Here is a 576716-nt window from a genome sequence, read left to right on the forward strand (position 1 = left end):
GTAGCCAAAGGGTATTGGATTTTATCTTAGGGTGATGAAATATTCTAAAGTTGATTATTGTACTGATTACAAAATTCTTTCTGTATACTGAAAACCATAGAAATGTACAGTTTAAGTGTGTATTATGTCGTATGTGAATTATATTTCAATAAAATTGTTATCCCCAAAAGGTCAGCTTTTGGGCAGTGCACATGAGCTCGATTATGCTTCTATCCATCCTGAGGGATATAGTAGCTGAGATATTCGTATTAAGAAGATCTGACCTACAAAAATTACTGGTGGAATTGAAACTTCTTTTTATTTGGAAACTTTTCTCATATTGTGGGTTTGATGACAAGAAAGCTCTTATACTAATGTTGATATAATTTTCGATTATAAAAGAGGCTTCCAGTAATTGTGGAGGAATGAAGTGTTCATATGTAACTTCTTACAGATAACAATTATAAAAATTGATTTTAAAAACTTGTTAAAGACACTGGAAAGTGCAGAGAATCAGAAGAAAAAACAGCACATCTGCAAGGAGTGAATTGTGAGTTTGTGACTTTCTGATCTGAAGACATTTCCTGATCCCCATGGCTATAGCTGGAGGAAATAGCAGTGGAAAAACACAGCCCTATTGGCTCAAAGTACCTTTCAGGGCTGGAAAATCAGCTGGAAATTTAAAGAGGGAAATTCTGGCAGCAAGAGAAGTATAGAAAGAATGAGACCCAAATTTCAAATATAAATTATGCCCAGATTCTTTTTAACAGCTGAACTATGCATGTGCAAGAGAGAATTCATGAGACCCAACCCAAAATAGGTAAAGACCAGAGAGAAATACATACTTGGAATATGGAACTACATAGAGCAATATCTGTGTATTTGCTCTCCTTTTTTGGGTAGGTTTTTGGTTTAACTATTTTTTTTTTTTACAATGACTTATTTATTTGAGAGAGAGCAAGAGCGCAAGTGGGAGAGGCAAAGGGAGAGGATCTTAAGCAGACTCTGCCGAGCACAGAGCCAGATGTGGGGCTTGATCTCAGGACCCTGAGATTATGACCTGAGCCAAAACCAAGAGTTGGATGCTTAACCAGCTGTGCCCTCCAGGTGCCCCTGTTTGGTTTAACTTTTAGAAGATTATTTTTATTTAAAAAATCAACTCTATTGAGGTTTCTTTTACATTGTATTTTTTTTTTACTTTTTTATTTGGAAACAATTATAAATCCACAGGAGGTTTCAAGAAGTAGTATAGAGGGATCCCTGGGTGGCGCAGCGGTTTGGCGCCTGCCTTTGGCCCGGGGAGCGATCCTGGAGACCCGGGATCGAATCCCACGTTGGGCTCCCAGCAGGGAGCCTGCTTCTCCCTCTGCCTGTGTCTCTGCCTCTCTGTCTCTCTCTGTGTGACTATCATGAATACATAAATAAAATCTTTAAAAAAAAAAGAAGTAGTATAGAGAGGTCTGTGTACCCTTCTTCCAATTTCCCCCAAGGGTTACATCTTACATAACAATGGTACAGCATCAATACCATGGAATTGACATTGATAGAATGTGTGTCTGTAGTTCTGTGCCATTTTGTCGTATGTGTAGGTTAGGGTAACTACTAGCACAATCAAAATGCAGAACTATCCTGCTCACAAAGATCTCCCTTGTGCGACCCTTTATTTAGTCACATTCACCCCTCCCCTCCCCACCATCCCTAACCTCTGATAACCACTAATCTGTTTTCCATCACTGCAATTTTGTTACATGGAGAATGTTATATAAATGGAGTCCTATTGTATGTGAATTTTTTGACCCTATGAGACTGGCATAATTCCCCTGAGATCCACGTGTTTTCAGTATTTTATGCTTTTAAATTTATGATAAAAAATAAATTTATGATTAATATTTCATGGAAATATAAATATGATTCACCTATTAAGGAATATTTTGGTGGTTTGCAGTTTTTGTCTATTACAAATCTGCTATGAAGGTTTGTGTACAGGTTTTTGTGTAGACATAAATTTTTACTTTTCTGGAATAAATGCCCAGGATTATAATTGTTGGGTTGTATGGTAGTTGAATGTTTAGTTATATAAGAAACGGCCAAACTATGACCATTGATTTCACATTCCCACCAGTAATGTATGAGAGATCCTGTTGTTCCATATACTTGCCAGCATTTGCTATTGTCACTGTTTTTTATTTTAGCTGTTCTAATAGGTATGTATTTATATCTCATTGAAGTCTTAATTTGCGTTTCTTTAATGGCTAGTGATTTTGAAAATAATTTTAAAAAATAACTTATTGAAGTGAAATTCACACATTGATTATTTTAAAGGTGACAATTCTGTGACATTTAATACATACATGTCATTGTGAAATCACCACCTCTATCTCATTCCAAAATATTTCCATCATTCTGAAGTAAATATTCTTACCCATTAAGTGGTTTCTCCTCAGTCCCCCCCTCTCAGTCCCCCTGGCAAACGCCGATCTGCATTCTGTCTCTATGTATTTACCTATTCCAGATATTTCATATAAATGGATTCATATAATATGTAACCTTACTGTCTGGTTTCTTTCATTTAGCATAATGTTGCACTTAAAATCATCCATGTTGTGGCAGAGATCAGTACTTCGTTCCATGGTTGTGGCCAAAGAATAGTCCGCTGTCTATATATACCACAATTTGTTTATCCATTGATGGATTTGTTTATCCATTTGAGCTGTTTCAACCTTTTTGCTATTGTGAATAGTGCTGCTTTGAACATGCAAGCACATATACTTATATGAGTACCTGTTTTCAATTCTTTTGGGTATATATCTATATATCTAGAAGTGCCTTTTTTTTAACTGAATGCATTCCCATCTATGCTTAGAGCAGCAGAGACTGAAGCCTATGGATTTGCATTGCCAGTAGACAGAACATAAGGCTAGCAGGACAGCTGATGATTAGGTGTAAAGCCTTCGAGGCAAGGAAGCCATGGAAAGGCTGAGCCTCATCTCTGTCCAAATTCTTGGCTGATTGTCAGATTACATGGGCCCATGGGAGACAACACAAGGAACCAGGCTAAAAATCAAAGCAGGGAGCTATAAGAACAAAACAAATACATCATTTCCTGCATACCACAAAGGACACAAAATTTTTCAGTTCGAATTCAGGTAAGTTAACTGTCTAGTAGAATAAAAACCCAGTAATTATAAGAATACATCAGAATCCAGAATCACTACAACATATTTTCTATAAGTCTAATTTTCAACCAAAAATACTTGACATTGACAGAAACAGAAAAATGAGACTCAGGCCTAGGGGAAAAGGCAGTCAATAGAAACTAACTCTGAGTGGGTCCAAATATCAGACTTAGCAGACAGACTTATCTATTATGAATCTATTTGAACATTCAAAGAATTAAAGGAAAATGTGTTATCAATGAATGAGAACATGACAATAAAGATACTGAAGCTACCACAAAAACAGATATTCTAGAGCTGAAAAACACAGTAACAAATAAATTTACTAGAGGAGCTCAACAACACATTGGAGATGGCAGAAGAATTAGTGGACTTAATTTCATATATATATTTCATATATATTTCAATATATATATTTCATATATATTTCATATATATATATATATATATATATATATATATCATACATATATAAATTTGAAGACCGGAGAGAAAAGACTGAAGAAAAATGAAGAGACAATAGTCCAATGTATGTGTAATTGATATCCCAGAAAGAGAAGAGAAAAAAGGACAGGAAAAATGTTTGAGAAAATACTAGCTGAAAAGTTTAAAGGATCTCAAACACACCTAATTCTTTCTAACATCTTTGTTTTGAGTGCTTTGCAATAGGTTACAGGGTGGAGGAGCAAGCCTTTGGTGCTACCTAGTGGCCACTTGGAAATGACAACAATAATTTGGCTATTAAAAACACCTTTATAATTTGAATTCCTTGAATCTCTGAATTTTGTGGCTTGTCTCAGAGAAGGGCAACATCAACAAGAGGTTCCAGTTAACACTGATGCCCCAAAAAGGAAATGGCCACAGTCTTGTCTGTGTTATTAATCAGGAAAAAAATACTTTGTAATAACTAAAAAATAATAATTTCAGCTACTTTATAACTGGAAACCTATACTCTATTTAATTACAATGATTTATAGTTTTAAAGTATGCAAAGTCAGCACAAAAACAACAGACCCTTTTGAACAATTGTATTTGAGTAGGGTAAGAAAAACAAACTTTTGCCATCTGGGTAGAACATGCAGAAAGTAAATAACCTTTTACACCCTCATGGTTGAGAATAAACCATATACTCAGAGACCACTTTTCTTTTTGAGTACCAGTCCTCTACTATACATAGCTTCTATTTTTTTAAATAAATTTATTTTTTATTGGTGTTCAATTTGTCAACATACAGAATAACACCCAGTGCTCATCCCGTCAAGTGCCCACCTCAGTGCCCGCCACCCAGTCACCCCCACCCCCGCCCACCTCCCCTTCCACCACCCATAGTTCGTTAAAATCAAATAGTTTTAATAGACTTCAATATGTAATCTAAATGTATGTAGTAAACAATGATACATGACCACACTAAAGCTTTAAACTTTAGCTTAGAAGTTAATCTTACAAGCATATTGTAAGACTTTTTATTGTCTGAATTTCCCCTTGTAATCTAAATGTTATGAAGAACAAATAAATTTATATATTATTGAGTCAATTAAAAATGAACTTTTTAATTATTTTTTAAGATTTTTTATTTATTTATGAGCGACAGAGAGAGAGAGACACAGGCAGAGGGAGAAGCAGGCTCCATGCAGGGACCCTGACATGGGACTCGATCCCCGGACTCCAGGATCACTCCCTGGGCTGAAGGCGGCGCTAAACTGCTGAGCCACCCGGGCTGCCCTAAAAATGAACTTTTATGGTGACCAAATATTTTCACTTTTTCTGGTTCTCTTTATTTTAGTTTCTTTAAAAATTGTTGCACTTATATAATGCAATATTACACTTGCATTATGTTCTTCAATGTAATAAAATCAGGGAGAAGACATTTACCTTTTTAAAAACCAAGTTTACCAAATCACTGATTTGTGGGAGGATTCACTTTGATAGAGAATATTAGATGAACTTGGAAATGTATGTTAATTTTAATATTCATTTAAAAATATTAAAAATGCTTCATGGAACTTTTCAGTAGTGTTTTTTAATGATTACTAGATCCTAGCTTGATATGTATTTTCAGTTCTTTCTCGCCTCTCTCTCTTTCAACATCCAACTATTTGTCTCAACTTGTCAATTTCTGAATTGGCAGTTTCTGTGTGTGAAGAGGTTTTCCTAAAGGGTCAGTACATTTAAAGCATCAGAAGTCTAATTTTTTTCTTCTATGAGAATTCCTAAGTTATTCTAGGTTTATATAAGCACTTGTTAGTTTCAGTAAGCTAAACAGAGCAGAATGTCTTTTAATTTTAAGACTTTATAATCAAATTTATTACGTCTCTGGAGGTAGGAGGAAGTGTTTAAATTATTTCTCTAGAAAATACTTCACATTCATCTAGTGGAAGAATCCTATCACACTCTTGGACAAGTTAGAATTTGCCCAAGTTGGAGTTTATGGTTGATGTTTTTTCCCCTCTATTTTGTTGTATGCTGTTTTCTGTAGGACTTATCCATTTAATGTGTGAGTTGAGCTAGAGGTTCAATGTCAGCACACAGTTTTTTTTATTACATCTTGACTTGGTTTATTCACGTATGTCTATACGATTTGCTCACTTTTTACAAGGGAGAGAAAAGGAAAATGAATGCACTCAAGAATTATTCAGACTTCTCAGATAATTAGAGGTCATAAAGTGTCTAGACAAGCCCAAAGCAGATGGACACACCCCATTTCTTGTTTTCTCATTCCATGTGTAATATAATATTTAAATACTTATACAAACCCATTCATATTATTGTTATACAAGCCAGAAGTGAAAACTCTGCTTTCTAAGCTATGGAAAGCCTGTTTCAAGTCTATTCTTTGACTTTGATGATAAATCTGTCTTTTTGGATTAGATATTTATATAGTGTGCACAAATGACAGATGCCTGTATCAATCTCTGAAAATGCTCCTCCCAAAAGCCAGACACAAAGGGTTACAATTACAAGTAGATTATAGTACATGGCTAATTTCTTCTGTGAGGAGGGAGTAAAGGTTTTTCTCATTTAAACATACACATAATTGTCTTTAGTCAGGGAACAAAAGGAAATACAGAGACAAATACATATGTGAAATTCACTATAGGGAAAAAGAAAATGCCCATCCTTCTAAGTTTTTAATGAGATAGTCACCATTCTTCACCCATATGACACACTGCTGTAGACCATTAGTTTCTATTTGATCTTGGGATTTATCAACCCCAACCCATGGAATTACTTGAGTAGAAGAAACACGGACAAAACCCCTATAAGTCCGTAACTTGAACTTTTTAAAACCTTTACAGACTTTCAGATACAGTTTTACCATAGCCAGGATGATATATCCAGACTGTTAGTTTCAAACGGAAAAACAGTATCCATGGGACTCCTGGGTGGCTCAGTGGTTGAGCGTTCCTTCAGCTCAGGGCGTGATCCTGGGATTCCAGGATGGGGTCTGCATCGGGCTCCCCATAGAGATCCTGCTTCTCCCTCGGCCTCTCGGCCTCTCTCTCTCTCCCTGTGTCTCTCATGAATAAATAAATAAAATTTTTAAAAAAAATCTAAAAAGACAGGTGTCTGATCATATCCGGCAGGTTTCACCCTGAAAATATGGTTGCCTCCATGACCTCCGGTTGAAAAACTAGAGAAGGTTTTTCAAACTCTTTAAAAAAAAATAGGTCTCATTAGCTCCTAAATGGCAGACAATCATGATTTAACAAATCCAAATCTTCTCTCCAGATGAGAGAGGGGAGAATTGGATGCTGTAAGACTGTGGGGGAGTTTATTTTCCTTTATTGTTCTGAGATCAGTGGGTCCCTCTGGAGGCTGGGTCATCATTTTTTCCTGTCACTGCTCTTGTCCTAGCATGTGGGGTTGGATTATGATACTGTTCCTTAAGTGAGATGAGTGCACATTGTCTAGAAATAAGATGAGGCTCTTAGCTTCATGCAGCATTTCTTGGTTAGGCATTTAATTGTTTATACTGTTGTTGGTGTGTTTTTAAATTTTTATTTCTAGGCATTTATTAAGAAACCTCCTACTTCACAGAGAATGTGGTTTGAAGAACCTCTGATTCCAATGCCATGTTTTCTCACAGTATTTCTTCTTCATATCCAAGAAGATCAGTTATTTGACCTACAATTACCATAATCCTAGGCCAACTGATAGACCATGCCCCAGTGGAGGGTGTAAATGGAGGGATTCTTGGTACCCTTTATTCAAAATCATCTTTGAAAGCTGTAAAGGGGGATGTTGTAGCTGTTTGGGAGCATTATGGGTAAAAGGGGGGAATTTCCTGTTTGATTTTGACCCTTTTAAATACTGGCATTTATTTATATGGTAACTACAGCTAGAGGAAGTAGGCTGGAGTAAGTTACCTCAGTGTTTAAAAAAGGTTCTGTTCATTTTGCCTTGGCTTCTGCCTGCTATGGTATTAATAATGACAGGATTCTCTTACAGAAATCTAGGAAGTTGGTCAACAGCTTGCTCTGACAATCCACTTTCAATTGCTCTTGAGAAACAATCAAGTGCAGGCTTCAGCCTAAAATGTGAATAGACTGTATGCTAACATGGCTGCTGTGAATCATGTTGATAAATTTGCTGGTAGCTGGCCTGTTTCCTGGTAGCATCTGCATCAAGACTTAAAAGTTCTGTCTTGACATAATCAAGATGGAAAATGTGGTACTTGCCTAGAAAAAAAGAACATGCATTTTGCAATCATTGCATATTACTTCAGGTCATTGCAGACTTTTCAGTCTCGTCCAAACTGAGGACAGTATCTTGCACTATGCTTCCACATTCAACATGGTGAGCAACAAAGCCTGGCAGAAGAAGTTTATGCTGTTTAAAATACAAGAACTGTCCCAGGATACCCATCACTTAGCATTGGATAGTCTTCATTTTTGCACATAATATTGCAGACCCAGAGAGGGGGTCTGACAAGATGCTTTGTAATATTGCAATTGTCCTTATTTTCAGGCAGATGTATGGAAAGAATGAAGTCAATTTTACTTTTTAATTTTTTTTAGAAGATTTTATTTATTTGAGAGAGAGAACAGCACAAGTAGGGGGGCACCTAGAAGGAGAGGCAGAGGGAGAAGCAAACTCCCTGCTAATCAGGGAGCCCAATGCAGGGCTTGATCCCAGGACTCCAGGATCATGACCTAAGTCGAAGGCAGATGCTTAACTGACTGAGCCACCTAGGCACCCCAGAATGAAGTCAATTTTAGATTGATACCTATTATATAATTTAAACAAAACCTGAAAAGGTCCAAGATTATGAAGTGCATGTTGGAGCAAGTTTACCAAGATCAGCATCTTTCAAGATAGCAAAGACCACACAGGTGATATTGTGGGAAGATAGTTCACCTTTCCACAAACATTGAGTACTGAGTAGTAACTGCATGCCAGGGCAGTTTATACTTGTTTTCATTCTCAAAAGCCTCTTGGGAGAGAATGGATTTCTGCCCCTGGAAACCAGCATCCTAGGACTCAAAGTCAATATAGTAGGACAACCACAGGAAGTTGTCAATGCATTTTTTTCCAGAAGATTTTCTGAGGTGGGGAGTACTGGGAACCTACTTTGGAGCATCAAGGGTTATATATATATATATATATTTAACAACTGAACCCATTTTATTCAATGCATTCAATGAATGTACGTTTGCAGCATGTGGTATCAAAAGAACATAAGCTTTAGGAACAAACAGACCTGGGCTTTAAGCAATTTTTGTTGCTTAACTTGCTGTGTTATCTTAGGAAAGTTATTTTACCTTTCTGAGCTTCAGTTTTCTTACCTATAAAATGAGAAGCATAATACTACCTGTCTCATAGGTAGGATGATTCTGCATCTCAGTTTGCCTGGGATAGTCCTGGTTTTGTCTTTTATCCAGTCATAATTATTAATAGTGCCCTCTTTCTCTTCAAAGTGGCCTGATTTGTGGGTGCCTAGGTGGCTCAGTTGGTTGGGTGTCTGCCTTTGGCTCAGGGCATGATCCCAGGGTCCTGGGATTGAGCCCTGCATTGCTCAGCGGGGAGTCTGCTTCTTCTCCCTCTCTGCCCCTCCCCTCCCTTGTGCTTTCTCTCTCTCTCTCTCTAATAAATCTTAAACCTCAAAGTGTCCTGACAGCAAATTATATGACCATTATCATCAGATTCAGCAATCAATATAAAGAGCCTAGCACAATGCCTGAACTGTAGTAAGTAGTTAATGATGCTACTTTTTAATTATCTTGCTGTTAGGGAAAATAGCAAAAATATCAGAAAAATAGTTTTATAAGAAGTCTTTTTAAGTTTAGGAAAGATTAATACTTGAGAAGTTTGCTTGAAGAGAATTAGGAAATCTTGCCTTACAAACAAAACATGAGCTCCTTAGGCAATTAAAATTCAGATCATAAGTTAAATATAAAAAGTAGCCTATTGACAAAGGATAGGAATTGTCAAGTTTCAATCAAAGAAACTAGATAGGAGATGTGAGCTTCAACCTGAAATGGTTAAGACAAAGGCTACAGGCAATCAGCAGCAAAGGAAGAACCATGCTTTGATTTTGGTTTTGGGTGGCAGGACATCCCCAAAATTGCTTCATTGAAGGAAAGCCTAAGGATACTTAAACTTTATGTTAAAAATTATTTGACATTCCACTTCCTGAGGAGTCACCAGATTCACAAAGTGAAAAAATAATCCACTCTTTTAGAGTCTAAAAACATCTGGAAACCCTCCATGCCTCGTTTATTAAAATTCATGTTTGTTAAAATTCACGTCCTGCCTCTCTTTTTATAAACATAAACATTTATTATCCTTTTTAAAATCTAATTTTAAATCCAATATAAGTCCATATGGTGGCTCAAAAAACAAGCGATAGGAAAAGCATTTTCAGGATGGTGGATTAACGACTTTTGGAAATTTGCACCATCATAAAAACAAGAGCACTGGCAAAAATTGTCAAAATCAACTTTTTTGGAACTCCAGAAATTAACCAAAGCTTGCAATGGTCTGAGGAGTATTTATTAAAAAAAATCTGAACCCCACTAAGAACAGTGAATTTTGTGCCATTTTAACTTGCCCCAATCCCATTCCCTTCTCCCCATTTCTGTGATACTCTTGAAAGCCTACAGTTATTAAACCTATGGTAGCTGTAAAAGCCAGGAAGCCTAGAAGCCACTGGAGGAGTTAGGAGTTTCCTGCGAAGTTCTATCTCCAGAGAATTACCACTATTTGACCTGTTGGGAAGCTCCGTGACAAGATCATTTCCCTGGGCTTTAATTTATTTGATCTGACTCAGGTGGCAGTGTATAAAGAGCTGTATCCCCAGGTTACTTCTTAAAACAGTGACAATTATCTAAAATCACAGCTGTCTGAGGTGGTACCTTTTAGCAAGAGGGCTGTAAATAAGGGGCTAATAGGAAGCTGCCCAAAAAACTTAAATAGAAAAGCAGGAATGAGACATCCATAGAGAAGTTTGAAAAGCTCTGACATATTCCTGGGAATCTTGGAGGCCACATGCATGTTTGGGGCTTCATGTATTCAAGGCTAAAGCTGAGTTGTAAACTGCCTGCCGGAATGTTGAAGGCATGCTCCCTGCCCTGCAGCATCTTGGAAAAGCCTCATGGCTTCATGAGGCTTCATGGCATTTGAGGAAATCTCTGTTCAGTAATTAGTTGACCGCTAATCTAACCAAGCAGGGGACCATATTTGCCAAGGAATACAAATATTTTTTTAAGATTTCATTTATTTATTCATGAGAGAGAGAGGGAGAGAAGGAGAGACGGAGGGAGAGAGAGAGAGAGAGAGAGAGAGAGAGGCAGAGACCTAGGCAGAGGGAGAAGCAGGTTCCATGCAGGGAGCCCGATGCAGGACTCGATCCCAGGACTCCAGGATCACACTCAACCACTGAGCCACCCCGGCGCCCCACCAAGGAATACAAACTTTGAGGAATTAGTCCAGTAAAGTCACCAAACGAACAGAAGCAGCAACAACAAAAACAGCAAACCCTGGAGAAAAGGAAAAAACTGATTGTTAGAGTTGACACATTGTATTATTTAACATGTCCAGTTTTCAACAAAAAGTTATGGGACAAGCAAAGAAAAATATGGCTCATACTGAAGGGAAAAAAGGAACCAATACAAACTGCCCTCGAAGAAGCCCAGTCTCTAAACTTCATAGATAAAGACTTTAAATTAGCTATTAAAAATATGTTCAAAGAATTAAAGGAAACTATATCTAAAGAAATAAAGGAAAATATGAGAACAAAATCTCCCCAAATACAGAATATCGATAAAAAGAATTTATAAAAAGGAGCTAAGTAGAAATTCTGTAGTTGAAAAGTACAATAATTGAGTGAAAAACTCTTAAGTGGGGTACAACTGAAGACTTTAAGTGGCAGAATAAAGAAGCAGCAAACTTGAAGGTAGGTCAATTGAGATTATCCAGTCTGGGGAGCAGAAAGAAAAAGGTGAAGAAAAATGAACATAACCTCAGAGACCAGTGGGACCCCATCAAGCATACCAGCATATGCATAATGTTGATGGACATCAACCATATAAAAATGTAACTCATATTAGTACAAAGGGGGGTGGACAAGGACTATATATAAGAATAAAGTTTTGTACGCTATTGAAATTAAAAACTCGATTTTTATAAATCCAAACTGATCTTTAAAAATTAAGTTGTTAAGGGACACCTGGGTGGTTCAGTTGGCTGGGTGTCCAACTCTTGATTTCAGCTTAGGTCATGGTCTCAGGGTTGTGAGATTGAACCCTCTGTCAGGCTTGGTGCTCAGCATGGAGTCTGCTTGTCCCTCGCCCTCTGGACCTCCCCTGGCTCATTCTCTCTCTCTCTCTCTCTCTCTCTTCCAAATAAATAAAATCTTAAAAAAAATTAAGTCGTCAATCATAATCTCTAGAACAACTAAGAAACTGACTAAAAATATGTAGTATAAGAAGTGATAAGGAGGGACACCTGGATGGCCCAGCAGTTGAGCGTCTGTCTTCGGCTCAGGGCATGATCCCCATCCCGAGATCGAGTCCCACATTGGGCTCCCTGCATGGAGCCTGCTTCTCCCTCTGCCTATGTCTCTGCCTCTCTCTGTGTCTCTCATGAATAAATAAATAAATAAAATCTTTTAAAAAAGAAATGATAAGGGAATACAATGGTACAGTAGAAAACATCTATTTAACACACAAGAGGTAGGAATGGAGGAAGATAAAGAGGACATAAGTCATATAGAAAACAAAATGGGGGATCCCTGGGTGGCGCAGCGGTTTAGTGCCTGCCTTTGGCCCAGGGCGCGATCCTGGGGACCGGGATCGATTCCCACGTCGGGCTCCCGGTGCATGGAGCCTGCTTCTCCCTCTGCCTGTGTCTCTGCCGCTCTCTCTCTCTCTCTCTCTCTCTCTATCATAAATTTAAAAAAAAGAAAGAAAGAAAGAAAACAAAATGATTGGGCAGCTCCGGTGGCTCAGCGGTTTAGCGCTGCCTTCAGCCCAGGGTGTGATCCTGGAGACCCGGGATTGAGTCCCACGTCAGGCTCCCTGCACGGAGCCTGGCCTGCTTCTCCCTCTGCCTGTGTCTCTGCCTCTCTGTGTGTGTCTCTCATGAATAAATAAAATCTTTTTAAAAAAACCCAAAATGATGGACATAAATGATACTTTATTAATTAGCAATTACATTAAATATAAGTGGATAAAACACTCCAATTATAAGGCAGAAATTGGCAAAATGGATTAAGAATACATCCAACTAGATACTGTTTACAAGAAACATACTTTAGATTCAACAACACAAATAGCTTGAAAGTAAAAGGATGAAAGAAGACAATGACCCAACATCAGTCCCTTTGGAATAGTGTTATTTTGATCATTGAAATGAAATTTAATGGAAAAATCTCAAATAAAAAGGTAGACAGAGTGATAGAGTGAACCTCTATGTCTTTGATGACTTCTTTGCTTTCTGGTATGGCTTACTTTGTACATTATCTGCCCCATGCCTGGAAGCAACCATTTCTCCAAGAAGTCCTGGTTACTTTTATTTGTTGGTTGGTAAATTTGCAAATTACCATTCACTGTCTAGCAAGCTTTCATATATTATTTGGTGAAAATATCCTAGAAGGAACACTTACAAGTCTGGGTACTGCTCGTTCTTAAAATTTCCTTGTGCTCTCCACAAGGAGTCTCTCTGTGATATTTAGGAGAGGGGAAATATTGAGGTTATAGGTTAACAAACACCCAAAGGCTGATTTATTCATCAAAATATATCCCTGTCTAATTAGTATTCTTTCTCTTGGGTAGGCAGAAAATCTGGGTGATTCTATGAGATTTGAGTCTGTTTTCTGGAATGTCTATCATGAATCAGTTCATATGCAAAATTAGTTTTGACTTTCAAAACTTTGTCTATTTCAAGAAGAACCACATTTGAGTGAGGAAAAAAAAAAACCTCTCAGCTGGTTTTGCTCCAGAGCCTAGGTTCAGAACTGTATATGTCTCCTAGTCACATCCATGATTATTATCCCAGGCACCATCTTTAGGTCGACAACTTCCAGGCTTTTTGTCTTTCACACGGTCTCTTGCCTAACATTGGAATCTACTAGATATCTCCATTTGGGTGTTCTACCGGTATCTAAAGTGAAAGGTGTCTAAAGTTGAACTCATTAGTTTCCCTTATCATACTTGTTCTTTTTATTCCCGTGTTTCAGTGAATGAGACCTCATAGATGCCAGGCACTGTTTTAAATCATGGTGATTCAGCAATTCATGGGACAGACAAGGTCCCTGCTCTTTCGGAGGGAGACAGTTAATAAATAGAAACGTGTATAAATAAAGAAACTATTAGCTAAAGGGATTATGTGGGGAACTAAAGTAAGGTAGTGTGATACATGGTTACCAGATTTGAATAATCAGTCATTTCTAAGGGGGTGACATTGAAACTGATACCTGAAGGATAGTAAGTAGCCAATAAAGGACAATTGTTGTGAAAGAGTCCTTTCAGATACAAGTGCAAAGTGCAAAGCCCCTGAGTTAGAAAAGAATTTGGTCTCTTCCAGATGCCAGAATATGTCTTGTGGAAGAAGTATAGTGAGCAAGGGAGAGTGGTCAGTGGGGTTGGAGAGACAGATAGGGACCTGATCATGCAGACTCTTGTAGGCTCTGGTAAGGATTTAGTATTTTATTCTAAATGCAGTGGTAAATCATCAGAGCATATTAGGCAGGGGAGTGATACAACTGGTTTATCATTAAAAAAATAAAAACAAACCACTGACTTCTGTGTGAACCAGAGGTGAATTAATTTACTTATAATGGGTCCCTTCTAAGGGCCTATGGGGAGCTGTAATGGGTGTCCATGGCCATATATTTGTATAATATTTGCAGAAGTAAGATATTTTAACAATTGGTTATAACTGCCATCTCTTTCCATTGAGCCTTACCTTCCATCATATTTCCTTTGTTATTGTTGGTTGGCCTTGGACCGGCTATGGGAATTTCTGGGATCTGGCTACTGGGCAGTTGATGGAAATGCATTGTATGTAGTTAGGTTATTAATAATGTAGGAATGTTTTCCAGGAACAGTCCTACTTCCCAATCTGCCCAAAGTGTGAGACCATAGGTTGTGCTGTAGTAACAAATGTGTTTCTGGTGGCTGGCATAGAGACTTTGTGCTTACTGGAGTAGAAACAAGATTCGAAATGTACAGAACCAGAAGCTAGTCTATAGAAAGTTCTTCATATTACCAGATTTGTAATATTTTATGTGGAGGGTTTGTTTCTTATCAATACCTAATCAAGACAAATTTTAGACTGACAGGAATACATAAGTAATGCAGCATAAATTATTGTAAGTATACCATAAACTTTTTTCTTTCTTTTTGATGGAAATCTAGTTAAAGAGAACTTATCAGAATTTCTATGTTTATAAGCCCAAACCTATAGCACTACTATAAGTAAGGAGTATGTGTATGAAGTCTCATGTTTTATACATCCCAACAGATTGGATGTGTTTTCTTATATATGTTCCATGCTTTCCAGAGAAAGTCTGGCAGTTTTGCATGGAACAGCATGTAAAATTACCACTAATACAACAAAATGGCTTGAAGAAATGAATGGTCCAGTGGCAAAATGCCTACACATAGTATCCAGTATGTCAGTGAATGGAGCATAAGAATAATGTGATAAATAATGGACAATATGTATCCAATATGTATCCCATTTTTATTCAGAAATGTTGACTGGCCCAAATTCAAATATTATAAGAAGGAAAGTATTGTAGTGGAAGCCAAAGACAAAAAATGGAAGAAGACTGACAGAAGCTTCAACATGTTAGAAGCTCTTATATTACGATAGAAACTAAACACTCTAAAAATAAAAATTGTAGAATTAAGGAAAAAAACACCAAATCAAGGAAATACTGATAATGAAGATGATAACAGAAGAAAAGAAAGAAGATTGTAAGCATCAAAGGAACTGAAAAGTGGAAGATGAAGGTAATAAAATAAAACACAATTTGTAGGGTCAACAGAGCACATGATGAAGGTTAGGCTTCGTTGACTTCAGTAAGAACTGTGAACTTTCCTTGTGCTTTTTATCAAAGAGAATAATTCCATTCAACATTGTTTAATGAATATTTTCCCCATGTCATTATCCCAATTATATTTACACAGAATCATGCATAATATAAAATGGATCTTATAAATACTTAAATTGTTATGAGAGGCTCATTAGCCTATTCCAAGACTGAGGATTATTATTTTGCTTATAAACTCTTTTCAACAAAAGACTAGATAAATATATTAATTCACAAAGACTTCTCAGAGCACCAGCAGGCTATGGTTTACTTGGAATACCTGAAAAGCCAAATGAAAATGCACTAAACCAATGTCTTGAAAAACAGATAAGTGAAGACATTCAGTAGAGTTGCCACAATTAAATTTTTAAGTGAAAGAGATATTCTCTTCAGAGGTTACAAAGAAAAGTGGCATTCTTCAAATTTCAGGGGGGCGGGGCAAGATGGCGGAAGAGTAGGGTCCCCAAGTCACCCGGCCCCACCAACTCACCTAGATAACTTTCAGATCATCCGGAACCTACGAATTAGGCCTGAGATTTAAAGAGAGAACAGCTGGAACGCTACAGAGAGAAGGGTTTGCGCTTCTAACAAGGTAGGAAGACGGAAAAAATAAACAAATAAAAAAGCATCCAGTGGAGGAGGGGCCCCGCGAGGAGCCGGGCTAAGGTCGAGCAGCTAGAGCCTCCAGGACAGCAAAGCCCAGCCCCGGAGAGGCAGGAACTTTAAAAATCCGCGCTGGGGGGATCCCTGGGTGGCTCAGTGGTTTGGTGCCTGCCTTTGGTCCAGAGCCTGATCCTGGAGACCCGGGATCGAATCCCACATCAGGCTCCCGGTGCATGGAGCCTGCTTCTCCCTCTGTCTGTATCTCTGCTTCTCTCTCTCTGTGTCTCTCATGAATAAATAAATGAAATCTTTTTTTTTTTTTTTTATTTAAAGAACGAAGGGACACCTGGGTGGCTTAGCGGTTGAGTGTCTGCCTTTGGCCCAGGTCGTGATCCTGGGGTCCCGGGATCGAATCCCATGTCGGGCTCCCTGCATGGAGCCTGCTTCTCCCTCTGCCTGTGTCTCTGCCTCTCTCTCTGTGTTTCTCATGAATGAATAGGTGAAGTCTTCAGAAAAAAAAAAAAAGAAATGTTTAAAAAAAAATCAACACCCGATTCTTCCCGGACAGAAAGTGCTCAGCAGGGAACTCGGGCAGGATCCCAGGAGGGGCAGTGATGCCCTCAGGCTGCCGGGGTCACTAAAGGAGGAGGGGTGCCTGGGGGAGAGCGCCCCACACGCCGCGGGCTAGCGTGGTAAAGGGCCGGAGCGTGCCCCTCAGGGCCCCGGGAGCAGCTCAGGCAGCGGGGGACACAGCCCAGGATTCGGAGCTCCCGCCGGGACAGGGAGAGGCCGGGAGGGCCCAGAACAGCAAGGACGCTCCTCCACCGGGGCCCCCAAGCTGTGCAGGTCAACGCCCCCCGGGCCCAGAGCATCCTGGCCTCTGCAGACTGAGAGCGGCGGGAGTTACTGCGAGAGCTGAGTCCAGAGCTGGGGAGCTGGCCGCCGCCACTGCTGTTCCTCCTCCTGGTGTCGCCTTGTACCTGGGACTGAGCAGGGGCCTCACAGGATAAACAGCTCCCACCGAGCCTGGCTCCCGGCAGGGGGTGGGGCATCTCCCCCAGGTACACACACCTGAGAATCAGCACAGCAGTCCCTCCCCCAGAGACCAGCTGAAAGGACAGGGGAAGGGCAAGTTCTTGACCAAGCAGCACAAGAAAGTTCTAGGGAAACTCGAGTGATTTATAGTATATAGAATCAGAGGATATGCCCCTTGTTTTTCTGTTTTGTTTTGTTTTTGGTCTTTTTTTTGTTCTTTGCTTTGTTGTTTTGTTTTATCCCTTTTTTTTCTCTTTTTTTTTTTCATTCCTTTTTCCAGTACAACTTGTTTTTAGCCACTCTGCACTGAGCAAAATGACTAGAAAGAAGAACTCACCACAAAAGAAAGAATCAGAAACAGTACTCTCTCCCACAGAGTTACAGAATTTGGGTTACAATTTGATGTCAGAAAGCCAATTCAAAAGCACAATTATTAAGCCACTGGTAGCTCTGGAAAAAAGCATAAAGGATTCAAGAGACTTCATGACTGCAGAATTTAGACCGAATCAGGCCAAAATTAAAAATCAATTAAATGAGATGCAATCCAAACTGGAGGTCCTAACAACAAGGGTTAATGAGGTAGAAGAAAGAGTGAGTGACATAGAAGACAAGCTGATGGCAAGGAAGGAAGCTGAGGAAAAAAGAGAAAAACAAAAGACCATGAGGAAAGGTTAAGGGAAATAAATGACAGCCTCAGAAGGAAAAATCTACATTCATTGGGGTTCCAGAGGGCGCTGAGAGGGACCAGAAAGCATATTTGAATAAATCATAGCTGAGAACTTCCCTAACTTGGGGAGGGAGACAGGCATTCAGATCCAGGAGATAGAGAGATGCCCCCCTAAAATCAATAAAAACCGTTCAACACCCCAACATTTAATAGTGAAACTTGCAATTTCCAACGATTCTTGAAAAAGAGAAGATCCTTAAAGCAGAAAGAGACAAGAGACAATAGATCCCTAACCGTTATGGGGAGAAGTATTAGGTTAACGGCAGACCTCTCCACAGAGACCTGGCAGGCCAGAAAGGGCTGGAAGGATATATTCAGGGTCCTAAATGAGAAGAACATGCAGCCAAGAATACTCTATCCAGCAAGGCTCTCGTTCAGAATTGAAGGAGGGGTAAAGAGCTTCCAAGATAGGCAGACACTGAAAGAATATGTGACCACCAAACCAGCTCTGCAAGAAATATCAAGGGGGATTCTGTAAAAGAAAGAGGAAGTCCTGGGATCCCTGGGTGGCACAGCGGTTTGGCGCCTGCCTTTGGCCCAGGGCGCGATCCTGGAGACCCAGGATCGAATCCCACATCAGGCTCCCGGTGCACGGAGCCTGCTTCTCCCTCTGCCTATGTCTCTGCCTCTCTCTCTCTCTCTCTGTGACTATCATAAAAAAATAAAAAAGAAAAAGAAAGAGGAAGTCCAAAGAAAAAATCCACAAAAACAGGGACTGAATAGGTATTATGATGACACTAAATTCATATCTTTCAGTAGTAACTCTGAACGTGAATGGGCTTAATGATCCCATCAAAAGGTACAGGGTTTCAGACTGGATAAAAAAGCAAGACCCATCTATTTGCTGTCTACAAGAGTCTCATTTTAGACCTAAGGACACCTACAGCCTGAAAATGGAAGGTTGGAGAACCATTTACCATTCCAATGGTCCTCAAAAGAAAGCAGGGGTAGCCATCGTCATATCAGATAAATTAAAGTTTATCCCAAAGACTGTAGTAAGAGATGAAGAGGGACGCTCTATCCTACTGAAAGGATCTATCCAACAAGAGGACCTAACAATCATGAATATTTATGCCCCTAATGTGGGAGCTGCCAAGTATATCAATCAATTAATAACCAAAGTTAAGACATACTTAGTTAATAATACACTTAAACTGGGAGACTTCAACACGGTGCTTGTTATAAATGACAGATTTTCTAAGCACAACATCTCCCGAGAAACAAGAGCTTTAAATGATACACTGGACCAGATGGATTTCACATATATTTATGGAACTTTACATCCAAACGCAACTGAATACACATTCTTCTCAAGTGCACATGGAACTTTCTCCAGGATAGACCACATACTGGGTCACAAATCAGGTCTGAACTGATACCAAAAGATTGGGATTGTCCCCTGTATATTCTCAGACCATAATGCTTTGAAACTTGAACTAAGTCACAAGGAGAAATTTGGAAGAAACTCAAACACGTGGAGGTTAAAGAGCATCCTGATAAAAGATGAAGGGGTCAACCAGGAAATTAGAGAAGAATTAAAGAGATTCGTGGAAACTAATGAGAATGAAGAAACAACTGTTCAAAATCTTTGGGATACAGCAAAAGCAGTCCTGAGACGTAAAGACACTGCAATACAAGCATCCCTCAAAAAATTGGAAAAAACTCAAATACACAAGCTAACCTTGCACCAAAGGAACTGGAGAAAGAACAGCAAATAAAACGTACACCAAACAGAAGAAGAGAGTTAATAAAGGTTTGAGCAGAACTCAATGACATAGAGACCAGAAGAACTGTAGAACAGATCAACAAAACCAGGAGTTGGTTCTTTGAAAGAATTAATAAGATAGATAAACCATTAGCCAGCCTATTAAAAAGAAGAGAGAAAAGACTCAAATTAGTAAAATCACGAATGAAAAAGGAGACATCACAACCAATACCAAAGAAATACAAACGATTTTAAAAACATATCGTGAGCAGCTATATGCCAATAAATTAGGCAATCCAGAAGAAATGGACGCATTTCTGGAAACCACAAACTACCAAAACTGCAACAGGAAGAAATAGAAAACCTGAACAGGCCGATAACCAGGGAGGAAATTGAAGCAGTCATCCCAAACCTCCCAAGACACAAAAGTCCAGGGCCAGGTGGCTTCCCAGAGGAATTCTATCAAACGTTTAAAGAAGAAACCATACCTATTCTACTAAAGCTGTTTGGAAAGATAGAAAGAGATGGAGTACTTCCAAACTCATTCTATGAGGCCAGCATCACCTTAATTCCAAAACCAGACAAAGACCCCATCAAAAAGGAGAATTATAGACCAATATCCCTGATGAACACAGATGGAAAACTTCTCAACAAGATACTAGCCAATAGGATCCAACAGTACCTTAAGAAGATTATTCATCATGACCAAGTGGATTTATCCACAGGATGCAAGGCTGGTTCAACACTCATAAAGCAATCAATGTGATAGATCATATCAACAAGAGAAAGAACAAGAACCATATGATCCTCTCAATAGGTGCAGAGAAAGCATTTGACAAAATACAGCATCCATTCCTGATCAAAATTCTTCAAAGTGTAGGGACAGAGGGAACATTCCTCAGCATCTTAAAAGCCATCTACGAAAAGCCCACAGCAAATATCATTCTCTTTTTTTTTTTTTATTGGTGTTCAATTTACTAACATACAGAATAACACCCAGTGCCCGTCACCCATTCACTCCCACCCCCCGCCCTCCTCCCCTTCTACCACCCCTAGTTCATTTCCCAGAGTTAGCAGTCTTTACGTTCTGTCTCCCTTTCTGATATTTCCCACACATTTCTTCTCCCTTCCCTTATTTTCCCTTTCACTATTATTTATATTCCCCAAATGAATGAGAACATATAATGTTTGTCCTTCTCCGACTGACTTACTTCACTCAGCATAATACCCTCCAGGCAAATATCATTCTCAATGGGGAAGCACTGGGAGCCTTTCCCCTAAGATCAGGAACGAGACAGGGATGTCCCCTCTCACCACTGCTATTCAACATAGTACTAGAAGTCCTAGCCTCAGCAATCAGGCAACAAAAAGAAATAAAAGGCATTCAAATTGGCAAAGAAGAAGTCAAACTCTCCCTCTTCGCAGATGACATGATACTCTACATAGACAACCCAAAAGATTCCACCCCAAGATTGTTAGGACTCATACAGCAATTCGGCAGTGTGGCAGGATACAAAATCAGTGTCCAGAAATCAGTGGCATTTCTATACACTAACAATGAGACTGAAGAAAGAGAAACGAAGGAGTCAATCCAATTTACAATGGCATCCAAAAGCAAAAGATACCTAGGAATAAACCTAAGCAAAGAGGTAAAGGATCTATACCCTAAAAACTACAGAACACTTCGGAAACAAACTGAGGAAGACACAAAGAGATGGAAAAATATTCCAAGCTCATGGATTGGAAGAGTTAATATTGTGAAAATGTCAATGCTACCCAGGGAAATTTACACATTGAATGCAATCCCTATCAAAATACCATGGACTTTCTTCAGAGAGTTGGAACAAGTCATCTTAAGATTTGTTTGGAATCAGAAAAGACCCCGAATAGCCAGGGGAATATTGAAAAAGAAAACCAGAGCTGGGGGCATCACAATGCCAGATTTCAGGTTATACTACAAAGCTGTGATCCTCAAGACAGTGTGGTACTGGCACAAAAACAGACACATAGATCAATGGAACAGAATAGAGAAGCCAGAAATGGGCCCTCAACTCTATGGTCAACTAACATTCAACAAAGCAGGAAAGACTCTCCACTGGAAAAAGGACAGTCTCTTCAATAAATGGTGCTGGGAAATTGGACAGCCACGTGCAGAAGAATGAAATTGGACCATTCTCTTACAGCATACACAAAGATAAACTCCAAATGGATGCAAGTTCTAAATGTGAGACAAGAATCCATCAAAATCCTAGAGGAGAACACAGGCAACACCCTTTTTGAACTTGGCCACAGTAACTTCTTGCAAGATATATCTATGAAGGCAAGGGAAACAAAAGCAGAAATGAACTATTGGGACTTCACCAAGATAAGAAGCTTCTGCACAGCAAAAGAAACAGTCAACAAAACTAAAAGACAACGTACAGAATGGGAGAAGATATTTGCAAATGACCTATCAGATAAAGGGCTAGTATCCAAGATTTATAAAGAACTTATTAAATTCCACAGCAAAGAAACAAACAATCCAATCCTGAAATGGGCAGAGGACATGAACAGAAATCTCACAGAGGAAGACATAGACATGGCCAACAAGCACATGAGAAAATGCTCTGCATCACTGGCCATCAGGGAAATACAAATCAAAACCACAATGCGATACCCCCTCACACCACTGAGAATGGTGAAAATTAACAAGACAGGAAACAACCAATGTTGGAGAGGATGTGGAGAAAGGGGAACCCTCTTGCACTGTTGGTGGGAATGTGAACTGGTGCAGCCACTCTGGAAAACTGTGTGGAGGTTCCTCAAAGAGTTAACAATAGACCTGCCCTACGACCCAGCAATTGCACTGTTGAGGATTTATCCCAAAGATGCAGATGCAGTGAAATGCCGGGACACCTGCACCCCGATGTTTCTAGCAGCAATGTCCACAATGGGCAAACTATGGAAGGAACCTCGGTGTCCATCGAAAGATGAATGGATAAAGAAGATGTGGTTTATGTATACAATGGAATATTACTCAGCCATTAGAAACGACAAATACCCACCATTTGCTTCGATGTGGATGGAACTGGAGGGTATTATGCTGAATGAAATAAGTCAATCAGAGAAGGACAAACGTTATAGGGTCTCATTCATTTGGGGAACAGAAAAAATAGTGAAAGGGAGTAAAGGGGAAAGGAGAGAAAAATGAGTGGGAGATATCAGAGAGGGTGACGGAATATGAGAGACTCCTAACTCTGGGACACGAACAAGGGGTAGTGGAAGGGGAGATGGGCGGGGGGTTGGGGTGACTGGTGATGGGCACTGAGGGGGCACTTGATGGGATGAGCACTGGGTGATATATACTATATGTTGGTAAATTGAACTCCAATTAAAAAATATCCAAATTTCAGGGGTCTCTAAACAAATCAATAAATTGGATCAATTATTGCATAAGTACATGAAAGAATATTAAAATTGACTGGGGTGCGTGAGTGGCTCAGTGGGTTATGTGTCTGATGCTTGGTTTAAGCTCAGGTGGCGATCTGGTCATGAGTTTCAGCCCTGTTGGCTCCACCTTCAGCCCGGAGTCAGCTTCGTATTCTCTCTTCCTCTCCCTGTATCCCTCCCCAGCATTCTCTCTCTCTCTAAAGTAAGCAAATAAATCTTAAAAAAATTAAAACGTGACTTATTTATTCAAACTCGTTCACAAGATTTACTGGAATCAGTGAGAAAATGAAGTGGAAATTTAAGTTAGTAAACCAGACGCCAAATACTACCCCATCATTGTAGATTCTACATTGGATGTGACAAACAGCAATCATTTGGTCATTACTGAGCACGTTTGTGGATATTCCTTGATAATACACCAAAATTTGAGAAGAGTAAGTTTCTTAGAAGTTTGTTTCAATGTGGAATCTGAAATAGTGTCAATGAACTTTTTGTGTTTTTGTACGTGTAAAGTCCTTTACTATTTCCTCATTTTGAATAGATTTTTTTAGCCACGCATTATTTCATAACATAATGCATTGATCATTTGAAAAATATTGCTTCACTGAAGTTATGCAGATCTTTCAAATATTGACATATTTCATGATACAATATAAAAACATCACATTTGTTACTATAGCCATTGATCTTATCAGGAAAGTATGTTTTGGAAAGCTGTCAAGCTCATGGTGGCAGATGCAAGTTTTCTAAGCCTCTAATTTTTACTTGAAAACTTGAATTTTATAATTGGCAAAAAATGCTGTCAGTTGTTTTCCTTGAAGTGACAGCCTCAGTTTGTTAATTTTAGAGAAAATGGCTGCCAAGAACCCAAGGCTGAATAACTGAAGTTTCTCTGTCAGTTATTCTTCCAAGTAAAAATTGTGTTTTGTGAGAAAAAAGTTGCTTTAAAATTGCACAAGTGTTTGTCTTTGAGGCAATTATTATACTTCAGTATGCAGCAGAAAGCGCTTTATACATACTTCCCATTTTGTCATACAAAATATTAAGAAAGTGTGTATTCAATGGTTAATATTTATAATATTAAACTTTTTCACTACTCCCTTGAAGACATTCTTAAGTGCAACTGACTTTTCTTAAGTGCAACTGACTTTTTCTTTTTTAATAACACTGCATATGGTGGTGATGAAAACTATGACCACTAGTTCCATTTGGTTCTAGTCCCCAGTTTCTTAGGGCTGCTGTAACAAATTCCTACAAATTTGTGGTTTCAAAACAACACACATTCTCTTGCAATTCTAGGGGTTAGAGGTCTGAAATCGGTTTCACCCAGGCTGAAATGAAGGTGTTGGTAGGGCTGTACTCCCTCCGGTGGCTCTAGGGGAGAATTCATAGGCTTGCTATTGTTTTTCAGCATCATGAACCACATTGCTTCCTTCATTCCTTGGCTCATAAACCCTTCCTCCATTTTCAAAACCGGCAGCATAGCATTTTGTTTTGTCGTTATGTTGTCTTCTGTTCAAATCTCTCTGTCTTTGTTGTGACTGTTGGAGGAGGTCATGGAGAAGACATGATCACTGGTTGGCCCTCAAGCCAGCCTGGGGCAATTGGAGGCTCCTCATCCCCTCTGCTGTCATTGAAATGTACGCTCTGCGCACTGTTCCCCCAGTGGGAGCTGTTTTCAAGGACACAGTCTTGAGAGAGCACAGGGTTGTTGAGACCATCAGGACTGAATAGATGACATAGCCCTACGAAGGCCTCTATATAAACTTTCAAGATTCTGGTGGGCGGATCTACTCATCTTGCAGCCAGGACAAACCTTGTGTGTAAATTCCTTGCTTATTAAACCTACCACTTACCAATCTGGAATGGCTGCCCTCTTTCTTTAGCCTCGACTTGCCCTCTTTGTATGAAGGCCAGTTTGCAAACCAATAGTGACATCCTAAAGAAACACGATGGACTGCCACCCTCAAAATTGGTCTGGATATCGACTGATGGTGCCACCCATACACAAAGAATATGAAAAGTTTGATTATTTACATGACTGAGGGTATTCTGGGGAGAGGAGGGCAAACCTCACAAGCAGGTCTGAAAATGACTTGAGAAAGCAAGGAAAGGAGACTAGTTATGGTCGTTCACCATACAACACTATTACAATATCATTGACTATATTCCCTATTCTGTGCCTTTTACTCCCTTGACTTATTCATTCCATAACTGGAAGCCTGTATCTCTCATTTCCCTTCACCCATTTTGCCCATCCTCCCATCCCCTTACCTCTGGCAATTATCAGTTATTCTCTGTATTTCTAAGTCTGATTTTCCTTTTTGTTTATTCATTTGGTTTTTAAATTCCAGATATGACTGAAAACATATGATATTTGTTTTTCTCAGTCTGACTTATTTCACTTAGCATAATACCCTCTAGGTCCATCCATATTGTCACAAATGGTTAAAGCCCATCCTTTTTTATGGCTATATAATATTCCATTGTTCATATGGAAATTTTAAATTCAAATATAATGAAATACCAACGTTTCTCTCCACAGTTTATGCTTTTAGTATTGAATTTAAGAAGTTCTTTCCTATGTCTCTTAGAGTCATGTTGTGTTTGTTTCTAAAAAGTTTTACAACACCTCCCTTTACATTTTTAAACCCCTGGAATTTATGTGTGTGATGTGTGGTGTAGTTTTCTAATTTTTAACCTGTAAAGACATTTATCCCAGCACAACTTTTTGAATAATCTGGTTTTTTTCACCACCGAATTGTAACTCCATCTCTTTTATATGCCAAGTTTCTATATATACAAGAGACAGCTTCTTGACTTTCTAATTTGTTCTGGTTGTCTGCTTGTATGTTGCCATACCAATCCCCCATTTAAAATATATTCTTCCTTTTAAGTCTTAAAATCTGGTAGTGTAAGATTCCTTCTTATTCAAGATCATTTAGTCTATTCTTGACTCTTTATTCTTAATTCCAGTTGGAATTTTGATTGGAATTGCAATGAATTAGCAAGTCAAATTGAGGGAATTGACATATAAATATAATTTCCATCCATGAATATGACATATTCATTTATCCAGGTTTTCTTTTACGTCCCTTGATAGAGTTTTTTGTCTTCATAAAGATCTTACATAACTTTTATTATATCTCCTCCTAGCTACCATAGAGTTTTAAAATTTATAGTGAATTAATTTTTTTTAACATTTTTAAAAATTTTTATTTATTTATGATAGTCACAGAGAGAGAGAGGCAGAGACATAGGCAGAGGGAGAAGCAAGCTCCATGCACCGAGACCCAATGTGGGATTCGATATCGGCCAAAGGCAGGCGCTAAACCGCTGCGCCACCCAGGGATCCCTGAATTAATTTTTAAAAATGTAAGAATTAATTTTGCATTTTAGAATTGGTTGTTATTATTGAATAAGAACATGATATTTGTATCCAATCTTACTAAACTCTTTTAGTTTTAGTAGTTTTTAGCTCTTTGTGGAATTTTTAATGGGTTATTTGGCCTGAAAACAATAATTATATTGCCTCTTCCTTTCCAATTCTAACAGATATTAGTTATTTCCCTGTCTTATTGCTTTGTTCATGACCTCCAATACAGTAATAAATAACAGTGGTGATAGAATATCCTTGTTAAAATTATCCTTGCCTTCATCCTAATTTTGATGAGAATGGTTCTAAAATTTCACAATGATCTTTGATGTAGGTATTTGGGAGAGACCCATTTGTGTTTAAGTTCCCTTCTATTCCTGTTCCAAATGGTACCTCATGCTCTAAAGTCTCTTCAGTTCCAGTTGCCATTAAAACATATCCATCATATATTGTATTTGTAGGGCCTTTGAAAGTCACTGGTTTGCACAGTTATAATAATAGACAATACTTTAAAGTGTGAGTTAGTGTCAGTATAGCTAGTGATTGAGAGAGGTTTTTGACTTATCTGGATTTGAATCCAACTCTGTTATTTACTAGCTGGGCAAGTCATTTAACCAATTAACATGTTTAAGCCTCAGATTCCTCATCTGCATATAAGCTATAATAATATGCACTTTAGATTCATTTATTGAACAAATGTTGATTGAGTCAGTCATGTTTTAAGCACTGGGGGCATACCAGTGAATAAAGAACTAAAAGTCTATGCTCTCATGGAATTCATACAGTTGTAGTCCATGCTCTCATGAAATTCATACAGTTGTAGTAAAGATTAAGAGAGATAATGGTCTTCAGTGTTTGGCACAGTACCTGGCACATAATAAATACTCAATAATTGTTACTACTTGCTGTTAACATGATTCTTACTATTCTCCTGGAGGATCTTGTGGCATAAAGCAACTAGATTTGTTTATCCACTGAACAAATATTTATTTATTTTGTCCTTATGTCATGCTAGGCAATTTGCTAAGAACTAGGGGTAAAGAATTTTCGGGAACCATCTCCTCTTGGCCCAAGTTCTAAGAAATCAAAATGTTAAAAGTGCTGCTTCAGAATAAAACTGAGGATTTTCTTCTTCATCTGACACTTGAAGCAGATTTTGCTTTTAATTTAAAAAACTGTTACTGAAATTCTAAAATATTTTTTTTATTTCTAGCTATATTTAAAATTCTCAAGTATAGAGAAAATAATGTAATGAACACTCATGTGCCTATTGTTTGTTTAGCTTCAACAATTATCACTGCATATTCACTTTTGTTTCATATGTATCTCCACTACCCTCCCCCATTATTTTGGGTTTGTTGTTTTTTAAGATTATTTATGTATTTATTTATTTGAGAGAGAGAGAGCACGAGCGAGCGAGCTCTCAAGTAGGGAGAGGGGCAGGGAGGAGGGAGCAGGAAAGGGAGAGAATCTCAAGCAGACTCTGCACTGAGTGCAGAGCCTGACATGGGGCTCAATCCCAGGGCCCTGAGATCATGGCCTGAGCAGAAACCAAGAGTCAGATGCTTAACCAACTGAGCCACCTAGGGAGTACCTGTTTTTTGTTTTTTAGATTTTATTTTTAAGTAATCTCTATACCTAACATGGGTCTTGAACTCATGATTCCAAGATCAAGTGTTGCATGCTCCACCAACTGAGCCAGTTAGGCACTCCTCCTCCATTATTTTGAAGTGACTCCCAGACATCATATTATTTCATCTGTAACTAGTTCAGTGCATAGAAGCAGTTGTCTTAATCAGCTCTGCACAGCCTTACTATGACACTCATTATAATTTCTCAGCCTATATTCCCAGGTAGAAGGGATTGTCTCCAGATCAGGAAAATTGAGATAGGCTTAGGAAAATCAGCTTTAGAGTCTCTTTTTCCAGTGTAGTAGCTAAGATAGAGGAAGGAAAGCTCAGAGCTTTTGATAATCTCCTGGAAAACAGAATTCCAGCAAACATGAACAAATATGAAGCATTTTAATTTCCAAGACAAGGGGTCAAAAAGACCTTGCCAGTGAAATGGACGTAGAATTTTGTGTGTTTTTTTCCAAAAAGAATTTTAATTTAGAGAAAGAAATTGTGTTTCATCTTTCAGTGGTTGGCAGTGTCTTTAAGCTACCTCAACTTCATTTATGTGGTTTGAAGCAAGGAACTGAAGTTCACTGTCTCATTTTTGCCTTTCTTCCCTTCTTTTAGTCTCTCTGAGAGCTAGAGTAAGTGACTAATCCAGTTAATGAAGGGATCCTTAAACTTCTTCTGTAAAGGGCCAGATAATAAATATTTTAGGTTTTGTGGGCTGTAAGGTCTCTATTGTAACTAGTAAACTTAACATGCAAAAGCACCCATAGACTCTGTAAGTTCCAATAAAAGTCTATTAATAAATACTGAAATCTGAATTTCATATAATTTTCATGGGTCACAAATTAGTCTTCTTTTTCTGATTTCTATTCGACCATTAAAAAAATGCACAAACCACTCAGCACACAGGTCATACAAAAACAAGTGATGAGCTAGATTTGTGCTGGGCTACAATTTGATGACCTTTGGATTCGTGTTTCAGAAGAGATGGGAGAAATATCACATTTATTTAACAATTCACAAACATTTTCACACATATTATTTCATTTGATTTTTAAACAATTCTATGAAATACATATTTTCATCTTCTCATTTTATAGATGAGAAAACCGAGGCTCAAAGATCAGTCTAAAGCAGTGGCTCTCCACCCTGACTGCATGTTGGAATTATCTAGGGGGCTTTTAAAGAATATCAGGCTCCACCCCTAGAAATTCTGATTTAATTGGTCTAGGACCATGACTCTCAAGTGGGGGCAATCATGCTCCCCCTCTGCCAAAAGACATTTGCCAATGTCTAGAGATAATTTTGTTTGTAATGACTGAGGGAGAGGTGAGCTGGTATGTAGTGGGTAGAGTCCAGTGATCAGAAAATGAGTGCGAAAAATTAGGGTGACAAAACATGAGAGACTCCTAACTCTGGGAAACAAACAAGTGATAGTGGAAGGGGAGGTGGGGGGGATAGGGTGACTGGGTGACGGGCACTGAGAGGGGCACTTGATGGGATGAGCACTGGGTGTTATACTATATGTTGGTAAATTGAATTTAAATTTTTAAAAATGTAATAAAAATAAAATAAAAAAAGAAACATCCTACAATGCACAGAACAGCCCTTCACTGCAAAGAATTATCTGATAAAAATGTCAATAGTGCCAAAGTTGAGAAACCCTGGTCTTGGGCAAGGCCCAGTCATTGATCTATTTGAAAGACTTGTTATCCATTCTCTATCTGTGGTATGAAGGCTCCATGATAACTTGGATAATTCATATTAACAGATGATTGTGCATTTTCAAGAAAATATGATTCTAGCTCTGCACTGACAACTTTTTTTTGCTTGAGCTGCTAATAAGATGCTAAATGGGTGAGTTTGAAGCCCACTTCTTTGTTTTATCTTGTCCACTCTGTGGAGTAGTATTAAGGAAAGGAAAGGCTTAAATAAGCCTTTCTTTGGTAACAGGGATTTTTGCAGGAAACAAAGCTTATGTATTTACTTGAAGAGCTTTTGCTCTGAAACACATGGGAATCTGATTGGCTTAGGGAAGACTGTAGTCTTCCAGATGGATGCAGCTAAATGGTTCTTTCAAAGGGGAATGCACATGTGTGAGGGCCTGAGAGGTATGAGTCTAGAGAAGGAAAATGTAGAATATCTAACTTTTTCCAGTTCATGCTAATGAGGTGAAATGGAGCTTAGGGAATATTAGTGTAAGTTGTTTAGGGCATACAGAAAGGCTCTCAAGAGAGATAGTAGAAAGATTTATAATGCAAGGATTCAAAACAATGCAAAGGGAGAAAGAAAACATTGCACGGGTCAGTGTTTCTCACAATGTCATTATTTAATCATTTACAAAACTACTATCTGGGTGATTTTTTAAAAAAAATACAGAGTTTTCAGGCCCTACCAAGATCTTTTGAATCAAGACCAGTGGGGGAGCCCTGGAATCTGCAGGCTCTCCAAGTGTTTTTGATGTATATAAGTTTGAGACACTCTGGTATGAGCAGAACTTTAGTTCTAAATGGAGGATGGTTAAGATGACAATGCAGTTTGAAATAAAGATGTCCCTTGCCTTAGGAAAGAATGTCTTCCTGAGAAGTTATGTGTTAATAGACATTTTCTACATTTACATGTATTGTAATTGCACTAGTGGGACTCATTATTACTCAAAGGAGGCCAAAGGTTTAGACTTTCATAGTGAATGATCACATTCAATTGATATTTTAAAACATTTAGAGGATCCTGAATCACTATATTGTACAACTGAAACTAATATAACACTGTATGTTAACTGGGATTAAAAACTTTAAAAAAATGGGGGGAAGCTAATCTGTTATTATCAATATTAGCTAGCCATCTAAAACAAAATATAAGCATCTAAAAATACTCACTTTATACCTATTTCTGTGATCCTTTAGCATTTTTGCCTTTCTCAAGAACATTTCATGTCAATTTTAAGCTTAGAAAATAGAGCGAATTAGGTTTAATTAAATTTGACAACCATGATAACATGCTTGTTATGATTATATAAATGAGATTTTTGTGGCTTCCATATCTGTTGCATCTCGTGTTCAAACAAAGATCTCACATTGGAGCAGAAATATGCTGATTAGATGAATGACATTAAGTACAAAATTGTATTGTGCTGGGTGCATTTAAATTTTACACAAAGAACAGACTCAGAGTCTGATTATCCCAGTCTCTGATTGCTTTGTCATTCACAGTTTTGATAAATGGTTTAATCATTTAATGAATTGATAATTTGCTATTGAGTCAACAAAATATCAAATTGCAAACCTTACTTATGAAAATCTGAAGTCTAGTTGGATTTTCATCCGTTGCATTATTTAATAGTGTATATATAATTGTTCTAATTTTTTCTACTGTCCTTAATCACTTCCACTTGATTTGATAAGGCCCTCACAGGCTCTCTGTAAGATTTTCATTTTGACAGGATGATGATAATACATGGCACATTGAGAATTACAGCAACTCGAATAGAGGAGAATAATGGCTTTATAGTGTGGAAATGTAGAGTCCCTATTTAGAAAATCAAATCGGTGGATAAATGAAATACATTCCCAGCTTGTTTCCAAATTATCTGTTCAATGAGGCCCATGTCAATCCACAGTGTTTTCTGTGTAAAGGAGTCCAGAAGAGTATAGAATTTCAGAACTAATGACTGTTAGAGTTGGAAAGAACTTAGGATTTCTCAAACTCAAATAACTAAAAGGTCCAGGCAATTAACATAAATGAGCAATGTGCAACAAACTGCAATATAAAGGAGGGCCCTCCTCTCCTTGTTGATTGTGGAAATGTGGGCTCAGTGTATCTAAATATTCTGATTTTTCAAAGGCTGCCCAAAACTGGTTTTCCCTTTTCATTCTCTTGCTGTGTCGTTACCAGGACGTCAGACCCCTCCTCTCAGTCACAGCTGATTGGACCAGGAATAGATGCCTGTCTTTGAGGGATACTGCTCACCCATAGGCTGGCAGCCAACTTTTGTGGCCCAGGGTTAAGATGAACAGGGGCAGATTTTTACCTCAGAAAGTTTGATTCATGACACAAAGGAAATTTACCATTTGGTAGCAGAATAGAAAGAAGCAGACAGGGAGACTGGAGCCAAGTCATGTTAATTGCAGAATTCTTGACACAGGGTCACACACTTCCGCAGCTGAAGTCCTTAGACCTACTTAGAATCTAAACCTACCCACCTTCTATGTCCCCATGCTAGGTAATGTATTTTATTTTAACAGTGATCTAAGCCTAAGGGAAATGGACATACTGTATTGGGAAATGTGTAGGTTGCAGCACTGGGTTAACTGGGGATAAGAGCCACTCCAAGAATTAAATGAGAACATGTGAAAGGGTCTGCGTTAGTACCCAACACACAGTGGGTACTTAGTCTACCTTCCTGGCTCCCTTCTTCTCCCTTCCCCCATCACCTATGTATGGATATGTTGCTGGCCTCAGTCAAGGGCAGGATACCAGTAGCTGTGACTCAGGCCAATGATGGATAAAGAGTTTTTTCCTTTTAGCCAGATGTTACCTGAAAGGCCCTGTCTATAACTCATATTTTTCCAGACTCAGGTCTTGAGGGGAATTGGTAAAAGATCCTGACCCTGGCTGCCTATATCTGTCAGAAGCCACTCTAGCTATTTTTAGTAGAAAGGGATTTAATAAGGAAATTAGATTAAAGAAACATCCTTGAAGAGATTGGAAGAGTGGGCTCTAGATTAGGCCTGAAGGAATGGCTCCCAGAAACTTATAGAACAGATCCGCCAGTTAGCTACTACCTCTGATACCACCACTGGAAGACTCAGTTCTAGAACATAGCACCATGGCTATGACCCACAGAACAGAAGCTGGAATTAGGAAATGCTCTGTCACTAATGGGAACAGCCTCTTGACACCAAGATGGACACTAGATGCTGGTACACTGCTGTAGAACATTCTCATGATTATGAGGGTAAAGGAACCCAAAAAGGCAGGGAAGGTGGCCTTGGCTTCACTTCTGTTTTCTAAATCTCACATAAGTGCACATAACTGGTAGAAGCTATCGCACTACTCAAAACTAGCTAGAAAAGAGTTTGTAAAAAAAAAAAAAAAGAAAAGAGTTTGTGAAATATGTAATATAATCACTATCAAAATACCAACAGCATTTTTCACAGAGTTAGAACAATCCTAAAATTTGTATGGAACCCAAAAGAACCTGAATAGCCAAAGCAATCTTGAAAAAGAAAAACAATACCGGAGGCATCACAATTTTGGACTTCAAGTTACATTACAAAGCTGTAGTAATCGAAATAGTATGGTGCTGGCACAAAAATAAACACATGAACACATGAATCAATGAAACAGAATAGAAAGCCCAGAAACAAACCCACGATTATATGGTTAATTAATCTTTGACAAAGGAGGCAAGGATATGCAATGGGAAAAAGACCGTCTTTTCAACACACAATGTTGGGAAAACTGGACAACAATGTGCAGAAGAATGAAACTGAACCACTTTCTTACACCACACACAAAAATAAAATGGATTAAGGATGTAAATGTAAGATCTGGAACCATAAAAACCCTAGAAGACAGTGTGGGAAGTAATTTCTCTGACATTGGTCATAACAACATCTTTTTAGATATATCTCCTGAAGCAAGGGAAACAGAAGCAAAAACAAACTATGGGGACTACATGAAAATTAAAAGCCTCGCACAACAAAGGAAACAACTAAAAAAAACTATAAGACAACCTATTGAGTGGGAGAAGATATTTGCAAATGACATACATAGTAAAGTGTTAGTATCCAAAATATATAAAGAACTTATACAACTCTATACCAAAGAAACAAATAATCCAATTAAAAAATGGGCAGAAGCCATGAACAGACATTTCTCCAAAGACAGCATACAGGTGGCTGACACATGAAAAGATGCTCAACCTCACTCGTCATCAGGGAAATGCTCATCAAAACCATGATGAGATGTCACCTCACACCTGTCAGAATGGCTAAAATCAAAAACTCAAGAAACCAGTGTTGGCAAGGATGTGGAAAAAAGGAAACCTTATGCAGTACTGGTGGGAATGCAAACTTGTGCAGCCACTGTGGAAGACAGTATGGAGGTTCCTCAAAAAATTAAAAATAGAACTACAGTATGATCCAATAATTGCATTACTGGGTATTTACCCAAAGAATATGAAAACACTAATTCAAAGGGATATATGAACCTCTGTTTATTACAGCATTATTTATAATAGCCAAACTATAGAAGCAGCCCGTGTCCATCAATAGATGAATGGATAAAGAAGATGTGGTATATATACTATATTATTATTCAGCTATAAAAAAGAACGGCATCTTATCATTTGCAACAACCTGGATAAATCTAGAGAATATAATGCTAAGCAAAATAACCCTGTTAGGGATCCCTGGGTGGCGCAGCGGTTTGGCGCCTGCCTTTGGCCCGGGGCGCGATCCTGGAGACCCGGGATCGAGTCCCACGTTGGGCTCCCGGTGCATGGAGCCTGCTTCTCTCTCTGCCTGTGTCTCTGCCTCTCTCTCCCTCTGACTATCATAAATAAAAAAATAAACAAAATAACCCTGTTAGAGAAGGACAAATATCATATGATTTCACTCATATGTGGAATTTAAGAAATAAATGAACAAAGGAAAACAAAAGAGACAAACTAAAAGCAGACTCTTAACTATAGAAAACAAACAGATGATTATCAGAGGGGAGATGGTTGGGAGATGGGTGAACTGGGTGAAGAGGATTAAGGGTGCACTCATCTTTGTGTGTGTGTAAACCTAACTTATGTTTTTACAGGGTTATATTAGTTTCAAGGTGTACAATATAGTGATTCAACAATTCCATGTACCACCTGGTGAAGAGTATACTTACCTTGATGAGCATTGAGTAATATATGGAGCTGTTAATCAAGAGCTATATTGTATACCTGAACATATAACTGTATGTTAACTACAGTGGAATTAAAATTTTTTTTTTTTTGGAATTAAAATTTTAAAAGAGAAAAAATAGTAGGAAAATACACATTTATAGTGGGGGAAAAAAGAGTATGAAATGCAGTTTTCAGTTTTCCATGCTTTGCAGCACAGAAGGCACACTAGAAGCAAGTGGGAATAAAGGATGCATGAGCCAATGCACAGTGTCTACAACACTGTCCTACCATATTAGTCAGTGAAGGCTCTCATGATCCCCTCGTACTGGGCCTGTCACCTGGTACATTCTAAATTCTAATCTACAGTAAATCCTGATTATATTGATAGTTCTGATAAAACACATTCATCGTTTTGTGCCTTTTACCTGTCTCCAGCTCACTTAGGTTCTGTATTTTCTGCACCATTTGGGGTGAGTGGGGGAGGGATATAGGAATGACTCATGATCCTTGAGGACTTTCTCAGTTCAGTGTAAGGACTCCTGGGTACAGTAAGTTTAACAGATCTTTACTTTGGTGCTCTTTGAGACAGTGGAGGCCAACTGAAAAATACATCTCTGTTAACTTTGCAATGCTATGACCCTGCATTTTATGTGATTGAAGTTTTGGACTCCACTTATAGCTTTTTAGAAACTGTTCTATACTTGCTTCTTGGTTTTATTTTCTTCGTAGAAGTCTTTAGTATAGTTTGGGGTTTGAATGCTTTCGGTGCATATAAATGTGGGGAGAAGCAGGACCTGGGTTTAAGATCTTTATCTTTGGCAGGACCGCAGTGCAAGCACACATCCTTAAGGATATAGTGCCCATCTAAAGGGCCATGTATCAGTCAAGGTCCCAGCTAGGAATAGTTGGCGCAATGTGAGTAATTTGACAAGAATTTAAAGATATAGGTAGACTTAAGGAATCAGCAAAGGAGAGTACAGGACTTGAGGGCTAGTAACGGTGGAGGAATGATTACATCTGCTGCCTAAAGGGGTGAGTAGAGGAGGCTGTGAGTGGTCCCCAGACCATCAGGAAGGTAGCTATGTGGAAAGATCCTCTTGAGAGCAGCTTGTTGCCTTCATTAGGTCCCAAAGGGAGAGAGCTGGGAGAAGAATACTCTCTTACCATCCTCCAAACTCCTACTCGTGCTCCCACTGGCCAAACCCAAGCAGAAGCCAGAAGGCAAGGGAGCCCATTGACTAAGTCCATACAGGTCAATTTTCTGGGGCACAGAGCATGGTAGAGAAAGTTGGAGGTGGAGTTGATGGACAAATGGAAGACATCCAGCACAGGTAGAAAGAAAGCCACTGCCTGAGTGAGCCTCATAGAAGTAACACAGCCCTGAAGGTCTTCATTCTTTTCCCTGGCTCCAGGTTTGTACCTTTGCATCTTTGGAAAGGCTCACATTTCTCACTCCTGTGCCTGCTGATGTGAATTTGTAAGCATGTGAGTGTATACACTGGCTGTGTCAGATAGCATGGTTCCCCTCTTTTGTGAAATGTCTAACTGCTACAAGTGAGGGAAGAGGTGCACCAGTGGAACAGAATAAGAAGCCTAGAAACAGACACCATCATAAATCAATGGTTAATGACCACTTAATAAGGCAGCAAAAAAAAGTTAAGGAGAAATTGTTATTTCTTCTTTTTTTCTTTTAATTTTTTTATTGGAGTTCAATTTGCCAACATATAGCATAACACCCAGTGCTCATCCTGTCAAGTGCCCCCTCAGTGCCCGTCACCCAGTCATCCCAACCCCCACCCTGTTATTTCTTCTAGTTAACGATTGTAGCATCATTATTCAATAAAGCTATAATCTGACCTTACACTTCAAAATAAATTCCATATGGATTAAATAGTTAAATGTAAATAACAAAACCAGAGATCTAGAGGAAAAAATATAAATATAATTTATGAGAAGGGAAGGCCTTTTAAAACATGGCATCAAAGTCAGAAACCATAAAGGAAAGGATAGATTTGAATGTATAAAAATCAAACTTCTCTATGCCAAAGAAATAGACAATAACATGCTGAGAAAACTTGTGACATATGATAAAGGGTTAACCTGTAAAGTGTTTATAAATCAATATAGAAGATAAACATTCCAACAGGAAAAAAAATAGGTAAAAGACAAGGACAGTCAATTTACAAAGGAACAAATCGGTGTCCATCGAAAGATGAATGGATAAAGAAGATGTGGTTTATGTATACAATGGAATATTCCTCAGCCATTAGAAATGACAAATACCCACTATTTACTTCAATGTGGATATACCTGGAAGGTATTATGCTGAGTGAAGTAAGTCAATCGGAGAAGGACAAACATTATATGGTCTCACTCATTTGGGGAATATAAATAATAGTGAAAGGGAATAGAAGGGAAGGGAGAAGAAATGGGTAGGAAGTATCAGAAAGGGAAACAGAACATAAAGACTCCTAACTCTGGGAAACGAACTAGGGGGTGATGGCAGAGGAGGAGGGTGGGGGATGGGGGTGAGTGGGTGATGGGCACTGAGGGGGGCACTTGACGGGATGAGCACTGGGTGTTATTCTGTATGTTGGCAAATTGAACACCAATAAAAATAAATTTATTATTAAAAAAAATAAAAAACAACCAATGTAAAAATGAAAGCAATTCAAATTCACTGATAATAAAAAATGAAAATGAAACAAAAATGCCATGCCATTTTGCCTATCAGTAGCAAAGAATAAAAGTAATGATAATACCTAGTGTTGACTGGGGTGTGAGGAAATAAGCACTTTCAAATATAGCTGTTGGGAAAATAAATTAGTATTAGTATAGTCTTTCTGGAGGGTAATTTGCAGTATGTTTCAAAAGTATTAAATGTGCATGTTCTTTAACTGAGTTGTCACAATCACAGGAATTGGTCCTAAGGAAATAATCAGATATGTTATTTGTAAAGAAACTCCTACAACATAATATTACAATGTTGAAAATTTAGAAACCATCTGAATGTTTTAACAATATAGAATTGGTTAACGAATTATGGTACATCCATAAGTGAATCATAGTATTTCCATATGTTGGAATACTATTCGGCCATTAAAAATAATGTTATATAAGAATGACATGGAAAATGTCCATGATATGCCACTAAATGGAAAAACCAGGCACTGTATCTATGTGTATTGAGTGGCAACATTTTATACTCATAGAAAGACAGGAGGGAAATAAAATATTAATGAGGGTTATTTATGGGTGGTAAGGTTATGGATGATTTTTAATGTTTGTGCTTTTCAGATCTTTATTCTCATTTTTTATGCATTTAAGAAGCATTCTCTAGGGAAAAGAACAGAAATTACTATTCCAGTGTAAACTCTTTTGATTTGTTCTTTTGTCTATGAAGGCAACTGACTGAGGAAAATCATTTGTGTTAAGAGTGGTCTTGGGCCAAGTCCAGCCTGTTAGGCCTATGCTAAATTTCTACAAGCAATAGCAAGGGTGGATCAGACTGTGGGTAGTTTAAATGGGAAAATTGCTGGGAAACTCACCTTACCCTATCCTGCAGCACAAAGACAAGTGCTTTCTCTGACACTTGCTTTTCAACCTCCAGTAGCCACTGAATGTCACTGTGGTTCCAAGGAAATGCAGTAAAGTTAAGACTTTTTGGTCCTAGTAATGACTATGGAGTTTGGGGTAGGAAAAATAAATAGGCAAAGCAGCCCCAGAATTCTCTAGAAGCCCGCACAATGCCTACAGCCTCTTATTTCTACTAACAATACATTGGGGCTGGTAAATGAGCAATGAGAACGAAGTGTTTGACTCAACACTTCCCAGCCTCTAAGATTTTCTAGGTCCCGTGTAAAAAGAACCAAAAGCCCCAGATTGTGATCCTGGTTCTACCAAACCCTGTCCAGATTCCTTCAATTCCTTCAATGGATAGGTGGAGACATTGAGCTCAGAGATGGAGAACAGCCCCAGGAGGCAGAAAGGGGTTCCCTAAAAGACAGGCTAAACACCTGCTTTAGCCTGCAAGAAGCAAAAGGACCAACTAGTGATGCCTTTCCTGGAGGCAGAGTACATGTAGCATTCATCTCCATACACTGGTGTGCAGTACAGAGTCTGCATATAGTAGGTGCTCAGAAAAGTTGGAATGGCATCCCTGAGCCTGGGTTAGGTGCTCCTCCCAAGTGGTGCCATGGTACTTGTGCTTCCTTCTCTCATAACACACGGCACCAAGTTACAATGATCCATTTACCTGTTGGCTGGTTGCTTGAGGCTAGGGACTGTGTCTTTTGATACGATCCTCTGCACTTAGTGCAAAAGAAAAAATAAGTTTTTATAATCTTTCCCTGCTCTCCCCTATGCACCATCCACCCAAGATGGTGGATCATGGTAATTAGAAAATCCTCCCTCTCCTGCCAAATGGGCTTACAAGTTTGGAGAAGCTGGAGTTGGATTAGGGGTAGGAATAAGAGGTCCAGGGGTAGAGAAGGTTAGTGAGGCTAGGCAGCTATAAGTGGAAAAAATATCCCATTGCTGGGATGATTGGAGAGAGAGATTGAGACTGGGAGACACGTCAAAAGGGGGCCGGTGAAGCTGTGTATGATATAAATGTTTCTTCTATAACTCTGGGAAATCTTCAGTATAATCTTCAGTGCTTTGTCAGTAGATTTTTGGGTGTGTGTGTAAAGAAGTGTCAACATTGGTGGGCAAAAACAGATGACTGTCCCCCAGGAAAAACTAATCTATGCATTATAGTAGACCAACATACATGTCTTTCAGTTCCATGCTCTTTCCAGGAGAACTGATTTATCTTATTTACATAGGCCTGCTATAATTGGCTGTCCTGATCTGAGAGCCTCAGAGACCAAATGCAACTCTGTGTAAAGTCAATCCCAGGTGTACAGGGAGCTACTACCTCTGTGGTACTGATTTCTTTCCCTATTTTTTATTTTTGTTTTTTTACTGAGGTATAATTGAAGTAACATTATATTAGTTTCAGATATACAATGTAGTAATTTGATATTTGTGTGTAGTGCAAAATGATCACCACCATAAGTCCAAGTCCAAGTGATCACCACCATAAGTCCAGCTAATAATAATCATCATACATGGTCACAAAAATTTTTTTTCTATTAACCATAGTCACCATGCTGTACATTACATCCTTATGACTTACTTTATTTTAAATTTGTTATTATAATTTTCTAAAAATTAAAGTACAGTTGGCTTGTATTAGTTTCAGGTGTATAACATAGTGATTCTACATTTATATGCATTACGCAATGCTCACCATGTTAAGTGTAGTTACCATCTGTCATCGTACAAAGTTATTAAATTATTATTGACTATATTCCCTATGCTGTACTTTCCATCCCCATGACATATTTATTTTGTAACTGGAAGCTTGTACTTATTAATCCCCTTCACCTATTTTACCCCTTCTTCCCTCTGGCAACCACTGGTTTCTTCTCTGTATTTTTGAGTCTGTTTCTGTTTTGTTTCTTTGTTTCATTTTTTAAATTCCACATATAAGTGAGACCTTCCAATATTTATTTTTTTCTGTCTGGCTTCTTTCACTGACTGTAATACCCTCTAGGTCCATCCATGTTGTCACAAATGGCATGATTTCATTCTTTTGAATGGCTAATATTCCATTGTGTGTGTGTATATATACCACATCTTTTTAATCCACTCATCTATTGATGGACACTTAGGTTGCTTCCTTGGCTATTGTACATAATGATACAAAACCAGACAAAAGACACCACAAAAAATTACAGGCCAATATCCTGTTGAATGTAGATGCAAAAATCTCCAACAAAATACTACCAAATCAAATTAGACTTATTCATTGCTGGAAATTTGTACCCTTTGATACCTTTCCATCCATTTTACCCACTCCCCCATCCCCAACCTCAGGCAGCCACCAATCTGTTCTCTGTATCTATGACTTGGCATTTTGTTTGTGTTGTTGTTGTTTTATAATCCACATATAAGTGAGATCATACAGTATTTATTTTTTTCTGTCTGACTTAGCATGAAGGCCCTAAGGTCCTTCCATGTTGTCACAAATGGTAGGATGTCATTCTTTTTTATGATTAAATAATATTCAATTGCATATATATATATACACATATATATGTGTGTGTGTGTGTAAAATGTGGTGTGTAACACCACATTTTTGTTATCAATTCATCCATTGATGAACACTTGGGCTGGTTTTCATGTTTTGGTTATTGTGAATAATACTGCAAGAAACATAGGGGTGCATGTATCTTTTTGAATTAGTGTTTTGTTTTCTTTGGATAAATACCCAGCAGTGAGATTGCTGGATCATATGGTAGTTCTATTTTTAACTTTTTGAGGACCCTCCATACTGTTTTCCATGGTGACTGCACCAGTTTGTATTCTCATCAACAGTGCAGTAGGCTTCCCTTTACATCCTTGCCAACACTTTTTATTTCTTATCATTTTTTAAAAAAGATTTTATCTGAGAGAGAGAGAGAGACAGAGAGAGAGAGAGACAGAGAGAGAGGACAAGCAGAGGAAGCAGCAGAGGGAGAGGGAGAAGCAGGCTTTCCGCTGAGCAGTGAGCCTAGTGTAGGGCTTGATTCCTGGGATCATGACCTGAGCTGAAGGCAGACACTTAACTGACTGAGCCACCCAGGTGCCACTTTCTTATTGTTTTGATAATAACTATTCTAACAGGTGTGAGGTGATGTCTTATTGTGGTTTTGACTTGCATTTCCTTGATGACTAGTAATGCTGAGCATCTTTTCATTTACCTGTGCTATTCATATATCTTCTTTGGAAAACTGTCTATTCAGGTCCTTTGCCCATTTTTAAATTGGATTATCCACTTTTTGCTATATTGAGTTGTATGAGTTTTTTATATATTTTAAATATTAATCTCTTATCAGATATGTGATTTGCATATAGCCAATTACCTTACTCATTAGTCATTGCTTTTTGGGCAAAGAAAAGGGGGAAATAGAGGTTTACCCTGAACTGTGAGTCCCATTGTCCCCTTCCTTGGATATTCCCTTGTCTATTCTCCAGATCATCCTGTTTTCTATCTGAACCTCTCTCCCATTCCCTTGGAGATCTGTTCTCTGTTAAGTTTCTAGGCCACATCTTTTTCTGAGGCCAAGGACCCTGTAGATATCCTTGACTCCTCTCTTTCTCTTTTATCCTTCATCCAATTCATCAGCAAATCCTTTGGCTCTACTTTGAAATACACCCAGAATCTGGCCTCTTCTCACCACTTCTACTGCTACCACCCTGGTCCAAGCCATCATCTTCTATCTTACTGGGACTATTGCAATAGTCTCATAAATATTCTCCTTGCTCTTACCCTTGCCTTGGATAGTCTGTTCTTAACATTGCCAGATAACCTTTTCAAAACTGAAGTCCAATCATTAAGCTCTGTGATCACATGTCTTAACAGCTTTCATTTCTTCTGGTAAAAGCCAAAGTCCTTGTGGGAATCCATGACCTCACTGACTTCATCTCCTATTACTCTCACCTATGACGGCTAACTGCAGTCTAGCTACAGTGCCTTCTTGCTGCTTTGCAAGCATACCAGGCATGCTCCCACTTTAGGGTCTTTGCTTACTTTTATTCCCACTGCATGCAATGATCCTCCCCTAGATATCTACAGAAATCATTCATCACCTAAATGTTTCTGCTTAAATGCTGACCACAATAGCTTTTGTGCAAATTGTTTCTTCAGGAATGTGACCTAAGGAAGCAGAAGTGAGGGGCAAGGAAATTGAAATAGGGATGAAGGGAGGGCCAATATAAAGATCGGTTATGGAGTTGGCCACAACTATGGGCGAGTGTTTTCTCAGTCCTGCTGGATGTCTGTGAGGATATTTGCCATGTGTTTCAGCACCATTTTCTGGGGGTTAGAAAGGGAAAGGCATTTATCCATCAGTTCTCTATCCCCCATGCAGGACCAACTACATAATTTGTAGGATCCAGTGCAAAGTGAAAATGCAGGGCCTCTTGTTCTGGGAAGATCAGAGAAAGAATTCTTGCCAATGTTACTAATTCTTTGTTCCTCCATGGCTCTTCTTTTCCCTTTTCCAAAGGAGCTAGGGAATGATGCAAGCACTTCTTAGCACAATCTGTACCTTCCTGGGGTCGTGGCATCAATACATGGGGAATGAACAACAGAGTTTCTCATTCTTATTCTTTTTCATGTTTGTGAATTTGCCTGAACTGTTACCTTTCTTCCTCTAGTATGTGGCTGTGGTTGGTCGATGGGTGCTGACGTGAACAGTGACATGCCTATCACAGACCTTTGCTGGGGACAGCTCTTCCTCCCAGTGCTTGTTTTGAGTATGCAAACAGTAAAATAGCTGCAGTCTTGACTTTCCATCTGTGGCAAAGACTGCCAGTTAATTACCAAAATATGTTCTTCCCTTCTCCCTAGGAACATGGTGCGTGGTTATGCCTTCTCCTTTGCAGTAGGTTTAGCTATTTGACTACATTCTCCCCAGTGAAATGTGAATGAATGTGGTATGTGCAGCTTCCAGGCCTTAAGAAAGCGAATATGCCTCCTCTGTACTACAACCTACGACAACCTCACTTGAACCAAACAGATGACATCCATGAATGAAGGGATGAGGAGCAGCCCCACCAAAGGAAACTAGATCCTTAAATGATCACAGGCCAGACAGAACTGCCTTACTTACTATGACTTACGTACTTACATCACAAGTAGTGTAAGAGATATATATCAACTGCTTTTTTAAATAAAGATTTTTATTTACTTATTCATGAGAGACACACACAGAGAGAGGCAGAGACACAGGCAGAGGGAGAAGCAGGCTCCATTCAGGGAGCCTGACGTGGGACTCGATCCCGGGTCTCCAGGATCACACCCTGGGCCGAAGGCAGCACTAAACCGCTGAGCCACCCGGGCTGCCCTATCAACTTCTTTTTAAAAAAGAAAAACCTGTATTGTTAGTACTATTAAAGCAGCTCACCATTTTGCCCTAAAACACTGTAAATGGGCTCTATATGAACAGAGCCCCAAATTCAAGTTAGTACCTCTTTGCTGCAGTTAAATCATGTGCAGGTGATAGCAAAAGCCTTATTACACCTGTAAATGGAGACTGAGTTTTTCCCCTGGTGGGAATGTTTGCACAGACATAGCAATACAGTCACTTGTCCTTCCAGGATGGAGGGTGACCTGGCCAAAATCAGAGGTCACACTCAAGGTGGAAACAAAGGTGCAATCTGTCTATGGAAAGTTCAACTGGCTCATGCAGGGACTGAGTCCACTAAAATCTGAGCTTCATTAACAATACGAACAGCTCAATTGAGTTAATGATCCCAGCAGAAAAAAGCCTAAGCACATGAGAAGTTGCGTTCTTGAAAAATAATAGTGAAAGAAAGCCTTTACAATTCTAATAAAGACTCCTAGACATGGAAGAGAAAAGTCACATTTTTTTGTCATTCTGACTTGATTCCACGGTTACTAAAGATTGTATTCTGTGGGAAATTTCACTTGAATGATTTATTAGAGCTTCAGATTTTCTAGAGCAAAGAAAAGTAGGGTTGTCAAAGAGTTGCCAAACCTCAAAGACACTGGATACAAGGTATTCTGAATCTTTATGGTTCAGATAAGCTATCCTTTCTTTAGGTGGCTAGAAATGGAATCTTTTGTCTTCCTAGAAAGCCATGGAAGGCCTTTGTTGATTTCATGAAAGCAGAATTGTGGGTTTAAGAAACATTAGCTTTGTCACCTCCTTGAAGACACTAAGAAATGCGCACCCTTTAAACATGAAAGAAGTAGAGTGTGAATTATTTTTGCTGCAAGTTTAAAGGGTGGTCTTAGAAACATAATTCTTTGGCAAATAAGATTTACTCTTTATAATTGGGGTGATATGAGGTGAACCTGCACCAAGAATTAAGCCCATGTAAGAATTAAATATTTATTTGCCTTCTAAAAAAGATTGAAACAAGAAATCATAAAAATTGCTTTGAAAAAAGTCTTTAAAAATAACTTTTCATCTCTTTCGGGTTGGGGGGAATCTATCACCTGGTTAGCACTGGGTGATATTAGTAGTTGATTTATGTTTTTCAAATAGGGAGAATGTATTTGGAATTGGTTGGGGAATGTTTGTGGTATTTTTCTTGAGAGTAAATGCTATTCTCTCAGGTATGAGTAATCAGTATTTGCATGCCATGAACTTTTTGTTATTTCACATCTTTGGAGCCTGGAGAAGCAATGTTGTCCGTTCGGAGCTAAGTGATGACTCAGTTAGCTTCGCTTCATAACCAATCATCCCCAAATTTAGTGGCTTAAGGCCATAATTAGTTTATTTGCTCACACTTCTGTTGGTCACTTATGCAGGTGAAGAGGAGGGAAGGACAAAGCCACATGCAGAATGGCTTCACCCTTCCCTCCTACTTTGTCATTTCATGGAAGGGTCTTCTGCTGGCAAAAGCTAAGCAGAGCCTCACTTGTAAAGAGAGTCTTGGAAATGTAGGTTTTCTGGCTTTCAGTAGTAAAGGGAAGATTATAGAAGGTCAGGTGTGAACCTTAAGTACCCACAGACAATATCTGATGTAACTACTTGCTTCAAAGGAGGTTGAAAGGATTAATGAGACAGTATATACAAGTTGTATAATATGGTGCCTTGGCACATAGCAAAGTGGTAATGCTGTGTGTAGTTGTGGGTATAAATACACATACATAATAGTCATTGTAAATGCATCTACCTTGCTTATGCTAAATAGTTTTTCACAAACTAAAATGTTTTTCTCTTTTTTTCCCCTCCCTATGGTTTCTTAGACTATATTAAGGGCTCCATATAAAATATTTTCTTATTTATTTCAAAATATTTAGCTGTTAGAAGTAGATTTTAAAACTTTTCTTCCAGGGACGCCTGGGTGGCTCAGCAGTTGAGCATCTGCCTTTGGCTCAGGGCGTGATCCCAGAGTCCTGGGATCGAGTCCCATATCGGGCTCCTTGCATGGGGCTCGCTTCTCCTCCCTCTGCCTGTGTCTCTGCCTCTCTTTCTGTGTCTCTCATGAATAAATAAATAAAATCTTTAAAAAAATTAAAAAAAACTTTTCTTCTAAAAAGTATTCTAAAAATAAAAAATAAAAAAATAAATAAAAAGTATTCTAGAAATATAAATGTAGCATGTTAGCAGCTTCTAACATATTTCACTTTGCTTCAGGGGCTCTAGTTGTGGGTTAACACTTGTCTATAAGTTAGTTGTGGAACTCCACCAATTAGGAGTATCCCCGTGACTAATTTTCCTTTCATTTCTCTGGTTTCTTTGCATTTGGTTGCTTAAATTTTGGAGCTTTAAAGTGTGATGAATTTTGCATTAACACAGACCTTGGAGATGACAGTAGAATTGAAATTTCTTCATGAAAATAACTGCAAATCTGAGCTTTTCATCCTGCCAATCTTGGCTAATTTCTCAGTTTTCTTTGCAGCCATCATCAAATGATCTCCCATTTCCCAGAACTCAGACAATTTTTCTCCTAAGGCCAGATTTTGAGGTCCATCCACTAAGGCAGTTTCTGGCTGGTAGACACTTCTTTGAACTTGGTATTCCTCTGGGCAGGCTCAACAGTGGAATAGTTTCACCGAGCGGCAGGAAATGGTTGGGAAAAGTGAATGAAATGAAAAAAATGGATAAAAAAAATGGGTGTGAGAAACCAGGAAGCATTCCACCTCATCTTCGTCTAGAGAGTTGTCAAGTTGATACGAGTTATGACAGCACGGTCTGTGTTAGATGATCCACTCCTCTGCTCTTGTGCTCTGTCAAATATATACCTAACATTGGCTGGTCAGCTCCCCTTGGCCTTCCTCTACTGCGTGATTGTTCCATTTATACCTGTCCATATACTTGATAACTTTATACCTACCTGCCAATGTATCAGGCAGGTATCTAAAATAATTAAGTGGTTCCTATTGTTTTTATAATAAAATTCGCACCTCTTACCATGGTAGCCAAGGCCTTTCCTGTTTTGATGTTGGCTACTTTCCCATCTGATCTAAACTCCTGCTACTCCCCACCTCATAGGTTATACTCCAGCTACACTGAATTTCATCACCCACACCCAGCCACGGTTCACCACCAATAATCAACAACTACTGACTGCTCACTAACCCTGCCCATGCCCAGTAAGTCCTGCTTACTACGTCTGTACATTAGGACTCTCCACCTCCAGCCATACGCAACAGCCCTGGCTACCACCACGATCTCTGCCCACCAGATATATCTACCAGCAGTTGCCCAATTACTCCTCCTACTTCCCAACCCTTCAGCTTAGTCCTGTTAATTCTCCTTAATATCTCATTAAATGTCCCATGCATCGGTTCTCTTCTCCCTAATTCTACCTTGTTCTGGATCAAACCATCATCATCTCTTCCCTGGAATACTGCATCAGCCTCCTGACTAGGCTCCCTGTGACCAGGTTAGCCTCTCTCCAATCCTTCCAAAGTATGCAGCTAAAAGGATCTTTCTGATATCTAAATATGACCATATCCTCCCCCTTATGAAAGACAGTGATGGTCATTAGTGCTGTCTACTACATATACTTCGCTCTCCACTCTTCTAGGCACATGGTAGGATCACACTTCTTTAGCACCCCTTGAAGTTAGGTATGATCGTATGACCTGCTTTAGCCAATGAAATACGAGCAGAGGCACTGAATGACGTCTTGGGGCAGCAATCTTTAAGAGCCAGTGTACAATTTGCCCTATTTTCTCTTTGTCTGGCGGTGGCTGTTCTGTTAGTCTGCATCCACAAGAAAGAGGCCTCCAGACTACTCACAATAGATATGAGTAAGAAACAAACCTTGTTGTTTGAAATAACTGTTTGGGGTTTTGGTTTTTACTCTGGCATAATCTGGCATACTTTGAATAATACAAAGACTAAAGTAAAGCTCAAACTCCTCAGCAAAATATTGATATCCTTTATAGTCTGACTTCCACCTTCCAGTCTCATTTTATACTGTTTCTCTTCTCACATCCTACGTTCTAGACAAATTACTATTCCTGGTATGCACTCTTGTGCTTTCCTGCTTTGGTTGTTTGCTGTTTGCCCTGTGCTTCTAACTCAGCATGTCCAAAAACCATCTCTCCCCCTTTAACCTTGATAGCGTCTTATCTGGGTCATTTTTCTATTTGTATCAGAGTTTCTTATACATGAATTTTATCTACTCTGTTTTCCTGGAATCTCCTGCATGCCAGGGTTTGTGTCTAAATCATCTTTGTATGCATCTACCTATTTAGATCAATGCCCTTGATCATTTTAGTGCTTAAATATTGGTTAAATGGGTGTACTCTGTTCCTGTTAAACAGTATAATTGTAATAATCATCTTAATTTTTTATTTTTATTTTTAAAAAATATTTTATTTATTTATTCATGAAAGACACACACACAGAGAGGCAGAGACATAGGCAGAGGGAGAAGCAGGCTTCCTGCAGGGAGCCTGATACGGGACTCCATTCCAGGACCTAAGGATCACAACCTGAGCCAAAGGCAGACACTTAACCACTGAGCCACCCAGGCACCCCAATCATCTTAATTTTCACAGTAGGGTTTTTTAAATGTAAAAAATAGCTTTATCGAGGTATAATTGATATACAAAAAGCTGCACATATTTAATGTATACAATTGATAGGTTTGGATATATGCATATACTGTTGATACTATCACTATAATCAAGGTAATGAAACAATCCATCACCTCTAAAAGTTTCCTTGCAAAACCTCCCCTTTTTTGTCATGGTAAGAACACTTAATATGAGATCTCCCCTCTTCATACAATTTTAGGCGCACAATACCATGTTGTTAACTTTAGGAACTATGTTGTACAGCAGATTTCCAGAACTCTTTCACCTTACATAACTGAGACTTGATACCCATTGAACAACCATGCCCCATTTCTCTCTCCTCCCAGCTGTTGGTAACCACCATTCTATTCTCTGCTTTTATGAGTTTGACTATTTTATATACCTCATATAAATGGAGTCATATGGTATATGTGCTCCTGAGACTGATTTATTTCACTTAGCAGCATATCCTCAAGGTTCATCCATGTTGCCACAAATGATTGGAATATGGGCCGAATAATATTCCATTATATGTATACACCACATTTTCTTTCTCCATTCATCTGTCAATGGACATTCAGGTTGATTCCATATCTTGGCTATTGTGAATAATGGTAGAGTTTGTTTCATGTCACTGGGTGGGGCATAGGGTAGCCCTGAGGAAGTGTAGGGAACTGATTAGGGGGATGGGGTGGAAAAGGAAAAGGGGAAGGGAATGGTGAAGTGCATGCATAGTTACCTGGCATTTTCCTAAACTCTAACACTGTGAAGAATTTCTAGGAAGAGGACACTACTCTTGACTCCATGAACTTATTGTCTGGTTTGGTGACAAAACATTATATGCATGAAGCTATATAAAACAGATGGAGATTATAGTATAGACTTCAGTTACAAAAATCTGGTCCCAGACAGTGGATTTTCAAGTATTTCTGCAATATGCTATTGTATGTCTAAGGCTATTACAAAAACTTTCAAGCAAGGTTAGCCACAGTATACCTCAATTAAACAAATTGCCATTCATTTAAATTCGGGGAGAAGGGCAATTCACAAAATTGGGATTGTTGCAAATCCAAACCATGACCAATGGCAAGCTGTTGTGGATGTGAAAATATTGGCTGAGTTGGAACTTGCTCCCACTCAGATTTCTGTGATTGATTCTATTCTGTGTGACTGGATAGCATTTTTAATCTCCAAAGCTCTTTGAAGCAATTTGACATGATTTGAATGATGTGTGTGTGTGTGTGTGTGTGTGTGTGTGTGTGTGGTGTAGTGGTGATAAATGTTTCACCTTTATCCCAGGGAGGATAGGGCCCTGATTTATAACATTTGCCTCTTTCTTTTGTGTCAATACTCCCACCATGGCCAGTTGTAAAACCGCCAATTGAACATTGACTCTGGAGTTGGGAAGAGAAGAATATGGTTAGCTCTCAAAAGCCCCTGCAAGCAAGCTCCAATACACCACTCGGTGAGAGGGTGGGTGGAAGGAGAAAGGCAGACTGAGTGGTGAGGATAGGCAGAGATATAAACAAGCAAAGGAACTGCTTTAAAGATCCTAAAGGAAGAAGCAAGGCCAGAGGTTTGGATAATTTTGAACTCAGACCCTGGAACAATACAGGTTTGAACTGGGCTGGTCCACTTCTATGCGGATGTTTTCCAATAAATACAACACAGGACTGTAAATGTATTTTCTTTTCCTTATGAGTTTCTTTCTTTTTTTAAAAAAGATTTTATTTATTCATGAGGGACACACAGAGAGAGACAGATACACAGGCAGAGGGAGAAGCAGGCTCCATGCAGGGACCCTAATGGGGACTCGATCCCTGAACTCCAGGATCAGGCCCTGAGCCAAAAGCAGAGCTTAACTGCTGAGCCATCCAGGCATCCCTCCTTATGAGTTTCTTAATAACGTTTTCTTTTCTCTAGCTTACTTTATTGTAAGAGTACAGTATGACATACATAAAGCACGAAATACGTGTTACTTCGACTGTTTCTGTTACTGGTAGGCTATTAATAGTTAACTTTTGGAGGAGTCAAAAATTATATGCAGGTGTTTGACTGTGCAGGGGTTGGCGCCCCTAACCCCTGCATTGTTCAAGGGTCCAATGTACTTTATTGGCTTCCGGAGAAAGCAAAATCTTGTTAAGCTGTACTGCTAAGGCGCCTGAGCTGCCTTGACAGTGGTGACAAATAATGTCAGTCTTCACTTTGGGAGATTTCTAAGTAACCATTTTGCATTTTTTAAAAAAGATTTTATTTATTTGAGAGAGTGAGCGAGTGAGAGAGAGAGCACGAGCAGAGTCGGGGTAGCAGCAGGGGGAGTGGGAGAAGCAGACTCCCCCTTGAGCAGGGAGCCTGATGTGGGGCTGGATCCCAGGACGCCAAGATCCTGGCCTGAGCTGAAGGCAGAGGCTTCACTGACTGAGCCACCCAGGCATCCCGCCTTTTTTTTAAGACCAATTTTTCATTTTTAAGAAGTTACTCACTTTGAAACTCATATATGGGGATACAAATCAGAATAGTGGTTGCGTTCTGGGTATAGATGTGGAGGGAGCACAGGGGAGCATTCTGGGGTGCTGAAAACTTTTTGTATCTTGATCTGGGTAGTGATTATGCATGTTCATTTAGATCTCAATAATAAATAAATAATCATAAAAATTTGCTCACTTTGAACATCCTGTCCCCTTCCTGCCAAATGTTTCTTTTAGGTGTATGTTAGATAAAAAAATAGTGGGAGGCAGGGAAGAAATACAAATTATCTTATTAGGCAATGCACATCCCAATAACTACTATATATGATGTGTTTTGCACAGTGTACATTTCATACCGTGCATTATTCATTACAGACACGGTGGTATTAGCTAGGAAATTGGGATCAGGTAAATAACACCAGGAAGTAATGACTGTTGACATTACATGTAGTAATCTGTTTTCCTGGAACAAACTGCAAATGTATTCTGTTTGGAATTAATACAGTATTTTAAATTTTATCCATAAAAATGACTTATGAGATTGAATCCATTAGTTTAATGGAATATCACAATCATTATTCCAAACTTATTTATATTGCAATCAGTAGAATGGGATGTCTCTTCCGAATAAGAAAATGAATGTGAATGCCAAAGATTTTCTCTTATTTAATTTTAATAATTGTAAATCATCATATGTGATATTTATTTTTCATATTTATGCCTGTAAGTAAATCCCACCAGAGAAAATAGAATAGAGGGAAGCCACATTAAAATCTGCAAACTGCTTCTCTCAGATGGTTTTAGAGCTTTCTGTTTCCACAGTGAAATGATCAGCATTTTGGCATGGTCCCTACTGAGGGTCAGGTATAGGCCAGGAGAAATGGACAAGGGAAGGCCCATGGCATGGCACTCATTACGTGAAACATCTCAGAGGAGCCTTGCATTTCATCAGTATATTTGTCAAGGCTAGAGCTTCTAATCAAGACCTTGGAAGATCCTGGAATGGCAATTCATTTTGGAAAGCATGTCAAAAAATTTTGGGTGGAATGTTGTTGGCTCCACTGCTTCTAGAAATTAGCTAATAAGCAGGCTTGAAATTTTACTATTAGATACTCATTCCTTTGGTTTGTAGTATTATTGATGGCCCAATTAAAATATCTTGCCACTTACAAGTTGGGGTTAGCAAGTTTCTTAATCTGTCTGTGCCTCAGTTTCCTTATTTGTAAAATGGAGAAAATAAGAGTACTTGCATCACAGGCTTGTGATGATTCAGTAGTAAATATGACTCTCACATCAAGGCATGGCTGATTTATCATATTGTCAAGTCTTTCCCCTAAAGGTGTAATTTCAGGGACGACACTCAGAACAAATTAAATTGGAGGCTTCTATATGGTGCTGTGTCCCTTATGGGAAAAAGAGAGGGTTCAGGAATCAAGGAGTGGAAACAGTGATGGCAGCACTAGCCATCACTCCCGGTGACCTGCTGGAGGATTTTGTGTTTCCTGTCTCTGCAACTCTCTGCTTTACAGTGTAAAAACAAGTCTTCCCCGGGGGACACAAGGATCCCATTGACCTGTAAAATACAACTGGCACTTGGACCCTTTGCGTTCCTTGTGTTCAATGACCAGTAGCCGAGAACAGGATTTGCCATCTTATCGGGTATAGTTGACTCTAGTCGGCAGGGGATAAGAATAACATTCCACAATGAGACTAGAGAGAAATACGTGTAGAATGGGGATGACCTCCCACCCTGACAGTCCTCTAGTCTGCTGTAACTGAATAAGCAGCATGTGCACGAACCCCACTCTGAGAAGGGTGTGGTTTACTGGAGACTCTGATCTTTCAGGAATGAGGGTTTGGCTCAAACTATCACATGAACTACCAAAACCTGCCAAGGTGATGGCTGAGGGGAATTTAGAATGGATAGTGGAAGAGAAAGGCAATGAGTACAGTTAAGCCCAAGACCCAGTGAAGTGTGTTTGGGAGGTTGGCTTTATCCCACCCGTGCCCCTCTTGTAAGGCCCACAAGAGCCCTGGCTGGGCTTCTCCCTGAAAATGCATAGAGAAGTAGATCAGCATAGACCTACCAGGTATGTCACTCAGATCCTTCTTCAAGAAAGGATTTTCTCCCTACCTACAAGAAGAGTATTTGGCTGCCACCAGCTGTTAGCACCTTGAGGGTTGGCTTCAGCTTTTGAGCCAATATCCTACTCTTCTTGAAGAAGCCTCTGGCCAATGACTGAGCAAGGCAGTGATACAAGATTCAATCCAGCTGTTTCTATCCAACATGAAACTCCTCCAATGGGAATCTTTGCTCCAGAAATCCCCCATTGGGCTGCCAGACTCTTTCTCATGTCTGCACCAAGTCTGATAGCACCTTCTACCCCAGACCTGCTTCCTTCTTTTTCCTTCACAGGTGTCACTCCCCAATAAATCTCAACCTCTGCTTCTTGAACAACCCCTCTTTCCTGCATTCTAGTTTTCTGCGAGGCCAGGTACTTCTGGATGTCGTGGTATGTGACATGACCAATGGGTCCCATGGTCATGGGCTCACTCCCGTACCTTCTTTGTTGTGAAGAGGGTCACCCTTGGTGGATTCTATGCTTGTGGATCATGCATTTGCTAAGTACCTGGATAGTGTTTATGGCTGAGGTTCTGCAGGTAGGGAAAACAAACCCATACCCCAAATAGATAACTATTCCTGTGGAAATGAACTGCTGGTTCTTTCAGGATAGATGTGGCTGACTACAGTAAACTTACTACCAGGTGACTGATTTGTCTCCTTGGAAAATGGCACCATGCCAGGCCTTCAGCTTTGGTTACTGTTACTGGTAATTTAAACATTTAGAAGCGTAATATCCAAATAGATCACCCTGAGTGAGAGTGCATCTATATTTTTGGGCCTGTGCATTGCCCAGTGCCTGCCACTATGCTATACCTTTTGGGAGCACATTTTGCCTATGTTTGGGTAGATGATGAAGAAGGGTGGTAGGCATCATTTAGTTTACTTGATATATAGTAGCTCTTCCATGGTAGATCCCTTTTGATGGACAGTAACATTTGATACAAAAATCTTCACCATTCGTGCCCACTCCCTTATATTAATCCATGCACCTCCATTCCAGAATATGTGTGTGTGTTTTTAAATCTGATTTTCCTATCTTTCTCCTTCCAGGGTCCTGACCCAGCCATTCGCCACTGCCTGTCAGGATTTATTGTAATCTTGGGGCATGTCTCCTCCCACACAAAGTAGATGATCAGGTGCACATCCTGTGGTTCTATCCATTGGGTATTTTTTCCTCTACACCATCTTTCAGGGTTACCCCTGAGTGAGGCTGTAATGTAGTCACTTTCTATTTTGGATTTGCCTTGTATATCAAGATAACCCATCTGTAAAGCAAATTCTGAATTTTTCTTCTTCTTTCAGTTGGTCATATAGGACTCCTTCAATATGGTCATGAGTGTGAGACGAAGGACAGGTGCTGGTGTAGCTGTGGTGGGTGACATGAGAGTTTGGGAAACCTTCTCATGCAGCTTGCTGGTGTCTACTGGTTCAGCTTGTGCTAGGTCCTGGATGTGCCATTTCCATATTGTCATGAATTTCTGCTAGGCCTACTTGATGTTAAGACTTGGTAGGTCTGACAAGACCTAGAACATCATGGGCATTTCTAGATGCATGGTCACTGTTTCATGGTCAAGCATTCTATTTCTCTCATGGCCTATAGCTTGCCAGGATCTATTTTCCAAAAGGTGTGTATGTTCTCTGGCATTGCCTTTCCCTAAAACTCTAGAAGCCTGCATTGTGTTTCTCCCATAGCTCTCCCATAAATTCAACATTGTATTTTTTTCAATACCAAAACCTCCAACAACACAGGGTCTGCCAGGTGATATGGCCCAAGTAGCATGGTTGTTTGCACCATGGCTTGGATCTACTATGGGGTCTTTTCTTGCTGTAGACTCTGCTAAAAACTGGTAATCTTTTGGGTGCCTGGGTGGCTCAGTGGTTGAGCATCTGTCTTTGGCTCAGGTTGTGATCCCAGGGTCCTGGGATTGAGTCCCACATCAAGCTCCCCACAGGGAACCTGCTTCTCCCTCTGCCTATGTCTCTGCCTCTCTCTCTGTGTGTGTCTCTCATAGATAAATAAATAAAATCTTTAAAAAACTCCCTGGTAACCTTTTATTTCACCCATTATATAGACCAGAGTATGAACATGTATTCCCATATATGAAATATATTGCATCCAGAACCCAAACAGACCTATTAGGCATTGTGTTTACTTCTTTGTAGTAGGGTTTACAATATTCAGCAATTTGACTCTTGGGAGAGAAGATCCCTGCATGCCTCTGTTGTTAGACCTCCTGAGAGCTGTACTGAATGATTAGGTCCTTGAATCTTTAAAGTGTTTTTTTCTCACCTTCTGGTGCATGTATCTTACCAGGGCCATTATCATGCTGGTTATCTCCTGCTTATTCTTTGAGCAACATGATGATGTTGATTGATGTAAGAGGTCAATGTGATCATGACCAGACAGAAGTCCAAATGGCCCATATCACTCTGGACTCCATTATGACAGAGGGTATAAAAATTAACATAGCCCTTGGACAGAATTGCACATGTACTTGTTGTCTTTTTCATATGAATGCTCCCTGTTTCCTGTCCTCTTTCCTGATTGAGATAGGAAAGAAGGCATTTACGAAACCAATAGCTGCATGTTATGTACCTGAAGCCATGGGACTACTTCTTGGTTGAGTTTGTGGTAGTATACAGTCATTCTCTAGGATCCATCTCATTAATTTAGGGACTGGATTTTCTAAAAAGATTTTATTTATTTGAGGGAGAGAGAGATCATGAGCAGGGGAGAGGAGCAGAGAGAGAGGGAGAAGCAGACTCCCTGCTGAGCGGGGAGCCCAGGTGGGGCTAGATCCTAGGACGCCAGGATCATGACCTGAACTGAAGGCAGCCACTTAATCAACTGAGCCACCCAAGAACCCTGGGACTAGATTTTTTAATTAAGCAGGATATTGTAGGAACCCTCCAGTTCCATCCACATTGAAGCAAATGGTGGGTATTACGTTGAAACAAATGGTGGGTATTATGCTGAGTGAAATAAGTCAATTGGAGAAGGACAAACATTATATGGTCTCATTCATTTGGGGAATATAAAAAATAGTGAAAGGGAATAGAGGGGAAAGGAGAGAAAATGAGTGGGAAATATCAGTGAGGGTGACAGAGCATGAGAGACTCCTAACTCTGGGAAACGAACAAGGGGTGGTGGAAAGGAAGGTGGGCAGGGGGTTGGGTGACTAGGTGACAGGCACTGAGGGGGGCATTTGATGGGATGAGCACTGGGTGTTATGCTCTGTGTTGGCAAATCTAACTCCAATAAAAAAATATATACAAAAAAAGAGAGAAAAGGATATTGTAGGAATCGCCACCCTTGCATTGTCTAAATCTTTACAAGTGACAGTGATTTCCACCATGCCCCTCAGAATATGATACTACTTTTGATGTACTATTTAGTCATTGGGGGGAGGGAGGCAACTTCAGAAACTTCCATTTGGCTTTCTTCATATAGCCAAGGACTCCATGTAGGGATGACTCCAACTGCCAAATATGTCAATCCCAACTACATATTCAGGTATCATGAAAATGACCAGCAGGTGAGTCAGCAGACCCAGTGGGTCCACTGCAAGTGGGGTTTTGGCCAGGATTCCACTTATTACCTGACCCCCATATGACTCCACTCTAACAAGGGGACATGATGATGTTTCATGTCTCCAAGTGTCAGGATCAACTCAGACCCTCGGTCTAATAGTCCTTTTAATGTCTGGATATTTCTCTTTCCACAGCATACAGTAAATGTATAGTATATACAGTAAATTTACCCACATAAATGTCTGTGGGTCCCTTTGGTAAGCACTGGGAAAGGAATGGCGTTGCAGGATTCTTCCCCTGGGGCCATCTCTTTTGTCAGTGGGTTATGGACCTGAAAAGTAGCTTATATCTGGAAACTTGACTAGGAATCATGATATTTTTTAAATTGGGAAGACTAGCTTCAAATGTTGGATCATTTATTCTTACTCTTTTAATTTTATCATATATATTAAGCAATAAGCTGTTGCCCTATCGACTTGAATCTAGGGATGCTGTGCTTTATTAATCATCTCTTTAACTCCCTACGGATCAGGCCCGCTTGGTTGCCATTCGAATCTTGTCTGCTGTTCCAATAATTATAAATCCCTGGCTGCTGGTGGCTAAGCATTATCACCTGGACTTCACTGCTGGTGGATAGAGAGGATTGCTTATCGTTTCCATTTTTTCTTTCAAAAAATTCAGGGACAACTTCCACTATCATCTGCCCTGGCCTATAGGGAGAGCCACCATTGAACTTCTTGGTGATGCTGCTGTCCTGCTCACCAACATTCCTCATGGCCTTGGTGAATACTGTGTTCCCTTCACTCTTACATGGAATATAGTCCTCCAGTGGGTCCTCTAGATTCATATGATATATATATTCCAGTATGTCCACTTCCCTCAGCCTTTTAATCCCCTCCTGTACCATGTGCCACAATAATTCAGGAATTTCAATACCACTCAGTGTGGGTCATTGTTTTTTCTAGGCTTGTAGAGGAACCACCTATAAAGAGCAGGTTTATACCAACCTCTGGGAGCCCTGCTTGGATGTTAAGTCCTGTATCCCAAGAAAGTGCCTCCAAATTGACAAACTCTCCCTTATCTAGTCTTAACATAAAACACCTCTTGATCAAGCACCTCCAGAATCTATACCCATGGGTACTCCCTTGACTCCTGCCAGCACATGCTAGCTAGATCTTCTAGTCCTTCAGGGTAGAGTCCCTTTCCTCCCCTGTCAGGTTTAGCTTGTTTTGTGGAGGGCTGTGCTGCTTACAGTCCTGTTGTTTTGTGCAGGAAAGACCTCTGTATTATCTCCTCATACAGAGGAAGTAGTGATTCTTATTTGGGAGGAGTGGGCTCAGAAGTTTCAGAGAAGATTGGGGAGTTAAAATCTTTAGGAGCATCAATTTAGTGTCCCCATCCCTTGTGTCAGGGTGCTGAGTTTTCCCAATTAAGGACCCTGGCTTTAACATAACATACCACCTCAGTTGAGCATTCAACTATCCTTGCAATTCAGCTACTCTAATGATTAAATCCTGGGTTTGATCTTTACCTTTTTATGCTCACTATTGCATGAAATGAGTGTAACTGTAAGCTAAAGAGAGTGTTGGGTTCTCACATTTAGTTTTCTTTTTAAAGATTTATTTATTTATTTATTTATTTATTTATTTATTTATTTATTTGAGAGAGAGAAGGGGGGAGGGGCGGAGGGAGAGAATCCTTAAGCAGACTCCCCATTGAGTGTGGTGCCTATTACAGGCTCTATCCTAGGACTCCAAGATCATGACCTGAGCCGAAATCAAGAGTCGGACACTCAACTGACTGAGCCACCTAGGTGCCCCTCACATTTAGTTTTTAATTATTATTTGCACTCAGCTTTTTCTTATCTGTTTTTAGGGCATCAATGTAACTGAATAACAAACATCAGGTTCCATTTCTTTATATTTATAATTCTCCCATACATTTCAAATGCTTGAGTCATCTCACCAGCTAGTGCCTTTCCTCCACTGGCCCATTCTTCCAAAACACCACAGTGACAGCTTTAATGATTGGACTGCCACCTTGTGCCAGGGGTTGTCTATGCACAACTTCCCACTGGGAATAGGGTCCTCATTACTACCCTAGTGATGAAGGATCCAGTCCCCAAACCCCATCTATGGCCTGCTTTCTTGAGATCACTTCTGGCACCAAATGTTATGGGTCAGACTCTCAGAGAAGGAGGTGTTGAGGAGTTAGGAATGCCAAAATTTAATGTGAAGGAATAGGGACAAAGAAGCAAAATTGAGCAGGGGGTTGGTCATCAGACTGTGATGTGGATCTGATAAAGTCTCTAAGGGGCTTTCTGGAGCCAAGATTTCTCATTAGAGAAGTCCTATGTTGGGTGGACATGACTAGGTTTTCATACAATTGCTTTGCTTAGTCATTAGCTGGGGTCACCCCAAGAGGGTGTGACTTTATCACCACTAGCTCAGTCACTGGCTACATGCTGCCCCAATAAGAGTGTGATCTCAGTTCAAAAGCTGAGATGTTAACAACTGGAGGCTGTCAGGTACCCATACCACTTGCATCTAGGCATCAAGTCATTTCTTAAAGGGGAATATGACAGGTGCATAACTATGTCTGCCACATGGACTAAGCCTAATACCACTGTATATGAGCTAAATTTATCTGCTCTGACTAAAATTTATGTGGCCCATCCACTATCCATCCAGTGGATGAGTCTCACAAAGGAGATTAGATTTGCACATCTGAGTGTCCCATGAGTGAATACATGACGTTGATAGAATGTAGCAGCTTGGGGCATTGGCCAGGGAAGCCACCCCATATGGGTTGGTGATGGTGCCTAGTGCTGGAGATACTCTGCATCCAAAGGAAGTTGAGGGCTTGGCTGCCTGGGTAGTTGGTGATGAGGTGGGGCTTCTTTGGGGGAGAAGAGAAGATGGTGGGCTCCATCCTGTGGGATAGAATTCCGAGAAAGGGTCTCTAGCCCCATCCTAGGGGGAGAGGACAGTCAGGGAAGGTTTCTGAGAGGAAATGAAGCCAATTTAGTCTTAAAGAGAAACTGAGTTAGGCATAAAAATGAGGAGAAGGGAATTCCAGGTAGGTGGAGAAGCACGTGCAAAGCCACGGAAGCATGGAAAGACATGGCAGAGCCAGGAATTTATATAGTTGAATATGAGGAAGTTTTAGTGGAGTAGAGAATGGAGGTGAAGGGGGTGGTAAACAACAGAGCTGAAGAAATGGGCAGGAGGCAGGTTGTGAAAGGCCTTTTAAGGTAAACTAAGGGATTTATTATTTTTTTAAAAAAGATTTTATTTATTAATTTGTGAGAGAGAAGGAGAGAGAGAGAGGGAAAGGGAGAAAGAGAGCAGGGGAGGGGCAAGAGAGAGGGAGAGAGAATCTCGAGCAGACTCTGCATACACCATGGAGCCTGACTAGGGATTGATTTTATGGCCCTAATGGATTTACTCTTATACCAAAGGGCAATGAAAAGTGATGAGATCCATAGAATCATTCTGGCTGCAGTGTGGAGGGGTGAATTGAGGGAACTAAAGCCAGAAACAAGAGGAATAGTTGAGGCTTTTGCATTAGGCCATATGGAAAGTGTTACAAGCTCAAACTAAGATAGGGATTCACAGAGATGGATTTCAGAGTCAGGACTTGACTGAGGGTAAAATGAAGGAGGCAGCACACAAGGTTGATAACCAGGTTTCAGTTTCTGGATTGGGTTTTTTGGTTTTATGGTAGTGATTAACACCTGTCTTACTGTCCTTTCTGCATGGCCCAACCCTCTATGGTGGTGGCAAGAGTAAGGAAGGAGAGCTAAAGAGTGGGCTGCTTAGATAACTCAGGACACTTAAATACACATGCTTAGCTTTATATAAAATGGATGCACCCCTCACCCCTGTTCTTTCCTTGTTCTTTCTTTGATTCCATCAAGGTTCCACCTCATATCTCCCAGAGAGTTATCAGAACCATCTTTTTGCATTATGCTTCCAAATTAATTTGTGTAGCTTGTTTGGAATCTGCACATTCCTTCACTGATGACAACTCTAGTTGGTTTTCTTCCATGTGAGTGCAAATCATATTATGATTCTGAGATCCAAAAGATGAAAAGAATCATACACATACTTTCCAATGCATCTTATAGCTGTACAAGTTGATGTTAAACTGACTTGTTTTTTTATTGTCATTGTACTGTGAATTCTGCTTTTGAGTGCAAGCCCATTTTTCTCGGATTGTCACATATATCAATTTTAAAGTTTATTAGGTTTATTCTTATATTTTACTTTACTCTCTATCAATCGTTTTATTTTATTTTATTTTTTTTGTATTTTTTTTATTGGAGTTGGATTTTCCAACATATAGTATAACACCCAGTGCTCATGGTAAACTAAGGGATTTAGTTTAATCCCGTCAAGTGCCCCCCTCAGTGCCCATCATACAGTCACCCCATCCCCCGGCCCACCTTCCCTTCCACTACCCCTTGTTCATTTCCCAGAGTTAGGTGTCTCTATGTTCTGTCACCCTCACTGATATTTCCCACTCATTTTCTCTCCTTTCCCCTTTATTCCCTTTCGCTATTTTTTATATTTCCTGAATGAATGAGACCATATAATGTTTGTCTTTCTCTAATTGACTTACTTCACTCAGCATAATACCCTCCAGTTCCATCCATGTTGAAGCAAATGGTGGGTATTCGTCATTTCTAATGGCTGTCAATAGGTCCATTGTCTGTCAATAGTTTTAAATCAGGATGGAGACTCTTAGAGGGAACTCTGGGTTAGCAGTGGGGTGAGGGTAAGAGCAATAGTTTCTGTGTTGGACATGCTGAGTTTGATGTACTTATGGGACAGTACAAGAGAGGAGGTACCATAGACATTGAGATATACTGGTTTGGTGCTCAGGAGAAAGTTTTGAGATGGAAATGAGGACTTGAGAGACAGGATGATATAGGTGGAAACAGAAGCTATGGGATGGTACTCATAATATAGGTATCAATGGAAACTATGGGTGAGAGTGTACAAAGTGAGAAGAGAGGAAGAAATATGGTGTAACTAAGGAGAATATTGACATTAAGAGATAGAAGAGCAGGGGCATCTGGGTGGCTCAGTGGTTGAGCCTTTGGCTCAGGTTGTGATCCCAGGGTCCTGAGATGGAGTCCCGCTTTGGGTTCCGTGCCAGGGAGCCTGCTTCCTCCTCTGCTTATGTCTCTGCCTCTTTCTCTGTGTCTCTCATGAATAAATAAATAAAATCTTAAAAAAAGAGATAGAAGAGGAGACCAGCAAGCAGGAAAGAAATGAGCAGCAGCAATGTAGGAGGAAGACCAGGAGAGAATGCTGTTATAGAAGTCAAAGGAATAGAGATTTTCAAGGTGGGACAAGTTAATAGCATCAAATTCTGGAAAGAGGCCAATTAAGATAATGACTATCAAGTAGGGTAAAGTAGGGGTTAGTAAGCTTTTTATGTAAAGAGCAAGTTAGTAAATACTTAAGACTCTGTGGGCAGTACTGTTGCAACTACTCAATTCTGCCATTGTAGGGTAAAAACAGCCACAGATAATATGTAAATGAATGGTCATGACTGTGTTCCAATAAAACTTTATTAACAAAACCAGGTGGTGGGCCACATTTAGCCTGTGGGTCAAAGTTTGCCATCCCTTGCTATAATGTAGGATTACAGTTTACTGATGACCTTGTCAAGAGCATTTCTTGTAGAGTGATGGGGTGGAAGCCATAGTACAGTTATCAAGGAAGAGGAGATGGGGAGTAACAAGCTTTTCCAAAGCTCTGTTGTAAGTGGGGGAAAACATAGGATTTAAAGGCCATTACCAGGTTGAGAGTGGGTCTCTAGTCTTTCAGAAAAATTTGCACACTCATGGGGAAGATGGCAATGTTGTTTGGAAATATTTGTGAAATTGTTTCCCCCATTGGCTTACATTCAAGCTTATTGTGAGCTATTGCTAGAGCTTTGACTTGTTAAGGCTTAATGAATATTTATTAGGAAAAATTTAAATCAACCATTTTGCTACAGGATTGAAACTCAGTGAAACCACTAAAAGGCCAATTTTGCCAAATCTGCTAACATGAGGAGAAGATTATTCCTTAGGCTGACATTGCAGGTTCTTTTTAATTTTAATTTTTTTTGTATTTTTTGACAGCAAGAGACAGAGAGAGAGAGAGAGAGAGAGAGAGAGATGGGGGCAGAGGGAGAGGGAGAAAATCTTAAGCAGACTCTATGCTGAGTGTGGAGCTCGATGCAGGGCTCAATCTCAAAATCCTGAGATCATGACCTGAGCCAAAATCAAGTTGCTTGCTTAACCAACTGAGCCACCTAGGAAGCTCAGTTCTTTTATACTTTTATAGTGAGGGCATTATGGGGCAATAAATAAACAAATATCTCCTGCTCCAAGGGTGGCAGAAAAATAGTCATTCTGAGGTTCTCCCCAGCTAGGGGCCTACAAGGGCCAGGTGTCACTTAGTTGAAAAGGCCCACGGCTTTGGAGGCACAAAAATTCCACCTGATTGTATTAGAAATCAGTCAGGTTCCACCCAATTACAGTAGGAAGCATACATTCAAAGGAAGAGGCAGAAGGAAAGTCTTCATGTTGGGCTCCTTCTAGTTATTTCCCTGAGCAAAGCACTGAGCATGAATGGACATAGATTTATCATCTACCTTGCCACCAAGCCTGCAGGTCCCCTGAGGGCAGGAGCCAAGTTTGCTACATTACAAGGACAATGACTGTCAAAGAGCTTGGGCATCTCGCCCACTCAAATGAGTTTGTGAACGCTCAGTTTTGAGGATGCTAAGGAAATGGCAGTAGGTTTGAGAGAATGGCAGACCCTCCCTAATACCTCCTTCCATACTCTCCTGACAACAGTGACAAAAAGCCTCCCGGGGAACCTTTTGAGAAAGCCCAAAAGTGTGTCCTGTATCTTCACTGAATATGAATGTGTTGTCTATGACTTTAGTCTTAGATGTACGTGAAGTCTCCTAGCACCTCATTCTTTGGCTTTCAGTTCTAGAGGCAAATTTCATTAATTCTCAGTGCCATTCTTAACTCTTCCAAGACCTTGCCTTGCTTTCAGTCCAGAGATGATAGGGGTCAAAATGGTAAGTCTCTCCAGTGGCCCATGTCCTGTTGGGATGCCAAGTTCTGTGTGTGTCCACAATTGAATGCAGATATATTGCTACCGAGTGTCATATCTGGAAAATGATCTGGTAATAAACTGGTACCTCAAAGCCCAGTCCAACAGGGTGAGGATAAGAGGGGAGTGGTAGGGGACAGAGTAGCTGAATAGCTGGCTCTGGCTCTAACTGATGGTAGGTTTTGGTGGTATAACTGGCTTATGGCCCTTCTAAGACAGCTTGTTACTCACTCTTCTGCTTCACATAGTCTGCATTCTGAGGAATAATGGGAATAATGGTACTTATTCTTGCTTCTCAATGTGTTCTCCTCTAGGTTCATCTCCCCAAGTCACAGCCAACCCTCTCTCCTCACCCAATTTGCAGCACGGTTCTTGCCTGAGCCTACCTAGGTTTCCTTGAGTATATTTGCCCTTCCCATTTGAAGATTTTACTATACAGTATGATGGGGTGTGATTATTGACAGGCAAGGAAACTAATGTGGGGACCAAGAGTCATTTTACTTTTGTGCATGGAGGGGTGTGTGCATGTGTGTGTGTGTGTGTGTTTGTGACATTTGAAGCTCAAGACCTCTTTGCAGACCTGGTTGGCAAGTCTGACCCAATGTGTAAGCAAGATATATAGCTACCTGCAGTCTGATTTGAGAAAGACTACACATATTCCTTTTGCTTCTCCCTCCCATCAAGGAGAAAAAAAACAACCCAAACTCCACCTGAACCTAAATTGAACTCTATCATCGTCTGCCACAATGCCTGAGAGTGGCTTTTCCTTCGGGGTAAGGAATTGGAAGTTCTCGTTATTTTGGAAGATCCAGGGGCATCATTTGGTGCTTGAACCGATTTTATCAGTCACCTAGGGAAGCACCACTCTAATCTGGTCACGGAATCTCCTCCCTAGAGAATCAGTTCTCTACTGGTGGGACTGCTGTAGGTGTCCTAACTGAAGACAAGGAAAGCAGCTGAAGAGTAATAAAGCGTGATGGTTGGCCAGCCCATCTGACAGCATTTCCGAGGACAGTGAAGATGGGAGTAATCTGCAGAGGCATGTGGGCCAAATTAACCTCAGTGTGTTTCCATCAGCCTGCACTTCAGAATCTTCTGAGAGTTTTCCTTTCCCACTCTGAGTTTTCTTTGTTTCCAAGGCCTTGTGCTCCCTGTTCGAAACTCTGTGACCCCAGATAGCTTCCTTCCTTTCTCTCTCTAGCATCTCAACTGCCCTTTTCTTCTTTCCTGGCTCAGCTGCAAACAATCCCTTCCTTCCCTCCTGTCATTATCCTCTGTTTTCTATGGTGATCAGGATATAAAATTGGCCTATATTTAAACACTTGCTTTATGTATTGGATAAAACTGTATTCCATGTTCACAATCTACAAATCAGACTAGATCAGTGGCCTTTCGTTTCTCCCTCAGAAACATAAAATCAGTACAGTCCTGATTTCATTATTTCTCTCTGCACACTAGATCAGTGACCCCAGGTGGAACGAAAGTTTTTCTAATAGAACATGAAGTTACTATTAGGAATTTAGACAGCAGAACAAAACTTAGCTACTTAACTAAGAGTACTAAGACACATACTTTGTGATGATGTGGGGCAGGCAGTTGGAAGTGTTATTGAAGAACATCGATCCTTAGTTTGGACACTTTGCTGGGAGGTCAGATCTGGAAATAGGAGTATGGGAAACCAAGGTTAGGGTCAAAGCCCCTGGGGAGAGGGTCTCAAAGGGTGGAGGAGACAAAGAATGGAAATGGAAGGCTCTGGAGTTAAACTTTCCCTATCAACTGAAGTCCTGCTTCTTGCTGTTTATGGACATCGTCTCACTGTTGGAGATCCTGGCAAACCTAACCTAAGGCCTCGATGGCACACTTCTATTTAGGACAAGGGCTCTGAGCTTGTGTGTGGTTGCAGCTGAGTGTCGGTCGGGCATGGTGTAATCCTTTATGAGAATCACCAGCAAGGTGACTGTGACGTCATTGGCAAAGCTTCTGATGGGAAGTAAATTAGTGAACAATAACTTCTTGGCACCTGCACCCAAGTAAATTTTAAAGAGTCAAAGCACAGAAATGGAATTCTTTCTTTACAATTTTATTTACAAAATGTATTAAAACTTTGTACAATACCTCATGGCAATGAGGCTCCGTAATTTATGCCCACACATGCAATTTACGCTTTTACAGCCATTAGTTTGCTTGGCAATTTTTCTGTTCACTGAAGTACAGCTTTAACAACAAAAAGAAAAGAATTGGAAAAAAAATCCTCAAGTGACTACTGCCAAACTCCCATAGCTTGAAGTTAGTAGCAGAAATTTGAAGCAATCAATGTTTTTTTTTAAACATGCAGGTTTTTAAAAAATAACAAACCAATTTACCCGCCTCTTCATTCCCAGTGAAGTTTTCTCTGAAAAACTGATTTGAGTCAATAAACATATATTTCTCTTTATACAGTGCCTATGAAAACATTTGTGTGTAGGTCGGTTGATTTGTTTTATAGAACTTCACATTTGCACGGCGTTAGCTTCCTGCTCTGGACATCATAGCATTCAGAAGTTGAAAATCACAGTTTCATGAAAACAAAACAAAACAAAAACACAACAGCTTTCTTTTTGTTTGTTCAATACCATTTAAAATTTGACAGGTGAGTTATTCGCTTATGACACAATTTTTGGAATGAAAGTTTATATTACACTTTTCTGGAAACGTTTCATTGGAACGAGACTTCTTCCTTCCTTTGCTGAAGACAAGAGCAAATGGGCAGCAAGTCGGCTAAGCATCTAAAGGTCACACTTGGGAAATGAATTCGAGCTCCTAGTTTTTACAGTCTGGAAACTTCCCAATGCACGTCACTGATGAGAGCAAACTACTGAACTACAGAAAGCATACGTCATTATATAGGAGGTAATTAGTGAGCGGAGACTATTTCCTCTGACTGTTCTGATAATGCCAACGGCAGGTACGCAATTAGTGACTTGATAGCCTGTGGAGCAGTGGAGCGATCTTCCGAGAAAGCCAGGAGAGAGGCTGCCCCAAGCAAGGACCTAGGAGTGATGCTGAGGCCCTTGGTTTAGCGGTAGGTTTGGGAATGCATTTTAGTCTTTGCAAACTAGAAAAGGACACATGCAGTCTGACGCAGAGCCATGGGCAGTAACAGGCGACAGCTGGGAAGACAGACCTAGCAAGAGTAAAGTCACACTGAGAACTGGGGTCTGAACCCACTGGCCTGCCTTGCGACGCGGTCCTGTCTCCGAGGTGTACACTTGAAAGGCATACTTAGCGGAGAAAGCAGAGCTAAACACAGTGTTGTTTCTGAGAAAGATCTTCTAAACACATTGGGGAGTGTAGGCAGCATTTCCCTCACCTCAATGCTAAATACTCAACTATATTGACTGAAAATGCACACTGAAGCAAGAAAAACAGATCTGTGAGCTGCAATTCTAGGCTTCTTGGAAAGCCCCGGGATCCGTTTTGGGAAAGCACCGAGAGGTATGCCAGATAGTGTGCCGTCCCTTGCTACACACAAAAGTCAATTTCGAAAGCTCTGTTCATCCCCTCACCGAGTGGGAAGTTATCAAAGCATTTTCACAAAACCATTTCCAGAACACAGAGAAGTCACGGTTTAGTCCCTTTTCCAAAGTGTTTGAATTTTCTTAAGTGTCGCATTTACATTCTAAAGATATACACATTTCAGCAACGTGGAAAGGAAATAGGGTGCACAGAACATCACTACCAACAGGAACTACCAAAAACATCTGGTCAGCAGATCCTAGAAGAAATGCCAGTCTGTCTTCCCAAACACAGGGAGTCAGAGATTTTTTTTTAAATCAGGAGGAATTAATTATTTTAGCTGAGATGGGCCTATTTGCTGAACTGGAATTTTAAATTTGTGTGTGCATGTGTGTGTGTGCGTGTGCGTGCGTGTGTGTGTGTGTGTGTATTAAAGAACATGGTGTTCATATACTGAGCAGTGGTATCAAAGAATGGCTTTTGTTCAATTGACTTTTTTTAATAAGATTTTTTTTCGCATACTGGAATCTTGCATGTCCATTTTTTTGTTGGTTTTATTTTAATTTTTTCAAGCAAAGCAAAAAATTTCAATGATGGTTTGCATTGTCGCGAGTCTCAGAGTGTTCCATAAGGCACTGAAGGAAAAAAAAATCAGTTTTTCCTATTGAAAGGTCATTGCACCATCAGCAATATTCGTGTCATGCCCGACACCAAGGAAAGTGAAATCTGGCTCAGGATCCTTGAAGCAGCCACGTTTTCGGTGATTCCTCTCATCATATGCCGCCAGTGGGACGGGATCTGCAAAGGCAAGGGGGAAACTTCCATTTGAAAGGGCTTTCTCTCAGGAATTGCAAAGTTTCTTATGGTTCCGTCTATGTGGGACGAGAACCGTGAATGTTTTCTCAAATTGGCATCTCTGGGGCTGCACTCGGTTTGACTGGCTTTAGGCAACAAGTCTGTTTCACTTCTCTCACCTGATGCAAATGCTTTGCAATGAGGTTAAATTAGGTTCCTTCACTACTGTGCATTGTACTAAGACGTCACAGATGTCGCGTGAAGTCTAACTCAAGGCATTGATCACTTAGGATGCGAGTATACTAGGAAGTCTTAGTAGCATTCATATAGAGATGTTCAGGGCAAGTAACCTGTGGAGTGTAATTCTGATTGCAGAGCCTGTGACAAGGGACTGTTTACCTAAGACAGAGGATAAGCGATGTTCTGTGTGGCTTGTTCATTGAAATCCATTTGACTGCGAGAAGAAAATTTGCTGTTCATTACTGGAAAGGTGACAGCTTGTCCCTCTTAATACCTACGCCCTTAGTTATTCCAATCTGAAAATAGCATATGGACTTTAAAGCACATTCCAGAAAGAGGCCAGAACGGTGATACCCATGAAGGGGCTTGGCAGGGGTCCTTGCCCCAGATGTTATAGGCCTGTTGGGATGCTGAGGCTGCCCTCCTGTAGGAGGTATTAACTAGTGCAGGGGATTCATTTGCCCCTGACTCTGAAGACTGCGGGGCATTTTTCTGCCTCCTTTTCAGGTGCACACCCCTCTTCTCCATCCTTTCCTTCTATACCAAGGGAATCCTTGTTTTTCTCCTGAGCCAACAATTTCCCCAGGAAGAATGTTTATGCATGGGCTGCAGAAAGGAAAATCGATCATTTTGAAAATGGTGGCATGAGCAAAGTTAACACTTTCTGGGAGGACTAAACGGAACCATCTTAGAGGAAAAATAGAAATCTTTTCCCTTAACTTCAAGTATCTTGAGGTTTTGAAAATGAGAAGCATTTCAAAAATATAGTTGAAGAAACCAAAGAAGCTAGAACTAGCTCTAGTAGATGTCTAGTAAGACACCTCCCACCTAGAATCAGGGCTATGAAGTTGCTAATTGTTCTGTTCCCCTTCAGGTAGGTGTGTTAGTGATGACAGGTGCATAAGAAGTAGTTCTTGATGGCAGTGAGGAAATTGGGGAGAATCTCTTAAAACAGCAGAGCCAACCCGAGGGTGCAGTGAATTTGGAACATCTGGCAGTCAGTCACTGCCAAGGCATGCTTGTGGGGGGTGGGGGGGCACACTTTCAGTAGTTGGTCAGTAACCCAGAGAGGCAGCAGACATCCGGGAGCTGTCTGCTCCCTGGTGGGTGCTGAATCTGAGGCTGAGGCATGTGTTCCCACAACAAGTTCATTAATCCTGACTATTCTCACCCATACAACATGAGCGATGACTCCCTCTTCTTTCAAGGATGCTTTTCATTATCCAGGTCTTACCTGGATCATATTTTTGCAAGTAATTGCCCTGGGGTCATTTTTCCTGAAGAAATTACTGGTACTCCAAACTCCTAAGGCTGACTCGATGATTAGCAATAAAAGTAAAAATCTCAGGGTGCTGCTTGATCTCTGTGCCTCCACATAGACCATGATAGATGTAGGCCAATTCACATAACTGGAAGCCTAATAACTAGGTAACAAATTAGAAGTCATTAGGAGATCTTCCAGAACTTCATGGGAATTAAAAGATGAATGGATAAAGGGGTCACCCTTCACTTAATCAACATTCCCCTACCATTATGTGACTGAGCTGGCTGAGGACAGCAATGAGGTTTATGTTTCCTGCTCAGCTTGCTTTGTGCCTCTTGAACTGATACATGGAAGGATTTTTCTGGTATCCTCAGAGGCTTTTCCTTCTTGTCTGGAGACTTCACATAGACTCAGAGGATCAACCAAGATGACTAAAGGAAGGTCAGAGAGCCAGAAGCTGTGGAAATTTCATTTCTGGGCCCCCACTTGAGGACTGCAACATTCTGCCCAAAGGTTTGCTGACCCCAGCTTTTCTTTCTTTCCCTTCCTCTCTTTCTGTTTCTTTTTTTGTCTTTCCTTTCCCCTCTGCCCTTCCCTCTGTCCTTCATTCCCTCCCCCCTTCTTTCCTTTCCTTCCTTAAGTTACATGCCCTGAGATAATTTTCTCTAGAATCTTACAACTCCTTGGACCAGCAGCATCAACATGGCCTGGGAGATTGTGAGAAATGTAGACTCTCAGGTAGCATCCCAGACCTACTCAATCCTAATCCACGTTTTTATAAATTCCCCAGGTGATTCACAACACACTCTGAGGTTTAAGAAGCACTGCTCTGGGGCTTTAACAAGAGATTGAGGCTATAGTAGCTGAGAAGTAGAGACATAGCTTCTCAGATGGAATGGCTGATAATAAGGAGGTTCTGGAGACTGTATGACTTGACAGATTCTTTGTGGGGAAAGCAGGAGATATTGACTATACAACCTCATGTGGAATGTGTAAGAAATGAGTAACCAATGTGTAACCAATGAATGTGTAACCAATGTTTTTTGGTAAACAAGTGGGACATAGACTTAGGATCTGCTTTCCATTTAACAGGATCCTGTTGGGATTTCAAGGTTTCTGGAGACCACCAGGCCACTGGCAGCTAGAGGCAGGATGGTTTGGCAAGGAGAATACAGATATGAGAGGAAGGAAGGCTGGGTTCTAGTCCCAGAATGGCCACTACCTAGTTGTGTTGCCTTGAGCAAGTCACTGGGTGTGACTGGGTCTGTTACCTGAAAGGGAAAACACTTTGTGACCCACTACCTCAAATGAGGCAATAGATGTGAATGCACTTGGAAAACTGTTAGGCAAATTTCAGATGTATTCTTTTTTTGGATGCCAGTATCTCAGAATTTGGGATAATTAAGGTAAGCTGAAATCACCCATGAACTACCCTATGAAAAAACAAATAATGTGCCCCAAATTGTAATGGGCCTATACAACCTACTCAAGAGTAAAATATTGTAAGCACACTAGAACATTAAATGCTTGCATGCAAACAATGCTAATTACAGATGAATCCACATATTGTACATTCAGCAATGCAATGGGAAAACTCAGTTAGTGGGTTAGTTCAGTGTACTGAGTATGTTGTGGCAAAGGGTTGTAGTTGGCCGCAGGAAAGAACAACCAGCAACTTCATCAAATGAGACCATGCTTTCCATGGTGAAGACACACGATTTATTTGGATGAAATATTAATTAAAAGTGGGCTGAATTTAGTTCCACAATGTGAAATACAAGGAGATCAAAACGCAAATACTGCATTTGTAGAAAGTTGAGTGCATTCAAGAAACTCATATTGATGTAGTCTCATGAGGTAAGATATCTCCCACTTAGAATAAGGGCTATGAAGTTGCTAATTGTTCTGTTCCCCTTCAGATGGGTGTGTTAGTGATGACAGATGCACTTGAAGGTGACAGGACTATATTCTTTTAAACACTTCCAGAATGGACAGGCTATCTCACTTCAAGCTTGCCTTTGAACACGTCTGAGTTATTGGTTGGGGTAGGGGTGGGGGTTTGGCTGTAGCTGCTAGACTCAAGGTAGCATCAGTCAGGTTCATCTAAGTATGGATTTGGGACAGCCAACAGCAGGGAGCCTAGACTGTTCTTTGGGAGACACTTACCTGAATATCAGTTCCAAGAAAGGGACAACAAAGAAACTCAAAAATGAAAGAAATGGTCTCAGATTTACACTTAAGAGAACCACCATGCCCTTACAGAAGCACTGCATTTCTCAAAGTGGCAGTGGCCCACTTCCATTCCTCATTTTACCATCAGATCCAGAGCAGCTGTTTTCTGTAGAACTGCACTGTCCAATACAGTAGCCACATGTGACCATCGAACACTCTGTAGGGGGCTAGTACCAGTTGAAATGTAGTATGGGTACAAAATACACGCCAGATTTCTAAGACTTAGCATGAAGGGAATAATGTAAAATATCCCATTCACTTTTTTTAATAAATTTTATTTTTTATTGGTGTTCAATTTGCCAGCATATAGAATAACACCCAGTGCTCATCCCGTCAAATGCTCATTCACTTTTGATATTGAGAACATGTTGAAATGATATCTTGGATATATTGAGTTAAATAAAATGTAGCCTTAAACTAATTTCACTTGTGTTACTTTTCAAAGTGTAGCTCCTAGAGCACTTCAGATTACACATGTGGTTCACGTAGGTGGCTCACAAACATTCCCATTGAACAGTGCTGCTCTAGAGAATTTCTTCTCCTTTTGGGTCACACATCATAGTACAATTACGATGGTGCTATTAGAAAAGCAGCACTGCCCGACAAGAAAGCACAACCATTGTTTTCAAAGAATCAAATGGTTGCAAAGAATAGACAATACTCGAAACAATAAACCAAAGTGAGAGAGAGACAGAGGGAGAGAGAGAGACAGGAGAAATTAACACATAGTAAGGTGATGCTGATTAGTTTACTAGACCTTGACCGTACCCCTAGATCTTAACACTTTCTGTTCCATACACGTTGTAGCCTTCTCTGTATGTAGCGTAATTTTGAGTGTTGGTGGCAGGAGCAGGCTTAAAGTTTTGGGTGTTCTTTGTGAGTTTCATGCGTTTGGACTCTGCCCGTGATTTGTAACAGAATTCTATCAAAGCCACCATCATGGCCAGCCCCAGACCTCCGACAAGTATATAGAAAACGCCTGCCACATTGCTCAGGCTCAGAGCGCTGGTCTTGTCCTAAGAGAAATGAACAACGCGATTAGTTCTTGGGGAAAACACAAGCAATAGGACATCATAATGCATGACAACAATATAGGATAGTTCTAAGTTGTAAAAGAACTAAACATTGATGTCAGTAAGTGTTATGACTCGACTCTGGCAACTGACTGATGTTTCACAAATGGCCCGCAAGATGGTAGATTGTGCTTCTGTTGACAGTTGTGGTCCTCACCTAGACGTTCAGTTACTTTGACTCCTTAATTCCTTTGGTACCTCAAAATGGTGTCAGCAACTAAATATAACAGCGCTTGGCCACAGGAGCAAAAGTGTAAACACAAGCACAATTTATTCTTCTGCCAGCCTCAAAGTGCCATTTGCCAGAGTTGAGCTGTGACATAATCTCTAGAAATGTAACACTCTTTTCATTTGGGAACTTGAAGCACTCTTTCCCCTCTCTGGCCCGCAACACCCCTTTCTCCCTTGTTGTCCCTGTGACAAACTTGTCAACAACTTGTCTTGAAGATACCAGGTGAGAATATTAGAGGTTCCTGATATTCCTATCTGGAGAGTTCCTTCACGAGGGTTTGTTTAAAAGGGATTAACTCTCCCCTTTCCCCCGGTGGCTGAGAAATTGCTCCCTTTGGGGACTGGTTGCTAAGTTTGCATCCTCAGGGCAGCAAGTCTTTGTGCTTCTGCAACAAGGGCATAGCACAAAGAATTGGTTCCCTCCCATCTTCCTGAGAGTTGAAGGAAAACTGTCAGGAGGACCTATTGGGTCCTGAATTGGCTCCATATAAATCAGAAAGCTTTTCCAGAAGGCTGATGATTTAAAAAAAATCCAGCTCATTTTCAGCTTTACTCAGGGAATGTGGCAAATAATTAAAAAAAAAATACTATACTTATCTGTTCTCTATTTAAAATAGGGGCGGGGGGGAATCGAGGAAGCCGGTCAGTGACTTTCAGGTCAAACTGCAAATCTGACTAAGTTATCTGCCTGTATGAAAAAGCAAAAACTGAACTGCTGAACAATGGAAAGAAAAAAGTTGGTGCCTTGAGCCCTACCTTGAGGTAGGACACACCAAGGGCCCGGAGCCTTTCTTTGAAAAAAAATAAAATAAAATAGCATTTTGTAGTCTTTTTAGAGGGAATGTAACCATTTTGCTGCTGAATGCCATTGAATGGAATACCCAAATTGTTAAGTCAGTGAATTGAATATCTTACTGAAATGGTAATACAGTGAGCAGGTAATGGCCATGGCTGACACTCAACACTCTGTGGCCCAGCTAGTCCTGGTATCATTTAAAGAATTAAATGGAGAGAGGATACGGCCATGTCTTGATTCTATTGTTATAGGAGACAGCGCTATACTTGTTTACCTTAATAAAAAGGCCAATTAGAATTGAATTGCATGGTTGGGGAGGAGGGTATGTGTGAGCCTCATGTTTACAAAACCTTGTAAATAGTCACTCTTCTAGGGCCAGTGACAGGAAACTAGAGAAGTGGGAATTTCTGTCCCCTATGAAACAATGGATCATTTCCTTATTAAGGAGGCTGGTGAGGCTACCTGCAAGGATGCTCCACGATCCACTAGGAAATGGACCGGTTCCGGCAACCCTCCCTCTGCCGTGAGGTTATTATATGTATGTGGTACTTCATGAAGGAAAAGTGTCCTTGGATATAACCCACGTTAAGTTGTGGCAACAAGAACAGTTTCAAGTTCCAGGTATTTAAGTTTCACAGAATTCCCTGTCATGGGATGTGGAAAACCAGTAGCAAAATGGTTCACTGCACAGGGGAAATGAGTGACATTTCATGAAATGAATTAACTGATACCACAATATTAGTTCAAAAAAAGGCAAGGCAAAAATTGAAACTAAAAAGAACTTTCTTAGGGGAGCAAAGGGGGGCAGGAAGGAGGCGGGGAAGAGTGTTTCATGCTTATCAATGTGATGTTATCCTGACAATGTATACCCTTAAGGAGCATGCGACTAAATTTCAAAAGTATTATGTACCGAGATTCAAGTGACACCTTTGGAAGAGAGAAGTGTGACAGACTTAATGATATTCGAGATCTAAATAGATGCTGAACTCAATAGGACAGCAGCTGGGAGGAGGCTAATCATTCCGCTTACAGAGACCAGTCTTTGTTATTTATTTCTTTGACTGTTTTCACATGAGATTGATATAATGTACGAATAACCAAAGGTATTTACAACTACAAAGTCTCTGACATTGTAAGAGGTTAAGAGAAAGTACTGTCACAACTGGATGTTTTTTTTTTTTTTTTTGGTTGTGGTTGTTGTTAGGTTTTCTCTTTGAACTTTCGAAATGTGAAATACAGTAAAACCCCCTTATAACACAGCTCAGTTTTTCACAGCTTTGGAAGTGCGGTGGGCCAGATTGGGTTCCAATCTCAACACTAGCTCCGTCCTGAAGGTCAAGGTCAATGGTTGGTGCTTGGCGGCAGGTCTCCGCGGTGGGCCACCTGCCTTGTGACTTTAGCGCTGCTGTTATAAAGGGGTCCCACTGTGTTGGGGGGGGTGTGTTGGGAAGGAAAGCCGTTTTGGGGTAGAAAATAAACAGTGGTTCAAAATGTGATTGCTAATCAGTACAAAAAGACCTTCAGCGACTGACCTTACTCCCGGAGTCCTTGGCTCCACACTCCCCCTTATCGTACCACCATTTGTTTTTCAGCTTGTCTAAGATGCCTTGTTCACTGAGTTTCAATACTGCAAGGTTTACAGGCGTTCTTCACGTGGGAAATAACATAAATAACATTATATTATGTTATTTTATGTTATTCAAGCTTCAAACTACTTTAAAACTATAGAAAGCGATAAAGCAGGGGGCCCTGGCCACAGAGTAATTTTAGAACACTGCAGGCAACCTGAGCATTACCTTATAAAAAGTTAACACTACAGCAACGCTATATTTACCAGGGCCTGCCCATATCGCTTTGAGTAATCGGCACACACTGTTAAATAATGAGGATAGAAAAACAGGCACTCCTTGGATAGGCTGTGTGTGGTGAGGAGGGGGTCTCCCCTCAAGTGACAATCGTCGGCGGCAGCTCGAGGTAGCTTTATGACGGACATGTGTTAGGTTTGATCTAACCGGGTGTCTTGTTGTACTTCCAGACAGAAAGCAAGCTCTATGGAGGAGCAGGGGAGGGGACGGGGCCAGAAGAGAAAGTCGACTCTATGGGCATGACATGCCTTCTGATTAGTTGTCCTTTATTACACAAACCTTTAGCCCAGATGAAGATGATCTCAGAAAGAACTCTACTACAAACATGTCTTCACTCCGCAAGCTCTGAATTCTTTACACACGTACTGGTCTTAGAATTGATAGAACGTGGACCTCTGAGTTTTGGATGAGAGGACTTTCCACAAGAAGAAAACTGGCCTGTGGCTTGTTCCTCTTGCTAACTGGCTGTCTCTCTGATATGGCCCTATGTCTTTGGCCAACTCAGATGACCAGAGGGTGAACCAGATTGTTTAAAAATGGATTATTAATATGGCACCATCTAAAATGGCACACTGATTCTGCCACTGTGCATAGTACTGTAGAGGAACAGTTTACTGTTCCAGGAAGATAAGACTTCCTCAACTGAGAGTATCCTACAGCCCCAGGAGGCCAGGCCAGTGCTCCCTAGCCCTCCACCTTTTAAAGCATCAGGCCTGCAGTCCAAGCCCCTGGGCAAACGCAGGAAACCCTACTGGTCTGAGGTTAATATTTCCTCCCTTAGAAATTTCTTCAGCTGTAGAATGGGAATAATGGCCTTTACCCTGTCTTCTTGTTAGAGCTAATGGATTTTAAATAAAATATCTTCCATAACTTCGGATAAAAATGTATTATATTTAGAGGGTGGCATAATTCTATTATAAGATAACAAACTACTGTGTGTTCATATTCACACGAACGATGTTGCGAATACTAGTGCATGTTATTCTGAACGCCACCAATTCACAAGGAGGAAAGCAGACACGTTTCTGTTACTATGAACATGCCATAGAATTTCTTAGCTTATTCGGGGTAAGTTGGACCCACCAACATATTCAGTCATTGGGAAGACTTCCTCTAGTCACAGAGATGTGCCCTCTATCAGACCAAGTTCCCAAAGCCTTGTTCCTTTCTCTCCCCCTTTGCTGTTGAGAGCAGAGGGACCATCTCATCCTGAGATATACTGAGAAATGTATAATCATTTAAAAACAATATGCAATTTTAGGGTACTTGAGATTTGAAAAACTATAAACCTGGAGTGTCAGGGAGGTGACATTTTCTCAGTTGGTTCTGGGCATGGCAGCCAGAATATCTGCATTTTGTATCTCACCAGGAAATTGAGATCTTTTTATGTTTTTTTTTCTTTCTTCTTTTTCTTTTTATGTTTTAAACAAGTTCTTTCAATGCTCAGAACCTTAGCCTTCTCAAATGCCAATCAGTTTGGCTTGGGATACAAAGCAACAAAAGATACTTAAAACTTTGAGCCTCTTTAAGATATCATTGGCAGTGAAAGTTAAGTCTTAGGTTTTTAGTTTCATTCATTTATTTATTTTTAAAGATTTTATTTTTAAGTAATCTCTACACCCAACGTGGGGCTTGAATTTACAACTTTGAGATCAAGAGTCACACACTCTATCCACCTAGCCAGCCAGATGCCCCAAGTCTAAGACTTTTAAAGGACAGACAGGCCATCTATGACCCTGAGATCAGTGTTTGAACTTCTTTCTCCCTTACTTCTCACTGTTTGGCCCCCTTCTGTCTCTCCTTTTCACTTATTAGTTTTTGTTTTATCACCACCTCTCCCTCAGTGCTATGCCTTAAGCCAGACACTGGTGCCCAGGCTTCAAAGGCAGGGGAGATGCTTCCCAATGGCACCTGGGTGCCCAATTCCATCAGGATCCCAGGAAAAAGCACAAAGAATTTTCTTTCTCCTTTCTATGCTTTCCTTTTTCTTATTTTAAAGGGTGCAGTGTCCTCACGTGGCTCTCTAAGCCTTTACCGGTCCCCATCCTCATTCAAGGTCCTATATTCTTCATATGACTATTCAATTTCCTTAGTACAGTGGCTCTTACTAGATCTCAGGAATAGAGCAGTCTGATCAAAGGCACTCACACTATGGTCCAAATAGAGATCTCTTCCTAGAGAACCTGGGTTTTAAAGAAGCTTGTCAACCATTAAGTGAGCTATGTTGTTCATAGTGTTACATGTGGGTTTATTTATTTATTTTTTTCATTATGGAAATAAGTTTTATTGAGGTGGATGGGATAGTACAAAACCAAAACATTGTTTTAGCTTCATCTATACACAGGGCAACCTCTGATCTACATGTGGGTTTAGAGCAATAGTTCTTAAAGTGTGGTCCAAGAACCCCGGAGGACCCCTGAAACCTTTTCATCAGAAGATCTGCATAGTCAACACTATTTTTAATAATACTAAGACCTTCCTTGTCTTTCTCACTCTTATTGCCTCATGAAGTACAGTGGAGTTACCTGGAGGCTTCGTGACATGTGATCTTGCCACAAATTGAATGAAAAAGCAGAAATGAAAATCCTTTTCTCTTATATGGAGCCAGATATTAAAGAGATTTGCAAAATCATAGGACCATATACTCCTTACTAATTTTGTTTTGGAAAAATTTAGTTAGTTTTCATAAAAAGTATGTTATTTATGTTAACATATATTGGGTTTATTATTATTATTATTATTTTGGGTTTATTATTTTTAAGATAAATTAAGGAATACATCTTTTTAGAATTCCATTTTAATTTCTGATACAGTAAATATTAGTAGATATGCCACACATAAACAAAATCTTTTGGGAGTTCCCTTTAATTTTTAAGTGTGTAAAAGGGTCCTGGGATAAAGAGAAGTTTGAGAAGCACTGGCTTTGGAGAAGGAATGCTTTTTCTGTGCTGCGGCCTATTCTAGGTTGCTACCATCCACCCTTGCTAAAACCTCAGTAGTTTAGACTCAGTAGGTCGGCAGTTTGGAATCCTACTTCTGACAAATGGCCTGTCACTGCCGGAGGACATCCAGTGGCCTCTGCAGAATGGCTGCTAACTGCTCTCCGCTTCTATGGCCTCCGCGGTTACTGTGGAGGTTACCTTACTGTCATGGTTCTCAATCAGGGGTCCTTTTGTCCTCCAGGGGCTATTTGGCAATGTCTAGAGTCACTTCCCATGGTCACAACTGGGCGGGGGGTGGGAGGGACACTACCTTGAAGAAGTTTAGTCTTTGATTGGAAAAAAATCACAGGGCTTATGAAATCTGGCAGGGAACCAATGTGCGTTTGGGAACTTCTAAATAAAAATAAAGGAGAAAAACAAACATTTCAAGCAGCAGCACAGCCAAGGAGCATAAAAGCTGTAATCAGGAATCACAGATAATGCCACTTAACAAGGTTTAGGATAGCTGCCAAGAAAAGAAAATACAAGGCCCAAATCTCCTAGAACTGTTTGTTGCTGTGGAGTGGAAGAAATTCTTGAGATGGCAGAGAAATGCTGCCAGGATTTTCTTTTTTACTGCACCTTCCTGGATGTATTGCCCAGCTCATTCCAATTCAACCAAATGTATTGACACTCCCCTGATGCACCCGCACACCCACACACATGCACACACAATCTGGGATTTTAAAGGAAGAGGAATCACATGGGCATTCTGTCATTTTAAATGTCACTGTCTCCGTGAAGCAGTTTTTGCTCCCTGCCTCAGTATTTTCTCCCTCCTTCCTATTTACACATGTGTCTCTTACTCCCACTAGACTGTGTGTTTTCAAGTGCAGGGACCGTGGCTTACGTATTTGTATCCCTGCTTAGACCCATTCTCTCAACAAATGCTTGCTGCATAGCTAACTCTCTTTTAGCATTGCTTTTCAGCCTAATATTTCCCCAAGTTATCACACTTCTTACTATTGTTTGAATTTAATGATCACCCTAAGAAGGTAGATTTATGGCCTCTACATTGTAAGTCAAGAAATTGAGGCACAGATAGGTTAAGCAATCTGCTCAAGCCTGCACAGCAAGTTATGGGGCAGGCCAGAGGGCAAATGAATATATATTTAACTCTGTACTGTGCATTCTCTAGTGGAACACACGAAAGGGTGCAGTCCTCTTTATTTCTGTTCTTCGTGCTTGGATGTTCATAATGAAGTTTGTCTTTAGGGACTACCACACTCCAAGTAACTATCAACCTAGCAAGGGCATATCTTGCAGCTGGGGCCTTTCACTGTGTGGCAGCAATATGTCTCCAGGGGAGGCTTCAGAGCAATTACTGCAGGCCCTTAACTGGTACCTAAGAGAATTATAAGTCAGAAATATTTATTGTACTCACCTCAATAGAGAACAAAAAGAATTAAACAAAGTAGGTCAGATTCCTATCATGGAAATTAGGCATTCTCACCTCTGACAGGCTTGCTATGAACCTTTTGCTGGGTACAGCCCTCCCAAGAAAAAGGCAAGGGTCCAGAGGCTTAGGGAGAGAACAGGAGAGTTTCGTGATGTAATTTCAGGAGGTCTGGGGATGTCCCCCTGTCCAAAAATATTTTCCTCACGGGTACCTGAAATTCCGTCCTGAGAATTGCACACCTGAGAATTGCCCACCTTTAAGTTTGAGCAATATTCCTTGTTAAAATACAAAGCTCCTTTGGGAAATGGGAAATGGACCAGAGCAACTATTTACAGACTCCAGTTGGAGTCTTTGTTATATTTTGTTTAAAAAGTGTTCAAGGAAGAAGAGTGTAAAACTCCCCTAAGAGTATTCATAGAAATGTGTATGGATTGTTGATCAGATGAAGAGGGTAGGAGCAAAGGTGAATCACGTCATTTAAAAGTATGTGAAGGCAGTGCGGACTGGTGGCAGGATAATGAATACTGAGCGTGGGGAACAGTCTTGGAGTGGCATCTATTTTTCTTTTTAAATAGAGGTAGTAATGTAATGCATAATGCTTTGAAAATGAGTTCTACTTTTGAATAAAAGAAACCATATCTAGCTGATACAAGTTTTTGCTTATCTCTGCCATCCACACCTGGCAGTACCTCAGCTACAAAGGACTGTGCTCACTAATCCAAGGCATCCAGCTCTCGGTGGCGGTTGTCCAGATTCCCAGCTCATTCCTGGGATGTGCCAGCCAGTTCAGTGTTATCTTAGTGATGGCCAGTGCTACATATGGAGACAGTTTTAGGATAAGAAGGCTATTTTCTTTACTGTGAAAGTAGAAACTGTTTATTAAAAAAACCCCAAAGTAACCAAAACTTTTGATATCTTTCAAAGGAAGTGTCCAATTTATTTTTCAATTTTGAGTTCAGGAAATACCCCCAAAATAGGTAGTTTGGAGCCACAAAGAGGAAAAATGTGGGGAGAGAGATGTGAGGGTGCTGAGTTCCCCAGAGTGGGAAAGAAGAAAAAAAATGGCCTGGTGAATTAATGACCAAGTTGATTCCTCCAAATAGTGATCCTGGAAGGGTTGATATAAAAATCTGTACTGTGGCTATGTCTCTGAGCCTGAAAAATACAGGAACCCCGGGGCAGTACTATTTATCTGCCCAAAAGACTGTGGGATAGATTCTGCTCTGAATGGCTTCACTTCTCCTTTCTGAGGGGGGACACCTAAAGAGTAAATGTCTGTTTAATTAATGATGCCAGAAGATCTTCAATGTTGCCCTGAGGAGGGATAGATATATGTGTAAATACATCGGTTACAGAGAAAGACAAATACATCGGTTTACAGAGAAGTAAAAGAAATATACGAGGAAGGGTAGTGTATTTGCATAGGTGATGAACTCAGCCTAACATCTGGATCTGGGTGATGACAATGGAAGCTTATCACAACCTAAGCTGGAAGCCATCCCCTCACCCCATGCCTCATCTCAACCTCACTCCAACTTACTGACACTTGCTTCTTGGTACCTGGTGATTTTTTTGAATGACTTTTTAGAATTATCTTCAGCCCAGTGGAGGGAGGATAGCCATCCTCTCTTTCACTGGCTTTTCTACTGAAGATATTTCAGGTTTTGGGGACAAGTCACCTTTCTGAATTGCTCACATGCTTCCCTAGCCATTTCTGAAAAACTCCTAACATCACTCAGGAAATCACAGACATATGCAGACATGTGCGACTAGAGACATCTCTGCCCAGGTACGTCTTGATTTATTCACTTGAAGCCAATTGAATTGATGACCAAGCAAGAGAAGATTCTTTGCTAGATAAAAAGATTTACTCTAAGGTCCTTTATATTCTTTCCTGATGGTTTCTTTGGGATATGTGACCTCTCCATACAGTAGCTGTTGGGGATCATGGCAGTTCAAAATATGCCCTAAACTACACTAGAATCTGGAGCCCTTAAAAAAAATCTCTATCCAATTCTTTTCATAGGGATTTCTGGATGCAGGATTCTAGGAGAATGAGGGTTTAAGTTATTTCAATCTTTCTACCCTTGGATCAGCCTGAGCTTTCTCCACAACCTGGGAGCATGTACATATGACTGCAGGTATTACTGCACCCTGGCCCCCAAGCAACCCTCAGTCCCCAGGGGCAGCTACAATGATTTGCAGAGTTATGCAGAGCTTAGCTGCTAGAAGCTCCCTCTGAGTGAGAATTTATATCTATGTAGTTCACAAATGCAGCTCAAACCTATTTAACTCCTTGCTAATGAGATCATAATTTAATGCAAGTGCAAAGAGCAAATTCAATAATGCATGCACATAACATGAGGAGTTGAAAGCCGTGAGTCATTTTACTAAGGGCCTAACAATGCTAGTGACTGAAACCTATTGATGAGCATCTATGCTAGAGAAGCAGCTCCAGAAGTCACTTGTGGATATGTGAGTAAAGCTAGTGCTCTTCCAGATGATCATCTCTCAAATTCAAAGTGGTAGACCCCTTGATTCCACAAGTTGTGAATTTCACTGATGGATTTCTGCCAAACCGGGCCTTTGTCCAACCTCTCCCTTTAGAACAGGAATTCAAAACCATTATTGGTTGTGTACTATCTCACACTACCCAATTTGTCTGGAAGGACTTCTTACTCAATTTGTCCCTGATAGAGAGAAGGGCCTCAGGGAAGATGCTAAGCATCTGGAGAAGCCAATTTTGGCTAAAACGTGGCCACAGATACTTCCCCAAGTCATAATTGATATGATGCACTTGAAAACTCTGTTTTAAGATCCATTAAAAACTCAAACTATTAAATTTGGTTGGGCTTTTTTTTTTTAACGTATAAATATGTTTTCTTTAGTTCATCCCAATGGCACCAAGAAAGAAAAGCGTAGATGGAGAAGACAGACAGAAACTGGTCTCACATTACATCAGAAACTCACATGACATGTGTTTCTGAAGACATCGAGTTCATGCCCCTGACTCTAGGCAAAATGTTGATTGAGAGTTAAACCTGATGGGTGCCAACATCCTTTCTCCTGAATAGCCCTCTCTTGAGCATGACCCATAGAAAAATAATCAGTCTTAGCTTACACTCCATTAGATTGCAGCAAATGGGGTCTATGTATCAGATCTGAAAGCAGCTGACTACTGGTTGCCATGCCAGGGCACATACCACTCTCTCCTAGCATGCATTCTAGCATCCACTTATCTGCCCTTTCCAGCGGTGATGCTAGATAGGACACACCAGCAGAGTCGGTCTCTCCCTCTCATTCTCTCTCTCTCTCTCTCTCTCAAATGTAAAGTATGCTATTGCCTTAGTTTTGTATTTTGAGAAGTATTTGCTTCAAGGCCAGATGAAATTAGGCTTTAAGGTGAATTTAGTGCTTGGAGCACACTTTTGCCACCTGTGACCAATGGGGATTTGCCTCACGTGCCAAGGGCCAAATGCTGTACCGCTCTCTAGAAAGTCAAAAGAGAATGGATTTTAATTGTTCTCCAAATATTTGCCCCCACCCTACTCCACCAACTTCAACTCCCACCCTCATTACATATTTTCCAATCATTTCAAATCTTTCATGTCTCTTTTCCATGGCTGTCGTGCCTTTCAGAGAGTGTGGTTCTATAACCTTCTCTCCAAATGAACAGAAACCAAATGATTTGGTCTTAGTGGGGCAGAAAGGGTATAGACACACACCATTTCACTCTGCCTCTGTAGCGATGTCTCTCCTCTTGGCAATTATTGTGTAACAGCATTCTTACCTTCAGCCTTTCCACTCCTGCTGCTCTTTCTGCTCTGGTGTTGAATATTTAGTCATTATTTGTCAATTAGAAACACATTCAAGTTATCAGGATAACACCAAAGGTAAATAATCATGTCTTAATCATAGAAATCATGGTTAAGGCCACAGTCAATTTAAAAAAATCACTAGAATGGATTAATTAAAACAACTTTTTTCTGGATTACAATTGTTTTCCGGTGGTAGAATTTATTCTTTAACACCATCTGGCAAAATCAACGGTTTTGGCAGTCACTGGACTGGTTCAGTTCTTAAGGCAAAAAGGTCCCTTGCTTGCAGCAGCCACTTGAGAGAAAGTGAGGGTTTGCTCTTGGGAAGAAGACCTGAGTAAAGTTCAAGGAGCAAATTTAGTCACTACCAGGAAAGAAAACTGTCAGGTTCTTCATACTTCCGGGAGGCAGCACCAGCACAGAGACATGCAAACCAACGAAGAGCATAATATACTCACCCTACTCCTTGATCCCAAACCAGTCTCGGTGATTCACGGGAACTTCTTCTAAGACCCAGGAAGTGCCATCGATCTGTAATGATTCTTGCCTACACACATAACAGTGTCAATAAAGAGTCATTGGGATCCATCTTAACCCTGGGCATCCAAAATGTCTACCTTAGGGATGGCTCCTGCCAATAAAAGGTCCATCTTGTTGCTGGTAAAAGGCAGATGCAGATTTCACATCCGTTACCCAAGGCCCAAGAATGTCAAAGAATTCTGGGTGTGGAAGAGAAGTGGTTAAGAGACGGTGGCATAGGAGAGGAGGTTTGTAGACATACACGGAAGAAGAAATACACATAAAACCGAGGATCTCGTTTATACATATGGGGAACATAGTATTACCTCATTCATCTAAGGACCACCACATAGGAAGCAGAGGGCATTTGGAAGTAGGCTGTTCTAAAGTATAACTTTTCACTGTCTTTGAATATAAGACTTGGTAAGCAAATGCATGAGATAAAAAAATGATTGCTAGTGATAGGAAGGAAGGAGTGTTTGAATTTCTTAAGAGAACAAACTCTTTTTAGGTCCTTTGAAAGCACCCACATAAAAAGAAACAACTAATTTTAATTGCAAGCCACTTTTTGAATTTGTGAAAACAAGTTCCCTAAATGCTCTCCTAGCATCACATTGGTTATTCTAGTTGCTATATATTTTTAAAGATGACAAAGCTGCATTTCTCTATCAAGATTCTATAAATCATAATGATTATACAAGTGTTTATTTACTTTATTAAAGTTTAACTGCATGTCCCATTGTCATCCCTCGCTTCCTGATGTGCTTTGCAAGTTAAGGTATCTGTCATACAACTCTCATTCTAGTCAAGGGGTTCAGAATGGTTCCGTTTAAACATTCTGTTCCAATGTTCTCCTAAAGCACACAAAGAGTGCTGATTTTCAGCTTGGAAAATACAGACATTGGAAGCCTACATCCCTGGATAGAACTAAAGCCAAGACAATTTTAGGGCGAGGTGGGGTAGGGTTTATAAAGCCTTGTCCCCCAAGTCGCAGAGAGCTTGTTTCATAGACCAGACCCCTTCTAGGAAGGTAAGGCTACACAGGAAAGCTAAACAGGTGCCCTTTCCCCAAGATTAACAGAGTGAAGCAGGGCAAGTGGGGGTGGATCAGAAGAATTCGAAAGTTTGAGGTGACAGGCAGCTGTGGAGGGAGGCTGATGTGCTTATGTGGTAATTCAGCAGCTGAATCCCCATTCTGCTGTGATTTACAGTGACAGACTTTCACTGGCTGTGTCACAAACCCCTGGTGATAGGGGTTTATCGCTGGAACAACCTACTGACTCTTAATTACCGCATTTAGGCACACATTGTAATAACACACTAACACAAAAGGGTGATTTGCAGGTTAAAAATTCCCAAACCACAGCTCTAATTTTCATGATCCTTGCCTGTACATTTATAGTCCATCAAGGAAGGATCAGGTCTGATTTGTTTGGGTCCTATTAGTTGAGGTTCAGGAAATTGCTAAAAGCAAGCAGTTTTTTAGTTCTAGCCTGTAGGTCTGGTTCAGAGGCCACCTCAGTGACTGACCTTGTCTTAATTCCTTGTATTCAGAAAATGAAATAAAATAAACAAAGTGAAATTAAATATCTATTGTGCTGGTTTAAACATGCACATTTAAAGCAGCCTGAAAAATTGCTGGTTCCTTCTGTAGAAGGGTAACTTTTTGAGAGTAGGCTGAAAATGCAGGATGTCTCATGTCAGGGGGAAAAAGTCAACAGTTTATCATAATTACCCATTTATCATTATTTTAAGGTTGCGGAAGAGAGAGAGATAAGTATTGTAGATTTTTCTTTCTCTCCTGGTTTCAGAGATAATAGGTGTGGGAGTGTTTTTGAAAAAATAAAAGCACTCATAAATGTCAGGCTTTGTGATTATTGTCATTTTTAGTAATCAGTACTGAGGGCTGAAATGGCTTAAATATGCCATTTGCCTTGTAACCGAGGTAGTTGAGAATGAACCTGATTTTCATGGAAATATATCACGTGCAATCAGATTCACATTGCCTGTTGGATGGGTATATGTGATCAATCGCTGTCTGCAATATTATCACAAGAGGTGACCCTGAAACTCAGCAGAGATTTGTGACAACATTAGCTGTGTGACCTTCTCAAAGTCACCACCATCTCTGGGTCTCACTCTCTGTGAAATGATGGTATATTCAACAGTCAATTGTCATGTTAACTGGGGATGGGTTACAATAAAGAAGTGTAATTTTCAAGCCATTTTACCAATACAGTCAAACCTCCCTGATTTGGACTAACATAGGGACTGTCTGAATGAGAAAGACCCGAATTACAAAACAGGTTTAAAGAATGACAGTTTTATTACTTTAAGTCTGTTTTGTAATTCAAACTCACTATAATACATTGCCATAGTGGAGGTCCTTGCGAGAGCTACTTTAGCGGATAGCTTTGTAATGAATATGAATGTATCTCACAAATGCTTGCAACATTTGAGAAAAATTTGTTCTCTTAAGGAAAAAATTCAACTGACAATCTAAACTCTTCATTTGCTTAACAAACCTCTCTTGGCCCCTTTCCTGATACTATTTGGGTAGTTCATCGACTGGTCCCTGTGTGGTTTGTCACAAATTAGAAATATGAGGGCTCCAGGTTAATGGGGTTTTGCTGCCTTTTCTACCTTCTTCTCCATTGATTTTTGGCGTCACCACCAAATAGTGGTAAAATGGATTCAAGTTCATCTCTTGCCCCTTCTCTTGCTCACTCTCAGAAAACAGCAGGTAGTAAGAAGGGAGAGGATAAAGGCAAGCTCCTTGGTAATCCGGAAACAGAAAAAGCAATCGTTGGAGATGCAGCACTCATCATACTATTATCCATAGCTGAGAAAAGGGGTTGACTTATTTCAAAAGGCTGGCTGGAGGAATGACCAAAACAAGTGATTTGAGAGATGCCTGGCCGGTAGCACTAATGTCAGAGAACTTGGACACATTTAGACTCTATCTGAATATCGAAAATCAGATAATCTGGAAATCGTGGGCTGGCAATAAGGTTACTTGATAACTTTGCAGCAGTATCAGCTGAGGAAAAAAGAAAGGCTTGATTGCTGGTTGTAATTAGCAAAGAGCTGGTCTAAAGTTTTAGGGGTCTTCATGATACCAAAACATCTGGGTCAAAAGTAAAAATTCAGCCAAATACATGCAGATTTTTTTTTTTTTTGGTTTATGTGACATCAAACATCTGGTTATTTGAAAACTTCTGGACACTTGGCATCATGTGGATGTTTTAGAGTCATCTTGACACAGTCCATGGCTCCTTTGTAACCATGATGAGTGTGAATGATGAATTCATGAGAGCAATGTATCCAATCCAGCTCAATTTTCATTCTGCAACTCACTTGAATGAGAAAATTAGGTTCTCCGTGGCCTGCTAAGAACATGAGAAAAAGACCAGGAAGAAGGTTCTAAATACTCTAGGCATCAGGTTAGCCACTGCAAAACTCAACTGAGCCGAAAGCTTGGCTGGCTAAACTGTCAATGTCATCAGTTCACACTGGTGGGAAAGGAAGTTACTGCTTTCTGACACACATAGTAAAACCTTGATTAATTGGAATCCATAAGGGATGAATGGAATTTTCAATAAGAATACTCATTTTGTTTCATTCTTGGCTAATAATATGTTTTGTTTTGTTTTTCCTCAAAATGCTTGTATCCACTTTCTCGCCTCCGGGAAGCAGCCTCTAATGTTTGAGGGTCAATCCAGATGGAGAGAAGATATAGGAGACAAAGCTGAATGTGACCTAACCACAGGTCATCTCTTGGCAAGTGATTTAAGAAAAATCAATTCCTTGCAGATTTCTTCTCTTTTGGTACTATTGCTGCTTTCTCATCAATGTGGAGTACTGAGGAGGGGCATGAATTCGGTTAGTTGGGGTACTGGTTAGGTGAGTTCTGGTTAATCAAGGTTTTACAATAAAAGACCTCGCCATTGCCTGGATAGATTATGTGTTGAAGAGAGTTGTATTTGAATTTATCTCTTGGAAAGTGCTCTGTATCAGTGTTTCCAAACTCCTATTATACTGCAGACTGGCCAACTAACTTTTCCATCAGGATCCTGAGGAATGGAGAGAGAAAGAGAAGAGCAGAGGTGTAACCATTGTCTCTGAAGGAGAAAAGGTTTGGCTTGCCTGTCTGTTGGCCTGTGTATGGGAAACACTGTTCTTCACCTTAAGATGCCCATGGTATCTTGGTTGTACAAGAGTTGATCTTACATGCTTCAATATAATTCGCATGCCCTTTGGGTCATGGAGGATTCTGTTTTCAGGTCCTCTCCTGTACTTACCCAGTGTGTCCTTCCATTACTTGGTATCATGGCTTCTGAGCTTGCCCCTATTTCTTGTTGCTTGGATGAAGGCTATTCGTTCTTTCTAGCCCCGAAGAGCATTAAGGAGCCAAAGGAGTGTCAAGTGAGATGGATTTTCTCATGAAGGCAGCCTGGATAACAATTAGACCTACCTGAACCAAGAACATGGCTAAGAAGAAGCCAAATCAGGAATTTATACACATGGAGTATCACAGTTAGGCGACGCACTTGTTTAAATATACAAAATGTCTTTGCCAAGTCTGTATATGGGGTGGCCTATTGAAGAAAGACCCCATTTAACTTGAAACCGAGCTTGTTCTTTGGCTTTCAAGTTAAGCGGGGCCAGCTTGAATAGGCCATCACATATCAAGAACAACATCTCATCACTCATACACATAATTGAAGAAGCCAACTCTAATCAACCAACCAATCTTTGTGAGCAACCATCATGCCTTAGTGGGGGGGAACAAAAGGCTGTAACCTGACTTTTCAGTAGATTGATTTGATTTCTCACACCACTCATGTGAGGCAGATGGGGACAGTCTTAAGGAAAGCCTTGGGCTCTTGAAAGCCTAGGCCATTGACACCCACACCATGGCCTTCATAAGGCAACCAGTCTGGTGTGTGAGGGGAAGGAAGGGGTGTGGAGGGGTAGCCTCTGTCTGGGAGTTTAAGAAGGGACCCAAGTTAGATCAAAAATGAGGGCAGTGCCCTGGAGTCTTTCTGGTTCCCAAAGCTGCCAGGCAGGGGAATAACCTGGTCATTCCACCTTATGTGTGAGTCTTGTGCTCTCTCCTCAATAATAAGATAACAGTCTTGCCGATTACTCGTCACTAAGGGTACCCGGTTGTGGTGACATTGAGGCTGACCTTGGAGTCACCGCCCCCGCTGCCGCACTCTCCTTTGTCGTACCACCATTTGTTTTTCAATTTGTCCAAGAGGCCTTGCTCATTCAGTTTTAATACTGCCAGGTTAACAGCATTTCTTGAAACGATAAAACATAACTTGTAAGAAAATGCACAAATGCTTAGGAAATCGTTAACGTATAAAAAGGAGCACAAGAGGACAAATTGGCTAAATTTCACAGAACGTGGAGCTATAAAAATGTCTGTACAGCAAATACAGGGTTAAATATTGGAAGGTGGCATGGAGGATAACATTTGCTCAAAACTGAAGTGTGCGGGATGGGGAAATTGTCTTTGAGAAAAAAAGTAACAAGAACACCACATCCATGCAATTAACATTCGTCACATATGGCACCATAACTTGGCTTTTACCATTTAAATTGAAAAAGCCGTTGAACTGTAAAATTAAAACAGCAACAAACAGTCAGAGAGGACAACACAGAGAGAGAACATTAAAAAAAATGGATGCATTAAATAGATGAAACCATAATTTACCGTCTTATTTAACTCCATGGAATATTGTAGGTTTTAAACTTTTAAAAGTTACCTCAAAATCCACAAGAAAGAAAATGACAACAAAATGCATCAGGGTAGGTGGAATACTATAACAACACGGATATTGTTATATTATTCCACCCACCTTAATGCTGAGCCTTTAGGGGTTGCCACACCATAGCCTTTGGAATCCAGATTTCCACCAACTTTCATGGTATCACACGGCTTTCTCTGCTCAATGTACTCATTCATGGTTGACTCCAGCAGGAAGGCGAACTTTCCCTTGGACTTGCGCACTCGGGCCACTCCGTCTGCGGTTGTTTTGGTAAACACAGATGGCTCTGCTGATTTCATGTAAGACCACATTTTCTCATAGACAGCGATTTTGGACCTCTGCAACAGAGAGAAGAATTCTTAGAGCTACCAGATATTAAAACTGGAAAAGACCTCGGTGCAGTGGTGTTCAAACATTCCTGATGGCAACCCACGGGAAGAAAAGCGCGCCACGCTGTAACCCAGCAGGTACATTCATACATATGTAAACATGGTTCCAAAATAGGTTCCTTAAAACCATACTCATTTTTGCGATGTGTGGTGCTTTCTAATATTTTCTATTCTATTCTAATTCCCTGAAAAAAAACCAAACAAAACGTGCCAGTTAGGACCCACTAAAGTGATTTCATGGCTCCACTAATGGGTTTGCAGTCGAGTTTGAAAAACACTTTCCTAGTTCAATCTTCCTCCCAACTCAGAAATCTCCCCTCTAATATCCTGCTATGTGATTACCTTTTACTTGCCTGGAAAAAAAAATGCCATTGGAGGGAGACGTACAACCATTTTAGTTAGCCCACTTGGCACGGGGCATCAATTATCTTAAGAAAGTACTTTCTTATTCTGAGCTGAAATTTGTTTCTCTGTCACTCCCAGCCATTAGCACTATTAGCACTATCTGCTAGAGTCATGCAAAGCAATCGTGTCCCTTCTTCTGCATGATGGCCCCCCAAATGTTGCAAGGCCGTTGTTATTCTCCCCTTCATCTCTTCACCTGGTTGAACTCCACTGATGTCTATAACTATTTCCAGAACACTCACAATTTTGGTCTATCTCCCATAGGATACTAGCTAGCAATGCCTCTCTTCAATTAGATTGCCTAGAAATAGACATGGTACCCCAGATATCTGACAAAGAGGATGAAAAGAAATACTGCTTGCTTCTTGTCACTGAAGAATTATTTTCTAGCACGACACTGCCTGAATTTGCATTCATGTATTTAGCCTTTCATCCATCCTTTTAACAAATATTTATTGAACACGTGCTATAGCTAAAGCACTCTCCTAGGGGTGTGAAGGCCTCAGGTAGAGGCCAAACCCAAACTGTTACTTCTTCCTACCAAGCCAAGTTTCCCTCTTCTTTACCGTGTTGGATTTTGAATTTAATGTCATTAAATTTCATCTCAAATCAGGTGGTCCTTAGAACATGTACTAAATTCTTATAGCTCTATGTTAGGCATTCTGGAGAATATAAAGAAGTGTGGTCTCAATGACCCCATGACTGCCAATTGAGTTGGGAGCTAGGTCCTTAGGAATGAAAACCCTGTGGAAAAATTCTAAAGTGCTATTTTACTAGAGGTGAGGTAGCATGGTAGAAACTATAAACATATGCCATGACTTCAAGTGTCCTTTAGAGCTTTTCTGGCCCCTACCTCAGACTTGTTGATTGTTAGTTTAGTTGCTCTTCTCTGGATTTTGACTGGCTACATTCTTGAGGCCTGCTTAAACAATTCCAGAGGGCTGGAGCTCCCAGAGCTATTGCCCTGGAAAGTAAGCACTGTTGTTTATGGCAATCAGATCCCCCACTGAAATTGTTCACCGAGATTGGAAGTATGGTTTCCACATTTGGTTTGCAAACAGAATGGGAAAAAAAGCCATTATGACTGAAGCCAAATGAGCAAAAAGAAGAACAGTAGGAAAGGAGTTTAGAAGGATAATCAGAGGTCAGATCTTATAAGAATCTATGGGTCATGGTAAAAAGTTTGGATTTATTTTGATGGGAAATTATTGGATAATTTTGAGGATGGGTGTGATAAGGTCTGATTTAAAGTTTTAAGTCATTACTCCAGTTGCTATATGAATACACTCTAAGGAGGGCCAGAGTGGAAGCAAGGGGACTGGTTAGGAGGCTACTCTAGTAGTCCAGGGGAGAGATGGTGGTAGCTTCAACTAGGTTGGGAGCAATGGAAGTAGAAAGAAGAGGTTGAGTTCAAGACGTGTTTTGGGGAGACAGCGAACAAGCCTCGCTGATGGACATCTCCACCAGATGGTCCTATAGACACTTTGAGATTAAAGTATCTCATTACCATTGCTCTGGAGCAGGCTCCCATCATTTTTTTTTATCTGAACTACATTGCCTCCTAATTGCTTTCCCAGCTTCATATCTCCAATTTATCTTCCAGTGATCCTTCCAAAATGTAAACCTGATAATTCTTTAAAATCTTCTGACAGTTCCCTAAGACCCAGGACAAAATTCAGACTCTTATGTATGATATTCAAGAGTCTTTATGATCTTGACTACAGTCTCCTATGATCTAGTCACATTGGACTATTGACTATTCACCAAAATATGCCACACACCTTCATGTCTTATGCCTTTGATTATGGTTTTGCTTCTGCCTGAATTATCCCTATTCATCCTACAAGGTCAAGAGCAAATATCATGTCTTCTGTGAAATCTTTCCTGACTCTCTCCTGCTCACACAGAAGTGCTTTCTTGGGTGCTCCTAAAGCACTTTTGCTCATACCTTTGCTACAGAGCTTACAGGAATGCATTTTGGTGAGTTGGCAATGTGGCTGTCTTATGTTACTGGGTGTTCTTGAGGACAAAGTCCTTGCCTGGTTCATTTTGGTGGCCTCTTGGCAGTCAGCACAATGCACATAGTAGGCATTCAAGATATATTTGCTTAATAACTGAAGCTTAGCCCGATCAGGGTGACATCTAGATTGTTAGTCAAAGGTATCAGAAAGTTGATGAAAAATGGCTACCAGCACTAATTTTAGAACACTGTAGAATTCTAGAAATGAAGTTACTCTCAAGATCATTGGGTCCAATTCCCAGCTAAGCCGATGAGGATACATGTTTTGTAATCCATTTTGTTTTGTTTTTGTTTTTGTCACATGGCCTACCTTTGTTGTCCACACCAGTAATTTTCTACCTTAATAATCAGGCCTTCTAAGATTGAAATCTCACCCATCGATATTTATGAGCCTTCCATATAACATTATCCTCATCTGACACATAAAACAATTTCTAAACATCACAATGAAATATATTCTCAATGACTGAATTTTATCTCAGTAGGAATTTCCTAGTCAGTGGCTCCAAGAATTTTTAAAAATAGTAAATAATTCAGATGTACTGAAAAATAAAAAAATAATGTAAGAATACCTTGTACTTGCCACAAAACTCAATAAAACTTTACGAAGTTAGTTGAAGTCTGACTATATTCCCCTCCTTAACTGCATATCCTTCCTCCAGACCAAAAGTAACCATTACACTGAATTGGGTCTTTTATTTTTTTAAATATTTTATTTATTTATTCATGAGAGACACACACACACAGAGGCAGAGACATAGGCAGAGGAAGAAGCAGGCTCCCTGTGGGGAGGACTTGATCCCAGGACCCCAGGATCATGACCTGAGCCAAAGGCAGATGCTCAACTACTGAGCCACCCAGGTGCCTCTGAATTTGGTCTTTATCATTCCCTTGCATCTCTTTATATCTTATGAGAATAAACACATCTCCTTTGTGATGGCTGCAGAGTATTTCGATCTATGGCTATACTGTACTTTATCTACCCAACCTCCCATTGAAGGACTTTTAGATTAATTCCATTTTTTTTGGCATTAGAGGCAATACTGTGGTAGGTGCATATCTTTGTGCACTTGCAAGGAGATCTTTTGTGTTCATCTTGCCCCATCAAACCTGAGTGAAAGGGGGAGAGAGGGTGGACCAATTTGTCTCTTATGCTATTTGTAAACAGGCTATGGCTTCCAAAGATAAATTTATAAGACAAGGGCAAAGGGGTCTGTGAATTCTGATCTGAATGCACTATAATTTGGATTCATTTACTTCATCATTTACTTGAGCTCTTTGATTGCTGATACAGGTTAAAAGGTTTATTCCTTTAGGTAATGATGCATTTCTAGGAGAATAAATGGCAGTGTTTGAAGTGGGCACTTTAAATGTGCATGATGTACATGCAGCAGATATTAATGAACCCTGTAAATGAAAAGTTAGTTAGTGGTAGAAATGACTGGGTCCTGGTTGATTAGTGAATTCTGAAGCACTGAAGGAGGTTAAGAAAGGGAAAATGCAATGGCTCATAAGTGAGAAAAATTAAGCTGAGACGTTTATCTTCCTAACTAGTACTTAAGTGGCAATCTAACATGTAGACCAAAAAGAAGAAAAAAAAATCATTAGTATTTTTTTCAGTCTACCTTATTTTGGCTGAAATACTGAAGGCAATATAAGGAACTGAATCTTAGCTCAGTCATCTGGGAGAAATTTAAAAAATTATGGGTAAGATGTGTAATAGCAAGTTCTTTTTTCTCAAACCTGCTGTGATTCATTTATTTCATGCCACAGAGCACCATATTGTATGTAAGAAGGGTACGTAACAATGGGCATGACCAGAGATCACTCGAAATTCTCTTAGCACTGCTAGATAATTAGCATATGAGATCCAAAAGGAGATATCCATGAATGGAGGAGGAACAGATTAATCCAAAATAGCAGATAAAGCAGAGCTCTAGCATTCATGGATTCAAGTCACTGTTCCAACTATTTGTAATAAATCATGAAGATCAACCATATGGAGAAATTTGCCCTTTTGTTGAGTGGAAATTTGAATCTTGAGTCCAGTGAGGTTGCTGCATGGAAACAAGTAATCAGTGACCGCACTTAGCCTGCTACTTAGACTCAGACTTCTCGTATGTCTTTGCAGGGGTGCTGGTTGCTCCTCATCACTGTGCATAACTCTTCCTCTGGAGACCCAGGTAATACAAGGTAACTGTAGAGTACAGTGCTTGGGAATGTGGAGTCACATTGCTTGGTTTGAAGTCCGCCTGCTAGGTGCATAAGTTGTCTAGCTCCTATGTTTCTCAATTTCCTCATCCATCAAATGGGATACTTTTTTTTAAAGTACCTAATTCAAGGGATTCTTGGGAGAAATTGAATGAGTTAATACAAGCATCTCACTTAGAACAGTGCCTGGTACACAGGCAGGGCTGAAAACATTACATGTTTTTATAGTATAGAAAGCGTAATTTGTTTTATTTATTTATTTTTATTTATTTTTATTTTTTTCATAATTTGTTTTAGTGGCAGAATTTCATAGCATTATAAATTACTTTAGTCCCATAATCACAGAATCATTACTTGATTTTATGGAGAGAATGATATGTTCAAGTGTTATTCGTGTATTTGGGTCTACAGATATATTCCTGGTGAATGGCCAAGGTCTGCTATCAATAAAAGTCATTATCATTGGATTTGGATTTAAAAATTTTGTTGGAAAAAAATGGTTAGGATATCAAATTTCCCTTTAAAATGTATGTTTGGTAGTTTATTTGGGGTTCATACATTAAAATCCCCATTAACCAGAACATGCTACTGGGGAGACCCAGTGAATGAAGCTTTCTGCTTCCCTAAGAGTTCAATTAAAATATCCACTTGGTCACAGAACATCCCATTGAAATCAGTAGAGTAACAGATTTTAAGAAATAGAAGACCTTAAAAACCACCTGGTCCAGCCTCTCACTCAGTGCACTGGCTTCTCTGTTCAAATGTCGGTGGTGGTGAGGAACTCCTGAGCCCAAGAGAGGCTCGTAGCTTACACCAGTAAAAGCTGATGGAAAATTCTTTTTGCTGGGCTGACATCCTTTATGAGAGTCTCTCTCTTCTCCAGTCCTAATTCTGCCTTCTGTTTGAATTGGGCAGTCTCTCTCCTTTCTGCTTTCATTTCTCCATTGTAGGTAGCACTGGTTATATTGCTTTGTAATGGTCATCTCCAGTGCCATTTGAATGCCATCTGAGCTCCTTGGGAGTAGGAATTATGTCTCTCTCTCTCTCTTTGTTTCTGCATTCCCACTGACCAGCATAATGCCTGGCATGTAGGAAACTCTCATTATGTATCTGTGGAATGAATGAATATTACAACCGCAGTTCTACCTACTGGTCCTAATTCTGCACTCTGTAGCAATACAGAATAAATAAGTTCTTTTCCACATGGTGTGCAGCCTGAAGATTACTACCACTATGTTACCCATTAATTGTCTCTTTCACAGGCTAAACATTGTAAGGGCCTTTGTTTATTATTCTTATGACATGAATTCCAGTTGTCCCCATCTCCTTTCTGGGATCCTTCCGTCTTCTAGGCACTTTTTAATTTTTCAGAGTCCCTCCTAAAATGTGGCCCCAAGAATTGATGATAATATGCTTGATATAGTGGCACTAGCACAAATGATGATGACACAATCTCTTCTCATGATCTGGACATCAGCACAATTTTTCATTTTGACGGGATTCAACGGGCACTTTCCGATATGTTGATAGTTGAGAATTAACTGCACTAACAGAACAGATTGGAAGCATGATTGTCAACAGGAGCATGCATAATCTGCTAATTCACTTATGGTATTAATTTGCTGTCCTCATGCTGACAAAGTATTACATAATTTTCCAAGAGTATTGGTGTTTGTGACATCTCTATGCCCCAAACATGTACTGTGTGTTCCAAGTGATTAATTTGAGAGGTCAGGGGAAGATGGTTTTAGATACCTTCTTTTTTTAAGATTTTATTTTTAAGTAATCTCTACATTCAGTGTGGGGCTCAAACTCACAAGCTGAGATCAAGAGTCCTACACTTCACCAGCCAAGCCAGCCAGGTACCCCCAGTTTTAAATACTATGTACCTCAGCATTCCCCAAAGTGGAATGGGCTAGCTTTATGCATTTATTTTTTGGACACTTTTGCCATCATGCCTATATCATCCAATTCCACCACTGGAAGCATAAGACTAGCTTTGTACATGTCACAAAGAAGCTGTGTTCTCACTCTGTACCTCTCTCCCCCAATTTCACTGTCTTCTTTACTCAGGGATCCATTCTGTCCCCTTCTCTGGCATCAGTAGTCTTGGTCTTCATGGAGGTGCTCACTGATATTACAAGGGTTTCTGTTACCCTTGGGGCACCTGGGTGGCTCAGTTGGTCTGACTCTTAATTATGGCTCAGGTAGGAATCTCAGGGTTGTGTCTGCTTGGGATTCTCCGTCTCCCTCTGCCTCTTCCCCTACTCATGCTCTCTCACTCTCTCTCAAATGAAAAAATAAATAAAATCTTTAAAAAACAAACAAACAAACAAAACCCCCCAAGAATTTCTGTTACCCTTGGGCAAGGGATCATTTTTATTTGAATAGAGGGGATTGGCGTCCCCACAAGGAGAGTGAATTTCTTGGTGGTGTAAAAGGTGCTGCTCGGGGACTACAAAAAGCCAGCCCTGCAAATAGGCCACTAACAAGAGGAAAATGGCATATTTCAAAAAAAAATGCCTTACCCTCACTCAGTTTTGTCTTCTCTACTTTTATTGTAGATTATTTATTGCTTAGGAATTTGGTCAATTTCTTCTCTATACTGTACCTTTAGTTAAGAGAACATCATTAAAAACTATAATCTGCTTTTCCTTCCAAATTATTTAGCCTCTTCTCTAAAATTTCTACTTTTAGTAAAGGTTCGGGGGGCAATGCTAGCTGATACACACATTCAAAAAGGTGGCCTTAGCCTGCTGTCTGCCTGAACTGAGCAAGCACTACAAGACTTCTGTGTGCTTCTTGTGCCCTCCTTAACATTCAGGAGCAAATGTGCGTCACTGTGTTTCTCAAATACTGGGATATGGACATATGATCCTTGCAAGACAAGGCAATAGAAGAGAGGAAGCTGATGACACAACTGCTCTGGAGAGCTCCTGACCTCCTCTTTTCTCCCTCTCTTCTCTGTCTTTCCTAATGGTTGATGGCATTGGAAGAGGACAGGTGCTTTTGTGTCCTAGTGGGGTGGGCAGGACTGGAGGACTGGGGCAGAGCAAGGCCTGGATGGAGGGGGCCCATTCTCAAGTGCTTTAATGTGGTTATACATCTCAGGTCTATAGAAGTTCTTTGGATGGGGACGCTGACAGTGGAAGTTTCAAGCACTTGGGTTAGGCCATCAAGGGGAGATTTTTACGGCAACAATGTTGCCCATCACATCACTTTTCATGTATTTCCCTTTCTTATTCGGAGACATCTTAGATTCATCATGACCAGAAGCAGGAGATAGTTGAATTTCTGTAAGCTTTATATCTGTATAGGGCTTCCACATTGCCAAGGTGATTTTATACACACCATCTTATTTAACATCCACGGCAACTTCATGAGGTAGATGCAACAGGAATTGTGTGTTCATTGCTTAATCCCTAGCATGTAGAACAGAGTCTGACACCCAGAGGTGCTCAGTAAATATCTGTGGAATGGATGAATGCATTCCCATTTTATAGATGAGGAAATCAAGAGTAAAAGATGGTAAGCGCAGTGCCAAGGCCAAGTGGTATCACAGTGGACTTTCCATCAATCCAGCCCAGAGTCACCACAAGCAAGTCTGGGTAACACTGTGTTTGCTACACATAGCCTCTAGATAAGTCCCAACCAGAATGCCCCCCTGAAGGGCTTCTGATACAGAGATTCAGGAGTTGCTGCTGGCTCAGTGACTTGCTCCAGGCGACACAGCTAATGAGGAACAAAGCCAAGACACCCTCCAAGTCTGCTAAACTCATGACTACAGATTGTTTTCCCACTACAAGCCCAGCCTCTTTGGCTCTAACACTGACAATATACCTTTTGGTGAAAGAGAGCAACTCATCTTCAAAAACATTTTTAATTTCTTGTTCAAGCCCCCCCCCCCCCCACAGCAAATTGGGATAAACTGCAATCTAACCCCAATCGTTTCCCAGTAAGGGACTGGAGTAAGTGTATGTTCTTGTCACACACTGTAACCCTGCTATGGGCCCCTAGTGTTCACGCCTCACCACGTGAAGGGATCAGAGCAATTTGGAGCAGCAGCAGAAGAGCACATCTGGCTTGCCAAATGCATCTGACACATGTTTTTCTTCCATACCTGTTTTGAAGAAGCCAGTAGCTCTGATGAGGTGCATATGGAAAAAGGAATCATTGAATTTTACACTTTCTTTCCCTAAAGCAAAGGCAATAGTTTCCATTGGAGCAAGGCGCACAGGAAATTACTTCATTTCTAAAGCATGGCCCAAACCCTAGTTTCACTGTCTTTCTTTCCTTCACTTCAAATTTGCACATTTGTAAGCATTCAGACAAGTCCTGCTTGTCAGTTTCCTTCTGCTCAGTCAGCAACTGCCATGTGACTAGGTATTGGTGAAAGCTGGGGGAAGGGGAAAGAAATACTGGTTTCTATTCTTAGTTTTTCTATTGGTGTGCTATGATCCTGCCCAAATTATTTTGGGGGCTGGGCTTTTAGATAACTTCAGTGGAGTTGGAGGTCACCTTTTGCCCAGACATTGAGTTTTGCCCTCAAGCGTCAGGTACTCGTTCCACGTGCCTTTGACTAATAGTTTCACACTGTGCTCTCAAGTCCAGGGACAGGTTTACTTTTACATCAAGGAGTTTCCAGTGTCTCCTTTCCAAAGGTGCAGGTGACAATCCAGATCAGTTTCCAGTGACCTTTCTGGTGTCCCTCCCTAGCCTGCAAAGTCAGATCATTATTCTGATTTGTCTTCTGCTTCTGTCTCTCTTTCTCTTTCAAAATATTTTATTTATTTATTCATGAGAGACACAGAGGCAGAGACACAGGAAGAGGGAGAAGCAGGCTCCCTGCAAGGAGCCTGATGCAGGACTCGATCCCAGGACGCCTGGATCATGGCCTGAGCCAGAGGCAGATGCTCAACAACTGAGCTACCCAGGTGGCCCTGTCTTCTGCTTCTCTTGCCAACCTAGACTAAGAATATTATAGTGGGTTGAAAGTAGCATCAGTGGCTGTAGGACTTTGAAAGCCAGAGTCAACAAACTCTTGGATAAAATGGTCTGAAGTCCTATTACTCTATTCTGGGGCACTAGAGGAAGGGACCCAGTATCCTCCACCTCTGTGACTCTCAATCAGCAATGATTTTGCCTTCCGGAAGACATTTGGCAACATCTGGAGACTTTTTACTATTATTATTATTACAACTTGGGGAGAGGAGTGCTATTGGATAGAAACCAGAGATGCTGCTAAATATCCTACAGTGCTCACAACACCCCCATGACCAACAACGACCTGACCTGAAATATCAATAGTACCACAGCTGAGAAGCCCTGCTTTATGGGCTTTGATGGAGCCACCCTTAAATGGGCAAAACAACACTAACATTTCATTGAGCCCATACTTTCAGACTCTGTTTTAGGTGTTTTACCTGAATTAATTCGTGTAATACAGCAACTCTGTGAAATAGATTATATTATAATCCCATGTTAAAAGTGCACAGACAGAAGGATAGAGAAATTAGCTAACATGCCTAAGGCTGTACAGCCAGCAGGTAGTGGAGCTGGGAGCTCACCCCTACAGCCTCCAGAGTCTGTGCTCTCCAACAGTACACTGTGCCCAGGTGGGTTAAAGGATGGCTAAATTATACTCTGGGGCTGGACAAAGTTGACATAAATTCAGCTCGAAATGGTGCTTATACTTTAGTATGACATCAAGGGGCATGATATTTCTATTATTCTCTCCCCGAAATGTGAGATTGAAGACTAAGATACTTTTACCCTTAACCCACATGAAATCCTCACTTTTTAAACCAGAAGTCAACAAATTATTTCTTTCCTTTATTTTGAAAATGAAAGCATATAAATATGGACTACTAGGGCTGTCATCAAGCAAGACTGAATCAACTTTTATTGTTTCTGATATTCTCACGTTTTACTCCCCCACCTGGGCCATAACACCTCTTCCCCATTTGCCTTACCAGATACAAGATGCCCTCCCCACTCCATCCTGCTCACAGAAAAGGATTGGAGACATTCCCAACTGAACAATAAATGATGAAAAAAAGCTCAAAGTGTGATCCCCTTGCAGGAGGACTTGCATTTCAGCAAAGATCAAAACACAGCTAAAGGAATGATAGCCTAATGGTGGACACATCAACTGGTTAAGGGAGAGGTGTGTGTAGGTATTGAAAAGCTGACATTTCTAACTATATACCGTCACCTTTAGATTGTAGAATCTATTTTCAGGACAGAGAATGGGTGTGCCTGTTGCACCCTTTAACTACTAGCTAAGGCAAAGCCTTCAATTCCTGGACTCCCAAGCAATGGATTGCCTCTAGGCCTTGCCATCACTATTGAACACTCTAGGGTCACTTCCCTCATCCTGCTGGAGTTCTATTTCTCAATGAAATTTCATCTTCAGCAATCCAGAGCCTATAACCCTTGGCCAATTGGATTTCACCTTCAAGCTGTATTTTTATTTTTTATAACTAAGGCATTTAAAAGAGAAGTTCAATACTCTTATTCTTCTTGACTCAGTTATAATTGTAATGCAGAGGCCAAGCCTGACAACCCAGGGCCTAGGAAGTGAGAAGAACAAACATTCTTCTATTAAGGAGAAAAATCTATCCTGGAATTGTAATATTCTGAGTTTCCGCAGTGGCTGTTTCTTCCAGGCTCTTAGAGCAAGAATTATTTTCATACTAAGGGGGAAAAAAGTAAAAGAAAAAAAGAAGTTATTTGTTCAGGAAGATCGGGAAGAGCCTAAATTTTTCACTTAGTGGTTTTTGGGGAAGAGTTAGTTTTCTAAAAGGTGAGCTGGAACTAATCCGAGGAAAATTTCTCTTAAAGCCAGCCCATCTGCTCTCTATCTGTAAGTAATATATACCTGGGCAGCTACTGATTGCTGCTCCTGTGATCCTGATGTAATTGGCCTGAAGCAGGGCCGACGATTTTTTTTTAAAGCTTCCTAGGAACGCCTGGGTGGCTCAGCGGTTGGTCACCTGCCTTCGGCCAAGGGTGTGATCCTGGGATCCAGGATCGAGTCCCGCATTGGGCTCCCTGCGAGGAGCCTGCTTCTTCCTCTGCTTGTGTCTGTGTCTCTCATGAATCTTTTTTAAAAAAGCTTCCTAGGTGATTCTGATATTCAGTCTGGGTTTAGAACAATCAACGACGATTCTGTAACAGCTAGCCACCAGTGATTGCAGTGAATACTGACAATCCGAAGGCTACCATTTATTAAGCACTTGGGTGTACCAAGAATGGCTCTTCATATTTTACAAACACTATTGTGAATCCTAAAAATGGCTTCATGAAACAAACATTACCTCCATTTTATTGATGAGGTAACTAATGCTTATTTACTGGTTCATTTACTGGTTTAAGATGATACAGCTGGCAAAATTTCTAACCCTGACCTCTCTAAACCCTGGACTCGTTTATCCAACTGCCTACCTGACATCTCCACTTGGATAGCTCATGGGCCTCTCCAACTTGGCAGGGCCAAAATGTCCCTCTCAATTCTCCTCACCCCCACTTGCTACTCCTCCAGTGTTCTTCATCAGAGAAAATGGCACCACCATCCAGTTCCTCCAGTTGTTCAGACCAATCCCTTGCAGTCATCCTTGACTTCTTTCTTGGCTCTCATATTCCGTTCCCTGTCAGCTCCACAATATATTCACAATCTAACCACTTCTTTCCACCTTTGCCCCAGTCCAAGCCAGTCATTTTTCATCTGATGCCATACTCACTTCTTAAGTGGTTTCCCTGCTCCTCAACCTTTACCCTCGCCTAGCAGTCTGCATGGTCCTTTTGTGCATAAATTGGATCACATCATTCTGCTCAGAGCCCTCAAAATGACTTCCTGTCGAACACAGAATAAAATCCAAAGTCCTTCCCAGGGCTTAGGAAGCCCAGCACAGTAGGCTCTGGTTTGTCTTGTCTCATGTCTTACTGTGCCTTCCTTCACTCACTTCACTTCAACCATGTGGGCCCTCATTCTCAAACCCACCAAGTACGTTCCCATGTCAGAGTTTTTGCTTATGCCGTTACATCTGGAATGAATCTCTTCCTACCTCACTCTACCTCATGTTTGCATGGCCTGCCCCTTGCTTCATTCAGGTGCCTGGGCAAATGTCACTCAGCAGAGAGGCCTCCTTCCATCAGCTGAGATGAAACAGCACTCCTGACATGTTGTCTCCTTACCTGCTTATTTGTTTTCATTTCACTTAACACCAGCTGAAACATATATGTTGTTTACATATTGGTTCATCTTTTTTGTCTCATCCACTAAGATGAAATCCGAAAGGACTTTGTAACATTTGAGCACTTAGAACAAGGACTATCACCTAGAAGGTCCTCAATCAATACTAACTGAATGAATAAATGAGTGAAGTAGCTGAGATTTAAACCTAGATCATTTGACATGGAAGTCTATATTCTTAATTACATTGTCATCATTTGTCTCCCCCACCATCTTCCAAAGCATAGAGAAGCAAGGTGATATTTGCATAGATGCAAAACGGTAGAATTACTACTCAAATTTAGGCCTGTTGGTTTCCAAAACCTGTTTTTTTCCTACTACTCCACATTGCCTCCAAGTGGAGAAATTGCTAGTGACTACATTGACCAAAATGCCAGTGAATTCATTGAGGCTTACTTCTTGGAGCTGTCATTTCAACATGATTTTATATAGCCTTCGTCTTCCTTGGTTCGGCTTTGAAGCCTGTGCAATACGCTATGAGGTAAAAGGCACCAATATAATACTCCACTAGCTTGTCACAAGGCCCTAAATCCTACCATTATAGATCATGCCTTCTGTTTCACTTGGACAAATTACTTAAATTCCTCTAAGGCTCTAATAATTATCTCTGAAATGGAGATAGAATATGAAATGAGGTAAGTTATGTAAAGCACCCAGCACAGTGCCTGGAATGTAGTAAATCCTCAATAAATTAGATTATGTGATTACAGTAAATGGGAGGGCACCAAAACTCCTGTCCACCACCTTTGTATGATTTGGTTTATTTGGGAATTTGTGCCAGAGGAATATGGGATGGATGGAGAATCAAGATAGGTCTTGGAGAGGGAGGGCAAGATGGGATGCCATGGGCGGATACATCAGGGCCACATTGAGGGCATGGGCAATGTGGATGGGAAGGATGATGCCAGGTTATGTGTTATCAATGCTACTGGGGCAGAGACTGGAATCAAAACTAATTCATTAGATGCTTAGCAGAGAATACCTTATAAGTCCAAATGGGGCCACTAAAATGTTGTATTTCAATTTATTCACATTTCACCTTCTCTGGTGGCTCTCAATTTTGAACAGTGGGGTTTAGATTTAAGTCTTTTCCTTCTTGCTGTTAGGAATGTTCCAGTAAGTATTATTTCTAAAGGCGCTATGCTGATTAAAAAAGTGGCTGGCTGGGGTTTTGTCTGGCAAACACACTGACTGTGAAAGCTGCAGGAAAATTGATTTTCTGGCATTCGCATGTCCTGGCACAAACTCTGCAGCATGGAAGCTCAAGTTACAGAACCTTCTGGTAAGTGCAGCATGTGGGGGTGACTTCAAAAAATAATTAGGTTTCACTAATCTTCATCACTGGAGGCCAGCAGCAATGGCCTCCATATGCAAAATGGCAGATAAGGCTACTACTTTGTTGTTATTTCCTTTAGAGAAGTAGTCAGCCACTTAGTTTGATACCCACACAAAACCACAAATCAACATACTTCTTTATAACCTCATTCTTCATGCTTAGGCCCTTGATCCCAGCCTGTTTGTATTCTTCCTTGGCCAGCAAGAGTGCTATGAAGAAGCCACCCAGTCACCAATGTTTTGCAAGATGCTGGCCTATCCATGGTGAAATGTGCAGTTAAGTGTTTTCTTTTGGTGCATAGAGCAGAGGTTAAGAACATAGGTTCTAAAGTTATAAAGACCCAGCTTTGGTATTTATTAGCTGAGTGACTTTGGGTAAATCATTTAATCTCACTGAATCTCAGTTCCCTCATCTGAAAAATGGGAATGATGATAGGACCTACCTCACAGTGCTCTTGCAATGATGCAATGAGAGATGGCTTATAATGAATTTAGCACAGCTCTTGACAACATAGTAAGCACTTAGTTATTAAGTTAGGAAACTGAGTTCAGCTTCTCCCCCTTTCAATGGTTGTGTCAGGCACTGTGGTGGAATGCTACAGGGCACGGAGATGTGGAAGATATACGGTCCTTACTATCTAGAAGCTAAAGGAACGAACAGAAGCATGGTCCAATAGAACTTTCTGAAACGTTCCATATCTGTGCTGTCCAACATGGTAGCTTCTAGCCACACGAGCCTATTGGCCAATTGAAATGTGGCTAGTGCCATGGAGAAACTGAATTCTTAATTTTAATTTACTTAAATTTAACTAGTCACATGAGGTTATTGGGTACCATATTGGATAGTGTGGGTCTACAGCTTAAGTGAAGCAGAAGGCAAAGGGATTAGAAAGGCACCAAACGGGAACCAGGAATGACTGTCTGCTTCACAATATTTTTCTTGTTTGCTCTGATGGTGGAAGCGGTGGCTGCATCCGAGTCCTGCCTGCAGCAGGGAGGGAGGGATTAGCTATAGCCTAGGTTGAGGGGCAGGGGAAGAGAAAGCATAACTCCTGCTCCATTCGGGTCTGATCTGTAGCTCTGGATCGCTTACCCAGCCTGTGTTTATGAAAGGCCACTCTAGAGAAAGGTGAGCTGTATTATTTGCATGGAAAAAAAATCCTTTGGGCATACACAGGAACTATTTCCTTTAAATTTATTCTCTTCGCATAAAATTGAAAATAAATGAACTCCTGGGTCTAGGTATGCCATGAAAGATTATTCTCATTACTGCTGTCTGAGAACTGTCCTTTCCTTTGAAAGAGCAGAGCATTATACGAGGAAATATTTGTGCCCCCAAAATAGAGTATGTTCCCTAAGTTTCCATCCAGCCTGATTCTCTCTTTCTGGCTCTGTGAGTTGCTCTATCAAGTTGTTTGGATGCCCTCTCTTGGATTCTCCTCTCTAAGAGAAGAATTCTGACAGAGGTGGGCAGGCAGGTAACAACATTCACAATTTCCCCCAGTTTTTAAAAAACAGTACTTCCCTTTATCAGCTCAGATAGATGGGCTGAAGGATCGAGTATAATCAAAATGGAAAGTGGTAAAATCTCCAGAGACGTTTTCCACTAAAAATTCCAAATAACTTTGTCAAGTACTCATTCCAAATGCCTTTGCCTAGCATTTTCAAACTGTGTTACAATTACATTAAGGTCACAGCTGTAAATTTGCCTTTTCTGAGTCACCAAAGGGAGTATGGGACCAGCATTTCATATGGAGTTAAGACTGGGGGAATTAGACAGGTTGAATGTTAGAGCCATTCGGCTGGGTTACCTGTCATACAGTGACCATGGTGTTGAAACGAGCCCTACACTGAGTCCCACACTGAGGGGCCCCTGGGTGGCTCAGTCAGTTAAATGTCTGACTTCGGCTCAGGTCATGATCTCAGGGTCCTAGGATCAAGCCCTGCAACTGGCTCTGTGCTCAGTGGGGAGTCTGCTTGCCCCTCTACCTCTCCCTCTATTCTGGTCTGACTCTCAAATAGATAAAGAAAGAAAGAAATGACATCTTTTTAAAAAAATAAAAGTCCCACACTGAAATGAATGCTGCCAAATCGCAAATTTGCAAATCAAACCCCATTAGAAATAGAAACAGATTCATAAGCTGAAGCAAAATTGTTGTTTGTAAAGGATTATCTAGAAAACTAGGTTGTTTCATATTCAGGCCTGGGTATTTATTGCAACCATTGAACAGAAACAAAACCAAAGTATGGAAACTCTCCAGAGTAAACCTAATCAAACTATTATTTCATTTGTCTTGAGTTTCTGATAGATAACAGTTATCACCTCTGCTCAGTAAGGCTCAATAGTCAAACTGCAGAAGGAAGCCATGTTGAATCCTAAAGGATTTAGAAAAGTAAAGGGAACCTGAAAGTCCAAATTGCATTTCAAAATTTCATATATTTTCTAGTACCTGTGAAACCTGTGACCTGTGGGATAATTTATTAGGAGTCATTGGTTCAAAGCCCCCATTTTGGTGCTAGCACCTTATTACCAAAGAAATACAGTAACTTAAAAAACAGGCCCTCTATCTCTAAGCAAGACCATTATTATCTGGTGCTATTCCAGAAAAATGGAGTAGGGCAATAATACTTTTTTTTTAAGTTATGTATTTTCCCTCTCTTGCTTGCCTTCTATTCCAACTCTGTCAACAGAGTTGACAGAACATTCTCAGCCCAAATGCTTATTACTCACTATGTCCCACCCTCCATCTCTGCCAGTGTGCCACTAACAGTAGTGAAGTGAATAAATTAAAGAATGCTTATGCAGACCTGTATGTTTTTCAGAGCCCAGTAGGATACTCTGTTACTAAGAGTTATCTGGTTTTCTTTTTCATAATTAGATAGCTTGTTTCTATTAACCCAAGATTTTTTAAGTCACTTGCAAATTTTGATTTTTATTAGGATGCATTTTCCTTCACAGTTCTACATGTAAAGACAACAGGATATTTAATTTAAAATCCTCCTAGACAGTTATGGCTCTTTGAGGCTTGTTTTCAATATCTTCTGACTTGAAATTGTTTGTCGGTATGGTGGAAAACGTGGACTCCCTCCCCACTTCTACACCTAATGGCAATCTGCATTTTCTGCTAATTTCTATCCAGGTCATTCATTATCCACTCACTGAAAAGCATGTTATTAATGAGAAGCAGGTAGGAGTCATGCTGTCCTCCCCAGGTTTAAATGAATCTTTAAGATGGTACAATCAAACAGATATGCAAAATAAGCCATTAATGCAACATTAAGGTTACAAATTTAAATACAAAATCAGGGAATACAGAACTTTTTAAGTTTCAGTCTTGGCAACATGGGCCACGCTGAATATATAGTACAGCGTTGGGAAGACATGGATCCGAAGCATTGAAAAAATAACTTCTATTTGTAAGGGGGACTCCAAGAATAGCTGCCAGACTTCTGGAATGCTGTAACCATATCTATGTAGATTGGCTCAACCTCAGTAAGTAAGGTTTTCAATACCTTCAAACTTGCTTTTCCCTGGTTTGTGCTGCTATGCCTAGATAAGAGTATGCCTTCCATCATGTAACAGATGAATTCCTAGAAAAAGCTGTGCCATGAATTAGATTCATTTTTGAAAATCAAATTTTATTTCTCTTTCGATGCATGGGCTGTTTTATGTTTATTTCTGACAGCTCTCCTCTTAGGTTTTTTTGACAAGCAGTTAATGATCTGTAAACACCAAAATGCACTAGGGGATCTTCATTTTCCAGGGAAGAATATATTTCTAATGTGAGTAATTGCTATTTATTGCTTTTATCAGTTGTGAAATTTCTGATATAAGGATTACTTAAGGAAGGGTCCGGCTGTGTTGTGTAGCCCAGGTTTGGGAAGAAAAGGGGAGCTATAAAGATAATAAACGGCTTTAACTGGACCCTGTTAATCTCTGGACTGGCAGAAGGGCGATCCCAATAATTACCTGGGAAGACAAAAAAGCCAGTACGAAGCAATTTGAGGTGGGAGATCCAGATACACTGGATATTGTGTTGCACCCCCGAAGTGCCACTGGCCACCAGAAGAGGTATCTGTGGTCACAGCAAGGGTCTCAGTGGAACAGAGGGGGAAAAGATAGGACGCTAGACTGACAAAAGCTGATCTGGTTTCCACAGAAGAGAGAAATTCCTTTTCAGTGAGGGGGAGGATGGAGGTGTCTTAACTGTCGTAATCAGCATCCACACTTCTGTTCGGGAGATGGTGATGGTGGCACCCCAAGGGAGGTTAGAAAGAAGGAACGCTTCCTCTTGAGTACCTATCAGCATCGCAAAGAATATGGGGTGAGAATACTCTACTACCTTGTTAACATTTCCCCTTGATGGCTTAACCCTGCCTGAGTCTTAGCAACGCCCATAGCTTGCACTAACTGGAAATCTGACCAACTGGCCCTAACTGACGGTGTGGGTGAAGGCTGCAGTCTGGTCTCTGGGCTGGAAAGCATTTCTCTCCTGCTTGGGAATCAGAATGCTCCCACTACCGCCCTGGTGCATCACAGCCCTGTTGACCTAATGCTCATAGCATGGAGAAATGGCAGTGACAGTGCAGAATTAACAAAAGGGAGGGAGGAAGAAAGAGCACAGCAATGCCACTTCTTTCTTGAAGGCCCAAAGAGCCAGCACTTCGATCTGGCTATAAAAAAACCACCATACCATTCTTTCCTATAAACATGAGCCCTCAGTAACTCTTCTTAGCAGACATACCGGGAAGAGGGGTTCAGCTCAAATTCCCCTCACCAGTCACCTGTGCTGATTCCTAGGAGGCTGTACTTTGCCATGTGGATACTTGGGGCTGCCCATTCCACAGGTCGGCTATGTGGAGAAGATTGAACCTCTGGCCTCCCTAATGTCTCTGTAAGAAACAAATGCAACTGCGTTTGTTGCCCAATGCCCAGACCCAGGAGGTAAAATAGGAAAAGGGAATGGGATAAGGAGCAGGGGGCAGTGCATTAGAAAAGTGCTTCTGGGGCAGCCCGGGTGGCTCAGTGGTTTAGCGCCGCCTTGGGCCCAGGGCGTGATCCTGGAGACCCGGGATGGAGTCCTGTGTCAGGCTCCCTGCATGGAGCTTGCTTCTCCCTCTACCTGTGTCTCTGCCTCTCTCTTTCTCTCTGTCTCTCATGAATAAATAAATAAAATCTTTAAAAAAAGTGCTTCTGATACAAATCAAAACCAAGATGAGCTACCATCTCACACCTGTCAGAATGGCTACAATTAACAACACAGGAAACAGCAGGTATTGCAAGGATGCAGAGAAAGGGGAACCCTCTTGCACTGTTGGTGGGAATGCAAACTGGTGCAGCCACTCTGGGAAACAGTATGGAGGTTCCCCAAAAAGCTAAAAATAGAACTACTAAGATCCAGCAATTGCACTACTAGTTGTTTACTCAAAGGATACAAAGATACTGATTTGAAGGATTACCTGCATCCCAATGTTTATAGCAGCATTATCCACATAACCAAACTATGGAAAGGGCTCAGATGTCCATTGACTAATGAATGGATAAAGAAGAGGTGGTACCTATATACAATGGAATATTACTCAGCCATCAAAAAGAACTAAATCTTGCCGTTTGCAATGACGTGGATGGAGCTACAGTGTATTGTGTTAAGCGAAAGAAGTCAGGCAGAGAAAGACAAATACCACATGGTTTTACTCATGTGGAATTTAAGAAACAAAACAGATGAACATATGGGAAGGGAAAAAAAAGCAGGAGGGAACAAACTATAAGAGACTCTTTTTTTTTTGAGACTCTTAATGATAGAGAAGAAACCAAGGATTGAGGGAGGGGAGGTGGTGGGGGAGGGGCTAGGTGGAGGATGGGTATTAAGGAGGGCATTTGTTGTGATGAGCACTGGGTGTTATATGTAAGTGATGAATCACTGAATTCTACTCCTGAAACCAATATTGCAATATATGTTAACTAATTAGAAATTAAATAAAAATTTGAAGAAGAAAAAAAAAGTGTGTCCATCTGAAGGGCAGGCATTTCCCAGCTCCCGGCCTGTCTTTCCCTTCTGGACCAGTTTTAAAATACACTCCTCTTCCAGATAGAGTTTACATTCTCCTAATTCTGAGCTCTTCCTAGCGACTGAGTTCATGTCTATGCAGCAAAGTTCCTCTGGGTTGCGAACTTTGAGGCATGAGGCTCCCTGAAGCGTCTGAGAAGCAGTAACACAGCACAGCCACCTCATCATAAAAGGCATGCAGAAGGACCCAGACCAGGGAGGTGAGAGGTCATGTGATAGAGAGAGCTTTGGCTGATGGCCAAGAGTTCAAAGCTCTTGTTGCAATTTCTCATTCTGCCCCTTTTCATTTTTAAGGCCATTTCTCTTGCCCATAGTTTCCAATGATATTTTGATACTTGAACTTCCCCGAGTGAAGGCCAGCTGTTCTGTTTGTCTATCTACTGCCCTTTGGCCTGGGGAATTTCAGAGCTTGGGATTGCCTGAAGCCTCCATAAAAACACCAACACAGCAGCCCTGTTCCCTTGAGACCCTGCAGGTGACATGGGGAAAAACATGGAGGCAGGGCTGGTAGCTTCTGTCATGCTGGTAGGAGATTTCAAGGTCCTGAGCAATCTCTACCCTCTGTCCCATTGTTTTCTTTCTCTTTATGAAATTTTTTGTGCCCCTGCTTCTTTTTAGGTTCTACTGCTTTTGTTTTTCCCTGCTGACTAGCACCTAGGGATGTTCATCTAAATTCTTCCAGGTAGGGCCATTTGAGGTAAGAGGTTCTCTGAAGCCTCTATGAAAGTGCTAAGATAGTAGCCCTGACCACCTGAGACCCAGCAGGTAAGAGAAAGAAAGAGAGAGGGAGGTAAGGGGCAGTTAAAAGGAAGTAGGAGAGAGCTATCTTCTACTTCTGCCCTGTTTTTTCCTAAGAAATTCTGCTATTCTCAGCTTTTACCTAGATCATACTGATTGAAATCTCCACAGAAAACCAATGCTGGATCTGGCCACCTGCAGTCCTCTAGGATGGGAAGTTTGAATCAGGGGCTTACTGAAGGGTCCATAAAGACACTAATACAACAGTCCTGGTCACTCAAGACCCATGCAGTAAATAAACAATGGAAAAGGAAGGGTGTCATAGGGGTCATAGGAGAAGAACTTATAAACATTTCGAGGCCTCTGGACGTTATTCGCCCATAGTGTCATTTTTTCCTCACTTTTAGGACTTTTATTGTCCATAGTCTCCAGTCAGATACCATTGCTTGAGCTTCCCTATAGATTACTGTCTGCATTTGGGGCACCCTAAAGCTTCAGATTCTAGTCCCTGAAACAATCATCTCCCATTGGTCCTTGTTGATCAGAGGAAACTCTTTCCTTTCCCTTCCTAACAGGAACACTGGGAGGAGGAGGCTACCACTCAGCAAGACAGTTGTGTTCTCTCGAGATACCTCTTCCTGCCGGAAAGGCTCTAGCTACTTCTAATCAGGCTTGTCTCTGTCCTATAGGCCCAGTGTCCAGCCTTCTCCCAGTATCCATCACATAGGATTACTAGAAAAACAGCAAATCCAAATCATCAAAGTAGAAATTCTCTTCTATGTGATATAGTTAAATGTTCTTCAAAGAGTGGCTCTTAGTCATTTGTGTTGGAATCACTTGGAGTGCTAGTTTTAAAATGCAGATCAATAGCATCTATGGGATCAACGTGGTAGAAGGAAGCGTGAGACCCAATCATCTGTGTTTTAATATAGCTCCCCAAATCATTTTATATGCAGCTAGTGTTGGAAAACATTGCTGTAGTGCAGTCATTCATCAGATTATTGAGTCCCCTATTCAACATCCCTGACAAGTGGCCATTAGCCTATTCTTGAATCCCTTCAAAGATGAACAACTCACTATCTATGGAGACAGCCTGTTCTATTTTTGGATTGCTCTATGAGAATGTTCTTTTTACAATGAGCCAAAAATCTCTATCCCTGTAATATCCACCCTTTAGTTTTGTTCTGTCCCTTAGGGCTTCACAAAACAAGTATAATTCATTTTTGAAATGTCTACCCTTCAAATATTTTAAGACAATCCTAATATATTCTACTGCTGCGTATTTTCTTCAGGCTAAATAGTCTAAATTCTTGTGATGTGAAAAACAATTTTGTAAAAAATTGTAGACCAGTCCTTGTAGGTCAGCTCATTGGGCAATTGCATCTGGGAGTGTTTTAAGACAAGATCAACAAAGAACTATGAGAAGCCATGGTTGTCCTCTAGATGTCAACTCTAAAAAATCTGAAGGTGTCCTCCAAGCGCCTATCTTTTACCTTTGACAACTTTCTATGTATCTGTATTGCATGAATGTATCCAAGCCTCCTTGAATGTACTTCTCTTTCTCCTCAATCACTGACCATGCTGTTCTCAACCTTCTTGCTTATACAATTGGCTGAAACCCCAGGCTGAGAAAAGAAAGCAAAAAATGTTCTTCAGGATTTGGCCAGTGGGTCCGTTTGCTCCCTGCTGCTTTCATATATAACAAATGTCAGGTATTTGTCACAATTACCCAAATGGTGTGTATGTGTGTCTGTCTGGAAGAAAGGGGGCAGGATACAAATATTTGGAAACCAAACTTCAAAATTCTGTGCAAAGGGGCTTTAATAGGATTCTCTTCATGATTACCCCATTAAAACTACTACATTCAGGAAAAGGGGCTGTTCATTTTGGATGAAATAATGTCTATTGCAGTAGGGTTATTTTTAAATATGAAGGGTTGGTTATGAAATATTTCATTTGATATTGTTTGCCAAAGCAGAGATGGATCTTGCTTTTCAACTTAGGTTCCTCAAACTCATTTAAAAGAAAGCAAAGTATTCTAAAGTATTCTTTGGAGAGTCCTTTTTTAATGAACCTCATCTTCACATGCCAAATATGAATGATGAAATTACAAATAAGACAGCTCTCAGAGCACCCTGGTCTCAAGCAATGATTTTCAATATAGCCGTGGCAGTCTATAGATTGATTTCTACCATGATACTATTATTTCAAAGCAATACTTTTTCTGGAAACTTTTTTTTTCCATCCTAAAATCCCTCCCCCAAACATATATACATACACTGTCTTGTGCAAACAAATCTTAGTGTGAACCCTACAGAAAACTAACAGTTCCTTAGTCAAGAGGAGCCATTGGCTAACATGATATGAAGTCATGGTCTTGTTGGTTTTTTTTTTTTTTGTCATACATATGTTCTCATGTTCCCTTTGAACTGTCTTAAAATTCTGTTTTCTCTCCAGATATTTTTTATATCCAGACATTATAAGATGTCCCTTTCTTCAGTAACCTTTTCTGACTAATTCACCTGACTCCCCTATTGTCTGTATATTGGACTCAGGGGTCTGCGTGGCATCTCCTATTCATTCCAGTGTGTTGAGGACAGGATTCTTTACCCAGTAGGTTGGAAAATCAATGTTACTGAATGATGCAAGAAATAGTCTGTGGGCTGGATGTGTTTGGTGGCTCAGTGGTTGAGCATCTGCCTTTGGCTCAGGGCATGACCCTGGAGTTCTGAGATCGAGTCCCACATCGGGCTCCTACGAGAAGTCTGCTTCTCCCTCTATGTCTCTGCCTTTCTCTCTGTGTGTCTCTCATGAATAAATAAATAAAATCCTTTAAAAAAAAAAAAGAAATAGTCTGTGGGCGCCTGGCTCAGTTGTTTAAGCATCTCCCTTTGGCTCAGGTCATGATCCTAAGGTCCTGGAATTGAGCCCTGCATCACAGGGAGCCTGTTTCTCCTTCTCTCTCTGCCCTACCCCCCCCCAACACTAGTGCATGTCCTCTTTCTTACTTTCTCTCAAATAAATAAAATCATAAAAAAACAAATAGTCTGTAACTCAGACTAGAGACTCAAAGGAGATAAATTGAGAGTCAAATAAATCAGATGTGAACACCTGATTATAACAAGATTTTTTATAAAACTGGGAAGTAAGACTCAGTTCTGGAATGCAGGTTTCTTTAGGCATAGCAGCTAACCACCTTCAGAAACCTCTTCATTAGGGCAGCAGGGAGTGTGCAGACAGGAGATGAGTTTTGGGAAAAATGTACAGACAGATGCCCACTATCAGAACTGGAAAGAAGTGCAGTAGATCATCACTATCCAAGTCCTTCCATCGAACAGGTAACATTCTAAACCATTTAGAACAGAAAGGAGATGGGTTTCACTCTACCATCCATCACCTGTGTTCTGGTACAACCTTGCTAGGGCATCAGAATTGTAGCCCAAACACAGAAAGAGAAAGCATGTTCCCTCAAATTTTTGTTACAAGCTGGAATCAGTAGCTAAAATATCCAGGACGCTCTGTACATATGTGTGTTGTAGACAGGACTTTGTGTTTTTTTCAACACTTGACATACATACACATACCTCCTCCTCGCTGCAGTCCTGTATCAAGATGAAACTTTGTGATATTAGCTAAAGTTCTGTCCCAGCATCAGCTACTCAGCCACCCTCTTCCTATTGGGAGAGAGGCATCTATTGCCTAAGGGAAGATTAGGATTATTTGAGCAGCAATGGGAGGAAAATGGAACAGAAATGCCCTCATCCTTTGTTTCAAAATAGACCTTAAAACAGAGAAACAAAGAATTGTCATATAATCCAGCAATTCTACTCCTAGGTATATACCAAAAGGAACTGAAAATAGGGATTTGAAGAGCTGTTTGTTCACTAATGTTCATTGCAGTATTATTACTTGGATAGGGTTAATCCTCAAAAAAAATTTAAAGTCCAGAAGCCCTTATGTTTCATACCTTTACTGTGTTTTACTGCTTTCTTCTTAGAAGGTGGATTTATGGTAGAAGCCTATTTTCACAGGTGACTAACTTCATTTTGCAAAAAAAAAAAAAAAATAATAATAATAACTACTCTCTCCCTGGTGCCTAACTTGATGATAGACCCTCAATATTTACTTGCTCACTGATTAAAAATGTAGAAGATGTTGAAGATTGGAATCAACATGACCACAGGACATCACCTAGTAGTTTTTTGAAAACAAAATTCATATCAAGGTCTTGTGTGAGTTGCCTTTCCTTTCAAAAGTGGAGTTTTTTGAACAAACCATTTTTGAACAAACCATTCCAGTTAACCAAATGTTTTTGTTAGCTGGGTTTCAGGAAGTTGAAATTTTACTTGATCCTATGGTCAAATTCTTAGACTTCTGCATGGTGATGAAGGAGAGTTTAAATAATTAACCTGTGCTGGCTTGCTAGGTGAACTCAAGGAATGTTTAATTGAACAGATGGACCCAATTCCTCCAACTAGAAGTGCTAAGGTGATTTGATCTTGTCAGCTAAGAAAAGACAGTGAGATCCTGAGGTGAATTACTCTAGGGAAGAGAATTTCAGAGTTCTCCCAAAGATTTGGGGATTCTGTGTGGCGTGAATTACTCTGGCATTGTCCGAGAGAGTTTGCAACCTCAAAGAAAAGGAAGACTTAACTCCCTTAGGGTTTCTAGGCTGTGAAATGCTCTCATAAGCAAGTAGGTTACCTGGGAGGACTAACAGAGAAAGGCTAATGAAATCCATATGGTTGGTTACTTTGGGCAGATGGCCTGCATGCCCCCTTGGAAGCAGCTGAAGTTTCTAGGTGGTCTTCAAGGGCAGTTCTAAATTGTGCATAGGGAAGTTGTTGAATCTGCAGGCCCCAAAGGAATGGCTAAAGATGGACTAAGAGATGAAGTCAGGAGTAGTATTTTATGGCAGGGGTAGGGATGGGATCAGGAGGATGGCAGGAGGATACAATGAGGTTTCTCTCTCCTCCCAAAGACAGGAAAAAACCCATGTCTCTTCCACTGAGCCAGCAGAGATGATTTTATTTTCTCTTATTTTCTTCTTGGGAAATATCCCTCCCTCATGTATCCATAGAGCCTTGTCTGGAGTCTTTATGCTTTAATTGCTCCAGTGTTGGGCCTTTTTCCTAAAGTCTCCTAGGATTTGGGGCATCTGGGTGGCTCAGTCGGTTGAGCATATGACTCTTGGTTTCAGCTCAGGTCATGATCTCGGGGTCGTGAGACTGAGCCCCACATCAGGCTCCGCGATTAGCTCTGAGTCTGTTTGTCCCTCTCCCTCTGCTCCTCCTCTTGCTCTCTCTTTCAAATAAATAAAATCTTAAAAAAAATTCTCCTGGGATTTGTAGAATTCTTTGTACTTTTAGAGATCTTTTTGTGATATTATCCTATTACTAACCCTATAAGGAGGGTAGAGCAGGGAATATTCCCCTTGATAGATGAGGAAACAGACCAAATGCTTCTTACCAAAGGAAAAAAAAGTCACCAGTGGATGTGGAACTAGAAATCATTTTCATCCTCTCTCTTTTTCTTTCCAGTTTTATCCAGCCATGACATAACCCTTGGCATATCGGAAAGTATAATTAGCTGTGAATAATAGAGGTTTGCTGTGTTTGTGGCATTCACTCTAGTTTTATGGATGTCTTCCTTTTCTTTGCCATCTTATCTTGGATCCTTTTGAGGTTACCAGAGCATGGGAGAATGTCATTTAAAAGTGTGGATAGGTTTTCTTTTCTGATTGATCCATCAAGGGATATAAAAACAAAGATCAACCAGGAGATAATACAGATGCCTTAGCATGCTTGATTCATGCATAACAGCCCCTGTTTCTGTGAATGCTTAGGCCAGAAAGGTATTGAGATGAAATGGAAAGAGGATTCAATCTGGACTCAGAGTTCTACTCTCCCCCATTGATCTGAGTGACATTTGGCAAGTCACAATGTCATTTTGCTCCCTGTGTCTCCTCCACGAAGTAGGTGCAATTGTGCCTGTTCTGGCTGCATTGCAGGATTGTCGAGTGAATCGAATGTGGTAATGTTATGTGAATATGTGTTGAAAATTGACAGCCTCCTAGGTTGTGAACTCCCAGAGGCTAGAGGCCATTTCTGTTTTATTCATTACCTACCTGACCTTCATGTTGGGTTTGTGGAGAATCATTAACCCTCCTATTGTTCACCATGGGTTGTATCTGTAGATTGGCATGTGTGGGGAAGGAGCAATGTAAAAATGAACACTGTCAGCTGCCCTGGAGGTGTGATCATCTAGTTTCTTGACATGCCTATATTTCAAGTCTGTCTGTCCCCAAAAATAACCTCCAAATATGGTGGAAAACCCTGTCGAGGTGTTTTCATGTGATTTGGCAAAAGACAGAAATTTAATTTTGTGTACAGAGATGGAGCTTCAGTGCTTAGCCTAGAACTTGGCACATGGAGTGTGCTCAAAGAAAAGAGTTATTATTGAAAGAGTGATGAATACATCATAGAATCTAGGGCATTATTATTAGCCTGTCTTCATTGCTACATTTTCTTCTTTCTCTTGGAGGCAGATATTAGGTATGTTGTCACTTGTGTACAGTTGGCAGGTTAACTGTCTTCTACTCCCTTGGAGAGTGTCCTTTCCACCCACCTCAAGACCTGTCCGCAAGGAAGACCTAATGGAACCACAGATCCCTAGCTGCTGAAGGATGGGAAAAGCCAACAGCTGTCTGGGTGTACCGTGCCCTTTTCCCAAGGCCTATGTGGCCAGGTCTCAGCATCCTCACCTTGTGCCTCCTGTTCCACCTCCAGTCTTTTTTTTTTTTTTTTAAGATTTTTTGTGTTTATTCATGAGACACACACACACACACACACACACACACACACAGAGAAAGAGAGAGAGAGAAGCAGAGACACAGGCAGAGGGAGAAGCAGGCTCCATGCAGGGAGCCCGAAGTAGGACTCGATCCCAGGTCTCCAGGATCATGCCCTGGGCTGAATGCAGGTGCTAAACCACTGAGCCACCCAGGGATCCCCTCTACCTCCAGTCTTGACCTATGAGGTATAGGAAGGAGTCTTGTTGTGTAATGTATCATGACATAGGAAAATAAGATTGTTTTTGACAAGGTGGCATCCCAACAGCCATGTCAAAGTTAAAAAACAAATTTTTCTTTTTAAAAACTGTCAAGTGGTATATACAACAGATGTATCTGACCTGCCATCCCTTGATGTCAACTCATCTCTTGTTGTTGCTATTATGTGTTCCCTAGTGTGTGGTTTGGCTGTGTCCTCAAACATTTGGTCACATCATATGTGTCTTCAAACTAATTAAATCTGGTTGCAGTTGTCCAAGTATATTGTCTTTCAAAATTGCAAATTCATCATAGTTACCTGGTGAGAAAATTTTTAACAAAAAGACTTTATAATTTGATGTGTATCCTAGGCCTGGGGCATGCGTTATGGGGTCTATTATGTACATAGGTCAGTTGTAACAAAGCATAAAAATTAATGGTTAGTTTTCTTGATCATGTCAAAAGGTCAACATACTCAGCATAGGTGCATCTGTGGGGAGACTTCCCCCTTCCCCTTATATACTTCAAAAGCCCTATAAGAGATAACTGCGAAATGTTGAAATGTGGGCTCCAATTAAAAATGCTTGTGTGTGTGTGTGTGTGTGTGTGTGTATGAGAGAGAGAGAGAGAGAGAGAAAGAGAGAGAGATTCTGAATGTGTAAGCAGGATCCAAATACTATTAGTAGGGACTGCTTTCCAAATCAGTTTGGAGGGCTCTTCATTTATAGCCTAAATTTAAAAAAACATAAATGACCGATGACAACAATTAGGCAGAGTCTTGTGTTCAAATAAAATAATTTCCATGAGTAATTCAGCTGTGCTACATGGGGGGTACCATGTCTCCAAGTCAGAAGACAGAACAGTCCCCTTGGTGGTTTCCAGATAAAGTTCAATTCCTCTGTCCTACTCAGGGCCCTAGAGCAACTCACTCTCTCTCCACTCCTCTCCTTTTATATTTAATTTTTTAAAGGGGTTTATTTTTTTAGGATTTTATTTATTTATTTATTTGAGAAAGAGAGAGTGAGCGAGTGCACACACTCATGAGCAGGAGGAGGGGCTGAGGGAGAGGGGAAGCAGACTCCCCCTGAGCAGGGAGCCAGATTCGGGGCTTGATCCAACGAGCCTGGGATCATGACCTGAGCTGAAAGCAGATGCTTAACTGACTGGACCACCCAAGTGCCCCTCTTAAAGGGTTTAAGGAGAAAAAATGAGTGGGAAATATCAGAAAGGGAGACAGAACATGAAAGACTCCTAACTCTGGGAAACGAACTAGGGGTGGTGGAAGGAGAGGTGGGCAGGGGGTGGGGGTGACTGGGTGATGGGCACTGAGGGGGGCACTTGATGGGATGAGCACTGGGTGTTATTCTATATGTTGGCAAATTGAACACCAATAAAAAATAAATTTATTAAAAAATTCATTTTAAATATTTCATTTAAAAAAAATCTCCTTTAATCTCCTGAACTACCTTCAATGGGGATATAGTCAAGTCTCTGGAAAAGACATCAAGCATCATAATTATCTCCTAATATTTCTAGGGGTCTGAAGGCTGAGAGAATTTTGGAAGTGCTTTTTTCCCCAGTGCTACTTTTTTAACATGAATCTGTATCAGGTTAAATTTCCAAAACTTAGTGGGGAATGATCATTTCGGTGCAGCTTTCCAAATCATAGTGGCATTTCTCTGGGTAATGACAATAAAGCTGTCGACTTGTTTTTTAGCATGGGTCCTTCCACTGTAGTTGGGACATTTCGTTTTGGAGCTACTGTCTAAGGAAATCAGTTTGAAAGTCAAGAGGGCTGACTGTAATATTTCAGAAGTCTCTTCCAGCTGCATACATTTTGCTTGGTATCATTCCCTCTCCCCCCCCCACCGCCTCCTTTCCTGATGGAGCAGGTCCCTCTGTGCCTATGACTTTACGTGATGGTCGATAACAGTTAAGGATAGCTTGAAAATAAGAGAAACAAAGGAATCATTTTAAAATACCATCATTTTAATGGCAGCTTTATCCAGGATGAGTAAAAATGTCTGCAGGGCAATTGGAAAGGAATTGTATTTTATTTATTTCTCTCTCCTAGTGGAAGAACTAGAGGGCTGGCCCCAGGCTGTTTTATGGTATTACTACTTGGTCCCTGTGGTTTTAGTATGCAGTGAGAATGGGAAGAAATGAGCTCATGTTATGTTTGTAAATGTTGCATGTGATCTCGTTTTATTCTCTAAAGTTCAGAGGCATGCCATCAGAGGCCTTCACTTTTTTCTGTGTGTAGTGGAGTGACTAATCTTAAAACTGCCTTGAGGTCATTGAGGGTTGTGGGGCGGAGGGGGTGGTGGTGACAAGCTAGTTTGTGAAATCCCTGAGTGAGAGATGATGTGTTCTGGCTCATTGTCTTCTCTGATCTATGTGGTTCAAGGCGGGTGGAGTGGAGAGCATGGAGAGGACACATCGCTTCAAGACCAATTGGTTGGGCCCCCCTGTATTAGATGAATATCAACCTTACCCTTTGTTAGGTTTGCATGACATTTTCAGTACAAGCAGGCTAAAAAAGTTGATCTTTCTAGATTGCTCAGTTCCATTCTTAGATCATCAACCTTTGTGTGCTGCCTGAAGAACTTCCCCACAGAATCCTAACGCTGTCATCAGCGACCATTTGAGGAAAAAGAAAAGTGGTGCATGAGAATTAGAAAATGATTTGCATTTCCCTATACCTAGAAATATCCAGCTCCCTCTCTAATCAGATTTTCATAAGAGCTCCATTTCCATACGAATTACTCATTGGCTGTAAAGGTCACTAGGAATTGGTGAGCATTAGAAACCGCAAACCAATTAGAACGCAGCAATAGCTTCACTCAGAATTGGATGTTGATTCAAATTGGCTCTGGTAATATGATGCTTTTTAATGAAACCATCATTGAATAGATTAGCAGACACTTTCCTGGTTTTTCAGAAAGACACAAAAGGCACGGGGGATGGGGTCTGGGTGTGGGGACAATGACTATTTGGTCACACTTTCAAGTCTTTGTGCTAATCAATATCCCTCGAGAGGGTCCTTTGCTGGCAGTATGGATGAATGGCCTTTGAAAGCTTAATGGGAATTGATGCCATCTATCGATTACCATTTAAAACACACCTTCCTAATTTCTAATTGTCTTTGAAGGTAAAATGCTTTCCAATGGAACAAGTATCTCTTATCAGACAGTCTAAGTCCTTTGTCTCAATAGGCTAAGTGATGTGTGGGAAATATCAGAAAGGGAGACAGAACGTAAAGACTGCTAACTCTGGGAAATGAACTAAGGGTGGTAGAAGGGGAGGAGGGCGGGGGGTGGGAGTGAATGGGTGACGGGCACTGGGTGTTATTCTGTATGTTAGTAAATTGAACACCAATAAAAATAAATAAATAAATAAATAAATAAATAAATAAAAAAAATAGGCTAAGTGATCAATTACTTCATAGGCCAACATGATGCCTATTGGGATGCTGCTGGAGGTTCATACCAAACCAGCTTTCCATGGAGCTGATTATGTGCTGACTACTCAGCAGATGGAAATCCCTGGCTTGCTGCCCTGAAACATGTGAGTGGTTTCATGCAGGCAGGGGATTATTTCAAGATAAGTTTCTGGGATTGCCACAGTGGTCAAGGTCAAGGCCAGGTTAGTTCCAGGAGGTCTTCAGTGATGGGTTCCAATACTGGGCCCTTCTCCCTGGTTGGGGATTTTGATCTGCTCGATAAATAGTGGTAGAATCGAGAAAGGGATATGCAGAGCCAATGAGAATTCTTGAAAGGGTCCCATAACTAATGCTTTCTCTTTCAGGGAATGAAAGCAGCTTTTAGCTAATTGCTATAATTTTAAGAAACATACGCCCGTTTTCCCAGGAAATAATTGAACAAATCTCATGATAATACATGTAGAAATATATTTCTTAAAATAAGCCAGTTTAGAACCAATATGCTTTTACCCTGGACTTGGAGGAAAGGTCAGTAATTATACCTGCCATCCAATAACTTGATTATTGGTTGTAAAGACTAAACGTTTCCCTTTTACCTACTATACAAGTGGCTTCTGGATCATTGCTACAACCAGTTATAGTGGTGACAGTGGCAGGCAGTGGATAATGTATAGAATGGGCCCATTTTCTAATCACCATACTTTTGTGGTTGGGGCAACTGAAGAAACATTTGAATTCTTAACCATTCCACTGGTGGTCTTTCTTAGAGTTCAGTTGGTACAGAAAAAAGATCTTGAAAGTTTATGTAAAAGTGGCATGTCCATCAATTTTCTGCTTCAGTCTCCTTTCATCCTTTCTCTTGACAGTGTTTATGCAGCCTGACTAACTTTTGCTCGTGAACAGCTTGCTGTTTCCCCACTAAGGTTTTTTGGTCGATGATGGGGCGGCGGGGGTGGAATAAGTGTACTCAAGAAATTAAAACAATTACCGGCTTCTCTGAAAATGGAACTATCAGCATGAACACTTGAAACAAGTGTAAAACATTTCAATAAGAAACCATTGTCTAAAATAGAATATGCAATTTTATAGTCTATCACTCCTCAGAATCTTCGAGTCAAGTACCTACCTTCTCTGAACTGAGACATTAAATCACTGCTTTTGTAAAAGCTAGAAAGAAGAACGCGCATTACTTAGTTTAGTTCCCTCATTTCTCAAGCAAGGTGATCAAGGCTGACAGAAGTTATATGACTTGCCCAAGGACAAAGGAGCACTCCGCGCCAGGGCTGGGCTTCCAACCTGGGAGTTCAGGCCTCGCGCTCTCCATAGGCCACTTGTCAGGCTGCACGCTCTTAGTTGTCAACAATGAATTAGGTCACCAACTAAGCCCAGCCAAGATGCTCTGCTTTGATAACAACCCCACACGTTCCCCACCCTCCCTTAAGGAGCCTTTGTGAGAAGACTGGACGATAAAAACCAGTGGGCCCGATTCACCGCAAGGCACTTACTCGGAAAAATTCTTTTGTTGAACCGGAGTCCAGGGTCCCATATGCAATTTCAGTCTGCTTAGCTAAGTCTTCGGCACTCTCTATGGGAGAAACCATCCTCTCCACAGTCAGAAAAGCAGCAAGATTGGCAGTATAGGAGGAAATTATGATCAAGGTGAAGAACCACCAAACCCCTCCGACAATGCGCCCGGACAGCGATCTGCAAGACAAAACAGAGACCAAGCCAGACCCAGAGGGGCCGGATTTCAGTTTAAAAAAATCCTTGTCTTTATTTCTGGAAAGGGAAGTGGTTTCAGGAGAGTTGAAGTAGATGATGTCAGGGAATTAAAACACCAAACGAAAGTAACACGTTCACAACATCCCGTGTCAGGATGGCAGATGATGATACATGCATAATGCTCTTCGGGCCTATATAGCTTGCAAAGCGGGATTTTTTTTTTTAATCCTAGGAAAAACATCTCTAGCAGCTTCTGCTTACACGTAAGAACTGTACTTATCAGATTCTCTTCCTGTGGGAGCCCTGATGGGCATGCCTGTGGAAGACGGCTCCCTTCCTTTAAGGCTGGTGGTGCCCAGCCTGCACTGTAAAAAAAAAAAAAAATCTCATGCTCAGGCCTAGCCCAACACCAGGTCAGTCAGAGCCTGGGAAGTGGGACCCACACATAACATTTTTTAAAGCTCCCCAGGCGATTACGGGGTACAGCCAAGGTTGAGAACCACTGATGGAAGGTGATGTCATGGTAGAAACACAGGATCAAAACCCTTCACTTATTTCAAGAGAAATGGGTAAGTGGAGGCGTACTCTTCACTCTGAGTTTAGGAAACTTAATAAAGACTGTGCCATTTTGTGGAGTTGGTGGCCCATGGGGCAAGGAGCCATTAAGACCGTATTTATTAGCATCTTAATAGAAATGGCTAGTGGGGCTCAGGAGCTTAGCTCTAGGGATCAAAACTTTCCTCTTTTACTAAGACATAGGAGGGGCCTAAAGGTAGGGAACTATCTGTGTACTAGAATTTGCCAGGCACCAAAAGCCTGGTTTCCACGCCTACCTCCCAGCCCCCCCAAACAATCAAAACGAAACCATCCTCACCAGCCGCCAAAGAACTGCTTCAGAGTGGAATCACCCTCTGCGTTTTCTTTAGGAGACTCGGTCAAAAGGTTAACAAGTTAACTTCAGAAGGACCTATTATCACATTGTCTTGGATTAGTCCATCTACTTAGGAGCGGAGGGGGCAGAAGGCGGGTAAGGTGCACTAAGGGGCAATTTTGCTCTTCAACAGGACTAGCCTGTGGCTGCACGCCGGGTGTTTGTGAAAACGCAGATTCAGAATATCCGAGCGCTCAACAAGCTGCGCCTCGGCCGTGTCACGGGTGATCGCCAGGGGTCTGCAGACCAAACTGAGAAATCTCGTTCTTCTTCTGCATCACCGATTCTCAACTCTGCCTGAACATCAATATCATCTGGGAAGCATGAGACAAAAGACAACAAAACACGACGACACACAAAACATGCCCCGGCTCCACCGCAGGCCAGTGAAATCAGACTCTTTGGGGGTTAGGCCGAAGGAGCAGCATTTTTTTTTTTTTTTATTCATGATAGACGTAGAGAGAGAGGCAGAGACACAGGAGGAGGGAGAAGCAGGCTCCATGCAGGGAGCCCGACGCGGGACTCTATCCCGGGACTCTAGGATCACGCCCTGGGCCGAAGGCAGGCGCTAAACCGCTGCGCCACCAGGGATCCCCAGGAGCAGCATTTTTATAAAGCTCTGGTGCAGCCGGGACTGGGGGTCACGGCGGGGCCTGCACTGTGAATGCTGCTCAGGGAGAGGGTCTGGGGGGGCGGTTAGAGGGCACTGGAAGCTCGGCGATGGGAGGCGGCTTGTACGGAGGCACTTTCGTCTCCTTCACAGTGTTGCTGACGGCTGCTCTGGCTGCAGAAATGAAAATCTGGTCCCTAGGTTTTATAAAACGTTGCCACGTTATCTCTAGGATAGTTCTCTCCGTGGCAGAGCTCCATCCTGATTAGGCTCTGTTCTCTCATGCCCAGAAAAGCTCGCAGGCAAAGAACCCACTCTGTCATAAAGTGAAGAATAGGCGTAGGAGCCTGGCACAATTCCAGGCTCTGTGGGAAGAGGGCAGTTCTGGGCTGAAACCTGGCAAATCAAGCTCTTCTCTGTATTTGCATTTTACCACTTGGAAGCAAATTTAAATTCCTGTGTCCCAAGATAAACTTTTATTGGCCTCTGGAAAATTCAGTTGTTTCTGATTTTACACTCCGGTCAAATAATTTTGGCAGGTGTTTGAATAATGGTGGTCTTTATTGATGAACTAAAACAAAACTACTTGATTTTTAAAGTTTGTGATTCCTATTGGTTGCAGGATGCTTAAAACAACCCTGCTTTCTTTATTTTTGAACACAATCACCTGTAGCCTTTCAGATGTGAAAATCTGCTTTGCAACAGATTTCTCTAATGGTTCTATTCTCCCAGGATCTCATCTGGGAACATGTCCCTTTTAATCAGAAGCGGTGAAAACATCCAGGTGAGGCGGAAAGAATGCGTTACCCTTCCAAATGCTAAAAGTTTCCAGGATATTTCAGTTACGAATTTGGACCTTTATAGTCTTTCTTCATTGTTGCCATATATATTTAACTTATCCTCAACTGATCTGACTCTGGAAATAATTTTACCATATAAAAGATTAATGTTTCAAAGTAGCATCTGTAGTAATAGGGTAATAAAAACGATAATGATAATAGCTAACCCTTACAGAGCACTTCCAGACTGTTCTGATTGCTTTAGGTTGACATGGGTCAACTCTTTCAACCCTCCTTCCCTATGGTTAGGCACTATTTATACAGATTAGGAAACAGAGGCATCTTACAGATAAAGAAACTGAGGCACAGGGAGGAGAAATAGGAAATGATCTATTCTTACACAATAGGAAAGAAATGCCCACATATTTGTGCTACAAAATAGTCATAGTTTGTGTAAGAAAATCCAGAATGGTGTATAAATCACAGAAGGTGCAATTTTCTGACAACTGAGAATTATAGTTGCAGGAAAAGCAAACAAGTTTGGATAATTATTGTTTATTATTTGTTCATTCGAAATGGAACTGGGAATGCCATCCTTATTTGGAATGACGGGGTTTTCCTGAGACCAAGGGGAGAACTGACTTTGGAGTATTTCCAGAATCATGCTTTGGTATAGAAAGGGGTGTATTAAGCTGCTGCGAATACCGATGGTAGTTTATGCATTGTCTCCTTGAAACAGAGAAAAATACAGTAATTTATGGAAATTATATTTGTGCCATTCTAGTGAGGCTAATGGATTGTGTCTGTATGATCTAAAATCAAGCCTGCACATGCTAATCTGGTTATTTTGGCCACCATAATAGGGGACTCAGATAATCATGTGGTTGATCTATAGCACTTAGCTGAGATTGGCTGTTGACGTGACTGAAAATAAACCTAAATGCAAAATGGTCATTTTTGTGGCCTCTTGTATACATGGCTATTGACTTTGGCAACTACGTGGTTAATATGATGATATATATATATATATATCTATGAGCATGGAAAATTTTGGTGAATATTCATATAGAAATGGTATAATAGTGTCCATAAGCCTCAGCAGAATGGAAAAGGAGCTTCCTTGGAAACTATGTTAAATGCACAAGCTTGCATTCAACATTCTCCCCTCAAGGCAGCAGTAGCTTTGACAAGAATCATAGTGGAATTTCTACCACTTTCTTTCCTTTATGGCGTGAACGCCTAAATCATTTCACTGAAAAAAGGTACAGTGGAAACTCACAGGGAAGATGCTCTGTAAGAATTTTTACATTTCCCTTTTCTCATTAATGAAACTATAGCCATTTAATAACCCACATTTCACATGGAGGCTATATAAAAAGTGACTGATGGGTCAGCCCCATGACATTTTTAAAAGGATCTATTAAAACAAGACAAGACTTTATAGTTGAGTTAAAAAGACCTGTCATTTTCCAGTTTTTTTCCCTCCATTAATGCAGCTTCAAAATGTTTAACATTCATTTTAAATAGTTTTGTTGCACAAGACAGATTTTGAGGTTGACATAATGAAATGGCTATAAAATGCTGCACATTTAGTATTTATAAAAATGCATTATAAGGAGCATATTGCATACCCTTTGAAGAAATGTAAGAGGGAGTGAATGAAAGCGGATTAGCAATAAGAAAAACAGATGTAAAAACACTGCAAAATAATATATAATGTTCTTGTTATCTGTAATCATACCGGAGTTTCTGAGTTAATAATAAATGTATTTTATGACCTCTGAAATGCTAATAAAAGTGAGCTATGTGCTGTAACCTTCATCCTGTAAGTAAATTTTGAAATCTGCACTTTACTAGCTTCACAAGACCAAGAGCTGAAACTGTAACCACTTCTGTGCACAAACTCTTCATCATGCTCTTTTCTCCCCCTCTTCTTTTTTCCAAAGTATGTATCTTTTCTACACCCTATTCAATGCTCATTCTATGACAGGTTTTTAAAAAATGTGCAGAATCAATCTTTGGCTCATATAGTATTTTCTGATGGGAATAAGTAACCATCTCCCAGACTGAGAACTATGGCGTTCAGCCAGAAAAGTCATAAAATGGTTGCAATAAAAATCCTGCTATTACATCATTAATTGATCACCACATCACTACTACTTGGAAGAGAATTTGCAGTAGGATAAGACCCTAGTCAGACATCAGCAAAGGAAAAGCTATTGTTTAAAATGGAGCCCCCAAATCCTGCTGTCTTTGGGTCCCATTCATTTCATACTCTTCATGTCTTTTATTATTTTGCACACATTTTCCATTTTACAAAAGGTCAGCTAACCTGAACAGATGCCCTGCCTCCTCCTCTAAAGTATCTGATATCTTGCAGAACTAGAGAAGAGTAATGCCTTTGGAATAATATGTACATGGTAATCAGATTCAAGTTAGCGTGCTCCCTCCAGTTTCTCTGTTAGAATTCCCCCAATCCTCCCACCTTCACCCTGGCTAGACCTCAGATGTCCCTGCAGCTTCAAAGAAAGTCAGCAGGGGGAGCATTTGTCTGGAAGGACTCCGACTTTGGACTGCTCCGCAAGGTTCTATCCAAGTTTTACAAAGGAAATAAATTACAGATTAAAAAAAATTGTAACATTTCTGTCAATATTAGTAAATCATTATAGAATATACAATCAAGACGTTTGCACGAGGTGTGATCCTTAAGGAGAGCACTATATGGATTCAAGAAGGAAAGTTGTTGGTTATTTCTCATCAGAAATCGGCTATGTGGCACTGACTACAGTTTCAACTGTATTCCTAAGGAGTTTTAGGGACTAAAAAGCAAGTAAGATATTAACTGCTAGTATTTGTGAAATTAGAGTGGTGAAGAGCAGCCAGTTTAATAATGAGGATAGCTACCCTTTACTGGGAACTTACTATCCACCAGGTACTGTGCTTTACATTTTATGGATGAGAAACTGTGGCTTAGCCAGATTTAGTAACATGCCCCAGAGGTTATACAACTCCTAAGCAGATTGGGGATCTAGTGAAACTAACTCCAGCACCTGCATCCTTAACCAGTAGGCTACCTCCATCTGGCTACACCCACTGCCCATCTTCCCAATCCCCTCCAGGGGAAGAGGGTTGAATGGAATCTCCTCATACTTTCCTCTCCTCACTGCCCTACACAGATCAGTTTGTATATGGATATAACCTCAGCTTATCACATTGATTAGCCTCTCTAAAGGCAATTCAGCCTCCAGCTGAATTGTTCACTCCAAACAACTGGAGTAGTTGAAAATACCAAACCTAATATTGACATGGGCTCTTTAAGCTTCCAAGCCCCTGTCAATACCTTTATTTAATGGAAACAGAATGATGCTCAGCGTTCCTCATGTCGTCTCATTGTTGATTTCCCACACTTTTACTCTGAGTGGGCACGTGCTTGGTAGCATTTTAAGTGCCCACTGCCTCCTTTCTTTAACAACCGGGGCAAAGGCAGAGTTTCATTGGAGGCTGGGAGACTAGAAAATACTCCTGTGGACAAATCTGAGGAAAAGAATGGAACAGGCAATGCACCTTCAGATCCGTAGTGGTGAGGCAGTGGGTGGTAGTGGAAACAGTTGTACTGCTGGCTCTTAAAACCTCTATGACCCTGGCCTCCACCACAGTCTCTCTCTGGGTACTGTTCTTTTGTTTGTGCTGTGAAAAAAAAGCAGCATGAAGTGGAACAGCCTAGGTTGTGGACTTGGAGTTAGGTTTGAATACTGGCTCTGCCATCAGCCGTGTGACTGGGCAAATTATTTACACTGACCGTCACCTTCTTCCACCTAAAAATAAGTACGAGGCGGCAGTGTTTTGAAGATTAAAATTTGTATGATAATACAGGAAAAGTACCTATACACGGCAGGAGCTCAGTGAGGGCTGTTGTCCCTCTGCCTTCAGGAAACAGAAGCAGTTGGGTCAATGTACCTGATGTCTCCTCCTGCTATAATAGTTGGTAGTTTTACTTTAAAATGTGGTCTCTTATAATTCCTTGAATTGCTTCAATTTTGGGAAAAGTCAGAGTGTACAATGCATGTTCACATTTGGGGCTTTCTGGAGAGTCTACATTCTAAGTGTGGCCATTAAACCAAGTATAACATTGACATTTGGAGCCAAGGCAACCATGAATCTTAGAGTACAACTATGTCATTATCAGGAATTTCGAAATCTGTTAATAGAAGAGCACATTTCAGTGGACTTTTCTGTTATATGATTGAGCACAAATATATAACCAGTAGAGCTCTCAAGGAGAAAAAAGTGTGCTACAAAGTATAAAATTTTATCAAGAGGCTTAAAGATATAATTTTCTTTGAAGGACACAAAAGACAGTATTGAAAGAGGGATCACCCATGTGGTAGAAGATATACATAGTAATAATTTATTACTCAAAAGCACAAAAAGGAGGATGTTACTCTAGACCAGTGTTATTCCATAGGCTATGTGCACCATTGCTGGGTTGAGTTGCAATTAGTGTTTAAAACAACATGGCACACTGTAAGAGTGATGTTTGGTAAAACTTGTGTCATATACATGTTATATACATATATATGCACTGAGTCATGATGGAAAATGTAGTTCGTATTGAGGGACATGCTCAAAAAGTTTGAAAGCCATTGCTCTATATGACAGTATCTAGTGCAGTATAATGAAATGTGTGTCTCGGAGAAAAAAGGATTAGATATATATATATGCCATAGAAGAGCCACAGTTTAAATTCTGCTACAAAAAAAAAAAAAATCTACCCAGCTTGTCATGTTCAGGTCATCATCTTTAAGTTAGTACTTAATGAGGCAATATGCATAAATACTTCCAAAAACAGATAGCTTTTGAAGAGTCCTGTTTGAGTATATAGAGTAGTATGCAGCACTCCAGTGGGGATAACACAAATTTAGTTTTGAAAATTCACTTACAGAAACCAATAAAATCTCCAGCCTTAATGACTCTTTAGCATTGCCTCAACACAGATTACCAGCCATGTTAAAAATCACTCAATTACGGGATCATTCAGAAACCCTAGTCTCCAAGTGAACATTTTAAAAAATAAGAAAAGAAAGAAACTAGCAAAATAAATGAACTCCCAGTGGTACCACATGGGAGATGACACACATTGTAAGCACAAAAGGAACAGGGAGTGAAATACTTTGGAGAATCTGACCAAGCAGATTGAGAGTGGCAAAAGATATGACTTAGACAAAAGAGGCTTGTCCCATATACATTACATTAGAAACTTGAAGATGGTTATCCATGAGTTATGCTGCAAATCTTCATTTGAAATGTTTTGTGCTCCAAGTGGATAATCTTAAAATGAAGTAGGCTGTAAAACCATAGTAGTTGACCTTCTGAGTCCTTATATTCTAAATGAAAGTCCCCATATGTTTGTATAATGGACTCTGGTCAGTATTTGGATTAATGTTCAATTTTACCAAAACTACAACTTTTTATTTCAGAAAAAAACCCACTTCCCCCTGCCCCGATTTTAAAGATGCTGCATTTGCTTATAATATTTTATGATTATGAATTCAATACTGTTTCTGTTTAGGTGAGTTAACACTTAAACTAAGTGGGCAAGGTCTAGGACATTCACATTCAATATTTTTAATAGCTTCACTGAGATAAAATTTGCATATCATAAAATTCACCAATGTAAATGTACAATGAATGATTTTAGTCAACTTAAGAGTTGTGCGGCCATCACCACAATCCAGTTTTGGAACATTTCTATCACCCTGAAAAACTCCTTCATGCTCATTTGTGCTTAATCCTGACAGGGCTGGGACTAGGGTGAGACGAGTGAGGCATTTACCCCATGCACAAAATTTAGAGGGGTACCAAAATCTCATTAATCAAGATAAATAACATTTTAGTGCAATATTTAAAAAAATCAAGATTAATTCAAGAAACCCATGATGAACAAATATTAACATTTTAAATAAAGACTGAATTTGCCCCTTTTGCTTGCTGTACTCAACCTCACCTGCCTCAGCCTAATCCTCGTCCTTTTTAGCTTTGCTCTACTCCAAGTCCCCAGAAACCATTAGTGTACTTTCTGTCTCTATGGATTTGCTTATCCTGAACAAATGGAACAATGCAATAAGGGACATTGAATAACTAGAATTCAATAAATAGAAGAATATAATATGTGGCCTTTTGTGTCTGGCTTTTTTCACGTAGCATGATGTTTTCAAAGTTCATCCATGTCATAGCACATCAGTAGCTTGCTCTTTTAAATTGACAAATAGTATTCCATCAGATGGATATGCCACATTTTGTTCATCCATTCACTTGTTGATGGACATTTGGGTTGTGTCCACTTTTTGGTTTTTATAAAGCGCCTATGAACATTTATAAGTCTTTGTGTAGATATAGGTTTTCTTTACTCTTCAGTAAATAACTAGGTGGAATTACTGTGTCATGTTTTAAGCACATGTCTAACTATAAGAGAGTGCCAGTCTGTCTTCCAATTCAGCCATAGCATTTTGCGTTCATGCTACTTAATGGATGAGAGCTATAGTCATTCTATGTCCTCACCACCACTTGGTATTGTCTTTTTTATTATAGCTGTTCTAGACAATATATAGAGGTATCTCATTGTGATTTTAATTTGTGTTTCCCTAATGACTAATTATGTTGAGCATCTTTACATGTGATTATTAGCCATTTGTATATCTTCTTTGGGGAAAGGTCTGTTCAAATATTTTGTCCATCTTAAAAATTAGGTTGTCTTCTTTATATTGAATAGTAATGCAAGCGATCTTTATATATTCTGGATTTAAGTTCCTTATCAGATGTATGATTTGCTAATATTTTCTCCCAGTCTGTGGCTTGTCTTTTCATTTTCTTAATGATGTCTTTTGAAATGTCAAAGTTTTGAATTTTAATGAAGCCCAGTTTATCAATTTTTAAAAAATGGATTGTTCTTTTTGTGTTTTGAAAACTCTTTGTCCAGTCCAAGATCATATAGACTTCCTCTTAGGTGTTCTTTTTCCCCTCATCTTATGTTTTCTTTTAGTAGTTTTAAGTTTTAGTTATAAAACTTGGGGAAGATACTATAATGAATAGTTCTAGGCAGTCTCAGAGTGAAATAAAAAAGGTAGGATGCTGAAAGGGGAAAGTAGGAGGGCTTTTAAGAAGAGTTCTATATTCTTTCAAAATTTTTTTTCTAGATCCTATCTCTAGACAAATAAGAAACTGTTTTAGCTCAATTGAAGAAACCATGCCTGACTGATCTGATCAAGATTCAGTATTAGCTTTATCTGAATAATAATATTAATATTAGCTGACAATGTTACCTTTATCCAGAGTCCAAATGTTTGTTATAATATGTACAATACCATAGAAACGCATGAAGGACATTCAGAATAACACCAATAACACACTCACTTCATGGACGCAAGCAAACAAAATGGCTTGATGATAATTTGTCATTGGATGGAATGTTAAATGAAAGAAATCTGGACTTGAGATGGGTGTACATGAATGGATCATGGCCACAGAATGCAAGGAGGCATTAGGTATGACATGGAAACAAACCTTGGAGAAATATCACATCCTTGCTGCATAAAGGCACCCAAGGAAAACCAAAGACTGTTAAATATTCCAAATTCATTTGGAGGATCAGGAGGGCTTTGTGGATCACGAGGTTCTTCATTGTTGTCTTCCAAGTGCCATTCATAGGGGCTGAATCTGCTGACTAGGAAAAGAACTACGCTGACTCCAATGTAAGCAAAGACGATGCACATCCAGATTTCATAAGCCAAGGGATCCAGAAATGAGAATACGCCTGGTTTTGACTTCTGAGGCTTTTTTATCATGATGGAGATGCCCAAGCTCATAAACGGCTTTGAGAAATCTATGACTTCTTCACGGACCAGGGTTATAGTGAGTGGAGCAACAGCTATATCAGCCCTCTGGAAAAAAAATTGACTTTTAGAGATAGTATTTCCATTAGTTATTTGACACTTACTATACCTCTTTGGTGGAAATATAAACTCTTAGATCACTATAACCAATTGATTTGTCAATGCTTTGGTCAGAAAAGTAGCATTCAGTGGTTTCTATAATGCTTTAACTTGATGGTAAGGTAAGGAAAAGACACTGGCTGGCCTTTTGTCCTTTGTGACCTACGGGCTTAGGGCACCCAACTCAATTTTTCTTTCTTAGAATTTTTTTGCTCTCTTGCAACTCAACTTGTACCCCCTTGTGACATATCACTGCTTAACTCTTTTTAAAAGTAAGTGCTATGCCCAATGTGGGACTTGAACTCATGATAATGAGATCGAGAGTCACATGCTCTATGGACTAAGCCAGCTAGGTGCCCCTATCACTGTTTAACTATTGTTTTGTTTTTAAGTCTTATTTATTTTTGAGAGAGAGAGAGAGAAACAGAGAGAGAGAAGGGGCAGAGGGAGAGACAGAATCTCAAGCAGACTCTGTGCTGAGCATGGTGCCCTACAGGGCTCAATCCCATGACCCTGAGATCATGACCTGAGCTGAAACCAAGAGTTGGACGCTTAATCCATTGACTCACCCAGGTGCCCCAACTCATGTTTTTTAAGTTTTAATTCTCATGCTCTTATGTCTTAGCTCTCTCATGTGACTGGGAATTCTTGAGGAGCAAGCATATAGTTTAGACTCCTTATATGTGCCTCTCTCCCCACCATGAGGTGCAACACAGGACTATAGGCTTCAGTGTAATATTTCAGTGTTTGCTATTATTCTTGAACCATTTTTTCAGAGCATGTCTGTTAAAACATAGGTTCTTTAAAGGCAAGGACTCAATCTTTTGTTGTAGTTGTTTTTTTTTTTTTTTTGTATCTATCACTGCAGCACATCTTAAACTAAAGAAACTATGGATGTCCAGAAAATAAGTTGTTGACTATTGAAAATAATCTATGCAAACATGAAAGAATTCCACATGGGCATAACAAGGGTAAAGCAGTTATTAGAATACATATTAATTTCTATAGGAAGCCATCATGTCTAGTGATAAATATCAGTGTAGTACTCATGCATATTGGATCAATAAAATAAATGTGTCAGTAATGCCCTGCATAATGGGATCAGGCAAAGTCAGGCAATGTTTTCATGTTAATCCCATGGAAAAAGGCACTAGGAATTTCTTTTCTTTTTGGCAATAGGAATTTCTACATTTACTTATTTGGTCTTCCACAACTGTTTCTCTACAATAGTAGTAGGTTTAGTAGGCTTTAGTCTAGAGCTAGGCCTTAAAATACACACCTGAAAAATGCTCCTAAGGAAAGCCTTTTGGATGGTGTATCAGATATGAAGTAAAAACACCAGTTTTGGGGTGCCTGGGTAGCTCAGTCAGTTAAGCGTCTGCCTCTTGATTTTAGCTCAGGTCATGATCCCAGGGTTGTGAGATTGAGCCCCACATCGACTTCATGCTGGGTGTGGAGGCTGCATAAGATTCTCTCTCTGCCTCTCCCTCTGCCCCTTCCCCTGTTTGCTCCTACATGTGCACACTCTCTCTCTCAAAATAAAAAATAAAAACAAAAGGACCAATTTTGATAGTTGTTTTTTATACCTCAATATCCTTATCAGTGGGGAAAGGTGGAGGAAGAATGATGAAGTCTGAGACAGAGGATGTTTTCAAAGAAATGTTTTACTATCCTTAGTCCCATATGGTGACTCAAACTGATTCAAAAACAGATCTTAATTAATTTAAAGGGAAACGCAGATAATAAACAGCCAGCTAACATTTATTCAGTGCCTTCACTGTGTGTAAGCACCTCATATATATTATCTTATTTAGTTCTCACAGCAAACTGAAGGTTGGCACACAATCATTCCCATGTTAAAGAAGGAGAAACAGGCCTGGGATTAGAACCCTGGTCTTCAGATTTCATAACTCACATGCCTTTTTTCTTTCACGTTTTTATGTAAAATCTAGATAACATATAGTGTAATATTGGTTTCAGGAATAGGATCTAGTGATTCATCACTTACATGTAACACCCAGTGCTCATCACAACAAATGCCCTCCTTAATGCCCATCACTCATTTACCCCATCCCCCACCCATCTCCCTGCATCAGCCCTAAGTTTGTTCTCTATAGTTAAGAGTCCCTTATGGCTTGTCTCCATCTCTTTGTTTTAGTCCTTCCCCTATATTCCTGTTTTGTTTCTTGAATTCCACATGAGTGAAACTATACAGTATTTATCTTTTTTTGACTGACTTATTTTGCTTAGTACAATACACTGTAGCTCCATCCATGTTGTTGCATTTGGCAAGATTTCATTCTTTTTTTATTGCTGAGTGATATTCCATTATATATATTCCTTAACCATTCATCAGTCAATTGACATTTGGGCTCTTTCCATAATTTGGCTATTGTTGATAATGCTGCTAGAACTCATGCTGTTAACCACCACAGTGCCCTAACTCCATATATATGTGCAGGTTTCTACTATACACTGTTTTAATGTATGATAATCAACTCCTCTCGGATTTACTCCAGTGCATATTTGAGTGCCTATTCTGTGACAAGTACTACTCTTGGTGCTGGGGATGAAGCAGTGAGCAAGATAGACAAAGCAGACAAAACTCCTTACCCTTGTGGAGGATGTCCTATAGCCTGGGGAGAGCTGCAGAAAGTATGCATTTCTTGAAGACAACAGCCCACTGACCAAATCTACCTGAATGGCTCACTACCATCTCAAACTCCCCATTTCTGAAGTTAAATACATCATCTATCATAGGAAAGCTGATTCTCTTCTAAGTCTGAGAGTGATGCATATTCCAAACTTTATGCAGTGCCTAATCCTTACTAGCCCACCTTCCTTGCAGGTGATCTTGCCTCTTTCTTCTTTTTAAGATTTTGTTTATTTATTTGAGGAGGAGGGATGGAGAGAGAGAGAGTGAGAGAGCGAGCGCCTGAGCAGGGGTCGGGGGAGGCAGAGAGAGAAGGAGAAGCAGACTCCTGCTGAGCAGAGAGCCATCTGATACAAGCCCTATTGTCTCAGTGTCTTTTTCCTTCTCCATATTGCTGTATCTTCACCTATTCCTTCTTTTTTTTAAAAAAAACTATATTTTTTCTTAAGTAGGCTCCACATCCAATGTGGGGCGTGAACTCACGACTCCAAGTTCAAGAGTTGCATGCTTTACTGACTGAGCCAGTCAGGCACTCTGATTTACCTATTCTGTCATTCTCATCTCATAGCAAATGAACTTTCTAAGGCTTAATCCACTTATTCCTTGCAGCCCATATTCTTCTGTCTCTTCTTAAAATTCAGCTCCATTGGTTCTCTTTTACTAATTTTTCCTTCTCAACCTATCTCACTGGTTCTCAAAGGGTGGTTTCCTGGACTAGCAGCATCAGAGTCACCTGGGAACTTGTTAGAGATGCCAATTCTCAGGCCCCATCCCTGATGTATGGAATTAGAAGCTCTGTGGGCGGGATTCCAGTGGCCCTCCAGGTGATTCAAATGCTCACTGTCATTTGAAAGACATTAATTGATCTTATTCACTTAAAATCATACTCAGGTAATTATGTTTACTGACAGCCTAAAATGAAACAGAAACCACTCCTCCCACCTTCTTTTGATCCTGATACCCTCTTAACCATATGACATCTTTGTCTCCCACCAGTAATCTTCTTGAAGAAATATACCTTTTCTATCTCTTGATTTTAACCCCACTTTGTCCTTATAAAACACCTGTGATCTACCTTCCATCCCCTCTGGTTTAATGACATTGCTTCTTCAACTATATACTTGGTTATCAAACTCAAAGTCTTCCCCTCAGACATCCTCCACTCATGTGACACCACTGGCCTTTTGCACAATGTACCCCCTTCCTTGGCTCTCTGACACTGATGACTATAGGTTCTCTTCCTACCTCCTGGAATGTTCCTTCTCTGGCTTTTTCCCCCAGTTCTTCTCCCTCGACCAAGGTGCACCTCTATAGCCCCAGAATCTACCCATGGAGCCTAGCTTAGGAGATAGTCAATGAAGGTTTGTGAAGTAAGCAGGTTTATGTCCTGTTTCACTTTTCCCCCTCAGTATTATTACCTATGGCTTCGACACTCCTCTCGTTGCCACTAACTCCTGAATCACCAGTTCTGCATTTATAACTGGACGGAGGCCAAACCCAAATTTTACCTATTTTACCCTTTTGCTTGGGGCCAGACCTGATCTTAGAAACAAAAGCTACTGAGAAGAATGGAATTGGCCAGAAAGCTAGTGGGGGTTTTGGCAGAGAGAGTCTGAATCAGCTAGAAAGAGGCCTGTCGTGCCAACAGAATTCACAGATGAAGCCACCTTCTATCCTTGCCAACGTGTTTCTGCCTCCATGCAAATGCCCCACTCGTATCATTTCCCATTTGATCTCATTTGAATTTAATTACTTCATTTAACTAGTTTTTTGATCATTTAAGTATACATAATTGATAGTCCTAAGAGAAATGGCCATTTCTTTTGCTTTGGAAGGAAGAAATAAGTGGCATTTGAGAAAATCACTTTGGATTGAATTTTAGGGAATTGGGCTCTTTTCAAGCAGGTAAAGAAAGAAGTCTGAAAATCTTGACATCCTTTATGAGGAAAAAAAACCCCACCTCGGCACAAACACTCACTAGATGATAAGCACAGCTAAACACTAACAAGAGGTAGCTAGATAGACAAAGTGGGGCTTCTTGTCTGGTTCCCAGGAACATGCAGCAAAAGCACAGATTCCCAAAGGAAGCCACTGCTAGTATGAAGTACTTCTGAAGTCACATAAGACAACAGAAAGAACCTGCTCCCCTCAGGCACTTGCCTGTTTCCCTCAGTCTGGCTTTTTTTTAAAAAGGATTTTATTTATTTATTTAGGAAAGTGAGAGAGAGCACATGCATGAGCCGGGGGAAAGGGAGAGAATCTCAAGCAGACTCCCTGCTGAGCACGGAGCCCAACCTCATGACCCTGAGGTTATAACCTTGAGGTCAAGACCTGGGTCGAAACCCAGAGTTGGATGCTCAACCAACTGCACCACTAAGGCACTCCAGAAATGTTTCTTCCTAAGGAGCTTTTACAAAGCAGGTGGAGTTCATCTGTTTTTTGGAGGGTGCTCCGTGTTTGATTAATCTTCCTTGATGTGGACCTGGCTCCAAAATGAGATTTCCCATGCTGAACCTTACAAAAAGACCCATTATGGCCAGAAAAAGACAAAGGAATAGCAAAAAGCAGGTGGAAGAAGGCTCATTCAATGAAAAGCAAGGAGCTACTGATCAAGCTGCAGGGATGGCCAGCTGGGTAGGGGACTTAGCAACTCTTCCCATCTCTTGTATGCCTGGTGGGACCAAGGCAGCAGGACTGTCCTACCAGCTCATAGGCAGCTGGGGTTAAGCCCTTGCCTTCTGCCACCATATCCCCTCATCCATATGAAAAAGATGTTGTAATGGTTGGTTATTTCAGAGCCCAGGATCTGCTTGGCATCATGTCTGTGGAGCAATCACCTGATTAGTAAGGGAAATGGAAGGAGCAGTTAAGTAGTGTCGGAAAATACCAGTTAGCTCTCCTGGAGCTGCCAGGGCATGCAGGCAAGGGGGAAGGTCATTTCCAAGGCACGTTAAAGATTTTGGAGGTCAAGAGTGATGAGAAGGTAGGAAAGGCAACGCCCCAAACAGCATCCCTTTCCTGGTCTCTGCTCTTTATGGCAGGCAGCTGTGGCTGGGAGCAAGGGTGAAGAATTATTGATGGGGCTAGGGAGTAGTAGGGAGTAGGTGAGGTTCGGACTCTGTGATGAACTGCCTCTCACTTCGGGTGTCCTGAACCAGTCAGCGGCCTTTTGTTCTCAAGCTTCAGCCTCTGATAGTAACAGCAGTAGACAGGCCATTTTCACAAATCGAGGCAGGTAAGTTAAGTGGTATGGAGGTGCCTCAGGTGATGGACAAAACCCAGCAAATGGAAAGAGCTCAGGGTAAGAGTTTGCTAGTACTTTTGCTGGCGTCTTGACTACTTAAAGCATTTTAATCAAGCAGCTTAAGAGCGGCTGTGTGGGCTCAGTAAACACACCAAATTAGGTTTGATTTTTCCACTCACCAGTGGCAAACCTGGAGGAACTACATTATTGGAGGGGATTTAACTTGGGGATTTATGATCCTTTTCATAGGTGGGTTTCCAAAGTCATAAATTTCGTAAAACTTAAATTTCGTAAAACCAACTAAGTCCTATGTATAGGGATGATGCACTTAAGAGTCTGACAGGTTTAAGGCAGAAATGATACTTTGTTTAAATGGCATTTAGAACGATTTTTTTTTGAGCTGAAAGGCTTATATTGTATCTTAAAGTATTTTCACTTGATATAAAACTTATACTAGACCTGGAGACTATGCATGAGCAGGAGCTTGTCAGCTGCCATTTTAAAGCACTTTCTGGGGATGCCTGGGTGGCTCAGCAATTGAGCATCTGCCTTCGCGGCACAGGGCATGATCCTGAATTCCTGGGATCGAGTCCTATGTCAGGCTCCCTGCATGGAGCCTGCTTCTCTGCCTGTGTCTCTGCCTCTCTCTCTCATGAATAAACACAAAAAATCTTTTAAAAAAATAAAGCACTTTCTGAAAGCAAGGGAGAGAGGGGAGGCAATGTATTGGTGTGTAATGCATAAATTATTATGTGTGGGGCACCTGGATGGCACCGTGTCTGACTCTTGGTTTCAGCTCAGGTCATGATCTCAGAGTCTTGGGATCCAGCCCCACATCAGGCTCCCTGCTCAGCACAGAGTCAGCTTGAAATTCTCTCCCTCTGACCCTCCCGCTTGTGCTCTTTGTCTCTCTCTCTCTCAAATAAATAAATAAGTCTTTAAAAAAAGATATGCTAACCAAGAGAACAGGCAGACATGACCCAATCCCCTATCCCTGTATGAATCATAAGGTTCTAGTAGCCTTTGGCAGATATTTCTTTTGGAAAGTTTAAATGTGTTTGAGAAAGGAGTGGACAGAGTCAAGCTAAACAATAGGAATATAATTGGACACATTGAAGACAGGACTTAAACTGCTTTACTGGCTGTACTCTATGGGATATTTACTGTCTGCAATTGTTTAGATCTGGAGAAAGGGATGAGGTCTATTTAAATCTGTTCAACAACAAGCAGTGTCACAACGGGATCTCCTCGTCTGCTTAGCCAGAACAGATGTCCCAGTCTAGATCTAATGGTTAGGGCTCCTTGTCCTTGGGGAGCTGAGAGAGTTATAAAAAAGTGAAGATAAAGGCGTATGCCTGGAGCTGGGTAAAGGTCTGGTGAGACTAAATTTGGTTGGTAATATTTCCCTACCCTCTCTGCTCAGAATGGCAGACTTCCATGCGTCATTAATGCTCCTGGAGTTCATATACAGCATTTGAAAGAGAGGGGCACTTTTATCAAACCATCAGCCCTTCTGCCAAAGCCCAGTGTAATCACCTGAAGGATAGAAGAGAATATTTGGCGTCCGTTACTGCACCCTTGCTTCTCTGCCTTTTAGCTGGAAGGACAGATCGACTTTCTGTCTTTCTTAATGGAAAATGAATCTATCTTAGATAGTGACAACCTAAGAGATAATTTCTTCCAGGTAGAGAAATGTCAGTGTGAATAGCATCTATAAAATTGCCATTTGTCCTGGGGGTGTGAAGGAGTCTGAGGGTGCCCAGGGGATGTGACCTGGAATCAACCATCCCCCAACCCCATCTCCATCCCCAAGCTTTCTGCTCTCTTCTAAGCCAGAGGTACCAATCTGGACAGTGGTTTAGCCTTTCCCAAGGCAACTCTCTCCCTGTTGTCTTTATCTTTAGTTCTAAGTGTTGGGAACATAAGGAACACAGCAGCTGCCTGCTGGCAGGCAACCCTTTGTCAATTAGGACCTCAATTTCTTTCCAGCCCTTTTCCTGATTCTCTTTCTGCTGGGTCATACATATCTCCTCTCAAAGGGCAGAAACCCCCTGCTGTCTACTTTGGGTTTTCAAATATTTCAAGTGATAACTAGGGATGTGCATTACATTATTCTGGAGGCCACAGATAAGAAGGATGGGTATCTTGGATGGAAAAGCTCATAATCCAACTAGATTGTAAGCCCCTTGAAGGCAGGCAGGGATGTCCTATCTGATATACAACACCAATCTTCCCGTAATTTGACAAGCTTAGGAAATTGAGCCAGTGTGACCCGGTGGACAGAGCACTGGGCCAAGAGTTATGAGACTTGAGTTATAGCTTAAGGTTTGCCAAACTGTGTGATTTTGTGACCTTGTCACAATCTCTGCCACCATTCTTGTCATCCCCATCTTACCTCAGGCCTTGCCTGGTTTACCCAAATGGCAGTCATAATGGCTAGTCCTGGCAGATCCCCATATTTATGTGTAAAATGAATGAGGCAGTAGGCTAAAAGATGTCTAAGAGCTCTGTTAGCAACAAAATGTTTTTAAATGTCCTCTTAAAACACATGCTATTTTGGAGCCATAAAAACTTGTGGTCTGTAAGCCATTTAAGCTGGGGACAATTACCATGTGGTGATGTTATAGACATCTAGCTCAAAATCAACACTGCTAAAAGCAGGTGGACAGTTTTGAGTCCATAATGTTCTGAAGAGCTTACATAATGGGGTACGTTGTGTCCTACTGACGTTTGTTTCAAAAATAGCCTTCTTAGCAATACAAGGTGCCCCAAACATCAACCTTGATTTGGTTTTCTTTAGAGAGAAAAGACAACCATTCAGGAATCCTCTGAAAAGAGGCTGATTGGCTTCTTTCTCCCTGAACAAATTTAATTCATTTGACTCTTTCTGGAAACTTTATGGTAGGTACCAAAATCTTCACAAAGATTTTTTCATCTTCATTTTTTTCCTCCTCTGATCTGTTTTACATGCTAAAAGCATAAGAAAAAAATCCTGAAGGATAAAGCTGAACCTGTCTGTGTAGTTTTCATTTTCATTGCAAGAGATAATCCCCTACCTTGTTTTTTTTAAGTAGGCTCCACACCTAGTGTGGAGCCTAATGGGGGGCCTGAACTCACAACCCTGAGCTTAAGACCTGAGATCAAGAGTCAGATGCCCAACCAATTGAGCCACCCAGGAGCCCCACTTTCCTTTTTTTTTCTTAAGCAACATGCAAAACTACAAGAGGCTAGGCCTGCCAGAAATGAATACTTGTGTTTCCACTTCTCTCCATTTATATCGTTGAAAGAGAAGTGGAAAACTTGCCAGTGCTCAAAGATTAAAACTTCTAAATGAAGATGAGGACACATTCAGCTTATGAGGTCATCTGCCTGAGTCTAGAGGTCTTACTCCAAGCATGGCAAGAACATCCATTTTTCATATAGCCCCAAGTTTCAGGGGAAAGTGGAATTTGACAGTTGGTTTGCTGTCAGTTCCCTGGAAACATCTTGTGTTATAGTCCCAGAAAACATCAGAAACTTGCTCAAGGTCAGAGGAGGGTGGAAGACATTTCCTTAAGAGACTTCCCTGGCTATTGCTTTGGTCTTTAGTAGAAAGAACTGGAGGGAAAAGGTGGGAAGGCTCCTTCAGAAGAATTTTTACCTACTCAGCAGTAAAGAGCTGGTTTCTGAATTACTAAACAAGTAAGGGACTTTAATTCTCTTTAATTCTCTCACTCACACATATTGGAAAGAGGGAGAGAACGTGGAGATTAGGTGGGTGCAGTACAGAGGACATGCCAGGAAAAAAACCGAAACCCAGTGAGAAAGCTGGATCTGTGTCTGAACAGTGTCAGGAAATCTGTCTTGCTCTACATCACTGGGTCTAATCTAATGTCTTGCTCAATGTCAGGAGGGCACTGGGCTATTTATAGAATGTGACAGGTCTTCTTCTGAGACATTAGAAAGCTCTGGCTACCGAGTCACAGTGGGCTGGTAGAACTCAGGTCAGTTACTCTGGCCCAGTAGAAATTGATACCCGAAAGTCTTTGCCGTGCTTCTGTGGCCAATCTTCTCCCCAGAAAAGCAGAGGCACCAAAAGCCTTTCAACAAGTTTCAGCTATCTTTTAGGATGAAATGGGTCTGTAATAACATGTCAGCTGCTGGGCAGTCTAGGGCAGTGGTTAAAGAACACGGACTTCATAGTCAGAGACTGGGTTCAAATCACTGTGCCACTACAAGCTGTTCAGTTTTGTTATAGGGCCACCTCTCTAGGCTTCAGTGTTTTCATCTGTAGAATGATGTTAATAAAATGGCACCTCCCTTGGAGGTACATTGTGAGGACTGAGTTACATAATGCCTATAAAGCCCTTAGCACAGTGTCTGGCAACCAGGAAATAAGCAACAAATGGTAGCTAATAATAAAAATAAAATGATACTACTAATAAATAATGATATAAGATTACCTCCTACACTGAGCTAAATTTATTTATTTTTAAAGATTTTATTTATTTATTTAAGAAAGAGTGAGAGAGAGATCACAAGCAGGGAGGCAGGGGGAGAAGCAGACTCCCTGCTGAGCATGGAGTCTAATGCGGGGCTTCCAGAACCCCGAGATCATGACCTGAGCTGAAGGCAGATGCTTAACCGACTGAACCATCCAGGTGCCTGTGAGCTAAATTCAATGAACATTGGCTGGGCACTACTGCATGCCAGGCATTCATTCATTAGGGCAAAAAGTGAATATCTACTATGGACCATGTAATGTGCCAAGTGCAGGGGAGAGCTGTGAGCAAGACAGGATCTCTTGGAGCCTGAGTGTTGGGGAGATTAGGGATAGAAAAGGGAAGAAGACTTGATCACCAGCTCATAAAGAGGTTAGAGCTGTGTCAGGATGGTTCAGAGCTTCTCAGGGTCCTTAGAAAGCATGATAGGTGCTCTGCCCCTTGTTCAGCTCCCGGCATTAGAAATTCTTCTCTTTCTCATAGCAGAGTTCACTTGAATCTCATCTGCAACTCAGCTCTGCCCCAGTCCCCAGGGCCAGCCTTGACCCAAGACAGGAGATAATTGGCTCTGGCCCCACTGCTGGGGGCTAAGGTTCAAATTGCCTTGCTGCTTGTCTGACTGGAGGATGGTGCACTAGTTTTGATACTTGAGGTCCAGTCTCATTTTAAGCCTTAATTCCTTCTCTGTGCCCTTATTTTTAGAAATGAGCTTCTGCCTTTGTGCTTGTTCCTGAGGACCTGTTCCCAAAACTTATTTAGTGACCACAGTACTATCTTCTGCTGGGAGAGCTGCACTTTATTCTTGCTGTTTCCCATCTCAAGCATTGGAGTCCTTATCCTGAGCCTCAGCCCAATAGATAACATGGATGTTTGCTTCTTGCCAAGTTCTTCTCAGTTTATGCACTCCCTAGATTCCTCTGTCTTCCCCTAACCTGTTGTCTAGACAGGGACCAGTCATTGCAAGTAATCCTTGTCTGTCAGAAATAAACCTCTGCAGAGCATACTTGTGATGAGCATAGGGTGATGTGAGGAAGTGTTGAATCACCGTGTTGTACACCTGAAACTAATATAATGCTCTGTGTTAACTACCCTGGAATGAAAATAAGAAGCAGAGAGAATTAAGCCTTGGCTGCCACCACTTACACTTGGGTTAGTTTTCTAGTGACTGGTTCACCCCAATGGGCAGTTCTTTTTTTTTTTTTTTCCAATGGGCAGTTCTTATGCCCAGTTCTGCTTGTCTCCATAGGCCTCACTGGGCGGCCCAAGACCTGACATTCCCAGTCAGAGGCCCAAATCTTTGAAAGTGAAGCCACTGTGGAGCTCTGAAGATACTGCTGTACCCCTTTTGAAAGCCCTAAATTAATAGTATAATTCTTCTTGGCCCATGGGCAAGCCCTGGCAGAGCAATTCTGTTCATTTATTAATTCATTCAACAATTATTTGTTGAACTTCCATTATGTGCCATGCTCTGGGATATTGAAATAAATCAGATATGGCTTCTATGTTCAAGAAGTTTATACTCCAGCTGGGGCAGCTGAACTTATAAATAGATCATTATAACACAGGTTCAAAAGGATACAAGAATGCAAAAAGCAGGGACACCTAACCAGACTGCAGGTAGGTAAATGGGATTAAGGAAGGCTTCCTGAACGTGGTGACACCTGAGTTCTGGAGGGCTGCTCGGTGAGGTTAGCTGATGGACAGAGGTAAAGGTACTTCCAAGGATGCCCTGACAGGTGGGCACCTTCAGAGAATGACGCATGCTTTTTGGTGGCTGGAATGTGAAGTATGGAGGGGAAAGAGTCTAAGACGAATCCAGAGAGGTAGGTGGGTGCCAGATTATGAAGTGCATCATTTGCCATATTGAGGAATTTGAATTTTATCCCTATTTTTAAAGTTGGAGATCACAATAATATGGAGACCTGATTTGCCAGGGTAAGAGTAGAGGCAGGGAAATCAGTTAAATGACCCAACCAATGCTAAGAACCTTAACTGAAATGATGATGGTGGGAATGAAGAATGTGTCTGGATTTGAGAGACAGAAGAGTAGAATAGAGAGGACACAGTCACTGCCTAGAGATGAGGGAACAACGAGCAAAGATGACCAGGTTGCTCAGGCAAAGTTGCTGAAGCAATGAGGTAGGTGGTGATTTTGCTGCCCAACATAGGGAACATGGAGGGAACAGATTTTCAGTAGAGGGCAGGCTGTATTTAATGTTGTCAGATAAAGTACCCCAAACTTACTTTGCTTTTAGCAAAATAATCCTGTCTAAAGGATGCTATTGACAACCTACCTTTACAGAAGTCAACTAGAGAAGAATTTTTTTTTTTACAGACTACACGAAAACTATACAATTGGATGAGTATCACACTTGAAAATGAAATCTATTCTCATTAAGTGGAAAGTACAGAAGCAAATGAAAATAGAGTTGAAAAAACTTACCCCGTAGACAAGTTCCCCAACCATGCCATTCCATATTTTTGTCTCTGGATCCCTTGCGCCATATTTCCCATCGCCAACAATGGACAATTTGTACTTGATCCTTACGTGTTTGGCTATTTCATAGGCCAAGTCAACACAATAGCCTTCATATCTTTCATTTCCTTCCAGTTGCTCATGGTTCTTCTTATACATTACATATGGTGATTCCTTTGGGACCAGAGGAAGATTGAAGGATTACTCTTATACATTTTTCTAAGAGATGATACATGTAATAATCAAGGTTTCCCCCCATGTGGCTGTTGAAGTTTGGTGTGTGAAAAGAGCCTTTAAAAAGTTTTTGCTTAATGAGCAGGAGAACCTCAATTGATGGACTATTCAATGGGCTATATATTTCTTGGAGTCCTTAACTGATGATTTAAAGATGTAGAGAATGATTTAAGTTCTGTTTGAGGGTTTGAAAGCAGGACTGGTTTCTCTATGTAAAGTCTTTGTCTTAGTCAAATTGGGCAAAGGTATTGCCCTTACATGAAGGTGAATTGCCTTTGATTTCTTGAGATTTACCATATAGGAATCACAGCTAGCCCAGGAAAGCCCTCAAGAAACACTGTGATCTTTGTGAGGTCAGGGTCTCTGGCTTATTCAATTTTACATCCTCAGGGATGTACTAAGGTACAGTACCTAGGACAAAGTGTGTATTTAACATGTATGTTTAAATGAAAGGTAATCTTCAGCTGAATCTTCATCCAATTATTCACAACTTCAGATCTAGTGGTATACTTATTTTTGCAATAATCGCACCTCGGATAAACCTCATTGGCTACGATACTGCCACTGCGCAAAGCTAGTGGTATACTTATTTTTAACCCTGGTTTGTACTTTACCAAGTAAGAGCATACCAAGTTTTAGAAAAACATGTTAAAACTAAATGAGAATACTATATCACATTTCAACCATGCTTTGAATTTTGCAGGAAAGCTTTAAAAGGTGAATATTGCCTTGAAAGGGCCTTATGACATTATTATACCCATTTCATTAATTAAAAGAAACATAACCTGAGGCTCAGAGAAGTTGTGACTTGCACAGTTAAACACAGGTTAGTGGTAGACTATTCTCTTTCACGTAATCCCCCCACGATGAAATATCAGTCCTACGTGAGTGTGTGTTTGTGTGTGTGTGTGTGTGTGTGTGTTGGGGGTGGGTAAAGAAGAGAATGATATGTGGAACTGTCCCAAATTCCTATTCTTTTTCTTTTTAGAAATGACATTCTGGGGCACCTGGGTGGCTCAGTTGGTTAAGGACTCTTGCATTTGGCTCAGGTCATAGTCTCAGGGTCATGAGATTGAGCCCCACATCGGGCTCTGTGCTCAGCATGGAGTCTGCTTAAGATTCTCTCCCTTTCTGTCTCCCCTGCCCCTCCCCTTGCTCATGCTCACTCACGCTCTCAAATAAATAAATAAATAAATAAATAAATAAATAAATAAATAACTTTAAAAAACTGACATTCTGTTCATGATCATGGCAAGATACTTCAAGAGGTTCCTAAACTGACCTATTGGATGTTTTCACTGCTCAAACTTGGCATCCTTTCTACTGGCTGAATAATGCTTTTCAGAAAGCAGAAGTCCTATTGTATAGAAAACCCACCTCTCTTCTCTCCATACTTACCAGAATGGTAGTCACTACAATGGTCCGGTTCTCTGAGGATGCACTATCATTGCTGATTTGTTGATCTGAGAAAGGCACAAATCTTTCATACTCATTCCAGTAGCCAGCCTAGAAAGAGCAGACATTTGACATGGTTGCCTCTTTTTCACTCAAAAAGTACCACATGAAACCCAAATGCTGTCATGGAATAAACCTTTCTTTTTAGTTGCTGGAACTTTCCAAGGATTGATGTCCTGTCTCCCTCTGTCTTGTCATCCCCCCAGGACCCTAACCCTGAGACATACCTTCATCCTGGGGGTTCCCAACCCCACCTCACCTTTACTGGTATTTTGTAAAATAACTTAGCCCACTGCAGGATGGTCAGCCATTTTTTTCTCCCTTTAAATTCATATAGGCCAAAAGTGCTTTTCTCTGAACTGTAGGAAGGCTGGAATGTGGAGGTGGGGTGGGGAACCAAGGAATGTCCTTAGAAATGGTACAGGCTATTTTACGTTCTGAGATTTTATCACATGGCTACAGAATCCTCATTTCATGCCTAACTTAACTATTAGTGTGACAGAAGCCAAGTGGTCATTATACAATTTAGCTATAGAGAAAGGTACTCTGTCCAGCGTCCTTTGGAGGGTGAGGTGGCAAAGTGGAGAGATACCTACTTTCCGAATCTTTTGCTAAACCATATGTACCTTGGCGGCTTGTTTAAATAACAACATGTCGTAAAATTGGTGATTCCTTCCCTTTATTGTTGTTAATGACTCTTGAGTCTCTCACTTTTATAGGACCAGCCTCAGAGGGAAATGCTCCTTTCAAAATGTGTAGATGGAATACTTTGATTGCAAAACAACTGTGCATCATGTCCTCGTTGTTCACCAACAGAAAGGCAAATATGATGTGTGGGAATTTGTTTTGTGTGTCTTTCCTAACACCTGATTTCTTGCATCTGAGTGCTGTCACCTTCTGAAAGACTTTTTCTTTGGACATCTGTTTTGGTTACTTACTTTTCGAGAGCCAGTGACTTTCATCTCGTACACATCGATGGTGTAATTTGTCCTACGTCCATAAGTATCAAATTGGATGTTTCCAGTCATTCCTTGTACTTGCACCTAGTAGAAAGGGAAAATGTAAAAAATTTAAATAGCACCATATTATTGCCGTCTAGGTGTCTGGGGGTAAGGTTCACTGACAGAATTGTAGTGAACTTTTATCTCAAGTCTATACAGATCTTAATTTCTTCCCCAGTGTTTTCTAGATATGCCTTTTAGTTGCGAAGCTTTGAGTGGGTGATAGGCAGTTACCTATATGATACAGTGAAGGCCCTACCTCTTTTTCAAGGGCCTGAAATTTCTACCATTAATCTCTTCTTAAGGGAGTAACCTGAAGGGTATTCTTTTCTTTAAAAAATTTTTTTTATTGGAGTTCAATTTGCCAACATATAGCATAACACCCAGTGCTCATCCCGCCAAGTGTCCCCCTCAGTGCCCATCACCCAGTCACCCCAACCTCCCGACCACCTCCCTTTCCACTACCCCTTGTTCATTTCCCAGAGTTAAGTGTCTCTCATGTTTTGGCACCTTCACTGATACTGAAGGGTATTGCTAACTAACATAATGCATTCTACTAAACTACGAGTTCTGTGAGGGCTGTGGCTGTGTCTTAGCATTCCCAATATCACAGAAACTGGCTTCAATAATATGGGCCCTGGAGCTCCTAAATTCACATTCTAGCATCATCACCTACTAACTCTATAACCTTGGATATGTTCCTTTATGCTTTTGTGCTTCAGTGTCCCAATCTGTAAAATGAGAAATCCCAATAGTACCTATCCCTCAGAGTTGTTGGAAGATTAAATGAGTTATACACATGTAGAGTTTAGAAGAGTGTCTGGCACATAGTATGCATTGCAATACATGCTAGCTATAATAATTATTATTGTTAATTGAAATGAATTTAGTTCTGTTTCTTGAAAGTGTTACACATTTACCAGCTGCCACAGTAACAGAGGTGAATTTTTCTTCTTATTTAACTTATGCCCAGCTACAAACATGTAGCAATGAGCTAGGCTGTGGAGGGATAAACCATACACTGATGAAATTTGTTAAGTCTAAGGAGTCAGGGTTACGTAATACTAGATAAGAAAGAAAGAAGTACTAGAAGAGCCTGGACACCTATTTGGGATGCCAACTGCAGATTCGTGTATGCCACAATTTTTCCTGGGTCTGGTCCCAATAGTATGAACTAATAAAAGGCCATCTCTGCTGGGTAGAGAGATTTCCTTAGCGATTATTTTATGGTTCAGAGACACTGCACAAAAGACCCTCTATAAATAGAAGTCACTGGAATTATTCATCTGGTGAGTAAGGGTCAAGGAATTTGCTTTAAAGAAAAAGCATCTGTCTCATTTTCCTAGGATGAAAGGCTAGAATACTTATTACTTATAGAGAGTGACAAGCTACTAAGCAAGTCAGAAGTGGTAATGGGCTTATGCTGCAGAAGGGAAAATTGATGTCAGATATTAGGGAGCATCTTTTGAAGGGGAAGGGGGCTTGTTCACTACCAATAGGAAAATGGAATTTCTGTTGAAAGATAAATTCTCCAGTGTGAATTCCTGAAGACAAGATGATTGTCCTACTATATTACTCAGCCATTAGAAACAATGAATACCCACCATTTGCTTCAAGGTGGATAGAACTGGAGGGTATTATGCTGAGTGAAGTAAGTCAATCGGAGAAGGACAAACATTATATGGTTTCATTCATTTGGGGAATATAAAAAATAGTGAAAGGGAATAAAGGGGAAAGGAGAGAAAATGAGTGGGAAATATCAGTGAGGGTGACAGAGCATGAGAGACTCCTAACTCTGGGAAACGAACAAGGGGTAGTGGGAGGGGAGGTGGGTGGGGGGTGGGGGTGACTGGGTGACGGGCACTGAGGAGGGCACTTGATGGGATGAGCACTGGGTGTTATGCTATATGTTGGCAAATCTAACTCCAATAAAAAAATATACAAAAAAAAAAAGATGATTGTCCTACTGACCCAACAAACCTAAGCACTATTGTCAGCTCAGGCTTGCAGAGAAGGTGATGTCACACTTCTGGGTAAAACAAAGGTCCTTTGTTGAGATAGAAATTACTTAGCCTGTCTGGTGCACACTGTGATGCAGGAAGGGTTCTTTATTCTGAGCACTGAGTTCTAGGAGAGGAGATAGGTAGAGAGAGCAGAGACACTGGCATAGGAACTTATTAAGGAAATCCTTACTCAAAGTAGCGAAGGCTTCAAGTCTCATTAAGAATGGCATTTTTCAGGGTGCCTGGGTGACTCAGTAGGCTAAGCATCTGGCTTCGGCTCAGGACTGATCTCAAGGTTCTGGGATAGAGCCCCATGTCAGGCTCCCTGCTCAGCAGGGAGTCTGCTTGTCCCTCTCCCTCTGCCCCTCCCTCCCCAGCTCATGTTCTCTCTGAAATAAGTGAATAAATAAATAAATAAATAAATAAATAAATAAATAAATAACATCTTTAAAAAAAGAATGGCGCATTTCTAAAGATCTAGCATATTTGGACATGATAGACAAATTGGACAACAGTCCAGATATGTCCAGGAGATTTGATATTCTAGGATTAAAACTTTTGGTGAGCAGAAGTAGGACTAGACTACTGCTCAGAGAGAAGTCTATTTTCACCAACAGGAATGTCAGTTACAGTTTCCTATCATCCCATCTGGGATCCCTTCCTTAATCACCCCCCACCTTCCCCCCGGCCCCCACTCTCCACCCCAGTCTATATTAGGTGCTTCTCCTCTGGGTTCCCACAACATCGTCTGGAGAACCTAACCATACAATTTTAATCATCTCTGTATTTTTATCTCCCTAACTAGATTGGGAGCATCTTGAGATTTCAACAGGAATTTCATTTTCCTGGGTTTTCAGCAACCAGTACAGGGACTGGAATAGAGCAGGTGCTTAGTAAATGTTTACTGAACAAAGGGGCAAGTTTTGATGACTTAGAATTGTGACCTATGTCAGTCAATCAGGCTCAGGCTGATATTTGTACTATCTGTAGATTTTGAGGAGAATGATCACCCAATTTTCAAGTGGCTTTAAGGTCTTTAAAAGAATTTGTTTGCATATTAGCAACGTATGTGTGAGCTCTCCTCCTCTTATTTCATGTTTGCATACTAACTTCAAGCCTGATACTTAGTCATTGGTGCTCAGTAAGTATTTACTGAATGAATGGTGTGCTTATTTATCCATTAAAACAGGCCCCTTAGGCGCCTCTATCAGGCAATGATTTTGTTTGCCAGATTTCTTTGAAGGAATAGAATGATTTATTGAGCAACAACTATGTGCTTGTCACAGTGAGGGATGCTTTTACACATGAATTCTCACTTTTAATTAACTCAAATAAAATGGGATTTCTTTTAATATAGTAAAGCCTTTAGTACTTCAGGCCATCCTCCTTTGTAGTCCTGCTGAACAGTGGCATTTTACTTGAGCGCTTATCACAAAGGGAACATCTGCTTCTGGAAAAGATTGACACTACTTTCCAACCCCTCTGGAGCAATAGGAAGAGGCTGGCTTGTAGAAATTGGTAGTGCATCCTTTTGGTTGAGTGTTTGATCCTTAGGGCCTGGGAGGACGGTTACTTACCTGGCTTCTAACTCGAGCTTTATCAGTGAGTTAGACATGCAAAAACTATTTGTGCAATAGTATGATCAATTTAACTTTTTTTTTAGCCAAATGAATTTCTTATCCTTTACTCTGGTAGCCAGTTTTTTTTTTAAGATTTTATTTATTTATTCATAGAGACACACAGAGAGAATGAGAGGCAGAGACACAGGCAGAGGGAGAAGCAGGCTCCATGCAGAGAGCCTGACGTGGGACAAGATCCAGGGTCTCCAGGATCACGCCCTGGGCTGCAGGTGGTGCTAAACCACTGCGCCACCAGGGCTGCCTCTGGTAGCCAGTTTTCTATTTGGGGAAGGTGGTTGTTTGTGTCATGAATGGGGAGTCCATTGAAGATGCTGGTACTTGCCCCTTGAGATTTTGTTGATCCAAACTCCTTTTGATTTACTCTGAGGGAGTTTTGTATTTCACTCATCATTATGTTTCACCTGACAGTACAAATCTTGTAACTGCTATGAAGGTTGAATTTAATTAACTGCTCTTCAAAATTGTTCAGTGCTACCTCCATAAAACTACACTTAGGGCATTTGTTAGGGAACTGACATAATGACATAAAAATCTGCATGATGGGAGAATGAGTCATATCTTTTTCTTGGAGAGAGACACAGGGGCTACTAACCCCTTTTGATTGAATGCTTCCAACTTGGCAAATTTAAGGCAGCAGTAGGAGAGCCAACTACACAAAATGATGTACGTTAGGAGGCCATTACAAATTCTTCATTGCTGGGTTGTGCACAGTATTATCTTATCATTGACCACTTCTTTGTTTCTCTGTATGTCCCAAACATTAGGATAATTAGATAAGTAGAAATAAGAGAGGCTTGTACTCTCAAAGGCTCATTTTTAATGCATGCATAAAGCAAAATATTCAAGAAAGAGCTCTTGCTCGGAATGCTGCAATGAATGACTGACGCTACTCCTGGTGTAAAGAATGAAATCTGTTCAAAGGATACTGCCTGAAGCCTTAAATGACTCCTACCCATAAATACTAAAAACAAGTGACCTATTTGACTGTCTATGTATTGATTCCTTGTACTTCTTTGTAGGCTTTTTCTTTGGGGCATTGGGGAAAAGCTTGCTAAATAGAAATATATCATATTTTTGCCTTTCATCATGTAGATTAGCATGTATTAAGGTTCTCTTTGGCAACAGAACTACTGCCCCACTGGCTCAGTTCAACAGTCCATCCAAACTAATAGGCTATCCAATGGGCCAGAGGATGCTGTTGTCCTCTGTAATGTCGGCCTTCAAATTAGGAGCTCCCTATATAATATCCCAGTCCCTCTAAGGTAACATCATATCTCTACAAACTTTAAAGTTTTTGAAGCTGTTTACATGTTCAATCCATAATTTTTGAGGGTACTGAGTTTGATTTACTACCCACAGGGCAGCACAGAACTAATTATTCATTTGTCCTCAATTGACCATTTCTCAAGCTTCAAGGAAGAAACTTCTAGTTTGACATTTCTAGATGTTGATGAATAAATATCCATGCTCATCTTCCTGTACACTCTGACATTCTTAGACTCTGAACTTATTCCCTTTTTGGATGTCTTTTCTCAAGACTGAGGTTTCACTTTTTGTGTATCTTTATAAGACCCCTGCCCCACCCCAATAACCCATCGTGGTCTTTACCATTTTTAGAGCTCTCTCGATATCAATTCCTTGACTCCAGGGCACAGCAGGATTTGCTAAGCAGTCTCCAGCACTGCCTCTCCGGGATACATCCACTCGCTGTCTCCTCAGATAACGGAAAGCTTCTGCTATGACCAGTATTGCGTCGTGCGTCAGTGCAGATGTATACTGAAATGGATGTATGGAAAACACGATATCCTGACAAATGACACCCTCAAAATTTGCCTTGCTCCTTATAATTCTCATTCATCTCCACTTCTTGCTCTATGAAGTCACCCTCTTAATTATTTGAATCAAGAGATCTCTCTGGGCAGGCCTGACTTTGCTTCATTCTAGAATGATTCCTCTTACCGTTGTGTGTGCACATGTTAAGATTATTAAGATCAAATGGCTCAGGGGAGTCTCTCTCTTGCTCTCAGTACTGTGTTTTGTCTTGAGTGAGTGACTACTAAAAGGCCAGGTCCTTTATAGAGAAAGAAATACACATGAGGCTAAAGGATGGCATATGTAGATTGGTTATTGCTGTTTGTAATAGAAAATTCAGGTCTGGTGTTTACTTAGGGGAAAATGGAAATAGCTAAGTTAGACAGCTTGAAATTAATTTGGAGGGAAGCATTAATCATTTCTGTCTGGACCATGTTTCTGGCAAACTAGGACCTCTGGCCAGCAATAAATCAGTTTTTGTTTCTTGGGGGGAGCAGAAAACCAAAGCTGGTTTTCGATTGTAGAAAATTACAATTGTTATTGAGTTTTATATCTGATAACAGTGACAATTCACAGGCAATACTTCATGATGCTGCCTCTTTCAGGCAAGAACACTTAGTTTCTATCCCTTGGATATACTGATATGCTCTACTAGGGATGAAACCAGTCACTTAATACAAGGGGTTTGATTATCTGTGATTTGATAGGGCAGATACCTTTTCATTAAATGAGTCAACGAAGTCTGATTAAAATAAGCTAGCCTCTGTTTTCCAGGGGTGACAAACACTGGGAAGATATAGAATTCTACTGATTTTTTTAATGAGGCAAAATGTCCTAGGGGGAGTTTTCTCTCCATAGTATGTCCAAATAGAATCGGGAATGAATACATTGTCATCTTTACAACTATCTATTTACTTTTCTTACTTTTCTCATGTTACTTTTCTTTCACTAGCAAATCTTCAAGTGTGACTATAACAGGGGGCATATAGTCTCTCATGAAAAAAAAAAAAGATTTGTGTCTGTCCATCCTAGCACTACATAAACCCAACATGGTGGTGTTCTCTTTTCCAGCTGACTGCATGAATTGTCTATAATTCCAAGCCATGCCAAAAGAGCTATTTAATTTCTACATTTTCAGCTCCTACTTACCAATGTGTGAGCATGTAAAAAGAAAGCCCTAAAAGGCAACATTCATAAAATATAGAATAAATTAAGCATCAGGATTGTAATCTCTAGACAATTTTATTTCCTAATAAAATATTGTATCATTTTTTTAAAGTGGGCTTTTGGTCTGATTGCTATAGAGTGAGTTTCCATGACTAATACTACGCAAAAGCATCTGAAAGTTGTAACTATCTATTTAAAGATTCCATTTTCCTAAGCTTTTTAAAGGGGTTTTCTTATAAATAGTTCTTCTCAGCAAGTTCTGAGAACTGTACTTTCTACATACCATGAGTTATCAATAAATAATCCAGAGCTAAGATTGTTTTCCTTCTCTTTTGTACAACCTCTATAACTTTTGAGCAAACATAGACTACTCTGTAGTATTCTTTTCACCCTTTTATCCTTGTTTTTTGTGCCTAAGACACGGTGACTGACACTTGGTGTACCCCTTAAAATATTGCATAAATGAATTTTTGCCTCTACCTATTACCTGTTAAAATTAGGATGGCAAAGCAGTGGACAGGTAGTTTATTAAAATCTAAATTTGTATAAGCTCACTTAAATGTAGTGGGTAGATTTAGTACATTGAAAAAATTTGAATCATCAGGGAACTGCAAATCAAAAAAGCACATGAGATATCACTTCACACCTGTTATAATGGCTAGTATAAAAAAACCAGGAAATAATGAATGTTGGCAAAAATGTGGAGGAAAGAGAGCCCTCTTGCACTCTTGGTGGAAATGTAAGCTGGTGCAGCTACTATGGAAAACAGTATGGAGGTTCCTCAAAAAATTAAAAATAGAACCACCATGTGATCCAGAAATTCCACTTCTGGGTATTTATTCCAAAAGAAACAAAATCACTATTACAAAAAGATATTTGCACTCCCACATTCAGTGCAGCATTATTTACAATAGCCAAGACATGGAAACAATCTAAGTGTCATCAACAAATGAGTGGCTAAAGAAAATGCGGCATATATATATGTATAAGCTCTCTCTATATATATGTATATATATATATAGTGGAACATATAAGCTCATATATAGTGGAATATCATTCAGCCACAAAAAGAAAGGAAATCCTGCCATTTATGACAGCATGGATAGATCTTGAGGGCATTATGCTAAGTGAAATTAAGTCAGACAGAGAAAGACAAATACTGTGTGATCTCACTTAAATGTGGAATCTAAAAAAAGCCAAACAAAACTGAACTAATAGAAACAGAGAGAACAGATTGGTGGTTGCCAGAGGTTGGGGCTGGGGGTAGGGGATGGGGGAAATGGGTGGAAGTAGTCAAATGGTGAAAATTTCCAGTTATAAGATAAAGAAGTCCTCTAATGTACACCACGGTGATTATAGTTAATAATACTGTATTGTATTTTGAAAATTGCTAAGAGTTGATTTTAAAAGTTCTCATCACAAGAAAAAATTGTAACTGTGGTGGTGATGGATGGTAACTCAAGTTATTGTGGTGATCATTTTGCATTTTGCTATCTATCTATCTATCTATCTATCTATCTATCTATCTATCATCTATTTCAAGTCATTATGTTATATACCTAAAACTAATATAAGTCTGTATGTCAAGTCTACCTCAATAAGAAAGAAAATAATCATCTTGAAAGTAATTTGACTGCAAACCCTAACATCACAGGGATTGTGACCATATTTGCTGAAACACATCAGGATGCCTGATCTGACCATGGGACAGAATGTTTTAAAATGGGACTACCCTGGAAAGATCTGGCATGTATGCTATGGCCACTACAACTACAGAATACCACTTAACTAGCGCGTGGCTTAAATGAATGAACAAATCATGCTTAACTCCTAACTTTTCTAAAACATACCATTTGTATGAAGTCAGGGCCCACTTGTATTACAGTCTCATGTGACTCATTTAGGGTGGACCTGACCAGGTGATACAGAACGTGTCTCTTCTCTGGTCTAGGTCCCCACTGTTCTCTCTCATTCTATTCTTGCTGGGGAGGATGTGAGGATGGGTATCTTGAAACCTTGAGAAAAGAACTATTCACCTCCTTTCTTTTTTTTTTTTTTTTAGGGAAAGGCCTTGACTCTACTTTGGTTCCTTATCTTGGTCACAGGGATCCCACAGCCATGGTATATACATACTGTCACTGTATAAGGAAGGAAGAATTTAAAGTCAGTTTTGTACTTGAATCAATGCACTGAGGGAATGGTTACTTAAAATATAAACACTTAAAGGGTCATTTATGTTACATGAATAACTTTCCTGTAATTTATCTGTTTTAATTCCTGATTTTTAAATAATGGGATTTCTAGCCATAGGGGAACACCTGTGAAAAATGTGCACTCTAAGCATGACTTTCTACCTTTAATATTCTTATCTTGATTTCATGAAAATGAGCAACTTAGGTAATCTAATTACTTTTAAAGATACTTTTCCAAGCAGGAAAACATTTCCGTTCAATATATGTACAGACAACATGCGCTCTGTATTACAGCCCAATTCACTTGGGTGTACTGAGACTCATGAAACTTATTAACACAAAGCAATCACATAAATAATGTAAAATCTAATTTTCTGTTTCAGACTATCAATCTTCCTTACCTATTCCCACTGCCCCCACTCTTTGCCCGACTCAGGTTCTTGTAATATTGTAAATTGTTATGAGCATGTTACAAATGAAATTCATTAAAAAATTAGTTAACATTCCCAAACCCCAGGTTTTAAAGGGCCTCCTTCTCAATCGCTTCTTTATTTGCAAGCTTAGTTTTCAAACGCAGCAGCACCTGCAGTTTGATTTTTAGCATTCTTGAAACGCTTCTGAGCGAAGGCCACTTGATCACAGGATGGCTGTAAATATATAAAGGCCATACTGAGATGTTGTGAAAAGCTGGCCTAAGGTTTCTGCATGCCATGGAACATTACCTTTAGTGGTGCATTCTTGGCTTCAGGGAATTCCCTTTCATCTAGCCTCACCCAGCGCTGAATAAACTGCTGAACCATAGGGTTTTCATTGTTGACAATCTGGAATCCTGTAATGTTGGCTCCCCCATGCATGACTCTTTCTAGCAAAATATCGGTAAAACCCTAGAAAGAGAATGAAAGAGAATCATTATTTGTGGGAGGTGGTGAGTTCTTACCATCTCTGTTGGTTAGAACGCTAAGGAGAAAATGAAAGGCTCTTCCTCAGGATCACTCTCCAAACAATCAAGAAAACCCTGAACACAGTGTTCTATGTCAACTACACCTCAATTATGACAACGATGACGATTACAGATACTAAAAAATGCTGGATTTGGACTAACTCCCGGGGTACTAGGTCTCCGAGACTACAGGCATGATGGAGAAAATATGCATTCTTTCGTTTTAGTGCCTCTTTATTTAGTATTGCTGCTGCAAGGACAAACATGGGTGCCAACTTCAAGCAAATGTTTTGATTTGTTTCACTTACCTGTATTTTTCGTTTCTCTTTACTGAGTACAAATACAATGCTTCATGGAACTGGGAAAGTGTTGAAACACTTGACCCTAACTAGAGGTTTAAAATCTTTTCTTCAGCTTAACATGCCAAGCACAGCAGATTGCTTCAGATTCTAATGATGAGTACTTTCAACATTTGTGACTTACGGAAATGCCAAAGAGCGAAACTGACAGCTTGGTTGTATATGATGGTACAAACCCCAGGGTATGTCTCACATGTGTTTATAAACAAGTCTTGACATCTACTTCAAATCACACACCATTTTCTTTCTCACTCTGGTTACCATCTGGTGTCTCTGTCACCTAAGTCTCCTGAAGGAATCTCTTCAGGTTCACACCAGGCCATCTCCACCTGGGTACCACCAGCTCCACTGGGCACTGCTATCTTCTAGAACACTTCTCCCAGGAATTGTGCTGTTTCTGCTGGATGCCTGGCTCTTGGTAGTTGCAGTGGATGCATTTATGTCCTCAATGGGCTGAAGTCAACAATTATATTCATAAAGAAATGAGGAGAATTCTCCTCCCTTCTTTAGACTCTCTTGCCCAACATTTTAATATACAATTTTCAAATATATAAAAAAGTTGAAAGAATTGTACAGTGAATACCCATATAGTCTCAAATCAGATTTCACAATTAGTATTCTTCTATCCATCCATCACTCCATTTTGTTTTCTAGATGCACTTTAAGTTGTGGACATTATATACTTCACACCAAAAGACTTTGGCAGGAAGTCATTAACTAGAGTTCAATTTTTGTTTGCAATTTCTTTCTTCTTTCTTTTCTTTTCTTTTCTTTTCTTTTTTTCTTTCTTTTCTTTTCTTTTCTTTTCATTAACTAGAGTTCAATTTTTGTTTGCAATTTCTTTCTTCTTTCTTTTCTTTTCTTCTTTTCTTTTCTTTCTTTTCTTTTCTTTTCTTTTCTTTTCTTTTCTTTTCTTTTCTTTTCTTTCTCCTTCCTTCCTTTTTTCCTTCCTTCCTTCTTTGAGGTAAAATTTACATCCAATGAAATATACAAATCATAAATGTAGCACTTGATGAGTTCTGATAAATGCATACACCTGTTCTCTGAAGTTTTTTTTGGATTCTAAGTTTTTATTGAAGTATAACAATCATATAGAAAAGTACAGTTATCTTTAAGTATATAACCTGATGAATTCTCACTAACCGAACACATAAATGTAACCAATATCCAGAAGGGCCCCCTCTGTGTGCCTCTCTAGTCACCACCCCTACTCCCACTTCTTTTAATTCACCTTTCTTTATATTTTAGTGAAACAACTTTATCAGTTACTACTCACAGCCCCCTCCCTCTTGCTTTCACAAGTGGGCCTTGAGTCCATGGAGACTGGACAAAGAATTTGCATCACTATCATTCCTCCTTTCTGATAACCAAAAAACTGTTTTTAAAATTAACATTAACTTGTTAGGTTGAGCTTTGTCCCACAGTCTTCCTTAATGAAGGAAACTAAGAATGCTTTCTCCCATTTGCTGCCCCCCTGCACTACAATCAGCAGAGAGACTGACTTGGTATGAAGTAGTAGAGGCTCCAAATAGGGCTTAAGCCTATTACCCAAATCCCCACCCTTACCCCCCGACATATATACAAATAAAGAGCCTGGGACAAAATTTTAACAAATGGCTTTAATTCACTCACTGTGCCAAACTGTATTTGTCAGTTAACAAGTATTACACAAGAACATTGACCAACTGCCCACCTGCCTGCTGGCGGGGATGAAGAGTGTGCCCTCTGATGCTGTCCTGTGTCTTAAAAGCCTGGGCTGGACAAGTGGAGCTCCTTTCCTTGAAAGAAGGGGGTTGAGAATGCTTCTGCCACCATCCTGGTCTTCAGGGTCATTGCCACAGCATGCACTAGGAAGCAGTATCTCTTGCGCCCCTCACACTTTCATAAGCATCATACTCCTGTTTGCCTAATATCCATAGCATGTTAAAATGGCAACAGAGAATTAACAAAAGGGAGGGAGAGAGAAAGGATCCCTGAACTCTCATGTCTGTCTTAGGGCACAAGAGCTAGCACTTTAGTCTGGTTACTCACCATGTTGCTTCTTTCCAGAAAGATGTTTCCTCACTCTCCTTTTCTTGGCATGGATACTAAAGGGAGGGGTATAGCTCATATTTACCTCACCAATCATACCCACTTACTCCCAGTAGGCTTTATTCTGTCATGTAGGCCCACATATTCCTGCTTGGGTATCTTCCTCTCCAATAAACACATTATAATTTGAAAACATCTTCATAGGCATCCTCTGCACTCATCTTTCTACCTCACAGAAACCATACCACTGAGGACCTAGAAGTTTTTCAGTCAATCCATGTTTTATGACAGACATGCCTGCGAATGAGTTCTGGAATGCACACCTCAGAGTGGAATCAGCCTGGCTGTCCTCACAGGAAGAACTGCATCCACAGCAACTCAAATCAAGCCAGGGGCAGGTCACCTCAAACCATTCTGTTTGGTAAGATACATGCAACACTAGCGCCTACTGACTGCCCTGAGGGCTTATCCTTCTGTAAGGTCAGAAAGCACTAACATGGACTCACAGACAAAATGGAGACAGAAGAAATATGGTAGAAAAAGAAAGGAGGTAACAGGTATATAGAGAGATGAGACACCTTGTTGCTTAAGGGCAAGAGTTGGCTGGCTTCTGGTCTTCCTTTGTTTCATTTGTGTACATTTTGCTTATTTGTAATCTCTTAGATTCTATGGCCTGAATGTTGCTCTGGTGCTCAGGATTTAGATGCAGCAACCCACATCCTCAAGGTTGAGGCAATCAAGACTAGATTCTCCCTATAAACCCTCTTAAAAGACATAAATACAGCTGAGCTGACCAACAAATATCAAGGAAGTAGGAGGGGAAAAGGGAAAGGAGGTGAATGGTAGAGAGGGGGCTGTGAAGAAAGTGGTTCTGGCTAATAATCATGTGTTGTCATCCTATTTATGAAAATTTTTTTAAAAAAGAATTTGATTTTTGTACCAAATATTGCTAAGTCCCATGATTTGAGTGGCCACCGATAGTCCCCAAGATATAAAAACTAAAATTGTTAGATTTTTCTTTTTGAAATGGCAACATACCCACCTCAAGTTTGGATCTAAATGCCAGATACCTCTAAACCCTCTGGAAAAAAGACTACATTAGAAATGTAGCAATGTACAAAAGACATGACCATTAAGCAGATGAAAGGGTAAAGAGACAAAACAGTGAAGAACGATGAGGAAAGAAGGAAGTTAGGAGAGAGCTGTTAGCTGGAGAGCAGAAACCGCCTGATTCTTAGCCGTGTTTGCCATTTCTGTTCGATTGTTTTAAAACATATTGTTTTCTACCACATATTTCCATTGTAGTTGTGGATAAGCATAGTTCATGATGCTTTGAAAACTGAGGCCTGACTCTCCCCAAAGCCTCAGCAAAGACACTGATTCAGCTGACCTGACAACCAAACCTTCAACAGACAAGGGATGCTATGAACAACTGGGGGAAAAGAGACAAATGGTGGCATCAGGGAAGAGATTCTGGTTTTCCTTCTCCACTTACCTTTCAACTTTAAATCATTATTCTTGCTCATGATCACTTGCTAGATTTTCTTTTTTGAGCTTCTCATCCACAGTCCTTGAGTTTGGAGAACTGAGGACAAATGCCCTAAACTCTCTGTTAAGACAGTAAGTGGACAGATCTGATCACCATAGATCCAGTAAGTAACAGCAGAAAGGAGGAAGGGGAGAATGAGAGCCTGAGATGGTAGAAGTTGGTGGTTTCTGGTCTTTTTTTTTTTTCTTGTTACCCCTCAGTGATCTTTACTTAACGTCTGCCACCCAAAGTCGGCACTTTGGGGGATTTTGGTCCCCTGTCTTCCCTAAACTTTATAAAAAAGCTCCTCCCTCCCCATCACACTGTGATCTACAAGTGGGACTTGCCATTCTGTCTGGTTTTTTGTTTTTGTTTTTTTTTTAGAACTGAAGTCTTTGGCCTCCCTAAAGCCTTTGTAAAACTGCCCATACAGATTTTATCGCCCAAAAGCCACTAGGTAAAAGTGGAAAAGGGAAAGAGGGGTAAGATATAGAGACAGATCTTTAAGAGAGAGCTACTTTCCTCCTAGTTTCCCATTTCATTCTTTCACATGATCACTGCACTTGGGAATGGCTACCCAAAATCTGCTATGTGGCGAATTTAGAGTCCTCAGATGCTTAAAACTTCTGGAAAAATCTAATGACTCAAAGTAGATGAAAGACCTAAATGTGAGATAGGAATCCACCAAAATCCTAGAGGAGAACACAGACAGCAACCTCTCTGACCTCGACTGCAGCAGCTCTTTGCTAGACACATCTAGAGAGGCAAGGGAAACAAAAGCAAAAATGAACTATTGGGACTTTATCAAGATAAAAGGGTCCTGCACAGCAAAGGAAACAATCAACAAAACTAAAAGGTAACCTATGGAATGGGAGAAGATATTCACAAAGGAGATCTCAGATAAAGGGCTAGTATCCAAAATCTATAAAGAACTTAGCAAACTCAACACCCAAAACCCAAAAAAATCCAGTCAAGAAATGGTCAGAAGACATGAACAGACGTTTCTTCAAAGAAGACCTACAAATGGCTAACAGACCCATGAGAAAATGCTCAACATCACTTGGCATCAGAGAAAGACAAATCAAAACCACAATGAGATACCACCTCACACCAATCCGAATGGCTAAAATTAATGTCTCAGGAAACAACAGGTGTTGGTGAGAAGGAAGAGAAAGGCGAGCCCACTTACCCTGTTGGTAGAAATGCAAACTGGTGCAGCCACTCTGGAAAACAGTATGGAGCTTCCTCAAAAAGTTAAAAATAGAACTACCCTATGACTCAGCAACTGCACTACTAGGTATTTAGTCAAAGGATACAAACATAGTGATTTGAAGGGGCACATGCCTCCCAATGTTTATAGCAGCCATATCCACAATAACCAAACTATGGAAAGAACACAGATGTCTGTTGACAAATGAATGAATAAATAAGATTTATACATCAGAATATTAATCAGCCATCAAAAAGTATGCCATTTGCAACAACGTGGATGGAACTAGACAGTATTATGCTAAGGGAAGTAAGTTGGTCAGAGGAAGACAAATACTATATGATTTCACTCATATGTGGAATTTAAGAAACAAAACAGATGAACGTAGGGGAAAGGAAGGAAAAATAAGATGAAAACCGGGAGGTAAACCATAAGAGACTCTTAATTACAGGAAGCCAACTGAGGATTGCTGGGGAAGAAGTGGATGGGGGGTAACTGGTTGATGGGCATTAAGGAGGGCACTTGATGTAATGAGCACTGGGTGTTATATGCAACTGATGAAATGCTAAGTTCTACCCCTGATACTAATAATACACTATATAGTAACTAACTGGAATTTAAAAAGAAATTTAAAAAGAAAAAAAATCTTCTAAGGATATATGGCTCAAAAAAAAAAAAAAGTCTAATGAAGTAGAGTTAGGTTTTCAACACCCAAACACAAGAAGTAAAAGAGGAAGGAGATGGGATTGCTAGTGGTGGGAAGTAGTAGAGGAAGGCATCCTACCTGTTTGCCTGCCAGCTGTCAAATTATTTTCCACAGCCAGCTACCTTAGACTCCACCCCAGAACCTGGTCAGTTTTTCTCATGCGACCTTTTCCAGAAAGTTCCATTCTCACTCCTCCTTGACAGAAACACACATGGGCTGGGACACCATTCCCTCAGGCAATCAGCTTTGAACCTTCTCATGAGGCCTCCTCCTGTCACATATACTTTTAAGTATTCCCACCCAGGCTTCTCCCTGGCGCATAGGCCTAGCCTCTCCTTATACTCCATTTCCAACTCAGTCCCCTGAAAATGGCTGAGTAGTAGTACAATGACCAGACAGCAATACATGTGAATAGATATCAGTTTTTGTTAAAAAATGTTTTTAGAAAATTCTTATCTTTAGAAAAAGTATGTTTGATTACCAGTTTGAATATGTGATAAATGAGTTCAGAAGGTTCTGCTTTTTAACTCACGCTCTTGGCTCAAAACTAAATTGACATTTGTTTTATTTTATTTTTTTAATAATAAATTTATTTTTTATTGGTGTTCAATTTGCCAACATACAGAATAACACCCAGTGCTCATCCCGTCAAGTGCCCCCCTCAGTGCCCGTCACCCATTCACCCCCACCCCCCGCCCGCCTCCCCTTCCACCACCCCCAGTTTGCTTCCCAGAGTTAGGAGTCTTCATGTTCTGTCTCCCTTTCTGACATTTCCCACCCATTTCTTCTCCCTTCCCTTCTATTTAAATAATAGTGACATTTGTTTTAAAGTTCTTTAAGTCTTTTTGGTTTGTCCTGACTTTTGTTTCAGGGCTTAAGTGCCTGACCTGAGCACTTTCCCAACAGCAACGGCTCCAAAAAGGACAGAAATCCCATATCCTTTTATTTAATACATGTATTTTAGCATGTCTGACTCCAAAAGAAATTTCTGTGTTATGAATTCTATTTTCTCACTGAGCTTCATCTGCTATTAAAATTATGTATTTTAAATTGAACACCAATAAAAAATAAATTTATTATTAAAAAATAATAATAAAATAAAATTCCCCTGGCAAAAAAAATTATGTATTTTAAAATAACATATTTTTATCAAAAATAAACTATGTTCTAGTGGATTTCTTTGTTATTTTGCGTGGGAAAAGATGGCTCATTTTGCATAAGCAGTTTGCTATTTTATAGCAACTGTCCTATTCCTTTGCTGAATCATAGCAGTTCATTTTTTGCTTGAAAACTAGTTTTGCCTTCTGGGATCTCCTATCCAAAGATATTAGAATTTGTTCTTTGTTTTTTCTTTACCTTTTTTCCATTTTAATTTTGAGAGTGGAGGTAGATAGTCATGATTTCTCATCCAGCTGGGCTCTGAGAACCTAATTTTTTAAGAGGACAACACTTACCATACATACTACCTCAGCCAATGAATTTGTTACATTTTGAGACTTCAGAGTCTATAAAACAAATTAATTCTCATTTTCTTTTGGAATTTTTAATTTGAGTTCACTGAATGAGACACCAATGAGTCTCTAATTAGAGCCTGTCTCGTACTCTAGCACCCCTTTCCTGTCTGCTGATTAAATTAACTTTCATATTCCATGAGCACCTTATAAAGAATGTGCCCCAAAGAAAAGTTATTTTATTCCCTCAAAATCTCTTCCTCTTCCTGTATCCCTTCTTTGAATTAATGTACTTTAGGCCTACTGGGTCAGTGGGTGTGAGGTCCTTGCACCTGTATCTTTATAAACTCACCAAGTGACTTCAAAATACAAGTGGGTTTCAAAACCACTGGCCTAGATTATTGTCTGAGTTTCCTAGCTGGTACTCTAATGTCCAGTTCTTTACCTCTCCAGTTAATTTTTTACATAATAAATTCACCTTCCTGGGGTATCTGGGTGGCTCCGTTGCTTGAGCACCCGACTTTTGACTTCTGCTCAGGTCATGGTCTCAGGGTCCTGAGATCAAGCCCTGCATCAGACTCTGTGCTCAGTGGGGAGTCTGCCTGAGATTCTCTCTCTCCCTCACCCTCTGCCCCTCACGCAACCCACATTCTCTCCTACTCTCTATCAAATAAATAAATAAATAAATAAATAAATCTTTAACTAACTAAATAAATAGATTTACTTTCCTAAAATACCAGTTAGAGCATACTATTCCTTTCTTCAAATCGTTGTAATGGTTCCCTACTTTCTACAAATGTATTAACAGCAAAATGTCTTGACTTGGCCTTTGAGAATTTCCATTATCTTTATTTTCCACTCCTCTGGCTCATCTGTGCCACTTCCTTCAACAGACCTCATGCTGTAACCATATTATGCCCTTTTGAACCATGCTACCTTTGTTTTGTTCTCTTTGTCTAGAAAGGGCCCCTGCTTCATCACTGACAGCTCTGGTGGTCTCTACTGAAATTTCATTCTTCAAGAACCATTTCCAATAATGACTAAGGAAGATTGATATCAAATTTGTCTTTACAATCTCTACCAGGTAGTAAAAGGGTCCATTTGTACTCATTTTTGGCCAATTATTACGTAGGCTTTTGCACACTGTTGACTGTTTATGGGCTTTTGTCCTCCTTCATTACTGCATGCCTTCCTATACTTTCCATGGAATAAATATATGTGTATTGTCACAGCATCATTGCTAAGTGATTCCAACATTCCCAATTCCCTGCTATACTATGTGGAATATCTGTTGAGCTCATTTTACTATTTCATAGGATTTTATTAACTAGATGTGATGATGAGATACTCAAGGACTTTTGCTTAGACTGGACTTAACAAGTTCTAGTGCTGTTTGTATCTCACCAGTTCTGTTTGGTTAAAATTGTTGTTTGGCTAATTCTTTTCCTTTGGCTGGGCCAAAATAGTGTGCAGAGGGAGAAAGGAAAAGAGATGAAAGAAGGCAGAGGAAGACTGGAGGCAATCCTGATGCTCACAGATTGGATGAGTTGAAACTACTTTCTCACTTTTTATGTTTTAGGTATCTGTACAGTTGACTATTTGTCTCTGTGTAATAATGGCAATATTTGACGGAAATATGGATATAATCTCTAGGAGTTATTCCTTTGAGAGGGAAACTACTCATTTGAATTTGTGAGTTCTGCTATATTTCATCAGTCATATCACTTTTTGATCACGTCACATCTGTTTGATCCATCGCACTGCTGCCCACATCCAAATGCAACTTTATAAAAACAACCATGACTTTTGTGTATAAGCAGTTTATATGGGAGACTTGTAAGCTACCCTTGACTGATTTCTCCAGGGCCATCTTTTATACAGATACTGGTTATACAATTGGCATTCAAACAAGATTGTCCTGATTTCAGAATAGCCAGACAAGTCAGTCTTGCAAAGATTTAAATGACTTTAGTATTATCCTGTCTCCCTTGATTTATATATACTGTAATTCAATTTCCTTCTGGTAGTATGGATAATGGAGAGTTGCAAATAAATATATTCAAAGCTTACTTTTAGAGCATTTATTTTCAAGATATTACATGGAGATTCCTTTCATATAATACTATTCTTAGGGTACATTTTGTACTGAAAGGAAAACAGAAACAAGATAAGTTCAGTGACTTTCAATGAGTTGATGGCAGATTATAGGTGAGAAATGGGAAAGGTGGCTTGCCTATGGGGAAGATAAAAGCAGTAGAAAGAGGGTTGGGAAGCTGCCAAGGTCAAGTATTTATCTCATAATTTGGATGAAGGCTAGCTCTATCTTTAGTGTCATTTGAGTTGTGCGATAGGGAAATGCATAGTAATTGTGGTGACTTAAGTTATCAGGTTGCTAATGAGAGACACAAGTCTTTTTCGAGAAGCAGGTCCATCCTCCTGGGAGGGTGTAGTGTGTGGAGTTGAAGATTACACCATATAAATTAGCACTTGATTATAGGTGCTTGTATTGTTTGCTCACTGTTCTATTCTCTAATCAACATACTTTGAAGCCTTTTAAATGCAATCCATTGGTAACATAATGAGCCATATCAAACTTGCCCTGACCTCTTGGCACTTTAGTCCAGTGGGAATTATTTGTATGAATATAAGTTGATATAAGCGCTATTACTGGGAAAAATAGCCACTGATCTCTTTTTTTAAACAGTTGTATGGAGGTATAATTTAAATACCATAAGATCCATCCATTTGACACTGATTTTTTTTAAAGCAAAAATCAGTTCATGCACCCTTACTCCAGCTTGAAGTTCTTCAGTGGCTTTCTATCACTGTTGAGAAAAGCTAAAAGTCCTTTAACCAGGCTTACTAAAGCCTTACATAATCTGAAACTCACCTCTGCTCTAGCCAAGATTGCCTTCTGACAGTTCAGTGAAGGTATCAAGCTCTTTTCTGCCTCAGGACCTTGGCACATGCTGTTCCCTATGCATGATATGAACTTTTCCTGATTCTTCACATAATTGGATCTTTTACATCATTTGGATCATTTCAAAGTCACCTTTCCTGAGAGAACTTGTTTGGCCATGCTATGCAGAATTTTGATTCTCCATACTCTAGCTTCTCTTCATTCCCTGTCCTAGCACCTGTTCTAGCTCCATGCCAATTATCATGAGCTCTAAAAGTTTTGTCTGTCCATTATGACTATAAAATTCTTAAGGACACCATCTTCTGTCTTCCTTGCAGGGGAGTGAACAAGGTATTGGGCATACAAGTGATACAAAGGAAAAATAACTTACTATAAAGATCTTTAGAGCAGTATTACCCAGAGTGTATGTGGACTGGTGCTGTTCTGCTGTTTGTTAGCAATCAGAGGTAAAATAAAGAAATAGAAAGCAAGTTTTCATAAACCTTCATAGCAATTTGATAGGCTAATATGGCTGTTAAATGTAATACTAAAAAATCTGGCTTGTATTTTCTATTCTTTGTTTTGTTTATTTCATACTTTCAATAATTTATTTCTGTTGCACTTTTGTTGATCTGTGACGATATGGAGGAAAAAATTGGCTTTTCTTCACAGATAGTTTGAGAAGCACTGTTTTAGAGGACATGATCTGAGAGCCTGGGGAAGAAAATAGAATTCTTTCGATTTATCTTGCTAGAACATTGGGTAGAAAATAATCTTTCTTTGTTGAGAGAGAGAGAGAGAGAGAGAGAGAGAGAGAGTTGGCTATTACAATGGGGGCATTTTTGGACAGGGAGAACGAGAGTCTCAATGTTGGCAACTTTAAGTTGATGAGTGCCTGTGGATTTCTAAATGCCAGGTAGGAAGTTGGACCCCAGCCCAGTCCCCAACTCCCCATCCCTTGGTGCTCTGCTATAACCTACCTCTGTTTGGAGAAGAAAGTGAATTCTCAGCCACCAGAGAAGTTGTGTACCCAGGGGGGGTGACTGGGCTCCTGGCATTTGGGACCAGTGGGGATTTTTCACTTATATCCCACTTCCTTTGCCTGTAAGGCCAGGCTCCAGTCCAGTGAGCTCTGTGTTTACATGCTAGCTTCTGAGGTGTCATTGTTCACAACATGTGGCTTTGAGCATTTGAATTTTTTTAAAGAGAGAGAAAAGGCAGAGGAAGAAGGAGGATCTTAAGCAGGCTCTATGCCCAGCATGGAGCCCAATGTGGGGCTCGATCTCACAACCCTGAGACCAAGACCTGAGCTGAAATCAAGAGTCAGATGCTTAACTGACTAAGCAACCCAGGTGCCTCGAGCATTTGAATTTTTTATTTAGAATATAAAAATGGAAGAACAAAGGAAGGGAAGGAGTAGCAAACAAAATGAGAAGACCTGGAAGGGGAAGGGAGCAGAAGGGAACAATTGTTATTGGCAAGCAAAACACATGACCCAATCTCACTTGAACTTGTTTTCCCTCTGAACAAAGGGAGTCCCTCTCTGTTTCAGGTACATTAGAAGATTTAGAAGACTGTAGAGTTCAGTTCTTCAAGCTTACATTACTCCTTGTGGTCTCTTTTGGATTTTGAATGGTACTTTTGTTTTAATAAAAATTTGAAAAAATTAGATGTAAGCTAGTGCCCCCCATTATTTCCTGGCATGCTAATAATATGAATGGGGCAGATAAGAGAAAAGAGGGAGCAAGAGCAAGAGGGGAGATGAGAGAGCAGGAGAGAGGGGTTTGTGTGTGTGTGTGTGTGTGTGTGAGAGAGAGAGAGAGAGAGAGAGAGAGAATAGGGAATGTGGCACAAGAGAAGAGAGTGATGGACAGATATAATTGGTATCTGTTAAGACGCATTTCAGATTGGCTCTTGGACAAGTTTCAGACGCCGTTTCACAAGGCTCCCCTTGGTTTTTAAACCTTTTTTCTTTCTGATCACTTTACTCTCATAAATGTATAGTTTGTATTTCATTCATACGCATTTATGTCTTTGCAAATGTTCTTAAGTGACCTTTGTGGGGCTGGCCTCTTGTCTCACTGAGATGCTTGAGTGGGTCAAGGGAAAGAGGAAGGTGCTCTGTCAAGAGTCTGCTCAACCTGCATTGGAGGCCTAGCTTGGCAATGGATTAGCTCTGAGACTTTGGGCAGGTCATGTATTTTTTCTGAGCCCATTTTCCTGATCTCTAAAAAGCTTAGGGAGGTGCCAAGGTAAGAAGTCTCTCCTCATGGGAGTTCTGAGTAAATTTAGTAAGCAGTCTGAAGAAAATAGCCGACACAGCAATGAGGAGTCTAAGATATGCTAGCTTCCTTCCCTTTGCCCCCTAGCACAATGGCCTCCTGGAATGTCTGCTCATGTGGCCCTCTACCACTGGCAGCTGACATTATCTAACTTCCACTTGTAGGATCAACAACAGTCCCCCACTCTGGGATTAGTCTTGATCCCTGTTGGGTCTTCTAAGATAGTGGTTAACTGGTACAACACTGAATAAGTCCACTATGGCTCATGTTCTCCCTTGGGCCACTTCAAATGCTTGGGATTTTGTTTTTTTGGTCTTATTTGGGTGGCTGGGTGCTGAACATCTGTTGTTGGACCATCTCAACCCAGATCCAATTCATTTTGTGTTGACTGCAAGGTGGTTTTGATTGATTCTTCAGATCCTCAGCTATGTTTAGAACTTAGGTAAGGAAAAAAAAAGAACTTAGGTAAGGATACTCAAACCCCTCTTGGCTTCTGCCTACCTGAATGATTTTAAGTCTGCCTTATGACTTTATATCCCTAAGGATAACAGGGCTCTGGTTTTGTTCCCCTATTTATATCCTTAGCTTTTGCCTAGCTGGTGTGCCTATACTCTCACTCAGAACCTTTTCTGATCCATACTGATCCTCCATGAGGGAAGAAATGTAGAGTTGGAGGTGACCTTGGAGTGTTTCCTAAATTTTAGTCATTAATATGCCACCTTTACAGTTTTTTTTGCCGTATAGGTGGATCATCTGAGCCATAATTTACCTAATATTTTTCTTTACATTGGCTAAATTTTTAAATCTAAATATCTACTTTATCCTCATTCTAAGGAATGGTATCTGTAAAATCACAGAATTGAAAGGATAGTTATCTTTTTGCAATACACAATTAATATAAATTCAAAAGTAGTAAGTTTAAGAAATTTTGCTGTGTATTCCCTAAAATCCTCTTGTGTATAAGTAGTACACTTGGAGAAATTGTAATCTGGTCTAACTCTCCATTTTGTGGATTAGGAAGCCTTGTTTCCTAGCTCTGGGTCTAGTGCTTGTTTTTATTATGTTATGCCTAGGGTTGTTAGTTTAGGGTTCTGCACACAATGACTGAGCTATCATTATTGACATATATGAAAAGATTAAACCACATATACAACATGCTTGGGAATGCAGTATAAAGGATCCTGACCCAGGACCTTGCCTTGAAAGAGAGAGAGGTTGCCTGACTGGCAGATTGTATACATGCTGGTTACCTCTGGTACCAGAGTGGAGAAACATTACCACCTTAGAGTCCAGGAAGAGAAAACAATTAATTATGGAACAACCCCTAAAAATTGACATTATCAACTGAAATAGAATTTGTAAGAGACTTACTTGCTCTCTCATCATTGGGATGTCAACCTCTGGCCTGTGTGCTCACCATATCACATCTCTGGCCTGTGCTTCTTATGGAATATTTTGTTTCTTCCAGGGATTTCAACAAGTTAGAAGTTTCTACAGCTTATTATTCACTATGAAATGTACACCCTGACCTGTGAAAGGCCTGTGTCAAAGCATTCATGGACTATCCAAGTCTTCTCATTTTAGGATTGCTACCAGAGAAATGTCCACGTAAAAGCACATAGAAATCTTTGCCAGATAGATGTAGCTCTGTGGCAAAGGGCACACATCGTGCTCTGATGTAGGTGATTCCAGAAAGCTTAGGTAAGCTCTGTGACCGTTTTTGACTTTGCATTTTGTAGAAGAAGGCAGTGGTTCTGTGTTATCATAATACCAGGAATCAGATTAGACTTTGTTCCTTTGTGTATATGTCTTCAGCTTTCATCCACCCTGCTCATTTTGAGAGGAAACAGCTCTACTTACCCTTTTTTGACCACCTGAGTAACTTCTAAATAGTTTTGGTGTGTGTGTGTGTGTGAGAGAGAGAGAGAGAGAGACTTTGGTGGATGTATTTGGGGTATTTTAATCTGCTTTTATTTTTTTTAAAGCTTTTATTTATTTATTCATGAGACACACACACACACACAGAGAGAGAGAGAGAGAGAGAGAGAGAGGCAGAGACACAGGCAGAGGAAGAAGCAGGCTCCATGCAGGGAGCCTGATATGGGACTCGATCCCAGGTCTCCAGGATCATGCCCTGGGCTGAAGGCGGGCACTAAACCACTAAGCCACCCAGGGATTCCCTTAATCTGCTTTTAAAAACCTGGAAACCATGGTGGGATGATCTGTCTCATTTTTATCAGAGACTAGCAACAGTTCCTATCTCTATTGCCTGTATACAATTTGATATAGAGTACAGGGACTTATGGAAACACATGACTGAGTTCAGATGAAAAGAAGGTCACTAGAGGAAAGGAGTGGCAGCTCAAAGCATGGTGAATGAGTTCACGTTTTCATTAGGCAGACTGACATGACACTATATATTACATTCATTCTGAAGGACCAGACTTTACTTGTTTTTGTAGTAGGCTTCCTCCCAATGTCTCATGATTCGAAGTCCTGGTTAGGCATTCAGTTAACCATTCTTTCCCCCAACTTTGTCCTAATATTTCTCTCTTGCAGTTCTATCACTCCACAGGCTTTCATTTCTGTCAGGTCTAGGTCTCAAGTTGAAACCAAAGCTCATCTGAAGGATTGTTGTCAGGAATAGGGAGGCCCAGTTAGAATTCTAGAATGGGGAAGGTCTTTATGTATCATCATCCGTATGCATGGCTCAGATCTCCCTTTAAGATGGAACCTGCCTTGAGGAGTTGAGTTAGCTGACAGCCTCCAGCTTCATGATCTTCCTCAGCTTTCAGGCAGGAGGTATGTGCTTCCTGAGCAGCTGTCAGCCAATGGCTGAGCAAGGTGGTGGTGCAGTGGATCACCGTTTCTTGGCAGTGTGGAGGTGTTTGCACTGGAACTCTCAGTTGTGCTCGCCAAGATGTTCTCAGAACTATACTACCATCATCAAATTTCCTTTCCCTTTCCTTAGCTGATGTCAGACCTCAGTTGTGGTCTTAAGCTCTCCCTTCCCACTTGTGACCCTCTCCCTTTCATTTTCAGAGGTATCACTCCCAGTAAATGTCTTGCATTTCTAATTATATCTTAGCATATGCTTCCAAAGGGCCCAACAATTACATCAATGAACTCCTCACTCCCATCTGAATTTCACAGTAAAGAAACTAAAGTGACTTAGGCAAGGTCCCACAGCTAGTTAGTAGTAAAGTCCATATGACAACCCAAAGTTTCTGACCCCTCATCAGTGCTCTTTCCCAAACTTCAGTAGTCCACATGCCACCACAGCCACATCCACAAAACCAGATCTTGCCATATGTTTATCCCCCCCATGCTATTGTTTACATGACACATTTTACATGTTACAAAATGGATTCATTTGTTATTAAATCTGTACTTTAACCCTGTATGACATAATGATATTCATGAAATTTGGATTTTGATGTGCTCGTCTCATATTTTTCTAACATATAATAAATAATACATTGCCATTATAATAAAAAAAGTTTATGTGTGTACTATGTAAAATCATCTCATGTACTGTCAGTGATGGGTGAACCCTGGGATATGTAAGGCAGGAGAGAAGGAAAATGGAGAAGGAATGAAGGACAGCAAAATACTTATTGATGAGAAAGAAATGGTAAAAACCCATCAGTAACTGCCCTCAGGTGCCTTGCTGTGACATCCATGTTTTCTGGGGAGCCCTGGTCTAACTTCCAATGAGTCAGCAAATATCCTTTACTTATTGATTGCCAAAAAAAACCAAATTGAATGTATTCAGATCTAAATGGAAAATCAAGATTTCCTAAAAGAGTTTATTCATTTATCCCCCAAATGGTCTGGAGTGCTCCACTTTGAGCAATCTATTGGTGAAGATGCACACTACATTTTAAAGCAGTAGCTCTAATCTTCATCTCATAAAGTGTTGGAATGAACATACTTCCTAAGTAACATCTCTTTTCTCATTTAAAAATTTTTCATCATTAAAACAAAATAAGATTTTTTCTTTAAGAAATCTAAGAATATAATTATAATAATATTTCATTTTTGTTGTTATTCTTTTGGTGTAAGAGCTCCATAACAATTATCATTCTGTTGTGATAATGAAACGAGATTGGGGTTAGAACTTGTGATATGTAATAATTTAAAAGATTCTTAGTATCACAGTGATCATTTAGCATTTCTCTTTCATTTTGGGGAGGTAGCATTATTCCAAACCTCTGCCAAACAGATATTACTGACTTGGAAGCCATTTTGTTAATTCTAAGACCAACTGTCTTTTTGGAGAAAGAACTATAATCTAACCTAAATGAAATACTAGCTTCTAAAGCGTCATAAATTTTAAAGGCATGGGAAATATGAAGGAAAAGATTCAACTTGTGTTTTATTATAAGTATAAAGGTAGCTGTATGCTTTGACAGGGTCCCTTGATGTTCCACTTTCAAATCTACTTCTGGTATCTGGTTTGAAAGGATTTGGTAGTGGTCTGATTCTGGAAAGACAAATCCAGTACTGATGTGCACATATACTTGGGTTAACTGGGGAAAGAGTCAGTTAGTTTCCTGTGTCTCCTGTCTCTTGTGTTATATTTCAAGCCTGGATAAAATGTTTTACATTTCAAATCCAAATCTGATCTAAGAATAATCGGTAAAGAATCATATCAAATTACTATATTTTAAATGAGGAGAGAATATAAGCTTCACAGCTAAAACAGAGACACCATAATTGAAAACAAGGATATTGCATTCAAGTTTTGGTATTTACTTATTCATTTCTCTAAGTGTCTAGAGGGCACGTTACATTCTTCATGTATTTCTTTTTTGGATGATTATAGATGACACAAACGAAATAGAATATATTACCCTGGGAAACAAAAACTCCACTTGTTCTTACCAGGTTAGCAAGCATGTAGTGATAACCTCTTGAATGTTTCCCCAGGATCACAACCTGCAGAAGAAGAAATAAGAGATATTGCTTATTTAAGAAGGGCATTTTCAATTGCCCAATCAATGGGAAGTGCAATAATCAATCAATGGGCTAGAGCAAATTACTTTTAAATGATCAGCAAAGTGTTAGGTCTCTTGTATACAGTAAAATCACAGTTAACTGGACCAGAGTTCTTTTTGCACATTTCAATTTCAGTCAGAGGATACAGGAAGAATTGCTAACATCAAAGTTAAAAGTGTCAAAAACAAGGGAGAAAAAGCTCTCTAAACTTCCAGGTCAGTAGCATCCTTGTCACTTAAAATAGATGGCAGAAGCGATGAAGCTGATGATCCCCCACCCATGAACTGGATTCTGTACTTAGCTGCTGAGATGGAAAATGGGCTGAACATGGAATACAAATTAGAAAATAGAATGTACAGTACTTTTTTTGTTGTTATCTGGAATTCTTAGGGAATAGAACACTCCAGGAATGGGGCTAATGGGATTTTCAGGTTAATCGAGGTTGCTTTTGCTTATTGAAACTTTTCTAAAATGCTTATCTTCCTTTTCCTGCCTTAATATGAAAGATTTGTGACCATTTATACAGCTTTTGGTGCTGGATACAAGGCCCAGGGCAGTGGGGGAGAGGATTTTCCCCTAGGGGACATCTGGAGATGCCTGGAGGCATTTGGTTGTCACATCTGGAAGAGTGACTAGTACATAGTGGGTAGAGGCCAAAGATGCTGCTAATCATCCCACGATGTACAGGACAGCCCTCCACATCAAAGAATTGTCTGGTAAAAAATGTTACTAGTGCTGAGGTGGAGAAACTCAGTTGGGGGTCATCATTCTTAGTTGGGGTCATCATTCTTATGGTAATTTTCATGAATAACACTGTATTCTAAGCCTTACAGTTTATAAAATGCATTTTTGTTATTTTAAAATATATAAGTGCATTGAATGATTTCCAACGAAATGTATTGGTTGTCAGTCGGAAGTTTTTGACTAAATACCTCACATAAGCTTATTTCCAGATAGCTAAATAGGACAAAATCTGGTTAATTGAGATTTTATAAAATGTCACTTTATTAAGTACTATGTACAAAGTACGGTACTGAATGCAGCGAGTGGGAATAAGGGGAGGGGGGTAGCATACAGGTTAAAGATACAACCAGAAGTGGAACCAGATTTTGTTCTAGGTCTGACACTAATACCTAACTTTAGGAGCCTTCTTTAAGAAAAGAGAAACAAAATCATGAATAGTAAGGCCTTGGGAGAACCCATGCAAGTAGGGTACAATTAGGCTTAAGCTTCATGACAAGTTCTATCATGGACACAACTATCAAAGGATTTAAAAACAACTTGGGGGGGGGGCTGGGTGGCTCAGGAAGTTGATCATCTGACTCTTGATTTTGGCTCAGGTCATGGTCTTGGGGTTGTGGGATCGAGCCATATGTTGGGCTCTGTGCTCAGTGGGAGTCTGCTTGAGATTCTCTCCTTCTGCACCTCTCCCAGCTAAGTAAGTAAATAAAAAAATCTTTTGTAAAGATAAAAAACAACTCGAGAAGATAACAAAATTACATAAGTATCAAACCAGAACTATATATAAAAGGCTATAATAACAGTAAAAACAACTACCCTTAATTGAGTTCCTAGTATAAGACACACAGTGTGCTAGGTGCTTTATATGCATTTAATCCCTAAAACAATTTAGCAGATTATGTTTCATTTTACAGATGAGGAACCTCAGCTAGAGAGAGTTTAAGTAATATGCCCAAGGCCACACAGCTCATAAATGGTAAAGCTGGAATTAGAACCTGGGTCTGTCTGCCTATGGCAGTACATTACATGGTTTCTCAATATGTGCTAAATGTCAAATACCAATAATTGTTCTAGATTCTTGGAGAAGAAGAAGAGGTATCTAAGGTCTGCTGGGATGGATAGGGAAGGTTTCCTGGAGAAGATAAGGTTTAAGCTGGCTCAAAGGAGTGGAACCATGTAGTTAAATATGCTTATCATGCTGGCATTAGAAGCTCTCCAGTCATTTCAAGGGCTGAGAGTGAGAGAGAGAGAGCGAGTGAGAGAGAGAGCGAGAGAGCTGTTTTTGATTAATTTAAAATATGAACCACATTTCTGACTGATTATTTATGGAGGAAATGAAAGGTTAATGAATGTCTTGAGGAAGTGATTTCTCACACTGTCATGACACAAAATGAGCTGTTAGGTATCTGCTGGGATGTATTCTTCAGTGTCCGCTTGTGAGAAACATCCTTACTGGTGACATTTGTTAACTTTTGATGGCAAGTTGGGGCCATACATTTGTTGAATTTTTAATTCACTGACAACCCTCAACATAATAAAATCAGAGGGTTTTGAGTTCTTCCAGAAAAATGAGCAAGATTCCTGAGGACATCTGGCAGAACTTAGAGAAATAAGGCAGCAAGCCCAAAGGAAATGGGGTCTTTCTCACTGGAGGAAGGGCTTAGTGTCCTTTTGAGCAGAGGGGAGGTGAGAGGGAGCCATTGAAGCATTAGTGTTGTGAGAAAGGCCCCAAATAAGAACCCAGAAGCCCAACCTTGTCAAGTACTCACTGTTTGCTTGTGGGCAAACCCCTCAATGTACTCCTGCCTCCATTTCCTTATCTGTAATCTGGAACAATGAACCTGGCCCTTCCTGTCTCAGTAGTGTCTTCAAGATCAAAGCGAAGAACATCTACAGACCAGGCAGGGATGCGCCTTATGTAATTACTCGAGGTTAAATAACCCGGGGAGGGGGTGGTGTCACTCCCTAAAACATTATATTTGGGTTTAGAAACTCTTGAAGCTATTGGAATATCTGCTTTAGTCCCTGCCCAGATAGTCTGTTCAGAAGAAACTCACTTATTTGAAGGTAGCTGGCTCATATTATCACTCCCAAAACTTAGCTGAAGCTGGAAGGGATGGGGAAGTTATCTAAAGATAGGAACCTTTAGGTGTCACAGAGCTGCTGTCTCGGAGGCCAGGAATTATTTCCTCATCCTTACTTCCAGTACCTTCTTAACTCTTACTTAACATACAGTTCTTACCAATCGTGGGTTTTCAGTTCAAAGTAAATGAGAAGCTGCAAATTAGAAGGGGTATATAGAGAGGGAGGGGCTAACATTGGAAAGAGGAACGTTAGCAGCAGGGGAAGTGACAGGCTGTGACTCCGGCACAGAATCCACAGGGATGTTCATGGTGAATGCCTGAGTCATCAGGGTCTGGTTGATTGCATTGGTAATCTCTGCCGGAGGGGGAAAAACAAAACAAAACCAAAAAAAAACCAGTAATACGTTTTGTGGAAGGTTTTCATCAGAAATGCTCCCAGTCCTGAGACTTTCTAGAGTGTACTCCGATATCTTGAAATCATACTTCCATGAGGCAGCAGCGATCCTACTGATGTGAGCTAAGTGAGGCCTCGCTGCAAAAAGTGCCCTGTTTTGCTCTGGGTCTTTCTCTTTTTTGCATTTTTGGTGCAGGGCTTGTGGGAGGGAGGGTGAGGTGGGAGGACCGTGTGTGATAGAATGCACAAAAGAACTAGTTAATGGGAGTGATTCTTGCGCAGTTAGTCCTCAATCTTGATTCTTGCCATCTGCTATAGACGAACAAGGCATAAATTGTACCCTGAGCTATTTAATGACTCTGGTAACCAAGAGAATATTCAACTTTGCTTTTACAGTAATTATAATAGCTCTTTCTGAATTAGTTTCAGAACTTCAAGTAGAAAAGCTGTCTTAGTCTACTGTTCAATTTAAGGAGGAAATACCAAGTTCCCAAATCCATGTACCCTATTCACTGAGCCTTTGTGAGATTTGTTGGAGATGATGGATGGCAAGTTATGATGGCAGATATGATAAATGTAATAAGGAGAGACATGTCAAATGTAGATAAGATTCATTGTTTTAAGGAAATTTATTTTGAGTCTCACAAATAGGATCTGAAAAGAACAAAATGCCACAATCCAAATTCACTGAAGCTTAAACCACAATTTTGTTTGCAGATAAAAACAGTTCTTACATACTAAGTTACTGAGTCGAGCATATAGCAGATCATTAAGTTATTTGTTAAAGCAGCCAGTGAATCACGGTCTACTCGTTTGGGGGAAATGTTTCCTTATTAACTCCCCCATCCGCTTATCTGTGACATTGGAAGCTGGGTTTCACTGAATAGTTAAAAATAATTCAGAAAATGTTCAGTTGGCTTTCTGTGTGAGAGGCCATTTCTTTTTCAATCTAAAGTTCGATCTAGACATTTTTGTAATTTTAGAAATTTGAAATTAAATTGCTCCAGAAGACTGCTTGAGAAGGCCCACAGACCCTTTGGGAGCAAAAGCATCTGCTTTTCTATGCTCACATTAAAAAAAAATATGTGTATGTGGAAAAGTGTCTATGATTTTTTCCCCCTTAGATCCATCTGGTATGCAGATTAGGTTATTTGCAGACCTAAGTAACTCCATGTTTGGATTTTCTACATCGGTGCCAAAAAAGGATCTATGTATAAAGATTGATCTTGCTTTGAGTACAGAACATGCCTTCCCGCTCACCTTAATCTGCTTCTCTTTGATTTAGGTACCCTGAGAAGTCTGGGAGACTGGGGAGAGAAATGAGGGAGGCTTCCAGTTTTAATGCACCCGATTTACCTATTGTATAGGTGTTTTCCCTTTAAGGAAAAACCCACATTCCTTGTGTTCAAAGGGAAAACATTCTTCAGCACCCCCCCCTTTTCTGCTTCCTCAGTTATAAAAAGATATGTTGTCCTATGGCAACCTATCTTATTTCAGCTGTGTTGGGAGTTAAATAGTGATATTCTACAAAAATCAGCCTCAGAATATGCCACACTTCCCAAAAGAAATCTTCCATCAGATATGATAAAAGGCATTCATTTTCTTGAATGAAAACCCCGAGCTACTAAATTGCTTTAGTCTTAGTAAACATATATCAGAAGTCAATTCCGTTAGAATTATTTTGTAATAATCTCAATCTGTACACACGTGCTCTCCTCTAACTGAAAAACAGTGCCTCATCATGTGGTCATCTGACTTGAATAAATGTGCTGGATTAGTGAGGCAGAGAAGAGCCAATCACCCATCCCAAAGTCAGCCCAATGGCAGCAGGGGTGGGGGTGCTGCCGATGGAGAAAGACAGGCTGAAGCTTTTCATAAAGAAGGAAAATGGGAGTATAACCGAGAAATCTCATCAGCGCTTATGCTGTCTAGAGGGGAAGCTTATGCAGAGAGAAGGCAATTGAATAAGGCATCAAATAAAATGATAGGATGTGAGGATTAGGGGATGAGGATTTCACCAAAGAACACATCTTTGGGAAGTTTCACTTCTCAGACTTTAATAGTGCATTCACTATGACTGAATGGAATTTACGGAAGATTTAATGCTGAACAGCAGGAGAAGCAAAGAGAACGTAGAAATGCGAAGCAATACATGGCCACAAGTAAGTTAAAGAAGCAACAGATTATTCTCACTCCTGTAGATAAGGGACCATTTCAGTGCATGTTGACCATCATGGGACCACCTCACTGTATCAGCTTGAAAACAGTATCTCTCAAATTTCATTCCCTTACAGACTTCCCTTTGTGTTCTATCCACATCTCACAATACTATTACTTACTTCATATTTATCCTTATAGCTAATCCTTTTCTTAAATTTAGCCATGTCTAAAGCAATAATATTCATGAAACTACATACAAGAAAATAAATACAACTGTATAGAAATAAAATATATTTCTCCAGATGTCACTGAAAATCCTACGGTATACTACAAGGGGTGGTGGGAAATACTGCCTTAAAGCCATCACATCTTTAGAGAAGAGAATGTAGATTGTGTCTGCCTGTCTGATAAAATAAGGTTAATTTGCCTTATGCTTCAAATCTTGAGTATCCCTACCTATTTTAAAAAGTTCACGAGTTTTGTAAGGGAGAAAAATGATGGGCAGCGTTTCGGAGGTAACAAATAATGCCTGGGACTGGGTACAAATGACAAATCTGGAAGCTTACGAAAATATTTCCTAAGGCAATTTACATGTATTGACTTACCCAGGAAGTCCAGCAACTTTGGTTAGAGTCCTTGGTCATGGGGCCAATAATGAATATTTAAAACACCTGGACCTTTCCACCAGAACTTCCTGTAAAATGATGTGCTTCCATACACTGTGCCTTTTCTTGGAGTACCTCATCTGGAAGATCTTTTGCAATACCCTATTTATATTTGGAAATATTCTAGATGTTTCTTCAGGTTAGTGGAGTAATGTGATTTTTTTTATTTTTTTTTATTTATGATAGGCACACAGTGAGAGAGAGAGAGGCAGAGACACAGGCAGAGGGAGAAGCAGGCTCCATGCACCGGGAGCCCGATGTGGGATTCGATCCCGGGTCTCCAGGATCGCGCCCTGGGCCAAAGGCAGGCGCCAAACCGCTGTGCCACCCAGGGATCCCATGCGCCACCCAGGGATCCCGAGTAATGTGATTTTAACTAGTATTTAACCTAGAATAATAGCAGCACAAAGAACCTTAGTTTTTCTTCAACATACCCATATGTATGACTTCTGTAGTCTCTTTGCATTTGTATTAGCTATACCCCAAGTTAGTGATAACTTATTTTACAATACATACTTATTTTTTTTTTAAAAAAAGATTTATTATTTATTTATTTGAGACAGGTAGGGAAGGGGCAGAGGGAAAGGGAGAAACAATCTCAAGCAGACTCCACACTGAACATGGAACCCAGTGTGGGGCTTGATCTCACAACCCTGATATCATGACCTGAGCTGAAACCAAGAGTCAGAGGATTAACTGACTGAACCACCCAGGTGCCCCTAAACAATACATTTTTAAATAACAGTGTTCTTCACGTGTTCCTTTATGAAATTTATGGTCAGTTATTTTATGTTCACACTTACAACCTTGGCTTTAATATTTACAACTTTATTCTAAATATCAAATAGTATCTTTTTCCTTTGTAGATTCTGCAAAATCATTTGGGCCAAAAGCACTATAATCCTGAATTTCTAAGACCTACTTAGAGAACTATATAGGTGGGAAATAGAAGGCTTGAGAGCGCCAGTGGATTCATTCTTTGTATTTTTTTCATTACTTGGATTAAAAAAAAAGTAATGGCAACATCTGGCATATAGCTGAATAGTCACTCAAATATGTGTTGCTTCCAACCGCAACCACTTGGGGATAGGTAGAATAATGCAAGACTTCCTTCATTTACCCACGAGTCACACTTTCCCATCTTTAGGTATTTATCAGGATCAACAACATTAGTACCACTCCTAAAAATGACACTTTGTAGTGTTTATATTTTTCTTTATAGATGTGATCTGAATCACCCTGAAAGCTTGGAACAAATTGGTATTGATTAAAGGTGATATACTAGAACAAGATGGTTCTGGATTCAAATCCTGCCATTCACCTATTAGCTACATACGGTGTGCAAAACTGAGCCATGGATGGTTGGGTATTAGAAACCCAGGTTCAGCCCAGAATGATGGCGCCTTCACATTGGTGGGGGTAGAGGAAGGAACATTTGGTGTGGGGATATGGAGAATAAGACGTTCTCTTTAAAACTCCCTGATTTTGCCTGTGAATGAATCTTCTGTTTGTTCAATGCTTCCAGCATTCGACAACCTAATCTGTGAGATTTTCTGATTGCTGAAGGAAGCGAGTGAACAAGTTTATATTTTCAAATAAAAGTAAATATCTCTCAGAAACCCAGTATATTTTGGGGGCCTTTGTTTTTTAGAATAGTTGCTTACTTGGCAGATTTCTCCCTCTTCTAAGACCCATGTCATTGAAGTGTCTTTCAATTTAGCAATGGATGACAAATGATAGAGGCTTAGTTCATGGCAGACCAAACACAGAATTCTTCTAATTCACTAATGTTTGGTTTGCTTTGGTCTTTCACTCCTGCTATTTGAATTTGGCATTATCTTCCCCACTCTGACAGCTTGTCTACTTTTGTGATCCCACTGACATGATAACAGTTCAAGCACTCTAGGCAGAATTACAGACTTTCAGCCCCAAACAGGGGGCTCCTGAGAGCCGATCATTAAATATTCAGGAATTTTGTGAGCCAGTTATTAAGGCATTGGTGGCTTGAAATCAGCCATAGTAGGAGTATTTACACTATAGAAGTCAGCCAACACTACAAATCACAGCTTTCCCCCCTTGAGAGCCAGTTTACCTGCATACTGCTGGACTCAAAAGGCATATGGGTTGAGGTCCTTAGTGGATGGAAGACTTGCCTCACTTAACCACATTTCATTCAACTCTTCTTCTCATGGCCATCTGTTGAGTGCCTGCCCTACGCTAATCCTGGGGCCAGATGCTGGGGAGACAGAGGTCACCAAAACCTGGTCCTAAGCCTGGAGGATCTCAACACCAGAGTAGGAAAGACTGCCAAGTTAACAGACAATTGCAACCCTGTGGGACAAGTATGAGGACAGAAAAATGTATAAGGTACAACTGAGGAGAGAATGATGAACTCATAACCCACTTGAGATAGAAAGTGCTTTGTCTCCAACTAAAGACCTAAAGAATTTTTCCCTGTGGTTTTTATAAGTGGGAATCTGACAAACAGGTAACTTAAAGATAATGCTATTTTGAAAACAAAGAGAGATGTATTTCAGAGGGCTATTTCTCTTGATTTCAGGAGAGCCTCACTGTTTTACAGTGCTTACAAACTAGAGGAAAGATTTTTATTTAGACCAACATAGGCATTTGTTGTGATGACAGGCAGGGCTGGCTCCATAAGAAATTGTGAATGAAATGATTGGTTGGAAAAGCTAAGTTAGAAGGGGTCTAAGTGGTTATGTGGTAAATAGAATGGGATCTGCTAAGGGTAATGGGTTCCAGCATTGCCAGTCACAAGCTGTGTAACCTTGGGCAAGTTACTTAATCTCTCAGAGTCAGTTTTCCATCTGTAAAACAGAGATCATAATAGTTGATAGGTAGTAGAGTGGTCAAGAGTGCAGGGTAGACTGCCTGGGTTAGGCTCCCTCCTTTGCCCTTTAATAGCTGTGTAGCTTTGAGCAATTAACTTAAACTCTCTGTATTTCAGTATGCTCATCTATAAAATGGGTCTATCATTAGTACCTACCTTACAGAATTGCAGCAAGGAGTAAATGAAATAATGTATCTATAGTTCTTAACATAGTGCCTGATGCTTATCCTATATTAGTTATGTTCTCCCTTTCTTATTCCTATTGTAATGCTCCTTCCTTCCATCCTTGTCTGCAGAAATTGCATCTATCATTCAAGGCCTGCTCATATGCAGCCTCTTCCATGAAGACTTCTCTGATTTCATGGCCCTTACTCTAAAAATGTACGAAAGTGTTTTCCTGTTGCTATGGGATAAGGGATATGGAGAGGCATCAGAACTTGGTGTGGAGGGGTATTGGAGCCACTGGTCAGGATAGCACAGGGTTGGAGGTGCAAAGAAGGAGCTGAGATTTGCATGTGGAGTTCAGGCATTTGAGTCGAGGGTAAAAAAAGGACAAGAACCTGAGGGTAAACCAACAACAAAGAAATCCACACTGTCACCCTCCATTACTCCCTCCTCTTCTGCCCCAAACATTGATCAGGACCAGGAGTCCAAACCACACAGAGACTATGGTTGAGAAGATGTGTGTGGAGAGCTGGAGGTGGAGCAGAGACAAAGAAGCACAGGTTATCACTGAACTGATCATATGTAGTCATCACAGCATTTGTAGCACAGGAGAGAACGAGAGTTGGAAGTGGGCATTGAGAAAGGTGAGAGCAGTAATTTGACAAGATGGATTTCTCTGCTTGGTAGACAGTTGCCAGGAGTCTCAGGCCACCCCACACTAACAGTAACAACTGGTCCCTGGCTTTATCCACGCTTCATTTCCAGAGCAAGGAGGCATAGCAATTCCAGGCTTTCTCATTTGAATCCACAGAGGCCTTGGGGGCAGAGAGAACATGAGGAACACAATCCACATTCCTTGGAGTCCCAGGCTACAGGAATGTCTTAGGACAATATTTCTCAAAGTGTTTGTCATCTGGATCACCTGGAGAACCTTTGAAAATGCAGGCACCTGAGCACCTCTCCAGGGAGTCTGCATTTTGACATTCAGTTGATTATGATGCGCACTGAAGTCTATAACTACCTTTCCATATGATAATAAATGCACTTTGAAGGATTCTCAATGATGAAATTCTCATGAAAGGGGTTAAGAAGGGAGACACTGAGCTTATGGGGTGCACCCTTGAGAAGCTTCCATGGTAGGGCAGGGGGCAGCATGAGGACACTCACTCAGACTCCTGGAACAGGGGCCAAAGGAGGAATCTCTGACATATTTTTGTTTTTGACAGCATTGCACCAGAGGTGGACTCTTGAGACAAAGATTTGAGGGCCAGTAGTTGGGATTCCAGGAAACACTGACAGAGGAGTGAGAAAATGAGACAGCAAAAGGAAAGAGCCAGTCCACAGTTATTCCTGAGCAGCTTAGCTATGAGTGCTTCTGGGAGTGGTACGTGAGGGCCAGGAAACTGGAGCCTTTGTCCTTCACTCCCCATTCACCATTGGCTGATAGCTTCCTAGTGTATTAATTCCTACCCAGCACTTCTGACTTGTCTCATTCTCCGGCTGGGAGAAAGGCTTCCAGGGGAGAATAGCACGTGCTTACAATAGGAGGCCACTGGCATGGATAACAAAGGCTAGTGCCAAGGGGCCATGGGTATGGCACCCCCAGCACCTGCTGCAATTGTAGTGGCCCTTAAGTCACACACACTGCCACTTACAGTTTGCATACGGCTTTGCTATTCATCATTTGCAACAGATGGAAAAAACAAACATGAGGTGGGCAGTAGAGCGTCATGGTGGTGGGAGTGGAGCCTGGAGTCAGACTGACCCAGAGCACCAGTTCTTCCTTTTTGTTGGCTGGGTGGCCTTGGACAAGTCACTTTACCTCTTTGAATCTCAGTTTCCACATCTAAAATAGGAATCATAATGGCACCTACTTCATAAGGTTATTGTGAGGCCTAAATAAAGAAATGCATCAAAAATTTCTGGCAGAGCAAGTAGCTTTAAGGGGATTCAACCAATATCGTTCCCCTTTCTCTCACCCTTGTCTTTACTCATCTCAGGTACCCCATAGCCTAGAGCCCCAGTGTATGGCACCAAGGTGATGTTCAATAGATGTTTCTAGCACAGAAGGTTTAAGTCCACCTTGGAGAAAAGTCCAGATTGCTTAGAAAGTGGTAGAAGAAGGTGCCATTTAAAATAATACAAAATTGAGAAAAGTGTATTGTTCAGAGGGATATTGAAGAAGTTCAGATGCAGGGAAGACTCTCTTCTGGAGAGGAAGATGCCTTTTTGACTCAATTTTGAATGACTGGGGGCAAGGGGCTGTTGCTGGCAGGGAGAAGGGAAGAGAGGATCCCTGGTGGAAAGATGCCCTGGGCAAGGGCCTGGTGGTGGGACAGAACAGAAGACACACATATGCTCACATTTATTGAGCTTTTCCCATGTACAAGGCACTGTGTAAACTGATTTTTCACACGCTTTACCTCACTGTATCCTTACCACAACCCTTGAAGGTAGGTATTATTATTAATTTCATCTTCCATATCAGGAAACCGAAGCCCAGAGCAGTTGGGTAACTTGCCTGAGACCTCACAGGCAGAAAATGATGGAGCCTGGAGTCAAAATCGGATCTGACTCCAAAGCCCAGTCACTGGGTGGTAGCAGCTATACTAATGATTACTGATCATAAGAACTATGATTTGACTGTGGGATGATCACTATGAATGAATTCTCCCACTATGAATGAATTCAACAAAAACTGAGGACCTACTGTTATTATGTATTATTACCAAAGGGGGGAGCAGTTATGGCCCGAGTCTTTGGAAATTCTCCTTTGTTGCAGGGCATCCTGGGAATTTCTCTTTGCTTTCCCCTAATTATTTCTCAAAGCTGTGGGCCTGGTTCATATGATCCTGACTCCAATTTTCGATTCCTTCTCAGTGTACAACATGAGTTGTCATTGTTTCATCGCAAGCTGCACTTGTGATGAATGCTGGATAATCAGAACAAAAGCACAGGAAAAATAATTAGGGGGAACCAAAAGGAAGAGGCTCACAGCCTTGAATAAGAGACTGTGCGGAGGTTTCTAGGACTCAGTCCCTGAAGCTCTGACAATGTATTTTGATCCTTGTCTGCATGCAAATGAATGACTCCATCAAATCAGAGGCAGTTTGTCACTGTGCAGGTTATGTAGCTAGTTAATTAAAAGTCTGAGTGAGCTGGTGCATCTCTGCACTGGGCTCTGAAGATAACCAAACCTATGTCCTGACCAGGCAATTTAATTTAAAATAAGTGACCTCAATTGGGTAATGGCTGCAAGTTCAAATTCAAGAATCGCTATAATTAGTCCCAGATGGATCTTAATTGTTCTTCCAGGAAACAGAGTGGGGAAGGGGGAAAGAGAAATGCCCAAGCCCAAAGTAAAGGTTATTAGCCATACCTTTCGAAAGTAGGGGAGCTGACTGGGGCAGGGCATAGGTATTGTGGTATAACAGGAGTTTTGTTGCTGCTTTTCTATATACATCCTTCCAGAGGCGGTGTGTAAAATGGGTCTAGCTCTTTTTGAAATAAGGTCTAAAGAAATTCAGCATTCTGAACCATGTGGTCTCAGGCAACTTAACCTTCTTATGTCTGTTTCTCACCTATGTAATAGAGAAAACCCTATTAACCCTACCTACCTCAGAAGACCAAAGGAGATACCTTGCAAAAAAGCTTGGAAAAACTGGAAAGCTCTATAGGGCAGTGTGTATTCTTGCTTTAATCCAGGAAAGTTTCCCAATCAAAGATTTTTGATTTTAGAGTATAAGGCCCTACACATATGCTTCTTTTTATTTTTCCCTTAGGCTCTGTCATAAATCAGGTACCTTCTGAACTACACCTCATATCTGTGTGGTGGTACGTGATGTTCTAATTTCTTAGGAGGTGTACTTAACAGAGCTAAAAATGATTTTGGCTTTGTGGGTTTTTGGAAGAAGTCAGATTATGAAATCAGATCCTTCTCCATTCATGTTAAAATAAATCTTAGACTTGAAATTACATGCTGGCACAGCACTATGGTACCATGAGGTTAGTGTAAGTCACGGTGAGAGCAGGATGGCATTATCCCTGCTTGTTTTTTTATATGAATGCTTGAGTTTCTCTACAGTGTTCTGGTACATTCTAATTGCCCATATCTTCCCAAGCCTTGGAAGCCAAATTAATAAGAATTTGTACAATGGTAAAAACAATATAAGTGAAAAACTCCGAGTACAAAGCCTTGGAAGACCAATAATTTGACCATGTTGGGCTGCACGAATGACTGATTTTGAAACTGTTTTTCCCCACCTTGATTTCACTTTTTATGGTTTTATGGTATTTATTTTAAGGTTTATTTATTTATTCACAAGAGACACAGAGAGAATGAGGGGCAGAGACACAGACAGAGGGAGGAGAAGTAGGCTCCATGCAGGGAGCCCTATGCAGCACTTGATCCCGGGACTCCGGGATCATACCCTGAGCCGAAGGCGGACCTCTGAGCCACCCAGGCATCCCTTGATTCCACTTTTTAAAGGGAATTGTATTGTGATACCCGTTTGAGTCCCTCTTAATGGAATATAAGCATCTAAGACAGATTTACAACCTATGCCTACTGACAGTAATCACAACTGTTTATCCTTCAAGCCTAACCAAAACTCATTTAAGGAGCTTGCTTTTAAATCAGAGTCTGCGTTTTGCCTTGTTAGATGAGCCAAGCAAATAATGGAGTTGTGTCTTCCAGAATTGCATTATTATCGAAGGGCCGTGCCTTTTGCTGAAAAGAGCTTGAGGTCATAATGAACAAATAAACAAACAAAAAGCCCTGGCTCCACATTACCCTTCATCACTGGGAAACACTCATCCGTGGTAGGGAGCAGCAGAGGACACAGCTTTGCTAGGATTTTGCAAAGGTTAAAGTTATAGGCCGAGCCGTCATTTCTACAAATCTCCCCGGGGAGTTCCTGTAGCGCAGCATGAATAAAAGGCACAATATGCAGTGCATGCAGGACTGGCGATTATTCTCCAAGTGATAAATGTCAGGACTTTTTTTTTTTTTAGCTAAAAAGTCAAGAAGCTAAAGCTATTTATTTAATTCAACAAATATTTATTGAGCACTTACTAGGTTCCAAACTGTTTTGGATGCTGGGGATACAGCAGTGAACAGGATACAAAAAGCCCTGCTCTCGTGAAGCCTAGTCTCTTGTTGGGTTAGCTAGTAATTTACTCCCTCCTGTGAATTCCTATGTGGTTTCTACCTCTCATCTTTCTCTCCCACTACTAATTGTGTGCCTAATTTAGACGTGTGTCCTGGGTCCCAACTAGACTCTAAGTCCTTGAGGGCAGGGCCTCAGTTTAAATTTACTAGTGTGCACATCATTCAGCACAGTGCCCCGTGGGGCATATTCAATCAATGTTTGTGGATGATGAGAGAAAGAAGACGACTCGGAATACAAGGAAGAAGGATGAGAAGTGACATTAACTTGAAATGTTCTTTCTGGGGTAGTACGTTTTCATATGAACAGACTGCCTTAACTGATACAGTAATTCCAGGCAGTTGGGCTGGAAGTGGGATGGGGTGAGGAGACTGGTGGCCTATTCAGGGGGACCTATATGTAGATTTCTATTTGGTCCATGTATTGGCATAATCCTGGGTGGTGTGCCACGAAGGGTGTGGATGTTAAAATCAAATCTGGGTTTATATTCTTGGTTTTTCACCTCAGTGTCTTCATTGTAAAATGATAGTGTAGTTTAATCCCTAGGTAGAATCCTCTCATTTTGGAGACCGTGTTACTGCATTTCCTGGTGGAAAAACCCCATTTCTTGAGGATCAAAAGGTCATGATGAAAAGATAGAGTCGTGTTCTGGCCAATATAGCCTGTGTTCTTATTGGTATCAAGTTTCTACTATTCTGCTTTATGACATCTGAGCTAATCTTAATCTCCTAATTGGCACTGCTTATTAGCATTCACTCTGACAAGTAGGAAGTGGCATTTATCATACCTATTCAAATATCAACTTCCACTCCCTTCCACCAAACCAGACAAACTACTGGGTCCTTGAAGCCTCAGTTCAACAAATCATGAGGAAGAGGCCTCCCTGATCTTCAGGTCAGGCTGAAGTAGGCATGTTTCTTCTGCATTCCATCAGGATCTGTGTTCTCCTCGGTCACTGTACTTATCACACTATACCATGATCATCTGTTTACTCTACTGTGTCCCTACTAAACCATGAGCTCCTTAATGGCTCTCTTATTTGTTTTTTACTTTCTCATTGAACTTCTTACTAGTTCTTATCCATGACGACAGACTAGGCACCGTGAATAGGAATGTTGTCTTGCTTTCAAGGAGAGCTTGAAACCATCTCCTTCCATTTCAGCAGATCTGCTGGAAGGGATTGTGTATCAGAGCCTTCTGTTTCCTTTTCTCATGCAGTTAAGAAGATAAAGCCATTCACTTGTTTCTCCCACTTCAAATAGTATTCTGTTTGTATAGATTCTATGAAGAGGACACTTGAGCAACGGGTCCTTTTCAGTTTCCATAAATAACCAGATCTGAGCTAGTCTTGTTTATGCAAAAAGCCTTTGTCAGATATGCTGGGTTCTGTTGAGATGAGATTGCCAACGGAACCATCCCTCTCTTCCTCTGGACTACAGTAAGGGGAAATTCATTGCCATCTGACAACTTTTCAGCTAAACTCTGAGCAAAGCAAATAATATGGAACTCATGAAATTACTTTGCAGACTGAACAACTTTCATTATGTTTGGAGAAACCAGACTATTTTCTCTTGGCTCAGTACCTAGACCATTATTAACATTACTCCTTTTCTTTAAAAAATACAGTTTGATGGCAAGGCTGTCATGCATGCATTGACATAAGAAAGTTAAGAGAATGAGTTGCAGGTCACTGAGTGGTAAGGACCATAAGAGAAAGTGGCGAGGATTACATGTGTATTGTCTTTTGAAGGTTCTAGATCACTGGCTATAGTTTAGTAAGCAGGGTATTGTGGTGGAGGCTGCAGTGGACTGAATCACTGGGGAAGTAGACCATTGGGAGGTTTTCTCAGGCAAAAACTGTCATCCTATTTGGTTTCCGTATTCTGCAATTAGTGCTTTATCTTCAACAGGTTGGGTGTGAGAAGCAGCCCATAAGTCTTCTGGGGAGGAGATGAGAACCACATTCCCCCTCCCTAATGAAAGCAAATGCCTAAGGATTTGGGGAGGGACCTGCTGCCACCTGCTATTGATGTAGCTAATGCAGAGGAGCTAAAGGCTCTGTTGGGAGATGCACTTTCCTGTCACTCCTTGCACTCTCTGATGGCTTGGTGGTCGTTGCCATGGACACCAATAGCAAAGGGGTTTGGGTCAAAGTTTGAAGGATTGCACTGTGCTTGAGTGAGTGAGACTGAAATTAAGTTAATGCATGTACAAATAAGGTGTGTTTCTTTCCTTTGTGCCTTTGAGAAAACTGCAACAAAGCAGTCTGTCAAGTAACAATTGATTTTATATTGGCCAGGGAAGGGGGAGGAGGAGCGATTTATTGAGTAGGAGGTTCTCAAGTTAAAGCACAGGCAGTAGTTTGAAATAGGTCAAGAGAAGTGAAAAGGACTCTCAGAGCTGTTGAGGACATAACAGTGATGGAACTTAAGAACGGCCATTAAGAAGCTTTCAATAGTGCCTTCTTTGACGGCCTAGTCTACTGCTTAGGTGTCCCCAGATTTTCATCTCTTAATCTAAGACACAGTGCTATGAGGTTCTACTCTATTTTGGTTCTTCCTTCTTATTTACCTGTGCAAGTGTGCATGTGTCTTTTATTTTTATTTTTTTGACATTTGAGAAATCTTTATCATTTCTGCAGAGGTGCCTTCATATGTGTAACGGCTGTGTAAATGCCTTTCAGGTACCCACCATAATTTCTATAAGAAAACTCTATTAATATTTATTGAAGTATAGTCAACATACAATGTTACACTAGTTTCAGGGCTACAACTTAGTGACTCCATTTTGTACATTACTCAGCTCTCCCCATGAGAAGTGTAGTCACCATCTGATCCCGTACAAAGTTACAATAGTACTGACACCATTGCCTAGGCTGTACTTTCTAAATTTCTGTGGCTTATATATTTGAGAACCAGATGCTTATAGCTCCTAATATTCATCTATTTTGCCCATCTCCCACCTGCTTCCTCTCTGGCAATCAGTCAACGTAATCCATCACATTAAGAAGAGAGAGGACAAAAACCATACGGTCATCTCAATAGTGGCAGAAAAAGCATTTGACAAAACACAACATAAAAAGCATAGTGGGTTTTGAGGAAATGTCCATAAACAGAGTAAAGGCCATGTAGGAAGGCCTGTAGCTGATGTTGTACTCTACGATGAAGACCTGAAATCGTCTCCCCTAAGAGCAGGAACAAGACAAGGAAGTCCCCTATTAGCCCTGGAAGTCCTACAGTAGGAATCACACAAGGAAAAGAAAAGGAATCCACACCTCTAAGGGGGAAGTCAAACTGTCCCTATTTGCAGAAGACACGGTACTAGAAACAGGAAACTCTAGAGGCTCCACCAGAACTGTTAGAGCTAATGAGTGACATCACTTGGGGACACAAAATGAACATAGAAAGATTGGTAGCGTTTCTGTGTATCAACAATGAACACTCAGAAAGGGCACTGAGGAGGGCACTTGATGGGATGAGCACTGGGTGCTATGCTATATGTTGGCAAATTGAACTCCAATAAAAACTAAAATAAATAAATTAATTAATTAAAAAAAAGGAAATTAAGAAAATGACTCCACTCTCAGTAGCATCAAAAAGAACAAAATAATGAGACTGAACCAAGGAAGTGAAAGGCTTGTACACTGAAAACTGCAAGACTTTGGGAAGACATTGGAGCTCATGGGGTGGGAGCCTTCATCTTGTTAAAATGTCAATAATCCCTGAAGCAACCCTCACTTTCAGTGGAATTCCTATCAAAATTATGGTGGCAGATTTTATTTTATTTTTTTGCATGTGTCTTTTAGATAGAATTGTTTCAAGGTTCTGATTTACAAATCAGTTCACCCAGTTCTGTGTTCCCATTTTTAAGATTGGCAGGCACATTTTCTGGCAGTGCTGAACTTTGAAAGAGATGGCAACCTTCCTGCCCCTGTCCTCAATAATGATCCACTTATAGCTAGAATTTCTACTGTTGGGGCAATTAAAGGCATGAAAATGATTGAAATTAAACCATAGAAATTTGAATATAATACCTCTATTTGGCCCACAAAAACCACAATCAAAGCACCTGCCACCCACTTGGTAGCACTCACAAATCCAAACCTTTAAGATGACTCCTCCACTTCAGTCTCCCTCTCTTGAGATTCCCTCTCGGAATATAGAAGAAGCTTAAATGCTTTTTGAGGTCTTAGGCTCAGTGACTACACATTCCTTTCCTTGTTCATTTCTCCTCCTTAGGAAATAAGGTGCAGTGACTCTAATTATAATGCTTGATATGCTTGATATGTGTAGACTTGCCCTCTGAGGATCTTAGGATACCTTAGAGAAATTTTCCAATTCATCTTAACATCATCCTAGCAAGGCAGGGAAGGATTCTTATATTTTATGGCTAAACTCACTAAGATGATGAAAGGTGTGATGGCTATACAAGGCCACACAGTGATTTTGAGATAGAACTCAGCCAGCTTTTGGGCCTTTGGCCTAATGTTGGATTACTTCAGAAGATATTGGTCAACCGCTATTCTTTTCCTGAGTAGGGTATTGGGGGTTCATGTATATTTGGGAGACTCTTTGGTAGCTATATTTATTTTTAAACGTTGAAGAGAAAATAGTGGTGCCTGGATAATTCTCTTTTCCACTTACCTCTACCTCTAGTGGCATAATAGTAATTGTCACCAGTCTCCCCAAGCTCTGGCCCTTGCCTATTGAATGGTGTTCCTTACTTGTCAATTTGTTATAGCCTCTGGGCAGAGACAGAGCTGGACTGAGGGAAGGCTGCCCCAACAAATATGGGATTTGACCAGAAAGGCTAGTTGAGGTGGTTGGTAACAAACTGACCAAGGGCTCTTTCCCATACTCCCTGTCATCAAAGTCCAGACCTTGGCATGGATCAATTCATCGCCATTGCTGTTCAGTGTTAGGGCAGTAAAGAACCTGAGTTTGCCTCTTTTTTTTTTTTTTTTTTTAATTTTTTTGTTTTTTATTTATTTATGATAGTCACACAGAGAGAGAGAGAGAGAGGCAGAGACATAGGCAGAGGGAGAAGCAGGCTCCATGCACCGGGAGCCCGACGTGGGATTCGATCCCGGGTCTCCAGGATCGCGCCCCAGGCCAAAGGCAGGCGCTAAACCGCTGCGCCACCCAGGGATCCCTTGCCTCTTTTATTTTATTTTTTATTACTGCACTTATTTGGCTTGGTGTCTCTCTGTAGGAAATCCCAGAAATCTAAATTATTTTAAACATACGGGTCCTGTGGCAACAGGAGCAATAACTAGCTTTTGTGTTGCTGCTGTAAACTGTGGTTCTTGCAGCCCTTATGAAGCTGTTTGTTACAGCATCTGTTAGAATCTAGGACAAGACTCCTGTAATCATGCAGCTGTGTGATGAAGCTTCTAATTGCTACATTTTTGTTGCTCTTAATCTGGGGAAATTTCCTAATAAAGCAGGATGATGATTCTAAAAAATTCATTAATGTTTACAAGGCAGTCATTCTAACACATAGGACTTGTCCAACTCTCAGTACCTGCAAAGGCTCACCTGGCGCATTCACAGTGTAAGCCATACAAAGGAACAGGTATCAGGGTCTTTTCCTCCCATGCTAACTGAAAATGCATTCTTTGCCTATGGAGGGATAAGACACCTATGTATATGGTCAATGTTTCCTTTCTTTCTATTTTTTCTAAGGACCTGAGGTCTCACTTGATTAAGTGATGGGATCTACTTAAACAAAGGAAGATATTTTTATTAGTGCTATTTTTGCATTTGAATTGGTTCATATTAATTTTGGAATAAGGTAATAATAAGCTTTAATCCTAAAATGTTGGTGTTAATAGATGAGAGAGAAGATCTTTTGATTTAATGAATCTTTACTGTAATCTACTATCCATTGCTATGCGAGAAGGGCACCTGAGCAGGAGGATGACAATGAATATGGATATGATGGGAAACTTATGGTAGGCTTGTGATGAACCAACAAACCTCAGTTAATCAGAAGCCAACTACCAGAGATTCTTGATAGGAATTTTCCCCAGTCATTTTCCAGATATTATGAAGGCTGATGTAATATTTATATATACATTTGTACAGAGCTTTGTTCAACCAGAAAATCCTATTAATGGGAGCATTTGTTATTCTGTACTCTAAGGATAGAAGTAAATGATAAACTTCCAGGCTGTATCCTGGCCTTGGGGCATAGCGTTTCAATTTCCCCCTTCATCTGTGTCTCCAAGACTAAGCAAAGCTCACTGATACCAAGGCTTGCAAGATTCGCAGTCAGCAAAGACACATTCCGTGATGGTCACCAGCCTGGCAGTGATCAGAGAAAGTAGGAAAGCCAACTCACACAGTTTTAGATACTTATCATACTCTGCCTTCCAGAACAATTGCATTGCTTTAATCACCCCTGCTACTATATAGCATGAAAGACATGTCCTTCCGCCTGCCCATATTTAGGATGGTATGGTAACATGGGTTGGGACTCAATATTCCTCCAGTTGCCTACCTTGTTTTTCACAGCTCTGGAAATCATATATAGCCTGTTGGAACTGGAAGGGACCATCATATAGAACACAGTCATTTTACAGTTTAGGAAATGGAGGCACAGAGGGATTAAGTGAGTTTTTGGAATCCTACAGCTTGGGGCTAGAACCCGGGTCTGCCTCAAGGTTTCTGTACTCTGGTTTATAAAACTCCAAGATGCTTCCAGTCATAGCAAGGACTCTCATGAGGTTCCCTAATGAAACCTAATTTGAATTTGTGTTGATTTTTAAAATAAAACCCCCAAACCTCATAGGAAATAATCAAGCAAATAATTAAATACCACAATTTTTTTAAAATAGGGGGAAGGAACTCTTGTTTGAGCAAGAGTGGTTCCTTTTTGAGACCAAAGCTTCTATCATCTGAAATAAACAAGTGTCTTGCTGCTTCAAAGTAATGATCTTGAATGGGGTTTTTTCTCTTTATTTTCCCAGAGGGGATTTGTTTCTAAATAGTCACAAAGCCAGTCTAGCCAGTCTAGTGTGAAGTATGACCAGAGAATCAGACCATCTTTTTAATAAGCTGAAGATAAAATCTCTAAATATAGAATATTGGTGTCTGCTACTAACTATTAGGATAAATATCTTTGCATTTTAGGGAACAAGTTTGTTTAAGGCTGCCAGTGAGTGCTGAAACCACCTAACATGTGGGAGACTTTTACTGCAAGTAAAAGTGTGTGGCTCTGCCTGCTCATGTAGGGCCTGGAGGCTGGATGTTAGGCTGGACTTAAGAGAAATGATGTCTGCAGGGAGCATCTTTAAGAAATCCAACCATTTTGCTTTTGGGACACTGTTCTGCAATTTTGTGGTGCATTTTTGCTTCAAAATATCTATTAGGGTAGTTCAGTATGTATTAAGTAATATCTTTAAATCACCATGTCAATAGGGTAAGAAATAGAAACTATGGGACACCATAATTAGTGAAATAATGAGAAAGGTCCCTGAAAAGGATGTATGAGGCAGCCAATTTCATTTCAGAGAGAAACTGGAATGGCTGAAGGTGGGAAAAGAAAGGGAACATCTAATAAAATACAGTAAGAGATGAAGGAAGACTAATGGGTATGCTTGGCTATGTATCACATGTATGTCTGGAAGTATGACCATTAGGATATTGGGGAGCAGGAAAAGCAAAGAGGAATGGGGTCTTTATTATAATATTATAATACATATATGCCTTATCATGTGCGTGGGGGAAGAAGCTGGAGAGGCGTCTGTAGATGCCTTAGAATTTACATTCTCTGATGAATGAACTCCTATGCAAAACTACGCTGTAGGCTTTTCTAATTCCTTTTATTCTACCAGCAAACTATGTACCTTGTCTTTATTATATTCTTTTACATTTGTTGAGATATGCTGCTCTCTCATTTGATTTACATTGCTAGGGGCTGTTACAAATTTTAAAAAGGGAAGAAAGAGAATTTCTATTTCTTCCAATAGTGCCTAGTACAGTACTCTAATATAAGCCCTTGTATGGTGTTAACCTCAGAACAGTTGATTGGCCCTTGTCTTGGAAATTTTCCATGTACATTACAACGCCTGTTCCAGAGGTCTGACCCCTTTGCCTTCCTTCTTCATGAGTTGCCTCGTAATTATGCAGTGATTTCTTAGTTAGGTAAAGAATTATTTACCCATTCCAAGAGATCCCATTCTGTGTGGTCCTTGTTTCTCTATCATGGGGATATGGCCTTAGATCATCCTTAGAAATCCAGATAAATAACACCTACCAAATACTTTATGTGCCTTTAAAGATTCTAAAAGACTTCTCATTTAGTCCACTGTAGACACAGGCTCATAAATAAATGTCATCTTGCTTTGATTCAAGGGGTCTCCAGTGTCACCGTACTATCTCCTATCTAGTACCAACCCATCAAAAAATTTGAATGTCATGGAGGACATAGACTTGAGTGTGAAGTACAGAACCACTACCATGTGGTGGCAGAAGAATATTTAGCTCTCAGCTTATAACCACGTCTCTGAAAGTGGGTCTCTAGAAGAACTCTGGAATTCTAAGCATAGTGAATCTTTCTTAGACAAACTCTAGTGTTGAAAAGGAATTGACCAGGGGGTGCTTGGGTAGCTCAGTAGATTAAGTGTCTGATTCTTGATTTCGGCTCAGGTCATGATCTCATGGTTGTGAGATCAAGCCCCGCATTAGGCTCTGTGTTCAGTGTGGAGTCTGGGATTCTCTCTCTCCCTCTCCCTCTCCCTCTGCCCCTCCCCCTGCTCATGCTCTCTCTCTTTCTCAAAATAAATAAATAAAATCTTAAAAAAAAGAAAAGGAATTAACCAAATGTAGTGCTTGAGGGTGTGTTGCAGCAGTGGGCATGGAAAGGAGGAGAAAACTGAGTAATTTTATTTCCCTAGCACTGTCCCCCAGACTCATAATTTATCTTAACCATGTCCACTGACCATCTTCTTCTTTGGACTTTGGATAGGGTAAAAGGGAATATCTATGGAATAAAGCAAAAGATATGAGAGTATCAGGAAGATTCTCTGGAGTAGACTGTACCCGCCTCTGAGAGACAGAAGTAGGATAAAAATCTTCCAAGAGTGATGGGCACATCACTCTCTCAGTTCTACTGGATACTTGATTAACTTTTTCACAGCATTTAGGCTAGTCAGGAAGAGATTCCATTACTGTGAAAAAGTGCTCTCCTCAACCTGCCTCACCAAACAAATATCATGATAGGTAACTGGAAGAGCTACATTTACACAGAATGAGAGTAGAGTGTTGAGAAAAACCTACTCTTGGGAATAACTGGACATTTTTACTGAGGCATTTATGTTTTTAGGTATGAGAGACATAGGTGAATAGGAGCAGATTCACCCCTAACGTTTTTGGAACCCACACCAAGAATACAAATGGAGGACCACATACCCTATATTTAATGTTAAAATGTCCAGAAACAAGGCATACCTTGGCCTGGCCTGTTTATCCACATGTCAACCCAAATAAAGAGGTAAAACTAAGGCAAGCTCAAGTTACCAGAAATTGAGTTTGTGGAGGAATAGCAGAGGAAGTGCAATTCCAGGGAATGCAAACTGTAGCATGCTACAGGTAAGCCCATTTAGGGTGTGTGGTGGGCTTATGGGCAAGGAGTGTGAAAAGTGGGGAAGTCCAGTCAGGGTCCAAGCAATAAGTTCATTGGCGTGAGGATGATAAGAGATTCTTGATGGATGTTCATTGGTCTGAAGAGAAGTCAGGCATTTATGGGAAGTATTTCTCTCAGTTCTTAAGTTTCATTTTCCTGAAGGTGCATGTGTGAGATTCTCCGTTTCAGATCCTCTAGTTCCATTTTAGATTGAAATCCTTTTACACACTCATAGGCTGCAGGCCATGCCTTTGAAATAGGTCAGGATGCTCAAGGACTCAGGCTCTCTCCCAGTCCGGCACTACTACCTGTGAGATCCACACACACTGCTAGGGCAGGGCAGGGCCCTGGGCTCAGAACTTCTGCCGAGTCACTGGATCTACCTGAAGCTGGGATGGGGCAGACCTGTCAAGTTCTCCAAGAAGCCAGGGACAGCAAGTTCCCAGCCCAAAGGCTTCTGATGTGGAGTTGCCAAGCAATTCTATGTGTCTTCCAAAATGACATCATTCAAGTAGTGCAGAGGGAGGGAGCACAGTTATCTGGAGAAACTTATCTGCCAAGATTCTTCACTTAGGCTGATTTGGGGAGGCCAACTGTAAACAAAATCAGCCATTTTTCTCGTTTCCTATTGCATAAGTGGTCAGTTTCTCCTTCATTGCCCCTGCCCTTGGCCCACTCCCCCTTAACCCCGTGTACCTTTGTGCTCTGATCTGGGGAGCCCAATTTGGCTTATGTGTCCCTCTCCCTTTTTTCCCCTGATGCTCAAACAGCTACTAACCATTCAAAAAATCTCAAGACCAAAGGAAAAAAAAAGTCTCTGTGTTTTAGTGTTTGTGTTATGAGGAGTCCTCTGGATTTAAGGATGATAGTGGGTGAGAGTGAGAAACATGACCCTTGGGGGCCTGCTGCTCAAATCTAGTGGCTCAGAAAAGCTCAGCACCCATCCCAAACAGTTATCCTATGGGCATTTATGCTTTCTAAGAACCAGTCTTATTTTATGTTTGGTTTTCTGGGGGTTAATAAAGGGAAGAGGAACTGTTCCTTCCAGACTTTTCCAGTTACATTCAGGTTATTCCCTAGCAAGAGAAGGAGGAAACGGGTAACATCTAGGGCAGTTTGGGATAATATAATGGAGACTGTGGTTCTTTACCTGAGAAGAAATACACACAGATGGGAATGCTAGTTGTACTTACATATCACTCTGATAAAGTACTTCTCACAATTTATTCCTACTCTTGTGGGGCCCATAGCATAATTAGATTGTTTTGGCACCATAAGTAAATGAACTTGTTCATCATAAATGAGCTTTTTACCAAAGGGTAGGTTTAAGGGGCATATTTTCAATTCTGTGTTAATAGAATATGAATCCTCGTCAAGTGGAGAAAATATCTGTGAAATGCTTGTTGTTTAACAACGCTTGTTGTAAACAAAGCTGCTTTAGACCTCATCAGGATGCTTATCTCTTATAACCTCTTATTGAACCTACTCTGCTTGAAAACCTCAGTCAGACCCAAGGCTGATTAGTGCAGTGATTCACAGCATTCAGAGTCCGACTCCCTGGGTTCAAAATCTGGCTCCACCAGTTATTAGCTGTATAACCTCCATGTCTCAGTTTCCACATATGTAAAATATTCCCATCTACCTTACAGGGCTAATATGAAGATTAACTGATGTGAGATATATAAACATACATATCTACACACATTGATTAAAGTGGTATCTGGAACTTTTTAACCACTTAATGCCTATTTCTTATTAAAAATGCCCAGTTGTCATAGGTAGCTTGAGGTTTTAATGCCTTTAGTTATTTTGAGTGATGCTGAAAAGCCTAGTTAATTCTCAAATAGTCCTTGAGCTTATCAATCAATGTGTGTGACCCAATGTTACACTGGAGAAAAAAACAGGTCGTCTAACATGCTAATCTCATATTAGTGAGACCTGAGGCTAGCTCAAGTCTTAAACTCTGTTCTCATGTTAAGACCCTAGATTGAACTGGTATCTTGGGGAATCCATGAAGATGCAGTTCTTGAGCAACAGTCCCTAAATAACTAATTTCCATAAGCATGAAAACTTGCCCCTCATGGGCAAATAGCTACGGTTACCAGTTATTGAGTGCTACTGGGTGCCAAGCACTGAGTCAGGTCCTCTCCACAGATCTTTTTTTTTTTTTAAAGATATTATTTATTTATTTAAGAGAGACAGAGAGAATGAGAGGCAGAGACACAGGCAGAGGGAGAAGCAGGCTCCCTGCGGGGAGCTCAATGTGGGACTTGATCCCGGGACTTCAGGATCATGCTCTGGGCTGAAGTCGGCACTAAACCACTGAGCCACCCAGGCTGCCCTCCACAGATCTAATTTGAAGCCTCACAACACATGAGGATCCCATGAAAGAAAGAAAGTGGAATAGTCTTTCAAGATTAGAAATTGAGCCTCAAAGAAATTAAATCACTTTTTTCAAAGTCATGCAAAAGAGAAGTAATATAGTTAGGATTTGAAGTCAGGTCTATTTGATTCCCAGGCTGGTGCTTATTCAACTCTACCACAAACAAAATATTTCAAGAAGAAGGGATGCTAATGCAAACAGTCTCCTAGACTGGTAAGTCAGCTAAATGTTCCACAAGGAATGTTGAGAGTAAGGGCTGGGTACAGAACTGGAGCAAACAGAGGAGAGGAACTGAATGGTACCACTATGTGCTGAGTGGAGGGTGAGGCCAGAAGTAGGCATAAAGATATATATAACATTTTTAATTCACTTGACCTAGGTCTAGCCATTGACAAAAGTGCTCTAGTGACCCCAATTGCTACACATACTCTGGAGTGAACACTGTCTCTTTTGTGTTAAAGCCCTATACTTTAGAAGGACCCCTAATATTGCTCATCTTGATTGAATTGTTGCCTTTAAAAAAAAAACTATTGCCTTTAGAGACCCGACTTACTAACTTGGATGTTTCACTCTTAAAATGACCATCTTTGAAGTGACAGAGTTCTCAAATGAAAGGAGCTGAAGGATTGACCTGCTTCAAGATTCTGTCCTTAAGAAGTATTCCTTTCATATCATCACAATGAGGTCATTTTAGCTTGAAATATTTCCAGGAGAAATCATATATTCTGTATATTTCCTGAGAGTAGCACATTGCCACATGTTGGTTTGGGCCCCGCCAAGTTTGTGTATGCCATAATTCAAGCAGGGGCTATGCTGAGATTTCCCTTTGAATTATCTATGGAAAAAATAAAAACATGGCAAAGCCCAAAGGGGGATGTTTAGATGTCTTTAAAGAGATAAACTTAAAAAAAAGAGAGATAAACTTTTAGATATGCAATGGATAGGCAATTTAGGAAATGCCTTATCTGTTCATTAAAATACACCTTCTATAAGGATATTAACTTGTCAACAGACAGGATTAACTCAGAATATTTGTCTATTCTTGAACAAAATCTTAAAACTATTCTAGATTTGACTTTTCACTACTTTGGAATGACCTCAGCTCCATATTGCCTCCACTGGAAAGCTTTTACTTTCTTCCAGCTTCCTCTCTCCTTGTAATGAGTCTTTTCAAATGCTGACTCTCTATCTAGTCCTAGTTAAGCTCATTTGCTCTGGTCCTGTCCTTAGGCAGGCAGAGCAGTTGGCCAGTGCCCTCTTATGATCATTCCTTATACCTGAGGGTGGTGATGAAACTGCCTCTTGGTTCTCTTTCACTAGCCTAAACAACCCTAACCCCATGTGGCTTTTCCTTGTAGGGCCTGTTTTCTAATGCTTTAATCATTTTCTGTTGCTCTTTTATATAAATTTATTTTTATTGGTATTCAATTTGCCGACATATAGAATAACACCCAGTGCTCATCCCATCAAGTGCCCCCCTCAGTGCCCGTCACCCAGTCACCCCCACCCTCTGCCCACCTCCCCTTCCACCACCCCCAGTTCGTTTCCCAGAGTTTTCTGTTGCTCTTCTCTGGATCTTCTCCAATTGCTTTGCAAGTGTTTTGCAATATAATCTGATGAACAAGCCTAATCTAGGATTTGGCTTTGGCAAAATATTTAATAAATGACTTAGAAATTAAGGAAGGTGGTTCAGTGTAGGGGAAAGACCACTGGACTAGGAGTCAGAAGAACTGACTTTTGTCCTTGCTTTGCCACTTACTGGGATTGAGCGGAGCACCACATTTGGACAAATCATTGGAGTGTCTGTAAGCATCCATTTATCATCTGTAAATTTGGGATAAACACATCTGCCCTGCCTGCCTCCCATTGCGAGGCTCAAATGAGATAACGTATGTGAGAACACGTCATTTAGCACCAAGGCACTCTACAAACACTATGTGTCAGACACCTTGTAAAAGCTTTGCATATATTAAGTCACTAGTGTACAGTTATCATTCCCATTTTACAATCAGCAAATGGAGGCACAGAGAGTTGAATAACTTGCCCCAGGTCACACAAGTAGTGACAGGATCCACGCACACTGGCTCCAAAGTCCATGTTCTGAAACTCTCTACTATGCTGCCTCTCCAAATGGACTTTAAATGTTCAACAGAGGCATATCCTTTTGTGGGACCTGATTTTCAAAAGCAATCCACAAGTATGTGCTACTGGGATGGAGGATCTATTCTGTCATAGGTAGGAAAGTCCACAAGAGGCAACCTTTTCAAAAGTGAATGTTTAGATTGGTCATTGCATTAAGGCAGCTGTCCATCAATGGGGAGGGAGGGCCTCATGCACACAATATGGCAATAGGAATGCTATATCAGGTCAGGTCAGTGGTTCATTCATCCTAGTATACCCAAATCTTCCTATAGAAAATGTTTCTTCATTTTTAGATCCAACATTTACAGTTTCTAAATATTCTCTGTGAACTCTGACAATCTCTCATGGTTTCTTTCATCTGTCTCTAGCTCTTTTTCTATGTTAATTCTTAGAGCTGTAAGTTTGGAATATTTTCCTTGTAGTTTAACTGTTAAAGAGAGATATTAGTACCTCATTTGAGTCTTTCTGCTGTAATCTGAAAGTTGGAAGGAGTTCAAAAAAGAGCTTTGGGAAGGAATGTTAGAAGAATTTATATTCACCCTCTAACTGAACATTCGCAGGGAAATTAGAACCTATATCATGAAATGGGGGAGGTTATGCTATATAACATTATATTGAAAAACTGTTTATATTTGAAAAATTGCACCATATTGATGTATTTTCATTCACACCCATCAGATATAGAGTACAAGATGAACTTTATGCCAAAAATCAAATCTGTAGGGAATAGCATTATAGTGGTGTAACAGGCTCTTCTACTTCAGACTGTGTGACATGAAGTATCATTTTGTGGGAGACTATAGAGGTTTCCTTCTATGAAAATAACCTCAACCTCCAAAGTTGAAAACACCTTTGGAGGATAGGGGCATCTTTTATTTATTTATTTATTTATTTATTTATTTATTTATTTATTAATTATTTATTTATTATTCAATTTGTCAACATGTAGTATAACACCCAATGCACATCCCATCAAGTGCCTTCCTTAGTGTCTGTCCCCAGTTACCTCATCGCCCCACCCACCTCCCCTTCTGCAACCCTTTGTTTTTCAGAGTTAGGAGTCTCTCATGGTTTGTCTCTCTCTCTCTCTCTCTAATTTTTCCCACTCAGTTTGGATAGGGCATCTTTTATAAGAACTTGATACTGATTGAACTATAAATGTCATCATTCTAACCAGGATCTGTATAGTGAATTAGGATAAGTTTGTCAAAAGAATAGTTAGGAACCAATGAGAGAGTGATATCTCTGTATGTTAGCATTCAGTTCATTAAAAAAATGTTTCCTCTAAAGAAACATCATGTTGAATCTGTGGTTTAATTTAAATAATTTGTTTAGTGAGAAATCTATTTTTACATAAAAAATAAATGATGACAAATTCATGATATCATCAGAATAGGTTTGAGCAGAGAGCCACCATCTTAAACCTTTGAGAAATGTGTGCTTTAATATATTTTAATAAGTATCATGTGGCTGCAGGTACTTTTTTGCCCTTCAATGGAAGCATAGCAAAATCACAGTGGAACTTACTGAAATGTGCTTGATCAATATTCATTCATTCATCTGTCCATTCATCCACCCATCGGTCCAACACTATGTGCCAGGTACTCTATTGGACACTGAAGATATAACTATGAACAAGACAAACGTGGCCCCTACTTCATAGTACTTATGGCCTAGGAGAGATTCCTTAAATAGCAGAGCAAACAATCATGAGTTGATAGTTCTATAACAATTCTTTGAAAGAGGGAAAAAGAATAAGTGAAATGAACTCTTTAGCCTTACCTGGATGTTGCTAAAACTTTTTTTTGAACAATGTTCCCTGAAAAATTGTATAGAAAGTATTTTGAGGGATATTGTGAATGGACATATAGAAGAAAGGAAGATAGAATGTGATACATGAAAAGAGAATGGGTTTTTAAAACAATGTTAGTTTAGATTTCCTGAGAGGGTTTGGTAATAATGAGGTTTTTTTATTTTTCTTTTTTTAAAGATTTTATTTATTAATTGGAGACACAGAGAGAAGCAGAGACACAGGCAAAGGGAGAAGCAGGCTCCATGCAGGGAACCCCACATGGGACTCGATCCTGGGTCTCCAGGATCAGGCCCTGGGCTGAAGGCGGCGCTAAACCACTGAGCCACCCGGGCTGCCCGAGTATTTTTTTTTTCAACAGCAGTTTATGTTTCTTGGAGCAATTATACCAATCATGTAAAACAGAGCAAATTTTATTTCCCCCATTATGCAGATAAGAAAACTGAGGCATAGATATTTTAATTGTCCAAGATCTCATAGCTACATAAAATTCAGAGCTCTACCCACTGCACTTTCTATTACATCATGCTGAAAAATCCCAGACTCTGGTGTAAGACCCTAAAAAACCCAGAAGATTTAACAGAATTTGAGATATTCAAGAAGCCAAAGTTCCTGACACAAAAGAAGGAAAACAAAGTGCAACAAGGAGGATGTTCCTGTGCTTTAGGCTATTAAGTAGGTCACCCACTAAAAGGCTATTTTGGTATAAAATTTTAGAGGGCATGTAGTACATACACCAGCATCACTGACCTGATTCTTCACTTTCAAGATCTAAGAAAATCAAAGGCTTTTTTTTTTTTTTTTAAAGAAGGGAGGGGTGGATCATTTGGGCAGCTCAAGAGAATGTTAGCTGGGAAATCTGATTTAGTCAGGCTATGCTCTAGATTTCATGTGAGATGTGATTCACTAGAGGTGATGCCATCCTCAGGAAGGGGACGGCTTTGTGTCTCCACAATGCAGGGTCAGCGATTTCTCTCTTCCTTCTTCTCTTTCTTTCTCCCTCTCTCCCCTTCCCTCTCTTTCTCCTCTCTCCTCCTCTTCCCTTCCCTATTTTTTTTTTGCTTTCTCTTCTTATGGGGGGCATATCTGACAAATTGTTAATATTTAATTTGCTATAAAAGAGCTCTCCTAGGCAATGGCTGCTCACTATAATTTCAATCTCTGAAGCTGTTTTGGCCTTTAGGTACACTGGGATCGCATTAGAATGGAAATATTTCCCCTACAGTTTTGTTTATGGCAGCAGAGGCACTTTGTTATTAACTGGAAAATTGAGATTTCTAAGGAAAATAATAAACTTTCACCACGTTTCAATTTGACTCTTTACTCCAAACAGAGTATCCATCTGGCTTAGGGTGAAACATTTCTTCTAATATTTTTTAGTCTTAGATTTAAATATCTGAGCTTAGTAATGAATACCTTTTGGCCCACTGAATTATATTTTCCCCCACTTTAATTCCTTTTCAATTTGCTCACATTTTTAAAACCATAAACATTTTTTTCATATGCCATCTTACTTACAAAAGGGTCTAAGTTACATGTACACATTCTCTCTGTCTCTCTCTCTGGAACTGGTGGGATGTTTTTTGCCTTGACACTCTGCAACTACGCCCTGAAACAAAACCCTTCCCTTCTGCCCTGCCTAATCCCTTGTCTGTTTCCTACTGGGAGGAAGTTATGGAAAAGGAAGGGGATTACTTTGAAGCAGTCAGCGATCTATGAAAAGGAGGTGTAGAAGAGTGTGTTTATCTGATAGGTAGCATTAAATTGCAGAGACTTCCAGATTAATCACAGTATGCAATTTTCAACAGCTTACATTTTCTTTTCTTTTTTTTTTTCTGCAGCCACTGAGGAGGAAAAAAGATTAGAGAGACTATCAAATACTGTTGGCCCATCTAGTCTATTGGCTAACTTAATTTATTAGCACATATGGGAGCTGCCTGTGGTTGATGATTTAACGTGTTGGCTGGGGGGTGGCATAAATCTCAAACATACCTGTTCCAAAATTGTGTTAATCCTTTCAACTTCACAGTCAATCAGGTATCGCTTTTCCTGCCTCCTGTCCATTTCTTCAATGATGCGCCGGAATTCTTGGACGTCCTTTATGTTTCCCACAGACCTGGCTGTCACTTGCCAGTTGTTTTGCACTGCTGCTTCCATAATCGCTTGGAGAATGGAAAATCCTGAAAGAAGGAAGAACAGCGATGATGTTTTTCTTTTTAAACTCTTCCTGTAGGTATTAAAGGTTCTGCTTATTTTTGATACAGTCCATTGGGTCCCTTTGAATCAATCTTATCCACTGTGGAAAGCAGGCTTACTCATGACCCCAGTCTTAACCATCCAGATAATCGGCAACACTATCTTGCTTTATTTTTTTAAATATTTTATTTATTTATTTATTTGGGTCAAGGGAGAGGGGCAGAAGCAGACTCCTCGCTGAGCAGAGCCCAATGCAGGTCTCTATCCCAGGATCCTGGGATCATGACCTGAGCTGAAGGCAGATGCTTAACCAACTGAGCCACTCAGCATCCTCCATCTTGCTTTAAGGAAAGATTCTACAACTTGTAGGCACCAGGTTGGTCATTTATCAGGACTACACTTAAGTAACCACAGCTGAATTATAGTACCTAACTTTTTTTTTATGATAGTCACACACACACACAGAGAGAGAGAGAGAGAGAGAGAGAGAGAGAGAGGCAGAGACACAGGCAAGGGAGAAGCAGGCTCCATGTACCGGGAGCCCGACGTGGGATTCGATCCCGGGTCTCCAGGATTGCGCCCTGGGCCAAAGGCAGGCGCCAAACCGCTGTGCCACCCAGGGATCCCCCTAACTGTTTTGATTGACATGCATTATCAAAACACCTATGGAATGAATGCCAAAGTTTTTTCCTTGTTTCTGGCCTCAATGTTTCCTGTTGCAGTTCATGTCTTTCATCTTCCACTAAACATTCTTCAGAACAAGACATAGCTTCAATAGAGATAGAACCTTATAACATGGCTGATTCTTACATGGATGTCACTATCCAACAAGATAAATTATGTTTCCTAAGAAAAATAACTAAGAAAACCTGACACAAAATAACTAGGAAAACTTGAAAAAAGACAGCCTATAACAAAGATATCATGCTGGTGCTTTGATCCCAACATTATGAAAATGTTCAATCATGTTAAGTCTTCCTGAGTTTTTCCCCTTTCTTAATTAAATTTACCAGGGATCCTTCATTCCTTTTTAGTCAATTTACATCTGACAACTATTAACTACTAACACCCTATGCTGAATGGGAAAGACAATAAAGATGTGATGCTTGAGTTCTGGATAATCTTTTTGGAGGTAGGGTTTGAGAAGCTGGGAAGAACAGTGTATCTTAAAGTATGAGCCACAAAATAGCACAGCGTTTTTGTGTATTGGTCTTTTAGAGTACTTACATCTCTAATATTATATCTATATTTTTGCTTCTGGTAGGAATCCATAATCTGAGTATAATCTCATCAAGTACAGACATCATTTTATTGGGATATGGTCAAAAGCAGCTCTCTTCTTCCCATAAATTTGAATTGTTTTCCATTTATATTTAGGCAATAACAAATGGAGATGGGTAATGGGAGTGATTTGCAAAGCCAGAATGATCTGTGGCATGACCATTTGGTCACTGGAGCAATAGAGGATGGAGGAAAATCATGGTGCCCTTTGAACACATTCCAGGGCCCATCCTGTAGTGTAAGCAAGCTATGGTTGGGAATCTTCGTCATTGCACCATAGAAAATGGTATTGACATTTGGAGAGCACGCTTCAGGGAGATGGCAGCAGTGACTCAGCCGGTCATTATCACTCCTTTGTGTGCTGGGTGTATGCAGGAAGAAGATCACAAATGAGACCCAAGCACTTGGTAATTTCCAAATGAGCAATTTCAGCACAGGAGCTCAAAATTACAGATCAGAGTAAATTACCATTGCTTTAAATGTTAATTCTTACTCTTTTTAAACCAATCACGCATATTTATTTCTCAGATTTACATTTTCGTGTGGGTTTTCTGTGTTCTCTGTGCTTCAGTGGGAGTTGAGGGTACACGGTGGGGCCAAAGCATGGGATTAAGAAATAAACAGGAAGAAGGAGATTAAAGTATTTGAAAATCTTTCTTAAGCAGTGTACAATAAGGTCTCATTATTTTGAATCCTCCTAATTAAGAATTTATGAAATTCAGCAAGGCCTAGATTGGATTTTACTTCTATACTATCTATGAAGAAAGTATTGGCTGAATAATAATGGAAAGGAAATGACATCAGGGAGTCTCTGATATGTTTAAACTTTTTAAAAGACCCTTTAGCAAAAGACAAGTATTTTTGTGTATTGAGTCAAAAATCTACATTCTTATCATTTCTATTTGCTAGTCCTATTCCACCACTTAGGGTGACCCAGACAAGTTTAATCCCTTTACCATGTGACAGTCCATATTTTTTAATGACAGGTAACATATCTCCTCTTATTTTTCTTTTCTTCAGACTAAAGATGTCCCAATCCTACAACAGTTACTTTTATGACATAGTGATAGTTTCCCATACTGTTCTGTATCTCCCTTATGGATATTTTATCAATGTTTTATTGACCCAGATAGATCAGATGTGATCTGACTGGTATGGATGACAATGGGATTATTGCCTCCTTTGATATGGGCTATTATTTTGGCAGCCTAGGATTGCTAATATTTTTAAATCGCCACATTATTTTGTTAACTGACACCAAGCTTGGATTCGACTAAAGCATGTTGGTTCTCTCCATAAAAACTTTGCTACGTAAGGACTCACCATCCATGTATCAATATTCATTCCATTCCAACCTGCTTTTGTCTCCCTTTCTTTAATCCCTCACCTCATACCAGTCTGTACCTCTCCTGTATTTTTACATTCGCTCAAACCTGGAAGATGGTTTTGCACATTTATCCAGTACTCTCATTGTTACCTGCTCAAGGCAACTATATCTGCATGTCTCTTTCTGCTACATATAGACCTTTGTGGATACTCTCCTCCCTTCTGAAGCTTCCATAACTGACTTGTCATTCATTTCTCTAGAGATGAGTAGACTTAAATGCAAGGGAAGTCAGTTACAAGCAGTAAAGTAGCACTGTATGACAGGTGTTCAAAAAATCCAAATAAAACTTGTTAAAAAGTTATAATCCAGACACTTGGAATGCTATGCTGCTGTTAAAAAGATGGCCCAATCTCTATATGATAAAAGAAAGGACTTCTGCAATATATTTTTATGTAGAAAAAAGCTGCAACTAGCACTTATACTATGTAATTTTATTTTTGTAAATAAAAACCTCACAAAGAATGTAAAGGAATTGGCAGTAGTTATCTCTGAGGTATAGGATTACCAAGAACATCCATTGCACCACAACTTATTTATGTAATGTTTGACTATTTTACAAGACGCAGGTATTATTTTCTGTAAGTACAAAAACAATAAAGATTAAAAAATATGACTTATGCTGTCCTCTCAGAGCATAAGCTCTTCAAAGACACAGATGACAGATGAGTGCAGCTCTGCATGCTGCCTACTGCCACAAATAAGAGGCCTTTTAACAAACACTGATTTTATAGATCTTTTTATACTTTTGTTCTTTGAATCATGTGAATGTCTTACCTACTCAAAAATTAAATAGAGAAATCCACTGACTTTTTAATGAGCTGGAGTCTGGGGCCTTCTGGGCTATGAGCCTTGCTCATATTTTTCTAAGCAAGTCAGAACGGTGGCTTCATCCTGCAGTATCTTTTACCAAGCAGAATTTCCCTGGGTCTGCCTGAACGTGTGGCTGTGTACTTGAGAGCCCTGGGGGCAATGATCACTTCAATTTAGTACATATCCATGAGTAATCCCCTCCAAAAGGTTTTATTTGTTTTTGTACCTAATTTATTATAGTTTGACTGTTGCCTGTTGCAGCTTCCCAAAGAGAGTAAATATGACTTGAGGGTGAAAAAAAAAAAAAGAAAAGTTTGTCACTGGAGGCAGAGCAAAAGCAGGCGTTGGTGCTTGTAGGAGGTGAGGTACTTAACAAAGCCTTGGCTTTGTAAAAATAAGCCTGCTGTTTTAGCAGCTTCAGAATTGTCCTCCACTCTGTGTGAGCTTTAGCATGCCCAACTTTGCAATACTGAAAAGCTACTTTGTTTGAGCAGCAAATTCTCTCATCTTGATTCCAGACCACTGTTGCTGTTCACCTTCTTTTCTTCCTCATTTTAAAGACTGGGAGTTACCACATAGGTAACTGGGTGAACGCTGGATTGTCATCTGCATTCAACCCAGATAATGTAGAAGCACGACAGTATAGGGATGGCGAGGTGACCATGGATGAGGAACTGGGCCCCAGCTATGACCAATCCAATCCTACTGGACTGGTCTTTGGGGTACTCTTGCTAAACAAGGAAGCCATTGTGGGAAAAGCTAGCGTGGGATGCTGTGCTATACCATTAGATGTCCTTTTAGCACCAAAGGGCTTTTTCCTTCAGCTTCCGGGAAGGTTGTTGGCTGAAGAAAGCTGCCTAGCTTCAAGTAATGCTCCCTTCCCAGAGCAGCCTGCATCCAGTGACTGCTTATTACAGGGTACAAAGGCACAACCCCTTTACCCCAGAAGGGGTAACTCTAAAGGGCCATCCCAACCTCAGAGCTCCCTGATGGGTAGGCAGAGACCTTGTTAAGACAGCACCACAGACCAGCTCCTCCTTCTTTCTGCCCAAACCCGCTCCTTCTTTTTCTCCCATGAGTGTTGGTAGTGAAGATACTCCCCAGTAAACTTTAGCATGCTGATCTCTATCTCAGAAGCTGCTCCCAGAGAATTCAATCTGCGACTGTTGGGTTGACCTCATGACAGGGATGGCAGCAGATACAAAAATATCTCAAATCTACAATTGTCAAAATAATTTTCACAGGGGGAGAGAAGGTCAGGATTTCGTTCACTATACAAATGAAATGAAAAACTGCTCCATGCTGAACAAATTTAGTATTTGATCTAAAAACAGAATGATAAACTTGCCCATCTTCTGTCCCATTCTCTCAGCATTCTGTCCTTTTCCAGGTGCCAGTGTAAGAATGGCTCATGGCTTAATGTGTTACCCCCTCCAGCTAACACAGTTGCATCTTGGCAGTGTCCTTCACACAAGCCAGTTTGGAAGGAAAGGAAAAGGAATGTTGAGCATTGTTTTAGGGTCTGCCAATCTCATGAGGTCTTTCACATGTTGGCTCTGAAAGTTGGTGATGTGCTTTATGATCTTTAGGCGATGCATTTAACAAATGAACAGCTGGTGGCTGGTGGGTATCTCAGAGGCCAGTGGAGTGTGGGGTCACTGTCCATCTTGCCTATGTTACTCAACCGAATTCAGCTGAAGGAAGCATTACTTTATTTTTCTGCATTTTTACTTACTTCTGTGGCTCTTGACTCTGGCTGCACATTATAAACACGTTGGAAGTTTTTAAAAATGGATGTCCCAGCCTCACCCTGGATGTGGGCTTTATTTTATTTTAAATTCCTTGGGTGATTCTCACGTACAACCAGGGTTGAGAACTGTTGACCTATTCTAATGGCTACCTAATACAAGGAGGTATGGGGAAGAAGGCTTGTTTGTTTGTTTCTTTCTTTTTAAGATTTTATTCATTTATTTGAGAGAGAGAGAAGGAGAGAGAGATAAAGAGAGCAAGAGGGCAGAGGGAGAGGGACAAGTAGACTCCTTGCCGAGTGAGGAGCCCAATGTAGGGCTTAATCTCGGGAGCATAAGATCATGACCTGAGCTGAAATCAAGAGTTGGACACTTAACTGATGGAGCTACGGAAATAGGTTTCTTTCCTTCATGACTGGTGGAAAGGTTCTGGGTAAGAAAAGCATGATCCAAGAAGGGACCTATAACCTCCAGAAATAAGCAAAAGAGTTACAAAGGCAAGAAAAGAAGGCTCAGGCCAGGGTTATGAATCACTTCTTTCTGTGGTAGATAAGGAATCTGGGAACAATGAATATGTAGGAAGCAGACCCTAATGTATTCAAAACACTTTACAAATGTTTTTCCTCTTCTGAGATAGCATCTTTGTTTTTCTTTCTAAGTATAAAATTAATACATGCTCATTTTGGACATCTGAAAAGAATAAAAAAAATAAAATACAAGTATAGGTGACTCTGCTTCTCAAGGATAACCACTATTACCATTTGATATATTCTTCCATTTTATTTTATATAAATATATTGTGTTCTCCTTTTTTTTCAGTAAAATGAATTGTACTATTTGTGTCCTATCTTTAAAAAGCTAACATTATATCTTGAGCACTGTTTTATGTTATTAAATGTTTTCAAACATGATTTTAATGGCTATATAGTATTCCAGCCCTTAAACATATTTATTTAGCCATTTCCCAATATGAAAATTTCAATTGTTCATAATCTCTCCCTGTTATGAATAATGCTGGGATAACAACATTCATATAGCATCTCTAATTATTTCCATAGGAAATTATAATTATAATTTCCATATTCATACATATTGCCAAATTGCCCTCCAGAAAGGTTGTATCACTTTATGTCCCCATCAGCAGGTTACAAGAGTACTTGTCTCTCTGCCCCTTTGCTAGCATTGACTAATACATGTGCCCATTTGATAGGTGGATATAAAAAGATTCCCTTTCTTGTTAGCATTTCTTTGATTGTTAGTACTAAGTTAATGATTTTAAGAAATTTTTTGGAAGCCTGGGTGGCTCAGTGGTTGAGCGTCTGCCTTCGGCTCAGGGCTTGATCCTGGAGTCTCAGGATTGAGTCCCACATCAGGCTCCCTGCATAGAGCCTGCCTCTCCCTCTGCCTATGTCTCTGCCTCTCTCTCTCTCTCTATCTCTGTGTGTCTCATGAACAAATAAGGTCTTTAAAAAAACTTTTAAAAAAGAATATAAATTTTGTCCATGTTTATTCTTTATTTTGATAATTTCCTCTTTATTTCCATTGTTCAGATTTCTACTGTGATATTAATGGTGTTCTTTTAAAATTATTTTTATTTTTTCTAAAAAATATTTTTATCCTTATTATTATTTTAAGTAGGCTTTATGCTCAACATATGGCTTGAACTCACAACCCCGAGATCAAGAGTTGCATGCTCTACTGACTGAGCCAGCCAGGCACCCTGATGGCTTTCTTATTGATTCATAAGAGTCCTAATATATTAAAGATATTAAGTGTCTGTAATATATATCACATATATTTTAATTCAGTTTATTTGACATTTAATGTTGTCTGTGACATATTTTAATCAACAGAAGTTTAACATTTTATGAAATTAATATCCTTGTTCATCAAAAAATTATATGAGATGGAAGGAAGCAAATGAAAATTTCTCTTCTGCTCTTTTTTTTTAAAGACTTTAATTTATTTATTTATGAGAGACACAGAGAGAGAGGCAGAGACACAGGCAGAGGGAGAAGCAGGCTCCATGCAGGGAGCCGATGTGGGACTCCATCCCGGGACCCCGGGATCACGACCTGAGCCAAAGGCAGATGTTCAACTACTGAGCCATCTAGGTGTCCCTCTTCTGCTCTTACTCTAGTGCTCACCTGAGCTTTAAACCCAAAACTTATGTGAACCACTCTCTTCATTTCGTACAACTTCTTTGGTCTTCATGGAATATCAGATTTTTCTTGTATATGGTGGCAAAGTAAGTGAATGGGAGAACTACATATGGAATATGAAGTTGGTTTCTGAGATACAAGTGAAGAGCAGAAAAACAGAGAAAAGAGAGAGATGAGAAGCCCAATTCAGCTATTTTGAATGATATTTTGTCATATCTAAGTAACCTGATACTCAAAAATCTGAACTCAAGCCCAAATACTTCAGGGTATGTTTATTCATATTACAAATGTACTTTTCTTTTTTAAAAGACATTTAATTATTTATTTTAGAGAGAGAGGGAGAGAAAGCATGAGTAGGGGTAGGGGCGAGGGGAGAGTGAGAGGGAGGAGTAGAAGAGAGAGAATCCTCAAGCAGGCTCCTCACTGTATGAAGAGCAGGAGGGGGGGGCTCTATCTCATGACCTTGAGATCATGACCTGAGCTGAAATCAAGAGTCAGATGCTTAACTGACTGAGCCACTCAGGTGCACCCCACAAATGTACTTTTCTTTAAAGAGAATTCATGGAAAGATTCCTATAGAACATCTGAATCCACATTTTGTCATTTTGTTTTTGTTTGTTTTTGTTTGAATTTGATTTAAACACATTTGGTTTTCACCAAAATCGATATAGCGATTGTCTACATTTGAGATGCTAATGCAGAATCTCTTCTGTGTATGAGGAGCTCAAGATGGAAAGATCAAGAACCCCTCTGTGTTTGCATATGGATGCCGGTCTGTGGATTTTGTGGAACAGGATAAAAACAAATATTCACCCACGCCCGGCCCAATTTACCCTTAGTGAATTAAGATTTCCCTGAGGTCTTTCTTCCTCATAATTGTGTTTGGTTTAGTTTCCCTTTAATTAAGAGCTGACCCTTTGCAAATCTTGTCTTCCTTGCAGCTGCATTATTAGGATGGGACCTTAGCTAATTTGGGAGTCAGTGAATAGAAGGTGTCCCCCCAACCCTGTGTCCCAGGTCTATGTCCTTTTCCTCTTTCCCAGTGCAAATCCTCCCTCCACATCAACCCCTTTACTCATACTAGACTGCCCATGACAGATTAAAGCTTAATTGTGACCCCTTCCATGAAGGATTTATGTTTTAAGTTAGAATCAAAGCCTGAAAGTAAAGAGGCAAACTCTAATGGAGAAATGGACATAGTAAGCGCGAGGTATTGTTTGGCAGCCTGAGGTATTTCTGATACTCAAATATCCCACTCGAAGCGGCAACTACTGACTGACTACTTGTCGAGTTTAAAGTTGGTTCTGAAACTGGCAGTGCATGTAATCCTGCTTTTTCATTTTTCTTTTTCATCCTATTCTTCATTATGAACTTTGTCCCCTGCTGGTGAATTACAAAGCTCTATTCTCATCATAAGCTGAGAAGGCATGATGATCAAATAGATACATCAGTGTTGTTGAGTGAAAGTAAACTTGGTTTGCATCGTCAGCTGAGAGGAAATTTAGAAGACCATCTGGAGTAGATTTGTTTAACATCCAGAAAAAAAGCCTTCTGATCCTCAACCACACAAGGTCTGATATAAAAAATAATAATAAAGAAACCAAAGCAAAAATTAAAAAATGGGATTACATCAAACTAAAAAGCTTCTGCACAGTGAAAGAAACCATCATCAAAATGAAAAGGCAACTTACTGAATGCGAGAAGATTTTTGCAAATCGTATATCCAATAAGGGATTAATATCCAAAATATATAAAGAACTCATACAACTTATCACTGATAAAATGAAACAATCTGATTAAAAAATGAGCAGAGAATCTGAATAGACATTTTTTCAAAGAATACAGATGGACAACAGGCACATGAAAAGATGTTCAGCATCAAATTTTTAGGGAAATGCAAATTGAAACCACAATAAGATATCACTTCAACTGGTTAGAAGGTTAGAATAGCTATTATCAAAGACAAAGGGCACCTGGGTGGCTCAGTTGGTTAAGCGTCTAACTCTTGATTTCAGTTTAGGTGGCGATCTCAGAGTTGTGAGATCAGACCCTGAGTTGGGCTCTGTGGTGGGCATGGAGTCTGCTTCAGAATTCTCTCCCTCTCTCTCTCTGCCCATCCCTCTGCTCAAGTTTCTCTCTTTCATTCTCTCTCTCTTTCTCCCTCAAATAAATAAATGAAATCTTAAAAAAAAAAAGACACAAGCAACAAGTGTTGGAGAGGATGTAGAGGAAAAGGAACCCTTATACACTGTTGGTGGGAATGTAAATTGGTTCAGCCACTGTGAAAAACAGAATGGAAATTCCTCAAAAAATTAAAAATAGAAATACCATATGATCCAGTAATTCCACTTCTGGGTATTTATCTGAAAAACAGAAAAAGCCTGATTCAAAAAGATACATGCACCCCTATGTTCACTGCAACATTATGTATGACAGCCAAGACATGGAAACAACCTAAATGTCCATTAATGGATGAATGGATTAAAAAGATATGGTATAGGGGTGCCTGGGTGGCTCAGTTAAGCGTCTGCCTTCAGCTCGGGGTCCTGGAATCGAGCTCCAAGTTGGGCTCACTGCTCAGCAGGGAGTCTGCTTCTCCCTCACCCCTGCCCCTCCCCTCTGTTCATACTCTCTCTCCCAGATAAATAAAATCTTTTTAAAAAAGATATGGTAGGGATCCCTGGGTGGCGCAGCGGTTTGGCGCCTGCCTTTGGCCCAGGGCGCGATCCTGGAGACCCGGGATTGAATCCCACATCGGGCTCCCGGTGCATGGAGCCTGCTTCTCCCTCTGCCTGTGTCTCTGCCTCTCTCTCTCTCTCTCTGTGACTATCATAAAAAAAAAAGATATGGTATATATGTGCACATATGTAAATATGTATCTATATATATCCATATATATGTATTCCATCATATATTCATATATATGATACAGTATTACTCAACTATTAAAAAGAATGAAATCTTGTCACTGAAACAACATGGATGGACCTCGAAGGTCTTATGCTAAGTGTAAGAAGTCAGATTGAGAAAGATACTAATATATGGAATCTTTAAAAAAAAAGTGAAGCAAGTGAACAAACAAAACAAAAACAATTTCACAGACACAGAGAATGGATTGGTGGTTACCAGAGGGGAAGTGGGGGTGGAGCATGGACAAAAAAGAGCAAAAGGGGTCAGTTGTATGGTGATGGATGGTAACTAGACTTTTAGTTGTGATCACTTTGTAGTGCACAGAGATACTGATGTTGTATATCTGAAACTTACATAATGCTATATTCCAGTTTTACCTCAATTAAAAAAAAGAACTAAAAAAAATAGAAGGCAACTGCAATTTGGATTAAAGGGGATGGATACTACAATGCTTGAGCACAATTACTTCATGTTTCTGTTTGGTATCTAGGTAATTGTCCTGGGATACACTGCCTGCAATGCAAACTCACAGAGGGTCCAAGTCATCTCAAAGCTGTTCTGGGGACTGCTCTGCACTTAAAAGATGTCATGTGATGATTGATTGTGCCCATTGATAGGTTTCTTATTTAACATTTCCTCACTTGGCTTTTAATCTTGAAATCAGTAATTTCCAGTACTCGTGTGACAATCTCTTAGCAAAGCAAGTGGTGAGTGGCCTGGGTGTTAGCAGGTACTTTATGGGCAGCTAGGGGAGAGCTGACTATAGGTGTCAACCAAATAATGCACTTGCCACCTCTGATTGTGTGGTGGTGGAAACGCTTTACACATGATTGAAAGGGGGCCCCACTTACAGGTTGAGGGAAGAAGTGCTGCCAATCAGCCACAGTTTATTTTCTCCCCAAGTTATTCCAAATAGAACCTAGTGGCCACAATTAAGATAACCCCTTACTCTGCCATCCCTTCTTTGGCAGGGGAGGAACTTTGAGTGGGTTCCCAGAAGTGGGTGTATTTTGTATTAAGCATCCACATCCTGGGCTTCCCTTTGGACACAGTAGTTTATAGTTTACACTGTGGCCTGTGCTTATGGAGAAATAAGGTAGATTGACCGAGGTGGGACTTAAGCTCAGAAAATATGTGCCTGCATTCTATTAAGAAAAAGATTTCTTATCAGGACAGTGACTTCTCTGAAAACATTTTTGACATTCTTAATTTTAAGAATGCAAGGTTATGGCAAATCTCTTAACATTCCCGAGTTTTGGGGGTGAGGCATGGGTGCTGGCTACCAGCAATAAAGAGAGGAGGTGGAAAGTCAAGGCAAATTTATGTCAAGATGAAAGGAGTTTGGATGTGATTGGAAAGGACTGTCACTTATTCTGCCTGGAAGTGCAGAAATTTCTTGATCCTGATACTATTGGAAGGCTGTCAAAGGTAATATTAAGGGCAAGCTTTTGCCTAGAGGATACAGAGGGGCTAAAGATACAGTCCTAAAGACAGCAGAGAGCATACTTCTCCCTTGAGGAAAGAAAGTTCCCTTTGACTTAATCCTGTGGTCTCAAAACTGCTTGGGAAACACCCAAAGTGGAATGTGCAGAATTTACAAGGTAAAGTAGGGATTTGCATGTGCCCTCTCAGACAAAAAAAAAAAGAAACACATACATAAAAACATCGCTAAGATCAACTCATTTTTGATTAGTTGTTTTCTTTCAGCTGAGTTTTTCCAATGGGGATACAACAGTGGATTTAACAGTATGGGTGAGGCTAGTATTTCATCTTGCGCAGGCCTTGGGCTTCCGGAACAGTGGCTGAATCTTGCCTGAACTGTAGAGAAGTTAGGTTGTCTGAGATGGCCAGGATTCTCCTAAGTCTCTTAGCATTCTCAAATATGAGTCAGAATTTAGTGATGGTCCCAATCTCTTCATTGTATAAATGAGAAACTGAAGTCCAGAGGGAGAAAATGATTTATTCAACTTGACCATGACTGCAACCCATTTCTTGTTTTAACTTTCAATATTAATGTGAAATGATGTTTCTACTGTGTTTTCTGGATAAAAATTCATTCTGGGGCAGCCCCGGTGGTCAGCAGTTTAGCGCCGCCTTCAGTCCAGGGGGTGATCCTGGAGACCCAGGATTGAGTCCCATATCCGGCTCCCTGCATGGAGCCTGCTTCTCCCTCTGCCTGTGTCTCTGCCTCTCTCTCTCGCTCTGTGTCTCTCATGAATAAATAAATAAAATTTTTTAAAAAATTCATTTTGGTATTGAGTGAAAGTTAAAATCCAGCAGGAAAATCATTGTGGGTATTCCCTGTAACTTTGCCTGTAAGACTTCAGTGACTTCCTTAAGGGCTGCACTCCAGGAGTTTGTGTATTGGAGCATCTCTTCCTCCTCAAATCTAGCCGAGACTTCCCTTTGGTTCTGGGGCCCATTCTAATCTACACGGGCTTTGAAACTCGTGGCTTAATTAATCTTGCCTAATCACACAGTTCTCAGGCAAGGCCCAGCCTTCTATAGCATCTTTGATCTCTAATGACTTACTCTGGCTGCCCTCCATACCTAGAAAAGCCTCACTCCCCCCATAAGCCACTCATCTGTTAAAACTCAGTTCCAGACATATCTCATCAAACAGATCACCTAGCTGAGATGGTGGGGAAATGAAGGTTCCAAGCTCTCACATCCATCCTCTATTAGTCTGAGAATTTTAGACTACAGAGGGTGACCACTATCTTTCAAGGGTTATGGGTGAATGCCACCTTTAAGTCATTGCTGGAACGGTAGATTTCTTTCAGATTATCATGTGTAAATTTTTTACTCTCATTCCTCAGATTTTATAGACTTTATTTATTTATTTGAAAGAGAGAGGAAGAGAGAGAGAGCACAAGTGGGGGGAGCAGAGGGGGAAGGAGAAGGAGGAGGAAAGAATCTCAAACATACTCCATGCTGAGCACAGAGCCCGATGTGGGGCTTGACAACCCTGAGATCATGACCTGAGCCAAAACCAAGAGTCGGACTCTTAATGGGCTGAGCCAGGCAGGTGTCCCTCATTCTTCAGTTTTTAAATTGAACTGCTTTTACTTGTCCTGTCAAGTCTGGGATAGGAATATAAATTCACGTTTCTCGAATGCCTAATTTGGGCTCAGCACTGTGCTAAGCCCTTGTACACACTATTACATCTAATCCTTCCAACAATCCTAGGCATATGTAGTTATCCCCAATGAACAGATGAGGAGATTGAGCCTCAGAGAGGTAGGTGCTTATAAATAAATGCACATAACTAGTAAATTTTGGAGATGGGATCCATATCCAGGTTGGGCTTCTAAACTCATGCTCTCCTTTCTCCTCATCAGTGGCTGAAATTACTCCAACATGTGCAGTTGTTCAGGAACTATGGAGTCATACATTTTTCTATGTATTTCTACACGACAAGGAGGGCTTTAGAACAAGGGAGAAGAAATGTCTGGGAAATATCAGAAAGGGAGACAGAACATAAAGACTCCTAACTCTGGGAAACGAACTAGGGGTGGTGGAAGGGGAGGAGGGAAGGGGGTGGGGGTGAATGGGTGACGGGCACTGAGGGGGGCACTTGATGGGTTGAGCACTAGGTGTTATTCTGTATGTTGGTAAATTGAACACCAATAAAAAATAAATTTATTTAAAAAAAAGGAAAAGAAAGAAAGAGAAAAGAAAAAGAAAAAACAAAAGAACACATTGTTGTATAACTACCTGGAGACACCCCGGGATTTTTCAGGCCCACTAGGATGCATGCTGTGCAATCAACCATAGGTGAATGCTTAACAGGAACACAGTCAGAGTCGTCTGGATAATGGCATATCGCTCATCAGTTAATCACCACCTTTGGAGTTGAGCTGCAGTTACTAGACTGGGTGGTTTTTATCATTGCTTGTGCCTGTATTTATTTCTCACACTGTCTCAGATGCCCCCTGCCTCCAAAGCAGCTGTTTTTTTCTGACTTCCCTATTTCTGTCAAATTTCCTAGTTATCAAATCTGAGCATTATCTGTGACTTTTCCATTGCCCTAAGCAAACATGAAGTGAAATTAATTCATCCTTTCTGTGTCTTCACCATTCTTTATATTCCCATGACTACCAGCTATCTTGAAATTATTACTGGTATTTGCTTGGGCTGCTGCAAACTGTCCTTCCCCTTCTGTCCAAACTGCTCACGAAGACCAGCTTTAACATTCTCATTCTTTTGATTACATAATAGCTATGCTCATTCTCAAAAAACCTTCAAAAGTTTTTCTTTGCCTCTGGGATAAAGTTCAGAGGAAGTATTATAAATGTTTCCATTTGCTTGCAATCCAGGATTTACCTTCTAAGAAAGTCTTGAGAGGCTCTTTAAACTGGGTGAGATTGTGGTTGTTCCTTTCCCATTCTGGGACTCAGTTTCTTCAATATTCTATTTTGAGGGGTCCCTTAAGGACTATATACATAAGTACTGTCAGAGTTTGGAGAGGGTAGATCAAGAACATTCTATTCTGCTAATAGACAGGGGGGCTAGGACTTAGAGAAAAGGAAAGATAATCTGAAAGAGGACAGTGAGAAAACATTTTTATAAAAATTTCTGTTCACTTATCCTCATTGTTCCTATCTAGTGTTTCACTTGGGAATGGACACTTTTGCTCATGCTGAGTGTGAAGTTAAGAGGTACAAACAAAGCTAGCCCTACCATTAGGCCCAGCCTCTTTTGCCACCCATGGCACAGATTACCAAGAAGGTTGGCTGGCCAAGATAGAGGGAAAAGTAGAAACCCATTGGATGAGAAGGAGGGTAATTGGCCCTAGCAGCCATCAAAGTCATGGCCTGGGCTTCATTTAGCCAGGGGATCCACCTAACTGAGTTAATGAGTTGCAAATGACAAACAACCATATGGCTATTGCTGAATTTAGGAGTGCTTCAGCAAACTAGAATCTGGAAGGTTTACAGAGGGAGAACCCTGAATCACTTACAGTTAAGATGCTGACTCTAGTGATGGACTGCTGGGAACAGGCACTGGCAAGGAATTTATTTGAATAAAATGAATCTAATTAAGAACCATGTAGCTAGTCATCATAATGATTGGGTTAGTGGAGGGACTAGTCAACCATGCCCAAAAAGCTTCTGTGCTCATTGAGGCAAAGTGCTCAGTGACAGAACTTAACAAAATGGCTAAGTGAGTTCCTCTTGGCTGGAAATTTGATCCCATTGGCCAGTGTGGTAGGTCTATGTATCATTTTGAAGGAGATGTGGAGTTGTAGGGTTCTATGCAGATTAAAGTATTATTCAGCCCTCCATGAGAGTTAAACAACTGGCATAGAAGAGCAGGGACAGTGGGCAAGAGGAAAACAGTTAATGATGAATATTTCTTTGGCTTGGAGATCCTACTGGAGCTAGCAATGGGCCAGTCCAGCAAGACTTGCTCCCACACAGCTACTGGAGAGTGTAGGTATGGGACCATTCTGGATCTTCAAGTAGGCCTACTTTTAAAGCCATCTTAAATTTGCCAATGTGTTTTAAAATATTGCTTGATAACCTCCTTAGGCCATAAAACATGTTTATATTTTGGCTTAAAACCACATAATCATAATGCTCTGGAATCTTCTTAGGGGAATCTTCCCATCTGCAGTGTTTAGCTCTGCAAATATCAATGTAATAGAGCATCCCCTAAGCCAAATACAATGTTCTTTAAGATTTATTTTGAATAAAGAACACAATCAGCAGCAAAGCTAAAGAGAAAAGGATTCAGGAATTAGTTTAGGAGAGAAACAAGACAGAGCATTTTCCAGCAAATTTATGTTTTAACAACTCCAGGAGTTATACACCTTGCACTTCAGACAAGAAATGGGCTTGCTCTGTCCAGCCCAGTATTGATGCACTAATGACATCTGGGGCCTCCTCAAGGGGTACATTGCTCTCCACTGAGGAGCTAAATAGTACAAAAGGCATATTTCCTATAAACTCAAAGCTGTGGCAACTGCCCAGCTTAGCTGGCCTCACTTGGATAGAAGATTGTTTTTTTCAGCATGAAATAAATGGATTGTGCCTTGGATGATGTAGCTGCTTCCGTTGTCTTAACCACTGATGCAGATCACAGCATGAGTGATGTGGCAGCAGCAGCCATCCAGATCCACTGTGAAAGGAGACGCGATAAATGGTGTGGCTGGACCCAAAATGAGTTTGGCCTGCATGATTTGCTTCAGGAAGCTGGGCAGGTGCCCAGGAAGGCTTATTCAAGTAACACAGGTCTATGCCAAGGTCCACATTTGCCACACCCTCTGCCCAGCTCTGGTTACACTAGAGGATTATTTTAGCCTCAGTATTAAAGGATGCTATTGTTAGCTGCCAAGAAGAGAGGTCACTACCTCTTACTCCAAGTAGCGCAGTTGGGTTGAACTCATTCAGAAGATGGCAGATGTTCTTGCTACTTAAAGTATGACCCCTAGGTCAGAATATCGATTTTAGATTATAGATGACCCTAAACATGATGTATTGACATCTTTGCTACTTAAAGTATGGTTCATGGACCAGCAACAGTGACAGCACCAAGGCTGTTTGTTAGAAATGCAGACTCTCAGGTCCCACCCCAGACTTAAATGAATCAGAATCTGCCTTTTAACAAGCTCCCCATAATCTGTAAGCACATCAGAATTTAAGAAGTACTGGTTATTATTATTATTATTATTATTATTATTATTATTATTATTATTATATATCTACTGAGAACCACTCCTTGGCTGGTTAACAGATGGGTGATTCAGAGGGAGGGAAAGCCTAGGCTTTGATGGAAGTTACAGATGGGAAATGAATAGTGTTGGTCGGCTAGAAGGGGACCAGTGTATGAATTGGCAAAGGCTGGAGAGTGACTCACTTGCTCCAACTAGGCCCAGGACAAGTTTCTTGACAATATGCTGAGAAATTTATGTTGGTGGCTCTGTGACGTATGGAGTAGCAAGTGAGGGTCTTTATCTACTGGGAATATTTCAAGGTTCCAACCAAGAGAGACCCAGTGAAAATCCTAGCATTATCGGGCTGGCAAGTACTCTTTACTACACAGGCCAAATGGGCAGCCTAATCTCATCTCTTATTCTGTCATCTTGCTTTTCCCATTGGCCATGGAGCCTCACAAGGGGCAGTAGCCAAAGAGTTCTGGGCAGAAAGACTATATAGCATAATGGCTCCCCCTACAGGCGTGAAGGGCTGCATTTAGGAAGACCCTGGACTGAGTCCTATAGTAAGTAACAAGGAACAAAAAGATCCAGAGGACTATACCCAGAGCTATCTGCCTAGGCAGCATGGAAGCTGCAGACACTTGATGAGAAACTCTTGAACCCTCTCAGAGGTGAGGTATGGGGAGTTAATGCATTACCATTACCCCTCAGTCGTGTCTCTGTCCTATGTGATATGCTATTTTATTTCAGGTTTTGAAATACTCCTGAAGCTTTGCCTCCAGTGGTTTTTGCCAAAGAACAAATTCCATAAATCCCACATCAAATCCTATCAACTTGAAGCCATCCAGTTATTGTTCTTGAACCAACCACAAAACCCACATGACAAGACAAAGAGAAATGCTACCTCCTATGAGTATCCCCCAACACCAACTCCAAGTTAGTCAGCAAGTTCTATGGAGCTCAGCAAAATTTGCTAGCTGATAGGATATTGACATGGATGAAAATTCTGAAAGTGGCCCTGAAGGCATCCCAAGGTTGTTTCCAGGGTGAAGATGCTGTGGGGACTTTGTCCTGACTTTGCCTCATGGTGGTTGCATGAAAATGAAAGGCTTGTAAATGGTTTCCTGTCCCTAGAGCCTGACAGTCCCCTGTGCCATTTTAATTTAAGCTTTGTGGATTGGAATAGAATGAACAAGCAGGGGAGGTTAATTATCCTAATTAGAAAAGAAGTGAAGTTATGGCCCTTCTAGGTCAGGCACTTGGACAAACTTCCCTTGGCTCCAAGCTTTGAGCATTAGCTCCTTACTTGATTGCTAAAGGATACACAAAGCCTCCTCCCCAATCTTTTGCCAAAGTCCCTGGAGCAAGACAAGATAATTCTTTTTAGGAAATGGTATGCGATCAGCCTGTGTCCCAGGGCCAAAGACAGGGTTATCTGCAGGTGGCAGATATGTGGGCACAGCCTGGTGGGTACGGGTATTTGGGTCCACCCCCAGGCCTCCCTCCTCCGTCTGTAGTGCTAAGCGAGCTACATTGAGCCGGCTTGAAATGTGATCATTTCAAAAGATATGTATCTTTCCCTGAGCCTCTCAATATCCTATCTTCAGCTGGCCAAGGATGTTGGTATCTCTCTGGAAGGCAAACTCCTCTGGGATTCTGCTGGTACTTCTTGAATCAGTATTTTGTTGTTGGACTTGTTGATTCCCAAATACAACACACTTTAGATGATGTATGTGAAATTTCTTAGCACAGTGTTTGACACATAGTACGTGCTCACTAAATGTGAGTTTACTCCCTTCCTTCCTACTAGAGAAGATTGTGTCCGGTACACAATCATAATCATCACTTGTTCTGCTCTCTGAGCCTTGTATTTGATGTGTGATGTGATAGCAATTTGTGATCTGGTGACATAAAGGGAAACATACATAAAGCCTTAGATAAAGCTAGAGTAGTAACTGTATAATATTAAAGATCAAACTGGCCAATTATTCAGACAGACCCAACAGATATGTCTAGTACTCGCCTTTGAATTATCCATGTACCCAAGGGATGAATAAAAAAAAGACCTTAAACGCCATCTTTCAAAACAGACCTCAGATTGTTGAATGATCAATTTGTGGGTCTATTACAATTTGCCTTATTCACACAGAATCGTCCAAGAGCATTAACATCAATGACTCCTAACAGAATGATAGAGCAAGTGGAGGTCTCAATAGACCATTTAATCTACCCAACCCTGCTTCCCCTGGCCTCCCAGCTCCAGCCATTCTGTCTACCGGCTCTTTAAAATGTACTCTTCAGAATTATTTGCAACAGGGTCAGGGAATCTAAGGTGTGAATGCCACACTTAAATTCACTTATAGTTAATTTTGGAATCTTTTTTATGCTTTATAATTGAATATGTATCAGCATGATATGGGAATGGATTTAAATACAAAGGCCTGTGCTAGAAGAAATGTGAAACCACCCCACTTTTTATGCCCATCTCTCGTGCAGTTTGGACTCATGACTCTCTCCATGCTCACCTCTCAGATTCGTACAAAAATTCACCTCTGTAGAATTGTACTTCCCCAATTGTACTTCCCCCAGGGAAGCCTGGTGTGAAGGGTATGTATGTCCATTTTAAAAGATGAATGGAAAGGAAACAGAGGACGTTTGACACATTGGGGGAAAAGGTAATTACGAAAAATGGATTTTCATGGTCCAACTCAAAAGCAGTATTGGCACTGAGGGTAAGTAACCCCAATAATTAGGCAAGCAGAATACAGGAGACATGTCTTCTGAGGTCTTGAGGTTTATGCTTGGTATAAAAATGTTTGGAAATGTGTAGAAAAATCTAAATGTTGTGATATATAACTGATACAGACAATAGAGAGATCATGTAGTCATTCTTTTGACGTGGCCTTGTTCATTTTTTGCTTTGTTCTCTTAGCTCCCAAGTCTTGGCATCACACCCCTTAGTAAGTGGAGCCAATGCCCCCCAGCAGTCAGAATCAGCAGCAGAGTTTTACTTTGGCCTTGAGTGGGTGTGGGTTCAAAATCAGATCAGCTGGTATAAACTGATTTGAAAGCAGGTTTCTCTTAGACTTCTAGAAACCTAAGTCCAAAGTTTGATTGTGGCTCAGACAAGTTTCTTGAGCAAGTTCTTCCTATGGGAGGAAGTATCCAGGTGCTAGGTTTACTAGGAGAAGAAGTGATGGCCTCAGAAATATTTATTTATTATTATAGAACGTTTAAGGTTTATTTTTCTGTTATTGAAGCTTTATACTAACACTGTTTAGGGGAAGAAGGACCAGAAGTGCATTTTGGACCTGCTGAGTGTTGGCAGAAAAAACGTCTTAAGAAGATAAGGCATTTTTGTTAAGACTGCCACCAAATCCCAAGACTGCCTGCAGCATTATTGACAGTAAGTAAAATCATCTTTTTATTTATTTTATCTGATTTATTCCAAGACTCTCTTGCCTTTCAATTAATAATGCAAACTTAATTTCAAACTAGCTCCAGGCCAATATAACCCTCTTGGAAGCAGTTGCCAAACTTCCTTTTACTTAATTCTTTATTTAATAATTCCATGCTTGTCAGATGGACTTCTGTTCTTACATGGGAGGTGGCCTCATCAGCTCTCTTGAGGATAGTCATCAAAAGGACTCTGATAGCCTTCCATAGATGAGCTCAGCAAAACCTCTGCCCTTAGTCAACTTGGGCTAATAGTCCCAAGACTGTGTCCTGGTCTCTGGTACTTCAAAGGCACTGAATGACAGAGGGAGCCTCAGAGGAACTATTTTCCTCTGAGGTAGGCCCTGCTAGAATTATTCATAATTCTAAAAATACAGAGGCCTTTCAAGAGATTGTAGAGATGAAATAATCATAGAACAGAATGGAAAGGGACCTTGGATACTATCTAATCAAATGCTTTTATTTTATGGATGCACATACTAAGGGCCATAGGGGAATGTGGCATGCTCGGAGAATTGGAGAGGGAGGAGGAGCAGGAAAGTGCCTTCTAGTAACGCATATGGAATTTTCTGGGTACTTGTCAGGAAGTCCTTGTGTTGTTATTAAACTGTTATAGAAAATATCTCCAATGCATGTAAGTCTACTTTTCTTCCCCAACAAATTTAACCAAATGATTATTGTGGAATTATTCATGATGCTCCAGGATCTTGCAATATCTCAGGATCATCAGTCTGAACATAGGTATTCATTGCCCAGGACTATAGAAGTCAAAAGTGGAAGTAGTTGGCCAAATGTGTACTGACTCTGGTGGAGTCCAAGAAAATTGTCACATTTATGAAACTCTGATATCACCTGCTCTCTCCTTTTTTTTTTTTTAATCACTTGTTTCTTTCCTAAAAACTCTGGGCAGAAATTCTGGCTATTTGGAGATTCTGACCCATCACACTCCGAATGATTGAGATTTTACTATAAAAAGATAGCTGAATGTTATTTTGGAACCTGAAATGAGGGCAGACACATTGTATGCCTTCATTGGATTCTCCTTGGACTTAGCATTAAAACTGGAGCCTTTGGGTAGTGGGAGATTCTCCTCACAGAGGAAATGTCTGAAGCAAGCCAGGATATTCCTGGGACATGGAAGTCAGACATCAGGGTAGAGGAGTTGAGACGGTGGGATCAAAGAGCATGGCATTCATTGCAAAGCCCTAGACCAGTACTGACACTGCCCGAAATGAGCAATAATGTAAAGCATGAAGCATAAAGAGAACTTCATGGAAAGGGCTAGACCTTTTAACCACAGTGCCTTTCCAGATAGACATTTCTTTAAAATCTTTAGATAGTGAAGCATGTGACTCTCAAAATGGATCAGACCATTGCCAGGAGATATCCTATCAGGTGAATCATACATTTCATTCACCTTAACATCCTTTCCTTAACAATCCAGTGCATTGTCACCCACGCCAAAGTTACAAATATTCCTTGGAAGTATCCTTTCATTTCTCTGGCTAGGGAGAACTAAGCCTTCCTACCTGGATCAGAGCACGCCTCTGAAAACGAATGATTTCATACTTGTTGGGTTGATCAAACTTATATTTTGCCCACTATTGAGTAATTCTGCTTCCCAACGTGATTGATCAGGAGCCTGGACACACCCTTGCTAGATCCTGCAGCCTACCTTTCCCTTGAAGTGCCACAGGGCATATCTGAATAAAATCTAAATACACTAAAATTAATTTGATCTTAAAGAAATTTTGCAGTAGTCCTTGAAAGTAATAGGAGACCCTTCAGGGCTGAGAAATGGTGAAGGGCCTGGCAGTGGGAATTTTCTGCTCCAAAACTTGGATTTGAAACATTCCCTGGGCACCCAGGCCATAGGAAAGAAATCCTGTTGAAGGTGTGTAATGGTGGATACTTGTCCTTTCAGGCTTAGACAGAGGATAAAAATAACCAAGGAGAAAGCCATGACCTTTGAAATAGCCGCTTCTCCAGACTTTCTCTGACCTTATCAAGAGATTAAAACCCCTGGATGGAAACTTCCAGCTTAGAGGGAAAGATTCCAGTATTATGACGATACATGGGCTCAGGTTACCCTTGACTTCTTTTAGCATACTGAAGTGGCTTCGTGTGGATAGAGTGATAGACCCATGCAGCAATCCTCAGAATGTCAGGAAGAGACAGCAGCAAACTGAGTAAATGCTTTCTACTATATAAAATTACAAGCGGGACACCTGGGTGGCTCAGTGGTTGAGCACCTGCCCCTGGCTCAGGGCGTGATCCGCGGTCTCAGGATCGAGTCCCACATCGGGCTCCCTGCCTGGAGCCTGCTTCTCCCTCTGCCTACGTCTCTGCCTCTCTCTCTCTCTCTGTCTTTCATGAATAAATAAATAAAACCTTTAAAAAAATTATGAGCAACTGGGGGGATGGGAGTATTATTATCTCTAAGAGAAAATTAAGGTCCAGAGAAGGGCATGTTTTGGCCAAGATCATCTAGCTTCTGCTGGGAGCAAGGAGGCAATCTTAGGTCAGTCTGGTTCCAAATCCTAACTCTTCCTGCCTCACTAGAGACCTGGGAGGAGGAAGCCGCTATGAATGAAAGATGCTTCCAAAACTATAGAGAATATATTGGGATTAGAAAGACACTTAAAGACCATCCAATCAGTCTTACTTTATAGACATGGAAACCAAGGTCCAGAAAAGGATATTGATTGAGTCAAGATGACACAGAAGAGAGCTTAGCCAAAAATTCAACACCAAACTCATCTTATCTGAATGAGAACCCAAGTCTAAAAAGAACCAAAATCTACTCTCTAATGCAGTGACATCTGATTTTGTGACTATAATATGATTCCAAACAATCCTGAACATTTTCAGATCTGTCTCTTAAAGATGTGGTTTGCCCAGAGTTCTATTTATTCCGTAATGGGTTCATGGGGGGGAGGGGGGCAGACACCTTTATTCTAGGCCTTGGGAACAACCTGAACCCCTTACTCTTTTTTTTTTTGAACCCCTTACTCTTGTAAGCTGTCTAGGATGCCCTTGCCACTGGCCATGAAGTTATCCAGGCAGAAAAGTGGGAATTACCAGGTAAAGCTATACCACTCCTTAAAAAACAAATGTTTTTTATGAACTTTGTTTCAAATAGTAAAATCTGCCTGAAATCTTATATGAAGACATTACCACTAATATTTTCAGCTGTCTAATTCTTTTTTTTTTCAAGCTTTTATTTATGTATTTGAGAAAGAGAGAGAGCACAAGCAGCGGGGAGGTGTAGAGAGAGGGAGAAGCAGACTCCCCGCTGAGCAGGGAGACCAACTTGGAGCTTAATCTCAGGACCCTAAGCTGAAGGCAGACACTTAACTGACTGAGCCACCCAGGTGCTCCTAACCATCTAATTCTTGTGTCGGCCCAGCATCCACAGTAAGATTGGACTCACAATAATTTGAGAAATTTAGATTTAGAATTGTTTTCTCTTTCTGCCTCCTCAGGCACATTTTAAGTTAAGTAATGGATTTAAGAGTGTGGGCTCTGGGAATGTCTGAGTGGCTTAGTTGGTTGAGTGACTCTTGATTTCGGCTCAGGTCAGGATCTTGCAGTTGTGGGATTGAGCCCCATGTCAGGCTCTGTGCTTATTGTGGAATCTGCTTGAGATTTTCTCTCTCCCTTTGCCTCTGCCCCTATCCCCCACTCAAATAAATAAAATTTTTTAAAAAGGAGTATGGTCTCTGTAGTCACAAAAAGCAGTGTTCAAATTCTAACTCTACCACCTACAAGCTGTGTGATTTTGGAAGAGCTATTCAACCTCTCTGTGCATCAGTTTCCTTATGCATAAAATGAAAACAGTAATAGCTGATATTTATTAGATGGTCACTACATGCTAGACATTGTTCTCAGTGTTCATACTTTTCAACTTCTTTCATTCTCATGGGTAATTATCCCCTGAGGTAGGTGCTACTCTTTCCATTCTTCAGAGGAGGAAACTAAGGCACAGAGTTTCAATATCTTGCCCATGATCACACAGCTGGTAAATAGTAAAGGCAGAATTAAACCCAGATTGTCTGATTTCAGAGCTGGCTATTTAGGTACTGTGCAACATCTAACTCATTGAGTTAATGTAAGGATAAAGTGGTGTATTATATTAAAAAGTGAAACCTAGGGCCTTGTCATATAGAGGCATTTGATAAACATTAGCTGTTGTTACCAGTTTCCCCTACTTTCCAAAATATTGATTGGTAACCTGTACATAACTCCCATTTCTAAAAAGCCTTTCTTGAATAACCCATCCCACATGATCTTCCTTATGACTGCATTATTGCAATATAAAGCACACAATTTAGGACTAGATTACATATTGTCCTGGGTAAAAACCAAAACCAAACAAAACATGTCTTTTCCTTTTCTGTATTTTCCACAGTGCCTAATAGTCCCATAGGGGCTCAAAACATGTTTGTGGACTGGAATCTGCAGTGTAACTCTTAGTGCCTGGTGACAGGAATGACACTGTTCCCACAGTACAGTGCTTCCCAAGCTATTTGTTTGTTTGTTTGTTTGTTTAATGCTTCTTAAGCTTTTAAGCACACATGAATCACATGGGAATCTTGGGAATGTGGATTCTGATTCCAGAGGTTTGCATTTTTGACAAGCTCCCAGGTGATCCTGATGCTTCTAGTCTATAAGCCATACTTTAAGTAGTAAGGTTATAGGGTGTGGAATCTTTAGGGGCTTTTCCAGAATTGGTATATTTTGGGAGAGGCAAGCTGGAATCCATTTAATAAACTAAGGTATATAAGGACTTATATGTCACAACAGAAGGTGAAATCAGGCATTTTATTCTCATTGATAAACAATACTATGGAAATTTGAGACTGGTCATGAGCAGCCATTCATTTAACAAGACCTCATAAAAACCCTACTAATGCAAAGCTTTGTGCTAACAGTCACTGGGCAGTATGGAGATGAATTTAAGGTAGAGTAGGCTACACATTGCCATGTGGATTTGTCAACTTCGGTAAAGGCCTCTGCTTTCTGCTTCAGTGAACTAAATGGACGTTGCACGTCCAAAATTGAAATCTGGAAGGAAAGGAGTATAATTATTTATTTGTGTGCAAGAATTAGTAATGCCAATTAAGGCCATTTAGATTTGCTGATTGTACTTAACACTGTATTTTCCACCACTTATTATTGGAATAATTATTTGTGTCAAAGTAATTTCTGAGGGAACATAGTGTAATTTATCTCAAGCCCCAGTTAGATGATCTTGATATATCAGCCTCTCGAATAGTAGCAGGAGACATAGGTCTTTAAATGGTGTGTGGAAGTAGGGTGGGAGGTGGGGAGGGTGCTGGTAACAGGAGCAGGGAGATGAACCAGTTTGATTCATGAGCATGGGGTAAGCAAACAACATCCTGGACATTTATTTACAGACTTTTCTCAAATGAGGCAGGGGCAGCAAAAGCTATAGGTAGCATAGTTCAATAGCAAGAACGCTGGGCCAGAAATCAGGAGACCTGCAAATCTAGTCTATCTCCTCTATTGATCTAGTTGTGGGACCTTGGATAAGTTGCCCCACTTCTCCAAGCCTGCCAAAGCAGAATGAAGCATAGCAGTCCTAACAGATCCAAAGACATTATCTGAGAATGATAGGTTGACAAACAAAAGTGATATTAAAAATTCAGGGTCATATAAGCAACTATTTTGCACACAAAAATTGTTCTTAAATTTCCCAGATAGATAATGGAAAACCAAAGATCATTCTCTCTCATTCCAAGTGGGAGTGGGAGACATACTGTTCCACTCGCAGAATATTTTTTTCTACCAGAGAAAGGGTCTCTTCCCACATATTATTTATCTTAGTGACACATTCCAAAATTTTTAAGAATGGAGATAGAAAAGAGGTTTAGGAGGTTGGATCCTCTCCCACACTTCCACCAGATATGTCCTTCATTGAAAAGAAAAATTGTAATATGAGCCTTGTGTATATCTGTGTGCCATTTGCCTGTTACATCTAAAAACTGGAGTGTGCCAAAACCCCAATCAGAACTAATAAATGTTTCTGATCAATCTGCTCCCAGTCGACTTGGGTTTTATTGCAATAATTATTCATTCCCTTTCTTATAGATCGTAATTTTGACTCAGTGAGCGTCTGGCTCCAGCTATTGGCCACGACACTTAAATCACAGTGTACTTTGGATGGTGCCCCTCTTGCAGGGTGACCATAACTCAGAACACTTCCTGGGTATGCTATTTAAATATCCAACTCAGCATCCTGCGATATAAAGAACCCCTCCGTGCCATTTGTTATGATAGGTGCTGTGAGGCACGACTCTGATTCCCGAGACTCAAATGTACAATAAATCCGACTACACTCTGCTGGCAGTGCACATAATTATAAAATATGCAGAACGCTTGTTATTAACTAGTCTCATGGAGAAGATCTACTGTGCCATGCAGGATATATTTGGGAATAGAGCTACAAACAGTGATTGATTTTTTAAAATTCATGTCTCTCCTATCCTTTTAATCATTCAACCTCTAAGAACTAGCAAACATTTATAGACATTTAATGAATGGGAAGCAAGGCCCATTTGCAAAGGCTGATAAAAATTATTGTTTGCCTCTTAAGTGAAGATTAAGTTCCGGTTTTGTTTTTAATATGAAATTATTTAACACAGCATTTTTATGGGGTCTATGCAGAAATGGAGACCAAGATATAAATCAGGTGGGAATTATCAAGGGAGCCACCTAATAGTTATAAAAATAATGAAAGCCATGCCTAACCTTTAACTGTTTGAATCCCAGTTGAATAGGCTATCACTTTTTGACCAATATTTATTCTCAGAGGATAGACTTTTGTGTACCTTAAACATCCAACAACAAAAACACTAAGAGCATACACACAATTCCTTCCTCTGCCATGAAGCTACGGCGATTCCTTGTTTGTAGGGTCCTTGTAGAAGGGACTGAATGGGAAGCCATATAGATGGTGCCAGGCCCCGTTACAGGGAGAGGCTGCAGCCATTAAGAACAGAAATTGCCTTTGCTCAGTTGATGCCAGCTGCATGAATCTTTTTAGTGTGGTGCGTCCCGGAGTGTGATGCTACTGGGCTCCTGTTCCAGGAAGTATTCCCAGCCATGGCCACGCAGAGAGATGTCTTCAGCACGGCCTTTTCCTTTTCCTGTGTGGGAGGGAGAATCTTGGGCACAGCAGATCCTGGAACGCGCTTCTGTTAGTGCCAAGTGACTCCTCACTGGAAAGTTGAGGCCACAAGGCCCCAGAAAGAATAGCTTCCCCAGATTAAGGAGCCTCCAAACGGATGCTCACCTGTGTAGCGGCTGATTTCTTGCAACTATAAGAGAGTGGCTATCACGCTCTCAGGTTAGAGGGAACACTTGAAATTCAGCTGTCTTCAGTTTCTGCTATTCACTGCTGACTGCTGACATTCTCTTCTCTGTGTCTGCCCAGCAGAGCTTATGAGCGCAGAGTCCGGAATCAGACTGTAGCACCTCATTTCTTAGCTCTGCTTCCTAATAGCTGCACAGCTCTGGGTAAGTTATCTGTCACCCATTGGGTTGTCAGGATGCAATAAAATAATGCATATGAAGCACTTAATCCAGTGCTGCCTGGTCCACGATAAGCAGCCGATAGATGTGGTTTCTTGAATTATTAGTAAGGTCTTGTTGAGTTATGAGGGGCAGAAGCCTGGCTGAAACTGCCCTTAGAGAAAGCATTGTTGGCTTTAGTTACTGGAAAGTTTAAAGATCAAATGATATCAGGACTCAGTTTCTTCATTGCTTCTCCCTGCTTCACAATGATCAAATTTCGACATAAACTTTGTACCTCAGTTTTTTAGTCTGTAAAATGGGATAATAATAATAAATCTAGGGGCGCCTGGCTGGCTAGGTGGTTGAGCATCTGCCTTTGGCTCAGGTTGTGATCTCAGGGTCCTGGGAATGAACCCTGCCCTGGCTCCCTGATCAGTGGGGAGCCTGCTTCTCCCTCTCCCTCTGTCGCTTTTCCTGCCTGTGCTCTCTCTCTCTGTCAAATAAATACATAAAAATCTTTTTAAAAATAATAAATCCACTTCATAGGATTATTATAAAAACTCAGTGCGTTCATGCGTACTAGGTGCCTCCAACAGGGCTTGCTATTATAATTAGTTTGGTTGCTCTTATTTGAATATGCAGCATCTCTTTACCCTGTGTTTTCTTTCCCTTGACGTCTTGACACCCCTTCTCCCTTCTGCTTCTGCCTTCAACTGCTTCTTTTATTCTCCTTCCTGTGTCCCTTCCATGCCTATTCTATTTACACTGCTCTGTGAATTATTATCACCGTCCCATCACCCCGCCAATTTCAGTGCCTCCAGTCTATGGAGACGTTATGCAGGCAAGGTTTCCTATCAGGTATGGGCAAGCAAAAGTACAGAGGATGACCTGTAGATATGAACACTTGCATTTAATCCACTGATGTTTTGCCCTTCCATCAGCCATATCTTCCCCATTAGATTTTTTTCATGCAATCTTTGATGAGAAGGATTTATCAGAGACTGTCTATAAGTATCAATAAGACACTACCACTCTCCTGCTCCTCTCTCAGGAGTCCAGGGGCTGCCTATCCCGGACTTCCTTCAGGGACCCCCTCACTTCGCTCTGCCTGGGCCCTAAACTACAAACCATCCCATTCCTATCCCTCAAAAAAAACCTGCCCATTTTAGGTACCATATATTTAGGGCCCTGATCTTATCTGGGTGATAATGGGCCAACAAAATAAACTAGTAGCATATAACATGTCATCCTTTCCTGGGAATGGAAGGCACCCATCACCAGACAGCCCTTAAGAAACAACATTAATGGGACTTACACTCTTACAGGCCAAGAGAAAAAATATGTGGGCAAGAAGTTCCTTCTCAGATCACATTCTGTGGGTTGTTTTGCCAGCCTGCAGAAAGGTTAATTTTGAAGAGTCTATGCATTATGATCCTAGTGGCCACTCCCAGACTTCCCCAAAGTCCTTTTCCGTTCTGCCTTTCCCAAAAACAAAATGTTACTGGACTTGGGTTTCAAACTAAAGGGAATATGTGTCTGACCTCATCCACATCAAAGCAGCAAAGATCCTTTCTTTCTCGGGAGCCATTCATTCATCTTTCCTTGGAGAGAGAATTCCCAAGAACAAACCCTCAATAGAAATCATTCTGGAGCTCTTAATCATTTTGCCTTTGCTATTTTGAGGGGCAGAGGTCTTCAAAGATATCAGTCAGCAAGTGTGATGAGATTGGAAGCTGTACGGGAATAAAGGTAGGGAGGCGAGCGGGAATAAAGGTAGGGAGGCGAGCTGGCACCTAAGGCTCTTTGGGCCATTGTACTGCTGTCCATAGCTGGAACCTATTCTGCAGCCCATCGTCAAAAGCAATTTGCAGTACATCCAGGCACAAATTCAATTAAAAAGCAGGAAGGGATTTGCATGCATAAAATAACTCTGATGCATGGTTTTTAAAAAATGACCCTGATAGCTAAAATTCAAAGGCCTTTCTTTGTGAAGGTCCATATCTGGAGCGGGTTAGCTGATGTTTGAGTCTCTGCCCCAAACTATCTGAAAGATTAGATGAAATTACATTCTCAAAGCTCAGGGCGGCTTGGTGGCTAGGAACAAAATAAAACCTGACACACACAGCTAGACGTTAGTCTTGGTGATTTACCCCAGTGAAGAAGCTTCATTCTTTGAATTCTGGATAGCCTGAGGCAAAAGCCAGATGTCAAAGCACATGGCACAGTGTTTGGCACCTAGTAGGTGCCCAGTGAGTATTCGTTGAACTGAATGAGTGGCCAAAGCTCTCCTTTGGTCTTTGGCAGGCACTGTTTGTTGTCTACCCAAGATCAATTTCCCTCTTCTTTGCTAACATAATCCTGGTTTTGTTTAAGGTGGCAATGTGCCCAGCTAAATACTCTCTTTCCCAGTCTCCCTTGCAACTGGTGTTGAGTGGGTGGGGCATGTAATATAATGCTAGCCAAGGAGATGTAAATGGAAGCCTATTGGGGAAACTGGCAAAGATTTTGTTTTCCCCCAAAAAGGTGATAGATGTGATTGGTACTGCCCTTTCTTCATCTTCCTGACTCTTGGGAGCACTGATGTCTTAGTTATCTTGTGACCATGAGGTAACAACCATGAAGGTGAAAGCCAGCATGCTCAGGATGGTAGAACAGAGAGGAAGAAGTTACGTCTTTGATGGCTCTCGAACAATGGAATCAATGCCTACAACTACCTACTTGGAGGCTTCTGTTGCATATTTTGAAAATCCCTATTTGTTGAAACTGCTGCTAGTCAGGATTTTGTTACTTGCAGCTTCATGTGATCCTAATAGATACATATCTCTCTGCCACCAGGCTTCCAGGACCTTAAAGTTAGTTCCTGGCTATTCAGTATGTCTCACTAGAGCACTTCACCCAATGTTAGGCTGCTATGCCAATGCTACTGCCAGTGTAATGCATAGACTCTTCAAAATTAACCTGTCTGCAGGCTGGCAAAATTATCCACAGAATGTGATTTGAGAAAAGTTTCGGGTCTCTCCTGACCTCCATCCACCAACACAAATAAAACCAAAGGATAACCTTTTCTGTGTCATACTTCTTCAGGGCCTGGTGTAGAGATAGGAGTTAACTGAATAAATGTCTCTGTGTTAAAGCTTTAACACATAACAGAGTTCTCCAAACTGTTAGCCTCAAAGGGTGGCTCCTTCCATTCCAACAACTGAGTTTTGATAGCTGTGGCAGGACATCAAAGGACACATTTTTAGCCAAAGAAAGATTTTGGGTGTCCATCAACCCCATGTTGGAAGTAGTCACCTTCAAAAGGTTGGGCTGTATTTGGAACTATTGTGGGGATGACTTTTTATTCCCTTCACAGATTTTATTTAGTTGTCAGTAACATTTGCATGATCCTGAGAAGTAATGCAAAAAAAAAAAAAAGCACTGGATATGATCCTCTGCAGAATTGTAAAAGCTACTGTGCTGTATAAATTGAGAACATGATTATGATGTCTAATGCAAACACGTTTTTTCAGACAGACTCCCTTACATACACACACACACACAAACACACATATATACACACACACCCTTGAAAAGAGGGAGCAAGAGAACAAAATTTAGAAGCTCATTAAAGCTGAGCATTGATGAATTGCACGTGGTGGGTGCCCCTCCCATGCAGAAGACACACTTATTTGGTTCTATGTCTCTGTGTTCTAGGAGCCTATGCCCCCATGGTGTTTTCTGACCTTCATTAGTTAAGCCACCATGTGTGGAATTGTACTGAGAAGCCCATAATGAAAATAAACCAAAGTTATACAGTGACTAGCCAGGAGACACAAAATATATACTAGCTCTAACTCAACGGTAAACCAAAAAGCAAAAACACTGGCAGACTTGCAGTTGCCACAGTGAGGGAGAAAGATTGCATTTCATCCTCAAACTTCCAGGATCTTTCCCACTCTTGAGAGATAAGAAGAGGGGCATGCCAAGTAATGAACTGACAATATTTCAGTGCCATGGCAGGAGAGTTCCAACCCTTGTGTCTGACTATCTAATCAACGCTGCTCTCAGGTACTTTCCTCACCACCTTTTCTCCCCCCTCCTCCTTTTTCTCTTGTATCTTAGTGCATCATTTCAATATAAGCTATGGCATTTCTCAGAACATTAAAAAGACTAAAGTCAGTATGGAATATAAATAGCTTTGAAACATCTACAGAATGTGTCATAAAGAAGCAGGGGAGATAAAAATTTAAAGAGAGAGAAGGTATAAATATAAAATAAAATAAAAGCATCTTAAAAAACCCAAATCTTTTCCTTACTGGGTGGAATTTGTCAGGGACTTAGGTATGTGTGCTTTAAGCAACTTGAGAAATGTTCTAGGCAAATGGATTCATATTGTTTGCGGGGATGGGGGGTGGTGGAGGGTGGGGGTGTCATATGGAAGGGTGAAGGAGGGAGGAGCCTGGTGTCTCTCCTAGTCTCACAAGGTTTCTTGTGGGGCTTGTAGATCCATGAAAGGGGGAGTAGTGGTCCGTTAAGAGAAATAAAACTTCCCCTAGGATCCTTGACTAAACATAACACTTGGTTAATCCTTTCTTTAGGGGTTCTCCAATTTAGTATGTACCAGAAACACCAATAACCTGAAGCACTTAAGTACCAGAAGCACCTGTATTCCCATCTCACTTCTGGAAGTTCTGATTCACTAGGTCTACAATGGGTTCCCTCATTTTCATTCTTAATAAATACCCTGGATGATTCTGCTACTGTTCATTTGGGGATTATACTTTGATAAGCACTGTCTTATGCAGTAGGGAGAGAGACCATTCTCTCTGTGGCTTCCTTCTAGACTCCAAAGCAGAGGGCTCTTCTATTTCTAGAGAAACCAGGGCATGAAAGAAGCAAATGTTTCCATTAGAAATGGTGCTAGTCAGTGCATTTGTGGTGAGAGAATGGCATTGTTTTCCAGAGGTCAGGAATATTTCTTTCTGTGACTGAGGTGCAAGGAAACATGACCCTGTGTGGGGAGATAAAGGGAAAGAAGAGGACACTGAGAAGACAATAGAACATAACAGGTAATTTTGTTTTATTTTGTTTTAATTTTCTTTCACACATATATTCTGAAATATCTCATTTTTTAAAAAGATTTATTTATTTTAGAGAGAGAGTGTGTGATGGGGAGGGGCAGAGAGAGAGAGACTCTCAAGCAGACTCCCTGCTTAGTGTGGAGCCTAATGTGGGGCTTGATCTCATGACTCTGAGACTGCAACTCTGTGATCTTGACCTGAGCCAAAATCAAGAGTCAGGTGCTTAACTGACTGAGCCACCCAGGTGTCCAACTAGGCATCATTTTAAATCTTATGGCAGTCCTAGGGTTTAAATGAGATATTTCAAAAAAATTTAAAATAAATAAATAAAATAAATGAGATATTTCAGGGGTATCTGGGTGGCTCAGTTGGTTAAATGCCCGACTCTTGATTTCAGCTCAGGTTGTAATCTCAGAGTGTAGTGAGATTGAGCCTCACATTAGGCTACATTCTCAGTGGGGAGTCTGCTTGAGATTCTTTTTCCCTTTCTGTTTCCCTCTACCCACACCCCACTTGCACACTTCTGTGCTCTTTCTCTCTAAAATATATAAGGAAATATTTACAAAATAAATAAAATGATGCCTAGGCTGGTGGTTCTAAAAAGTGTGGCCCTGGACTAGCAGCATCAATATCACCTGGGGATTTGTTAAAAATGCAGATTCTTGGACCCCACCTCTAGACCTATTGAGGCAGAAACTCTGGAGCTGGGGGCCAGAAATTAGTGTTTAAAAAGTCCTTCAGATGATTCTGATACATGCTAGAATTTGAGAACCATTGACTTAGCAATAAACTACCTTATAAGCTCCCTAAGACAAAAGTCTGAGTCTTTTGTGTATGGTGCTGATCACAAGAGTATGATCATGAAATTGTTGTTCTAAGCAGCTGCCATTCTCTAGTATCTGAATTCCTTCATTTTCAGTAATAAAATTAAAATGATATCAGTTGATCTTAATAATAATCTTACGGGTTTGATAGAACAGTCACTTTTACATATACATATGTAAAAATAAGAAATAAGAGGCATCCAAATTGGTAAGGAAGAAGTCAAACTTTCACTATTTGCAGATGACATGATACTCTATGTAGAAAACCTGAAACACTCCACCAAAAAATTGTTAGAACTAATACATGAATTCAGCAAAGTTGCATGATATATAGTCAATCTGCAGAAATCTGCTGAATTTCTATGTGTCAATATTGAAGTGGCAGAAAAAGAAATAAAAGAATCAATCCCATTTGCAACTGCACCAAAAACCATAAGATACCTTAGGAATAAACCTAACTAAAGAAGTACAAGACCTGTATTCAGAAAACTATAGAACGCTTATGAAAGAAATTGAAGAGGACACAAGGAAATGGAAAAGCATTCCATGATCATGGATTGGAAGAACAAGCATTGTTAAAATGTCTGTTTATCCAACACAATCTACACATTTAAAGCAATCCCTATCAAAATACCACCAGCATTTTTCACAGAGCTAGAACAAACAATCCTAAAATTTGTATGGAACCACCAAAGACCTCAAATAGCCAAAGCAATCCTGAAAAAGAAAAGCAAAGTGGGAGGCATCACAATTCCGGACTTTAAGCTGTTTAAAAAAGCTGTAGTTGTCATTTCTAATAGCTGAGTAATATTCCATTGTATACATAAACCACATCTTCTTTATCCATTCATCTTTCGTTGGACACCGAGGCTCCTTCCACAGTTTGGCTATCGTGGCCATTGCTGCTAGAAACATCGGGGTGCAGGTGTCCCGGCGTTTCATTGCATTTGTATCTTTGGGGTAAAATATCAGAAAGGGAGACAGAACGTAAAGACTGCTAACTCTGGGAAACGAACTAGGGGTGGTAGAAGGGGAGGAGGGCGGGGGGTGGGAGTGAATGGGTGACGGGCACTGGGTGTTATTCTGTATGTTAGTAAATTGAACACCAATAAAAAAAAATTAAAAAAAAATAAAATAAAACAACATTAAAAGAAAAAAAAAAAGCTGTAGTTATCAAGACAGTATGGTACTGACACAAAAACAGACACATAGATCAATAGAGAATAGAGAGCCCAGAAACGGATCCATAGCTACATGGCCAACTAATCTTTGACACCACAGGAATGAATATCCAATGGAAAAAAGATAGTCTCCTCAACAAATGGTTTTGGGATAACTAGACAGCCACTGCAGAAGAATGAAACTGGACCATTTTCTTACACTATACACAAAAATAAATTCAAAATGAATGAAAGACCTAAATGTGAGATAGGAAACCACCAAAGTCCTAGAGGAGAACACAGACAGCAACCTCTTTGACCTCAGCTACAGTAGCTTCTTGCTAGACACATCTCCAGAGGGAAGGGAAACAAAAGCAAAACTGAACTCCTGGGACTTTATCAAGATAAAAAGCTTCTGCACAGCAAAGGAAATAATCAGCAAAACTAAAAGGCAGCCTACAGAATGGGAGAAGATATTGCCAATGACATATCTGAAAAGGGCTAGTATCCAAAATCTATAAAGAACTTATAAAACTCAACACCCAAAACCCAAATAATCCAGTTATGAAATGGGTAGAAGACATGATAGGCACTTTTCCAAAGAAGACATACAGATGGCTTACAGACACATGAAAAGATGCTCAACATCACTCCTCATCAGGGAAACACAACTCAAAACCATGATGAGATATCACCCCATACCTGTCATAATGGCTAAAACAAAAACAAAAAAACCAAACATTAACATTCTCTGGCTACTCAGAAGTCTAGCAGTTTATCTTGGGAAACCGAAAAAAATTCATCCCCCCAGACAGTGATGCCACAGACAAGTGTCCTCAACACAAGGATGCAAATGAGCATTTAGTATGCCAACATCATATTATGCAAAATAAATAGTTCTCAACTGGGGAGCTTAAGGACACTATTATCATGGCAACTGCTATTACATTAGATATGACTTTCACCTAAGTTATTCTGAATGCTATAAAAGTTGACCACACATTCAGATATTTCTCTGACTATGATGGGATTAGCTGAGCCTAATGTGGCCTGTGGGGGAGGGAGGAGGAAGTCAACACAAATGCGGGGAAATTAGAATCACCATGGGTATTGTGGTAGGCTTTCTTGTGGAAGGACACGAGACTGAGACTCCAGACAGTTGGTGTGGTCTCAGCCTTGGGCAAGCCACTTAGCATCTCTGGGCTTCCGTTTATGAAGTGAGGAATCTGTCTCCTAAGAGTGTAATAAGGATCAAATGAGACCTAGGCATAACAATGTATGGACAAGTTGAAGATACTGTCACATTAAATTTTAACCAGAACCGTCACTCAACAGCACTGTTCTCTCCCTATGCCTTTGATTTAAGAGACAATAGACAATCAATCTCTGAAACTGGAGATGCCACCAAAGTTGTGTCCCGAGTTAAGTCTCTGTCGGTGCTATATCTATCTTCATTTCTCCCCCTGGACATCGAGGACACATGATCCAGAACTCCAGAGCCCTGCCAGAGCCTCAAATACCAAAGATCCAATGGCATTTTCAAGGCAGGGATGTGAAACTAGACATTTTAGGAGATTTGCTCAAAATAGACCAAACTAAATGAGTTGTTTCAATATTCTTCTAATTTTAGCTCAACAGTTTATCAGAAGATTCTGTTAATTAGAACAGTCCATTCCCTGAGAATTTTGATTAACTAATCCTCAGCTTCCTTATTTGTAATAATAAAAAAAAGTGAGTTATTTAATTTGGCTTTCTGCCATAGAACTGGTTTGGCAGTCCAACGCTGAAGCACCACAAACAAAGATGAAATGTTTTCTGTACGTTTGTGGGCAACAGTTGAACAAGAAATAAGGTGAGTCTCTTATGGAAAGAAGAGGCATCTGTATGACCTGTTTTGGGTTTGGTGTCCAAAACCTTGGGGTGTCTTTTCAAGATTGACCCAGGAGTGTGACTGTGATTGGTAAGTGGCACAGTGATGATTTGTTTGCCCTGGGAGACCTTTTTGGAGCTGTGACACTCATTTGTGAAATGAGAGCTGCTGATCTCATTTGATTCTTTTTCTCTGGTTGGAGTTACAAGCACCCACAATCCTGCAAATTTTGTCTTATGTGGTTGGGAATGGGGTGCCTCGATTAATCAAATATTCTAGTTTAATAAAGTACTTCCCTATTCACCCTTTAGGGATTTCTGATTTTCAAAGAGTGAATATAAAGCAAAATATAATTAATAATATCACATCAGGTTGAGCATAATTTTATCGTTCTTTGGCAATTTAAGGAGGTACTTCAAGGCCTTGAAGGGTTTCTGAGCTATGAGATGGAACGTCAGGTTTCCTTGTGTTTTGTTGATGTGCAGAAGGGCTGGCTAACAGAGAGGTCTTTGGAGCATTGAAGTGCTGGGAAATGAGCCTTTGCTGTGCTATTCTGCTGGGGCACAACAGGATGCTCTCTGCGTTAGTTAGAATATTCCCCTCCCATTTCCCTCTCCCTCTGCCAGCTCCTCTCAGCCCTCTTCACCTTGCATTCCCCTGCACTCCCATCTGCCTGCTGTTTCTTTTTTTAATTCCAGTATAGTTAACATACAGTGTTATATATTTTTTCTGTTCTGAAAAACACCCTTTTAATGAAGCTTTTCTTTTTTAATTCCAGTATAGTTAACATACAGTGTTATATTCGTTTCAAGTGTACAACATAGTGATTCAAAAATTCTATACATCATTTAGTGCTCATCATGATAAATGTACTCTTAACTCCCTTCATCTGTTTCACCCCCCCACACACACACCACCCCTGCCTGCTGTTTTGAAACTTCTATTTCCTTGAAGTAAAGCAATTTTGTGTGATAGGAGAAACCTTTGAACCAACATCCAAACTCTAAATCCACTGCTACTCTATAGTGACTCATTAATGACTCTGTAATGACAATAAAAACACATGGTATTATAGTCCAGGGGTGAAGGTTCTGGGTGCATCTGTCACTTGGTGGGGAGGGACTCTGCCAAAAAGCCAACATGCACCCTACAGTCTTATCAAAGAGGCTGCTTTACAAGGAAATCTGGACTGTCCATGACAGCTGCCACACTGACTGCTCATGAAGCCAGCAGCCTGCTATGAGGACCCAGGTAAATATTTTGTCCAAACTGACTTCTGATCTTTTTTACTGTGGGTCAGGGCTTGGAAGTTTAAAGCTGGAAGAGACCTTAGTGAGCATGTAGTTCAATGATTTTCAACCCTAGTCACTCCCTAGGATCACACGGGGAAGTTTAAAGTCCAGGTCCTACTCCAGACCATTAGCTCACTGTCCTCATTATCTTACCTGATTGTCACACATATCTGGAGAGTAGGCATTATTGGCTCTATTTACAGAGAGGCAAACAGATGCTCAATGATGTTAAGTGGCAGTGCCCAATATTACACAGCTAATTAAGTAGCAAAGCTGTGATTTGAGCACAGGTCCTTGACTCCATTTTGAATGTTTGATCTTTCTCTTTTTTGTAAGTATTGGAACTCTTCCTGTCACTGTGTGTGTGTGTGGGGGGGCACCCAATCATGTGGCATGATCTTCAGATCTCTCCTGTTATTTACTCAGACTTCCTGAAAGAGGTGAGTTTGATTCAGGTCTCAAGTTGCACTGGCTCCATCTATTCTTTGGAAGAAATCCATTGTATTCTACTGGATGAAGTCTCACTTCCATAGTGTGGTACAGCAAGCCCTTCATCATCAGGCTCCTGCTCCTTTCTCCAGCCTCATTTCTTCCCCCTCATTTTCTGCCTTTGAGCTAAAAAGTTGGGTAGGAACCAGATTGCAGAACACTTGAAAAGCCAGGCTGAGGAGTTCAAAGTTTAGCCTCTAGAGAAGGGCTGTCCAATAGAACTTTCTGCAGTGAGGGAAATGGTATCTATTTGTACTGTTCAGTATGGTAGCTACTAACTGCGTGTGACTTTTGAGCACTTGAAATGTAGCTGGTGGGACTGAGGAACTGCATTTTAAATTTCATTTAATTGTAATTAATGTAAAGTTACACTTAACCACATGTGTCTGTACTGGACAGCACATATGGAGAGGCAGTAGGGATGGAGAGGCAGTAGGGAATAAAACAATAATGACACAGTTTAGGAAACATATTGTGGCAGCAGTATGTCAGCTGTTCTCAAGGGGATCACATAAAGCCTAAGATCATGGACACTAACATAAGACTGCCTGGATTCAGATTCCAGTTGTGTCACTAGCTGTGTCACCTTAGGAATATCACTGAAGCTCTCTGAGCCTTAGGATCCTTGTTTGCAAAATGAGAACTATCATAGTGCCTACACGAGGGAGTGTAGTGCCTACCCAAGGGAGCACTACACTATGGAATGAGCGAAAATTCACGCACCATTTCAGCACAGTGCCTGGTATACAGTAGGCACACCTCAGAAGAATTTTAGAATTTCCATCTCCTCATGGCTGAGTGGGGGAGAAAGGGGAAGGGGTCCTGTGTTGTTCCAGTTTTAGAGGACCCAGCTGAGTCTAGCAATTAAAGAATGTAATATATGGAAAATCACCACCTAGCTATGGGAATTTATGGAGAGGATGGAAAAAGTGATCCTAAGGTAGAGGAGTAGGTGGTGGCTAGAGGGAACAGAATGACTGTTTTCCAAGTGAACTTCAAAAGCAGGGAACCAGAAGGTTCTAGAAGTAAAAAAAGAAAGTACGAGAAGAGCAAAAATATAGAGGAGAAATCATTGCATAGACCAATGTCATGAAGCTTCTTCTCTGTTTTCTTCTAGAAATTTCAAAGTTTGGGATCTTATGTTAAAATCTTTAATCCATTTTGAGTTGATTTTTATGTATGGTGCAAGATAAGGGACCCACTTCAGTCTTTTGCATGTGGATATCTAGTTTTCTCAACATCATTTGTTGAAGAAACTATCCTTTCCCCATTGTGTGTTCTTGGCACCCTTGTTGAAGACCAGTTGACTATATATGCATGAGTTTATTTCTGGGCCCTTTATTCTGGTTTATATGTCTGCTTTTATGCCAGTACCATACTGGTTTTACTTACTATAACTTTGTAATATATTTTGAAATCAGGAAGTGTGATGTCTCCAGCTTTGTTCTTCTTTCTCAAGATTGCTTTGACTATTTCAAGTCTTTTGTTGTTCCATATGAATTTTAGAGACTTTTCTATTTCTGAAAAAAAATAGGGATTGATGTGGATTGCACTGAATCTGTAAATCCTAAGCAATGATTTCCTGGATATAACACCGAAAGCACCAAGTGGGACTACATCAAACTAAAAAAGCTTCTACACAGCAAAGGAAACAGAATGAAAAGATAATCTACAGAAGGAGAGAAAATATTTGCAAACCATATACCTAGTAAGAGGTTAATATCCAATATACAAGAAACTCCTTCAACTCAATAATAAAGCAACCAAATAATCTGATTAAAAAATGGGCAGGGGGTGCCCGGGAGGCTTAGACAGTTGAGCATCCAACTCTTGATTTGAGCTCAGGTCATGATCTCAGGGTTGTGGGGTCGAGCCCTGAATCGGTCTCTGTGCTCAGTGTGGAATCTGCTTGAGATTTCCTCTCTCCCTCTGCCTCTGTCCCTCCCCACCACTCCCACTAAATAACTAACTAAATAAATAAACAAACAAATAAATAAAATCTTTCAAAAAAATGGGCAGATTTGAATAGATATTTCTCCAAAGAAGATATACAAATGCCTAACAGGTATACAAAAAGATGCTCAGTATCACTAATCCTCAGGAAAATGCAAATCCATACCACAATAAATTTATCAGCTCATACTTTTAGGATGGTTATTATTAAAAGAACAAACAATGACAATAATAACAATAAACCCAAAAGATAAATACTTGTGAGGATGTGGAGCAATTAGGACTCTTGAACATTGTTTGCAGGAATTTTAAAATGGTACAGATATTATGGAAAACAGTATGGAGGTTCAAAAAATTAAAAATAGAACTACCATAGGATGTGGTAATCCCACTCATGGGTACATAGCCAAACAGAGTGAAGGCAGGATCTCAAAGAGATATATGTGCACGCCTGTGTTCACTGCAGCATTATTCACAACAGCCAAGACATGGAGACAACCTAAATGTCCATTGACAGATGAATGGATAAACAAAATGTGTTATGTTCTTACAATGGAATATTATTCAGCCTTTAAAGACAAGGAAATTCTGCCATATGTGACAACATGAGGGAATCCATAGGACATTATACTAAGTGAAATTAGCCAGTCTCAGAAGGACAAATACTGCACGATCCCATTTATGTAAAGAAACTAAGAATCAAACTCACAGAAAAAGAAAGTAGAATGGTTGTGCAAGTGGTTGAAGAGAACGGGAGACGGGGAGTTGCTGTTCAAGGGTATGAAGTTATACAAGTCAAGTAAAGTTCTAGAAATCTGCTGTCCAACATTGTGCCTATAGTTAACAATACCCTATTGTGCACTTCAAATTTTTTAAGAGGGTAGATCTCATATGAAGTGTTCTTACCTCAATAAAAACAAACTAAACATATCAGGAAAAAAATGTGGAGGAGAAAAAGTGAACCAGTTTAGAATCTCCAGAAAAGCACCCTTGGACAGTGGACGTAGCACTGGATTGGGAGTGAGGAAATCACTGTTGACCTGCTGTGTGACCGTAAGTAAGTTACTTCCCCTCTCTGGGCCTTTGTCTTCTCATCTCTAAAATGAAGGTTTAAACTAGCTTTCTTTGTTTAATACACTCAATTTGTGTGTTTGGGAAAATGGATGCTTTAAAGGCTTGCTATCATTATTATCATCACTATTCTGTCATTATTATTACTACTCAAAAGCTTAATTTCCTTAGCCTCTAGTATTGTCTGGGAAATGAGCCCCTCTACTGTTCGTGCTCTACTTTGGTCATTTTCTCAGTTTGAACTTCGTAGTAAGTGCCTTCCTCATGGGACTTGGCCAACTAGCAAGATCCTAGTGCTCCCCCTCCCTTGGGTCCAGTTCCACTTCCATAGTCAGTCCACAAAGCTGCCTGACACTAGCAGAATTTTTAACTCTGCAGTTGTGCAAATTGCTAATTAGGCTTGTAAACATTCTCCACTTCACTACCCTAATATTTTTTGGCCATGGAACTCTTCCCACTGTTACTCCCGGGGTCTGCGCCTGGTGTTTAATTACATTTGGGCAGCCCTGCTGTCTGTGCAGCAGCCTGGCCACGCCCCTCCTGCCCGCCTTGCTGTTTGCTCGCAATATGCCTTCCGAGGCCCAGATCACCCTCAGAAAACACAAGGCTTGACATTTGCCAAAACTTGTTCCTTTTTCAAAGAGCAGAATAGCACAGCAGATGGCTGGGGGGGGTGGGGAGGAGTTGGGGATGAGAGGCAAATAGTACTAACTATATTTCCTAAGAAGGCCTGGTGACATTACTTTTATGTCATGTACAAGTGACTAAGACCAGTGTCATGATGGGCTAGATGGTACATGTTTCTTTCTCCTATAGCTGCCTTCACTCTTCCTCCCTCACCGCCTCTCGGCCCTCCAGCACAGTGTCCCATGCTATAGGTCAATCACAACCAAGTGTCACAGGCAAACAAATGCCCAGCTGGCACGGTTTTGATGATAATTCTCGGCAGACCAGGTCTTACTGTTAAGCCAGGGTTGGCAGATTTAGCAAATAAAAAAATAGGAAGCCCAGGAGATTTGAATTTAGAATGAACAACATATAATTGTTAGTGTGAGTCCAGTGCAATCTTTGGGATATACTAAAAGATTTTGTTTTTTTTTAGTCTGAAAATCAAATTTAGTTGGACATCCTGTTTTTTATCTGGCAACCGTAAATTAGGCAAAATAGATGGCCACTTAGGTGGTGTAAGTTACAGAACTGTGAAGTTCATTTGCACAATGATATTGCCCTCGATGGCCTGGCTCATTGCTCAAAATCTTTGCCATACAGAGTGTCCTTCACTTAATGCATTAGAAGCTTTTGGCAAAACATGTGTATGACCAGGGAGAGGTTAGACATTGAGCTGTTAACCAGTATTTACTCCCTAGCCCACATTTGCTCTACAGGTGAATTCATTGATCATCTCATGCAGTTTAGATAAAATGAGACACAAAACAGGCAAATATAATTTGGGAGGAGGAAGACAGGTGGGACAGGACTAGCTAGAACCAGAACCAGGGTGGCGCCCAAGAACGGAGAGTTAACCTCACACACAGACAATCACTAATACGGTAGGACTGAAGAGGTGGCAAGCACAGTCCCAGACATCCCCAAATACTTCCCCCTCTTACAGCCACGATGCTCGATAGGTCACCATGAGTCTTCTCTTTGGGTTGCCATTGCTTTCTCTCTGAGAATCCTCCTAGATGAGAGGCAGCTGTATGTAATAAGAGCCTAGAGAGCTATGAGACCTGAGTTCGAGTCCTAACTCTGCAACTCACTAGCTGTGTGACTTAGGTTGGGCAGGCAGGGTGTCCTTTTATTTCTTCATCTCTAAGCCAGAGAAAAGGATTCTTGCCTTGGGAGTCTCACAGGATTGTTCTGAGAAGCAAAGAAAACATTGTATGTACACAGACTTTGGAAATAAGTGCTGTCAAAATGCTTTAGTATTAAAATGCATGTCCTCCTGGGAAGGGTAGCACAATCCTGGTTATTTGGTATATCACAGAACTGTCCTCCCTCAGCTGGAGAGGTGGACCAGAAGAAGGCCTGGGGTATCAGTGGTGGTAGCCACTGTGGGGCTAGGGTGGGGAGGAGGAAACGACTAGGCAAAGAAAGCTGGGACTGCCCCCCCACCACCCCCAAATAGACTGCCAGCTCTAGCATTTTGCCAACGACTGATCCTATGGCATGAGCTCAGAGCAGGAAGGCAGGCCTGAAGGGAGGAGGTACGGAAGACTCCCTTGAAATAATGCGGGTGGCATTCACCAGTTCTCAAGGAAGAGCTCCAAGTTTAGGGGGGCAGGTGGCCAGCGGAGGTTTTGAATCTACCAGAGGAAATTATCCTCCCTCTGTGTGCCCAGGATAAAATCTCAGAGCCAGGGAATGTTTGTAAATGGACTCTCTCATTTAAATAAATCCCACTTAAATATTTATCAGATCATGAATATGCATGTTTCTCTCTCTCAGCGCTGGAAAGAGAACGGGCATGTAATTTTTAGATGGCACATAAATAATGTAAGGGGGGGAAAAAGAGATCTTTGTTCTGTGTTGACTGTGTATTTACAGCATCTCAAGAGGTCTTGAAATAATTAACTGATTTTTCCCCTTCCTGGTCTAAATGTGCACGTGTAACTTCACCTTTCCTGTCTTTAGTGTGATTTGCTCTCATTTGTATCCTCAGGGAAGAAATTTCTGGAAGCAAGAAAACGAGGCTGGTCAAGCTCCAATTAACAGTGAGTTAGTTAACCATAGCAACCCATACCCTACCCCCTTCTAACTGGCTATCCCTACCTCAGATTGGGATGGGAGAGGGCTATAGGTAGAGCTGGTTCTCCATCCCCCAATTCAGATGCTAAGAAGGTGAAGGGCTAGAAGGCACTTCTTAAAAAGCAAATGTCATCGAGGTGTGCAACCACTGTCCTCCTCAGTCTCCAGGCATCTAGCAGAGTTCCGGGGAATGGGGAACAAGGGTGATTGTGGTGAGGGGTGTGAGATAGGTTGGAACAAGAGCAGGACCCTAAGCTCCTCATGGGAGGATGGAAGTGAAAGAGTGACTACTCCTACTTCACCCTTCTCTTTGGTTGAAAACCATCTGTGACTGGAGCCCAGATGGTGAGCAGGTAAGAGGGGATCTACCCCTGCCCTGAGTTCTCTCTGCTGGATTCCGTGTCCCTAGCTGTCCTTCCACAGCTGTGCAGTCAGGGCTTTGGGATTAGGCATGATTTGCCTGCTTTCTGTACTTCTCTATCATATGAGGAATTGAGAGAGGACTGGCTTATCTTTTTGCCCTAAAGCATCTTTAAAAATAACATCCTTTCCTTGTTAATAAGAGAGCTGGAAGTTCCTGTCAGTGTGGAGTCGTAGAAAGAACACTTGACTGGGAGTTAGGAAACAGGGCATCTAGAACTAGCTTCAGGACGCACTAGGAGTGTGGCATTAAGCAAGTCACTTACCTCTGCCATGCCTCTACTTTCTTATCTGTAAAATGAGAATCACAAGTACCTTGCTATAGAAGTGTAGTGAAGATGAAAGGAGTTGTTGCATTTAAAAGGCTTAGTGGAGAGCCTGGCACTTAGCAGATGCTCAGGCAAGGGAGGATGTTGGTCCAAAGAATTAATTACTTGTTTGCCCCTAAACATCCCCCCTAAAGCCTGAGTCTATCATTGTCAGTATGGAAATAATCTTTTGACCTAAAATCATTCAGCAGCCTGGTGGAATGGGAAGACTGTGGGACTGGGTGTTAGGAAATTTGGACTTGAGTCCTGTTTTCACTACTCATTAGCTGTGTGACCTTGCACAGGTCACTTCCCTTTGGGGGGAATATAGATTTTTTTCAGCAGTAAACTGGCAGTGATACGCCTGCACTGCCCTCCTCACAGGGCATGAATGATGACAAAAGACATGAGAATGATGCTTGGAAGTGTAAAATGGTAGGTTTTGTTTTGAATAATGTTAATTAAAATAACTGCTCTTCCATTTTGGTGGGTTCCAGCTAAGCAATAATTTCGATCTCTCAGTGACAGGTGAGCTCATACAAGCAAATAGTTTATGGAGATAGTTCTCGAATTTCAAGTTGGAACATTCAAAGAACACAAAAGATAGGGGGCCAGGAGAGAAATCAGATTCACAAAGCTCTAAATAGCTTATCGGTAGCTACGAGGAATTATGAGGTCAGTGAGAAGGTCGCCTTCTTTCTATGCCTTGTTAAACTGAAGGGGAAGCAGTGTCTACAGATACAGCGATAAGACATCTAGGATTTTCTGGGGCAGGTCAAATTTCATGTATCTTCTTTTCTTGAACTTAGTAACTAAACCATGTCTCATGTCGATGTGTCTGCAAAATTTCAATCATTACCATAGGTAATAATAGCTAACACTTACCGGGTGCATTTCTGTTTATCAGACACTGTGCTAAGAGCTTCCACCATATCTCATTTAGTTTTTGTTAACAGTCCAATTAGGCAGATACTTTAACCAATGCCACTTTACAGATGCTTAGGTTTCTTCCCCCAAAGTCACACAGCTGATCTACGTCAGAGCTGGGACTGAAATCTTTAGGCCTGCCTGCCTTGGAAAAACCAGAAAGAAAAGAAAGCATGTTGTAGGACTGCATGTCCTGTTTTTGTGTTCAGAAGACGTGGCCACTGTCCCATGGTATCTTGAACGCCTGTGCGGTGGGGACAACCACTAAGGTAAAGTGATGAGGCAGCTGGGGTTTGGAGGATGCTGACTTTGGATTTGTCAGTGAGGGTAGTTGTTATATCTTATCCGTTCATCTCTAAGGCTGAGGAAAAATCCTTTGCATGATCTCTTTCCACATGACCAGAGACTCCCCCCATGCTCTCTGTGGTTCTTGACTTTCTTTTCATGCCCCTCCTTGTGGGTGTATACACAAATGATCATGTCTGTCCAGTCGCATGGCCATGGATGCAGGGAATGGGTCTGCAGGTGCAGGCAGAGACTGGAAGGGAACCTGTACAAAGACCTGGCCATTCCTCCCTTTCCCAACAGTGGCCAGCTTTTAGCCAAACTAATGTAAGACCATAAACTGAGCTTTGCTTCAGGATTCTAGGACTCTGTATACATACTATGAATCCAAGAGAGCCTAAAATGTCAGAAAAGACATATGCTCCACTTTCTGTCAGCTTATCAAAAAATGAAAATATAGATATGTTTTTGGTGGAGCCACTAGCTTCAGGACTGTCCAAAGAGGCTGTCTGTTTAGCTTAAGTTGCCTTTAGGCATTTCTATTTGCTTGTGAATGAAGAGAATGCTGTTTTCTGTTTTATTATTCTCCAGAACATGTGCCCAGTAAAACCACTAAAATGTGCTGGTCCAGCTCTTCCACTCCTTCCCTTCTCTTCAGCAATGGGTCTAGCCTTGGCAATATGTGGGACAGAGGGCTGCCTATGAAGTTAGGATTGCAGGAAGCCAATGATCCTCCTCCTCCATCACCAGTATTGCAATTCCAGAGGCAAGGCTTCCTTCCTGTGGCCTGAGGCTTTCTGCACTTGCCAAAAACACAAGAGGTCTGCGTGAGGCTATGTACATCAGTCACTTCTGCCCCTGTGTCATGTAAATAAACTTCCTCGCTCCTTTCCCAGGAACGGGTTCTGATTCTGATGGAGGAGAACCAAAATTAGCACACCAGAGAGGTGAGCAGGGTCACCCCAAAAGTGCGGAAGAGACCAGATAGGGCAGCCTAGGATTCTCATTCTGTGTCTCAGTCCTCCCCCTTCCCTGTGACCCCAGTAAGAGCCTAATAATGATGGTTGACACTGACAGAATGTTAACTAGGTGCCAGGAACTGGTGGAGGAGCCTATCCTAGATGTAATCTGCACAACAATCTTATGAATTAGGTATAAGTGTTCTCTCACTCTAAAGGTGAGGAAACGGACATGCAACCCCGAGCCTAGAGCCCGTGGCCGTTGCTGCTAGCCATGGTATGGCCCTGGTCTGATGAGCATTTGTGGACTATTCCCATTTAATGTGGTGGCTTGTTGACTTGCTAATTGATGCAAAGAATGGATAGAACTGGCTGGATCCTCCGGGTGGGTGAGTATATGAAGAGTGTGGAAAAGTGTGTGCTCTTTCAATTCTGTTGGGTAAAACCTGGTGGATAGCTCTGTAACTCTGTGGGCGCAGATGATGAGCCTATCTTGCATCTTAACCACTTATCTACAGAGTTCTTTGAGCTGTAGGCAATTGCGCAGTCATGCATTTGATTTTAGCTTACGTCATTATGCCATTCCTCTTTATTCTTGCAAGATAGGGTGCAAAGTATATTACTGCCATTATGTAGATAAAAGCATTGAGACAGAGTAGAAAAGGCTTAATATGATAAATCTGTGGCTAGCCTTTAGATTTTTGGAATCCCACATTTTAAGTAGAATTACAGATTAGGAGACTTACCGACTCGACAAAATATGGGGCCAATCCATTTTTCAGAACCTGAAACCTCAGACTTAGGAACTTTAAAGACCTCTCCAGCTTGACATCTAAGTTTTAATGCTGCTATCCAGCACTGTTAGATAAAAGTGGTGGGATAAAAAAAAATCACTTAGATAAGCCTTAGTGCTTCCTCTTGAAAGTTACCATCTTATTGACAAGCTATAATAGACTTATATTATTGAAAAGAGTCAAAAAAGAAAGACCAGGGCTAGTTTTAGCAAATATTGTATAGCTTTCTGCTGTATGTAGTATGCCAAATGGAAACCATTTATTTCTTCTCCAGGATTTCCAGGAGGAATACACCTCTACCAAGAGCTTCCCAAAAGAAGAAGAGACCCAACTAATCTTTAGAGGCTTTTTCTCAGCCTCTCCGAGGTATACAATGCTTCTGTATAATAATTCTGTAGTTTGCTTGTTGAAACCTGGAAACTTTAGAGCTGATGCAATTCTTTTGAATTTCTTAAGCAATATAAATACTTACTTTCAAACCTCTTTAGCAAAAATTACCAGGCTTTCAATGTTTACTGTCAATTGTCTTTGTTCCTGATTTATGTCTGTCAGTCATTATGGTTTCAGGAGTGGGGCTGGTCATTTTAAGATCAGCAAAGTTTGTTTTGGGGGCCTCGACATCATGTCTTTTCTCCCCAGATTCAGGGCCCTTCCTCTGTTTCCTTCTCTGTCCCCCTTATCTACTTCTATTTCTCCATACAACTATTTTATATCCTATTCCTGGTAATTCTTCCAAAGGGTGCTTCCTGTCTTTGGGAGAATTTATAATTGAAAGGACATCTTTAAAGTTCCCTTCCCCTAGAGTACCTCCCTTTATTTCCATGTTCAGCTAAGCCTAAGTAGTATAGAAACAAGAAGGAAATTCTGTTATAAAATGGCATTTTTTCATGCCCACAGAAATGCCCTTTGGCTTATCTGTGCCTGTTTCACTTCATCTTGTATGGATAACTGAGAACTGACTGCATTTGCTCTCAGGTTGCCTCTCATCCTTGTCACATCGTCTACATAGACATGTTGAAATAATTTGCTTTATTTACTTTTTCATTGGCAGCTGTAGAAATTAATATCATGTTCCTCTTATCTTTAGAGAATTCATGTGGATCTCTAAATGCCATTGGTTGGTATAAAATAGTACAGGACCTATACACTGGCTCTTGAAATTCCTCAAACGTTAATGACTCTGTATTGGCTGAGACTCAGGGACCATCTACCATATTGGAGGGGTGTCCTTTAGCCAAAGACCTACAATGAATGTTCCCAGCACTAAAATGTTCATTCTGCTTCCAAGTTGATTGGACCAGGAAGGTGATATCTTTTTTGTTAATTTTTTTTAAAAGGAAAGTGATATCTTTGGTGAAGGGGTTGGGTCACAGAAGGACTCAAAGTGAGGACTAGCCCAGTGTATAAGAGGTAGGGGGGGCAACATCTAATGTATGACCTGAGGATACAACCCACCCAAGTCCTTCTTTTTTACCACCTCCTCTAGGCCCTTCAAATATCCCATTTTGTTTTAAATGAAGGTTCTGTTATTCACTCATTCATTTGTTCAATTTACAAATAATAATAACCATCCAGGCATTGTATTATACTCAGCACTTAGCACAGTGCTGGCAGAGATGAGTAAGACAACAATCTTCAATAAGTTTACAGTCTCTTGAAGATAAAAGCATAAACACATAATACTACTATAGAAAGAGCATAAACAGATAATACTACTATAGTAGGATCAGATCTATACTAGAGGCATATACAAAGTATTATGAGGACACAGGGCAGGCAGCCTTGTACACGTAGGCCTGGGGAAGTGAATATTTGAACAGAGTTTTGAAGGACATGTCATTTAGCAGATAGTGTGTGCTTGTGTGTATGTATGTGTGAAGGTGAGGGGAGCAGGGTGAGGGAGCTGAGCGCCAGAACGTCAGAACAGTATATGCAAAGGCATGGAGCAAAAACATAAAGGTACTGCACATATGGCATATTGAAACTAGTATAGTTCCAGATGGCTAGAGTACAGAGGCCTAGTGGGTAAGAAATGGGAGGAGACGAGGCTAGGAAAACAGGTTGGAGTTGCATCAAGTAGGGCCTTCTGTGCCCTGCTAAGAAGTTAGGACGCCATGCTAGGAGTCATGGGACACCACTGAAAGCTTTTAGGCAAGTGAGAGATGTGAAAGGAAGATTGCTGCCTGGTGGCCCTGAAAGGGGTAAGATGAAGAGCTCTATTAAGTGCAGGAGGTGATGGCAGGCTGCACTTGAGTCAGTGGTGGAGGGAATGCAGAAGAGGGTCTTGGTGATGAGTGTGAGGAATGATGAAGAGGGAAGATTCAAGGATGAAGTTTTTGCTTTGGGTTGCCAGGCAGTGGCACTCATGGGGCCTGGGAACACAGATGGAGGAAAGAATTTTCTAGGAAGATGATAAATTCAGAGAATTCAGCATGTTGAGTTTGAGGTCCCAGTGGGGCATCAAGAGAAAGGTTTTAGAGGGAGATGAGATATACAGATCTAGACTTGGAGAGACCCTTTGGAAAGCCCGTGTAACTGTTTTGCCTCATGAAGCATTCTGAATTTTTGCAGAATTTGGATATAGTCAAGAAACAAAGCTGCATTATTATCCTAGAAATTTTTGGTAGAAATGCATTGATTTCACAGAAGCCTTGAGACTAGAAAGGGCTGTGTGGGGCTATGGCTTAAAAATTTGAAGGGTGGGAACCCTGGGTGGCGCAGCGGTTTAGCGCCTGCCTTTGGTGGGGCGCGATCCTGGAGACCCGGGATCGAATCCCACGTCGGGCTCCCGGTGCATGGAGCCTGCTTCTCCCTCTGCCTATGTCTCTGCCTCTCTCTCTCTCTCTCTGTGACTATCATAAATAAATAAAAATTAAAAAAAAATTTGAAGGGTGCTGGTAGTAAAGACCTTAGGTAGGGGGAGGACGGGACTGTTGAAAATTCCAGCACATCTCATTAGAAGAAAACCTGTGAGATCTACCATGAAGGGTTTTAAGAGCTACTGGACATCCTAATCTACCAGCTTGGCCTTGTTTCCTTTATTCCTCTGCCTAGCAGGATCCAGGAAAGGTTAAGCACTGGGCACTAAGGGGTGAGCAAGAAGGATCTCTGAGTGTTCTGAGGTTGTCTGGCTAACTTTCAAAGCTGATGTGAGTGAATATTTGAGTCTCTGTAACCCTCCCTAAGAGTGGCCATTTGAAAAGGAGTTCTGGTTTCATTATGGGGGAAAAAAGAGAAAGAAATGGAAGTGCTATGATAGCCCACAGAATTTTAGAACCTGAAAGAATCACTGTAGATTCTACTTACTTATTTACACACCCTTGCTCCCCTTCGAAACTGTGAGCTGCTTAAGGATAGGCACTCTGTTCCATTCACTTCTATAACCCTAGTAATGCCCTTGCCACACAACTGCTGCACCCAGAAATTGTTGGTTGAAGTATGATTGAGTCCACTCCCCTTGTTCTTGCAGGTATGGGATCTGAGGACCAGAAAGGCTCTGTGACTTGCCCAGGATCACACATGCTACTTAGTGGCACAGTTGGGCATGGAACTGGTTTTCTTCAACATCCTTATAGCTGGGCCAGTCACCTCCTACAATAGTGTATTTTTCTTGCTGTGCGGTTGGAGGCTCTGATTCTAGAAGAGTAGACACGGTGGTCCTGAAGAACATTTCCCTATTTCTCAGTATTCCTCTCCACCTCCCAGATGCATAGCAGACTCTTGAGATTATCTTTAAAAAACCCAGGTCACAGAATGCCAGCACCCTGTGTGACCAGTTGCCTACGAGAAAGCAAATATGACCCCTTAAATCTATTGTGCGGTTTGTGGTGACCTCAGTTTCGAGAAATCTTCAAACATCTCTTTCCCTTAATAACTCACTATGAGTCTGTCATCCATGAATTCACCTAAGCTTTTATTGGGGGGAGGGAAAAGCTATTTTTATTTTCAGTCTAATCTACCACTTGGTGTAATGAGTTCCATATGTTTCCTCCATTTTCTACCTGCTGTGAGAAGTAGGGCTTCCTTTACTTGTCCTAAACTCACCTCTATGGGCTATGTGCTGGTAAGACACGCACACACAGTCTGTCTGTCTGTCTGTCTCTCTCTCTCTCTCTCTCTCTCTCTCTCTCACACACACACACACACACACACACACACTTACACACATGATTTAGGAGGGAAAATGACCCCACTATTAATTTTTTCCCACTATTAATTATTATCTTTGTTTACAAGCATATTAAAAATTCAAATGAAAAAAAATTCAAATGAAAGGAAGCTAAAGTAATGCAACTGAAAGCAAATACAGTGGCAGCTCATTATCACAAGAAGAAGGAGTGCATCCTGGACAAAACAGAGGCCTGTTGATGCAGGAACTGGTGGAAATAAATGCGAAGCCTACGATGGAGTCAGGTGCCTGGCCAAGCACTGTCTGCCTGCGGTGGAGTTGAAGCGCCCTCTAAAAGTTCTGTGTGGCCAGGAATATAACCTGTCAGCCTCCTCGCCTGACATGATCTTAATTAGCCTCTGTTCTACTGCCGAGAAGGCCCGCTGAGGCAGTTAGCACCAGAGAATTAATCAGATCATTTGTGGAGTAGACAAAGCAGGATAGCAGCCGACACTGGCAACTTACTGATGGGAAAGAATCCAGGAAGATGGGGAGGGATGTACTCTCTGTTAGTGCCGGCACTTTCCCCCACTGAAGGTACTCCATAGAGACTGGGGAAGGGGGCAAGAGGGGAGAGGGGAGGGCAGGGTGAAGTGAGCTGTGCTCCACCTTAACCTCCCACTCATCCTGTCTTCCTTGCTTCCGTCCACTTTTCTGCTAAGGCATCATGTGTGCTAGTGCTGATGCCAAACAGTGTGTTTGACTACAAGAGAGAGGGAGAAAGCAATGTTGATTTTGTTGCAAATTGCACTTTTGCTACAGGATTAGTTGGGGGGGGGGACATGGAATTTTGCCAGTATTTTCCTCCCTCCTTTTGTTTACTGCCTATTTTCAACAGCTCTGTAATTGCTTTCCATTTAGTAAAAGGAACATTGTTCCTTTTTTTGGTTTTTCCTTTAATTGTGTTTCTTGCCCTGAGCTCTGACATTTGGGAGCCTTGATGGGAATGCTATGTTGTTTTGGTTCTAGATACCAACTTGGCCTTAGCAATCAAGGCAATGTCATTGCTAGTTGGGTGGTGGGCTTAGAAAAATGTCTAACTTCTTCTGTTGAGCTTTCCCTAATGGGTCAGCTTGCCTATTGCAAACTGTCTCTAATTTGGATTCCCACGATACTTCAAATCTGTACTACACAATCTAGCTCTTGCCTTATGTTGTTTTATACTTATCTTTATGTCATGTGCATTAATCTTATCCTGTCTTGCTGACCATAATAGAAGCTCTTCAAAGCCAAAGGCTTTACCTCCTATTGAACCTATCCTATCTTAACACTAATCTAGGCACAGTAGGAGACACTCAGTAGATGCTAGATTGGTTCACTGACAACCCCTTGAGGAGTTCCTGCAACCATCTGTCCTTTGACCCTGATGCTACCTTGTTCCAGATAATTCTTTTGGAGGTGGATACTGTCCTGTGTGCTGCAGGATGTTTAGTAGCATTCCTGGCCTCTCCTCACTACTGATAATGTCTCCAGACATTGCCAAATGTCCCTGTGTGTGTGTGGGGTCAAATCACATTCCCTCCCCACTGAGGACCACTGGTCTATAATGATAATAGTAAAAGGTAAAATTTATTGAGCGTATTACTGTGTCCAGCTTAGTGCTAAAGACAGTACATGTATTCTTTTAACTTCACAGCATTCCTGCCCTGGCTTTAATTGTTTCCTAAAGGGGCTCCTGGGGACGAATCTTAAAGCCACGGTTGAAGGTCTACACCACAGTCTGTCGCTTCCCGCAAGGAACATTTAGAAGAGCCTTCTCAAGGACCCTTCAGGCTCAACCCTTAATAGTATCAGGACCACTCATTCATTGAAAACTAGATATTCAGCTTAGTGAGGGTTAATTCCTCAAGGAGCTCGATGAAAAGCAATGGAAGGTCAGAGCAAAAGCAACCCTGCCAGCTGTCACCTCCTTTTTTTCAGAGATGTGAATACCATTCCAAACAGCTAATGCATGGTAGGGGGGCTAGAGATTTATTTCTTTTGCTCTTATGATGGCATTTTAGCTCAGGAAGCAGAATTTCTAGCTAGCCCACTGAAGTGTCATTCCTGCCCTAAATCCTGACCAGCTGTCTTACAAACAATGCAATTGGTCACAAGAGGGACAGGGCAAAAGAAGGTAGATAAACCAGTGCAAATTTGTCCTTCTGTCTGTGTGGGGGAGGGTGACGACTCGAAGCACATCTCCTGATGGTCACACCATCTCTGAATATGAAGGACAGCCCAAGAGAGAAAATTCGACATTTTAGCTTACTGTGTCTCTGGAGAGGAATGGCTCTCTCACTGTGAAGTCAGTTTAACCACAAATTCACTGCCACCAAGGAGTTAATGATACATTAAAATTAGTCATGTTGTCTGTTGGAGAAATATTCTACTTATGGAAAATACCTTTATAGGAAAACTGCCTTTCTGAGGCTGAGCTGGAAATATTACAGTAAACAGGATCTAATCACAGCGAAGCCTTTTTTCAGCTTTGCGTGACAGCTGTAAAATATGACAGTATTTATTAATAGTCACTGCAGTCTAATCTGTAGCACTGGAGAGCTACAGCAAAATATGTTAAGCCACTGAGAGAACAATTTCCACAGTAACTAATATTCAGCTTTTGAAAGGGTAGTTTAATGTCTTGCAATTTTTTTTTTTCCCCTACTGATGGTCCAACCCCAGGAACAAGCTACTAAGCTAATAACCTTTGTGGAGAGGAAGTGTTTAAATGATAATTTATTTCAAGAGCTGACAACAAATTGCTCTGCACTTTCTCTTTTTATGCCCCAAAGCAGTCAAGGATGTGCAAATCGAAGTATTAAAAAATATGACAGCTTCGGTATTTTCATTTTCAATGAAATTCTCATTACAGACATATGTGCGGTCTTTTATTCACAACCGAGTCCAAATAGTCATTCACTGTTATTATTGCACAGGCTCTCAAGATGCTCTCATAGTTGAGGACTCATCACAATAGATTAGGCAGGCCGCAGAAGCTACCAAATGTCTCAGGTACTGTCAACCCCGATTATTGCCGCTCAAACAGGGGAATTTAGTATCTGTCTCTCACAGCATAATGTATTCTCTGGGCCTTCCTAATTTATTCAGATGTAAAAAGTAGCTTGAATTTCAATAAAAACTCTCTTGGCTTTGCTTTTCCCAGAAGGCAAATGGACATGACTAGAATTGGAGCCATCTGTTACCTTCGCACATCCTTTACTCAGTTCTTAAAGTGGAGGAGAAAAAAAAATCCACGATAGTCTGTCCTTTTTCTTTCTTTCTTTCTTTTTTTTTTTTTTTTTAAATCAAGGTACCTGCTACTTTTTTTTCCAGGTTCCTGCCAAGTAACCATGGTAGAACCTATCTTCCGCCTCTCCTTGCTTTCTTTTTCTCCAAGCAAAAATGCCGCCTTAGTGATGAACACCTGCACGCTCAGAGCTCTCTCTGCACTGGGAACTGTTTCTGCCCCAGAGAGGAATCTCTGAGTTCACTTCACCTCAGAACCAGGTCCCCACCACAGCACTCCATGAGTTTGCACCATAGGCAACCCCCGTGTGTCTGACTGTATTAGCTACTTTTGCTACTCATTTCCCTCTTAGCCAGGATTTTTGATCTGCTGCCTATCCGGATTCCTGGAACTCTGGGACCACGATTTCTTGTGTTCATTTGTGGACACCAGGTTTTAATAGAGGATATCAACCCCTGGACAAAGTACATCCATAGGAAGACCCCCTAGGACAGGGAGGGTCTAGGTACCAGGTCCTTTGAGAACGGCTAAAGGAAGGACTAAGGGAAGAGGTAGTAGAAGATTTCAAATGTTAGAAGTATGGGAGGCAGTAGGTTAGTCCAGCGAACGGCATGCATGGACTGTGAATGTGGCAGACCTGGGTTGACATCCTGGTTTCACTACTTTTAGCCTTTTTGTGCCTCGGTTTCTTCGGTCAAAAGATGTGGGAATGCCATATGGATTCAATGGGGTGATCTAGAAATTCAGGGCCTAGAGCATACTAAGTGCTTATAAGAAATGGCAGCTGCTCTTACCAAACAGCTTTATCTTATGATAAAATGGTGCCAATAATACGGATATATTGATTTGTGCCACTGATTGGTACTGGGATGTGTGTGTGTGTAAAAAGGGAGAGGGAAGCAGGAAGGAGGGAGGGAGGGAGAGCAAGAGACAGAAACAGAGACAGAAACAGAGAGAGATGGGAGACAGAGATTCTGTGCTTTATTTGGGAAAGTAGAACTGAATGAGAGAGACAAAGCCAGGTTGCATAAGTAGGTGGTAAATGACAATATGCAGGAAGGTGTGTGGAATTGAATCCAGTCAATCTGAAAACACTCCTCTGAGGAAAGGCTCTTTTCTCCTTGTCTGAGGGGAATCTCTTTACCTCTTAAACCCTCAAGCTCTTTCAACGTTTTCCCATCTTCCTCACTATCTGGCAACAATTTTAATCTTCACAAGGTGTCTGCTCTAATGAGTGCACATGTCATTATTGGATGAGGGAACAGTTGGGTTAAAAATTAATTTTTTCCAGGCCTCTGATATAAATCACTGTTTCAGCAACAGGAGTGTGAACTCTTCAAAGCCAGGACCTAGTTCTGCCTCTCTTAAATACTGCCGGTAGCCTGGTGCAAGCTAGCACTAGAAAATGCCCAATAATTACTTGGTGACTGATGGACTACCTGTTGCCACTGCCCATGTTTCTGCCACAACTTTCTAGAGCAAATAGAAAGGTCTTTTAGAAGGCTGTTGATTTCCAGAGAGTTACTTGGGAACTGAGTAGGGAGTTTCGGGTTGAGAATGGGAAACAGCAGGAGTTTATTGAACACTGGCAAGAAGGTAGGGACTAGTTGCCTCAAAGGGCACTTAGAACTATTATCTCATTATCTAAGCTGAGAGCCGCAGCCTGGGCCAGAACCTTTCATCTCTGTGGGCTGTGCCCATTGAAGGCAAGGAGAGTTGTCAGGGGCACGAGAGAGTCTGGCTGCAGTTCTCAAGTATGTTGCTGTTCTGGGGGAAATGTTAGCACCACAGAGAACTAGGTCACTTATACCCAAGAGACAAGTCTAACAGAAAGCTGGAAGAGGTGGCCACCTCCCTGGCATGGCTTTAGGACTTTCTGTATAGGAAGCGGTGTGGGCAAGAGACCTCCCCAACTGGACTTGTGGTGCCTAAGATCCCAGAATCAGAGAGCCACGCTCTGGACTAGGGTTCTACGTCACAGAAGGCCCTTACCTGAATAGAAATTTTTTTCCCTGGATGGACTAACACATCACATCATTAACAGCTATAGAGAAATTAGTGTGAGTACATTGGTCAGCTGAACTGTTGTCACTTGCAGAGAAAGTCTATTAATCAGTGGAAACGAAATGTGGGACAGGAAAGCTTCTGTGGAGGTGTAGAGGCGGGTTGGGACAGAGAGATCAAGGCTTTGCTCCCTCCAGGGAGGGCAGGTGTAGAGAAGTAACATAGAAGGAGCCCTGGGTAAATAAAAAAGGGGTGTCAGTAAAGAGGAGAAGGCACAGAAGCGCAGATATCTCACTTAGTCAACCTCATGATTTTTCTAAGAACTGAATTTCTCTGTATATAGCACCAAGAGCAGAATTTTCAACTTTGTATTAATGAAACAACATGGTATTTTGGTAACAAAGCAAAGTGTTGACTGCAAACACAAAACCAGACCTTTCTCGGCAGATAGAAATCCACGTGTAGCTAACAAAGCCTTGAAATCCATTTGCTGTTTCATCATTTCAGAGGCAATGTTACCCTGATTGTGCCACAAATCTTTTAAATGACCTCAACTGTGTAATCCATTTCTCAGCTTCTCACTTACCCCTGCCCTTATACAGTAGAGTCACATCATTTATATATTTAGCTTATTTGAATGTAATTATAGGTGCTCCCTTCTGTCTGTCTTCCATTTCTCTCTTATGTAATTTAAAGTATTCTAAAATTTGATTTCACAGTTGTAATTTTCCCCCATTATTTTTATTACAAAAGCAATTGATGGTTATTGTAGAAAACGAGGAAATACACAATAGGTACTTTATTGAATATTTTAAAGAACTGTACCTCATGGTTTGATTTATAAACTGGGTTCTCAAATTGAGTGGGAAATATCAGAAAGGGAGACAGAACATGAGAGACTCCTAACTCTGGGAAACGAACAAGGGGTGGTAGAAAGGGAGGTGGGCGGGGGGTGGGGGTGACTGGGTGACGGGCACTGAGGGGGGCACTTGATGAGATGAGCACTGGGTGTTATTCTATATGTTGGCAAACTGAACACCAATAAAAAATAAATAAATAAATAATAATAATAAAATAAACTGGGTTCTCTCTCTCTCCTGCTTTCTTCCTTTCACATGTTCTTTCTTCCTTCATTTCCTACCCTCAATCTCTCCCTTCCCACCCTCCTTTCTTGCTTGCTTGCTTGCTTGCTTCCTTCCTTCCTTCCTTTGTCTCTGTCTTTCAGTCCAACAACAAAAAAATGGACATGGGCTTACTCTTTAATCAGTAATGGTGTTGGGAAAATACTAAATATGTCCCCAGTCCTGTGCTATTTAACAGAGTAGGCACAACGTCTGAATCTAGGGGCTAACCAATTGTTTGTTATCACACTGGAGAGAGGGGCTTAGGAAGGTATAGAGCAGATGCACTGAAATAACAATGGCGAACACTTAATGTTAAGTGCCAACTGAATGGCATGGACAAAAGGGTTCTGTGGGTCTTCAGAGGTGGGCAGGATCTCTCATTCTTTTCCTGCCCAGTCAACTCAGTAAACAGTATTTTATCCAATCTCTCAGGCCAAAAGCCTAGCAGTCATCCACAAAGCCTTCCTCTCCCTCACATTCCTCCCTCACCGTCAATCTGTCCTCAAGTTCTGTTGATTCTGTGTCCAAAATGTATTTCAGCTCCACCCATTTTCTCTATCTCCAGCCTAGTCTAAGCTGCCATCATTTCTTACCTAGATAATCATGGTGGCCTTTTAATTGGTTTCCCTTCTTTTGCGCTTGTACCACATTCCACTCTCTATAGAAACTTAGATCACGTGACTCCTCAGTTCAGAATCCTCCAAAGACTTCCCATTGAAGTTAGAATAAAATTCATACTCCTTACCATGGCTCCTGTCCATTCTCCATGGCTATGCTCTGTCTCCTGTCTACCTCTGTAGTCTCATCTCAGGTCACTCTCAACCTCCTCACTCCCCTTTACCCACACTTGTCTTCTTTCAGTTCCTCAAACATGTCAAATTCTTCCCTGTCACAGGGCCTTTGCACTTGATATTTCCACTGCAGAAACTCTTTCCCTCTACTCTTCACACGGTTGTCTCCTTCTAATCCTTTAGCTCTCAGTTTAAATGCCCCTTCTCAATGAGGCTGTCACTGAGAATCTTTAAAACTAGTTCCTATACATTAGGATAGGTGTAGAAATTAAGTCTATCTTGTTCACCATTGTAATCCTAGCACCAATTGAATGAATGAATGAATGAATATGAGCTGGAGTAGCCAGGGAAGGCTCTCTTAGAGAAGTAGAGTTTGAGGTGGGTTTTAAAAAATGGAAGCATTGGCAGGATTTTCATAATCAAGATGAAGGGGAGAATTCTAGGTAGTAGAGATCAAGTAGCTGAGACCAAACGTAGTTCTGGTACATTTGGGCAACAGTGGAAAATGGGAGCTGCCTGCAGTAGAAGGTTTTCATCAGGTAACATAGGGATAATAGGTTTGATAGTTGGTTGAGGCATAATTATGTTGAGTCTTAAAGAATAGACTACTCCCCGCCACCCCCCCCCCCCCCGCCATGTGGGCAATTAAAGCCATTGAAAATACTGGAACAGGGTCATGATTCAGTGTTTTAAGAAGGCTTTCCAAGAAGGGAGTTAGTGTAAAAGTTCATAGAAAGTATTTAAGCTGATCTGATCAGCTCCACCAGCTAAATGGCTATAGGGGAAAAATATGAATACACACAATTAAGAAAGGTTTCTTTCGGCTCCAAACCACAGAATTGTCCAAACTATTTAGTGAAATGATCTGAGAAAATAGGCAGGGATAGGGAATAGACCTGGATGGACTTTTGCTTCCTTTCTCCACTTCACAGCTCGTGGGCAAAGAAGGGTCATGGGAGATGAGGAGAAAACACATGAATTGTATCTTCTGCTTTTAAATAAATGAGAGGTCATGGTATTAGCAAAACTGATATTTAGTTTACAAAAGATTTCAAGAGAGAAGCTGCCTGATTTACAAACTTCCTTTTTGAAATTTAGATTGTTACTCACTAGAGAACACCCTATACAGTAAAAGGAAATAGGCTAATTCATCCTCAGTGTTTGAAAGAAGTGAAATGCATTAGAATTTAGCAAATTGTGAATTAGAATATTGAAGCTATTTTGGTACCCTCATCAGGCAAGGCTCTGTGCAAATGCATAGCACTCCTTCCTGATTCTGCCCTTGCTTCATCTCTTTTCCCCTTTTCCAAACCACACCTTCCTATTCTCTTGCAATCCACAATTTCCATATCCTTTAAAGCCTAGATCCTCTAGCCAGCCTTCTCTGAAAACTCCACTTTCTTGGGATGCTACCTTTTCATAATTCTTAGAGCGACCACAGTCTATAGCGTAGTATTCAATTTGATAGTGTTCCACATTGTTCATGAATTGTTTCATGTATGTCCTTTTCTGTCCACCACGATTAGAACTGTATTATGTGAGCATCTATCACAAGACTGGAACACACCATTCGGGGTTGGTAACAACTTATAGAATTGCTTGACTAATTAACTGATAATATATAAGTTAGGGTTAGTAACAAGATACAAAATGTCCTGTGTCTGGTATAGTATCTCAAAAAATCACAGAATGTGACATGAAAAGTACTCTTCCCTAAAGAGTACTTTAGGGAAGGGGACAAGGCCAAGAGAGCTTCAAGGTCAGAGATCTCATTAATGGCAGAGCTTAAAGTAGAACTTGGATCTCTTGCTTCAGATTCATGAAATCTGATATTTTAGAAGTAAGTACCATAGGCAAATACAGGGAGTTCTCTGTGTTTCCAAAAACAAAATGGTCCTTCAAGTTAAGTTACCTAGAAAAGACCTCCTCTCCAGGTACCACTCAGGCAGACAGGCCTTCTATCTGCTCATTCCTTCTCTGAATCAGAAAGAACCATCCCCAGCCTATAGCCAGAGTTGCAGGCAAACAAATGATAAAGTAACATTGTTTTATTTTGGGGGGGGGATCTTACAGAGGTGGGATCCCTTGGTTTTACTGGGAAACCCCTCAAAGATAACTGGATTTTCGAAGAGTCTGGCTGAATTATAACGTGTTACATAGTTAACAGATATACCTCACTGTATACTATTTAAGATCAGACTCTTAATTTCTGAGACTGTTTCAACAGAATGTGTCCTCAATATATTACCTCAATATTAGAAAAAACATCCATTCCCAAAGACCAGTTTAGATACTCTCCACTTATTATTTCCATCAGATGATTGTTGAGGTCCTGTAAGCTGAAGCCTTAATGTGCTCTGTTAGGACAAGCGCTAAATGCAGGAGATATTGACACCAGTCCCAGCTCTGTGCTTAAATGGCACATTTCTGCTTTGGGTTTTAGTTTTCTAACCTCTAAAATGGGGATAATTAGACTCTCTGATATGACTGATTTTCCAAAATGTTCCAGCTGAGGCCTCTCTCTATTTTAGATAAAGCTGCTTTTACTTCGTGCATTTTAGACCACCTAAATTATTTTGGGGGGAGAAGGTTCTTTTTCAACAACAGTGACTCAACCAGGAGAGTCCCAAACCCATTTCGATGGCCAGGGGTGGGAGGACGTATTTAATTTGAAAAATTATATTCTAAAATTACCATTGCATTGATTTTTTTGGTCTTAATTTTAATTCATCTTGAATTTAAAGACTACTTTAAAAGAGTATTAGATTGTATTTATTGAAAGAGAAGGGAACAAACATGAGTCGAGGGAGGTTGAACATCATTGTCACATGAATATTCATAAAGGAGAGCAGATGCCTCTTCTTACCTCTTTCTGTGTCGTAGAGGTATACAAACTTCTCCCACTTGTAGTGACCCAGCAGACTCAGAATGGCGCCCTTCAAGGCTGGGCGCATCTGGATGACAAACTGCACATCTGCATCAGTGGGGAAGCTGGGCGTCACAAAGGATGTGTGCAGGGCCCCACAGAAGGAGGTCAGAGTGTTCATTGACATCTGGTCATAGAATCCAAAGATGGCGTACACCCCTCTTGAGAACTGGGAGCAGACTGCAATGAGAAAGAGAGGAATACATTTCAATAGCCCCATGGTCCCTTGCTGCAGCTTGCAGGGTTGGAAAGACAATGGATAGTTAGGCTTTGGTTCCAAATGATATGCCTCCAAGGAAAACCAAGATTTCTGAAACCTCTAGAAGCCCTTGAAAGCCTAATTGCCCAACAGGAAAAGCATAAGGAAGGGAAGAATTTATTTGATATTGTTGCATGTTTTCTATGTCTACCATGAGCAAGAAACTAAGATAATGTGGGAAGGAAAAAGGTGAAGATTGCCTTACCCTCTTTCTGCAACCCTCCCAGCTCACCCTCAAGGCACCTGGTTCTTGTACTTCTGCCATAGCTGCCCAGCAGTCTCTTAATGTACCCATGCTCCCATTAAGGTACAGCTGTCTTGTGTCCCACCCCTTCGGTGCTTTTCCCACTAGATGACAATAAGGACTGATGATTTAGTCAGACAAATTGCTAAGGTGTCTGATAGGAAATGTGTTATTCCTCCAAGGTTATATAATGCCTTAACTATAGTTATGTCATCATGATTAAGACCCTTAATGTAGGTTACTAATGAAGATTTCAGATCCTGGGCAAGCCATTGCAAAGACTGGCCTTTCAGTGCCCAGGGAGTCACATGAGGTAGGTATAATTGGCAAAGTTCTATTTTGCTCCTTTTGCATTTACCTTTTAGATCTATCAGCTCACACATTGAACTTTTATGTCCTTCATTTCAAAGTGGGCCTTACCACCACCTTTTCCCTCTTCTGGCCTACATGAGCTTAAAAAATGTGAACCAATTTCAATATTAGCTTAAGTAGAACATAATTAGCAAAGCAAATCAGCTACAACAACACTGTGTGGTACATTCCCAAACCAAGTGGAAATGATCTTTAGATTATCTGCTCTACTGCTCCCTTCCATTCATGCGAAGCAGATAGAACAGGCAGCTGATAATGTGGTGTGATTTAAGGAATCCTGCATGGCCTCCCTTATCTGCTAGGGAGCCACTGTTAGGCTTACTTCTTCAGGCTTAGGGTGTTGAAAAAAACTCTGTGGTTTGGGAGGAGGATTAAATAGAATCTTTTAAAGCTGTTAGTATGTTAAGATGAATTAATATCTCTAGGGCACCTGGGTGGCTCAGTGAGTTCAGTGTCCAACTCTTGATTTCGGCTCAGGTCATGATCTCAGGGTCATGAGATTGAGCCCTGTGGTGGGCTCTGCATGGGACATGGAACTTGCTTAAGATTCTCTCTCTCCCTCTCCCATGGCCCCTCCTTCCCCCTCCTCTCTCTCTAAAAATAAGGATGAATTAACATGTCCTATATCCAATTAGACACCAGGGAGGGTGTGTAAACACATAGGCAAGTTTTGAGAGGGAAGGGTGGGTCAGAGAAGAGAATGTAAAGGGTCTGGAGTCTTTCCTGAGAGGAGAAACAGTGAAGGCATTGGTCACCAAAAAGAAGGAAGGTATTGAAAGTAGGAGGAAGACAAGTGGAAAACCAATTTAATTCATTTCTTGACCGACTGTGAGAGACAGAGAGTTCTCAGTATCTGTGGGATCTTGCTTTCCCAGCTTTCCATTTAAACCTGTTATTGGGGATCCCCGGGTGGCGCTGCGGTTTAGTGCCTGCCTTTGGCCCAGGGAGCGATCCTGGAGACCAAGGATCGAATCCCGCGTTGGGCTCCCGGTGCATGGAGCCTGTTTCTCCCTCTGCCTGTGTCTCTGCCTCTCTCTCTCTCTCTCTCTCTCTCTCTGTGTGTGACTATCATAAATAAATAAAAAAAATTAAAAAAAAATAAACCTGTTACTGATCAGGGCTGTTCCCCTTTGTTAGCCAAACTCATTAGTCATTGGCTTAAGGGTAGCATTTCAAAGGTGATTACCAGTCACTCAGGTATCTCCATCAAGGAAGACCATAGCCTCTAACTTGAGGAATTCTAAGTGACCCCTAAACACAGGTATATAAAAAAGGTCTTTATATTAAAAGAGGAAAACCAATTAGAGAAATGAATCTGGGGCACTTCATGATGGGGTGGGTGAGCAGGCAGAAGAAGTATTCAGAAACAAAAAGGAAGAAGCAGGATGCCACTTTGCCTTGGTTATCACCAAGAAAGACACTAAGGAGAGTCAGTTCCCAAATTAATCCTATAAATGGAGAGTTTTACGTATCAGCTCAGATCTTGGCTGATGCGCATAATGTTCCACATAAAACTGACAATAATAATGACAATAGCCATTGAGTGCTTAGTATGTACCAGGCATTATGCTAAGTACTATAGAAACATTATTTAACATTCCCAGCAACCTCATGGTGTATTGCTGTTATTTCTATTTAATAGATGAAAATTCTGAGACAAAAACATTCTGTGTCTTGAGTGGAGGAGCCAGGATTTGAACTGGAGTCTGACTCTAAAACTCATACTCCCAGGGACACAAATCCAATAATGACCTTAAGAGCAGTTATTGTCCCAAATGAGATAAGGCAAGGTTTAACAAGTAAAATATAGGATTCTGTATGCCTCAAGTTCATACATATATTAAAAAATTATTTGTTGTTGACCTGAAATTCAAATTTAAGGATCATGTATTTTATCTGGCAACAAGCAATCATGGCCCTTCAGCAAACATTATTCAGGAGGTAGTCCGTAATTCTTGGATCCATATCAACTAGCATGCAAAGCCCAAGATGAGGATCCATGAACCCTAGACAAAAATAGCCTTGTGGGGGAAATGTAATGTATTTCCAACAAGAGAATCCCAATCCGACTAAATTATGGACAATAATTGAGAGGGAAATGAACTTGAAGAGAGGCAAACTTATAGCTGTGATCTACTTAGAGTTTTAAAAAGACCTTGCCATTGAAAGGAAACAAAATAAAAGTATGTTACGGAAGTGAGATTCTGTTTAATAAAAAACCTTGCATTGCTCTTATAATCATTGTTTTTGAACCTCAGGGGTACAGAATTAATCACTATTAGGTCATATATGGACTTTTCATACTTATGACATTTATTTATTTATGAACACTGGTAGTGAACACCCATAAACCCAAGAACTATAACATTTCTGAGAGCTTATTTTTACCTTTGTCTTTCCCTTCTATTCTGTCCCCCTGTTTGGACATCCCTCTGGCCCTCCCTCCATAACTACTATCCTGAATTTTGTGTTTATCATTACGTTGGTCTTTTAAGACATACAAACATACACACACATACCTAAGCAATACAATGTTTTTTTTGGTCTTTTTAAAACTTTATGAAAAGGGAATTATATTGAATATGTGAAAATCAGACTCCAGTAAGGAGTGCCTGGTGAAGTCCTTCAGCCTACATATGATGATAAGCAATGAGACAAAGGAAGACCTTATACAAATGTGAGTGAGCAGGTGTGAGGGAACCAAGCTGTGGCTCAGGCAAGGGATTTAGAACTATTATAGATCAGCAGTAATCCTCAGGAAACACTAGGCTACTGTGATCCAACAGGCAGACACATGGTGGTAGACATCAACAAAAAGAATGTTAAGAGAAAATCAGTAAATGTTCTATTCCCTTCATATAAAACAGAGGTGCAGCTGCCCTGCAAATGTAATTGTGCATTGTTACCCTTGCTCTATTTCAACATGCATAAGTAACATAAGTACAAAGCCCAATGGGGGAGATTAAAGAGTACTTGCATCATGATGAGCACTGGGTAATGTATAGAATTGTTAAATCACTGTATTGTACACCTGAAACTAATGTAACACTGCATATTAACTACACTGGAATAAAAATAAAAAATAAGAAGAAAAAGAAGGCCCAATGGGAGAGACAACTGCCATGTTAGGAGAGGGTTAACCACCTTCGAGAGAAGCCAGGGAACAGGAGATCTATGAATGGCCTCTCACAGCAAATTCCTGGGCCCATTCCTGGCTGTAGAAAGTGAGGCTGAATGGAATGCTGTGCTGACCCAAAGGACAGTGTCTGGTGTTTTAAGACTCTGAGAAGGTATGAGTTAGAATGAACTAAAAGACTGTTTTATTCAGTGATTTTTTAAGGAAAGTTTTTCATGTGGAATCGTTTCTCCAAATGAAATTTTATGTTGAAAAGTCCAATATATAAAAGGGATAAAGGAAAGCTCTTCTGATTCAACAAAGTTCCACTGGTGCCTCCCTATTATAAAGAAACTGTGACACAAAGAGAGGAAGTGTCTTGCACAAGGTCACACGGATGAATTATGAACCAGTTTCTTAGGAAAGCTGTATCAGCATCTCTACACCATCCCTACTCTGGAGCTATGTAGGGCAGCATGGGTCAGGATTTGCCTGGCATGAAAGTGACTTGCCCTCCATGCCTAGCTCCACCAGGGGTTTCCCATGACTCATCTGCCGGCTGCTTCTCTCACCTCCCTCCAACCCCAAATACCAACAATGAGATTAGGTGGCAGATTGGTGATCTTTTGGGACTCATGATTCTCTTGGGTGATGTCTGTTACCTTTGTTTGAACCCTTAATGAACCACACCCACTTGTTTATCTCAGAAGATGAGTCCTTGGTAAAAATGATAATGGAAGAAATCATTATCTTGGCAATCTTCTGAAGCAGTGAAGCACAGAAGAAAGGGCAACAGTTTCCGGGAAAGTCAGACCTTGGTTTTAATCACAGCCCTGCCAGTCTTAAACTGCATGGCTTTGTGCAAGTTACTTAACCTTTCTGAGCCTCAGTATAGGACAGTGATTGCATAGGCAGGTTCTGCAGTTAGACTGTATAGGTTGAAATACTCAAGCAATCACTTATTGGACAAGTTACTCAATATCTCTGGGTCTCCAGCCCAGTTTCTTCATCTATAAAATTGAGATAATAAGACTAACCTGTCTTAGCATTGGTTGTGAAAGTTAAAATGAGTTCAGTCATGGGATGATATCTATAACAGTGCCTGGCACATAATAGATAAGCAATTAATGCTAGCTAGTCATGCAACAAATATTTACTGAGCATCTATTATGTGCCAGGCACTGTTACAGGTACTGGGAGATACAGGAGAGAAAAAAGAGTCCTTTCCTCTTGGAACTTACATACTAATGAGAGATATATTAATGAATGAGATGAGTAAAATATGATGTCTCAGTTGTAAGTATTGCTTTGGGTTACTGTCATGAAGTAAGGAATAAATGAAATGGTACATGGAAAATATTTACAGGGCCTAACATATAACTTGGGAACCAAATAGTGCTTTGTCTGTTTCTTGCCTCTTGCCAGGTCTTTCTAGCATACTTTACCTGTTAACCCCAGGTTAGCCTTTGCACAGAAACTGCTGCCTGCAACATCACACTGAGTACACACCCAGGTAAGCATAGCTTTTTTTTTTTTTCTCTTTCCCTTCCCCTATACATTTCTTCAGTGCTCTTTCCTATTCTAATTCCTGGGAAGTAATGGTTTAAAAAAGAAACCCTGCTAATTTGCCTTGAGAATACACTATTGCCCTCCAACTCTTTCCCTCCCTATATAATGCCTTTGTGCTGCTTAAAATGCTGTCTCTTCTTGGGACCTCTGTGCCTTCCCAGTAGGAAATATCTTGGTTTTCTGCTTCCTAACGGTGCCTGTCTCTGTCTCTTCCTACTAGCAAAACACCAAATTCTTGTTGAAGATGCCATTTCTGACTATATCCTGGATTCCTGGGGACTCTAGTGTAGCTCCCGGCTGTGTTCCCTTCAGTGGTTAGTGACAAGCAAGGCTGGAGCCAGCTGTCACGCTTTTTATTTATAGACCCTAAGTCTATAGGGTCGGGACAGGTATTGTTAATGTACAATGTAGCAGCTAATTACGCCACCCTATTCCAAAAGGCATCATTACAAAAATGTCAAACAACTTGATTACCCCAAAGATCAGAATAGCAATATTGCATATCATTTACAGAACACTTTTCATAGCCTTTTGAATCAGGGGAGAAAAAGGAAGCTGAAGTCTCTTACTGACTTAATGATAATTTTTGAAGCAAACAGGAAGAAGAAAAATATAACTCTGAAGGAACTGATAGAACTATATCACAAGAAAGTTCTCCAGGAAATACCATAGTACCGTGTATTTCAGAGGATCAAAGAAACAGAGCTGCGAGGGACCTTAAGAGATCATATAGTTGTGCTTTCCCCCCTTTTTAAAGATTTTGTTTATTTATTTGAGAGAGAGAGAGAGAGAAAGAGAGAGACAGAGAACGAATGGGGGGAGAGGCAAACGGAGAAGGAGAAGCAGACTGAGCGGGGAGTCCATTGTAGGACTCCATCCCAGGATCATGACCGAGCCGAAGGCATATGCTTAACCAACTGAGCCACCCAAGCGCCCCTAGTTGTGCTTTCTAAAGCTGTAGTGTTAGTCCATGGGTCCAGGGTGAGTTTCCGGTTTGGTGAAATAGGCTTGTGTGCATGTATGTTGGAGGAAGGTTGACAACTGTTCTTTTCTGGACAGACAATCCTTTTGTTTATATCATTTCTGTTTTCCATTATTGTATGTACTCCTTTCTTTTCTGAAATGATGATGATGATGTTAATGAGAAATGGTATGTGTTTGTGCAAGCGTGTGTGTATACACACATACATACATATATACTTAGTGTGTGTGGTGGACTGAATAATGTCCTCCCAAAAGATGTCCATGTCTTAATCCTCCAAATCTGTGAACTAGGTTACATGGTGAAGGGGAATTAAGGCTGCAGATGGAATTAAGCTTGCTAATCAGCTGACCTTAAAATAGTGAGATTATCCTGGATTATCTGGGTAGCTCAAGGTAATCACAAGAGCCCTTAAATGTGGAAGAACAGGGCAAAAAAAAAAAGTCAATATCAGCGTGATGTTATATGAGAAAGACTTGACTAGCTATTGCTAGCTTTGGAGTTGGAGGGGACTGTGAGCTAAGGAATGTGGGCAGAGTCTAGAAGTCGGGGAAGGCAAGAAAATGGATTTTCCCTTCGAGCCTCCAGACAGGAATACAGCCCTGATGACTGTAGGCGGGTGAACCCCCTACCAGACTGCTACCTACAGAACTGGAAGATAATAAACATGTGCTATTTTAAGCCGCCAAGTTTGTGGTTATTTGTACATAGAAAACTAATACACTTTACAGAGCAAAATGTAAAAGTCAGTAACTCTAGATCAACCTATACTCCACTCACCTTTCCCCCACCACACCTTAAAATATTACTGATATGAGAAGTCCAAAAGTTAGGAAACTAATGACCTAGTCCTATTTCTGATTCAGTACAAGAACCACCTGCTATGAGGTCATGTTACCATTGCCTGAATACATCTAGTGACAAGGGAGCTAACTACTCACAAGTAGCCCTTCCCTTGCAGGGTAGCTCTGATGACAATGGAGCTCTTCCTTAAACTGAACCTAACTGTACCTGTTGGGGCTCTTGAGTGCCACATGATACACTGAACTCTAATTCTGCATGACCTCAACTTTGTTTTACAGGAAGCTCAAAAACACAACTGATGTACTAAGGAGATACGTAATGGCTATTGGCTATTCAAGTTTGTGCATTTAGTCTCTCTATGCTGCCTTCTTCCTGTCAGGCTAAAAATTTGCTAAAAGATCCCACCTGCCCCTCGATCCCTGCTATCTCCATAAACGATCTTCCTAACTCCTTTACCATCATCACTTATGACGAGATGATGAGGACCTTGCAGCCTTCTGTATCTGCAACCCAGTTTCTGCTCCCATTATTCCACTGAACCTGCTCTCTCAAGTTTGATGATGACCTAGTCACTGTTAAACCCAACTCCATCCAAAGACATCATCTGATGTCTTTGACTGCTGAGCAGCATTTGATTTTGTTGGCCAAATCTTTCCTCTTTAAACTCCTTTCTGCTTCAAGAGCACTAAAGTCTGCTGGCTCTGCCTCCTTTACTGTGCCTGCTCACTTCCCTCTTGCTCCACTCCTTTCATAAAGATGTGTCCAAAGATTTTATCCTTGGCCCTGTTTTCTCCTTACTCCAAATGACTATTTTTTTTCATTCAATAAATACTTATGGAGTTCTTGCTATGTGCCAAGCAGGGGTCTTAACTCACCCTCTCCAGATAGATGGCTTCCAAGTAGATACCTCTAGCTTCAGACACATTCTTGGCTCCAGATCCATGTTTCTGACTGCCCATAGACCAGACCAACCTAGAGGACTTTATATTATTAGGCCGTCATATTCACATACTCAGCATATTTTTTTCTCTCCTCTCACCTTCCTCCCATGGATCTGCTTCTCTTGTCCCTGTTTTGCCTAATGCATTGCTCTTCTTCCAGCCACCCAAGCTGGAGTCTTCAGGGTTATCTTTGGCTTCTCTCTCTGTCTCATCCCCATGTGTCATTCTCTAGTGATGCTCCATCCATTCCACCTCTACAGCATGTGGGGTACCTATTTCCTGTTCATCTTTAGTCCAGGTTCTCATTTCCCTCTCTCTTAGACTATGACAGTGGTCTCATAACTGGTCACCTGCTTCCAGTCTTTTCCTCAATCCATCACTGGTGCTGCTATCACATTACTCTTCCTTCTTTCTCTTCCAACTGTCCAATCAAAATATACCTATCCCAACTCCCATTTTGTCAAGAATCTGCCCTGTGTATGAGTTGTTAATGGACTAATAAATGAATCTTTACAAATGAGTCAGTTCAGGATTTCTCAACCTTGGCGTGCACTATTGATATTTTGTGCTGGATAATTCTTTATTGTGATAGACTGTGTGTTGTAGAATGTTTAGCAGCCCTGGATGCTACTCTAATATTAGATGCTATAGCACCAGCATCACTCTCCAGTTGTGAAACCCCAAATGCCTTCAAAACATCATCAAATACCCTCTGGGGGCAACATCACTACCTGTTCCCTCCTCCCTCCCTGCCCCCCATATGAGAACCACAGAGTTAGCTTATGACTTACTCTCCACAGAGAACAAGACCTTAACCTAATGAAAATGCATACATATCTAGAACAGCCCAAAGGAGTTATTTTAGTGGTAGAAAGTCAGGAAGGGTATATACTTTGGGCTCTTCTAAGCCCACCGTACAAGCAGATCTACCTCCCGGGTCTTGCTCTTAATTTGGCTATTTGTGTCAACCTTGGGATGTAGGAGCAATCAAACTAGATAAAAGATGGAGGTCGTGGGATATGCATGGGATAGTAGCCAGCTCATACCTTCCCTGGGTTTATATAGATCAGCCTCTTCCTCTCCACCAAATATCCTTTGGTCTTGGGTTCTAGTAACCCAGTGAGTGCTTGTAAAGTACCAGAGTAAGAACAAGGTGTCAGCCCCATTCTCCAGCTGATGATTCCATGGTTTAATTACCATCTTTGGGTTAATTCCCTTGAACATTTTGTTCAGCTCTCAGGAGTACACTGCCTTCCGATAGTCTAACTAGTTATTTTTGCAATTACATGGCATGTATCTAAACGCTGGCAAAGAAAACATTCATTATCAACATTTGATCCTACTTGAATATAACGGCTTGCAAATGCAGGCATTAACATATGAACACATGTATTTTGGAAAATTCGTTTTGCAACTGTAAGTGCAACCCACCCTTTCATAGCAGCATTGGAAATGGCAGGAGAGATGCTGAGGTGGGTTAGGATAAGGGGGTACTTTTTAGGCCCTTTTATATCAAGACAATATGATTAAGCATTGGAGCTCAGGAGTTTTAAATTTTTTGCTTGTTCATTAATTAATTTACTCATTCACCAAATAAGGTTTTGGGTTCCTATTGTGTGACAAACATGGTCTAGGTGCTGGGATACAGCAGTGAGCAAAACAGATATGATCTTTGTCCTCATGGCCCTTACATTTTAGTATTGGCAGAAAATATTAATAAAATATACCCATGTGTGCTTTTCATGGTCTAAATACTAAGAAGGGAGGGTATTAAGATGCTATGAGACTATGTGACAAGGTGACTTTAATTTAGGTCAGGGAAAAGTTATCTGAGAACTTGACATTTGAGCTGACACCTCAGAGTAGAAGAGCATCCCATGGAGAGAAAATAGCACTTGCTAAGGCTCTGAGGGAGGGCAACATCTGATGCACTGGAAGAACTGAAAGATTAGCCTAGGTGGAGTATGGCCAGCAAAGAGGAGGGCACAAGATGAGTCTGGTAGAAGGCAGGGACTCAAGCATGGAAGACCTCATAGGACCCTGGTAAGGAATTTAGATTTTATGCTAAAGATCATGAGTGGAAATCTTGGAAGGATCATGAGTATTCCATGAGCTGATTTATATTTTAGGAAGGTTTATCTGGCTGCTGTATTGACAGTTGATTTAAGGGAGCATCAGTGAAAGCAGAGAGAACATTTGGAATGTTATTTCTGTCATCTTGGTGAGAGAGAACAGTAGCCTGGATTTGAGCTGTGGCAGTGGAGGTAAAGTGATTTGGAGTTTATTTCTGATTTCACATTAATGGATGAACAGCCTTGAGATAGTTACTTGAGCTCTCCAAACCTCACTTCTATACCTGTAACAATTTCTACCCCATAACATTGTTGTGCCTATTAAATAAAAATGTTCGAAGTGCTTAGGACTCTCATATAAGACTGTTCTCAATTGATAAAATGGTATCAGCTACTAATATTTGTTTAAAGATTTATTTAATTTAGAGAGCAAGAGCACATGGGGAGGAGGGACAGCAGCAGGGAGGGAGGGAGGAAGGGAGAGAGAGAGAAATAGAGAGAGAGAGACTGACTCAAGAAGACTCCTTGCTGAGCATGGAGCTCAATGTGGGGCTTGATCTCAAAACCCTGAAATCACCTGAACCTAAACCAAGAGTCAGCCACTCAACCAACTACACCACCCAGGCACCCTACTAATATTATTTTAAAAATTATTCTTAGTGCTTTTACACTGGGATGAGTTTTTATATGGTTCAGTCACTAACTTGCTGTGTGACCTTGGGTCAGTTACCTCACTAGGCTTCAGGCCTGTCATTTGGAAGCCAGCAGAACTAACACCTGCCCTGCCCACTTCAAAGGGATGTGCTGAGAATAAATGGGAATAATAGTTGATACTCTCCTTTGAAAAATTATAAAAGCTGCTGAGTGTCAGTGAGGAAGTAGTTGGTTCTTGACTCTCAGTAATCATTATCCCCACAACAAAGAACTCAACAGAATCATCATTCTTCCCAGCCCCTGTCTCTGGCATTCACCCGAGTATGTCTACCAATCATCTAAAGTAGTTGGGGGCCTGTCCTAACTTGTAACTCATTTTACATGGGATTTAGCACAACTCTTAATTAAAAAACTAACTGACCCAGGGATCCAGTCAGTCAATGAAACAATTTCTAAAGCTGGGCAGGAAACTGATGAACTCTTACGATGCCTTTGAATCAGCCCTAAGATTTGTCATAGACAGGTAAGAGCTTCAAGTTTGATATTGTACGTATAGCATTTAAAATCCATTTTCTTTAATTTTGCAGCCCGTGCTGGGGAGGAGGGTGAGCTGACTCCCTAAACAAAATTATTCTTAAAAGTTAATTAATGGTTGTCTTGTCTTGTATATGCTTGAAAGACTTCATAATTCAAAACAGAACATAACATATTATATAAACATAATAAAATGTTTAGGCCCACTGTCAGTTGGAAAGATACACTTTTATTTCCCACTGCGTTGGAATTCCTTAGCATCACATTCTTTTTATGGAGTATAATGGACTAGGTCACCCCCTCCAGCTTCTTAACAGTGCCACAATCTTCTCTATAATTCGACTTAACAGGTGGGCATTCCGTCTTCCTTGAACACTTCTGATGACAGCAAACTTACCACTTCCCAAAGCAGTTCATTCTACTTTGAGGTGGGTCCAATTATTAGAAATGCCCTTATTACACTAAATGCAAATCTGCCTTTCTATAACTTTCACCACTTGTGGTTCCTTCTTTTTTCCTGAAGCTCACAGAAAATGTCTATTCCCTCTTCTAATGGCAGGCCTTCAAACATCTGAAGATATACGTCCTACCAGTCTGTGCCTTCTCTTCTTCAGGCTAATCACCCATAGCACGTCAGATGTATGTAATAGATCCCAGGCTTTCAACTCTGGCCATCTTTCCCTTGATGTGTTTCAGTTTGTTAAGTGTCATTCTTAGAATTTGGTGTCCAGGACTGAGCACTGACTGCACTGCAAGTGAAATTGAACCCACCCCAGAAGGCAATAGACTCCCATTTTGAGCTAGACATCTTATATATCTATCAGTGATGCCTAGAATGGCATTGATTTCTTTTTTACCTTTCTACTATCCAATTGGGATCTACTCTTACTTTGTGGTCTTGAATTTATATCCCAGGTATCTTGTTAAAGAATTCTGCCAAGCCGGGCTTCTCCCAACCTTGGATATGTGCTGTTGATTTCTTTTCCTTTCCTTTCCTTTCCTTTCCTTCCCTTCCCTTCCCTTCCCTTCCCTTCCCTTCCCTTCCCTTCCCTTCTCTTCCCTTCCCTTCCCTTCCCTTCCCTTCCCTTTTCTTTCTTTCTTTCTTTCTTTCTTTCTTTCTTTCTTTCTTTCTTTCTTTCTTTCTTTCTTTCTTCTTTCTTTCTTTCTTTCGTTTTTTTTGTAGCTAAATACCTTTTTTTTTGGTACCTTTTATCCTCTTAAAATGTCCTTATGGCTTTGACCCAGACTTTTAAATCTTGATTTGGTTAACAAGTTTATAAGCTATCACTCCCAGTTACTTGTCATCTAAAAATTTTATCAGCCTGCTTTGGGTAGCATTATCCAAGTTATTGACAAAAGTGCTAAAGCAGACAGGGTCAAGGACAGAATTATTTGGCAGGCTACTTCATTTTTCATCCTGACACTTTCCAGGATGACAACAATTAGGTAATAAATACTCTGGCTAGAGTTCTTTGGCCTGCTCCAAATGTATCTTTAATACACTGTGGTTTAGGTAATACAAATGATCCTTAATATTGACCTTGGTTCTTCAAACATGTTCATAGGTCTGCCTTTCAGGGAAAAATAAGTAACTGGAATGATTTTCTTCTTTCCTGGTATCATCATCCCTGATCATGTCTTTATCATTTATCACTGAGTTTTATAGGGAGGAAGTGAAAAAAGAAGAAGACGCTGAGAGGAGTCAGAGAAGTGCCTTCTAGTCAAGAATGAACTACCAGAAGAACTGAGAAACTGTTCCTTTCTACCCTCCAACTCAGGCAGGCTATCATTACCTAAGGTCAAAAAAGCTGACTCATTGCCCTTTGTGGGTCAGGAAGCAAATGGCCAACCCATTTTACAAGTGGAATAATTGATGTCGGATTAGCTCCCAGGGTCCATGGTCCTTAGTATCCTGCTTGCTAGTAGACTTTAAAGAAACTGTAAGCAGTCTTACAAAATTGCCCAAGTGTAATCCTGATGGGAAGCTACTATTGAAAAGCCATCTTCACAGTATCCAGAATTAGTGGTTATACAAAAAAGTTCACCCTATTGCTGTTTGAAAAATCTATACAACTGGTTCCTTCAAATATGTTCTACCAGCCTGGAGAATAAAGAACCTGTTTTTTCTTTGGGAAAAAAAGGCAAGTTTAAATGAAAGGCATTTTTTCTAACTCAAATTCAACTGGTTAGAGTTTTGAAAGTAATTCTTCATTATAGGTTTGGGAGGACATTCAGGGTCTGTGGAGAACTTTGGGCCAAAGATGTCCATTCAGAGGTATTTGTCTTGTCAAGCGTAAAGCTTATATTCAGGCAAACTTCAGTGGCCCTTGGAGGACACTGGAGGGTCCAGCTACCCTCTGGTCTAGTAGGTCCTATTAAAGTTACCTCCTGTGCCTACCCAACTAAACATGTTCAATTTTATTTTATTTTATTTTTTCATGTTCAATTTTAATTCAACCAGCACTTCTTCATTAACTTTGGGCATTGTACTAGCTACTTTCACACCTTTTTTTGTTGGGTATGGTGTTGTTTAATGGTTAATGGAAACAGATAATGGATAGGCAGAGTGAGTAGTTGCATTGTAGTGTGCTTTGAGGGCCTTTTTGCCTTCTACTGTCTTCTACACTGACTACTACAAGGTTTGGAACATCTATCTCTATCAGCCAGGATGATAATATTCCCTGTCAGGTGACAAATGTGGCCTAGAAGGACAACATGTGGTTGGTGTCACTCATGACCATGTCAATATGGAGGGGTTTGCTAGATTAATTCTGAGAACCAGGCACTGAGGGGCTAGGACACAGATCAGGTAAATTTTCAGAGCTAGTGGTGGGAGTCAGGAAGTATCTGGGTCCATTATCTCCTACCACAGTGCCTCTCCACATGGGGGCACCACAGTCTGGGGGTCTTTCATTACCTGAAGGCAGTGCTGGGTATTATTAGGGCAGAGACAAGGGGGGGAGGGGTACAGTTGCTGACAATACACCGCGTCAGCACTGCTGTTTCCTAAAGGTGGGTACTGATCTTCCCTGTGTTTAGATCATATGTGAATGAGGGTGTTCAGACAGTCTCTAACTTGTGTGTGTTGATTCAGCGGATATTTTTTTTTATTAAACATTTATTTTTATTAAACATTATTGAACAGTTTCAAGTACTATATGGGATGGTGGAAATGTTTCCAGTTCCCTTTCCTACAACCTTCTATAGGGCATTCAGAGCTGGTTCAGTGACAGCCATACCTCTCACCTTTCCTAAACTCCACTTCTCTGTTCCTTCTCTATTACCTGGAACCCACCTTTCCAATTCTTATCCCACACTCCACTGTCTCACCCTCCCTTCTGACTTGTTGCAGACCAGAGTCTATGACTGATAAGGAAAAAATAAAGGAAAATGTACTCTCCCTCCCTTTCCTTACAATAAGCATTCTACAAATTGCAGGGCACAGCCTACTAATGGGTTATAAAATCAATGTGATTTTAGTGAGTCATGACCTAGCCTTAAAAAAAATGAAATACGATAGAAAAATGCCATAGTGTATCTGTGTCTAAGAGTAAATATTGTTTTGTGAAACTTTTGTTTTGGTTATCCAATATATGCATGTGTGTTGTGGGTCATTAAACAGAATGTTATCTCTTTACCACCTTCCACCATTGTGGTTCCATGGCGTGTCCCAAGCCTAGCACTGGTTTGGTCTATGTCTGTGTCCTCACTGTTTATCACCTCCTACAGAAATCCTGTCTTATTCCTTCTCCTGTTTTCCCAGTCTGTTCCTCCTCCCTAGACCCTCCCAGCCCCCATCTGGACTCGCCCTCCTCCCATCCAGCTGGAGTCCCATTGAACTGCCACCTGGGGATAGAAGCTGAAAGAATCTCTGTTCCTACTAGCTCGGATGGGAGTGATTAGGGAACTTGTGTTACTCAGCTTTCAAGTTGAGACTGTGAATGCATCTTCCCACAAAAATATGAGCATGCCTGGGGACTAGGTTCAGCACTGTATGTACGGCCCTTCAGTTCCAGCCTGCAGCCTACATGTGACAGTGGATAGCTCTGGTATCCAGGGCACCTGTATGCCAACCAGATGACACATCTTCTTTCAGAACTCAATCCATTTGCAAGCTGAGAAGAGAAACCACTGGTGCAGAGCATCATTCAAATGGATTCCTACTTTAACTTCTTGCAGCAACACAGAACAGCTGAGTCCTCTTCCACGGACTCTGCAGAGGCTCCTTCAGTGGTTTGAAAGTAAGACTGTGTCTCCCAAAGTGCCTAACTTGCTCCATGGGGAAGAATCTGACTAAAAATAGCTAGAAATAGCTAGAATGAAGTAACTCATGTAACTTGTACAATGTAATTTCAGCCACAGACAAAATGAGTAGTCCCCGCTGGCACTTGGTTGCTCAGTCATGTATTAAACTTGTAACTATGTGCTACCAATGAATACATCTGACCAGTCAGAGTTGTCCATTTGCTCCAAGAGGAAGAGGAATTAGGCCTCTGTAATTCTCTTTGTGCAGTGCCATGCAAAATTAAAGGCTTCATATTTTCAGATAACAATGGCATTGCCTGAGCGAAGCTGCATATTTAGGCATAGAAATTCTCCAGTTAAGTCCTCAAAGGTTGACCAAGGACATGTGAGTGAGGTAACTGAACACACTGAACATACCTTATTTTAGGTATTGGGACCTAGTGACTAGACCCTCAGCTCCCTATTGCCTGTCATGTCATATGGCCCAAACCCTTCAGCATGGAATTCACATCAGAAAGACATGATGCACAAAGCTGTACATGGTAGGTACTCAGTAAATAGTGCATATTTGCATTCTACCTCAATGGGTCAACATCATTAGGGATTAATGAACTATCCAGAATTGTCTCCCACAATTCTCCAGTAGCAACTTTCTGCTTCAACTTGGGTTGGTCTTCCTGTGCTCAACACAATTCTTACTCATTCCTGCTGCCCAGCATTTTTTCATGTTGTATCCTCATCCTGGAATGCCATTTCCCAAAGCTTTACCAGTCCAATTCTTGCCCACCTTTCAAAACCTGGCTGAAGCACCTTCCTCCAAGGAGCTTTTGGTGCCCATTTTATCCCCCAAGAGACCTATTCTTTCTCTGAGTGTCTGCAACACTTACACGGAAGCCCCCATTTGGCCACTTGACCATAGCATGTCTCAACTAAGCTGTGGTCTGCTTGCCTTATGTGTGTGAATGAGAAGTTCCACCTATGGCTGAGAAACTGTTGAGCCAACTAATGTCCCACTAGTTTTGTGTCTAGTTCAGTGTAATCTGGTTCATGCTATTAGCATTTAATGAGCCAATGGTATAAACTGGTATTGAAAAGCAGAATTCTCCAGCTCTGTCTCTATGTCACTAATGACTCAATTTGCGACCTTCACTTTACCTTTTTCTAAGCTCTTACTCCTCTCCAGCATACTGGCAAGGACAGTATTTATATACCCTAAAGAGATGTTTTGTGGATTTGCCATAATGAGTACAAAACATGTCAAAATATGAAGATCTGTAGAAACCCTATTATTACAGGAATAATAATAATTACAACTACACTTGGTTAAATGCTCCAGAAACCATATAGAAGACGCCTTCTCTGGGGGGGAAAGCAGCCAACTGTACCAGCAATTAGTCAATTATGAGTATTTAATTTCATTTCATTGCTTGTGATTTTTGTTTCTGTGCACAATAGGAGCCTTGTTGCCTCTTATTTATTTGTTTTAAGATTTTATTTTTAAGTAATCTCTACACCCAGCATGGGGCCTGAACTTAGGAGCCCAAGATCAAGAGTTGCTCACTCTACTGACTGAGCCAGCCAGGTGCCCCAGCCTTTTTTCCCTTTTAAAAGAAATCTCTGGTGAAGTTGGTTGGAGATCAATCTTTATGAGGCTTAGACTCCCCAGAGTAATGTTAAAGACACAGTGACTTTACGACTATGTCTTACTACCCTTTGCTCTTGAGGCTTCCACTTTGGCCAATGTTCCTTCCCATGTTGGTTTTTATCTGTCCCTAAGAAGGATTTTCAGCTCCAAGAGTAGTGAATATGAGTGTTGACCAGGCAGCAATGGCATTCAAAGGCACACGGAGGGAGTGCGGAGCCCTTGACAGGTGCCTGGGAGAGACACACAGGAAACAAAACATGTATTCCCTTAGCTGTGAAAGGTTCCTTTGGTCTATAAGAGGCTTGAAAAAACTAAGAGGGGCCCTGAGAAAAATCAAAGAATCTTTTTTTTTTTAATTGAAGAATCTTGTTCTCTGGAAAGCAGATGCACTTTATTTATTCAGAAAGGCTTCCATGTATTCCTGGTTGGATGCAGAGAGATGACCTCTAGATAGTTCCACCTTCGCTAGGAACCTCCAACTATAAAATATTTTATTTCATCTATATATTTTTTTGTAAAATATTTTTAAAGAAGTATTCTTTGGGACTCATTCTGTGTCCCTATCTTTATCCTTATTTATCTGACCACCTGAATTCTACACAATGAATTTCTTTTTTTTAAATAATAAATTTATTTTTTATTGGTGTTCAATTTGCCAACATACAGAATAACACCCAGTGCTCATCCCATCAAGTGCCCCCCTCAGTGCCCGCCACCCATTCACCCCCACCCCCCGCCCTCCTCCCCTTCCATCACCCTTAGTTCGTTTCCCAGAGTTAGGAGTCTTTATGTTCTGTCTCCCTTTCTGATATTTCCAACACATTTCTTCTCCCTTCCCTTATATTCCCTTTCACTATTATTTATATTCCCCAAATGAATGAGAACATACAATGTTTACACAATGAATTTCTATAAAGTGTTCTGAGATATCTAAGACAAAATTCTTTTGTGCATAATTAATAATTTCTCTGAGTAGAACATGTGAATATATTTGATACAAAAAATAATTGAATGATAACACAATTTCCCTTCTTTTTCATCTATCCAGCTAATACAGAAAAGTATTATCTATGTGCTGTCACTCATTAAACAAATATTTATGTGTCTGGCCATCAAAATTAGAAATCAGTTGGAAGATGAGGGTTTTTTTTAAAATTTTATTTACAGTGCTTCACGTTCATCAGTTAGCAAGCACTGGCTTTCTTTTTTTCTGGAGGTTGGATTGCTGTATTCTTATGTATTATAAAGTTTTTTTTTTGTATTATAAAGTTTTTGTTGCGCTTTTTCTCTGAAGTTCTCAATGTGAGCAGCTTTGGAAGGATTACAGGGAATATACTTTAAAAGACATTTCAAGTACCGCAAAACATTCCTTTTCGTGAGTACTGCTTTTCCTTTCAACGTTTTATGAATCCCTCTTTGGTGGAGAGTCCCCTACTTTCTGGCCCTGCCCTGCCTCATCCTTTCCTCCCTTCATCTAGGGCCACCCCAGAGCCAAGCAGCCTCTCCTTCTGAGGAACCAGTTGATGACTCCCCCACCCGGCTCCAAAAGCAGAGGTGACTGCTCTGGAATCTGCTACACAATGAGGAGGTATATTTGGAACTGTTTGATTTTCCTACATTGTTTTTCTACATCATTCAGAATTTTAGATTTTTTCTACTTTTGTTTCCCTCTTTTTTTTTTTATTGCTTCAGATTTCTGATTATGTATTCAGCACACACCACTGGATGCCAATTTAATTTTATTGGCCCATTTAAAGGGCAAATAAACCTTTGTTTTTATAAGAAGATAAAGGACCAATTATCCTGGCCCTCAATGCATATTTGCTATTTGAGCTTATAATCCAGTTATGTATCTCTAGAAGAGATTTTGCCCTTTGCATTCTCTTATTTCCTGGTATATTGTTGCTAAGACATCACACATTTGCCAATGAATACCTTACCCTTTAATGCAGAGTTATTATTTCTTTAGCTGCCATCGCCTTATTTCTGTTCTAAGCTCCCATTAGGAGTGGGCCAAGCACTGAGAATATTCCACTCCCTTGAACGGAGGGGTTTCCTGAATCCCAGTGTGTTGCCACGATGCATGAAATGATCGGATACATGTTGTAATTGGATTGTCACCCAATCAATTTCAAGGAGCCGGGCTGGCGCTGCTTGCCTGCTTAGAATGTAATTTCCTCTAAGAAGCTCACCCTGAACTGGCCCATCCTGCAGATAATTATTGCCTCTACATATCACTTTGCCACTCTAGTTATAATAATACTATCAGTATTCCTGAGTCAGAAACATTTGTGAATTGGATTCCAGAAGAGAAAGTATAAACCTCTTGAGGATAGAAGCCTTGTGGAGTGGCATGAGGACCAGGAAGGTGTTTGTTGTGGGGATGACTGTTGCTGTTTGTGGAAGTGATAGACTCAAGAGACAATGAGGGAAGTGGCTGGAAATTCCCTGCCCTGCTGAGGCCAAAGTCATAGGCTAGCTGGTAGGGGGACCAGTTGGATATCCATCATTGGACAGACCCCCTGGGACCCAGGTGGAAGAACCTGTGAGGGTGAGAGCTCACAAGAAGGAGAGCCCAGGACAAAAGTATCATATTCATCTACAAGGATAGTATTCTTTTTCTAGGGTCTTGTGATGTTATGCAAAGGAAGGAAGCAAGAAGAAAATGAGTGGAATGTTTCTGGTGTAAAACAGGGGCTGTTATTTTCCTAATTTTAGTGTACTCTTTCCTTTAAGGAAAGGAAAACATGAAAAAAAGGTAAGTACAAGGGAATTATTCATAGGAGTGCTTCTAGCTCCTATCAACTAACTAACAGCTTTATATAGCTAATACTTTTCCTCAAATACTTACTATTCATGGCTTCAACCCTTGATCATCTGATCCCCTCGCAGTAGACATCATTCTTTCATTTCTAGATCTTAAGCATAAAAGGACTTAGGTAGGGATAAACCAGAAACAGTAGGAATGGCTCTTCAAAACAGGTAAGAAAGAAATCACTGAATTCTGCATATTTCGTAAATGCAGCCAGGTTCCTTAGTAAGTGAAGGTCCAGCAAATTCCCAAGGCACCAGACCTATTTGAAAGACTTCAGCAAGGGGAGGTAAGCCATTAGGGGTGGGCAGCTGGAGGTCTAGGGTGCCAGTGTGATAATCATGAAGGCTGGAGAGGTAAAAGGAACCTAGGAGATAAACAAGAAACTGAGGCTCAGAGAAGGCAAGTGATTTTCCAAGGGCTTCCTCATTTCACAGATAAAGAAATTGAGGCCCAAACAAGTAACATAATTTGGCCAATCTCACACAGTAGCAAATGTCAGAGCTAGGATGTGAGTCTGGAACTATCTGAAATACTCTCATGATGGCTAAGCAGGGCCTGTGACATCTGGAAGGTTCTTCACTAAGGGGTGGACCTAAGCTTAGGTGTTAGGTCAGGAAGAGTTAGAAAACTTGGGAAGCCCGGAAATGGCAGAGATGAGCAGTTGAAAGCACACTGTGGTTTCCAGATAAGAGACTATAAGGATTGAAATAGATGAGGTGTAAATAGATAATGACCTAGGAGGCAGTGTGTTTAATGGGTGAGTACAATCAAGAAGATCCCAGCTCCTCGAAATATTTACTGAACACTCTGTGTCAAGCAAGGTTCTCAATGTTGGGGATATGGGAGTGAGCAAGGCAGATAACAAATCCCTGCCCTAGCGCAGCTCAGATTCTTACAGGGGGAGACTGATTATCTGTTTGACCTTGGCCAAATTGTTCAGCTTTTCAGAGGCTCAGCTCTCTCAGCTGCAAAATGGCAAGAATGGAGCTCAGGTCAAAGGGCTGCAGTGAGGATCAAATGATATAATGCATCTATACCACAGAGTGCCCGAAACAGTAGCTTTCATCATTATCCTGCTGCATATGACTGATCACAGTTTAATATTAACAGTTAATTTTCAACTGAGGTGCAATGGGGGGGGGGCAGAATGATAAGCCCATTCAAAGTGACATGGCAGAAATGGGAACCTCTGAGAGTGTCAGAATTGTCCTTCCACATCTGTGGTACAGGACCCCAAACCCCTTGGGGGGTTAGCACCTGCTGTATAGTTTTGTTGCTCGCCCTTGTGGACAAGGCACTTCCAGTGAGAGCTGGAAGGGGTTAAGGCCTGGTCTCTGTCTGCTGACATATTGCTGTGTATATCCTTTTCTGCACACATGTGTGAAAATGCCACCATTCCTTATTTCTACTGCAAGCTGTGGACTTGATTTCAGTGAGTGTCACTTGAAATCTACTCTTTGAATATACGTTTATTTTATTTTCAGGTCCCTTGCCAAAGGATGAGGATGTGACCTTTTCAGAAGCTGGAAAAAGTGATTATCTGCCTAGGTATATGGTGCTAGTAAGTAAAAACAACTGTTTAATCAGAGAAGTGATTTAATAATTATTTTAATAGATCCAGATGGCTACAATGCCTTTCTCTCTACTGCACCCATACTTCTGAGGAAATAAAATATACTGGAGATCCGTCTGCTTTATAAAACGTGCAGGATGTCTGCACTCTGAGAGGGGAACTGGGATAGCTTTGAGCTGACCGCACTTTTCCATGTGCTATCTAGAGTGTTCTCTCTTCTCACATCTCTTCCTCCAACCACAAGGACAATTTTACTCTGCTAGTGGACTTGCCCTCATCTTCTGTTTCTTAGCCTAAACCATGACCTCCTCAGGGAGAGTTCTCTTACTCCCTCCACAAGGCTGGATCACTCTCCTAGCATCCTGTATTCATCCAGCACAGTATGGATCATATTTACAGACAATGAGTTCAATGTCTGTCTTCCTAAGCTTTATAAGGACAGAGATAGAGACTGCTTGTATAGCCCACCCCGAACTTAGCAGGATGCCTAGCACATAGTAGGGGCTCAAAAAATTTAGTTAACTGACTAAATGAATGAATAAATAGCCTTCAAGAGTTCTGGATTCTGGTCCCATCCTTGTTATTTTCTGGATGTGTGGTCATACGTATGTCACTTGACTTTTTTGGGCCTCAGTCTCCTTACCTAAAAAATGAGGATTCATTGATCTCTAAGGTTCTTTCTGGCTTGAAGAGTTAACCATTCCATTGAAGTCAGGATTTGGGTTCTTATCAGTGGGGGAAAATACTCCAGTTAAACTACCCAGGGTTTGCTGCCTCTTATTTCCAGGGATCTCCAGTATGCTAATGCTTTGAATTGTCATGGTAAAAACAGGTTTAATTAGTGGATTCTTCTTCAAAGACCTTGTAGCAGGGACAGTGTTGGTTTGTTTGGGAAAAGACTAGCAATTTGCCCACTGCAGACTTCATTTCTCTTATCACTTGCTCTTTGTTTAGCTTTTACCTCTAAGATTAGGTGCTTTCACAGGGAGCTCTTCATCTACTTTGTGTTTGAAACAAAAAGAAGTATTTAAACTAGGGAGGGAACTCTCTGATGCTAAGTGGTTATAAGCAAACAGCTGCCAGGCTTTTTCTGCTGTTTTATTTCTTCTGTCAATCAAATACACAGCTTGAAGTTCCGTTAGAGACCCCAGCTGGACCACAGAACTAAAAGCTCCAAGTTGTGTCACAGCTGGCTTTGTATTCACAGTAGCTAGCACAGTGCCAGGTTCAGAGTAGGTGTTCGAAATGTCTACAGAATTAGACAAGGTGACAGCTGGGAGGCCCTACATATAGGTTGAGTAGGCAATTTTCCCATATTTTTGTTATTTTTATAATTTGTACCCAGTTGTATTTCCAGAATGATCTGAAGCACAGTTGCCTACATAGTGTGGTTTGAGGACTACCAAAATGCTCCTAATATGTCTCTGAATCACTCCCTTACCAGCCTACTCAGGTGCCAGAAATTTCTACCAAGTTGCGTTAGGTGGTCATGGTGGGTTCATTAAAAGGAAAGTATTACATCTGGATCAGTGGGGATAAATGAGGTATTGGAGATCATTAACACCTCAGAATGAATTAGTTTTTATATTAGCTAATGCACTTGGGAGTGGCACTAAAAGTCTGGTGGGGCACACTGAGAAACCATCTGGGACTATTTCACAGTGGCAAGAGACCTTATATCTGGTCTTGAGAAAGCCTGAGCACCTGAGATCAAGACCTGAGCTGAGATCAAGAGTTGTACCCAGACACCTGGGGTCTGACTCTTGATTTCAGCTCAGGTCATGATCTCGGGGTGGTAGAATTGAGCCCCACGTAGGGCTCTGCACTCAGTGGGGAGTCTGCTTGGGATTCTCTTTCTCCTGCTCGTCCTGCCCCTCCCCCACTTGCACATAGTATCTAAATAAATAAAATCTTAAGAACAAAAGAGTCAAACACTCAACTGACTAAGCCCCCCAGGTGCCCCAAGAACTGGGAATTCTTTAGCTTTCTTCTTATCACTCCCTCCCTGCCCCCACCTTCATGCATTTGACAAAGCCTCCTCTATCTTAGCATCTCCACCTCCCTCTCAGTATCCAGTTAGTAATCTGGACCCCGCTGGGCAGCCTGAGTCCTTATGGCACACGTTCTTTTTCTTATAATAATAGTCATAAAGAGTACTATTTGATAAGTACTTACTATTTGCCAGGCATCATGCTAGGCCCCTACATGTGTTATCTCAACTGTCAGATCCATTTAAGCACAAAATGCATGATCTTTCTATGATCTATCAGGCCCTCTCCTCCACCTTCAGTAGAGCATCAAGGACTGGAGACCTCTGTGATCAACCAATGAGCAGTGATGGACTTTACTGTGTGCTCCATACCATGCTAAATGCTGTGGAGGAAACAGAAAATAGCGTCCCAGACATACACCTTGCTTTGAAAACTGGCCTCTGTCCTTCACTCTGGTTTCCTTCGTCTAGTTCTTAGAGTCATGGGTCCCCTAAAGTAAGGCAAGGGAGGGATGCGTGGGAATGAGCACATTCCATTTCCTAACACAATATGCTATCTGGCAAGGTTAGGGAATGGGCTATTTAGATTAATTCAAAGTTGTGTTTAATGGCGAGTCTTTATAGACACAAAAGTGCAGAAAAGTAAATGCAATAAAATTCATAGCACACTGGCAATAGAAGAAACAGGATGATTTTCTCTACTAATTAGAAAGGTACCTTAAGGTCTTTTGCAGTTTCAGGGTGATCATGATGAATGCATTATAAACAGCGAGAGGTAGTGTGGTATAGTGGAAATTGCATCCATCTGGGGAGTTAGAGAACCTGAGTTGTAGTTCTAGCAATGCAACCTTGGGTATAACCCTGGGCCTCAGTTTCTCCATTTGCAAGGAGGAGAGGTCAGTCTCTAATCTCTAAGGAGTCTTTCAGCTCTCAGATTTTGCCACTGCTAATTTTCACTACACAGCATGGAGATGGGCAAGGTCCTGGTGAGTTGACTGCTTGAACCTAGAGTTTTCAGCATTTTACCCTCAGTGAGACACTCCTCCTTTTGAATTAAACAAGTATGTTGCCTGTGGTGATCAGGCTTCAATGAACCATGTGCCCCATTTCATAACAATATGTTATATAATCAAACCAACTACTTTGCTGACCTCTGTGTTGAACTGTCCTCCTTCTCTGGCAACTCTAACTTCCCTCCATCAGTGACATCCTACTTTTCTCAGGTCTCTAGAAATCCAAAGGAGCCTCCTTCCTCCCCCAGCTCTGCTAGGACAATTGTCTGATTTGTGCTTTGGACTAGATATATTTTACATGTGCTTGCCTAAGTGCTGAGTGGGAGTGAAAGGGACATAGTGAGGCATTGTCATAAAACCTCAGATTCAGACATCTGCTTTTGAATGGATCCTTGATACCAGAAGGCATCACTGAGTCCAGGCAGTAAACTAATTGTTATTAAATCGCTTCATAAAAAATATTCATTTTTGGCTCACCTGCCAAGTCCCTCAACTCTAAAAAATTGTCTGTGCTAGCCCCTAACCAAATTTTCAACTACCAAAGTCATGGTCTCATTATTGGACCTGTTAGCTCACCTGGGGCTTGCCCCTACCTAGCACAGTGGTGTTTCAAGCCACTTGTTGGAAATGCTTCCTGTGGCCCTTTGCGGCTTTCCCGGACACGCTGGAACTCTGTAAATGTACAGTAATACAATTTACTATAATATCCTTTCCCTTTTCGAGCAACCCAGATGTCTGCAATCTCCAAGTCCCAGCTCACTATATTTGATGGAGGGTATATTTAAAATGAACAGCTGAAATGGCCCCATAAACTGTCTCTTCCATATCCTTTTTATCTCCTCATTGACAAGCATAGGGCAGCTCCATGAGGTTGACCGCTGAAAGGCTGACAGTGTTGGGGCAACAAGCCCATGCTATTATGATAATTTCCATTCTTCCTTTTTGTGCTCTGTTACTGTTATTAAAGCAATTTTTCCTAAGAGGTGCCAGAGAGACAGCAGGAGAAGTTGAAAGGCTCTAGGCTCTAAAGTGGAAGCAAAGTAGAAACACCTGGGAAGCTACTCCTTCCTCACATCCTACGACTTCAGCGCAATACAGAATGTCTCTCCAAAGTATGTTCCTGCTGGCTGAAAGGGATGATGATAGAGCAAAGGAGACATCATAAAGGCGGTTACACATCCCGATGCTTGAACCTTTCAGCTCAACTTAAGAGAATCATGCAAAGACAGAAATATTCTGCCTCCTAAACTAGTTCACCCGGTGTGGTGGAGAAAAAAATTGACCGTGCTACACACAGACACCAGTGACAAAAAGTCAGGCTGTGTTTCAGCCTGGTAGCTGTGTTTCACTCCATGACTTTTACATGGTTGATTTCCACTTCTAGGCCTCCCTTCTCTTTCACCCCCCAGAATATCTGTGTCTGGCAGATAGGGGGTGCTCAATAATTTTAACTGTTGGCTGACTTAACACTTGCAGGCCATCCTTCTTGCTGGCAGGTGCTGTGAAATCCATTAATCAGCGAGGTGACATTCTTGGGTGCTCTCTTTTCATCTATGTATTTGTTAATGCGTTTATTTCTTTCTTCACTCAATATTTACTCTATCGAGGATCTCCACCATCAGGCGCTATAGAAAGGGCTGGCGAGACAAAGGTGAACAAAGCACACTTCCTGCCTCGAGTAGCTCATGGTCCACATGATAAAAATCACAGCAGATAGAAGGGAAGTACTCGGTATGAACTGTCACATAGCGGACATGATCTTGTCGAGGAGATAAGCCTTGAACATATTAAATGATTCAAGAGCAATAAGATACTATGAAATCCAGCATTAAAACACACAGCCTAGGTAATTAAGTGGGGAAAAGGAGTTGGAGAAAGGAGAAGCTGTGTGGGTTTTGGGGGGATGTGGAAGACTTACTAAAGGAAGGCCAATTTGAGAAACAAAGGTAAAAGGCCCCAAACCCAAGCTTTCATTAATCCCAATATTAAGTTTTCATGAACACATGAAATATAATCTAAAACAATTATTATCCTTGGGGTGTTTGTGCACTAGTACTGGGGAAAAGGGACAGGAAGCTACAAGTTGCAGCTAAGTGTGATTTAACACACCTGAAAGCATCAGCTCTCTTCTGTTCTAATGGTTAATCAAGGATTAACTGCATACAAGAATGACTATTTGCATATTGTTCTTTTTTGTATCAAAATGGAATTTTTCAGTGCTCTCTGCCTTTAATTTTTATTTTTTATATCATTAAGATTAAAGTCATTGTCATTAGAGAATCCCCTTCTGTCCTCATGCCATTTCTCTTTCGGATTCCAAATTGAAGTAAAAAGGGCTGGCCGTTATGCCATCTGGACTCTCAGAGTATTTTTCTCTGAAAAACTGAAGCCCTGGGAAAACCTTCCAGGCAGTCATACAATTAGGATTACAGTTTTTCTGAAGTTCTTAAAATCTTCTTAGGGTACCCAGAATGCTTAAGAAGCAAGCTTTGAAAAAAAAATGCAGGAAATGAAAATGAATGGGAAAATATACAAAAATAATTCTGGTTGTATGTGGATAATGGAACTTTGGATGGCCCTCCCTCACTCTCACTTTCCAAACTTCTTGTACTTTTCTTATATTGTTTTTATAACAATAATAATACTTCTAATGTCTGGTTTCCACACTCATTTACAATAGACTTGACATAAATATTCTCCTCTGGGCCTTTTCTAGGACCAAGTAAAGGGAAGACTATAGTGTTTATCTTTTCCCAAAGGGTAGGGCTTCTACTGAAAGCATGCCATAGGGTGCCTGGGTGGCTCAGTTGGTTAAGTGTCCAACTCCTGATTTCAGTTCAGGTAATGATCTCAGGGTTATGAGATCAAGCCCTGAGTCAGGCTCTGTGCTGGGTGTGGAACTTGCTTAAGATTCTCTCTCTTTCTCTCTGCCTCCCCCCTCCCTGCCCTTGCATGTGCATACTTTCTCTCTCTCTCTTAAAAAAAAAAAAGAGAGCATGCCAGAATTTTGAATTTTTAAAGGATATTCCTTATCAAGGCACATTAAACGATTATCCTGGGTTGAATGTGAAAGGTAATCTTTGAGGATTTCATGACTAAAATGGAGGTCAAGAGATTAAGATGGATTATAGGTGGGAGGGGGCAAGAGTCAGAAATGCCATTAATTTAAATTTTTGGTGGAATTTAAATGGAGTTTGGAATGAGTTAAACATCTAAGGTCCCAAAATCAAGATGTGTTACTGAACCTGATTCAGAGAATGGTATTTTCAAACATGCTGGGCTCAATTACCATTACATCTTAAAAGTTATTGCTTGCCACATTAAATAATTATCACACTAATTGAATCATCCTATTTGTCAAATATTAAAGTAAAAAAAAGTCTGGGAAAAGAACTTTGAAGTGCACACGTCAAAACTTGTATTTGTTGGGAATAAAGATGTAAAAGGTTCAGGTTCAAAAGATAAAATGCACATATAAAGCTTGTGGTTTATCCAACTGCTACTGTAATGATCTGACTCCAGAGAAGGAAATTCATTACATAACTCAATTTTTATGCCTTTGACAAGGATCCCAAGATGCAACAAAGGAAGAAACTCCTTTGTAAGTGTTCTTCAGTCTTCCATGCTATGATGAATTTATTCGGTAACCATTTATTGAGTACTTGTTTTCCACAACACCATGTACCAGTAGCCCAGAAAAAAATTATAGCTAACATTTATTGTGTTTATTATGTGTCAGGCACTAGAAGTGTTTTATATGCATTATCTCATTTATTCCTCTTGAAACGCTGTTACCTCAGTTTTGTATATGAGAACACTGAAGCTTAGAGACATTAATGAACTTGTCCCAGATCACACAGCTAGTAAGCAGCAGAACTGGTACTCAAATCCAAGTCTGTCTGATTTCACACTCCGAAATATTAAACATGAAGGCTGAGGCGGAATCCTTAAACACCTTAAAGAACTCTCACATCCCTCAATTAATTCTGCCTGGAGATTTTACACAGGAGATGACATTATGGTTGGCCAAGGTAGCATTTTAAAAATATGAGTTGAAAATGGGAAGGAGAGAAGGTTCTTCTAGCTAGAGAAAGTAGTATGAACCAAGACATTGAGATATGAACTAGCATAGCATATGCAAGGAATGGTAGAGCATAGGATAGGTGGGATTGAGGTGTTGGGGAGGGGTCAGAATGTCAGAAGTAAAACTAGAAAGGTAAAGCAGAGCTAGCTCATTAGATGCTTTGAATATTATAGGGCAAGTATTAGATTTATTCTATAGGTAGAGGGAAGCCCCCCCCCAAAGTTTTCAAACAGAGTGACAAAATCAGATATGTCTGTGTTTCCGAGAGAAATCCTGGAGCTAATGAGTACAATATACTAGAGGTAAGAGATTGCAGACAAAGAGACCAATTAAAAAGTTATTATAACAACCAAAACAATACAAGAGGCAGAGCAGATTGGGAATGAGGATGAGTGTTCACTGCAGGGCCTGGCAAAGATGTCCAAAAGAGAGTTGACCACAACAGGTTTCGAGTTTGGAAGGATGACTGGGACAAAAGATAAAGATTTCAGAGTCCTATATAAGTTATATCATGGGAGCACTTATAAAGTGTGGAGAGGGCCAAGAAAAATGTCATCATTTAAGGGACAGAAATAGGAAGCATAGCCTAAGAAGACAGTGAAAATAAAAGTTGAGAAATAGGAGAAGTTGGAGTGAGATTGTGTCACAAAGGTCAAAGCAGGAAAGAATGGACAGCAGTGTCAAATAATGCAGAGGTGGCAATCAGGATGATAATGGAGAGCTGACCACAGGATTTGGCCATTGAAGGTCATGGATGTCTTCATGGGATCAGTCATAGCAGAATGGTGAGTACTGGAGGCAAATTTGAAGGATGAATGGAAGATGCAGAAGTAGAGACAAGGTGAATAGATAACTTAGTCTTGCAAGGCATTTGGCAATGAAGGGAAGAATGATCTCATATACTTTTGGCAATTTGTCCAAGGGTCTACAACAAAGCACCTCTGTACTTTCTGATCCTTGAAGGGCACCTAAGCTATATATCACTAAAAGGCCATGCCAGATTCTAATTTTTCAAATCTGTATTTTAGGATCTTAGTAGGTTGAGATTTTTTCCATTAAGGTTCCTGCCCTGTTTCCTTTCACCCTTATCCTGCCTTCCAGCCTCTTCTATCTACACACACAGTAGGCAAATGTTTCTGATGGAGTGCCTCTAGAATAAAGCTGTCTTATGACCTTGTGGGACCCTCTGTTCCCTGTATAGTGTTCACACTGTTCATCTGAGAGCCAGCCTTCCTTTAGAAGCCCTATGTTCTGAAAAAGCATTGTTGATAGAATGCTAGTGGTTAAAAAGGCTCATGTCTTTTTGAAAATAGCCTGGAATATTTTAATTTGACATTTCTAAATCCTTGGCATGTCTGTTCTTCAGCTAGCCCAGAGCTCAGGGATGTTTTGACAGGTTATGAAAACGCTAAGATGTCACTATATTGGTCTTTCTGGCCGATGAGGCATTGGTTCTTGCTGTAGCATTCAAGGGCCATTATGTGGTTTGTATGTTAAATCGATACCTTATAAAACTCCTGCGTAACTGTTGGCTTATTATTGAAAGCAAAAGAAGAACAAATCAATTCCATACGTGTCAAGAACATTCTTGACAAAGGGCCGAATGGAATGGGCAGGCTCAGTGCCATGAAAAAGTCCAGTGAAATGGAAAGTTGTGCATTGTGTTTATGGATTCCTTCCAGATCAGCAGTAGGACTCCAGGCTGCTCACATTTGTTTGTTGGGCTTTCCCAGCCTGGAAGCAGGGCAGGATGGCAAGTGCTTTAGAGATATATCCTGGGATCAGAGGAGCTTCTTTGATGGCAAAATAACCCATATAACATTAAAAAGCAAGATCTCAATAGCAGTGCTGAGGAGCCCCAAGACTTTGCACAAAGTTTTAAGCCAATGGGTAAATGAGGTGAAGTGAGATGTTAGGTTGTTGAACAACTCCACTGATAGATTTTGTGGTGTGTGGTATTAGAGAGGAAGGTGGAGGGTAGGTAGGGCAGCCCTGATAGCAAGAGAGACTCAGCTGTAGTCAGCATATTGATTTTCAGAGTAAGAAGGGGCCTTATGGACCATCTAGCCTAGTCATTCTCAATTCTGGAAACATATCAGACTCACTGGGGAGCTTTTAAAAAATACCAATGCTCAGGCCTCACTCCACAGCAATTAAATCAGAAACCCTGGGGAGAGGATACAGCACCAGTAGTTTTTAAAGCTCCCCAGGTGATTCTAGTGTGAAGTCAGAGATGAGAACCTCTGATCTTGCTCAATATTCTTAGTTTAAAAATGGGGGAACTGAGGCTTAAGGAGGGGAGATATCTTCTGCTAGTTCCTCTGGCTGCTGCTGATAGATTTGAGACTAGAACAAGTGTGATTAGGTTAGTGACTGAGGAAAGGGAAAGTTTCTTGGTAGAAGCTAATCATTAGTTTCCTCTCAATTTTGTATCTTTTGTGTATGATAACATTTCCCAAGGTCCCTAATAAAATGAAGACATCTAGAACATATTCTCATCATTGTACATGATCTTTATTGAATCGTCAAAGGTTTGGTGCTATTTCTGAGAGAGGGAATCCGTGGTATGGGGAAGTGGTGGAAAGGTCATATATACTTTCGCTTGAAACCCAATTTCTCCCATTATTAGCTGCATGACTAGGAAAATAACTTTCTGAGTCCCATTATTTTTGTTTAAGTTGAGGATAAAAATGTTGACAATTCCCATCTTTCTGCTCCCTACTCTTGGGGGGTCTCATCCCTGCTTTGCTAATGATAAAAAACAATGTTTGGCTACAGCAGTAGCCTGCCAATGGTCAGGGAAGAAACTACAGGTCTGCAGCATCCTGGACATTTTCACACATGTGTGTCTGCATTCTACATCTAGACAAATCAACCCACTTTTCTCTGTTCCCCTCTTTTATCTCTACCTGGATTTCCAACTAGTACTGCCTTCAAGGTGGTTCTCTGTGCTCCCCTGGTAGGCCACCCAGTGGTGCTACTTTAAGCCCAATATAAATTTGTATTTCTACTTCTGTGTACTATGTCACTTTAACATGGATAGTTGTTTCGACTGACTGGCTACCTTTTGAGCAGCTATGCATTCCTTCCAGGGTGATAATCCTTATCCTATATGTGTTTTCCAGTTTCTGTGAACCATATTATGCTTTTGTGACATAAATTATGGAAAGTAGCACCTGTTTTTTTTCAATTTCATCTGAGAGATATGTATTGATGATAAACTGGCCTGTTGTGTCATTGTCATCTGTACTTCAGATTGTATGTGTGTAAGCCTGTTTTTCTTTAAGATCAAATCTACCTGATTCTAAAATAAAGTTATAATTTGAACATACTGACATATTGCCATTTTTATCCCTCATTGTTTTACATGTAACAACTAACATTTACTTCATGGGATTGTTGTCAATGTAAATTACTGGATGTGAAAGGGCTGGGTATATAGTAGGTGTTTGATAAATGCTAGTTTCCATATACCCCTTGAGTATTTCTGAACACAGTCATATTTCATAATATTTTTGGAGGGTATTAAATGTTCAAATTATTTTTTGGTCCATAATATTTTCTTCCTATGCCAACCCATGAGGCAAGTAGTAGCATTACCCATATTTTATAAATGAAGAAATGAAAATGAGAGCATCTGCCTCCTTTAATGTTACCAAGGGAGTTAGCCTCAAGAGTAGAACTCAGACCTAGAAAAAAAACTCAAACATGGGGCTCTCTCTGCTTCCCTTTATCACAAGTCAGCTACTTGCAGTTGTAATGACAGACAACATTAACTCATTAGTTAGGGCACAGCAATCAGAATTAATTGGAAGCTTGACCGTTTACATTAGTATGAGGTTAACAGTAGCCAATGTGCATTGGGAGAAAGAGGGAGCTTTTGTTAGAGGCAGAATGAATGAGATCCTTCTTGAGTCACAAATAAAGACAGCAAGCAGCAGCTTGGTGTACATTTACCTGTATCACAAGGCTACCACAAGTCTGGGTCTCCAGGACAGCTGATTAAAGAGAGACCTACCACTATCATCCTTCTTCCTTACCTGTGTGCATTAACATCCTTCCAGGGCAATTCCTCAAGCTATCTATAAATAAAGAATATGAAAGGTTTGGCCAGGCCTTTCTCATAGGTGGAGGCAGCTCAAGTTAACCCTGTTGTGGGTTGTTTGTTCTCCCTCTTTTCGCTCTCCACTCAGTAGCTGACTCATCATATGACCTTGAACGGAGGCTTTTGTTCTAAACTCAGCACTTGAAGCATGAGGCTAAGAATATAGACCCGCTCCCAGGGTGCTCAGGTGGACTAGATAATTTCTGCTTTTCAAATGTAAAGGATTTTCTAGTGAGTCCCATGGGGCTGAGGATCCCCCGAGGTGATGTGACAGGGGGCAGACCCATCATGCCTACAGTCTGTGTCTGCTGTCCCCATCCGAGTCTAGGCTGCCTGCCAAGTGCTATTTTGGAAATGGCTCAAGTCGTCCGTCTTTTGAAGGTCGTGGACATTCTGCTCCATGGGAATGCATGTGGCAGAGTAGACTGAGACAAACCTCAGTGTCACTACTAGAGCTTTAAGCAAAATGACTACAGTGTACATTCAGGGTCAACCCTGGTACCTGGTACACAGTAGCTTCGATATTACAGATGATATTCACGGGGCAAGGCACATGAAACAACAAATCAGAATTGGTTCCAGCTATGGTCCTGGAGGCTTTTGCCATGCCAGACATTACGCATTTGTTGTTGGATCTTGTGGAGGCCTGGGGATCTCAGAGTAGGGTCTGAGGTACTCAAGGCAAGGGGTAGTGGCTATTTACCAGCTGGTATGGGAGGATGTAGCATTTTAACAACAGGTGTGCCCTGCTGGCCAAAGATTAGCCTTGTGCTTTTTTATTGGATAAATGGATCAGATTATTTGGAATTCTTTCCATTATAGATCAGTTCAATGATGTGTGCTTGCCGGTATGGCCCTTCCTATACACACATCTTTTCAGTAGTGCAGTTGTTGGCTAAAGGGAGGTCTACTTCTAGAGCCTTAACAGAAGAAGGATGGGGATTAGGGGTAGGCTCATTTCAAAATATTAGTAAGGAATAAAAGTTTTTAGATGGCTCAGGAAAAACATGCAATACCAATTTAGCAACCTTACTTTGCCTCAGGTGGATTCAGGTAAAAAAAAAAATGACAGAAGTGCAAAAGACAAAGCAAAAATCATAGGCAAAATACACCGCCTGTTAGGAATGGACACCTGCTTGTGCCTGGATTTTTGGCAACATTAATAGGTTATTTGTGAATTAAGCTGAACATTTTCATGCCCTAAAGCAGCCAAGGCACTTCCTCTGTCCTATGTTTAGGGCAAAAAAGGCAGCCATTTCCAATGTGTGATGGGAAGTATGTCAAATGGTGTCCTTGTCCCCAAGTACCATCTCTACCAGTCTGAAATGCTATCATTAGAAATTAATTCCTTGTCAACCAGTCTCCTGTAATTAGAAGGGGCATGAGTTTAGCTCATTATCAGCCATGACCACTTAGCATATAACAACTCATTTAGCCCCCAGATGACTCTTTGGAAGGTAGGCAACAGAGCCCTCAGAACAAGGACTCAGGATAGAATTTTGGGATGGGAGGGAGGAGGGATAGAAAGTACTGAAGACTGTGGAGGCATCGTGAGCAACCTGGACTGAGTAGGCCATGGGGGGCCCTAAGCTGCCAAGAAGAAGTGGGTCCCAATGGTTGGGGTGTGGTGATAGAAGGAAATCAGACAAGCTTGCTCCATTTTGCTCTGACCACTCGGGTAAGTCCACCTGCAACAAGTGATCAGAATTCCTCACCAAAAGAAGTCTCATTATTAGACAGTAATGCTCATTTGGAATCAGCATCACTAGATGCTTTCTTAGATACTCTGGAACTCAGAAATCTGTATGCTTTTATTCTGAAAACTCAGCTGTAACTCAGGACTCAGATTATTGAGTCTTCAATAGTCTACAGCCTCTAATAAAATGGATAACCTAAATGCCAGGTGTTTATCTTCCTTCCAGCAAAGCACACCACACCCCCTCCGCCAATCCTCACTCCCAGCTGTCAGACACATAAGCTGATGCCATGGGCAGGCCTTCCAGGTTCTACATTGTCTTATTTAGAACCTTAGGTCTGAAAACTTCTAAGCAGAAAATTTTTGTCACACTATGGGTTGCTTTAAATGTTTTCTACCTTACAGCGGTGCCTGGGTGGCTCAGTTGGTTAAGCATCTGACTCTTGATTTTGGCTCAGGTCATGATCTTAGGGTCATGAGATTGAGGACCAGGTCAGGGCTCCATGCTCAGCAAGGTCTGCTTCAGATCCCCTCTCTCCCTCACCTGCCCCCTGTGTGTATGTGCTCTCACTCTCTCTCAAATAAATAAATAAATATTTTAAAAAATGTTTCTTCCTCACAATTTGATAATAAGACAAATTCTCTTAACTCCTGTATTTGCTTTATCCCCCTAAGCAATGATATCACAAATTAGCGGTTTGCAATCTGTTGGAGATAGCTCAGATGAAGCTCTTGTATTTTGGGGCCCATATGAGGAGGTATCGTGATATTGGTGGATTCAAACCCTAATTCAGTTTAGGCTTTGGACCAAGGGGATACCTGTTGGGCTGGCTTATGCTTAAAGAGGTAGATCGGTATTCTTTCACATGGAATTGAATGTGGGGTCCTCCAGGATCTCTCTGCTTGAGGCTGCCATTTCACTGGAAATCCTTTTCCTACATATACTCTTTTGAGTGAAGGTATTCTGTTGCCATAAGATAGCTGTTTCATTATCAATATGTGACCCCAGTGGAGACCATACTAACTCATGAATAGCCATTGGTGCATTGGCCTGGGTCAGCTATCATGAGGTCAAAGCAGTGCTGGGGGAATGACGTTGCTTTCAAAGACAGCGGAATACTGAGGAAGGTCCGAGGAATGTGGGTCTGTTGAGGGAGGAAGGGACCTGAGGGTGGTAGGAAATGTCTGGTCAGTTGGCATCAGCATGGGGGGCTCAGGTGCTTTGGGAAGGGAGAAGATATTTAAAGTGGGATGGGAACATGTCAAAGATAAATCTGGCCTGCTTTCTTCTTTTGCCAATGCTGAGGATAGGTAGTTTTGCCTTTTTGTTACATCTTTCCTTCACCCTCTTCTCCATTATCAGGCTGTTCCAGGTTCTTACAGAGCTTTTTCCTTGGCTACCTTATGATAGGCCTGGCTCTGGGGACTGGCTGGGATTCCTCAATTCTCCTGACTCATCCTGCAGACTCATTGTCCTCTCTAGTGACCTTCTGTGGGCCCTGAGCTCATGGCCTTGACTTTGCTGGCTCAGGGAGGTCTCTGATGAGGGGGAGTTTGCAGCTGACCTATGCTGTGGTTTTGTTGGCTTTGCAAGATCTGAACACCGTTTGTTCTGCTGGGGGGAAAAAAGGCATTGCAGAAATGTCCATGGTTACTGTCAGCACCTTTCGCCCTTTAGCAGTATCAGATAGTCAGTACTGAAGGCTATTTGAGGAGTTGGATGTTAGGAATGAAGCACAACTGTCCAGTGGATTCTAGGTTGAACAGCTGAGACTAGACCAGAGCTTTAAACCTCACTTAGACTCAACTATGTGAGCCGTCTCAAAGGAAAGCTTAAGTATTTATTCATATATGGCTTCTCAATGTAGTCTCTTCCTACAGACCTTTCTGGAAGAAAATCAGGGGTAAAAAATGTTTGCTTCATTTAATCCCTTTCCCCCATCGCTTATTTTCCTATTTAGGAACAACACCTGTGCTATCCATAGGGCCTTCTTCAATCAGGATATGTTTTGCCCTCAGCGGTGGGGGAAGGGCTCAGCGTGGGGTTGAGTGGAAGGTGCGAGAGATTGCCGGCTAAGTGTCCACTTCATCCTCTAGTCCTGCCTTCGACCCTTGCCACCCCTCCCCTCCATCTCGGAGAGGTGCCAACTTTGTCACTCCTGGAAGCCCTGCTAGGTGTGGGGATTGGGGCAAGTGAAGAGGGACACGGCAGGAGTTGCTGGTCATTTGTTCCACCGACCAAAGATGCTTAAGGCCCAGATGGGAGCATTACTAGGAAATATTGCATGCAAGCATTACTGGAACCTCACCTCTCTCTCACAAAGCCCGGGAGAATCGCTAAAGGGAGGAAGAACTGTTAGGAAAGCCGCATTCCAATTAGTATGACCACTGATTGTCATGCAACTCTGGTGAAATCAATATTAAAAAAAAAAAAACAACTAGTGGCAAGGATCTCCAACTCTCTTGACAGATTGCAGAGGATCTAAGCTTTTCAATCTTCGAGAAAAATGAACAGGAATCTGAGAAGAGAATGATGTGAGTGAATGTGGTATTTTTTTGCTCGGCGCTAACCCTTCAACTATATTCAGGTGCTCGAAAGGTTGGCCTTCAATCAGTATTTTTCCTCCTAAAGGGCAGGAGTCACCTCTGCTTTACTGGCTTTGTCCTGTATGTAGTACGGCACCAGACACAAAGCGCACCGCAGCCTGTGACTGGGCTTGTGCTGGCTGCTGGAACAGAGCCCTGGAACTGCAGCCCTGGGTTAGGTCAGCGCTTGGCTCTTCTGGGTAGATCAAGATGACATTGGATGTCCTTGGACTCCCTGATTTAACTCAGCCATAATGAGCTTTGCATTATTTGGTTTGCCTCTGTGACTAGCTGCACTCCTCTCTCTGGCCCCCAGTTAAAGGGTTCCCATTTTATGCCACAATAGGCACACAAGGGATTTTCACTACAGTGCCATCAGCGACTTAAGAGTAGGACTCATCTGTTCAGCTGCGTACCCCAATGCATGCTGACTCCTTGTTAACTGGATGGAATCGAGTGGGGTACATTAGTACGTTGCATTTGACTTTGTATCACTGACAAGGGGGCTGACTAAAGAAAATTACCCTTGGAAAAGCATAGCTCCTCTAAAACCAACACCAAAATTTCCTGTCCCCTCCCCCTCACAATTAAGCTGACATCACAGTGCTACACCAGGGGAAGAGGGGAACAAGAAAAGAGAAGAAAAGAATTAACATTTTTTAAGATTCCTGTTTGTAACAGAAAATCTCTATATACATACCACCTGTTTAGTTCTCACAGTGGCGTGGCACTCTGAGGTGGAGATAACCATTCTTATGTTACAGATGAAGAAACAGGTAAAGTGGCTGTCCTAAAACTCAAGAGCTTAGCAAGTGGTAGAACAGATCTGCTCACCTATGTTCTCCCATTGTACCCTGAAGTGGCAGCAGAGCTTTGGAGACTATTTAGCTGGGCTTGTTCTGTGCACCATTTCCGGATTCCCATTACTTAAGGACAAGTATTTCCCCTATGAATAGCCCAGGTTTTTGGACTGGTCAGGTGCTGAAATTTCAAGTGTCAAAATGTAGTCATGTCATATTTTCCATCTTTGGAATTTAATTTTCAGTCAACCTTGCCAGTGTAGCTGTAAAGATATTCCTCACCTTTGGAGCAACAATGGATTCTTCTGGTATCAGCTAGAGTATGGTATCTAAGAGTTACCTAAGAACGCAGATTCCTTATTAGCCAACTCCTGCCCCCCACCTTCCCACAGAGATGTTTTCTACAGGTCTGAGGTGATGGCATTTTGACACCACTAACAACATTTTGAGAAACACTGGTGCAGAGCAGCACATCCTCAAAGCGTACATCAGGAGATTTTCCTCATAAAAGGGGCATATGATCAAGGAGGTTTTGGTAACTCTGAGTTAAGAAAAAGAAATTGATTTCATTCCTGTAAGGCCTTCTTGGAGCTCTTAATAGGTTCATGTGCCTTGTGAAGTTCCAGAGGAGGTTACAGACAGTAGGCAAAATTATCTCATGATGGAAGCTTTTGTTTTTTAATAATAAATCTATTTTTTATTGGTGTTCAATTTACCAACATACAGAATAACACCCAGTGCTCATCCCGTCAAGTGCCCCCCTCAGTGCCCGTCACCCATTCACCCCCACCCCCCGCCCTCCTCCCCTTCCATCACCCCTAGTTCATTTCCCAGAGTTAGGAGTCTTTATGTTCTGTCTCCCTTTCTGATATTTCCCACACATTTCTTCTCCCTTCTCTTATATTCCCTTTCACTATTATTTATATTCCCCAAATGAATGAGAACATACAATGTCCTTCTCCGATTGACTTACTTCACTCAGCATAATACCTTCCAGTTCCATCATGATGGAAGCTTTTAATCCAGTATTTTAGAACTTGTAATAGTGCCCGGTACACAGTAAGCACTTAATTAGTTGCTATTCATTACTGAGGCTTCTATTCTTGCTTTAGACTTGACTCAGTTGTGAGAAGAGAAACATATAGTTCAACTTTATTATTTAGGGCTAAATTGATATTAAGATCAGTCTTCATTAGGGTAAAGTCTAAATTACAGAATGTTCTTAGGTGAACATTGAACTTTATATAGGGACCTTCAAAAGGCTAAAGGAAAGCTACTGAGGTATTTTGCATGGACACGTTCCAGCTCTGTGTCCTGCTATAAGGAATAGGTGGATGAATGTCAACTAACCTTAATCTTCTCTTTGCCAATGAGTGCTTCTAAAGTACCTTAAAAGCTTATGTGCAATAGTTGGTTAATATGAATTAATTCAAGGGAGCCTTTCCCTCCTTGTATAGGGTGAAAAGAAATTCAGCTCATCTCTGTCTGAGCATCCCAAATTCAGAACTAGTAAGGCCTGAGAGAGGAGAGTTTTATCGCTTTGTACAGTAATTCGCAAACTTTACTGTGTGTCTAAGTGATCTGAGGCATTTGTTAATGCGCGCATTCACAGGTCCTGCTCTCAGGGGTTGGGCTTTGGTATCTGCATTTTTAATAAGCACTCCAAGGGATTCCTCTGAGAAATGCTGATGGAGTGTTTCTATTTGGAGAGGCTATTAAAGCTGTCAGGCCACTAAGACTAGAGGGACTGGCTTTCTTGTACTAAGGTGTAGATCTAAGGCATGAAAGAGTTAACTCATCTCAGAGAAAGCAGTCCTGCTGCATATGGATAAGTTTAGATAATTTGGACTTTTAGTGTCTATTTTTTCTTCATTTGTCCTGAGATAATTCTGGAGAATGGCTTCAACCACTTCTCATTCACTGCTCTGAAAGCTAAAAGTGAGCAGAATGCTGTAACCCTGTGTTCCATAGGATAAAAAGCTCTGTGTACGGGAGAGATGGAGAATTTACTGTTGGCATTAGCTTTGGGACTGGCTTTTGTGACTAAGGTTTTAGCTCTGATGAAATAGAATACGGAATTCATTATTAAACTGGTTTGTCTCCTTTGCTGGCTTGCCTTTTACTTGATAGTAGAAAGAGCATGACCTTTAGGGTCAAACCTATCTAAATTAACATCTCTCTTTAGTGGTGTGACCTTGGGGGAAATTCCTTAACTTCTTTGATCTTCTCTTCCCTTTATCTGTAAAGTGTGTTTAAAAATAACAATCTCATAAGGTTGATGGGAGTATTAAATGAGGCAACTTATGTAAAGCATTTGGCCCAGTTCCTGGCACACGGTAGATGCTCACTAAATATTAATGCTCCTTCACAGGAAACAACTAATGCAAATTCTAAACATGTTTCTCTACCCAGATCGTTTGTCTGAGCAAATAGCCCTTCTCCTGGAGACACCCCTACTTCTCTAGGCTTTAGTCTCATTGGTAAAATGGGGCTAACAAAGATCCCTTTGGCATAGGTCTATTGTATGGATTTAATTGACATAATACATGTAAAAGCATTTAGCAAACGCCTGTCACAGCATAAGAGTGAATGTTCATAGGTATTATTACTGTTTTATTATTACTCCTCATTCTCTCCTTGACACTGCATAAACTCCACATACTAATAGAACAAATAGTGTTGTTGCTTTGGATAGAAGACTGTTGGGATGATTTCTTATTTTTATAAAATGTTATAAGTAATTATTAATTTGTGCCAGAAACCTAAATATAACTTTTGGCACATGACAGCAAACTCTTTGTCACTGGCACCATACCACCTGGAGCTCTTGACAAATAAATTGGCATTTTGTTGAATGTATTTAAGCCTGAAATTATGACAATGCAACACAGTGACAATGACCTCTCAGGGTAATATCTTCAAGGCCCAAAAGATAAAGATGTTTCTAGAGAAGTAAACATTCTGAGTTTCAAAATGAGATATCACATTATTTCTTGTAAGAGCAGAGCATTGGGATTTCTCATTTGAAAATAGACGGAAGACTGGGTAGTTTGCTATCTCAAGGTAGGATTTTTTTTTTTTTTTTGCTTTTTATATAACAATTCTGGTGATGTTTACTCACTTTAAAAATAATCTGGGTTGTTTCTTTCCCCACAGACTTAGAATCAGTTGTGTTACCTAGAACAGACTTTCACGGTCTTGTCATTCCAAAAATGGTACCATCTTTCACTTAACTACATAAAGTCCTTCCAGAACAGTGCTGAATCATCAATGAAAGATAACTTTATGTGCAGTGTACTGTTAGTCATGAGTAAATTTTATTTTCTTCTAACTCTTAAAAATAGGTAAACCTTACATGGAGGGTTTAATGGTTCTCTAGTAACTTGAATACCCAAGTCTATCAATTTGAGTGTTCCCGTCCCTGACAACACTTGATAACAAAACAATATGATACAATAAAAAATCAGCCAATTAAGCAGATTTCTGAACACTAAAGTGGTATGTGGTGTGTGTGTGTGTGTGTGACAGAGATAAGAGGAGGGTGGGAGAGAAGAAGGGAGAAGAGTGGTAGCCAGCTGTTGACCTATTGTACATAAATGAACAGTTTTTAAATTTTTGACAGAGATTTGGGGCCCTGCTAACTCAGCCACTGACTGTTAAGAACTTTGGGCAAGTCACTGAATTTCTCTTGTTAAAGGAGGGATAATAGTCTATCATGCCTTGATAAGACACTGACATGTTTATGTTCCATGGATCAAGAGAACTCCTTTGTGTGCAAGGTCTTTCAAATTCAGATATTCTTTGGTGATAAGCAAAAATATAATGCAAAACCTCAGCTGATTTTTTTTTTAATGTGGCTTACTTTGGGAGCAGCTTAAGGATCCTTATCCTCACTCTCGACTGGCTTCCTCAGCAGAGACCAGTGTTTTCTACCTTGTACACTCATAGTTTCCTTCTTTCGACCTTCTTACCAAAAACATCTATTTATTGTGTGCCTCTTGGATGCAGATATTGCATCCCTTCCTTTTCATTAGGAAAAGGGAAACTTCTTTTTGTTTGTTTGTTTGTTTGTTTATTTGGAAAAAGGGAGCGTGCATGCATCCATATACAAGTGAGCAGGTCAGGGAAGGGCAGGAGGAGAGGGAGAAAGAGACTCTCAAGCAGACTCCACCCCAACATGAGCCCAACTCAGGGGCTCGATCTCACGACCCTGAGATCATGACCTAAGCAGAAATCAAGAGTCAGACGCATAACTGACTGAGCCACCCAGTCGCCCTGGGAAGGGGAAAGTTCTCACCCAAAGGCTTTGAGGAGATGGCTTTTAAGGGATGGATTGTCAATCTTTTGCCCTGGGGTCTCAGGCAACTCTCTTCAAGGTGTCTTGTATAGCACCTGAGGTGTGTGTGAAGGAAAAAATATCAGTAGAAATTGTGTTGTAATATTAGGCTCTCTTGAATGTCTTCAAGTGATGTTATATGGAGACTCACAGGGTTTAATACACCCCACAGTCTATTTCTGTGTAAAGTACGAATTCAGTATTAAATCTTTATGTATTATTTGTAGCTCTTTGTTGATGATATTGAGGAATTCTTATGGTTGATCATAATGCCTTCGCTTGGCTTAAAAAGTTGTTTAATTTTCTAAATATCCAAATTAAATGGAACAAGGTGAATGATATCTGGCCCATATACATTTTTGAAAGTCTAATATTAAGCATAAGCAACAGGATATTGCTCTAGAATGTACCTTGTATCTATTTTCAAGAAAGGCACAGGGTAGTATCTAAGCATGTCAAACATATGTATTCTCAGATAAAGACGGAAAGCAAACATAGATTAAATATATATCAATCAGCAAAGGCCCAGCTTTATGAAGTTTGTACATGCATATCAATTACTGGAACCCTAAAATAGATAGGAGTGGCTACAAAACCTTTAATATTAAAAACATTACAACATGTCGAAGCCAAATAAAAGATCTCAGGTGTATGTCGTTGACTCTGAGAGAATAGAATGTTAAACATGGAAGAAACTTCAAATATCACCCTGTTTAAACCCTTCATTTTACTGATGAAGAAACTCAAGCCCAGAAGAGAGAGGTTAACTCTCCTGATGCCACAAACGGAATACGTAAAAATCAGAGAAAAATCCAGAAAGTGCAGTGTCATAGAAGCTAAGGAAAGAGAGAACTTTAAGAGCGGATAAAACTGGTGTGTCATCAAAAAGAGGTTGAGGATGGACAACTGATAAATTGTCCTTGGATTTGGCAAGAAGGAGATCACTGGTGAATTCAAAAGAGAAATACTGGCAGATCAGTGAGAATAGAAGCAGATCGTGGGACAGAAAATCAAGCAATTCAGATGAGAAGAATTGAGAAAGCAAAAGGAGGAAGATGGCTAAGAACATGGCAGGGTGAGAGAGTGATGTTATTTTTATGTGGCACTTTGAGCATTGTTTCAAAAAGGTAGAAAATGAGCCCTGAGTCCCAAACTTACCATGTTTCTATGATAGGAAAATAATAAACTGTAGAGTTGATTAGCCCCTCCAAACCAGCACTGCCTCCCAAAGCAAAGAACACAGCAAGACCCAACCTCGAGTCCAACCACGTTCAGACTAATAATGGTGCAGAAGGAAGGGCACAAGCAAGAATTTAAGTGACAGAGCCTTGCTGGTCCCAACTGTCCTCTCATTATCTTTGACAAGCATATGGGCTCAGTAACTTTCCCTAAACCTAAAACTCATGCTAAAACTGTAACATTTCAATTTGGTAACTCTCTTCTCCCATAGTAAGGTTGAAATATATGTTGGGGACATTTTTTTCAAGAAAGCCACTGGGTATGTCTACTCCTAATTGGAGCTAATTAATTAGGGAAACCACTCTGAATTCCTATTAGCTGGGTTAAGTTGGACAGGCTTGCAAACATGGTTCCTCTCAAATTATGAACATAGAACTGGTCTTTTTGTGGTTGTAAATCTTGATCAGGGTCTAGGTTGGCATTTCAGTTGCTTATTAGTTGATATTCTGGCTGGTGCTTGAGTCAGATATTCAGCTAGCTCCATGGATGGTTAAGGCAATTTGAAAGTATTACTGGTGGCTGCAGGCATGTGTATCAGCATCATTCATACATGAGTGCAGCAGAGGCAAAACCAAGCACAGACACATCCATGGCCATCAATCTAGGGCAACACCGTGGATCTAGGGCTGAAAGCATATTGAAATCAAGTATGCTGCCATTATGGCATTGCGTGATTATTGCAGTTAATTCTCAACACCATTCCTGTGCAGTAGACATTATTACTATGCCCATATTACAGTTCTGGAAAACTGAGACTCAGGTTAAGAGACTTTGACATGGCAATACAGAGCAGTTAAGTGACAGAGGTGAGATAGAAACCCGAGTCCGACTCCAAGTTGCCATACATTCTATTAAAGGTCCCATTAGGGGATCCCTGGGTGGCTCAGTGGTTTATTGCCTGCCTTCGGCCCAGGGCCTGATCCTGGAGTCCTGGGATCAAATCCCACATCGGGTTCCCTGAGTGAGCCTACTTCTCTCATTCTCTCTCTCTGTCTCTCTCTCTCATAAATAAATAAGTCTTAAACAAATAAATAAAGGTCCCATTAGAGGTGCTTCACCCTCCCCTCTATTCCCATACTATATAATTTTTGCCTGTCACCGAAGCCTGTTTCACTCTTTTCAAGAATTCTGTATCTTTGAGCTTGCTTTCCTATTAAAATCTGCTTTCATGATAGGATCTGCTATGTGCATCATGATATGAATTTAGACAGTGCCACCTCTTCCAAAGGGATGTTATATATTACATATATATACATATATATACATATATATATGTTATATATTTTCAGTGTAGAATGAAAGTCTAGGCCTTCTGTCAAAGGGGCTTCTGGAATCAGTGAGCAGAAAGAAGAGCTATTTAGGGTTGAGAGTCAGAGGACCCATCCCAGCACCTGTGACTTCTAGCCAAATAATCAGCACCTCTTCTGCTTATATATAAAGCTGGCACTAATCCCATGCTTAGACTGGCTATGTTTGGACAAAGGGAAGCCCAGCCCTGGAGGGAGATGGGAAAAGATGACCTTTAAGGTCCTTTCCATCCCAGAGATTCAATAAGCCTATGATTTGATGACTCAGAGGGGTGAGCGATTATCTAGCGATATCAACTGGGAGAGACCAGACCAAAAAGAAATCTACTATCTGACTCCAGTGGTCTGAGTTTGTTGCTCAGAAACACCCCAAAATAGCTCAAATCTTTGCTTCATTTGGTCAAATCATCCTCTGAGTATCCTTGTTGCTCTAGGGAGAATCATCTTTCATTAAAAGTGGTGGTGGTAGGGAGGCTAAAATCAGGCAGGATTTAACGTTGGAAAAACCCTCAGAGCCTATTCACTCCAACCCTTTCATTTTAGGAAAGGGGCTAATCAAGACCCAGAGAGGTCATGGTCTGTTAGAGACCGAGCTGGAGCTAGAACCCAGGACTCCTGGCTCCCAGCCCAGAGTCCTGTTTAACATACCCCACTGTCTAGTAATATCCTTTTCCAAACTCATATTTTCATTTAGTTGCTGGTAAGGCCAGAAAAATATAACCACCAAAGTGAGGTTTAGCAAGGGAAACATCTCCCTCTTCATTCAATCCCTTCCCACTAGGGACTTTTTCTTTTGAACAACTTGATACCCCAGTAAATCCCTAGGCTTGGGATGCATATATTTAATTACAGAGAACCAGCTCTTACTGTTTGCCTTTCCAATTGAACTGGCTCTGAGCAGCAGGAGAAAGGCTGAACTTCAATGGTGTTTAGTTTGTGTGGTGGCTCTGCCTATAGGTAGAGGGAAGTGCTGAGCCCGAAGCAGGGTGACCCCAGGGTGTGTCCCAGCACAGTCCACACCTGTTCAACTGGTGCCGATGGGGGCTCCGGGGCCCTCACCTCTTTTTTGGCCTTCTCTTGTCCTCACTGTTGGGTGGACTGGTGCACAGCACTGAGGTGACTGATCTAATGACTAGCACCCCACCTCCCACCTGAAAGTCCAGGCTTTTCTCCTGCCTGCCTGCTGCCTCAGCTGGATTTGCCTGATTCCATTTAGTGGTAAAGGCAGTGACACATGCAGGTAGTCCGTGCACTTAGCAAGGAGTCAGCCCTGCTGAAGACAAAGCCCAATTCTAACCTGCGCAATCATCTGAGCAAAGAAAACCTCCTACAGATCTGCAAGGAAACAATAGCTTATTTCCAAGGAGCTTGGGATGGGTGGCTCTTCCAGTGCAGTCTAGCATAGAATTGGGGTTAAAAGCAAAGGCTCCCCAGCCAGGCTAACTGTCCTCACCTTCAACACTGTCACTTACTAATTGTGTAGCCTTTGGGCAAGTTACTTGACCTCTCTATACCTCAGCTTTCTCATCTGCGAAATAGACCTAAGTCCGGGGACTATTCTGATGGTTGAAAGAGTAAATATGTGTCAATCATCTAGGAGGATGCCTGGTACATTGGAAGCACTGTGTGCACTCTTTTTATTCCCAACACTGTCCCTGGCAGCATCTACAAAGTAGTTATAGGGAGAACAAACAAAGGTGTGTTCCTCCACAGTTGTTTGAAACCTCTGTTCTTTTGGCTTCTGGCATTTGGGGCAAATTAAAATACTGAGGTCATTTCCCCCCAATCCGGTATGTTAACATCATAGTGATCCCTTCTGCTCTAAGCTCCAGTTGAAAATTTGTCTTGCAGACACACACATTTTCTCCAGAGAGGGGAGTGGTCCTATTGCTGCAGCAGAAATGAATACTGTGCTGAGTGCAGGGGAAGTGAAGGGCCCTTGTAACTAAAGTAGCAAATTAGCGATGATCTTGCCAGCAGTTTTAAAACAAATGGATTGAAAGAGATTTCAATAACTACATGCCTAACTTGGAGCTGCACTCGAAGCATTTAGTAAACATGTCATTCCAGTATTGAAAACAGCATCTAATCAAAGCATGTTTATAATTAGACATCACATATAATATCCCTCAAAATTATGTTCCGCCAGGTAAGATGCCGTTCCCTGGAACACTGAAATCAGCTGTTTGTTAGGCTTTTGTTATTATTAAAAAGAACAGGTTGGGGGTATCAAGAGAGGCTCAGATAAATGAAAGCGCTTAATTTTAATCAGAGAGAAAGAGAGAGAGAGAAAATACAATGTGTATGGGTAGCCTGTACAGAGAACCTCATGCCAATAAAACCTGCCTCCAAAGGTATGACTCTATATTAATTTAAATCAGACAGACATTGGCACTGTGTTCTTTTATTTTTCATTAACATTTTGATTTAGAACAACAGATTGCTGCAGTGAGGGGACGAGAACGGCAGCCAGTGAGCCATCTGCCGAGCATCTCACTGACGACTCCGCGAGCGAGAGGAGCCAGTGACTCTGGAATGTATGCAAGAGGGACACACACCATTAGCTAAGTGACAGGATGAAAGATGGGAAACTTTGCCGGGTCAGAGGAGACAAAGATGGAGAAGGCAGAGCAGAGCCCATTCGGATTGGAACCTGAAAAGATCCGAGTAATGGCAGCAAGCCAATAAGGATGGCACTCCGTGGTGGTGGGTTTGCTCGAAGGGATTTTATTTTATTTTTTATCACATGGGATATGTTTTCCAGATCAGTGAAGATTTGCCCCTTTCGACACATGCACTCTTGAGCCATTGGAGATGGAAATCTTTCTAAGATGACTGCTCCCCCACCCCCCGCCCGGCCTTTTGGAACACAATAGAGCACTAGCACCCCGAGGCAGGGGTGAAAGCGATCTGCCTGGGGTGCCCACAAGAAGAGGGTGCATTGTATGTATAGGATTTAAAGATAGTAATAAATGGTCTAAGAGTCTGTCTCTTATTACCACTGTGGACAAGCAATTCTAAACAATATCAGTGAAAAAAAAATACTCCTCCCAGCTGGGAAGGACCTCATTCCTTCCCCATGGTAGACCACTGCAATTAAATCCACACAATTCAATTTTCTGTTGGAGAATTCTGGGTCTTTATCGGGAACTCCAGTCCCAGGGATGGCTATGTTGTCTGTGAGGCTATTTGGCCTCTCCGGCCTCTTTGTCCCCGCACTAAATAGCCCTGGACTGCTGTACCTTTGTAGTTGCCGATTCTGCACACTGTTTCCTCGCTGTCAACTGTCACATTTCAGTATGCCTGCTTCTGGGAGCACCCCATCTCTAATATGCTATCTTCAGTAACCTAGGAAGTATTGAATGTTGTCAGCCTCACAGTGAGAGAAGAGATAGAAGGCTATGAAAATAGAAGATTAAAAGCACAGTAATCTGTATCTTCTGCATAATAAGGCATGGAGGTGTGGGATGCATTGTAGAAAGTTTTTCTTCAAAAATGGCTAAAATAAAAATAGCGCTTGCACTGCTGAGAGATGCGTGCTTCAATTATCTGGAAAATTAGCTTACGTGAAACCACTTCTTCCTTTCCAGTGCTAGTTACATGGAGACAGCATGGTGAATGCTAAGAGCTCAGGATTAGAAGGCAGTTTTGGGTCGTACCCCTGCCACTTACTGGGAACGACACATTGCCTTCTCAGGGCCTCAGTTTCACTAGCTATGAAATGAATATCGCTTTGCCTCCCTCACTGCAAAGTGGGCATTACACCAACCTTCATCCATGCATGCTCCCAGTAAAGTGCCACCAGTCAGTGCTGGTCACCATCTCTCTCACCCTCCTTCACGCTGGACCTGGTACATACCTTCAGGAATAATCTCTCCTTCCTTCTTTCCTTGGTCCATTAAACTCTGAAGGCATGTTTATGTTCATGCATGTATGCCAGTTAATTCCTGGGGTCTTTCCTCCAAAGATGGAGGGCTTCTCACTCAGAAAAGCCGAGGAAGAGAAACTATCTTTAGGTAACCTGTGTAAGATGAGCTATGGGGTCCCCAAGTCAAAGCACACACTCTGGTCAGCAGAGGTTGCATTGAGAGAAGCTGTGTCTCCCTGCTCTCCATTCCCATCGCTCCCCTCAGCCCCCCAGCACACATCCACGGTGCAGAACATGGGGCTCACGGAGTAATGATCCTTTATTAACCTTTCTTGCAATTTCATCAACCTGGATGCCATTCCATCTCTGCTTTGTCTTGTTATTTTATCTCCAAATGGCATGGCATCGATCCCGAAAGCACGTTTGGGCTCAACCTGCCACCTTCCAGCGGCACACCCCCCCAGGGCCATGGTGCTACTCAGTGAGAACCCGACAAGGGAGGAGATAGGGGTAACTGTAGTGGCATTGTTCTCACCTCATGGTTTAACTTCACCCCTTGAACAGGAAGGGGACATACTGGTCAGCACTCTGCGTGGATGAGCCACGTGAGGGAGTTACCTCTCTGTCAACCTCCCTACAGGATCCCCATAGGCAGAGCGGGCTTCACAGGGGAGTGAAAGTAGCATCCATCCAAGTAACCCAAATGCCACCAGAAATAACTTGCTTGTGGGCCTGTGTAGTTTCCAGAATGCCCCTACTGAATTGTGAATATGCTATAATTGGGACCACAATGGGAGGGAGGGGGTGCTGAGAAGCTGAATGACTTCCACCACTTCAAAGTTACCAGCTTGATTATCAGCTCAATATTGATTGGCTTAGTGGTTTTGATTTGTAGCTCCACTCTAGTGAAGAGTAGAGAAGTATGCCCACTGGTGGTAGCATTTACGGTGTGCCAGGCATTATGTTGCACGTTTGATGTGAAGTCTCCCAATCAATCTTCAGAGTCACTCTAGAAGGAAGGCAGATTTGTGACTGTCATTTCATATAAAGAAACGGAAACACAGAGGGTTTAGGCAACTTGCTGAAGGTCACACAGCTACAGGTGGCAGATTTGTGTTCTAACCCAGGTCAATGCAACCTTTTCAAGCCCACACTATGCTGCCTCTAATACTTAGAGCCCAAACTTGTGCAACCTGCACTGAACAAAACCAGCCTTCTATATAGAACCAGTTCTACCTCCTTACTGGGCAGCTGGGGGCTTGGGAGAATAGGGGAACAGGCCATGAAATAGAAATCCTGCTGTGGAAGTGGGTCTTGAGTGAGACATCTTGGCCGGGTCTGGGGCACCCTTTGAGCATACTGAAAGGCCCAAGCTGCTGAGCAAGGGAGGGCAAGGAAAGGTACAAAGCACCCCCAAACTCTCCAAGGGAACTCAGTGATGTTTAAGTTAAACCGATTTGAAGCTAGAAAGGACCTTTGGGGTCACCTAATCTCATGCCCATGTTTTACACATGGGAAAAGGGGAGGTCTGGAGAGGGGCAATCCTGTGGCTGGTTAGTAGTGGCAGGGCAGGGGCAAGGTTGTATCTTCTGTGATGTATTGCCTCCCTTCTATGTGTGCAAGAATTGAACTCTGAACAAACCAGAGACTTCAGCAACTCAGGCAGAAGCAGTCACCCTTAAATAGCCCCCCCCTTTTCCCTAGCTTAACTGGAACATGAGATCACAATCCTAAATTCATGGACAAGACTTATCCAGTGAGGCTGTCAGAGGTCCTAGTTGTCCTCACTGATTTTGAGCTCAGAGATTAAAGATGTCCCCAGACAGCATGAATGGACCAAAACTCCTCCAATGGTATTTACATTCTCAGCTGGCATCAGCTCTGGGTGAAGGGTTCCGTATGTTTACTTCCCACTCTCTAAAGCAGGCCTGCCTTTGACTTGCCCAAAATTGGTTCTTTTACAGTTTCCAGGGGGAGCCCCTCGTTCTACAGTAACAGGGCTTGGTGGACCAAGGTCATTTCACCTTTTCATACATCTTGCTGATTTCAGACCATGGCCACTTACTGCAGATGCCAGAGGCCTGATTTCGGCTCACTCTCGCTGCCCTATTTCAAGCACAGCACCCAGTGATCTCTGTAGCATGACAAAGAACTTTCTAACTGCTTCCTCCTCCCCTCCCTCAGTGCCTCCCAGCCAAGGCAGGGAGTCCCTCTCCGCAGAAGCCATGCAGAGCACAAGGTGACAGTCAGTTGCCTCTGGCAACAGGGTATCCTCAGCTGAAGGGAGGAAGGGGGGTGCTTCAGGATTAGGGCAGAGGGTGAACCTTGATGGACTCTGTCCTGGCCACAGTGGCATCTGGGGAAGGCAGCCCCAAGTCTGGAGCTAAGAATAGTGAGACCTCTTTTGGGTTCATCCTATTGACACATTTCACACTACATTTCTTAACGGGCCGCCTTGTTGGATAGCGTTTTTAGTCACCTTTAGAGTCTGCTATTGAAAAACCCCTTTCTTGTTTCTTTTTAAAATAACCTTCTGTGGTGTTGAACTTGAAAAGGTTGTCAGATGGAAGTGTTTATGTGCTCTCATCTCAGCTAAAATAGCGTAAAGATGAAAGTATCCAACACATATATTTACTGAGTACCTGGAGGGATATAATTCAGGGGATGCGGTGATACCTGGGCTGCCATCAGGGATGCAGCTCTTGCTTGACATTGGCTGTCTGCGTGCCAGGGCAAAATGAATGGTCCTCTGGCTGTAATCAGTTTACTTCATTCAAACAATTGGCAATTGTATTTGCAAGCAACTGGCAATTTCATCTGCTTTACCAAGTTCTCCAAAAACACACAACTGAGGACCAACTGCAAAGATAAATATTAACAATCAAAGAGAGGCCATCTGCTGCAGCGGTCATTGCTGGGAACCACAGAAGTCCCCTAGGAATCGGCCAAGTATGAGGACACACTCACCCCACCTGAGAGGGGTCTCACTCCTCGCCCCTCCACCTCCACATCACTTTCCTGCCCCTTTACTCTCCTTTCCCTGGAATGAGGTTGGCATTTAAAAATATAGCAGAGCTCTGCTAGATGCAGCTTGTCCTCACAACCAAACTCCAATTAATCAGTTCCTACCTACATGGATTCCACAAATAACTACATCTTTTCCTCATCCCCTTTGAGAGAAAGGCCGATAAATACAGAGCTGCACGGATGGCTTTGGGACTCTGCTCAGGAAATCAGGGGCCTGAGTTCTAGTCTCGGTTTTGCTACTGGCTCTGTGATCTCAAGCTGTCTCTGCTCTGCAACCCTTTGCTTCCACATAACATTCCAATGTCAGGCTTACAGGATCTATAAGGTCCCATCTGTCTATAACAGTCTGTGTGTCCAATAGCAGGGGTTTAGTTCTGGAAACCTTTTTCTAGGCTCAGTATATTCCTCCCAGTCTCTCCTGTACCTTCGGCATCTCCAGTCCTATGGACAACAATCACACCTGACCTCTGACTTGACGTACTTTGCAATCATACTTCATGGTTTTCAAAAATAATTTCACATTCATTCTCTCATTTGATCTTCATAAAATCCCTATAAGGTGCACAGGATTAGTATTCCTGTTTTGTAGATGAAGAAACTATGACCTAGACAAGTTAAGTGACTTCCACAAGGCCATAGGGCTACAATAAGAGCAGAGAAGGAACAGGAACCAGGGCTTTCTGGTTCAAAGTCTGGTGCTGTACTCATTTCATGCATATAATACTTGTAATTGTGACTAACATTTATTGAGTGCCCACTATATACCAAGTACTTTCTTCATATGTTCTTGTTCAGTTTTTACCACCACCTTATGAGGTGGGTGCTACTATTTTCTCCATTTATCAGACAGAAAAACTGAGGCCTGGGGGTGGTGGTGAAGTGCCTCATCTATGGCTATCCCACCAGGAAGTGATGGGTCTATGACTTGGGCCCAGACAGTCTGACTTCTAAGCACAACCACCACTGCTATACAACCTGTCTTGAGCTATTTAACATGTACCTTAAAAGAGGCTGGAAGGTCAAGCTCTGGCTTTGGCTGCCCTATCCAGGGGAGGAATAATGATGACTACAGAAAGGCCAAGGCAACTTATCAGTCAGCAAGTACTTATTAAGTATTTGCTGGGTGTTCAGACCTGTGCTAGGAGGTATATGGAGATATTACAGGAGGCCAATGCGTATTATAAACCTCGGTGAATTGGGAATCTGGCTAAGTGCATAAAATTGGGTAATGGTTATATAAAGTCATGGCATATATACGCCAAAAAGTGACAGTATGTGACATAATAATTTATAAACATTAAATAAACAAATTTTTAGAGAACATTTAAAGACTGACTCTGGAAGAACGCTCCCTATATAACACAAAGTGAAAAGGCAGGATACAAATCTCTACATATGATAAAACCCAGGTTTGGGGTGATTTTCTACTTTAGTTGGATGATTTTTCTTATCTATATTTTTGAAGTGTTTTTTTTTACAATGAGTATGAATTAATTTTCCATTTTAATTTCTATAACTGTAACAAAATAACCTATGCTTTAAAAATCTAGTTGGGGTGATATGACTTACATACATAAAACAATTAGAGAAAAAAGAAAGATAAGCAGCAAATGGGAATGTAATAAAACATGTGGTGTTGCTGTAGTACAACACTCTGCTGGTGAAGGTTTTATTTTTTTATTATTTTTTAAAGATTTTATTTATTTATTCATGAGAGACAGAGAGAGAGGCAGAGACACAGGCAGAGGGAGAAGCAGGCTCCCTGTGGGGAGCCTGATGCAAGACTCCATCCCAGGACCCCAGGATCACGATCTGAGCCAAAGGCAGATGCTCACCCACTAAGTCACCCAGGTGCCCTTGATTAAGGTTTTAAAACGTGGTGGAGGGACGCCTGGGTGGCTCAGCAGTTAAGCATCTGCCTTCAGCCCAGGGCGTGATCCTGGAGACCCGGGATCGAGTCCCACGTCGGGCTCCCTGCATGGAGCCTGCTTCTCCCTCTGCCTCTGCCTGTGTCTCTGCCTCTCTCTGTGTGTCTCTCATGAATAAATAAATAAAATTTTAAAAAAATAAAACGTGGTGGAAAAGACCCCACTCTGGGAATCCAACCGTCTAGACCCTCATCTTGCTTCTGCCACTAGGGAGCTGCATGCATCAACTTTGGCAAATCTCTTCTCCTTCCTTGGCCTCATTATTCTTATCCACAAAATGAGGTAGCTGGACTAGAAGTACTTGCTCTATCTCCAACAGTCTGTGATCTATAACAGGCCTTCAAGACTTTGTTTTGCTCATTTGTGACTATAAATCAGAGGGTGGTAAAATGACAGGTTAACATCGGAGGCACTAAATAGAAGATACCATTATGTGTGGCCCCCGAAACTCATGCTTTACTGCATTTCTAATTCACTCACTGTGAATTCATTCTTCCTTTCTGTCATCTACTTAAAAAATACAAGGCTGTCATTATTTTCATATATAGAATCATGGAATAGCAGTCAAAGTTAAAACAAAAGGGATTATGTTGGGAAGACAGTGTAGAGAAGTGCCAAGAGTTAGAAGACCTGCACTGTGAGCTCAGCCATCCATTGGCTGTGTGACCCTGAGAAAGTCACCTAGCCTCTCTGTTCCTCAGTTTTCTCATCTGAGAGGGACAAAAGATCACTGATCCCTTGAGGCTGCATAGCAGTTGGCTCAGATAGGAAATGAGAAGAAGAGGTGATGCAGGCAGGGCAAGGGCACCCTGGGGTAGGAAGGAAAAAAACTGCTTTTGGTCATCACCCAGGTTTGGGCCTGCTGGAGACACCATGCTGGCAGATCAGCCCCAGAATACAAAGGAATAGAAGGTAGGAAAAGGACTGCATGGCCCTGTGGTCCTCAGCAGGATCCTTTCTAGTGAGTCTGTGCTTGTGGAATTAGCTAGTTAACCTTTGCTCTGGGGAGAATGGAGGCTGATATGCTGGAAAATCACATTAGCAAAATTTCTCTTTTAACCTTTTCCATATCTCCTTCCTTTGCTATTTTTGGTCTGACTTAGGCAAGCAACATCAAAAGAAGAAAATCCATACACTCAAACTGATATGCTCTCAACTTCCATCCACACATCACCTTTAATTAAAAGAACTTGGAAAAATCACAGCTGGGAGAGCTCAACTGGCACCACATTCTTCCTTGTCTAAGTGGAGATTCCAGGATCCACTTTTCCACTCTCCCACTCTCAACACGTGAAAATAGATTTTACATTTGATGAAAGGTTGTTCTTTCCTTCAAGCCAGCAAGTGCCAAGGTTATCGTATTACTATCCATGCTACTTTCCTCCAAGCATATCTAGTTCAGATTTAAAAAAAAAATTAGAAAGGAGCATGTCCTTCTAGACAATTCCACTCAACAAAGGCATGATTGAACTTAGTGGTGTGTATGTGCTGGCTTTTGGGGTCATCAAGTCAATTCTTTCTCCTTTGCTTTGCCCCAAAGCAAATCCCTTATGCCTGAGGCAGCACTGTGACTACTCCAAGGTGACCCCATCTGGCCTGGTTTCAGCTACAGACCCACAGAGGGTACACACTAGTTTGGAGGGCTTTAGGGATGGCTAGAGGTGAAAAGAATCTCTTCCAGTTTGGTTTTGACCAATTCTATTCCTCTCTTCCACTTACCAATGGCCACAGTACTCCATGTTAATAACAGCTACCATTTATTGAACACTTACTATATGCTCAGCATCATGTTACATATTTTACATGGATGATCTGAGTCAATCTTCACAACCGCTTTATAAATCAGTTACTACTATATTCATCTTTGTCTCGCAGGTGAGAAACTGAAGGCTCAGAGAGGTTCAGTCACTTGCCCCAGGTCACATGAGTAGTAAGAGACAAAGCCAAGATTCAAATGCAGGCAGTCCAATTTAGAGTCATCCTTTGTCCTCCAGTGGCTCCCAAACTAAGTAAGAGAAACAGCAGCCCCTGATTCCAGAGAGTTAGGTATGGGACCCAAGGGCCAGCAGTGAGCATACAAAGAGCTTGGCAGCTGCAGGTCTAATCCTCACAGTCTCAAGTTCTACAGGCAGCAGAGGGCAGGATGGGGACAGGAAGAGTTGGGAGAGACAGGAGCCAGGAGGTTGAAGGACACCATGAGTGTCCTTGCACAAAGTGGGCTGAACTCTTGGAAGAGGCTGTGGTATTTACTCAAAGGGTGGACTGGACTCAGAGATGTGCCAGAAGTGGGTCTCTGTGGAGCTGTCATCATCTGGATGGCAAGAGACTAAAAGGATTAGACTAAAAGGATTAGCGAATGCTTAGTGTCACCAGGCAGCAGGAAGGACTAGGGGAAGATGAATGCAATGTATGTGTGCCAGGGCACTGCCTGTTCTAGAAAAGAAAGGGCAGTACGGAGTGCCTGTCTCATCAGTCCCCTGGGCTCTTGTCTCTGGGACTTATGGAGAAATCACACTCCCTGATGGGCCAATGGTGCCCAAGGAAATGAAGGGGCTTCCTGGAAGGCCTGGAGCAGTTCCTTGCTACTTTTCCTTCCATAACTTATGTGGGCAGCCCCATGTCTAAGAGAGGCTCTAGGGCCTTGGTGAAGAGCCAGTCCCCTGGGAGCTTGGCCCAAGTGTTTTCTTCTGGATCAACCCTCAGAGAGACTTGTGGATGCCTCCTGCCTTTGGGAAGTCAGGGGGACTACTTGTGTTGTGTTTGCATAATGTCTTGTCACAAAAGAACAGAAAGGATGATTCATTTTTGTGCTAGGAAATAGACGGAATAGGGATGAAGAAGACCATTTATTTGGGTAAGAAGACTCTAGGTCTTCCCTTGAACCCATAGTCCTTAGATTATGCAGAAAACTGCATCTCTGAGTTCTTTGACCACAGAGTATATCTGAGTAGCTATTATCCCCAAGAGGCAAACTGGATGGGCAAATTTGGATGCGTGGGTGAGGGATGTAGAAGGTCATGGTGGTAGGCTGGTGATCTGAAAGAGTGCTGTGATGGTTTTTTTGGCAGGAAAAATAATCCTGGGTTCGGGGAAGAGCTGAGAGCTCCAGAAAGGCTTAGAGGGCAGCTGTTCAGGAAAGAAATCTGGTCTCTAAAGCGACAAGAGATTTTACTTTTCAAATGAAATGAGGTTTCTGTTTTTAGGACAAAAAGCTCAAAGGATTTTAAACTAATGATTATGTTGATAATAATAATATCCAATATGTGCCAGGCACTATTCTAAGTGCTTTATGTGGATTTGCAAATTGTCTCATTTTGAAACTCTCCACAACCCTATGAGGTGCAGACTATTACTATCCCCACTTTATAACTGGGAAATCTGAGGTACAATGAAGTGAAGTAAACTTGCCCCAAGCTCTCACAGCTAGTAAGTGGAAGAGGTGAGATGTGAGCAAGGATAAGCCACAACTGGCTAGAAGCACTGTCCATTGGTTTTAAGGATTTAATAGTTTTGTCACAGTCTCCTAAAGCCAGAGAATAGATCCATATAAAGGGAAGTTTCCAGATGTAGATGAAGAACATGGGGGGCTTCATTTTGGATGGTCTTTCCTCAGAAACGAAGTGAGACTAGAAGAGGAGGTGGTAGGGACAAGAGGGAATGATAACATGTCCAAAATGGAAGCCTCTTTAGAGATCATCCAGAAGAACCTTCCCATTTTACCAAAGATAAAAGCTTCAACCAGAGAACAGAGCGACTTGCCAGAGGTTGTCCAGATAGATCTCCCAATCCTGCTCCATTGTTCATTTCTCTATGCCCCTAATCCCCCTACAGTTTATACTGCGCTCCAAGGCCATAAGGAATATGGTATCTCAAATGTTATATTTTCTGTAATTTACTTTGTAAGACTTCAACATAAATGGTGAGCCACAGATGTGGTTTATTTAGTTAGAATCTACACCCTGGCATGGAAGGGGCGGGGGGGGGGGGGAGGTCAGTTACCCTTACTGAGAAATACACAGTGCAGGAGTGATTATCTAGCATCGAAAAATTCCAACCAAGAAGTGGTCCTACCAGCACTTTGGGTATCTTTATCTCTAATGAACACCAGATGCTTTTAAAATTAACATTAAAGTTCTCATCGGTGACCTCAGTGGTGTTCAATATATGTTGATTCGCTAGAAATATGGTACAGGTATTCCCAAACTAGCAGAAAGAAGATATAAGGATCTAATAAACTCTATAGTGTTATCCCTTGGCAATGGCACCCTAGGCTTAATTTGTAAATAGTCCTGTGGGCAGCCACTAATGAAGATTCCTGGTTACCTGCAACCGGCCACTAGAATATTCTTTCTCTGCCCCAAGTGAACCTTCATGCTCTAGGAGCACCTGAAAGGAAAGACAGCTGGACTTGGCTGAACCTACAGAACAGGCTGACCAATTATTTTTATGTCTACTTGCTATTATTTTAATGAGAAACAGAATTTTGTCCGAAGCTTACTTTTAAATCGGATAGTGAGGTTATGGGGAGAAGACTTAAGCCCACACTCTAACCATGGCGAGTACTGATATTCAACAAAATATACCTAATGATTTGAATGACCAAATTGCCTTAGGTCAATTTATACAGCTCCACACAACTAACTATGCGTCTGTGCTTTGGACCTCACTCTAAAGTTAGTAAGCCTCTGTCTTGGGGTGTATGGGCAGCTCCCACCCTGGGGTGAACGTCAGTAGAGCCGCACTTGAGCCGGTGGCCTCTGCTTTGTGGGCCTGGGATTTGCATTTACCAGACAGAATCTGAGCAGTTTCCCCTACAGTGCCCCCTAATAGTGCCTCTTCTGACCCGCTGAGCACTTGTCATTAATGACCCCGTGCCAGCATTCTGCTCTTGCTATACGCCTCAGCACTGCTGGGAGGAAGGCTGGTCAAGGTTAGTCAGTCATGAAAGGCCACTGGATATTCAATGTATGCACCCAGGACCACAAGTATGTGTACGAAGGCAAGAAAGTTCTGCCATATTAAGGTATGCTGATGGCCCACTAAGAAGAGAGGGTCAAATAGTTCTTTGGTGCAGAAGAGATTTTCTGATTTTCTCAGCACTTTTAACTACGAGTTAATAGACCTTCCCTCAACTAGCAACTTAGCTGCTAGAGGAAGGGGGGATAGTGCAGTGCAGAGGGCAGAGACTCACACTTGCCCCAAGTCCTGTTGCAGATGCTTTGTCCCACAGTGGTTTTTCAAAAAATGGACTTGACTGTCTTCAGGTGAGGGGCATGGACTCTCCAGATGGCCACAAGTCCCACCACTCCACACCTGGCCCAATTTATGTGATCCATCTGAGCCTGTAATCACTTGAGATTTCAACCCCAGTTGAAATTGAGTTCAGGCTCTAGAGGCAGGAATATCCCAGCCAGAATCCTGGCCTCACTAATTAGCCAGCTGTATGACCTTGAGCTAGTTGCTTTATATTTTGAACCACCTCCGATTCCTCTTTTATAAAATGAAGATGAGAGTAATTCTTTTCTAGCAACATTGAGATGATTCCATGAGATAAGGCATGTTGAAGATTTAGTGCCATGTCTTCCACATAGTATGGGTTCAATGAATCATAGTTAATATTATTTCAGCCTTTCTGGTAGCAAGGATGGCACAACGAATACCATATAAAGTGACTGCAGTACATCTGTTTTTTGACAAATGGGTTGGCATTTGCCATTACATCTAGTTTATGGCATGGCTAAGGACCAATCATTAGTTAACAAGCAAAGAATAGAAGTATTGTCAAAAAAAATCATCACCTTGTCTCTACTTACCATTGCAAAAAGCAGTTTTGCTTTGTTTACCTCAAAGACTGACTTGAGGCTAGTCTTAGTTCTCTTAAGTCTTGGATTTCCGACCTGAGAGCCACTCACTAATGCTCTCATGGGCCAAAAGCACCCTGCTTGCTTACAGAAGTGACATATGTGAAAGTGCCTGGTGCAATGCCTGGCGCTTAGTGGGTGCTCAACAAATGTTCAATCTGAATCCATAGATCTCTGTTTGCAGTACCAGGGCTAACTAAACTAGTGATTCCCAAAGTGAGTGCGCATTAGAATCATCCATCATAGAATCAATCATCATAGAGCTTGTTTAAAAAAGAAAGGCCTATCCTTATATTTTCTGATTTAAAACATCTGTAATGTGACCTAGGAAATCATATGTTTAACAAACATCTCTGGTGATTCTGATGCAAGTGGTCCAATTCAAGAAATACTATTTAAAACTAACCAACAAGTAGCTTTGGAGATAACAATGGAATATAAGAATATCTCAGACTCTGTAACAGGTTTTGGCTGACTGTAGGTATTGGCAGCCTTTCTACCTTAAATGTGTAAAGGTGTTCACCCACACAGAGTCCCACACCCACATCCACACAATTACTCCGGCGCAGGCTGGGTCCTGATCCCTTGCTGTCTCATTCGTTGCTGGTAGCCTGATCCCTTTCTGGGCAGCTGCAAGAATGAGGCCCATGTCGCAATGAGTAATTGGTAAGGTAGATCAGCCAATCATGGATAATTGAAAGGGAACTAGTTTTGATTGCAACATTTTTAAAAAGGTTTAAAAAATCCTCACCATCCCTCATCACAAACTGGTTTTACTTCCGAAAATATCCCACAGTAATTGCGGGGAATCTAGAGGCTGAGATCATCTGTTGCAGCAAACAACCATGCATGGAAGAGATTATATACCCCCCCCCCCCCCACTATCAAAAGGGTGTGACTTGAAGGGTCAAAGACAACTAAAATCTTAGAGAAGAAACTCCCAGAATTTATCCTTGGAGAAAGTCAAATGCTGCCAAATAGGTGAAGTGTATTTGAGGAACCCCTCCTCATCTTCAAGAGTCTCCCAGTGCCCCGGATTGCCCACCATTCACTTTCTGGGGAAGGTGCCTTGTTTGGGGGCACTTACCTGTCTTGGAAAACCTCTAAGGATTCTGCAAGGTAATAGGTGGTAACTTGGTCATAGAATTCTGGTTGAAATCTTAATGGCTGCTGATGACTTAACTCATTCACTTTCAGATAGTATGCTTGCATTTGAGCACAGGCCTTGAAGTGCGGTAATACAAATAAATAAATTTGTGGAATTTCAGACTAATGGTAGATTGCCGTAGGGGCAATATTTAGGGTAATGGGTGCCATTTGGCAGTTCTCGAATGACACTGGGTAAGCTTCTAATGACTTCTCTGGCGAAGTCCTCAGCTCAGATATGTTCCAGAGTGACATTTCTTCCCTCTCCTCCCGCCCTACCTCACAATGTGTTCTTGGCACCAGCCTTGAAAATGGAGTTGATTTTTCAGGTTGTTAGGGAACCAGACAGAATTTGAGTTGTGTTGTATTTCTTGATTCTCACCCCATTTAAGGGAAGTCAGACAGCTGAGGAGCAGATGCTACATGCCTCCTTCTGGCATGCCTTGACCCAGAGAAGCAAAGTGGAAAGACAGTTGCAACCGCATGCCAACCTTAACTCTCTCGGGCAGGTTGTTTCTAAAAGGGACATTTTGGGGTGTGGCAAGAAGCCAAGACTCTGTCATCCTGGCTCATGAGCCACCTCCTCTCTCAGCCTGCCTTCCAGTCTTTTCCAAATCCCTACAAAAAGCAACCTTAAGGAGAAACTCTCATCAGACATCTAATCATGCCACCTACAGACATGGCTGAACCAGACACAGGGTTGCTGGGAATGTGATAGGGACATCCTGGAGTCAGAATGAGCCAAACGTGTCTCTCACAGAACCTTCTTTGGAAGGCAGAGAGATATAGATAGCTGTTAAGAGCTTGTCTGGGAGAGCCTTTGTCTTTGGTAATCACAGTCTCCCTGCTCTGGATTCTTTACTCAAAGTGGTTTGAGTACTGGCAGCATTGGCATCACCTCAGAGTTTGCTATCACCGTGGAATTTGCTAGAAATGCAAATTCTTGGATGCTACCGCAGACCTACTGAATCTGGAACATCATTTTAACAAGATTCCCAGGTGATTGGTGTGCATATAAAAGGTTGAGAGGTGCTGTTCTAGACTGAACCGTGTGCCATAGGGTGAAGGGGCATTACCAGCTCTGTTTCCTCTCCTTATCCCTCCAGAGCTACCGTTTAGTGTCTGTGAGGGGAGAGTGCTGCCTTGCAGTCACTGCATTCTACATGCCATCTCAGGGAAAGGAAACTTTCCTACAAGACTTTTCAGCTTCCTCACCACCTTCCTCCTCTCCCATGACCTCCATCCCATGCTGGTGCCCATGGAAACACCTTCAGATTCGACAACAGCCTCTTTTTTTTCCCTTTTGGTGGTACATATGAAAAGTTTGCACTTTTTAAGAACATTTACTTGAGTATGGTTGACATGGGGGAAAAAAGTTGTACATATTCACCTCCTTCATAAAATGAATCCCTGTGAACTGTGGCTAATCCCCAAATCACCACCAAGTCCAAGTTCAACACGGTGAAGCTGCACGTGCCCTGTGCCTTGGGCATGCTCACACCAAACCTACCATGTGCAGGTAGCTTTTTTTACTCTGGCTGCAGAGGTCTTCCATGACCAGGGCCAGCTGCTCTTTGGTTTTGGTAGAGTGAACAGCCACTCTGTGCATCATGTCCAGAAACATGCTCATTTGAGTATCTTTCTTTCCTTAAAATTGAGGCATTAGGGTTCTCATGGTCTTCGGTTTTAAAGCAAATATTCCCATTAGGTATACCAAGCCTTTACCAGCCACTTTCAGCTAGGTTCGTGTATTAGGTAAAATGCTGTCACCCCTAAAGTAGAGTGCGGGCCCTCAAGAAGATGGGTCAAGAACAGGGATGTTCTGACAGAGAAGGAGCAGAAAAGTCCAGAATGGAGACCAGTGCCTAGGTAAGTTTACTTTGGCTGGGATACCAGAGTCAGGGGCCACTCAGAGACCAGCAAAAGGGCAGGCCTGGGCTGGGCCGGCAGAGCAGGAGGGGGAAATTATGGCAAGAGAAGTAGAAGTGTGAAAGAGGACAAATTCTGCCCGTGTTCACCTTTTGCCAAGGACTGACCCCTTTTGGGGGGCAGCTGCCCTAGCTCAAGGCTCAGCCCACACACAGGCTGAGGCTATTTGTGGCTCTACGTCTGGAGCCCAGACATTTCCTGAGCAGGGAGGGAGTTCCTTTTGCGTCTGCACAACACCCACACTCCTGCTGAAGAACACCCATCGCCCCCACCTTGGGTTTTAATTGCACCCTCCTGTGGACATTTTATCTAATTAGATCCAAAGTATCAAAGCCAAAGGAACACAGTCAAATGTTTAATGGGCCAGGTAAAGTATGCAGATAATATTCCTGGCCCGCAGAGAAGGTAGAAAGTTTTGTGAAAGGTCCTCCCAATCTGTTTGCAGTCTCAATCTAGGACGTTCAAAGCGAAATCATCTGAATAAGCATGTTCACTCCCCCAAAGTTAGGAATTCTCTCTTCTAAAATTCTGGCCCTCTCTGGAAATCCGTGCTGTCTTTTAATCCCTTAACCCTCTGTATAAAAATGACAAATCTCCTCTCCACAAAGGAGACTGACAACACCGCCTCCGGAGCTTTATTTATTTTCCAGCCCGTTACAATGAAACCAGCCAATCACCTCTGACTACCCATAATAATGACATTTCAAAATAAATCCAACCGGGAGCCCGAAACCAGAGGATAAAGCTCTCAAGCAGCCCCCACTCTTCTCATTCCATCTTGGGGAGGAGGGAGGAAAAACGCTGAATCACAGAAACCTCGGGTAGGGGTCGAAGTGGGGAAGGTGGGAAACTCATTTCATTTCAGGGAAAAAAAGTTAAAATTGCGGAGAGGAAGAAAAACCCCATGGCTCACTTGGCTGTCAGCGCAGAGAGAGAACAATAGTTTTCTTTGTGCCTTCCCCCTCAAACCCTTCCAGGCCAGCCAGCCCCCGCCCCCACTTAGGAGAGCAACAGGAAGCTGCCTTCTAGGGGAGGCAGTACACTTCGCTGGAAGCTCACCTTTACAGCCTGCTGATTGCCATCTATTTTTATGGCCCAAATGAACAGCATCACCTTCCTGCCTCCTCTCCACATAAAAAATAGATTTCAAAAACCCATAATAAACCTTGTGAGAAGGTCACTTAAGTCTTTGACTGGCACCACGGAGGCAACCTCTTCGTGCTTCAGTGGGCTCAGCCAGCTGGCCAGAGGGGCAGCTTGGTTATGCTGACCAAGATAACGAAGATCTGTTGGAGGGCAGGAGCAGTGATGCTGCAGGTCTTCCCCTTGGTTCCGAAGACTACATGGCAAAGACCAACACAAAAACAAAACAAAGCCCACCAAAGAGCAGAGAATCAGATCAGGGGAGACATCTCCTTCCCAAATGGACCTAAACAGTTAAATGGATCCTGGCAATTAGAATAATTAGATAATTAGATTGTGACTCCGTGGGCAAAGAGATGGAAACCTGTCTCAGCTAAGTACACTTGGTAGCAAAATGCGCATACTTATAAAAAGAGCATGCTTCTCAGCAGGTATATTTCACGGGGCTCCGGGAAAAAAATTAATGGAATAAAAATGTGCAGCTGATGAGTTAGATTTAGGCAGCCAAAGGGATTTTGCTTGGGGCTCCATTAGAGCCTGCACTCCTAAGTCCCACCATCACTATTGCGCCTCCATCAACAGATTTTTATTTAAGCTAACGCGTTTAGAGCACAATTCCGTGGTGAATAACCTTTAAGGTTACATTTGCCTTTTCCTTGCTTCTTGCAAACAGTGCGTAATCCACGGGCACATTTGTTGGCTGTAAAGGTGTACAACAGCAATTTTTGCAATGACAGTGCGGAGAGGGAATATGAGATCTGTGTGCTAATGAGCTGACACTGCAGAGGCTGGGGCGATGTAGTGTGGAGTGCACTACAAGTGCACAGCAGCAAGACACAGGAGGGGACTTCAAGGGAATCGGAGGTGGCTCTCAGGAACCAGGGCAGCAAAGCCACGCAAATGAGACCTGGCCCTCCCTTGGTGTTTCCACCTCCCCCAAAGCCTGAGGACAATAAGATTTGGTTTTTAAACAACAGACACGTAACTTAAAACGTGTGTACACCTCTTTTTACACACACTGATTGTGTGTGTGAACGCATATATTCTGAAACCATAATAGTCACGCCGTCCTCCTTACTGGGGTCATCTAGTTAAACTGAAAAGTAAGACAGCAAGCTCAATTAATTCCTATGAAATAGGAACATGTGCTCCAAATCAGATGAGTCTCTTCAATAAACTACAATTTACCTCTGAACTGAGATCCCAAATGAACCACCTTTCAAAGCCAAAGAGGCTTTTATTGGCCTCTTAAGACACAGAACGAAGTTGGAGTCTGTCTCAAGTAAACCTCTTGGGGGTGGTGAAAAAAAAAGGAAAAGAAAGAAAAGAAAAGGTTGCTGGTGAAGAAGAGTCTTTAAATAAGTGCTGCCTGGGATTCATTGCAAGGAAACCTTCTAAATACTTTGGGGGAGGAATGTGGAGGGAGAGCCAGCGGAGAGAAGGTACCCACACAGAAAACATTAGCCTTTGTTTATTCTTCCGAGTTTGTTTACCTGCATACCTGGGCCCTGGATTGCGATGTAAGGAATATTCTGGGAAGAAATCGATTCTAGGGCTAGGATAGGCTGAAAAACTAGGAATTCTAAATTCATTAGACAGGGAAAAGTTTCTTTAATTTTTGCCATCCTGTTCCATACTGAACCAGATAGGAGAGGTGGGTGACCAGATTTGGACTCATCAGGGATTTTCTCCAGTTCTCCCTAGGTCTCCAGGAAGGGGCAGGACAGAGGATCCAAGGGTTTCTTCTCTGCACAACAGTGCAATCAGTTGGAAGAATGGAACCTGGGGTCACCTGCCAGGCTTCAGTCCTGAACTAGTATTTTGTTACGCCAGCATGAGATATATGATCTCTACTTCTCTGAGAAAAAGAACCATTAAGGTGGGGTGTGGGGGGGGGAGGAGGATGAGATACACCTCCAGGGCTTCCATGGCCCCTTGAAACACTTGTTTTCTGCATTCTGAGACTATCAGACTGTGGTTGGACCAGTCATCTTTCTCATACTAAGCTTCTAGGCAGCAGCTGCCCGGAGACAGCTTTGAGATCTGGCCCCCATTCAATGATTGTGACATTCAGAGAGGAACTGTTTCGGGGACCAAAGATGATAGCTTTCCTCCTCTGTCTTCTGAGCTGTAAAGTCTGAGAGTGCAACAGGCAGCTGGGTACACATCACTGGTTTCTGGATATTTCTACCATGTGTGTCTTTGTGTGCATATATGTGCATTTGGCATAACTAAGAGCAAGGTCACTTTGTTGTTTTGTCTTTCATGTTGCCCAGAGAACCACACCCATTATCTTACACTTTCAAGCCCCCAGCCATAACCTAGCTTTGTAAGCTTTTAAACAGAAGTGCCATGAATTCGGGGTGTGGGGGCTGATCAATTTCTTTTCCTTTCTCATTGTTGTTCCTTTATTGCCCTGGGAGGTTAAGACATTAAGGCAACTCAACACCGATATGAATGACTTATTGCCTCAATTGTTTTCAAACCTGAGCTTTTCACACGGCAAGGATCATTTCCTTAGTGCTACTTGGTAGGGTTCTGAGAGCCCTTGGCAGATGGGTGTCAATCTTATTTGACCATAGAGAAACAGGACCAAAGACCTTGTAAATCAATCATTCCTAAGAAGTCAACTGGCACTCTTATCCCAGTCCCCATCGGTAGAAAGACACTAAAGTGAGGTGAAATAAATATTATTCATTATTATTAACAAATCCTGCTAGTTTTATGTATTTGGTTTTAAATCTGTTCTAATTGATACTTAGGAAGCTGCATTTGAGATTCAGCCTCTTGACAAGATCACAGTGCTGCAGGATTAAGAGTCAGATGTGTGTTGTAAGTGCTGTAGCGACAGGCTGGGATTACTGAAATAAGATGCAAAGTATAGACAGACATTTTGTAACTTTCACACTTAGCTGGAATTAATAAGTTCCTATTTTTGTCAATGTCGGAAAGCCAATGAATGTCAAATACAGAGTATCTCTGAACATGTTCATATAAGGATCTGTACCTTCAGCTAAAATTTTCTTAAACCTGCTAAGTGTCACATTTCTTGCGAAGTACTTCACCCCCATCCCCTTGACCTAAGTCTTCAAATCCAAGGAGCCTGTGCCCTTGGTGACCCTTTCAACGGTTATTGAAAGTCACATATCCTTTGCCACGGAAGAATTTGAAGGAAGTTATATTCAAAGTTTCACCCAATGAAACATAAATATCATTTCTCCCTTGAAACAAAATTAAACCCCAAATGCCAAACTACACCAGCCAAAACAGCAAAACATATTTATGCCATCGTTAGCCTCATTGTTGTGAAAACTTTTAGTAAAATAAGCTTAGATGAAGAATTACCGGTCTTTCTCATAAAACAATCCATTCAAGAAAAACCTGTGTCCAACAGGCTATTGATCATTTGGGTTCCCATGGTTTTACTTCTCAAAATGTCCCCTTTCCAGAGGAACAATCACAGAGCACAACTAGGTATTTCAGAAATGGCTTTGGGGCTGATGAAATTCCTCCCTTCTGATACTCAGGTTTTCTGCTGCAAGCTGTCCCCCTCCCCTTTTGCTCCTTAGGACTGTGTGGTCCTTAAGAATCAGGAGGGTGAACAATACTAGGGGAGGCAGAAGTAGCTTCCCAAACAGTAATCTGAGCTCTCTTTTCCTTCCCTTCAGTTTGCCAGGCGTTCATCACTTGTAATGAGTTTGTTGTCTTATCAGTTCCTATCAGAGCTCTCTCAGTAAGAAAGGTGATATTATAGGACAGAAAGAGGCCAGGGAACCCAGCCTGATCTGTGCCTCAAGGTCACTTCTTTGCAGAATTTCTCATATTTGCCTCCTAAATATTAGGCGATTGTCAAATTCAGCTCATTCCTACAACCAGGAGCGAGCTTTAACAGTCAAGTAATGTACATCCTGAATTGACTCAATCAAGAGGTTTCTTTTTTTTTTTCATCCCGTCTGAAGAAATTTCCCTGAACAACCATGCTATTTTTTCTTTCTTTTTTTTTTTTTCCAGCCAAAAGAGGAGTGGGGGGGGGGGGAGGGAACACCAGTTTGGCAAGGAGGAAAATAAAACTTTTGCATCTAACATTATTCACAACAGAGTTTTGTGCACTGCCTTAAGTCCCTCAGCAGGATCCTACGGAGATGATTTATGTCGCAGGAAACCTGGATTGACTAGAGCCCCTAAAATGTCTACTGAGGCAATCACTGCCCCCGCCCCAGCACACAGGCAGAGTCTAAGTCCCACAAGCAAAATGCAAATGAGGTCCCCAAGGTCCCAAAGGGAGGAAAAGCAGATCTACTTACAAGCATTAGTCACAGAAAAACTATTGGAAGAATCCAAGTGATCTACGTGGTAATTCAAATGGAAGGGCTTCTCCGTGGTGTTCTGGTTGGTGTTGTATAACTGCACGGCAAAGCGGAAAGCGCTGTGCTCCTGCACCGTGTTTCTCATGAAAAGTCCACCTAGAAGCAAAAGGAACCGAGATTTGGCTCACGTCCCCCCCCCCCCAGCACCGGCTACAAACTGGGGGGCATTATAGATAGGGGATATCTCTCAACGGCACTGGGGGGTGCGGTGATTATTGATTTTCAACCTGAGTGTCTTTCTAGACTCTTTGTGAACTCCAATTTTGGCCAAGAGAAACCTTGTTTTCCTCTTGAGCGAGGAGGAAGAGGCCGGAGAGAAGGGGGAGAGGGGAAGAGGGGGCTGCTTTGGGGTAGGCCGATGGCAGCAAGCGCAGGACTTGCTTCTTTCTCCGGCAGTAGCTTCCTCTCTACCCCCCCCCCCCCCAACCCGACGCCCATCTCCACAGGCTGGTTCATCTTTTCCTGGTGCAAAGGGAAGGGCTGGGAAGAAAAAGCATTCCATTCCCCCTGCTGCCCCATCCCGTTCCCGGTAGCCATCCCCCATCCCTCGGACAATACAGGGGTTTGGTTCAGTAACGGCAACGATTCTAACTTCTCGACTTGTAAATATGAGCCAGGAGCTGAGAGAACTCTCCGCCAGCGCCCGGGAGCCGGGCTCCAGACCCACACAGCGGCGATTCCTGAATCCGTGGTCTGCGTGACTTCGCCGCCGGCTCCTCGCCTCACCCCCGCCTCCCGCCCCATCGGCCACCCGCCCCGGCTGCCGCCCGGGTCTGGGGGATCCAGGGTGGGCTTCCAGCTCCCCTGGCTCTAGCCGGTCTCCCGCAGACGGACACGCGGGACGGGGCGCCCTGGCGCGGCCAGACAGGCGGCACCACCCCGGGACAACTTGCAGCCGCGGCGCGCACGCCATGGCAAAGTCCAGAGCAGCGAGCTGAGAAGCCGCGACTCTTCGCCCCTTTGCAGCCTCCGGCCTCCCGCACGCCTCCCCGGCTCGGAAAACCGGGCCCCCCACCGCTCCCACCCCGGCCCCAGGAGACCCCTCTCCGGTCCCCGCCGCTCCCCAGCGCAGCCGGCTCCCCAGGGCTCAGCTCCCCGCCGTTCGTGCCTGCTCCCCGTCCCCGGTCCCCCGCCCAGGCCACGCAGGATGGGGACCCGCGGCCGCAGCAGCCCCGCCAGGGCAGCGGTCTCCGGCGCAGGGAAGCCCGGCCCGACCCGCTGCTCGCTCGCTCGCTCGCGCTTACCTATGCTGATGGTGTTGGGGAATCCTCCGTGAGAATGACCCAAAAGCCCCAGGACTAAAAGGAAGACCGCCCGGAGCACGTTTTGCCCCATTTTCTTCTGCCTGGCCATGCTACGCCTAAAACGAAGCTGACAAGAGCATGGGCGCAACTCAGGAGTCGTCAAAATAATAATAGAAAAAGAAAAAGAATTCGCCGGCTCTTACACCCCCTCCCCTCAACTTGCTCTCTCTCGCTCACTCTTCCTTTCCACCCCACACTAGTCCTCCTCCTCCACCGCCTCCTCTCTCTCTCTCTCTCTCTCTCTCTCTCTCTCTCAATCTCTGTCTCCCTTTCTTGCTCCCTCTCCAGGCTCTCTCACACCCCCTCCCCGCCCCCCACCTCACTTCTGTCTTCACACCAATCTGGAAGGCGGGTTCATTGGCTGCAAGCTCCGTTCGCCAAAGCGATCTCTCTCCCTATCACTACGAGAGACAGAATGACAGAGAGAGAGAGAGAGAGAGAGAGAGAGGAGAGAGAATAAAAACCTAAAACACCGAACAAAACAAAAAAGACAAAACACCGAGAAACAAAACAAACAAAAAACCCCGAAGAAACAAAAGAGAGAGAGAGCAAGCGAGCGAGACAGACAGAAAGAAATTATAAAGAATATCCGAGACTTCTTCCCCCAGAAGATGGTGGGTCTAAAGAGGGGAAAAAGAAGGAAAGAGCGAAAAGGCTCGGCGCCGGTGAATTGGGCTCTTCCAATTGGGCCGGTAGGGGGATATTGATCAAAGTTGATCTGACGTGGAATTAAAGCCGCACACCGCTTAGCTCCACTGCAAACTGCAGCCCCGGACTGCAAAGCCTCGGCGCTGGCGTTTGTCAACACCGGAGATGGGATCGATAGAAATACACTAGTCTTCACGTGGACTAGCCTTTCACGCGGCAACTGGCCCTTTAAAAAAAAGAAAGAAAAGCTGCATTGCCTCTGCGTTTGTGTGTCTGTCTTAAAGAAGGGGGGTCCTGGGGGGGCGGTTAGCGGTTACTCCGGAGTCTTTGTAGGGACTCGGAGAAGCAGTTCCCATCACAATGCGCCCGAAGATGCTGCGCATGCCTGGTCTCTGCCGCTCAGTTTTTACAGCAGAGATCCGAGGGCCAGTGAACAACCCCCCCCCCCCCGCGCCCCGCAACCCCACGGCTCTGGGAGGCCAGTACCTCCCCTTACCCAAGTGCAGAGCCGGGCCGTGGCGGGGAGCCGGCGGTGATGGGCGGCGTGGGGCTGTTTGGGAGGGCGTAGAAAAGTATGTGCGTGGAAGTGGTAACTAAAAGGTTAATGAAAAGGACGCTCAGTCCCACCGGCAGACGAAGGAGGAGAGGGGTGTGGGAATGTGCTGGGATAAGGGTGGGGATCGAAAGTTAAGGTAGGAGGAAACTGTCCCTAGCGGCTTTGCTCCCTTGCTGGAGCGTCTAGACGCAGCCTGGGCCCCTGACTGATGACCCCAGAGGCAATCAATTCTGCCCGGGTCCTCTTTTATTTCCTGTTCTAAGGGGAGGAAAGAACCTTCCAAGATGGGCAGTGCGGCCTGGATCTCCGTTGGGGGATGGTCGCCTCCACAAGAACCTGTATGGGGTTATAGACTCTTCTCCCTAGCCCCTTTCTCGGGTGGTGGGGAAAAAAGAAGCTTCCTTATCTCCCAAGTCATTCACTCCTCCCCCAGCTACTCGGTAAGAGACAAGTTTTATTCCTCTCCATGCCACCTACTCTGGTCTTCATATCCTTTCCTCCTGGTCTATGGGAAAAATGAATTTTTCCTGCCAGTGTACAGGAAAGTGGTCTACATGGGGCAGGGGCCCAGCTGATCCACCAGTTACTCTAAAACTTTGGATTTGGCATGACACAAATTGGAGCCTGGAATAGAAAGTTTCCAAACCCTACAGCAAACAGAAAAAGGGTTCTAGGCTCTCCTCAATTTTATATCCATTCTGATAATGCAAAATCTCTATCCCACCACTCATGGAAATCTTTTATCTCCATGTGGCTAGTCCATGGCTAGGAATGAGGGAGAAACCTGGATGTCACAGGAGACTGAATTTGCAAGTGACTGGAGCATTAGGGCAAAGGACTTGGCAGACTAGGTTGGCCGCCCCCTGAGAAGTGTTGAGAGTGATATAGCATGGTTCAGGAATATAGGCTTAGGAGACAAGACTCGGTTCAAGACTGTATTCTGTTACATATAGGCAGTGTGTGACCTTGAGCAACTTTCTTCATCTGAACTCCAGTTTCCTCATCTGCAAAATGGGAATATTACTACTTTCCCTATAAAGTGGTTGTGGATTAAATACGGATCAAATAAGTGGATGCAAAAGCATCTAATTCAGTGCCTGACTCACAGAAGAATCAATAAATGTTAATTTCCAAAATCCCTTCCCTCTTTCTCACCTTTTAAAAGCGCCCTTTCTCCCCTCATGCTGTCAGCCTCCCCTTCCTCCACCAGCCCCAGACCTCAGACTCTGCTGCCAAGTCTTTGCCAGTGTTCCATCAAAATCTTCCCATCATGGTACCTCAGGAGCCCTAGAGACAGGAGAAAATCTGGTAGATGAATCTTTACTAAGGTTCTAATGGCGGCAGTGACAATTTGATATGAAAAATGACATTTAGAGAACCTCGACTCTGTGCCAGGCACTACATGGCTCTCCTTTTAGATAACATAATTGCATTGTAATAGGAGCCTTCAGCGCCTTGACCCAAAGGAATAACTCTAATGAGGAGTTTCAGTTTTGATTTCAGGTGGGGAGACACTAGACACTCACTTTGGATGGAGGGGGATGGCTTTCAGCACATCTCACTTCATTCCTGAAAGCATCCAGGTCCCCATCCATGCTTGGCTAGCCATTAGAAAAGGTGGATGAAGAGACATGTGACCATCTTCACTGTCAGTTGGCTTGAAGAGTAATGGGGTGGATCAGTAACCAAAGATGAGAGGAAGAAAGGCATTTCAATGCCTCTGCACTTGAAAATCCTCCATTGGATTCATCCCTGTAATGGCATCTATCCTTCCCATTTTCATTCTCCCCTGCCCATTACCTGTTCTCCTCTCTTTTATCTGCTGCCACTTTTTTTTTTTTAACTTTTAGCTGTCAGTGGCAGCTGTTGGCAGAATTGGATTAGTCCCATCTGACCCAGCAGGGACACAGTGGTGAACTAGGCATATTGCTGTTGGTTGAAAAGTCCGTATAATACATGCAAATTCTTTTGCATTCAATCCCTCACGCAAGAAAGCAATGAGATGCTTTTTGAACTTCAGCTTTGTTTTTCCAATGAAGAGCCAGAGATTGTACTAGCAAAATCAGAGCTGCCAGAAGTTGCCGACAAAGCAACAAAGCAACAGAGCCCCACGTCTAGCTCTCTGTGGTTGAGAGGTATCTCTGCTGGATTCGGAATTACCTGGTAGTCTTCGGACCCATAGTCTGCACTTCTAAATGAGCTCTATGATACAGTTTAAGCAGCAAGAAAAGAATTCCTTGCAGTTCTTATTGAGAAGTTGTTTGCACTCTTTCATGAAATGGTCAGTCAGGTATAGCCACAAGAGGGGACACAAGAGAGGCACAGGAAAATACGTTTATTATACTCACAAGTTTTAGAGAAACAGAGTCACTGTATGCCATGAAGGCCATACAAGGCAGGGGACCACCAAAGCAGTGGACTCAGCCAAGCAGATGGGGAGAGAGAGAGATTGACCCAAGGCAAGTGCTTTTATCAGGAGGAGCACACAGCAAAAGGCATGAGGTGATTTCATTGGTACATTTGAATGCTAGTAGGTCACAGTCAGGGGAGGGCAAGGCGGGGAACTTGTGTCAGGGGCCAGCCTCATCACAGTGGGGCACCCAGTCACCTGGGTGGGGTGCTCACAGCCCGTTTGGTGTGTGAGGATGTTGAGGCAGAAGGAAAATACGAAATCTTAAACTTTACAATACAAAAGTGAAAATAGTGCTTCTCATGACGTTTCTGTTCATTTCAGGCTTGGGATAGGGGCACTTGGGTGAGCAGAAAGAAATGTCAGCCAGTGGATTTGGGGGAAGAGATCTAACTACACATTGATCCTCATAGCTGTTAACTCGATACCTTGGAAATAAGGAAAATAATGACAAAAATCATCCTGATTCATTGGAAGGAAACTGCTCCACCCTTTAAGGATAAGGAAACCAAGATTCTGTGTCCTTTGCCTAATGGAAAGATAACTTTCTCACTGTTTGACTTGAAACTTTGATATCATCAATGAACGTTTGACCACCTGCTATGTGACAGACTCTGGTAGGCACCGGGGATATAAGGAGGCAAGGCCATTTCTGCTTTCAATGAATTTCAAGTTCAGAGAAGGGGCAGATGTATTCAGTGGCAATGACAATGTAACATGGTAAGTGCTGTGAAAACAGTGAGCACCAGGTACCATGGGAGTACAGAGGAAGGTGTTCAAAGATCTGAAACAAGATACTTCCCTTATCCCAGATTCAGCCACATGCCATCAAAAAGAGAAGATAAAACAAAGTGATTTCTAAAGACCCTTCCTGCTCTCCTGTTCTACGCTCCTAAAGTTCCATAAGGCAGGATCATCTTAGGGTCAGAAAAACTGTCCAAACTTTAGCCTACAGTTCTAATCAAGGAACTCCTTTAGGTACTCCCGATTCCTTATGGCTATCTCTTGCACTTTCATTCCTGGATTAGTTGGGAAGAATAGAGTTCAGTCATACCTGGAGACCAGGTTGGGTGTAACAAATAAGAAAGCCTGGGTCTTTCATCTAACTTCTCTATCATTCAATCTTCTCTATACTACAGAAAGCTCTGTAGAAGTCCTCTATGTAGATGTCATCCTTAGGTGTTGCTGAATAAATCCATAGCCCTGCAGAGCTGAAATTCTAGGCATGGGCCTAGTTGGAACTGCTTCTGGTAGGAGTTTATGGGTAGCTCAGAGAAGAAGTCTTAGGAACTTGGGTTTGATATGCCCAGAAATGGATCATAGCAACTTCCAGGAGGAGACAGTTACACCAGGTGAGCGTGGCCATGGAAGCAATTGTTTATCTTGAATTATTTTCAGATTGGCTTGCTTTTTATAGATGGCAAGGGTGTTTTGTTGAGAACTACTTGTTTTGTCCTGAGGATATCTCCCTCCAGGAGCTATTTACGGGCCTAATTACTTGGAGATGATCTTTCCCCTTTAGTACCTCTATTGGAACCTTTTCTCTCTGGATGAAGCACTTTCACATTGCCTCCTTTAGGTACTCTCAGGGCTAGTGACCATGCTCTTGACTCCTTCAGTTCCTAGGATGTTTCATGCTTCAGGCAAGACAAGACCCACTAATACTGGCCTAAATAATAAGGGGGATGCACTGCCTCACATATGTGGAAGAGACAGAGATAAGACTGCTTAAGAATTGATTAGATTCGGGCAGCCCCAGTGGCTTGGCAGGTTAGCGCCCCCTGCAGCCTGGGGTGTGATCCTGGAGACCCGGGATTGAGTCCCACGTGGGGCTTCCTGCATGGAACCAGCTTCTCCCTCTGTCTGTGTCTCTGCCCCTCTCTCTCTGTGTCTCTATGAATAAATAAACAAAATATTTTTTAAAAAAGGATTGATTAGACTCAGTAGTTCAAAAATTTTATCCAGGACCTAACTTCTTTCTCCTTTCTCCTTTTTTCACCCACCATAGCATGGCAAAATGTCTGTATCATGTCTTATCTTCACATCTGCACCACATCTTATATCATTTGTTCAAAATGAATCACATGAACATTCATAATCAAATCCTGTGGTCCAGTAATGTCAGATTTAGGCTTGAACTACCTGAACTAATCACCTTGGCATGGGGGGAATAGGATTACACCCTATCCATAGCGTCAGTTCTTCCCCAGCCCTCTCCAAACCACATGAGCAACAAGCAGTGGGGGAGGGAGATATGGAGGTTGAGTGGCAACAACCACAATAACCACTAAAATCCCTGTCTTGCCAAAGGTCTGCTCCCTGAGAATTGTTGGTAGTAATCATTTTACTCTTGAAATCTCTCCAGGCCCATGGTAACTTGCTGAATGGTCTTGTCTTTGGTCCATTTGAGGTAGGCTGCTCAATGGTGAGATCCTTCTGTGACTTTAGTAACTCATCCCCCTAAATTCAGTTTGTGATGCATCTGCCTGATATTTAATTCTGCTCCTAAGAAAGTAATTTTATACTGAGTGTCCAGGGTGAGAAACGAATGTAGAAATAATTCCTTTTCCTAGGGGGAGAGGAGAACAGGCCTTTGGATCTTTTCAGATAGGGATTTAGTGACTCTTCTTTATGTCCTCCTCAGGATAAGCAGAGGTCTGGAGTGTTACTCCATAGACTGTGAAACCCAAGGAATCAGAGAGGTTTAGTGAATAGCTCAAGGTCACACAGCCCAGGGGTGGGGAATGGAGTTTCTTATCCCTCTCGGGCTTTATCCACCAGACCAGAGTCCCCTTCATGCTGTGAGAGAATTGAATCATAACAAATATATTCTGCTGGGATGAGTACAACTTAGCAAGTAATTATCCCCTGGTGGGCTCTGAATGGGCTTGCAAACTGCAGATGGAAGTCACACTGGCTTTGAGACTCCCACTTATAAGTTCTTATAAGTTGCAATGTCTCTCTGATGGGAAGTGTTAATTTATTGTGAATTATTCCAGATTATCTCCCGAAGATGTTATTATTGACGTTTTAATTAATGTATGCTTTTTAAAGTATTTATTCATTATTATTACTATTTTTTACTCCTCTGAGAAGGTTAGGAAGTGTCACTGTCAAATAGCACAGGCAAGTCTGGGGAAATTGACCTCCAGCCTAAAACTCGCCCTGCCTCACAGCCCTAATTGGGGATGGGTTGCATATTCGAGCAGATTTGGGAATTTTATTGAAGGATTCTGGATGCTGATCAGTTGAGGAGTTATGCTTTTATATTTGGCCGGAAACATTTTCATTTTTCAAAGTACTTATGAAAACTAGAAACTGACTCTGGATTCTGAAGCTTACATGACTGTATGTCAGGAACTGAGTCAGCATCATGTCACATCATATGAAGTCAAACAGACTCCCCCCACCCTTCCTGAGGCATGTGTATGTGTGGGGGTGGTAGTGATGAGATTGGGACAGCTGAAGCGTATGTGTTAGATTGAATGAGTGCTCTAATTATTCACTCTTTCCTGCATTCATACCTTTATCATGGCCCCATGTGGGCAGTTTATTTCTTTGCCCCTTAATTTTGGGCTTGGCAATGTGACTTGCTTTGGCCAGTGGCATATGGGTAGAAGTGACAGGGTACCAATTCCAGCCTACATTTTGAGGAATCTTATGCCGTTTTGCTTGCCATCTTCACCTTTGTGGGTGTCATGAGAAGAACGTGTACCAGATAGTTTCCTGGTCCAAGAAGGACGAATGATGTGTGGAGCAAAACTGGCCCAGTTGATTCACAGGCCTGAAGTGAGAAACCGAGCCATCTCAGTTATTATATATTACGGTCTGTAGCAGAGCTGCCCGGTTGAGATTAGTCTAGATCAGCTGAACCACGGACGACCCACGGATGGGTGAGAAGTGAGAAATGATTTTGTTTTAAGCTACTAAGATTTGGGGCTCTCTGATATAGCAAGTATCTGGCAATGGTGAGGTTCTATGAGTGATCTAAGGCTAAGACGACCACGTATCCTGGTTTGCCCAGGACAATTCAGTTTATGCCCATTGTCCCAGTGCAATTATTACTGATGCCCCCTTTCACTCTCAAAAGTATTCTAGTTTGGATGATAAACTGTCTGGTCTGTGTAGCCGAGGCAATGAGTGGCTTCTGGGTTGCTTCAGGGGCCAGATGGAAGACTCGTTATCTGTTTGTTTGCCACTTATACCACATAATTTCTGTTTCCCAATCTGTTTGATTAGGGGGTTTGACCCTAGCTATCTTTAGGAATAAGGTATTTTTAACACTCTCTTAGATAGGGGAAGGTCTGTGTTTCCTGCTTTAAAAGTGAATTCAGCATATTTAGGGGAATGAAAAGATAACTGGAAACAGTTGAATTTTCAGATACTTGACTGTAGCTAATTCTTACAGAGGAATTGCTGGATTTGCTAAAGTTAAATCTGTTCTAATCTGTATGCCGTGAGCATATTCTGTTGAATCTTCGTGACATCACTTCTCTGAACATAATAATATTTTGAGGGAAAAGAAAAGCATCACATTTTTTCTGGGTGATTACCCCCACACAGCCAAAATCAGTGGTTTTCTCCTTTGAAAATAAGGTATTTTCTAATTTAAGAAAATCTAGTATGTGGAAATACAAATTTGGAGAGAGTAGTTTACTAAAGGATTCACCACATGTTCCCTTTAAATAGTGAAGTGCTCTCATGAAGTGGTTATGAGTTGGATGTGGTTTGCTCCCCAGGGGATAAGTGGCAATGTCTGGAGACTTTTTGATCGTCACACCTGGCAGTGGGGAGTTGGGGAGGATTTCTACTTACACTTAGTAGGTAGAGACCAGGGATGCTGCTAAACTTCCTATAATGCACAGGACAGCCCCCAACAGCAAGGCATTATACAGTCCCAGAGGCCAACAGTGCCACTGTGAAACCCTATTTCTTGTACTCAGAATAGGAGTTTTAAAAAGCCAAATGATTTCCACACACCTTTTCAGAAACGTAAATATAGTACCAGGTGTCTGAAAACCTGGATTCTAATTGCAGTTATGCCCAAATTATTCTTTCTGAGGCTCAGTGTTTTAGCTGTGAATTGGGAATATATCTTATCTGCCTTTCCATATAAGGCACTGAAGAGATATAGATAGACAGACAGATAGATAGATGATTAATAGAATCCACTCAATATTGTGACATTCAGATTGGTAAAGTTGATTAGTTCAAGTTAATGAAATAAGGAAACGTGAACTTTCTGAGAGAATTTCTACTGCTTTTACTTTTTTAAACATTCTATAGCAATAGCTCTCCGGTGAGGAAACAGACAGGTCAGAATTCCCATACTTCCCCAAACCTGACACCAAGGCTTTCTGACTTCTTATGCTGTTTATGCCTTAACTCATTGCAAGCTACCTACAGTTCTGTTACTAGACATCAGTGCTTCAGGTTACAAAAATATCTCTATAGTGATCCTCAGAGTGCAGGGCTAGTCAGAAAGGTAGTTGCCACAGTCTCCACTTAAGGTTGGGGAATGGCATGGACTCTGCTTAGTAGCAGCAGGGAGAAAGACTAAGAACAAGGTTCACAAAAAAAAAAAAAAAAAAAAGAACAAGGCCCACCTAGTTTTCAGAAACTCTTCAGGGCAGAGAGGACTGGCTATATAATTTGTGGGGTCCAATGCAAAATGAAAATTCTGGGCCCCTTGTTCAAACGTCCCAACTTTCAAGACAGAGACAGCAGAGCATGATAGCAAGCATGGAGCCCTGTACAGGTTAGGCTGATGAAGCTGGCCCTGAAGGCAGTGCCTGCTCTAAAGGAGTGCCTCCCTCCTCATTCCCCTGGGCTCTTGACTCTAGCCCCCAGGGAGAAACTCATTCACTAAAGGTCCTATAAGGTCTAAAGGAAATGAAAGGGCTTCCTCTGGGGAGGCTGCAAACAGTTCCACACTGCTTCTTCTGGCCTCCCTCAGTGGGTAGCCCCAGTCCCAAGAGAAGTTTCGAGTTACAAAGGAAGTGGGAAAAAAAATCACTTAAAATCACTGTATTTTGGCAGGAGGCCAGTCAAAGAGTGGTCTTACAATCTTACTTACCCTGTCATCCAAACTCACATTGAGTTCCCTAAGGGGAAGATCATTTTACATCCAGAGGTACCACATTAAGAAAGTCCCTGTGAGGCAATACCTTTAAATTCAAAGCAAAATAAGACAAAGCAAAAACAAACACCCTGTCCCCCTCAAAGTTTTGGTTAAAAGTTTAGATTAGTGTCATGTTTTGCTAATAAAGGGGAAGCAGTGACTCCTCCTCAATTCTGATTTGCCTTTACTCAAATTGCTGATATATACAGATTCAGTTGGTTTTTCCCCTGATGGTTATGATGATGACAACGAGGTCAATGATCATGGTGATGATGATGACTAATATAGTTCTTCCCAGGGACCAGGTACTTGCTAAAAGATTTAAGTGTATTGTCTCATTGAATCCTTACAGCAATTCTTTGAACTAAGTACTGTTACTGTCCCCATATTTAATGCAAGCCAAAATTAAAAGCATCTCATACAAACTTGAAAGGAAAGAGACCCCCGAGAAGCATCTACTAAACAAGGAACGATAAATGGAGAGTAATTGCACAAGTTAGACTGCGAAAAGTGTCATTGCCTTTTCCGTTTATTTAAGGATGCTTACTCTATAGTATATTTTGTGAACACAAAATTCATTTTTACAAGCTTTTTATAATGCTTGGTACCCAGAGGCTTCTCAAATGAGTGCTGAATGAATTAATGAATTAATGAATGAGGGCTTCCATGAACTTACTCAAGATCTCTACCTTCTTAAGTTTCTTGAAAACATCCTAAGCTCTTTAATCATAAATTCTGCCACAAGGGTTTTGAGAAACAAAATTTTGTCGTTGGAGAAGTACACTGTACCTTCATTTCAGGCAAATCATACCTATGTTATCAACCTTTCTGATATGGTTGTAAACTAAGGCATCATTACCACCACCTTGTGGGTGTTTCCAATAATTGCAGACCAATTACTCAAGCACAAAGCCACAGCATCTTGACTATTGAAATCTTACACTTCCCATCAGTACATTCCTTGACTTTTGCTTAAGTTAGATTCATGGCAAACAAGTTAAAGCAAAAAATTTCTATATCTTTTATTGCAGGTAAAAGGACAAGGCCTTTTGAAGTGCAGAGCACTGTGGAGAAGAGTGGAGGGTGAATCTGGTGAGACAAAAGGAGAATAAGCTTTCTCTTCTTGCTACTTCACGGTCAAAACTTACCCATCCTTTCTGACTTCCTTTCAGCATTCTGTTAGATAAGTGGTTGGTACAGTCCACATGGTACTTGGCGGAAAGCAGTCCTTGTGTTACCATTAAGGAATGGATGGCAGTTGAGAAGAATTGGAAGCTTGAGTCAGTATAACATTTCCTGTTTTTTTAAGAACATGGAAATTGACTGAGTGTGTCTGTAGCTGGCCACAGCATGATAAGAGGCTGGGTGGTGAACGCCGACAAAGTGGTAATGGACATCAGCAATTTGCTGCTATACCTTATAATATGGGCAAATCTTGCTTTATGCAATGGGCATGCATCTAAAAAATTGTGTGGAAAATGAATTTAGGTAAATTGAATTCTATTTTAAATCCAGAGCACGTGCTTGTCACTTAAAGGAACTCTGGAGGAAATCATTTTCTCAGGTGAAAAAATTGGCTGTTTTGTCATTTTTGTGGTTTCCTATAAGTACTGGGAAAAAAAAAAAACCCACAGTCTCCTATAATTTAGAGGGAAGATTCCTTTAAATAAAGAGATGTAGTTTGGGCCTATTTGTTTTTCAAGGCTTCTGTTACCAAAGCTTAAATCAGGAAATATCTGGCTTCTCTTGAGTCCCAATATTCCAATCTGGTATGTTTTTGAGGTATACTTCTGAAGCAAGGTCAGTAATTTGCCAGATTATCTGGTTCAAGTCGAAGTGTTAATGAAATATATATGATATCACCCTCCCCTGCCTCAAATTGCCACCATTCATTCACCGCTTCACTGAAGCCTTGGATATATAACATAAGCTGTAAATTTCAGGTCAGTGGGAGAGGAATTACAGTATGAGCTATTTATACATCAGGTGCTTACTATGTGCCAAATATGTGCTAAGTGATTTAATACATTAGTTCGTCTAATCCACTTCAAACCCATGTTGTAGGTACCACTATTATTTCAATTTTATAGCTAGTAAAACTAGGGTACACACACAGAGATTAAGTGACTTGCCTAAGGTCACACAGCTCCAAGTTGCGGAGGTGAAATGAGATCCAGGAAGCCTCTATGCCACCCTGCCTCCACATCACACTGTGTATGTGTGTGTGTGTGTTCTGACATCCCAGCTACTTTGTGTGTTCTCAAAGGATAGGGAGCCTCTATGCCACAGAAACTCAGGGGCTACTCAACCAGCATTGTGGACTGGAGCAAACAAAGACTTGGGTAAGAGTTTGTTTTTATAAATGTCTGTCTCCACCTTAGCTAAATAAAGCAGATTGCTTTCTTCAGCGGATGGAGGGAGTACTGTTTGTGGGTCCTAGAACACAGTTATTTACTAAATGGTGATCACGTGCCCTGGAAGGGTTAACTTTACAGTCTGAGCGGGGATGAGGAAATGTGAAGAGTGCATACTGGTTTCCGTCCATCAGAACTATGGTGGGTGGTTTAGAGTGAAGACCACTCTTCCTGGGTTCAAAGTCCTGTGTCCACAGGATGTTAGGGCCATTTGACTTCCTTGGGTCTCACAGTCCCCGTCAGTACAATGGGGATGATAAAAGTAGCACATACCCCACAAGGCTATTGTGAGGATGGAATGAGGTAATTAGAGGGCAGAGAATAACACCTGACACGTCATAGATGATCAGGGATGTCAGTTACTATTGTTATTAGCTCCGGAGCCAAGAGTATATTTTAGCAGAGATCCCCCTGAGCTGCCTTGGTTCTGGGGGGGCTCTGAGAGAGAGCATTTTGCTAAGCTGGACAAAGCAGGAAAGGCTTGTGTATGTGCAGAATCTGTCAGCATTTGAATTTGTTTAGCCCTGGCAGAAAATGGCTTCCTGCTTGGAAAACAAAGAAAAAAATGTATTTTAAAGTGAAGGAACACCTTTTAAAAAATACTCAGAAGACTTATTAGACAGAAAACAGCTTTTACAGAGCGACGTCGTGGTGATGGAGGGGAAAACATTGTCAAGTGTCTGAATCAGATTGCCTTTAATGGAGAAGCGGAGCCGAGCATGGCAGAGCCAGCTGGGATGATGGGGGGAGAGGGGGAGGGCAGGGGGATGCAAAGGTTTTGCCAAAGAGCCACGGAGATTGGCCTGTGCCAGCGCAGAAGCCACTTGCCAATGAAAGCTGCAGTCACTCTCACCCACTGCCGCTCTGCGGTAATGAATGCATTTTTGATTAGTTTTGCTGATTACCTGCTCTCTATGCACACAGCGCAAAATAGAATAGCCGAGTCTGGGGCTCCTGGTGAAGACTTTAGAGGCAAGGGGGGCGGCAGGAGGGCTTTGATTATCTTTTTTTATTTCTCTCTCCTCACCTGCTCCTCAGTGTACATTGAGATAACGCTGGCTTTTCCCAGCAGCAGCCGAGAGGCCAGAACCTTGGGGTTTTTTCCACACATCGGTGCTGTTGCAGGGTAATAAAACTAGTGCCAGAGGGGCAAGGAGCTACACAGAAGCCCCCATCCGCTCTCCTCTGATTTCCTTGTAGTGTGCAACTGATCCCCTCAACCACAGGAGACAAATGTCTTTGCATATATTGAAAAAGAAATTATGTCTTTGATTTCCTAGATACATTACAAGTATTTACCAAGAGCTGAGAATTAGGTGGGGAAATAGGTTTTGGGCTCAGAAGGCAATGTCTCTGAAGATTTAGTGCAATTTGGATGGGAACACAAACTTTGGGAAGGAAAAACACAAGTTATCAATTTTGGAACAATTTCCTCTCTGGTGCTGTAAGATGAGAACTGAAATCCAATGTTTATAATCAAATGATTCTTCTTTTTTTCACATCAGATACAGTGGATTATTTTCATGTATTTTCTCTGTGCACAGGCTATTAATGTTTTTCTTTTTGGTTATTGTCATTGTTCTGGATTTGGCATTGCACGAGGACCAATCTGTTTCTTACAAGTGGAGGCTAAGTAAGTGGCCAGATTCACCCGAGTTTTAGCTCAGCCCCAGACTGAGTGATCCTGTCTAGAGCAAGCACTATCTGCTGTCTGGGTGAAAATGGAGAGGATGGCAACTGTTTGCACACCTGGATCAGGTCCAGCCCTATGTTTAGGAGGAGTGAGTTCTTCCTTTGAGTTTGATTTGGGGGGCTTATGGGGCTTCTATGTCACCTTCTTTTTTATCCTCCCCATTGGCCTTGTTCTACTTTCGGAGATTCCTGTCTTCCACCTGTCCGTTGGGACGCGCTCTGTTAAAACGGCGGCACTTCCTACATTCGGTGCACGGCTTCCCAACATTTCCCCATCATGGCACGCAGTCAGCTCCTCAGAACTGGAGTCAGGAAGCTGGGAGACTCGGGCCACTCCAGGGCCTTGAGACCTGAAGGCACTTAGTAAACTCAGCATGGCTCTGATCCATCCACATGACACCATCACCAGTCCTTCAAAAGGGTCACTACAGGGATGCCTGGGTGGCTTAGTGGTTGGGCATCTGCCTTGGGCTCAGGGCATGATCCCGGAGTCTGGGATCAAGTCCCACATTGGGCTCCTTGCGGGGAGCCTGCTTCTCTCTCTGTCTGTGCCTCTCTGTCTCTCTGTGTCTCTCATGAATAAATAAAATCTTGAAAAAAATAAGGGTCACTACATTGTTTATTGTCCAAGCTGGGATGTTTTGGAGAGTGGAAGAGGACACTTAATAATTAAACCAGGACATCAGATAAACTGTTTAATCTAGGAAATGTGTTCACCCTAGTCAATTACACCCTAACCCAGGTTAGTTTTCCGGACTAGTCCTGCTGATACCAAACCTTGGAAATGTGTGCTCTTTTGGTTGTTTCCTCCATTAGCCCATTTCTTTATCTGCCTTTCTGTTTATGCAGCTGCTGTCACTGCTATTATATATTTTTTTAGCCTCCATTTTATAGACAAATAGATAGATAAGAGGCTAAATGTTATCCCCCACCCCCACCCCATGTTTCCATCAGAAGTAAGCGGTCAGGTAGCATGAGGGTCTCTGGGAGCTCTGGGGCAAATCGGTGCTGTTTGGGGAGATATATATATATATATATATATATATATATATATATAATTTTTTTATTTATTAGAGAGAGAGAGAGGCAGAGACACAGGAAGAGGGAGAAGCAGGCTCCATGCTGGGAGCCCGACATGGGACTCGATCCTGGGTCTCCAGGATCACACCCTGGGCGGAAGGCGGCGCTAAACCGCTGAGCCACCCGGGCTGCCCTGTTTGGGTTTTACTAGCTTTCTCTTTTGGTATTTTTCTAGTCTCCTGTGTCTTATCCTCTAGCTTCCCAGTGCTCATATTCCCTCCCATGTCCAGAACCTTCTTTCTTCTCTCATATTCATTAAAACTTAACTGTTCTCTACAGTATTCCATTCCCTCAGGACTTTGCCCTCTGTTCAAAAATGAGTGCTGAACAATTCATGTATTAGCCTCCCTAGACAGCATAGTCACATTTTAATAGGGACCTTTGGAGATGTAACTGCATTAGTCCAGTGAAACAGCGATAATGGTGGGAATTCAGTAACCCTGGCAAACTAGGGTGTTGTTTTGGTGATAAGATACAGTCTCATTGTGACCTGAAATATACCATATAAGGCCTGTGTTGGTCAGGGCCTTCAAAGGTGGATAAATTGTAAATGCCTCTGGACAAGACTCTTGCAGTCATCTGAATGACATGCTCTATGGGATTGTGCCATCATTTTAGATTTACTTGAATTTGTGAAGAGGCAATAACAATGCTTTTCATAATGGTAGAAGTTGATGAAAGAGTAAAGAAGAAAAATAATCCAGGTTATGTGCCTGATCTGCTCCAAGGCAGAAACATGAGCTCACTTCGGAGTGGTAGAGATTTGGAAATGGTTATCTTTTATCTTGTCTTCTTGGTATGATGAGACATAGATTGCCTAGAGGATGGACAAGAGCTTAGAGCCCTCCATTTTAGTATCTTCCCCATCTGCATTCCTTTGAAACGAGAGATTAAAACATCAGGCATCAGAATTCTTTGGGAAATCATTTTCAAGGGACAATTATAACTTATTTCTTTGTGGGGCACCTGGGTGGCTGAGTTGGTTAAGCATCTGGCTTTGGCTCAGGTCATGATCCTAGGGTCCTGGGATTGAGCCTCTCTTTGAGTCCTGCATGGGACTCCTTGCTCAATGGGGAGCCTGCTTCTCCCTCTCTCTCTGCCTGCCACTTCTCCTGCTTGAGCTCTCTCTCTGTGTCAAGTAAATAAATAAAAAATTTAAATAATAATAATAATGATTTATTTCTTTCTGTTTGTATATATCCTCTGTCCTACCAATTGCCATCTAAACCAGCTAGTTGGTTCTCCCTGTGGATGTGACATTTACAAATTTTTCTTGAGCACCTACTATGTGTTGGATACCGTGGTAGACTCTAATGAACACAGTAGGCATAGATTCTGCTCTCATGTTAGTTAAGCAAAACGCAAACAAGTAACAAATATAGTAACAATCCACTTGGATTTGGTTAACAAAGAAAGCCAATAGGATGCTGCAATATGAATAGAAGATGAGGACCAACTTTCAACAGCCAGTAATGGAAAACCAAACTAAAATTAGGTCAAGTTGGGGCGCCTGGGTGGCACAGTAAGTTAAGTGGCTTCCTCTTGATTTTGGCTCAGGTCATGATCTCAGGGCTATGAGATCTAGCCCCGTGTCGGGCTCCATGCCCAGCATGGAGCATGATTAGGATTCTTTCTCTCTCCCTCTCCTTCTACCACTCTGCTCCCCCTGCCCTAAACAAAAATAAATTTTAAAAAAATTGGGTCATGTAACATGGAGTTTATTATCTCAGTGAATAAGAAGTCTGGAGGTAAGATACCCAGGGTCAATTCAGATACACAACATAATTATTATGAGGGACCTAGGCATATTCCATCTTTCTATTCTACCATCCTTAGCATATGGGTAATGCTTCACTTATGACTGCAAGATGTTTTACCACTTGCAAGCATCACATGTAGACACACAACAGTTAGACAAAATGATATTTTCTCTCTGTCTCTCTCTTTTCTCAGCAAGGACCTTTCCAAAGCAGACTTCCCTTTGTGTGTCTTTGGTCAGATCCATGTCGTTTACTCATCTCTAAACCAATCACTGGCAAAAGGGCAAGATATGATCATGATTGTCTAAGACCAATTATTACCTACTATTTGCAACTGTGAAAGGGCCAGGCTCCCTGACCATGTGACAGCCATATCTTTGAACAAAATCATCATTGTGCTAGCCAAGAACAAGGTAAGTGGGGGTTGTTGCTATGGGGACAGTCCATATTTTCTGCCTCACGTAGAGTGGTGAGGAAAGGCCCATTTGCTGGAATGACATGTTAATTGAGACATTAGGATGAGATAGAGTCAAATGAAGTGGGGGAGATAGGGCTTTGGGGCAGAGGGAAGAGCCTATGCAAAGTACTAGAGACTGAAAGAGTTTGGCATCTTTGAGGACCTGAAAGAAGATAAGCATGACTAAAATGTAGCAGGTGAGGGGAGAGGTCCATGAAGTGAAGTTTGGGAGCAAGATGGGGGCTGGTAGGACATGGTATAGATTTAAGATTTATTCTAAGTGCACTAGGAAGCCACTGAAGGGTTCTAAGTAGGTGTGGGAGATGACCTCTATTTTAGGACACTCTTGCTGCTATATAGAAAAGGAGTTGAAGGGTGGGCAGGAGTAGAATTTGCAAACCAATTAGGAGATTTTTGCAATGGTATGGACAACAAATGGTAAGAACTTGAATAGGGAGATAACAATGTATATGGAGAGAATCTGCTTTGGCAGGAGTGAAAGTGTTGATCCAAGGGTTCTGCTTAACAATGTTAAATTTCAGATGTTTGTGAGATATCCAAGTGGAATGGTAAAGTAGGTAAGTGCATAGGAGACTCTAGCTCAGAGGAAAGGTCTGGGCCAGAGATATGAATTTGGAAGTCAGCTGTGTATAAATGGCATTCGAAGACGGAGGGCTGGATGAACTCATTTAGGGAAAAGGAGTACAGAGAGAAGAGACAAGGGTTTAGGACCAAGTCCTAAAGTCCATGAATATTGAAACATCAGAGTGATGAAGAGGAGTCTGCAAAGCAAATTGTGAAATGGAAACCACTGAGTTAGGAGGAAACCCAAGAGAGACTGCATGCCTTAACCAGGGTCCCACAGCTCACATTGTCTCTTGGTGTCTCAGGAGGATGGTGTAGAAGCCTTTGAAAGGGACACAGCAGATGAGAATAGGAAGAGGTAATTTTACAGAAATTTAAAAATATTGTTTTTTTGAATATAAATATATTTATTGTTGAAAATTTAGAAGACACATAAAAAGATGAAAATGAAAATCACTCCATTTATTATTTTCATGTAGATCTATTTAGTCTTCCCCCTCCTTCACTTCCCCTCCCCCCCTCTCTCTGCCCACCACACACACACACACACATGCACATATGTGCACACATACAATATGAGCAAGGATGGGCTAGGCTGTGTTATGATAACAACCGCCCCTAAATCTCAATAGCTTCATACAATAAAAGTTTTTTACATATCTGACATATGTGGGCAGGGAGCATCTACACATCATGGTCACTTGGAGACCCAGGCTGACAGAAGACTCTTTTCAACACATGCTTCCACGATTGTCAAGGCAGGAAAAAGGCATGTGGCACATTGATCACTTAAATGTTCCATTCACATTTCTCCAAAACATAAGTGCGGAGGACACGAATAGACAATTCACAAAATAAAAATGGCCAGAAAGCATACAAAAATGCTTATTCTCACTATTAATCCACGAAAAACACACACAAAAACAATGCAACTCTTTTTACTGAGAAAACTCAAGTTTCTCAAGTTGTGTTATGTGACCATATGTAACATCAAAGGGATTGAGAAGCACAATCATACTACATGCCTTGAAGGAGAGAATGTGAAAATATTTATGAGCAGTCCTAAAGATTGCTATAAACATATATATATATGTATATATGAAATGTCATACTCTATATACTATTTTGCAACCAGCTTTTAAACTCAATATATTTAAAAATATATCTCTAAACATTTTCCATGCCATTAAATCTTCCATAATTTGCTTTTTAATAGCTGCATATATAGATGTACAATAATTTATCTAATCAGTCCCTTAACATTGGCTATTTCAGCTATTTCCAGTATTTCACTATGGCAAATTATGCTGTAGTGAAGCCCAATTAACATATATCTTTGTTTTCATTTATGATTCTTTCTATAGGAAAAACTCCTATGTGGCATTGCAGAGTCAAAAGATATTCAAACTGTTAACGCTTTTGCTACTTACTGTTGAATTTTCCTCCAGGAAACTTTTATCAACTTATGCTCTTACAAGTGATATACAAGAGTCTACGTTTCCCTGGATGTCACTAATTCTGGCTGTTATCCTTTATTTATTTATTTTTAACATTCGCTAGTTTTCTCAATAGAAAGAGTCACATTGTTTTTGCTTGTGTTTTTCATGGATTAATAGTGAGAATGAGCATTTTTGTATGCTTTCTGGCCATTTTTATTTTGTGAATTGCCTATTCGTGTCCTCTGCACTTGTGTTTTGGAGTGACCCTTATACCAATATCCATACTTCACTTTTACACAGCCCCCACTCATGAGCATACTTCTTTTCTTTCTTTTCCTCTTGAGCTTAAGATGCTTAATAGTAACTAAGGCAACAAAACATGCTAGGTGGTTCAGCTCCAAAATAGTAGTGGTAATCACGCTGAAACACTAAACGGAAACTTTTATTAACTATTTATGGCCTAAACAGAATTGTCCTTTACATTCTGAGTGTCTATTAGAGACACGGAGACATTTTTCATGAGTGCTTTTCTAGGTATATGGAATCCCTATCCTGAGGACAGGATTGCTGCATTCTATGTGAATGGACTTGTGCAACGTGCTTGCCTTGCTGAGGGCCTGAAGGTCCTAGAACCAAGGTTTCATTCCTATTAGCTCCATCTGATTCTGTCATTTTCTACTTCATCTTCTCTCCCTCACTTCAATTCTAATCATCAAGGGAATATTTTTCATCATAAGGGATGTTATAGGTTAGCATGAATAAATGACTTCTTGCTCTTAGGAAAAAAATAGTAGCACAATAATTGATTCAAGTAAAATCTGACACAAAACCTCAAAATCTAAAGTAGATAATGTGAAGCTGCTCTGATTGGAGCAATTGTGTGTTCTCTACTTGGCCTCACCCTCATGCTCCCTGCACAACTCAGGATTCCCACAGAGCACAGTTTGAAAACTATTGGTCTAATGGATGGGAACTGGGCCTGGAATGAGGAGTGGAACTAACTGGCTGTGGAACCTTAGATGTGTTGCTTAACATTTCTGAGCCTTACTTTCTGAATCTATAAAATTAATATTAAATTGGTACTTACATATTGAGCACTTACTTTATATAAAAATCACCTCACTGGATACTAGGGAGGGTTCAAATAGAATGAGTCAGTCCTTGCCCATAAGGGGTTTGTTTGTTTGTTTAAGATTTTATTTATTTATGAGAGAGAGAGAAAGAGAGAGAGAGAGAGAGAGGCAGAGACACAGGCAAAGAGAGAAGCAGGCTCCATTCAGGGAGCCTGACGTGGGACTCAATCCTGGGTCTCCAGGATCACACCCTGGGCTGAAGGCAGCACTAAACCGCTGAGCCACCCGGGCTGCCCATAAAGGGTTTATGATTCACTTAATACCTACTTTACTGATTTTCTTTTTGTTTTCTTTACTGATTTTCTAAGATACCTATGAGATCCAATAAAGTAGCAGGTGCAAGTAAAGATAACGATGTGAAAATGCTTGGAAGAAGTGAAAAATCACACAAATGCAAAATGGTATTATACATATTGAACTATCATTAATATTTCATTGAGTGCATCAGAAGGTGGGAGCTTCCTGAAAGGTAAATAAGGCTGCTTTATAGAGCTTGAACCAATTGAGAAGTGGTAGTTGCCATCCTGCCCACATCCCCAGAGCTCCTCAGTATCTCAAAGAGTCATGAGAGATGCTTCGCATCTGAAACTACCGTCAAGTCCTAAGACCTGTCATGAAGCCCACCCATGGGGAAAAAGGGTAGGCACTGAGGCAACTTCCAGGAGTCAGTAGGATTCAAGCAACAGTCAGCACTAGAGTGTACATTGTTATGTTAGTGTGTTAGAAAGATAGATGCAACACGTGGCAGTAGGTCTTTAGGACACAGTAAGCAGACATGTGCATTTGAGAGACCCATCTATTGGTAGCAAAATCCTTGCCAATGGATGGAGATCCAGGGGAGGGAGCTGAGCCTAGCAGAAGGTCCCGAATCAAAAGAACTTGGAAGTAGGAATTAGGTCAGAAGTGCAGGCTAATTAGAGGAGATCTTTGGGTTCTTAGTGTCTTCCAGGCTATAAATTTACATGAGGTGAGTAGAATGCAAGAACTCTTTTCTACTGCTATACTTAAGAGGTAATAACCAAAATGGAGAGACAATAAACAGGACGGGTTGCTAGAGGAATTCCCTAAGTAAGTCAGTCGGAGAAGGACAAACATTATATGTTCTCATTCATTTGGGGAATATAAATAATAGTGAAAGGGAATATAAGGGAAGGGGGAAGAAATGTGTGGGAAATATCAGAAAGGGAGACAGAACGTAAAGACTGCTAACTCTGGGAAACGAACTAGGGGTGGTAGAAGGGGAGGAGGGCGGGGGGTGGGAGTGAATGGGTGACGGGCACTGGGTGTTATTCTGTATGTTAGTAAATTGAACACCAATAAAAAATAAATTAAAAAAAAAAAAGAAACTCTTTCAATACTCTTCTTCCCCTTGGGAAAGCATATCTTTTGGGGAAGAATTTAAAATGCATTTTATTGTTACATTTCCTGTGCTCGGTTGCAGTATATTATGGGAAGGGGATTTGTGAAGCAAAATGTTTTCCAGATACTAAACTTTTGTTAATTTTAACAACAAAAGGCAAGTGAATTCTTTAGACTGTGATGATGCTAATGATGCATTGTTTTCTGACTGATTAAGAGCAATTAGGGCAAAAGCTTTCCAAATTGACAGTTCTTTGCTCTCACAATTCAGGGTAGAGGATGAATTAGGGTGGGCTAGAGTTGATAAGGAGAAGCTACCTGTAGTTGGATTAGAGGATATTGTAGCAATGCAAGTGAGAGACTTTAGTGGTTTGCTTGGGAGTGATGGTAATGGAAACAACGAAAAGAGATAGACTGAGCAGCCTTGGTGGCTCAGCGGTTTAGTGCTGCCTTCAACCCAGGTCGTGATCCTGGAATCCGGGGATCGAGTCCTGCATCAGGCTCCCTGCATGGAGCCTGCTTCTCCCTCTGCCTGTGTCTGTGCCTCTCTCTGTGTCTCTCATGAATAAATAAATAAAATCTTAAAAAAATAAAGAAAAGAGATAGATTGCAGATATATCTTGGTTATAAAATCAACAGAGCTTGATGATGAGTTGGACATGTGTGTAGTGTGGGAAAGGTGCGCCGGTGGGACTGTGACACCAGTGGGAGGGAGATGTCAAAGATATAAGTCCTGGCCTTCTTGCTCACACATCCGGATGTATGATGGTGCATTAACTAGGAAAGAGGACACTGGAGACAATTAGGTTTGGGAATAGAAAACTATCTCCAGTTCAGTTTTAGACATATTGAATTGGCACTGCTTTTGAGACTTTCAGAGGAAATGCTGAGTGGGAAGCCTAAAGTTCAGGAGAGAGGTCTATGCTGGAGACATTAAAATTAGGTGAGTCATTTATGAGTCACACTATACATATTATCCTGTAATTTGCTTTTCATCTTTAATATGTTCTGTACATCCCCAACTGAATACACATTAATCTCATTTAATAGTCATGTAATATTCCATAGTATGTACAAAGGCACTGTAATTTATTCAACCATTACCTTATCAATTCTCTTATCAAATTTAGATTGGCTTCAGCATTTTAAAAAGTATTATAAATTCTGCAATAAACAAACTTACATATATATCTTGATATACTAGTGTTTTACATCTGATGGATAAATTTTCAGAGTGAGATTGCTGAGTCAAAGCTGTGTACATTTTAATTTTAATAAATATTTCCAGGTTGGCAGTAGAGTACACTGGTTGAGAGCCTGAGTTCCAGAATAAAAGTACCAGGTTTCAAATTTTGACTCTATCTCTTACTTACTAGCTTTATAACCATGGACAACTTATTTTTTGTTGCTAAAGATTTTATTTATTTGAGAGAGAGAGAGACAGAGTGAGAGCATGTGCACAATTTGGGGGGGAGGGGCAGAGGGAGAAGTAGAGGCCCCACTGAGCAGGGAACCAGATGTCAGGCCCCATCCTGACCTGAGCCAAAGGCAGAGGCTTAACCATCTGAGCCACCCAGCACCCCACCATGGACAAGTTATTTAATATCTTCTGCTTTACTCAGTTTCCTCTTCTGTAATCAGGAAGTATGGATCTCATATGGCTGTTGTGAGGATTACATGAAATAATAGATTTATATAAACAGCTTAGAAATTTTGAGACATACAATGAACTCAATAAATGTAGTTTTTATTATTTTAAAAAATCTACTCCACCCATGGCATTGAAGAATACATATTTCTCTCACAAACTCAACAGCACTGTATGTTAATCAATTTTTTAAGAAGTTGCCATGATTTCCAGTTCTGACCATGACAGATTACCTGGTATTAGGCTCACCCTCTTGCCATGAACAACTATAAAATCTTGACAAAATAGGGATGCCTGAGTGGCTCAGTCAGTTTAACATCTGACTCTTGATTTCGGTTTAATTCATAATCTGAGGGTTGTGAGATGGAGCCCCTCATTGGGCTCCGTGCTGGGCATAGAGCCTACTTAAGATTCTCTCTCTCCCTCTGCCCTTCTCTCCCTCTCTATGAAAAAGTTGACAAAATATATAAAACAACTATTTACGTATTTGACAGTGATCAAAGTGGGACTGCAATCCTTGAGAAAGACAGCAAGTATATGATTCAAGCCTAGCATTTACCCAGGGTGAATGTTCTCCCTGTGTGTATTTCCCAGGATGGCAGAACCCAAACAGAGAAAAGTAGGCAAAAGAGGCAGAAATCACAGTTTTGGGACTACGAAAGTGGTTGGAATTTGTGAGCAGGTTGCCAGAGAGATTAGAGACATGGAGAAGTAACCCTAGAAGGCTGAAGGTTGTCATAGTAATTCCTAGCATGTGCCAAGCAGTGACCCAAGTAATTTTAGCTTTAATTTAATTCTTTCTAAAACAGATTTATTTATAAGAGAGAGAGAGAGAGAGAGAGAGAACGAGAACAGGGGAAGGGGGAGAGGGAGAGAGTCTTAAGCAGACTCTGAGATGAGGGCAGTGCCCGATGATGGGGGTGGGGGCTCTAGCTCATGACCCTGAGATCATGACCTAAGCCAAAACTAAGAGCCAGGCACTTAACCAACTGTGTTACCCAGGCACCCCGTAGCTTTGACTTAATTCTCATAGTAATCCACAAAATCTATAATTTATTATTATCCCCATTTGACAGATGTAGCTTTATTATTACCCCTCTTTGTAGCAAAGAATAAATGGAAGTACAGAGAGGTTAAGTAACTTTCCCAAAGTCACACATCTCAAAGTGGTGAGCTTGGATTTGAATCCAGGCAGCCACTATATCATACTGCCTTTCTGAAGAACAAGTACTGGTCTAAATATCTTACATATATTAACTCATAGAAGAGCTATTATTATCATTCCCACTTTAAAGTTAACTCCAGCTGGGAAGTACTGGAAGTGAGATTGAAACCCAGGTAGTTAGGTTCCAACATACAACAACAACATACATACAACATAACTTCTATTTTTTATTTTTTGGCCTTTTTATCTGGAAAGGTTACAGAATTTAATACCTTTTAATTATTATTTGTTGATATATTATTAGATTGTTTCTTTTTGATATTTTCTAAAGTAGACTCTATGCCTAAACCCCTGGTCAAGTCCTGAGGTCAAGGGTTGTATGCTCTATCAACTGAGCCAGCCGGGGGCCCCTATTTTAAATTTTTTAACACAAATCATGTTAGATTTCCTATATCTTTCATAAAATGATGTTTTTTGTTATTTATAATTTTTATATTTGTATGAATGAATAATCTTTTTCCTTTTTTGCATGTTCATAATGCTTTCTATTTAGGTTGTAAAATTATAAAATAAATTGAGAAGTTTTCTTTTTTAAAAAAAGATTTATTTATTTATTTTAGACATAGAGAGAGCAAGAGACCCTGAGCACAATGGGGAGGGGCAGAGGGAGAGGAAGAGAGAGAACCTTCAGCAGTAGCAGTAGCCCCCTCTGAGCCAGGAGCCTGGTACCAGTAGCTGGAACCTGAGACCCTGAGTTCACGACCCGAGCTGAAATCAAAAGTTGGATGCCCAACAGGTGCCCTTAAATTGGGAAAATTTCCATCTTCTTTACATATCCCATAGTAACTTGATATTCTTTGTTCCTTCCTAATTTTTTTCTGTGGTAAAATACACATAACATACAATTTACCACCTTAACCATTTTAAAGTATGAACTTCATTGGTATTAAGTACATTCATGTCATTGTGCAGTCATTACCACCATCTATCTCCAGAACTCTTTTCAACTTGCAAAACTGAAAATCTGTACTCATTAACCTATAACTCCCCAACCCTTCCCCTGCACCCCTATATATCTTATTGCTCTATGTACCTTATAAAAGTGGAATTATACAGTATTTGTCATCATGACTGCCTTGCTTCACTTAGCATAAAGTCTGCAAGGTTCATCCATGTTGTAGCATGTGTCAGAATTTCCTTTTTTTAAAGCCTGAATAATATTCCATTGTATGTTTATACTTCATTTTCTTTGTGCACTTATTTGTTGAGGGACACCTGGGTTGTTTCTACCTTTTAGCTATTGTGAATACGTTGGTACGAATATGGGTGTGGTGCTATCTTTTCAAAACCTTGCCTTTAGTACTTTTTGGATGTATACCCAGAAGTGGATTTGCTGGATGATATGATAATTTTATTTTAATTTTTTTATGCAACAGCCTTACTGTTGTCCACAATGGCTGTACCATACTTACCAACAGTGCACAAGAGCTCCAATTTCTTCACATCCTCACCAACACTTGTTCTTTTCTTTCTTTCTTTCTTTCTTTCTTTCTTTCTTTCTTTCTTTCTTTCTTTCTTTCTTCTTTCTTTCTCTTTCTTTCTTTCTTTCTTTCTTTCTTTCTTCTTTCTTTCTTTCTTCTTTCTTTCTTTCTTTCTTTCTTTCTTTCTTTCTTTCTTTCTTTCTTTCTTTCTTTCCTTCTCTTTTCCTTCCTTTCTTTCCTTTTTTTGATAGTAGCTATCCTAATGGATGTTAGTTATCTCGCTATTGGTTATGATACGTATTACCCTAATAATTAGTGATGCTGAGCATCTTTTCATGTATTTATTGGACATTCAGATACCTTCTTGGGGGAAATATTTATTTAAGTCCTCTGCCCATTTTTGAACTGGATTTTTTTTATCATTGAGTTTTAGGAGTTCTCCATATATTCGGAAAATTAATTTCCCATTAGATACATGGTTTACAAAGATTTTCTCCTATTCTGTAGTTTGTCTTTTTACTTTGTTGATAGTTCCTTTGATGCACAGAAATTTTAATTTTTATGAAATCCAGTTTGTCTATTTTTGCCTTTGTTGCCTGTGCCTTTGGTGTCATATCTAATAAGTCATTGCCAAATCCAATATCATGAAGCTTTTGCTCTAGGTTTTCTTCTAAGAGTTTCATAGTGTTAGCTGTTTTAAGTCTTTAATCCATTTTGAAGTAATTTTTGTATATGCTGTTAGGTAAGGGTCCAACTTCATTCTTTTGCTTGTGGATCTCAGGTTTTCCCAGCACCATTTGTTGAAAAGATTATGCTTTCCCCATTGAATGGTCTTGGCACTCTTGCCAAAAAAATCACTTGACTGTATATGTGAAGGTTTGTTTCTGGTCTCTCTATTCTATTTCATTGATTTATAAATCTGTCTTCATGCCAATACCATTTTGTTTTAATTACCCTAGCTTTGTGGTAAGTTTAGAAATCAGGAAGCATGAGTCCTCCGACTTTGTTCTTCTTCAAGATGCTTTGGTTGTAGATATATGACAGTCATATCAATTTATTTTATTTCTTGTTTTTATTTGAGTATAGTTGACACACGATGTTACATTAGCCATATATCTACAACCTTCTGTAAAGGGGACTATCTCCCCTTTTTCCATTTTGGGTAAGAAGGTTGTCATAATCCCTAGAGGCTACTGATCCATGAGAGGTTGGGGAGCTGTTGACTTTGGGGACAGGGTTGGTCTGAGCAACTTTGGGTCAGTTAAATGACTGGAGTGTGGCAGGGTGGGGAGAGGGATGGGAGGAGTTCCTTTAGAGTCAGGGAGCAAAGCAAGACAATTGAACTTCTACCCTTCAGTGCATATGTTAAGGGGGAGAAATATGTAAATCAATTTTGAAAATATTTTTACTTTATAGATTGATTTATTTGCATTTCTTTCCTGTTTTTAACATAGTTTAAAAGCTATTTTTTGAATTTTAAGATCTTTTTTATTAAAAATTAGATATATTTACTGGAGAATATTACAATATATAGATAAAATTAAAACATGCAAATTTCTTCCACAAGAGAGCAGATCAGTGATTGTCTGGGGCTGGAGGTTGGGGGAGGTAGAATTGATTAAAAGGGACAGGAAGAAACTTTTTGGGGGAGATGCAAATGCTTCATCCTGATTTCAGTGGTGATTACCAATGTGCATACACTGTCAAAATTTGAACTGTATACGTAAAATTGGTGTATTTTATTGTATGAAATTATATCTCTATAAAGCCAATTAATATTTTTCAAAATACTTCTGTCATCACCCATATAGAACTACTCTTAATACCCTTATGTACATTTTTTTCAAATGATTTTTCTATATATCTCTATATACACATTTGTTTATGCAAAAAAGGTATCATTTTTGATTAACTGTTAAAAAAAAGATTACTTTGGTTATTCCAGGTACCTTGAGATTCCATGTAAATTTTAGGATGAATTTTTCTATTTCTGCAAAATATGTCATTGGGATTTTGACAGAGATTGCATTGAATATGTAGATTGCTTTGGGTAGTGTCAAAATCTTAACAATATTAAATCTTCCAATACATGAACATGGGACATCATTCCATTTATTTATGTCTTCTTTACTTTCCTCCAGCAGTATTATATGGTTTTCGTTATTAGTCTTTCACTTCCTTGGTTAAAATAAGTATTTTATTTTCTGGTGCTATTGTAAATGGAATTGTTTTCTTTTAAATACATTTTTTAAAGGATTTTATTTATTTATTTATGAGAGACACACAGAGAGAGGCAGAGACATAGGCAGGGGAAGAAGCAGGCTACCCACAGGGAGCCTGATGTGGGACTCAATCCAGGGACCCTGGCATCACACCCGGAGCTGAAGGCAGACGCTCAACCACTGAGCCACTCAGGCATCCCTGGAATTGTTTTCTTTCTTTCCTTTTCAGATTGTTCATTGTTAGGATATAGAAATGCAACTGTTGTGTGTGTTGACTTTGTGTTCTGTTACTTTGCTGAATTCATTTATTAGTTCAAATAATTTTTTGAGTCAATTTTTTATTTAAATTCTAGTTCAAGTAGTTTTTTTTCTTCATGGAACCTTTAGGGTTTTGTATACGTAAGACAATATCATTTGAAAACAGAAGTAAAAAAAAAAAGAAAAAAAAGAAAACAGAAGTAATTTTTTTAAAAAAGATTTATTTATTTGAGAGAGAGAGCGCAGAGGGGAGGGGCAGAGGGAGAGAGAGAATCTCAAGCCAACTCAACACTCAGTGCAGAGCCTGACACAGGGCTCAATCCCAGGACCCTGAGATCATGACTTGAGCTGAAACCAAGAGTCGGCCGCTTAACTGACTGAGCCATCCAAATGCCCTACAGAGATAATTTTACTTCTTTTCCAATCTGGATGCCTTTTATTTCTTTTTCTAATAAGAAATAATAGCCTAATTAGCCTAACGGCCTAGTAACTTCTAATAACCTAACGGCTGTTCTAAGACATCCAGTATAATGTTCAAAAGAAGTGGTGAAAATGGGCCTCTTTGCCTATTTCTGATCTTAGAGGAGAAGCTTTCGGCCTTTCATCATTGAGTATGATGTTAGCTGCCAGTTTGTCATAGATGGCTTTTATTACACCGAAACAGTTTCCTTCTGTTCCTGGCTTGCTCACAGCTTTTAATACAAAGCATAAGTACATTTGGGGGATAAATTTTAGATAAATCATGATTTCTATTTTAATTTCTTTTATCCAAGCATTCCTCAGTTTCCAGATGGCTGAGATACTAGTATAGTTTTGCCATTGTTTCTAATTTTCTGTACCATTGTTAGGTAAATGGCTTTTTAAGACTTTATGAATTTCTTAAGGTTCCTTTGTGTCAAGTACATGATTGATTTTTGTAAATATTCCATAGCCAGAGAGGAAAATGTATATACTTTCTTTGAAGGGGACAGAAATTTTTGACTGAATGGCTCTCATCTTCCATATCCTTACTTACTTTTTCTGAAGGACATCTATTAACATTCTTCACTCTGTAGAAGAATTTGGCTCTTAAATTGTTTGGTGCATAAGTGCTTATGACTTAAATCTTATATCTTCTTAGTATCTTAGTATCTTTTACCATTACACCTGTTTTAAGTCCTTGCTCAAATGTTATCTTCTCAGATAGACTTCCCTCACCTTACCTAGGCTGTCCCCACTATCCTCTCCTGCTTTTTTTTTCTCTCCACAGCATTTATCAGATTCTAATATGCCAAATAATTTGCTTTTTGTTGCAAAGCTCACAAAAGCAGTTCTTTTGTTCTGTCTGGTCATTGTTTTTTTCCTTGTATCCAAAACAATGCTTGACACATAGTAGCTACTCAAAGAATGAATCAATTACCAATGTTTCTCTTTGTGCCATTTAATATGTTTCACTTTGATTTTCATTTCCTGATACCAATATTCTTACTTTCTTTCTGTTAGTATTTGCCTGATACATTTTTGCTTATTCCTTTATTTTCAACATTTATTTTTTATTTCTTAATTTAATTTGGAATTCATTTCTTTCTTTCTCCTTTTTTTTCTTTTTTCTTTTTTTTTCCTTTTTTTTCTTTTTAAAGGGAGTTCAAACATTCACATTTGTTGGGATGGTGGATATATTTAAATTTTTCCTTTTTTCTTATTTTGTGCTTATTAGTTATTATACCTGTTATTATTTGCTCATTTACCCTTTATTGTATCTAGATTTCTCAAAGTGAGAAAATTTCTTTTGTCCTGTGTTAATTCATAAATTCTCTACTTTTCTAGTAATATATTTCTACATTTTTGTGGTATTTAAAGCTATATTCCGGGATCCCTGGGTGGCGCAGCGGTTTGGCGCCTGCCTTTGGCTCAGGGCATGATCCTGGAGACCCAAGATCGAATCCCACATCGGGCTCCTGGTGCATGGAGCCTGCTTCTCCCTCTGCCTGTGTCTCTGCCTCTCTCTCTCTCTCTCTGTGACTATCATAAATAAATAAAAAAAATATTAAAAAAATAAAGCTATATTCCTCTATCAAAATACCAAAATTAAACAAGTTATGCTTTCCAATCACCAAAATATTTTACTACTATGTTCAAACAAATTTCTTACAAAGTTTTAAGTGCCTCACTCCCTTTTTTCTCCACCAAATCCTGAAATCCTGAAATACTCCACCATATACTGAAAATAAATTTTTCAGTACATTACAAAATGTAAGTTATAGTTCAACACATCTTTCTTAACATTTACGTTATGGTTTGTGCTCATGTTATTCTTCATTTAGATTTTAACAATACATTTTGCAAGAAGCATGACTCACCACCCCTTTGTATACACTTATCTTCCCTCATTTTGAGTTCCTTCATCTGCTATAATTTCATTTGGGAACAGTCTTTCTTTGAGTAGTTTGGTTATAAGAAGTATAGGATACTTTCTCTCTCCCTTGATTTTATGATTTTTTATTATTTTTTATACTGCTTATGCTATTACTGACTTATTTTTTTGAGTATAGTTGACACACAATGTTACATTAGTTTCAGATGTACAACATAGTGATTTGACAGCTCTATACATTATGCCATGCTCACCGCAAGTAGCTCCCATCTGTCCCCATACATCACTATTACAATATCATTGACTATATTCTCTATGCTGTGCCTTTTATTCCTGTGACTTATTCATTCTATAACTGGAAGCCTGTATCTCTCACTTTCCTTTACTCATTTTGCCCACCCCACCTCTCCTCTGGCAACCATCAGTTTGTTCTCCATATTTATAGGTCTGATTCTGCTTTTTGCTTATTTATTTATTTATTTTTTGGATTCCATTTGTGAGTGAAATCATATGGTATTTGTCTTTCTTAGTCTGACTTATTTCACTTAACATAATAACCTCTAGTCCAATCATGTTGTCTCAGGTGGCATGATCTCATCCTTTTTTATCACTGTGAAACACACACACACACACACCACATCTTCCTTATCCATTCACTTATTTATTATTATTATTATTTTTAATAAATTTATTTTTTATTGGTGTTCAATTTGTCAACATACAGAATAACACTCAGTGCTCATCTTGTCAAGTGCCCCCCTCAGTGCCCGTCACCCAGTCACCCCATCCCCCCGCCCACCTCCCCTTCCACTATCCCTTGTTCGTTTCCCAGAGTTAGGAGTCTTTCATGTTCTGTCTCCCTTTCTGATATTTCCCACTTATTTTTTCTCCTTTCCCCTTTATTCCCTTTTACTATTATTTATATTCCCCAAATGAATGAGACCATATAATGTTTGTCCTTCTCCAATTGACTTATTTCACTCAGCATAATACCCTCCAGTTCCACCCATGTCGAAGCAAATGGTGGGTATTTGTCATTTCTAATGGCTGAGTAATATTCCATTGGATACATAAACCACATCTTCTTTATCCACTCATCTTTCGATGGACACCGAGGCTCCTTCCACAGTTTGGCTATTGTGGACATTGCTGCTATAAACATCGGGGTGCAGGTGTCCTGGCGTTTCATTGCATCTGTATCTTTGGGGTAAATCCCCAGCAGTGCAATTGCTGGGTCGTAGGGCAGATCTATTTTTAACTCTTTGAGGAACCTCCACACGGTTTTCCAGAGTGGCTGCACCAGTTCACATTCCCACCAACAGTGTAAGAGGGTTCCCTTTTCTCCACATCCTCTCCAACATTTGTGGTTTCCTGTCTTGTTAATTTTCCCCATTCTCACTGGTGTGTGTTGGTATCTCATTGTGGTTTTGATTTGTATTTCCCTGATGGCAAGTGATGCAGAGCATTTTCTCATGTGCTTGTTGGCCTATCCATTCATTTATTGATGGACACCTAGGTTGCTTTCATATCTTGGCTATTGTAAATAAGGCTGCAATCAGCACAGGGGTGCATATATCTTTGAATTACTGTTTTTTCCCCAATCCAATAGTAAATTATTGGATTATATGGTATTTCTATTTTTAATTTTTGAGGAACCTCCATACTGATTTCCCAGTGGCTATACCAGCAGTGGTGTACGTTCTGAATTTACTCATGTTCACAACTTTTTTACTCTCACATGTGAATATTATTTCAATTAAATCCTCCCCCCCAATTTATATATATTGTTCTAATGTCCCCTAACTTCCAGTGTTGTAGAAGAGAAGTTGAATGCTGGTCTAATTCTCTTTTAGTTATAAACAACTTGTTTTATTTATCTGGATGTAAGATTTTACTTTCTTTGTAGCTTAGATATTTCCATAGGTATTCTAGGTGTGCATATTTTTCATTAACAGTTTGAAAAGATGTATTCTGGTCTCCCCTGTTTTGCATTCTAGTTATGTCTCTTTGAGGATCCTCACTAATTTTCATCTAAAGTTCTCTTCATCCCCTTATAATTATTTCAACCTCAGTAACCGTCACAAATTCTGGTTTTTCAGCTTGACCATTCCCTCCAGTTGCTGAGTCTTCTTAGCTGGCTCATGAATTTTCAATCCTTGCTCATGGGTGGGTTCCTTCAGCACACATAAAGATCAGCTCATTAGCGGTCTCTGGCAATAAATAGTGAATTGGAAGGTGCTGGAAGATAGAGTAAGGCTTTTTATTCCAGTAGTCCTTTAGCAAGTCAAAGAAAAAAATGGAACTTCTCTATGAGGTGTGTGTGTGTGGAGGAGGAGGAGGTTCTCTTCTCAGTCTTCTTTGAGTGCAAGTAGGAAAAATGCATAAAATGGGAGGGATGCAGCTGATGCTCTTCTGGAATGCCTGGGGTTGGGGTAATGAGTTATCCTCATCAAGGATTACTTTAGAAGTTGGAAGAACTGATCAATGACATTCACTCATTTCTTGACCCTTCCTGCATTGTTCTGAAAAACAACATCATGCACTTGTTACGTCCTCAGGAGCTGTGGTGTTCTCAGATGCAATTAAGATTTTCTCTAGGTGTTTTCACCATTAATCCATACTAATTTAAACTAAATAGTCCTCAAATCTATTAGATATATTATGCTAGATATTAGAATCATTTTGGGGGTGTATGACTATTTAGTATGTATGGCTAGTATGTATGACTATTTGATTATCTGCTTCCCTCTCCTCTCTCAAGACAATTGAATCAGTTTTTGGTGGTGGCACCTGGACACTCAGGCCACCATTTTCCAAATTGTTTGCTTGGTTGTTTCCTCTGCTAGATATCTATGCTTATTGCTCTACCCTGAGGTAAGAGGTCAGTAAGGGTTTGCTAAATGAATCAATTACTGTAATGTAATTTAAAAATTTATAATTATTCATTTGAATATATAGTATTTGCACATGATATAAGCCCCTAAAGCCCCAAAATATATACAACAAGTCTCCCTTTAGCCCTATTTCTAAGTCAACCAGTTTCTTTCTCAAGAAGAAACCACTTGTTGCTAGTTTCCTATATAGTCTTCTGGAGACATTCTATGCATATTTAAGCATATAGTACCAACCACTCTCTTGTTAATGGACTTTTATATGGTTTTCAATCTGTTGCTATTACAAAAAATGCTGCAATGAATAAATACTTTTCTTACCTAAATCTCTTAACGTGTGTATCTCTATGATCTCTAGGAATTAAATTATTAGATTTGAGGATATGAAATGTCTTTCTATTCCTGGAATTAGCCCAACTTAGTTATTAAAGTTTATTGTTTTAATATACTATAGGATTCTATCTGATAATATTTAATTTAGATTTTTTGTATAACTTTTACATGGCCATTCATGTATGAGACTCATGTATCTTTTGCCCCAATTTCCTTTTTTTTATTAAATGAAACTTTGGTAAGGATAGATAAAATATTAATATGTTACCCCTCCCAAATAATGTATTTGTATTCAAACCAAAGCTTTCTAGAAAATGGCGTTCTAATTTAGTGTTTTCCCAATACTTCTGCTGTGCATTTGAATCACTTGCAGAATATTTAACAATTACAGATTCAGGCCTTGCTTGAGAACAGGGGTCAGAAAATTGTGGCCTGTGGGCCAAATCCAAGCCACCACCTGTTTTTTAAATAAAAGTTTTTTTAAACACAGATACATCTTCTGACGTATGCATAGTCTATGGCTGCTTTTGCACCACAATACAGAATTGGGTATTTGTGACAGAGTCCATGTGCCCAGGAAATCATAAAACATTTACTTTCTAGACCTTGCAGAATAAGTGTGCTCTAGACTCTTGCTCTATACCCATGGAATAAAAATTTGGTACTGAGGCCTTGGTGTATGTATGGTGAAAAAAAAATCCGTCTAAGCAGGTCCTTATTTGCACTAAGACTTGAGAGGCAATATTTTCAGACGAAGTTAAAAAACTAGGTAATTGTCATTTCTTCCTATGCCAGTTTTCTTTCTGTCTCCTAGTCTACTACCTGGTCCTCACCTTGAACCTCCAACCCTGTAGTTGGGGCTGTATGAATTTCTACCAGATCTCCCTGCCACTGTGTTCTTCTCACTAGCTCCTAATCAAAGGAGCTATAGAATAGGGACACCCTATTCTTTTTTTTTTTAAGATTTTATTTATTTATTCATGAGACGCACATACACACACACACACACACACACACACACAAAGTGAGTCAGAGACCCAGGCAGAGGGAGAAGCAGGCTCCATGCAGGGAGCCTGATGTGGGACTCGATCCGGGGTCTCCAGGATCAGGCCCTGGGCTGAAGGTGGCACTAAACCACTGAGCCACCCGGGCTGCCCGGGACACCCTATTCTATAAACACCTGGGTGGCTCAGTAGTTGAACATCTGCCTTTGGCTCAGGTCATGATCCTGGGGTCCTGGGATTGAGTCCTGCATCAGGCTCCCCCCACTCTGCCCCCCACAGGGAGCCTGCTTCTCCCTCTGTCTCTGCCTCTGCCTCTGTCTGTGTGTCTCTCTTAAGAAAATTTTTATAGAATAAATAACTTGCCCATCTCTATTTTAACATTCCTTTAGCCTATATTTTGTTGTATGTATGCTTACAGATATATAAGGTGTGAATCTCAGTCCATAAATTCATGTGTCAAAAAATGAAACTATTTTTCTAATAAATCTCAAGTTGAAATTTTTATTCCAACAGGGTTTGGAAACTTAATTGTAGTCAGTTTAGGGATTTCATGCTTCTTTACTTTGGGTTGTGTCTGAGTTATTGAGGGGTAGGTGGGGATGTCGTGTAGTGCCAAGATATTGGAAGGTGATCTGTTGTATCTTCAATGTCAATCTGCATGTGTAGGTATCTGTTGGGATGCCCATGGCTCCACCTGAGCCTACATCAGGTTCATAAACACCACCAGGATGATCCTTGCTCTTATCTTCACAGCTCCCTTCGATTGATTGTTTTTTAATGCTACTTCCATGTCACTTTTGTGCTCACAGAAATCACTCAGCTCTTCCTGCTCTATGATGAAGTTTAGTAAAGTGCTGTGAGGCTGGCTGGCTAGTCCTCTTCTGCCTAGACATATTCAAGAGCCATTTGTCCCTCATGTATCTTCTTGTTACCCAAAGGCTTTATCTGAAAATAGGGCTTAAATTCCCTATCTCTTAGAAACAAAAAGCCATTAGAAACAAAAAGCCTCTATGGCTTTTTATTTCTGGCCCCCTCTCTTGGAACACTTGACATCTATATTCTTCATCTATATTCTCTTCCTCTCTACCTTTCCTTAATTCTCTTATCCTAGGAAAAGTTTTCTGGTGGGTATGGTTGGGGTAATTTTTAAAATAAATTTATTTTTTATTGGTGTTCAATTTGTCAACATACAGAATAACACCCAGTGCTCATCCCATCAAATGCCCACCTCAGTGCCTGCCACCCAGTCACCCCCACCCCCTGCCCACCTCCCCTTCCACCACCCCTAGTTCGTTTCCCAGAGTTAGGAGTCTTTCATGTTCTGCCTCCCTTTCTGATATTTCCCACTTATTTTTTCTCCTTTCCCCTTTATTCCCTTTCACTATTTTTTATATTCCCCAAATGAATGAGACCATATAATTTTTGTCCTTCTTGGATTGACTTATTTCACTCAGCATAATACCCTCCAGTTCCATCCACATCGAAGCAAATGGTGGGTATTTGTCGTTTCTAATGGCTGAGGTTGGGTAATTTTTACTTTTTACTTTCTCTCCAGTTTTATTTTTCTACGTTGGGAGCCCTTTGCTAGGCTTTTGAAACCCAAATGCCAAGATGAGATGCCTTTTGCTTCCCTACTGCTTTATGTCATTTCTGCAGTTTGCTGTCTGCCAAAGCAAATGAGCAGAGAACTATTTAGCTGTTCAATGAGGGGAAGGGCAAGAAAAAAGGAACTCTCAGGAAGAAATGGTTGATATTTTAAAAATATCCTGCCAAAAAGGTACATTACTATCACTTAATGGCCATGAATTAGCATTGTTTTCTCCTTCCTAGTATGCTCCTTTGTCTCTCCCAGTTAAGTCCCTAAAGAACCTAAAGAACTCTCAAGAGTTATTTATTAAGCACCTATTCCAGGCTTAGCCATGCTTCCTTGAAGTGACTCAGGCAGTGAATAAATGTGAAATCCCATTTATTTGCTTTTGTGGCTTCTTCAGATACTTATTTTTCTTGGAATGGTCAATGATCATAAAAGGTTGAGTCCCCGGTGGATGGAAATGTAAATCTGGGCAAGCAGTAGAAGACAAATCAACTATCCAAAAATAAATAGAAACACTAGGAAAATTCATAGCTATTCCTTTAGGTCCCCAGGTTAAGTATTCCATAGAGACAGTAGGTGAAGTTTATATCTCACTTTTATAATTTAATATGCTGTATTTCATATTGTAATAGTCTATTATGTTTATATGCAAAATGTAGTGAGTTAGGAACTGGATAGAAAAGTCTTGCCTCTAGAATTCATGTTTGTTTTTTTCTCCTTCCTGAGCCAGAGCTTTTTGCATTGGTTTGATGTACTGTAGTTACTTGGGGTTTAATCTTGTATAATAATTAACTTCAATTGATCCACTGCAGTGTGTTAGCAAAGTGCCCGAGCCTATTAAATCCGACTAAGAATCCTCCATTGCTTTCCTAATTTCCAGCATCATTATGCTGCCGGGAAAGCTGATTAATGTAAAGGCATTCCAAATTGGGTCTTTTGCCTGGTGAAATTTTGGAGAAGGTGCATACTATTCCATTTTGCAATATTGCATCTGATAAATACCAACATAGAGGATTTCCATTCTTAGGAGAGTCTTGGATCTATGAGTGAGGTTTCTTATTCTTCTTTATAACAGAACTCTTAAAGAGGGAAGCCAGAATCATCAGAGCTTCACTTAATGGAGGCACATATGGTTGATTTAAAAACAAGTAGAAAATGGAACATTACTGAAAGTGTGCCATGCTCAATAGGCCTCTGGAAAAGAAAACAAAGACAACCAATGAGAGAGAGGACAAGAGGAAGAAAATAAAAGTTCAATGTAAATGAAGCTGTTATATCGAATATTTACAGTGGATATTTTTAACCTTTGAGGAAATTTTAAATAAAACATCCAAATTGTTCTGGGTAGGGGGATTTCTGGTGAAATACTCCATTTAGAAAACTTTCCTGAGACTCAGCTGTATGTCAGGGGGACAAAGAAGACTGAGACTTGGTCCTTATCTTTGAGGATTTCACACTTTAGTCTGTCTCGATTGCCTTGCTGAGATACAATCCTATTTTGTTTTTCCTCATGTTCTTGGAAATTTTTTAGTCTGAGTCCATTTTCCTGCCTTAGCAAGTAGAATCTAGTGAACATCTTTACTTTTGTGGATTCACAGGCTCATCGTCTCAAGAATCAGTGATCAGTCTCCAAGAATGGATGGAACAGATGTTGGATGGAACAGATGTTGTGCATGAGGCTGAGTATCCACCAAGACCAAGACACCCCCTGCAAGGTAATTAAAAATTAAATTAGCTTATTTTTTTTTGTTTTGCCTCATTATTTTAAAAGTTGTATTCAAAAGAATTCTACTTAATTAAGGGTTTTGGTTGTTTGGTTTCAAATAGAATTTTTCACTGTAAATGATTATATTACTCTCAATTTTATCATTGGAAGGAGATGGAGATTATCATTGTGATTTAATTAAAGTTATCAAGAATGTTAAAGTTGGTGGAAGTTAATGAAACTGGGATTTGTCAGAAAGGTATCATTTTCTAATCCATGGATTACAATCCCATTAATGTTTTCTCTGATTCCCTATCATGGTACAGTCACAATCCAGAGACGGGCCACTGAGGGCCACAGATGTAGGAGGAAGCTCTCTGGTTGAGGTAGGATTTGTGTTAGGCATAAAAGGGAGGTAGATGTCCCATTGTAGAGGGACAGAAGAAGGGTATTTCCAGGTAATGGAACAGCATGAGCAAAACTGTTGAGGTGGTTGCAAGCATGAGGTACAAAGAGGGTAATCATGAGACTTGTTTGACCCAAGGGCAGGATTCAAATGGGCAAGTAAGTCTTGGATGAGAGTAGGGTGAAGATGAAAGTATTTGACGAAAATCTTGAAAACTAAACTTGAGGAGTCTGAACGTAAACCAATTAGGGTAGAAAAGTATGTATTATAGACATTGAAGAAAAAAACTGATTAAGAACTGAAATATTATGGAGGAATCTGTAACAGTTATTAGTTGGACATTATAAAAACTAACAACAGTTTTAGACTTTTGTCCCTTCATCTGTTGCCACGTATAGATTAAACTGATTCTTTCAGAACACAATTAATTAAATGAGTTTGATGAAAGGCAGGGAAGCCAGACAATGCTACATCATAGACAAGCTAGAAAAAATCTTTTAAAGCTTTTGGAGAACTTGGAGGCTGCCAAAAATAATTTGGGAGTATGTCCTCATAATACAATTTATACAAATTATTTCATGGTAGAGTAGCAGTACAGGTCCCTCTGCCCCTCACAATCCCAAAGTAGAGTATTCCCACAAAGCCTTTTGTAAGCTGAAATGGTATGATGCAAAGAAGCAATTACCATTAATTTATATGGAACAAATTTGACAATACTCACACCCCAAAACTCACCTCTCTTAGGCTTTTCTGATACTTTAAGACACATCTTGCTAACAGCTGCACAAAATAAATTTAGATAAAGCACAGATGCTCACAGACACAGCTAAAAGCTCTGGTGGCTTGATGTGGAGATGCTGAGTATTGCTCCATTGTTCTGGGGAAGGAGTTGAGCGGGGCTGCTCTCCCAGCTCGGGGTGCCTCTACAAGAGGTAGCTGCAAACAAATGCTAAAGGCTATTTTTGCTTTTCACTTTTTTTCATGGAAGTGACAATCCTCTTTGGATTGCTTTCAGTTAGTGAAACAGGTACTAATGTAAGTCTTTGGTAAAAGCGGAGTGGCCTAACATGAACTCTTGAAAAATGGGGGATGCCCGTATTAGGTAATCTGTGGACAGAATAGGATTTGCAGTTCAAGATTGGGTCCTGGTTTTACCACTAATTGTGACACTGTCAATAATTATGTTACTCTTAATTTTATCATTAGGAGATAGAGATTATCTTTTTCTTCAGTTGTGCTCTGTGACATTAGGCAAGTCATTTAACTTCTCTGAGCTTATTTTCTTTCTTTATCTCTAAAATAAGAATAATGGTACTTATTGTTGTGTTGGTAAGAAAGAAATGAAACAGTGTGTCTTATGAACCTGAATAATGAAGCTCTCCAAAATGTGTTGTAATTTTATGGATTTGGACATGAAGCATGTCCAAATGGCCAGTGTCTCAGTAGAAGGTTGTCAGTGGAGAGATAGCAGTAAGCTAAGATTTGGAAGCATCATGAAGCCTAGTGGGCACTGAACCTACTGGACCTGGCCCCAGAAAACAGTGGCCAGCAGGCTAAGTCAAATATTCCAGGAGAAGGTGGCGAAATCCTGTGTAGTCTCAGTAGCTACCCATGGTGATGGTTGCACAACTATGTGAACACACTATAAACCATTACTTTGCACACTTCAAAAGGGTAAATATTATGGTACCTGAATTGTATCTCAGTTTAAAAAATAAACAGGGGATCCCTGGGTGGCTCAGCGGTTAAGCGCCTTCCTTTGGCCCAGGGCGTGATCCTGGAGTCTTGGGATCGAATACCACATCGGGCTTCTTGCATGGAGTCTGCTTCTCTCTCTCTCTCTGCTTCTCTCTATCTCTGTGTCTCTCATGAATAAGTACAATCTTTAAAAAAAAAAAAAGCTACTCAACCTCCAAGAACTTATTCTTTCAATTTGAACGGACTGTCACGGATTCAATGAACAACACTTGTTCCTGTTTAGAAGTGTGTCTCGCTCAACGTTAAATATTATATGAATACTTTAAAAAATAAAAAAATAAAAAAATAAAAAAACAACAGTACAAGATCAATATGAAGCTTAACCAAGACCAGATGTCATCAACATAGAATGAACTCATGAGACCCAAGGATAAATGTAAAATAATAAAATCTAATATCCATTATTCAGTGTTTATAGTGATTATACTATGTATAATAATTTTATAATAATTTTTATGTAAGTATTTACCTTTGTAACTGTAAATATTTTTAAACATTTGATGGCTCAAAAGTATATCATATTCTTTCTAAATTTATCTGGCTCTGGCACTCTTAATATTTGCATTACTAGTCAATCTGTTTCCCAATTCATTTAACCACCTGGTTTTCACTAATTATTAAAAGACTTTATTATTGCAATAATATGTATATATTTACACTTCAACTGGTTAATGAGAATTTCAATATATAAAGCACAAAAGAATATTTTTGCTCCTGGGTTAAATGAGAATGCTCATTTTACAAGTGAATATTCAGATATTGACAATAAGTCTAAATGGGGTGCTTTGTTTCTATTACTGATATTGGTATGAAAATTAGATGTGATGGTTAACGTCATGGACTAATGGATAATAATCTCATGCAAATTCAAGAATGCTAAATATACTGTTAAAGTATGTAGTTGGCTATTTGGCCTTGTGAAGGCTAGGGTTGAAGCTCAAGCCAAATACAATTTGCCTGAATATGAAGACGGATATATGTTATATGCTACAATGTGAAGCTGGATTTTGTTGTAGTTCTGGTATATAGGTTCTCGAGGCTTATCCCAAGGTTATTAAATGCTAGCTTTTAGGTGGTAGGCTTATTTCATACCTCTACCCTTTGTATGGTAGGAACACCTCATCTGTTTATAGGAATAGTTCTTGGTAGAAGTGGGGTAGGTATCCTCCTTGCTTTGATTTCTCCTTTTTCCTTTAGACAACCCAGGTCCTTTACAGGTCATGCCAATCCTTTTTTTTTTTTTTTTTTTTTTTTGGTCATGCCAATCCTAATCTATCACCTGCTACCTCTCCTTATCTTCTAAACCAGTTACTTCCTTTCATTCAATAAACATTTCAGGATACAAAAATACTGATTTGAAGGGATATATGCACCCCAAAGTTTATAGCAGCATTATCAACAATAGCTAAATTATGGAAAGAGCCCAAACGTCTATGACTAATGAATGGATAAAGAAGATGTGGTTTGTTTGTTTATTTATATACCATGGAATATTACTCAGCCATCAAAAAGAATGAAATCTTGTCCTTTGCAATAATGTGAATGGAGCTAGAGAGTATTAATGTTAAGTGAAATAAGTCAGTCAGAGAAAGACAAATACCATGTGATTTCACTTGTATATAGAATTTAAGAAACAAATGAACAAAGGAAAAAAAAAAGAGAGAAAGACAAACCAAGAAATCGACTCTCAACTATAGAGAACAAACTGATGGTTACCAGGGGGGAGGTGAGGGGGATGGATGGGTTAAATAGGTGATGGGGATGAAGAAGGGGATTAAGAAGGGCACTTGCGGGCAGCCCAGGTTGCTCAGTGGTTTAGCGCCGCCTTCAGCCTAGGGCCTGATCCTGGAGACCCAGGATCGAGTCCCACGTCAGGCTCCCTGCATGGAGCCTGCTTCTCCCTCTGCCTGTGCCTCTGCCTCTCTCTCTGTGTCTCTCATAAATAAATAAAATCTTAAAAATAAAAAGGGCACTTGTGATGAGCACTGGGTTTGTGTGAAAGTGATGAATAACTAAATTCTATACCTGAAACTAATATTACACAATATGCTAACTGGACTTTAAATAAAAACTTGAAAAAAACCCACCTCAATATTTGACCCACTTTCTTCCTCTCTCTCCCTGAGGTTGCTTATATTCTTGATGGCTTCGACATTCACATGGAAGACCCATCCGGTCCTCTGGCTCTTCAGTTCCTTCACTTCCTTTCCGATGGTCTTTTTCTTTATTCTGCCTGGCCCACTGAGTCTCAGGTTCAAACCCTTGGACTGTCCTAACCAAAAACTGAACCACCTCCAAGATTTTTATTTTAATTATCGTAGAGTCCTTTCCTTGCATACCTTTTCAACTCTTGCCCGTCACTCCTTCAGCTGTTTCCCTTGCAAAATCCAAACCCTGTTAATGCCCTGCTCTCTGCCTATTTCAGGCCTTCCCACAAGCAGCCAGACTACTGCGAAAAATACACAATTCTGTGCTCATCAGAACAATGGCCCCCCAAAGATATTCATGTCCTAATCCCAGTAACCTGTGAGCATTATTTTATATGGCAAAAGGGCTTTGCAGATGCGATTAAGACCTTAAAATGCGGGATCCCTGGGTGGCTCAGCGGTTTAGCGCCTGCCTTGGGCCAAGGGCGTGATCCTGGAGAACCGGAATCGAGTTCCGCATCAGGCTCCCTGCATGGAGCCTGCTTTTCTCTCTGTGTCTGTGTCTCCTGTGAATAAATAAAATCTTAAAAAAAAGACCTTGAGATGGGGGAGGGTAACTTGGATTATCCAGGTGGGGCCAATCTAAATCCACGAGCCCTTAAAAGTGGAGAAGCGTTCTCAGTTGTGGTTAGAGAGAGAAATAGCATAAGGACTCCTGCCATTGCTGTTTTTTTTTTTTTTTTAAGATTTTATTTATCTATTTGAGAAAGAGCACACACATGTGAGAGGGAGAGAGAGAGAAAGCACACTGGTGGCGGAGTAGGGTAGGGCCAGAGGAAGAGGGAGAATCGGTTGCCCTGCTGGATTTCAAGACAGAGTAAGGGGGCCGTGAATGTGGGTGGCCCACGGCATGCTGGAAAGGTAATGGGTTCTTTCCTAGAGCATCGAGAAAGGAATCTTCAGATATCTCGACTTGATCCCAGTGGGACTCATGATGGACTTCTGACTTACAGAACTGTGAGATAAATCTGTGTTGTTTTAAACCATCAACTTTGTGGCCATTCGTCATGGCATCAATAGGAAACCAGTCTATGTGCTACCTGGTTTCCCTTTAAATTCGTGTCCTCAAATTTCAAACTTAACTGCTGGGGAATTCTGTTACACTGTCTTTGCCTATTTGCCTTTCTGCTCTTTGAAACAGTCACTTCATTTTCCTCTCTGCTGAAACTTCTGAAACATTCCACCTCCCTCAAAAGCAACCTTATCATATGGGAGTTTCCTCACCTTTCTACTATTAAATCTATCTAACCTACTTCTGTATATTCTTTATTTCCATCAAAGGCAATCTCTCTGCTTGTATTCTGGATCCCATCTGCTCTTGAATTCTCAAGGACTTTTCACCTGCCATTGTCTCCTCTCTGTTCTGCATCATCAACTCAGGCACAGTTAATAGACCTCTTGTAATCACCCGACACAATTGACCACTACCTTATTCTTGAACCACTTCTTTTTTTGGTTTCTAGGACACCATATTTCCTTCATAACTAGTGGCTGTTCATTCTTAATCTGCTTTGCTGGCTCCTTTCCTCTGCCCTATTTCTAAATGTAGAAATGCCCCAGGACTCAGTGCTGGCCCACCTTTTCTTCTCTATCTGTACTTTCTCTCCAAATGATTTTATTTAGTCCCCTGATTTTCAGTACTGCCTATATGCTGTTGACCCCAAATTTACATCTCTAACCCTGATTTCTCCTCTAACCTCAAGATATATGACTATTAACTTGAGATCTCCATTTTCATACCTAATAGTCATCTCAAACTTCATATATTCAAAATAGTTATTTATCAAGAAAGGGGTGGATTTGCTTTAAGTAATCCATAATTTCTCACTCAATGAAACATATTTGTAAGATTCTTGGCTTGGGTAAGTACTCTAGTCTGTGATAAAGAGCCAATTTCATCAAGAATCCTTGATTTTTCCTGGCCTCATTAATATTGTGGGTTAAAGTTACTTTGGTTGCAGGGAATAGAGACCAACTTGGGCTAATTCAACTAAAGGGAGGGTGATTTGATAAAGGAAAGTGGCATTCAAATACAAATAAAGAAAATGAAATAAGCTAGACTTCATTGGAACTGGTAACTAACCTAAGATACTATCCAGAAAGGAGATTCTTTCATGATCTCTTTGCTTCTCTCTGTGAATCTGCTCTGTTTTCTCCTCTCTTTTGACATCTTTTGCTTACTCATTTTACACATGGTTCCTAATGACTGTTGCACCAAACAAATCAACCTAATGGCCATAGGTTCCTTCCTATCAAGAAACAAAGGTAGTGATGTACTGGTAAGTATTTAATAACTGGATCTTGGAGTAGAGGAGAGGTAAATGGCCTGATCTGTCACATTTACCAATTTCTGTGGCTCGAATATTTCTACCATGGCTGATTTTAAACTACCAACGTGACATCAATGAGCTTTATAAATTCTGAAAATTTAACGTTTGTCCTTCACAAATAGGTATGGGTTGGCTCTAGTACACTACTTAAAGAACTCAAGCTTCATGGCTCCTCACTTGCATGAGTCCCTTCCCAGACTTTGTGCCTATTATCAAATTTTGTGTTCTTTTACTACAAATTCTTCTGCCCTACCCCAATGGTATAAGGTCTATGCTGCACAAAACCTGGATTTGCCTTGTTAATGACCTTTCAGTTCAGTTCCTCTAGCTAACTTGCAATTACCCTGTGATTTTTTTTTGTGTGTGGCTTTTTGTTTAAATTACCAAGAAAGGAAATTATTGACTTAGCTCACCTCTTTCAGGGCTGATCTCTTTATGCCATGCCATGCCATGCCATAGGTCAGTTATGAGTCTGTGGCTGAACTTCCCTGGTTTAGGTGCCTGTCTATAGTCTAAAAGAACTATAGCTAGGAAAGTGGAATCATGTGTTTCACTGTCAAACTTAACAAGGTCTGTGTGTGGGCCAATTTCCTGTAGAAGAATCTGTCAGTGGAACATGTTTTACCTAGAGATGTCAAACTTTCTGAGTGTCCTAGCCATCAATACAAATAAGACTTCTAGCACACAATAAAGCACAGCCTGTCTTTGATATAATAGTTGAAAGTCAAAATGATCAGTCTGTCTTCTAAGTAAAACCATGAAGATTATGTTCTAATCTAGAGACTCAGTACTTTTTGATTAAGACTATTCTAAGAGTTATTGAAATAAATAAGCTGAAGATGATATAAGATTTATGGTTTTGACCAAAAGTAACAAATGGCTACATGGAATTCCAAATGGAGATGGGAGACTATAGACATGTTAGCATTTATATAAACTAGTCTCATTGTATTTGTATGACCCAACACATAGGATGGTTCAGCAGAAATGAAGGCAGATGGTAAGTAATTAGCCTTGAGGATTCTATTATGTCATTGCAACTGTGATGGGTTCCTCTCTGTAAGCCCTTTTTACAAGAACATTTCCTCTTACAATTGTCAATAATTTATAATAGGATAGTTCCTGAGTTGCCCCAAACCCTCTGAAAAAGACTAAAGGAGGGGCTCAGGAACCTGTCTTTTTAGGACAGCTCTGGAAGCCCTATTTTATTAAATAATCCTGAGGTACACTGAAGTTTGAGAATCCTGTGGCAGACGATGTGGTACCACTGGATCTCCAGTGTTAGAATAACTCCTGACGTCGAGCAAGCACTGAAGATGGTTGAATGAATGAATATGTCCTTTATGGTCTGGGAATTAGTCACCTACATCTTCTTTAGAAATCACAAGGAAAAGGACATGAAGATACTTACTATATGCTTTTTAACTGTTGGAAACACTAGCCTGCTCTGGATGTTATCTAGGACATATGTATAGAAAACAATCATTGTTATTTACCTCCTTCATCCACCTAATCCTCCAAATCTATGCCTTATTCAGCCCATTTAGCTCTGTAGGCTGCCTTGCTCAAGGGATTCACTCTAATTGTTCACACCATCAGGGTGGCACTTTGCAACTTGTCATTGTCACCGGGGGTGAGAATCAAAGTATTTAACAACTGATATAGTGCAGGCACCAACCAATCAGTACAGATTCTGACTATGAACAACTGAGAGGGCCATATCAATCCATAATGGCTGAAGATCAGCTTTAATCATTAGCCTTGTGTAGAAGATTGTGCTCCTAAGCATTGGGCTTTATGGGTTCTGACCAAAAATTATCTATAAAAGGGTGAAGCTTCCTGGGTCTTGGGTCATAGCTCAGATTATACTGTGTAATAGGTGAGAATAATGGCCCTTTAAAAATATCCATATCTAATCCCTGAAACCTGTGAATGTTGGCTTAGATGGCAAAGAGGACTTCACAGATGTGATTAAGTTAAACATCTTGAGTTGGGGAGATTAACTTGGAATATGTGGGTGGGCCCAATATGATCACAAGGGTCCTTATAAGAGAAAGGATAGTCTAAGTCAAACAAGAGATATGATGAGGGGAGAGGGTGGGAAGTGGGGAAAGATGCAATGCTGCTGAAAGATGGAAGGAAGGGGCTATGAGTCAAGGATTGAAATTTGTCTCTAGAAGCCAGAAAAACTGAGGAAATAGCTACAGATTCTCCTCTAGAGCCTCTGGAGGGAGTACAGCTTTGTTGACATCTAGATTTTAGAAATTCTGATCTCCACAACTATCAGATAATACATATTTGTTGTTTTAAGCTACAAATTTGTGGTGACTTACTACAGCAGCAATAGAACACCTGTTGTAGGTATGATTTTCATAGTCAAATTCAATTATGTAAAGTTGTGATCATCCTTTGCCAATACTGTTTGTAGCCCATATCATGTTCAGTCTCAGAAATCTTAATGTTGACAATTAAAGAAAGATACTCCTGGTCAAATGTGTGATTAAGGATTTTTTTTTCAAGTAAAAACCCAGTAAAAATCAAGGTTTTGTTCTTTTCCCTCTTTATTCTATGAGGTAGCACCTAAGTACTAAAGTGGAATGCAGGGTATTTTGTCTGTGATCATTCCCTGCTTTCTCTTGGTATCTGAGGAGGGGAATTTAGCTTCTATTATATTTGAGTTATTGGTCTTTATCCTTATTGCAGTGTTCTGTTTTTATTTTATTTTATTTTATTTTATTTTATATGATAGTCATACAGAGAGAGAGAGAGAGAGAGAGAGGCAGAGACATAGGCAGAGGGAGAAGCAGGCTCCATGCACCGGGAGCCTGACGTGGGATTCGATCCTGGGTCTCCAGGATCGCGCCCTGGGCCAAAGGCAGGTGCCAAACTGCTGCACCACCCAGGGATCCCCTTATTGCAGTGTTTCCTAATGTCCACAGTCCAACCAGATGTACATTGCACTGTTAAAATGGAATTCATTGTCAGTGTTTCCTTATTAAAATTACAAGGCCCCTACACATCTCTCAGTCATCTGTACCCTTCTTGAGGACACAGATAAGTTTGACACATCTTCCCATAACCCTCTGGGGTCTTAAGAGGTTTGGAAGACTTTCTGGTCCTTTCTATCTAGGCATATCTGGCCATCATTTTTTGCAAAATTTGCTGCTTTCCTGAGTTTCATCAGGGAAGTTAAGCACAGGTCTCTGCTCTCAGTTGTCCCCCAATATCTCCAGGGTTTCCATCACCCCTCTTCCCAGAAATGACTTTCAACTCTCCTGCCTTCCTCAGCCAGTTGAACTTGATTTCATTTTGGATGCGGAAAATTGGCTCTTCTTTCACCATAAATTCTTCCCAGCTCCCTTGTTTATGAGATAACCTTTTTGCTAAGTCTTCAAACTTTTGAAACTCAAAATCTTTTACTCTTTCAAAAATCTTGGGTTTTGTAATCCACAGGTTTATCTATTAAGACAGTGGTTCTGCCAAAGGTTTCAGAGATCTAATTCTAAAGTAAACTCCAAGAATGTGACTCTTTGTTTTATGCATTGGGCTCTTGCCTGAGGTAATAAGTCTTAGGCTCAAGGTCTAATTTTAATGGGAAATGTTAACTGGAGGGGTAATGAGGGGTAAAAAGAGAATAAAAACCCATCCGTTAATACTTGAAGATATTATGCCTCTACATTTTTCTCTCTAGTAAATCATTGCATTTGGATTCCTCAACACAGGTCTCCCCTCCCTGCTGCTCCCCCACAAGTTATGCAAGGCCATTGCAAGACTTATCTGACCTCTGTGGAGGCTGTGCCTTCAGTTATGGCAGAATTCAGAGGGGGAACTAAGCCCCTGACCAGAATCTGTATATCCAGAGTAACAGCTTCCAGGATTCACAAGGGTAGTTATTAGGATAGGCTCCAAAAATAAAGGTGACAAAATTTTAACTGCTGAGTTGACAAAAAGGGCCACTTGTTTCAGTATAATTGAAAAAATAAGTTAGGAAGACTACAAGATCAATGTGAATACTTTCTCCTGCCTTTTCATACTCTCCCCATGTCCATCACATGTGCAACATGTGTGTACACATATGAAAAAAGACTTTTCAAGCAGGGAGTGATCAGAGAAAGTTTTGGAGAGGTAGAGAGCTAGACATGTTTTTGGAAGTTCTTATATTCTATTCCCCCCATCCTAGTGGGCCAAATATGAAGGGTGGTAAAACATGATGAAAATCCAACTTAAAGGTTGAAGAAATCGAAGGAAGAAGTATTTGAGCTTTACATCCTAGGTGAGGACCAGTGAACTGGGAAGCCTAGTTGAGCAATCCACTTCCTTTCAGCCATATGCAGCACCCTTATGGTAGGGGTGAACTGTGTGACAGGCCTAGGCAAGAAAAGGTCAAAGATAAGTCTCCACCCTTACTACCTGCCACCTCCCATCCCCTAAGTTCTCTAACCCCTCCAGGAATGTGGGAAGCCATATGAAAATGTCCTGTGGTTCCTTGAATTAAGTGGGGAGGTTATATGAGGAAAAGAGAACCAATGTGTTTCTAAGGTGCTTTTATCCAGGATAAGAAGATTCTGTGTATGATTTGAATAGTTGTGGCTATGAACTAGGATATATAATACCTTTCACTGGCTTATCAGAACAAGAGAGCTAAGTAGAAGCTAAGCAACTATAAAATAAGCAATTTCTGGGGCACCCGGATGGCTCGTTGGTTATGCATCTGACTTTTGATTTCAGCTCAGGTCATGATCTCAGGGTCATGAGATTGAGTCCTGCATTGGCTGCTTAGGATTCTTTCCCTTCTTCTGCCCCTTGCCACCACTGCTCAAGTGTGTGTGCACACCCTCTCTAAAATAAACAAACAAGCAATATCCATTTGTGGCAGCTTGATGCAGTAGTTCTAACTTTTATTTTTTTAAGCTCTCTTTTATTTATTTGAGAGTGAGTGTGAGTGAGTGCATGTAAGTATGAGAGAAGGGGCAGAGGGAGAGGGTGAGAGAGTCCCAAGCAGACTCCTGGTTCAGCATGGAGCCTAATGTGGGGTTCAATCACATGATCCTGAGATCATGACCCGAGCTGAAACCAAGAGTTAGATGCTCAACCGACTGCACCACCCAGGCACCCCTAATTTTAATTTATTCATGCCTTTCTGTTTCTATACTTTTTCATAGCATCCCTCACATTGACTGTAAGCTTGGCCATGTTGCTTGATTTGGCTGATGAGACAACAAAATATGATCGCTAGTAGAAACTTAAAGGAGGGCTTACAAATTAGAGTTTGCCTTTTCTTGCTTCTGTTGGGATTCCAGATCTCTCTGTGATCAGCCTATTGGATTATGAAGGACATGTGGTCCAGTTATTCTCTCATCCCAGCTGACAGCCAGCCAATCTCCAGACATGTGAATGAGGTCCTTGACTGCCAGCTGACTGTAGATGCATAAATGAGTCCAGCTGAGTCCAGCCCAAATTGCTTACCCACAGAGTTGTGAGCTAAATAAATGGTTGTTATTTTTAATCTACTAAGTTTTGAGGTAGCTTGTTAAACAGCAAACATCAACTGATAGAGAATTCAAGGGAGCATCATGCAAAATGTGTGCCTAGGAACAGATGGGATGAGTTACATCTGCAGCAGTAAGCAAGCAAGGCCAATGCAGTGGCATTCCCTTTAGTTCCCTCCTCCTTTCCAAACATCCCTAGAGCTGATCATTGATCCCGAGGAAGAAGTGAACCAAGGGGGAAAATAGTGATTATGATTGAGTATCCAACTTAAGCTCCCTGGGAAATTGCTGAATTTACTTGAACATAACTAGCTGGAATTCTCTATATTAGGCAGAATGGTGGTGGCTCAGAGGAAGATATTTTTTAAAGCACATCTGAGTCTGTGACCAGGGAAATTGTGCCTGCTGTACTTGGTATTTCAGTATTAATGCCCTAGACAGAACCTGGTGTATCTGAATGATTAAGCCCAGAGCCATGTATCACACTCACATACAACTGTGAAGACCTGAGTCAATGGGTGACTGGGTGGCCTAGTCGATTAAGTGTCGGCCTTTGGCTCAGGTCATGATCTCAGGGTCCTGGGATTGAGCTCTGCATCAGGCTCCTTGCTCAGCAGGGAACCTGCCTCTGCCCCTCCCTCTGCTCATGCTCTCTCTCTCAAATAAATAAATACGATCTTAAAAAAAAAAAAGAACTGAATCAAAATCCATTTTGAGTTACTTCCCAAGGTGCAGGAAAGGAGCTGCCTTGCTGTGAGTGGGAGAAGCATGAAAAAATATGGATTCTTGTAATGGGTTCTTATTATTCCTTTAGCTTTGCTATAATGGAGAGCAAAATAGGAAGGAAAAAGATAAACATTTTCCATAGGTTACATTTTATTAATTTTAATAATTTAACACCTAACATTAGATTGAATACTTAGCACTCGGCTACACTCTTTATATGCGTTGCCTCATTTAATTCATGCAACAAACCCATGAGGTAATACATTATTTCCCCCATTTCATAGGCGAAGAAACTGAGACTCACTGATAAAATTACTTAAGTTCATGCAATGAATAAAGTGGCTGAAATCCAGAACTGTCCATTTCTGAGAATGTGATTTCATTTTGGCAAACACTGCCTCTTAAATGCATGGTAGCATTTTGAAATTTATTGCTAGCAATGAGTTTTCTTGGAAGAGAAAACAAGTATTGAGAAGGACTGGAGAGGAAAATTGAGTGCTGAAGAACTAGTTATGCTTTCATGGGGGACTCAGGACATTGGGAAGAGCAAAGCTGAGAGAGGGGCCACTTTGTTGCTTTTGGATGGATGATCTTGCTCAAGGGGCTTCACACAGACTAGAGATGATGGCAATGATTCGTATTGAATTTGGCCGGGGGAAGGAAAAGCCAACCAAGTTTTTCTCTTTAAAGTAATAGTGCTTTACGATGAATTGTCCTGATAATAGCTTTCTTGTAAAGAAAATAAAGAAGATATACAATCAGAGAAAGCACAACTGATCTTCAGGCCTCCCCCAATATCCAGGTCAGTACTAATTCCCAGCATTTAAAAATTGGTTTATTTTATAAAATGTGCCCTGATTGTGATTTTCTACCTATGATAACTAATTTAAAAAATGAAAAAAAAAATGAAAAATTTGCAGGCCAAGAGATTCTCATCTGAAATGACTTGCTATGTATCATAGTCATCACATCTCTCAATTATCACTCCCACGTTCCAGCAGAGGCCTTGGAAGATAGAAGACTCTTTGCTTTCTACCCATTCTATCTCAGGGTATCATCAATGTGGCACCAAGCTTTGGCAGAGCTGTTTGCCTCAGTGCTATTCTGACCTTCTTGTGGTCTGTGTTAGAGATCCACATGGATTTGCCTTGCCACAATGACCATTTTGCCCACTAGGTCACTGGAGCCCTAACTACCCCTACTTGCTGCCAGACTGCCTCTATCCTTGAATGCCAATCAATACACAGTCATCCAATGGACTGGTCACACTTGACCCCCAGTTTTTTTCTCCGAGAGCGAAATGTGTTCGTTGGGAAATACCTTTCCTGGAGGCAGGGGACAAAATGATTAGATTGAATGTATGGTCGAAATGCCATCTTTAGACTAAAAAGATATCATGTGTGTGGAAGCACCCAGGTAGGAGGCACTAAACCTTTGTTTCCTTCCCTTTTCACCTTCATTTTATTTCTTTTTTCTTTTTTAAAAAATATTTTATTTATTTATTTGACAGAGCTCAAGCACTAGTGCTAGCACAAGCAGGGGGAGGAGTAGGCTCCCTGCTCAACAAAAAGTCCAATGCAGAGCTAGATCCCAGGACCCTGGGATCATGACCTGAGCTGAAGGCAGACGCTTAACTGACTGAGCACCCAGGTGCCCCTCACCTTCATTTTCAAATGAATGAATATGATGTGGGAAAAATTGGGGTACTTTTTTTATGACAAACTGAGCTATTTTGAAGATTGTCAGTCAACAATTAATCTATTTTCTACCTTTTTCCATGAAATCTCCTTAATTTTTTGAAATGTGTGCCCTTTGGTTCTTCTAGAGCTTGTCAACATTCATAAAAACCACTTTCAATATCTTTTTTCAAGTACCTTCAATTTTCTTTAATACTAGGCAAAATACATGATTCTGTATGAGATACTGCAATCCTTTTAGAATATAATTTCTGAGATGTTAGAAATTTCATTTTAACTCCAAACAACCAAGTTGTTAGTTCCTCGTTGCTAAGGAAACCATTGTGTATAAATCACCAGTAAACACAATAGATGGTAGTTAGACTCTTGTTTGGTGGGGGCAAGTGCCTCTCCTTTGAGATTAGAAAATTACTACCTTTTGATTGGAAAGAACAAGTCATGTGGGTTTAGGCTATGGCTTTAGAGAAACACACCTGCAGGATTTTGTTCTGTTTTTCCTTTTGCTTTAGTCATGGATAAATAGGCAGAGAACCTAGGTGTAGTTTTTAGAAAGACCTGGCAGACAAGCAACTCTGTCTTTCTCCTTGCCTGCAGACGTCCCATTCCTAACAATGAGAGGCAAAGATCCTTCACCAGTATCTCCGAAATCCTTTCCTTCCTTTCTTTTCCATCTCTGTCTCCCTGATCCAGCCCTTGTCGTCTTGAACTGAGACTTTACAATAACCTCTAAATTTGTCTCACTATGTCCAGACTCTTTTCCCCATATTTCATCCTTCACATGCTGTGTCAGGTTAATTCTGAGCCAGACTGCTCGTGTTTATTTTTTTAAGATTTTATTTATTTATTCATGAGAGACGGTGAGGGACAGAGAGGCAGAGACATAGGCAGAGGGAGAAGCAGGTTCCACACAGGGAGCCCGACATGGGACTCGATACCGGGTCTCCAGGATCACGCCCTGGATCATGCTTCAGCTAAACCAGTGAGCCACCCGGGCTGCTCAAGACTGCTTGTGTTTAAATCTCAGCTCTGCCACTCATGAACTGTGTGAACTCTGGGCAGGTTACCGACCTTCTTTGCTTCAGTTTCTTCCTCTGTAAAATGGACATAATATCTATTTCATAATATTGTGATTAGTAAATAAGTTAATTCCTATAAAGCTCTTATTACAATGTCTGACGCAAACAACATAAGTCAGCTCTTACTAGATTCCCTAAAACATCACTTTACATACCATTATTTTCTCTTCTTGATTCAAATACTTCAATGATTCTCCATCATATACTCTTTGCCATGACATTTAAGGTCTTCACTGAATGTCAATATGTAGCAATATGCCATGCAATAAATGGCAATATAGAGTCAATTCTTCCATTTATGAATGGACCTATTTAAGTAGCAGAGGTGGCAGTGGGTAGTGGCAAGGATGCTGACTTGGGAATAATTCACAGCTGAGATTGAATTTCAACTCAATTACTGAATAATCTTAAGCTGTTTGAGATTCAGTTACTTTTTCTGTAAAATTCAAATGACAAGTGCCATTCTCATAGGAGTTCTTCGGAGAATCAAATAAGAAAGCCCTTATAGAAGCACCTAGTATAGTACCTTCCGTCGCTGGTGCTTAACAAACATTATTTCCTTCTCCCTTTCCCTCACTTCCTCTTCAGTCATGCTGATTGTTATGGGCCAAATTGGGTCCCCCTACAAATTCATATGGTAAATCCCAGACCTCCAGTACCTCAGAATATGACTATATTTGGAGATAGTACCTTTGAAGGGGGAATTACGTTAAAAGTGAAGCCGTTAGGGTGCGTCCTAATCCAATCTGACTGTTCTTATAAGAAGAGGAAATTTGGACACATGGAGAAAAACCAGGGATTTGCACTCACAAAGGAAAGACCATGTGAGGACACAGTGAGAGGCCAGCCATCTGCAAGCCAAGGAGAGAAGTTCAGGAGAAACCAAATCTGCTGACACCTTGATCTTGGATCTCTAGCCTCCAGAACTGTGAGAAAATTACTATTTGTCATTTAAGCCACCAAGTCTGTGGTATTTTGCTATGGCAGCCATAGCAAACCAATATACTGATCTACTCATTATTTCCCCAATGTGTGTAAACTATCACCTTTAATCTCCAGCTTGGTGGACAGACCATGAAAGGTAAAACCAGATGTAATACCCACTGTGAGAAATCACTTGCAAGGCTCCTTCTGAGAACTTCCCCATGAGTTACTACCATGCTTTCTGCCAAATAACCATATCATCCCAGCCACAACTGATTGGATCTTATCCAAACTCAGTCATCTAGAAAGGTCAGTGATCTATGGGTAGCTTGGCATAAGAGCTCTCCTAAAAGGGGTACTCTAAACTCAACAGTGATAGTCCAGCCCATGTAGATTCTCTGTGTTGTGGCACCATGTGTAAAAAACACATATATGAGTGTCAGTAGATGGAAGTCAGGAGATGTCAGTCTGAGTGTCAGCATATGGAAAAGTAGGCAAGAACTTAGAGACACAGGATATTATAATCAGAAGCTACAAATAGTTGAGAAAGAGAGAGACTATCAAGTCATTTGTGGAAGGGTGGGAACATAGAAAGATGTAACTAGAAAGGGAGAAACAGAAAAAAGTGAAAACAGTTGAAGATATGAAGTATGGTTTGAGTTGAAAGTTATAGACGTCTACTTGTCTGATTACTTGTTGGATCTTTAGAGTTGCTATTCAATTACTAAAACTGCACATCCTAAAAGACCTTTAAGGTCCACACAGTGCCTGGCGGTGAAGCCTCTGAGACCACTTTCCTACTTCCCCACATAGTCTTACACTGGAGGGTTACTTCTCTCCTCACTCAAGTACCCTGATTGTGCCTTTGTCCCTTGAACTTCAAGGGACTAACACACTTGAAAAATCATTGCCTCTCCTCTTTAGTTTTCTAAGTCTTGCCTTTCCCTTGTGACCTAATTCAAGTCCTGCTGTTCCAATAAAGCCCTCTTCAACTGTTTTAGGATTGGAAAACACCTATAGCCCTTATTGGCTTAATGATGTATTGGGCCCCTAGCAGTTAATTTCAAATATTTATTTCTGCATTAAAGAACTCTTGCTTATGGATTCCCAAGTCACTGGATATGTCTGAATGTCCTAGCTCTATAGGTTCATAAATATGGAATTTAGACTCAAACTGATGAACAGTCTTCTCCATATTATTCAAATTAGTGAGGTACTATTGTCAGCCCAACCTCACATCTGGTCTTCCTTGTAAAGAGAGGTCCTGATAGGGCTTTATTTGGCACCTGACCTTCTAGTGTCTTAACAGCTATGGCACTCAGATGAAGCTTGGTGTCACATGAATTGTATCAAGGTACCAGATTTATTTGTGGAGTCATGCTCTAAGACCAAAAGGTCAACATTATGCTGTGGGATGATTCTGTTGTATGTCTTTAATAAGTAGCTGTCAAAAAATGTTGTCCATTCTTCCCATGCTGCCCATTGGGATGGACCTCCCCTGCAGTGGCATGAGGGCATGCTGACAATTGTGAGTGCCTAGCTGTGTAGAGTAATAAAGGTGATGGCCACAGCCAGCTCCTCAGCTCCTGTTGGAAAATTACAATTTGCTCTTCTGTGAATTAAGCCCTGGAGGAATCAGTTAGCTGCCTTAGTAATGACCTGATGAACAAAGGTGTTTCTAAGCTAATGTCTGGCCCTCTCTGTCCCCTGCACTTTAGATGTATTAGTGTCCAAGGGCTTGGGTGAGTTTGTTTGAAAATGTCTGGAGTAGCTATTCTGAGAGGGTGAAGGCCCTTGCGCAATATTTGAGGGGGGAAAAAAAAGGAGTAGAGCTGTGCTATTATCACTCTGAGGAAGACAGCCTAGATATTTCCGGAGCACTAGCAAGAATGACTTTGTCCTGAAATGACTTGACTCTAAACTCTGGACCCTCCCATTACTGTCTCTTGTTGCAGTTCCTTGGATGTTGATTAGTTTCACTAAAAGGCTTTGGAAAAGTGTTCCATAAACCAGGAAATGTTACATTGCTACCTATTCTAGATAAATCGAAGGCATCAAAAGCTAGCAGAATCTCTGGAATAGGAGATGGAACCGAGTTGCAGTCTTGGTTAATAGGCTTTCAGGGCATATTTGTGCCAACATGTGGGGCTTTTGGTTCCTTTATCATGATCACTGGTTAGCTGCACAGGTAGAATCAAAACAGAATACCATAGAGAGCTAGGACAAGTAAATTGTTCTGGCAAAAAAAAAAAAGTGGAGATTAAGAAGGAAGGGATGGGGTAAGGTACTGAATATCTTCTCTGTGCCAGGTGTTCTATTTGATGCTTTATCTAACATAACACAAAACACTGTGAGATAAGATCTACTCAGTTGCTCAGGATGGGGAAACTGGGGCACGGGGTGGGGGTTAAATGATTTTTTCAAGGTTACACAGCTTATAAAAATCGCAGAGCTGGGATCAGAGATCATATTTGTTTTACCCCAGGGCTGATATTTTAAACCACAAAAGCATTATATCTTAATATATTTCCATGTTACTATTAGGTCTTAAATACTCATTAACCCATTTGATTGATTTATCAGATGAGCTAGAATTCCTTTTGCATGGGTCTGAGATATGATACACAGAGAAGGGGAGTTTTAAAGGGTGATTTAAAGAAGGGAAGCAGATCCAAAGCAAAAGATCGAAACCATATTTATCTTATTGGTATATTGGGAAATTAGAACAATTTCAACGAGGACCTTCTGCAGGGGCAGCAGGAATGACCTTCCCTGGTAGGTCACCAAGTTGTTTATCACTGTCATTCCCTATTCTTCCATCAAAATGTACTCTCCTGACAAGATCAGTTATAGCTTTGTGTTTAGTGCTGACAAGGTTCAAACATGGCAAGGATACCAAAGGGTTGTAACGCTAAGATTCGTTGTACTGTATTCACTATTTTATGATTTTATTTTATTTTACCATCTTCACAAAGACAATTCTGAGGCATGGCAGGGCTATGTGATTGGGAACTGGATATTTCATGTGGACAATGACTATATTTACTAGATAGTCAACTTTTGGCGGACTCCAAGGAAAAATCTTTGGAAGTCCGTACTTATTGTCTATTTAGTTTGCTGATTTAAACCTTTTGTTGACGGGAAGAGGTTCATTATTTATTCTAGCTCCAGAGGAATACAAACAGCTGTCTCTCTTCCTCTTACCTATCCCTCCTTTTACCTTCAGGATGACCTCCTCATTACATATTAGAATCCTAAAATAAAGCTTCTGCCTATTGGGCCTCGAATCTTGGCATTATTAGAAGCTTTAGAAATCATTGGCTAACACCATCATTTACTCACCAATTAAAAATGGAAATCAAGAGGAATGATGCGACCTGCATAGAGTCTTTCAGCTAGTTATTTAGTGAATGGTAAAATGAAAAATCCTCTGATCTTGCATCAATGCTGATAGTCTATGAGGGTCTTCTTTTTTCTTCTTTTTGCATCCAGGAGTCAGAGCAGAAACTCTATTTCTCCCACCTTTGTTATGATTAGTAATATTATTTAAAAAATACCTTCAGCTTTTGAAAAAATGGCTTCCATCATTTTTGATCTTTGTTTCCTTGTGCAATTTTCCTGACTTTGGGAATTCATCCCTTAGCTGGAGAGTTGGGGGGTGGAGGGAGAGCCTTGGATAGTTTTAAAAGGTTCTCTGTTGCTGCAAATTGCATTTCCGTCACAAACAGCTCCTGCCGTCACCATTCCTCTATGTCTAGCTTAAATGTCAATGGCAGCTCCAAGTCCCACAGTTTTCCAGTCCCTTAGGGATGGGATTTCCTAAGTGGCAGCATAGGCGATTGAAACACAAATTTCCTTTCATGTTCAACATCTCAAATGACAAATAATGCATGAGGCTTAAATATTCCCTCTGTTTCAATCTTTGCATTTTTATTTTCTGAAAAGGCTAGCAAAGGTTTTCCAAAATTTCTTTGCTGAAATATTCATGGCTGGTCTATGAGGCTGAAGGACACATTGATAAGACAGAGGTCTCTCTAACATAAACAGGAGGCTTTGGGCTCAGCTGGTGTTTGACAGTGGGGATGTTTATCTTCAGTTAGCTTTTTGTTGAGGGACTTTCCTCCATCACAAAAGCCCCCTTTTAGTATTCACTAGTAGACTTTGTTAACTCCTTTGGATCTGAACCATTGCTATTGCAAATTGATATCTGTAAGAGAAATCGAATTTATGGGACCTGATCAGACATCAAAATCAGGCAAGAATACAGCTTATATGGTAAACTAGGACACAAGTCTGGTATGAAAGTAAAAAAATCTGAAATGACCATTTGGGAAGGAATCATTTTATTCCTGTCAAAGGGAATGTTAAAAATTAGCACAGATAAGCAAAAATTTCCATGTTACCTAATTTTGTCTTAGAAGCAAAGGGCTCTGAATATACAAACAGTATTTAGTTCTAGGCAGATCCAGACATTTTGAAAAAAAGTATGAATTTCTTGAGATTTTGGAACTAAGAAAGGAAATTAACATGTATTAAAGTGCTGCTTTATACCAGGCACTATGTTAGGCACTTTACATAGACTCCCTAATTAAACTGTCTCAACAAATGGGAAGGTAGGTGTTATTGTTCCTACTTTATAAAAAGGGAAATGAGTGTGCCGATTCTGGGCCTGTTTGCCCCCCAGATTAATTTCTTGCCTTTCCCCTACCCTGCTTAGTAGCATAGGAATGCTAACCCCTGCAGACTATATATCTCAAGCTCCAGTGAAAACTAGCTTCTGGCTGTGTTCAGCCAAATGGAGATGCAGGTAGGAAACTGGAGAGCAGGAGAAGGGAAGAGGTCATGATATTTCTTACCATTCTCCCCAAATCTCCAGCCTGGGGTAGCACTTTTATAAGTGGCTGCCTTTCTTCTGTGGCTCCAGATCCCACCTGATAGGACTGATGTGTTTCCATCTTCTTCTGGGTAACTCTGTCCCCTGGGCTCCAGATAAAAACAAACAAACAAAAAAAACCCAAACACATTTTCCTTCCTTCTTTCCTCTCCAGTCATAGGGGTGGTAGTGATCTCCTGCTGTTGCTAATCTCAGGGTGGCCTCTCTTCTCTTTCTTTGGATTCTCAGCTCCCCCATCAACTGTATATTGCATTTCTTGTCTTAAATACCCTCTACTTCAAAGACCATATCAAAAATAGTTTCTGGTTTCTTGGTTGGGCTAGGAGGTGATTAAGACTTAAAAGTGTTTATACTCCTCCCTTTTGGTTTGAAAATATTACAGTTTCATGATTTTCTCTCAAGACTTAGAAAATCTTGGGCAGAAAAAACAGTTTTAAAATATTTCCTCAACAAAATCATAGTTCCATCTGTACCTTATTAGACTCCAAATTGACAAGAGTTTGTTCTATTACTTTCTAGCCCTTGATGTTATACATTGAGGTGTTCATTACAGAGTTAGTCCTTTGCTAGCCCAGTGGAAACATCTTATAGGTTTCTTAATTCCTCCATGTCATCCCACTCTACCCTTAGAATAGTATTCTATTTTTCCAGTTTTATTTCTTGTTATGTCAACTCGAGTGCAGTAGACTTTTTTGAGGCCTGGACCTCTGCAGAGAGAAAAGTACCTAAGGTCATACTGTCAGTCTAGATCTGAGCTTCCTTCAAGTTACTGAGAGAGATAGGAAGGATGAATGCAGGGAGGGAGAGAAGAAAAGGCACGGGGCAGGAGAGACTGAAAGAGAAAGCTAGGAGGAGGAGGAAGACAAGAGGAAATTCAGTGAGAAGGAAAAGGAGGGGGAAGACATAAGGAAGGAGGGAGAGAAAAATGGTTTTAATGGATTAAGGCAAATGTCATGTTGAGTTTTTCAGGACACGTTTAAGAATATGGGGATTTGTAATGTTGGAATATGAAGGAAATAATTGTCAATTTTCCTTCATTACCAAATACTGTCATTATTTTCCTCTTAGAACCGAGACAATTTTCTAAACAAAGACATCACCTTGTATAAATGATAGATCTTGCCATTATTAAAGAACAAATCAGCAGAAAGCCGACTAGTCCTTTATCTCAAGAATATAGTTGAGATTGGTTTGATTTGTTCAAAATCTTTTTGTCTGAGTTTATAGAATTAAGTATCTCATATCTCACTCCCTGTGCATAACTGAAACTGTTTTATTTAGAGGCTGATAGTTGGGGTGGGTACAATGATTTGCAGAAAGAAGTTTTGGAAGATACCTGACTCAGCTGGATTCTTCTAGTCTCATGTTGGAGGCTGTCATTCTTTCCAAGTGACACATGATGTGGCAGAGACTTGGTTTAAAATATAGCACAAACCCCCTTTCAGTTGGTTTGGCAATATATTACTGACTTTTCCTATAAACAGGCAGAAAGTGACTTGACTGAAATAGAATTTTTAGTTGTAGCCTAGTAGAGGGAGCCCGAAGCCTAAGGAGGGGCCTTTAGGAAGTTTGTTAACACCTCTTTATTCCACTGGCATCTAGACTAGACCCAGGAAGACTGGGAAGTCAATGACCTTTTTCTTGAATGCTCCCTCCACTTTTAGCGACCCTTCTTTTCTCTCAACCTTCTTTATGCACCCGTCCTACAAAACACTTGCACTCATGGACGCACACATACTTCTTGTCCAGAACCCCCAGGACCTCAGGGCAGTCATCCCAATAACTAAACAAGACTCTTTCTCCTTGCCCATTATAATGTTCCTGAGCTGAGGATGACTCTCCAGCACAATCTGAGATTTAAAATTCTGTTTTGGAAATGCCTGGAAGTGTTTTAATGCCATCCCTTTCTCAAGCATTTTGTGCATGGTAGGGGTCTTGCAGTTCCTAAAGGCAAAGGGATGGACAACAGTGATCTGGAGGTCCTGCAGGGAGTTTTGTTTTATTTACTGTTTCATTTTTTCTTTTCAAATTCTTCTTAAATCAGGTTTGCCTCAGGGCTTTCGGATGGTGCAACATTGCTTTCCCACCAGTCCAATAGCTGACCTTGCAAGAGGACTTGAAAACTGTGCCAAAAAGAAGCCAGTGTTAGAAAAGTCTCATAAAAAAAAAGAAAAGTCTCATCACTTTATCAGCAAAAGTGCTTGCTTTGCTCTTTTCTTTGGTGAACCATTGGAAATCCCTCTAGTCAGTAATCTAACATTAAAATGTGGGCGGGATTTTCAATTAGCTAGTTAGTGGCTATCACTATTTAAACTGCATCTTAGAAACTCCACTCTGAGATAGTCCATCTCATTGTCTGACATGTCTCCATTAGTGACAGTCCTTTGGGTGAAAGCAAAATTTACTGAATACTGACAACTCAAACATTGCCACTGGAAACTCTGCTGTGGGACAAGGAGATTGGCCCCATAAGGCAGTTTCAATCCTGTTGAGTGCTGCAGCTCTGGGCCAAGTGGAGCCAGCGGGAACCCTGAGGGTAATGAGTGCTAGAAGAAGGCTGATGAAAGAGTCAAAGGAGTGGCTAGGGCTGATCATGTCCTGGGGAGAAGCCACAGAGGGAACCTCCACTGTATTTTGTTCTTGGCTGCTGAATGGGGCCATTCTGCATTCCACTCCAGGAGTCTCCTTGATTTCTTAACCATTGCTTAACTTGTTCTCACTTACTCAGACTAAGATTTTTTTTCTTTTGTGGAGTGAAGAGTTCAGAGAGAAAACTGGTTTGACCATTTCTATTTCTTGAATTTGACTGGCTTATTTTCTCCTTTCAAATAGTTTGAAATTACCTAGTTCTCCATACTAAAAGTGTCACTTCAAATTCCTCAATTTTCTGGGCAAATCATGCATTTGTCCTGCAGCTTTTGGGGTTATTTTACAGAAAGTAAAGTAGCCTGGTCAATTTCTATAAAGGGAATGGGAATAAGTGGAAAGGAATATTCTTGGTATATTAGCCTTACTATTTATTGTTCAACCTGGATCAAATTTTGAAAGTTGGCCTGCTGGTCCACAGAGAATTGAGTCTTTCATCTTAATCCTCATTACTATACCCACCTCTGGAATGATGTCAGCCATTTTTCTCATTTGGAGAAAAGAAGCCCTTCAGAAAATAAATACCAGAGAGCTACAAATATTGATACTATAGCTTAATTTCTCAGAGTAATTTGGTCTTGACTTTCATTCCATATGCTGGCAGATACATTTGTAAGCATTAACTGAAGTATGGGTATAAGGCAATGAGTAGCAGTTTTCCAGAAGTGTTCTTTCTAGTCCTTTCTATCTGCAATATGCCTGTAATTTGGTTGTGTATCTATCAGAAGTGTTTATGGGTTGGGTCTTGAGAATTCACTCCTATGCATAAAGCAGCCTAATAAATTTTGTGCTTATTTCAATCTGTTTACCTTGACCTCATACTTCTCACTAACATTGGTGGAAACTGAGGCAACTTAATAGTTTCAAAAGTAGACACTGTGATTAAAGACTTGCTTTGAACAGACATAGGATTTTGAGGCAGAAGATCTGGGTTTAACTTCTGGCTTTGTCACTTATTAACCATTGACATTGGGGTGAGCCAGTCAACTTTTCACTACCTATTCTTCATCTTCCAACTAGAAATAATAACACTTGCCTTGTAGAACTTCTAGGAAGATTGAATGAGCAAACATGTGAAAGCTTAATCCAGTGCCTAGGACATGGTAGCCCTCAACAAATGTTTGCCAGATTAATTCCTTTCTGTAACACAATGAAAACTAACAAAATCTTTTGATGCTAACAGGCCCCAGTCCCCTGGATATGTTCCCAATTTATTCAGATTCAGCCTCAACACAACTGGGTTGTCATTCACTTCCCATGCCTGTACCCCATATCCCTGTTTATCTCATTTGAGCCATTTATTCTCCTTACCTTCTTTCCATATTAGGTAATATTTGTCTTTGTGGAATTACCATGTGCATATACTATTTATTGACTTCTCGTGCAATGTAACGGATGCAAGGTAACTGATTTGTTAACAAAAGTTTGGTAACAGCACTGAATTTTCCCGGTTTTCTATACTTTTCTATAACATAGGCTAAATAACAATACTATTAGCCTTCCAGATATGAAGAATGAACAAATTAAGTATGAACTCCCCACTCCCTTTGATTGGGTCCTTTAGAATAGGAGGTATGTATCCTTCCCCTCCATTCCCTTGGCCTATTTGTTGTATGTCCTCTGTGCTTACCCATTAGCAAGTGTGTCTCCTCTGCCAACACTTTTTGGGTGGGAAGTCTAGGGAGTTCTCTTCCAGATCTTCTAAGGACTTTTTCTTTACTTTCTTTATTTTTAAAAAATATTTTATTTATTTATTTGAGAGAGAGAGAAAGAGAGAGAGAGAGAGAGGAGGGGAAGGGAGAGGGCATGAGTAGAGGAGAGAGGCAGAGGGAGAGGAAGAAACAGATTCTCCACTGAGCATGGAGCCCAATACTTGATCTTAGGACCCTGAGATCACGACCTGAGCTGAAGGCAAATGTTTAACTGGATGAGCCACCCAGGCCACCCCTCTCTTCAACTTTCTTCTTCTGAGTTCTGGATCTATACTTTGGAGCTGGGCGACCCTGACCAACTGCTTGACTGTTAAGCCTTGGTTTTTTCATCTGCAAGATGTGGGTAATATTAAGTACATGACAGGACTGTTGTGAGGATTGTTAAAAAATAATCGACATACTTGATATACTAGAAAACACTGTACAAACATGATATTAAGAGAGAATGGAAGAAAAGCTTGGAGGTGGGATATAATGGGCATGTTCTGAGAGTGGTGAGTGTAGCTAGATCCTAAGGTATAGCTAGTTCCTAAGTCTATTCCCCTTCTGGCCATTCTCCCGCTTATCTTCTCTTCTTGCTTTCTCCTGTTTCCCCCCCACCCCCCACAAAAACAGCATTGGAGAAATACAGGCAGGGTTGGGTAGAGGTGAAGGAGAACTGAGCCATGCTAACTTAACACTCACTGCCACCCTAAATCTCTGCACACTTGCCACCTTCAGCCCCCAGAATGGTCCTTTGGTCCCCCAAGCATGTCCATGCCCTAATCCCCAGAACCTGTGAATGTTACCTTAGATAACAAAGCATGCTTTGCAAATGTGATCAAGGTAGGGATCTCAAGCTCGAGAGATTATCCTGGATTACCTGTGTGGGCCAATGTAGTCACAAGGATTTTTTTTTTAGTCACAAGGATTTTATAAGAGAGATGTAAGAGGAGCCAGAGATAGACAGAAGGTGACAAGAAGATGGAAGTAGAGAGCTTGAAGATGCTACATTGCTGGCTTTGAAGCTGGAGGAAGTGACCGCAAGTCAAAGAATGTAATGAATACAGAGCTAGAAGCTGGAAAAGGCAAGGAAAATAGATTCTCCCTAGAACCTCTGGAGGGAGTATAGCCCTGCTTCCGCCTTGGTTTCAGCCCAGTGATACCCATTTCTGACATCTGTCCTCCAGAATTATAATAAATTTGTGTTGTTTTAATCCACTAAGTTGTGGTATTTTGTTATAGCAGCAATAGGAAACAAATGCACTAGGTAGGACCAGTTATCACACAGTATTTATAGATTCTAGGAGCAGCTATATTCACTGCTCTCTACATCTTTAACTCCACCTGTCTTGTTAACTACTATCTGGGACCAGATATACCTGGAATGACCAACCATCCCAGTTTATCCTATTGAGCACTAAGAATCCTGCCTTCCATGAAACCCCTCAATCCCATGCAAACAGGGACCAACTGGTCACTCCACATGTTCTCAATTTTCCAGACTTTTATTAGTCTTGGTTATAGGGCCTCTATCTCTAAGACCTCCTCTGTTGTTTATGTTCCTAGCTTGTTACTCATTTTTCACTTTTAATGCTGGCACCAACTCAGCTTGACATGGGTGGCTTCTCTAAGTTCTTCCAATACTATTCCTGCCTCACCCTCAGTCACTTGTCTTTGCTTCATGTCTTGAATGGTGGCTGCTACAGCTTCTCTGATGATATCTCCTCCTCCAATCTTCACACTCCCTGGTCTTGGTCTTTCTGTTGCCTAGTGTTGCTCTGGGTTGGAATAACCTTGTTTTGCTTTGGAACATCTGTGAATGTGTCTGTGAAGTTGTGTCACTCTTGCTTGGACTGTGAGGCCATGGAAACAACCTTGAATCACTGCCCTTGAATCCTGAGCCTGGCAGGAGGTGTGAGGCATGTTTAACTCTCATGGTTTGGTGCTTCAGTTCAACATCATCCCTTGTCCTGAAAGGTTTCCACTTGAAGGGGATCTAATATGCAAATATACAAACATAATCAGAGGAGAAATTATTCACATAACACAAGAGATTCTTAACATTACAAAAGGTTTAACTTTGTGGTTTACTTAAATAGCAAGTCCCTGTAGTGGATTTAAAATGATTTTAATTTTGAAAGAGAAATTCACAGTTTTCAAGGACATTTATGGTGATAAATGCTATAAGCTTGCCTTAACACTGTAAGTGCTATGATTAATTGAAGGTATGACATTTGAATTCTTTCTATTGAGTTGATGCATCTCTGATCTTACAAAGTACTGGGTCCTCAGGAAAGAAGGCATTTTGTGGCTGTCTCATTTATTCTTATCTTTTTCTGAGAGATAGGTTACCAGTCAGCCAGTCATCCATATGGACATGATGCTGATTGGTAAGGCTTTGTATCCCTCTTTCTTTCTCTGTAACAGGTCCCTTCCTTCCCTCTCCTATCCCAGTAGCAGCAGCAGCAGTAGCAGCAGCAGCAGCAGCAGCAGCAGCAGCAGCATCAGCAGCAGCAGCAGCAGGACAGTCCATTTTGACTCTAGGATGTATCTTTGCCAGAGGCTTTCAGCAGTTCCAGACCAATATTCTTGTACTCATCCTCAATTCTCTTTATTGCCAAGCTAGCCCTGACCTTTTCCTTCCATTCTGATAATTGGCCAACTGTCTTATTCTGAGAGCCAGTCCTTACTTTATATCTTGGCTCTGATTAATGTCTTGTTTCCTGTGCTTGAGACCTTATCTTGGTAGCCTGCCCGACATCCTCATTCCCCTAGGACTGACCCCTATCTTGATTTTGTCATCACTACTGCCCCTCCCACCATACTTTGTAGACTCCCTGAATTTCAGCCCTGTGTTTGGATCCACTGCTAACATGCCAATAGAAAGTCAGCTATGAGGATTGTTGAAATATCAGTCTCTCTTGAATTTTCTTTTGCCATTTTCCATCTAAAAAATCTGAGGACAAGAACTATATCTCACTTGTGTCCATTTTCCTCAAAGTTTTTCATGTGCTCAGTGAAATTTGTTCGATGGTTGAGAAATTGGGTAAATGATGAAAGAATAAGTGAATTAATAAATGATGTACTCCCTAAAAGCTGGAGATTGGTGGACGCTAGTCTTTCTGGTGTTGCATGACCTCTGGGATGTGATTCTGGCCTGTATGGATATGGACTCCTAATACAAATATGTTTATGAGTGTCCTTGGGAGATCTGGTTCATTCATTCCTTTTTTCTACTTACTATGTGTTGAGATATAGGGAAGCAGTTAGCAATGAAAGTCAACAGCAATAGGAGCATGGAGCCCATTGGGATGAAATCACTAAGGTTTTGTGAGAAGGGTCTATGATTGCTCTGCTATATGACTGAGATTGCTACAAAGCCTGTACTGAGAATAAACCAGCAACAAGATAACCAGCATCAGGTCCTAGTGAAGTAAATACCAACTGGAATAATATAGAATGTGATATTAGACATTAGCTGGTTCTAAAATAGGAATTTGTGGCAACTGTTCAAATCAGAGGGCAGCCATACATTTAAAGGTACACATATACACAATTTAGAACGATACTGTGCAAGACAAACAAAACATGTCTGAGGGCAGCATCTGGCCTTCAGGTCCATATTTTATGACTTCTGAAATCTGCCTGGCTGATAACTGTAAGGGTGATTAGTGGCTAGGTTTAGGAATGGGGGAAATGTGATAAGATTAGCTATACTGTGGATAGCTGAGAGATGGGAAGAGGTTCTTAAGATTCATTTGAAGAAAAACTCAGGAAAATATTCTCAAAGATGATTGGAGTGTTGTCAGGGGACTCTGATGCTACCCTGGGGCCAGTCTGTAGTATCTTGTTTCCTTGGCTCTGGGAACAGTTTATTAATGAACAATATACTCTTCTCTCACTGGCTCTCACATGGGAGAGATTTAGGGAGTGTTGGGCCTAACCAAGCAGGAGATAGCTTAAGGTATTTTCATGACTATTATTTTTAAGATCCATATAAATTCTTAGAGAATATAATTTGTGAGTTAGGTATTAGTATTACTTTAAAATTTAGTGCAATATTTATTCTTCTAAGCTGCCTTTATGTTAGCAAATAATGATAAAATTGGCATTAATCTGACAGTAATATATTAGGTTATCCAATTCTGTGTTAATTTTGTTAGACCAAAATTTCCACCTTACTCTTTAATATGCTCTTTTTGACCAAATGTATGGTCTTTTTGACCCACCCACCCCCAACTCCACCCTCACAATACACTTGTTAAATCATTTCTATTCTGAAAACCCCTGGAAATGTTTCATAGTTATAGTACTTTAAGGAATATGAATCTAGAAGAAACCAGGACAGGATTGTCAGAATTTGGAAATGGGGCTGGCCGGGAGAGACTTAGACGTTGGACATAATCAAATAGTGGAATCTGGCAGATTCTATAAATTAATGCACAAATGGGATCAAGTCCACAAAGGCTAAGTTAAGTCTTGGGGTGACAAGCAAGGTCCATGGTCTTAGGGGGTCTGACAATATGAATGGTTGGATATATCAATTCTGAACTGTTGGTACTCTGCTATCTTGAAACATTTGGAAATCCACAGCGCTGTTCTACTTGTGATCAGGTAGTCAAAGACCCACAGGTCAAAGGCAGAGGTATTGGGATCATTTGATATTTTTATATCTGGTTTCCTACTGTATATATCTTAGATAATACCATGGAGAACCCAAATGAAAACTTGGCTCTCAAATCGCCTATCTGTCCTATAAGACAGTTATCCCAAAATGGACCTGGGACAGCTGTATCTGCAGATATAAATTGGCTAATGCTGATGTCTTCCCAGAAATGAAGGAAGTTTACCAGATTTAGGCAGTGACGTTGAGTGAGCTTCTTATAGGCATTCTAGAACATAACTCTTGGAAGTTATCCAGTTGTCATGGCATCTTGCCATTGATTGTGAAGGAGTGGCAGGCTTTGAAAACTCCTGTATATTTTAATAGCTTTATAGGGGATTGGAGAGAAACTTATATATTACAGAATCCAAATGACACACTGAGGTTTTATTTTTCCAATGAATTCAACTGTTTTTAATTCTTTTTATTTTGTTCAATCACGCTGGTTTGATTTACTATCTTTGTACAAGTATGGAAGGAAAAAAAGAACCCTAACATTTATTGAGCATTTACAAAGTACAAAGCACTGTATGGTTTACCGACATCATTATAGGTAACCTAGTCAGGCAAGAATTGTTATCTTCATTTTAGAAATAAGGCAGCTGAGTCTCAGAGAGTTTAAGTAGCTTGTCTAAATCTACACAGCTAGTAAAGGGCAGAGCCAAGATCGGAACTCTAGTGTATCTGTCTCCAAAGTCCTCCTTTTTGCCATAAGCTGTGTTCTTGAGCAGACTTCGTTATATTCATACAATTTGAATCCCATTCAATGACAAAAGAGGTGCAACTCATTTTGTAAGAGGGCGCTATGCATGCAGTAGACTTGATAAATTTTGTCACATTAGTAAAAAGCTGAATGCTTCAAAATACAGTGGTTTAACAGGAATGCTCACATTTGACTTCTTTTGTACAAAACCATGAGTAAAATAAAACCTTTCTGAATTTTAGTGTGAGATTTCACCTCCTGGATTTTAATTACTGTATTTTTCATTACCCGATGGTGCTTCTGTATTTTAATAATCATCAGCTTTCAGTAACTAATACCAGTGTGTATCAGTAATAAGCTTTGCTTTATGAATGAATTAATGAATGTGCCGGCCATCTTTTCCCCACAGGAGATGTTAATGACGTTTCCTGAAACCCAATGAGTCTACTGAGTCTCCAAAATGTAAAATTTTAAATCTGCGATTTTAATCTGGATTGTGCATTTTATTTCACTTTGGGGGGAACCCCCAATGTTGCTTTATTGTTATTTTCTTAGTTGTTTCTTTTGAATCTCAAGATTCAAGTAATGCTTTGGAAAATATGAGAAGCTAAATGCCACATTTACAATTGTTTTTGAAAGGTCTAACCTTTTTTAAAGTAACTGGGTAAATACAATTCAAAAGGGTTTACTTCTCTTGTAAATTAAATGGTATGTTTGTAGACTGAAAGGTCAATTTTTCAGCAGAGTCTGGTTTTTAAAAACTATCATTTTTTGTCTATGGTAAATCAAGAAGGCTAATTTGTTTTACATATATGATACATAAGCAATAATGCTATTCGTCTGATTGCAAGCTCAGTTACTTGTGGCACAAAAGCACTTTTTATGATGAAGTATAAATGTTGGCTTCTGAAGACAGATGTAAGAGAACTTTGGACTGAAGTATTTGGCTTCCTGCACTCAAGAACTGAATTTATCTTCAGAGATATGTAACCTAATCATGTTCTACATGTCACTTTGGGTCTATTGAGTCATTTCATACCTTGCTATAGAAAATATTATTTTTCCTTTTTTCATTAGAGAGAAAAATTACCTTTTCCTTTTCATTATCCAAAAAATTCATTAAAAATTATAACCCCCCCAAAAATAAAAAAAAATTATAACCCACTTTAAACACACACACACACACACACACACACACACACGAGTGACAGTCTCCCTTAGGCTTTATTTTCAGATATTTGTTTTGGGTCTGGAGTCAGTTTTGAAATCCTGTTAACTTAAAGAAGAAATGCATGAGGGAAATCATGCTTTGAGAATGCTGGCTTTGAAAAGAGCTTGCATAGAGAAAATTTAATTGATAAAAGGAGTCTTAGGCCTGATTCATTCTTTGGGTTTTGAGGTTTTTGGTTGGTTTTACACAAATGAACAGGTAGCCATCTATAAAATGATGGAACTACATGAATAATAATGGCAGTACTAAATGTTAAGTAAATGTTAAATACAAAGAATAATAAATGCTTGTTCCAATAAGAATATTTGAACAATTGTTTCTCTTAATATGCTTTATTTTTTGTCAGTGTAGAGAGTTCAGCTTAGTTCAACACGTTAATTAAGTATTTATGTGATAGGCTTTGTGCTCAGGACTGGAAATTCAGAGAATATGAATATGGTACCAGCTGTCCCTTCCTTTTTCCTTTCTTCTTAATTCTGTTTTCTTGGCCACAGGAGCTTGCTTGCCTTTTCTTTCTTTCTTTCTTTCTTTCTTTCTTTCTTTCTTTCTTTCTTTCTTTCTTTCTTTCTTTCCTTTCTTCTTTCTTTCTTCTTCTTTCTTTTCTTTCCTACTGAAGTCAGCAAAATATGTGAAAACTTCTGTTCTAGAATCTTAGGTTAGGAGATTGTTGACTTCTTTTGTTTTTGTTTTTGATATTCACCTGCTTACCTTGAGGACAGAGTATGTGACAAATTCTTATCCTAGCTTTATGATAACTAAAAGTCAGGGGTGTGACACATCATTTTACTTCTCTTAACTTGTATTAGATTAGCTTCTTATTTTTACAATTCTCACCTTGCCTTACTGGCTCAAGATGTTTGGCAGAGCTTCTTGTAATTTGACCTAACAATATGTTTGTTGCAACAGCAATGGATTTAATTTAATTCAACGAACATTGCCATTTTACAAAAGCACTCTGCTTGGCCCTGTAGGCAATACAACAAATAGGATCCAGTCCTGTCCTTCGGGCTCTCCCAGTTTTGGCTGGGGAGAAGATAATTATATAAGTAATTATAATAGGCAGGATATGAGAAATGCCATAACAGAGGAATGAACAAAATGCTATAGTGACTTGAAGGAGGGAGAAAGTACATGTAACTGGAAACACCTGAAAAGGTTTCCTGGAGGTTGTGGTGTTTGAGATGGCCTTTGGAGAATAGGTATGATTTAATAAGCAGGGATGCACAGAAGGTCCAAGCAAAAGGAGTGAGAGCAAAAATGTGGGATGGAAACACACAAGGAATGTTTGTGTGCACTGCAGGATTCCTGTTGGGGGTGATGGAAGAAAATACTGGAAAGAGAATCTGCAGTCATATTGAGGAGGGATTGAGCATATTGATCTGAGACATTTCTACTTCATTTTGTGGTCAGCATTGGCATGGCAGTAAAGATTTAAAAACATACATCTATGGATTGTGTATGTATGTATGTATGTATGTATGTATTTCTTCATTTACTTATAACAGGGGGTGATGTGATTTTGCAAGGGGAATAATCTAACAGTAGGCTGGGCTGAAAGGCTGGGCTGAAAGGGAAAAGCCAATTTGAAATAACTAATAAAATATTTTCCCTCTGATTACAGCAGTAATACAAGTTAATTATAAAAACTCCAGAACATAAAGAGAAGCACAAAGAAAAAAAATTACCTGTAATTTCATCATCTAGTGGTACTCATTATTTACATTGCAATTTATCTATTGCACCCAGTTTTTAATGGTATTGTTGATCATCTGCTTCTTCATATATCAGGAACAATTATCAGACCATTCAATTGAATTGAAAACTCTGTTTTAAAAGGAAGAATTGTGCTACAATTCTTTCTTACAAACAAACAGTAAGTTTACAATGTCATCAAGTAGAGGTCCTGCTAAGCCTACTTTAATAAATATATTAATTATTTGTAGTTAGAATGCCAATTATTTGATTAGTGCTGCTCTGGTGTGTGCTTTTTGTAAGTCAGCTCAACATGCTACTCTGTCATATTTCTTCCATAGTTAGCTCACTACTATTTAAAACATATTAGTATAATATTAATCTATAAATTTATTTCTGTCCAGATTTTTAAACATTCCAAGTTAGTATGTCCCAGACCAAAGATGATTTTCAGTATTAGCAAGTTTATTTAGGAAGAGAATTTTTATCACTGTTTTTTTCTTTTTAATGATCGTCAAATTTATCTTTTTCTGTTCAGTATTCCTTGATTGTTAATGTTTCAGTTATCTGGAGGGATTATTTTGATATTCCAACCGGATTTTAAGACACCTGACACATCGATACAGTTTTTTAAATTGCACGTATTTATCAGAAAAATGTAGTTATTAATGGGTCCCAGAGCATTCAATATTAGGAATATCCCAGGTTTAAAATGAGATTTGTTTTTCAGTGTTTTATTATTCAATCAAAGAATTAAAAAAAACCCTTTGCCATCTCTGTTTTGTTTTGTTTTTTGTTTTTTTAAATTTTATTTATTTATGATAGTCACAGAGAGAGAGAGAGAGAGAGGCAGAGACACAGGCAGAGGGAGAAGCAGGCTCCATGTATCGGGAGCCTGACGTGGGATTCGATCCTGGGTCTCCAGGATCGCGCCCTGGGCCAAAGGCAGGCGCCAAACCGCTGCGCCACCCAGGGATCCCGCCATCTCTGTTTTGGTCATTAATCCCTTAAATTCAATTTTAGTGCCCTGCCCCTTACAGGTCATGGTAATGCCTCACCTGTATAAACCTATGTCCTATCTGTCATGAACTTTCCACTAATGCGATGCTTTAGTGCTGCTTACTCAGTTCAGCTTGTCGGCAGCCTTCCCTGGATTCCCATCTGCTTTATAGCCCTATATTTCATAACCAGGATGTGGTTCCACCAGGCTCTTGTGGATGATACTATAAACTGTGTTGTAATGGCTCATAGGATTAGTTAGAGGCTATTATACATCTAGCCTGGAGTGCTAATGTCTAAAATTAGGCATGGATTTTGTAAACTGTAATGAAATGGAAAGAAATGACTTTCAGATGTATTTTGGCCCTGTGCTATGCAATCACAACCCTAATGTATCAGGGAACCTTGTCCTTCCCCCAGTCATGATTAAATGCTGTACTCTTCCTTAACTAGACTGTTGAATTGTGTGTGTAAATCTCAGTGTCCCTTAAGTATTATTAATGCCATAAAGCCAGGATGCTCTAATTACCAATATTTCTCCCTTCTTGAATTATTTGCTCTTTCTGGGCTGTCTCTGTGACTTCAGTACATTAGTGACTAACCCAGTCTCAGACCTGTGGCCTTTCCCCTCTCATATAGTGTGTTTTTGTTTAAAGAGGTGGTAGGAAAAAAAAAAAGAGGTGGTAGGAATGCATTTGGAACACTTCCCTTAAACGACAGGGTTGAGAAAATGGGGTCATTTCTGTTCAAAAGGTCTCTTAAAGAGAAGAGTCTGTAAATCATTATGCAAGATAACCCTTTATCCAGGGTTTAAAGAAAGTGCAACTTGCCTGAACATAGAAATGTATAAACATACGAAGCATATCAATTAGTGATTGACTTACTATATCACAAGAGGCATTTTCATTTTGCAAAGAGACTTACCATGCGGTTCCTAAAATGGAGAACAGTTCTTAGGCATTTGACAGATTACTGCCTATTTGGCATTCACTATGGACACAAGCAAAGAGAAAATGAAACTGAAGGAATTATTGTCTGTGGAGGACTTACCTGCATGAGTCACCTTGTTTTTAAAATTAGTGTATAAGCCAATGGGAAAAACAAGGGGTCATTAAATTTCTGTTTCTTGAGCACTCACTATGTTCTAAGCACTTTATACACATTATGTCATCTATCACATCAGCTTGAATTGTAAACCGGCTTTATAGATGGACAGACCAAAGCTTGCTTAGTGTTATACAGCAAGTAAGTGGTGAAACAGTCACATTTATTTCTGTCTTCAGGGATTCTACTCTTTATACACTATAAGCTAACAGAATTGATTTAGGAAATGTCCATATACGTACACTTTTTTCACACTCACAATTAATACATACAGTAAAGGACACATGTGTGGATAAATCCGGTTTTAAATCTTGGAAATCATTCAGTAAATAGCCTGAGATTCTTTCTCTTGTTCATTCAGTATGGCCTCCAAGAAATTTATTTGATAGGATGGTATATCTGCTATGACTGCGATTGTAAAAAAAAAAAAAAAAAAAAACATTTCAAAGCCAGACAGAGAAGGTTTCTGAATTTGCCTCTGATTGGAATGATCTGTGTTGCATCTTCCTTCCATTAGAGTGACTGTATTATGTACAATGTCAGGTTTTGAGGTTTCTTGACAAGTCCAATTAAGATGCATTTATTGAGGCACCTGGATGACTCAGTTAGGTGAGTGATCGACTCTTGGCTTTGGCTCAGGTCATGATCTCAAGGTCATGAGATGGAGCCCTATGTCAGGCTCTTTGCTCAGCAGGGAATCTGCTTGTGAGTCTCTCTCCCTTTGCTCCTCCCCTCACTCACACACTCTCTCTTTCTAAAATAAATACATCTTCAAAAAAAGACGCATTTCTTAAGACAGTGTGGTGTGGTAATAGGAACATGAACATTGGAGTTAAACAAGTGGATTCTAATTCCTCTTTTCTCAGTCATTGCCAGTGAAACCTTACTGAAATCACTTAACCTCTTTGGGCCTCAGTTTCCTTATCTGCTAGCCATTTTTTAAAAAAAGAACATCACATTTTCTTTCTCTCTGCTTTCATTCCCAGTCATAGGAGAATTGTAGTCAATCACACCCCTAATCACATGGATTTTTTTTAAACATACAGTAGTTTATTAGTTTCAGGTGTCAACATAGTAATTCAACAATTCCATATGGCAACTGAGGCTTATCACAAGTGCACTCCTTAATCCCCATCACCTATTCCCCCTACCCCCATCAACCTACCTACCGTCTGGTAACCGTCAGTTTGTTCTCTATAGTTAAGAGTCTGTTTCTTGGTTTCTCTCTCTCTCTCTCTCTCTCTCTTTTCCCCGTTTGCTCAATTGATTTGTTTCTTAAATTCCACATCTGAGTGAAATCATGTGGTATTTGTCTTTCTTACCAACACTTATTGTTTCTTGTGTTGTTAATTTTAGCCATTCTGACAGATGTAAGGTGATATCTCACTCTAGTTTTGATTTGCATTTCCCTAATATTAAGTGATGATGAACATCTTTTCATGTGTCTGTTGACCATTGTATGTCTTTTTTTAATATTATAACCGTATTTTATTTTATTTTATTTTATTTATTTTATTTTATTTTATTTTATTTTTTTATTGGAGTTCTATTTGCCAACATATAGCATATCACCCAGTGCTCATCCCATCAAGTGCCCCCCTCAGTGCCCATCACCCAGTCACCCCAACCCCCCGCCCACCTCCCTTTCCACTACTCCTTGTTCGTTTCCCAGAGTTAGGTGTCTCTCATGTTTTGTCACCCTCACTGATATTTTCATTCATTTTCTCTCCTTTCCTCTTTATTCCCTTTCACTATTTTTTATATCCCCCAAATGAATGAGACCATATAATGTTTGTCCTTCTCCGATTGACTTATTTCACTCAGCATAATACCCTCCAGTTCTATCCACGTTGAAGCAAATGGTGGGTATTTGTCTGTCTTCTTTGGAGAAATACCTGTTTATGTATGTCTTCTGCCCATTTTAAAATTGGTTTGTTTTTTGGGTTGAATTTTATAAGTCCTTAATTTTGGATACTATCCTTTTATCAGATATGTCATTCGCAAATATATTCTCCCATTCCATAGGTTGTTTATAAGTTTTGTTGATTGCTTCCTTTGCTGTGCAGAAGCCTTTTGTTTTGATGCAGTCCCAATAGTTTATTTTTGCTTTCATTTCTGTGCTTCAAGGAGACATACCTAGAAAAAAGTTTTTGCAGGCAATGTCAAAGAGGTTGCTGCCTGTGTTCTCCTCTAGGATTTTTATGGTTTCAGGTCTCACACTTAAGGCTTTAGTACATTTAGAAATTATTTTTGGGTATGGTGTAAGGAGTGGTCCAGTTTCTTTCTCTTGCACATTGCTGTAGTTTCCCCAGCACCATTTGTAGAAGGGACTGTCTTTTCTCATTGCATATTCTTTCCTGCTTTGTCAAAGCTTAATTGACAATATAGTTGTGGGTTTATTTCTAGGTTTCCTATGCTGTCCCATTGGCTTATATGTTTATTTTTGTGCCAATACCATACTGTTTTGATTATTAAAGTTTTATAATATCACTTGAAGTCCAGAATTTTGATGCCTCCAACTTTGCTTTTCTTTTTCAAGAGTGCTTTTGGATACCTGGAGTCTTTTTAAAAATTTGGGGTCTTTTGTGATTCCATACAAATTTTAGGACTGTTTGATCTAGTTCTGTGAAAAATGTTGTTGGTAATTTGATAGGGATTGAATTAAATGTATAAGTTGCCTTGAGTAGTATAGACATTTTAACAATATTTGTTCTTCTAATCCATGAGAAATGCATGGACTATGTTTCCATTTTTTTGTGTGTCATCCTCAATTTCATTTATCAGCATTTAATAGTTTTCAGAGTACAGATCTTTCACCTCTTTGGTTAGGTTTATTCTTAGGTATCTTTTTTTAAAAAAAAGATTTTATTTATTTACTTGACAGATTGAGAGAGAGAGAGAGAAAGAAAGAGAGAGATAGCAAGAGTAGGGGGAGGGGCAGGCAGAGGGAGAGGAAGAAGCAGGCTCACCACCAAGTAGAGAGCTTGATGTGGGGCTCAATCCCAGGACCTTGGGACTGCAACTTGAGCCAAAAGCAGCCAGTCAACCAACTAAGCCACCCAGGCACCCCTATTCTTAGGTATCTTATTATTTTTGCTGTAATTGTAAATGGGATTGTTTTCTTAATTTCTCTTTCTGCTGCTTCATTATTGGTGTATAGAAATGCAACAGATTTCTGTACATTGATTTTTGTATACTATGAGTTTACTGAATTCATTTATCAATTTTAGTTTTTTAGTGGAATCTTTTAAGTTTTCTATATATAGGACCATGTCACCCCCAAATAGTGACAGTTTGACTTCTTCCTTACTGATTTGGGTGTCTTTTAATTCTTTTTATTGTCTGATCACTCTGGCTAGGGTTTCCAGTACTATGTTGAGTAAAAGTGGTGAAAGTGAACATCCCTGTCTTGTTCCTGACCTTAGGGGAGAAGCTCTTATTTTTTTCCCCATTGAGGATGATGTTACCTGTGGGTTTTTCATATATGGCCTTTATTATGTTAAGATATATTCCCTCTAAACCTACTTTGTTGGGAGTTTTTTTTTTTTATCATGAATGGATGTTGTATTTTGTCAAATGCTTTTTCTGTGTCTATTGAAATGATCATGTGGTCCTTATCCTTTCTCTATTGATGTGATGTATCACATTGATTGATTTGCAAATATCAAACCATCCTTGCAACCCAGGAATAAAACCCACTTGATAATGGTGAATGAATTTTTAAAAAATGTATTGTTGGATTTGGTTTGCTAGTATTTTGTTGAGGATTTTTGTACCTATGTCCATTAGGAATATTGGCCTGTAGTTTTCTTTTTTTAGTGGTGTCTTTATCTGGTTTTGATGTCAAGGGCTTGCTGGCCTCATACAATGAATTTAGAAGTTGTCCTTCCTTTTCTTTCTTTTTTTTGGAATAGTTTGAGAAGAACAGGTATTAACTCTTCTTTAAATGTTTGGTGGAGAGTATTGCTTCTGGTTCTTTCTTTTGTGGTGAATTCTTCCTTCTAGCCATTTTGTCCAGTGCAGAGTGTCTATATGAGCAAGCTGACTCAAAAATATCAACCATGACCTAAGTAAAATACACCCTAGATGATTCCGAAGAGGTCAGAAGCCAGAAAATAAAAGAAAAAGAACAGAACAAAATAAAACAAAAGGACCACTAAAGTGAAAAACAATTTTTAAACAAAATAGTAAAAATAGAAAACCAAAAACAAAGATGAAGAAAAAAAAAGAAAAGAAAAAGAGGAGGTGGATGGTGGTGGTGAGGAAGTGGTGAGGGAGAGAGAATGTAGTCAGTCTCCCTGAGGGGACCTAGAGGGTGATCCTCTTGGTTCTGAGTGTATTTTGTTCTGTATGTTAGCCTCAATGTCCCCAATAGCTGAACTGTGGAAGGAGCCACAATGTCTTTTGACAGATGAATGGATAAAGAAGATATGTGTGTGTGTGTGTGTATATATATACCTACAGTGGAATATCACTCAGCGATCAGAAAAGACAAATATCCACCATTTGCTTCGATGTGGATGGGACTGGAGGGTACTATGCTGAGTGAAGTAAGTCAATTGGAGAAGGACAATCATATGGTTTCACTCATATGGGGAATATAAGAAATAGTGAAAAGGATTATAAGGGAAAGGAGGGTAACTGAGTGGGAAAAATTAGAGAAGGAGACAAACCATGAGAGACTCCCAACCCTGCAAACAAAGGGTTGTAGAAGAGGAGATGGATGGGGGGGATGGGGTAACTGGGTGATGGGCACTGAGGAGGGCACTTGATGGGATGAGCACTGAGTGTTATACTATATGCTGACAAATTGAACTTAAATGAAAAAAAATGTAGGGATGCCTGGGTGGTTCAGCGGTTGAGCGTCTGCCTTTGGCTCAGGGCGTGATCCTGGAGTTCCAGGATCAGTCCCACATTGGGCTCCCTGCAGGGAGCCTGCTTCTCCTCTGCCTATGTCTCTGCCTCTGTGTGTGTGTGTGTGTGTGTGTGTCTCATGAATAAATAAAATCTTCAAAAAATAAATTTAAAAATGTAATAAAAGAAATGTTTGGTAGAATTAACCTGTGAAGTCATCTGGTCCTGGACTTGTGTTTGTTAGGAGTTTGTTGGTTGTCAGTCTGTACAAGTTTTCTATTACTTCCTATTGTGACTTTGAGCCCTTTTCCTTTTTTCTTGATAAGTCTGGCTAGTGGTTTATCAATTTTATTGATTTTTTTTTTAGAACAAGCTCCTGGTTTCACTGATCTGTTCTACAGATTTTTTAGTTTTTATATCATTTATTTCTGCTCTAATCTTTATTATTTCCTTCCTACTGCTGGCTTTAGGCTTCATTTGTTATTCTGTTTCTAGGTCTTTTAGGTGTAAGATTAGGTTGTTTAGGATTTTTCTTGCTTCTTGAGGTATGCCCATATTGCTATAAACTTTCCTCATAGACCCAGTTTTGCTGCATCTCAAAGGTTCTGGATAGTTGTGTTTTTATTTTCATTTGTTTCCATGTACTTTTAAATTTCTTCTTTTATTTTGGTTGACCCACACATTGTTTAGTAGCATGTTATTTAACTTCCATGTATTTGTGGTCTTCCCAGATTGTTTTCTTATGGTTGACTTCTAGTTTCATAGTGTTGTGGTCAGAAAAGATGCACGGTATGACTTTGGTCTTGAATTTGCTGAGGCTTGTTATATGGGCTAATATGTGTTGTATTTTGGAGAATGTTCTAAGTGCACTTGAAATGAATGTGTATTCTGCTATTTTAAGATGGAATGTTCTTAATATATCTGTTAAATCCATCTATCTCAATGTGTCATTTAAAGCCTTGTTGATGTTCCATTTAGATGATGTGTCCATTGATATAAGTGGGAAGTTAAAGTCCCCTCCTATTATTGTATTATTATGGATTAGTTCCTTTACATTTGTTATTAAGAGTTTTATGTATTTGGGTACTCCTAATCTGGACAAATAAATATTTATAATTGTCAAATCTTCTTGTTGGATTGTTTCTTTTATTATTATATGGTGTCTTTTTTTGTCCCTTGTTACAGTCTTTGTTTTAAAGTCTACTTTGTCTGGTGTAAGTATTGCTACTCTGGCTTTATTTCTTTTTACTTTTTTCTCTTAAAGATTTATTTATTGGGGCACCTGAGTGGCTCAGTGGTTGAGCATTTGCCTTTGGCTTGGGTCATGATCCTGGGGTCCTGGGATTGATTCCCACATTGGGCTCCCCACAGGGAGCCTGCTTCTCCCTCTGCTTATGTCTCTGCCCCTCTCTGTGTGTCTCTGATGAATAAGTGCCATCTTAAAAAAAGATTTATTTATTTATCTTTAGAGAGTGAGAGTGCACAAGTGGGAAGGACAGAAGGAGGAGAGAGAATCTTTCCCTTTTTTTAAAAAAAAAGATTTTATTTATTTATTCATGAGAGACACACAGAGAGAGAGGTGGAGACACAGGCAGAAGGAGAAGCAGGCTCCATGCAGGGAACCCGACATGGGACTGGATCCCATGTCTCCAGGATCACACCCCAGCCTGAAGGCGGTGCTAAACCACTGAGCCTCCTGGGCTGCCCAGGAGGAGAGAAAAATCTCAAGTAGATTCCGCACTGAGCACAGAGCCTGATGCAAGGCTTGATCCCATGACCCTGAGATCATGACCTGAGCTGAAACCAAGAGTTAGACACTTAACTGATTGTGCCACCTAGGTGCCCCTACACTAGCTTACTTTTGACATCCATTTGTGTGATAGATGTTTCTCCATCCCCTCATTTTTAATATGAATGTATTTTTTAGGTCTAAAATGAGTCTCTTGTAGGCAGGATATAGATGGGTCTTGTTTTTTAATCCATCTGTTCACATATGGATGGGTTCTTGGATGGATATATAATCAGATCAATGAGAGTTGTACCCAAGACTTTTGGGGAAAAGAAACTGATTTCCCTTGAATGTGAAGCTGAGGTTATATCAATCTGGCATTGCTGTGGCCATTTTAGAATTGCCAAGAGAGAGACTGTCTCAGAATAAACCAGATTTAAACCATGAGTCTGAGAGAATCAAGTCCTGGTGACATCATTTGAGTCCCTGCATCAAGCTCTGCCCAAAGTTAGCAAGATTCATCCTTGAGGTTTTCGTTTATATGGATAAATGTTTCCCTTCCCCTCTTAAAAAATTGTCCTTTTCAAAAGACCTGTTTAAGTGGATTTTCTATTCATGGAAATCAAAAAAGTCCCAATTTTTATACACTCTATTAAGGCTTTGACTGTAAGGTTAAATGAAATATTTTAAAAATGGCTTCATATAGAACCTAACCTCTAAGGATCTATAAGGTTATCCTTTCTCTCCTTCGGTAGGATCACTTGGGTCTGAGCCAAACAGAAGCCGACTGTTTAATTCCAGTGATATTGTTTTTTTTTTTTTTCCAGTGATATCGTTTATGTCTCTGTGTGACTTAGAACTTTGCTTAGGAAGAGGTGAGGGTTATTCAGCAGTGCCCAGCATCTGAGCTCTACCATTTTCTTTGCCTGATCTTTGTATACAGGCCATAGACTATGTCAGTGAATCCTCATCAATGCCCAAATGGTGAGGTGGACCCTTATTTCTCTTCATATAGCAGCTATATATAAACAAAGGTCCACTTCAAGTCCTGGGCATTGATGAAATGATTGATGCTTATATATACCAGGATAAGGGAGAAGAAGTATAGCTCTGCTTCTGATCATTGCTGGTGAGCTTCTGTGGTCACAGACTTGCACAGATATATTCTTTATTCATTTAAAATTTTCCACACTTTTGTATAAAACTATTATTTTATTTTTTTAAGAGCAAGGGAGGGAGGGGGGGTTGGAGAGGTGGAAAGGGAGAGGGAGAATCCCAAGCAGGCTCCATGCCCAGTGAATGAGCCCAATGAGGGGCTCAATCTCAAAACTTGTAATCTATGACCTGAGCCAAAATGAAGAGTCAGACACTTAACTGATTGAGCCACTCAGGCACCTCAAAACCATTATTTTTGGACACTTTACATCAGCTAATTAGATGAAGATGACTAGTGGAAGCAGATCACGACATTTCTCTATTTAAAACCCTTTAGCTTCTCATTACTTTTGGAAAAAAAATCCAAGCATTTTATTATATATAAAGGCCACCATGAAGTAGCTTCTGTCTACTTCACAAGCTTCATACCTTACTATGTTCCAATACAAACTCCATGCTTCAGGCAGGTCAAACCTCTGGAAATTCCTTGAGGATCTCTGGCTTTCATATAAGCTATTTCTGTTGTTTGCAATGACTTGTCCTTACCTTCTGCATCCTGTGAACTCCCACATGCCATTTAAAACTCCACTCAAGCAACAGTGTCGCTGTGGGCGACTTCATTGTGCCCCCTCTCCTTAACTGGTTTAGATGCTCCCTATACTTAATCCTATCAGCCTATAGTACTATCATGTCTGAGTTACCTCGCTGTTCCCTTCTCTAGAACATGAACTCCTTTTAGAGCAGGGACCCATCTTATTCATTTATGTTCCTGTCACCTACTATAGTACCTAGAACAGGGTAGGTGTTCAAAATATGTTTGATGCTGCAACATCATCTAATTTGTAGTAAGCAGCAGAATTCTAGTTATTGTGCCACAAGTCCTCATAAATAGAAGTGTTATTTTTTGTTAACATAAAAGTGAATGACTATTTTATAGTAAGAAAAAAATAGGATATTTTATTTTATTTTTTTAATTTATTTTTTATTGGTGTTCAATTTACCAACATACAGAATAACCCCCAGTGCCCGTCACCCATTCACTCCCACCCCCCGCCCTCCTCCCCTTCCACCACCCCTAGTTTGTTTCCCAGAGTTAGCAGTCTTTACCTTCTGTCTCCCTTTCTGATATTTAAAAATAGGATATTTTAGATGAAGTTGAAAAAAATCTGAGTTGAAGTCTTGTTTTGCTTAAAGAAGATAGAGCAATTTTAAGACAGACTAGTATTGGTACAGAGATAGATTAAACAGACATAATAATAAAAGACAAGAAAGCAGTTCAAGATTATGTAAGAATTTAGTATTGCTTAAAGCATGCGTTAATAGTACTTATTCAGCAAATGATATTGGGACAATTGACTAAACATTTAGAAAAAAAGCTTTCATAATGTGCACTGAGGAGTTTCATGTGGATTAAAGATCTATATGTAAAAATTAAATAGAAACATTTGCAAAACTGTATAGATTGAGGTTAAGCATGCCTGGATTCAAACTCCGAATCCATCAGATACTAGCTTTGTGACCTTGGCCAAGTCACCTAATCTGTTCATGCCTTAGGTTCCTCATCTATAAAATGGAGGTAATGAAAGTACTTACTTGGCAAGGTTATTGTGAGGATTAAGTGAGCTAATGCATGTAAAGCAATTTAAAAGAGTGTCTAGCAAATAGTACATTATAAATGTTGTATCTTGTTATTGCTAGAAAAAAATATAGGCAAATCTTTACAGCATCATGAGGTGAGGAAAGCCTGTCAAGGGATAATAAATAGAAAAAGCACACTTGGAAGGAGATAGATGAATATATTTGATTACATAGAAAATAACTTTCTCTTACTTGGTACCTGCTTCAACTTCTCTTATTCTTAGGGCTTAGCTTACATATTCTTCCCTCAGAGGAGCCTTCCTTGATGTTCTAATTTAAATCATGTATCTTCCCCATTTTTCTTTCTCATAGCATCCTATTTTTTGTCTTCAAAGTGTTCATCACAATAATTATGCATGTCTGTTTGTTTATATGTTCAGTGCCTCCCTAGACACCTCTCTTCAGTAGACTCAAAGTTTCATGAGTGAAGGAAACAAATTTTTTTTCTTCATCTTTTTAAGCCAATGTCAGGCATAGTGTCTCGTACCTAATAAACACTTGGTTCATTTTGCTGAATTACTGAATTTAATATAGTGAAATCCTGATTCATGAGCATGTTCAAGGTTGTGTGCCAGAGAGTCTGATTAATCATATATTTTTCTAGAAAGTTTTTCTTGAGAGGCAGTACAGTATAGTGGTGAAAAGTATAGACATTAGACAACCCTTTACCAGTTGTACATCTTATACAAAGTTTATTGCCATTGTTAATCATATCTTTTGAATAGTTTCTAACTGATCATTTTTTGTATATAAGGAAGATACAGATTTTTAAGTAATCATTTGAAAACTAGTCATCTTACTTTATTATTAATTCCAATAAATTTTCAGTTGATTTTCCAGTAATCAGCAATATCTATTGATAAAACTTTTATTTCTTTTTTAAATACTTTTCTCTATCTCATTGCAATATCTAGAACTTCTGGAAAGAATATTATTTTTATTTTATTTATTTACTTTTTTAATTTATTTTTTATTGGTGTTCAATTTGCCAACATATAGAATAACACCCAGTACTCATCCCATCAAGTGCCCCCCTCAGTGCTCGTCACCCAGTCGCCTCCACCCCCCGCCCACCTCCCTTTCTACCACTCCTTGTTCGTTTCTGGAAAGACTATTAAATTATAGTGGTGATACTGTTTGTATTGTCCCCCTTACTATTATGGTAATGTTTTAGAGATTTATGATAAGCTAATAATATTTTTTTATCACATTAAGATAATATATGCAAAGTTCTTATTTGCTTTTACTTAGGAATGGATGTTCAATTCCTATCAAATGATTTTTTTTTTACTCTTTGACCTATTGATAGGATAAATACATTTATCACACGTCAGTAAAATAGCACATTATTGGTATGAAGTATATAGATTTTAAACCATCGAGTTTGTCCTTCTCCGATTGACTTACTTCACTCAGCATAATACCCTCCAGTTCCATCCACGTTGAAGCAAATCATGGGTATTTGTCGTTTCTAATGGCTGAGTAATATTCCATTGTATACATAAACCACATCTTCTTTATCCATTCATCTTTCGATGGACACCGAGGCTCCTTCCACAGTTTGGCTATTGTGGACATTGCTGCTAGAAACATCGGGGTGCAGGTGTCCCGGCGTTTCATTGCATCTGAATCTTTGGGGTAAATCCCCAACAGTGCAATTGCTGGGTCGTAGGGCAGGTATGTTCTCATTCATTTGGGGAATATAAATAATAGTGAAAGGGAATATAAGGGAAGGGAGAAGAAATGTGTGGGAAATATCAGAAAGGGAGACAGAACATAAAGACTCCTAACTCTGGGAAACGAACTAGGGGTGGTGGAAGGGGAGGAGGGAGGGTGGTGGGGGTGAGTGGGTGACGGGCACTGAGGGGGACACTTGACGGGATGAGCACTGGGTGTTATTCTGTATGTTGGCAAATTGAACACCAATAAAAATTATTTTATTAAAAAAATAAACCATCGAGTTATTAGGAAAAGGCAAACTTGGTAAAAACTTTTTTTTTTTTTTAATTTGAGAGAGAGCAAGTGAGAGAGCACGTGGTGGGGTGGGGAGCGCCAGAGGGAGAGGGAAAGAGCATCCCAAGCAGACTCTGCACTGAGTGTGGAGCCTGACATGGGACTCAATCTCACAATCATGGGATCACCACCTGAGCTGCAACCAAGACTCCATCACTCAACTGACTGTGCCACCCTGGCATCCCTGGTAACAACTTTTGTAACAACATTTAAATTCAATTAGTACTTTATTTAGTAGTTTTGCGTTTATTATGATAAATGAGTATGGCCTCTCAGTTTTCTTTTCTTGTGCTTTTGTTTGACAATCAGGCGCTATGCTAGGCATGGAGGTACTCTGTTTTTCACTTTTCAAGCCACAATCCTCTCCTATGTGTTGGGGAAATGTGAAAACACTACATTTAGAATTATTATAAGTTTATAAAGTAAGTCAGAATGTTTTATACCTTTTTCAATGATTTGTAATGGTTTAAGTAGCATAATTACCTATGCTTTGAATGTGTGAAATAACATGCCTATAAAATCACCAAGTGTTTTTTTTTTTAAGTAAAATGTTTAAAATATGGTAGGGTCACACTTCATTTGAAAATCAGCTCTACTTTGACAAGTTTGATAATGCAGATCCATCCATATGGGAAGGGAACATTAGGAACAGGGAAGAACACTCCTCTCTCCAATAATATACTTCATATTTTTCTTTCAAGTTTTTGTTTACATTTATAATATTTCACACAACAAAGTTTTAAAATAAGGAAAATTTTAAAAGACTATTTGAACATTTAAATAAGGACTCAAAATAGTGCTGAAGAAATCAGATATTTTTATTCATTCAACCAGATGATGAACTTTGAGAGTACCGGCTAGCAAGATAGTTTTAAATATAGCAGCAATTAGACTCATCTGAGAGGGAAAAAAATGAACACAGAAGATTCTGTGAAGATTATGCCATGCGTTCTGATTTGATAAATAGAAATGCTGAACATTTGACATTTATTGTGACTTTTCAAGGGAAAAAAAGGACCAAATAATATGCCTTTGAGAAAAAATAGTAACTCAGGATAAAACATGTCATTTTCACTCTGAGCTAGGAATACTGTCATGGCAAAACCAACATCTTTGTGTTCTCAAAAGGCCAACAAGACTAAACATATGAGGACTGGATTGGTGTGCATTTCTTGCCCATACTCATCCTAGAGAGTCAAGTGCTCAGTTTGGATCATTACTTACTGATTATGAAGCAAAGGAAAGAGATCAAAGGACTTGGGGAATTGTAATGTACTTTGTGTATATTTTCTCATTTAAGCTAGATATCCATCCACACCAATTTTATGAGTCAAGTAGTATTATGGCTGTTCCTTTATTTTTTATTAAAATTTATTAAAAATTTTATTTAAATTCAAGTTAGTTTACATATAGTATAGTATTAGTTTTAGGGATTATTAGTTCATAAAACACTCAGTGCTCATTATGTCAAGTGCCCTCCTTAATGTCCATTTCTTTAAAATGAGAAAATATCTCAAGGAGGTCAAATAATTCACTCAAGGTCATATAACTAGTAATTGGCAGTTGAGTTTTGAACTTAGACTCCCTGACTCCAGCATCTGAGCATATTAGTCACCAGGTTTCCCTTTTTATGGATAGTGCTCAGGGTAATATGAGTGGACATTGCTAATGTGGTCAGATCTAACTGGTATATTTTCTCTCAATATTTTGGTAGCCCCAGATTAGTGTGTGGAGGGTATTTCTTTCCCTAACAGGCTAGATCTCCCTAGTAACTTCTTCCCCATCCATGGGCAATCGCCACACTGGCAGAACAGAGCTAGCTATAAAGTCCTACTAGCAGAAGCCAAAAGAGGACTTAGTCGGCAGAGCAGTTGTTGGGAAGTGTCAGGGGGGCACAAATAAATGCTTTTCCAAAGTGCCACCCAAACTGTGTATTTTGAGCAGCTGTTTAGAGCATTCAGTGCTAGCCATGGTCCTCTGGAGGGCCCCGCTCCAAGACAGAGGCACTTAGCAAGGGTAATTGGTGATCCACCCAATTGTTACAAAATCCATACCCGCTATTGATACTGATCAATTTGTAACCTGCTTTATAAATATGAACAGAAAAGGAAAAGTCACTAGATATATGGACAGAATCCACAGTTTGATAGAGAGTAGTTGAATAATTAGCACATTTGGCCCCACTAAAGCAGAGTTAATATAGGAAACAGGAAATAACTTTGAGAAAATTAGAAACTGGAAAATCCAGTTTCTAAATAACATTTGAGAGGTTATAGCATCAATAAAATAAGACCAATGGGCAGCCCGGGTAGCTCAGCGGTTTAGCGCCACCTTCAGGCCAGGGTGTGACCCTGGAGACCCGGGATGGAGTCCCACATCTGGCTCCCTGCAAGGAGCCCGCTTCTCCCTCTGCCTGTGTCTCTGCCTCTCTCTCTCTGTGTGTGTCTCATGATAAATAAATAAATAAAATCTTTAAAAAAAGAAATAAAATAAAATAAAATAAAATAAAAAAATAAGACCAAGCTTCTATGACAAAGAGAAATTGGGGGAAAAATCACCTTCTCTGGCCCTCCACCTGTCTTCTGCTAAACTTCGTCTCAGTACCTTCTTTATATTTTTCCGAGCACTTATTAAATTTTGCAAGTATTTTATTTATTTTTCAGTTTACTTTTCTACCACCTCCTTCTCCATAGTCTACTAAAATACACTTCCATGAGAACAGCTATAAGATTGGTTTTATTCAACTTTTTAAAATCCCCAACCCAATTTTATATTGCACAGCACTTGATATAAAGTTAGCAATCAGAAAATATTTACTAGATGAATTAGAATTTATAAGCTCTATTACCAATACAAAATAAGCAAAATGACTCAATAGAGGGAGAAAATAGAAGAAAAAACACTGCTGAAGCCCAAAGTACTGAACTAAAGCACCCTACTCACCAATTCTCCCAATAAAATTGGGATGGGAATAAAACAGAAGAGAAAAGGTAGTCTTGGAAATTATGGGTTTTAATTTATCAATTTTTGAAGAGGTAGTAGATAATGTTTAAACGATGCTATTGTTATAAAGAGATGTAGGTTAAAAATGAGTTTTTGGAAATGTAAAGGGAAACTCGCAAACCATGAAACAAAAGATTTATATTGTTGACTACCTAATAATCGAAACTTCTATATGACTAAAATTCTATGATAAACAAAAATAAAAGTAGAACAAGTGAAAGCTGGGAAACATATAAGACAGACAAAGGACTACTTTCCTTAATTTAGAAAAAGTCTTTATGGATCAGTAAGAAAATGATGAATGACCCAATACAAAAATGCATAGAAAATGTAAATAGGCAGTTTACCAAAGAAGGAAATAAAAATGACCAAAAATACATGTTATAATTCTCAATTTCACACATAATCAAAGAACTAAAGATCAAAACAATGAGATTTCACTTTTCATTTATCAGATCAGTGAAAACAAAAAGTTAGATGAAACCCAGTGTTGGTAAAAATATTGGGAAGTGAGCAATTTGTACATTGTTGATTAGACTGTAAATTTATGCAAACTTTCCAGAAAGCAATTTATAATGTTTTTAACAAATTAGAGTACTTATGCATTTTGATTCAACAATTTGATTTTTAGCAAAATTTTAGGAAATATTTTTGCAAATGTTAACCTAGATGTCCATCGTAGCATTTGTATGTGCATGTGTGTGCTTGTACATGTGTGTCAACACATAACAAAAAAGTGAAAACCGTCAAACTGGTTAGTTCATATGGGTGAAATTCTATGTATTGTTGAAAGAATTAGGTAGCTCTGGAAGTGAACATGTGGAAGAGCTCTGAGATATGTTACCAACTGAAAAAGACAAGCAAGGTTTAGTATTACTTCATGTACTATGTATAAATAAATATATATATGGGCATACAGGACTTTGTATATATAGAATCACAAGAATTTGTAGTTAACAGGCGCAGGGCTGAATAAGAGAGGCTTTCAATTCTCCTTTTGTATCTTTTCATACTATTTTATTTTTAAAGCATAGTGTGTATTACTTTTTGTTTTAAAAATATTCTTATGGGTTAATAAGGAAGAGGAGATTTTGAGAGTTCTTTAATTTTTTAAAAATTTCTCTACACTTAAATAAAGCATTTTATGTTAAAAAGTAAGAGAATTTATTAGTAGAGTGGACCTATAATATGGCCTTTCAAAATAATTAGGGAGATATAAAAGCAGAACGTAGACTTGGGTCAATTTTGCAAAATCAGGAATACATAACAATACATAATTATAGTAGGGAATTTTAACTTACCTCATTTTAAACATGGTAGTTCAAGTAGACAAAAAAAAGGATAATAAAAAGATTTAAACAGCATTATTAACAAGCTCAGTTTTATATAGATACACTTCTACTGTGCACAGTATTTTAGAATAGCCATGGATATTTTACAACAATTTAACCTATGTTAGGTCATAAAGAATAAATGGAGGGTCACCCTAACATTCCTTGGAAGGAATTGGACGGAAAGAGTCAATAGTTTTTAAATATTAATTATCTTCATGTAATTCCAAATGAATTTCAAATAAAACATTTCAAAGATTTTGAGGAAGTTTGATAAGTTTATATTCTAGTTTATCTTGAAAAATAAAAGAGATAGCATAGCTTAGACAGTTGGAGAAAACCTAATTGTGGAGGAGAGGAATTGTCCTACCAGATGATAAAACATCCTATAAAAATAAAGTGATTAGAGTATGTGACTAGCATGGGAATAGCCAGGTAGATCGATGCAGTTGAGTGGAAGGTTCAGAAATAAATGCATATCTATCTACCTAATAACATACCAATTTAATATATATTAAAGCAGTTCAAAAGACTATATTATTCTATAAAGAGTTTGGGGGCAATTAGATGGCAATGTGTGAAAAAATTATATATCTACTGACAGCTCATACAAAAGAATATTCCAAAAGGATTAAATATTTAGATAATGGTATTAGAAGAAAATATAAATGAATGTTTGTATAATCTTGTAGGTTGATGAGGATTTTCTATGCATTACATCAAGGCCAGGGAAAAAAATGAAAGAAATTATTTTAAACATTATTAAAACACACACACACCCCTATGTACACCTTTTTTTAAATATCAAAGGCCAACATAATAATGTTGAAAGAGAAACAAGTTGGGAAAACTATTTGTGACATTTATGACACAAAAAGATAGTACTTTTAATATATTAAAGAACTATTGCAAATTGTTAGGCAGAACTCTTTCAGTTACAAGAGATAAAACCTAACTCAAATAGAAAAAAGAGGGGAAATGAAAAGGGGCAGAAGAAAGAAATAAGAAACTTAAGCCAGTAATCAAGAAAAGATATTCAGTCTCACTAATAATTGACAATATAGTGATTTAAAAGGATTAGGACAATTTATAGATGCTTATGTGGATGTGTGTCTATGTTATATTGTTAGGAGAAAAAAGCAAAGTATAAAGATATGAATAGTATGTTTCCATTTATGTGAAGCAACAAATATACAAATAAATTATATTTATATATAAAAATCTAGAAGGATGTATGGTTGACCCTTGAACAATGGGGGAATTAGAGACACTGACCTTCTGTGCAGTCAAAAATCTGCATATAACTTTTGATTCCTCCCAAACTTAACTACTAATGGCCTACTGTTGACTGGAAGCCTTAATGATAACATAAACAGTTAACACATATTTTGTATGTTATCTGTACGATACACTATATTCTTCCAATAAAGTAAGCTGGAAAAAAATCATAAGGAAGAGAAAGTACATTTATAGTCCTGTCCCATACTCATTGAAAAAATCCACATATAAGTAGACCTGGGCAGTTCTGTTTTCCAAGGGTCAACTGTACTGTTAACTCGCTTGGTCTAATATGGTAGCCACAAGCTACATGTGGCTCTTGAGCAATTTGTGGGCTTCTCAGAATTGAGATGTGCTGTAAATGTACCTACTGGAGTTTGAAGATTCAACACAAAAAGTATGTAAAATATTTCATTAATAATTATTATATTTTAATTTTTACATGTTGGAATAACAATATTTTGGAAATATTGGATTAAATTTAAAATATTATTAAACTTACTTCCCTTTGGTTGTTTTTGTTTTGTTTTACATTTTGGTGTAGCTCCTAGAAAATTTAAAATTGTTTTTCAAAAAAGAAAATTTAAAGGTGTGTATGTCCTCTCATTATATTTCTTCTCAACAGTGTTGCTATAAGCAGTTAAAAATGGTTGTTTCTGAGATAGTTGGATTATCTAGAAAAATTTTAACTTCCTATTTTATGCATTTATATATTGAGTGCATATTATTTTATGCAGCTAAAATCAGTATACATTATATTAAGAAAAATATATATTTATTTTGGAAAGACAAATTATGTGACTAGCTTCTTTCTCTTAATGATCTAGCTCATAATGTCTGCTTCCGGTCATCAGGTACTGACCAGGAAATGAATTTTCCAGCTTATTCATCAGGTTCCTTCCCAAATTCCTTTTAGCTTCTTCCTCCATAGTTACATCCATAGTACAAGAAGAGAGATTTATGATGAGGTTTTCCAGACATAGTACATAATTACATCCATAGTACAAGAAGAGAGATTTATGATGAGGTTTTCCAGACAAACTTGATACATCTCTTAAAGTAATTCCCAAAGAGAAACTTAAATATGAAAAAAAAAAAGAAAAAGGAAACTTACATATGTGTTGAGTAAGGCACAAAGTCTTGTCCAGGTGAAGCAGATACAGATAAGACACCTAAGTGTGTAGCTATAGGTAAACATATGGCTACCTGAGGACACTAGGCATATGGAGATCACGAGTGGTTCTAAAAGAGCCATTGAACGTCTAGGTTGGATGTGGCTTTCCAGCTCTTACTACAGCACTATGCCTGATGAGAATGGAAATATAAGTGTCACATTGGGACTTGGTTGACAAGAGGACAGAAAAATCTGGGAGTGGGACAAAAAGGCTGATGTTCACCTTCACAGGAGATGGGCTATTAGGTATCCCAAACCAGGTAGGCCTGGAAAATCTTTTTTTAATTTTTAATTTTATTTTTCTTTAAATTTATTTTTTATTGGTGTTCAATTTGCCAACATATAGAATAACACCCAGTGCTCATCCCATCAAGTGCCCCCCTTAGTGCCTGTCACCCAGTCACCCCCACCCCTCCCACTCACCTCCCTTTCTACCACCCCTTGTTTGTTTCTCAGAGTTAGGAGTCTCTCATGTTCTGTCTCCCTTTCTGATATTTCCCACTCATTTTCTCCTTTCCCCTTTATTCCCTTTCACTATTTTTTATATTCCCCAAATGAATGAGACCCTATAATGTTTGTCCTTCTCCCATTGACTTACTTCACTCAGCATAATACCCTCCAGTTCCATCCACGTCGAAGCAAATCGTGGGTATTTGTCGTTTCTAATGGCTGAGTAATATTCCATTGTATACATAGACCACATCTTCTTTATCCATTCATCTTTTGATGGACACTGAAGCTCCTTCCACAGTTTGGCTATTGTGGACATTGCTGCTAGAAACATCGGGGTGCAGGTGTCCTGCCGTTTCACTGCATCTGTATCTTTGGGGTAAATCCCCAGCAGTACAATTGCTGGGTCATAGGAAAGATCTATTTTTAACTTTTTGAGGAACCTCCACACAGTTTTCCAGAGTGGCTGCACCAGTTCACATTCCCACCAACAATTCAAGAGGTTTCCCCTTTCTCCACATCCTCTCCAACATTTGTTGTTTCCTGCCTTGTTAATTTTCCCCATTCTCACTGGTGTGAGGTGGTATCTCATTGTGGTTTTGATTTGGATTTCCCTGATAGGCCTGGAAAATCTTAAAAGGCAAAAAGGAGCAAGAATGTGGGAGCAGTTAAGGGATTTCACCTAAAGAAAGAAAGCAAGGTCCAGAATCCAGGGAATTTAAGTAGATCATAAGCATAGGACTGAAGACTGGAAATCATGGAGTGGAGTTAGTGAAAAGATCTGGACAACAGTGAAGTTAGGTATTTTGAACGTAGGCTGGAAATTCTAAGTGAGCAAAGGTGAGCTCCTAGGTCTAGGTAACAGGTATGGGCAATGGCACTATGATTGAACCAAGTATATGCCTGATATACAGAAACAGTTCTTAGACTCAGACCTTGGGCATGCCATAGCTTTCACATAGGGGCATTGGTAGGATTAAGGGGAGGGGGGAAGAGGGCAAAGGGTCAGTAGTTCTTATTTGAGAAAGGGGCTGAGGTGAGATTTTTGTGTACTAGTCTGGGCAGATATTCCGGGGATGAATGTCAAATGGGTCAGGATCAAGCCTCATTGTGTAATTCACCTTAAGTTCCTGTTAGTTTACCTAAGTAAGGTTTTTATTTTTTTTAAAGATTTTATTTATTTACTCATGAGACACAGAGAGAGGCAGAGACATAGGCAGAGGGAGAAGCAGGCTCCTTGCAGGGAGCCTGATGTGGGACTCAATCCCAGGACCCCGGGATCACCACCTGAGCCATAGGCAGATGCTCAATCACTGAGCCACCCAGGCGTCCCTACCTAAGTAAGGTTTGAAGCCGGATGATCAAGAGAAAAATCAGCCAGCATGGTTGGATTGTGCTTTGGTAGTAGGTGATGGTATTTGCAATGGTGGATTACTTTATAAGATCATGACCAATGCAGAGATTATGGAGGCAGTATTGAAACAGCTGGGTCTTCCCCAGAAGGGCATGGTGAGTGAATGCATATGGAAGGAGTGCTTGAGGAATGTGCTTCGAAGGGAATTGGATCTTAAAACTCACAAGTGTTGCAAATTTAGCTTCTCTTCTAATTATGCCAATATGACCTCATTGGGAGACACTTGCATTTCTTAATGAGTGAATTTCATGGTTTCTTCAAGTTAGCCAACTTCAAAGTATGCATTCTAACAGGCTGCATATTTAAGGGCATGCATAACTTAAGGCAGATGTTATGTTTCTGTTCCAAACTGTTTTCAAAAGCATGAACACAATCAGTAAATTATGGTATATCTATAAGATAGAATATTATTTGGTCCTTAAAATTATGTTGCAGAAGACTAATGTGTTTGTCACCTGAAAAAATTCAATAAATGCTATTAAAGTGTTTTATGGTATTTGGAAAGCACATTGGCTTGGCTATCAGGAGATCTATGTTCCACAACCCGTTCTGCCCCTGAATTGTTACATACCTTGGACAAACCATGTCTCTTGCTCTTGGGCTCAGTTTCCTCAATAGAAGAGGGTTCAGCTGGATCAGTGGTTTGCCAGCAATATTTTGGGAAGCCCTAGGGTTCTGTGATGATGCCTCAGAGGCTGCTAAGGGAGAAAGAGGAGGAGGCTAAATGGGTGGGTTGTAGGTCATTGATATATATATATATATATATATATATATATATATATATATATATCATATATACATATATATGAGAGTATATTTATACATATATATGAGAGTATATTTATATGAGTGTACATGTATATATATATATGAGAGTATGTGAGTATATACATATATGGGAAAGAGAGAGAGATTGAAGTTTGAAAATCATTGGAGTAGGGATCCCCGGGGGGCTCAGTGGTTTAGCACCTGCCCTTGGCCCAGGGCGTGATCCTGGAGTCCCTGGATTGAGTCCCACATCAGGGTCCCTGCATGGAGTCTGCTTCTCTCTCTCTCTCCCTCTCTCCTGAATAAGTAAATAAAATCTTTTTTTTTAAAAAAGAAAATCACTAGAGTAGATGATCTCCAAAGCTCCTTCTAGCTTTGACAGATTTTGTTCTTTAGACTTCTTATAAATTCCCTGAAGTCTTCCTCTGAATTGGTCTAAACTTGTGTGTTTTATATTAAATTTGAGATAACATTGAGAATGATATTTGCTGTGGGCTTTTCATAGATGGCTTTTAAGATGTTGAGGAATGTTCCCTCTATCCCTACACTCTGAAGAGTTTTGATCAGGAATGGATGCTGTATTTTGCCAAATGCTTTCTCTGCATCCAATGAGAGGATCATATGGTTCTTGGTTTTTCTCTTGCTGATATGATGAATCACATTGATTGTTTTACGGGTGTTGAACCAGCCTTGTGTCCCAGGGATAAATCCTACTTGGTCATGGTGAATAATTTTTTTAATGTACTGTTGGATCCTATTGGCCAGTATCTTGTTGAGAATTTTTGCATCCATGTTCATCAGGGATATTGGTCTGTAATTCTCCTTTTTGGTGGGGTCTTTGTCTGGTTTTGGAATTAAGGTGATGCTGGCCTCATAGAACGAATTTGGAAGTACTCCATCTCTTTCTATCTTTCCAAACAGCTTTAGGAGAATAGGTATGATTTCTTCTTTAAACGTTTGATAGAATTCCCCTGGGAAGCCATCTGGCCCTGGACTCTTGTGTCTTGGGAGGTTTTTGATGACTGCTTCAATTTCCTCCCTGGTTATTGGCCTGTTCAGGTTTTCTATTTCTTCCTGTTCCAGTTTTGGTAGTTTGTGGCTTTCCAGGAATGCGTCCATTTCTTCTAGATTGCCTAATTTATTGGCGTATAGCTGTTCATAATATGTTTTTAAAATCGTTTGTATTTCCTTGGTGTTGGTAGTGATCTCTCCTTTCTCATTCATGATTTTATTAATTTGGGTCTTCTCTCTCTTCTTTTTAATAAGGCTGGCTAATGGTTTATCTATCTTGTTAATTCTTTCAAAGAACCAACTCCTGGTTTTGTTGATCTGTTCCACAGTTCTTCTGGTCTCGATTTCGTTGAGTTCTGCTCGAATCTTTATTAACTCCCTTCTTCTCTTGGGTGTAGGATCTATTTGCTGTTTTTTCTCTAGCTCCTTTATGTGTAAGGTTAGCTTTTGTATTTGAGTTCTTTCCAGTTTGGAAAATTGGACATCCACATGCAGAAGAATGAAACTAGACCACTCTCTTTCACCATACACAAAGATAAACTCAAAATGGATAAAAGATCTAAATGTGAGACAAGATTCCATCAAAATCCTAGAGAAGAACACAGGCAACACCCTTTTTGAACTCGGCCATAGTAACTTCTTGCAAGATACATCCACGAAGGCAAAAGAAACAAAAGCAAAAATGAACTATTGGGACTTCATCAAGATAAGAAGCTTTTGCACAGCAAAGGATACAGTCAACAAAACTCAAAGACAACCTACAGAATGGGAGAAGATATTTGCAAATGACATATCAGATAAAGGGCTAGTTTCCAAGATCTATAAAGAACTTATTAAACTCAACACCAAAGAAACAAACAATCCAATCATGAAATGGGCAAAAGACATGAACAGAAATCTCACAGAGGAAGACATAGACATGGCCAACATGCACATGAGAAAATGCTCTGCATCACTTGCCATCAGGGAAATACAAATCAAAACCACAATGAGATACCACCTCACCCCAGTGAGAATGGGGAAAATTAACAAGGCAGGAAACAACAAATGTTGGAGAGGATATGGAGAAAAGGGAACCCTCATACACTGTTGGTGGGAATGTGAACTGGTGCAGCCACTCTGGAAAACTGTGTGGAGGTTCCTCAAAGAGTTAAAGGTAGACCTGCCCTACCACCCAGCAATTGCACTGCTGGGGATTTACCCCAAAGATACAGATGCAGTGAAACGCCGGGACACCTGCACCCCGATGTTTATAGCAGCAATGGCCACGATAGCCAAACTGTGGAAGGAGCCTCGGTGTCCAATGAAAGATGAATGAATAAAGAAGATGTGGTTTATGTATACAATGGAATATTACTCAGCTATTAGAAATGACAAATACCCACCATTTGCTTCAACGTGGATGGAACTGGAGGGTGTCATGCTGAGTGAAGTAAGCCAGTCGGAGAAGGACAAACATTATATGTTCTCATTCATTTGGGGAATATAAATAATAGTGAAAGGGAATATAAGGGAAGGGGGAAGAAATGTGTGGGAAATATCAGAAAGGGAGACAGAACGTAAAGACTGCTAACTCTGGGAAACGAACTAGGGGTGTTGGAAGGGGAGGAGGGCGGGGGGTGGGAGTGAATGGGTGACGGGCACTGGGGGTTATTCTGTATGTTAGTAAATTGAACACCAATAAAAAAAAAATGACCTCCTGGGAGGGATGGCTTCAAAAAAAAAAAATAAAATAAAATAAAAATTAAAAAATAAATAAATAAATAAATTTGAGATAACATGCTTGGTGCCAAGAAACAATCCCTTCTTGCCTATGAGGCTGTATGCAGTCCTGTTGCAGACACAGGACTGTGCAGTCAGTGGAATGGATTAGCTTGGGTTTGTATGGAACTGGAAAGCTAATCAACAGGGGGAGAGTTCCCTGGAGGTCAAGGGCTCTTTGAAGCCTGGTACAATACCTTGAGGCAGTTGTAAGATGATGTCTCTAATGACCTGTGGCAAGAAATCTATATATTTTCCCAAGGAGAGACAAATTTATTATTTCTCAGTTTTAAATATTGAACCCTAAGGTGGGAAGGGGAGAGAGTGTACCCCTTGTGACTTTCCTTTTTGTTTCATCTACCTTATGAGGCTGTGTGCCTTGCTGGTGTGGAACAGAGGGACTGAGTAATGAAGTGCTTAGCAGGACAAAAACAACTATAGCATCTAACTCATATCCCTTCTCAACATCCCTCCTTGTAGACAAGAATTCTCAAGAGTAGGTGGGACTCCTGTGTTCCAAAACATACAGAAATGTGACAGCAGAGCTACTGATTAGAGGATTGGCTGGTAGGGTGGCATCTCAAGGCAGGACTAGTTTTTACTGTTAACCTAAGGGTTTTGTTGGGATCCAGCCTACTCAGAATGAAGAAGGTGATAAAATTATCTCTGGAACACTCAGCTTTTCTCCAACCCTGCACTTTATTCTTCTTCCTCCTAAATCCTGGGTATCTCATGGTACTCTGCTCTCAATTTTATTCTGTTGATTATAGAGCAAAATTGCTGATAAAATCATTCTCTAAGTTACAAATGACTGATCATATTACCCCTCTCCCATAGAAAAGACCATTGACACCCTTAAGTCAGAGGAGTAAATCCACAATTGCAGGATTTTAGGCACACTGAGTGCATGGAGTAAGTTTCTTGAGGAGGGCCCCCAGCCTGGTACTCCTCTCTACTTAGTGAAAAGACTCTAAATCCTACTTCTTGGGTAGCCATCTAATCACAGGCCTGAGCCTGTTTTTTTTCCTAAATATGTGTTTGCTGTGACAATTAGGAAAAGTGTAAAAATGTAAAAATGGAGTGCTCATTAGCCTTGGTGATATGACAGCCTCCCAGGGGGCCCAGCTAAGAAAGATCTCTGGGAAAGCAGCCTCTTTCCTTAGGGGTAAAGGAATCAGGAGATAGCGCAAACCAAACAACCTGTGAAAGTAATCCACAGGACCAAAAGATTTCTGGTAGAGTTAAACGAAAATTGCATTTATTCTATTGCCACTGTTTTGAATGGTAGTCAAGATTTATCAGAGGTGTTTAATTTTAGCACAAAAGAGAAGAAAAAGTAGTTTAAAAATAAACCAGAGATTTAGAAAAAAGGCTGGTGAGCCTAGTTTAATCTCAGGCATAAAAGCACAAATGTCCCAAGTTGGATAGATGGGAAGGGAGTGAGACAGCAAGGGGACAAGCTTGAGTGTTACCATCTGTGAGTTGTTAGGTCTGATTACTTGCCAGTGGCATTTCTAAAAGGCTTGTAATTGTGCTGGATGGTAGGAGTGGGTGGGTAGTTTATACAATAGATATAAAAAACCTATTTCATGCCCACTATTAGGATTTAGTTACAAAATGAATCAGGGCAGAGTAGGATCAATTCAGAGGGGATTTCTACAGAAAGAAGGTATCCTTTGTGAGGGATGTCAACATTATAGCATGGCAGTAGTGATTTCCAAAGGAAGCTGTGAAACACCATTCATTCATTTGGCAAACATTTCCTGAATGTTTACTATCTAGAGACAGGAATGGGACATATTTGGCCCCATCTTTAAAAGGAGTTCTCAGTCTACACCAGTGGTTCGAGGCCCTCAGTGTGGATCAGAATCACCTGGGGGATATTTCATCTGTAAGCTGCTGCAGCCTTCACTCAGGATTTTTTTTTTAAATTTTTATTTATTTATGATAGTCACAGAGAGAGAGGGGCGCAGAGACACAGGCAGAGGGAGAAGCAGGCTCCATGCACCGGGAGCCCAATGTGGGATTCGATCCCGGGTCTCCAGGATCGCGCCCTGGGCCAAAGGCAGGCGCCAAACCGCTGCGCCACCCAGGGATCCCTCACTCAGGATTTTAATTTCAGTTGGTAAGCATGGTGCCCAGTCCACTGGGGGTTTCATGGTTACCCAGGTGACTCTAAAGTGCAGCCAGGATTGAGGCAGTTAGGCAAGTAGAGAAGATATTCTATAATTCACACAGGTGAATGCTAGCAGGGTCTCTCAGAGCTTGAGAAAGACCTAAGCATCTTCCATGTTTTGAGGCACCTCGTAAAATGAAAGAGATGAAGTAATGCCAAGGCAAAATCAAAATTTTTTATTTAAATTTAACAAGTGGATCCTTTTTACATACACAAAGAATACAATGTTATATAATTGTGCTATTCATAAGATAATTACACAGAATTGATAAGTTTATTTCAAAGTACTCTAGAGGCAGTGTAGTCTGGTAGTTGGATAATATTTAAAATTGTGTGAAGAATTCTGTTTTCTCCAATTCTGCATTGTACCTCTGTGACCATGTATCATCTCAACTGAGACCGTTTGGGTGCTGTGAGCACTGAGGGACATTTGATCCAGTTTATGAGGGTTAGGAAGGGCTTCTTAGAATTGGTGCTGATTCTCTTTCCAGGTGTGTTTAGTTATTACATGGCTGTGAAATTGTTATATGGTCAAATTATAATGGGCAGACTTATACAAGACTGCTTTGTAGGGTGAGGGAGGAAGCAACTGCATGGGTCATCACACAGAATTCTCTTGGGGTAAATGGTGATGCTGAAGGGAGGCAGGAAGACTAGATGCATTTAGGCTCAGTGGGGCCAGTCTCTACAGCCTTTCCTGTCAGCTTGGAATTAGATCATGGTCCTCAGGCTGGAACTCAGAGAAGGATTGTGTGTGGGTGAGGCAGGTTTGGAAAAAATTTAGTTTGTGGCTTTCTCTTTTTCTTATCTTTTTTTTTTTTTTTTTGGCTTTGGTTTTAATTCTTAAATGAGGTGACACACTCCCCCTGGGGACCAAGACTGCTTCCAAAAGGGAGTAAAAGGAAGAAAAAAACCTGAGGGAGGAACAAAAACTCAATAGAATTGGTTTGAGTTCTACAGGAACAATTATCCATTACTCCTTAGAGATTTCCTTCCAGAATTTATCCTCTGCTCACTAGAGAAGATTCTGCTTCTTCCTGGGTACAAATCCTTGAAAGAAGGCAAAGCAGTTGGTTTGCCTGGAGCAGAGAGTCTGTTTTGGGAAAATGACAAGACATGAGGCTGAAGGTGGTTGAAGCCCTTGTGAGAGCACCCTGAGCTCAGTGTAGGAGAGTCTGCCTCTGAGATGATGGACAGATGCTGTAGTGATCCTATGTGAGCCCCACAGACTGGAATGCTTAAAGATTAGCAGGCCTTGCCTATAGCAAATTGCATTTACCCCCACCCCAAAATTTCAACCCACCAACAGGCAAGGCCTAGCATGACTCATGCTGCCCTGAATATCTGGACCCAGCCTATTTGGCATAAGTCCTAGGCACACACAGGTCCACTGAATTGCAGCCCTTCTTTCCTCCCACACTTGCAATCCCCCACTGGATTTTTCTGTCAGTTTTCTATTTAGTGCTACCATCCCTTTGCTGGGACTGGAGCCTTGCTCTGATTTTCAGCCTACTTTCCTGGGCCCCTGACTTTCTCTCTGGTTCTATTTTTTTAAAAAAAAATTTTTAGGGGATCCCTGGGTGGCTCAGTGGTTTAGCACCTGCCTTTGGCCCAGGGCACGATCCTGGAGTCCCGGGATCGAGTTCCGCTTTGGGCTCCCAGCATGGGGCCTGCTTCTCCCTCTGCCTGTGTCTCTGCTTCTCTTTCTCTGTGTGTGTGTGTCTATCATGAACAAATAAAAATTTTTATTTATTTATGATAGTCACAGAGAGAGAGAGAGGCAGAGGGAGAAGCAGGCTCAATGCACCAGGAGCCCGATGTGGGATTCAATCCCGGGTCTCCAGGATCGAGCCCTGGGCCAAAGGCAGGTGCCAAACCGCTGCACCACCCAGGGATCCCTCTGTGGTTCTTTCTATCCCTTCCCTTGCACTTAGTTTCCTTATCTATAAAACAAGATGATGTAAAATAGAGATAATGATAACATATTTTAAATAGACTTCTTATGATGATTAAAATAAATGTAAAGTGCTGGCATGGAGTAGCTATAGAACATCTGGTAGGTGCTTTCATTGTTATTATAATTATTAGGCACACTACTTAAATTTGTACTTTTAGCTCCCAGCCACTTAGTGGGGTCTTGGTCTCTAATACAATGATCATTCAGTCCTAAGATGATACCTTTGGTGCCTATTCTTGTCATTCCCTACCCATGAGCCTCTGGGAGAGGAATATTGGATCACATAAATCCTGAATTGGTTATGCTCCTTTGAGTATTATTTAGTAGATTACTTATATTAATTTCCTATTGCTGCTATACAAAATACCACCAACTTTATGGCTAAAAACTGCACAGAGTTGTTATATACAGTTCTAGAAGTCAGAAGTTCCAAGTGGATCTCACTGGGCTAACACCAAGGTGTCAGGCTATATTCCCTTCGGAGGCTCTAGGGGAGCACCTACTTTGCCTTGCCTGTTTCAGTTTCTAGAGGTTGCCTGCATTTCTTGGCTCATGAGTAACCTCCATGCTCAAAGCCAGCAATCCCATTATAGTGACTTTTGCTTCCATCCTCACATCTCCTTCTCTGATTCTCTGGCTTCCTCTTTCACTTATAAGGATGCTTGTGATTACTTTGGGTCCACCTGGAAAATTCAGGATAATTTCCTCATTTCAAGTCCCTTTTAACGTGTGAGGTAACATAGTCAGAGGTTCTGGGTATTAGGACATGGAAATCTTTGGGAGCCATTATTCTGTTTACCATACTGCCTCAATCAAAATCCATATCCCAGTGGCTGAATCAGAAGGAAGTGGAAAGCCAGACCCATGTGTAAAGGTATTTTGTAATCTTGGCTTTCTCTTGGAGAAATCTTTAACATCACCATTTCGAACTTGAAGCAGTAGGGATCATCTGCTTTACCTGGCCTGGTTCTATATTTACATGATATTCGTTCTCTCCTTCAGGCTTTTGCTTGTACCTTGAATTCAGTATGTGTCCCTTTCTGCCAATTCAGAATCTACCTATCCTTCATGTTTCAGCTCCAAGCCCCGCTTCTCTGTGTAGTCTTCCCTTAATTATTTTTATAGTAACCACCAACCCTGTACGTCTTCTTACCTGACATTCAACTTCTCTCTGCTGCTTACTTTGGGGGTGGGGTGGGACACATAGAAGGGAGACTGGCACTCCCCAGAAAGTGGGCATTTCAACTGTCATTTCAAAGTAAGGAAGAGAAAGAGTAGGAGACTATTTTGCCTCTAAGTCCCTAAGCATCTTGGACAGCAGAGAAGCTGCCAAATCTAGTCCATTGCTTCAAATCTGATAATCCTTTGAGGCTGAGCATTTGCTCTCGGTTACTATAACTACGGGTTTGTAGGCGAACGTTAGAACATAAAAAGATGTGAGTCTTTCGGCTAGTTTAATGAAATCTGGAAGTGAAATCTCCCTGAAAGACAGTCCTTAGGTCTAATCATGTCAACTGGTTATAATAATTGTGCCAGCCTGTGCCTGGGGGTCTTCTTTCAGAGTGGGCATCAAAACAATTGGGAAATTTGTTAGAAAGTATGTGTCAAAACAGTTATTTGACTAAACTAACAAGTAATGTTCAGAGATCAGTGAAAGGAATTTGGAAGTGTCACCTTCTAAATTAATGACTTCCTGATAAACCTGTGATAAATAATCATCAAGGTATATAAGAGTATATCTTTAAAAAAACTATTGAATTTGTTGTTGATTCATCTGCCAGAAATCTCCTGGACACATGTCAAGTATTTTTAATTATTTCTGAATAGGCTATAGGTAAACCAAAGCATGCCACCCCCAAAGGGCAAACATCTAAGAGCACTGGTGGAAACAGCAAACATCTGGATTAAAATGGAAGAAAAAATTATGAAGCATCCAAATCTTCTAAATGACACCATTTTCAAGTATCCATCTAAATGATTACTTGACTTTTCTAGTTTTATTCTGGATGTCTCCTGGCTTAAGAGAGATAGTTTGGGGATCAATACAGGTGGTGGACTACATGAGTTGGGCCATTTGCTGGGGATTTGGATTACTTCTAAATGTCTGGCTTTTGAGGCTCAAACAAGGCAAAGTAAAACCTATTCCAGCAGGGATGAAAATACAACAATGGGAGTTAAATTAATGCATGGGAGAGACTGATTAAAAAGATATGCTGAGGCATATGCTTCACTGATTCTATTTCTAATTCTTTGTGCGCAAGTTTCAGCAGTAAACAATTTTTTACAGAGCTTAATGTATTGGTGTTAAAAAAAAAATCCTTTCTCTTCTTGGCCAGTTGCCATCTGAGTAGCACTCAGTGTGTATCATAGGTAATATTTCTATTTGAGAATATTAATATTTTATGAAAGAAGATTTTGGATCGAGGTACATGATAGTCTGCTCTTTTGGATTGAATTATCACTTATATTTATGCTCTCTTCTTCACTTTTCTTGGAATTGTTAAGTTTTAGGTAGTATGCACATACCACAGAAAGTATTTAAACGTGAGAAATCCAGTCTCTAAACCAGGATTTATTTTGGTTAGTGTGTTGAAATAAGTATACCAATTTTGACAAAGAAAGCAGCCAAATCAGATGGAACAATTAGGCGATCATTGTGAACATAAAACCCAGAGACAGGCATGCCAATTTTACTGTCCTCAAAAGATAGCTCAAATATGCTCCTTTCCATCCCACTCCACTGCTACCACCCTATTTGAAACCTCTTTGGTGTGGACTATTGTAATAGTTTCCTGTTGCGTCTCTTAGTTTCCTCTCTTGCCCAGTGCAGGGCAAATGCAGGCTGGCACTAGATACTGTGAAACTGGGTATGAGTGTAAGGTCAAAGAAGCCTAAATTTTAAGTCCAAGTGGCTGACTAAAGGTCCAGGAACTCCATGGGACACTTGCAGAAGCCAAGCTCAAAGGATTGCAGTACAGCAATCTCTGGAACCTGTCCAAGCAGTGGCCAGGAGAGGTCTAAGGCCATAGTTGTTGCGACAGCTGTCTGAAGGTTCTGTAATCCTTTCTGCCATAGCAGCTATACCTCACGGCTCAACTCCTGTCTCTCCTGGTTAACCCCTCTGAGTTTAAAGAAGTCTTGCTGGTTTCCAATAGGGTTCCTTCATTACCAGTCTCCTAAGTAAGCTCAGGCTTAATAAACCCTTAGCACAGGACCTTCCATAGGATAATCAGTTAATAAGTATTATCTATAAAATATTATAATATGAACATAATACACATATTATGTAAATGGTGTAAATATTATCTATAGGAATTTTATCTATATATCATCTTCTCTGGCTAGATAAAGAAACCCGGAGAGGCATGTGAATGCTCTGGGGCTGACCATCTGTTGTCATCACTGTTTTCACCCTCTCAGGGCTGATCAGAGAGCCTAAAACTGGCTGTCTTTTCCTTGGAGCAAAGTGTAGCAAGAAAATTCTGGAAATTTGAAGTTTGTATTTATAGAGTTGTGGCTAATCAAAGTTTTACTGGGTATCACTGGAAGCAATGAAAAAAATCTAGTACTCATCTTCTGCAAAGAGTTTGGTTCATATTTAAAGTAAAAATTTTAATAGATATTTTTTGTTCCCCAAATTCATCCTTATGAAGTATGTCTCCAGTTCTCTCCTGCCTAGATTATCAGGAGGAGTTGAATTGTATGGTATTTGGGAATGTTTCCAAAAGTAACTGTTCTTACCTGCTGTATTAGCATAGGCTTCTTGAAGGTTTTTTGTTTGTTTTCTACTAAATTAAACTCCTTTTGTGAAATGAAGGGCATTTATTGAAGATCCTGATTTGTTTTTATTCTTTTCTGAATTTTGGTGAGTTATTAGTAATCAATTTACAGTGATGTTATAACAAATCACTTGGGGCCCGGGCAAAGAGAGGGCAATAAAAAAGGTAAAGGAGAGAATTCTTTCCGTGGCTTTGTTTGGAGTTGATTTTGCTCAGAGCAATGGTTGCAGGAGTCTCAGATTTTCTGCCCTCATGGCTGTTGCCAAATGATTATAATTTTAAAGGAGAACCACAGAATATTAGAGCCACCTCTCTCATTTTACAGATGGAAAATCCTGACCCAGAACGGTAGTAAAGTTGTTTGGTCATGATCACACAGCAGGTGAGATTTCAGAGATTCACAGAGTCTCAATGTGAAGGGAATTCGGAAGTTACGTTGGTCGACTTGACTTCCAACCCAGTGCAAATGTTTCCTCCATACCATTCCTGTGTATGGCTTTTTCTTGTATGTTGTGCTGACTTTTTTGTTCATTGAAGTTAGCAAGCCTGCAAAGGAGCATGGATTCTTGCTTTGAGGTTGGTCGGACAACATCAAATAATTGGGTCAGGTCAATCAGAGCCATTGTGAGGCTAGGTATACACTGTAATCACACAATCAGCCAAATGGGAATAATTTCTTCACCAACTTTTTTGGTCTGTGCTCCTCAAATATCATGGGCTGAATAGACACTTTTGTTTCACTTCATACTGTTTTTACTACATTGACTTTTTATAAAAATCAGATGGCTCAAATCAGCCATTGGAATAGCCCCGGGTTTGTTTTTTCTTTTTTGGCCTGATATTTCCTTTTGTAAGTCAACACAAGTGTACCTCATTTTGGAATAAGGACTAATGGTAGTTATAGAACTATAATAACTACCATTTATTGAAGATTTTCAATGTACCAGGCATTGTGATAATAGATAATTTCCATGTCTCCTCATTCTTCCCATTACCCTCCACAAGGTAGGTTTTACTAAATCCAATTTGTAGATAAGTAAGTGAAATCTCAGTGATGTTGAATAACTTGCCTAATGGAAGCAATTAGCAGCAGAACTGGGATTTGAATCCAGGCCCATCCAATGCCAAAGCCCATATATTCTACAGTATTGTGCAGCTGGAAAAAAAATAAGAAATAAAGATGAATGAAATAATAATTAGTATGAAGTGCCAATCACAAAAGGTGGAACCCATGGAGAGCCTCACATTTACCAAATCTCTTACCCTTATTATTCCATGTAATTATCCCAGCAGCTCTATGACATAGGCATTAGTATTATCCCAATTTTATATGTGAGGAAACTGGGCAAACTATTTCATCTATCTTGAACAACCTCAGGCTGCACATGTAAGTAGCAGAGAGGGGAGTAGAAGAGCAGGGATTTAAATCCCTCATCTTCAAAGCCTATGCTCTTTCTACCTTCCTGAACAGTATTACCAAGAACTGGAATTAAGTAGAACAGTTGTAAATACAATACTATTTCCAAAGCACAAGGGATGTTTACTATCTAAGCATCCTATTATGAGTCTGTTTGAAAAACAATGAAAATCTATTTTTTTGTTTCCTTTTTAAACTTTTTTTGGGGGAAGCAAATAACCACTTACTTTAAAATTGGTCTTTGGGATGGCTTGGAATGTTTTGTATATTGCCTTAGCTAAATCAGGGCACATCTATGATATCAAATGACTCCTTATTTGATGTTAGCGGTCATTGAATCTCTGATAGGAAGCTAAAACTGCTAAACGGTATTACTTCTGGTTTATCTTAGTTGCATTGTACACCAAATGGGAGGCAATGGGGCTTGATTCGGCCAAAGATTGAAACCCAGTTACAGAGCCAGGTGAATGTTGTATAAAATAATGAAGTCTTGGAAGAGTATTGGCTTCACTTACATTATAAAGATAGGCTTCGGGATCCCTGCATGGCGCAGCGGTTTGGCGCCTGCCTTTGGCCCAGGGCGCGATCCTGGAGACCCGGGATGGAGTCCCACATCGGGCTCCCAGTGCATGGAGCCTGCTTCTCCCTCTGCCTGTGTCTCTGCCTCTCTTCTCTGTGTGACTATCATAAATAAATAAAAGTTAAAAAAAAAAAAAAGACAGGCTTCACAGCCTTCATGTAGAAGGTGTGATGGCAGCACCTGACTGATCATTAATACTTGAAAGAGCAAATTTTGTCTGTTGGGCTATGTGATGAAGAACAGGTTATTACACATTTATTCTCTGAATGTTCATGCAATAATTTTTAAATTTTGATACATCTTTCGACCATTAATACTGTAGAGGGGAAAAGGAAAGTTCTAATCACTTCTGGTACTTTGGAGAAAAAAGCAAATGCACAGAATTCTTGCTTGGCTTTTCTTTTCCTAATTGTGGAATGACTGAAAGTTTGATTTTGTCATTGTGGTCCAGTCTGTGGGCTATGTATGAGTAATTTGATTTGTCCCAGTGATACTTGTGTTCACTTATTAATGAATTCGATAAATTAATTTAAAAATACACTAATTTATTCAGGAGTTGTTTATTGGACACCTGACATATGCTAGCCGTTCTTCTGGGCTCTATAGCTACAACAGTGAACAGGACATGTTGGGACCTAAATAGGACACAGAATACAAAATCTAAGATTCAGAGAAGGCTTCCTAGATGAAATCAATTATAAGAGAAAAATTGAAAGTAAAAATTAGCTAAGCAAGTTGGTAGAGTAGGGGGGAATGGATAGGTGGAGAGAGGCAAGGAGGGGAGAAACATGGGAAATAGTTCAATAGAACTGGGGCATAGATTGTAGTGACGGGAGTGATAACACACATGATGGAAGAAATAAGCAGGGGCAGATGGTAAACTATCTTCAAAAGTTTGAACTTTGCCCTAAGGGAAATGCGAAACCAGTGAAGAATTTTAAGCATTTGGTTCAGACCTATCACCTGATGGTTTTGTAGAGTTATTGTGTAGTCTGGGGTAGCTTTGTGCCTCAAGAGAAGACACTGTATTTACTATTTATTCCCATGTCTCTTGTCAATGCCATATCTCATCGTCTTTCCTGCAATTGAAATAATGTTTGGTTGCAAAACTATCATAATTATGGTACACAGAGGTACCACATGGTACCATTTTTGCTCTAGACATCATTGGTGTACTGGTGTTAGTATCCTAATCTCCTCTTATAGATCCAGTCTTCTCTCATTCTATTTCTCAACAGTGATCCCTTTGCAACTGCTGGTCTGTTCCTGTGCTCTGAAGCTATTAATTGTCCTATCCATCCTTTTGATCATATTATATCATCCATCTTGAAATGATATGATGATATCACAAGGATGATATAACATTTCTTTTTTCTAGGCCAAATCTTACCCATCCTTCAGGATACAGCTCTGGTCTCACCTTCTCTGGGAAGCCTTAACTGATCACTCCTGCCTCATCAAATCCCATTATTTTCTTACTTCCTAGAGCATTCTGATTCTTCCTCCCTCTTCCAAATTGATCTAGCACTCCTTTATGTACACTTTTGTGTTGTCTCTCAGTGGTTCCCCAAAATGGACTGATTATCAAAATTACTGGAAAAACTTGTTAAAAATATAGATTTCTGATCTCTATTACCAGAGATTTTGATTCAGTAAGTTGATGATGGGCCCAAGAGTCTGAATTTTTATAAGGGCCTGAATTAATTTTGGCAATTAACTGCTTTGCATGTTTCACATATATTAATATTTCCTTTGTATCTGGATGGAAGCTCCTTGAAGACAGGACTCATCTTCAAATTCCTTTGTACTTTCTCCTTCACTGCCAATCCTTTTTAGGAGCCTACAGTAAATACTTGTTGCCTTGATTCCCTCATCTCATTATTTATTATTATTTTTGGGAATTCAGTTATAATTTACTCTTCTTTCCCATCTCTAGATGAACAAATATAGTATGCAGCAAATATGCCAACATATTTGCATGAGTATCTGTGTGTATGTTGTTTGACATTGGAGTGACCAAAATTCAATCTCGAAGCATTCCCAAGGATTCTTGCTGAAATACATGAGACTATCCCTGCCTCCCCAGACCTCATTGAATTTTGCATAATTCACATTAATAATACAATCATCATTATCTACCCATCCAAGGAGCACTGTGAGATGCCCTTTCTGTTGGCAGCTTCTTTTTAATGTGACTTAGGAAAAAAATAGTAGTCTTTGAAGGGAATTATGCTGTTATAATCCAGGAGAGCTTTCTCAGTGTTACACATACGAATCTGCAAGATTGAAATATGAAAACTGCTGCTCTATTGCTGAGGATGGTAGGTGTGTGTAGCACCAAATGCATTTGTCTGAATACTTCTGGAATGTCAAACTAAGCTTTTTAAAGATATGTCCTTTTTGTGACCAATCTTTGCACATGGAAATTGCTTTAGACTTTTTATGAATTCTAGGATCTCAGAATCAAAAAATTTTAGAGCTCTCTCACTCCCACATATTTACATATGTACGTATGTACATATGCATGTATGTATCTACCTATCTGTGTATTGCAGAAAGAGAATGCATCTATAAAAAATTGAAAAACCAGATTTGAAAAATGAAGTAAACACACACACACACACACACAAACACAAATAGAATAGAATGAAGTGGCTAACTCACTTTATTCTAACTCAGATGTTTGTTTTGTTGTGGTAATGATGTTGGTTTTTTATGAGGTTCTGAATATTCTCTCTCTGATGATTTTTGTAAGTGGCTTGAAGGTGAGGATGAGAGGGCAGGTGCATGTGGGAATGTGTGCACATGCACATGTGCCTGTATGTTAGAATGTATTTGAAGAAAATGGTAGCATATCCACCCATGATAGTGGATGTCTGATGGGTTGATCAAAGGAATTTCTTGCATCAAAAAATGATTCTTAGCACAGTTATAGGTATGGAAAATTTTGAACAAAGAAGGGAAATTTTGATACATTCTATCTCTGATATGTGCCACAGATATCAGTAGCTTAGGTCACACTATTTTTTGTCCCCTTCATTTTTTTTATACTGTCTTTGGGCTGAATATTGACAGAGTTTTTTCTATTAACAGTAGTAGTAGATATTCCAAAGCTACCTGAGAATTCTTTTCCAAATATCAATGCAGTGTGGTGGAAATAAAAGTCTATTTGGTTTGACATGTGGGCTGTTGATTCAATTCATCATGAAATCCATTCTACTTGCAAGAATGGGTTTGCCTAAGTAGGGAAGTTTCTAAGTAGTTAGTGGTTAAAAGCGGTTGCGTCACTGCTGCCTCTCTTGAAATTAAAATAATTTAAAATGCCAATTGAGTCATGGCAAAGAGCTTTGTGTCTGCCAAATCATCATAAATAACTCTATAAATGGGGGAAGGATTAAGGATCTCAGAAAAAGACCTAAAAAAAGAAAACTAATGAAAATCATGGTTCACGTCCCAAGAACAAGGAAGCCTGGGAGTGGGAGAATAATGACAGTTTACTTGCATCTGAGTAGGTTCTCATATTGAAAAGTTTGTCCATGTCATGGACTAACATGATTAGTGTATAAGACTTAAGTTATGGTGAAGGATTCCTTTCCAACTGGACCAGTTTACCATACCTTTTTTATTTTCTTATTTTGTCCATTGACTGCTTTTAATATAGATACACCAATTGGCAAACAAGTTACAGTACACTTACAAGGAAGTCCAGGCAAGAAGAGTCTGTGTACTCAGTGCAAGTCCATACCTACCCTCAAACATCAAAAACTCCACTATCTTTCTGAATTTTTATGCTTTGCCAAGCACTTTGCTGGACACTTGAGAGTATGAAATGCATACAAAATTGGTTCCAGATTTAAAGAGGTGTATATGAGGCAAATAACCACAGTGTCAGGATATGCTGGAATCTCCACAGAGTGTGGTAAACAAGGTTAAGAGAATGACTATACATGGTGATGCTGGAATGGCTTCCCAAGGCTAGTTCATAAATGATGAATTGAGAAGAGGGTAAAAATGAGGGAAAGAACAAGTGTGAAGGTAAAGAGGCCTGAAAGTGCCTGGTGTGTTGGAGGGGTGGCAAATGTTTCAAGGTGTCAGGAAAGGTATTTTTCAGGGAGGCTTGGGGGGAATGGCAGCAGATGAGGCTATAAAAGTAGGAAGGACCAAGATTGTGACGGATCTTATATGTTGTAAGAAGAACTACATCCTGAAGTGTGTTTGGAGCCACTAAAGTTTTTTTTAAGCAATGGGACTTACGGTGCCTTGGTAGTGCCATTTGTTGATATAACAGTCCTATACATCTCAAAATAAGGCTTTTGTTTCAGCCAATAAAAACTTTAAGTGGGGCTAGCATTGCCCATGACTTGCCTTCAATCTATTGCTTATTAAACAGAAGGGTTAGTTTCATTCATTACATTTGACACAGATGTTTACTGTAAGGCAGTTAGAACATCCAAGAATTTGAGCTTCACTTCCACTATTATCGCAGTAGGGAATGGCTGCTCACAAAGGTTTTCAGACAAGTCTTGGAACTTTGGCATCCTAGGTTTTTTCCAAGTGACTACTTTGATTCCTCTCATCTTCTTTCTGCATGAGGAAAAAAAAGCAAGTAGTAGTAATAATAATAATAATAATAATAATAATGAAGATTCTAGTATTCCTTCCATCTTTGTACCTTTTCTATTTTGTATTCTTTAATCCTGACAAGAGAAGATTTGATATAAAATAAAAGCACTTGATAAATAGTATTAAAACTTCTTTCAAAATCTTGTGATTGTAACTAAAGAGATTTCATTCATTGTCTCTCTGATCAAAGTTACTGAAATAGTCTGAATTAGAGGAAAGGGCTGTGTTTGCATATTGGCTTGAAATAATTGTCAATAGATCGTTTATGAAAACATATACTCTTCCTAGCACTGTGTAGTTTGCACTTCCTCTTCATCACAGGAATCTGTTGCTGAGGTTCTGGGTAACCAATCTTAAATCAGTAGGATGCCTGCCAACCAGAAAATGCAATAATCTACAGCATTCCATGATTCTGTGGTTTCAGATATTAGAGCTAAAGCTATTAGCAAATCTCAAATTCTTATGTGAAAGAACCCTAGGCTTGGTGGAGAATGTGTCATAGCTGGGCTAATTTCATGTAGGCTTTATGATACCCATTGGAACTTAGGGTTGGGAAAGGGCACAATCCAAACCAATTACTTGAGATTGCCTCATTAATGGTAATTGTGTAAAATTTCCTAGGATTTAGACCTCTTGGAAGGTTCACTTCATCATACTTAGATAACTCACAGCAGTGGAGGATGTTTAGAAGCTCTACAGCAGTCTCTATCAAATGATACATTAGAGCTGATGGTGAGAGGGTCCATGTGAAGAGCTTTTATTGAGTCTGTGTGAGTGTTCAAAGCCTTGGATATGTCTTAGCAGCTGATTCAAGATTAGCTCAGGTGGGTGTGGAGCTACAGATGCTCAGGGCTCTGAGAGCCAAGATTTTTCTGAATCAAAGCTGGAAATCAGCACAACGTCTCCCCACTCTTTACATGTTCTGCAAAGAGAAGAAATGTGCAGATCTATTCTGGTCACTCAGTCTCATTGAATATTTATGGAAGTTCTGAAGTGAGTGAAATATTCCCAGATATCTCTTGAAGCTGAAACAGGCGGCTTGGAAATAGATAACCGGCAGTACTGGGTTTGTCTGGGTAGGGCAGCATAAATTTTAAAAAAAGCACACAGGAATTGTCAAATGTGCCATGTCTTGGTGACTTACCATAAAATTAGTGAATTCCTCTGAAATCCAACAGATTAGGAAAACACAAAGCAAAGCAAAATTAAAAAGAGAAAGAGGCATCTTTAAACAACTGTTCATTCAGTGCTTAATGATGTATTTCATTTAGTTGACCAACAGAATAAAGGCTTCTGTTTTAGTCCAGCTTCTTGCCATTTTGTACCAGGCCATGTATTTTGTTATTCCTAAATTATTTGTACTAAATTTAGGACTTTTTAAATAAAGGATATCTTGATTGCAAAGAGAAAACACTGAAGAAAGTTCAGGTAAGGAGGATTTATTATAAGAAAACTAGCCAATGTCACAGACCTAGGAACAAGAGTACAGTCACAACTCTTGGGAAGTGGAACTGGGAAGATACTAAACCAAACATTCTTTTTTTTTTTTTTTTTTTGTTAAGGGTTGTGGAAGATTTATTGCATATGGTTCTAATTAATGGTCTTCCTATATCTTCATCCCATGCTCTGTAACTTTGAAGGCTTTTCCCACTGTGACTCTACTCTGGGCTTGGTCATTTGACTTACTTTGGCCAATAATATATTAGTATACAGGATGTAAGCAGAGACTTGAAAAGTATGTACACATTTCCTGTCCCACTCTCTGATTTTGCCATGAGAACATGCCCAGGTTAGCCTGTGGGACAATGATATGCATGGAACAGAGTCCAGTCAGCTCAATTGTCTCAGCTGAAGCTCTAAATATGTGAGAAATTCCAGCTAAGATTAGCAAAGCTACCTAGAAAATGCACATTTGGCCATAGATGCATGAGATTCCATGGAGCATATGTTAGATCGGAGCATAACTGCCGAGCCAACAGACTCAAGAACAAAAATAGATGTTTATTGTTGAGTACTGCTAATATTTTCTGGTGGTTTATTGTGAAGCAATATTGTGGCAAATAGATAATGGAAGCAAAGTTTAAATTATGTCTTTCATCTCTGCTTCTGCCTCCCTCCCTGCCATTCAGTTCCCAGCTTGTACATTGCCCAGTTTCACTACTAGACATTTGTCTGCCTAACCTTTGTCCAGTACACATCACCAACTACAATCTCTTGGTTCAAATTCTTGACATAGGAAAAACTCTGTTCTGAGGAAAGCCATTGAATTGGTTTGCTTCAGGTCAGGTGTCTACCTGGTCCAATCAGCCATGGTTGAGGTGATGGTACTGGTGAAAACAGAATAATGTCACATGGTCTGGGAGGGTTCAAAGAAGACAGGTCTTCTCAGAAGGGGGCTATAGCCAGAAAACTACTGTAATTTATATCGCTAATCAAAAGTGCAAGCCTAAAATGTAGTAAGATACACAGAAAATATGATTCGTGTATCAGCAGACCATCTTGACATAAAATGCTAACTAATAAATTCTTTCAAATATGCCAATAATAATTCTTGTAGCTTACATTAGTGAATCTTGGCTATATGATAACACTGTGATAAATATCTTAATCTTCACTACTATGTTACGAATATGAGATTGTCATTATCATTCCCATTTTACACATGGAAAATAAGGCTTAGGGAGGCTAAGTTGCCCTCTAGCATACAACCTGAGAAAAGTAGAGGCAGAAATAGAATCAAGATTAAGCTGAATCCAGATCTCATGAACTTTTTCTTTCTTTAATTACTGACTTTACCATTTATAAAATGACTAGGAGAATAAGACTGTAAATTGATATCTAATGGTAAGGCTTACCAGGTACTCAGTTGGGCAAGTCAGTCAACCTATGGGTGATTAAGAAGGTGTTTAAAAGATAGTGCTGCTGGGTACAAGGTTCTTGATTGCTTCTTCCTCGGAGATCTACTCAACCATTCTTGGGGAATTAATATCAACTTCTGTTTTCTGCACTCAGATTTCATTATTCAGTAGGAGAGTAGACTTTCACTTAATTTTCCTTTTTTTGGCCTTAAGTCTCACTCCTGTCTGGTGTTACCACATTCAAAGTCTCTCAGGTTCAATATTCAATATCTTTAAAAATAAACCTCTTGTCTCCTTTGGGAGGGAGGATAGTGATTTGGCCGTTCAGGGTAGAGGTTTGAGACCTGGAAGTCTAATTGCTCAGTATAAAGACTCTGAACAAATCTCATTGTTCCTATACTATGCACATTCATGCCTTTTGTGGTAGCTGGTGCCTCCAAGACATGACATTTCCTTTGTTCTATAGGGAAAACAAATTTTTCTCCAAAGAATATGATCTCTCTATGTAGGTTCTTAGATTGTAACATGCTCTGCTAAATTAATTATTTCACTCCTATATACTTTCAGTCTTCAAAAATTTCATTAAGTTAGTAAATTGAACACCAATAAAAAATAAATTAAAAAAAAAAAAGATCTCTAGTCCACTGTTTCTTTTTAGTATGTCCTTGTGAGTTTACCTATTTCTATTAAAGTTTGTTTACTATGGGGATCCTTGGGTGGCTCAGTGGTTTAGCGTCTGCCTTTGGCCCAGGGCGCAATCCTGGAGTCCAGGGATCGAATCCCATGTTGGGCTCCTGGCATGGAGCCTGCTTCTCCCTCTGCCTGTGTCTCTGCCTCTCCCTCTATGTCTATCATAAATAAATAAAATCTTTTAAAAAATGTTTGTTTACTATAATTATAGTTGGGTTTCGGAAGAGATTAAAATTAATCAACTATGTTTAGGAAATTGTCCCACCCCCATGAGCTTTTATATTTTATTTTTATTTTTATTTTTTTTATTTTATTTTTTTTCCCATGAGCTTTTAAATAGAAAGTTTTTCATTTGAGTTTTTCAAGCTTTATCTGAAAATTTTATTAGTAATATTAATGTTCAATTCTAGCATCATTTCTTATGAAGCTTCCAAACAAATAAACCAAACACTTAAATTCTGGTCTTAAATGCTGTGACATGATTTTTTTCCATTGCACAAATTTTAATTTAATAGAACTCTAATTTTAATGTTACTCTCAATTCAAACCTTTTTTATCTAGGATGAATATTGTTTGTGGAGTAGTCCTTCATCGTATTTTCTTACAGGGCAGAGAAATATTCTTTGACCTGCACCTTGGAAGAAAGTAAAAGACAGTGCTAGGCTAAGGAGTTGACATTTAAATACCAGTTATTCTGATGTGTTGCTAATTACCGCCAACATCATCCCTTGTTCATGATTTGAGATTCATCTATGTTACTTTGGGCTCATGTGCTTTTGTAATTTGTATATAGCTATGAGGTCATAACATTTTATTTTTTAATTTTTTTGTATGTTTTTTATTGGAATTCGATCTGCAACATAAAGTATAATACCCAGTGCTCATCCCATCAAGTGCCCCTCTCAGTGCCCATCACCCCATCCCCCGCCCACCTCCCCTTCCACTACCCTTTGTTCATACATTTTAGAAAATTAATTGGTATTGGTTTCCCAGAAATCCATGGAAATGTTACTTCTAACAATAACATACTCATGTAACTGGCATTGTAAATGCTCAGTTTTGCCTAGAAATAACGTTCTTAAGAAGGATTGCCAGGGCTTGTGAGGATTGATATACATATTTCAGTGTACAGGAGCCTTTTGGCAATCAGCCTACTGTTAGGGTTGCCTAAGAACAAGACAGGCCTGAGCAAGGCCTCATGTTTGTAGCCCCCATGCCAATTAGGCATGCAAACATTTGAAATTATTATTGTATTATTGTAGCTATTTATTTCTGGGAAACTCTGGGGGAAAATATATAGAGAGAAACCTTTCCCAAATCTCTAGAAATCATCAGAGGATTTTTGCCATATTCCCTGAAAATCTGAGGAAGTCAGATCATATGACATTAAATTAGTGCTTTCATAAAGATTGAACAAGTGGCTTATGAGGCCAGATAAATTTCCCCATAAAAGTTGTATCTTGTGGAGGAGAATTTCCCAGATCAAAACCACATTATGGCTTTTAGTAAATTACTTCATTCATTCAACACATATGTCCTAAAGTCCTACCCTGTCCCAAGCCCTTTGCTAGGTCATTATAAACTCAAAGAATTTATAGCTTAGTGTGAGTATTAGATATATACTTATATAAATACAAAACAGTGTAGTATAAGATAGATGTCACATGAGCAATATAAATGATGCATCAAGGAAGAAAGCCAGACTATTTTAAGAAAGTGTGATTAGGTAAAATGTTCTATTTGAGCTACATCTCATAGTTTAGTTAGGAAAGGGAAAAATACCTAGGAAGACAGAATGTCATGATCAAAGTGATAGAAACGAGAAGGCATAGGGTATTTGGGTAAACAGTGAGTAGTGACTCTTGATTGGGGCCTATGATTCATATTAGGGATTAGTGGAAAATAAGACTGGAGAGATAGCAAAGGTTATCCTATTGGGAATTTAAATGCCAAACAAAGTAGTTTAGGTTTTAATTTGTCCTTGGTAGATGGGTATGAAAGTTTTTGAATACAGTTATCAACAAGATTAAACAAATGGACATTTGCTGGAAGGTTTAGGGTGGATATTCTAGAAGCAGGCAGGCTTACTAGGAGCCTAAATCAGTCATCTGGCCATGAGAATACTGGGGCCTAAACTACAGAGAGGACATTGAGAATACCAAGGAAGAGAATACAAAAAGAAACATTATAGCCAACTTACAGTTTGAGGCAACTGACTGGAGATTGGGAGGGAGACATAATGAAGAAATCATACTCATTGAGTTTTAAAATCTGGGTGACATATGGTATTCTCAACAGAAATGAGCAATCATTGGGTTGGTGGAACAAAACGTGAGTTTAATTTGTTTAATTTGAGGTTTCTGTAGAATCCAGGTGGAGATGTCCAGTAGAAAGGCAGATATACAAGTTTAGATCTTGGGAGAATGGTTGGACTTAGAAATAAAGATTATATTCACCTTCATAACAATGATAGTGAAGCCAACGGAGTGGGAAAACACTTCAAGAAAGAGAGTATACAGAGAGAGGTGGGCCAAACCTTGGGTAAGGGAAACGGGCAAGAATATAGAGAAGGAACAATAATTAAGGTAAGAGTAGAACCAAAAGAATGAATAAAAGGCAATGAAGGAGCAAGTGATTGGTCTAGAATGCCAAATGTAGAAGAGAAGCAAGTTTCCTATTTGTTCTGGAAAGCAGAACTAGGTTCTGCTACAACCTAGTTCATAAGAGCCAGAAGTAGAAATCTTTTGTTTTTTATTTGACTATTGCAAAGTACTTCCTCCTAGGAGTATGCAACTTGTACTTAAAAATAACTTTGTTATGATTGTAAGATAATATACGCTTTCTTGTAAAATTTTAACAAATCAAAAAGTAAATTATAAAAATAAAAATTATTCATGTTGCTAACATCTAGGAATAACCCATTTATTGTTTGTGTATATTTTCTTAATTAGTTTTCCTGTGTCTATTATAAAATTGGGAACTACATATTTCAACTTGCTAGCATTCTTCATGAATCAGCCATGAGAACACAATTCTCTCAAGTGTCTTTTTTTTCACTAAAATCATTTGATGAGTTCTTCATGTTCTTTTTTTACAGAAACTATGTTTAATGACAATATTTCTTTAAGAGATGTATCAAAATGTATTACCTCATTCGTAGACATTTGTTTCCAAATCTTGTCTTATAAAATGTTTCTATCAATTTTTTTGCACTTTGCTTTATACCCTTAGGAATGAGTTTACTAGGTTAAAAGTTACATACATCATTTAAAAAGCTTTTGATACATTTACCAAATGACTTTCCCTAAAAGTTGTTATAGTTTGCTTTTATCTTTGTGGATAGGATCTTCCTTAGTTATTGAACAAAGTGACTCCTGCAATAAATGAAGGTTGTTTTTAGTTTTCCATCTCCCTGGGTTACCATTTTCCCACAAAACATTTTAACGAGCATAATTAAGAAATATTACCAATCAGCGCACATGGCAGTAGCGTGTAATTTAATGTAGAATGATTTAGGTGGTTCTACACTACTTTTACCTTTTCCAGTCATAAACTGTAGATAATTAATCTAATAAAATCCCATATATATTCCTATCAAATGCTAAGGTCATTAACTAGTTTATACCTAAAAAGGCCTGTGAAACCTTTCAATGTAGATGATCAAAGATATTTACATTCATTTAATGAGAGCCAATGAAATTGGCCCAGTCATATCCATTTTCTTCATTTTTCTTATTGATCTCCAGGTTTTAATTTCTCTAGAATCAAGCATTCATGGTCAACTCAAATAAAACTTTGAAAACACATTATTTAATTTAAAAATTGATTTTGACGTGAAAAAGTATGAAATCTCTTGTATAAGAGGAGGTATAGTAATAGATGTCCATATTCATTTTTTAAAAATTTTTATTTATTTATGATAGTCATACACACACAGAGAGAGAGAGAGGCAGAGACATAGGCAGAGGGAGAAGCAGGCTCCATGCACCAGGAGCCCGACGTGGGATTCGATCCCGGGTCTCCAGGATCGTGCCCTGGGTCAAAGGCAGGCGCCAAACCGCTGCGCCACCCAGGGATCCCTCCATATTCATTTTTAAATGATTAAAAACAGTCGGAAGGATACACAAATAATTACTAAGAGTGATTACCTGGGGATATGGGTGGAGTGGTTTCTGGGTGGATGATGGATGGAATAGGAAGGAATTTTGAGCCATATCAATGTTTTACTTATTCAAAAACTAAATTAAAAAATCAAGATCATGATTTTATGACTTAAAGCAAAGAAACATGTAAAAAATATCTATTGCAGTATCATCATTTTTATAAATAAAAAATTAGGAAAACCTAAGTATTCATTAAATGGAGAAGGGATAAATTATAATGTATCCAAAGAATTGATAGCATTTGGTAACCATTTGAGTAGAAGATGTGACTACCAGATTTCTCACTTGGGTGGGTGCCGGTACCATTTAGCTAAGAAAGGGAATAGAGGAGGTGTGGCTGTGAGTCGGGGTTTTTTTTTCAGTTCAGTGGACATGTGTAGGAGGTGTTTGTGGAACATCTAGGTAGAGATGTGTAGTAGGCATATGAATATTTGAGTCTGGGACTCAGAAGAGAGTTCAGACTGAATTTATAAATGTATGAACTCTCAGCATAAAAGTGGTAGTTAAAACCATATACATAGGGTGATATTCAAGGGAGAAGAGGGATTAAAGGTATGTTTTATCACTGAAGACATTACTTTCACGGAGAAAGAAAATAATCTACATTATTTTGTAAAAATCATACATGATTTATAAGGTCACTAGCATTTTAATATTCTTACCTGTTTCTATTTTATTTCTTAGATGTTTTGTACATCTAATGGATGATGTTTCATCATAATAATAAATAATAATAAATTTTCATTATTTTGGATTTAATATTAAGACAGTAATTTGTGACTAGTCAGTACTGGGTGAGGATTATACTCTCCCTTACTAGGGTCAGGGGTCAGGATTTTGAAAGATATAGCACTAAGAAGATGTAAAACCTTAGTATCTTTGGGTGATTGGGCCCACTGCTCTGAAAGCAGGCAAGGCAAAAGACATGGGAAAGAAAAGAGAACAAGGGTGCCTGGGTGATGCAATCTGTTAAGCATCTGACTCTTGGCTATGCTCAGGTCATGCTCTCAGGGTCTTGAGACCAAGCCCTGCATTGGGCTCTGCATTCAACAGGGAGTCTACTTGAGACTCTCTCTCTCCCTCTCCCTCTGCTCCTCCCCACTGCATGCACATGCTTTCTCTCTCTCTCTCTCTCTCTCTCTCTCTCTCTCAAATAAATAAATATTTAAAAAAAGAAAAGGGAACAGACATTTTGTTAAGCACCTTCCATGTGTCAGAAACGATGTTAAGTGTTAAATATGTATTAGCCTATTTAATTGTAACAATAGATCTATAATGCTAATGTTTTACCCTGAGTTTGCAGATAATAAAACTGAAGATCAAAGAGGCTAAGTCACTTAACCTTATGTCACTTTTTAGGAAAGGTATAATAAAAGCCAGCATTTCTTTACCCTGGTGTTGAGAACTGTGAAACCTCAAAAAATGCACATTCCAGAATTGATATTTCTGTAGTACTGCATCATCCATCAACCTTGCTCACTCTTTTGCAAATAATCTCTTCATTAAACTCTTAATTATCCCATTTGAGTGTGCCATCTGTTTACTTGGAGTCTGACAGGTAATACATATAGAATACTTAGCATAGTTCCTTGCACATAGTACATTCTAAATAAATGTTTATCATTATAGACAAAGTCTTGTGTAATATATTCTTCAAATGTATGCATTTTGTTATCTTGTTTGGAGTTTATGCTTCATTTGGTCCTTAAAATCTAAGTTCAGTAAAAACTCATTTAAACAGAATTTAGATAATAAGGACCCTCAATTAACCAGATTTTCTTCTTTGTTTTCCTTGCCTACAGTTAGCTTTTTAGAAAAGAAGATAAATGACTAGAAGGTAAACTTATATTTAAGATTTTGTAAAAAGGGAAACAATTTTTTGGAGCATGTTTTACAATGAGTATTCATTCAACAAAAGTGTCATAGACTTGGAATTGCATCCTGGCTCTGCCTCTACTAAGTCACTAAATTTCTCCTAATTTATGAGTTTGTTTGATAATCCAATGAGACAAAATATGTAAAGTGCCTAGCACAACTCCTGAAACATGATACAAGTGATCCCTTTCTTTCACTCTAGTCTTTATCTCAGGCTTTGGCAGATTGATGGCCCTGAGTCCCTGTAGGGTAACCACTCATCACCCACATGTTACAAGTGGTTTCTAGACTGAATTTTTTCTTTTGTTTTAATTTTTTTATTGGAATTCAGTTTGCCAACATATAGCATAACACCCAGTGCTCATCCCGCCAAGTGCCCCCCTCAGTGCCCATCACCCAGTCACCCCAACCCCCCCCCCCGCCCTAGACTGAATTTCTTCAGGCGGGAAAGTAGGTAGTGTGTTTTATTTGTTTTAAAAAATTTTATTTATTTAAGAGAGAGAGAGGGAGCATGAGCATCGGGGGGAAGGGTGAGCAGGGGCAGAAGGAGAGGTAGAATCAGACTTCCCACTGAGCAGGGAACTAGATGTGGGGCTCAATCTCAGGATTTTGATATCATGGCCTGAGAGAAAAATAGCTGCTTAACTGACTGAACCACCCAGGTGCCCTGGTAGTGTGTTTTAAAAAGATGTTTAACAATTATACAGAATCTAAAATAAGTTTTTGGTTATTACCTTCTAAAACTTGAAAATTCCAATAATAAGATACCCTGTGTTTGTACGGAATTTTGTCTAATGAATTTAAGGTAGTCGATCCAAGCTTATGCTCATTTTTTTTTTTTTGCTTGGAATAGCAATAATTTCAGATATGCCAGCTCCATGTTCTCCACTGTATTAAAGTCTTCCATTAACCACAAGAGCTGTAACATTGCTAGGTCTGATGGAATAAAGATAGGACCATAACCAGCAAATAGCATGATGTATTTTGAATTTTTATTTCCTTCTCACCTGCCAGTTACAGGACATTAATTAAAGGGCACTTTAAAGAGACAGGCTCCATTTCTCTTTAGGGAATACACATTAAAATATGCAACCCATATTTTATGCCATGGTTTTATGAAAAGGATAGAAAGAAACTGATACCTTAAAATGACATGTGATTTATTCTCCAAATATGACTTTTTCTGGGGAACACTCTTGCACTGTTGGTGGGAATGTGAACTGGTGCAGCCACTCTGGAAAACTGTGTGGAGGTTCCTCAAAGAGTTAAAAATAGACCTGCCCTACGACCCAGCAATTGCACTGCTGGGGATTTACCCCAAAGATTCAGATGCAATGAAATGCCGGGACACCTGCACCCCGATGTTTATAGCAGCAATGTCCACAATAGCCAAGCTGTGGAAGGAGCCTCGGTGTCCATCGAAAGATGAATGGATAAAGAAGATGTGGTCTATGTATACAATGGAATATTACTCAGCCATTAGAAATGACAAATACCCACCATTTGCTTTGACGTGGATGGAACTGGAGGGTATTATGCTGAGAGAAGTAAGTCAATCGGAGAAGGACAAACATTATATGGTCTCATTCATTTGGGGAATATAAAAAATAGTGAAAGGGAATAAAGGGGGAAGGAGAAAAAATGAGTGGGAAATATCAGAAAGGGTGACAGAACATGAGAGACTCCTAAATCTGGGAAACGAACTAGAGGTGGTGGAAGGGGAGGTGGGTGGGGGGTGGGAGTGACTGGGTGACGGGCACTGACGGGGGGCACTTGATGGGATGAGCACTGAGTGCTATCTATATGTTGGCAAATTGAACACCAATAAAAAATAAATTTATAAAAAAACCCAAATATGACTTTTTCTTTGTACTATATAAAATTAAGCTTGAAGATACTGACTGGTAATGATGATAATTTTAATTGTTTTTTTTTAATTGTAGAAGCCTCATTATGTTATGTTGTATAACTATAGAATATCAACCTTCATGACTTCAGCCTAAAAAATAGGTCAAATTGATAGGATGTGTAAATGAGCAAAGTCGACAGTGATAGACAGTCAGAATTTTTCCTTTCTGTAATTTTGTTCCAGACTAATTGTTATTCCTATAGATTCTGATTTATGGTTTTACATATCTACCACATGAATTACAGAGAGTTATTTACCTTATGTATTAAAAAAAAGATTATTCACTTTATTACAACAAATGCACTTAGGTATAGTGATTCACTTTTGGAAACTCAAATGTTTCCAAGTTCAAGCTAAAAACTCAAGTGTTGGATGCTACTACACTTTGCCAGTCCTTCAGAAAAGAGAAAATAACTCTAAACGATTGTGCAGACCAATGGGAAATATGATTGAATTGATAAAAGTTCCATTCATTTATGCATTTTTGGTAGCACATTAAGTCTATACCTAGATCTTATCTCCTCTCTCCAGCACAGGATTAGAGTCCAAGGCTCTCCCTTCTACTTCTTTAAACTTGGGTCTTGTTGATGATTCTGGAAGACCTTCATGGATTACATACTTGCTTACCCAAATATTCTATCTCCCTTTTAGACAATTCACATTGTACATTACCATATTAAGGATTCTGCTATGTTCTGCAGAAAAGAAATCTCTTTAACCTTGTTAAACCTATCAGTTCCCAAAGTTATTTGGCCATATGACTTCTCTCCTGTTTTTCAGTGTAATATCTAAACGCACTTAAAATAATTTTAGAGAGGCTCCGAAGAGTTTCTGGTAACCCCTTTCCAACATTGCTCCCACAGTCTGCAAAGGATGCCTTTAGAAAGTTTATTGAAACTTCAGCCATTTGACCAACTGCTCCTCCTTGTTAAAAATCATCTACTGAATTCCTGGTTATTACCCACATTCACTGGAAATTTTAGCTTTCAACTCATTTCTTTCTCTCTATTCCTTTTCTTTTCATCATTCTTGGTGACTCAAATATCCAAGTAGGTATCCTTCCAACTCTCTGGCTTATTTGTTTCTTCACATCTTCTCTTTGAATTATCTTGACATTCACCCCACCTTAGCCAACACTTTTCGTGGTCATCATTTAAACCTTGTCATTACTAATAAATTGCCCTCCTTCCAGAAACTTGACTTAGAGCATCTGACTCTCTGAACACTGCCTCCTATTTTTCTAGCTTACTTCATTTGGTGACTCTAACTCAATGATTCTTTAAATACTTTGGGATCTCCAATCTATAACCCTTTACCTTGCTCAGCTGTCCATGATTCACTCCATACCCTCATTTCTTCCTTACCAAATGTAGATTTCATGTTCTATCACTATAATCTTAGCTTTGTAAAAATACTGAACTACTTTGTTTTCTCTACCTCCATCATACTCACCTGGAAAACCTTTAACCCTGGTTCATTCTAACACTCCAACTCAGTCTACACCTAAGCAGTTAGACCTGACTGGAATAAAATCACAGCTCTCCTGACTGAATTAAGTTTAAAATTTTTGCATGAAATTTTTCTCACTGTCCTAACATACTTTAAAAATCACTTGCACTCCTATGTCCCCAGAAAATATTTTCACCTGCTCCCCTTAGAAATTCCCAACAGCTTCTTTACACCTCAACCTGAACTAATAATCTTATTTCACTGAAAAAATAAAGAAATCAGAATGAAGCTATTTCACCCTCCTGCCTCTGTATCTATCAGTCTACCTCTGATGTCTTACAATTGATAAGCTGCTCCTGGCTTCATCTAAGGCCAGTCTTCTGCATATGTACTGGAAATAATTCCCTCTCAGTCTCTTATCTTCTCAACTATTTTGCCCCAACAGTTATCTTCTCTTTTTCATGCAAAATTAGATTTCTCCATCTCAGGCATCATTATTATCAGTGCACAAGCACGTACATTTTTTCATTAAAAAAATAATTCCTGGGGTACCTCAGTGGCTCAGTTGGTTAAGCATCTACCTTTGGCTCAAGTCATGATCCTGGGGTCCTACGATCAAGCCCCACGTTGGGCTCTCTGCTCAGCAGGGAGCCTGCTTCTCCCTCTCCCTCTGCCTGCTGCTCCCCCTGCTTGTGCTCTCTCTCCCTCTCTCTCTGTCAAATAAATAAAATCTTTAAAAAAATTCCTTCATTGACCTCTAGCCTCCACCCCATTTCTTTGCTTTCTTTTATAACAAAAATCCTAAAAATAGACATGAAACACATTCTTTACTTCGTTTCTGGGATACCATATTCTCTTGATTTTCCACCTTCTCAGTATTTCTTGTTGATCCTCCTTTTCTTTCTAAACTATGATGATTGGAGCATTTCCAGGACAAAGCCCTCTACCCTCTGTGTTATCTAAGCATACTACTTAGTGGAATTCACCCAGGCTGATGGATGATATACAGATTCATACTATAATTTCCAATCCCTATACTTGACATCTAAAAAAATGCCTCGAACTTAACATATCCAAAAAGAATTACTGGTTTTCTACTGTCCCACACCCCACAAAACTTCTCCTTCCACAATGTTACCTAATTCCATAAAAGACAACAAAACCATTTATTAATTATTCAAGCCAAAGAGTAAGTCCCCTCTTTTTCTCACACTGCAATATTTAATTCATCACAAATTCTGTCAGCTTTGTTTCAAAATATGTCCTCATATGACTATTTCTAAAGACCTCCACCTCTACTACCCTAGTTCTAAACTACTGCTGCAGGCTCCATCTTTTACCTTCCTAATAGAATTCTATTGTTTTGTCCTGGTGTTTCTAGATTTCTGCATCTTTGCAGTCCTCTTCCTATGCCTTAAAACTGATGCTTTGGTTGACATCTTCAAACCTCACCCTGAACACTATTTTAAAAAATTTCCTGTGGCTCTGCACTATACAGCTGGCAACTCATCCATTCATTCAACAAACATTTATAGAGTGTCCTCACATATAATGAATAGTTCTAGGTAATGGGGATATACCATTAACAAAATAAATAATGTCACAGCTCTCTATAGAATTTGTGTTCTAATGGGGGAAGACAGATAATAAATTAATTAATGTATAATTAGTCATGTGGGGTAATTGACAGAAAAATAAAAACAAGTATGGGGGTATCAGAGCACTGAGGAATGTTTTCTATTTTTATAAATGGTGGTTAGGGAAGGTTACTCTGAGAAAGTGATGTTTGAGCAAAGCTGGAGGTCATGCACTTACCTTGTGAGTATTCCAGGTAAAGAGAACAGATAGTACCAAAGCCCTAAAGTAAGAGTGTTCCTGATGTGTGCAGTGAAGCTGTGTTAGTTATCTATTACTGTATAATATATTACCCAAAACCTAATGGCTAGACAAAAATTATTCATTATCTCACAGTATCTGTAGGTAAAATATCTAGATGTGACTTAATGGTGTACCTCTGTCTTCCAAGGTTGCAATCAAAGTGTTAGCATGCACTCATCTCAAGGCTTGACTTGGGGAAGATCCACTTAGCTTACTTATATGGCTGCTAGAGGCTTCAGTTCTTGCAAGCTGTTGGACTGAAGGCCTCATTTCCTTGCCTGAGTTCCTTGCCTTGGCTGTTGGTCAGAATCCTCCATCAGTCTCTTTTCATGTGGCCCTCTCCTTGGGGAAGCTCACCATGGGGCAGCTAGCTTCCCTCAGAGTAAGCAAATAAGAAGGGTGAAGATGGGATCCAGATTCTTTTCGTAAACCCATCTCTGAAGTAACATCCCATTGTTTCTGTCATATTCCATTTCTTCTTTTTAAATATTTTGTTTATTTAATTATTTAAGAGAGAGCTCAAGAGCAAGAGCGAGCACAGAGAGGAAGAAGCAGATTCCCTGCAGAGCAGAGAGCCTGATGCAGGGCTTGATCCCTGGACCCTGGGATCATGACCTAACCAAAGGCAGATGCTTAACCAACTGAGCCACTCAGGTACCTCTGTGATAGTCTATTTCTTAAAAGCAAGCCACTAAGTCCAATCTTCACAGAAGGAAAGGAGATTACACAAGGATGAGAATACTAAGCAGCAAGACTCATTGGGGGCCATTTTAGAAAGATTCTTTGGGCAGCCCTGGTGGCGCAGCGGTTTAGCACCACCTGCAGCCTGGGGTGTGATCCTGGGGACCCTGGATCGAGTCCCACGTCGGGCTCCCTGCATGGAGCCTGCTTCTCCCTCTGCCTGTTCCTCTGCCCCTCTCTCTCTCTCTCTGTGTCTCTATGAATAAATAAATAAAATTTTAAAAAAAAAAAGAAAGATTCTTTAGTACAGAGGTCACTGTGCCTGAACAGAATGAGGGTATATAGTGATAGGAAATGAGGTTAGGAATTGTATGATAATGTTCAGTCTTATAGGCCTTTGTATGGATATGAATTTAAAAGAATAACCTTGACGGGATGCCTGGGTGGCTCAGAGGTTTAGCACCTGCCTTCGGCCCAGGGTGTGATCCTGGAATCCTGGGATCAAGTCCCACATTGGGCTTCCTGCATGGAGCCTGCTTCTCCCTCTGCCTGTGTCTCTGCCTCTCTCTCTCTCTCTCTCTCTCTCTCATGAATAAATAAATACAATTAAAAAAAGAATCACCTTGGCTGCTTTTGGGAGAATGGACTATATGAGAGTAAGGGCTAAAGCAGGAAAGAACAATTTAGGAGACTATTACAATAATCAGGGTGAGACATGAGGGTGGCTTGGTCCTTGGTAGTGCCAGTGAAGGTTGGATATTCTGGAAATTTTATGGATGTGCAGTGTGAAAGAGAAGAGTCAAGAATGACTCCTAAGTTCCTAATCTGAGCAACTGAATGAATAAACTAAGCATTAATTGAGATGAGGAATGCTATAGGAAAAGCATATAGAAAGGAAAATCAAGATATTTGGTTTTGGACACAGTAATTTTGAGATGCTTACTAAGACCATGTCAAGTAGGAAGTTGAACATACAAGTCTATTTTTTTAGGGAAAAGTCCAGGCTGGATATATAAATTTGGGTAGCAACAGCATAAAGAGTATTTAATGTCATAAGACTGGATGACATCACCTATGGAGAGAATGTGGAAGAGAGAGGTCTGAGAACTGATCTGTGGGATGCCTCATTTGAAAATAAGGAAGAAGAGGAAATGCCAGTAAAAGAGACTGAGACAAAGCAGCCAATGAAGTAGAGGAAAACTAGGAGCAAATCCCTCAGACAATAGCATCCATTTACAATACCATTTAATTCATGTGGCTACTGGCTGAGGTGTGCCTTGGGGATATAAAAATAAGAGTGAAAAGATAACAGACATAGATTTCTGCTTAGCCTCCACAGCAGAGGTTGAAGATTGGATAGCTTTAGCCCCCAACATGAGAGAGGAAACAAGAGAGAGAAAGTATATATGTGTGTATACTCATACCTTGAGTTTGAATGCTCTATGGTTTGGCACAGGGCCCACCACTCCTTACTACATTATTGTATCCTTCTTGACCCAAGTCACACATGGAGTCCTGGAAGCATTTGAGTTTGAGAGACATTATAGTTGGAACCATTTAAAAGGTTAAAGTATTTCACATTTCTATGGGGTGCCTGGGGTGGCTCAATATGTTAAGGATCTGCCTTTGGGTCAGGTCATGATACCAGAGTCCTGGGATGGAGCCCCCCGTCGGGCTCTATGCTCAGGGGTAGCCTTTTTCTCCCTCTCCAACTGCCCTCCCCCTCTTTGCGCTTTCTATCTCTCTCTCTCACACACACACACATACACACACACACTCTCTCTCTCTCTTTCATAACTAACTAATTAAAAAAATATTTCACATTCTAAATGTATTCCAATCAGTTGAATTTAACAAAACACAGAAATATGAACAATCCATTTCAATAAAAATAGCTAAGTCAGTTTCCTAATATTGATGAAATATTTTTTCTCTCCAGAAAAATCAATAATATTAAAGATAATTAATACTTGTATAGCATTTTAACTACATTATCTCATTTAAATCCCACTGTTGCAATGTGATGTATTTGTTTATTATTTTCATTTTATAGGTGAGGTAAATGAAGTTCAGAGAGCTTAAGAAGCTTGCTCAATGTCATACTGTCTATAAGAGCTGGGCCTTGAACCCAGTTTGTGAACAATTTTCTATCACAGGTTCAAGCAATTATGGCGCTTGATAGGTCATTCTCAGTAGGAGCTAGGAGAACAAACTCTAAGAAGGGCCGTAGGAAAGTGCAGGCAAATCAACTACTATGTGTGCTGCATAGATAAAACCATTATCACTGTATGTGAGGTTGTATAAAATATTTGCTATGGACTGGATTGAAAGAAGCTACACTTTTTGCAGCTCAGTGAATTCCTGAAGTCTCATTGGTTTTTCCTGGAGGAAAATCAGACTTCATGAACACCTGTAGCAACATCACATCTGTGTATTCAGTGTAACCCTCTCCCTTCCATGGTAGCACCCACTTTACTCAAATCTAAAGGCCTCTTGAATATTCATAGGAAGAGATTATATTTAGGGAGCCAGATCCAGTTATCTCAGACCTATATAGCCAAATGCCACATGCATTTTCTTTCCTGAAGCCATCCCTGCCTTACCTCACTTTGCATTATGAAGGAAATTAGGAAGCCACAGTGACTGTGTTGGCATCCAGGTCACCATCTTCCTTTCTCCTGGGCTTCAAGGAGAAACTATGCTCATTAAAGGAGATTTAAATTATGAGGTGAGGATGCTGTTGCCACTCACAGTTTCTTTCTGCAATATTTCAAACTTCAGTGCCTTAGCTGGTTACAGAAATAAATCTTTAATATTATCATTGCATTCATATTATTTCTTGTAGATGTACCTGAAGCCTACCGCTCATCCAATGATGCAGCATTTATTGGAATTCTCACATCTATCCCTATGTTTTTTTAAATGAAACAAAATTCAACAGTATCAAATGTTGACAGTGTGGAGCTCAAATCCATCTTCTGTTTTGAGCTCATGTCCTGTCTTTCTTTACAGAATAATTTGTAGCTTTTTACCTGTCAGCACCAGGATTGTGAATTGATGGAGTCATAAATTAAAGGTAGAGTTAGTACATCTAAGCTAATGGTATATAGATTTCAAATTTAGTAGATTATTTGTTTCAAATGAAATTTTCTGTGAAACTCAATATTTTTTTTTAAAGATAAAAACGGAGTTGCTCTGGCTAAAACTATCATTGATAGGGGTCCCTGAGCCATGTCCCCTAAGTCTCCTCCTTACTCCACAGTGGCTTTTAAGTAACTCAGTAGAACCCTCAAGGCTTCTAGTAGTTTGAGAATCACAAGAGTATAGGATTAGCACACAGGTACACAGCACTCAAGGCAAGGCTCAGAAACCTATGGTCATGGATGGAGTTGGGGGAAGGAACAATGGGAGCACTGTGGAATGGAAATCCATTCAAGTATTGAGGAAAAGCATGGACATGGCTAGGAGTCAGAGCCATACAGGCAATTAAATCATAGCTTCTCACAAAGAGGGAAGATTAAGTGGTACCTTCAAGACCAGGCAAACAGAGAGAAGGATAGACATTCAGGAAAGGAGAGAAAGAAAAGTCATTAGAAGGTTAGAAGCCAGAAGATTTCCTAAGGGCTAAGGAACAGATAGAAACAAGTAGGGAGGTGGAAGGGAGAAGAGAGAGAAGAGAGAGAGAGAGAGAGAGAGAGAGAGAGAGGAGTAAATGAGGTGCTAACCTCAGGTTGAGAACTTATATAAACAAATAAGAGATAGACTACAGGAAAAAATATCCTGCTGGGAAAGCAGCAGTTAAATGACTGAGGATAGAAAAAAGCTGACTTATTATTTATGAAATTAGAATACACAATGGTGCCTGTTATAATGTCAAGTCCCGCAAGGATCTGGGGAAAAATTGCCTTTGGAGAACAACTGTTTTTTTGTGAGGGACCAGACAGAATAGGGTTAAATAAATAAAATATGCTGAGGAGAGTCTAATGTGGAGAGGAACCATCTGGCAAAAATCTCCACTATGCCCACACTGCCTTCTTTCTCAGTGCCCTTCCCTAGGGACCTTGGAACAGCTGTGTTGAGATACTAGACCCAGAGTTTTCATATTCATATCAAAAGTGAAACCCAAAATGTCTGCACTGCTGCTGATTAGAGAGAACATTTGAGTGGTTCAATATTGAAAAGATATGTGGCACATTGGACTCTTTTGCTTTGAAACACCCAACTTGTTATGAGTTTGTTTCCCAGTGCTACTTGGCTCAGCTTTTATTTTTAAATCTTCCTGCTTTACTGCTCTATTGTCTCTGCTGGTGATAAATACAGAATTTCAAGGAAATGCTTTTTGGACATTCTATTGAGCCAGGATTTCCGTGCTGTGTGGTATGTTGAAAAAAAGGCTTAAGGTCAGTCTGGCTTGTGTGAAAATTTGTCACTTAGATGGGCAAACTGCTTTACCTCTCTAACCCCACTTTCACCATCTGTACAATGGGAGAGGTCATAGTTATCTAGCATGATTGCTATGAACAATAAGAGATGCATAGAAGGTAAAAAAGCACTACCTGTGTTACCTGACGCATAGTCTTTGCCTTACAAATGTTAGTTGTTGTTATTGTTTTTATTATTACTAACCTCTCCTAATGAAAACATATGCTTCTTAACTTGATGCACAGATGTACTTGTGTGTGTATATATATAAAACACATCTAAGTCAGTCTTTGATTAGTGATGGTCTTCTGATAATTGTGACAAAATTTAATTTAGCTCAGGGTGATATAAATGCAAACACTGTACGTGTATCACCTAGAATTGTTCATGGAACATGTCTTCTCATAGTTTGTACTTTTGAAACTTCTAGAGGCTTTGGGGGTAATATTGAATTATTAGAAGGTTATTATAGGTACGAGAAGGCAAGTGGGAGGCTTGGGAACATGGGTTAGGGATCCTACCCTTAGCTCTGCTTCAATCAGAGAAACTCCATTTTTACCACAAAAGCATGGAAGTTTTGTGGTAGGAGCCAAGGAAAGAAAGTGTTTCAGGGAGGAGGAAGTGAACAACCGTTTCCAATGCTAGGAGCGTTCAAATAGCCTCAGAGGAGAATGTGAAGCTTCAAAAGTTCATTGACATTTATAGAGAAGGTAGAAATCCTAAACTGTGGTAACTTTATGCTCATGACCCAAAGTTTTGGAGGCAGGAGCCCAAGTGTCTGATCAATGGGATGTCATGAGACCATCTGTTAGAAGTCATAGATAAAATCAAGAAACCAAGAGATGAAGGAGTAACCTTCCTGGCTCCTGGCATCCTGTTCTCTGTAGGGTTAAGGCCTTTTACTTTCTCTCATTTACCGGAAGAGGGGGGAAAGTAACCCTATGGACTTTCTACAAGGTGTTAAAGAAAAATTATGGTGGAATGTCATACAGATCAACTAGAGGATTAGGCACATGGGTAGAAGGTCAGTAGCTGTTAAATCAGATGGATCAGTGATCAGGCAAGTTTTTGAATAGCAGTTAAATCATGCTACTGTAAGCCAGGACTGGAAAGTGGCTAGGGCCTGAAATGGTATCAAAGGCAGTGATCGATAAATGAAATTATCAAAATGAGACAAAGGGGATCAATTTTTTTGGACAAAGGAGAAATTAACCCAAGGAGCAGCCTAGTGGGGAGTAGAGGTAGAGATCAAAGAATTAGGTTGGCCACCACGATCCCTGCATACCTCTGTCATTCTGATATGTTATCAGTCTTTGGTAAAATTTTGAAAATTTTGCCTTAGATGTGACTATGCCTTCAGGGATCATGTAGTCTACTAGAAAAAAATAGGATCTAAGCAACAAATAAGATGGGGTTTGCTTTTCAGGCATCCAATTCTCCTTTTGCACCCAAATCTGCTGTCAAGTGGAAAGAATTTTACATACTTTGGCATAATGTTTGCTGCAGTATGCCAAAGGGATCTGATCTTACACATCAACTTTCTGGCATCAGTGATAGATCAGTGTGACCTTTTTAGATAATCAAACACACAATGTTTGCTGGTGCTTCTCAAAGCGTGGCCTACTGACCAAAAACATTCAACTCACTTGAAGGACTGTATTAAAAGTGTAGATTAACTGACTTTCTAACAAATTAGCTGATCCAGAATATTTGAGGACAAGATCTGGGAATCTGCATTTTAACATACCTACCAGGTGATATTTATCTACAAGTTAAGGAACTACTGATGTGTGAAGCCACCCACTCCATTGTTTAGGCTAGACTTGATATGTGAAAAACTCCTTCCCTGGAGTGGTTGGTATCCATATATATGACATCCTAAACATAGTTTACTTATTTAACCTCAAATGAATGCAGATTGACTGCTATTGGATGACGCCCTTGTTTTTAAATACTTTTATTTTTTTGGGTTTTTTGTTTGTTTTTAGATACTTATAAATAATTTTCACATACCTTTGGATCCCATTTTCACTTTGAGTATGATCTGAGTGCAGAGGTTAGGGTGGTGGACTTCTAAAAAAATCTTTTGTTTTTTAGTGGATCTAAGATTCATTTACCATAGTCCCTGTGAGCACAAGCAGAATACCAGTTTCATCTTTTTTTTTTTTTGTATAAGATGCAAAGAGTGAAAAGCTGAGGGAAATTCAGTCTAAATTTCTTTTCTTCCGTAATCATGTTACTTGACATTTAGGAAAGTATCTGGGAGAAAGCACTGGAATTAGGGGTAAAGGCATCTAAATCATACCCAAGTACTAAATAATGAAAACATTGACCTCTATATGGCTAGAATTGATCTTACAATAGTGGGGAAGAACAAAAATTGCCATTATCATAAAGGTGATTTAGGGATAGAAGTCTGACCTTTCTTCAGTCTGCAAAAGTTACATTATTAAAGACCCAGTAAATTATGACACTGCTGAAGTGAAATATTGTTATTATGTTCTGTGGGGTTTTTTTCTCTAAAGAAAATTCTTGATCATTTTATTTGCTTTTTCAGGGAGTCTAATAGGCTAACAAAACAGTCCAGATATTATGAAGTGCTAAGTGGCAGAACCCAAGCAGAGATAATGAAATGTTTCTAGAAAGACAAAAAAACATAAAAGACCATTTTACTTTGACTCTGTCCCTAGAAATATGATTAATCCTCTCACCCTCCAGAAGCTGTGGAGTGGTGTTGGAGAGACTCTGAGAGGTTAGGCTGGTTTTTTTTTTTTTTTCAAGATTTTATTTATTTATGAGATAGAGAGAGAATGAGCAGGAGGCCAGGGCAGAGGGAGAGGGACAAGCAGACTCCCTACCTAGTGGGGAGGTGGACGCAGGGCTCAATCCCAGGAACTTGGGATCATGAGCTGAGCCAAAATCAGATGCTTAACTGACCGAGCCACCCAGGCTGTTGTTTTGAAGAGGTAGCCTGGCTGTTCAATCAGTCAGCAGTTATTTGCTGAATATCTCTAGTGTGTCCATTATTGTGGTAGGTACTATATTAAGATCACCCCAATTTACTCTTTTTTGCATTTTTCTCTTGAAAAGGAAGAAATGATGCAGACATCAGTCTTGCCTATAACACACCTGAACCAAGTGTTCAATAGGTTCAACAATGCAGTCAAATTGTGTTTTTGGCATTTATTAAAATTAACTGCACCCTTTTCTACTCATTGCCTTTAGTTAGTTGAGCTCAACCTGTCAGCATTCTGAATTTGGTCAGTCTAATGCATGTAGACATAGAATTTGGTATTACAAAAATAGATGCTTAATAGAATATCCCAGACTACCCAATTTCAATTGAATTGCTTGAGTCACTCTCAACAAGCCAAACTGAAAACAGGAAAAACCTTGCCCTGGCTCATTCAATTTAAGGATTGAAATCCCAGACAATATCCACCCTGATAAAATATGAGGCTAGATAAAACACAGTGCAAGAGGATCATTTCGAGGACTGATCAAGTGTGGGAAGGCACTCTTTATTGCTATTGAGATTTCAAGGCAGAACAGAAGCTAATAGTCTCTTTGGTAGTTATCTTGGGGTAGGTGTGACTTCAGGGTCATAGATAAATAAAGATGATTACCATCTGTATACCCAGACATTGTACAGTCCCTCAACTCTGCAAATTCCCATTATGCCCATCCAACAAGATTTTATTACAGGTCAATAAATAAGAGGGAAAGAGAGCAATTGTAGCTGGTGCTCTGAGGCGGAAGGAAAGGAACAGGGCTGCATTTAATTGTGTCGTGATTGTTATGTTTGGCTTCAGGTTTGCATTCGGTTAATCATAATTCGTTTCTCAAGCAACTTTTTAGGTCTCCCTTCATAACGGACTCTTCAATCTACCTCCTCAAATGGCTTTTCAGTGCTTAACGAGCTTACTACAGTGGTCTCCTGTGAGGTAATAGCAATAAAGTTAAAAGGAGGGGAATCATGAATCACAAGCTTTGTTCACAGGCCGTGGTTTTTCCCGGGTGTTAGCCTTAAGATGCTAATTAATGGGCACCTCATCAATCAGCTGGTAGATAGACACTTGTGTGCTTGCTCAGCCCAAAAGAGGATCTAGCCTCTGCAGCCTCATATTACTTTGGGTTAATATCAATCTAACCACCATGCCCACTTCTCTATTTATTCTGGTGGAATAAAGAGACATGCTAAAATCTGAATATAGGATGGAAAGAAATCAAGTATAAAAAAATAATAAGGGGCGCCTGGGTGGCTCAGTGGTTGAGCATCTGCCTTTGGCTCAGGTCATGATCCTGGGGTCCTGGGATTGAGTCCCCATCAGGCTCCCCACAGGGAACCTACTTCTCCCTCTGCCTGTGTCTCTGCTTCTCTCTGTGTCTCTCATGAATAAATAAAATCTTTAATAAGGCTGCTTATTGTAGGGACAAGGTTATGGTTGGTAGGTAAGATAGGGATACTTGGAGAGCTTCACAACTTGTATGAACATGGCAATGAGTCTGTGAAAACACACATGTGGCTGGTTATCTTGGGACCCTGGCCCTTAAAAAATATATAATCTTAAAAGAAAAAAATAAAAAATTGTGGCATAATCTCAGCATTATATTTTCAACTCAGATCTTGCCCACTACTGCTGGAAATCCCAGACAGTGGTATCCCAGTTAGCAGTGGCCTTCTTCTAGTGGGAATATTGAAGTGAGGAAGTAATTATAATGCTCTCATTGTAGGCCCCAAACTGTGTTATAAACAGTAGAGATCTGGGAAATAAAATAATAAGAAAGGCAAAATTCTTGCTCACAATTAGCTTCCAGTATAATGGAGATGGGGGTGGAAGCCTGCATATGTAGATAAAGTAGAGAACAATGCACAAAATCATTGATTATTAGAATCTTAAGAGACCTTAAAAAGCATCTAAGTCAACCAACATTCTAATGCTTAAATATTTCTAAATTATATCAATCAAGAGATTGCCTGGTATCTGTTTGAATACCCATAGTAATAGGGACCTCATTAACTCTGGAGGTCATCTACTTGCTATTCAGACAGCTGACTTTTATTTTTTATTTTTTTAAAGATTTATTTATTTGAGAGAGAGCATGGTGGGGACCAGCAGAGGGAGAGGGAGAGAAGCAGACTCCCTGTTCAGCATGGAAACCAATGTAGGGCTCGATCTCATGACCCTGACATCATGACCTGAGCTGAAATCAAGAGTAGGATGCTTAACTGCCTGAGCGACTCAGGCAACCCAGACAGCTGACTTTTAGAAGGTAAGTTGCTTATGTAAGACCCAAATCTGCTTTCTTGGAGTAGCCACTAAATTCTTCTCTTTGAGACCACTCATCATAAGTATAATTCCTTATTTCATGTGATATTGAAAGTAGTAGCCATGCATCATGGAATCGTCTCTTCTAACTTTTCAAAAAACACATCTTGTTCTTTCAACAATTCTATTTTAAGACAATGAATAGGCATATAATTTTGGGACACAAAGAGTCATTGACATCGAAGTTCAGAGAAAGGGCTGGGTTGTCAAGAAAAATAAGAAGGTGGTATTTGAATTATTTAGTTGTATGTTTTCTGTCTCTCTTCCTAGAATTTAAGCTCCATGAGGGCAAAGACTTTGTCTTATTTGTCATTGTATTCCCAGAACCTAAAATTGTGCTTGGTAAATAGTGGGAGCTCGATAAAAATGGGATGATTTAGAGAAAATCGCCTGAGGAAAGTCTCTTTGGCCTATCTTACCAGAATATAAACCATGAATTTAAAACTACTGTGTGAAAAGATACTGGGATAGGATTGCTGCATATAGTGAAAAAATGGGTAGAAGTACAACAGCTGAAAGAGCCAATGTGCCCTGGAAAGTGGACTTATACAGTCTGTAAATTAATGGCTGTAAAGTTTACCAAAAGATCTGCTGGAAATCTCCAAGGGATTATAACCAAAGTATTTGTTATAGTTTTGGTGTTCATTTCAATTTTGTACAATTTCCTACTGATTTGGAACTTGTGAAAAGAGAAGAGCAAAAGATAGGGGGATCGGGGTTTGTTGCTTAGCCACCCTACCAACATTTGCTCTTTAAGTTTCCCCACTTCTTTCTAAAGGTAATGTCTTGTTTAGCCAAAGACCACTAGGAGGAGACCTCTAACAGAGTCAGTTGGATTTAACACTCATTGCAATGAGGAAGAACAGAAACCATGGAGAACCATGGAGTTCTTCAGTGAGAGAACATTAGAAAGGACTTATTACTTATTAGAAATGATTTGGGCTTTGATTAGGTGATTTGAGGGAGCGCCTAGGGAAGCAAGGATTCTCTCTGAGTTGGGTGATGTCAGAAAGTGGGGACAGTTCTATCATTGGAAGTCCCCATAAATCTTATCTACAGAGAGGGCAGGCTAGAGTTCAGGCTAAAGTGGTAAATGGTAAACAAGCCTTGGCTCCTCATATTAGCCAGGAGAGAAAAATATTTGGTATTTTGTGGTTTGAGTAACACTCTTGTTTTTGTTTGTGCTTAGATGAAAATTATAAAGTGGCCTGTTTTCTTACTTTATTGTGGTCACAGACTGGTGTTGTCTGATGTTAGCATTCAGTGAGATTGTTTATGCCCAATAGGGAAAAAACATGGCCTACTCATGAGTGCCAGGCCAGCTTCTAACAACACCAAAGCCAAAGTGTCAGATCTGTTCCCAGAAATCAGGGCCTTTTTAGTAAGAAAAGCATGGAAGCTGGAGGTAGCTTCTACAATGGCAATATTTTCTCTTTTCCAAATGACTCATTCACCAGGCACTGACCCTACGCTCACCTAAGGGAGAGTCTTGCCCAGAGGATTTTGCCAATGTATAATCTTGATCTTGTTGACAGGGTCAATAGATACCTACTTCTTCACAGGGTCAATAGATACCTACAGGTGCTACTATAATTTTTTGTCATAGTCGATCTGTGGTATCCAAGATGATTTTGAAGCACATTCACAGAATTGCTTAATGTGGCCACTCTCTTCTTGCTCACTGTCCCAAGTTTTGCTCTTCATTTCAATCATTTTTGAGTGAAAAAGATACAAATACTTTCCACTACACACACTGAGCTCCCCCCTACTGAGCACAAACTAATTGCTGTATGTACCTACACAGCCTCTGTTACTGCAGTTGTAAAGACTGTTAGCTCACTGGGAATTCATTCTGCATAATACATTACACCACATTCTACCTTTTGGTTCATTTAGGAATATCCTCCCTTTGTTGTAGATAATTAATATCATTTGACCACCTGCAAAACATTGTAAACCAGCCAGTAAAGAGGCAGAAAGAACAATTAATTTTTACTCATGGTAGGTCTTCTGAGCAAGACTTTCTGGATCTTGAATAATGCTGTTGTTTGGACAATGATTAATTAAGAGAATGGAAAATATATCCGGTGGAACGACCTCCTCCTGCTTCCCTAATGTTTCATGATTTGAGGAGCATTGGACAATTGCACTGTGTGCCCTTCCTATGAAGAATGAGCTTACCAATGCGAGGACTCTGTGTTAGCTATAGGAAATCTTCCGATTCTCATGCACAAAGATTGATATGTTTACAGAAATCCAGCCCTCACAAATATAATTGAGCCTTAGAAAGATCTGTAGCAATGGAGGGAAAGCAGGTGAGGTGACAGAGTTGTTGGAAGTTGCAGGCTGAGTCCCAGGAAAGGAGAGCTGATTTGCATGGAGTGGCCAGATTGATTCCACTGCAGGACCTAAATGAATAGCAAACTGTTTCTCAGTATTTGCCTTTCACCAGACCATAGAAATAAGCCACCACAAAAAATATTATTGACTGAATCACTTGGTCATTTTTAAAAATTGAAGTAGAATTGATACACGATGTTACATTAGTTTCAGGTGTATAACAGTGATTCAACTACTCTGTAAGCTGCTCTGTGCTCACCACAAGTATAGCTACAATCTGTCATCAAACAACGCTATTACAATACTGTTGAAACCATGCCCCATAAAGTTAAAGAAGTTGAAGCTAGTAGAAAGTTTAAAGCTTGTTTCTTGGAGAACTGTTTCCCCCTAATCAGCTATTGTGTCTTTTCAGACCCACTAACAAACTCACTAGCTGTCTCTGCAGAAGACTGGACTCAAGATCTACTGATAATGTTCTAGCCTAGGAACAAACAAGGCCCTGCATTCCTTATCTGGGATAATAAGTTCAGGACCCTATTCAGTTTATACTGGCTCTCAGAGCATGCCCATAGCCCCTTCTCCTTGGAGCTAACTTTTGCCTTGTTCTGTAAGTGTCCACCCCAAAGTGGACATGGGATATATGTTACATATGTGTTTGCTCAGTGCGCATGCTCCATCTTTCCTCATGAATAGTTATAAGCTACCTCGTTCTTTTTATTAATATGTATGTAATCTCAACCCCTGTGATTATAAAAGACAAAAACAAGAACTTGGTCTGGGGTGCCTGGGTGGCTCAGTTGGTTAAGCATCCAGTATTGATTTTGGCTCAGGTCATGATCTCAGAGTCATGGGCTCTGTGTTCAGCATGGAGTCTGCTTGAGATTCTCTCTCTCCCTTTGCCTCTGCCCGCCCCCTCCACACACACACACACACACACACACACACACACTCAAATTTTAAAGAAAAAAACTTATTCTCTCCCCCTTTGGAGAGGTAAATAAAGGTCTCTTTGTAAGTGTGAAATATATGTGTGTATATATATATATATATATATATATATATATATATCTATTATAGATATATTACTTGATTGTTTTTATCTACCTAGTAACCTAGTAATACCACCAAAATAGGTTAAAAATGAAATGAAATGGTTTATGTTTTTGGTTCCTTCCCATATGCCCAATCTAGATCATATGTCTCCAAATCTTCCTTTTCTGTTTCACACTTACAAAGAGACCTTTATTTTATTTTATCTTTTACTGAGGTAAAATTGGTATATAACCTCATATTTGTTTCAGGTGTACAGTATAATAAGTCAATATATGTATGTGTAACAAAGGGATCACCACAGGAATTCTAGGAATTCACCACCATAGATAGAATTGATCCCTTTCACCCTTTGTGCCCACCCCCACCCCTTCCCCTCTGATAACCATCAATCTGTTTTATGTATCTGTAAGTTTTGTTTTGTTTGTTCATTTATTTTGGTTTTTAAAATTCCACATATAAGTTAAATCGTACAGTTTTTGTCTTTCTCTGACTTATTTCATTTAGCATAATACTCTCAAGGTCCATCCATATTGTCACAACTGACAAGATTTCCTTCTTTTTTATGGCTGAGTAATATTCTGTTGTGTAGGGATGCCTGGGCAGCTCAGCAGTTGAATGTCTGCCTTCGGCTCAGGGCATGGTCCTGGGATTTGGGATTGAGTCCCACATTGGGCTCCCTGTGAGGAGCCTGCTTCTCCCTCTGCCTATGTTTCTACCTCTCTCTGTGTGTCTCTCATGAATAAATAACTAAATCTTTAAGAAAAATACTCAGAAGTGGAATAGCTGGATACTATGGTAGCTATTTTTAATTTTCTGAGGAAACTTCATACTGTTTCTATAGTAGTTATACCAATTAATAGTCCTACCAACAGTGCATGAGGGTTCCATTTTCCATTTTCTCCACAACCTCTCCAGTACTTGTAATTTCTTATCTTTTTGATATCAGCCATTCTGACAAGTCTGAGATATTTCATTGTGGTTTTCATTTGCATTTCCCTGATAATTACTGATATTGAGCATCCTTTCATGTGCTTGTTGGCCATCTGTTGTCTTTAGAAAAATGTCTATTTAGATCCTCTGCCCATTTTTTAATCAGATCATTTATTTGTTTCATTTTGGAATTGCATGAGTTTGTTGTATATTTTGGATATAAGCCTTATTGAGCATATGATTCGCAAATATCTTTTCCCATACAGTAAGTTACCTTTCAATGTTTCTGATGGTGTCCTCCATTGTGCAGAAGCTTCTTAGTTTAATGTAGTCTCATTTGTTTATTTTTGCTTTTATTGCCATTGCTTTTGGAGTAAGATCCAAAAAAATTTGCCAACAATAATGTCAAGGAGTTACTGCCTATGTTTTCTTCTAGGAGTTTTATGGTTTCTGGCCTTACATTCAAACTTGTAATCCATTTTGAGTTAATTTTGTGTATGGTGTAAGATAGTGATCTAGTTGCACTCTTTTGCATTTGATTGTCCAAATTCCCCAATACCACCTATTGAATAGACTAATTTTTCCCATTGTATATTGTTACATCTTTTGGAATAGATTAATAGATCATATATGAGTGGATTTATTTCTAGGCTCATTATTCTATTCCATTGGTCTATGTGTCTCTTTTTATGCCAATACCACACTGTTTTGATTACTATAGCTTTGTAGTATAGTTTGAAGTCAGGGAGCATGATACCTGAAGCTTTGCTTTTCTTTCTCAAAATTGCTTTGGCTATTTGGGGTCTTTTGTGCTCTCATACAAATTTTAGAATTATTTGTCCTAGTTCTGTGAAAAATACTATGTAATGCCCTTTTTTGTCTTTTATTACAGTCTTTGTTTTAAAGTCTATTTTGTCTGCTATAACTACTCAGCTTTCTTTTAATTTCGATTTTTATGGAAAATCTTTTTCCTTCCCTTCACTTTCAGTCCACATGTTCTTAGATTTGAAATGAATTTCTTGTAGGCAATATATAGGGGAGTCTTGTTTTTTTATTCATTCAACCACTATATGTATATGTATTTTGATTGGAGAATTTAGTCCGTATACATTTAAAGTAATTATTGATAAGTATGTACTTATTGTTATTTTGTTACTTGTTTTCTGGCTATTTTTTAGTTCTTCTCTGTTCCTTTTTTTCCTTGCTCCTTACTGTTATGTTTAGATCCCTTTCTCATCTTTTGTGTATCTCTGTAGGTTTTTGTTTCATGCTTACCATGAGGTTCACATATGATGGACTACCTATAATCAATCTATGTATCTATCTATCTATCTATCATCATCATCATCTATCTATCAATCATCTATTTACCTATCTATCATCTATCGCAGCCTATTTTAAGTTGGTAGCAACTTAAATTTGAATGTATTCTGAAAACTCTACATTTCTACTCCTCCTTCCTCATGCTTTATGTTTTTGATATATATTTTTTTATTTTGTATATTCCTTAAATAATTATCAAAGTTATAGTTAATTTTTACTACTTTTGTCTATTAACCTTAATACTAGCTTTACAAGTGGTTAATCTACTACTCTTACTATATATTCACCTTTACCAGTAAGATTTTTTTTACTTTCATTATGTTTTCTTTTTTTTAGTTAGTGCCTTTCTTTTCAGCTTGAAGAAGATCCTTTGACATTTCTTGTAGGGCTCATTTAGTGATAATGAATTCTTTTAACTTTTACTTGCCTGAAAAACTTATCTCTCAATTGTAAATGATAGCCTTGCTGGGTACAGTATTTGTAGTTGAAAGTTCTTTACTTCAGCACTTTGAAGTGCTTCATGCCACTTTCTTCTGACTTGCAAAGTTTCTGCTGAAAAATCAGCTGATATGAGGGTTTGCTTGTACATAATAAGTTGTTTTTTCTTGCCAATTTTAAAATTCTCTTTTTATCTGTAACTTTTGACATTTTAATTATAACATGTCTTGGTGTGGATCTCTTTGGGTTCATCTGATTTGCAACTTTCTTATTCTTTGATGTCTGTTTCCTTTCCCAGGTTAGAAAGTTTCTAGCCATTATTTCTTCAAGTGAGTTTTCTGTTCCCTTCTTTTTTTTCTTCTTCTCGGAATTGTCTCATAGGTTTCTTGAAATATCTCTGCTTAATTTTTTTTTCTTTTGGCTTCTCTATTTTGGGTGACTTCATCTCTCTGTCTTCTAGGTTGCTTATTTGTTCTTTTAATTTATCTAGTCTGCTATTGAACCCCTCTAGTATATTTATCAGTTCACTTATATTTTTTAGCTCTGTGTCTTCTGTTTTATATTTTCTTGTATTTCATATCTCTTTGTTACAGTTTTCTTTTTTAAAGATTTTATTTGTTTATTTGAGAGAAAGCATGAGAGAGATAGAGACAGAGATAGAGAGAGAGAGAGCGCTATCACAAGCAGGGGAGGCAGGTAGAGGGAGAAACAGACTCCCTGCTGAGCAAGGAGCCTGATGTGGGATTTGACCCTAGGATCATGACCTGAGCTGAGGGCAGATGCTTAACCAATGAGCTACCCAGGCACCCTGTTGCAGTTTTCAATGTATTCATCCATTTTTCTCTGAGTTCAGTGAACATCTTTATGACCATTGGTTTGAATTCTTTATCAGATAAACTACTTATCTCCATTAAGATCTTTTTCTGATGTCTTATCTTATTCTTTCATTTGGAATATATTCTGTTTTCTCCTTTTGCTTGATTCTCTGTGTTTCCATGTATTAGGTAAAATAGCTACCTCTCCCAGTCTTGAAAGAGTTGCCGTGTGTAGGAGGTGAACCTTATTATTCAACCTTGTCCTAGCTCTTGGTTATCTCTTGAACCTTTGTTATTGTTTAAGTAGCCTGATTTACTCTTGACAGGCCCCAGTTGTTGAGGGTGTGCCAGGATTTGCCAATGTTCCAAAAGGATTGATCCTAGCACCTAGATTCAGGCTGATTGAAAACTAGATCCTCAAGCAGCACCTTTTTAAAGTATGCAAAAATATACAGTCCTGTGGGACTATAACCATAGACCCTGGCGACTTCCACTTCAGGAGATCAGGAGGTATCCTTTGGATGACACTTATAAGAAGTGAAGCTTCAGATAAGTGTATAAGCTTGTTTCTAGGAAGTGCCAACAAGTTGCGGTGAGGCCAACAGAGGGCACACAGATGGTTCTCTACCTATATTCCCCCTGAAAATGCCCTTATAGCCTTTAGATGTGTGGTAAACCTGAGGTCTGTCCCTCAGGTTGAAGCTCCAAGACAATTATTTTTTTTTTAACGACTGTACTTACTTATTCATGAGAGACACAGAGAAAGAGGCAGAGACATAGGCAGAGGGAGAAGCAGGCTCCATGCAGGGACCCTGATGTGGGACTCAATCCTGGCACTCCAGGATCATGCCCCGAGCCAAAGGCAGACACCCAACCACTGAGCCACCCAGGCATCCCACTCCAAGACGATTAAATGAACCTTTTCCACATATAGACTGGCGGTATGTTTAAGTTGCAGTCTGTGCAAACCATAAGAGACTCTTAATCATAGGAAACAAACTGAGGGTTGATGGAGGGGAGAGGGGTCAGGGGATGGGGAAACTGGGTGACAGGCATTAAGGAGGGCATGTAATATAATGAGCACTGGGTGTTATATACAACTGATGAATCACTGAACTTTACCTCTGAAACTAATAATACTCTATATGTTAATTAATTGAATTTAAATTTTAAAAAGTTGCAGTCTGTGTTATGCTCTGGGTGTGGTATCCTGTTTTTCTGATTGTTTAGAATCCCATGGGGCCCAGACACTCAATCCCCTCTGGCCACTAGAGCCAGGCAATAAAGAGGTGCCACCTGTGTGGACTATGCTCACCCAATGGCTTTGATGAAGCTGCAGGAGAGTGTTGGTGGTGGGGCATAGCCTGTGACTTTAGCAAGCCAAGGAAAGAGTGTTGGCAGGTAGTTTTAATGATGTCCAGAAGAATGCTGGGGGCAGGGACACGTGGGTGGCTCAGTGGTTGAATGTTTGCCTTTGACTCAGGTTGTGATTCCGGAGTCCTGGGATCTGTTCTCCTTCTGCCTATGTCTCTGCCTTTCTCTGTGTGTCTCTCATGAATAAATAAATAAAATCTTTAAAAAAATGCAGGGGGCAGGGCACACCCATGCCTTTACTGAGGCTGCAGAAATGTATTGAAAGGAGGCATACCCTCAGCTTTAACAAGGCACATGCCCATCTGCTTTAGCAAGGTAGAGGGAGAGTACAAAAAAATGGCACTCTTCAGCACCTCTGAGGAAAATACCAACTAATTTCTCCCTTTCCAGCAGATGCTTTAAGATTGGCAACTGAATCTCCTTCGTATATGATCCAATTACCTCTCAAACCGCTCTCTCTGTACTGGTTCCTGGGACAAGTGAGTTCATGTGTTAGCCTCTTAAAAGGTGTATTTCAGATCCCTACAGCTCTGTCGATCCCCTGGATGTAAGTGTCATTGGTTTCCAAAGCTAGATGTTTTTGAGGCCTCATTTCTCTGGTGCAGGTCCCTAGGTTTAGGATGCCTAATGTAGGGCACAAATCTCTTGCTCTTCAGGGAGAGGCTCCAGGCCATGAGATCCCTATTATATGTTACCATGCCAGGGATGAGGGGAGTTTTTCAGGAGACTACTCTGTGTCTCCTACCCATCTTGATGTAGCCCTTTCATCTCTTGTTTTGGAGCATCTGTTCAACTAGTTTTCAAGTTTTTTCCAGAAGAAATTATTCTCTATGTAGTTGTAGATTTGGTATGTCCACGAGGGGAGATAAGTTCAGAGTCATCTAGGACTGCCCAAAGGGACCTCTTTTAAATCATTTGGAACTTTATACAAACTAATTTATGTCAATGCTGATAAGGAGTTACTGTGGTTTGCCTTCCATGGATATTTGTATTGTAGTGCATGTGACCTACACTGTCTTATCCCAAAAGAATAACTCTAATGGTGGGATTTCAGGAATTCTGTTAGGTTAGAGATGGCGACTACCTTTAGTTTCAGGAGCATCCTAGTACTCCATAAACCACAGCATTTAGGCTGTCACAGACTCTAGCTATAAATGAAGTCTGTTCGTATCATGCAAACAAAACCTTTAAGGAAACAGTGTCATGAGACTCCCTGAAAAGTCAGCCAGCAGAAAAACAATCAGGAGGAATGATGATTAATTTTATGTGTCAACTTGACTGGGCCATTGGGGTGCTCAGACATTTGGACAAACATTATTCTGGGTGTGTATGTGAAGATGTCTCTGGATGTAATTAACATTTGAATGTGTAGACTAAGGCAAATTGCCCTCACATATGCCGGTCTCACCCAATCAATTGAAGATCTGAATACAACAAAAAGACTAAGAGGGAACTCCTTTAGGAGTTGATCTGCAACATTTTTTTAAAAAAGACTTTATTTATTTATTCACAAGAGACACACACACACACAGGCAGAGACACAGGCAGAGGGAGAAGCAGGCTCCATGCAGGGAGCCCGATGTGGGACTCGATCCCAGGTGTCCAGGATCATGCCCTGGGCTGAAGGCAGGCACCAAACCGCTGAGCCACCCAGGCTGCCCTGATCTGTGACATTGATTGGTCTTTTCCAACCATCAGATTTAGACAAAAACATCGGCCTCTCTTGGGGCTTGAGCTTGTCAGCTTTCAGACTGGAACTTACACCATTGGCTATGCTTGTTCTGAGGCTTTTGGACTCAGACTGGAACTGCACTTTGGCTTTCCAGGATCTCCAGGTAACTGACTGCAGATCTTGGGGCTTCTAAACCTCCATAAGTGCATGAGCCAATTCCTTATTATGTCTTATTATGTTTTGTTTCTTTTGAGAGCCCTGTCGAATACAGAGAATTTACTCTTTTCTCAAAAATGGTAGGACTATGTATAATTAGAAGAATTCAGTAAAAATATTTTGTCAGGTTTTCTTACTTGCCATAGCTATTTAATTTCAGATTGAACTGACTAATCAATTTAGGGAAATACTAATTTGGTCAAATAGCTGACTTGTTATAGTGCAAACAATAATCAAAAAATTCAGGAAAGCTAGTCATTTTAATCAAACCATTATTCATATTAGTTCTTATTAACTAACTCAAACCTTCCTCAGCTGGTCAAGACAATCAAAACCAGTCAAGGAAGTAGTTTGAATTACTCTATACTACATAGGAACTGTATAAGCTAGTTAAGATACAACAAAACTTCATCAGTAAGCACAAAGGGCAAGCTTTGGCTGATATGACTGATTGAATCAAGCAAAGCAGTCACGGTGTCTTGTCAATCTATGACTACATTTCATCCAACAGTGGGTAAGTTTAGTCCACCTTTCATTTTTATTCATTTTGAATTATTTGACTGATCATTTTGGCTGAACCAACCAGCCAATCACATAACTTCATAAAGACATACACTTGAAATTGGCTGAATTTTTCAAATCTGATTAACAAAAAAACCCATAAACATAGGTACCACAAAAAAAAAAAACAAAAACAAACATAGGTACCACATATATAAGGAATCCATGAGCCCCTAAGATGGTCAAGGGAAACCATTACATGATTGAGCCAAATGATGTAACAAGTATAATCTGGTTCCTTCAGTTGTCTATACTGGAAAGAATAGTCTCTATATGGGAAAATAGTATTACACAATCAGGCCGGTTTGTTGGTCATCTCTCTCTGCCAGTATAAAACCAAATATTCAAAGCAACATATGAGAAAAAGTAATAAAAGAGAAAAATGGTTACAACTTCCTACCTGATCTCAAAAGATTTTATTCATAAGAAGAGAATCCTATATCCTGAAGAAACATTAATTCGATTCATGTTCTATTCCTTTGAGGATTACAGTGTAAATTATTTCCCCATTGCCTGGCTCCTGCCCTGAATAAATTTCAAAGATTTTTTTTTTTTCCTCAAAGAAAAGCAAATTAAGATTTTTGCTTCCCCCTCAAAAGCTAACCATGTCACTGCAGTCCAGTCCACAATGGTGTCAGAATATAAGTTGAATACTGTACATAGGTTGTGAAAAAAAAACAAACCAAACCCAAACCAAAACACCATATTTTTTCATGATTTTGGGGTTAGGTGAATAAAAGCTATTTGAAGTATGATGTAGACAAAAAATTCAGATGCAGAGTGTGCAAATGCAGTCCCGTGATTTTCTACTTTGAGGATTCATATGGTTGTTTAAACCCAGGCTGACACCTCCCTGCCGTCCTGCATTCTGCCCAGCTGTATCCTGAAAGGAGAGTGGTATATTATACTATAGTGAACTATTTTTCAAACTGTGAGTCATAGCCCATTAGTGAATTGTGAAACAAACATAATAGGATAAAACTCACCTATTTTTCCCTTTTCTTTCTTTTTTTAGTGAAACAAAACAGGATAGAAAATATTAGAGTGCATTGCCCACAGTATTGGTAGTATTATTTTATAATTTTTGTGTATGTGAATTTTGTGATTATAGTCTGCATGTGTATATGTATCTACTGTGTGTCATGTAAGTGTGTTTTTACTGGGTCATATGTGAAATATATTTCTTAGTAAGGTGTGTGGTCAAAAAAGTTTGAAAGATACTATGTTAATCGAAAAACATGCATTTTTACAGTTACACAGATCTAGTTTCCAGAAGTGTACCCAGCATTGGAGGTGGGAGGGAGATTGGTAGGAGTGATCCTCCCAAGCAGGGAGAGAAACTATTTCTCTGACATGTTTAGAAGTACCAGCTTATGTCAATCATAAAAAAGAACTACTAAAGTCAGTGTTATTATTTTAAAATTCTTTTCTGATGGTGCACTTATTTCCTGCACACATGATCTAGTGTGCCTGATACATAGTAGGTGCACAGCAAATATTTTTGAGTAAATAAATCTAAGATTTCTTTGGACTTTTTACCCGATATATCATAATTTGTGCTTATATTGGCATTGTGACCAACACATATTTCTAGTCTTTCTGGATGTGAATCTCTACAAAGTCTTCACTCAGTTTGCCTTTGTTGATTCAATTTTTGAATATATATAAGAATTTTCTTTAGTTTGGCTCTGTTGATTTGGGATACTTGTATCTTATTGGGTAATTTGAATCTTAATTCTGTCTTAGCTTTCTTTCCCAGCTTTATGAACTCTGGAACAAAAAATAAACCACCACCAATAACAAAAATAAAATAAAAGCAAATAATCAATTTAAAAAACCTATAAAATGACAACAAAATGCCCTTTACATCTTTATCCAAACATGACTCAGACTGTTTTAAGACAAATAATATCAAATAATGTGCTGCAAAAAGCATATGCATTATAAATCTAGTATTTGTACATTTTGCATTTAGTTCATTAATTTCAGATAGATAGTTCAATTGGATGACTATAAGGTGGATTCTCAAGGATTCAAGATGGTACCTTTTGTCCTATTTGGTTGGCCCCCAAATATGCACCTTCAGTTAAAAAAAGGCATGCCTAACTTAGCATAGTTAACTTCCCTACTAAGCAATCAACCATAAGCACTACTTATGGGAGTATCAAAAGGGCAAAAACATGGTTGATGGAGGACAGAGTGAATTAGGAGGTGGCTGACTTAGGGAAATATTGCTGAGAATATTGCCAGCTGTAAGAGTAAACTGATTATCAAATACTAAGATTCTGATGTCACATAATTCAGAACTCATACAGAGTTCTCTTCTAGATAAGTTTATCTTCTCAGCTTGCTGATTTCTATTCTGTTCAATTTTTCAGTTTAAAAAACCTTATGGGGGACACCTGGGTAGCTCAGAGGTTTAGCACCTGCCTTCAGCCCAGGGCATGATCCTGGAGTCCCGGGATTGAGTCCCACATCAGGCTCCCTGCATGGAGCTTGCTTCTCCCTCTGCCTGTGTCTCTGACTGTGTGTGTGTGTGTGTGTCTCTTGTGAATAAATAAATAAAATCTTTTTTAAAAAATAAATAAAGGGATCCCTGGGTGGCGCAGTGGTTTGGCGCCTGCCTTTGGCCCAGGGCGCGATCCTGGAGACCCGGGATCGAATCCCACGTCGGGCTCCCGGTGCATGGAGTCTGCTTCTCCCTCTGCCTGTGTCTCTGCCTCTCTCTCTCTCTCTCTCTGTGTGAGTATCATAAATAAATAAAAAAATAAAAATAAAATAAAAAATAAATAAAAAATAAATAAAAAATAAATAAAAAATAAAAAACCTTATAGCCATTGTTCAGTCTTTTCCTTTCTTCCTTCACATCTGAGCCAAGGAAAAGTTCTTTCTATTAAGTCAACCATAACTAGGTCCAAATTCTGCCTCTGCTTCTTACTGGCACATTTTCCTCAAGAGTAAAATATCTTATAGTAAGTACTCAAAAATGTCTACCTTTTTTCATCTTCCTTTACATTATCTTTCTAATTTGTTTCGTTGCTACCACTACCATTAATCACTTCATACTCAAAATACTGAAATAAATTCCTAGATCAATGGGATGTTAACCTTTTTATTGCCCCAACATAATGGAGATATGACATGTTCTTGTTAACTCATTAGTACAGTGGTAACCCATTCTAATGATTATCATCTGGATATAGATGTGAGGAAGGAATTTGTCAGAATCTAAAGGATCTGTATTTTGAAACAAACAAAAGAAGAAGTGTCTGAACAAACAAAGGAACAAATAATAAACCCCAGAGATTCTGATTCACTTCTGTGGGCAGCTGCCCGTATGTCACATATAATCACTGTCAACTTTCTTGACTACAAGGTCCTCCAAGATTTAGTTCTATCTACCATATAACAGATGATAATAACTGACACTCACATAGAACTTTACAGTATTAAAACTTTCATATATATATATATATGTATTTAATTCCCCTCTAACACAGCATATGGTAGGTATTGATATTCCTATTCCACTGATGAGGATATGGGCTTAGAAAAGTTAGATAACATGATAGAGCTGACATAGAAAGTATGGTGCAAAGTAGAATTTAAACCTAGGTCAGTCTGGTCACAAAATACATAGCCTAATTGCATGGTCCTAATTGCTGCTGGCCCTCTCTGGTTCCCAGTACTTTTCTCTTTTTCAGGTATTTATCTTCTGGGCTCTTGAGCTAGATTCATGCCTTTGATTGACACATTTACTTCTCTCAGATTGCATTGGTTGATTTGGGTCCCTGATCTTACATGGCTCTAGTTTCTCTTCAGGTCCCTCTATTATGCCAGTACCCATAAGACAGGTCAGATTGTTCCTTCAGACTTAGGAGTTCCCTTGGTCCTCTCTTCTATCATCTCAAGTCCTCCATCCTTCAAGGCCTCACTAGATTCCTAGTCACCATGAGGCCTTCTCTAAACAATTTAATTGTTTTTCTTCCTTGTCTGCCTCCGTTAAGCAATTGTTTGTACTTCAGAAATGAGCATTTTATCATAAAGCGTCTTTTCTAATAATTGCTCCATGAGAATTTTTTGTCTGTTCACTAGGTTGCAGATTCTTTGTTGGCAAGGACTGTATCTCATACACTATTGTACCCCTTATAATATCTGATATCATGATAGATGCTCATACATACTGATGAATTGAGTGGTTTCAAGTGGGACAACACTGATAAAAATAAAATGAAAATGACCACTCCTTGAATACAGTATTCTGAAATGCTCCTCAAACATGAGAACCTCCATGGGAATCTTTTAGAACCTGTCCAGAGATTGATTGATTGATTGATTGATTTGGTTTGGCTATATTCATTGTATGTTATCTTGACTGACTTTGAGATGAAGTCTTGCTGCTGAAGCAGAGTCCAAGGAAAGCTAACCTTATGATACAATGAATGCCATTTTTAAATTTTTCCATGACCTTTTTAAAAGCTTGTATTGAGATCATTTTAAATCCCTTCCAATCTCCAAGATATTTGAAAATCATTAGTACCTGTGCTTTTAAATTCTATGCTTCTTATATTCTCAGTGCTTATCACACTTGGAGATATATAGCAGGCACCCAATAAAGTGTGTGGAATGATGTTTTAATATTTACATCTTTTGCTGTGAGAGGCAGTAGAGGTGAGTGACTAACAGCATACTTCTGGAGGCAGATTGCATGGGCTTAAGTACTAGCTCTGGCACTTAATGCCATAACCTTAGGAAAGTAACTTCCATTTGTATCAGTTTCCTTACCTATAGAATGGGAATAGTAATAGCAACTACATCCCAGGGTTTTTGTGTATATTAGCTACAATAAATCTAGCTAATAAAATTCACATAATAAATCCAGTGCCAGGAACATAGCAAGTTGTTTGTTGTCACGAGCATTCTCCTTTTCTCTGCAGCCGATATCTCTGCTTTAATTCTCTGCTTGTCCATTTCTTCTGTACCACATATAACTTATAAAAAAATGTGACCAGTGTTTATATATAGTATTTTCTAATCGTGTCCCATGTAGACTATCTCTCACTGAGATATTTCCTCAGTATGCTGAATCCTTAATACCTGTAATTACTATAGAATCAATTGCTGAAATGCACCCTCGTATGTATGAGCAGTGTGAATGTGCAGCTATTAGGAAAACAGTACGGAAAAAGTAATAAAGTTGAATCGATTTGCATTATTCATGCATCATCCTTAATGTCTTTAAACAGTTCCATTTATTGGGTTTAGTAAACTCAGAGGAAGGTTGATACGTTGCCTGGATATTTTAGCAATTTTTCAACTTTAAACTAACTGTTCTCTAAATCTTCCTCTGCAGCTGCTAGTTGAAGCCAGTCTGATACATCCTTTGATGGGTTTCAGACTAACTCATTTTCTTGACTAGAGGACCCAAAGACTCCTGTATTTAATAACAGATTTTCTTTTTTTTTTTTGAGTGAGGCATTTGAGTGATAGTTACTATATATGTAGTCACACTGCATCCTCCTTCCCAGTTTTGACTAGTTAATATGATACTTTTTCTCTTGCTTTTCCTTGTGATGTCCTCAACAGAAATCTGAATGATCCTGTGTGTTGGAAGGCAAAAATGTATGCTTTAACCACTGTTTCACACCTCTTTACTCTGACAAACCCTATTGTGGCAATGCTGATCGCAGATAAAGCTATAGAGTATAACTTCTGGCTTTGTGAAGAAACAATAAGGGGATTTGGTCCTATAATTATATTTTACTATTTCAACATTAAAATTCCTTTTAGAGTGGGATTGGGCATGAGACTAGATAATTCAAGCAAATATGGGGATGCATAGCATAATTGTTAAGCTTATGTGCTCTAGAGCCAGTCTACAGTGAAGAAACCCTGGCTCTGCCGTTATCTGTGTGGCCTTTGGCAAGTTACTTAACTCCTTTGTGTTTCAGTTTCTACATCTGTAAATAAGTTAATAAACGTAAAGCATTTTCAGGAGTACCTGGCACATAGTAAGTGCGTAGTAAAAGGTTCTATTGTTACTCTGAGTAATATATGGAGCTTTGTTGTTGAGAGAGAGCTGTATTTAGAGAATTTTCTAAGGAAGCTTCTAACAAGCTTTTAGTTCTCATTTGGTGCTGAATTAGAATTTACCTATAGGCATGATCTGGTTGCTCTATACCTATGCAATTGAACAAGCTGATTTCTTAATAGAATATGGTGGTTAAGATGGGCCTGCAGAGTAATATTTCTCTCTGGATATTTTTTTTCTTGCCCACCCTCACAAAGCTATAGTTGTCATAGGCTGACTTTGGAAAGATGCTCTTAAAGTCTCACTATACCTGTAAGCATGAATGATAACATAGTATAGTGAAAACAGCATAGATTTGACTTCCATTTCTAGTAATATCACATAACACATAGTCTGGAAATTCTCATCCCACTCCCAGCTACAACACATCAGAAATACTGGATAAAATTAACTTATTCATTCACCAAGTATTTTTTTCAAGATTTTATTTATTTATTTGAGAGAGAGAAAGAGAGAGAGAGAGAGAGAGAGAGAGAGAGAAAGCACAAGCACAAGCAGGGAGAGTGGCAGAGGGAGAGGGAAAAGCAGGCTCTCTGAGAGCCTGACATGGGGTTCAATCCCAGGGCCTTGAGATCATGACCTAAGCCAAAGGCAGACACTTAACCAACTGAGCCACCCAAGTGTCCCCACCAAGTATTTTTTTAAAGAGATTTATTGATGTATAATTTATATACTATAAAATTCACTCATTTAAAGTGTGCCAATAAATATTTTTTAGTATACTTACAGATGTATGCAATCTTTATCATAGTCAATTTTAGAATATTTTCAAGACCTCAAAAAGAAATCCTATACCCTTTAGCTATTGAATACCTTTCTTATGTGCCAGGAAGTATTTTAGGTGTTGCAGAAAGAAGTAAGCCAAATTGGCACAAATTCCCGACATAGTGGAGCTTACATTCTGGTGAATAGAGCTAACATAGTTTTAGAGGCATGGTTGACTTTTCAAGACAGAAAGATACTTCCAGGGGCCAAACACAAAGAGGAAACTGTAAACTCGAGTGGTACGCATGAGTTAACACTGTTTCCCCAAATATGTTGGAAATTTGGATATTAGTGACCAAGATTTGTGTTCTAACACTCATGCACACTATAAGATTTGAGACCAAGACGTCCATGTAAAACTGGGTCTTTCAAAGTGCTTTATGTGCAATGAAAGAGTGTACTAGGAGAACTCTTCTTCACAGAAGAAGATGGCAAGTGAGTTTGTCTGTCTCAAGCTGCATTCTTGGCAGAGAAAAATGTCTTTCCCAATGATGTATAATCATGTACCTGCCCTCATGTGGCTTTAAATTTGAATTTAAACTCATTGCATAGTCCAGAAATATACAAACAAAACCCAGAATATAAAAGTGCTGGCATTTGCCACCAGGTGTTCTATGTGAAAAATTCTGCCATCATCCAAATTCCAGCCAACAGAAATAAGAACAGGGAGATAAGATCTTGGTGACTAGACCTGTAGTAGATATTTTGAATCATAAGATAAAATCCTAACATTGAGAATTATGGAGCAATGAGATAAATCTGGGATATGGGTTCTTGACGATAATGGAGCCACCATACTGGCCCTTGATTTTCTACATTAACAGAAGAGAGAAATACACTTCTATTTTGTTTACATCTTCTTTTTGCTATTTGCAGCTGAATCTAATATCAATTAATACACAGTGTGAATAAAACAAAGGCATTTTCAAATAAATAGCAACTTAGAGCTTACCTTTAAAAGACCATCATTGAAAGAGCTACACTAAAGGATGTATTTCAGGAAGAAGAAAATTGATCTGAGAGGGAAGGCTTGAGAAGCAAAACAGCTTTTTTAGCAAATAAATTATTATATATGTAAATAATTCAAAAGTAGTGTTGATGACACAAAACATTTATGATAGTTTTGACAGAGTATAGATTTTTAAGTTAGAGAATAGGGATCAAATCCAAGCTTGGCCATTTACATTCTGTGGGACCAAAGACAAATTACTTAACCTCTCTGAACCTCAGTTTCCTCACTTGTAAATTGGAAGAATTACGATAATATATACATAACATAGTTACTTAAATATTAGAAATAATTTATGTAAGACTCTTGATATGCTGCTCAATGCATGTACTTAAAGTATGGAAAATTATAATATTAACAATTATAGAGAAAACAAAATGTTTGCTAGTAATCACAAATGACATTGGAGGTGGCTGGTACTTTGCCTGGGTAATGGCCATTTGACTATTTCCCCAAATATCTCACAGGGTAACAATTAGTGCACTAGGTTTTGTACTTTTGTTTGAGACCTAGCCTTCAGCCTGTTTGCTTACACACCTGGTATTGTCAGCATATTTGGAATAGATCTGTCATTTAGAGGCAGAGGCATACGAACTATTCTCACAAAAGTGATATATAAAACTAGAATGTCAGTGTATTGATGAATGATGAACAGCATGATTGTAACACAGAACAAAAATCTTGTTTTGGCATGACCAGAAATTCCTACCTTCAGGACAATCTATATGGAAGCCAAATCATAACCAGAGTTTCAGTGTATTAAATCACAATGAGAAATAAATTTCACAGGAACTGGAATATATAGTCTTTATGACCAACACACCCTCTTCTTCTAGGCAGATGGATATGGGAAATCAAGTCAAAATTGTGGGACCTTTAGCAAGTCATTAGCCATGAAACTTGATGGGCTTCAATCAGGTTAAGGTGAGTTAGAAGAATTGAATATTTAGTGGCATAAAACTAAGATTGATATATCTCAGATAAGGGGAGGTGGTGCAATGGGAATAACATACTTGATTTCCATTGTCTCAAATTTCCTATAGTTATTATCATAATAGAGATGGAGAATCTTGCTAATGGAATCAGAATGCAAAATCCTTTGGCTAAGATATTTTTCCCTGGATAGTTCTTGGCTGGGCACTGTCAAAAGTCAATATTTATTTATTGACTATCTTTTTCCTATGTTTGTCCAGTTCCCCCTTCTAATAGCACACATTTGTCCTTTAGCTATATTAATAACGTTTAGGTTACAGTCTAATTCTGCTGGCCTATGAAAATTCGGTTTCTTGAAAGTGATTTTTGCCTATTATTCTTCTCATTTATTATATGATTTCTTGTTAATTCTGAAGGCAATCTTATTGCCCTCATTTTTAAGTACTTGTGTATATATGTGGGGGCCAGGGTAGTTTACTGTAGGCTCGTATATGAAGTCAGTATTACTGATCCATCACTGATTATTTGATTAAGATGCATTTTGGCTTAGCCTTATCACCGTGGAAAACACAAACTACATATATGTTGTTCTTCCAATTAGTTTCTAGTGGCTGAATTGCAGAGGATACATGGAACTTTAGCAGCCCAGACCAGTGAGGAAAGAGATGTTTGGTATATGGCAGTGTCAAGGCCTAAGAGGAATGACAAATCTGTAGTACTACATTTTGGGAGGGAACCCAAAATCCAAAGTTGACTGGTTTGGTGGAATTTAGCTGCATTGGTGGTCAGCATTAACATCCAAGGATGATCTCATTGATGGAATTTGGTATTAGTATAGGACAACTAGAGTCATTCAGGAGACAGGGCTATAGTTTGAAAAATCTTTTAGGACTAAAGCAGGTCTCCAGGCTGTAGCCGAAAGTAAAAAGACAAATTTCAGGGATCCCTGGGTGGCGCAGCGGTTTAGCGCCTGTCTTTGGCCCAGGGCGCGATCCTGGAGACCCGGGATCGAATCCCACATCGGGCTCCCGGTGCATGGAGCCTGCTCCTCCCTCTGCCTGTGTCTCTGCCTCTCTCTCTCTCTCTCTGTGTGTGACTATCGTAAATAAATAAAAAATTAAAAAAAAAAAGACAAATTTCAGCCCCTAAGTATGATAAGTTGGCAATTGCTGAACAGGGAATCAGGATCCCAGCCACATAGGGATGAGGTTAACACAGTATCTACAAGATATTATTTAGCAACCAACTGCCCGTGCCAGAAACAGAAAGACTAGATGACTGGAAGGTAACACTTGAAACTTATATGCCATGATCTCCTAAGAGTTTAGAGCATAAAGTGAGGGATTGGATTCTGAGATGCCCAAATTTATTCAGTGCTTCTGATAAGATGAACTCACTAATATAAATGGAGTTATGGAGAGAAAATTATTACTTTCTGAGAGTATTTTTAAGAAGTTTTTTTGGTTCAAATAATGTACAATGGAATTTTAAAAAGAGATTCAGGTGACAATGATGAAAAATAAGAATTGTGTATATAATATATATATAAGATATAAGATATAACTTATATAGATATATAAAGATATAGTCATATATATAAGATATAACTTAGGGATCCCTGGGTGGTGCAGCGGTTTGGCGCCTGCCTTTGGCCCAGGGCACGATCCTGGAGACCCGGGATTGAATCCCACGTCAGGCTCCCGGTGCATGGAGCCTGCTTCTCCCTCTGCCTGTGTCTCTACGCCTCTCTCTCTCTCTGTGACTATCATAAATAAATAAAAATTAAAAAAAAAGATATAACTTATATAAGATAAAGATATAATATATATCATATATAACTTCTCTCAATATAGATGTTTGGCTCCTGTGATGAGAGGAAATACAGGTTTTGAGTGGCTAAAAAAAGGTTGCATAAGTCTGGAATTGGTTTGGGGAGCTGGTATCTCCATGGCTACAAGAGTATCTAGCAGCAGAAGGCTAATAATGAAAGGACAGCCTGAGGTTTCTTCTCTCCAAATATATTTCTTGAACTAAATCTAAATTGATCAAAGGCATTTTTGAACAAAATCCTTTTCCAGATACTGACTTTATTATTTCTTTTTATTTAAAAATCATGAGTTCAACTATCAGTTCTGTGTTTAATGACAACTATACTAATATTTCTACCCTCCTTCTACTTATTTTAAATCCCTCAAACGTTTCTACTGATCAACGGATATGTCCAATTGGATGTCATATGGGGCCTTCAAATTCAGCAGATATAAAAATGAACTCACCCTTTCCCCTTACAATATTTCCCATTTTTGCATATTGTATGAGTGATTCACAGGCTCAGGCCACCAGAGAGCTTAATAAGTGTTCCTTCAATTACACAGCTAACAAATGGCAGAGCTAGGACTAGAATCCAGATCTTCTGATTTCAATCGTGTATATTGTAGTGGATTGGGCCAGGTATAAAATGATCAAACCCCTGAGTCCGATAATCAAGGCCCCTTACATTTCAGCCCTGAATCTCCCTTTCCAACCTCACTACCACTCCTTCTCATGTTCTCTTTGCCTAATAACACCATGGCTCTTTTAGTTTGACAAGCATGTCTGGCATTTTTTTTTTGTTCCTGTGACTTTGTTCACACTGTTCAATTTACTTAGCATGTCTTCCCTAATGCCCATATCCAATCTTGTCAGATCTTCATAGACCAGTGCAAAAAAATAATCTTCTACCAACTTTTTTCTAATTTATCTTGGTTAGAAGTGACTTCTCCCACCAATAAATGACTGTAACAACTTATCCATATGTCATTCATCCTGCTTATTACTATTTACCTTGTATTGTTTACTTTGTATTGTTAGTTTATCATTTATTGAGTGTCCATCATCTTCCATTTCTATTTGAAATGGGGAGATACCTCAGTGAATAAGTTGGTCAATGTCACTGGCCTCATGGGATTCATTGTCTAGTCACAGAAGAAAGACAAGTTAAAAAACAATGCCATAGGGTCAAGAGTCACAATCATAAAGAGCAGGTGCTATTGGATCCTAGAGAAGTGAGCCTTCCCCAGAGCTGAAATGGTAGGGACAATCGAGAAAGGCTTCTTGAAGGTCTTGACACTGTAACTTTAGGGCAAAGTCCTTGCTTGAACCCTCCAGCCCTGTGCTGTGGACTGAGTAATCTCTGTCTGGCATTGTCATATTTTCTTTCTGGGGCTACTCCCTTATTTTAAGGTAGTCAGCTATACTTCATTGTTTTCCTGATATTGGGAGTGCAGTTATAATTAATACTTGACAGTGGATATCTAATGATAAATTGAAAATCTGAGTTAAGGTCTCTCCTAAAGACCCCCTTTCACGTGTGTCCCCTTTCACATGTGTCTTGGTATTAAACAGCAATTCAGATGACCACATGTTCGCTGTAAAAAAAATTCATATAATAGATAAGCCTTGCAGAGCAGCCTATTTTCCCTTCATGGCAGTTATCATGGCTTGTCATTATGTATGTGTATAATTATTTCACAGATAGCCATCTTCTACACAAGATCAAAAACTCCATGAGGGAAGGTATTATTTCTGTTTTGCTCAGATTTGTATCCCTAGGGTCTAGCACAGTGCATAGCATTTCATAGCCACCCAATAAATATTTGTTGAATGAATGCATGGAATGATTAAACAGTCAAAATTTGATATAATTTCTTACCACTTATTTTAAAGGATTGTTTTATTGATCAATATTGGAATAAAAATGAGTGATGAGAAAGTATCTATATTATAGGTTCTCTTTTTTTTAAATGGAGAAACACTGTGTTTTGCCATAAAAAGACAAGAGACATACAGATATACATTTGTATTTATGGTCTCCTGATGGGTCTCCTTGCTTCTACCTCTATTCCTCTAGAGTCTATTCTCAGCACAGCGGGCAGAGTGATCTTTTAAAAGTGTAAACTAAATCATGTTACTTCTAAAACCCTCTATACACTCAGGGTAAGGCCAAACTCCTTACCATGACCTACAAAACCTTCCTTGAACCTTCCCCTGCCTACCTCTCCTCTTGCTTATTCAACTCCTGCCACACCGGCTCTGTTTCTGTCTCTTGAACTTGCCATGTTCTTTCTCTTCTGAGGAACATTGTACTTGCTCTTACCTCTGGCTGGAGTGCTCTTCCCTGGATATTTTGCAGAATTTGCTCCCTCCTCAAAGAGCCCTTCATTGACCGCCCTGTCTAAAGTAAATCCCATCTGCCACTATATCTTCTTACATAGTTTTATTTTTATAGCAATTATTATTGTCGGAAATAATTTTATTTATTTGTTTACTTTTGAGGGGTCAGTCTCCTCTACTGTAATATAACCTCTATGAGGGTAGAGATTTTTGTCTGTTTTGCTCATTGTTGTGTTTTCAGTACTTAGAACAGAGTCTGGAATAGAGTACACTCCTTAAATATACAATATGCATCTTTTATTTATATTAATATTAAATTAATAACTATTTTATTATTATCCACTTCAAAAGACTCTAAGCTTTTAGGGATAGGAACAATACCTATTTTACTTCAGTATTGTAGCCCCAGTGCCTTGAAGGCTGCTTAGGATATAGTAGATGTTCAGTAAGCATGCTTGAATTGAACGTAATCATACCCATAGATACATGGACTAAATGGACCCCCAATTTATTTTTAACATTACTGAGCCTTTCTGAAATGATAAACACTCTAGAAAGCAGCTAAAAATTGAAAAAACTTTGTTTACAACCTTTAATCCTTAACTAAAGTGCAAATGCGATCCATCCTTCCATCCCACCTTTAGCAACCTCTTTGATTTCTCCACCCTAAAACTAGTCATTTACCAAGTCAGACAGTTTGTAGTTTTGGATTCATCCACCCCTTTCCATGCCTACTGACATTTTCCTAATAAAGGCTCTCATTGCCTTTTGTCTGGACTTTTACAGAAAACTTTTAACATGTCTCCTTGCCTCCTACCTTTCTTACCTCTTAGTCATCCAGCATACAGGATGCCAGATTAGTCTTCTGAGAGTTCATATTTGGTCATATAATTTCTTCATTCAAAAAACTAGACCTGTGAGGTATATGTGGACATATATAATTGAACCCTGTCTACCAAATTAACCATAGAATTCTCACCTTCACATTCAAAGCTCTCAGTGGAATTCTACCCATCTAATTTTCCATCTTTACTTTTGATTATCCACCCATGAGCCCTACTATCCTTTGAAACTTAAGTACTTGCATATCTTGGACGCATCCATGACTGTAGCTGTTTCTCCTAACTCAAATGCCCTCCTTTTCATACTTGTTTGCTAAGATCCTTTCGACCATGTGTTAAATGTCATCTCTTCCTTTCATGTCTCTCCTAAGGGAGATGTAAGACAAGTACCTAAGTAGATGGCTTTCATGCTAGGTAAACTAAGATGAGCTGAGTCTCACACCAAAATAAATCACAAATGTCTGTGGGACACAAAACTCTCTGAGGGCATGGAATGTGTCTATCTTATTCTCCATCACCTGCCCAATTCCTAGCAGTTTCTGGCACAGTAGATGCTAAATAAAAATGTGATAAATAAATAATGAATGACTTAAAGAAGAGGAAGATCATATTCTATATCATATGCTTCTTGAAGACAGGGATTTCTTTTCCAAATTTATGCTCATGTCCCTTATAGCCCTACATAGTAGATACTCAAGAACTATTTGTTAAATTTAATGGAAAACATAGTGTCCTATAAACAGTGTCATTACTCGAATACTGATTATCTTTGAACTCAGCTTGTACTGGGCCAGTATCATTAACAAGATGTAGGTCTGGGGCAAAATGATGTATTGCGATTTTACTGACAGATTTAGGGAAGATGGAATCAAAAGAGGCCAAACTGAGGGCTTCATGTAGTCAATTAAAATTTTTACATAAAGAAGATTGACTGGAAAACACCCAAAGGCCAAATAAAGTTCTTAGGAAGATGATCAGTCCAATGAAGCATTAGTTTTCACTGTTTATCACCAGCAGATGATTTCAATCAGTTGTTTGTGAAGGGAGTTAGAACAGCTTCATCTTGTGGCATCTGGACCCTTTAGCTTGGTCCAGCCATGTGAAACAATGAAACAACAAAAAGTCCCATTGTGGAAGAGGTAAAAACTTAAATCGTGTTGACATTGGTGTTATTTGATGCCTTTTTTCACTTGTCTCTTTTTGACTCCTATACAGGTACACTGGGCTGTTGTACATATTCTTTTGTGGTACCCCATGTTATGCAGCAGATCCTCTTTGACTTGGGTCTTTCCCCATATACTCTTTCAAAATCCAAACTGACAGTCCCAGGTTGTCAAAAACCAATGTGGAAAAAAAATAAGTCAAGGTTTTAAGTGATTGCTTCTGGCTTTAAGAGTGACATCCTTGCATTTTAATGGATTTTTAAAAGCAAAGCCTTTACCTAAGAGAAAACCCTAATCAGAGGGGTTTCAAGTGCAAAGGCAGAGTAAGACAAACCAGAACACTTTGGTATGGCCCATCTGACTCTGAGTCCCCTGAAAACCAAATGCAGTTACATTAGCCAAGACTCTCAGGGGAAGAATTGACATGCTCACTTGTTACTGGGTTATTTGGGGATATCTTTAAAGCACTCAGAACTCATCAAAGACAAGTACTATTACTTGGAGCTAGAGGAGGTATCTTGAAAGCAATAAAGTGGAAATACCACTTTATCCAGAAGGTGGTAAACATATGGAACCCATTACCTTAGGAAGTGATGTAGGCTGAAAATAGAGAAAGGGTCTAGAAGGGCTGAGAGAAAGTTTTGGATTCTATATCCAAGGGAAATGTACATATGCATTGGGCCTTTCAACATCTAAAGGGGATGCCATAGGTGACATCCTCTTATAAGGTTCCTATTTGGCTCGATGATAGAACCAAGAATAGCATTTCTTATATTGTCATCTTAGTTCTTTTGGAGGTGTCGTTCCTTCTCTTTGTCTCCCTTTTAAAGTCTACCCTCTTTTTCCCCCTCTTTGGTCCTTCCCCTTCCAAATCTGGAGGAATTTCAAATATTTTCTCTCCCCATCAGTCCCAGAATTCTGAGCATCTAGAGCTGCACTGTCCAATATAGTAGCCTGTAGAGACACATGGCTACTTAAATTTAAATTTAATTAAAGTTAAGTGAAATCAATATTTTAGTTCTTCAGTTGCACCAGCAAAATTTCAAGTGTCCAATGATCCTATGAGACCAGTGGCTAAGCTACTATGGCTCAGATAAAGGATTTTTCTATTATTATGGAAAGTTTCAGTGGACAGCATTGAACTACATTTCCATTCCCCTCTCTCCCAAAGGCCTAGACATTCATAAATTTGACAACAGATACATTTCTTAAAGCATATTATCCAGGCACTGCACTCAGATTTTTACATATGTAATCTCATTTAATCCTTTCAACACTCTTATGAGCTAGATACTATTATCATCTTCATTTCATAGATGAGGAAACCAAGTCTCAGAGAGATTAAATAACTTTTCTGAGGCCACACAGCTAGTAACTGGAAGAGGTGGGCCTGGAACCTAAGTCTGATTTTATAGCCTATGCTTTTAGCCACTCGACTAGACTGTCTCTCATCAATTTCTTTCTTCCTCTTGAGTTCGTGTTCTCGTCATCCTTCTGATATCACATAAGAAGGAGTTGACATTGCTTGGAAAGATCCTAGCATCCACCATGTTTTCAGCCCCATAGATTCAACTTGAACATACCCTTTCTCTCACCTATCACTCAGCTGTCCTTTCCTATTTACTTCCCCATCTCTCCTTTCATATTCTGAAATATGCATATTATAAGAAATGATGGTACATCACTGATTCATTTTAAAGTAAACTATACCAACATTGCTCTAGGTCCAACTGTTTTTCCTCCAGAGCCCACTGTGGGCCAAGGTTGGAGAGAGAACGGGTAAAGTACAAGTCTTCCTGACAATAGTCAGTGTCAATGCTTTAGAAAAGAAAATGTGGTTATTTTGGAAGACTATAGGAATTTTAACCTCCTCCTCCCCAAACCCAGACCGACTCTGAGATTTATTCAGTACCCTGCCTAAAACTCAGGCAAAAAGGTCAGTATTTGTCTATATCATCTGTCTGCGTGTATTTATCTGCATATCTGTATTTTTAGTACATCTTGAAACATCCCATAATGCTGCAAAACATATATTTCACTCACAAATTAATCTCAAGTATTTCTTAAAATGGTGTGCTATGGGATACTATTATGCAAGATGTTAAAATGTGTTCTATAGGGATAAAAGTCTTTAGTGATCAAATGTGCTTGGGAACTACTGGATTAAAAATGCTAAGCAGATTTCTTTAAGGTGGGACTTCTCAAAGTCTTGATGTAAATTGAGTTAAGCCACTTTCCTGCTCAAAACCGTCTAATCCCTACCACAGTTTACAAGGCCCTACATGAGCTGGCCCCTGCCTTCCTTTTCAGTGTCCTCTGGTACCCCTCTCCCCCTTAACATTACCCTCCAGCAGGTGCTTACTTGCTGTTCCTTGAACACACCAAACTCCTTCCTGCTTCAGGGCATTTCCAGTATTCACTGTTCTCTATGCTTAACTCTTCCCCTTGCTATTCCAATGGGACTGCCTATAAGTTTCAGATCAGATGTCACCTCCTTGAAGAGTCCTTCCCTGTTGATTCTATCTAAAGTGGCTCCAAAACATCCTCTTGCCATGCTCAATCACATCCCTCTATTTTATTTAATTCAAAGCATTTATTATTTTATTATTATTATCTCATTTATTTATTCATTGACTTGTATATTTTCTGTCTTTCCAACTAAGATATTAGCTCCATGAGGGCAGGGACCACATTTGCCTTATTCACCATTCTGTCTCCAGATCCTACAATAGTGCCTGAAACATTGCTAAGTTGAAATTGTAAGTAATTACTGAAATGGTAAATAATTGAAATCATTAAAATTGATTGAAATTATAAATAATGTCCATGTATGTAAAAATATATGATATAAAACATTCCCAAAACCTGTTTCAGTGTACAACTTCTTCCCTTCAGCATGCACTTAAAAAATATTAACTCTGAACTCATGGTCTATAGCACACAAGTTGGAAAATTATGATCTAAATGTTTTGGGGATTTACTTTTTTAATTTGGCAATTAATAATTCCCCCTAAAATTGATAGAGACTTGAACAATTTTGAACAAAAAGTTGCCACAGTGTATATCCAAGAATAAAAGCCAGCAATTTATTTTCTCTCTTCCAACTTTCTCATATCCCAACCAATCAAGTGCTCACATAGTTTCTCCATAGAAAGTTAGCAGAAAGATAAAAAGAAAACACTAAAAGGAGATAGGAATAAATAGCTTTTTTTTTCTGGGGGCGATCTGGTAACAGACCCTATTAGGGACAAGGAAATAAAAAGAGGGGTCACTCTACTTTCTCAAAATGTCAGTGAAATGAAGCAGCAATACAGAGCATCCCTACCTGCAGGCACATAAGAGGAGACCGTAACTAGCAGCAATAGCAAGCCAGCACACCAACAGTTTTAATTTCATCTTGTGAACAGAAGGTGGCTAGACAGATGCGTGGTCCAATGTGATAATTACCAGTGTCTGCTCAGAATATAAACTTTCTTGTCTTCTGCTTTATTTTCTTTCCCAGTGAATGGATTTAAAGAGCCATTTTTGAGATTTTTGTTAGGCTTTTTGCTTTTCTGCCAAGGACATTCATTAAATATTTAATGAAATTCTGGAAGTTGACTTTTAATTATGATATGCAAGCAGGCTGCTTAGTCATAGGTCAAAGAAAGACCATAGTAATCCAATGAGAGGGGTCTCTGACTGAATGCAATTATAAAAGTAATGCTAATGTGATTTTTCAAAAAGAAAGGGTTTGGATTCCAGAAATTATAGGCCAGTGATGCTGACATCAATCCTTAGTGGAACGCTCTAGTTGGATTCATAAAGAAATGGTTGCAAACACTAAGAAATGGTAGTGATGATCACAAGGACCCAGTATGCTTCACCAAGGGTTAAGTTATGCATAGTTAATTCCATTTCATTTGTTCAATAACAAACATAGGAATATCACAGTCATTGCATGTGGGCTTTAGCAGTAGACTTCAGGTTTTAAATTATAGCTGTACCACTTATTAGCTGTGAGATCACAGGCAATTGAAATAATCTCTTGGTTCCTCAGTTTTCTGATCTATAATATAAAAATGAAAGTAGCACTTATTTCATAGGATTGTTGTGAGGCTAAGAAGTGTTTATACAGGTAAATTTTTGGAATGGTATCTAAGGACTTTAGAGCAATACCTAGTAATTGGTCAATAAACATTAGCTTTTGTTATTTGGTTGCCTGGAATATGAGCTGTAGGGGCAATAGTATTAGGTAGTTCCATAACTAGTTGAATAACTCCCAAGTGCAAACATACTAATAAGGAATTTATGTCAATCAGAAAGGAAATTTCTGATGGTGTTTTGTTCATCACTTTTTATCAATAAAATGGCTGAATATTGAGATGTTAAAAGAGATCTAGAAATAGTGAATATAATAATAATAGCTCATTTGATATATGCAAATTTCAAGTCTCAGTTCTTGGATTTAAAATCAGCTGTACAAATGTAAGCTGCGGAAGATCTGGTCCAACAGAGGTTTCTATGTGTGAATTCTAGAGGATTATTGGACTGTATGCTCAATGTGAATTGATCACTGATCAACGATGCTAATGGAGCCTTAGGCTATACTGGTAGAAATTTAGTATACAGAATGGGAAAGGTGCGTTGGCCCAGCCAGTCCTTTGGTAACATTTGGTTCTTTTTTTTTTCTTCTGAAGTTTGTTTGTTTGTTTATGTAAACCCAATGCCCAATGTGGGGCTCAAACGCTTGACCCTGAGATCAAGAGTTGCATGCTTTTCCGACTGAGCCAGCCAGGTGCCCCTGGTAGCATTTGATTGTAATGTCTTATTTTAAGAAGTGTTTTTGACCACTGGACACTTTTTGAGGATAGGAACTGTTTTAGTCATTGTTGTATCCTCAATATGTAACACCATGCTTAGAATGTAGTAGGTGTTCATGAAATGTTTGATGAATAAAAAAATGAATAACCAAATGTAACACATCCATAAAACATGAACAAGATGATGAAAAGACCATAAGCTATGTGATATAAGGAATGGTTGAAAACACTTAAGTTATTAAGCCTGGAGGTACACAATCATCTATCTTCAGATATTGTTATGTAGAAGAAGGATCAGAAATTCTGTGCAGTTTGAGATTAGTTTTAGAACAGATTCCAACTAAATCTGATAACATTTGTAAAGCACTTTATAGTTAATTGAACACTTTATCATATATCACTTCATATAATTTTTATTTTTACCAACACTATGAGGTAGTTACTGCAGAAATTTTACCCCAATGTAATGAAAAACAATAACAGCTAGCACTTATATTGTACCTACTGTGTATCAACCATTATGCACATATGAACTCATTTACATTTCATCACATGAGTTAGTTACTTCTATTATCAGGTGTACCTTACAAGACAACTAAGCTGAGTCATGGGAGGAGTCAAATAGCATTCCTAAGATCACACATCTAGTATCTAGCAGAGCCAAAGTTTGATTCCCTTCAGTCTGGACTTCAGTCTACACTCTAAACTGTTACACTACACTGCCTTTCACATTGGCACTTTTCTACAGAGGAGGAAATTGGGTTGTGGCTAAATCAAGTGATTTAAGATCACACAGCTAAAAAGTAGCAGTCAGGATCTAAATTCTGACTAAAGATCTAGTGCTCTCTCCATTATCCCTGGATATTTCATTTGTTGGATGAAATTTAGACTCTTTAGAGCCATTCAACAATGTGGTCTGGTGCAGGGGCGGGAAACCTACCTGTGCAGGGGCTTGGAAACCAAGCTGTGGAGGAGATGCCTACATAGAGTGTGAAAGGCCCTTTAGTGATCTTCAAGGTTTACTCTCACTCAAGATTTTATGAGTTTATGAACACAGTATTTCAGGAAGAGTAGAGGAAATCAGCTGAGGAGGAGAACAAGAAGATGAAGGAAGGTCAGTCTGTATGTACTTCTCAAGGTGTGGTACTCAGAATATTTGTGTCAGAATCTAAGGCACTTGTTCCATTGCAGATTTCTGGGCTTCTCCTCGGACTTACTGAGCCTATTTCTGGGGTAGGATAAACATACCAAGTGATTCTTGTTGACATACATTTTGAGAACCCCTCATTTACAGTTCAGGGCCAGATTAGCGAGAGTCTTCAAAGTCTTGCTAAGGATAAATAAACAAACAAATGGTTTTAAGGGAAAGAGTGATATGAAGAGATTTTCTAATTAGGAAGTTCATCCTAGCTATCAGAAGGATAGGTGAAAGAAAGGTAAAAATGGAAGTAGGAGGAATAGACAGGTGTCTATTTTAGTAATCCAGGCAAGCTATATTTTCAACTCATAAAAGTAGTTATAGGTAGTGTTTGGAGAATCTCAGATTGGTATTATAGCCTGAGATGCTAAAACCTTTGGTTCCTGCACTCTCAGTGACCCCTCCTTCTTGCAGTGTTCTATCGAAGAACAATAACCAAATGGGAATATAATTACCACTTCAGTAATAGCTGAGCCAATACTCCATGATCCTTTAGTAAAAGAGAATGGAATGATGGACTTAAACTGGAGGCTTAATGAAGTCTCTCATCCCCACTCCCTAATCCTAATCTTGAAATCTGTGTAGTCAAACATGCCTGTTTGGGGCAGGAGAGTGAGGGGAAAGAGAGAGAAGCCAGGTCTCAAGAAGGGCCCTGGTCCATTGACCCCACCAGCAATATGGAGTGGCATAGGGAGAAGATAGAAAGAATGCCATGTTTGTTCCTGAGGCAGGAAGGTAAAAAAAGAGCAACGTACTGAAAAAGAGGATGACTGAATCTGCACCAACAATATAGACCCTTTCTAGAGGTACTAGTGAGAGAATGTCATGAATGGGTTCTGGAATAATAACTATAATCCACTATTCAAATGTAACACGATCTATGTTTTAGCCTTTGCCCAATAAGTATATCAATCGTTTTTCCCTTGTGGAGGTGTTGTTAAGGGGACAGAGGAAGAAGTTTCAAGAGAAGAGTGGAATTTCCCTCTGCAATACTCAAAGCAGGGAAACTTTTATTATATATGGTGACAGTATGTTCTCTAGCTCCTGGCCATGGTTCTAGTGAAAGGCATCAGGAAGAAGGCAGGGGGATAATTTAGAGGATGTAGATAGATGCTTTTGAGCCAGTATCTCACTGGAGAAAAAAGAAGTATGTCTCTTGAGTTCCTCAAGAAGTATTTCAAATCTTTATGCTGTGGAATAAGAATAAGCCAGTCGCTATGCTACATGACCTGTTCAACCAGACTTTTGCAATCCTTTTAACCAAGCTCAACTACTGTGAAGAAATCAAGATGCAGGCCCAAGTCATTTGTCCCTTAGTGACATTACAGAAAATGTCCCTCTCTGTTCCCTTTACTCTTTGCCATTTGTTGATTAGAATGAATCATTCTTTACTAAAGAAAAGATCTCAATCTCATGTTCCCTTTGTGAACTTGGCTGCAGTGATTTGGAGCTGCAAACCCCAATCAAAATTCCACCCACAAGTTTTCTTTCTTGAGAGAGTAGTCTTCTCGGGCACGAGCCTGGGAATCATTGCAGCCTAATCAGCTTGTCATCCCTTAGTGCCACATATTCTTGTCTTTGGCAAGCATTCATTTTGAGGTGCATCCTGTAAAGCTCATGATGCTATCTTCATTGAACTCATGCTTATAAGAAGAAAATAAGGGGCTATAGAAAACTTATTTTTAAATTGAATTTAAGTAGTTTTGCCACATTTTAAATGTCAGACGGAACTGTTCCACAGTACAAATCTGCCAAGTCTATGCAGGCGGCTGTTTTCAATAGGACTGTTCGTGCCCTATTGTACTAATCTTTTTTTAAACACACACCTTGCTGGAAAAGGCCAAGAACACCCACACAGGCAGTGGGCACTGTTACTTTTTTCTTGCTCCAAGTGGATGAATAGGCTCTTGTTCCATTTGTTGTGGTGCATTGTGCAGTGTTTCCCAATCATTTTCTTTCCTTGATGGACATTGAGCCTTCTTAGGACACAGTAGGCGACAGTCCCTGTGTTCTCCCACATGGCCATCCACTCCTCCAGCCATCTGCCCATCTATGTGCCTCCTCTTGATCACCCTCTCTTCTTCTTCCACATAGAGTGGATCCTCAATTCAAGAATGATCAGGAATTACCTGCAGTGGATGAGTGTGGAGATGATCTGGTGAGCTAGAACTCTGTTTTTTTTCAATTGTGAATACTGACAATCTTCCTCTTAAGTAGACTCTTTCACCTTAGCAAAGTGCACTCTGGTTACCAGCAGATAATTTGTAAAATCTTTAGGATAATATCTGTCCCTTAGTTAGGCAGGATGCCTACAGGTTTAAAACTCAGATTCTGGAGTCAAACGATCTAGGTCCTGGCTCCCCCACTTACTAGCTAATTAACCCCAGAAAAGTTACATGACTTCTGTGAGACTCAGTTTCCTTATCCGTAAAATGGAGCTAATAATACCAACCTCACAGTATTGTTGTGAGGACGAAATGACATATCAGTCAGGTGCCTGGCAGAGTGTCTGCCATACAGTAAATATGTATTGTCTATTGTTTTTAGTAACTTAAGTTTAATAAAATTTAATAAAATGTTAGCTATAAGTGACACAATAATGCATTATTATTGATTACTGATTCTAAATCTATAATCTTAGACTCAACAGATATTTTGGGGGTTCTACTTTTGTATAAAAGATGATCTGGGAGGATACAGAGAAGGTTGACATTACCCTAGGCCTAAATGAGCTTTCAGTGTACTTGGGTAGATAAAATATTTGTACCTACAAATAAAATTAATGATTATATTGGGGCACCTGGGTGGCTCAGTTGGTTAAGGGGCTGGGCTGGCTCTTCATTTTGGCTCAGGTCATGTCTCAGGGTTCTGGGATTGAGCCCCACGTCAGGCTCTGCGCTCAGTGCAGAGCTTGCTTCAGGATTCTTTTCCTTCCTTTCCCTCTGCTCCCTCCTCTTCAAATAAATAAATAAGTCTTTTTAAAAACTAATGACATTAAAGTACCAGACATGTGATATAGATACAGTAAGATATCAGAGTTCATAGAAAGTAGATGCTCCTGTGGGCTGGAGGTCGAGCTATGAGTTATGACTTAAAAAATGAAAACAATAATAATGATACTGATGCATCCTATTTTTTGGAAACCTTACGTGGGCTGGGTGTCTTACATGCATTATCTCATTTAACTCACTAATATTCCTACAAGGTAGGCAACATTATTATCCCCACTTTTCGGGTGAGGGAACTGAAGTTTGGAGAAACTAAGAAACTTTGTCTAAAGGCACGCAACTGTTAAATGTCAGAGCCAGGATCTGAGCCCTGGACTTTCACACTCCAGAACTCATTCTCCTTTCAACACACCAGACTGCCTCCTGTTAGTGAAGAGAATGAGTCTGAGAAAATCAGGCAAAGGAGATGATGCAAGCAAAGGCACACAGGAACTGATGATCAGGAACCAATGAAGGGGCCATCTGACTGGTATGAAGAGGATTTATGTATAGGAATAAAGAGAGAAGAGCCTGGAGAAAATGAGGGCCTGATTGTTTTCGAAAGGCTTTGAAAGCTAGGCTGAGGAAAACAATCTCTGTCCCATAGACACCAAAGAGAGGAAATGGGGATCAAGTTATTTGGTCTCTGACTAAATTTTTAATTTGGGTTTTGGTTTTGTTTCTTTCCTTTCTTTAGGAAGGGAATGATAATAATAATGCCATTTGTTTGAAGTTTGAAGGTAGATTTTGTTTCTTTAGGGTCCTCTGGGAAAGTGTGTACATGTGTGAGGCAAGAGAGACCAAGACAGCTCAATATGCTTTGATTCATTAATATTTTTGTGATGCACCAAAACGTCCTGATACCCAGTCTAAGAGGTGCTAGTCTATGTCTGTCATTATATCTTGGTGAGATTAAGCAAATAGCACCATGGAAAAGATGTGGATTTCTTCTTATTGGCAAAAGAAAAACAACCCCCCCTCCAAAACAAAACAAAACAAAACAAAACAAAACACAGGATCTTCTATAGTTATAGGGCTTACAACCTGGGAAGATGCCACATACATAACATAAGCAGTTCCTAACTTACAAATGGGTTGACTTCCAAAAGTTCATCTATCAAGCATTTTTTTGTGACTCAGAACACACTGTGCCTTGGAAATAATGCTATATAAAAATGGTACTTGTTTTTTTTTCCGTTACAATAGAGATGATAGAATACTTATGATTCTTTTGTATAATCTTCTGTTCCATAAAAACTTGATAGCTGGCAGTAATTATGCTTTCAAAGTCCTGAAAGGAAAGCCAGTCAGAAGATGTTGGTCCAGACATATGTAAAATTGTACACTTTTCCATGCAATGTACTACTGTCCATTTTTTTAAATTGAAAGACATAAAAACTAGTTTTCCAAGGATATTTCCAAGTATTTAGAGCTGTGTAGGTAAAGACAGCTTTAGCAAGTCAATGTGATGAGAAGCTTTTTTTAGAGCAATTTCTTTCTAGCTTGTGTATGTTGTATAAAGGACTGGTATTTTGTGTATATGCAGTGGGAGGGTACCTGTAGTATAACTTGAAGGGTACAACTGTTATGTCCTTATATCCCAAGTAATAATCCTACTATGCTGCCAGAGTGCCAGAAATTCTACCATAGATATTAACTTTGTACTCTGGTATTTGTTTCCTCTATAACTAAAGTGGGAATCCTTTTGAATAGGGTAACTCATCAAGGTCTTTCCAGTGATCAACAACTCAGCATAAGTTAGTTTTTCAAGTAGAGGGTCCTGAGAGCACTTGCCAGGGAACAGGCAAATTTGATGAGAGATGCAGAAATTGGAAATAATATTTTCAAATATTATCATCTATTTTGCCATAGATCTTAGACAGGACAAACTTGGGGAAGGTTGTAACAAGGTGTCTTTGCCCAAAGGCATTAATTTCCTGTAGCAGTAAAGAATTTGCTCCAGGTGAAAGAGGGTAGTTTTTACAATATGGAATAAGTGACAAAGGGTCTAGAACTTGTGGTTTGGTTAGATAAAGTGGGATCAGCAAAATGTTGTAGCTTGGAGGAACAAACTGTCTATGAAATTCAAGTTGACTTTGCTGATAGGCAAGCTTAGTTAATGAAAGACAGCAGTGTTAGACAGTTAAGCAGCACAGAGGTCACCACTTGTTAGGCCAGATAAGATAGCAAAGAAGAGTTAAGGAGAATCCAGAAAATTAGAAATGTTGACAACAATAAGAAAGAAATACTGAAGTAAGCATTTGTCTTAGAGAAGCCACCCCACTTTGTTCTTTGTACCAGTGAGTGTAACCTGGTTTTCACAAGTGTTAATTATATATAATAAATGCTTAGAAGTCTGTGGGTATAGCTGATTCTACTTGCGGCAGTAAAAAAGTGTCATAAGCCTTGTCTATTCCAAATTCCACACATAATCTGCTATTATTCACTTATATGTGTATCTTAAAGGAACTCATTTAGGTCTCAGGCAAGAAAATCCCCTTTTGCCAGACAAGAGAAGTTAGGGAAATTTTCCTGGACCTGAGGCAAGAGGTGAAATTGTGACAAGTTAAGGAAGGAACAGTCTAGGTTTATAGTGCTTTTCAAAAGCCTGTCTGGCAAAAACTAGAAATAATAGCACAAATAAAACTAATGAAAATCACAGAAGTACAAGTAAAATCTTAATGTAGTTTATATTATTAGACTTAGTGTCTGATTCTTGGTACAAGGATTTCTTCTGAATTCGGTGGTACAGGATACTCTAGTACCTGAGGGCAAGAAGCCAGACTAACGATCTGCTGGGAGGACCAATGCAGAGTTTTCTGCCTTTGGATGACATTAGAGACTATGCTAGATAGCTTCTAAAATGGCCCCCAAATATACCCAACCCCCTGGTATTTATGTCCTATGAAATCTTTTCCCTTTCAGTCAAGTCTTAAGATGACATTGCAGTCTGACAGTTTGATGGTGACCTCAAAAAAGATCTTGAGCCCGAGGCTCCTAGCTAAGCTATGTATAAATTCCTGACCTACAGAAACTGTGAGATAATAAATGTTATTTTAAGCAGCTGAGTTTTGGGGTAATTTATTAATGCAGCAAAAGATAACTAACATAGAAACAAATGTTTTACCTATTCCATATTTTTGCCTATTATATAGGTAGGTACATCAAAATTCATTATTTGGAGTTTTGGTTGTCCTCTGCTCTGTAATCAGGGAATTTGCCCACTTCTTAGAGGATAACAACATGTACCAATCCTCTAGAGTTCCTGGAGCCTTTTGGGGCCTCTCCCAGTCATCCCTAGGAAGTACCCCCATCAGTGTATAAGTAAAAAGAAGTCTTGGTGGAGTGCAGTAGTATGGTGAAGTATGTTCAAATTTTGGCTTGGTCACCTATTAGCAGGACCTTGGACAAGTTATTCTGTGTTGCTATGTCTCAGTTTCCTCATATGTAAAACAGGAATAATAATAATACTTCATTGGGTTGATACAAAATTTTAATGAGTGGTTAGAAAGGTACCTGGCACAAAATAAGTGCCACATAAGTATTGGCAAGGTAAAATGCTCTTGTCCATCTCTTCTCATGCTCCAGCACCCATAAACCCATTAGACTAGGAAATGAATGAGGGCAGGATGATGTCTCATTCTTTCCTATACCTCTGATAACCTAGCATAGGATCTGACACAGAGTAAGAGCTCAGAAATTGAGCTGTATTAAATTCATGGTCTCTCTTACTACACAATACTAATAGTACTGGAATGATGGTCAGAACACACCATTGGTTTCTCCTCTAACTCTATTTTGGGCCTATTTGGCTTTAAAATGCCACTTGCTAAGCATGAGATCTACCCAGTAAGTTATACAGACATGGCTTTGTGCTTGAGCAGTTTATTCTAGTCTGGAGCCCAGTCAGAGCTCCCGATTGCCTGCTGAGGGGCTCAGATCATCCTGAAGCCTCAATAGCCAGAGCTGAAGGTTCTATAACTAGTTGCATATAATTCACATTTGGTGATCCCATATTTTTGCCTGATGTTTTCCTCCTATTACATTTTTTAATCCTCAAAATAGTCCTATAGCAATTATTATTTCCATTTTACAGATGAAATAAAGGCTCAGAAAAGTTAGCTAATGTGCTCAAAGTCATGGAGCAGAAATTTGAACCTAAGTGCTCCAACTTTAAAGCTTATTCCATAGAATTAGAACACATGGCCTCTCTATTCCTTAATACCTCTTTATAAGAGCCATTGACCTCATAAATTCTGTCTATCTAGAGCAGGGCCCACTACTGGTAACGACTTCATCCAGAGTAGAAATTATAGATCTGGTACTTTTTGGGACTGTTCTAGAAATTTAATAGACTCTAGATGTGAGTGAAGAACCAAGGACCCTAAGCAAGCAGAGACATGGGCAAGTAATGAACTGACTCAGTGAGTTAACAGTGGTTCCTTAGAATTGAAGGCTGTATAATCATTGAGTTCTTCTCATGCTAGTTCATGAGAAGTCAGTCCAGAGCAATGATATTGAATCCCAGGTCTGCTTTTACTAGCTGTGTGACTTTGGACCAGTTACTAAATATCTCTGATCCTCATATTTGCTATCTATAAAATGATGGTAACAGTAACTACCTTATATGGTTGTTGTGAGGATTATATAAAATAAATAATGCGTGCAAATGCTCATCAAATACCTGCATACAGGAACAACTTAATAAATACTAAGTGTAATCATCACTAATAAGTATAATAAATATAAATAATAATAAGCTTTTAATGTTATAATAAGTACACAGACCCTTCAAGTTCTCCCATGAGATTTCTCAGAATCAGAAAAATTTTTAAGTGAACTCAGACATTTTAGAGGAAGCAAGGGATAGAATGTGTGGTCTGGAGTCAGTCTACTTGGGTCCAATTCTTTATACTTAGTAGATGTTGTGATCTAGAGCAACTTGCTTAACTACTTTGAATCTCATTATTCATCTGTCAAAGTGGTCTATCAGTCAGTGTTCTCCAGAGAAACAGAAGCACTAGGATATATATATATATATTTCAAGGAATCAGCTCAGTTGATTGTGGGGGCTGGCACGTCTGAAATCTGTAGAACAGGCTGGCAGGCTGGAAACTCAGGCGGGAGTTGCTGCTGTAATCTTGAGGCAGGATTTCTTCTCTGAGAAAACTTAGTTTTGCTGTTAAGGCCTCCCAACTAATTGAATGAGGCCCATCCATGTTATTAAGAATATCTTCTTTTACATAAAGTCAACTGATTGTGTTTGTTAACCACATCTATAAAATACCTTTACAGTAACACCTAGATAGTGTTTCATTGAAAACCTGGGTACTATAGCCTTGTCAGATTAACATATAAAACTAACCATCTCAAGTGAGTAATAATACAATCCATCTCATCGGTTTGTTAAAAGGTTTAAATGAAATAATCCATGCAGAGAATTCTGCACAATGCTTGCCCACATAATAAGTACTCAAAACAATGTTACAATAATATCGCTTCTCTACTTGGGACTATTGGAGAATGACACTCAACTGTGCTGTGAGAGTGGCTTCTTGAGTTTCTGTGGGCCAACACCTAATGTCTCATGGGTTGGTTTCTGGTTTATGAAGACAAGTGAAGTTATAGTTTCCTAGCTAAAGCAACACTACTACAGCATATATTTCAGTCTCCAGGCACAGAATAGGTACCAGTCCTAAAGTAACTAGAACTGGGCTGTGGCTGGATTGGCAAATAGATGACATTGCTAGTTCATTGGGCTAAGAGAGAGAAGCAAAAGATGATGGACTCTGTAAACTTTAGCAGCATCAAGGTCAGCAAAGGCTGGCCCAAAGATTCTGGGCTAGTCAACAGAGGCAGTAACCTTTGACAACCTTCCTAAACCTATATCCCTGCTCTGAGCCACTGTCCCCTCACACTTGTACTAGAGTAATAGTCTCTTTCCTGGTCTTCTGGCTTCTCCTCTTGCCCCCTTCAATCTATTATTCACATACAGCCAGGGTGATATTGTTTAAACATAAGTCAACTCCTGCCACTTCTCTGCTCAAAACCCACATGGCTTGCCATCCCCCCAGGATCTGAGCCAAAGGAGAGTCACTGATAATTCTGGGCTTTCATCAGATAAGCGACAAATTCTCTGGACATTCACATCCTGGAGTAGGATCCTCATAGGTTAATGGTTACTATGATCATCAGGCAAGCAGTGCCATTGTAATAGAGTAAAGTGATATTCTCTGGCTAGAGTAGATGGAGATTGAGTAGACTGAAGCAGAACCTAAACAATGAGGACTTGTCATTACCTTTGTGTTAGGTCCTTCATAAGAATGACTACTATTCCAAGGTATATGATAAGATACAAGAATACAATGGTAGGATTTATATATAGGACCAAGACTATGTTACATGTGGGGTATGGCCTCCAGGTTTATACCCAGGAGTCATTAAAACATGACTTAGTTTATTGATATGGGAGTCAAGGACAGCACTGTTGTCTTCTTGCCACAAACAGAAGCTTTACTTGCCTGCTACCCCAAATAATCCCCATGCTCCCCCCCATCACTTGCAAAGTAGCCAGATAGTCAATCTAGCTTACCGGCTACTAATGGTGAGTAGTATCAACTATGGGTCATGGATATTCCTAATTGAGATTCTCGTCACTCTGAGACTTTCTGGACTGTCAGAAGTGAGCCTTACGTAGTAGTGAGATAATCCATAACAAAGAAGGTTAAGACCTAGAGTCTAAATAGACCTATTGGGAAACAGAAACTGGTCCTGAAAGTTCTTAGGAGTAGGCCATAGAATGAGCATATAGAACATAGGAACAATGAAGTTTTAGGTAATAGGCAGAAAGTCCCAGGAATTTCAGGTACCAGGCACATAAAGACATGTACAAAAAAAAAAAGGCATGGTTATTGGAACAAGAAAATAAGACAGAACTTGATCATAAGAAACAAACAAACAAACAAACAAAAAACAGTTTTATGTCAGAGGAGGATCTGTGAGCAGGGTATACTGGTTTTGAGTTTCTTAAATTCTCTTTAATTATGGTTCTGATTGATCCAGAGTTTGGAACAACATTGAATCTGAAGCATGGGACTAAATGATCCCAGAGAGGATTGTAAGTCTTTATGGACAAAGGGTGATGCGTGGTTATGTTGGTTAATTCACATCTTACCCAGTGGGCCTTAGAATTGAAGTGTCTTCCACAGGGTATCTGTTCCCTATGTCAGAGTGTACCTTTTAATCTGGATCATTAGAATGCAAAGAAGGTCTAGAGTGTAGGAAGGTCTGCATCTGAGAAAAGTTTATTTTCAGGGTCATTCTATCCCTCTCACAGGGCCCATTAACTTTTTGATATGCATTAGAACTAGCAGAACCTTGAATACCAGAGCTTTTTTTCTCTGACTTTTATAATTATGGCAGTAGTGACACAAAAAGTGAAAAAAAAATCGTACATTCATTTTGGGAATACAGGTCTGGTGAATTTGTGCTGACATTGTGGATGATCAGAGACTTTATGGTTTCCTGGGAAGATAGCCTCATATGGTTATGGAAAATGCCTTTTTTTCAGGTAAAGGACAGTGTGCTGTGATGGCAATTTGCATTACTACCCATCAAACCTTGTTTCCCCAACATAACCATACCATTCAGTAGTATGATATATTTGGGTGTGGGTCCTAACCTCTGGAAACAGTATTATAAAAAGATACTTGTATGTTTTTTTGGGAAATGGACTTCCAATGGCCTCTTCTGTTATTTATGGGCTTTCAGTAGAAGAGGCAAGGATATTGTCATGATGTTTTATGAAGCTGGTTAGCTTTATAGTGTGAGAAACTTGAGCTATGCTTTTGGAACCAAAATAATACCCTGGCTTCCTCTGACAACCCACACCAGAAAAAGAAGAAAGAGAGGAAAAAAAAAAAAGAAGAAGAAAGAGAGAGAGAGAGAGAGAGAGAGAGAGAGAGAGAGAAAGATCACTACTCCCAAATCAAACAGAAATCTGTGTTTGTAGTTTGGTCAGAAAGAGAGGATTGTTTCCACAAAAATGATAATCTCAGTAAGAAGATAGCTGGGAAACTGGCAGCAAAAAAGATCTGGACAGCAAAGAAATCATCTGATTGAGACTAAATAGAATAAGGACCCACAAGAAAGAGAGGTGAGATAAGATGGGGGCAAGAGAAAGATCCTTCTATAGAGCTCGATTGAGCCTATTGGCTACCTACCAATATTAATTTGGTCATTTCACTTTAAGAGACCAGACAATAGGCATGGGGATCTGTCTTTATTGCTATCACCAGGTGCTAAAATTGAACAATCCTTGTTCTAATTAAAAGGCTTTTTAGGATTTTATCTCATTTTGGGGATTTTGGATTGAATAATAACCTTTAAACCATTTCCATTGGCATTCATGGAACTCAATTATGTTGAAAGTCATGGGTTTCCTGATAGGCCCTCTTTGGCTATGAGCAGCAATGTTAACAGACTGTTTTTCCTGGCTCCCTTGCCTTGTGACTGGGTAACTTACTGGCCAAGATGATGGGTCCCATGCAAGGTGAGCTGGGATGAATAGTTGGAAGTTCTTTGGGGCTGAATTTAACTCTGAGCAAGTTCCTTTTCATACACCATACACATAACTGGGGCCCTAAGATGTTCAGAACTCATACTACAAATGACCCTATTAGGTTCAATTACATGTTAGAGCTATAATTCTAAAATTTTGTTCAGTTTAATTCTTCATTTTATAGATGTGGAAACAAAGGTTCAAAGAGGAAAAGTGATTTATCAACTATGGGTCATGGATATTCCCAACCAGATGTCTCCTAACTTCAAGTGCAGTGCTCATTGTAACAGGGTCTATATTTGTAAGTTACACTCAGAGACAATTATATAGAATACAGGAACCTATTCTCTTGGAGCTTTTCCAGCTGAGAACGGAAGGATTGCTGTGGCTCAACCACCATGACACTTTGCCTCATAATTTGGCCTCTTGGACATTTGCTCAACCAAATTTGGAGTCATCTCCTCTGGAAAATTCTAAGTATTTCCCTCCCTGTGAATGTTTCTGTTTATAGTTGATAGATTATGAATTGATATTTAAATTTTGGTACTGGCCCCACATTGTCTGGCAGACTAAAGTGAAGAAATGGGATGATTCTAGAGTGGTTTCTAGGGGCATGGGATTAAGCCCTGTGTTGGTCTCCATGCTCACTGGGGAGTCCGTTTGAGATTCTCTCTCTCCTTCCCCCTCTGCCCTTCCCCCTATTCATTCTCTCTCTCTCACACATAGACATAAGTAAATACTTTTTTAAAAAATGACTAGGATGGATAAATTTTCTTGAGCTGAAGCAAAAGAAAATACATTACTTATATTTATTATAGATAGATGATAAACTTGGCCCTGATCTCCAGGCAGGAAAATTGTGAACATAAATGAATAGGACTTAAGGACTTAGGTCTCCTCTACAAATATGCTACTGAGTTCCTCAGAAATATTCCAGCATCATGGAGTTGCTCACCGTGGCTCTATAGTCTTGACTATTAAACCTCTAGTTGAGATTTGGACTAGACCAGTGTTTTTAAAACTGGCTAATCATCAGAATTACCTGGGGGGTGGGAGGGTTCTTATTTAGTTAAATCTGTTTTACTGTTGACTGAAAATATGCATGGCAATTAAATCTGGAATTGTAGCACTTTTCAGCAAGCTATTTCCTAGGTCCTACCTCTAAGGATTTAGTAAGTGAGAGGCATGGCTTCAGAATCTGCGTATTTAATCACCTTTCCAGGTGATTCTGATGATCATCTAGGTCTAAAAGCTGTTGGACCAGGCTATTTCTCTTTTTGTCCACTTCTGCCTATAAAAGACTCCTCTGAAAAACTCACATGATGACAGACATGCTCTGCTTAAGAAAACCAAGGCCTGCAGATGCCTAGGGAAGGGGTTATTGACATAGCCAGAAGGATTCTTTGTTTAAGGAGAAAGAGTCACAGTGGCAAACCATTAAAGAAGAGGCTTTCCTACTGTTTTAAATTATTTATTTACAGAATTACATTTAACTAGGTGACAGAGAAACCAGAGGAGGAGGCAGAAAAGATTCGTAATTCGTGTCAGAGGATCATAACACACTGAAGATCCAGAAGATACGGCTATAACATTTCCAAAGTGATGTTGAACTCAAGGAGAAAACAGCATTCGCTTGATAAAAAATTGATTCTCTCACCCTCATCCTCTGGATATTTTCAGAAGCATGTTGATTTGGCTAAGTGAGATTTCACCTATGCTAAGCTGAACCCAGACACAAGTTGGAACATGTCTGGGAGGCAAAGCATCTTGAGTTTGTATTCCTTTCCATAATTACCCACTCTCTAACCATTTCTTCCCAGCCTTCCTGTAACTTGTGACAAAATAGGCAGTCAAGTGCTACTGAGAATCCCTCACCATTTGTGTAGAGTTCTAAAGTAATAAATCATCAGGGAGAGCCTGCTTTTAATTTAAGATGCTGTGAAGTGCTTTGAGAGAGTGGCACTAGAAGTTCTATGACACTAAGCAAAGGCCTTTGAGGTAAAAGTCACCGGGAGTCAACAGGCCCTCCTCTCCACATGCAACTCGGAACTGCTTCTATTTGCCTCTCCATTTACCATGCATATTCCAAAGGTTTTTACAAACATGGAGCCTGGGCTCAGTCTTGGTAATCCCTGCTGGGGTACTCTATTTATGCCTGTCTTCTGGGTCATGTCAACTCCATAGTAAACCTACCTCTCCTCAATGAAAAGCCTAGTTCCTTTGGTTCCTTCCTTAGCTAGTTATAGGAGAGAAAAGCACCTAAACAGTGCTAATCAAGATAAAAATTATGCTTAACATGATACCAAGGAAGGCTTCCTTTACAAAATAAAAATTAGAGGTGATGGCTCTCTATGGTGGCACTTCAGATCCTGTAGCAGTACACTGGGAAGATAGATTTTGGGATGAAGTGTGCATTTTTTTTTAATTTATTTTTTATTGGTGTTCAATTTACTAACATACAGAATAACCCCCAGTGCCCATCACCCATTCACTCCCACCCCCCACCCTCCTCCCCTTCCACCACCCCTAGTTCGTTTCCCAGAGTTAGCAGTCTTTACGTTCTGTCTCCCTTTCTGATATTTCCCACACATTTCTTCCCCCTTCCCTTATATTCCCTTTCACTATTATTTATATTCCCCAAATGAATGAGAACATATAATGTTTGTCCTTCTCCGACTGACTTACTTCACTCAGCATGATACCCTCCAGTTCCATCCACGTTGAAGCAAATGGTGGGTATTTGTCATTTCTTTTTTTTTTTTTTTTTTTTATTTTTTTTTTTTTATTTTTTTTTTATTGGTGTTCAATTTACTAACATACAGAATAACACCCAGTGCCCGTCACCCATTCACTCCCACCCCCCGCCCTCCTCCCCTTCTACCACCCCTAGTTCGTTTCCCAGAGTTAGCAGTCTTTATGTTCTGTCTCCCTTTCTGATATTTCCCACACATTTCTTCTCCCTTCCCTTATTTTCCCTTTCACTATTATTTATATTCCCCAAATGAATGAGAACATATAATGTTTGTCCTTCTCCGACTGACTTACTTCACTCAGCATAATACCCTCCAGTTCCATCCACGTTGAAGCAAATGGTGGGTATTTGTCATTTCTAATAGCTGAGTAATATTCCATTGTATACATAAACCACATCTTCTTTATCCATTCATCTTTCGTTGGACACCGAGGCTCCTTCCACAGTTTGGCTATCGTGGCCATTGCTGCTAGAAACATCGGGGTGCAGGTGTCCCAGCGTTTCATTGCATTTGTATCTTTGGGGTAAATCCCCAACAGTGCAATTGCTGGGTCGTAGGGCAGGTATATTTTTAACTGTTTGAGGAACCTCCACACAGTTTTCCACAGTGGCTGCACCAGTTCACATTCCCACCAACAGTGTAAGAGGGTTCCCTTTTCTCCACATCCTCTCCAACATTTGTTGAATGGGAAAAATATTTGTCATTTCTAATAGCTGAGTAATATTCCATTGTATACATAAACCACATCTTCTTTATCCATTCATCTTTCGTTGGACACCGAGGCTCCTTCCACAGTTTGGCTATCGTGGCCATTGCTGCTATAAACATCGGGGTGCAGGGATCCCTGGGTGGCGCAGCGGTTTGGCGCCTGCCTTTTGCCCAGGGCGCGATCCTGGAGACCCGGGATTGAATCCCACGTCGGGCTCCCGGTGCATGGAGCCTGCTTCTCCCTCTGCCTGTGTCTCTGCCTCTCTCTCTCTCTATCATTAATAAAAAATTAAAAAAATCTTAAAAAAAAAAAACATCGGGGTGCAGGTGTCCCGGCGTTTCATTGCATTTGTATCTTTGGGGTAAATCCCCAACAGTGCAATTGCTGGGTCGTAGGGCAGGTCTATTTTTAACTGTTTGAGGAACCTGCACACAGTTTTCCAGAGTGGCTGCACCAGTTCACATTCCCACCAACAGTGTATGAGGGTTCCCTTTTCTCCACATCCTCTCCAACATTTGTTGTTTCCTGCCTTGTTAATTTTCCCTATTCTCACTGGTGTGAGGTGGTATCTCATTGTGGTTTTGATTTGTATTTCCCTGATGGCAAGTGATGCAGAGCATTTTCTCATGTGCATGTTGGCCATGTCTATGTCTTCCTCTGTGAGATTTCTGTTCATGTCTTTTGCCCATTTCATGATTGGATTGTTTGTTTCTTTGGTGTTGAGTTTGATAAGTTCTTTATAGATCTTGGAAACTAGCCCTTTATCTGATATGTCATTTGCAAATATCTTCTCCCATTCTGTAGGTTGTCTTTGAGTTTTGTTGACTGTATCCTTTGCTGTGCAAAAGCTTCTTATCTTGATTAAGTCCCAATAGTTCATTTTTGCTTTTGTTTCTTTTGCCTTCGTGGATGTATCTTGCAAGAAGTTACTATGGCCGAGTTCAAAAAGGGTGTTGCCTGTGTTCTTCTCTAGGATTTTGATGGAATCTTGTCTCACATTTAGATCTTTTATCCATTTTGAGTTTATCTTTGTGTATGGTGAAAGAGAGTGGTCTAGTTTCATTCTTCTGTATGTGGATGTCCAATTTTCCCAGCACCATTTATTGAAAAGACTGTCTTTCTTCCAATGGATAGTCTTTCCTCCTTTATCGAATATTAGTTGCCCATAAAGTTCAGGGTCCACTTCTGGATTCTCTATTCTGTTCCACTGATCTATATGTCTGTTTTTGTGCAAGTACCACACTGTCTTGATGACCACAGCTTTGTAGTACAACCTGAAATCTGGCATTGTGATGTCCCCAGCTCTGGTTTTCTTTTTTAAAATTCCCCTGGCTATTCGGGGTCTTTTCTGATTCCACACAAATCTTAAAATAATTTGTTCTAAGTCTCTGAAGAAAGTCCATGGTATTTTGATAGGGATTGCATTAAACGTGTATATTGCCCTGGGTAACATTGACATTTTCACAATATTAATTCTGCCAATCCATGAGCATGGAATATTTTTCCATCTCTTTGTGTCTTCCTCAATTTCTTTCAGAAGTGTTCTATAGTTTTGAGGGTATAGATCCTTTACCTCTTTGGTTAGGTTTATTCCTAGGTATCTTATGCTTTTGGGTGCAATTGTAAATGGGATTGACTCCTTCATTTCTCTTTCTTCAGTCTCATTGTTAGTGTATAGAAATGCCACTGACTTCTGGGCATTGATTTTGTATCCTGCCACGCTACCGAATTGCTGTATGAGTTCTAGCAATCTTGGGGTGGAGACTTTTGGGTTTTCTATGTAGAGTATCATGTCATCGGCGAAGAGGGAGAGTTTGACTTCTTCTTTGCCAATTTGAATGCCTTTAATGTCTTTTTGTTGTCTGATTGCTGAGGCTAGGACTTCCAGTACTATGTTGAACAGCAGTGGTGAGAGTGGACATCCCTGTCTTGTTCCTGATCTTAGGGGAAAGGCTCCTAGTGCTTCCCCATTGAGAATGATATTTGCTGTGGGCTTTTCATAGATGGCTTTTAAGATGTCGAGGAATGTTCCCTCTATCCCTACACTCTGAAGAGTTTTGATCAGGAATGGATGCTGTATTTTGTCAAATGCTTTCTCTGCATCCAATGAGAGGATCCTATGGTTCTTGGTTTTTCTCTTGCTGATATGATGAATCACATTGATTGTTTTACGGGTGTTGAACCAGCCTTGTGTCCCAGGGATAAATCCTACTTGGTCATGGTGAATAATTTTCTTAATGTACTGTTGGATCCTATTGGCTAGTATCTTGTTGAGAATTTTTGCATCCATGTTCATCAGGGATATTGGTCTGTAATTCTCCTTTTTGGTGGGGTCTTTGTCTGGTTTTGGAATTAAGGTGATGCTGGCCTGATAGAACGAATTTGGAAGTACTCCATCTCTTTCTATCTTTCCAAACAGCTTTAGGAGAATAGGTATGGTTTCTTCTTTAAACGTTTGATAAAATTCCCCTGGGAAGCCATCTGGCCCTGGACTCTTGTGTCTTGGGAGGTTTTTGATGACTGCTTCAATTTCCTCCCTGGTTATTGGCCTGTTCAGGTTTTCTATTTCTTCCTGTTCCAGTTTTGGTAGTTTGTGGCTTTCCAGGAATGCGTCCATTTCTTCTAGATTGCCTAATTTATTGGCGTATAGCTGTTCATAATATGTTTTTAAAATCGTTTGTATTTCCTTGGTGTTGGTAGTGATCTCTCCTTTCTCATTCATGATTTTATTAATTTGAGTCTTCTCTCTCTTCTTTTTAATAAGGCTGGCTAATGGTTTATCTATCTTATTAATTCTTTCAAAGAACCAACTCCTGGTTCTGTTGATCTGTTCCACAGTTCTTCTGGTCTCGATTTCGTTGAATTCTGCTCGAATCTTTATTAACTCCCTTCTTCTCTTGGGTGTAGGATCTATTTGCTGTTTTTTCTCTAGCTCCTTTATGTGTAAGGTTAGCTTCTGTATTTGAGTTCTTTCCAGTTTTTGAATGGATGCTTGTATTGCGATGTATTTCCCCCTTAGGACTGCTTTTGCAGCATCCCAAAGATTTTGAACGGTTGTATCTTCATTCTCATTAGTTTCCATGAATCTTTTTAATTCTTCCTTAATTTCCTGGTTGACCCTTTTATCTTTTAGCAGGATGGTCCTTAACCTCCACGTGTTTGAGGTCCTTCCAAACTTCTTGTTGTGATTTAGTTCTAATTTCAAGGCATTATGATCTGAGAATATGCAGGGGACAATCCCAATCTTTTGGTATCGGTTCAGACCCGATTTGTGACCCAATATGTGGTCTATTCTGGAGAAAGTTCCATGTGCGCTTGAGAAGAATGTGTATTCAGTTGAGTTTGGATGTAAAGTTCTGTAGATATCAGTGAAATCCATCTGGTCCAGTGTATCATTTAAAGCTCTCGTTTCTTTGGAGATGTTGTGCTTAGAAGACCTATCGAGTATAGAAAGAGCTAGATTGAAGTCACCAAGTATAAGTGTATTATTATCTAAGTATTTCTTCACTTTGGTTAATAATTGATTTATATATTTGGCAGCTCCCACATTCGGGGCATATATATTGAGGATTGTTAAGTCCTCTTGTTGAATAGATCCTTTAAGTATGATATAGTGTCCCTCTTCATCTCTCACTACAGTCTTTTGGGTAAATTTTAGTTTATCTGATATAAGGATGGCTACCCCTGCTTTCTTTTGAGGACCATTTGAATGGTAAATGGTTCTCCAACCTTTTATTTTCAGGCTGTAGGTGTCCTTCTGTCTAAAATGAGTCTCTTGTAGACAGCAAATAGATGGGTCCTGCTTTTTTATCCAGTCTGAAACCCTGCGCCTTTTGATGGGGTCATTAAGCCCGTTCACATTCAGAGTTACTATTGAGAGATATGAGTTTAGTGTCATCATGATATCTATTCAGTCCTTGTTTTTGTGGACTGTTCCACTGAACTTCTTCTTAAAGGGGAATTTTAAGAGTCCCCCTTAAAATTTCTTGCAGAGCTGGTTTGGAGGTCACATATTCTTTTAGTTGCTGCCTGTCTTGGAAGCTCTTTATCTCTCCTTCCATTTTGAATGAGAGCCTTGCTGGATAAAGTATTCTTGGTTGCATGTTCTTCTCCTTTAGGACCCTGAATATATCCTGCCAGCCCTTTCTGGCCTGCCAGGTCTCTGTGGAGAGGTCTGCTGTTACCCTAATACTCCTCCCCATAAAAGTCAGGGATTTCTTGTCTCTTGCTGCTTTAAGGATCTTCTCTTTATCTTTGGAATTTGCAAGCTTCACTATTAAATGTCGAGGTGTTGAACGGTTTTTATTGATTTTAGGGGGGGATCTCTCTATTTCCTGGATCTGAATGCCTGTTTCCCTTCCCAGATTAGGAAAGTTTTCAGCTAGAATTTGTTCAAATACATATTCTGGCCCTCTGTCCCTTTCGGCGCCCTCGGGAACCCCAATTAAACGTAGGTTTATCTTTCTCAGGCTGTCGTTTATTTCCCTTAATCTATCTTCATGGTCTTTTAATTGTTTGTCTCTTTTTTCCTCAGTTTCCCTCTTTGCTATCAACTTGTCTTCTAGGTCACTCACTCGTTCTTCCACCTCGTTAACCCTCGTCGTTAGGACTTCTAGTTTGGATTGCATCTCATTCAATTGATTTTTAATTTCTGCCTGATTAGCTCTAAATTCTGCAGTCATGAAGTCTCTTGAGTCCTTTATACTTTTTTCTAGAGCCACCAGTAGCTGTATAATAGTGCTTCTGAATTGGCTTTCTGACATTGAATTGTAATCCAGATTTTGTAACTCTGTGGGAGAGAGGACTGTTTCTGATTCTTTCTTTTGAGGTGAGGTTTTCCTTCTAGTCATTTTGCTCAGTGCAGAGTGGCCAAAAGCAAGTTGTATTGGGAAAAAGAGAAAAAGAGAGGAGAGAAAGAAGGAAAGAAAAGAGAAAGAGAAAAAAAAAGGGAAGAAAAAAAAACGGAAAAAAAAAGAAGAAAAAGAAAGGAGAAAAAAAGGGGGTGGGGGAAGGAAACAAATCAAAAAGCAAAACAAAACAAAACAAAACAAAAAAAAAAGAACCATCGGGGAGTATCTTCTGATTCTGTGTACTTTAAGTCCCTTGACTTCCCCTGGAACTTGTCCGTCTAGCTGGTGTTCTGGGGGAGGGGCCTGTTGTGCTGATTTTCAGGTGTTAGCAGTTGGGGGAGCTGCTGTGCCCCTGCCTGGTGCAGGGCTCAGTGGGGGTTGTTTACCCCGTGAGGCCGCAGGAGGAACAGCCCCAGTGGCGGGGCAACCTCTGGAGCCCTGGATTCAGCCCCCGCAGTAACTCCGGAGCTCTCCGTCTGCAGGGCCTGGAGGCTCCGGGGCGGGGCCGCTGATCTGCTCAGCTCGGGGCAGGAGCGTCCTCGCTGTCCTGGGCCCTCCCGGCCTCTGTCTGTCCCGGGGGAGGCGGGATCCTGGGCTGTGTCCCGGGCTCCCAATGCTCCCGGTCTGCGCTGGTGGATTCGCGCTCCCGCCCCGCAGCCCCCTCCGCGGAGCCGCCGCCCGAGCCCCTCCGAGCTGCTCCGGGTCCCGCCGTGCGCGCTGCAGCCCTTAGGGAGCTCGGCGCACTCTCCCGGGGCGCAGGTGTCTGTTACTGTCTCAGGGAACCCGAGGGCCTCCTCGCCCTCCTGGGTCCTGCTCCAACTCCCCACGAGCCCCTTTCCTCCCGGGAAGGTTGGTGCAGCTCCTGCTCCTCCGGGACGGGGCTCTCCTGTCCTGGGGACACTCGCCCCGGCCTCAGCCCGGCTCCTCGCGGGGCCCCTCCCCCTTGGAGGCCTTTGTTTCTTTACTTCTTTTTCCCCGTCTTCCTACCTTGATAGAAGCACGAACTCTCCTCACTGTTGCATTCCAGGTGTTCTCTCTTTAATTCTCAGGCCGAATTCATAGATTTTCAGGATGATTGGAAGGTTTTCTAGGTAATTTGGTGGAGACAGGTGATTTGGACCCTGCTCTTCTGCCATCTTGCTCCTCCCCCTTCCAAGTGTGCATTTTAAAAATAACTCTTAATAAGCTTTTCATTTTAGAATAGTTTTAGATATACAAAAGAGTTGCAAGCATATTAGACTTCCTCTATACTCCATACCACATTGTTAACTGGTGAAAAATTAAAATTAAATTGATTATTTTTATAGTTGGATTATAGAGACCATCTTTGCAACTGTTTTCTCTTAGCTTCATCTTTGCTCTATTTCTATTTTTCTCCTCTTTTTCTACCTTCTGTGGCTTTAATTGAATATTTTATGTGATTTCATTTGATCTCTCCTGGCGTGTCATTTATACTTCTTTTAAAAACATTTTAAATAACGTTAATTATTTATTACTAATTATCAACTATGACCACAAGGAGACGTTTTTTAGATTCTCACTGTGAGTACCTGGTGAATTACTGGAGTTAAAGCCCATGTAACTGTGAGGAGCCTACCTATGACTGCAGCACCCCCGGAGTTTGTCACCCTCAAGGTAGTCTGCACTTAGCTTTCAGAAATTTGTCAAAATAGTCATTTAACTATCCCCACCAGCTTATGGATTTCAGGGGCTTTTGTTCCAAATAAGCAAATTTCAATGGTTATATCACTCTGGATATGATTGTCTCTCCAAATTTTGGGGTAATGTTTGCTCTGCAACATCATTTCTGTGATGGGTCCAAGAAATGTCATTGATGTTTTTGTCCAGCTTTTTGTTGTTTCAAGAACAAGAGTGACAATTTCTAAGCTCTTTGCATAATCTAAACCCAAAGCTTGCCTTTTTATGTCTCAAATCATAGCCTCAACCTATCCCCTCACTCCACTACTGCTAACTCTAAGTAAGGCTGATTCTGATGACCATATATCTGTGTGTCTAGAATCAATTTATGCTCATAATAAAAGGATGAAATATAGGTCCAGTGTCCAGTAGAATATTAATTGGCTCATTAACTGTGAGTACACTATTTTATTTTCATTACTGAAGACCAGGTTAAGAATAGGTAAAATTCTAAATTCAACCTTTTATTGTTGTTTATTTTTAAAAGAGATATTTATTTATTCATGAGAGGCACAGAGAGAGGCAGAGACATAAGTGGAGTTAAGAGCAGGATCCCTGTGGGGATTGATGTGGGACTCGATCCCAGAGCCCTGGTATGATGGCCTGAGCCAAAGGCAGACACTCAACCACTGAGCCACTCAGCTGCCCCTAAACTCAACCTTTTAGTGATAAATATATGCTCTTTTTTGGGCAATTACTATAAATAAATAGCCACCAAAAGGAGTTTGGAGGAAATAAAACGTAAACCATGTTTTCTCTAGGTTGATTGCAGAAAAGCATGAGAATAGACATAAGAGTGGTTACTGGGCTTTCCTGGAAGACTAGGATGAGGGACTGGCTTGGAGAAAGTAAGCTTTCAAGGCAAGATGATCCCCTCTATGCTGTGGGGTTCCACCCTTTATGGAGTCCTCAATTCTTTTGAAAATCTGATGAAAGAAAATGAGCTTCTTTTCAGAGAAATGTACATTCTTGCCACATTTTAAATCCATGTTCTCTAGATAGAATTTTCTTTTGCATTTTGGTTATCTGGAGAACTAATCATGGCCTGTGACATCTTTAGCCCACTTAGATGCCTTGTAGAGCACCCTGTCACTTTTTTCCTGCTTCAACCTATTAAGGACCTTAGCCTTCCTACTCAGAGAATTTGTGTTTAGATCAATGTTTGGCAAAATTTGGCCAATTGGTGGTGGTGGGGCATGTAAAATAAAGTTTTATTGAAATACTGCCACACCCATTTGTTTATACACTATCTATGGCTGCTTTTTTTCCCTTATAATTGCAGAATTGAGTGATCATGTCAAAACTAAAAATATTTATTATCTGGTCCTTTACAGGAAAAGTTTTCTGAATCTACTTTAGATGAAAAAGTCCAGAAGAGCACAGCTGATAAAAGAGTTAACGTATACAAGAGTTACCCTGCCCAAGGATGTTTACATTTTAACAGGAATAAAAATACTTTTGATAGCATTTTGGATATACTGAATATTAAAAGTGGAATTTTATGTTTTAGTGAACAAATGCCTAAAATCAATTGATAAACCTCTAACTCAGATCACTCACATGTGTGTTCAGCTGTGCTAGTAAGCAGAAAAGTCTTTATCTGGCCATTTCCTGTAATTTAAGTATTCCAAACCTACACCAGATTGTCTCACACAAAACTTCACAATAAAGTCTCTTTTGGTAGTATGCTGGACTTCCTTTCTTTTTCCCCTTAGCCAGTGCTATCTAAAAGCATCCCAGCTTTCCAGAAAAAGAGGAGCATTTTCTGATCCTCTTCTCCTTAGGGTCTCAATATGGTGGCTTTCTAATACAAATACTAGTGTTCTAGTGCTCTTTGCTTAGAGGACCAAAGTAAGCAGTTGTAAACAGCTTTTTCTGCAAACATTAATGTTCAGGGGGCCAGCAGAGGAACTGACATAAAGTTCACACAATGGTATTTCTCTCCAGTTTAATATTTACACAAGCTTCTCACTGGTTTGAAAGGCCAAAGAAGCCAGTTGTGCTAATATCTATATAAAGGCTGAATCAGGGAAGAGTCTCTGACATAGACTGCTTTGAATACAGGGCCTAGCTGGCCAGTCAATGGTGCTGAGCATTCAGGCTTGTGTTTCTACTAGTCATCTCAAGGTTCCAGGCTAATCTCACTCAGGATTGGTTCTTAACTGAGGAAGAGAGATGTAAAGACAATCTATGGTTGTTCTTTTGCTCTTTGTGCTACGTTTTTACTAGCTTCTCCTATTTGCTGCCTTCTATTTCCTCCTCCTACCCTTTGCTTATTTCCTATGAACCTACTGAATACTGTTTGTCTGGATATTTTCCAAACATCTTGGTCCTGTTTCTGTGGAGATGACATGCTTTGGTTTCAGAGAGAAGCTCAGCTTCATGGCATAATAGCTGGTGTCAACAAGGCAAACCTGGATGAGTTCAGTTTCTTCATCTGTAAAATGGGAATGCAGTACTTGAGATAATGTGTATAAAACACCTAGCATAGCCCCTGATATATTGTAGATACTTGGTAACACCAGTTTTCTTCCATTTTATCTCATTCTTCTCAGTGGGGCCTCAATTTCTGTGGCTTACCTGGTCTCTGATTCATCTTTACCCAGGCTTTTTTGATTTAGAGATGTCCTTCCTCCCTGGGCTAACAATCTCGCTATTCTTTGTTTCTTGATCCAATGGAACACACCAACTGACTTTTATTGGATGGCTCACCATAATTCCTAAAGACTTGGAAAGCCTGTACTCAATAACACTCTCTTCAGTCATTTAGAAGGGTGGTAGAATCATTATGTGGTGATTTGCACATAAACGGTGCTGTGTTTTATTTAGCCACGACAGAAAAGAATGTATAAACAACAGTGTCTGCATGAATATGCATGTTGCTTAATGACATCATTATTTGATTTGCTTTTTTGCCAAGACTCACCTCACAGATGGTTCTAGGAAGGACTCAAGAATTACACTGAAATTACCAAATACTCATTCTTTTCTCGCCAACTTAGTAGTCTTTTAAGATTTGTTAGGGCATATATAAGCAATAAAGCTACCTCATGTTGATTCAGATTCTTCTTTAAAGTAAACATTTGAAGGGCTAAACTGTTCAAATCACCATATTCTTGAAGTCAGAAACATCCATAACATAGCCTTGTATTACATGTTTCATGTTAACTCCTCTCCCTGTAATTCTTACTCCTCTCTCTACCCCCATACTCCATGTATACAATTGACCTAGGCTCCAGTTTTCATTGCCCCTTTTTACCTTCTTCTATTATGTTAGAAAGACTTATTGATCATGATTCTTTACTCCCTAGTTAAGAAGTGGTATCATATATTCACATTCCTGCAAGGACTTAGAACTTTGACCCTGACAGGTCACCTAGGGCTAATTACTTTACTGCAGTTTCTGCTGAGGGCTGAAGAAAAATAGAAAGGCTCTTTGCTTCCCTCAAAAATCTTTTTGATTGCCTTGTATCTTTTCTGAAATATCTATCAGTAGTTAGTCAATCTTTCAACTTGAGCTAATGAACAACTTAAAATGCATGCATGCTATATAGAGGAAGGAACATACAAACATAGTGCTCATTACTATCTGGAGTGGCAAGTTTATGAAATGGACTCTGAATTCAATAGAAATTTAAGTAAGCATATTTTCTGTGCCAAGCACTGAACTAGATATTTTCCAGTTGTTTTATTACCTCATGAATCCTTATAAGACACTATAAGATAAATTTCATTATTTTCCCCATCTTATATATGAAGCAACTGAGATTCAGAGACGTTCAAGTCATGTGCTCAAAGCCACAACTGTTTAGTAGTGTATCTGTGACTGAATGCCAAGCTAAGGAAAGAGGCAAGTCCTTGAGAAGGGATATAGTGTGAGAATGAGAGACATCCTAAAAATATACTTCCTACATTGCCAGACAGTGTTAGGTCTTTCTTTTAATTCCTTACCTCAATTTTTGAATTTTATAAGAATTTATATCTTATGTTTTCTCTCTATTGCTTAGTCCCAGGGTAGAGGGAATTTGAATGGTGGTCAGATTTGCTAAGTAGTTGAGTAAAGAGCCATTTTAGTGTGCTGACCTGCCTCCTGTCTTTCTTCACACCTTTACTGTATATCTCTGTAGTCTGTGCAAAATAGAACAACTTCTGAATGGGAAGTTATTTAGAACTACAACAATGTACAGTCAGCAAGTTAGGTTACTCTTCCAGGGACTTGAGATGATACTTGGCAATCTTCTGTGTCAGATATTTCCAAAGATAGTTCAGTCTCAAGGCTCAGTGTATGTGATTGCCTAGTTTCCAAATTGCTCAGAGTAAACCTCTGCAACAGCCCACCATCTCATACCCTTTGTGGACTTTGAGCAGGGAAGAGAGACTGTTTTTGTGCAAAAAGTGATCTGGGTCCTAACCCCCAAAGTCATTTGGGGGAAACGTTAAGTCTTGAAAGTACTCTCACGGTGGAAATTTTGTGGGCTTCATTGTCTCCACAATTTAAGACCTATGGAATCAGGCCCAAGCCAAAATCATTTTCCTTTTCTGAAGCTAGATACTTGAACCAAACTATGAACTTCATACTAGAATGAAGCATGCCATTCTCTTAAAGACTGAGTTTTATCTCAAAATTGCTTTTGTATTACAGATGATTTTTAAAAAATCAAAGTACTTTTGAGGATACACTTTATAAGTCATTTTTTTCAAGTACCAATTTGGCTCTACTCTAGTATTCTCCCAATTGAATCTGGGCTGAATGAGAATTGTATATGCTTCAAAGATCTGCCTGAGCAGAGTAAGATTCTCCTCCTCCTCCTCATCATCAGTATCAGCACAACCAACAAATTTAAGAGAAGTAGAAAGGTAACTGATATTTACTAAAAATCTGTGATGTGCCAAGAGTTGTGTTACTTTATATACATTATCTCTAATTCTATATACATGGTGTACATGGTGTCTAACTCAAGATAAACTTCTGAAGTAAAAACTATTTTTTTAATTTATTTTTTATTGGTGTTCAATTTACTAACATACAGAATAACCCCCAGTGCCCATCACCCATTCACTCCCACCCCCCTTCCTCCTCCCCTTCTACCACCCCTAGTTCGTTTCCCAGAGTTAGCAGTCTTTACGTTCTGTCTCCCTTTCTGATATTTCCCACACATTTCTTCCCCCTTCCCTTATATTCCTTTTCACTATTATTTATATTCCCCAAATGAATGAGAACATATAATGTTTGTCCTTCTCCGACTGGCTTACTTCACTCAGCATAATACCCTCCAGTTCCATCCACGTTGAAGCAAATGGTGGGTATTTGTCATTTCTAATAGCTGAGTAATATTCCATTGTATACATAAACCACATCTTCTTTATCCATTCATCTTTCGTTGGACACCGAGGCTCCTTCCACAGTTTGGCTATCGTGGCCATTGCTGCTAGAAACATCGGGGTGCAGGTGTCCCGGCGTTTCATTGCATTTGTATCTTTGGGGTAAATCCCCAAGAGTGCAATTGCTGGGTCGTAGGGCAGGTCTATTTTTAACTGTTTGAGGAACCTCCACACAGTTTTCCAGAGTGGCTGCACCAGTTCACATTCCCACCAACAGTGTATGAGGGTTCCCTTTTCTCCGCATCCTCTCCAACATTTGTTGTTTCCTGCCTTGTTAATTTTCCCCATTCTCACTGGTGTGAGGTGGTATCTCATTGTGGTTTTGATTTGTATTTCCCTGATGGCAAGTGATGCAGAGCATTTTCTCATGTGCATGTTGGCCATGTCTATGTCTTCCTCTGTGAGATTTCTGTTCATGTCTTTTGCCCATTTCATGATTGGATTGTTTGTTTCTTTGGTGTTGAGTTTGATAAGTTCTTTATAGATCTTGGAAACTAGCCCTTTATCTGATATGTCATTTGCAAATATCTTCTCCCATTCTGTAGGTTGTCTTTGAGTTTTGTTGACTGTATCCTTTGCTGTGCAAAAGCTTCTTATCTTGATGAAGTCCCAATAGTTCATTTTTGCTTTTGTTTCTTTTGCCTTCGTGGATGTATCTTGCAAGAAGTTACTATGGCCGAGTTCAAAAAGGGTGTTGCCTGTGTTCTTCTCTAGGATTTTGATGGAATCTTGTCTGACATTTAGATCTTTCATCCATTTTGAGTTTATCTTTGTGTATGGTGAAAAACCAAGAACCATATGATCCTCTCATTGGATGCAGAGAAAGCATTTGACAAAATACAGCATCCATTCCTGATCAAAACTCTTCAGAGTGTAGGGATAGAGGGAACATTCCTCGACATCTTAAAAGCCATCTATGGAAAGCCCACAGCAAATATCATTCTCAATGGGGAAGCACTGGGAGCCTTTCCCCTAAGATCAGGAACAAGACAGGGATGTCCACTCTCACCACTGCTGTTCAACATAGTACTGGAAGTCCTAGCCTCAGCAATCAGACAACAAAAAGACATTAAAGGCATTCAAATTGGCAAAGAAGAAGTCAAACTCTCCCTCTTCGTCGATGACATGATACTCTACATAGAAAACCCAAAAGTCTCCACCCCAAGATTGCTAGAACTCATACAGCAATTCGGTAGCGTGGCAGGATACAAAATCAATGCCCAGAAGTCAGTGGCATTTCTATACACTAACAATGAGACTGAAGAAAGAGAAATGAAGGAGTCAATCCCATTTACAATTGCACCCAAAAGCATAAGATACCTAGGAATAAACCTAACCAAAGAGGTAAAGGATCTATACCCTCAAAACTATAGAACACTTCTGAAAGAAATTGAGGAAGACACAAAGAGATGGAAAAATATTCCATGCTCATGGATTGGCAGAATTAATATTGTGAAAATGTCAATGTTACCCAGGGCAATATACACGTTTAATGCAATCCCTATCAAAATACCATGGACTTTCTTCAGAGACTTAGAACAAATTATTTTAAGATTTGTGTGGAATCAGAAAAGACCCCGAATAGCCAGGGGAATTTTAAAAAAGAAAACCATATCTGGGGGCATCACAATGCCAGATTTCAGGTTGTACTACAAAGCTGTGGTCATCAAGACAGTGTGGTACTGGCACAAAAACAGACACATAGATCAGTGGAACAGAATAGAGAATCCAGAAGTGGACCCTGAACTTTATGGGCAACTAATATTCGATAAAGGAGGAAAGACTATCCATTGGAAGAAAGACAGTCTCTTCAATAAATGGTGCTGGGAAAATTGGACATCCACATGCAGAAGAATGAAACTAGACCACTCTCTTTCACCATACACAATGAAGTAAAAACTATTATTGTTACCTAACAGATGAGGAAAATTAAGCTTAGAGAAATTAAATATTTTGTCTAAGATCACCTAATTACTAAGTGGAGAGCGGGAGATTTTTTTTAAAAACAGTTTTATTGAGACATAATTTGCATATCATTAAATGTACCCATTTTAACTGTCCAATAATTTATGGTAAATTTATGGAATTGTGCGTCTATTACCATAGTCTGATTTTAGATCATTTTCATTACTCTAAAAAAATCCCTCATACCTATTTGAAGCGATTTCTCATTCTCAGCCACCACTGGGAATCCACTGATGTACTTTCTGTCTGTGTAGAGAGAAGGAAATGATAAAGATTAGTTCATATATAAATGAAATGGATAATAAAAAAATAGTAAAATGAACAAGTCTCAGAGTTGTTTCTTTAAAAAGATCAACAAAATTGAAAAATCTTTAGCTAGATTTGCTAAAAAAAAGAGAATACTGAAATTAATAAAATCAGAAAGGAAAGTGGAGTCATGACTACTGATCTCACAAAAATAAAATGATTATAAGAAAATACTAAGAACAATTGTACACAGAACAAATGTAGATGAAATGGAAAAATTCCTAATGACACACAAACTATCAAAACTGACACGAGACATAGAATTCTGAATAGCACTATAACAAGAGATTGAATTAGTAAAGACCTCCCAACAGCAATAGTAACAACAAAACCCAGAACCAGATGACTTCAGTAGAATTTAGTAATTCTACTAAATGTTTAAAGAATTAACACCAATCATTCACAGATTCTCCTAAAACATAGGAGAGAAAGGAACATTTCTGAACTAATTCCATGAGGCCAACTACTCTGTGGTGCCAAATCCAGAAAAAGATATTACAAGAAAAGAAAACTATAGACCAATATCTCTTAGGAATATCAATGCAAAAATTCTCAACAAGATACTAGAAAACCAAACCTGGCAACATTAAGAGGGTTACATATTATAGTCAACTGGGATTTATCCCAAGTGCAAGGCTGGTTCCACATATGAAGTTTAGTCAATTCAACACAACATATTAATAGAATTCAGGAAAAATGCTACATGATTATCTAATTAGATACAGAAAATAATTTGACAAAATCTAATGCCCTTTGATGATAAAAACACTTGAAACTGTGAGTACAGGGAAGCTTCCTCAAAATGATAAAGGGCATCTATGAAATACCTACAATTAACATCATACTTAGCGCTGAAAGACTGAAAGCCTTCCACTTAATACTAGACATGACATGATGCCTACTGTCACCACTTCTATTCAAACATTGTACTGGAAGTTCTAGCCAAGGCAATTAGGCAAGAAAAAGAAATAAAAAGCATCCAAATAAAAAAGGAAATCATAAAATTATGTCTATTTGCAGCTGATATAATCTTTTACATTAAAAATCTTAATGAAACTACACAAAAAACTCTTAGTGTTAATAAACAAGTTCAACAGAGTTACAGGAAACAAGATCGATTTACAAAAAGCCAGCTGTATTTCTATACACTAGCAATAAGCAACCAAGAAATGAAATTAGGGCAGGCCAGGTGGCTCAGAGATTTAGCGCCTGCCTTCAGCCCAGGGCCTGATCCTGGAGACCCGGGATTGAGTCCCACTTCGGTTTCCCTGCATGGGGCTTGCTTCTTCTTCTGCCTGTGTCTCTGCCTCTGTCTCTCTCTCTCTCTCATGAATAAATAAATAAAATCTTTTAAAAAATGAAATTAATATAAACAATATTATCTAAAAGAATAAAATATTTAAAAATAGCTTTAACAAAGGATGTGCAAGGCTTAAATACTGAAGACTACAAAACATTGTTGAAAAACAATGAATGTAAAGACATCCCATGTTCATGGATAAGAAAATGGCAACACTCACCAAATTTATCTATGGATCAATTCAATGCAACCCCTGTTAAACTTTCTATTGCCTTTTTTGGGGGGTGGGTAAAGAAACAGACAAGCTTTTCCTAAAATTCACATGGAATTGCAAGAGACACAGAATAGCAAAAACAATCAGAAAGTAGAATGGAGTGAGATAATTCATGTTTTTCAATTTCAATAATTAATACAAAACTACAGTATTCAAAACACTGTGGCCTTGGCATAAGGACAAATATAAAGATGCATGGAATAGAATTGAGAATTTGGAAATAAGACCATTCATTGATGTTCAGTTGATCTTTGACAAGGGCTCCACGCCATTCAATGGGGGAAAGAATAGTCTTTTCAATAAATGGTCCCTGGACAATTGGATACCCATATACAAAAGAATGAATTTAGAATCTTATAGCACACCATATAAAAAATTAACTCAAAATTGATCAAAGACCTAAATGAAAAGCTAAAGTTAATAAAAAACTTTGGAAGTAAAAATAGGTATAAATCTTTATGACCTTTTATTAATCAACATTTTCTTAAATATGACATCAAAAGCACAAGCAACTAAAGAAAAACATAAATACAAATTCACCAAAATTAAAAAGTATTGTGTATTAAAGGATACCATCAATACAATGAAAATTGACAGAATGCAAATTATGTATCTGATGAAAGTCTAGTATCCAGAATATATAAAGAACTTTTAAAACTCAACAACAAAAAGACAAATTACCCAATTAAAAAAATGGGAAAACACTTGAATAGACACATTCCCAAGGAAGGTATACAAATGGCCAAGAAGCCCATGAAAAGATGCTCAACATCATTAGTCATCAGGGAAATGTAAATCAAAACCACAATGAGCTATTCATATTTGCTAGGATGGCTAGAATTTTAAAAAAGGAGTATAACAACAGTTGGTGAAGATGTGGAGAGATTAGAACCCTCATACATCACTGGTGGGAATGTAAAATGGTGAGACCACTGTGGAAAGCAGTATAGTAGTTCCTCAAAAAATTAAACGTAGAATTGGATGTGGCCCAGAAATTTCACTCCTTGGTATATACGTAGAGAATTGAAAACATACGTTCTAACAGAAACTTGTACATTAATGTTCATAGCAGAATTATTCATACTAGCCCAAAGTATGAACAATCCAAATGTCCATCATCTGATGAATGAATAAACACAATGTGGTAAATCCAAATGTATTATTGCTCAGCCATAAAAGAAAAAAGTGCTGATATGTGCTATAACATGGATGGACCTTTGAAAACAACTGAGTGAAAGAAGCCATACAAGAGGTCACATATTCTATGTGTGGTGGTGTGAATATTTGTGTCCTCCCAAAATTCACATGTTGGAATCCTAACCTCCAAAGATGATGGTATTAGGAGGTGGGGTCTGGGAGATGCTTAAGTCTTGAGAGTGGAGCTCTCATGAACGGGATTTAAGGCTTTATAAAAGAAACTCCAGAGAGATTCCCTAGCCTCTCCCACCATGTGAAGACAGAGTGAGAAGGCATAGGCTATGAACCAGGAAGAGGGCTCTCAGTAGAACTCAACTGCATGGGCACTTTGATCTTGGACTTCCCAGTCCCCAGAACTGTGAGAAATAAATGTTTATTGTTTATAAGCTACCCACTCTGTGGCATTTTGTTATTGCAGCCTGAATAGACTAAGACAATATGATTCCATATATAGGAAATATTCAGAGTGAGTAAATCCATAGAGACAGAAAGGAGATTAGTGGTTACCAGGGGTTGGCAGAGTGGGGAATTAAAACATAAGTGTTGAATGGGCACAAGTTTCTTTATAAAATAATGAAAATGGTCTGGAGTTAGATACTGGTGATGATCACACAGTATTTTGAATATATGAAAAAAACACTGTTTTGTACACATTAAGATGATTAAAATGATGAATTTTATATTATATGAATTTTATCTCAATTTTAAAAAGTCTTTTATAAATGCTTCAGTTCTGGAAACTCCAACCCATTACCCCAGAAACAGGTTCAACTTGGAGCAGGGAGAGGTTCCCAGAGCAAAGGATGAAGATCAGGTGGTGATGTTCCCGCTAAGTATGATGGGGGCCACAGAGAGTAGGTTTCTAGTTGACATTATAAAGCTTATGGGCCATAAGTAAAGTGAGAAGCAGTAGCTCTTGAAATGACCATAACTGTGACGCCTCTGATTAATTGGTTGCCAAGCCCTACATGTTGCCCTATAATCTCAGTGTGGTATAATTTTTACTTGATTGAATAGCTATCACAGCTTTTACTCACTTGTTTGGGCTGCTATAACTAAGTGCCACAGACCCAGTGGATTATAAACAACAGAAACTCACTTCTCACAGTTCTGAAGGCAGAGTCAGAGATCAGGGTGCAGGGTTGAATTCTGGATATGGCCCTCTTCTGAGCTGCAGACTGCCAGCTTCATATTGTATCCTCATGGGGGCAGAGAGTAGATGACTCTTAAAAGTACTCTTAATCCCATTCCTGAGACTCCACCTTCCTGAATTCATCTAATCCTAATTACCTTTGAAAGGCCCAACTTCCTAATACTATCACACTGGGGAGTAGGGTTTCAACATATAAATTGTGGGAGGACACAAACATTCAGTCTGTAACACCCATTTATGAGAAACTCTACTCAATTTTTTAAAGTTTTTATTTATTTGAGAGAGAGAGATTGAGCACAAGCAGGGGAGCAGCAGAGGCAGAGGGAGAAGCAGGCTCCCCGCTGAGCAGGGAGCCCGACGTGAGGCTCGATCCCAGAACTCTGGGATCATATCCTGAGCCTAAGGCAGATGCTTAACCAACTGAGCCACCCAAGCGCCCCAAGTAACTTAACTCTAAACAGAATATCTACACATGAATTTTTTCAAGTTAAGACATCGCTATGGGAAGTTAGATTTATTCAATCCAGTCACTGAATATTTATCAAGCACCTAATGCTACTTGTTGAGCATTCATTGTGTGCTTTACCACTGTACATAAACATTATATTCTTTATATATATATTTACTCACTGAGCTCACTTAACAAACCGATTAAATAGATATTAATGTTCCCATTTAACAGATGGGAGACTACAAATGGAAAGATGTTAAATAACTGCCTAAGGCCACATAGCCTCTTAGTGGCAGATCTGGGATATTAACTGAGATCTATAATTCCATACCCCATGTTCTTCACACTATACTGTAATGGTAGTTAGTTTGGGCTAGAGGGTGAGGCATATGGAGATTGTAGAGAAAGAAGTCTAGCATTATTCTGGATGTTATTCCAGACCAATTGATTGAATTTCTCACATTTCAGACAGTTGTTTAGGCTTCATGAAGACAAGGACTTAAATAACCTATTTCTCCCTCACTCTTATAAAAATAAAATCTTTTATCCATTATCATTTTCACAATTTCACTGTGGAGTAAATTGGGTCTGTTGAAATCTCATAATATTGTTGGAATGGTGTTAGGCATTTACAGTATGTGTTCCAGTTTGTTTATTTGTTAACTGTGAAAACCTGTTGATCATGCATTAAATTAAAGCAGATCTATAGCTTCTGACTTAAAAAAAGGAGACATATTGTAAATGTGGCTGTTGACAGAATGACAGGATTTTAAGCTTTTACAATTAAAAATGTCTACACATTCTGTGTGACATCCAATAATTAAATGTCTGGCAAGTGTCATTAAACAAAATTTACATACCAAAGGTGTTGGTTTGTAAATAATCAGGATAAGAAGAGCGGATGAGTGTATACACAACTGTGTTTACTTGAATAACTGCCTGTAACTTAATGAAACCATTTCATCTACTCTTTTCAAAAGTCTAAAATATATCAAAATTAACTATTTATGCTGTTCTAAGGGATTGTATTTGCTGTTCTGCATATAATTACGAATACAGACAGATAAATTAGGATTACATTATTTAATTGCCATATAGTGGTTACTTCTTTTAACCACATAAACCTTAATGCACATCACCTCTTTCAAGACTCACACCAGAACATACCTCCTCTTTGAAGCCTTCCCTCACAAGCTGCCATGCTCACAACATACTTTTCACACTGGGCATGCTGTTTAAAGAATGATATGTTGCTTATGCTTATTAATATTTTTTATAATGACTTTTCTGGCTATTTCAGGAATATCCATTTTCTTTCTATCTGGCAAGCTCCCCAAAGAAGTCATTGACTTCTTTTTTATAGGCACAGAATGTTTAATGATAGTCGTCTAAATAATAGGTGCCCAATAAATATTCCTGGAATTGCAGATTGCCTTTCTAAGTTGCTAAGCTCATTTAAAGTCTACACTATTAAAGGCCATGGTATCTGAAAATTTTGAGCATAAATCCAATAGTGTCTGAGAAATCTGGGAATTGTTTTTGTTACTGGAAAAGATATAACAATTCTTAATTTTTTCCCCAAGTGATTGGACAAGTACTTTATTTTTTTATTTTTTATTTTTTGGACAAGTACTTTAAACACAGCTTCTCTGGCCTAAAAAGACTCAAGCCCTGCCTCCCTCCATTCACCAGGATATTCCCCACATCTTTATTGTAGAAGGGCTTCAATTCTCTTTGTAGCATTTTTTGGCTTATACAAAAAGGGACATCTCTCAGGAGAGAAATCTCAAAAAGTAATACTTAGTTTATCTGGCATCATTTGTCCTGAGACTACTCCAGGTTGAGTTAGGTCCTCATTATCTGTAGAAAGAAGACAAGAGGGGTTCCACTCTGGCATGACAGTAAAGAGCTCTTTGGATCTGCTCCTCAGAACACTGGTGAAAATTATTTTTTAAAAAACAATTTAAAGTTCCTGGAATTGTCCTAAGGGCATATAGCACATGAAGAAACATGTTCTAAAAATGTTTTAGACTCTGAATATATTGAAAACTACCAGATAGTATACTTTATTTTTTTTTTGAGAGACAGAGACAGTGTACAGGTGTGAGCAGTGGGGGCAGGGGAAGGGGAGAGGGAGACAGAGAGAGAGAATCTTAAGCAGACTTCACACCCAGCATGGACCCTGATGCAGGGCTCGAAGTGGGGCTCCATCTCAGGACCTTGAGATCATGATCTGAGTGACAATCAAGAATTGGATGCTTGGGGTGCCTGGGTGGCTCAGTGAGTTAAGTTTCTGCCTTCAGCTCAGGTCATGATTTGGGGGTCCTGGATCAAGCCCCATATCTGGCTCCCTGTTCAGCAGGGAGTCTGCTTCTTCCTCTCTCTCTCTGCCTCTCCCTTGCTTGTGCTCTCTCTCCCTCACTCACCCTCATGTGTTCTCTCTCAAATAAAATCTTTAAAAAAAGTGCTGGACACTTAACTGGCCAAGCCACCCAGGCGCCCCTACTAATATACTTTTAATGGGCAAAATGAATTGCATGCACATCATATCTCAATAAGGCTGTTAAAAATTTAGAAAGAAACAGGGAAAGCAAACTTCAGATTCTGTCCAGAGTGTACGCAGAATAGTATTAGTGAAATAAAGGGGAATGTAAAACTTACCTATTTCTGTTTAACAAATTTCCCAAAACTTAGCTGCTTGAGAACAGCAAGGATTTAACTCTCAGTTTCTGTGGGTCAGGAATCCTGGGCACAGTTTAGCTGAGTGCTTCCCAATCCAGGTCTCTTATGAAGTTACAGCCAGACCATTTGTCAGAGCAGTAGTAGTCGTATCAACTCTTGGCTTGGACTGGAGAATTTGCTTCTAATCTCACTCACATATCTGTTGACTGGGAAGATCAGCTTCCAATTCATTTATGTGGTTGCTTACAGGCTTTGGTTCCTCATTACAAGGACCTGAGTGTTCTTATTATATGGCAACTAATGATGAGGAGAGAGAGAGAATATGCTAAAGAGTGTGCAAGTTGGAAGTCATAGTCTTTTTGTAACCTGATCTTGAAAGTAGAAACAAGTAGAATCCTATGACTTCTGCTATATTCTTTTCATTATAAAGAGGCAATAATTGTACCCACACTCAAGGGCAGGGAGTCACACAAGGTTGTGATCCAAGGCTGCCTGCCAAAGAAAGAATTTCCTAGACTATAGATATTCTATCTTCTCTTTTCTGACTATGTGGAGGATTAGGCATTTGTAGAAAAAAAGCTAGAGTAAGTTATAATACAGTATAATATGTGATGTGCTTAGGATTGCACAGGAAGCTATGATAACATCGAGGGGGCACTGGAATCTTATGCTATAAGGGCCTGGATGTGTGGCCAAAGACTTGATCTTGAAAGATGTGATATCTAACCCTTGTTTTGAAGTGAGGAGTAACTCTGGCTAAAAAGATGGGGTGCAGGAGGGAGAAAGGGCATAGAGGCACTGTATCTTAAAAAACTGCAAGCAATTTAATATAATTAGAAATGAGGGTGTGGGTGTTTGTGTATGTTCAGGAGGATAAATATGTGAAAGGACTAGATCCTGAAGGTCTATATATGACATGCTAAGGCGTTGGAATTTTTAAACCAAAGATACTTGGGAGTCATGTTATAAAAAGGGAAGCCACTTGGTTCTTATGGGAGCCAAGCAGAGCTAAAATCTGTTGATTGTGCATTAAATTAAAGGGAATCTATAACTACTGACTTTGAAAAAGGAACAAATATAGACCAGAATATCCAATAACTATCCTCTAAACATACTCTATGTACTCCTACTTCTGTACCATTGCTTACTCTTTCTACTGCCTTTCTTGCCCTCTCCCCCTGTTCTAAGTATCTCCTTTTCTTCAGAGTCTCCCTTAAGGAATGCTGACCTCCATGCAAACTTCCAGTATTTTAGCACATAAGATTACCTTTCTCTGAACTTCACAGCATTTGAAAATTAGACTGCTTCCTTTATCCTCTAAATATATAACCTGGTATATTTAGTTATTTTATCTTCATTCATCTATTTTATGAATACTTATTGAACAATCTCTTATATGCATAGTATTGTATAAAATGCCTCAGTGATATCCAGCTGTACATGAGATGGAACACAGTCACTACACTCAAGAAGTCCCAATCGAGGCCTGAACCACTGACACCAGGTTACCAGAAGCAAATATAAAACATGCCAGTTCCGGGGCCCACCCAAGACACATTGAATGAGAATCTGAGAATAAGGCCCTTCAATCTAGATCTTAATACATTCCTACTGTGATTCTAAAGAATATTAAGTTTGGGAATTAGTGGTCTAGTAAAAGAGATAAGGATATACATAAATAATCCCAACACATCAGATGAACATAGGGGAAGGGAAGGAAAAATAAAATGAGACAGAAAGAGAGAGGGAGGTAAATCATAAAATATTCTTAACTCTAGGAAACAAACTGAGGGTTGCTGGAGGAGAAGTTGGGGGGAATGGAGTAACTGGGATGATGGGCATTAAGGAGGGCACTTGATGTAATGGGCACTGGATATTATATGCAACTGATGAGCCCTTAAATTCTACCTCTGAAGCTAATAATACAGTATATGTTAACTAAATTGAATTTAAATAAAGAATTAAAAAATAATCCAACACAAGGTAGAATGTGCTTGATGTGTGCCCCATGAAACCTATGCAAAACCCTTTCAAGAGAATAAAGGGGAAAGGAGAGAAAACGAATGGGAAATATCAGAAAGGGAGACAGAACATGAGAGACTCCTAACTCTGGGAAACGAACAAGGGGTGGTGGAAAGGGAGGTGGGCGGGGGATGGGGGTGACTGGGTGACGGGCACTGAGGGGGGGCACTTGATGGGATGAGCACTGGGTGTTATGCTATATGTTGGCAAATTGAACTCCAAAACACACACACACACACACACACACACACACACACACACACACACCCTTTCAGGAGTTCAGAGATCACTTGTAGCTGGGGGAATTTAGGGAATTTCATGGACAAGATAGTATTTTAGTGGTCATATCTGAGGAACAATTACTGATATATCCTCTTATTTGTTTACTTCTTTTGATTCTCTTCTCTTCGACATACGAGACTTGGATTTCTTTTGAGAATGCTGCCCCTTTAACAGGAATAGCAACCAAATTTTTAAAGCATGTGTTTCCATGAGGAGCTTTTCCAAATTGGTCTTAAGATCTGATTCTCCATTTGCTAGTCTCTTCTGCCACATCTTTTTAAATCCAGACTTGAAAAACCAAAACTGCATTTACTTCTTCATCCACTTATATATGCTGTTCACATTCACAGTGCGCTTGTGGGAGGATGAGAGCTATATAAATCCAAGGTGTTATTATTATTATGATCTCTCACTGCTGTTCCCTTTTGGCCCTTTATTCTAGGCTTTCAACTTGACTTAGTTTGAATTCTGCTTAATCTGATCCTCAATTTAATTCTATTTTAATAAAGCAATCTATAAATAATAACAATGATAATTATAAGAAACAAGTCAGATCTGTGTACTTCAAACCTTGGTGGACTAAGTCCAGGTTTCCCTGAATTGGGTCCTAAAGATACTCAACCTCTCTATTTCGGGATATGTCGGCTGGGTGGTTTTTTTTTTTTTTTTTTTTTACATTCATAGGGTTGATTAGTGCTGGTAATTTGTTTTCTTTACAGATGCTCTTATTACTGAAGAATAGCGTAATGCTACTGGAGAGACTAAGGAAAACTGAACGTTAGGCCACATGATGATGCTCAATCCCTTTTATTTATTTATTTTAAGATTTTATTTATTTATTCTTGAGAGACAGAGAGAGAGAGAGAGGCAGAGACACAGGCAGGGGGAGAAGCAGGCTCCATGGGAGCCCGACGCGGGACTCGATCCAGGGTCTCCAGGATCAGGCCCTGGGCCGAAGGCAGCGCTAAACCGCTGAGCCCCCCGGGCTGCCTGCTCAATCCCTTTTAGGAGAGTGTGTTGCCTTTGGCATCTCTTAGCTGGCATGGTATCACCACCTTCTGATATTAAGTCCTGGCCATTCGGAAAGGCAGAAGCCATTTGGGGTATTTTACTATACAGAGAGGTACACAGAGAGTAATTCGGGGAATTAAAAGCTTTTGTTCCATTGGAAGGACTGTGGTAAACAACGCCAGGAGATTGCTTTTGGGAAACGAGAATGTGTAAGGAGAGGATCCCAGCGAAGCCACCACGAGATACCTGCTTCCTGCTCACAAGGGACGTCAGCTGCCTACATTGTATCAGAAGCACAATCCAGCTCTAGGAGCGAAGGTGGACAGGGCAGCCTTGCTCCTATCTCTGCTTTTTCCATTATCCTCTGTTGGCACACATTTTGCATTTCTTTTGTACCCTTAGAATGACATACATGTTGAAATATGTGGACACGTGCTCCAAAATGTAAAACATTTTTTCACTTAGTAAATTATGAGCATATTCCTGTCACTAAACATGATGCACTATGATTTTCATGGCTGTGTGGCAATCTTTCATAGGGATAGATCATAATTTACGAACCACTATATTATTTACGACTATAAGGGGATAGTGCCTGTATTGGAATCCTGGATTTGATGCTCACTGGCTTTGTGATCTTGACAAGTCACTTAACTTCTTTGACCCTCATATTCTTCATTTGTAAAATGTAATTGGAAATATTAAAAACCTTTTGGGTTGTCAAGGACGTTGAAAGAGATTGTGTATACAAAGTGCTTCACACAGTATTTGGCATATTAAAAGCTCTCAATAAATAGTGAGAATTATTATTACCATTATATCATAACTCTTAAGAATATGACTATTTTCTGTTTATAAATTCTTAGTGATTGCACTAATGGGTCAAGTGTATGTGTATGTTTTGTGATTTCTGCTGTAGAGGGTATGGGTGGGTGCATATAACACATTACTTTTCAGAAATATTGAGCAATTTATATTCCTATGAATAGTTCTGTAATTACTTGTTTCACTAAACTCTCACAAATTCAGGATATTATAATCTCATTCTGCACGTATGCTAGTCAAACTATGGTATAGCTTTTCAGCTGTCAAATTGGTCTTGTTTTAATTTATGTTTTCTTTTGCTTTCTGTCCTTCTACATTATGAATTAATTTCCATTTCTTAAAATTTTATTTAAAATTCAATTTAATTAACATATGGTGTATTATTAGTTTCAGAAGTAGAGTTTAATGATTCATTAGTTGCATATAATATCCACTGCTCATTACATCAAGTGCCCTCCTTAATGCCCACCACCCAGTTACCCCATCCTTCTACACACCTCCCCTCCAGCAACCTTCAGTTTGTTTCCTAGAGTTAAGAATCTCTTAGGGTTTACCTCCCTCTCTTTGTTTAAATCTTATTTTATTTTTCCTTCCCCTCCCCTATGATCCTCTGTTTCTTTAATTTCCACTTCTTATTGATTTGTAAGATATTTTAGACTAGATGACATATTTAAAATACTATAAAATATATATTATAAAATACTAATATAATATTTTGGTACATGTTATAAACATTTTCTTATTTTTCATTTGCCCTTTAATTTTGTTTATGATACCACTTGACATCCAGAGTTTTAAATTGTAAATTGGTCAAATCTGTCATGTTTTCTCTGTGTAGTTTTTTTTCATATTTAGACTTTGAAAGGTCTTCCTACACAAACAGCAGTATTCATAAAATTTTCTTGAAATCACATTTCATTTCATTATATAATCCTTTTATATTTTTAGAAAATGTTCACCAATTGTGGCATTACCATAAATAATCTATCTCAATTGTGTTATAATGCCATTGTTATTATGTATCAAAATTACCAAATATTTAAATATATTGGTTTATTTTCCTGGGCTTTCCAATTTGTTTCATTGATATGTCTATTTCTGCTCAAGTATGTCACTGTTTCTATTGTCAGAAAAATATGCTTCAGTGTCTAATAATGCAATTTCAACCTGTACATTCCTTTATATAGTCTTCAAAAACATTTAGAGTAGGTTCAAAAAAATCAATGTGTTTTCGATTCAAATTGCATTAAATTAATATATATGGGAAGAATTAACATGTTTTTAATAATACAAGGCAGAGGGAGAAGGAGAGAGAATTGGGAGCAGACTCCATACTGAGTGCCTCGGGACCCTGAAATCATGACTCAAGTGAAATCAATTGGTTGACCACCCAGGTGCCCCTGATTTGTCCCTCTATTCATGGATTTTCTTGTATTTTCCATTTAAAAATTATACTTCTTAGAGGTTCCTACACTTTTTTTTTTTGGCTAAAAGGTGATTTATATTTTTGGTTACCAGTAAGAATAAGATCTATTTTATATTTTAATCATTATTTACTTATTCCAGTCTTATATTATTGGACACATTAAGAATAAAGTTCACAATGAGGATCTGTCATGAAACTATTATCACCAAACACTGACTTTCCTTCTTCAGTGGTTCTTGCTTTGGATTCTACTTTTTGTCTTGAATGTTGTTATTCATCTGATTCACCTTTGCTTATTCTTTTCTTTTAATATTTCTGAATTGCTTAGTTTTTACACACTATCTTATGACAAACATAATCTATTCATAGTTGTTCGGTTTTGCAGAGGAGAAAGCTGATTTAATTTCTTTGTAAATTAAAAAAGAGACTTTAAAAAAATGTGCCCAGACTCTTCTAAGATCCTTGCTTTATCTGTGGTGGTTAAAAAAACAAAAAACAAAAAACAAACCAAAAACAAAAACAAAAAACCCCACATTATTTGGCTATGTTTAGGAATTAGTCCTTGAAAGTCATTTTTGTTCAGGATCTAGTGTGCATTTTCCATCCACTGACTTAAGTCTTTGTCCACCTGAAGAGCGTGTTCTTCCTTATAACTTTGTTTCTTGCTTCTTTTCCATTTGTTCCACTGCTTCTTTAAGTAACAGCAATTCCATCTTCTATATAGTGCATCTTTAATTTATTCTTTTGGGTTTTTTTCATTTGTTTTGTGTTCTAAAGACACTCTACTTTACTTACCATGGCTCTTATCCACCCTACTGAATGCCACCTATTGAATTGCTGAACTGTATGTACATTTTTACTTAGCTGGCTTCCTCAGTAGACTCTACTCTGGGCCCATTCTAGCTTGTCTGTCATTGTATCTCCAGTATTCAGAACATAATCATCATCTTTTAAACATTTTTAGTGGCCAGAGCTAGAAAAACATATCATGATTTTATACTAATACTTTTCACTCAAATTTATGAGTTTTACTTAATATGTTTTTTGTTACATGAAAATCTTGGGTCCCTATTACACTAATCTAATTGCTTCTTTGGTATATATACTTTCAAAACAATAATATAAATATATCATTACTAATAAAGTGATTGCTGAGAGAAATCAATATTATTACTAATAAAGTAATTATTGAAAAGAATTTGAGAATTTTTTGCAGATCTTGAAATTTTTTTGCCCTTGGGGTATATCTTGCTAGAATGTATTATCAAACTACTGTGTTTTAAAGTCCCTTGAAATAATTATTTTTGTAGTTATGCCAATAACTTAATATATAATTAAAGTCTTTTTTTTTTAATTTTTTATTTATTTACTTATGATAGTCACAGAGAGAGAGAGAGGCAGAGACACAGGCAGAGGGAGAAGCAGGCTCCATGCACCGGGAGCCCGATGTGGGATTCGATCCCGGGTCTCCAGGATCGTGCCCTGGGCCAAAGGCAGGCGCCAAACCGCTGCGCCACCCAGGGATCCCCAAAGTCATTTTTTCAACAATCTCTTTTTAAGTTTAACTTTGTTTTATAGATATGTAAAATAGTCACCTTGTTCCAAAGAAAACAAAACTAAGGCACATTACAAAAAAAATCTAGTTTCTCTCTCTATCCCTTCCATTCTGTTCACTCTGTCTCTATTATAGATAACCATTAAAGAAATAGTTTTGGCTTATCCTTCCATTGTTTCCTTTTTAAAGTATAAGAAAATATAATTATCTATAACTCATAACTTTTTGCACTTTCTTATATAAAAGTAGCATAATATCACACACTGTTCTGTATCCCACTTTGGCACAACAATATGAGATCACTTCATGGTAGTATAAGGAGCTCTGCCTCATTTCTTTTATATGGCTGCAAGCTATTCCATTGTATGGATGTCCCAATTTATCAAAATAGTTTCTTACTAATCCGCATTTGGAGTGTTTCTGGTCTTTTGCTATTTCAGTATATGTCATTTTATACTTTTGACAATGTATTACTGGGATAGACCCCTAGAGGTGGGATTGCTGAATCAAAGGGTAAGTGCATGTGTAATTTGTTAAATCTTGCCAAATTTCCCTCTATTGTAGGTATATCATCTTGCATTCCCATTAGCCAAGTATGAGAGTGCTGCCTATTTTCCCATAGTCCCACCAACAGAGTAATATTACTAAACTTTTAGATTTTTGTCAGTTTGCTAGGTGAAAAATGGTATCACAGTATAGGCTTAATTTATATCTTTATGTTTCAAATGTTTAAGGAAAAGAGTATGGGCAATTTTTTTGTGTGTGAACTGTTATAGCTCCAATTTTTTAATAAGGTTGTAACAAAAGAGTTTTTAAGAATGCAAAGAGCTGTACGACATAACATTCTTTGTTGTAAAGATAAGCACCAGCCAGATAATATCTACAAATTAGGTATGAAGAACAAAAAGAGTATTAGCTGGGTAGGATAAAGGGCTAAAGTTTAATCAATACTTAATCTGTATCTTGCCATCATCACATTGAATTCTTAACTAATTTGTTTGTGCAAAACTCTCCTGAAATATTTTACCTTTAGAATTTTACCTTTAGTCTTATCACCTGTGAAATGTAACCTCCAACCTTGGGACAAATTTAATGACAATGAGTATTTCCTTATGTTTGTCAGAAGAAACTGAGATTGCTTGGCAATCTTATAATATTTAACTCACTGAACGAGATCACACAGATATTGTTACCATTGCCCAACTGGCGTATATGCATTTGTATATTTTCTTGCTAGTCAGGAAAGGATCTTTATTTAGTTTGAGGGGTTTTTTTTGCATAGATTTATGGAAGTAGCATAAAATGATGTTTAGGAGAAGATTCATTATTACACACCAAAGCAAAGTCTTATGATACTATTAAAATCTGTTTTAGCATTATTTGCTTCTGTTTATTCTCTGGCTCAGCCAATTTCCTTTTAAAACCTAATTGTTTTGTTTTAATCAATCTACAATAAGAGTCAAGGTTAAATTCCCTTTAATTTTATTCTGTACAAAACAGATACTATTTTAAAATTAATTTCTGTTTCCTATAGTAAATCCTTTCCAAAAATCTGATTGTTCTTCCACCACTCACTTCACCCCCCCCCTTCTTTTTATGTTGCAGCAGGATTTCATTGACCTTGTATTAGTTTCAAGTTCAATTCATTTTTGAATGAGGAGGATTTATCTCAGCTTGGAGTATGCTACTCAAATGAGTGGATAGATTCTTTTTGTATTCTTTATTTAGCTGTGTGCTGTTCCAGTGGTCTTATCCCACCTCAACATGAATGGCAAACTAATATTAAGTTTAAGTTAGTGCAATGATATGATTGGAGGAAATATATGGGGAGAGAACTGGGATTGTTGAAGGCACATTTTAATGACTTGTTCAAGTAATGTCCTTATTTTAAAGGCAGTTTGTAAATTTTTGGCAACAAATCTTTAGGTGAAGCTAACTAATCAATGTTTGAGATAATCATCTGTGCTCTTTGAGACTGACTTTCTTTTTCCATAATTACCATCAGAACACTTTTCTGAAGCATTCAACTCTATACTGGCTGGTTGAAAATGAAATGAGTCTGCTATTACAAAATATTTAACTGAATATACATTAATTATATTGAGTGAATAAAACACATTATTAAACACATTAGGCCCCAAAATGGTAATATTGGACTCTGATGGACCAACTTCTACTTATATTTCTGATCACTGCTTGATAGTCGTTTCCTCAAAAGGCCCTTCCTGAACGCACCCCATTGAAACAAATTTATTCCCCCTGTTACACACTTATATGTTCTGTATTACTCCTTAATTGTATTAGTGGTTGCTGATTATCTATTTGTTAATCTTTTTTATTAATGCCTATGTTGCTCACTAGGTTTTAAATGGCACTCAATAAATATTGTTTGAATATATGAGTGAATACAAGATACAAATATTAAATCACATCCTACAAACTGAAGATAAAGACTAAAGGGGTATATTTGGAGTGGAGGGATTGGATTTGGGCTGGCAAAGAAAGGAGCTTAAAACAGTAGGCAAATTAGTAGATTTAATGTCAGAAGCGTTTAGGTCTTGATCCTGCTACCTAGCAGTTGTGTGACTAATAAAAACACTTCCTCTTTCTGATTCTTATTTTTTACATTTATAAAATGGATGGGAAAATTAAATAATATAATATTTTTTTATAATTTTAGTCATCCTTGATTTTCTTAATTTCTGTTTCCTCATCCCTAAAACAGAGATAATTGTAGTATCTCGTAGACTTGTTGTGAATATTAAATGAGGTATCATGTGTCAGAGGTTTTCTTTCTGCCCCTTCTTCATGAAGCAACTAAGCAGTTTCAAATCTTTTTTGAGACTCTTTACTCCAGTGGTTTTATCTTTGGATAGATCCAACACATCATCAGAATTCCCTAGAAACTTCTAGAACAGTGTCTGTCAGCTAGGAGGCACCCAATTGTGGAATGTTTTCCCCATTCATTAGTAAAATTCTGATAGTATGGAGGAGCATCACACAAGGAGGAATAAGTACCCTTATTAGTAGTCCCCTCTCAAAAAAAAAAAAGTAGTCCCCTCTCCTTAGTTTAAACATGAAATGGTATCCAGCACCAGCCTAATTCTGAATGGTTCTTTCTAATCTCTAAAATGTGGTTCTTTTCTTCTTCCATTTAGTTTTGATGCACTTGTTTACTCTTATTTTTTTCTATATTGTTTTATTGGAGTTTGATTTGCCAACATACAGTATAACACCCAGTGCTTATCCTGTCAAGTGCCCCCCTCAGTGTCCATCACCCAGCCACCCCATTCCCCACTCACTTCCCCTTCCACTACCCCTTGTTCGTTTCCCAGACTTAGGAGTCTCTCATGTTCTGTCACCCTCTCTGATTTTTCCACTCATTTTCTCTCCTTTCCCCTTTAATCCCTTTCACTATTTTTTATATTCCCCATATGAATGAAACCATATAATGTTTGTTCTTCTCCGATTGACTTACATCACTCAGCATAATACCCTCCAGTTCCATCCACGTTGAAGCAAATGGTGGGGATTTGTCATTTCTAATGGCTGAGTAATATTCCATTGTATACATAGACCACAGCTTCTTTATCCATTCATCTTTCGATGGACACCGAGGCTCCTTCCACAGTTTGGCTATTGTGGAAATTGCTGCTATCAACATTGGGGTACAGGTGTCCTGCCATTTCACTGAATCTGTATCTTTGCGGTAAATCCCAGAAGGGCAATTACCAGAGTGGCTGTACCAGTTCACATTCCCACCAACAGTGCAAGAGGGTTCCCCTTTCTCCACATCCTTTCCAACATTTGTTGTTTCCTGTCTTGTTAATTTTCACCATTCTCACTGGTGTGAGGTGGTATCTCATTGTGGTTTTGATTTGTATTTCCCTGATGGCAAGTGATGTGGAGCATTTTCTCATGTACTTGTTGGCCATGTGTAGGTCTTCTTTGGTGAAATTTCTGTTCATGTCTTTTGCCCATTTCATGATTGGATTGTTTGTTTCTTTGCTGTTGAATTTTTTTTTTAATTTTTATTTATTTATGATAGTCACAGAGAGAGAGAGAGAGAGGCAGAGACACAGGCAGAGGGAGAAGCAGGCTCCATGCACCGGGAGCCCGACGTGGGATTCGATCCTGAGTCTCCAGGATCGCGCCCCGGGCCAAAGGCAGGCGCCAAACCGCTGCGCCACCCAGGGATCCCTGCTGTTGAATTTAATAAGTTCTTTATAGATCTTGGATACTAGCCCTTTATCTGATATGTCATTGTTTACTCTTATGGTCCAAATGTATTCATTGGCAACGAAGTTGTTTTTCTAGGCTAAATAAAAATTCCTCTTTTTCCATTAAGGCAGCAAATTTCCCATTTTCATGTTGCCAGGTGCTGGCTATATTAGAAAGTATTTAGCTGATGAAAGTCTGTCTTTTGCAGGCAAGAGAACAAGAAAACCTGGAGGGATGGAACGTCTGTTTCCTTGGCTTTCTCACTGAACTTCCATATTGGAAAGAAAATCACCTAAGAGAGCCATCTTTTCTCAGTTCTGCCTAGGCATAGTAGAACAGCACTGAGAAGATTTCCTTAGGCTCAAAGCCACCAGATAAGACAGAAACAGCTGCAATGGGGGGCACTGACCACAAGGAGGATGGAGCCATCCTTACCTGAGCCTCACTCATCCCCAGGCTAATTCCCCCACTTAAAGACCATATGTTCATTCAACAAGGTATAATAAGGCCCTATTTGGTGCCAAGAACTATCCTAAGGCAATATGTTAGTGGAAATTCAAAAGAAGTAGAAGAAAAATGAGCACCTAATCTGAAGAAACTCCAGACATCTCCAAGAAACTATGAAATTGAAATCAAAGGCTGCAAGAGGCCAGAAGAAGGAAAAAAATGTGTGGGTTGGTGTTGGCAGGGACAGCTTCATTGTGAATGCAGGTGGATGGGTATGGGTAGCAGGAACAAGCACAATGTATACAAGAAAATAATTACTGTATATAGCTTTGTTAAAACAAATGGTTTTGTTTCCATATGATCTTAAGCATTTTTTAAAAATGGAATTCTGGTTTTATTAAGATAGGTAAAGCTTTAAGGTTTATAAAAAATCTGTGAAGTCTCTGGTAGAAAGGGCAATGAGCTCTTCAAACAAAAATAAAACTGGTTAAAAAAGGAGGGACGTTGGGGAAGCGCTGGCCAAAAGTGAATGAATTAGCATTTTACATATAGTCAAACTAGTAAGCTTTTCTGTATTGGAACAACAAATAATTGTGTAGAAAGAAATGTGGTCTGTGACTCTGTTCTGAACCTTTCTTTGAAGGTGCATTGAAGAGTGAGTTGAGGGCAGCCCAGGTGGCTCAGTGGTTTAGCGCCGCCTTCAGCCCAGGGTGTGATCCTGGAGACCTGGGATCAGGTCCTGCGTCGGGTTCCCTGCATAGAGCCTGCTTCTCCCTCTGCCTGTGCCTGTGTCTTTCTCTTTCTCTCTGTGTCTCTCATGAATAAATAAATAAAATCTTTAAAAAAAGACCACTTGATGCTCTTTCTCTCTTAGAGGAGCAGGAAATTAGCTACCTAGCTCACACATATTGAGCACTTATCATGTGCCAAGCACTGTGCTGGGTGCCTTGTATTTGCTATCTCATTTAAGGTTCTTAATAGTCCTACGGAGAGAACTTTCTTATTGGACCTCTGCTATTAGATCCAAGGTACTGCTATTCAACTGCAGGTTTGCAGGCCCAGTATCTGGTGCAAATCATTTTCAGGGGGTTGGCATTGCAAACTAGACTTAGGGAAGAATGGCACATTTGCAATATATGTTCAGGCTGAGGAACAGTGAGAAGGGAGACCAAAAAAGTAAAATGGCACAGAGTAGAGAGTGCCAGGTGTGTGGGTTTCAATTATGTCTGTTCTGTCTCCCCTGGTGTTAAATAATGGATGGTATATTTAACTGGGGGTCAGTAAGCACAGTTGACATATTAAGACTCTTGTCATAATTTGTTTATTTTTCTCAGAAAGGAAGAGAAACTTATTTCTCCATATTGGACTCCACACATTTGGGCAAAATCGGAGAATGGAAGATGAGATTAGGAAGTTCTTGAAGGTCTTGATGAAACATTTATTAATAGTTTTGCCAACATTCATTCTTTTATTCATTTATTCCCTCACCTAACAGTTAGCTGAGCATATATCATGTGCCAGGCATTATGTAAGTTATTGGGTTTACGACAAAGTTCAAGCACAGTCCCTGACCCAAAGGATCTCTGAGCTTAATAACAATACAGTAAGGTAAGTATTTCGATGAGCAAAAGAAGGAATAGGAGGCAGAAGAGGGGCTCAACCCAGTTCCAGGGTGTAGTGGCATCTAAACCTTACAAACAACAATCCTAATAATGAGAAAATATGAGCTCAACTTAATTTTCTGTCATACCCTATTTCCTTTCTCAACACTCCATCTCTGCAGGCAATATAACCTGAAAGTCTAAGATATTTCAAGAGCAAGGGCATTTGCTGGCACCTTATGTGTCAGAGGGTCAGTTAGTCAGTAGCAGCACAGGAAAGGCCTTTAAGAAGGCTAAGTTCTCCATGTGCAAAGATAGTGTTAAAAGAATTCAGCTCAGATAACTCATCTTCAGAGATCAATGCCCGAGAGTGGCCAAAAGGAGTATTAAGTCCTACAGGTAACTTCCTATGAATGACGGATGTGGTGGCAGATTGCATCCCGCCAGGAAAACCAGCATTAGCTAGTCAGAAGAGAGAGCTTTTAGGATTTGGGATATCATTTTGGTGTAGTGCAAAAGGCAGACAATTCTGGCCTCAAGTACCTTCTCTGGATTGTAAGTCTTGTGCTAGTAATGGGAACGAGTCCTAACTCAAACATTTTGGTCAGGGAAAGGAAGGAAATCAACATATACCAATTGCCTACTGAACTGGGCATTGTGCTGTTTCTGCATGTAAACTCAGAACCATCCTGGGGGGCGAAAATCAACAGATAAGAACTTGAGACTCAGAAATATTAAGTGTCATAGGTTCATGTAACTATTAGGTAGCAGACCCAAGATTCAAATTCAGCTCCAAATTCTAAGTGATGACAACAAAGTCATATTCAAAGGCAAGTATATGGGTTTGGAGGGTGGACAAATGTACATGCAGAAATGTTTGATTTCATTCTTCTGCTTTCCTTGGCTCCAAAAAAGTTGTGTCCTGGGTAACAGCTTGTGGGTGCTTAGGGTTAAACACTGTATTACACAGCCATAAATTCCCTTTTACAAAGAGCTGTCTCAGTGGATTTGCCACTCTGGTCAATCCCTTCTAGGCACTAGCTAATCAGGTCAGGAACACAGTAGCCGAGACCAGAGCCAAAGAGAAACTCATCAAACTGTTTTGACTGTCTTAACATGACTGAAACATGCTCACAGTGAAAGCATTTGGAAAATATTCTCAAGTTTTGAAGCACCGGTTCAGTGTGGTTTCCATCTCTCCTTTCTCCCACTCTCAGCACCTACACTTCCAACATGTTCAGGGGCTATGATAGAAAGGCCATGTTACTGGAGTGGAAAAGGTTTTAGAGAAAAGTCTGTGCATAAAAGTGACTCTCTGACAGCCCATTAGGAGGCTTCTGCTGAAAATCTGCTCTGTACTGACAGCAGAGCTACGAATCCAGAGCAACCTGGTTAGGCTGAGACATTCTCGTAATGGCTCTTGAAACAAGCTTTTGGGTGAGAAAAGCCCAAACTGATAGGTCAAAAAGTCGGTTGGTTTGCTTTTGCCTTAAGTAGAAAAGGAGTTGGCAGTGAATAAGATATTTCATGATTTCTTGCCTCTGTTTTCATCATTCTCTTTCCAGATGGAATATTTATTTGCTCTTGTATAGAGAGAGACCACATCTCCATGATGCCTCCACATACATGCACAGCCTTATTTAAGTCTCCTTCAGAGGGTGACAGGTGAATGCCCATCCAAACACATGCTTATTTTATGGGTGACAGTGCCAAGAATTAGTCACTGTTACAATGGCTTCCGATTAAGATTGATTGTCTTCTCTATACCATAAATCATAACCCCTGACATTCATCCTGGTTGTCACTCTACACCAGTAGAGCAAGATATTTGGGAGAAGCCAAATGACTCAGAACAGGGAATCTTTTTGCTTTAATAATAGAAACATGACTGGAGGGGGGCCAAGATTGCAGAGTAGGAGGACCCTAAGCTCACCATGTCCCACGGATACAACTAAATAACACTCATATCAGTGAAAATAACCCAGAAAACAACCCAAAGACTGGCAGAGCAAACTCTGCAACTAAAATAGAGAGGAGGCCACAGTGAAGAGGGTAGGAAAGGCAGAGACATGGTGGTGAGCAAAACCCTGGTTGTCAGTGGTAAGAAGGGAGCCAGAGGTGCAGAGAAGGGTGAGAAACAGATTGTCACATGGAGGACCTCACACAGGGAAGACAAATCCCCATAACATTTGGCTTTGAAAGTGAGAGGGGCCAAATTTCTTGGGTTCTTATAAGTAGTGAAGATGCCTGGAATTTTAAGAATCAGAGGGCTCAGCTTTGGGAAACCCCAGAGGGTGTTAGAAAGCTGAGTCTCTGCCCTTAAAGACACAGCCCTCGAAGATACAGCATAGAAGCAGCGTTTGGAAAACTCCTGGGGCTTATGGGAGAGTTAGTTTCTAATCTATATCAAATCCTGGAGGGGCAGGGCTCACAGAAGGACTTCTCTGGAGCAAAGGAGCTGGCAGGCATTATACTTTCCCCTACCCCCCTAGCATAAACACATACCACCTGCAGGAACCAGGGCAGTACAATGTAAGTATTGCTACCTTGGCTTTCTTTTCACTTCCACTTGCATGATAAATGTTTCTTCATCCCCCCACTTTCACTCTGCAGATGACATTCACTACTGAATTTGCTTACACCAAGCCCCCAGCACCACGCTTTGGCAAGTCTGCCCTTCCCTATCACATTTGCCTCAGTCTGGGCACCACGGGTCCTCTCCCTCAGAAGATGGGCACAAACTGTGTCAACACGGCATTTCCTGACTGACTCGAAAGTTTCACAGGGTCTCTGTCTGGCTGTGGTGGTGGCCCTCCCCGAGGAAGCCCAAGGCACACCTTGTTAAAATTGTGTGCTCCACCCACACAGCCCCAGTCCTGGTTGGGATGGTGGCAGGGACCATTTAGCAAGAAGATCAGCCCACACATTATTAAAATTGTGTGCCCCACCCTGGCTGGGGACCAAACACTGCCCATAATAGGCCAAGAGAACCTCTGCAGATGACTGCACTAAAGGAGAAAGCAGCCAGGACACAACAGTTGGGTGCACACAACACAGCTGGAGACACCCTTGAAGTGCCAGGTTATGGTGAACAAGAGACCCTGCACTGCAGGGTACTATAGGGACTCTTCTTCATAAAGTCATTATTTTCAAGAGTGGAAGACATAATTGAACCTCCCTAACATAGAGAAACAGATACAGAGTTAGAAAAAATGAAGAGACAGAGAAATTTATTCCAAATGAAAAAAGAGGATAAGGCCATGGCCAGAGATCTAAACAAAATAGATATAAGTAACATAAGACAGAGGAATATGTCTCAAATGAAAGAATAGTACAAAATCAAAGCAAGAGAGCTAAGTGAAATGGAGATAAGCAACATGTCTGTTAGAGAACTTAAAGCTTTAAAAATTTTATTTATTTATTTATTTATTTATTTATTTATTTATTTATTTATTTATGGAAGGGGAGGAGCCAAGGGAGAGGACCTTGAAATCATGACCTGAGCTGAAACCAAGAATCAGATGCTTAACCAACTGAGCCACCCAGGCACCCCCTCCCTTTTTGTTTAAAGATTTTAAAAATTTATTTATTCAAGAGAGTGAGAGAGAGAACCTGTTAGAGAGAGCATAAGTCATAAAGATACTCACTGGACTTGAGAAAAGAGTGGAGGACATCAGTGACACCCTTAATAAGAAATAAAAACGAACCAATCAGAGATGAAAAGTGTAATAAACATAATTAGGAATATTCTTAATGCAATAAAAGAAAGGAATCCAAGTATATCACTAAACAAAGCCAGTAAACTGGGAAAGAAGAGATCAAGAGAAGAAAAGAACAGAGAAGAACTACAAAAAACAGAAAACAAGTAACCAAATGGCAGTAAGTACATACCTATCAAGAATTACTTTGAATGTAAATGGACTAAAAGCTCTAATCAAAAGACATAGGGTGACAAAATGGGTAAAAAAAACCAAGACCCTTCTATATACTGCCTACAAGAAACTCATTTTAGACCTCAAGACACCTGCAGGTTGAACGCGAGGGAATGAAGAAACTTTTATTATGCAAGTGGAAGTGAAAAGAGAGCCAGGGTAGCAATACTTACATGAACAAAATAGACTTTATTTTTTTTAATAATAAATTTATTTTTTATTCGTGTTCAATTTGCCAACATACAGAATAACACCCAGTGCTCATCCCGTCAAGTGCTCCCCTCAGTGCCCATCACCCATTCACACCAACCCCCGCCCTCCTCCCCTTCCACCACCCCTAGTTCGTTTCCCAGAGTTAGGAGTCTCTCATGTTCTGTCTCCCTTTCTGATATTTCCTACCCATTTCTTCTCCCTTCCCTTCTATTCCCTTTCACTATTATTTATATTCCCCAAATGAATGAGACCATATAATGTTTGTCCTTCTCTGATTGACTTATTTCACTCAGCATAATACCCTCCAGTTCCATCCACGTTGAAGCAAATGGTGGGTGTTTGTCATTTCTAATGGCTGAGTAATATTCCATTGTATACATAGACCACATCTTCTTTATCCATTCATCTTTCGATGGACATTGAGGCTCCTTCCACAGTGGACATTGCTGCTATAAACATTGGGGTGCAGGTGTCCTGGCGTTTCATTGCATCTGTATCTTTGGGGTAAATCCTCAACAGTGCAATTGCTGTGTCATAGAGCAGGTCTATTTTTGACTCTTTGAGGAACCTCCACACAGTTTTCCAGAGTGGCTGCACCATTTCACATTCCCACCAAAGTGTAAGAGGGTTCCCTTTTCTCTGCATCCTCTCCAACATTTGCGGTTTCCTGCCTTGTTAATTTTCCCCATTCTCACTGGGGTGAGGGGGTATCTCATTGTGGTTTTGATTTGTATTTCCCTGATGGCAAGTGATGCAGAGCATTTTCTCATGTGCATGTTGGCCATGTCTATGTCTTCCTCTGTGAGATCTCTGTTTATGTCTTTTGCCCATTTCATGATTGGATTGTTTGTTTCTTTGGTGTTAAGTTTAATAAGTTCTTTATAGATCTTGGAAACTAGCCCTTTATCTGATATGTCATTTGCAAATATCTTCTCCCATTCTGTAGGTTGTCTTTTAGTTTTGTTGACGGTATCCTATGCTGTGCAAAAGCTTCTTATCTTGATGAAGTCCCAATAGTTCATTTTTCCTTTTGTTTCTTTTGCCTTCGTGGATGTATCTTGCAAGAAGTTACTCTGGCTGAGTTCAAAAAGGGTGTAGCCTGTGTTCTCCTCTAGGATTTTCATGGAATCTTGTCTCACATTTAGACCTTTCATCCATTTTGAGTATATCTTTGTGTATGGTTAAAGGGAGTGGTCTAGTTTCATTCTTCTGCATGTGGATGTCCAATTTTCCCAGCACCATTTATTGAAGAGACTGTCTTTCTTCCAATGGATAGTCTTTCCTCCTTTATTGAATATTAGTTGACCATAAAGTTGAGGGTCCACTTCTGGATTCTCTATTCTGTTCCTTTGATCTACGTGTCTGTTTTTGTGCCAGTACCACACTGTCTTGATGACCACAGCTTTGTAGTACAACCTGAAATCTGGCATTCTGATGCCCCCAGCTATGGTTTTCTTTTTTAAAATTCTCCTGGCTATTTGGTGTCTTTTCTGATTCCACACAAATCTTAGGATGATTTGTTCCAACTCTCTGAAGAAAGTCCATGGTATTTTGATAGGGATTGCAACAAAAAAGACTTTATTTTTTTTATATCTTATTTATTCATGAGAGACACAGAGAGAGAGAGAGAGAGAGACAGAGAGAGAGAGAGAGAGAGAGGCAGAGACACAGGCAGAGGGAGAAGCAGGCTCCATGCAGGGAGCCTGACGTGGGACTCGATCCCGGGTCTCCAGGATCAGACCCTGGGCTGAAGGCAGCGCTAAACCGCTGAGCCACCCGGGCTGCCCCCCAAAAGACTTTAAAACAAAGACTGAGAGGGGCATTTGATGGGATGAGCACTGGGTGTTATACGATATGTTGGCAAATTGAACTCCAATAAAAAATCAATCAATCAATCAAAGACTATAACAAGAGACAAAGAAGGACATGATATGATAATATAGGGAACAATGCAACAAGAAAACACGACAATTATAAATATTTATGCACCCAACATAGGAGCATCCAAATTCATAAAACAGTTAATAATAAACATAAAGGAACTAATCAATAATATTATGATAATAGTAGGAGACTTTAACATCCTACTTACATCAATGGACACATCATCCAAACATAAAATCAACAAGGAAACAGTGACTTTGGATAACACACTAGACTGAATGAATATAACAAATATATTAAGTATGTTTCATCCTAAAATAGCAGATACACATTCTTTTCAAATGCACATGAAACATTCTCCAGAATAGATCACATATTAGCCTGCAAAACAAGTCTCAACAAATTCAAAAAGATTGAAGTCATACCATGCATCTTTTCTCATGATGATGCTATGAAACTGGAAGTCAGCCACAAGAAAAAAATCTGGAAAGAGCACAAAGACATAGAATTTAAATAATATAGTACTAAACAATGAATGGGTCAACCAAGAAAAAAAAATTAAATGGAGAAAAATGAAATTGAAAATACAATGGTACAAAATTTCTGCGATGCAGCAAAAGTGGTTCTAGGAGGAAAGTTTATAACAATACAGGCCTATCTCAGGAAGCAAGAAAAATCTCAAATAAACAACCTACCCTTACATCTAAAGAAGCTAGAAAAAGAACAATAAACAAAACCCAAAACCAGCAGAAGGAAGAAAATAATAGAGATTAGAGCAGAAATGAAATGAAACTGAAAAACGATAGAACAGATCAATGAAATAAGAAGCTGGTTCTCTGAAAAGATCAACAAAATTGTAAATCTCAAGCAAGACTCATCAAACAAGAAGAAAAAAAAGAAAGAGGAGGAGGGCTCAAATAAACAAAATCACAAATGAAAGAGGAGAAATAACAACAGATACCACAGAAATACAAAGGATTGTTAGAAAATATTATGAAAAATTATATGCCAATAAATTAGACAACCTAAAAGAAATGGATAAATTCCTAGAAACAAATAATCTCCACAAACTGAATCAGGAAGAAGTAGAAAACGTGAACAGAGTGATTACCAGCAAAGAAATTGAATCAGTACTCAAAAACTTTCAACAAACACGAGTCCAAGACCATATGGCTTCACAGGTGAATTTTTACCAAACATTTAAAGAACAATTAATACCTATTCTTCCATAACTATTCCAAAAAACAGAAGATGGAGGAAAACTTCCAAATTCATTCTGTGAGGCCAGCATTAACCTGATACCAAAACCAGATAAAGACACCAAAAAGAGAGAGAGAGAGAGAGAGAGAGAGAGAGAGAGAGAACTACAGCCAACATCTCTGATGAATATAGATGCAAAAATCCTCAACAAAATACTGGGACATCAAATTGAACAGTACATTTAAAAAATCATTCACCATGATCAAGTGGGGTTTATTTCCGGGATGCAAAGCGGTTCAGTATTTGTGAAGCGGTTCAGTAATGTGATACACCACATCAATAAGAGAAAGGATAAGAACCATATGATCATTTTAATAGACACAGAAAAAGCATGTGACAAAATACAACATTCATTCATGATAAAATCCCTCAATAAAGTAGGTTTGGAGGGAACATACCTCAACGTCATAAAGGCTATATATGGAAAATCCACAGCTAACATCATCCTCAATGAGGAAAAAATGAGAGCTTTTCCCCTAAGGCCAGGAATGAGACAAAGATGTCCACTCTCACCACTTCTATTCCACCATAGTTCTTGAAACCCTAGCCACAGCAATCAGACAACAAAAAGAAATAGAAGGCATTCAAATTGGTAAGCAAGGAGTCAAACCTTCACTATTTGTGGATGACATAATCTATATATAGAAAACCTGAAAGACTCCACCAAAAAACTGCTAGAACTGTCAAATGAATTTGATAAAAATCACAGGGTACAAAATCAATGTGCAGAAATCTGTAGCATTTTTATACACTCATAATGAAGTAGCAGAAAGAGAAATTAAGAAAAGCGACCCAAGTACAATTCCACCAAAAAAATTATTAAATACCTAGGAATAAACTTAACCAATGAGGTGAAAGACCTGTAGTCTGAAAACTGTGAAACACTGATGAAAGAAATTGAAGATGACATAAAGAATTGGAAAGACATTCCATGCTCATGGATTGGAAGAACAAATACTGTTCAAATGGCTATACTACCCAAAGCAATCTACACATTTAATACAATCTCTATCGAAATATCAATAGCATTTTTCATAGAACTAGAACAAACAATCCTAAGATTGGTATGGAACCACAAAAGACTCCAAATAGCCAAAGCAATCTTGAAAAAGAAAAACAAAACAGAAGTTATCACAATTCTGGACTTCAAAATATATTACAAAGCTCTAGTAATCAAAATAGCATGGTACTGGCATAGAAATAGTCACATAGATCAATAAAACAGAATAGAAAGCCCAGAAGCAAACCTACAATTATATGGTTAATTAATTTTTGATAAAGGGAAAAAGTCTCTTCAACAAATGGTATTGGGAAAAATGGACAGCAGCATGCAAAAGAGAGAAATTGGACCACTTTCTTCTACCATACACACAAAAAAACTCGACATGGATTTAAGACCTAAATATGAGACCTGAAACCATAAAAATCCTAGAAGAATGGACAGACAGTAATTTCTCTGATGTTGGCCATAGCAACATCTTTCTAGATATGTCTCCTGAGGCAAGGGAAACAAAAGCAAAGGTAAACTGTTGGGACTACATCAAAATTAAAAGCTTCTGCACAACGAAGTAACAATCAACAAAACTAATAAGCAACCTATGGAACGGGGGAAGATCTTTGCAAATGTTGTATCTGTTAAAGGGTCAGTATCCAAACTATATAAAGAACTTATAAAACTCAGCACTCAAAAAACAAATAATCCAATTAAAAATGGGCAGAAGACTTGCACAGACATTTCCCCAAAGAAGACATCCAGATAGCCAACAGACATGAAAAGATGCTCAACATCACTTGCCACCAGGGAAATGCAAATCAAAACTACAATGAGATATCACCTCACACCTGTCAGAGTGGATAAAATCAACAACACAAGAAACAATAGGTGTTGGTGAGGATGCGGAGAAAAAGGAATTCTCATGTATTGTTGGTAAGAATGCAAACTGGTGCAGCCACTCTGGAAAATAGCATGAAGGTTCCTCAAAAAGTTAAAAAATAGAAGTACCTTAGAGCCAGCAATTGCACTACTGGATACTTACCCAAAGAGTACAAAAACACTAATTCAAAGGTATACGTGTGCAAAATTAGGTTTATAGAAAAATTATTTATAATAGTCAAACTATGAAATCAGCCCAAGTGTCCATTGGTAGAGAAATGGATAAAGAAGAGGTGGTATATGCATATAATGCTATATTATTCAGCCATTTAAAAAATAATGGTATCTTGCTATCTGCAATGACACATGAATCTAGAGAGTATAATGCTAAGTGAAGTAAGCCAATCAGAGAAAGACAAACACCATAAAATTTCACTCATATGTGGAATTTAAGAAACAAAGCAGCAAACAAAGGGAGGAAAAAGAGACAAACCAAATAACAGACTCTTATCTACAGATGGTTACCAGAGGGGAGGTGAGCAGTGGAGAGAAGGGGGTAGGTTGTAACACGTGATGGGGATTAAGAGTACACTTACCTCAATAAGTAATCTATGAAACTGTTGAATCACTATATTGTACACCTGAAACTAATATAATGCTGTATGTTAACTGTACCGGAATTTAAGTTAAAATTTTAATTTAATTAAAAAACTAGGAATACTACTGATGATGGTGGTGATATAATGCCCCTAACTCTCTAGCTCCAATATAACTCAGGCTGACATTTCTTTGGAGAACTTCATTTAGAGAAGGAACTCCATCGCAATGTTTCTCAATTATTGTCTCATCATTGCAGACAGGATATTATTTTCACATAGAGTAAAAGGAAAGGACTTCTCACTGCCAGAGCTCACTGGTCTGCTGAATGTTGGGGGTGGTCTTAGCACACCTGTAGCCCTTGTACATGGATTGAAAATCTCTCTCATCTAGGTGGCAGCTAACAAAAATCATCTTCCTGACTCAGACCCACATAGTAGTTTTCCTAGGCATCTCAAATCACCATGCATCTTAAAATCCCGTAGATCTAATTTTTAATACGTTGAAAATGTCTTCAATTTACCAAGTTTAGCTCAAGTGGCTTTGTCTTTTTTTTCCAATAAGTGCTGTGTTTATTGGTATCTTGAAGGTCTTTGAGAATCTTATGTGAATAATTTGCTATCCTAATTACATAGAGATGATGCTGTAAGCTCTCCATTCTATCAGAAGGGTAGGTGGTCGGAGTTATTATCTGAGGGATAGGATGGATTTTCTACCCTTCCAGCTGTTCTCTCCATCTAAGGGACTCATGAGACACTGGGTGGGACTGGGAATCCAGTCTATTAAAACAGAAAAATCAGCTATTCTTTGCTCATGCTGTCTCCTCTGGCAAAAGCCTCTTTTCTTTTCTCCACCCTGGAAATAGCTATTCTAAACTTAGGCCCAACTTCCTCCAAGAAACCTTCTCTTAGGATCTACTGTACTATGTATGTTCTATCACAGCATTTATCACACCATGTAGTAGACATCCTTCACTGAGGCTCTCTCCACTGTGGGGCAGGGACTCCTAAGGCTGGATCCTCAGTGCCTGGCTCAGGGAGAAAAAGTTTCTTAAATAAAGTCTTGAATATATAACTGATCCATATGGAGATCAGAGTTCACAACTTCGGGCTTATTTATACCATATACCAACTCAAAATGAGAATTCTAAGTACTATGTAGCAAGTGCTTCTTGTGTGTCACGTGCTTTATACATATTACCTCACATAATCTTCCCAATAAGATGAGGTGACTGTCATTAGCTCCATCATACAAGAAGCCTGACAGAAGGGACATTAAGTGACTTGGCAAAGGGAAGGGGCCAAGCCAAGATTTCAAACCCAGCTTTGATGGATGAAAAATCTATTGATTTTATCCACTGAACCTCAGTATTTTTCCCAAATTGTCCATTCCTAAATAATCCATTGGTACAGAGCAGACCCTTTTAACAACAAAAAAATGTATTCCTTACATTGTGGTTTGGTATTTGGGGGCCATTGACATTTCTGAGACTTTATGATTTTTAGAAACTATTTGGACTGTAGCCATTCTATGACTGCAGCATTATCAAGTGAGATCAGCTCATGCCTGTACTTTTGAAAAATGAGATTCCACAAGTGATATTACTCAGAAGGCACCCACAACCAACTTCAAACTAGAGTTCTAAACTATTATTACTATAAACTGTTATTATTGGAATATTTTCCATTTCCATCTCTACTCAGGAAACTGCTTTAAGTGCAACATTCAGGATGTGTTCCTGAAATATGAGTAATAGTTTTTGAGAACTACCTGCTATTATCACTATTATTATGCTGGAAATTATTAATGCTTATCATAATGGTATCACTTTAAATTTGAAGGGTGAATTAATGATGGTAAACCCATGATGAGAGGCTGCCCACTGTATGCTTTACATACAGATATTGTTAATACATTTGTCTAGCCTGCAATGAGTTAAGAATGTGGAATTCTAAGACCTTCTCAGCTGATGGCTTCTCCAAGTTGTTAAATTATGTGGCTGTCTTAGCTGCTGGTTGCAAGCTGCAGATAGTGAGATAGAGGCTTATGAGTTCAGTTCCCTACCCAGGCCATTTGCTGCTGGAGCTCAGGTAACATTTCTAAAGTCCACCCACCCAGCGAGCACCCAGGGACTTCTTTGATGAGAAGGACTGCAGAAATCATGGATGTTTAGAGTACATAAAGTTCAGTTCTACTAAAACCTGCACACATACACACATACACACAACTCTTCCTGAGTTCCTACCATATGTAAAACCCTATGTGGGCAATTTATAAATAAAGCATCTGATTTATAAATAAAAACGTATGTTAATGCCTTGCTAGAGGCAAAAACAACCTTAACTTGACAATGGCAAGTCCTCCAGTATCTTGCAAGTCACCTTTGGCATATGAAAGTTTTTTGAAAATCTCCCTTTTCCTTACCTCCCTGCTTCAAATCCCAAGTATATAATCAGCCACCCCTCACAACCCCAGTGCAGCAGCTCTTTCTGCCCATAGGTCCTGTCCCCATGCTTTAATAAAACCACCATTTGAACCAATATATATATATATATATATATATATGATCTTCTCTGTCCTCAAATAGCTTATAATCTAGCCCATGAGGAAGATCTAGATTTAAAAAATTGTAACATAAGACGAACTACGGAAAGCTTCATAACAGAAGTAAAAAACTAAGAAAAAAACTAAGTGCTATAGGATTATAAGGGGAAAAGAGAAATTTGCTCTGAGGCTTTTTAAGGTGGCTATGTGGTTGAGGCAGGATTTTAGGGAAGCTTAAAGGATGAGTGTGCATTTGAAACATGTCTTTGAGGGAAGGGAGACTTACACAGGATAGTCTAAACAGAAAGAACAACACAAATATATTACATTCTGTGGTAAAGTTTAGGTTGGCTTTGGAAAAATACCAAGGGGAATGATACTGTTAAGTTTAGAAGGGGGTTGAACTGATAAAGGACTTTGAAAGCAAGATTGCTGGGTGAAGGGATTTGAAATTTTCAATTTGTCATTGTTGTGTCTACGCATACTTCTAGACTAAGAAGTGGCTCTATTAGGTCTATGAAACTGGATCAAGCTAAACGACATGGTGGAGCAGGTGGAGGTTGGAACCAGTGAGCTTTGTTTGGTAATTGCTATTCTAGTTTGTACAAGAAATAATAAGGGGTACAACTGAAAGGGATTAGTACAGTTTCAAGCTCTGGTGGCTTGGGAGGGTGGTGAGATTATTAACTGAAAAGGCCTAACATAGGAGGAGGGACTGATTTAAGGAGAAAGAAAGGTGAGATTGCCAAACTTGACATCCAGCAACAAATAGAAATTCAGGACTCAGGTTCAGTTGAGGTTAAGATCAGAGTCATAAATTTGTGGCTCATCCACACAGAGCGAGTTCTCATGGCTGCAAGTGGTAGATGTGATTGCCTCATAGGAGTGGGCTCAGTGGGAGGGGAATGTGTCAGGGCTAGAACCTTGGCAAGTATGCACTGAAGGGGTTGACAAAGAGGAGCTTTTAGTATAAGAGATGTCTCTCTAGGCAGCAGCAGCAGCAGCAGCAACAGCAACAGAATACAATTTTAAAGTGACCAAGAAGGGGAGAGATTTAAGGCAGAGCAGTATTCAATAACACACACATACACACACACACACACACACACACACACACAGTAGCAGACAGGGCCAGTAGGATGAAACTTGAGAAAAGAACATTAGAATTGACATTTTGGAAGTTATAAGTGACCTTTTAAAGAGTAGTTTTAGTATAGTGGTAAGTCTATAGCTGGATTCCTAGTGAGGCAAGAGAAAGTGGGATGCAGAGGGAGGCAATAGGTAAGATGGCTTGTTGCTAGGCATACTCTCCTCTAGTTCTTGCAACAAGCCCAGGAAATATGTAGTAGGATCCTTATTTTTCAAAGAGAAATGAATCCCACAGAAAACACTTCCTAATGTTTGTTGAACATTCTCTCTGGGCCAGGCATTACATGAAATATTTTACCTAGTTTACCATATTTGGTGTGCAGAGCATTCTTTAAGATAGATCCTATCAGTATCTCTTTACAGATGAGAAACTAAGATTTAAAGAGTGTAGGTATTTTGTTAAAGATCTCTTTGTTAGTAAATGTTAGATCCAGTATTTAAAACCAGTTTTGCCTAGTGCCAGAGCCTAAACTAAGATAATTTATCCAAGGTACAATGATAGTCTGACTCAAACACAGGTCTTCTTGTACAGAATGTAGCATGGCAATTTTTCAGAACAACCAAAATGTATTAGGCCCAGGATAGGGGTGGTGCTCTAAAGGAGTAAACAGTCTACTTTAATAAGGATTTTAGAGCCTATACATAGGAAAATAAGGTGACCCTGGAGTTATTAGCACTTTATCTTGAGACAAAAAAACAAGAGGACTTTGTCCTTTATGGTTTACCCTGTTGATTAAGAGCACAGAAATTGAATCTACAGTATTTGGGTACAAATCCCAGCTCCAGCACTTCCTAGCTGAATGACATGAATCAATAAATATAAAATATAAAATCACTTAGAACAGTGCCTAGTACCTAGCAAGTGCTTATTAAGTGTTATGGATGTTCTGTGGGTCAGTGGGGTCCTGCTTTTTAGCTTCCTATAATTCTTAAATCAGACTACTTGTGGGTCTCTTCCTCTGAGGAGAAAGGGAGATGGATTTTTCAGCCCTAATTTCACTTGTACATTCATTAACTTATTCAACAAATACCCATTGAGTACCTGTTTTGTACCAGCAACTGTATTAGGCACTACAAATAGAAGAGTGAAGACAAGTATGGCTTCTTCTTTTATGGAGCTTATAATCATGATGGGAGAGACAGGCAGGGAACCAAACAACCACAGTCCAGTGGGGTCAGTATTAGTGGTATGGGCAGCACAGGGCTCTGTGGAAGCACACAAGAGGGACACCAAGCCCGGGCTTGAGGGTGCGGAGAAATTTACCCAAAGAGGTGACATCTAAACTGAGACCAGAATTTCTGGGTTCCTCCAGGTGGCAATAAGGTTGCTACCAGCTGCTGTTCTTTGATCCTCTGGGACTGACTCCATAATGTCACTTTCTTCCTTTACCCAGTTGTCCTTGTAATTGCTGAGTCCAGGGAGATCCTATGCATTGAAAAGAGAGTTCAGAAACTGCCAGTGGCCTCACAGCAGTTCTGCCTTGGCCCTACCCTTCATTAGGGGATGTTAGGGAAAATTTTTTTTGTGGAAATATCCTGAAGCCAGAGATATAGTCCTTAGCTCTCATGACACGAAACCAGACTGGGCAGTGAATCAAGACTTGTGTACTGTGACCTTGTGCTAAAAGAGGCACCATCTATAATGACCAATGGAATCTCAGCTCACTCACAGTGATTAAAGATTCCTTTGATGTTTTCTTGGCAAAAATGGCATCAGCAAATTACATTCTGTCTGTCTGGGTTGCATATAGTGGCTTGGAATGGGAAACTATGTTTTTATTGTCTGGTTCATGATATTTAAAATTCTTACTATCATCCGTCAGAGACCTTGGACTAGTGGGGACTAGGATTTGAATCTTAGATCAAGCTTTTACTATTAGACCTTGGGCAAGTCACTGATTTTCTCTAAGGATCAATTTCCTCCTTGCTAACTGTGAATAATAATATTCCTTATTTCACAGTACTGTTGTAGAATTAAAAGGAGATAACTTTGTGCCTGAAACACATTGATACTCAACAAATGACAACTTGCTTTCTACTTGCATTCCTTTGGATCACTGATGGCCATGTTACTGTACACACGTTACATGAGAGAGTGAACAGGTTGTCATTTTTAGCCACAGATACATTAGTTCATAGTAGGTGCTCAATTAAGACTTGTCCTTTTCCTATTTAATTTAATTTAATTAATCAGATTTTCTTACAGAGAGAAGAGGATTGGAACATAAGGCAGAAGAGTCTTGTTCATGCTGACCCTTCCCTTCTATTTTAAACCCCATGTGGTATGTGGCAAATTTTAAGCACTCAGTACATATTTGTTGAATAATTGAATGGATAACCAAATAAATAAATAAACAGGCCAGTGATTGACAGGCAAGCTATGGTGAGAAGAGGAGGTGGCTGGAGCATGAAGTGACTACTGGTAATGGCATGGCTGTACTCAAGGTAAGACATCAAATCAATTGGCTGAAATGATAAGTAGGAGCTTGGAATGATTCATTTGGGTCCCCAAGTGGATGCTGGCTAATCAAGCTGACTGGCTTGGGACCACATTTTAAATTTTTTTCAGTATTATAGGAACTGAACTAACAAGTCATACTGTAGT

The 576716-nt window shown here is 40.0% G+C and overlaps 1 protein-coding gene and 1 pseudogene across 7 annotated transcripts; both read right to left on the reverse strand.

The window, feature by feature from the left end:
- Window positions 1–65988: 65988 nt before the first annotated feature.
- GRIA3 (glutamate ionotropic receptor AMPA type subunit 3) lies at window positions 65989–342575 on the reverse strand. Of its 7 annotated transcripts, XM_077888879.1 has the most exons (18): window positions 342557–342575; window positions 342156–342286; window positions 341353–341479; window positions 340046–340204; window positions 271800–272039; window positions 209297–209484; window positions 177001–177054; window positions 159430–159591; window positions 155145–155312; window positions 149831–149935; window positions 148836–148943; window positions 147171–147377; window positions 133922–134298; window positions 123825–124023; window positions 90500–90747; window positions 75583–75697; window positions 72719–72966; window positions 65989–68217 (listed from the first exon to the last, which is right to left on the reverse strand). In XM_077888879.1, exons 3-17 carry the CDS (start codon window positions 341459–341461, stop codon window positions 72721–72723), a joined length of 2685 nt encoding a protein of 894 aa, XP_077745005.1. In that variant the 5' UTR covers window positions 341462–341479; window positions 342156–342286; window positions 342557–342575; the 3' UTR covers window positions 65989–68217; window positions 72719–72720. The 7 variants fall into 7 exon arrangements, 6 of the variants coding, with proteins under 6 accessions (XP_077745005.1, XP_077745006.1, XP_077745004.1 ...); XM_077888880.1 differs by lacking the exon at window positions 342557–342575 and having other exon boundaries at window positions 342156–342376; XM_077888878.1 differs by lacking the exons at window positions 342156–342286; window positions 342557–342575 and adding an exon at window positions 341736–342109.
- On the reverse strand, window positions 147899–148013 carry LOC144309354 (U4 spliceosomal RNA; annotated as a pseudogene).
- Window positions 342576–576716: the final 234141 nt, after the last annotated feature.

This window comes from Canis aureus, chromosome X (assembly GCF_053574225.1).
Source record: "Canis aureus isolate CA01 chromosome X, VMU_Caureus_v.1.0, whole genome shotgun sequence".
NCBI lineage: Eukaryota > Metazoa > Chordata > Mammalia > Carnivora > Canidae > Canis > Canis aureus.

Coding starts and splice junctions, on each gene's coding strand:
- GRIA3 (XM_077888879.1), bottom strand. CDS start 341,461: ATGGCCAGGCAGAAGAAAATGGGGCAAAACGTGCTCCGGGCGGTCTTC. Junction 149,936..155,144: donor TCGAGAGAGCTCTAAAAATG/GTAAAGACCACG, acceptor CCTTTCTACTAG/GTGCAAGTACAAGGAATGAC. Junction 90,748..123,824: donor CAACAAAAGAATTTTTCCGA/GTAAGTGCCTTG, acceptor TCTCTGTTGCAG/AGGTCCAAAATCGCTGTCTA.